This window comes from Zeugodacus cucurbitae, chromosome 3, assembly GCF_028554725.1.
Source record: "Zeugodacus cucurbitae isolate PBARC_wt_2022May chromosome 3, idZeuCucr1.2, whole genome shotgun sequence".
Taxonomy (NCBI): Eukaryota; Metazoa; Arthropoda; class Insecta; order Diptera; family Tephritidae; genus Zeugodacus; species Zeugodacus cucurbitae.
In genome coordinates this window covers 73,845,725-74,381,049 of record NC_071668.1, presented here as the reverse complement: position 1 = coordinate 74,381,049, position 535,325 = coordinate 73,845,725, and the positions used below count along the sequence as shown (strand labels likewise).

General features: G+C 34.2%; 25 protein-coding genes, 1 long non-coding RNA gene and 3 other non-coding genes across 56 annotated transcripts; 12 read left to right on the top strand and 17 right to left on the bottom strand.

Moving 5' to 3' along the window:
* The first annotated feature begins 47,358 nt into the window (after positions 1-47,358).
* LOC128920806 (small nucleolar RNA U3) lies at positions 47,359-47,564 on the top strand. The gene has a single exon (XR_008470693.1). It is a non-coding gene; the product is annotated as a small nucleolar RNA U3 (small nucleolar RNA).
* A 46,425-nt stretch (positions 47,565-93,989) lies between these two features.
* On the bottom strand, positions 93,990-94,640 carry LOC128920350 (uncharacterized). The gene has a single exon (XM_054227445.1). The coding sequence runs from the start codon at positions 94,638-94,640 to the stop codon at positions 93,990-93,992; it is 651 nt and encodes a 216-aa protein (XP_054083420.1).
* A 97,308-nt stretch (positions 94,641-191,948) lies between these two features.
* LOC105219967 (uncharacterized) lies at positions 191,949-200,489 on the top strand (the record flags this gene model as incomplete). The annotated part of the gene is made up of 4 exons (XM_029045463.2): positions 191,949-193,772; positions 193,851-194,214; positions 194,275-194,455; positions 196,912-200,489. Coding segments are annotated over 4 exons (3,198 nt in total), but the record flags the coding sequence as incomplete, so codon positions are not given.
* Positions 200,490-211,286: 10,797 nt separating this feature from the next.
* On the bottom strand, positions 211,287-249,309 carry LOC105219400 (probable phospholipid-transporting ATPase IIB). Of its 3 annotated transcripts, XM_011195506.3 has the most exons (11): positions 249,187-249,309; positions 244,570-246,246; positions 218,486-218,994; positions 218,278-218,420; positions 218,001-218,186; positions 217,308-217,941; positions 217,041-217,217; positions 216,603-216,977; positions 215,547-216,531; positions 214,832-214,905; positions 211,287-214,738 (listed from the first exon to the last, which is right to left on the bottom strand). In XM_011195506.3, the coding sequence occupies exons 2-11, from the start codon at positions 245,400-245,402 to the stop codon at positions 214,605-214,607; spliced, it is 4,050 nt and encodes a 1,349-aa protein (XP_011193808.1). In that variant the 5' UTR covers positions 245,403-246,246; positions 249,187-249,309; the 3' UTR covers positions 211,287-214,604. The 3 variants fall into 3 exon arrangements, with proteins under 3 accessions (XP_011193808.1, XP_054083666.1, XP_054083667.1); XM_054227691.1 differs by lacking the exons at positions 244,570-246,246; positions 249,187-249,309 and adding an exon at positions 221,897-222,293; XM_054227692.1 differs by lacking the exons at positions 244,570-246,246; positions 249,187-249,309 and adding an exon at positions 219,494-219,716.
* On the top strand, positions 222,500-237,971 carry LOC128920444 (uncharacterized). Of its 2 annotated transcripts, none has more exons than XR_008470519.1 (3): positions 222,500-223,197; positions 223,277-229,278; positions 229,349-237,971. It is a non-coding gene; the product is annotated as an uncharacterized LOC128920444 (long non-coding RNA). The 2 variants fall into 2 exon arrangements; XR_008470518.1 differs by having other exon boundaries at positions 223,277-229,477; positions 229,533-237,971.
* A 196-nt stretch (positions 249,310-249,505) lies between the features above and the next one.
* Positions 249,506-352,264, top strand: LOC105219401 (DNA fragmentation factor subunit beta). Of its 3 annotated transcripts, XR_008470517.1 has the most exons (6): positions 249,506-249,948; positions 250,019-250,256; positions 251,190-251,313; positions 251,373-252,426; positions 284,876-284,927; positions 352,119-352,264. XR_008470517.1 is itself a non-coding variant. In XM_054227694.1 (5 exons), the coding sequence occupies exons 2-4, from the start codon at positions 250,020-250,022 to the stop codon at positions 252,392-252,394; spliced, it is 1,383 nt and encodes a 460-aa protein (XP_054083669.1). In that variant the 5' UTR covers positions 249,506-249,948; position 250,019; the 3' UTR covers positions 252,395-252,426; positions 284,876-284,934. The 3 variants fall into 3 exon arrangements, 2 of the variants coding, with proteins under 2 accessions (XP_054083669.1, XP_011193811.2); XM_054227694.1 differs by lacking the exon at positions 352,119-352,264 and having other exon boundaries at positions 284,876-284,934; XM_011195509.3 differs by lacking the exons at positions 284,876-284,927; positions 352,119-352,264 and having other exon boundaries at positions 249,507-249,948; positions 251,373-254,807.
* Positions 263,229-329,576, bottom strand: LOC105219402 (protein piccolo). 12 transcript variants are annotated; one of them, XM_054227689.1, is made up of 12 exons: positions 329,493-329,576; positions 325,513-325,901; positions 279,177-279,931; positions 278,034-278,695; positions 275,112-275,648; positions 274,948-275,041; positions 274,607-274,883; positions 274,270-274,341; positions 272,729-273,000; positions 271,980-272,030; positions 271,739-271,864; positions 263,229-269,437 (listed from the first exon to the last, which is right to left on the bottom strand). In XM_054227689.1, exons 2-12 carry the CDS (start codon positions 325,524-325,526, stop codon positions 263,931-263,933), a joined length of 8,367 nt encoding a protein of 2,788 aa, XP_054083664.1. In that variant the 5' UTR covers positions 325,527-325,901; positions 329,493-329,576; the 3' UTR covers positions 263,229-263,930. The 12 variants fall into 12 exon arrangements, with proteins under 12 accessions (XP_054083664.1, XP_054083661.1, XP_054083662.1 ...); XM_054227686.1 differs by having other exon boundaries at positions 329,277-329,547; XM_054227687.1 differs by having other exon boundaries at positions 329,287-329,547.
* LOC105217715 (uncharacterized) lies at positions 322,524-457,736 on the top strand. Of its 3 annotated transcripts, none has more exons than XM_054227698.1 (3): positions 322,524-322,533; positions 456,014-456,028; positions 456,449-457,736. In XM_054227698.1, exon 3 carries the CDS (start codon positions 456,463-456,465, stop codon positions 457,372-457,374), a length of 912 nt encoding a protein of 303 aa, XP_054083673.1. In that variant the 5' UTR covers positions 322,524-322,533; positions 456,014-456,028; positions 456,449-456,462; the 3' UTR covers positions 457,375-457,736. The 3 variants fall into 3 exon arrangements, with proteins under 3 accessions (XP_054083673.1, XP_054083672.1, XP_054083671.1); XM_054227697.1 differs by lacking the exon at positions 322,524-322,533 and adding an exon at positions 456,161-456,221; XM_054227696.1 differs by lacking the exons at positions 322,524-322,533; positions 456,014-456,028 and adding an exon at positions 456,040-456,221.
* On the bottom strand, positions 344,234-357,509 carry Sb_8 (serine proteinase stubble). The gene is made up of 5 exons (XM_011195523.3): positions 356,658-357,509; positions 345,247-346,540; positions 345,038-345,173; positions 344,671-344,967; positions 344,234-344,513 (listed from the first exon to the last, which is right to left on the bottom strand). Exons 1-5 carry the CDS (start codon positions 356,857-356,859, stop codon positions 344,358-344,360), a joined length of 2,085 nt encoding a protein of 694 aa, XP_011193825.2. The 5' UTR covers positions 356,860-357,509; the 3' UTR covers positions 344,234-344,357.
* LOC105219404 (uncharacterized) lies at positions 364,061-395,279 on the bottom strand. Its single transcript, XM_054227695.1, has 5 exons — positions 394,470-395,279; positions 365,125-365,243; positions 364,764-365,055; positions 364,554-364,700; positions 364,061-364,339 (listed from the first exon to the last, which is right to left on the bottom strand). The coding sequence occupies exons 1-5, from the start codon at positions 394,777-394,779 to the stop codon at positions 364,188-364,190; spliced, it is 1,020 nt and encodes a 339-aa protein (XP_054083670.1). The 5' UTR covers positions 394,780-395,279; the 3' UTR covers positions 364,061-364,187.
* On the bottom strand, positions 400,862-405,754 carry LOC105217721 (uncharacterized). The gene is made up of 4 exons (XM_054227699.1): positions 405,387-405,754; positions 401,677-402,057; positions 401,447-401,593; positions 400,862-401,224 (listed from the first exon to the last, which is right to left on the bottom strand). The coding sequence occupies exons 1-4, from the start codon at positions 405,505-405,507 to the stop codon at positions 401,070-401,072; spliced, it is 804 nt and encodes a 267-aa protein (XP_054083674.1). The 5' UTR covers positions 405,508-405,754; the 3' UTR covers positions 400,862-401,069.
* On the bottom strand, positions 415,903-421,516 carry LOC105217720 (uncharacterized). Its single transcript, XM_011192862.3, has 4 exons — positions 421,095-421,516; positions 416,457-416,837; positions 416,238-416,384; positions 415,903-416,171 (listed from the first exon to the last, which is right to left on the bottom strand). Exons 1-4 carry the CDS (start codon positions 421,333-421,335, stop codon positions 416,020-416,022), a joined length of 921 nt encoding a protein of 306 aa, XP_011191164.2. The 5' UTR covers positions 421,336-421,516; the 3' UTR covers positions 415,903-416,019.
* LOC105217719 (uncharacterized) lies at positions 422,206-430,408 on the bottom strand. The gene is made up of 4 exons (XM_011192861.3): positions 430,100-430,408; positions 425,087-425,467; positions 424,880-425,026; positions 422,206-422,418 (listed from the first exon to the last, which is right to left on the bottom strand). Exons 1-4 carry the CDS (start codon positions 430,215-430,217, stop codon positions 422,264-422,266), a joined length of 801 nt encoding a protein of 266 aa, XP_011191163.2. The 5' UTR covers positions 430,218-430,408; the 3' UTR covers positions 422,206-422,263.
* On the bottom strand, positions 435,986-438,327 carry LOC105217718 (uncharacterized). Its single transcript, XM_011192860.3, has 2 exons — positions 438,039-438,327; positions 435,986-437,912 (listed from the first exon to the last, which is right to left on the bottom strand). The coding sequence occupies exon 2, from the start codon at positions 437,285-437,287 to the stop codon at positions 436,034-436,036; it is 1,254 nt and encodes a 417-aa protein (XP_011191162.2). The 5' UTR covers positions 437,288-437,912; positions 438,039-438,327; the 3' UTR covers positions 435,986-436,033.
* Positions 438,466-450,464, top strand: LOC105217716 (uncharacterized). Of its 6 annotated transcripts, none has more exons than XM_011192857.3 (2): positions 438,466-438,682; positions 446,124-450,464. In XM_011192857.3, the coding sequence occupies exon 2, from the start codon at positions 446,298-446,300 to the stop codon at positions 447,696-447,698; it is 1,401 nt and encodes a 466-aa protein (XP_011191159.2). In that variant the 5' UTR covers positions 438,466-438,682; positions 446,124-446,297; the 3' UTR covers positions 447,699-450,464. The 6 variants fall into 6 exon arrangements, with proteins under 6 accessions (XP_011191159.2, XP_011191158.2, XP_011191156.2 ...); XM_011192856.3 differs by having other exon boundaries at positions 438,466-438,839; XM_011192854.3 differs by having other exon boundaries at positions 438,466-439,030.
* On the bottom strand, positions 457,733-460,190 carry LOC105217714 (uncharacterized protein C19orf47). The gene is made up of 7 exons (XM_011192852.3): positions 460,018-460,190; positions 459,694-459,865; positions 459,440-459,582; positions 459,182-459,373; positions 458,796-459,115; positions 458,366-458,729; positions 457,733-458,298 (listed from the first exon to the last, which is right to left on the bottom strand). The coding sequence occupies exons 1-7, from the start codon at positions 460,034-460,036 to the stop codon at positions 457,976-457,978; spliced, it is 1,533 nt and encodes a 510-aa protein (XP_011191154.2). The 5' UTR covers positions 460,037-460,190; the 3' UTR covers positions 457,733-457,975.
* A 269-nt stretch (positions 460,191-460,459) lies between these two features.
* On the top strand, positions 460,460-461,865 carry LOC105217712 (peptide chain release factor 1). The gene is made up of 2 exons (XM_011192851.3): positions 460,460-460,900; positions 460,961-461,865. The coding sequence occupies exons 1-2, from the start codon at positions 460,544-460,546 to the stop codon at positions 461,846-461,848; spliced, it is 1,245 nt and encodes a 414-aa protein (XP_011191153.2). The 5' UTR covers positions 460,460-460,543; the 3' UTR covers positions 461,849-461,865.
* LOC105217711 (exosome complex component RRP41) lies at positions 461,846-462,795 on the bottom strand. The gene has a single exon (XM_011192850.3). The coding sequence runs from the start codon at positions 462,676-462,678 to the stop codon at positions 461,929-461,931; it is 750 nt and encodes a 249-aa protein (XP_011191152.1). The 5' UTR covers positions 462,679-462,795; the 3' UTR covers positions 461,846-461,928.
* A 178-nt stretch (positions 462,796-462,973) lies between these two features.
* On the top strand, positions 462,974-467,724 carry LOC105217710 (actin-binding protein IPP). Of its 3 annotated transcripts, XR_852007.3 has the most exons (7): positions 463,554-463,684; positions 463,762-464,281; positions 464,433-464,624; positions 465,039-465,880; positions 465,945-466,200; positions 466,255-466,521; positions 467,046-467,724. XR_852007.3 is itself a non-coding variant. In XM_011192848.3 (6 exons), exons 2-6 carry the CDS (start codon positions 463,817-463,819, stop codon positions 466,387-466,389), a joined length of 1,890 nt encoding a protein of 629 aa, XP_011191150.1. In that variant the 5' UTR covers positions 462,974-463,229; positions 463,762-463,816; the 3' UTR covers positions 466,390-466,619. The 3 variants fall into 3 exon arrangements, 2 of the variants coding, with proteins under 2 accessions (XP_011191150.1, XP_011191149.1); XM_011192848.3 differs by lacking the exons at positions 463,554-463,684; positions 467,046-467,724 and adding an exon at positions 462,974-463,229 and having other exon boundaries at positions 466,255-466,619; XM_011192847.3 differs by lacking the exon at positions 467,046-467,724 and having other exon boundaries at positions 466,255-466,619.
* Positions 464,793-464,865, bottom strand: Trnav-cac (transfer RNA valine (anticodon CAC)). Its single transcript has one exon. It is a non-coding gene; the product is annotated as a tRNA-Val (tRNA).
* A 390-nt stretch (positions 467,725-468,114) lies between the features above and the next one.
* Positions 468,115-468,187, bottom strand: Trnav-cac (transfer RNA valine (anticodon CAC)). Its single transcript has one exon. It is a non-coding gene; the product is annotated as a tRNA-Val (tRNA).
* Positions 468,188-468,450: 263 nt separating this feature from the next.
* On the bottom strand, positions 468,451-470,903 carry LOC105217709 (ran GTPase-activating protein). Its single transcript, XM_011192846.3, has 7 exons — positions 470,652-470,903; positions 469,897-470,578; positions 469,636-469,837; positions 469,419-469,577; positions 469,254-469,355; positions 469,011-469,190; positions 468,451-468,933 (listed from the first exon to the last, which is right to left on the bottom strand). The coding sequence occupies exons 1-7, from the start codon at positions 470,755-470,757 to the stop codon at positions 468,601-468,603; spliced, it is 1,764 nt and encodes a 587-aa protein (XP_011191148.2). The 5' UTR covers positions 470,758-470,903; the 3' UTR covers positions 468,451-468,600.
* A 1,081-nt stretch (positions 470,904-471,984) lies between these two features.
* Positions 471,985-485,904, bottom strand: Top2 (DNA topoisomerase 2). 2 transcript variants are annotated; one of them, XM_011192841.3, is made up of 9 exons: positions 485,279-485,904; positions 476,947-477,537; positions 476,440-476,860; positions 475,578-476,378; positions 474,680-475,508; positions 473,519-474,602; positions 473,145-473,435; positions 472,689-473,078; positions 471,985-472,611 (listed from the first exon to the last, which is right to left on the bottom strand). In XM_011192841.3, the coding sequence occupies exons 1-9, from the start codon at positions 485,591-485,593 to the stop codon at positions 472,549-472,551; spliced, it is 4,785 nt and encodes a 1,594-aa protein (XP_011191143.2). In that variant the 5' UTR covers positions 485,594-485,904; the 3' UTR covers positions 471,985-472,548. The 2 variants fall into 2 exon arrangements, with proteins under 2 accessions (XP_011191143.2, XP_011191144.1); XM_011192842.3 differs by lacking the exon at positions 485,279-485,904 and adding an exon at positions 478,288-478,569.
* LOC105217706 (sorting nexin-17) lies at positions 478,942-481,480 on the bottom strand. Its single transcript, XM_011192843.3, has one exon. The coding sequence runs from the start codon at positions 481,297-481,299 to the stop codon at positions 479,689-479,691; it is 1,611 nt and encodes a 536-aa protein (XP_011191145.1). The 5' UTR covers positions 481,300-481,480; the 3' UTR covers positions 478,942-479,688.
* Positions 481,777-483,298, top strand: LOC105217707 (tRNA-dihydrouridine(20a/20b) synthase [NAD(P)+]-like). The gene has a single exon (XM_011192844.3). It carries the CDS (start codon positions 481,853-481,855, stop codon positions 483,089-483,091), a length of 1,239 nt encoding a protein of 412 aa, XP_011191146.1. The 5' UTR covers positions 481,777-481,852; the 3' UTR covers positions 483,092-483,298.
* On the top strand, positions 483,410-486,740 carry LOC105217708 (MAPK regulated corepressor interacting protein 2). The gene is made up of 4 exons (XM_054227702.1): positions 483,410-483,526; positions 483,588-484,062; positions 484,853-485,087; positions 486,100-486,740. The coding sequence occupies exons 2-4, from the start codon at positions 484,046-484,048 to the stop codon at positions 486,235-486,237; spliced, it is 390 nt and encodes a 129-aa protein (XP_054083677.1). The 5' UTR covers positions 483,410-483,526; positions 483,588-484,045; the 3' UTR covers positions 486,238-486,740.
* A 674-nt stretch (positions 486,741-487,414) lies between these two features.
* LOC105217704 (60S ribosomal protein L7) lies at positions 487,415-488,581 on the bottom strand. The gene is made up of 3 exons (XM_011192840.3): positions 488,436-488,581; positions 488,030-488,346; positions 487,415-487,960 (listed from the first exon to the last, which is right to left on the bottom strand). Exons 2-3 carry the CDS (start codon positions 488,344-488,346, stop codon positions 487,501-487,503), a joined length of 777 nt encoding a protein of 258 aa, XP_011191142.1. The 5' UTR covers positions 488,436-488,581; the 3' UTR covers positions 487,415-487,500.
* A 476-nt stretch (positions 488,582-489,057) lies between these two features.
* On the top strand, positions 489,058-490,700 carry Ripalpha (RIP-like protein). 2 transcript variants are annotated; one of them, XM_054227700.1, is made up of 5 exons: positions 489,058-489,073; positions 489,708-489,840; positions 489,901-489,975; positions 490,057-490,328; positions 490,395-490,700. In XM_054227700.1, the coding sequence occupies exons 2-5, from the start codon at positions 489,718-489,720 to the stop codon at positions 490,585-490,587; spliced, it is 663 nt and encodes a 220-aa protein (XP_054083675.1). In that variant the 5' UTR covers positions 489,058-489,073; positions 489,708-489,717; the 3' UTR covers positions 490,588-490,700. The 2 variants fall into 2 exon arrangements, with proteins under 2 accessions (XP_054083675.1, XP_011191141.2); XM_011192839.3 differs by lacking the exon at positions 489,058-489,073 and having other exon boundaries at positions 489,704-489,840.
* Positions 490,701-491,721: 1,021 nt separating this feature from the next.
* On the top strand, positions 491,722-534,836 carry LOC105217701 (ATP-binding cassette sub-family C member Sur). The gene is made up of 24 exons (XM_054226907.1): positions 491,722-492,114; positions 492,270-492,643; positions 504,773-505,041; positions 505,192-505,367; positions 505,449-505,667; positions 506,172-507,294; positions 511,459-511,562; positions 513,993-514,130; positions 515,381-515,543; positions 515,616-516,573; positions 523,202-523,463; positions 526,516-526,653; positions 527,885-528,018; positions 528,382-528,808; positions 529,510-529,991; positions 530,115-530,284; positions 530,906-531,720; positions 531,919-532,076; positions 532,141-532,336; positions 532,893-533,325; positions 533,398-533,525; positions 533,687-533,978; positions 534,037-534,233; positions 534,297-534,836. The coding sequence occupies exons 2-24, from the start codon at positions 492,486-492,488 to the stop codon at positions 534,492-534,494; spliced, it is 7,338 nt and encodes a 2,445-aa protein (XP_054082882.1). The 5' UTR covers positions 491,722-492,114; positions 492,270-492,485; the 3' UTR covers positions 534,495-534,836.
* Positions 534,837-535,325: the final 489 nt, after the last annotated feature.

The following is a 535,325-nucleotide window of genomic DNA, read 5'->3' as shown; positions in this document are numbered from 1 at the left end:
AAGATGTAATTAAATTATAAATTCAGTCTGAGAGATATCTTCAGCCAGGCGCTGATGTCAAATAAAGATAGGAAGTCAAGAGCGCTCGTTGTGCTGTTCGTCACTTTTGTGTGCCATGTCATTTTCGTACATTTCCTTTTGCCACAATTTTCGTGAGCGCCAATTTCGCTGTAAACTCTTTGGCGGCGGCTGTGGCGGCATTTATTTCCGACCGCAATTGCTAATATCCAACGTTGCTCAACAGGATGCGCTGTGGTGTTTTTGTGGTCTCCATTTTGTGCTGGCATTTTCAATTTTCAAATGTCAAAGCGCATGGAAAACAAAAGTAAGAAAAACAAAAACAAAAAGAGATAAAAAAGGAATAAAAAGAAAAAAAGCTACTCCGCCCATTTTTGTTTTTGCATAAAATTTATCTGAATGAGCGCAAGGCTCATTTGTTTGCTGCTCATTTTCGCCAGCTGTTTGTATTGATTTTTCCTTTACCTTGTGCTTGAGCACATTTCTGTGCCGCTTTCGCTGTATGAAAGAAAATCTTGTTTTCGCTTTTCAATAATTTTCACTTTGTTTTCCTAGCGGTTTCTTTTGACTTGAGGCGCGTGTTAGCTTCGTGTTCACTTCATTTCACTTTCGTAACAGAGCAAGAGAGTGAGTGCAAGCCTTTATGATTAAAATCGTATGTATGTATGCAAATGATTTATGCTCCGACGTAATAGGAATTCCGTTATAGTGTGTTGTTCCCGAATTCATTATCATTAGCTACCGTTCTTTGTTATGTTGAAGTTATTTAAAAAAGGGTTACATTCTGTCGAGGAGACACACTTTTTAATACTTATGGCTACAATATATTAATTTATTCGAAAAAATTGGGAGAGCTCTAACTTTAGCCGAAGAGTTTTTAGATTTTTGTGTCATATATGAACATATATGTACATGTATCTGAAAATAATAGGTATATCATAGATCTTTATTTAATTATGCTTCTCAGAACTCACATTTCTTATTACCTTAAATCTAGAATGCTTCCTTCTATGATTTCGAAATTGGCTTTCTATTAAAGCTAATTGATTTTGTAAGAGATCATATACTTGGAACAAATGGTGATGTGAAGTTTTTATATAAGCAACGAACTTAAGCAAATTGAGGGAAAGAATCAGTGTTCGAAATTTATGTTATTAGAAGTATGTTCTATGGTAAAGAGAGAGAGAGAGAGAGATAGAAGTTTGGAGGAAGTGAAATATCGTCCTCATTTTAAGTTAGGTTAGGTTAGGTTAGGTTAGGTTGAGTGGCTGCCAAACGACGCACCTAGGCCTTTGGGAGGCCCATTGTGATACCACTGGGACTGAGATCCCTCACACTATCGAGTCATCATTAAACCACCCTGTGGTCCTAATGAAGTGAAAAAATTCACACAATTTGACATTAGCAACTTCGCCCACATCCTCGAGAAAACCGCGTCCAATATTTGCGATTCTTTTTCTGTACAGAGCCTTGCATTCACAAAGAAGGTGTGTAATCGTTTCTTCTTCTTCTTCTTGGCAGCTCCTGCAGTAATCATTGAAAGGTAGGCCTAGTCTGCTGGCGTGTCTCCCAATCAGACAGTGTCCCGTTAACACCCCTACAAGGGTTCTTGTTTCATTCCACTTAAATTTCAATAAGCGGCAAGTACGGCTCTTATTCCACTCTGGCCACGTTTGTCTACTTACGGAGCAAGTCGTTACTTGTTTCCATTGTGATTCAGACGTATCTACTGCATGTTTATCGATTAAGTATTTGCAGGTTGTCAGAGGTATATAGATTGCCTCTTTATCGGCCTCCAACTGCAGTGTGGTGCCTAGTCTGGCTAGTTCATCTGCTACACAGTTCCCAGGGATGTCGCTATGTCCTGGGACCCATTGTAGGTGTATCGTGAAATATGACGTCATTGTCAATAATAAATCCAAGCATTCTTTCACTATCTTAGAAGATATTCTATGAGAATTTAATGATTTTAAAGCCGCTTGACTATCCGATAATATGAATATCTGTCTGGCCGCTAACACTCTTTTTGACAGAACGAGAAGGCTTTCTTTAATTGCAGTGATTTCTGCTTGGAACACACTGCAATGATCCGGTAGCTGGAAGGCGATTCTGATATCTAGTTTTTCTGAGAATACCCCACCTCCAACTCGTTTGTCTAGTTTTGACCCGTCCGTGTAGATACTTATCACTGAAACTTTGTCCACTTTTCTCATATCCCACTCCTCTCTAGAGGGGAATGATGTTGATCATGTTAAGTTGGCTGTGGTACTAATTTTTTAGTTGATCGGAGTACATAGAAGTTCATGGTCTAACATCAGATTATTAACATGCATGTTTCGATTATACGTGGAGCCAACCCAACCTTAAGTTGAGAGCAAAGCATATATTGTTACAAGCTAAGTTAACCAAAGCTGATAAGATTGAGTTCGAGATGGACATCTCGAACCGCTACCAAAAGTAGTTATATATGAGGTCTGTTCCAAAAATATCGGTAATCTTCGTTTTTTGAAAAAATAAAATATTTATTCATTCGTCTACATTAATATTGTCGTCTTCAAAATAATCCCCATTCGATATTATGCACTTACGTCAGCGCTTCGTCCAATCGTCGAAACACATCTCAAACTCGATTTTTGGGATAGTCTTAGGCTCTTTAAGATTTCCTTAATTTTTGGAGATAGGAAAAAGTCACACGGAGTCATGTCTGGCGAATATGGAGGCTGGGGCATCGTTTGTCTAAGGATTTACGAACAAGCAATGAGGTGTGAGGGTTTACAAACGAAAATCGCCAATCTCCATAAATAATGTCTAACCTTAGCGGCTGGTACAGGCAAAATAAGCTGAAAATTATAAAATATTTCAGGAATATATCAATATGATTAAAACATGAAAATTGGGTTCTCCAAATCCGATAATTTTAAAATTTCCATTATTTTTTTAACACACCTAGAGAAGATGGGAAGGCCTACAAGTTAACTTAGTCAAAACCGATAAGATTGAGTTCAAGACGGTCAGTTTATTCCCTCGGACATTCGACATCTATTTATATAGCTGAGAATTTCTTTCTGGAAGAAAAAGCTTCTTTTAAAGCTCTCAACCGGGCCATCCATAAATTACATCACACGAATTTAAGGACTTTTTAACGCCTCCCCCCTCCTTGTCACAAGTTGTCACATTTTGAACTCACCCCCCTCCTGACGTGACGTCACCCATTTTCCAAATTTATGGATTTATCATAAAATAAAAAAACAGGCTATACTAATTATTCTTATATTTATTGAATAATCTTTAATAAAATCAACATTTAGTTAAATATTAAAGTACAGAGAAAACCAATGACTAGTCAAGAAATAATAGATACTTAATTATGCTGCTGCGTGATCGGCGCTTGTCACACAATGTCACTTCTGAATGATACCCTCCCCCCCTTCAAGGTGTGACGTAATTTATGGATGGCCCCTAACCATTGTTGAAAAAGAGAATCACTACACCCTTCTCAATTGATTTTTGATGCATTTTTGATGATGATGAATGTAATCTAATATTAAGTCAAGTAGCTTGTAAGGAAACGAAGTATTTGTTGAATAAATATCAATTATACAGCGGAAGATGGTTAGATTCATAGGGATACTTGTGACATATAGAATAGACGTGTGGTATGTCAGAGTCAAGTAGATTCTTCTACAATATCTTTTGTAGAAACAATTTACATACCTTATGAGGAATAATTTAAGTGATTCTTTGTACGCAATCAGTTGTGGATTCATTTTAAGATGTAATTAAATTATAAATTCAGTCTGAGAGATATCTTCAGCCAGGCGCTGATGTCAAATAAAGATAGGAAGTCAAGAAATCATCGTTGATATCACTCCGGACTAGTATTGCTATACTCAGTTACACATTTTCTAATATAATACCACTAATGGTTAGCAAATTCAAAAAAAGATTTGGGAATTCTAGTAAATGCAATTAAAAATTAATTTGAAACCCAAATAGCATTCGCTTTAAGCTTTTCACTGAAATATTTGGTGCATTTTATTACAGGCAATTACTGCATGTATAACCTTTCACATGTATTTATTCATGTACATATGTATAAACTCACACACAAACAAATTTCTTTATGTGAATTCGTAAACTTTACTCTGTTAAAAGTGCATTAGCGAACACGTCTGCGAACAGAGCTCGCTGCATACGCGCTTATAAGATGAAACCACCTCCGACACGCTTTTGTCATATGTAACTGTAGTGTCGCGCCGCAGTAACAACGGTGATGACGACGTCAACAACTACAACTGCAACAACAACAATAACAACCTGACTTAGCACAGTTGACAGCTGTTGCCACAGCAAGTGTGAGTCAACTTGTATGAGTCTAAGCTAAAGGACTACAAAGTGCTGCATAAAGTTCTTACACACATACGCACATATACAAGTGCAGGAAATTAAGTGCGCACTTGCATACTTACAGGCGTACTTACCAACATGCCACTATAGTGTAAGGTATGTCCACACTTGCTAGCCACACCACTATTTATATATATACAGACACACACACATGCATGTGTATGTGGCACATTTGTTTCGACAGAGCTCACTACCAACCGCAATAGCCAACAATCACGAAGGACATTTGCATGTTACCCCTTAACTAAGTGTCCTGCTTATTGTTTTCCAGTTTATTTTACAGCATACTGCTACACACACATACAAATGTATATTGCTCGGTATACTCGGTAAGTACAATATACATACATATATAATAAGTATGTTGTTAGCTGTTCGTGTTGCATGCGATGCATAATTTCACTACCCCAACCCTTCAAAGAGCAAATAATTGCACCAGGAACATGTTCGAAAGCACAAACACAAACACAAATAAAGTAAACAAAAACAACAAAATAACAAGTTGAACAAGTGAATATACATACAGTACGTGCCTGCAACAAAATAATATAGTTTATAGCGCACAAGTTCCGCCGTTAGTTACCTTTATCTTCGCATGTATGTGTGCTCCCTTGCTTTTATATATGTATATATTTATGCATGTTTATAAGTGCACATATGTCTCATGTGTGCCATGTGGCATGCAACCACAAGCAATAAAGTGCAATTAGTCTTAAATTTCAATATATGCCGGCAGACTGTTGTCACTCGAGTGTAGGCTTTAAGGTATATTTATGTGCAGCAGCATATTTGAGTGAGCACAATGTGCTAGTTTATATTGTTGTTTGATTGCAAATTTATTTGTCGGATATGCTGTTAAATGGATGATTTAGTTACAAAAAAAGTGTTTAGTTTTTGTAATATAAATTGATTGTGATTCTCGATATTCACTTAAGATTCAATCCTCGTGTATTCGATATTGAAGATAACGGTATAATTTAATAATTAACTTTCACATTAAATTTAGTTAAAATTGCCACATTAATTATAGCCAGAAACTTCCTTATAAATCCAAGACTTGGCTTAATACCAGCAGCAGTGTATATCTTAACCTAATGTTCTTGTTCTTCAACTTTTCATTAATCAAATCTCAATCTGCTCATCTAATTCACCTTCATTATCGATCTCAACCCCAATCTGAAGCCCTTTCTCAATGCTTTCTTGTCTCAAACAAGTCACAGTTACAGTTTGAGGCATGATTTTATTTTTTATATCAGCATCTCAATCTCAATATAAATCTCAATCCCAATCTCAATCTCAATTTCGTTCCCAATCCATCTCAATCTTATTTTTAATCTCAATATCAATCTCAATCTCAATCTCAATCTCAATCTCAATCTCAGTCTCAATCTTAATCTCAATCTCAATCTCAATCTCAATCTCAATCTCAAGCTCAAGCTCAAGCTCAAGCTCAATCTCAATCTCTATCTCTATCTCAATCTCAATTTCAATCTCAATTTCAATCTCAATCTCAGTCTCAATCTCAATCTCTATTTTTATCTCTATCTCTATCTCAATCTCAATTTCAATCTCAATTTCAATCTCAATCTCAGTCTCAATCTCAATCTCTATTTTTATCTCTATCTCTATCTCAATCTCTATCTCTATCTCAATCTCAATCTCAATCTCAATCTCAATCTCAATCTCAATCTCAATCTCAATCTCAATCTCAATCTCAATCTCAATCTCTATCTCTATCTCTATCTCTATCTCTATCTCTATCTCTATCTCTATCTCTATCTCTATCTCTATCTCTATCTCTATCTCTATCTCTATCTCTATCTCTATCTCTATCTCTATCTCTATCTCTATCTCTATCTCTATCTCTATCTCTATCTCTATCTCTATCTCTATCTCTATCTCTATCTCTATCTCTATCTCTATCTCTATCTCTATCTCTATCTCTATCTCTATCTCTATCTCTATCTCTATCTCTATCTCTATCTCTATCTCTATCTCTATCTCTATCTCTATCTCTATCTCTATCTCTATCTCTATCTCTATCTCTATCTCTATCTCTATCTCTATCTCTATCTCTATCTCTATCTCTATCTCTATCTCTATCTCTATCTCTATCTCTATCTCTATCTCTATCTCTATCTCTATGTCTATCTCTATCTCTATCTCTATCTCTATGTCTATCTCTATCTCTATCTCTATCTCTATCTCTATCTCTATCTCTATCTCTATCTCTATCTCTATCTCTATCTCTATCTCTATCTCTATCTCTATCTCTATCTCTATCTCTATCTCTATCTCTATCTCTATCTCTATCTCTATCTCTATCTCTATCTCTATCTCTATCTCTATCTCTATCTCTATCTCTATCTCTATCTCTATCTCTATCTCTATCTCTATCTCTATCTCTATCTATATCTCTATCTCTATCTCTATCTCTATCTCTATCTCTATCTCTTTCTCTATCTCTATCTCTATCTATCTATCTCTAAAAATGTCTCTATTTCAATCCCAATCTCGACCTCCATATCTATCTATATCTTTTTCCTTATCTTAAATATTTATTTATCTTCTAAAATATCACTAAAAGCCCAAACAAGGATTCTTAAATTCAAGTTTCGCTTTCCAAATGACCATCAGCTTGCGTCCCAGCGCCTAAAAACCGTCTAATAATATTTATACAAGCTTTATTTATGTGCCTGCAAATGTGCTGCAGCTTTTATAGCCTACCTCTTAGGCGCATTACCACATCATGATGACGGACAAATGCGAAAAACACATACGATCGTTAAGCATTTGCCAATTGTCATCGATATTTCGACTGCAACCTCTTGCTTGCTTTGGACTCCTTCTACCAGCTTTTTGGGTTCACATAACGGCGCCGTCGGTGTCACTCCACCCCTTACTAAGCGCAACTGCTTATGACCACATATTTCACCACATCTATAAGACATCTTGCGGCTATTGACCTGTCACAATACAGCCAAATATGACAGTCAGCTTACATGTGTGTATTGTGGGCTAATAGTATAAATGTATGTTGCTTATTCGAAAAGCAATCATCTATGGAACAACGAACAAATACTTTAGTCATGATGGAGGACTTAAATAAAATTTAGTTTTGTTTTCTCTCCTAAATTTGTTGGAGTGTGTGCTTGTCTTCTTTTGGGTTACAAAATAAATTATAGTTTAGCTGCGAGCGATAGGCTGATGAGTTTTGTTTTCGTTTTCAAGCGTTGTAAACGAGTGTGTGAGCTCACATATTTCATATTGTTGTTGTACGCTGCGAAGGATCGTCTGAACTTTATCCTTATCTCATGTGTGTACATAAAATGTCATAAATTAAAGAATTCTGCGAGAGTGTTTTCTTTTTTCGAAAAATAAGCACAAAAAAGCAAAAAGAATTATGAAGTTACATACTTTTATTAATTCAGTGATAAATTCGAACATTTCTGACTTAATGCACTCTTACTTCAGTGGTATGTTAATCAAAAGTATTGCAATTAAAATTATAACCTCAAAACTTGCTCGAAAATAAATAATTAATGCGTTAGTGGTATTTCGCACTAAAATATTTAATAGCATGCAATTAAAATTGAAAACAAACACCACAAGCCAGTAATGGTAATGTTAGTTAATGTGAAATCACTCTCATTGTAATTATACTCGTTTATGATAATTTCGTTGCAATGAACCGTGAAGCATGTCAATAATACAGAAATTTCACGAAATTGCACTCAAAATGGTTATTTAGGGACAAATGTTATGGATAAACGCACATTTAACATTAAATAACCCCGCTTTGATACAAAAAACAAATGTCATTACCAAGCTCATATACTGTCGATTTGTAGAATGTAACCAAAACAATTTTAAATTTTAATTGTTTTAATGTTGTACTTCGGTGTGGAAATTTATTTTCAATTAGCGTTTCATTTCGAAATGTGAAATTCGTGTGCGTAATTGTATGTAATCACATTTTTTTTGTGATTTCATTTGAAACGAAAGTATGACAATTAATATTGCTTTGAATGTAACTTACATGCATTCAGTTAGAAAATTGGTCATTCATTGGTCAGAGAAATTTGCGGTCAGTGCATTTGGATATGATTTTATTCTCAGAATTTGCGCGAAAAATTAGTTAATTTTTTTTAATACACAACACTTTGTTAGATGATTTCTCTAAAAGTATAATATGTATAAACTAGTATATTAAATTAGACTAATATAAATTTGAAATAAAAATTGTCCCAAAAATTTAATTTTTAATACAAAATATACTTTAAACCCCTTAAGATTAATATTAATATTGAATTATTATTTATAGTTAGCTTTTAATTGATTTATTTTCACTACCCCAAGCCACTTTCAACGAAAAAAGTTTGAAATTTTGAATTAAAAAATTTATGAGCCTAAATGTAGGCAATAAATAATTTTTTATATGACATTAAATTTTGCCTACATTTAGGTTGAGCGATATTTTGGAGCTCAGCAAAGCCAGATTAACAAATAAGCAATTATGTTGGTTTCTCGACCTTTTCCTATTAAACGTAAAGAAAAATCTAAATATAAAATAGTTAAATTCTGCTTTTAATAGAATCGTTGATGCCGGGCTTCCGCCATTTTTTTGTATATTTAAGGCTTTATTGTATAAAAACGGTTACAAAAATGTTATTCAAAATATTGGCCACCGCCAGCTACTACTTGTGACCATCTTTCTGGCAGCATGCGTATTCCGTGACGAAAGAACTCCTCATCTTTCGAGTCGATCCATGTAGCAATCCAATATGTGACTTCTTTATAAGAAGTGAAGTGCTCGTTAGCTAGACGGTGTGCCATCGATCGGATCAAGTAGAAGTCAGATGGAGCAACGTCTGGAGAATAGGCTGGTGGGGTAAGATCTCCCATTTCAGCGTCTCCAAATATTTTTTGACCACCTTTGCAACGTGAGGCCGAGCATTGTCATGCTGGAGAATGACTTTATCGTGTCTTTCCTCGTATTGTGACCGTTTTTCTTTTAGTGCTCGGCTCAAACGTATTAATTGCGTTCGGTATCGATGTCCTGTGATGGTTTCACTTGGCTTTAGCAGCTCATAATATATCACCAAATGCAGAGCATGACCTTGGCTTCATAATCACCATTATTAAAACTTTGAAACCATTCGCGACATGTTCTTTCACTTAGTACAGCCTTACCGTACGTATCCGAAAGCATTCGATGAGCCTCAGTCGCACTTTTCTTGGAATTAAAAAAGAAAAGCAAAATTTCCCGCAAATGTCGAGAATTCGGCTCAAAAAGTGACATTTTCAGTTGAGAATAAGTTTGGGATGCAAACAGATCTCTACAAATATTTTGTTGGGTTAATGTTGACACAAATGTTCAAGATCGATATAAAACGATTTAATGGACCATTGGTTGACCCTAGTGACATCTATTGGAAAACGGCGGAAGCAAAGTTGTAGACCTTACAATGATCTTCAAAAAGCTTCTTAGCTTTGATTAAAATGAAAACTCTGAACTACTCTTCATCACAATCCAATCTCATAGGTCGAAGAAGCATAATTAGTTTAGTCTAACTGAAATCTCGAAAAAATTCGATTGTAATAAATGACACTACATTCAATTATGCCACTCAATTAAATTTAGAATTGAACATTTAAAGCAAACTCTCTTTGTAACGTCACAAGTTCATATATATTTATGCTAAGAACTGTCATGCTATATTCCTACCCATTTATGTCAGTAATAATTTATGAAGAAATATGAAATTAATATCAAAGAAGATTCGCACGCTCTCTTAGTTACCATCACGCTTATGTTAATTGTGAAAGTGCGAATAACTTGACATTAGTAGAGAACTCTTGACGTCTGAGTTGACAATGATTTATGCGGCATGCGACAAAGTGTCGCAATGCGCGCTGAAAACATACCGACACACTAATATACATACGTGCCAATTATGATATGCAGTGTAGTGCATGTGTGATTGTGTGGGGTCTCGATTAAGTGTACCTGTAGGAAAATTTGTACTTTTGCTATTGTAGATTATTCGACTTACTTTCTCATAGTTATGGTGGGGTGTTTTCTGTAGACCGTTATGCTAATAAATAAGTAAAAGTTTGGATAATTATTATCTATCTTAGACAGAGCTGACTGTGTTTATCAATCGTGTTCTAAAGAGGCTGTGGTTATACGCCTCCAATTGTAGAAACCAATAAACTTGGCTTAAGAGCAGATTTATGTTAATCACATCGACTTTGATTATTTGAGAAAATTCTAAAATAAGTCTCCGTCTTCATGGCTCTGATAATATTTAGAACTTTTAGTGTCGTTCGATTCTATCAAATTCCAAAGAGATCTAGAGTAGGCTACATATTCTATCGTACTTCAGGGGCCATGATTTTGACATCGGACTCTCTCAAATCGTGAAATGTTGAATGTTAGAATTCCCGTAATTTTTTGAACATACCAAAAATAGTGGAAAAAAAGTTTATCAATAAATCTAACTAACTCTAATTAAGTTTAAATCATCATATTTACTAGATGAGCTTCTCTCATGCGATGTGGTTCGACCCAGCTTTGCCGCATTTCTTTGCTTCTAAATTAGACTTGTGTTATGTTCTAAGCATAAAAACTGCTCGGTTAAGAAGCAAATAAGATGAGATTTACTTGGGACTATAACTGGTCGGCTTTTTAAAAACATAAAAAAATTAACCACCTGTCAGATTACCTTTTTTTCCTACAGGGTCTATGACAGCGTATTTATGTATGTGATGCAGGCAATCATGAAGAAAAGAAATGTCACCACGGTGACAGTGTTGATTGTTTTATGACGACAATGACATAGGCAACACAGCATTTACAAACTTAAGTGTCACTAGTTGACACATATGTATACCGTTATATGCATATATAATTATTTTTGTTTTTTTTGCTAAAGAGCTCAAGTCTACGTGGCTTACAAACATGCGTGCAACTTTTTATATGTACTTGGGGTCAATAGCAATCAACCACTATAGCGACCACTCTCTACCGCACTCTTCGCACACAACCGTTAACCGTTGTCGCAATTTGGGTTGTTCGCATGATTTCGGTTTAATTTCACTTAATAAATACTTTTTAGGTGCGACAAATTAAAAGTAAAGCACACTGCGTGCAATTTGCTCTTATTTTAATATAAGCAGACATACTTACAGACATTCATATATGATATACATATCCATTTGTTTTTTTATTTCTTCTCTGCGGCACTAAAGCACTATGAGGCACGAACATATGTACCTTTAGGTGCAGCCTGTTGCATGCATGGATATATCTACAGACCTATATACATATGTATATACAAGAAGCGCCACCGTCTGAAGTGAGTTGGATTTTATGGCATATAACTGTATGAATTAATATGAAATAATATATTCTATAGTATTCCATAGTAGTGAAAGCAGAAAGCTATGAATGAGTAGAATGAATGAAAGCGACTTTGCTTAATTGATTGAGACAACGTGAAGAAATTATATGTGTCAGTTGCAAGTGAGTCTGTGACTCGTAATATAGATAACCAGTGCTTATTTTTAATTAAATAAAAATCGTGGAAAATTTTTAATAAAAAATACGCATTATTCCAAAGGAAAACTAAATTCTTATAATGAAAGTACAATAATATAAATATAATAAAATCAATCTCTATTAGCTGTATTCAATAGTGTTCAATAATTCAAGCAATAAATCAATAAATCTAAAACAGTCACAAACTACCTTCATAATTGGCTTCCCAGGCCACTTATGCGAGTGTGCTAGCATAATTAAATTACGGAAATATTCAACATTGACCTTTTGGGGCGAAGTGGAGGGACAAAAATGTTGTGAAAGCTGCGAATATCACCAATTTTATGTGCATCAATATTTTATTATCACTAAATGGCATTTTGCTGCTTACATATGCATGCCATCCAAGTGTTTGTATATGTATGTATGTATATCTGAGTGTGTGTGATGGCGTGCGATTTCTATTCGATTTAACTAAATTAAATTATTTGGGCTGTTGTAAATGTCAATCTCAATTAAAATATATTGAATTTTATGAATTCCAATAAGTTCAATGAAATTACATGTATGCACATTAGGGTGGGTCAACGCGGATGATAAATGTTTTATCCAATTGGTTGAAGTATATTTTATTTATTGAGGATACTTTAAAAAACATAGTTGAATATAAAATAGGAATAAATTAATCATAAAATAAAATAAATTAATATATATATACAATTTTTTCAGAGATTAAATTATTTCTATGAACAATAACTCACACCAAATTTCGTGAAGATATGTAGTAAAATGCGGAAGTTTTCCATACAAGCCATTGATTCCGATCGTTCAGTTTGTATGGCAGCTATATGCTATAGTGAACCGATCTGAACAATTTTTTCAGAGATTAAATTATTTCTATGAACAATAACTCACACCAAATTTCGTGAAGATATGTAGTAAAATGCGGAAGTTTTCCATACAAGCCATTGATTACGATCGTTCTGTTTGTATGACAGCTATATGGTATAGTGAACCGATCTGAACAATTTTTTCGGAAATTAAATTGTTTCTATGAACAATGACTCACACCAAATTTCGTGAAGATATGTAGTAAAATGCGGAAGTTTTCCATACAAGCCCTTGATTCCGATCGTTCAGTTTGTATGACAGCTATATGATATAGTGAACCGATCTGAACAATTTTTTCGGAAATTAAATTGTTTCTATGAACAATAACTCACACCAAATTTCGTGAAGATATGTAGTAAAATGCGGAAGTTTTCCATACTAGCCCTTGATTCCGATCGTTCAGTTTGTATGGCAACTATATGATATAGTGGTCCGATATCGGCAGTTCCGACAAATGAGCAGTTTCTTGAAGAGAAAATAACATCTGCAAAATTTCAAAACGATATCTTAAAAACTGAAGGGCTAGTTCGTATATATACAGACAGACAGACAGACGGACATGCCTAAATCGACTCAGTTCAACATACTGATCATTTATATATATACTTTATAGGACCTCCGACGCTTCCTTCTGTGTGTTACAAACTGCTTGACAAACTTAATATACCCTGTTCACGATATAATAAATAAATTTTTTAGTCTTCCGTACTTTTTTTAAGAATTTTTAAAATTTAATGAACAATTTCCATGATATTTTTAAAGCAAATGAGATTTCTAGCAAAATAATTTTACTCCAGTTTTTTGTATTATATATTTTATTTACAAATGTTGCCTACATCTTGGCGCATTACTAAATTCTCTCAACCATAAAAGAAAGGTTTAGACCGCATTTTTAGCAAATAATCTTCTCAAAAAAAAAAAAAAAATCATATCTCATACTTAGATCAAATTCGATCAGAAAGCTTTTGTATTGTTACCATATATCGATATGAGTCTTTTTAAAGTCTGACCCATCCTAGTATGTATGCTCTTACTTTCTCCAGCCTCGATATTTATATATATTATTTTACAAATTTTATTTCACTACATTTTTAGATTTTGTGTGATTATTGTGACATATTTTTGCATAAATTGTCTTAGTTAACTATGTTTATTCTTTTGAGAATTGTCAGTTAATATGACACAATTGCTGATAAACGTTATTAAAGTGACGATGATGTAGGTCATTTATTACTTTGTTCTTTTTAAATCAATTTTTAAGATTATCCACTACGACTCTTTTTCAAATATTTTGTAAAATTTTGAAGCCATGGACGTAATCTATGAACTGAATGAGTATAATCAATTACTCTGAGCACTACAATACGCTTCGACGAGGGCAAATATTAAATATGATTGAGCATACTAATATGACAATTATATACTTGTAAAATAACTGACATAAGTAATTGATTACCCCCAGCAAATGATCGTTAAACTTAAAAAAGTTGAAAAATTTAATTAAAACTTCCACTCTCTTTTCAAATATCGTATTAATACGTATAGTAGTATACTTGCCAGCTAGAGTTTTCTTTAATTCGTTTAGCGCTCTAAATTCGAATCATGCGATTTTCTAATTTAGTTCGTCATATAGCAGAGGTCGAAGATGAAAGCTTACCGCAAAGAAGAAAGATCTTAATTAATTTCATGTTGAACAAAATAGTTCTAAGAAATAAATGGGTGTTGAAATATACTATATATCTTTGAACATCAGAATTGCTGTAGACAACATTAACGTAAACAACTTATTGGAATTGTATGGCTGTCTAAATTTTTGCATGCAGACTAAGTAAGGCAATATTATAATTATTATATTGTTGATTGTGAAAGTGAAAGTGAAAGCGTCATTACACTTAAAAATTTTGCATCTGATAAAAAAAATAATTTGTGCGTTTATCAGGTACATTATATGCCATTTAACCACGTAAGTGTTGTACCTACTCTCTCATATGTCAATTATTAGTAAAAGTTACGCTTCAGTGACTTGATATTTGGCAAATGCGTTTTAAGCTACACTTTCGACAATTATCTGTTTATAATTTACTTGTCATTATTGTAACATATATATACACATAACTGTATGTTGTATTAAATACCTAAATGTAGAATTAAAATCGCATTTTCAAAAAAACAAAAAAAAAATTAATTACAAAAATAAAATATATATGTATATTTTTTCAGATCTAAAAGTTCTAACAGAAACCAGCTTGTGAAAGTTGATTTAATGCATGCTTAAAGCTGAAAGTGGAAATAATAAAAACTTGTTCACCTGATGAAAGCTCAGTGCGATGAATGAAAAAGAAATGAAAGCTCCAAAGAATATAATATCACATTCATATGTGGTTTAATTAAAATTCAATCAAGATTGAGAAATATAGTAAAAGTGATATAAAATGAGAAAACGCGAAAGAAAAATGTGTTAAAATCATCACGGTGAAAGTTCAGAAACGACGTTAAAGTGCTTAACAAAGAAAATACTGAATACAAAGAAAATGCTGATAAAAATCTGTTTTGATTAAAAGGCTTGTAAGCTTTGAGTGTTAATTTTATTTCGGCACGTGAATTTTTGTAATATGAGCGTTATTAATATCAAGAAAAAAGTACTAAAACAATAATTTAATAAGTGAAAAAAGAAATTAGTGAAAGCTCAATTCAAGTAAAGCGTTAATAAAGTTTATGCACTAAAAAAATTTCATAGAATGATTTGTGAAATAATAAATATAATTAAATGAAATTTAATTTGGTGTGAAATATAAAAATAAACAAAATAAGCAAAGAAAGCTGAAGACTTTAAAAGCAATTTTAATCATGTGATTATGTACGCAAAGTGATACAGTGTAAATTAGTGAAAGCTTTAGCCCTTAGTAATGAAATGTTAATGAAAATCAGAAAAATTTGGTGAAAGCTATGGTTTTGAGTTCATGTTATGAAAGCTTTAAATATAAGTAAAATGAAAGGAGTGCTAATTAAAATTATTTAAAGAAATAAAAATTCAGACGATATAAGTTTAAGCTCAAGCTTTTAGTGTTGTTAGAATACTTGTTGTGAAAGCTTCTACTTTCCGACTTAAACTGCATAACAAGCATGGAAGAAAATGTAGATGGATGTAAAAGTGGAGTCTGAGTATATTAACAACAAAAACAAATATTTAATCATAAATATATATGGCTTAAAGCTCAGCAGAGAAAAGCTCCAATTGGAAGGAATCCCAAGTAATTCTAAAGAAGGTGAGTTTTGCTATTTTAAATTTACAAATCTGAAAAAAATCCATATTTTAGACTTTAAGTTATGTTAATAGTTTAAAATTCAGTTTAAGCATCCTCACTAGCAACCCTACAAGCTTTGGCGCCTAAACATATGCTTTACGTCTAGCTTTACAATGACATGCATACATTATTTATATTTATGAATCATAGAAACAACCAAAATTCATATTGTATGGAGAAAAAATGTGCAAATTTATACGCATCTATGTACAGATTGGGGCACAAACATATTTTGCTAAAAAGCGGCGAAACGTGAATGTGCGCCGTCATTGTAATTATTCCCGCAAAATGTAATGAATATTTATGAGCAGTGAAAAGGCGAACACAACTAAAATATGACGACTGGGTGCGCTTGGGCGCTGAAACAGACACATATATAAATATATATGTATATACAATGTAATGGTAGTACTCAGAAAGAAAATAAATTTATGAGGCCAAAAAATAATAATAAACACAAAATGCTAATGAAAATAAAATGCAACTATGAACAAGCCGCTCTCTATATGCGCTCGAGGCAAGGATATACGCTGTCAGCAGGCTAGAACAGCACATGTTGTTTTTTGTTTTGACGCACATACGACATGTATTGTATTTGCCCCCACATAATGTGGCGCGCCTATGTGTGTGTGTTTGTGTGCTTTTAATTGAAAATCAATATGACCTTTGACGTCGCAACATCCCAATTACAAAAAGCCTACACTTTTTGCAAACAAACTTATTAGGCGCCTAAAGCTAGGCTATTTAAATAATTGCGCGGTTTGAATTTGCGCATGAAATTTCATGGAAAAAATATTTATTTTTGCTGAATTATATATTTTATAATAATATGCGTGGGATACAGTAGTAAAAATGTTAACATAAATGGTATAAAATGACAAAGCGCCTAAAAGTATGCCACGTTTCCTCATTTATATGCACGTTTTCGCCTTAAAACCATTTTTCGTTTGTCAAGTGATTTGCGAATTATTTATTTTTCGGCATGACACCACCCACCGCGTGTTTGCGCCTCTCAAGTACTTGAGAGAAAACTCCAATCACAAAGCGCGCAGCATTTTTACGTGTACACCTGCGTAAGCTCAAAAGCAGTAGCTAAGCGTACAACAAAAAAAAAATGGACAAGTGCCAACAATTACATTGAATCATAGCGCATCATCATCTATCTTCAGTGAAATCAGTGAGTTTTTTGTCTTTCATTATGTTTGTTGTTTACAGCCGTCATTCCGCTGTCAAGGTCCCTTTTGTAATCAGCCTTCCCAAGTCAACCTTCCCTATTAGGCGGCAGGCAACGTTTCACCTTCCCAAAACATCCCTATACCGTCAGAATGTCAAACTTTTTAGGCTTACACAGCATCCTTAGGCAAAGCATTGTAGCTGCCGCCGTTGGTACACACCCACAAAAAGAAAGCTTACGCAGCTTTTAAGTCCAATACAAAGGAAGGACACAGGACGCGTATCATAACCTTACTTAATAGAAATTGTGCTGGGAATACTTGCAATGGCCTTTGTATGCTTTGTAGCGGCTTGACGGCTACCCGAAGGAGCAGTTTTGGTATTGTTGTATTCGTGTGTTCGAAAAAAATTTAGAGCTTTTTTAGCATACATTATGCGTAGCTTTTGCGGAGTGAATGAGTGTAAAAGTGAGCGAGCTTTTTTAGTTGCAGCTTTCTAAGGCGCTCGTAAAGCTCAACTTTCGCTTTCAGCGGCCGTTTATTGCTTTCGTAGCAAAAGAATTCGCTTATTTTGCTTGAGCAGAGTTTAAGAAAGTGTCGTGAAAGTGAGAGTATTCAGAGTACTTTTTTTTATTTGTGTGCCTACTTGCTTTCAGGGTTTCGGGGGAGTTCAATTTTGGTTTCCTGAAAGCTTTTTTTTTTATTCGTAAAATATTTGGTAATCAGGGTTTCTGGGGCGATTAATTTTTTAGAATTTTTTTTCGTGAAAGTAGTCCCTAAAAGCTTTCTGAAGTCCTGAAAGCTTTTTCCATGCGATATGGAAATTTATTCGTAAAATACTTAGTTAGTCTAAAAGACACGTCAATCCTTCTTCATGAATGGCAATTTCTTGTGTAAGTAGTCACTAAAAGCTTTTAGTCAAGATTTTCTGCTCACTTGGAAAATAATAATAAGAAAACATGTACTACATAAGAAACGGTAAACTACAAGAACTTAAGCAATATTTTAAAGCAGCAAATCTCACTTTTGTGTATGACTGAGTTTCCAAAGCTTCTTGGATCCCTCTGAACAACTAAATATTTATTTTTTCATACTCGATCTACTAAAGCATACCGCAGGCTGTTACAGTCTACTTTTCTATTTTTCATTCCAATTTTTTAAAAGTAAATTGGCTTAAGATCCTCTTAAAATACAACCCTATGTATGTCAACGTGTCTTCCGTTGCCACACAAAACTATTACCGGCTTTTTTCGCACATACAAAACAAAGAGGGCACAAACAAAATTTCAGACTCATAAAAAATGCAAGCTTCCGCCCTAAAAACAACAACAACGTTGACCATACATAATTACAACAATTGAGACACCCCCGACAGCAAGCAATTGCATTCGAGGGGTTGACATACGACGTCGAACTTTCGCTTACATGAAATTAAGGCTCAGTGAAATTGAGTGTTATTTAGAAATGTGAATGAAAGAGCGCGTGTGAGAGCGTGAGTGAAAGAGAGCGTGAGAATATAAACTCACAGCTTTCACGAGTGCAAACATTTTTTAGAACTTCGCCAATTGACCAGCACTCAAGCGGAAGCATCGATTGAGGCTACGGCATTCAAGCCGAATGTCTAAACGAAACTATTATCGTTAAAGCCGAACTTGCTTGCATACTTCGCGTGTTGGTAGTTGTGTGTCTGCTCATACGCCGCAGAGACATATCGACGCCGCGCAACAACAATAAAATACACACACATGCAGCTGCTACATCTGGGCTGCACAGACGATACGGTACTTGCTTGCTTGTTGTCGAGTGCTTTCGTGTGTATGCGTGCACTCGGCTCGTTGAGCTCACATGCGCTCACATGTAATATTCAATGACCAGCGCCAACGGAAGCTCAGTTGGGCGCTAAACGCGAAGCTGCACGTTACGTTTTCGATTGAAAGTATCTCCTCCGTAGATCGCACATTGTCGCTGCTTTCAAATTACACATTTTTTTCCTTATCCTCTATATTGTATAAGTATACTAATAGCCACCACTTGTGTGTGTGTGTGTGTTTTGTACTTGTAAAAGAAAGAAAAGGATCAAGACCAAAAGGCTAAAAGTAGCATACAAAACGGGGCAACACATTGTAGGTTACACTTGAAATTGTACACCGTTATCGTTGGGGCTGCTGCAAGCGTGTTGACGCGCGTGAGTGTGTGTGTACGAGTGTGGATGCGGTGCAGTGCGAGCGGGTGAAGTGTTGGAGTGTGCGGCGGATTAAGCCAGGCAGCAGGCAAGGAGGTGTTTATTGGAGGAAATACATAGAAAGCACGAACAGCAGCAGCAGCAGCATTAAACAGCTACATAAAGTGTGATATCAATACAAGAGCATAAAGAAAAGTAGCGAAAAGTCAAAGTAAAAATAATAAAAAAAAAATCAATTTTTGCAACCCAACTGTGTCTGTTTGTGTCTGGCAACGAAATGTTAGTACGTGTTTAATGTCAATCGTAAAACGAAATTTCGTTGTACTAAATGTATAAGAAGACACGTTAGTTGCGTTAACGTGTGCACTCATTCATATGTTACATATAATACAAGCGTGTGTGTGTGTGCATTGCTAGGATGTTGCAACACATAAACAGCGCCTTAAATGAAAATTAACGGTTTTGTGGCAGACTTCTCGTAAGCGTATCACCAGCCAGTATTATTACCTTGTCAAAATACATACTATCTTGGCTTTGCCACTATCACAGCTCCGGCTAGGCGTAATATTTGTGTGAATGTGCAGGTTAGCTCGACATTTGCTAGCGGCAAGCAAGTGCAGGCCCAGTGCCAAGCTGCAGAAATATCAGAAATTCAAATTTAAAAACTGTGGCGCAAAGTTAAACGTGATTACAATCGCGTGAAGCAAAAATTTGAAAAAAAAACAATAACAATAAAATTAATTAAAAACAATTCATTAACTTAACTCACTTGAGATCACTGAGTGTGTGAAAAAAAATTATAAAAAATTAAAAAAATAAATTAAATAAAAATAAAACCCAAAAAATCATATGAAAACATTTATTATGCATTAAAAAAAAAACTAAAAATTATTTAAATCATATAAAATTATATTAAAAAATTAAACAAAAAATCATTATAAACTAATTACTGTGCAATTGCATTGTGAAACTAATAAAACTACAAAGTGTTTATAATATCAATTTAAAAGTGTGCAAAAGTGATTTAACTAACTGTAAACACATTATAAAACAGCAAACTAACAATAAAGCTATATTAACATAAATTACGCATAAATTCAACACTTACAGTGGAGCAAATCATATAAAAAAGTGTTAGCCAACGGTATTAATTAATGTTGCAGTATAAAAAAGGTGAGCGCAATAACTTGTATAACTGTTTAAGACTGCTAGAGATAAATGAAAAAAATATGAGAAACAAAAAATATATTTCGAACAAAAAAATACAAAAAAAAAATTAAAAAAAATATATATAAAATAAAATAAAAATAAAAAAATATATAAAATAAAAACATTAGAAACTAAATATATATTTCCAAAAAAATATTAATAATAATAAATAAGTAAAATTAAAAGAAAATTTCCGAATTTCCAAGCCTTCTAAATGAAAATTTTTTTAACTCATATTATCTTAAAATACTTAAAAAAATATATTTAACAAATATTTCTTTTATTTACAATTGTGTATCTTTTACCGTTACTCCTTCTGTGAACCTCCAAACCCAACGTATTTGTGCGTCTCTGCATTTTTTTGCATTATTTTACACTGTAGCCTATCGTATACGGCTAAAACTATGCTCAGTTATAACTAAACGTGCGGATTACTTGTATCTTTCTCTAGATATGTATATCCTCCTACAAGTATTCACTAACAAAGTTTGTGCCACAACCAGGTATATATACACCCACTTACATGCGTACTCACGCACCTTGGTGACATTGGCTATGTAAGCGTAAATGTCAGGGGCATTGTCATACGTAAATCCAAAACAAGTGTATTCGTTAACGCGGTTGTACTCGTAGAGATTCTTTTTTCCATTGCGTCTGAGTACTTTTCAAGGATATTTAAGTGTGTGTGAATGAAATGACTGAAGATTAAAGGAAAAAAATGGAAAAGCTATAATATTAATGTGAATTTTTCTAAGAAAATGTAAATTATTTCATTCAAAAAAGATTTTAAAGAAATATTTTTTTTTTTTTTTTTATAAAAACGGTTACAAATGTCGATGAGCCTCAACCGCACTTTTCTTGGAATTAAAAAAGAAAAGCAAAATTTCTCACAAATGTCGAAAATTCGGCTCAAAAAGTGACATTTTCAGTTGAGAACAAATTTGGGATGCAAACCGATCTCTACAAATATTTTGTTGGGTTAATGTTGACTCAAATGTCCAAGATCGATATAAAACGATTTAATCGATTTAATCAACCTGTGCTTGACCCTAAGGACATCTATTGGAAAACGGCGGAAGCAAAGTTTTAGATCTAATACAGTATACTCTCGAAAAGTAAATTCTCAGAAAGTAAATAATCTCGGAAAAGTTAATCACCTTTAAGATTACACATTCACCTCGAAAAAGTAAATTTTTTTAGTTGGCAAAGAATCGGCCGATGCCGATGCCGATGCCGATACTTCCATCAATAACTTTATTTAATAAATTAGTATAGCAACAAAAGAAAAACAAATACAAATAACATTACAAAATAAGTAAACAACTACATAAACATATGTAAATATGAAGTTGTTTATTCATTTAATTATTATTCAAAACTAAATAAATTATTATTATAATATAATATATACATATGTATGTTGATAGAAAAAATAAGTTATTCACATTTTTTCAAAGCGAATCAGCAATATAGCTTTTTTCCTTTAAGGGGTTCGTGGATTTCGTGGATTCAAAAATTCTTTTTTTTCTTTTTTTTTGCTTATTAATTTATACAACATCTCCATAATATTATCCTAAATTTTCAAGTCGATTCGAATAATAGTTTCGGAGATATAGTCTTTGGAAGGTGTGCGCTACACGTCAGTTATTATTGTTTTTTTTTTTGGGAAAATGGCTGCCAAAATCCCAATTTTTTGTTTTCTACGTAGAACACTTTTATTTTGTTTTTTTTTTTTTCAATTTGGATGATCCTGTCAGGAGTTATGCTGACAAAGCGGATGCACCTTCTCTCCGAGGCGTCACCGGAAATGACATCTCAATGGAGGAGTTTTAATTTTTTTTTGAAAATTTCAGAAATTATTCTTTAAATATGTATTTATAAGACAGAAAAAACTTTGAATTAAAAAAAATAATTGTTTACATAGAAAAAAATTATAAAAAATAGGCCATTTAATTCCTTAAGGACAAATATGAGCATTAAGGCCAATATTCGAATATAGTAAGTTTAGTAAAAATAAGCCGTTATTTTCAAAGAGATGACTTTTGTCATTTATGTATCGCATTGTGAAAGGCGTCCCATAGGGATAGTGACTCGATAGAAACTTTGGAATCTTGTTTGGCAGGTTCTTTTGCATACACCTTATAGTCCAGGACAGCACCAAGTGATTATTTCGTGATCCTGTCTATGGTGAACTTTTAAAAATAGACTCTCCTAGTTACGAATGCTTCTATAATAGTGGCTTTATGACATTATCTTCAAAATCTCAACAAGTTGTTAAACAAAACTTTGAATATTTGACATAAATCGAATCGTTCTAGCAGTGCTAAATAAAACCTTCAATTTAATGCAAAATTACTGAATTTCTTTATACTAGTCTTAAATTATCAGCGTAGTGATTTATTAGTTTAGTCAAATGTGAATCACTGTGTTTTATATGTTAAACAGAAGAATTCAAATTTTATGCTTTAAAGAAATACTTAAGAAAGAAAGAAAAAATAAGAAAAATGTATTTTAGTGTAATCCGAAAGAAATAGAAAGAATCGGCTAAGAATCGGCCAAATATGGCCGATGCCGATACCAAGGCCGATAAATCGGTCGGTCTCTAGTAAATTGTTTTAATGGTACATCCTTTCCTCCATTTAAATTTTGTTTATTGCTTTTAAAGGTATTTTTGAAGTCTAAACCTGTACCATGCCATAATTTGACTTTAGAACTTTAAAAAATGTGTTATTAGGCGCATTTTTGTTATGTTTATACAATATCGGCCTAAATGTAGGCAAGTTTTTGCAAGTTCAGCGTTATCACGTACGATTGACACAATGCTAATATTCATTGCCTACCTTTAGGCGACACGTAATGAAATCCAAAATAATTTTCCAGAGCAAATTTCAGGGAACAATTAAAATTAAAAATATTTACCAACAATTTCCTTATGTTTCTGAGTGCGAAAGGTGTTATTGGAGTTATCCACGGCAAAAATATTATGATTCTTAGGACTTAATTAATATAAATTCCGAAGAACGAAATGAAGTAGGTTGATTTATTAAAATCTGTGTATAACGTAGAAGTTAGACTCGTCAGTTTTCATGACAAAAATGCTCCATGTTGCCGCTTAATGCATTTATAATGAAAAACTGAGATTTAGAATTATTAAATTTTTATCAAAAATTAATTTTAATTTAAATCGTTTATAGATTTAATTTAATTTAATTTTATAATTTTTATGAGCGTCCTTGAGTCCATTAAAAAGATTACAGACATAACGTGTAAAAACGTTAGACACGTTCCTTAACTATTTACTATAAGGATGCTGTATTATCTAATGGATCGCTAACTCTCTCCAACTCTCTCTTAAGAGCACATACAAATTAACAACCGCGATTGTGTGTGCATTACGGATTACAAAAAATGTAAAAAATAGAAAATCTGCATAAATTGTTCCGCCAACTTGCCACAACCTTATCCCTACACCTGTCACATGATTATCCCTGTAGGAAGAAACCCAAGTTCCCAAGGAAGGCCAACTTAGACCAAGCACAACAACAAAAGAGAGCGAGAGAAAGAAAATTTGTGAAAGTGCAGTAAAAGCAAATAACGGCGCACGCGAACAGCAGGCGTCGCTCGTTCAATCAAGGATAATAGTTAAGAGCATGACAATAAGAAAAACGCTAACAAAAGAAACGTACCAAACTAGAAGCAATAACAACAACAACTAAGGTGAAAGCTAAGAGTAAACGCAACGCACAGGCGGCTGCAGAAGTCTTCACGTGGCTTCGCGTAGCACCAAACGGCTAAAGAGCCTACTGTAGGCTGGTCCTGTAAACCCCAACCAAGCGTGTAAGCCACTCGCATAACGCTTGCGGTTTAAGATTTTCCTATTACTTACAGACTTGAAAGTGCCTATGTAAATATGTATATGTGTGTGTACAGCAGCTCATTACCATAGAATTTTAACGAAAGCACAAATATTTTAGCTAACACACACACATGCATATTGAGTGATATTGCCACGAGCTGTGCCTAAACTTTAGCCTACACTTAAGCGCTTTGGTGCGCCACACAGCTTTGTCGAGCATTCAATTTATGCGCTCCATATCCAAATTACGTTACTTGCCTTATAGGTATTGATGAGGCTTCCTTGCCTTGTACATATTTACACTTCGACATAGCTGCGCTGCATTACATTTGTGTATTTATCGTATTCCTTTTCCAATTCATGCCTATCCCAATGTGATTCATGGTTTATTGGTTTAATGGCTCATCTGTAAAGCAGGCGCAGAAGAATAAATATTTTCGCCTGCGTGTTGACTTTGTAAGCACTTTGTGCGTTTTTGTTGTTGTTGTTTTATTTATATAAAACCTTATAAATTTATCTATATATATATATATGTATATATATACTTTACCTTGCTTTTTGTCTGCCTTTTCTTGCCTCTATTGCCTTTTCAACCTTCGCCAACTTTGTCGCTTTACATTTTATATGATTATTCTATTTTTATACTCTCGCAACGAATTTGCTAAGAGAGTATTATCATTTTGTTCACATAACGGTTGTTTGTAACACACAAAACTAAACGAGTTAGATATAGGGTTATATATATCAAAATGATCATGATGACGAGAAAAGTTCAAATCCGGATGTCTGTCTGTCCGTCCGTGCAAGCTGTAACTTGAGTAAAAAATAAGATATCTTGATGAAACTTGGCACCATAGGAAGGTTGCTGCAAAATCGGACCACTGCCACACCCACAAAATGGCGAAAACCGAAAAAACATAAAGTGCCATAACTAAGCCATAAATAAAGCTATGGAAATAATATGGATCGCACTCTGAAGGGGCATCTTTGGATGTAATTTTTTTGGGGAATTGGGCGTGGCCCCGCCCCCAAATAGGTTTTTTGTACATATGTTGCAAACCAATAAGGCTATATAAACCAAACTTTCTGCAGTCGTTTCTTTTAGCCACTTCCTTATACAGTCCAAAAATGACAGAAATCGGATAATAACCATGCCTACCTCTCATACAAAAGTTAGGTTGAAAATTACTAAAAGTGGGTTAACTCACTAACGAAACACGGCAGAAACATTAAATTTCACATAAAAAATGGCAGATGGAAGCTGCACTCAGATTTTTTTACAAAATGGAAAATGTGTGTGGCGTCGCCCCCTTATGGGTCAAAAACCATATCTCAGGAACTACTCGACCGATTTCAATGAAACTTGGTTTGTAATAGTTTCCTTACCTCCCAATAATATGTTGTGAAAATTGGCCAAATCGCTTCACAACCACGCCTACTTCCTATATACCAGAACTTTGAAGACGATCTGAATCGTTTACTTTACAATATATAAAGTAAGCACTAGTGAAGATATCGGTGCAAAACTTTGCACAAATACTGTATTTATAGCGTGGCAGCCCATATCTAAAAATCACCGAAATCGGACCTTAGGTTTTCAAGGCCCCATATATCGAACATGAGGACCTCGGTGCTTCTAATCTAATATTAGGGTTTCCAACTTTCAATGGACTATACAATATATATGACGAATATGTGGGTCAAATTGTGTATTATATAATATAAATAAAGTTAAATAAATAAATTGCGAGAGTATAAAATGCTCGGTTACACCCGAACTTAGCCCTTCCTTACTTGTTTATTATTGTTTTGTTGTTGTTGTTGTTGTTCTTGTAGTTGAGTTTGCGCTTCATTCGTTAGTTATGTGCAGCTAGTGTATACTGAAATTGTCCCCTTTTGTCTGCCATTGGTTGTTGTTGTTGGTAAAGTGTTAATTGAAAATATGTTTACTTCACTCAGTGATTAAGTTTGTGTGTATAGGCGTGCTTTGCGAAGGTAAACTATTGAATAAGTGCCATAATAAACCTATTAATAACTGAATGTCTTAATTAATGTCTGTTTTGCTGTTTTTAAGTGCGTTGAAATGTTTATAAAGATCTCTGGGAGAGTAATTTGAATTAATCAATTCGGTGGCAGAAAAAGTTGTGATATTAATATTCAAATTTTCTGTTATATCTATACAAATTATATAATTTTGCTTTAAACTATATGGAGGCAGATTGAGTATCTGTAAGTTGAGCAAATGAACTCTGAAACATGATTTATATGCATTGAATACTAACAAATTGTTACTGTAATCTTATCTTATCTTATCTAATATATTTAAAATATATATTTGTAGACCCGTTACAAAACCATTTTCCTAAGCACAGTTCGTTTAGTTCTAATAATCTTAATATAAAAATGTCGGAATCGAACTGGATTAAATGAATAAAATAGGTTATATGGCCCATAATAATTCCAAAAGAATATTTAACAGGAAATAGGGCCGCAAACCAAATATGGTAATGAGGATGTACACGGTCGTCATTAGGCCCATACTCACGTTTGAAGTACCAGCTCAAAATTGAATAAATCAGACTATATCCTACCAAAATTGTATTTCAACAGTTGCCTCCACAATCTATACCAGCGGGTCCAAATGGATTGAGGTGTGGGCACGGAGGTATATACTGAGTAACCTGATATCTCGTTCTCTATCCGTCTACCAAACTCTGTGAGCATCTTCCAAGCGGAAGTACTAGGTATAGAGAAGGCCTGTGGAACTCTATTGAACAATTATGAGAGTATATAATTGCAGAGATAGCCAGGTCGCATTGCTATCACCAAATTGCATTTTAGCGTAGTCAATAATTGTAGAAAGGCTTTGAGCTCACCGACAAATAAACTCCACTTGGACATAACCTGTGTTCTCGATCACAGGAACATTTTCGGTAACCAAAAAGCAGACGATTTGACAAAGTCAGGAACCTCTCTGGACGAAACCGAGGCAGAGTTAATACCATGCCTGCTAGGTACGATGAAGCTTTAAACACAATTTGAACAAATAGCACAGAACAGATGAAAACCTAAACCCCAAACCAAGTTAACGAAGCAAAGACCAAAAGTATGAGAAGAATAGAGCTAGAGACTTATTACATATGTTCAGGAAAAGTATATACAGACTTACAGCAATTATAACGAGGATTGTCTATTTGGAGTACATGCGCTGAAGAAGAGACATCCTTATATGCCTATCCTTATATGCCTTATAATATAACAATATTGGAAGCGGATGCTAACTGGTAGGGTATTAGGAAACATGTCTCTATTGTCTCTACGAATGTCTAATACTGTCGCATATTCGGCATATAACACTTGGAATCGATCAAGTTCCAAACCTTGAATGGCTCTCTATAAAAAACACAAACGATATACATATATAAGAAGCTTCATTGTGGGTACCAAATGGTTTGGACGATGAATCGTGAAACGTTTTACGATAGCACATCAAAATAGGGCATATAGTGTTAATTGAGCCTAGAGCGGCAGCACAGCTACCTACCTACCTATCAATATGTATAATATATTGAGACATATTAGGAGCCTTCCTTACAGTTGAGTTGACTGCAATCGTCTTTTTTTATTAATTTGGAGGCCTGCTGAGATCAGGATACTTCAGAGTATTTAAGTGTATTGAGTATGTATTACAAGAGCCTCTGGAGATTCGCGATATTATCATGGATTAAGTAGGTTCTATAAAACATTAGTATTACTAAGATAATACTAAACAATGAATATGATTTCTGAGATTCCTATCTCAGAGATTATCTGGCAACTCATAATTCTTTTCATACTCTTTATAATCCACTGTCTTCTGGGGTGTAATTTTGAACAATTTTTTTGTAAGCGACGTGTCTGCAGAACACATTCTATAATTCCATATTAAAAAATATAAAAAGTTAACATCAACATCTACAAATTTTCATCCTCGTACATTCATTATTATCTAGGGTAAACCAAAAATTATAGCGCTTCATGCTGCTGAACATATCATCAATTACAGACATTTACACGAACATATTTTGTAGTACAAATAAAAACTGTCAGTTTCACATAAAAAGGACAATAAACTTTGATGAATCAATCAGCGAACACTGAGAGACCAAAAATAAAAAATAAAAACAAAAACAAAATTAAAAAAAAATTACCCAATAAGAAGAAAGGCAGCTTAATACCATAAATAAAGGGAGAAAATGCAAAGTAAAGACGAAAAACAAATAACGAAAATTTTAAAAAGCAACACAAGGGAATGGATTAAGTACTCTCCATATACGAGTACATACAAATATTTTTAAGAATATACATGTTTAAAGAAGAGTGCAATAAATACTGGAAACTTATGTGAAATTAAAAACAAGATAAAAATTTCGAATTTTGCAGGCACATACATGTATATATATATTTCTTTATACACATATGTATGAATCATTGTGTGTATCTTGCGCACATAAAACTGCTACTAACCAACACCTCAGCTATTTGTTTCAGAGCTTTTGGCTTTCTTTCCCCAAATTCCCTGGCCAATTTCGCTTTGCGGACGTGCAACTTATATGCCACTCTTGCTTGCTACATACGAGTACATACATACATGCATACATAGATATATGTGTCGTTGGTTGTTTGCCGTTTTTGTGGTAGGGGAGAGCAAAGAAATAAAACCAAACAAATTGAAAACGGAAAGAAACGAGCGAAACTACGATAACCAGTAATGACATTAAGTGAGGGAAACACCAACCAACGGCTCACCAAACTGCTGGCCAAACAGAAACTATAAAGCGGACAAGCTAGCAAGAGAGGGCCCTAGCCACATTGACATCAGAATCGGAGTCGGAGCGGGCGGGAGTCCATGGACCACTTGCGCATGAGTCCACCAAGCGCTGGACGACAACCAGTAAATGTGAATTTGTGAGCTCCTTTTGACCCGCAGTGCAGCGTAAAATATCCTCCAAACTGCTTTATCATAGCAAGGTTCATCAAGGTTGTTTGGAGGAAGATGAGATGGAATCATCAAAGCATTACTTTCTCCGATATCCTTATTAGGCTCAACTGCGGCAAACCAAGCGATTTGACTACAACGGACATTAGCCAACTCAAGAATTTTGTAATAGATTCCAAGCGCTTTGCCGCATCGTGGTGGTCTTTCCGTTGGAATGGGAGTTTTTTGGTATCAAAAAGGACATCGCTCAAAGTTGTCCAAGTGAGATCTTTCTGCATATGTAGAGACTAATCTAATCACCGAAATGCATTATAATGAAATTCCATTACGCGAATGTACGCATGTAGATCACTATGATCGAAGAACGAGGATCATCTGAACATACATCCAGTAGAGTATATGGTTCTACCTGAAAGTTGGGATTATTTATATGGGAATAAAATTCCGATACATATATCCGATAGATTTGTGGACCAAAGCGTCAGACCATTGTTTGGAAAAATTCGTATAAACCGTTATACTTCCAATAGAAGGTCTGTAGCTATTTCTACAGTCATTTACGTCACCGTGATTCAACCTCTCGCCCTATATCGATGTATAACCTGAACTGTAGAAGTGTATACAGATGGAAGACATCCAAAATAGACTAGACATAGACTTCACTAGTGTTACTGTTCCATTTTTACGTCCAAATTTACGAAGGAACGAACCCTTAATTCTTTATTAATTTGACATCGTAATGCATTCATTATATTAAATAAAAGTTCTCTTATTCATCTAGAAATGTATTTCCAATTTTATTTTTCAATTTTTACTAAAATATAGTTGTATTAAAAAAAAAAAAAAAAAACAATTTTAAAATCCCACAATTTCCTCTGGCACTTTTCAAAAGCTTGCAACTTAATGAATATTCGATTAGCGCAAATCTAAAACTCTGTTTTCAAACTAACTTTTGTTTTTGCTGCTAACCTTCGCCATCATGCAACCGCAACATTTCCTACACTATGTAAGCGGCAATAGTTGTTGCTGCGGTTGTGCAAACTCCAGTGTATGTCTGTGTGCAGTGCAGTTCGGCAAATTGACCGCACAAATTCAACAGACAGCAGGCAACTTTGCCTTGACTTCCGTTTCGTGTAGTTTTGACTTTCATTTCCTTTTACCCTCACCCCGCCAATGAGTTGCATACATAATCACAGGGTGTTTTATGCCTTTATTTGCCAGCAACGTACCGTTTGCACGGCGTTAACAGTTACATTTCTGCTATTCTACCAGTTGCAGTCACACTATCTTAGATAAGCGTGAGAATGAGAGAGAGAGACAAAAAGGAGAATGAGATTATATACAATTTTTTTTGTGATTTGCGTTTTTGTAATTTAGTTTTCAATTTAAGCGACAACTGCGAAATTGCGATATCACTTTTTTTTAAGGAATTACAAAAACACAAACAACAATAATAAATGCGAGTACTTACGCAAGTAGGAAGGAAGGAAGTGTAGTGACAAAACCGAGTTGGCAACAACACAAATATTTTTAGTAGCTTACCACCAACCTTTTCACTGTAAACAGTTATTTTTTACCTATTCAGGTTGCTAGGTAGTAGCTGGAATGTAAATTCCATTTTTTTGCCACTAACTGCTTTTATGCTTGCGGCAACAAAACATTTGAGGTTAACAACAATTTGCATATACGAGCATATACATATTTGCTTGTGTTTGTGCTTGGCAATTTGGCAGAAATGCAGTTTGCGTTATAATTCTATTTCTAGTTCTGCAGATATTAAATCATTTTGACATTCTTCTTTTTTTATAATTCTTGGGAAATACTTGGTGTCTGTCTATAGCTGTATTAGTAATTTTTTAACGGTATGGAAATTGAGGCGAAACTCAGGTAGGTTGAGATCTGCGCCAACAGAAAACTGAAATCCCTTAAAACTAGTAGTCAGTCAAGTTAGAAGCCTACTTTTCGGGCTTATTCTATACTTTTCATGTTTCTACATTAATACCCTGGTACCTGAACTCCAAAACTTAAACAATAAGACTTTGAATCGGCAGAATGCTTGGCTTGCCGTCAGGCTCAAAATGTTGGAGTATTATCTCTGCTTTCAGTCGATTGGGATGAACTATTTTCATTGGTATAGTTATTTGTTGTATAATGTCTACTTGGGATTCACAAGATTACCTTAATGATGTCTTAAGTGTGGTTGCCTACAGTATGGCTTCATTTTAACCTCTTGTTTCAATCACTCAGTTAGCCAGTTCTGTAACAAACCCTTAGAAGTCGCGAATTTTAGGACATTTTTGGAAAGCTGTTTCATAGCGTCTGGTTAAGTTGTCTCAAACCTACTGTTTTGGTCAATGTACTTTCTACTAGTTTCTTGTATATATACTAGTGCTTTTGGATTGTGATAACTTTTTAGAATCCATTAAAATATCAATAATGTAGTTCTGTTAACAACTATCACGCGCTTTCTTCTTCAGACGACATTCAAAATGAAGTTCCAATTAATATTTTCAATTAGTATTCCGGATAACAGATCTTTTAATGTAGAACAACACCAACGAAACAACAAGGATGTAAAGGGTGAGCTATTTCGACTACTTATCCCCACTTTTTTAAGAAAAAACACAGAAAATTCAAATGTATTGGGGAATTTTTATTACACTGTGATAGTTTTTTTCAAAAATTTTTGTATGAAACCATGATTGTAACTCAAAAAAGTAATGATGCAGTTCGATTCGTAGGACCCGAAATAGGGGGAAACCGTCGAATTTGGTCTTGTCTTTTTTTTTGACTATCACGGTGTTATTATTCGAAAGAATATTCTAATTTTTTAAAGATTATCACTTTTAAATGTTGGCCATTGCTAGATGGTCCATACGTTGAGTCCAATTTTCAATGACTCGTTAGAGCATTACGACTGGTAACTGAGGAATGACAAGCGTGCCTGATTCAAAGCGGAATTGTCCGCATAGACTTTAGATTTTACATATCTCCACAGGAAAAAGTCTAAGATTTGGTGGCCAGTCAACTGGTCGTAAACGTGAAATTATCTACTCACCGAAGTGTTCTCTCAATAAATCCATTGATTGATGCGATGCATTTCGAAACCAAATGTCGCCGAGATCACGAGCTTCAATTTTAGGCATGAAATACCACGCATAAAATAGTCGGTTATCATGGCGCGATAACCATTGACGGTTACGTTCTCTACGGTAACATTTTTGCAGAAATATGAAAAAAACACTTTTGAAAAAGTATCTCTACTTGTATCATGTTGTATTTTACAACTGGGTTCAATAGCGACCCTAAAAAATACATAACGAATGGCATTTGCTGTAGTTGAAAATCGATATGATATGATCTTCTTCTGAGGTTGATAGCTTCACAATTCAATATGCTATTTCTTAAATTTTACAAGATTATTCAAATTCTTATTAGAACTTAACCTACCCATCAAAGTTTTTTGGGAACTAGTAGTTTGTTGTGTCCTCTTTTCTGACTAATTATTTGTATCAATATAGGTTTGGTATTTTTATAATAAAACCTGGGTTCTCCTGTTCCTCGAATTCAATTGTTCTAATATCTATTCAGCGTTTTGTCGAGCCCTACCAGCCCCACATTTTTTGGGTTTTTATATATAAATAGACTATCGATGTCTCAGGCTTTCTGATATAATTATTACTTAGTGTCTCACTTGAAGGCCTGCGTTGATGTCGATAAATAAGTGTTCATATTTCATAGTCAAACTCAAATCCGATGCATTCTCAGATCTCAGCATTCTAAGTTCACTAAATGTAGTACTCCCCTCACTTTTTGGTATTATCAATTTAAATTTTTTTCTACCATTATTCTTATGACCACTTAAGCTCTCACATGGCACTTTAGCTATTCTTTTGGCTTAAGTGTAATTTAAGCTTGTTGGGGAGAAATGACATTCAATGCCAAGTAACAAGATTTCCGGCTGCAATAAGCGAAAGTTAGAGAGAAAGCTAGCTGCTGTGTGCACCCATATGTGTATGGGTATACCGCACTCGTATTCATAAGCAGTAAATGGCATTCGAACCGATGCCAACTGCAATAAATGCTATTGGAAACAAATTGGATGTGCATGTGTTCAATTCAATATTTTTGCCAACAAATTTTCCACAAAAGCATTTTGGCCGTAAAAGAGTAAACAAACGAATACGAGTACATAGGCATATATTGGTAAATGTGAGGACTAGAAGTGAAAGTGCAATGCTGGCTGCAGGCAGGAAATTGCTGATAAGTGTTAATAAATATTCGATTGATGGGAATTTGGAGCATTTCTAGCAGAAGATCTCACACAAGGATGTCCACAAATAACAGAGAAAAGTTTTGAAGAGCGAACCGAAGTTTTCATGAGTGCATTTTTGATTGGCTTTCCGCCCGCTTTCAAGGTAAAATGAGTCCTTTTACTTCTTGATTTACTTATATAATATGAAGTAGATCTTTCCTGGTAATTGCTGACCTTTCTTTACTCCCCAAATGAATATTGTCCCTACATTGGTTTCCAGTAGAAACTTTTTAAAATTTCCTTTGATTAATATACAAGTACCTTGCCTATAATATATTTATCGACGAAATGAGAACTCTTTAATGGAGTTAAGTCATTCTACATATGTAGCTTGGAAACCCAAAAAATTATTTCAACCGACCTCTCGGAGTTCTGATCTGTGAACGGCCAGTTACCGGAGTCGAACAGTGACACGACATGTTGACTTCTTTCGGATCGTTTAAACTCGAGCTTTGTACCGTATAATCCTTGGCTGAAGTAAAAATTGCTCCGACTGCGTAATACATCAATCTCTTTTCTGAGATTCAGAACATCCAAGATTAATGTTCTTTCCGAAAAGGAGTGAAAATAGCAGGAGTTTAGTTCGGTTGCCGTAAGTTAGTCACGACAGGTGTCGCGATGGATTTCACTTGGACAGCTAAAGGCGCCGGTCCAGTATGATGTCAAAAGACTCCTGAGTATGAACGGCAAGGAAGAACCTGATGTATCGCTTTGAGCTTATTTTACGAGGCGGCTAATGTCCATACCGCAAAGTTCGCTTGGTTCGCTAAAGATATAGCTACAGAGATGTTTCAACCTCTGGCTTGCAAACGACGGTCAGTGGAGAAGGAAATTACTTGATGTTCAAAATCGAAGAAATTATGTAGGGAAATTTAAGTTCAATGAAATAAAGTCACATTTGAGTATAGTATTATCAATATTCCAAAGTGAGTACTTTCACGTCCATGACGTAATAAAGGTAGCTACCCAGTATTTTTTGTCTTTCTTCGATATCGTCTCTAGAGGTACCCTCCCCTAAATAATTCAAATTTTGTGTTTGTTGACATACTTGTCGATTGAAATTTCATCAACTTCGTTACAAACCAACCAAGTACGTACAAATACTGTTAGAACTACGCTGGTATCTGCAGACAGTCGACTTGCTTGGTGGATTATGCTAACGCAAAGCAGCTGTCGCCACTTGCTAAAACCGTGTCAACGATGTAGCAAAACTTGTTAGGGATAATTGAATGGCTGCTAAAACGTACAACAACAATAACGACACAACACAACACAACACAAATTGCAATCGCGACTGCGAAGCAAGCATTGCGTACACTGATTGGCGCCACCTACCGGTACGTACTCCCACCTTTATTTGCAACACAAAGCAATTCGATTGCTGTCATTTGCACGCTCGCGGAGTCTTTGTTGACTGCGAAGCACGGTGCTTTGGTCGCACGGCTTAAGCGCATTGCAGCTTGTTGCAATTACTTCATGCGTAAGCAATTCCCTCGATTGTGACAATTACTGCTGGAGAGATATTCTTTGTGCTCTACACTGGCAATTCAATCAATAATTGAACTTTTTCGGGTAACTCTGTGTGCTTGCATTCATTCGGTTGTTTCGGCTTGCCGTTGGGTTGTTTTGCCTTGCCGTCGAGTTTGTGTGAATGTTGCAGTTACCGTTGCTGGTTACCATATGCTGTTTGAGACTCTTATTTTGTGGTTTCGCTTGTTGAGTGTGTCTGTTAAAGCTTGAGCGGTTTGTCTATAGTCTGATTTAATTCGGTTAGTTATTTTGTGGAGTCTCTTCCTCGCTTTCATCGAAGTGGTTTTAGCCGGCTTAACTTTATATTTATTATCTTAAGGTCCTTAACTTCCCTTCTGTGACCATTCTAGGCTTCCTTTCTTTTTTTTTATGGATCCTGAGCGAAGTATCGCTCAGATCAAAGTAGTCTCCATTCGATATTATGTACTAATCTCATCTCTTCTTCCAATCGTCAAAACACTTCTTAACTTCAATTATTGGGTTATCCTGTGGCTCTTTCGGCGATTTCTCGTATGCTTGTAAAACGACGGCCCTCCTGAGGCTCTTTTTATATTTGGAACTACATATACATATGTATACAGTTGAAATAATTTATTCTCTACACCTCAACTGCCTCCTATCTCCCATCGATATTTATTTTACTTTTGTTTTCCACTTTATCTCAAACTTTTAGAGTTTTTTCTATTCTTTTTTTGCCATTTACTATTATTGATAATTAGTCTAACATAGCTATACGCCACCTTAACTTCCAATGCACTGCAGGGATCTACATTTCGTTATAATAAATGTCCTTGTGTATGCATATTTCTTTTAAATGGGCCGTTGTGTATTTCCGCTTAATCGTTGTTAGTGTTAATTGCCATTAAATTGTTGTTGCATGTGACAATCTGTTAAAAGCCATTTAAATTAGTGTCAACCGCTACACGTGTTTGTCAACACGCTTTCAGCGCTTTCCAGCTAAATTACGCAAGCTCGCTTTTGCGGATTTTTTGTGCTTTTTTTAATTAATTAAGATTTTTTTTATTTTTCATGCAATTTGCTTAAAAATAAAAATTCTTATTTTTTAGTCACTTTTATTCATCCATTGTAGTACTATGAAGACTTCAATTTACAGAAAATGTCAAAACTGACACTACTCATCACTCACAGCTGTCAGTTTGTTATCGATCATTTTAGGGTTTAGTGTTGTTGTATTCACAGGTTAAATTAACGATGAATTCTTTGAATTCTTTGAATTTGTGTTTAGGAATTGTTTGTAGATAATAGTGGTTTTCGCTCAGAAAGAGACCATTTCAGAGCGAGAGAGAGACATTTCAGGTTAGGTTAAGTTCTATGGCTGTTCCCCACCTTAGGAAACATACTTACACTATTAAGGACAGTCATTTGTGGTACCAAAAATTTAATTTTAGAATCGACAACGCGCCTAGAATCCACCAAAAATTTGCAGAGTTTTTTACCAGAGATCTATATTTTTACTTAGATCTCGTAAAAGCGGGGCATTCCAGAAGTAAATATTGACCTCATTCTCCTCCAAGTAGCTAGTGTCCGGTAAAATCTTCAGTTTGACCACGTCCAGTTAGAACCCGTATCACAAAGGAAACATTGATTTTACTAAGGAGAAGAGTTCCCTTGTCCCCTTGAGATCCTTGGGCCAGACTGATCGTGCGACAGAAGTAGTTCTAATGCACCGCTGGCTCAGTTCAGCTGAGGACCATACCTCCATTAGAAAATTACAAGAGAATAGTGGTGCTCCTACCTGCCCCAATTTCAGTGAAGATGAGACTGACGTACCAAGCATTTCAAGCTCATCAGTCTTGTAATTCTCTGCGATTCTGCTGTGGCCTGACGCCTAGACTAGTTTGATCCGATGCCACTAATAGGACAGGCATTCCTTCACAAGCCTCGATCGCAAAGTCAGTGAGCTCAAGGCTAGTATGGCTGCTCTATAATCAGAATGGATCGCCAATTCTCTGAAAAATAGGCAACCTTTATGACAGCTACTTCCGCTTAGAAAACGCTATCTTTCGCATCATTGTAATTGATCGGAATCTATGTACTTTACAGTCAAATATTCTGCTTAATTCATCTTATTAGGCTCTGGATATTCTGTTACTCTGTCAATAATTTATTCATTGCTTTATTCAGTATGAAACCTCCAATATGTATCCCTCAGTAGTTAACAAAAATACTGATCCATAATTTTAAGAAGCTTAATTCGTTATTCGATTATAACGGGTGATTTTTTCGAGGTTAGGATTTTCATGCATTAGTATTTGACAGATCACGTGGGATTTCAGACATGGTGTCAAAGAGAAAGATGCTCAGTATGCTTTGACATTTCATCATGAATAGACTTACTAACGAGCAACGCTTGCAAATCATTGAATTTTATTACCAAAATCAGTGTTCGGTTCGAAATGTGAAATCCGCTTTTTTATCGACAAATTTTGTTCAGCGATGAGGCTCATTTCTGGTTGAATGGCTACGTAAATAAGCAAAATTGCCGCATTTGGGGTGAAGAGCAACCAGAAGCCGTTCAAGAACTGCCCATGCATCCCGAAAAATGCACTGTTTGGTGTGGTTTGTACGCTGGTGGAATCATTGGACCGTATTTTTTCAAAGATGCTGTTGGACGCAACGTTACGGTGAATGGCGATCGCTATCGTTCGATGCTAACAAACTTTTTGTTGCCAAAAATGGAAGAACTGAACTTGGTTGACATGTGGTTTCAACAAGATGGCGCTACATGCCACACAGCTCGCGATTCTATGGCCATTTTGAGGGAAAACTTCGGAGAACAATTCATCTCAAGAAATGGACCCGTAAGTTGGCCACCAAGATCATGCGATTTAACGCCTTTAGACTATTTTTTGTGGGGCTACGTCAAGTCTAAAGTCTACAGAAATAAGCCAGCAACTATTCCAGCTTTGGAAGACAACATTTCCGAAGAAATTCGGGCTATTCCGGCCGAAATGCTCGAAAAAGTTGCCCAAAATTGGACTTTCCGAATGGACCACCTAAGACGCAGCCGCGGTCAACATTTAAATGAAATTATCTTCAAAAAGTAAATGTCATTGTCAAATTTTATGCGTTTTTTTTTTTTTTAAAGTTATCAAGCTCTTAAAAAATCACCCTTTACTATATATTCTTTGGATTTCTTTGTTCCGGAAGTACTTATACTCGTTGCATTTCTGCGTTTCGCAACTAATTTATAAACACGTCATAGCTCCACCTAATAATAACAAATTCTCCGACAAAGGCCCTACAGTCCGTGTCTACGGAACCAGATTTATATCCGGCCAAGCACTGTCGATTTCGGAACATTCAACACATTTCCAGGGAATAATTTCCGCTGCTACAGCAACCGCAACAGCAGTTTCTTTGGCTTCTTAATAATTCTCTTAAGTCCTCTTAACAATTAAGCTTCAAATTCAAAGTATTTTCTCAGCATTTACACTTGAAAGAGAGAGATACAAAGGAATTTAAGTGCAACAAATCTCCACAAAAACTTAAACAAACTAATTTCAAACTGCTTCTCGCTAATCTACTTGCCTAATTTTCGCTTTAAATTTTGCGAAATGCAGTTCTTCGCAAAATGCGCCAATCAGCAAACCAACATTAGCCTTGTAACATTTTCGCCGCTTCTCTATTAGAATGCAAGCCATGCAAAATGCACTCGCATGAAAAATTCATTAATGAAAAACAGAGGAAGCCAGAAAACGGTGTAAAACCCAAAATGGAAAGGTGCTTAACTGTGCTTTACCACCAGCGAACTAAAAATAAACACCACTACTAAGCGACTACTTAATGCAACAGGAAAAGCGACAGGATATGGCTGTTGGAGTGCACGCGTAAAATCTCACACGCTCTTCTCTCACCCACTCTCTCTCTCTCTCTTGTCGCCGCAACGCTGAAGAGCACTTCGGCAAGCAGCAGCAGCAGAAAATTACCAATCTAACTATGCGCCAACCACCCACCACGCCAACATTCAGTCAGTGCACAGGTCCAAAGTAGAACAGACACAAACTGAGAAAATTGCAGCGAATCGACTGTGACTGCGACTGTGGCACTAACTATGTCTGTGGCTGTGGCTATGGCTGCTGTAAGACCCTGATGGCGGCAGCGGTGGTGGCGTGTCTCTATGCAGACGTAGCGAAATTGAAAGTTCTTAATGTGGCCATGTCCTTGAATTATAAACGGCGCACAACGACTACGACGACAGCATCAGCAAGAAAGTTGTTTTTGTTTGTTAGTTGTTGTAGTTAGCTATTGTTGTTGTAATTCGAGGTTATACGTCAGTACTTCATCGAAATACGCGTACATATTCGGTATGTATTTGCGCTGGGTAAAAAGTTAGCCTGATTTTTGCAACATTGAAAAAGTGGAGCGTCAAGATTTTACAATCCTCTTTAGCGTTTCACTGTTTTAACGGTATTTTTTTTGTTGCTGCTTTTAAGTCTCTTTGTTTTATTTACACCCCCACATTGTTATTTTCCCCCAAGTCCACCCGCAGCTCCGCCAAACACTGTCTTCCATTCCTTATTATTATTATGTCAGGGTTCTGCACTATTTTCTTTTGTCTGTATCTGGAAAGGCGTAGGCGTAGGCGTAGGTAAGCTGTAGAACTGTAGAATGCGTGCAATTCGTTGAGCGGCGTACTCTGCTGGCCGTGGTGGTGGTGAACTGTCAAAACAGATAAGTGTCAGCCGTAACTATTCGCTAGCGCTGATACGAAATTCCTTGTCTAAGAATATTTCCTCATAATTCAGCTGGAAGACACGACATACATATAGTACTCGTTATAACAATATGCGACGGCTGCCTCTGATAATGCTTACGCGCATACTTTGCGCTCGTGGCTCGTGGTGGGGCGAAGAAAGTGTAATGAAAGATTTTGTGCTGCCCTTCTCAGTTAGTAACAAAAGACAGGTTTTTGGTTCGTTTGTCATTGCGCAATTTAATGAGTTCGCTAATGGTTTTCAAGGAAAGTGTCGTTCACGTCGTTTTGGTGAGATGCTTCGGAGTAGCATAAAGCTTAGCTCTTCGCTAGAAAATTTTTACAGTAAGATTGTTAGTGTTGAATAGAAGGAACAACAGAGTGTTCTACTTTAAAATGCAATTTATTACAGAGGAATATAAGAAATGTGCTCCAGATAACAGTACTCGCAAATAAAATAGAATACTCAAATTACTTCAATAAACTGAATAAAATTCTGGAGAGTACATGGAGAGGGCGCCAAAGTCTTACCATTACTTAGAACGAGGTTTAAGGTGTGTCAGCACGATGCTGAATTTGTATTGTTTTCCCAGTTGTTCCAATGTTGTGCAGATTAAAAGTTTAATCGGTAAGCAAAAATATTGTTTTTATAACGCACGAGTATCTTCTGAAGACTTAGTGATGACAAGAATTAATTCTAAATAGGGTACTCTTCAACAATCTTTGAAAAGCTGCAACGTTTTTGAGGACTTGATTGGTTCTTTTCCCGATAAATAGGTAGGTAGGAGTGCTGCGCTGTTATAGTTCGGGCTCAATTAGCACTATCTGTGCCATTTTGATGCACTAGTCGTTGACCTTTTTATTTGCTATCAAGTTTAAGCTTCTCGTTTAAACCATTTTGTGGTTTCGATGAAGCTACTAATATCTGTTTTGATTTTTGTAGACATCCATTCGAGGTTTGATACTTGATGGAATGCCAGTGTTCTGTATCGGATCTGCGATAGGGCTGGGCATTCACAGAGGAAGTGGAAAATTGTTTCCTTATTGTGGAGCATACCCATTTTCGACGCATGTTCTCCAAATGGCCAATGTCCTGTTATGGTAGCAGTTAGTCTGAAGATACTGTTCCTTTACTTATTTAATAAGTCGTTGGTTCTCTTCAAGTCGTATTTTGGCCATATCTGTTTGGTTATTTTGCATTTAGTTGTCTTTTTGTTATTTGCTAATTGTTGAAATTGTATATTGAGCTCTCTCCTGATCGAGCCTAACGGGCTTGGTATTAATTCTGCATCCGATTAGTTTAGATAAGATCCGGTCTTTGCCGGCTCGTCTGCTTTTTCTTTGCCGAAAATGTTCCTGTGGCCGGGAACCCAGATCAAGTCTGGGAGGAGCTTGTTTTCTAACGACTTCAGCGCCTTCTTACAATTTAGGACAATGCTTGAATTAGTCAGGGGCGACGACAATGCCAGGAGATCCGCTTGGATATCCCTGTATATTTTTGCTTTATGTATCCTCCCCCAATAAATAGTAGACCGCATTCGATTCGAACAGCAGCAAAAGAATGATACCAAAAAAGCTCGAACCGTCGCTTTTTACAAAACTTGTCTTCAGACGAATCTTTTTTCACCACCAAAATCACTCGCCATAGACAGGAACATATAGTAGTTACTTGTTGTTAGGTCCGGAGAATAAGGTGGATGCATAAGAACTTCCAAAACAAATGACCGGTTCTTCAGGCGGATCACTATCGATATGTTGGCCAAAGTCTAACGGTTGACAGTAAAGGTCCGAATAAAGATTTTGGCCGTGGGTTAGCAGCTCTTACTAGTTGATTTCAACCCAACCTCATTAAATATATAGTAAACCCTTCTTGACCATCAATGCTGGCTTGGGCCACCGTCTCACAGATGGTAATTCGGCCCATGATAATTTTTACGCTATCTCGTGAGGTCTCCATACATCGAGATTTCCGGGCTCAATAATTTCCATTATTTTATCCATATTTTCGACTATTGGCCTTCCAGCACGTGAATGCACCGCTTGGAAGTCAAAAATACCGAAACGGAATCGTCGCAAGCAGAATTGGTTTACGTTTTCGTCTTCAACCAAGAAAAAAATGTACAATATTACATATTTTCTCTTTGCTTGTGTCCATCTTTAAACTCTTTGCCATCCTCTTCTTCTACTCTTTTACATCCAACCGGTGTTCAATATAAGGAAAGTTTTTCTTTAAATATTATTTCTTATAAATTCTGCTTTCAAATTGACTTAAACAAGGTCAAATAGTATTTACGTAAAAAAACTTTATTTGCTTTTATTTTATACAATAATTATTACAATGATTTGCACTAGCTTGTCAGGAAAAAAAGAAGAAAACAAAAAAAAATCAATTATGTATAACAACGCACTGTAATTTGATAGGTGAAAACGATGAGGCATGTATGACTAAATGCAAATATTTGTAACTGCCTAATGAGATAAATGACTCAGTGATAGGCAGACAGCTAAATGGGATAAGTGAATTCGCAAATAGACAAAAGCAAACAAAAAATAATAGTCAGGACAATTACCAGCCAACAAGTGCAGCGTTTTCGGTGTGGGAACTGCTGAAAATAAAAACCAATAAGACGCCAGCGATGAAAGAAACGGCAAGAGTAGGAAAATGAAAGATAAGTGGTGGGAAAGAAAAAATATAAAAAATCCGCGTGTGAATATTTGAGCATTTATATTATAAGAACACACACACTTACGCACATAACATAAAACGCCATAAAAATGGAGGCAAATACAAATAAAACAACACAAATAAAACGGCAAAAACCAGCCAAGCAGTAATTGCACTTTTAATGTTAAAACTAGCTTGTATGTGTGTGAGTATGTGTGAGTGTGTGGATTATAGGCGCCCAAATGTATGCTTTAATTATATATGTTATGTCTGCATGTTACTGAGTGGCAGTTGCGCGAAACGCTTGCGACTGTTGTTGCCCAGACACAAATGCTGGACGGAAATGTTTCGTTTTAATTACCAGCGCCATTCTTGGAATATTCGTAGAATTTCCGCTTTATTCACATGCAATACTCAATTTATCTCGCGCACATATATATGTACATATGTGTGTGTGTGTGTGCGAGCGTCTATAAATAATGGAAATCGTAACATTTGTAGGCATACACAACTACCATAGCTTGTGTGAATTAATTTTATCTCGCACAGCTTAAATAAATCGCACGCTTAAATAAATTTCAATTTATATTTATTGAAGGTATACACACACATGCAAGTGCTGTAAACAACGGGATATAAGTAAATTATTGCTTGTTTGGACAGTAGCTGGTTATTAAATTGTGAACGCTGTTGGGATTTTTAGTTTTTATATAAAAAAAAATGTTTTGTTGTTAAAGTAGGGAAATTTATAAAAAATATAATCCATGAAATTTTGGAAAGTTAATATTGATTTTTTATATTTAAAAAATTTAGAAAAAAGTAAAAAAAAATTAAAACAAAATTATTTTCTTTTAAATAGTTTTTCGGATAATTAAATTTTGGAATACTAATTTATATTTTTATATAAAAAAATCAAAACCATACTCAAATTTTTTTTAAATATTTTCACTTCATTATTTTATCAATAAAGTAAAAATCATATTTTTGTATTTAGTTGATTGTTAGATTCAAAAAACGCAGTACTAAAATAAATAAAAAAAAACATTTTTTGCGCATTTAAATAATAAACATTTATTTCATATCAAAACGGTTCCAATGTCCTTCATATGTCAATTTCTTCATTTTTTTGTTTCACAAATTTTATTAAATTTTGAATAGATTATTCTATTTCACACGCAACTCCAGTCAATTAACATAATATCACATAATTTCGCACAGCCAAATTAATTTAATACATTAAGATTATAATTGAGAAACCATTACATACAAACTGACGTGGCCTGACCTGAGGCGCTTCCAAAGGGTCTATCTCTGAGATTTTTTCTCGGACCGATTTCATATTTTTGGATAATATAATATTTAAACACATTGTACTGTAAATTTTGAAATTTTGAAATCCACTTAACCCCTTAATCGAACCGGGTAATTTATCAATTAACTGCTGTCCGAAAAGGTTATAAGATTCATATGGTTTCTTAATTTAATTAATGGACAAACTGTATGTTTAAAATATATATATACAACTATTTTTTACTTTTATATAAATACTTAAAAAGACAGTTTTAACAAGAAAAAACGTTAACTTCGGCTCTACCGAAGCTAATATACCCTTCACTGGTGCATTTCTTTTAGTAACTATGTGTTTAAGCAAATCTAAAGACGTAAGAAAAAGTAAGTAAAAAAAAGAAAACATTTTACTAATTCCCTTTAGCCGGGTTGTTTGCTAGAAACATTAAGGTTATATAGTTAACCGATTTGAACAATTTCTTCAGATATTATATTATTACCTTAAGCAGTAATCCATGTCAAATTTCGTGAAGATACCACGTCAAATGCGAAAATTTTCCATACAAGCCATTGATTCCGATCGTTCGGTTTGTATGGCAGCTATATGCTATAGTGAACCGATCTGAACAATTTTTTCGGAGATTAAATTATTACTATGAACGATAACTCACACCAAATTTCGTGAAGATATGTAGTAAAATGCGGAAGTCAAGAACACTTGATTCCGATCGTTCAGTTTGTATGGCAGCTATATGATATAGTGGTCCGACAAACGAGCAGCTTCTTGAAGAGAAAATAACATCTGCAAAATTTCAAAACGATATCTTAAAAAGTGAAGGACTAGTTCGTATATATACAGATAGACGGACATGGCTAAATCGACTCAGTTCAACATATTGATCATTTATATATATATGTATATATATTTATAGGGCCTCCGACGCTTCCTTCTGGGTGTTACAAACTTCGTGTCAAACTTAATATACCCTATTCAGGGTATACAAATATGGTAATATGTATGTAGAAAAATATGGTATATCCTCCATGGTTATAATGATAACCGTAGAAATGCATTTGATTCTTACAATCAGATAACTTTCCATCACACTACCAAATTGTAGATCTAACCAAGCCTCTCATGTCAATTAAATTCCACTATCTTATACACTAAGTTGTAATACCTACCACGAATTAGTCACAAATTTATTAGAAACCAGTTGAATATGATTTAAGTCCAGACTGAAATTAATTTTAAAATTAATTAGTCACAAATTTATTAGAAACCAGTTGAATATGATTTAAGTCCAGACTGAAATTAATTTTAAAATTAATTAGTCACAAATTTATTAGAAACCAGTTGAATATGATTTAAGTCCAGACTGAAATTAATTTTAAAATTAATTAGTTACAAATTTATTAGAAACCAGTTGAATATGATTTAAATCCAGACTTAAATTAATTTTTAAATTTCATTCAATTTAATTCACTTTGAAATTTGAACTAAAAATTGTTTTTGCGCATAAATGTAGGCAACACTTCCATGCACAACATCACCAAATATTTAATACTTCTGTGTATACAAAAAGATGTTGCCTACATTTAGGATAATATGGAAATTGATATCGACTAAATTTGTTTTTTTTTATTATAAAATTTTAATAAAAAGCAATATATAATAATATAATTTATATTTTTATTTTATAATTATAAAAAAATGTTTGGTAAAATTTCCATTTCGTTAATTTTTTGGTAATATTATTATAATTTTTTTCATTTTACTGAACATATTATAATGAACAGCGACTGTAGGTTGCTATTTTATGAGTTTTAAATTTATATTTTAATGCGGATTGCAGGGGTATACACGCGTAAACATGTTAACACATACATATATACAAGAGTATATTTGCAACACGCTCTCTCGTTTAAGGACCACATAAAAATTAAATAACTCAGTATTTTGTACTTGTTTATGTGCAACAACAATAATAAATATTTCATATATGTAGCGCTAGGCGTGCAATAACTCATATGCGCATGTATGTATGTGTAGGCGTATGTTCACTGCGATTATCAATATGCGCTAAAAAATATGCCACTCATCATGGAGGAGTTAATAAAGTGGCTTGGCACACACATATCACACATATCTTTATATAAAAAGGTGTGTGTATGCGCGCTTGCTATTTAAAGCATTTCAGAATATGCAACAGCCAATTAATTTGCAGACATATGCCGCACACAATTGTTGTTACTATATATTATTCTCCTGCTGGTAGCTTTAAAGCCTACAAGTATGCTTGGTATTTTTAGCGCACCTTTAAAGTTGTGCGGTGATTTATTTTTTACCTTGCCGCCAATACACAGTTCTCCCCCCACTTTAATGGTATGCAGAGTGGCATTCCAATGAAAATGACGTCACTTTGCTCTATTTCTGACAACTCAACTCAACTCAAGCTATAAATTGTACGCTTAATACCCATAACGTAGGCAATTATCTATTTTTAAAGTTTCATAATTGCCTGACTGGCTTTGTAGTTTTGCGGTTAGTCATTCTTGCTTGGCATCTGTTTAATGCTGGAAAAGTCATTCAAAATAGAAATTTTTACATGCATAAATTATGAATTATGGTTTTTATTGGTGGTTTGGAAAGTTCAGCTCGTTACTCATACGCCCTGACTGACCCAAATCAATTTTAATGCCATTAACGAATTTTGGAAAAGTTTTGCTCGCAATTATATTTGTGATTTGCTCTAATGTGTGAGGAATGTTTGCAATTTTGGCTGATATTTTGTGTTTTGGATAATTTAATGTGTGTATGTGTGAGTATAGTAGAGATAGTATAGTAGAGAAATACTTTTTTATCAGTACTTCAGATAATTATGATTTTTCCTTTTCCTATGTATTTCACTGATTTTCCAAGTATTTAATTATTGAAGTTATACTTCTTATACGACTTCGAAAAAGGTTGCGATAATTGTTTAACGCTTTAGTGGGGAGGGAATAGCGTTGAACAATTAACGCGAGAGAGAGAAAGTGAGTGAATGAGAGTAAAGCAGAGAACTTTAAGCACTTGCCATGCTTATGCTATTTGAGCAATTCTTGTTTTTGTAGAACAATGTTTAAATTTTTGGTTGGTGACATATTCACATGTGTACGCATATGTATGTTTTAATGCTTGTGCATTATTTGTTTTTCTTTCGTTTCTGTTTCATTTCTGCGAATTCTCAACTATTTTGTGTGACGTTTGCTTGAAATACTTTGCGTTGGCTGTTGAAAAGTTAAGACTATACTTCACAGGATCATTTCTGTAGTCAGTCTTCATTTACTTTCTTTGTAAATCGAAAGTATTTGCACCCTCGATGAGGTGGTATATCGTTTTATCTGACAGCGTGACGTTTATGAACTTCATTTCTAGTTTTCTCTTGTATTACCGTTGTCAACTGCAGGTACGCAAGCATTTGCAGATATTATCGGAGATCCAGTAGAGTATAGCGATCAACCGGTACTCCTTGCGGGAGATTTCAATGTAAATTATATGCATTTCTTGGAATATCACTAAGAGGTATAACTTCATCCGCGCGTAGGGACCCACGCACCAGTTTTTTTTCTCTATCTTTCTCTCTCTTTATTTTGAAGTATTCCATTCTTTCGTTGCCTTTATCCTTATTCTTTCATTTCTTCTTAAAGGTTATACAAATTTTAAAATAGGAAAAGTTGAGACTATACTTTAGATTATTTCTGTGAAGCAAATGTGTCTAATTTTGTTCCTAAAAGCAGTAGATTATTTAGTATCCGTAAACAACTAGAGCATCTATGGTACAGTGTGGGACTTAGAAGTACATATGGAAATTAGTATTGGGAAAGAAATTGATAGACCTGTGTTGATAGTTTTTATTTATGAATAGCACAATGATTTCGATGGTTTAAAATTTCCTAGGCTAAAGGTCAAAGGCTGACTCTAACGACAGATGTTGCGATGGATCCCACTTGGACAGCGATAGGCGCCATTGTGGAGCTAAAAGACTCCTGAATAATTGCTGTCTATACTCAGATGTCTTCTGACTTGGATGTATCACCGAAGCGCCTTGTGCCGAGTTTACTTTATTTGTATTCCATTCCCTGAAGTTCGCTTGGTTCGCTAAAGATATAGCTTCAACTTTAGTTTTGCGAATGTTGCACACTGTAGGCGGAAATAATTTCATGTTTCCACCTTGCCGTTCTCCATGCAGTTGTGACTGTTTTTGTACCTCATCGTAAGGAATGCCTATTCCGCACAGTTCGATGAGAACTCCATCGTTCTTGAACCGATCTAAACCGAGCTCTTTAGTTCCACTTTGGGTCAAAAGCATCATGCAACCGAGCAGGTTCTGGTTGTTAACACTATGAGCCCCGCGTGCCCACCCGTGGTCATTTTTTTGTGCACCGGTGGACCGCATGCTGACGATGGGTTGTGCTTTAGTTGACAAGCTAGGACCAAAATTTATTATTGATATTTATTTTTGATAAACCAAATGCATTTTTATTGTTTTTTTTTTCTTGAAATGAATTTTTCTTACCTAAATTTGATTCACTATTTTTTGGGCTTTGGCAGACCAAATTACAAAGTCCAAGTCAAAAAGGCTTACATCCTGGGACCGAACAAATTTGATTTCAATGAAAAATGTATGCAGAACGTTTACACCGGTGAACACAATGTCGCTAAATGAAACTCGACGTATGACCACGGGTGGTCACGATGTCCCATAATGAAAATCCACCAATGCCCACGTATGGTCACATTGCCCCAAATCGTCAAAACATAAATGTCCACCGATGGGGCCCGCGGGGCTCAAAGTGTTAAGCAGGCTTTATCAAGCTCGCGAGAGGTCTAGTGATCCATATTAAATAAGTGAACAAGAGGAGACTTGGCTCGTTCCCAACATGGTGGAATAGGACGGCACTTCTTGCGAACTCATTCAATCCGCAAATAATAACAACTTTTGATATTTTAATTTATTAAATTCATTATAAATATTTCGCTCATATATCCTACCCGAAATAAACGCTAAAAAGGTTGCCCACAGCCGTTCATTTAATTTCACACACAAACACATATATACCTCCTTGCCTACATCCACCCACATGCCATGAATGAGGGTGTGTGTGTTTGAGCTACAAATACTGCGGGCTTATTAAACGCCTCATTGAATTTTTCTAATTGTTATACAAATAGACGTTTGACAAATATTTAATAAGAGCTTTTGTGTACACACACATGCAAACAATATAATTGCGTTGTTGTAATTTGGCAAAAACCAACAAACAAATACACCAACACATGAGTGTTAACCGCAATTGTGTGTTGTGACGTTATTATTACGTTGTGTTGTTGCTGTCATTTAAATTGTAACGGTAGATTTTTGTCATTTAACTTGGCTTATCGCTTATATGTATCAGATGTCAACACCGGTCGAGATGTGGGTATATTGTTGTTATTGGCTTTATCATTGCTGCTAATGAAGTTATCCATAGAAACTAACACGCATATGAACACATACAAACATATGGATAAACATGTGATAGTTACATTAATAGTTTTGTTGCTGTTGTTTTCCTTTGCTGTTGACACTTGCCACTCGTGCATGAAAATATCAAGCATTTCGCATAGTTCCCGCACACTAACACACAAACTCACTCATATATGAGTCTATATGTATACACAGGTGTATATAATCGTATATGCGTGTATTTACTTATGTATATACTTAGGCGAAACATCTGTTTTTGGTCTGTTCATGGATTAGTGCAAAAAGTTGTTTTTGTACATGCGGTTTTGAATTCGATTTTCTAAGCCAGTTGACATTGAACATAATATTAATGATTAAAATAATAATGACACATCCGAGTATGTACAACTACAGGTAGCTTAGTTCGAATTTTCAACTGCCATGTAGCGTAGAATTTAAAATTTTTAAGTGCCATTTATGTTAAGTGTGCTGTTATTTTACTAGGATTAGATTTCACTGCCTTTGGGTACACCTTGAACTTTAGTTTTGATGTGAAATACACGGACATTAAATGGCATATTGCCTAAAGGGACAATATCTATCTATCAATTGGTGCAGGAAACTGAATTTAATTTCACAGAAAGCATCATATGGAACTGTTCGACTTGTTACTTATTGGAGGTAACATTGGGATGTGAAAAAATGTTTTGAAGAAATCAATTTTTGGAGCTCTACGTACGACAAGTGCTAGACAATAGTGCGGGATATGATTTCTGGCACCCATCTTAGTTTCTACATGTCTTGAAACTCTTTTTCCAGACCCAAGTGAGTTCGTGGCTGGAAATCAGCTATATTGATAGGTATTATGTAGGACTAACAAACTTCCTCGAGCTCTTTATGCATTTTCCCGGTACATTTCACTAATATTCGTTGTTACCCAATTGAAAAAATGTCTACCTGCAAGGCAAATGCCACAACGTGACGTTATCTGCTGGTTATTGTACTCGTAATATTATATAGATGTGTTTAAAAAATAACGGGAATTTTCGTTTTTATAAAAAAAAAATTATTTCTCCGTCTACATTAATGTTGACGCCTTCCAAATAGTTCTTATTCGATATAATGCTCTTATGCTAGCGCTGCTTCTAATCGTCGGAACATGAAACACTTCTCAAACTCGATTTTTGGGATGGACTCTGGTTCTTTCAGCAATTTCTCTTATGCTTGTAAAACCACGGTCCTTTAAGGTTCTCCTTATTTTTGGAAACGGGAAAAAGTCTCACGAAGCCATGTATGGCGAACGCTGAAGGCTGGGGTATCGTTACAGTATTGTTTTATAATAAATCGAGCAGTAAAACAAGAAAAAACGTAATACCCTTCACAGGTGCATTTCTTTTAGTAACTGTGTGTTTAAGCAAATCTAAAGACGTAAGAAAAAGTAAGTTAAAAAAAAGAAAACATTTTACTAATTCTTTTTAGCTGGGTTGTTTGCTAGAAACATTAAGATTATATAGTTAACCGATCTGAACAATTTCTTCGGAGATTATATTATTACCTTAAGCAGTAATCCATGTAAAATTTCGTGAAGATACCACGTCAAATGCGAAAATTTTCCATACAAGCCATTGATTCCGATCGTTCGGTTTGTATGGCAGCTATATGCTATAGTGAACCGATATGAACAATTTTTTCGGAGATTAAATTATTTCTATGAACAATAACTCACACCAAATTTCGTGAAGATATGTAGTAAAATGCGGAAGTTTTCCATACAAGCCCTTAATTCCGATCGTTCGGTTTGTATGGCAGCTATATGCTATAGTGAACCGATCTGAACAATTTTTTTGGTGGTTAAATTATTTCTATGAACAATAACTCACACCAAATTTCGTGAAGATATGTAGTAAAATGTGGAAGTTTTCCATACAAGCCCTTAATTCCGATCGTTCGGTTTGTATGGCAGCTATATGCTCGAGTGAACCGATCTGAACAATTTTTTCGAAGATTAAATTATTTCTATGAACAATAACTCACACCAAATTTCGTGAAGATACCACGTCAAATGCGGAAGTTTTCCATACAAGCCCTTGATTCCGATCGTTCAGTTTGTATGGCAGCTATATGATATAGTGGTCCGATATCGGCAGTTCCGACAAATGAGCAGCTTCTTGAAGAGAAAATAATATCTGCAAAATTTCAAAACGATATCTTAAAAACTGAAGGACTAGTTTGTATATATACAGACAAACGGACATGGCTAAATCGACTCAGTTCAACATAGTGATCATTTATATATATACTTTATAGATTCTCCGACGCTTCCTTCTGGTTGTTACAAACTTCGTGACAAACTTAATATACCCTGTTCAGGGTATAATTATTGAGTGTTTGAATACTGCATGTGATGACACTTCTCATACAATGGCGACTGCCAAGAATTGGTTTAATTAATTTCAAAAATTTGAGATTTTTGAAGAATTTGAATTTATAAATTCTGTTGTCGAAAGATACGTTCTTCAAAAATGTAAGAATATTTACTGTTTCATACTCGAAACATAGATCGAAGCAGTATTTCATTCAGTTTCCTCGCCAAACCGCCAACGCATGCCAGACCACGAGTTTATATGTGGGCACGTTTGTGTGCGCATAAATTCAATTTGTGTAGTATGTCAAATGTCAGTGAATACCATATACCAGTGGTAAGCGCGTGTACGTAATTCAGCAGTATGTGACACACAAACACACACACACTCTCTAAACATTTATCTAAACCGTTATAACAGTGTATCCACGCATGCAGCGCTATATTGGCATATGTGTTGGTGTGTGTGTCTATGTGTGTCCATGTGCATTGCATGCTTTGAATTTCATTTGTGCGGAAATTATGCAGCATATATATTTTGTATTCACCATTTTAGCGTGGGACAGTGACAGCTAGAGAGATGCGTAAATGAAAATGTTCAGGTGTGTGTATATGTATGTACGTGTGTGGTTATAAATATATTAACTGGTGCATCCATAATGTGACCGCATTCACGAAATCGTGTACCATAAATTTATATCCCTATCTGCTGTGTTGTGTGTGTGTCTTGACATCTTTGGTTTCGGCGACTTTGTTATTTATTGGCTGTGCGAAAATGTGCGGTTCAATTCAATTCAAAATTCTACTACTCTTCCGAATACCGTTACTTCGATTTTGTTTTTGTACCAAACCTTAGCTATTATTTTCGTATTTTTAATAGCAATAAAATTTCAATTATATGTTTTCAAATTCTTTTTGGCTTCGGCTTTGTTCGCTAATTTACAAAAACTTTCATAGTTTATGAGAAATATCCTTAAACTCTTGAAGTTAGATTTTTCTAATACGAACGAGAGTTTATTGTATAATGTAGGGGTAGATTTAACTAATAAATCCTACTTACATATATATCTCCATTAATCCTTTCTCAATATTTCAGAGAAGGTTTCTCTCGAACAGGCCAATAAATGTTGCCTCGAATAAAATATCGCTGACGACCTGTTAGGAAGAATGTTTTTCCGGTAATATTGTAGCATAATTTGTCATTAGACCCTTGATACTCTTGAGATCATATAGGTCTCAAATCATAAATTTAGTTGTAAAAAGTGCTCTCAGTTGTCCCTTCCACTCTTTCTTACTCACGTTGCATCTTAACTCAACTTTATATCAAAGGCTCGTAAGCAAAAACAATCGTTAAACTCTCATTAAACACCACTTGAGTGATACTCATAGCGACTATGTAGAGATACAACCCTTTTGTGCTATAAAATTGGTATCATTATTTATTGTTCTTTTTTTTGAGTTAAACTTAGTGTTTATTTCGTAATCCCGCAAACTCGAGTTAATATATAGCTCTACAACTTTGCTTCCGCAGTATTTTTGTAAATTTAAGTTTTTCTTTGTATAAAAACGGTTACAAATGTCGACCGCACTTTTCTTGGAATTAAAAAGAAAAGCAAAATTTCCCGCAAATTTCGAGAATTCGGCTCAAAAAGTGACATTTTCAGTGGAGTGGTAAGTTTGGGATGCAAACAGATCTCTACAAATATTTTTCGATTAAAAATAATATAAGGAAGGGCTAAGTTCGGGTGTAACCGAACATTTTATACTCTCGCAATTTATTAATTTAACTTTATTTATATTATATAATACACAATTTGACCCACATATTCGTCATATATATTGTATAAAGTCCATTGAAAGTTGGAAACCATAATATTAGGTTAGAAGCACCGAGGTCCTCGTGTTCGATATATGGGGCCTTAAAAACCTATGGTCCGATTTCGGAATGGGGCTGCCACACTATTAACATAGTATTTGTGCAAAGTTCTGCATCGATATCTTCACTAGTACTCAGTTTATATATTCTAATGTAAACGATTCAGATTGACTTCAAAGTTCTGGTATATAGGAAGTAGGCGTGGTTGTGAAGCGATTTGGCCTATTTTCCCAACATATAATTGGGATATAAGGAAACTATTACAAACCAAGTTTCATTGAAATCGGTCGAGTAGTTCCTGAGATATGGTTTTTGACCCATAAGTGGGCGACGCCACGCCCATTTTCCATTTTGTAAAAAAATCTGAGTGCAGCTTTCATCTGCCATTTCTTATGTGAAATTTAGTGTTTCTTACCTTTTTCGTTAGAGAGTTAACCCACTTTTAGTAATTTTAAACCTAACTTTTGTATGGGAGGTGGGCGTGGTTATGATGCGATTTCTTTAATTTTTGGACTGTATTAGGAAGTGGCTAAAAAAATGACTGCAGAAAGTTTGCTTTATATAGCTCTGTTGGTTTCCGAGATATGTACAAAAAACTTAGTAGGGGGCGGGGCCACGCCCACTTCCCCAAAAAAATTACATCCAAATATGCCCCTTCATAGTGCGATCCTTCATACCAAATTTTATTTCCATAGCTTTATTTATGGCTTAGTTATGGCACTATGGCAGTGGTCCGATTTTGCTCATTTTCGAAAGCAACCTTCCTATGGTGCCAAGAAATAAGTGTGCCAAGTTTCATCAAGATATCTTAATTTTTACTCAAGTTACAGCTTGCACGGACGGACAGACGGACAGATGGACAGACGGACGGATGGACAGACAGACATCCGGATTTGAACTTTACTCGTCACCCTAATCCCTTTGGTATATATAACCCTATATCTAACTCGTTTGGTTTTGGGTGTTACAAACAACCGTTATGTGAACAAAACTATAATACTCTCTTTAGCAACATTTGTTGCGAGAGTATAAAAATCGATTTAATCGACCAGTGCTTGACCCTATAGACATCTATTGGAAAACGGCGGAAGCAAAGTAGTAGACCTAATAATATATATTCTTGACTGTTTTTCATAATCTTTAACTCAATTTTTAAATGTTCTTCATAAACTCAAAGTTTTTAAACTCGAGTTTAATGATGATTTTGACAGTTCTTCATAAACTCACAATGATAAACTCGACCTTAATGATTAATTTGATTATTATTCGTAAACACAAAAATTTTAAACTCGAGTTTATGAAAATTTTTATTGTTATCCATAGTTGAAGAATTTTCTAACTCGAGTTTAATAACGATTTTGGTAGTTATTCATAAACTCAAAAATTTTAATCTCGGATTTAAACAAAATATTGACAGTTATTTGTAAAAGCAATAACTTTAAACTCGAGTTTGTTAGTAAACATTGAGTATTACAGTAGTAAATTACCTATGCAAGCAAATATGTAATTTTTTAGCACACACTTTGGCATACAAATAATATCTCTATGGATTATTTCCTTACCCACAAGTGAAGTTCACAAGGTTTGTACGTAATTCCTACCTAGCAACTACCCTCTTCTTGGCTACTACAATTAGCATAATTTCAATGTTTTTGTTTTACTTCTTTCCGTGCCATATTTTTGCTATTATCGTATTGCCTTAAATTGCTGGCGTATTTTCATTACTCCATTTGCACTTTTCCACTGTCCTTTTATTTAATTTTCCTATGCAGATGTATTTATGTAGATTTTCGTGGCTTTTTTTCCGTGTGGCTCGGCAAACAAATGTTTGCTCTTTTGCGGTACTTTGGCTGCCAAATGTGTACAAAAAGTTTTGCATTTAAAATTCCGCAAAGAGTTTGCACTGCAAAGTTTAATTGCATTATTTTTTGCTGCCAATGGTTGGCCGCTAGAACCCCAGCCAGTTTATATAAATTTGGGTCAAAAGTTTAGGCTGACATAAATTGCATGTGCTTCAAGTGGGGGCCTACAAAATTTTTCTCGCATAAAAAACACAAATAAAAGGTAATTTCCAGGGAGTTAAGTGTGTGTGTATTTTTGTAATGGAGTAAATTGCTTTAATAACTCAAATAAAACTGTGATTGAGTAATATATTATATATGACTGAAGTCATAACATGAACTCTATTTTTCAAAGACTATGGACTATTTTGCTGCTTTGGAACTGAGATTTGTAAAATTGACGAGAGAAAAACATCGCAAATAATTCGAAAAATACTTTCTTCAAGGTCATATCCCTCCATCGTTTCGCTTTGAAACATAACAGTCTCTATAGTTATAGATTACTTGGTGGAGACCAACAAGCTAAAATCTAAGACCTTACGACAAAATATAGCTGGAACTCCACCTGGAAGCTCGGACATGAATTATTTCAGCTGAAGCTCGAGAAAAAAAAGCTGAAGAAAGTTAGACTTAAAGAACTTACTATGTTCACTGGTGTATTTGGTCCGGACCAATCGGGGGGAAGTTGGAAGATCAACTCGTCCAATAAGCTGATATACTATTATTTAAATTCATAATACATATATATTTCGGATTTCACTATATAAAGCTTCCACAGGCAATGAGTGAGAGCTCCCCAGCAGGCAACATACATATATTTTCCGAGCTTGTGAGTGATATTTGACCTATCCACTACTTATGGGTAATGGAAGGCAATAAGTGAGAGCTTTCCAGCAGGCAAGATAACTTTTTTGAGCTCATGAGCAAGTTTTAACCTTTCAACATCATATAAGCCTATAGAAAAAGAACTCTAAATATGTATCTCAGGGAATCTTTTAACGTTCTTCAATATAATTTTTTACTGTTCAGTGCAAGTTTTTCAATTTTTATACTCTCAGAACAAAGATGCTAAAGAGAGTATTATAGTTTTGTTCATATAACGGTTGTTTGTAACACCCAAAACTAAACGAGATAGATATAGTGTTATATATATCAAAGTGATCAGGGTGAAGAGTGGAGTTCAAATCCGAATGTCTGTCTGTCCGTCGTTTGATATCAAGGATCGCACTATGAAGGGGCATATTTGGATGTAATTTCTTTGGGGAAGTGGGTGTGGCCCCGCCCCCTACTAAGTTTTTTGTACATATCTCGCAAACCAATAGAGCTATATAAACCAAACTTTCTGCTGTCATTTTTTTAGCCACTTCCTAATACAGTCCAAAAATGAAGGAAAACGGATCATAACCACGCCCACCTCCCATACAAAAGTTAGGTTGATAATTACTAAAAGTGGGTTAACTCACTAACGAAAAACGTCAGAAACAATAAATTTCACAGAAGAAATGGCAGATGGAAGCTACGCTCAGATTTTTTTACAAAATGGAAAATGGGCGTAGCGTCGCCCACTTATGGGTCAAAAACCATATCTCGGGAACTACTCTACCGATTTCAATGAAACTTGGTTTGTAATAGTTTCCTTACATCCCAATGATATGTTGTGAAAATAGGCCAAATCGCTTCACAACCACGCCTACTTCCTATATACCAGAACTTTGAAGACTATCTGAATCGCTTACTTTACAATATATAAAGTAAGCACTAGTGAGTGTGGCAGCCCCATTCTAAAAATCGCCGAAATCGGACCATAGGTTTTTAAGTCCCCATATATCGGTCACGAGGACCTTAGTGCTTCTAACCTAATATTATGGTTTCCAACTTTCAATGGACTTTATACAATATATATGACGAATATGTGGGTTAAAGTGTGTATTATATAATATAAATAAAGTTAAATAAATAAATTGCGAGAGTATAAAATGTTCGGTTACACCCGAACTTAGCCCTTCCTTACTTGTTGATATTTGTTTACGGCTTCTTACGTTCTCACGAATTAGCTCGGACTAAAATCGTAATATTTTCAATTACAGGTTTCAGGATTTCAAAGATTTACAGTTTTTAGAACTCAAATTCTTGATAATACCATTCTGTTTCCAAGTCAGTACGAATATCTTAAGCTCTCGCTTCCTTTAACCAATTCCTCTTACAATTATGTAAGTTAGATTGTATTTGTTGTTGTGTATATTTGTATGTATTTATGCAAATGAAAATGCACCACACTGCCAACAACAGCACGAACTTTGGCCACCCACCGTAGCGATACTTTTCACACTAAATTACCAACTTGCCGCTGATGCAGCATAAATATCCATAATGGCTGCAGTTGCTGCTTAAATGAGCGGGAAAAAAGCGTTGAATTGTATACGCGAAGTACGGGTATATTAAAAAATGTACATACCGATATAGGAGACCGCGGATGAGATTTTGTTTCGTTGCTGTCCCACTTAGGCGCTCAGCCAATGCACTTCTGCCATTTTCGGCGATATTTCATGGACGATTCTTGAATTGCTGTGCACACACTTTTCCCCATTTGATCTATGGTTTTGTGCACTTACGTATTAGTTAGTAGTTGGTGGCGTTCTTTTGTGAATGCCGATATGTAGGACACTACAGATATGTAACTTCAAGGCACCTGAGCGCAAGTGCAATAAATTTATGGAGAAAGTAAGGAAAAATTAATAAATTTTCAAGATTTGTGAAATAGTTTTACAAATTGTTTAGTACTTTTACGAATCGAAGTTTCCTTTAAAATTTAACGGGAAGAATGGGTTAACGCAGGGTGACTCATAGTACGCGTAGAACTCTTTATAGAAATATCTTCACTTACTCATATTGATTTTAGTTAAATTATAAATCCCACATATACAGAGAAATTATTTTAAAATATCAGAGTAGAGTATCAATGTATTGGTGATCCAAACATATGTCTCACAGAGCCTCATAACATTTTTTATACTTCAAAGTAATTATTTAACTTTCAGTGCTTATTTTATTTTTATATTTCATTACGATTCTGTGAGTACACACGAGTGATTAACTCGGACTAAAATCGAAATATTTTCAGTTTCAAATTTCAGTTTTCAAAGTCTTCAGTTTCTAGACTGTTAGAAGGTGTTTGAATTCCTAACTTTCTTTTAACTATTGAAATCTACTTAAACCGGTACTAATTCAAAAACCGCAACCCGCACTAAGCTCACTGACCAACTTCTCAACCACCCAGCTCCTCCCTCAGCCTATTTAATGACACATATATACATTCAAAAAAAAAAAAATTAAACCATACAGTCAAGTGTGCAATTTATGACCACAAAGTCGAAATTCTTAATCCATCATGCACTCTGCCCTCTATAGAACAGTCTTATCACATTTCACATTTTCTCATTCACTATGATAACATTTTCTCTATGCTTTGTCAGCAAAATTTCGACGCAGTTGACTCTCAGTGTGGCCTTTTTAACTGTTGTTCACTTTGACAATTTCGGTTTGTCTGTCGGTCTCACTGGATGATTCCGGCTTTTAACATGTTACAGTGTGCTTATTTACAAGTGTGCCTGAGTGTGTGTGTGTTAAGTTGTTTTTGGTTGATTCAATTTAAATTCCGTTTGGGAAAGTTTTTTAATTAAATCTCAAATATATATTTGTAGTTAGGCAATAATATATAGGTTAGGAATGTACATATGTACATGTGTTCACATGCTTTTACACAGTCGACATTCCTTTGGGTGCATTCATGCCTTTTATATACTAAATATATTGGTTTCAATTTAACATTAGGGTGTGGCAATTTGCACAAATAATTAGTTTTTCAGAATATCTAAAATATTATATCATAATTACTGTGATAAAAATTAAAAAAATAGTAATAATATTTTTAGTTCTAAAAAGGGTTGCCACATAATTTCATTTGCGTTTTCAAACTAAAATTTGATAAGCACTGTAAATAAAATGTTCGAAAAATTTAAAATTTGAAGAAAAACTTTTAAATGGTTTTTAAAACTATAGCCACTAATTTTTTTTAAAGGGTTGCCAATTTCTTTTTAATTTATTAAATATTTTTAATACGTAATATTTCGAAATTTGTAACCAAATTCTTTTCCGTATATGCCATCTCTTCATAGATCCAAATGCTATTCATTAACATTTCAAAAAATAAATGGAACAAATAATAAAGGAATTATAGGAGATTATCTAAGGTTTGAAAACTTTGTAGTTGTCAGCTTTTTATAAATTTACAATTGTCAACACTGATTATAAAATTAATTTCAACACTGTTACAATATATCCAAAGTCTTGTCTATTGTGTGATAAATCTTTTTAGAATATTGTTTTTAATCAGAGTTGCCATAAAATTAAAAGAAAAAAAAATTGTTATTAAATAGAGACCGACCGATTAATCGGCCTTTGTATCGTAACTAGGTTAAACTATTTTTAAAAGTTTGCCATCGACAGGGTCACGTAATAATCACTTGGTGATGGCCTGGACTATAAGGTGCATGGAAAAGAACCTCCCAAACAAGCTTCCGAAGTTTCTATTGAGTCACTTTCACTATTTGCCGCCTTTCACAATGCGACAAATAACAAAAGTCATCTCTTTGAAAATAACGGATTCTTTTTACTAGACCTACTATTTTCGAATATTGGCCTTAATGCTCATATCCTTAAGTGGTAACCCAGTGTAACCCATAAAAAATTAGAATTTTAGTGCATTTTTTTTTTTAAAGAAAGTACTGGGTCGAATGTTTCGAAGTTTTTTGGACATAATAAGGTGTACTTTCAACTACACTTTAAGATTTTTATTTTACAAAAATTTTGAAAAATAAAGAGTTATGGCTTGTCTTGGGAGGTGCCAAAAAAAAAAGTTCCCCAACTGCTGACATGATTCCGGCCGAATGAGTAACTGAAACACATAAATTGAAAATGGTTATTAAAGTTGAATATATTCCCTATACAATGACCTACGATTATTGAAAAATATCAAACATTAACAAAATGGCGTAGTTCTGAAAAAAAAAAATTGATTTTTTTGGTAAAAAATGGTCGTTTTTTTAATTTCAAATTGACAATTTTCAACAAATCAAAAAGATCGTAGGTCATTGTATAGTAGATATATATTCAAGAACATTCGGTTTAAATTTGATGATGTCAGTAATTTTGTGAAAAGTCGTTTCGAGAAAAACGCGTTTAAAGTTCCGACTATAGCGGCTTATACCTATGAGCGTTTGCTCTTTAGAACGCTGCCATTCAAAAACTATTCAATATACGCTTCACAGGATATTTTTGAAATTATAAACTATCGAATAAGCAAAAGATATAAAATCGATTTTTTGAAAATGTCACACCGGTATACGCCTTTAAGAAAAAAAATATATTGCTGATTGCTGATTCGCTTTGAGAACACGCGAATAACTTATTTGTTCTATCAACATATATCTTATAATAATAATTTATTTAGTTTTGAATGTTAATTAAATGAATAAACAACTTCATATTTACATATGAACTGAGTTGTTTACTTATTTTGTGATGTTATTTGTATTTGTTTTTATTTTGTTACTATACTAATTTACTAAATAAAGTTGTTGATGAAAGAATCGGCATCGGCATCGGCATCGGCATCGGCCGATTAATCGGCATCGCCCAAAATTTTGGTATCGGTCGGACACTAGATTCGATTTTTTGTGTTAAGTGAAATATATCTTAATAACACTTCGCCACCACGTTGCCACCTATTTTCAATATACTTTTTTTTATAAACATATAATAAAGATTTCTATAGTAGAATACCAAAACAAGCATATACAAATATTCTTTGATCTTTTGAAACAGTGTTGCCACATACTTTATAAAAATAATAAATATTTAAAGCTTTAAAAGTCAATTTAAACCGTTTTAATATAAATAAAAATTTCAAAAATGCATTTTTAAAATTGGAAATAATAATAAGGGGTTGCCAGATGTGCTTAAAAAACTCGAAATGTCATAAAAATTACCTAAGAAAATCAAAAAGGCACTTATTATACTATTCGACGGCAGATACGATTTATTTCCTTATAAAAATTTAAATATTCGAAAATCAGAACCACCCTCATGTAACACACATTCCGTCAATTTGAACCTTTAAGCACATTTTGAATTTGTATTTGTGTGACATATATATATTTATAACTTTTCCTTCTATATTTCGGTTGATTCTCTCAATTTCCTACATTTCTTATTATAGCTGATACTTGAGCTTACAAATGTTATATATCTGCACAGTATATATTACAGTAAACATGTATTTCTATCTCGATATTGACACATTTGATGACAATGATATTTAACCTCGCCATTTCTTGGAATGTCAGAATGTCTGAAATATTTGATAAGAGTGAGTGAAACACACAATGACAGTTGCGTGGGAAGCAATACAGTAGCAATGATGTGACAGTGGTTGTAACATAAAGAAATCGGCAAGCTAGAGTTAATAAGTTTTTATAACGACAATACATGCATACGCGTCGTAGGCGCATTCATACTAATGTACAAAGGAATTGGAGTTCTATTAATAACATATATATATTCTTATGACTTTAATACACAATTGAAAGCCAAAAATTTGTTTGTATGGTTGAGCCAATTGACTGAGATTTCTTTTCATTATTGCAGTTAAATTGATTTTCTTTGTGGCACTTAATTGAGAAATAGTATTAAATATTATGTATTGTAGTGACAGATTTTCTGTGGTGCAATGCCCTCTAATCTGTGTCTGCTGCAAATGATTAATTAAGCGACTGCTTGTTGTCCAAAAATAGTAGGGGATTCTTTTCACTCATATTGGATAATACAAATGAGCGATTCCAATGCTAATTCAAGCTTAGCTTAGGTTTTCTAAAAACTCTCATTTGATACATCCGTACATTTAGAAAACTTTCGATTTCGTCGAAGATTTCTGGATCGCCTTAACTTGAGGACATAGAAGTGAAAAATCTCTGCAGATTTGTAGTAGGTTCAGGGCGCTATGTGGTTTGTGATTCTTAAGGCAGTAGTCTGCTTTACAGGCTTAAAAAAATAGTTTTTTTTGTTTTGTTTGAAATCTCTTCAAAAACTATCCAAGAATATGTCTTTAACATTCCAGCGGCCAATTCGACATATTTTCGAAGCTAGAGCAGTTTTAGTGGCCGAGCGTCGAGCAGGTGCGCATGCTCAGGCAGACTTTACAGCGCGTTTTCTCGAGTTTTCATTTTCACAAGTATTAGAAAACGATGCCGGCGATAGCAAAAAGAATATATGTGCGATCGAAAAAAACCAAAGTGATCTAGTCTTCAGTATTAAATCATCTTCTATGTGAACTAAAAAAGTTGGACAAAAGTATTATTTAAACTACTTGTTTTGCAACTTAAAGTTTTCTTAAAAAGGTGAATTTTTTTTCAAACTTCGAAAAAATTTGGAATTTTATAACTTCTTCGGTATTTTTTTAGTTCATAAAGAAAAGAAACTTATAAAATTAAAAAAAAAAAAAAATTGGTTCGACTGTTTCAGATGCATCGCACGACCTCCATAACCGTCACCGATTTACAAGTGCAGACTCCAGGCGCTCCAGAAAAATACTTACAACTTTGAAAAAATTTCAATATTTTTTAATAATAAATATTGTTTTCTAAGCCTTAAATATAGTACACTATCGTCTTGAGATTCCGTTTACCGCAATCATTTCCTTCCCTTTCAAAAAAAAATTGCTAAAAAATGCTTTTTTTCGGCTTCAAAAGCAGTAGTTTTAATATCTAACCATCCTGGTGATCCTGGCTTCATGAAGAACTGTCTCTCATAGTCTAACTGTTTCTCCCTCTGGGGAACAGCCATATAACCTAAACTAAACTAACCTTGCTTTCGATTTCTGAATAAAGAGCGACATTTCTGTTGAAAATTGCTCAGTTTCTCCGTAATTATAGTTGCCCGGTTGTTTCGTTAAACTCATCGATGCATTGACGAAGATAGTTTTATTGTTTACTTGTCTTTACTTCTGAAGTCTAGAAGGTAACTTTATTTGCCATTTATTCGCAGAGTAAGCTGTAGAGAGCATGCTTGTTGTATCAGTAAGTGTTTCGAATCTGATTCGGTAGTGAAGTAGATTCCTGGTAGAGCACCTCGGTAACATGCAGTTGTTGATTGGTATGATATAAGTTTTCTTTCTAAGAAAAAAGTGTTTTTGTTGTTGTTCAGTTGAAGTTTCTTGAGTTCTACTCAATGTTATCCAAAAATATTCGATGAACAAATACTAATGTGCATGCTCGTCTAGAGCAAGAGTGCGTCTGAGTGCTTTTTAAGCGAATTAATTTGTATACTCTCGCAACAAAAGTTGCTAAGAGAGTATTATAGTTTTGTGCACATAACGGTTTTTTGTAAGTCATAAAACTAAACGAGTTAGATGTAGCGTTATATATATGAAAATGATCAGTATGACGAGACGAGACGAGACGTACCCCACCACACGCCATTAAAATAGTTGATATCGGATAATAACCACGCCCACCTCCCATACAAAGGTTAGGTTGAAAATTACTAAAAGTGGGTTATCCCACTAACGAAAAACGTCAGAGACACTAAATTTTACAGAAGAAATTGCAGAAGGAAGCTGCACTCATATTTTACAAAATGGAAAATGGGCGTGGCATCGCCCACTTATGGGTCAAAAGCCATATCTCAAGAACTACTCGACCGATTCGAATGAGGTTCGGTATATAATATTTTCTTGACACTCTGATGACACATGTGGAGAATGAATGAAATCGGTTTACAACCACGACAACTTCCCATGTAACTCAATTTGAACTCCATCTGATTCCTCCACTTTATAATACATATATACATAAATAACCGACCAATATAGCGAAATAAAACTTTACACAAATACTGTATATCATCTGTGGCTTCACTTGTAAAAAATTGTCGAAAACGGACTTTAACTTTTCAAGGCCCCAGATATCGAATATGAAGAATTCAGTGCCCCTGGTAATTTTTCACCGAAAATTTCAGTAAATCTCTCAGATATTTGAATTTAATTCTTTCTTCTAAAAATATATCAATAAATTGCGAGAGTATAAAATGTTCGGTTGCACCCGAACTTAGCCTCTTCTTACTTGTTAGATATCGATTTTGGTTTTGAATTTTAAACACAGAATGAAAATAAGTTTTGAAAGAGAACTTAAGATTCCTACAAAATGTACGAATTAGACTTTTAGCTTAATTTCCCTTTTAATTCATTTATCGTTCGACATGTTCTAAATTATTATGTATGTATAAGTAAATGCAAATTGATTGAAATAAATTTTGTTGTAAAATTTTCGCATCATCTACCTTGCTAGAGTCCTCAATTTAACAACCGTAGCCAACAAATTCGAAATCAATCATACAAATTGCATTTGCGCAAGCCAAGCAACTGACGTGCAATAATAGAAAAAAATATAAAAAAAATATAAAAAATATATTTTGTGCAACTAAGTTGCAACATTGTTGGAATAGTAGCGAAGGAAGACCGCATAAATTCTGTGACAATGAAATATCGACTGGACAAGAATGCGCTAACCACTTACATACATACTACATAGTTGACAATGCAGCACGAATGCAGAGCGAATACCAAAAGCGCGAATATAAAATATATTTTAAATATACATATAGACACACCTATGCAACTAAAATGGGCTGTTAGAAATGCCACTTATGCGGCAGAGAGTGAACGCAGCTTGTTTTTTTATCTCCGTATGTATGTCTAGTTTTTGACAGCTCTCGCGCTGCAATGCAAATGCACCCAAGCAATCAATCATTGTTGATGAGCAGCAATTCTGAAGTGTGACAGTTGAAGCGCAAATATTTATGTATGCACACAAATGAAGCAACGCTAATAATTCGAAATATTTCTATTTGCATGCTGCATAGGTATATATGTATATATATGTATGTACCACATAATTGTTCTGTCTGACATGGCTGACTGCTCAGACCATTCAAAGTCAAATAAAAACAAAATATTTCAAATCATGAATTTTGAATTGCTTTTGTTGAAGCATAGAGTAAAAGAACAACAACATCATAAGTGACTAACCAATACTTACATACGCAGTAATATTTATTAGTAATTATTTAAAAAGACGCTGCTAATAAATCTGATTAATTACACAACTGATTAGTTAAACGCCTGATAAACTTTGACTTTGTGGGCTTTGTTGTGGTGGGTCGCTTTGTTCAACAATTTTCAGCGTTGATTAAATCTCTGAAAATAAAACATTATTAATTATTCAAATTGAAGTGTTTTCACTTGTGGCTTATTAGTAATTAATTTATTTTCAATTACTCCTTCCTTTCTCAAAGGAGTCTAAACTTAAAATGATTGGGTGGTTTTATTATTACACATATTTGATTTTATTTGAGATTACTAGAGATTTTTTCTTTACTTGACCACAAAATTTTTCTTCGAAATATTACTACATCACCTATCACCCCTATATTAATTATAGATTTATATTGATTTTTTAATTAAAATAAATATTAAATAACAAAAAAACGTATATTGCTATAAACTGCATATATTTTCTACCTGGTTTCTATTAAACTATTTCCATATTTAAATTTTCTATATTCTATTGAACTTCACCAACTCGAATCTCTATAATTCACAAAAAAACTTCGAGTTAGAAGGACATTGAGTTATGGAAGATAATTTGTATGAAATTTGATTTCAATTGCCAATTCAAGAGTTTGAGTTATGGAGAAATTCGTGTTATGGAAGTTCATCAAATCTATATTTTTTTTTCTTAAATTTTTTATATCCTTCTTTTTTATAACTTTTCTTTCTTATAATGTTTTTACAAATTAATTTGTATAACAACTCTATAGTATATTTTAATTTTTAGTAAAAGATATTTTATAATGCTCTTATTCTACGCTAGCGACGTTTTGACGACACCTAAATGTAGGCAATCATTTTTTTTAATTTTATTTTTGGTCTCTCGTCATATCGTAACATGCTTTGTATAACAATATCTATTTTTTATAGTGGAAAATTGAAAATTGAAGTATAACCGACCTCCACAAAGGTGTAAGTGAAGGCAGTAGTCTGCTTTAGAAGCCGAAAAAAGGCGTTTTTTTAGCAATTTTTTTTGAAAGGGAAGGAAATGATTGCGGTAAACGTAATTTTAAGACGATAGTGTACTATATTTAAGGCTTAAAAAACAATACTTATTATTAAAAAATATTGAAATTTTTTCGAAGTTGCAAGTATTTTTCTGGAGCGCCTGGAGTCTGCACTTATAAATCGATGCATCTGAAACAGTCGAACCAATTTTTTTTTTTAATTTTTATAAGTTTCTTTTCTTTAAAAAAATACCGAAGAAGTTATAAAATTCCAAAGTTTTTCGAAGTTTAAAAAAAAAGTTCACTTTTTTATGAAAATAAAATTGACTTTAAGTTGCAAATCAAGTAGTTTAAATAATACTTTTGTCCAACTTTTTTAGTTCAAATAGAAGAGAATTTAATATAGAAACTAGATCAGTTTGGTTTTTTTCGATCGGACATATATTATGTTTGCTATCGCCGGCACCGTTTTCTAACACTTGTGAAAATGAAAACTCGAGAAAACGCACTTTAAAGTCTGCCTGAGCATTCGCACCTGCTCGACGCTCGGCCACTAAAACTGCTCTAGCTTCGAAAATATGTCAAATTGGCCTCTGGAATTTTAAAGCCATATTCTTGGTTAGTTTTGGAAGAGATTTAAAACAAAACAAAAAAGCGATTTTTTGAAGCCTGTAAAGCAGACTACTGCCTTAACTGAATGAAAAATTAAGCAGTTTGGTGGACGGTAAATTTTACACGTTCTTAGAAAAAATATTAATGATATTATACACTATCTAACTTCCAATTATTATAATTTCAGTTACGGTATTTTAACTTGCCCTTGCTTTTTATAAAATAATCCGTACAGCTTGTGAATAGTCGATATAAATGTATAAGGTGCATGGTATTCTCCAATCGATCTCGATTTAATTGGAAAGCAATACTCATAATATTCTAGCTCAGTCTATGAAAATACATTTTGAACTTTATGAATGTAAATAATATACAGACTAATTTCTGAGTTCCATAGAGTAGCATAGAAGTTTAGAGGTTTACACTACGACCTGTGGTCTATTGTGCCCTCCCTAAGTCTACAACAACTGTATCAGTCCCAGCGCTCTTACAAATGCAAGAATGGTACTGGGAGTGAGGGAGTCGATGCGTTGCTGAGTTAGGTTACTGAGACCCAATAATTTACTCCTACTTCTGTGAAGTGCTACACATTCTAAGAGCAGCAGTAGGGGAGTTTCAGCCTCCAAGTCACAGAAGCGATACGTTTTTGATGAGACTATGCCTAGATTGTAGAGGTGATTTCTAAGCTTACAGTGGCCTGTATATAGTCCTACCAAGGCTGTTAGTTTATTTCTAGGAAGGTTTATTACACACTTAAATCTTTTGTTGTTATACCCTCCCATAAGCCGTTGTGCTTGCCTTTGCATGCCTTTCCCTATCTATCCTTAGCTCATTCCGGAACACCTCCCTAAATGCGGGTGGCCCCATTGCTATGAAGGGTTCTGGGCCAATACAAAATAATACTAATAATTTCAAATGATTATATCTGCGTCTATGCGTGGCCTTATAAAAAAATATCCTAAATGTTGGCAATGTATAAATTGACAATCTAATATCACCTTTTAGGTGTCAGACACATATCTTATAATGTATTGCTAATAACTTATATTTAGTTTTACTCTAATATTGCCCCAAAAGAGCTTTATCATAATTTTTAAACATTTTGTATTGAAATCTAAATTTAAATTTCTTTTATTACTCTTTTCAGGTACGTACTAAACTACATTCATTGCATATGACCCACAAAATTACAGCGCAACAAGGTATGATTTTATTGTATATTCCTTTAAAGCATGAAATATTCCAAGTCCGACATTTCTAACATACATATTTTTGCCCTAGAAACACACTAAATAACATAAATACTAAGAGTGCTTGTGTATTTCTTTAAATAATTCTCTTTGTTCCAAATCACATGCTCACTTCTTGTACTTGCACAAATTGTATCCTTCCGCAACATAAAAACAGCAAAAAAAAAGAGGAAAAAGAACAACGAAAATCAAATCAAACAAAAACCAGTGTATGCTTGCTTTCGAAACTAAGCTGGCTGGCTGCAGCAGCATTCGTCTAACTAATAGTATAAGTACATTCAAAGCAATTACCATTATATTTATTCACTTATACTCGTGCTGGCGCTGGCTACGGACGTTGGCAAACATACTACGCTCTACAATCTACATTTGTTTTCATTTTCACGTTTACATACATATAATGTCGGTGCGCCTAAAAGCGTGCTACTGCATGCCTTGTAGTTATGTTTAGTTAAGAAGTGCTCAAGTGCGTTTGTGATAATTTTGGGTTTTTTATATAAATATGGTAAATATTTTTTGGATATTTTGAAATTTCTTGTGTTTTAAGATGCCTTAGAAGTTCTGTGCGGAAAATATATAACTTTTGAGTCCCATATCATTATTAATATTTTTCGAATAGAAATTTCGCTTAAATCAACTTAGTTGGTTTTTGGTATTAAATATGTTTGAATATACTAGAATATACATCAATTTGTACGCTGCGCGCTTAAATGTATACTATATAAAAAGTAAAATGTATACTATAGCTACAAGCATTCCACATATATTTCGTACAGATATGTATATCTAAATAGTATGTACCCGCATATTTGCATCTACAATATTATGCTGTCGCAACAAAAGAGCAAAAATCTTTTACATTTTTAATTTTGACCTTCAACCACTTTTATGCAGTTGAACAGCATTAACATGCGCTCGTTCCCGCTTCAGCACTTCAGTTGTATTTACTCGAGTATATAGCTATATATCTAGCTATAACTGTAAGTTTAGTGTAGCCACACCCATTAAATTCATTAGATAAGCATTACAACATGACAACGTATTGTGTTTAGTTTAGTCTACACATATCCAGACATACACACGTTGTACATATATACAATCAAGTCCATGTGTATAAGTAATCCCCAATATCATTTGTGTAATACACTTGAGTACTGCATTGAATTGGCAAATATTTATTACTTAATTGCCAACATTGTTGGCAAGCTCCGGTCCAGGCTTGTGCGCCACTATAGACAACTGTCAGCCCATGGAGGCGTTGCAAACATGACCATGTAACGTTGGTCATAGCATACATTTAGGCGCACAATATTTGTCAATTGCTTGTTGCCACATATGTGCTGCATGTACACTAGTGCTGTGCTGTGTCAGTATCAATTGTTGATTTATAGACATTTATAGGTTGGCTTACATGTTTATTAATTGTTGTTCATATTTTTGCGTATTTGTTTTGGTATTTTGTTTAATATTTCACTTGATAATATTTTATTGATTCTAATTGTGTAATGTCAAGTAGAAATTGATGGCGTGTTGGTTAGACAGCGTGATATATGAGACTAACCTCGTAGTGGGCCTTAAATTTTATTAGTTTTTGATTAAAAAATAACTGTAATATGTTCAAAAAATAACGGAAATTTTCATTTTTTGAAAAAATATTCCAAATTTTTGAAAATAATATTCCTTCGTCTGCATTAATGTTTTAGCCATCATAATAGTCCCCATTCGCCCGCGCTTCTTCCAATCATCGAAACACTTCTTAAACTCGATTTTTTTAATAACCGTTGACTCTCTCAGCGACTTAACGTATCCCTTTAAAGTACTCTTTATCTTTGGAGCTAGGAAAATGTCATACAGTGTTATATCTGGCGAGTATGGAGGTTGAGCATCGTTACAGTATTGGTTTTTGGCCAATAATTCACGTGAAACAAGCAATGAAGTGTGAGCTTTCCACAAACGAAAATCGCAAAGATATATTATTAAGAAACTTTGGAATTTTCACACTCTGTCTGTGTTTTTAGTAAACCTCGTATGAAGGAATCCTACTTTGGCATAAGCCGTATTTTAAGCAAACAGTTCGATATAACTGTATCCAGAGAGAATGCCGATCATATTTTCATTATAGATATGCACCAGAAATTCGCACCACTAGATATCTCTGTTCTATGTTAGTTGAAAATCTATCGGAGTTGCTACCTTTCTTTCGCGAATATATTGGTTATCATCTTTATTAATCAGCTAACGCTATTGTCAAGGATAGTTATTTTATTCAGAAATAATAATTTCAATCATCTTTTTACTGCCCTAGTAGCTCCCAGAATTCTATTGAGTTTGCATACCATAGCACGATAAGCCTGAGGCCGCTACAGCCGCGTGATGTTCGCAGTGAAAACGAATAATATTTTAAGTCAACAAAAGCAAACGTAACAAGTAAGGAAGGGCTAAGTTCGGGTGCAACCGAACATTTTATACTCTCGCAATTTATTTATTTAACATAATTAATACTATATAATACACAATTTGACCCACATATTCGTCATATATATTGTATAAAGTCCATTGAAAGTTGGAAACCCTAATATTAGGTTAGAAACACCGAAGTCCTCTTGTTCGATATATGGGGCCTTGAAAACCTATGGTCCCATTTTGGCGATTTTTAGAATGGGGCTGCCACACCATAAAGGTAGTATTTGTGCAAAGTTCTGCATCGATATCTTCACTAGTGCTTACATTATATATTGTAAAGTAACCGATTCAGATCGTCTTCAAAGTTCTGGTATATAGGAAGTAGGTGTATTTGTGAAGCGATTTGGCCAACATATTATTGGGAGGTAAGGAAACTATTACAAACCAAGTTTCATTCAAATCGGTCGAGTAGTTCCTGAGATATGGTTTTTGACCCATAAGTGGGCGAAGCCATGCCCATTTTCCATTTTGTAAAAAAATCTGAGTGCAGCTTTCAACTGCCATTTCTTATGTGAAATTTAGGGTTTCTGACGTTTTTCGTTAGTGAGTTAACCCACTTTTAGTAATTTTCAACCAAACTTTTGTATGGGAGGTGGGCGTGGTTATGATCCGATTTCTTTCATTTTTGGACTGTATTAGAAAGTGGCTAACAAAAACGACTGCAGAAAGTTTGGTTCATATAGCTCTATTGGTTTGCGAGATATGTACAAAAAACTTAGTAGGGGCGGGGCTACGCCCATTTCCCCAAAAAAATTACATCCAAATATGCCCCTTCATAGTGCGATCATTCGTACCAAATTTTATTTCCATAGCTTTATTTATGGCTTAGTTATGGCACTTTATGTGTTTTCGGTTTTCGCCATTTTGTGGGCGTGGCAGTGGTCCGATTTTGCTCAAAACCAACCTTCCTATGGTGCCAAGAAATAAGTGTGCCAAGTTTCATCAAGATATCTTAATTTTTTACTCAAGTTACAGCTTGCACAGACGGACGGACGGACAGACAGACATTCGGATTTGAACTCCACTCTTCACCCTGATCACTTTGGTATATATAACCCTATATATATATCGTTTAGTTTTGGGTGTTACAAACAACCGTTATGTGAACAAAACTATAATACTCTCTTTAGCAACATTTGTTGCGAGAGTATAAAAATTTTAATAGTCTAAGGCTCATAAAATATCCTTATATATTGATTATAACTGTATTATGGCGGCGCAAAAATGTAGGCAACGTTTTCCAATTATGGTAATAATCACGCATTCACGGCTAATTTGGATAAATTGGCAAAAATATCAACACTCAGAGGAAAATAAAGTGCGACTCTGCTTCAAAATAGGTCTTTATTAAAAGCGAAATTATTCACTTTATTAAAATTAATAAATTATTATTTTAATTATTATTTCAGAAGACTTGTTTTTACTATTTCTTTTGAAACCTACAAATTCAACCACCCCCATGTGTGGCCTCTACTCGTGTAAATTTCCTCCAAATCAGCAATTTGTACCCTTATATTTGCTCAAAATGTAGTATCCACACACTTCCTTGTAATACTGTAAAAGCGTACAGTCCGCACGAGCACACACACATGACACCACCACCGACATGGTATGCTGCCAGAACTTTTGCCAGAACATTTGACACTTTTCCCGTGTATTGCTTTTGGCAGTTGTCACAAAAGATATAAAAGACATTTGCGTCACATTCGTTCCGCACTCGGCTGGCAGCTGTAGGTGACACTTTGTCGCACGCTGGCATGCTGCAGTGAAGCACACTTACCCAGCAGCCAACATGGAGGCATACAATCAGGCGCAGGCAACCAAGCAAACCCACACACGAACATACACACTTACACTTGCTTGCAGGCACAGCGTAGTGGCATTTTAGGCGCCTAAGTGTATTACAAATATAAATTATGTAGGTATTTTATAAGACGTAGAAGACGCCTGTTGTAGGGTAAAAAGGGTGTATAAAAAATAATTCGAAAAAGATGAAATACTCACAATTAAGCGCTAATTGCGCGCCAATGTTGACACTTTGTTTAAGGCGGCATTGTGGTGAAACCAGCAAAAAGGGATGCTGTAACTGTTCCGCTTTGTCCTCAAATTAAGTGCTTGGTATTACAACAAAAAAGTAGAGCAAAAAGTTTGAAGTTTAACCTACTCGTGCGCCTTAACATACTAAGCGCTCGTAGCAAATAATAATTTGGCGCACAAAAAACATTCTCATCTCTCTGGGTTTTCTGGTCATTTTGTGTATTGCACTCTCATAAATTACCGTTTGCAGGTCATTAGATTTAATTTATATACACCATATTTATATTTTACGACTATTTTTTGGTGACTCTGCGACTGTGGGTGAATATACAATATATGTATGCCTAAACTGTGTGTGTGTTCCTATCTGTGGCTGAAAACCAAATTCGTGTATCCATACTGAAGCTTGGCACCCCAAAGGGCAAACCACATTTTTGCCTGTTGTTGGCTTTTAGTCTTTTCTCTATTTGTTTTAGTCTGCTATCAATATTCTGCTTTCCTTCCTTGGCACGGCTGGCTGTTGTTTTGCTGCTCTGGCTCGTTATTGAACATTTTTATGCACGCGCTGCCTTAACTTGCCGCCATAATTTCGCTAAAATGTGCTCCATGCTAACCTGGCAGTCTTAACTTTGCCGTGGTTTACATTTGCATTTCCCGTTTGTGTGAAAAGTGCGGTGGAAGTGAAGTTTGCTTAAGCTACCATACACTTGGGATTACGGAAGTGGTTATCAATTTGGTTTAAATTTGTTGTAGTCGTATTAAATAGTGATTAAGTTAAAAAAAATTTTAACGAGGTTGTTCAAAAAATAACGGGAAGAGAAGACGAAAAGTGGGACAAATATTTAGCTATTAAAAGATTACCTAATGTGTTCATTTTAGACCCAGCTGTATGGTTTTTTTCAGCATCCGCTAGACGGTCGTAGTGATCTCTATGTGACACGATTTGAGAGCTTTTATAACGCATCAAATACATACGCTACAGTTTTTAGTTGAATCGTTTTAAATCTGCTTTATATAGACAGAACTTACATACAGAGACACTGAAAAATTAAAACGAAGAGGTAGACAATACCAATTTTTTTTCGAATACACTTCCAAGAGCGCATAGAACGCACATATTTCAACGAATTTGAATAATAAAGAAGTGGAAAAAATTAATGTTCAATAAGTGGTCTGTTTATTCAAGAAATATCGAAATGTTTAACATAAGTTTATTTGTCCGTACCCCATCATTTCACTCGCATTCACTTTGCTACATTCCACAAGCGCTGGAGAATTCCTTCATGATTTTCATAAGCTTCTTTCGTCGTCGACTCAAACGGCAAGCTTCTGTGTTCTTATCGCGTTTGCGCTGTTCAGCTGGGGTTCGCTCTTTAGGCGCATATTTACGCGCCATCTCAGGGTGATAGGGCAATACCTCCTCGATTTGCTCACGTGAGAGTTTGGAAATTCTCTTCATTAAGTGTTCATCTCTTTTAGCTTTTAAACGATCTTCTTCATCCTCATCTTCTTCTTCACATTTACGCTTCGTACGTGACTGTGACACTTTTGACGCCATAGCTTCTAGTGTTGGCGAGGTAGCTTCCTGAGCTGGTGTGTTAACTGATAATAGTTGCGGCTCGACTGGGGTGGGCACAGTCGTCGCCCCACCATACCAAACGACTGTTGCCGGGTGTGCTGCCGCCAAGAAACCATAAGGCATATACCAGTTAAACCATGGCGCTGTACGTTCAACTAGTTGTGTCCAGTAATCAAAGTAGTAGGGTGCTGGTGGTGATTCTACTAAGTTTGGTCTAGCAATATTTTCATTTTGCTCAGTGCGATCTTCCCATGGTCTAAACTTTTTTCGTAATATCTCAACTTCAAAATTATTTTGGTTGTGAATCATTTTTCCTCCGTTCATTTTGTTTATATGTTTACTCGATATGTACTCTGCTGTTTTTACTTCGATAATGATATTGTAACCGAGTTTTCATACCTTTTATAGCCAAACTTCTGACTTCTTTAGACGAAGTCAACTGCGTTGTAAAACAAAGATATTTGTCCTTCGAACAAACAAAAGACTTCTAGACAGACTACATTTTGCATATATTTGCTACCTGAATTTAGGGATGCTTAGATAACAATAGATCTTTAGTTTAATTATGTTTGAGGAGTGATACTTCCTGGAAACAAAATCGTTAAGTGTTTTAAAGCTTTAGCGATCTAGCCTTGATTTTTAAACATTTTAGTTTTCATTTCTAAGAAATTGAAGAATATCCCTGCTACGTGAATTTGGTGCTTTAGTCCTAGGAGGATAATTTTTAGCCAGGCAGTTATATAGTTGTGAGGACAAATATCTGAACTTTAAGGTTAATAATAAGATAGTTTCTTACGGGTTCATTTATCCAGGACCTTATATATTCTTAACCTAATTAAGGGTTTGTTTTATTTTTTGATATCTGTACTGAATCTGCTTAGTAATATAGTAAATTTTCAATTCTCCTCCAAGGATGTTGGACCCCCACTCTCCGGCTGATATTTTTTATCTTAATATATAAAAATGTCCGGGTCTGCTAGTATATAAATATATAAATTTCTTGTACCGTTTTTTGTCCTGGATTGGCGTCTAAACTACTGAACCGATTTAAATATAATTTTGCACACGTCTGCAGTGTGGTCCAACTTAAAAGATAGGATAGTTTGAATTTAAAATTTTAATCGCAATGTCGAGTGGTTATTATCCGTGGTATTTCAATTAATTTCATGGTGTGGGGTACGTAAGAGAACCGACTGCAGAAAGTTTGGTTTATATAGCTTCATTGGTTTGCGAGATATATACAAAAAACCGATTTAGGGGCGATTATGTTACAAAAAATTTGATGGTTCAAAAAATAACGGGAATTTGAGTTTTTTGATAAAAACCTGTGAAACTCCCGCTATTTTTTGAACACTTCTCGTATGATTTCCTTTCCCAACGAAGACAACAGATTTTGCTTTATTTTCCCCCCTTGGATACTCCAAAGTGTGATCTATTTCTGTGAATTCAAAACATTTTTCATTTATATTCATACTAGCTTTTTACCCGCGGCTTCGCCCGCAGTGGAGTCATTAAATAAGTATGAGAGATAAAGGGTAAGGGTATAATAATAGAAATGAGTCAATATGATAACTAAATTTGATTGTTTGGCTGAGATCAACAATTTTTAAAAATTACTACACACAGAAGTTTCAACACTTTAATATATGCTTATTGAAATGCAACAACAAATGTTAAAATATATTTCACCGTAACACAAATAAATAGTTCTGAATTCTAACAATTTAAAAAAATAAAATACAAAGTATTAATTTAAGATATTTTTGTAGACAATGTTATAAGTTTTCCTGTCGCGTGCACAGCAAAGCTAAGCTTGACGGGAAACTGAATCCTTTTAAATTGGAATGGAAGGTCAGTGGGAATAATTGGTATCCGAGGTATTATAACACTATTTCCCTTACCGACACCTGTTAAAATAGTATCACCAAGTATGTTTTGTCCCAATTTAGTTATCCGAAGCTTTGTTCCATTACATAGCCGAGGAGCATCTAGATTTCGCATAAGCATTACTGGTACATTTAGTTTCAATTGAAGTTTATGTGACGGGGTGTACCGATAGTTCAAGTGAATTTGAAAACTCCACAGGATATGAAGTACTTAGTTCCGTATCCATAATTGTATCCATTGACAAATATTCCTTCATTTCTCCCTGAACCTCGTTTGGTGCTAATATTGCTCTTGCACACAACCACTGATCACTACACAAATTTTGTTGTAATTCCGGAAAAACATTAGCAGTGAGACCCACATCACTTTCTACTAAATTACAAAATTCTCTTGACAGTGATATGTAGCCTTCAGCGTCAACGTCTAAACAACCATCATCAATTTTCAACAACATTTCTGCGTAAAGTCCTGAATCCACGTCATTATGAAGATGCACCCTTATATTCATTTTCAGGCGGAGTTTTTCAACTGTCGACCATAAGCTTGACGATTTAATGCACGCTTGAATTTCATCTGCTGGTGTCCCCCTCTGAATCACTGGGAGGGTTTGACGGAAATCACCAGCCAATAAAACTACCATGCCTCCCATTATATCTGTACTATCTCGCAAGTCCTGGAGGGTCCGGTTTAAAGCTTCTATAGCCTTCTTGTGAGACATTGTACATTCATCCCACACTAAAAGATTGCATTCTCGCAGCATTCTACCTCATGAACTATTTTTACTAAAATTACAGATGGGCGAATCTTCCTGTGCCAAATTCAATGGTAATTTTAAAACGGAATGTGCCGTACGACCGCCGTTTAATAGCGTCGCGGCAATACCTGATGAAGCTACGGCAACTGCTATTTTTTGGTCTTTTCTGACAGACATTAATAATAAGTTAAGTAAAAACGTTTTTCCAGTTTCTCCTGGTGCATCGAGAAAGAAGAGTCCACCACTACCGGAGTCTATTTTACGTAAAACTTGATGGAAAACATGATTTTGCTCTGGAAGTAATTGAGGAACTAATTCTGTCACTTGATGTTGCAGTGCTATGAAATCATAATCTAGCTCTCGTGCAATTCCATTATCAAAATCATCCATATTGTCTCGTCGAGGGCTCGACATTCCAAAATCATCTAATTTTTTTTTTTAATATAAAGTACCCTATGTTGCTTCTAGTACCTTCAAGAGTATATGTACAATGTTTCATGATGATCGGTTCAGTAGTTTTTGCGTGAAAGCGTAGCAAACAAACTTACATTCGCATTAATAATATTAGTAGGGACTTTTGAAAAGAGACAGACTAAAAGTGGATGATATGTTTAGCTGCTAAAAGATTCCTTAACGCTAGCGACGGTAATCATTTTAGATTCAGGTGTATGGTTTGAGGTTATGATCTCCTCTTCAACAGCTTCCGCTAGACTGTCGTTTAGGGTCGTAGTGATCTCTATGTGACACGATTAGAGAGCTTCTATAACGCATCAAATACATACGCAACAGTTTTTAGTTAATATATTTTAGTTAAATCTGCATTTTATAGACAGAACTTACATACAGAGACACTGAAAAATTAAACTGGAAAGAAAGACAAACCCCAATATGTTTTTTTCGAATATACTTCCAAGCGCGCATAGAACTTATTTTAACGAATTTTGAAAATAAAAAATTAATGTTCCATAAGTGGTTTGTTTATTCAAGAAATATCGAAATGTTTCACATAAGTTTTTTCGTCAGTATTACATCATTTCACTTGCATTCACTTTGCTACATTCCACAAGCGCCGGGGAATTCCTTCATGATTTCCATAAGCTTCTTGCGTCGTCGACTCATACGGCAAGCTTCTGTGTTCTTATCGCGTCTGCGCTGTTCAGCTGGGGTTCGCTCTTTAGGCGGATATTTACGCGCCATCTCAGGGCGATAGGGCAATACCTCCACGATTTGCTCACGTGAGAGTTTGGAAATTCTCTTCATTAAGTGTTCATCTCTTTTAGCTTTTAAGCGATCTTTTTCATCCTCATCTTCTTCTTCACGTTTACGCTTCGTACGTGACTGTGACACTTTTGGCGCCGTAGCTTCTAGTGTTGGCGAGGTAGCTTCCTGAGCTGGCGTGTTAACTGATAATAGTTGCGGCTCGACTGGGGTGGGCACAGTCGTCGCCCCACCATACCAAACGACTGTTGCCGGGTGTGCTGCCGCCAAGAAACCATAAGGCATATACCAGTTAAACCATGGCGCTGTACGTTCAACTAGTTGTGTCCAGTAATCAAAGTAGTAGGGTGCTGGTGGTGATTCTACTAAGTTTGGTCTAACAGTATTTTCATTTTGCTCAGCGCGATCTTCCCAGGGTCTAAACTTTTTTCGTGGTTCCTCAACTTCAAAATTATTTTGGTTATTAATCATTTTTCCTCCGTTCATTTTGTATTGTTGCTTACTTGATATGCACTCTGCTGTTTTTACTTCGATAATGATATCTGAACCGATTTTCCATGTCTTTTATAGCTAAGTTTCTGGCTTCCTGACACGAAGTCAACTGCGTTATAAAACAAAGGTATTTAGTCTTTCGAACAAACAAAAGACTTCTAGACAGACTACATTTTGCATATATTTGCTACCTGGATTTTGGGATGCTTAGATAACAATAGATCTCCAGATTAATTATGTTTGAGGAGTATACTTCCTGGAAACAATTTCGTTAAGTGTTTTAAAGCTTTAGCGATCTAGCCTTGATTTTTAAACATTTTAGTTTTCATTTCTAAGAAATTGAAGAATATCCCTGCTACGTGAATTTGGTGCTTTAGTCCTAGGATGATCGTTTTTAGCCAGGCAGTTATATAATGCGATTAAAATTTGAAATATAAACTATCCTATCTTTTAAGTTGGACCAAACTGCAGACGTGTGCAAAATTTCATTAAAATCGGTTCAATAGTTTAGACGCCAATCCCAGACAAGCAACGTGTCATTAAATTTTATATATATAGATAAAAAATATCAGCCGGAGAGTGGGGGTCCAACATCCTTGGAGGAGAATTTAAAATTTACTATATTACTAAGCAGATTCAGTACAGATATCAAAAAAATAAAACAAACCCTTAATTAGGTTAAGAATATATAAGGTCCTGGATAAATCAACCTGAAAGAAACTATCTTATTATTAACCTTAAAGTTCAGATATTTGTCCTCACAACTATATAACTGCCTGGCTAAAAATTATCCTCCTAGGACTAAAGCACCAAATTCACGTAGCAGGGATATTCTTCAATTTCTTAGAAATGAAAACTAAAATGTTTAAAAATCAAGGCTAGATCGCTAAAGCTTTAAAACACTTAACGATTTTGTTTCCAGGAAGTATCACTCCTCAAACATAATTAAACTAAAGATCTATTGTTATCTAAGCATCCCTAAATTCAGGTAGCAAATATATGCAAAATGTAGTCTGTCTAGAAGTCTTTTGTTTGTTCGAAGGACAAATATCTTTGTTTTACAACGCAGTTGACTTCGTCTAAAGAAGTCAGAAGTTTGGCTATAAAAGGTATGAAAACTCGGTTACAATATCATTATCGAAGTAAAAACAGCAGAGTGCATATCGAGTAAACATATAAACAAAATGAACGGAGGAAAAATGATTCACAACCAAAATAATTTTGAAGTTGAGAAATTACGAAAAAAGTTTAGATCCTGGGAAGATCGCGCTGAGCAAAATGAAAATACTGTTAGACCAAACTTAGTAGAATCACCACCAGCACCCTACTACTTTGATTACTGGACACAACTAGTTGAACGTACAGCGCCATGGTTTAACTGGTATATGCCTTATGGTTTCTTGGCGGCAGCACACCCGGCAACAGTCGTTTGGTATGGTGGGGCGACGACTGTGCCCACCCCAGTCGAGCCGCAACTATTATCAGTTAACACACCAGCTCAGGAAGCTACCTCGCCAACACTAGAAGCTACGGCGCCAAAAGTGTCACAGTCACGTACGAAGCGTAAACGTGAAGAAGAAGATGAGGATGAAGAAGATCGCTTAAAAGCTAAAAGAGATGAACACTTAATGAAGAGAATTTCCAAACTCTCACGTGAGCAAATCGTGGAGGTATTGCCCTATCACCCTGAGATGGCGCGTAAATATCCGCCTAAAGAGCGAACCCCAGCTGAACAGCGCAAACGCGATAAGAACACAGAAGCTTGCCGTATGAGTCGACGACGAAAGAAGCTTATGGAAATCATGAAGGAATTCTCCGGCGCTTGTGGAATGTAGCAAAGTGAATGCCAGTGAAATGATGTAATACTGACGAAAAAACTTATGTGAAGCATTTCGATATTTCTTGAATAAACAGACCACTTATTGAACATTAATTTTTTCCACTTCTTTATTATTCAAATTCGTTAAAATATGTGCGTTCTATGAGCTCTTGGAAATGTATTAAAAAAAAAAAAATTGGTTTCGTCTACCTCTTCGTTTTAATTTTCAGTGTCTCTGTATGTAAGTTCTGTCTATATGACGCTGATTTAACGGATTCAACTAAAAACTGTAGCGTATGTATTTGATGCATTATAAAAGCTCTCAAATCATGTCACACATCACGTAATGATCTACGACCCTAAACGACAGTCTAGCGGATGCTGTTGAAAAAGAGATCAGATCAGATCTGTTTGCATCCCAAACTTATTCTCAACTGAAAATATCACTTTTTTAGCCGAATTTTCGACATTTGCGGGAATGTCTCTAGTGTCAAGCACTGGTCGATTAAATCGAATAAATCGTTTTATATCGATCTTGGACATTTGTGTCAACATTAACCTAACACTGGAAGCAAAGTTGTAGACCTAATAGAATATAATTTTATACCTTTGCTATGTTTTGATGGATTCTTATTTTATGTTCCTTTGACTAAGGTCCTCCCGTATTACTTCTGCCAGATCCATCTCCAAAATCCCAAGCAATTAAGATCGAAAGTACCGAAAGCGTAAAATTTGGTTCACTTTTCTTCAGTGCCGGGTTTTCTGCTATCACGTATTTGCTTCATTTAACTAACAGAGTATACGAAGTTTACCACAACAACAATAAACACTTTGGTGTTTATCTTTGCTGGCAAAAGCGTGCTCAAGTGTAAGCACCAAGCTTTAGTATTACGCACAATCATCTGTACGCATACAAACATAACTGAAAGTGTAAGTCCGTATATGTGAATGTTTCTTGCGAAGCTTTCTTTTTATTTTTTTTTATTGTATACATTTTTTGTTTTTATTGTCTTTTTAGCATGAACACACAATCAGCTTATTTTTCTGCTGTCTTTACTCTTCATTTTCGTTGGCATTCTCTCGTTGTTTGATGCAAATGTCTCTTCGCGAATGCTATTGAGTGTTTCTGCGCCTAAATATATGCCAAGTGCTCGCTGCTCATTTCTCAAGCATTTAACGTTTTCTGTGTGTACTATATTTTATCGAGAATTTAGTCACGCAAGCAAAAAATAGTGGACTCCTCTTTGTTTTCTCTTTTCTCTTATTCATACTTTCCATTCCCTTTCGTTTGCGTTCATTGTTTTTTTGCACTGCCTCATAAATATGGTCTGCTGCATAGTTTTAGGCGCTTATTCATGTTCTGCTCGTTATTAAGTAGGCTCCCCCGCTTGTTCCTGCGCTGTCATTTCTGCTTACAAATTTGCTTTCAACATTCGTTTACCACGCAGGAGAGTTTGCACAGTAGTCGGTTCAAAATATTATCATGCGAAATTTTGTGCCTTTTTTTGCCATTACATGTTTGTTGTTTTTGTCATTGTGTAGCGGTTGGCAGGCGCTTTTACTTTATCACCACTTTAAATACTTTTAAAGTTTTGAATAGCTCGTTAAATTCAGCGCAATGTTGTCGGCATATAAAAATCTATATTGGATGCTCTTCTCTAGGCAGAAACTGTGTGTAGATAAATTGGTATATATGAAGAGTAAGTTAATTTTCATAAAAGTTTACCCAGTTTGCTTCGAAGCATCACTATATAATATTAATAATAATAAGCCAAAATATTAGTTTGTATATTGGTTTGTGTGTTTGACCATATTGCTCGCTTAATATAAATTTTTTTTTTGTATAATCAAAATCTAAGAATCAGGCGAGATAGTGAATGAAGCGAACTATTTGCAAAACAGTTTTATCCAAATAATTTTCTGACGTTTTAGAACCACCGAGATGGCAAAAGATTCAATTTACTTATATACATCACTCTCAGGCTACTTGCTTGTAATCAATCTTAGTGTGAATCTTTATATAAGAATATGTGGAATACTTCAGACTCAAAATTTTTACGGACTTTCCATAATCGTCATACTCATGTCTTATATACTGATTATTCAGGCTTTTTCGTTTTCTAAGCCAAGTGCCAATCTCCAACTCCTGGGAAACCTTCTTTAATGTTCCATGAGTATCAAAGGTCAACTTACACTTAGCCCTGAATTCAAAAACTAATTCAATAAGCAATTTAATTAAATTTGCTGGAACTGAGTTACCTTAAGTTTACTTAAGTTTTCCTTAATATGACTTGTCTTAACTTAAACTATCTTTACTTTTTGAAGAGAGTACTCAATCGAATGTTTTTAATTTTTTTGGGCATGATATGGCATATTTTCAGCTATATTTTAAGATTTTTGTTTTGCAAAAATGTTGAAAAATGATGGAGTTATGTGCGGTCTTCGGAGTTGTAAAGAAAAAGTTTCCCAACTGTTGACATAATTCCGGACGAGCTGAAACAAAAATATTGAAAAAGTTTGTATTGAAAAATATCAAAAACTAAGAAAAAAGCGTAGTAGTCGTTTTTAATGCCAAATTGATCATTTTCAACCGATAAAAATATGATCATTGTATAGTAAATATATTCAAGAATACTCAGATTCAATTGGAGTCGATCGGTCAATTTCTCATTGAGTTATGATTTCAACAATTTTGAAAAATGTCGTTTCGAAAAAAAAACGGGAATTATAGTGGTTTATACCTGATCGCTCTTAAGAACGCTGCCATTCGAAAACTATTCAAGATACGGCCTTGCCGATTTCACAGGATATTTATTTTTGAAGGTATAAACTATCGAATAAACAAAAAATCGATTTTTTGAAAGTGTCACATTGGCATATCTTCTTAAAACACGTAACATAACACAACTTAACATAACTTAATTTAACGTAACGTAAAAGTACTTACATTAATTCAGTATAGCTGAAGTTGACTTAACTAAGCGTAAGTTAACTTAAGTTAATGCAATGTAACTTAACTTAACGTAATATTAATTAATTAATTGTTCAATTTTACTATACGAAATAAAAATCTAATTTTTCTAAATAATTTTTAATTTAATTTTAATCGACTTGAAAATTAAAGGCAATTCTGTGACAAAGACGGTATTAGTAATTATATATACGTTCTTTGTCTGCGAGTTGTTGTTCACGCTGATGGAAATATATAAAACAAGTAAGGAAAGACTAAGTTCGAACATTTTATACTCTCGCAATTTATTGAAGAAACTTTCACCAGCAGGGTATACGCTCACGTTTTGCTAAGATATCTCACATATTACCCAATACATATATGCGTAATAGCGCCCACCGTATTTTTGAAAAACCTATAATTAGGTATATGGGAGCTAGGAGATTTTATGACCTGATTTTAATAACACACTATTAGAAGAAAATAATTTCCTCTGAATTACATTAATTATCTGAGAGATTTACCCAAATTTTCGGTTAAAATTTATCCTTAGGCACTGAGTTCAAAATGTTCGATATCTGGGGCCTTATAAAGTTATAGTCCGTTGTCCACAATTTTTTCACAAGTGAAGTCAGAGATGATATGTACTATTTGTGTAATGTTTTCTTCCACTATCTTCATTGGTTCCTTATGTATACATGATAAAGGAAAGGAATCAGATGGAATTCAAATTTGAATTATAAGGAAAGTAGTCGTGGTTGTGAACCGATTTCGCCCATTTTTTATCCGTGTTATCAGGGTGTAAAGAAAATATTATATACCGAATTTCATTGAAATCTGTCGAGTAGTTTCTGAGATATTGTTTTTGACCCATAAGTGAGCGATGCCACGCCCATGTCGTTTTTCTTTAGTGACTTAACCCACTTTTAGTAATTTTCAACATAACATTTGTATGGGAGGTGGGCGTGGTTATTATACAATTTCAACAATTTTCGTGGTGTGTGGTGGGGCACGTACGAGAACCGACAGCAGAAAGTTTTGTTTATATAGCTTTATTGGCTTGCGAGTTATATATAAATAACCGATTTGTGGGCGGGGCCACGCCCAGTTCCCCAAAAAAATTACATCCGAATATGCCCCTTCATAGTGCGATCCCTTATTCCAAATTTTACTTTTATAACTTTATTTATGGCTTAGTAATGACACTTTATGTGTTTTTTGTGGACGTGGCACTGGTCCGATTTCGCCCATTTTCGAAAGTAACCCTCTCACTGCCCCAAGGAACATGTGTTCCAAGTTTCATTAAGATATCTTATTTTTACTCAAGTTACAACTTGCACAGACGGACAGACGGACAGACATACGGATTTCAAATCTACTCGTCACCCTGATCACTTTGGTATATATGACTCTATAGCTAACTCGTCTAGTTTTAGGTGTTACAAACAACCGTTATGTGAACAAAACTATTATACTCTCGTGGCAACTTTGTTGCGAGAGTATAAAAATAGCAATCAGGTGATGAAACTAATCAACTTCTTGTGAAAAGCAAAAACAAAAATTTGTAGTGAGTAGCCTACAATTCGAAAAACAAAAACTGGTTTCTCAATCAAAATTTTAATGGATCTATTAATTTGGCTGTGTGAAAAGGCTATAAGACTTCACTTTATTTGTTATCTGATCCTGCTACTTTCTACTTTCTCGCTTATATTAAAATTTTACATATTTAGTGACAATAAATCTTTTTTCTTCTTGGTGGCCACAAATACCCACATGGTGGCTTTCTACATAAATATCTCACACTTAGCGCATAAAACTTAATACATTCACGCGCAAAGCTTTCACACAACGCAATTTTGCCTTAAGCGCACACGAGTACAAAGCAGCTGCTTAGCAAATGACTTTTACAGCTCCATTAAACTGCGCCCGACAGCTAACACCTTGCAGGAATTAGTTAAGAGCATATGTAAGTAGGTGCTGATATACAAATGAGCAGCACAGCGCATTACAACGGCATAAGAGGATGACGGGGTTTAGCAGAGATACTTTAATGAGTTATTTGCAGCGCGAAACGCGAGAAAAAATGCGAATTTCAATGCAATATAAAGGAGAAAGAGTGGCGAAAGGTGAAACAGTATTAAATTTGCATAAACAATGTAGATACGAGAGAGCGAATGCAGGAAGAAAAGCACACAAACAAAAACAAACAAAAGTGTGTGGGAATAATCCGTTTTAAATATTTATGAGGTGCTGGCAATCAACACCACTTTGCATGTGTCTATTGGGTCCAACAAAAGAGTCATACATATATGTATATGTGTGAGTGTAAATGCTAAGCTGGCAAGAAAAATTCACGAATTTGCATGCTAAACAAAAATAACAGTATGTCAACTATTTGCCCACACACAAACAATTATTTCGCTGTTTGTCTATTTGTTGTTTGCAATGCAAATTTTCATAGCGGTTAATTTAAAGTCGCTCAGCGCTTGCACGCCCACGCCCACGCCCACCCACACTTCAAATACGCAAACCAGCCAGCCATGCAGCCACTATTTTCAACGTCAGCAAATTTACAGCAGCGAACACGCGTACAATGGCGCTACAGCTACTCCCATTCGAATGCATCCTTGAATGCATTTATTTATGTACCGTTAGAAGAGGGAGAAAGCAATGTTTTTTTCTTGCTCTTGCGTTTCTACTTAGTCTCATGGCCTCGCGCAATGCAATTTAGTTGGCAGCATCAGCATTCATTCATTCATTCATTCATAGTTCATTCGATAGCATAGTTTTAGGCGCTCAGTAGCTGTTTTTCTCTACATGTGTATATGTATGTTTGTGTACGCGCTCGTCGATCGCTCCACTCGAATTACGTGTTATCTTTATGTGTTTCGCCATCAGCTACTACAATATTTCTACAATGCCATTGTAATCCGCTGCCGACTGCTGTTTGATACACAGACACTCACAAGCACTTCTCTCTCTCTCTATATCAATAAACGCGCTTGTGTTTAGTTGTTGTCGGTATTGCAGTTAGTTTGCGTTGCTTATAACTAGCTGCAGGCGTTTCACAAAGCAGCTGCTTACATGCAGGCGCAAATTTCTTCGTTACATATACATATACATGTGGTATGTGTGCTACTTGGTCGCCGGATTCTATTGCTATGTTGTTTGCTTGCTCCGCACTCCTATAAATATGTTACGTAAAATGCTGATTGTGTCGTTGCTGTGATTTGGCATGCAAAGGGCATGTTTCCAATTGCTCCTGCCAAATGAAATGCCTTTGCTCCGCTCTATCTCTCGAATTGATACTGCAATTGAAACTAAAGTGAGGATACTTTGCCATTGCGTGTATGCTGTACACTGCACGAAAATGTTAGTTAGAATGTATTAACTTGCTAGGAAGACACTATAAGAGGTGTGTTCAGAAAATAACGGGATTTCAGTTTTTTTGAAAAAAAAAATATTTTTTCATTCGTTTACATTAATGTTGTTGCCTTCCAAATAGTACCCATTCGAAATTAAATTTTACAATTCCCGTTATTGTTTGAACACTCCTCGTATAGTTCACTTTCCCAATGACACAAATATATTTCTTTTATCTTCCCATCGGATATTTCAGAGTGTAATATATCTTAGTAAATTCAATATATTTTTCATTTATACTCATATTTATGAGAAGAGACAGACTAAAAGTGGAACAGATGTTTAGCTGCTCACCTATCGCTAGCGGCGCTGATCATTTAAGTCTCAACTCTAAGGTTAGAGGTCTCTTCTTCAATATCATCTGCTAGACTGTATTTTAGGATCGTATTGTTCTCTAGCTTCTATAACTCTTCAAATATATACGCCAAAGTTTTCAATTGCATCCTTTTAGGTCTGGGTTATATAGACATATCACAGAGATACTGACTAGAGACTTACGGAAAAGCAATGAAAAAACTAAACCAAAGAAAAAGACAATACCTAATAATTTTCCTCGAACGCACTTATCGTAACAAAATTAAAAAAAAAAAAAATGAAAACTAATGTTCAATAAGTGGTCTGTTTATTCAAGAAATATCGAAATGTTTCACATAAGTTTATTCGTAAGTATTACATCATTTCACTCGCATTCACTTTGCTACATTCCACAAGCGCCGGGGAATTCTTTCATGATTTCCATAAGCTTCTTGCGTCGTCGACTCATACGGCAAGCTTCTGTGTTCTTATCGCGTCTGCGCTGTTCAGCTGGGGTTCGCTCTTTAGGCGGATATTTACGTGCCATCTCAGGGTGATAGGGCAATACCTCCTCGATTTGCTCACGTGAGAGTTTGGAAATTCTCTTCATTAAGTGTTCATCTCTTTTAGCTTTTAAGCGATCTTCTTCATCCTCATCTTCTTCTTCACGTTTACGCTTCGTACGTGACTGTGACACTTTTGACGCCATAGCTTCTAGTGTTGGCGAGGTAGCTTCCTGAGTTGGTGTGTTAACTGATAATGGTTGCGACTCATCTGGGGTGGGCACAGTCGTAGCCCCGCCATGCCAAACACCTGTTGCCGGGTATGATGCCGCCAAGAAACCATAAGGCATATACCAGTTAAACCATGGCGCTGTACGTTCAACTAGTTGTGTCCAGTAATCAAAGTAGTAGGGTGCTGGTGGTGATTCTACTAAGTTTGGTCTAGCAGTATTTTCATTTTGCTCAGCGCGATCTTCCCAGGGTCTAAACTTTTTTCGTAATTTCTCAACTTCAAAATTATTTTGGTTGTAAATCATTTTTCCTCCGTTCATTTTGTATTGTTGCTTACTTGATATGCACTCTGTCGTTTGTACTTCGATAATGATATCTTAACCGATTTTCCATGTCTTTTATAGCTAAGTTTCTGGCTTCCTGACACGAAGTCAACTGCGTTATAAAACAAAGGTATTTAGTCTTTCGAACAAACAAAAGGACTACATTTTGCATATATTGGCTACCTGGATTTTGGGATGCTTAGATAACAATAGTGCTTCCTGGAAACAATTTCGTTAAGTGTTTTAAAGCTTTAGCCATCTAGCCTTGATTTATAAACATTTTAACTTTGATTTACAAATATTTGAAGATTATGCCTGCTACCTGACTTTTCTCCTTGGATGATCGTTTTTCTTTGACCATGCAGTTAGTGTAAGGGCAAATATCAAACTTAAAAAGGTTTTCTACGCTGTATCTTCGCACATAGGCAGTAGTCTGCTTTAGAAGCTGAAAAAAGCATTTTTTAGCAATTTTTTTTTTGAAAGGGAAGGAAATGATTGCGGTAAATGGAATTTTTAGACGATAGTGTACTATATTTAAGGCATAAAAAACAATATTTATTATTAAAAAATATTGAAATTTTATCAAAGTTGTAAGTATTTTTCTGGAGTGCCTGGAGTCTGCACTTGTAAATCGGTGCCGGTGATGGAGGTCGTGCGATGCATCTGAAACAGTCGAACCAAATTTTTTTTTAATTTTTATAAGTTTCTTTTCTATATGAACTAAAAAATACCGAAGAAGTTATAAAATTCCAAAGTTTTTCGAAGTTTGAAAAAAAAATTCACTTTTTTAAGAAAAAAAAATTGACTTTAAGTTGCAAAACAAGTAGTTTAAATAATACTTCTGTCCAACATTTTTAGTTCAAATAGAAGATGATTTAATACTGAAGTTATATCACTTTGGTTTTTTTCGATCGGACATACATATATTCTTTTTGCTATCGCCGGCATCGTTTTCTAACACTTGTGAGAATGAAAACTCGAGAAAACGCGCTTTAAAGGTCTGCCTGAGCATTCGCATCTGCCCGACGCTCGGCCACTAAAACTGCTCTAGCTTCGAAAATATGTCGAATTGGCCTCTGGAATTATTGGATAATTAAAGACATATTCATGGATAGTTTTGGAAGAGATTTAAAACGAAACAAAAAAATCGATTTTTTGAAGCCTGTAAAGCAGACTACTGCCTGAATGACTAGATAGTCTCTAACAGAAATTCAGCATTTTTAAATCACTGTTTGAATTTTATGCAGAATTGATTAAAGCTCTAAGCATATCTTACGAACTGATGTCTTTCATTACCATGGTTTAATGTAGAAAGCATTGCGGATATTACATTATCTGTCCTTTATTAACCTCAAAGATTTTATAAACGCTGAATCCCGAGCAATGTTATTGACATTAAATGAATAAAGAAATTGTAACTCAAATGATGAATGCTGAATCCGACGATTGAAAGTACATCTTGCTGATCAACACGTTAGATTTCAACTCTCTGGTACGTTATTTGAAGAACGAAGATATTCTGGGAAGTTAGTGCTACACCAAAGTTTTCTGCTAACTTAAAAAGCGTTAAATTTTGTAAGCGCGTAACTTTTTTTTGTTGTTGTCGAATTTAATTTTGTCTAGAAAGTTTGAAGTTTTAATTTGGCAACGCAGCGTTGAAGTGCTGAACTGCGAAAAATCTTTGAAAAGTTAAAACTAAGGGAAAAGCTTTTACTTGGCTAATATTTCTTATTTCAAGTTAATTACTATTGGCTTTCAGAATACGATTTAAGAAATTAAATATTCTGATCGCTTTGTGGTGTGGTTCTAAGTGGCTCAAAGTTGAGAAAAACGTTGGTGGTTGTATTTATACGAAGAGATAACTGTAATGTATGTATGTGATTGGCGTTGCAACCGTTTAGCCGGCCAACGGAGTGGAGGCCATCCCCTTCCTCGGCTTCCTCCGGCGGGTACTGCATCGAACACTTTCAGGGCTGGAGTGTTTTCGTCCATTCGGACAACATGACCTAGCCAGCGTAGCCGCTGTCTTTTTATTCGCTGAACTATGTCAATGTCGTCGTATAACTCGTACAGCTCATCGTTCCATCGTCTGCGGTATTCGCCGTTGCCAATGTTCTGAGGACCATAAATCTTACGCAAAATTTTCCTCTCGAAAACTCCTAGTGTCGTCTCATCTGATGTTGACATCGTCCAAGCTTCTGCACCGTAAAGCAGGACGGGAATGATAGGCGACTTGTAGAGCTTAATTTTGGTTCGTCGAGAGAGGACTTTACTGTTCAATTGCCTACTCAGTCCAAAGTAGCACCTGTTGGCAAGAGTTATTCTGCGATGGATTTCGAGGCTGACATTGTTCGTGTTGTTGATGCTGGTTCCCAGGTATACGAAATTATCTACGACCTCGAAGTTATGACTGTCAACAGTGACGTGGGAGCCAAGACGCGAGTGCGCTGACTGTTTGTTTGATGACAGGTGATATTTCGTCTTGTCCTCATTCACCACCAGACCCATACGCTTCGCTTCCTTATCCATGCGGGAAAAAGCAGAACAAACGGCGCGGTTGTTGCTTCCGATGATATCAATATCATCGGCGTACGCCAGGAGCTGTACACTCTTGTAGAAGATTGTACCTTCTCGGTTTAGCTCTGCAGCTCTTATAATTTTTTGCAGCATCAGGTTAAAGAAGTCGCACGATAGTTAGTCACCTTGTCTGAAACCTCGTTTGGTATCGAACGGCTCGGAGAGGTCCTTCCCAATCATGACGGAGCTTTTGGTGTTGCTCAACGTCAATTTACACAGCCGTATTAGTTTTGCGGGGATACCAAATTCAGACATCGCGGCGTAAACGCAACTCCTTTTCGTGCTGTCGAAAGCAGCTTTAAAATCGACAAAAAGGTGGTGTGTGTCGATCCTCTTATCACGGGTCTTCTCCAAGATTTGGCGCATGGTGAATATCTGGTCAGTTGTCGATTTTCCAGGTCTAAAGCCACACTGATAAGGTCCAATCAGTTCGTTGACGGTGGGCTTTAGTCTTTCACACAGTACGCTCGATAGAACCTTGTATGCGATATTTAGGAGGCTGATCCCACGGTAATTGGCGCAGATTGTGGGATCTCCCTTTTTATGGATTGGGCAGAGCACACTGAGATTCCAATCGTCAGGCATGCTTTCTTCCGTCCATATTCTGCAAAGAAGCTGATGCATGCACCTTATCAGTTCTTCGCCGCCGTATTTGAATAGTTCTTCCGGTAATCTATCGGCCCCCGCTGCTTTGTTGTTCTTCAAGCGGGTAATTGCTATTCGAATTTTTTCATGGTCGGGTAATGGAACATCTGTTCCATCGTCATCGATTGGGGAATCGGGTTCGCCATCTCCTGGTGTTGTACTCTCACTGCCATTCAGCAGGTCGGAGAAGTGTTCCCTCCATATCCCAGTATGCCCTGGACATCGGTTACTAGATTACCACCTTGGTCTCTACATGAGGATGCTCCGGTCTTGAAACCTTCGTTAAGTCGCTTCATTTTTTCATAAAATTTTCGTGCATTCCCTCTGTCTGCCAGCTTCTCAAGCTCTTCGTACTCACGCATTTCGGCCTCTTTCTTTTTTTGTCTGCAAATGCGTCTCGCTTCCCTCTTCAGTTCTCGATATCTATCCCACCCCGAACGTGTTGTGGTCGATCGCAACATTGCGAGGTAGGCAGTCTGTTTTCTCTACGCTGCGAGACGGCACTCCTCTTCGTACCAGCTTGTTTTTTGTCGTTGCCGAAAACCAATTGTTTCGGCTGCAGCGTTACGCAGTGAGTTTGAGATGCCGTTCCACAGTTCCCTTATACCGAGATGCTGATGAGTGCTCTCAGAGAGCAGGAGTGCAAGTCGAGTAGAGTATTTCGTGGCTGTCTGTTGCGATTGCAGCTTTTCGACGTCGAACCTTCCTTGTGTTTGTTGACGGGCATTCTTTGCTGCACAGAGGCGGGTGCGTATCTTGGCTGTGACCAGATAATGGTCCGAGTCTATATTTGGTCCTCGGAGCGTACGCACGTCTAAAACACAGGAGACATGTCTTCCGTCTATCACAACGTGATCGATTTGGTTCCGCGTGTTTCGATCAGGAGACAGCCAAGTAGCTTGATGTACTACAGACGACCATATTTCGGGCCCCAGCGAAGTCGATCAGCCTCAGGCCGTTTGGCGATGTTTCGTCATGGAGGCTGAATTTTCCGACTGTTGTGCCAAAGACACCTTCTTTACCCACCCTGGCGTTAAAATCGCCAAGCACGACTTTTACATCGTGGCGGGGGCAGCGCTCATAGGTGCGTTCTAGGCAACACCAAATTTGCGCTTCTTTATATGGCCGCTGTAGTAGATGTAACAAGAACCCACCGTCTTCCGTCCTTGTCCCGTCCATCGCACTTCTTGGATGGCGGTGATGTCAGCCCTGAGTCGTATGAGGACATCAACCAGCTGGGCAGAGGCACCTTCCCAATTAAGGGTCCGGACATTCCAGGTGCATGCCCTTATATCATTATCCTTAAAACGTTTGCAGGGGTCGTCATCAAAAGGGGGGTGTCTCAGCCGAGGCTTTCGTAGATTTTTCATTGGTACTTCGTTTTTATGTGGTGGATCGCAAGCCCTACGCACAACCGCATAAGCGGGCTTCGCCTTCTCACTTTAGCTCGCCTTCAAACGGATGTCTGTTGGCTACCCAGAGGATACTTGGTCTAAAACCGGAAGTCGTGAGCTGCTTGAACCATGTGGAGAATAATCGTTTCTGGCCACTCCCAAGTGAATGACAATCAAAAACTTTCCTCACTTGCGTGAACTTCTACACATGATCCCATTCACCTAATATATCTTAGTAAATTCAATATATTTTTCATTTATACTCATATTTATGAGAAGAGACAGACTAAAAGTGGAACAATTGTTTAGCTGTTCACCTAGCGCTAGCGGCGCTGATCATTTTAGTCTCAGCTCTACGGTTATAGGTTATGATCTCTTCTTCAATATCATCTGCCAGACTGTAATTTAGGGTCGTATTGTTCTCTAGCTTCTATAACTCTTCAAATATATACGCCAAAGTTTTCAATTGAATCCTTTTAGGTCTGGGTTATATAGACATATCACAGAGATACTGACTAGAGACTTACAGAAAAGCAATGAAAAAACTAAACCAAAGAGAATGACAATACCTAATAATTTTCCTCGAACGTACTTATCTTAACAAAATTAAAATAAAAAGATATGAAAACTAATGTTCAATAAGTGGTTTGTTTATTCAAGAAATATCGAAATGTTTCACATAAGTTTTTTCGTCAGTATTACATCATTTCACTCGTATTCACTTTGCTACATTCCACAAGCGCCGGGGAATTCTTTCATGATTTCCATAAGCTTCTTGCGTCGTCGACTCATACGGCAAGCTTCTGTGTTCTTATCGCGTCTGCGCTGTTCAGCTGGGGTTCGCTCTTTAGGCGGATATTTACGCGCCATCTCAGGGTGATAGGGCAATACCTCCTCGATTTGCTCACGTGAGAGTTTGGAAATTCTCTTCATTAAGTGTTCATCTCTCTTAGCTTTTAAGCGATCTTCTTCATCCTCATCTTCTTCTTCACGTTTACGCTTCGTACGTGACTGTGACACTTTTGGCGCCATAGCTTCTGGTGTTGGCGAGGTAGCTTCCTGAGCTGGTGTGTTAACTGATAATAGTTGCGGCTCGACTGGGGTGGGCACAGTCGTCGCCCCGCCATGCCAAACGGCTGTTGCCGGGTAAGATGCCGCCAAGAAACAGTAAGGCATATACCGGTTAATCCATGGCGCTGTACGTTCAACTAGTTGTGTCCAGTAATCAAAGTAGTAGGGTGCTGGTGGTGATTCTACTAAGTTTGGTCTAGCAGTATTTTCATTTTGCTCAGCGCGATCTTCCCAGGGTCTAAACTTTTTTCGTGGTTCCTCAACTTCAAAATTATTTTGGTTATTAATCATTTTTCCTCCGTTCATTTTGTATTGTTGCTTACTTGATATGCACTCTGCTGTTTTTACTTCGATAATGATATTGTAACCGAGTTTTCATACCTTTTATAGCCAAACTTCTGACTTCTTTAGACGAAGTCAACTGCGTTGTAAAACAAAGGTATTTGTCCTTCGAACAAATAAAAGACTTCTAGACAGACTACATTTTGCATATATTTGCTACCTGGATTTTGGAATGCTTAGATAACAATAGAACTATAGATTAATTATGTTTGAGGAGTGAAACTTCCTGGAAACAAATACATTAAGAGTTTCAAAGCATTAGCGATCTAGCCTTGATTTATAAACATTTTAACTTTGATTTACAAATATTTGAAGATTATGCCTGCTACCTGAATATGTTGAATTTTGGATGATCGTTTTTCTTTGACCATGCAGTTAGTGTAAGGGCAAATATCAAACTTAAAAAGGTTTTCTATGCTGTAGCAGTAGTCTGCTTTAGAAGCCGAAAAAAGCATTTTTTAGCAATTTTTTTTTTGAAAGGGAAGGAAATGATTGCGGTAAACGGAATTTTAAGACGATAGTGTACTATATTTAAGGCTTAAAAAACAATATTTATTATTAAAAAATATTGAAATTTTTTCAAAGTTGTAAGTATTTTTCTGGAGTGCCTGGAGTCTGCACTTGTAAATCGGTGCCAGTGATGGAGGTCGTGCGATGCATCTGAAACAGTCGAACCAAATTTTTTTTTAATTTTTATAAGTTTCTTTTCTTTATGAACTAAAAAATACCCAAAAAGTTATAAAATTCCAAATTTTTTCGAAGTTTGAAAAAAATTCACTTTTTTAAGAAAAAAAATTTACTTTAAGTTGTAAAACAAGTAGTTTAAATAATACTTTTGTCCAACTTTTTTAGTTCAAATAGAAGATAATTAATACTGAAGCTAGATCACTTTGGTTTTTTTCGATCGGACATATATTATGTTTGCTATCGCCGGCATCGTTTTCTAACACTTGTGAAAATGAAAACTCGAGAAAACGCGCTTTAAAGGTCTGCCTGAGCATTCGCATCTGCCCGACGCTCGGCCACTAAAACTGCTCTAGCTTCGAAAATATGTCGAATTGGCCTCTGGAATTATTGGATAATTAAAGACATATTCATGGATAGTTTTGGAAGAGATTTAAAACAAAACAAAAAAATCGATTTTTTGAAGCCTGTAAAGCAGACTACTGCCTTAATGTCTAGAGAGTCTCTTACAGAAATTAAGCATTTTTATATCACTGTTTGAATTTTATGCAGAATTGATTAAAGCTCTAAGCATATCTTACGAACTGATGTCTTTCATTACCATGGTTTAATGTAAAAAGCATTGCGGATATTACATTATTTGTCCTTTATTAACCTCAAAGATTTTATAAACGATGAATCCCGAGCAATGTTATTGACATTAAATGAATAAAGAAATTGTAACTCAAATGATGAATGCTGAATACGACGATTGAAAGTACATTTTGCTGATCAACACGTTAGATCTCAACTCTCTGGTACGTTATTTGATGAACGAAGAAATTCTGGGAAGTTAGTGCTACACCAAAGTTTTCTGCTAACTTAAAAAGCGTTAAATTTTGTAAGCGCGTAACTTTTTTTTGTTGTTGTCGAATTTAATTTTGTCTCAAATGTTTGAAGTTTTAATAGGTTGGCGCAGCACAGCGTTGAAGTGCCGAACTGCGAAAAATCTTTGAAAAGCTAAAACTAAAAGAAAAGCTTTTACTTGGCTAATATTTATTATTTTAAATTAATTACTATTGACTTTCAGATTACAATTTAAGAAATTAAATATTCTGACTGCTGGTTGTGGTGTGGTTCTAAGTGGCTCAATGTTAAGTGAAACGTTGGTGGTTGTATTTAGGGTTGACTAATTTATTCAAAAAGATAACTATCTACTTTATTATTTATTTTATTATTTTTTTATACTCTCGCAACAAAGTTGCTAAATAGAGTATTATAGTTTTGTTCACATAACGTTGGTTGTAATCCTAAAGCTTGAAGGATAAGATATAGTGTTATTTATACAAGTGATCAGGTTGACGAGTAGAGTTGAAATCCGGAAGTCTGTATGTCCGCCCGTCTGTCCGTCCGTCGTTCTAGGATGGGCCATATTTGGATGTATTTTTTTTGGGAAAGTGGGCGTGATACCGCCCCCTTATAAGTTTTTTGTACATATCTCGTAAACTACTAAAGCTAAATCAACGAAACTCTCAGGAGTTCTTTTCTTCAGACACTTCCTTATACCGTCTAAAAATGGAGGATATTGTATTTTAACCAAGCTCACCTCCCATACAAAGATTATGTTGAAAACTACTAAAAGTGCTTTAAGGGGGTATTCTGGTCTAGACGCATGAATTTTAGGCAGTTTTTAAACTAAGATAAAAAAATGAAAAACATTTTTACTATATGCATTTTTTATATGTTTTTATTGACATTTTAATAATATAAAAAAATTTCAAGGAAAAAACCAAAATTCGTCTAGATACGGGCCGGTGGAGTGGGGGCTTCAAAAAAAAAAACGGTGCGACCTGGTTGACGTGATTTCAACCCTTGTAGAGATCTAAAACACAATCAACACAAACCAAGAAGATTCTTTATTAGTAAGGATGTCGTTATCGGAAGATTAAAAAAAAAAAATAGTAATAACAAAATGGCGTCGACTTGAAAAAAAAAATTTTTTTGACCCGATTTTTTCGACCTTTTTGAATTTTTTAAAAATACTTCAAATCAAAATTTTTGGAAATCCAAGACAGACACGATAGAGCATTGTATAAAGAAGATATATACCAAATTTCAAAGGAATCGATATCAGGAGATATCATGTCAACCACCTCAAAAAAAGTAGTTTCGAGAAAAACGCGTTTAAAGTTTAGGAGACCGCTCGGTCGGCTCGGACTCCACGTCACAAAATCGGTTGTATCTCCGAAAAAAAGTCGAATTTTGAAAAATCCTTCCAAGGTCATATTTTTGAAAGTCTAAACTTCCAAAATATGCAAAAAAAAAATCGATTTTTTCAAAATCCTAGACCAGAATACCCTCTTAATTCAGTAAGGAAAAACAGCGGACTTTATGCCATATACAAGTCGAAAATGTGAGACAAATTGTTTGTTATATTAATAAAATTAAATAAATAAATTGCGAGAGTATAAAATTTTCGGTGACATCCGAACTTAGCCCTTACTTACTTGCTATTTTAAAATACGACATCTTCATTGAATGTCGAGTATTTTATCGATTCTTTTCGATGGACCTTGCCTATCCTTGAGATATTTAGGGTATGTTCTAGTTGACTCATATCGGGACTGAATCTGCTTGATAATCTAATAATTATTTAAAACCTTCTTTTTATTCAAATACGCAAATAACGGGATTTTTATTATATTTATATACTTCAGGGGCTTGTATATCAACACAATAAAAAATTGATGACAATTGATTTCATATCAACCTTTTTACGTTTACGCTGCCTCTACCATCTAGAACTTAGCTAATCTACTTTTCTTTAGGAGTTAATAATAGTTTGTGGCACATTCTCACTGTGTAACCCGTAGCAAGTTCGCTTCGGATACACTCTATCGACATTCATACAACATATATCAATGCATAATATGGCATTTCTTTGCAGCATATATAGGAATCATCGTTGCCTCATTTAAGCAGAACTTAGTACGTGTGTGTGTCTGCATGTGTGGGTGGCTGCATATAGCAATGTTTACAATGCAAATTCGATTTGAAAATCGCATATAACGCACGTACTTACATATAGTATGTGGTGGTAGTAGCGTGAGCAAAAACAACAACAACAACAACAACCACTATAATAAAAACAAAAATGTTCACATTGGTTACAACAATAATAACAACAAACACTTGCAGCTGTGCTAGCTAGCTGCCCACCATGGATGCGTGCTGGCAGCTGTTGGCCAAACGCTGAAGAATAACAACAACAACATTAATTTACAAGATTTAAATCGCATGTCTGGTACGTTGGTGCAATAAAAGGCGCTTAATTTTGTATTGCAACATACTTGCCAACGACTTAAGTGTGTTTATATTTATGCCTGTTTACTTATACAGTTATTGGCAGTTGCAAGTGTATGTGGCAAGTATGGATTACAGACAGTATTTATGTGTTCTCATAGCAAATGCCGTTATCTGTGCAGGCGCTAAAGAATGTGAGTAGAGCAGGAAGAGTGTGAGTGCGTGTTTGTGTCATTGCCAGCATCAGTTTGTGGTTATGGCAGGCATGTTGGTGATTTTATCATTAAATGCTTAAATGCAAATTTTGAAACTGGAATATTTTGAATGCAAATATGTGAGTGAGTGCATAATTTCGTATGTTTGTATTCATTTTAATTGGTTATTTTAAGTGACTACACTGAGTAGTTGGCATTTGGCACTTAGCATTAGGCAGTTTGGCAATAATGTCAGGTGGTGTTGCTGCACAACAAATTCTTGGTACAAATTCATTGTCAGAAATGCTCGAATGTAAGCAGTGTCAGAGCAACTATTGCCAGAATATGTCTTAAATGTCAACCCTGACCTGCAGTTCAGGGTATTAGCTGACACACGCGCTATATAAATATATGTATATACATATATCTATACTTACGTACAAATTGCATACTTTAATGCATACCCACTTGCGGTGTTATCGAGCTATTTGCCTGCATGCAAAGACACACACTCAAACAGAAATGTATATGCTTTGAGTAAAAGTTTGCAGCGACTAAAAACTGTGCCGAGCAGTAACTTTTCATTACCCCCATATGTATACTCATTCTCCCACCCACACAAAAAAAGTTATTACCTCCCTTCCTCTGTCTTCACTCGACCGTTCGACGGGTTTTTGATTGTGGAATTTTAAACTTTTCACCTTTTTGCGTGAGCGCACATTTTTCTGTTGTTCTATTCCTTTATTATCTCACTGCCTACGTGCCAAATGTGCACCCCAAAGGTCACCGAACAACAAGAATATGAAAAGAAATGCAAATATAAAAACAAAAAAAAAAACAACACGAAAGTGTAAGTAAAGTATTCCAGTAATAAAAGAGCAGATGACAAATAAGTGCGGAAAGTTCATGGTGAATGAAATGAATAAGTACTCGTACTAGTAAAAGTTCGTTCTAAAACAATATGTGGGAACAAAACAAAATCGCACGTCTGCTTTTGATCGGCGAAATTATTGCTCGAAGAAATTAAATTGCTTGGGTAGGTCTACTGCTCATGTGTTTATGTAATTTGTAGTTGCACATATGATTTGTATCTGCTGAGACAGCAGTGTAGTGAAATTTTTCGGAAAATTTGTAAAGTTGCTCATACGCCTTGTCGACTATATGGGAAGCAAATTGTTAAATAGGTATAGAGAAAAGTTTGTGAAATTGAAAGTAGAAGAAACAAGTGGGGAAGAGCTAAGTTCGGGTGTAACCGAACATTTTACCTTCTCGCAATTTCTTTATTTAATTTTATTAATAGAACACACAATTTGACTCACATATTCGTCATATATTAGGTCTACACTTTGCTTCCGCCATTTCTTTTTTGTAAATTTAAGGCTTTATTGTATAAAAACGGTTCCAAAAATGTTATTCAAAAATTGGCCGTCGCTAGCTACTACTCTTAACCATCTTTTTGGCAGCATGTGTATTCCGCGACGAAAGAACTCCTCACCTTTCGAGTCGTTCCAAGTATCTATCCAATTTTTAACTTCTTCATAAGAACTGAAGTGTTCGTTAGCTAGACCGTGTGCCATCGATCGGAACAAGTGGTAGTCAGATGAAGCAACGTCTGGAGAATACGGCGAGTGGGGTAAGACGGGAGGCCGACCATTGGCATGCTGGAGAATGACTTTATCGTGTCTTTCCTCGTACTGTGGCCGTTTTTCTTTTAGTGCTCGACTCAAACGCATCAATTGCGTTTGGTATTGATCTCCTGTGATGGTTTCACTTGGCTTTAGCAACCAATTCAGCATCTTCGAAAATCTTCTCCCTTCCACCACCATACCGGTCTTCGACTTCATAATCACCATTCTTAAAACGTTGAAATCATTCGCGACATGTTTTTACACTTAGGACAGCCTCACCGTACGTATCCGAAATCATTCGATGAGCCTCAGCCGCACTTTTCTAGTAATTAAGAAAGAAAAAAAAGAAAAGCAAAATTTCTCGCAAATGTCGAGAATTCGGCTCAAAAAGTGACATTTTCAGTTGAGAATAAATTTGGGATGCAAACAGATCTCTACAAATACTGTGCTTGACCTTAGAGACATATGTATATTGGAAAATGGCGGAAGTATATTTGAAGACTTAATATATGGTATAAAGTCCATTGAAAGTTGGAAAACCTAGTATTGGTATATAGGAGCTAGGGAAAGTTATGACCCGATTTACTTTTTGGTACGGAGACATAGTATTAGAAGGAAACAAGTAAGGAAGGGCTAAGTTCGGTTGTAACCGAACATTTTATACTCTCGCAATTTATTTATTTAACTTTATTTATATTATATAGTACACAATTTGACCCACATATTCGTCATATATATTGTATAAAGTCCATTGAAAGTTGGAAACCCTAATATTAGGTTAGAAGCACCGAGGTCCTCGTGTTCGATATATGGGGCCTTAAAAACCTATGATCCGATTTCGGCGATTTTTAGAATGGGGCTGCCACACTGCTAACATAGTATTTGTGCAAAGTTCTGCACCGATATCTTCACTAGTGCTTACTTTATATATTGTAAAGTAAAGGATTCAGATCGTCTTCAATGTTCTAGTATATAGGAAGTAGGCGTGGTTGTGAAGCGATTTGGCCTATTTTCACAACATATCATTGAGATGTAAGGAAACTATTACAAACCAAGTTTCTTTGAAATCGGTCGAGTAGTTCCTGAGATATGTTTTTTGACCCATAAGTGGGCGACGCCACGCCCATTTTCCATTTTGTAAAAAGATCTGAGTGCAGCTTCCATCTGCCAATTCTTATGTGAAATTTAGTGTTTCTGACGTTATTCGTTGGTGAGTTAACCCACTTTTAGTACTTTTCAACCGAACCTTTGTATGGGAGGTGGGCGTGGTTATTATCCGATTTCTTTCATTTTTGGACTGTATTAAGAAGTGACTAAAAAAAAAGACTGCAGAAAGTTTGGTTTCTATAGCTGTATTGGTTTCCGATATATGTACAAAAAACCTATTTGGGGGCAGGGCCACGCCCACCTCCCCAAAAAAATTACATCCAAATATGCCCCTTCATAGTGTGATCCTTCATACCAAATTTTATTTCCATAGCTTTATTTATGGCTTAGTTATGGCACTTTATGTGTTTTCGGTTTTCGTCATTTTGTGGGCGTGGCAGTGGTCCGATTTTGCTCATTTTCGAAAGCAACCTTCCTATGGTGCCAAGAAATAAGTGTTCCAAGTTTCATTAAGATATCTTAATTTTTACTCAAGTTACAGCTTGCACAGACGGGCGGACGGACGGACAGACAGACATCCGGATTTGAACTCCACTCTTCACCCTGATCACTTTGGTATATATAACCCTATATCTAGCTCGTTTAATTTTGGGTGTTACAACAACCGTTATGTGAACAAAACTATAATACTCTCTTAGCAACTTTGTTGCTAGCAACTTTGTTGCGAGAGTATAAATATTCCCTCTGAATTTCTTCAAAATATCTGACTTATATTTTCGATAAAAATTAATTCGAAACTATGGGGTCCTCATGTTCGATATACGGGAATACTTATGGTCCAATTTCGGCGATTTTTATAAGAGCGATGCCACACTATAAATGCAGTATTTGTGAAAAGTTCCGTTCCGATATCTTTTCTAGTGCTTACTTTATATATTGTTAAGTAAACGATTCAGATCGACTTCAAAGTTCCGATATATGGGAAGTAGGCGTGGTTGTGAACCGATTTGGACTATTTTCATAACATATCTTGGACCGAATTTCATTGAAATTGGTTGAGTGGTTTCGTTTTTCGAGATATGGTTTTTGACCCATAAGTGGGTGGAACCACGTCCAAATTTTTTTATACCATTATAAATGAACTCTATATAAGTTGTTATAATATATTCGCCACTACTGTGTTAAAGAGAGCTATATATAATATTTGTCATAACTGTATTTGAAATTGAATTCGACTCTCTCAGTTATATTCCTGAATTTCTTTTTGTACCATTTAAGTTAGTTAAAACGTTCTAGAAAGAAGACATACGTATATTGTTTCAGTTCATCTTAATCGGTTAAGGATCAATTCTTCACTTACAACATAAGTAAAGGCTAAACTTCATAAAGCAGAAGTGGTCTTCTCTGAAAATATGGTTACCAAAAGATTTGTTTCAATAGATTGTTTATGGGTGGATTTCGTGGGTTCAAAAAATCGATTTTTTGTTTTTTTGGCTTATTAATTTCTACAACATCTCAAGAATATTATCCTAATTTCAATATTAGGATATTCAAGTCGATCCGAATAATAGTTTCAGAGTTACTGCCTTTGGAAGGTGTGCGCTCTAAGTCAGTTATTATTTTTACTCAAAACTTTAAACGCGTTTTTCTCGGAACCGTGTTTTCAAAGTCGGTTTTCTCGAAAATTACTCAACCGATCTTAATGAAATTTTGTACAGGTGTTCGAGATACAATTTACTCGTGTTTGGACGAAGGATTCTTTTGTCAATTACAACTATTAAAAAAATATCAAGCAAATTTGACTGGATTTTTTTTTTTTTTTGGAAAAATGTCTGTTAAAATTCCAATTTTTACTTTTTTTTGTCTTTCCTACATTCAAGCACGAATTTATGGTCCTAACTAGAATACTTATTTTTGTTTTTTAATTTAAATGATCAAGTCAGGAATTATGCTGACAACGCACACGCAGTTTTTTTTCCGAGAGCTCACCGGAAATGACGTCATAATGGAGGAGTTTTCATTTTTTTTATTCAGAAATTATTCTTTAAATATGTAGCTTTAAGACAGAAGAAAGTTTGAATTAAAAAAATATTTTTTTACATAGAAAAAAAATTTTAAAATAGGCCTTTTTACCGACACAACCCATGAAACCCCTTAATAGAATGTTATTTCAGCTCTTTTAAGAAATACATATATACAATACATCCACATCATTCACTTGTTAAGACAATATGTATCTTTTTTCACTGTACTGCTTACTTAAGCTTAGGATGTCAAGGTGAAATCGCCGATAACCCTGCATAGAATCATTATTATATAATATATTATTCTTCTTATATTTTCTGTAAAGCATAATAATCGATTAAAACAAACGTAATTATATAATCTATAATCCTTCAACATTTTCTTTAGTTATATTGCTAAATTTTCTTAGAAGAGTGGTAGCCGTCAGTATAAAATTTTCTATTTAGCTTGATGAATGTAAGTCATAAAGCATTGTCGATACATTAATTATACTCTTTAGGGTTGTGACTTAACGCATACAATTCAGGTAAAAAATATTACTCTATAATTTCAAGGACACTAAATTATCCGAAATTATACGCACTCCTTTTATGGGGTGGGTTTTCCCCACGATCTGTCAAACGTCTTAACTTAAATCATAAGCACCAGAAATGTGGTGGAAGCGTCCCTGCTCATAATACTAGGAATTCATTTAATTTACAGGATTAAGAGATTAGAGCCTACCTGACCTTGCAAATTTACACAGCATATTTTTTCAATACGATTAAGCTTTAATCGATTTCATATACTTCTTAGTATTTGCTATTCTTCTGAAAATGGTTCTAAAGTATTGTCGGTGTATTAAATTTATATTGTTAAATTACTTTAAGGACTTTTAATTGCGTCTTCAACTCATTTTTTTGAGAAAAGCGTGGCAACTAAGCTTTGGTATTGTTCTTACTCTGAAATAATATTTTTTAATCTATACTACTTTTATAAAGAGGAAAGATTTGTATGTATGTTTGTATTGAATTAACTCAAAAACTACTGCGCCGATTTCAAAAATTCTTTCACCATTGGAAAACCACATTCACCCTGAGAAGAATCTAAACTTTTTAAAAATAGGTCTTAGGTGAGGAAATCCTGAAACTGAAAATCGTCTTGCAAGTCATTCTCTTCGCATCGCAATCGCGTGCCAGAGAGTCAAGTAACAAGCGCTCGCAGCTGCTTGCTGAACAAAATTTCAAAACCTCCCAAGTACGCGGTTGAGGGTCGAGTATGGAGCGTGTGCAGCGGCTTGAAGAACAAATTATTAGAAATTTACAAGCACGCACTAGCCAGTAGAACTCTGAGCGTTCCCAACGCCTTCATAATCAGAGAGAAAGACATCAAAGACTAGAGGTCGTAATCAAGTTTTAGTTCATTACAAATAATAATACATATTACTTTTTATTAATACATTTTACTTTTTTAAAATGAACCCACGCAAGAAATGGGAGAATGTGTAAAAACTTATAACGTTTGAAATGTCCGTGCGAAGCCGGAGCGGTCTTTCACTAAATGCCTTGATAAAACCGAAAATGTAAAGATAATATTTGGCATCAATTGCTTACAAAAAAAATTAAAAGTTATAAACAAATTTAAATTATTGCAATTAAATGAAGATAAAATATAATCTAGCAATTTTAATATTCATAATAATTTCACTGGTGACTCTCTCAACAGAACTAGTTTCATATTGGTGTCAAATGTACTAGTTTGGAAAGTGTTTTTTAGTCAATAAACTTTTATAAAAAAAAGAACAATTTTTTTTTATGTAATCGACTGTTCTCTATGAACTGCTCAGAACAAATTTTGAAACATACATGGTGTGTTCAAAAAGTAACGGGAATTGTAACATTTTACGTGTTTGGAGAGTCCATTTCTTAAAATTTTAATTATGGTGAAATAAATGCTCCTGAAGTAGGAAACTATGTCAACTGTATTCAGACGAGTATTTATGAGCTTAACGATTTTCGTTTGTTATAATCTCACACTTCGTTGCTTGTTCGTGAATTGATGGACAAAAACAATATTGTAACGATGTCCCAGACTCCATATTCGCCAGAGATGGCTACGTGTGACTTTTTCCTATTTCCAAAAAAAAAATGAACCTTAAACGGCCGTCGTTTTGCAAGCATACGAAAAATCGCTGAAACAGCCAAAGGCTATCCCAAAAATCGAGTTTGAGAAGTATTTTGACGCTTTGAAGAAGCGCTGGGATAAGTTCATAATATCGAATAAAGACTGTTTTAAAGGCGACAACATTTCTGTAAGCGAATGAATAAATTGTTTATACTCCATGCATACATACCCGTAGATATATGCATTACATATGTACATACCTCAGTCAAATAATTATATGTGCATAAACTCTTTGCAAAAAAAAAAAAAAAAAATTACAAAATTGCAAAATATTTCTGAGTATGCAGGTTTGTTATTATTCATGTATACGATATAAAAAAAATTAACAAATTTCAAAATATTTTTTAAACTATTAAACAGAATTGAAGTTTAGGCTAATAGTAAATATTTATATGTGCATTTTACTATTTTTACCAGTAAATCCTATACATTTGAGTTTAACTGAAAGAAATGTTTATTTTAATAGTCAGTAGAATTGTCATTATATTTTAAAACTAAATTAAGCCGCTTAATCAGAGAATTAACTACTGACTGTAGAATAGTTATGTAAATATTGGCAAAATTTTTGCTTTATGGCTAATTTAAGGTGACGTACTGTCTCAAACTGCTTTCCTTTGTGGAAAACAGGCGCAGAGAGGTTCTCCCAGAGATCCTCAATAGGTTCGAACTCAATGCTGCACATTGTAATACCAGAATTTTCCGGTCGTTAAAGATGTTCTTCGTGTGGATTTAAGCGTTGTCGATATGTCCAGTTATATGCCATAAATATTGCCAGCAAATTTTATTCACTCGCTGTCCAAAAGATCTACATTGATATTAGCGTTCATTTGAGTGAGTATTAAACATGTAGATAAATTTCCACAGCAGCAAAATGCAGCCCATGAAATCAAGGTACCGCTTCCAAAACATCGCTTGTAGTAGGAACGTCGTTCCTGGTGCGAATCTCTCCAATATTTCTTGCAATGACCTGGGCCGAACAAATTTAATTTTGTTTCGCCACTAACGGCTGTATTCTATCATTCATCGGCACAGAATTGGTATTTATTTGCAAACCTCAAATGTGCTTTGTTGTCTATTTCTTTAGAGTTGGTTAAGGTGCCATGGAGGTGTGTTTCAGAAACTGATTTATATGTATAATAATGGAAAAATTATATTTATTGTGATTTTCTGTCTTAAGTAGGTCCATATTTGATCGCGGCTTATCAAGTCCGCAACTACTAGCCGTCGAATCATCCTTTCGCACCGCTCATCAATGTGGTTTTTCGACCGCTGCGTCGCACTATACCATAATTAGTGGGGTTTTTATGAAATTTTTAGATACAGTTCCGATGTCGCTTTGGTCTAGAGCCATTTTGGAACCGCTTTCATGCATTCCTATGATTATTACTTGCTCCTCGGCTGATAAACTAGTACCACGAGGCATTTTAGACTTAAAGTTAAATAAATGTCATCAAATTTTTAATAATTCATTAAGTTAATGCACCTACAATAATTTTGAAAACAAATTTCAGCAAAACAAGTTTTTGCTAACTGATTTTGCACATATAAATATTTACTATGCAATACCCAATTCACAAGCACATTCTTAATGTAACTGTACAACGAACGAAAAAAGTATGAAACAATTTTCGTTGCATAGTAACGGTAACATGTCAACTTTTTATTCCACATTTACCGAAATCCAAAAAATAACAGTGAATAATAAATATAAACATAAGCAGAAATGCACATATAATTATTTGACTGGGGTACATATATATGTATGTCTCTATTTCTTGTTTATTGTTGTGTAGAAAAATGAAAGCGTATCTTCATTGGGCAATTAAATTTGAACTTGCTTATTTTACTAACGGGCAAACACTCTGCACATAATAAATAAATATTTGCACATGCTCATACTCATGCTCATACTCGACTATATACTAATATGTTTCACTTATACATACAAACTGTTTTATACTTTTCACAAACCGTTGGCACTGCTACTTGACCTTGCCTCACAATAGTGTGCATATATGCAAGTAAATACTCGTATATACATATATATAAGTTTGCAACATAACACAACAAAATGGTTACAAGACAACAAATTTACAGTTACGAGTACATGCGACAACACTAACACCACTATGGTATACAACAGCAGCAGCAACAACAACAACGACACTAATACTTAAAATGAAAATTGTCAAAGTACGGAAACGTCGAAACATACTTTTTCCACTTAACATTGTTGTTCCACGGTAGTTGTTGTTGTTATTGTTATTGTTGCTACAGACGTTTTATTGTCGCTGGCATTCTTGGAGGCTGACAGGAATATTTGTTGCGACGGCAAACACACGAGGTTACCTATTGCAAACGGCTTGTGCTCTGGCTCTGCTGCTGTGTCTCATTTTTACAACAAGCAATTTGTTGTTGTTGTTGCTTTTATTTTATTTTATTTTATGTACATTTACCGTACTAAAAAAATAATGCTTTTTGTTTTTATTTTTGCTACTTGTTTGCTATTTGGCCTCTATGTGTCCTCAAATTGCAAGCGCATTTCACATGAGTAGGCAGCAGCAAAACAGCAAAGCAGCCAACAACAACAACCAGTAGCACTACCACTATTGCAAACTGTGGAGAATAGTAGAGAGTAATAACAATAAAAATACGAAACGGAAAAAGACCCTCAGAACTTTTTTCCGTGCAGCGACAGCAAAGAAAAAGTGGCAAATGTACTCGTAGTGCAGCGAGGAGAGAGAGGCAAGCATAAAGCAAGTGAAGAGAGTTGCTGAGCAACAACAAAAAATATAAAGAAATATAAACACTCAATGTAGTTGTTATGCTTCGAGTGGCGGCGCAGAAAGAAAGCTACAGCGATCTTTGCTGTTGGCAGTAGGCTGGCTGACAGTCAATACACCCGAAAAGTACGCAATGAAATACATACTTAAAGCAAGTAAGGAAGGGCTAAGTTCGGGTGTCAGCGAACATTTTATACTCTCGCAATTTATGTATTTAAATTTATTAATATAACAAACAATTCGTCCCACATATTCGGCATATATATGGTATGAAGCTCATTGAAAGTTTGAAAACCCTAACATTAAGTATATATGTATATGAAGTTGTGACCCGATTTCACTCATTGTTGGCACGGAGAAATATTATTAGAAGAAACATATTCCCTCTGAATTTCTACTAAATATCTGAGAGACTTAACAATAATTTCGGTAAAAAATGTGTTAGAAGTACTGAGGTCCTCATATTCGATATATAGGGTCTTCATAACTTATTGACCAATTTCGACGATTTTTAGAAGGGCGATGCCACGCTTTAAATACAGTATTTTTGCAAATTTCTGTTCTGATATCTTCACTAGTGCTTACTTTATATATTAAAGTAAAATAAACTATTCAGACCGTCCTCAAAGTTCTGGTATAGGGAAGTATGTGGTTGTGAACCGATATGGAATATTCTCACAACATATCATTGGGAAGCTAGGAAGATATTATGAACCGAATTTCATTGAAATAGGTCGAGTAGTTCCAGAGATATAGTTTTGACCCATAAGTGGGCGGAACCACGCCCATTTAAAATTGTGTATATCATTTCGATTGCAGCTCTTCTGTACCATCTTTATAATGAAATTTAAGGTTTCTGGTGGTTTTCCTAACTGAATTAAAACATTTTTAGTAGTTTTCAACATAACCTTTATATGGGAGGTGGGCATGGTTATGGTCCGATTTCCTTCATTTTTAGACTGTATAAGGTAATACCGAAAAGAAATGACTCTGCAAAGTTTCCTTGAGAGGTAGCTCACGAGATATGTACAAAAAACTTAGTAGGGTCAGGGGCACGCCCACTTCTCCAAAAAACTTACATCCACACATCCACTTACATCCACATCTGCCCCTTCATTGTGCGATCCTTCATACCAAACCTTACTTCAATAGCTTAATTTATGGCTGAGTTCTACTTTTTATATGTTTTCGGTTTTTGCCATTTTGTGGGCGTGGCAGTGTTCCGATTACGCCCATCTTCGAACTTAACCTTCTTATGGTGCCATCTCAATTTTTACTCAAGTTACAGTTTGCACTGACGGACGGACAGGCAGTCATCCGGATTTGAACTTTACTCGTCACCCTGATCATTTTGATATCTATATATAACCCTATATCTAACTCGTTTAGTTTTATGACTTACAAACAACCGTTATGTGAACAAAACTATAATACTCTCTTAGCAACTTTTGTTGCGAGAGTATAAAAAAATATATATTGCATAAAGCAAATATACTTGCGGCGAGTATCTCGATACTGGACTGTGCTTTGCAGTGATTGCGGTCCCTGAACACACTCACGGACACACATTCACTTCTAAGTAAAGAAAAGCAAGCAAGCGGCTTTCGAAAGTACGACAATCGAACTGAAGTGGCGTCCTAAAGCTGGCAGTGTAAAATATTTTTTGAAAAAAAAAAGAGCACACATTGTGCTCGTAAAGAGCGCGGTGTGCAGCACTCATAAGCCACTATGCTTTCTTTGGCACATTTTTCCTGCTTAAAATGTGTATTTATTTTGTCAGCTTTTATTGTTGTTCTTGTATTCGTACTCGTACTATGCTAGTATAAGTGCACTTGATAGTTTTTGTTACACTCAGAAATATATGGTCGGCCGTTTTGCCATTAGTCTTGCGCTACAATGCAGCTATCAGTTGGTTGCTGGTCAAAATGAGGCTGTGGTCGACTGTCACTTTGACTAGAGAATTGGCCTTTTTTCTTTGTAAAAATAATAAATTACGTGCAATATTACTTCGTAAAAGTTTGCGAGCAGCAACTCGTTAGAAGTAGCTTGCGAAAAAATGCATGTTGCTTTGAAAAATTACTCTTGTTAACTAAACTGTGCGTTCTTCTGCGTTTTGAACTCATATTAGTTGAAGTTTCTTCATTACCTTAGAAACTGATAGTTATATAAATGTGAGCATATCTTTGACAGTCTTTTTGTACAAGAGTATACATTTCAAATGTTCAAAGTTCATGCATTTTCAGCAAAGTTTTTTCAAGGTCACTTGTTGTTGACTGGCGTTCTCCAGTTTAATATTACTCTTTGAAAACTTATAGCACTCGTGAACAATTAATTATATTTGGAATGAAATTGCGAAAACAAATTTCAGTAGATCAACTTACTTGTTGCACATAAAGTCGGTGCACACTCTTCTGCTACCTTTTGAGACCACTGCTTGGGATCATTTCACATCAAAATACAAATTTATACGAATAATTATTTTATATCACCACATTCGAAAGGTTTTCAAATAAATTGAACATTTTCTCTGCTAAACAGATGAATGACATGTATTTTTACATGGACTTTGTAATGGTCCAATTCATACTGTTTAAAATTAGTCCTATATTATTCATAATTATATATATGCATGGATCTTTTTCTCAAATTTAAAACCAATTCGAAAGTTAAAAATAATATTTTTCTATAATTAGAAAATTCAGATTAAGAAATAACAAGTAAGAACTAGAACAACGAAAATCATAAATATATATAAAATCATAAAATATAAATAAATATATAGTATAAGGGGGCTGGGGTAATTCTTGGATCGATTTCAGCTATTTTTACCAACAAGCTACATTATATCCAAGACTATAGCTCACTAATCTATCACTATTAACCGATATGTACGGTATAAAGTCCACCGGAAATGTGAAAATCCGTATATGAGCTATATGGGGGCTATAGGAAGTGTTGACCAGATTTCACTCAGTTTTGGAACAGAGTCACACTATTCAATGATCGACATATGCTTCAAATTTATTTAGAATATCTGGGAGATCTCGATATCTTCAATAAAAAAAAAATTAGCCCCAAGCACTAAGGCTCTGAAAAGCTATAATCCGATTTTTTACATAGGGGATGCCACAGTAGAAACATTTATGCAAAGTTTTGTTTTCATATAATATATTTGCTGGTGCTTAATTTATATTTGGAAAAGTGAACGAAACAGATGGACTTCAAAATTCAATAGAAAGTAGGTGTGGTTGCGAACCGATTTTGCTCATCCAGCAAGTGAGCTGAAATACAAAATTTTCTGTACTTAATATTTAGAGCCATTGAAGAGCTGGAGTCGCTGGGCTTTATTAAGGGAGGTTTCAGCGCAAAAAAAAAACACTTTTTTGTGATTTTTTATCTCAAATATCGATTAAGCAATTTTATTCAAACCTTCTTACATTATGTAGCATAGTTTTGATTATGTTCTGTAATTTTTTCTCACAAAAATATTAAACCGTTAGCCCGTGACAGAGCTTCCTCTAGGGCGTCTTGAAAAAAAAAAAAACAATTTGCGCTGTTCACTGTAACTCGGCCGGAAATTATCCGAAAATGAAAAACTATAAAAATTTTTAGTTAAATTTTAAACAAATCTTCCCCCCAACGTTCTATGATTATTATTTTTTTATTTAAAAATTTTTGGCGGCCATCTAAAGTATGAACCGTTATTTTCGACAAAAGTTTCCGCCATTTTCAGGGTGGGAAACACTCTTAATGTTAAAACAAAATTTACTAAACGTAGGGGGGAGGTATTTTATGTGAAGAAAATGTGTACCAAGTTTGAAATGAATCGGTCGAGTAGTTTTAAAATGGCAGTAAACACGGACTTCAAAAAAATAGTTTTTGCACTGCAATCCCAACCGCCCGTAGCAGTTAGAGTTAGAGCGTTAAAGGCCCCGAGACTAATTAAACAATAACTTCAAGAATAACTTAGATTGGATTAAAATTTTGAGGACATATTCTTGAAATGTTAAACAATAAGATAAAACAAAAAAAATCGATTTTTCGAAAGTGAAAACCCAGACCCCTCCCTTAACATGTTAAACAATAAGATAAAACAAAAAAAAATCGATTTTTCGAAAGTGAAAACCCAGACCCTCCCTTAACATACAACTTTCTCTCAATATATAATATATTGATATATATATATAATATATTATAAACAAATGAATATTACGTTGAACCAAACCAAAGGTGATTGGAGTTATCTTAAAGCCTTTTCATACAGGAATTAATTGATCAATTAACCGGTCTTTACTCGATTAATGCGCTGATTTAGATCGATTTACTATACAAACGAAAAATCTTAATTCACTGCATTAATTTTTAATCGATTATAAATCGAGTTGAAACTGTAATGGAACTCTACGGGTTGTTATCCAACCAAAACACACTCTAACCTAACCTAACCTAGCAAATTCTTATTAACAGCAAAAATAAAAATGTATAACAGCTGCTGATTAATCGAGTAACCGGCTGTGCGAAGTCATAAAATGGTGTCTCAATTATAATATTATTGTACTAAATTTATTAGGCTGTACGAAAATGGTTTTCGATTGAGGATTACGATTATTCATAGTTATTCTTCTTTGTATCATTTGGATAAAGTGTTGCCTTCTCACTCTTAAATGTCCAAAACTCTTATAGTTGAGAAAGAAGTATTTCTTTTCATAGCAATTCAATTCGTCGTAGTCCAACTCAGAGTTTAGTACGAGTACAGAATGAACACTAAGTATTCCTAAACAATATCATTCACATTTACCCTAGAACAAAGTACTTAATCAACTACCTTACTTTTGGACAACTCATGTCAAGTCCGCCACAAATAATTTAAGCTATAAATTGTTAAAATCACATCACTGGAATTATCTACCATTTTATTGCAGCTCCAATAACCAATATCAACATGCTCGAATAGTACACTTTCACTTCACTTTACAAACTTTATTTACTTGCTGCGCATTATAACCATTAAAACCATTAAAACTTAAATGCAGTAGCATTCTCCAACATTTCATTTACTTTGAATACATTTGAATGCTATAGCGCACCGCAGGCGATATTAAATGCTGACTCAACACAACTATTTTATTTGCAAACTTTTTAAGTGTCAATATTTTCCTGAAATGTGGCTATGTGCCACAAGCGCAATCGAATTTGCACAATATTCAACTGGCAGCAATTGTAACATTCAATTTATACACAAAATACACGGTATTTACACACTCAACTGTATGGCATGGCTTAAGTTTGCAGTGATGATAACAACTGAAAGTACTTCATGCGCCCTAAGATATGCTACAGATGTCTTAATCCAATATAATCTCACACTACAACGGCTGACCATTAAGTCAACGATTGTGTGCGTATATTTGTATGTGTGTGTGTGTGTTGTTTTATTGACGTTGCTGTTGAGCAGCTACACAAGCATAAGATGAGCGACTGACTAATATATATATATATATAGCATATATATATGTATATATGTGTGCAAGTGTTACTTTCATAGCTGCTTTTACACATCGATAAGTATTTGAGTACAACGCTTCACAAGCTTCTGCAGACATTAATGTATAAATGTTTTAGCTAACGGCACTATTACAAGCATTTAGTAATTCTTACACAACTACAACATACATACATACATATGTACATATACACTTGACTATCTTGCACGTGAATATAATATCTTCGAAGGCAAGACATTCCCTAATCTAATTCATATATCCACTCATGACTTTCTTCCTTAACAACCGCAATTCACCATTGGAAAAATGTGAATTATTTTAGCTAAGAAGTGTAGCTAAGTATCAGCGATTCTCTGGAAAATTCTACCAAAGCTGTAATGACGGTGTGTATGTATCGTCCATAAGAAAAGTGAAAAATGGCAAGTAACGACGGTTGTCTTGGTCCCCGTGCAGTACTCGGGGGTATGAAATGCTTTATTTGTATTGAAATGTGAAATGTTTCATGAAAACGTCTCTCGCCTGCCGTATTTCCCTGGCAAAATAACTGCCAGTGGAGAAAGTTAGAGACCAGGGGAGATATTATTAATCATGACACCCGGACCGGAAGTCGTGAGCTGCTTGAGTCTTGATATTTTCTTGCGTGAACTTCTGAACATGACCACCTTCCCCACCTCCAGCCATCCCCAGCATCAACAAAACCAAAAATATTAGCCTCGCAATCCAACGTAGAATCGCTCTTACCAACAGATGCTAGTTTGGACTGAGTGGACATTTAAATGTTAAAGTCTTCGCTCGATGAACCAAAACCAAACTCTACAAGTCCGTTATCATCCCGTTCTGCTTTATGGTGCAGAAGCATGGACGATGTCGAACATCCGATGAGACGGCACTAGGAGTTTTCGAGAGAAAGGTTTTGTGTAAGATTTATGGTCCTTTGAACATTGACAACGGCGAATACCGCAGATGATGGAACGATGAGCTATACGACGACACTGACATATGTAGTTCAGCGAATGAAAAGACAGAGGCTACGTCATGTTGTTCGAATGACGAAAGCGCATCAGCTTGGAAAGTGTTCGATGCAGTACCCGCTGGTGGAAGCAGAGGAACAGTAAGCCCTCCATTCTGGCGGGAAAACCAGGTTACAGTGACTATTCGTATTTCCAATTCGCGCCAAACAGCAAAAAGGAGAGATGACTAGCGCGTTCAAATAGATTCGCCTATAATCGCATAAGCGGTGCATACGCTAAATCTTCTATAATATAAAAATGAATCGCAAAATGTGTTGCTAAGCGCATAACTCGAGAACCGCTGAACCGATTTCGCAAATTCTTTGTTTAGAATGTTTTTAGAGGTACCGGGATGGTTCTTACGGAGAGAAAATTTAGAAAAATTGCCTGGAAAAGTCTTAAATCCACAATTTTCTAATCACCCATACAAACAATTTGTGTCGTTAGTCTCGAAAAAGGTCGAGAAGGGCCAAACCGATCTGGCTAATTTTAGTTTTGAAATATTTATGGAAGGCCAGAGAAGGATTAGAAAGTAAGTAAATATGGAAAAATTGTGAGGAAGATAACAAGAAGATGATTTTATTTGAATTGACAACAAAATTATAAAAAAAAAAAAAAAACAAAACAAAAAATAACAATATTTTGAAAGTTGTCATTGTTGCTTTGTTCAATTGTATAAGGCTGTGTCGATAGCCCAAAACAATTTGTAACAAGTAGGGAAAGGCAACCGAACCTTTTATACTCTCGCAATTTATTGATGTAATTTTATTACACACAATTTGAAATAGCGTCCAATAGGCCTTGAAATTACTCCTAAATTGCAAATCAACGAAACACCAGTCTGCAAAATTGCCAAAAAAAGTGTTACAAAGAAGATTTTCCAGATATTCAAGTCGCTGGAGGTACTGCACAGGACTTTAAAAGATTTACGCGACAACGGATCAACTGTTGTTGACGAACTAATCACATTCCTAAAATCATCTCATTTGTGGCAACACATAAAGAATCGCCAATTAACAAATAACATACGAGTGTTTTTCCAACAATATCATACTGCGATTGTAGAAATAGTTGAAAATGGTAGCGACGCAGTTGACACCTCGATGGATTAATAATAATTAATAACATTTTTAACGGGTTTCTGTCACTTCATGACCTCGAAAGAGGAGCTTATTCATCGTGTTTTTCCTGACATGAAACCATAATATAATAAACATAAAAGGCTGATTGAATGACCTATATTGGTGGTAAAAAAACAAGAATCTCTTTGATCTTAGTGTGACAATTTAGAATGTCGTTAAAGGAGAGTTGACACAGCTACAAATCAGGATAACGTAGTCAATTATCCCACAGACTATTTTAAATTGCTGGACTATCCCCACTCACTTGCAATTAAAAGTAGAGTGAGTTGTCATCATGCTGCGTAACATAAATCAACATCAAACTTTGCAAAAGAACAAGAATGCCTGTGAAGAAGGTAATCAATATCGTCACCAAAGCCAAGATAAAGCCAACTATGAAATTTGGTCATTTGTTACTTTCTCCAATATACGATTAAAAAATCAAAGTTTTACTAATTATGATGATTTACGCTTAACACACATCTACAATAATGTCTATCAATCATTTTAAAATTTATCGGCTATAACGCTTTCGTCTTTATGCGTAAGAATGTATACCTTAGCCACAAAAACGTGTGGCCGGGTCTGCTAGTATATATATAGATATATGTATGTATATATAAATAAATGTCCGTCCGTCCGTCTGTCTGTCTGCATATATACGAACTAGACCCTCAGTTTTTAAGATATGTTGCAGATGTTATTTTCTCTTCAAGATGCTGCTCATTTATCGGAACTGCCAATATCGGACCACTATATCATATAGCTGCCATACAAACTGAACGATCGGAATCAAGGGTTTGTATGGAAAACTACCGCAATTTACTACATATCTTCACGAAATTTGGTTTGAGTTATTGTTCATGGAAATAATTTAATCTTGACGTGGTATCTTCACGAAATTTTACATGGATTACTGCTTAAGGTAATAATATAATCTCCGAAGAAATTGTTCAGATCGGTTAACTATATAACCTTAATGTTTCTAGCAAACAACCCGGCTAAAAGGAATTAGTAAAATGTTTTCTTTTTTTACTTACTTTTTCTTACATCTTTAGATTTGCTTAAACACATAGTTACTAAAAGAATTGCACCTGTGAAGGGTATATTAGCTTCGGTACAGCCAAAGTTTACGTTTTTTCTTGTTTTCAATACTATTTAAAATTAATTTTTTGCTAATTATCTACCATAAACTTTACGTCTCTCCCCTGGTCGATGTATTTACCCTGGTCGTCGAAAAAATAAAAAAAAATATGTATTAAGTGACTTGCCCTTACGTGAGAGGATAAATAAAAGGGACAAAAATCATAATATAGAGGTTTCATGAAAAAAACCCAAAGTTTTTCTTTGGCCGTTTTCTCCATGCAATTGAAACCTCCCCATATATAATGAGTTTCGGTATTATTTAACTTTTTTAATTTAGATATAAGCCTTTTTCAATTTATCACATAAACTTAAGGATGATAGGAGAGAAACTTTAAATTTAAATAATAATAAATAATTTAGGAAAAATTACTAATGAAATCTGTAAAGATTTTTTGGACTTTCGGATTAACGTTACCAACAGTAATAGTATAAACTTACTTTTTCACCTCTTTAATATTATCCCACCCACGCGCTATACCTAACTATTTAAAGCTACCTACTACCTACATTCAGGTAGCGGTATACAAAATAATCATCCCAAGTTTCCCAAAATTCCCAAAATAGTTAACTACCTACTTTCCTCACGCCTTTATAAGTCAACAAGCCGATCATGCCTATAAAAGGTATGGAAAATCGCTTGAAACATCATTACCGAAGTGAAGAGCAGAGAGTGTAGTCGATTATTACAGCGATTAAAAACAAACAAACTATATTAAGCAAAACGGATTATTCTAGAATAATGAATGCGAATAAAAAACCAGGAAATGAGGAACCAACGACTGGAAAACATTTCAGACCATGGGACGTCCATTCTAGAATAATGAATGCGAATAAAAAACCAGGAAATGAGGAACCAACAACTGGAAAACATTTCAGACCATGGGAAGTTCATTCTAGAATAATGAATGCGAATAAAAAACCAGGAAATGAGGAACCAACAACTGGAAAACATTTCAGACCATGGGAAGTTCATTCTAGAATAATGAATGCGAATAAAAAACCAGGAAATGAGGAACCAACAACTGGAAAACATTTCAGACCATGGGAAGTTCATTTTAGAATAATGAATGCGAATAAAAAACCAGGAAATGAGGAACCAACAACTGGAAAACATTTCAGACCATGGGAAGTTCATACTGAGCAAAATGAAAATACTGCAAAACCAAACATAGTAGAAGCACCACCAGCAAACGACTTGGATTACTGGTCACAACAAGTTACACGTCTAGAACCATGGTTGAAACAGTATATAATATACTGTTTCTTAGTGGCAGCATATTCGGCCACAGATGCGTCAACCCCAGACGAGACGGAACCTAGAAAGCGTAAACGAGAACGTAGGAAGCGTAAACGTGAAGAAGAAGATGAGGATGAAGAAATACACTTAAAAGCTAAGAGAGATGAACATTTAATGAAGAGAATTTCCAAATTCTCACCTGAGCAAATCGATGAGGTATTTCCCTATCGCCCTGAGATGGCGCGTAAATATCCGCCTAAAGAGCGAACCCCAGCTGAGCAGCTTAGACGCGATAAGAACACAGAAGCTTGCCGTAGGAGTCGACGACGCAAGAAGCTTATGGGAATCATGAAGGAATACGCCGGAGCTAGTGAAATGTAGAAGAGTGAAAGCGAGTGAAATTATGGAGTACAGACAAATAAACTTATCTAAAATAGTTTAATGTTTATATTATGTATTTTAATGTAATATTTTATGTTTTCTTGAATAAACAAATAAATTATTGAACATCAATTATTTTCTCTTCTTTATAAATAAAATTTGTTAAAATAAGTGCATTTGATGTGCTAAGTCGAAAGTCGCAAAAGTAACGATTGGGTATTGTATTTCTCTTCTGTTTAATTTTTCATTGTTTTTCTGTAACTGTCTCTGAAAAATCTGTCTATAAAATTGACACCTGAAAAGATCCAAATTAAATCTTTAGCGAACGTATTTGAGAAGTTAATAATCGAGATCATTACGACCCTGAACGACATCTTTATCTGTCTAATATAAAAAACGAGACATCAACCAGCTGGGCAGAGGCACTTTCCCAATTAAGGGTCCGGACATTCCAGGTGCATGCCCTTAAATCATTATCCTTAAAACGTTTGCAGGGGTCGTCATCAAAAGGGGGGTGTCTCATCCAAGGCTTTCGATTTTTCATTGGTACTTCGTTTTTATGTGGTGGGTCCCAAACCCTACGCACAACCGCAGGAGCGGGTTCGACTTCTCACTTTAGCTCGCCTTCAAACGGATGTTTGTTAGCTGCCCAGAGGATACTTGGTCTAAAACCGGAAGTCGTGAGCTGCTTGAATCATGTGGAGAAGAATCGTTTCTGGCCGCTCCCAAGTTAATGACGATCAAAAACTTTCCTCACTTACGTGAACTTCTACACATGATCTCATCCTCCAAACAGAAGAAAATAGACTGCCTACCTCGCAACGTTGCAAACAACCACAACACGTGCGGGATGGGATAGATACCGAGAACTGAAGAGGGAAGCGAGACGCATCTGCAGACAAAAAAAGAAATAGGCCGAAATGCGTGAGTACGAAGAGCTTGAGAAGCTGGCAGACAGAGGTGATGCTCGAAAATTTTACGAAAAAATGAAGCTACTTAACGAAGGTTTCAAGACCGGAGCATGTGTAGAGACCAAGATGGTAATCTGGTAACCGATGTCCAGGGCATACTGGGATTATGGAGGGAACACTTCTCCGACCTGCTGAATGGCAGTGAAAGTACAACACCAGGAGATGGTGAACCCGATTCCCCAATCGATGACGATGGAATAGATGTTCCATTACCCGACCATGAAGAAATTCGAATAGCAACTACCCGCTTGAAGAACAACAAAGCGGCGGGGGCCGATGGATTACCGGCCGAGCTATTCAAATACGGCAGCGAAGAACTGATAAGGTACATGCATCAGCTTCTTTGCAAAATATGGTAGGAAGAAAGCATGCCTGACGATTGCAATCTCAGTGTGCTCTGCCCGATCCATAAAAAGGGAGATCCCACAAACTGTGCCAAATACCGTGGGATAAGCCTCCTAAATATCGCCTATAAGGTTCTATCGAGCGTACTGTGTGAAAGACTTAAGCCCATCGTCAACAAACTGATTGGACCTTATCAGTGTGGCTTTAGACCTGGAAAATCCACCATGGACGAGATATTCACCATGCGCCAAATCTTGGAGAAGACCCGTGAAAATAGTATCGACACACACCACCTTTTTGTCGATTTTAAAGCTGCTTTCGACAGCACGAAAAGGAGCTGCCTTTATGTCGCGATGTCTGAATTTGGTATCCCCGCAAAACTAATACGGCTGTGTTGAGCAACACCAAAAGCTCAGTCATGATTGGGAAGGACTTCTCCGAGCCGTTCGATACCAAACGAGGTTTCAGACAAGGTGACTCACTATCGTGCGACTTCTTTAACTTGATGTTGGAAAAAATAAAACGAGCTGCAGAGCTAAATAGAGAAGGTACAATCTTCTACAAGAGTGTATAGCTCCTGGCGTACGCCGATGATATTGATGTCATCGGAAGCAACAACCGTGCCGTTTGTTCTGCGTTTTCCCGCATGGATAAGGAGGCGAAGCGAATGGGTCTGGAGGTGAATGAGGACAAGACGAAATATCTTTTGTCATCAAGCAAACAGTCGGCGCACTCGCGTCTTGGCTCCCACGTCACTGTTGACAGTCATAACTTCGAAGTTGTAGATATACCTGGGAACCAGTATCAACAACATCAACAATGTCAGCCTCGAAATCCTGCGCAGAATCACTCTTGCCAACAGGTGCTACTTTGGACTGAGTAGGCAATTGAACAGTAAAGTCCTCTCTCGACGAACCAAAATCAAACTCTACAAGTCACTTATCATTCCCGTCCTACTTTATGGTGCAGAAGCTTGGACGATGTCAACATCAGATGAGACGACATTAGGAGTTTAGTTCAGCGAATAAAAAGACAGCGGCTACGCTGGCTAGGTCATGTTGTACGAATGGACGAAAACGCTCCAGCCCTGAAAGTGTTCGATGCAGTATCTGCCGGAGGACGCCGAGGAAGGGGATGGCCTCCACTCCGTTGGAGGGACCAGGTGGAGAGAGACCTGGTTACACTTGGAATCTTCAACTGGCGCCGAACTGCGAAGGAAAGAGAAGAGTGGCGCGGTCTCATCGATTCGGCTATAACCGGCTAAACGGTTGAACACCAATAACATACATACATAAAAAACTAGATGTAAACCTCAAAACATAATGCTGTGTCTAAAATGACTTAGGTACCTATATCTGGTCATTTGTTGCAGCATGTCCGGCAGTGAATGGAAACTTGCAGAATTTTATTGCACTTGTACTATCGAAAATGCCCGTTATTTTTTTAACACTCTTCGTACTAATATTTTAAATAATTATTAGATCACTAAGCAAATTCAGTCCAGATATGGTAAAACTAGAAGAGACCCTGAAATAGGTCAAGGATAGATAGGTTTCTAGATAAATCAACTCATTGGAATCTATCTTCCTTTCTCAAGCATCGGAAAGGAGATCGTTAAATACTCGATAATCAATGAATACATCGTCAAAGTACAAAGTAAAAATAATAAAAAAAAATAAATTACAGTTTATTTATCTTCTCACGTAAAGGCAAGTCACTTAATACATATTTTTTTTTTTTTTTTCGACGACCAGGGTAAATACATCGACCAGGGGAGAGACGTAAAGTTTATGGTAGATAATTAGCAAAAAATTAATTTTAAATAGTATTGAAAACAAGAAAAAACGTAAACTTCGGCTGTACCGAAGCTAATATACCCTTCACAGGTGCAATTCTTTTAGTAACTATGTGTTTAAGCAAATCTAAAGACGTAAGAAAAAGTAAGTAAAAAAAGAAAACATTTTACTAATTCTTTTTAGCCGGGTTGTTTGCAAGAAACATTAAGGAAACCGATCTGAACAATTTCTTCGGAGATTATATTATTACCTTAAGCAGTAATCCATGTAAAATTTCGTGAAGATACCACGTCAAGATTAAATTATTTCCATGAACAATAACTCAAACCAAATTTCGTGAAGATATGTAGTAAATTGCGGTAGTTTTCCATACAAACCCTTGATTCCGATCGTTCAGTTTGTATGGCAGCTATATGATATAGTGGTCCGATATTGGCAGTTCCGATAAATGAGCAGCATCTTGAAGAGAAAATAACATCTGCAAAATATCTTAAAAACTGAAAGTCTAGTTCGTATATATGCAGACAGACAGACGGACGGACGGACATGGCTAAATCGACTCAGTTCAACATACTGATCATTTATATATATACTTTATAGCGCCTCCGACGCTTCCTTCTGGGTGTTACAAACTTCGTGACAAACTTGTTCCCTGTTCAGGATATAATTAAAGGTATTCTCTTTCCTATATGAATAAACCCTAAAATTAAAATAACAAATCAATAAATTCGCTCTATATCCTAAATAAACGAAACAAATATTAAATATAAAATCTTATGATCTTTCAAGAACATTTCTGACTTTTTATAGACGTAATATATAAACTGCACTTTCAAAAGAAGATTTGGCATGGGGAGAGTCTGGCCAACCAGATCTTATTTATATATACATACATATATGTATATATATACCAGCAGACCCGGCCACACGTTTTTGTGGCTAAGGTATACATTCTTACGCATAAAGACGAACGCGTTATAGCCGATACATTTTAAAATGATTGATAGACATTATTGTAGATGTGTGTTAAGCGTAAATCATCATAATTAGTAAAACTTTGATTTTTTAATCGTATATTGGAGAAAGTAACAAATGACCAAATTTCATAGTTGGCTTTATCTTGGCTTTGGTGACGATATTGATTACCTTTTTCACAGGCAGTCTTGTTCTTTTGCAAAGTTTGATGTTGATTTATGTTACGCAGCATAATGACAACTCACACTACTTTTAATTGCAAGTGAGTGGGGATAGTCCAGCAATTTAAAATAGTCTGTGGGATAATTGAATACGTTATCCTGATTTGTAGCTGTGTCAACTCTCCTTTAACGACATTCTAAATTGTCGCACTAAGATCAAAGAGATTCTTGTTTTTTTTACCACCAATATAGGTCATTCAATCAGCCTTTTATGTTTATTATATTATGGTTTCATGTCAGGAAAAACACGATGAATAAGCTCCTCTTTCGAGGCCATGAAGTGACAGAAACCCGTTAAAAATGTTATTAATTATTATTAATCCATCGAGGTGTCAACTGCGTCGCTACCATTTTCAACTATTTCTACAATCGCAGTATGATATTGTTGGAAAAACACTCGTATGTTATTTGTTAATTGGCGATTCTTTATGTGTCGCCACAAATGAGATGATTTTAGGAATGTGATTAGTTCGTCAGAAACAGTTGATCCAGGAATAGTCTGGCGAAAATCACCTGCCCACAGAATCATGGCTTCACCAAAAATATTTACGTTGTCGCGTAAATCTTTTAAAGTCCTTTGAGCATAAAATTCAGGTAGCAGATATTGTTATAAATCAAGTAAAATGTTATTACATCAAAAATAGATCACTAAAATTTTAAAAAGCTTAACTCATTTGTTTCCACGAAATATCACTCCTCAAACATAATTGATCTGATATATAAACAACACTATTGTTACCTAAGCGTCCCCAAAATTCAGGTAGCCGACATAAGCAAAAAGTAGTCCCTTTGTTTGTTCGAAGGACTCTGTGTTCAATCACGCCTTTGACTTTGTGTCAAGAAGCCAGAAGCTTAGCTATAAAAGACATGGAAAATCGGTCAAGATATCATTATCGAAGCAAAAGCGGTAGAGTGCATATCAAGTAAGCAACAATACAAAATGAACGGAGGAAAAATGATTAACAACCAAAATAATTTTGAAGTTGAGGAACAACGAAAAAAGTTTAGACCCTGGGAAGATCACACTGAGCAAAATGAAAATGCTGCTAGACCAAACTTAGTAGAATCACCACCAGCAACCGACTTGGATTACTGGTCACAACAAGTTCTAGAATCATGGTATAGTATACACTGTTTCTTAGTGACAGCACAATGGGCAACAGCCGTATGGCCTAACGGGGCCACAGCTGTGTCAACCCCAGACGAACCGGAACCTTTATCAGTTAGCACAGCACTGGAAACTACGGCGCCAACTATGGAAAATACAACGCCACAAGGGTCACAGTCACGTAGGAAGCGTAAACGTGAAGAAGAAGATGAGGATGAAGAAATTCACTTAAAAGCTAAGAGAGATGAACATTTAATGAAGAGAATTTCCAAACTCTCACGTGAGCAAATCGATGAGGTATATCCCTATCGCCCTGAGATGGCGCGTAAATATCCGCCTAAAGAGCGAACCCCAGCTGAGCAGCTTAGACGCGATAAGAACACAGAAGCTTGCCGTTTGAGTCGACGACGCAAGAAGCTTTTGAAAATCTTTAAGGAGTATTCGAGCGCAAATGCAGAAGAGTGAAAGCGAGTGAAATTATGTAATACAGACAAATAACCTTATCTAAAACATTTTTATATTTCTTGAATAAACAAAAAAAATATTGAACATTAATTTTTTCTATTATATTTTATTCAAATTCTTTAAAATAAGTGCATTCGATGCGGTATTAATAGAGTTGGGTCCAATATAGACATTTCCGAGAGTTAAAATTACAACTCATAGATAAATATGTGGATGAATAACAAAAAGTGTTGAGTATTGTCTTTCTGTTCGGTTTAATTTTTTCATTATTTGTTTGTAAATTTCTAGTCATATCATCCTATCTATATAATATAATCATTGAGCAGCTAAATATTTGTTCCACTTTTAGACTGTCTTTCTCAGAAATATGAATATAAATGAAATATGTAGTGAATTGAACACGTTGGATCACACTTTGAAGTATCCGTGGGGAAGATAAAACAAAATCTATTGGCGTCGTTGGGAAAGTGAAGAATGCGAAAGGTGTTCAAAAAATACCAGGAATTGTGAAATCCAAATCATCATGACTGGCTGGTCTATAGCAGCGGCTAAGGTTAGACATGATTTTATGAGCTTGGCGATTTTCCGATTTTCGTTAGTTAAAAGTTCACATATATTTTTATGAAATAAAATACTCAATATTTTATTTAAATATATATGTATTCAAACAAATATATATATATATATATATATATATATATACGACTGGAAGCAAGACCGAAGCGGTACCGGCAGGAAAGGAAAGTCCGCGAAGTTGCCACGTTCAGCACAAAGGGGGTGAACATTACTACACAACCAGCAATCAAATACTTGGGTATTATTCTTGGTGCAAGGATGTCCTTTAAGGAACACGTAGCATATACATGCGAAAAAGCTACAAAAGTGTGCAGAGCTTGGACTCGTTTAATGCTCAATACTCGTGGGCCAAAGCAAAATAGAAGACTTAAGTCCGTCGCTCTGTTCGGCGCCCAAATATGGGGGCAAGTCCTCGTAATAAAATCATATAGTCGTGGCCTTTTTTCCATATATGCCACTTGCGCACTGAGAGTATGCTCCGCATTTCGTAGAGTATCGGAAGATGCTGCTTTAGTAATTGCGGGTTTCCACCCCTTAGACCTCTTAGCCAAGGAGTTTCAGTTTGTGATGTATGATAGTCTACCGCACACGACACTAAAAAGAAGTGCCAGGACAGAAACGATAAATCGCTGACAAAAACGATGGAAAGACAGCGGAAACGGGCGTTGGACATTTCGTTTGATTCCCAACATTGAACCTTGGTTAAATAGAACGCATGGTGAAGTAGATTTCCACCTAACTCAAATCCTCACAGAACATGGCTGCTTCAAAGCATATTTGAAGCGATTCGGGTGCGAAACTAACGATATATGTGATTATTGCGGGGGCGCAACCGTGGAAAATGTAGAACACACATTCTTCCATTGCCTCAAATATAACCATGAGAGGCAACATCTCAAAAATTCGCTTGGTATAGACCCTACTCCTGATAACCTAGTAAACCAAATGGTCGAATCGGTAGAGAATTGGAAAGCAGTTTGCGAAGCTGCAGCCAAAATCATGAAATCACAACGAACTAGCGAACAGCGGCGGAGAAGTGAGCTGTTAAATACAACGAACAACTACGACTTGAACACACTAACATTGACGTGACGGGAAGGGTTGGCGACGAACATTGTACGAGGCGGGGTATTAGACCAACAGAGGTGGGGCCAAGTAAATGCAACTTGTGACTGAATGCATTTTGACCACCACGTACGCATGCGTGTAACTCAACCATCCTCCCGCCGTAATACTTGACGGTGGTACCGGGGGGAAAGGTACAAGACGGTAGGAGGTTTAGTTCGGATTAAAGTTCCACACTGACATGAGGTTCAGGCTTTCGATGCTTCCTCCTCGTTAAAAAAAAAAAATAATAAATATATATATACATATATATAATAACTACAATAAACTTTATTTTTGTGTGAATTTAATGGTTTTCTGTGGGATTTATAAAGAAATTAGTATGCAAATTGCTTGTATAAAAATTATGCGGAAGCGCATAACATTTAATTGCACTGTTATAAATGTTCAAAAAGTACACAACTCTTTGAAATTCATTTTTTTTTGCGAATACATTTGTACATATATATATACATATATACAATATTACAGACAATTTACATATTTTTGACCATTTGTTGCACAATGTTGCATTCAACGCCGAAATGGCAAGTTGCTGATTTTCATTGCACTTGTTCAGCTGAATTTCAGCATTTCCGCTTATTCTCATATACCAACAATTCAATGTCAATAATGGCTTGGTTGTGTTGAGTTTGCGCTTAATAGCATCGATTGTGATGTTGACTAGACTGAAAGTAATTTTTAAAGTGTTTAAAGTTTTCTAACTGTTTTTTTACTCTAAAAATTTCACTGACATATAGCTAAGCTTGAAAATGAGTTTCTTGCTAATGTTGTTATTGTAGTATCTACTCAATACTTATTCGAAGAATTCGAGATGAGAGTGCAAACTACTTAGTTTCGAGCTGGTACTTCAGTGAGAAAGCTTTCGTGAAGGATGACTTCTTAATTTTATACTCTAAATAAATAAACTCTGCTGAAATATCCGAGAAAGTACTCCTCATAAAATATCAAAATATTATCGGAGTCGTAGTCGCTGCGCTCACTTTCATTAATTGATCCAAAGACGTGTTAGAAACAAGTTCTGCAATTCTAAATCTACAATAAAGAATAGTCTTGTTTGAAATTGGGGAGAGGTAGACACTTGTTTATACTATATTAAAAAATTATTTCATGATTTCTTGCATTCGAAACAATGCAAATACACCTTTCATTAAATATTTTTAAGATAATTTTAACGACCTATTTGGCTATCTTCGTCTTCGGTACTACCCACATGCTCCAAAATCATGTTTGTTTTAAGTTCATAATATGGAATATGGACTATTTTGAAAACTGCAATATTATTTAATGTAGACGTATGAATAAATATTGTTTGCAAAAAACGAAAATTCCCGTTATTTATTGAACACTCCTCGTATTAAATACAACATAGGGAAGATTTTAAACATTTATTAGATTACCAAGCAAATTCGGTCCAGATATGGTAAATGGAAGAGATCCTGAAATAGGTCAAGGATAGATAAGTTTCTGGATAAATCAAGTCATGGGAATCTATCCTCCTTACGCAGTTTAACACTTCAATGCTGATTTTCTGTTACAGACTCTTTTGTCATTAATGTATATTTACAATGTTAAAGCGCACAATTAATCTTAAAGATACTTGTCCTCACACTAACTGCCTGGTTAATGTAAAAACGAACGTCCTAGGACTTTTGGAGCATAAAATTCAGGTAGCAGATATTGTTATAAATCAAGTAAAATGTTATTACATCAAAAATAGATCACTAAAATTTGAAGAAGCTTAACTCATTTGTTTCCACGAAATATCACTCCTCAAACATAATTGATCTGATATATAAACAACACTATTGTTACCTAAGCGTCCCCAAAATTCAGGTAGCCGACATAAGCAAAAAGTAGTCCCTTTGTTTGTTCGAAGGACTCTGTGTTCAATCACGCCTTTGACTTTGTGTCAAGAAGCCATAAGCTTAGCTATAAAAGACATGGAAAATCGGTTAAGATATCATTATCGAAGCAAAAGCGGTAGAGTGCATATCAAGTAAGCAACAATACAAAATGAACGGAGGTAAAATTATTAACAACCAAAATAATTTTGAAGTTGAGGAACAACGAAAAAAGTTTAGACCCTGGGAAGATCACACTGAGCAAAATGAAAATGCTGCTAGACCAAACTTAGTAGAATCACCACCAGCACCCTACTACTTTGATTACTGGACACAACTAGTTGAACGTACAGGGCCATGGATGAACTGGTATATGCCTTATGGTTTCTTGGCGGCATCATACCCGGCAACAGCTGTTTGGCATGGCGGGGCTACGACTGTGCCCACCCCAGATGAGTCGCAACCATTATCAGTTAACATACCAACTACGGAAGATACCTCGCCAACTCTGGAAGTTACGGCGCCACAAGAGTCACAGTCACGTAGGAAGCGTAAACGTGAAGAAGAAGATGAGGATGAAGAAATTCACTTAAAAGCTAAGAGAGATGAACATTTAATGAAGAGAATTTCCAAATTCTCACGTGAGCAAATCGATGAGGTATATCCCTATCGCCCTGAGATGGCGCGTAAATATCCGCCTAAAGAGCGAACCCCAGCTGAGCAGCGTAGACGCGATAAGAACACAGAAGCTTGCCGTTTGAGTCGACGACGCAAGAAGCTTTTGAAAATCTTTAAGGAGTATTCGAGCGCAAATGCAGAAGAGTGAAAGCGAGTGAAATTATGTAGTACGGACACATAACCTAAAATCTAAAACCTAATCTAAAACATTTTTATATTTCTTGAATAAACAAACAACTTATTGAACATTAATTATTTCCACTTCTATTTTAATTCGTTAAAATGCGTGTGTTCGATGCGCTATTGAAAGTGTTTTCGAAAAAAAAGCATTGAGCATTATCTTCCTCTTCTGTGTAATGGTGTCATTGCTTTTATGTAAGTTTCTAGTCAGTGCCTCTGTAAAATCTGATATTTATTCTAGACATTAAAGGATTCAACATAACTTTAGCGTATATATTTAAGGAGTGAGAGCTTCTCAAAACGTGTCACATCGAAATCATTAAATCTCTAAACGACAGTCTAGCAGATCATAAACATAATTGCAACGAAAATACTTCTATATAACATCAATTGAACTCTTTTTCAAACTACTTACTTACTTAGTGAGTCGGTGGTCTACTGTGAGCCGACCGCATTTCATTCCGAGTTTAATTTGACCGCCTCCCAGCAGTGGCTGCAGTTTTGCCAATTTTCACAATTTAATTGCAAACAGTTTTTACATTCCCCACCACAAAAGCTTTCATATCCGTCAGCATTCTCTAAAAGTTTGAACGATTTTCACATATAATGTAGCCATGTGGTGCATGGTCGCTTGCCCTCTGAATGACCCTACTCAATGGCGCGCCCACCACGTTTGTTCGCTTATCCAGCTGTCGACTGGCTGATTTCGCAAGCATACGTCCGCTTGCCGGCACTCGCTGGCCGCCAACACTTTTGCTCGCAGTCTAGTCTCACTTGTCAGTTGTCACTTGTCAGCTGCTTAATTAAAATTTTTCTTTTTCCCGACATTATTTGCATCTTTTGTTATCTTTTGTTGGGCGTGTGTTCCGTTTGTCGTTTATCTGAGTTAAATGCGAACTGTTCAATGGTGGTGCTGTCGCATATAAACTCATCGTCGCACAATGCAACAATCAGTTGTGGCACGAATGACAGCATGTTAAACAGCTGGTGCTAAAGCACTGACCTACACTGCACTGACTTTATCTATACCTTTCGGTTGTTTGTTGTTGTTGTGTTAATCTTTTCCTTGCTGCATTATTATACTCATTATCGCAAGCTGCAGCTAACGGAGCGCAGTTGAGTGGCGCATTAAAGCTCGTAAATCAATACAGTTAAAATGCATATATGTATGTGAGTGTGTGTGTATGCATTTATATATTCACACAATCAGCCAGCTGCATTTCAAAGTGCATGCGTTGTCACTCGCATACAATACATATGAACCGACACATCCACACATACAAACACATTTAAATTCGCCATTTTGTCATACTTCCCACAGATAGCTTTTCGCTTGCATACTTTTGGACATTTCGTAAATCATTTTAAAATACACTCACATTCACTGTTCGCGTGTTCGGTTCAATTAAGCCGACACGCGTCGCACAGTGGGTTGGTGTTGATAAAATTTCAAATTAAATATACTTTTGAGATGAGGGCTGGAAAAAATATTGCCGCACAAATTCTAAAAAAGTTAAAGGCTCTTGAAGAAGTACTCTTACTATTTATTTAGCATTTTTTCGTTTTCAAATTATCTTTCAATATCTTTTCTTTTTCTTTCTGAAGCTTTCGGTGTACTTTTTTATGTGTTTTACTGTCGCGACTTATGCCAAAGATTAAGATTGATTCATTTGAGGTTAGATTTGTCAAAATAATGTTAAAATAAATCAATCTAAATATGTTTACCAGTTTTTAACAGAACTTAGTGATATATAAATCCATATTAATATTATAAATGCGAAGGTAACTCTGTCTGTCTGTTACTCTTTCACGACTATACGGTTGAATGGATTTTTATGAAATTTGGTATGGTGATAGATGATAACCTAGAAATGGTCATAGGCTATAAATAATCACGCCATCGTTCTTAGGGGGTAGGCAGTAGGCAGATAACTAAATTGAGTTAGTGATTTTTAGTCGTTTTTGTTGGTACTTTTGCTCTTTCACGTCTAAACGGCTGAACGGATTTTGATGAAATTTAGTAAGGTAATAGATGGTTACCTAAAAACGGATATAAGATCAAAATGATCACGTCATCGTACTTAGGGGGTAGGCAGTAGGCAGAAAATTTAATTGAGTTAGTGATTTTTTTATGGTTTTTGCTGGGAGTTTTGCTCTATTATGTTCCGGACGAAGTCGCGGGTAAAAGCTAGTATTATATATATCTTTGGATTTCCAATTTAGATTTAAATAGAATTTAACGGAGATAGATCGATAATAATCTATTTTTGGTTGTAATCGAAAATATTACTTTATAATATTTTTAGAATAAAATCTTTGTACTCTTTGAAGATATTTTGAGGTTAGGTTAGTATGGGAGATAAGCATTTCATTATAAATTAATGTGAAATTTTTACGAATTTTGTATATTCTTTCAAAGAGTTTTCGATGAGTTTTAATTTTGAAACGGGTAAACTCTGCATTTTTGTGTTAAAATACATTTTTTTACAAGTACTTCGACAAAAGCTAGAACATCTATAAGAAACAGTGAATACATATTTTAACATTTTAAGACACTTTAGATGTTAGGTATAAGATGGGGCTTTCAGATCGAGAGAAATGCAGGGAATGTCGAGATCATGGCACCAAGGAAACAGTGGAGCATCTCTTTTGCGTTTGCCCTACACTAGCAAGACAACGCTTGAGGTATCTAGGGACCACGCAGTATGAAAAGTTGGTGGATCATCAGTGAAGCCTCATACATATATATATATATATTTGGCGTAGAAACCACTTAAGCGATTATAGCCGAATCCAACAGAGCGCGCCACTCGTTCCTCCTTTTTGCTTTTTGCCGCCAACTCGAAGCACCAAGTGAAGCCCGGTCTCTTTGTACTTGGTCTTTCCACCGGAGTTTAGGTCGTCCTCTTCCGCAAAACCTTTCTCTCGAAAACCCCAAGAGTCGTCTCATCGGATATTGTCATCGTCCACGCTTCGGCGCCATACATCAGGACGGGAATAAAGAGCGACTTGTATAGTTTGATTTTTGTTCGTCGAGAGAGGACTTTACTTTGCAATTGCCTACTCAGTCCAAACTAACACCTGTTGGCAAGAGTGATTCTGCGTTGGATTTCAAGGCTGACATTGTTGGTGTTGTTAACGCTGGTTCCCAAGTAGAGGAAACTATGTACTACTGCAAAGGTATGACTGTCAACAGTGACGTGGGAGCCAAGACGCGAGTGCGCTGACTGTTTGTTTGATGACAGGAGATATTTCGTCCACCAGACCCATACGCTTCGCTTCTTTATCTAGTCTGGAAAAAGCAGAACAAACGGCGCGGTTGTTGCTTCCGATGATATCAATATCATCGGCATACGCCAGCAGTTGTACACTCTTGTAGAAGATTGTACCTTCTCTATTTAGCTCTGCAGCTCGTGAAGCCTCATCATCTCTTGAAATTCGCGTTAAGCGCTGGCATTTTATCAGATGACTACTACTCAGGGAATACATGACGGTACTCCATCTGGTATCGCTAAGAACCATAAGTGGTCTATGCGGGGCCCACCAGACTAACCTAGCCTAACCTGAGGTTAAGTGTGGCTTAAAACAAACTGTATAAACCCATTCATCTTTTATGCTTGAGCTATTTTTTAATAAAACCTACCCACGACATAACGAAATGCACTGTAATCCTATTTAATATATATATATATAGTATATTTTGTATTTTTTTCCCCAAAAATTCTACAGCATTGTACCACTGTGCGGCGATCCATCGCTGCGTGATGTACACGCGCAAATGCAATATGCAGTTATGTGCTTTCACTGTGTGAGTGCCGCAAACATGCATATGTGCATACACAAATATTGCAAATGTGGCCTCGTCATAGGCTGCCGGATGGCATCAGCTTTCGACTCGCATCTGTGACCATTGCAATACTTTCTGTTCTGCTGCTGTTGTTCCTGCCACGATTCGCTTCACTTGTTAATCCTTTTGCATATAACTCAATGCTCATTTATGTTGATTTCGTTATAATTTACTGCCTACTAAATGCGCATAATAAGTGGCTGTATTTAACTGTATATGCTTATGTGTGACTGTATGTGTTTGTACATATAGATAAACATATTTATATGGACATAAACACATTTAAGCTTTTAGTTGGCTTGTAAACGCAATTCATTATATTTGTTTTAATGGATTTTCGTATTGATGCTTATTTATTTGCTGTTAAATCACTCGAGTGCTGACTTTTAGTATCAAGGTCATCAAAATTGATGATTTTGACATTGCCACGCATGATTATTTCATTTTTAATTACATTTTCATATGTGCATTACATTCGTGTGAGGCTTTCGTCGGTACTTTATGTGTTATTTGGTATTTATTATTTATTTATTTCAATATTAGTTTAACGTAGAGAAATGTCTAGATTTATGTTAAATATAAATAATTTAAAAATATGTATTAAATATCTATCTGAAAGCAATACATTATTTTTAGAGTCATAGAATTTTCGCACAGCCAAATTAATTGATCAATTAAAATGTTGATTGAGAAACCAATTTTTGTCCTTCACACTGCTGGCTAATTGATAACCGATCAGCTGTTATACATTTTTGTTTTTGCTTTTCTGGTAAGTTTCAGCAGCTGATTGTATTTTTAGCAGCGACATCTACTGTCGTGTAGCGTAAACAACAACTCGCAGACGAAGAACGCACATATGTGCCCAAAAAATAAGGTGACATTTGAATTTAATCTGCGCGCGTCGAAGGATTTGGAAAATTACTTTTTTAGGTTGGTGGTACTGTCAGTCACATATATGTCAAATTTCATGTCAAAATATTCATTAGAGTTTGAGATACGTGTCATTTTGTGAGCTACTAAAAGTGACTTTTTCGTTTTTTGCGATGTCGAAATTTGTTGAGCAAAGAATTTGCATTAAATTTTGTTTACGAAATCAATTTTCTGCTGCGGATACGTAGAGGATGGTGCAGAAAGCCTTTGGTGATGAGGCTATGTCTAAAAAAATGTTTACAAGTGGTATAGTGAGTTCCAAGCCGGCCGTGAACGTGTCGAAGACGAAGAGCGTCCAGGGCGGCCATCAACCTCAACCGACGAAGCTCACGTTCAACAAATCAAAGATTTGGTGTTGAAAAACCGTCGATTTTTTGGGCCTCAAGCACGTCAAATCTCGACTGGTACCGAAAACTCATTCGTAATTCGTGATCATTTCGCCAAAAACTCAACCCATATCGTTCCGCAACCAGCGTATTCACCTGATCTGGCGCCGTGCGACTTCTGGCTGTTCACCAAGCTCAAAAGACCGTTCCGTGGACACCGTTTTAATACGATAGAGGAGATTCAAGTCGCAGCGAAGACGGAACTGAAGGCCATCCCGGAAAGTGACTACAACCAGTGTTTCGAAGATTGGAAAATCCGTTGGCATAAGTGCATCGGGAGGGGATGAAATTGATTTGGAAGAATAAATCAATAATTTTCAAAATAACACCTTATTTTTTGGGCACAACCGGCCTTTGAGACAGAGTGCATTTCATTTTCAAGTCGAATGAAATTCAATTAAAAATTAATGTAGATTTTTATTTTGTATGGTAAATCGATCTTAATCAGCGCTTTAATCGAGCAGAGGCCGTTTAATTGATCAATTAGCTCCTTTGTTAAAAGGTTTACCTGCTTGATGACTTTAGGCCACTTCGATTGCTATACCAAACATTTTATGCTTGCCTTTTGTTGTGGCTGCCAGAAAACCCAAACGTCGACCGTCGGGTAAAGTGCCTTTGTTATACATACAAAATCAAATAGATTTTTAACAAATATAGTATATGTTTAACTTCAATTAATTTTACACCCTTGATTTTCTTAGAACGACAGTGAGATTATCTAGAACTGAGTTATCTCAAAATAATTTATATTCTGGTTCCTGGGCTGTGCAGTAGTCACGTAGAGTAATTTTGGAAATTATTTTATTATTATTATAAATAATTTTTTATTATATTTAGTAAATAAAGATTTGTATATCCTTTTATAAGGAAATATTTCAAATAAAAAACCTCACAAGTACATGCATTTATTAGAAATATCTCAGAGAGTATTTTTTGATGAGAGATAACCTCCTGTTTACGATCGGTTTTTCTGGATGACGCATTCATATAGACAAACTACACTACTAAATGACTACTTCCCACGTGACCAAATATAATATATGTCAGCATCTGTATCATATCTCAAATATAATTGTAAAATCTTACGCACCTTGTATATTTGAGTATAAAACCACGTTATTATAACAAAAATAATAATAAAATTTATTTAAAATGTTTATGCATCAGGTTAATTAAATTCAAATTATTGCATGAACCATACGTATAAATTTAGCAGGAAAATTTAAATTGTATCGGTTTAAATAATAACAACAACTAGCTTAAGGCATTCATTTTTCATTTTAATGTCGAAAAATTTACCAACACAAAAGTTGTTTGTTGCTTTTGCAATATTAAATTTGCAATATTGCATTTTTTGTTGCCTAAGCGATTTGCAAATTATTTATATATTCAGAGAGTATGAATTTGAAATAAACTAAATTTAAATACCATATTAAATTTCATATGGCTTTAAGTAATGTCATTAAATATAATTGATTATGGCCGAAAATATGTTCATACTTATTAAATATTAGGTAAATATCTGAAAATGATGATGGCTGGTTTTTAGCTAATTAATTGAATGAGTACATAGTTAAATTTTTAATTAATGTATATTTTAATAAATTAATAAAATTCAATTAAAATTAGTAAATGGTAAAGCTTGAGTTTTGGTATATCATTAAATAGCTAACCCGATGATATTGATCATTCCCCTAAGCTTTTTCTGATAAGTTAGCCATTTACTATTGACTACAAGTTTCACGGCTATGTATAAACGCTACAGAACTCGCATCTGGCAATACTATACATCGTTGAAAAGTCTTGACATAACCTACAAAACGACGCTAGGCTTGATTAGTTTAGATATTGCGTTCAACAGTTATAGACGTGTATACATGGCCGAAATTGGCGCTATTTTTAAGTTTTCCTTCGTTAAAGGCAAATACGATAGAGATTAAAGGTGTCTTGGTACTGGGATGGTACTCTATCACTTCGAACTGCGGAGGAATGGTTTCGACGATTCAGAGCGGGTGAAAACGACACCATGGATAAGCCAGCCGACAGAAAACATGTGACGACGAATACCGATCAAATCATAGAAAACATCGAGTTAGACCGGCATGTGGCATATCTTGACATCGCCCAGTAAATGGGAGTTAGTCACCAAACCGTTTTAAACCATCTGCAGAAAGCTGGATACACAAACAAGCTTTGATGTTTGGGTGCCGCATGATTTGACGCAAAAAAACCTTCTGGACCGAATCAGTTCCTACGATATACTGCCGAAACGTAACGAACTCGACCCATTTTGAAGAAGGATGGTGACTGACGACGAAAAATGGATCATATACGACAATATCAAACGAAAACGGTCGTGGTCTACGGCCCGTGAATCGTCCCAAACAGTGGCCATGCCGGGATTGACGGCCAGGAAGGTTTTGCTGTGTGTGTTTGGTGGGCAGACGCTTAATTCTACCATCTACTGCGGAAAACTGGACCGCTTGAAGCAGGCAATCGACCAGAAGCTCCAGAATTGGCCAACAGGAAAGGTGTAGTGTTCCACCAGGACAACGCCAGACCACGCACTTTGTTGATGACTTGTCAGAAGCTACGGAAGCTCGGATGGGAGGTTTTATCGCATCCACCATATAGCCCGGACGTAACGACAAGTGGTTACCACCTGTTCCTGTCCATGGCGAACGCCCTTGGTGGTGTAAAGTTGAACTCAAAAGAGGCTTGTGAAAAGGGGCTGTCCGAGTTCTTTGCATATAACTACGGGGGCTTCTACGAGGGGGTATTGTGAAATTGCCGTCTAGATAGAAACAGATTATCGAACGAAACGATCAGATTTTGGACTAAATCCGATAACTGTAACACTTTTTATAAAGCACTGAATAAGCAAAAAAGCAGAAGGGAGACCTAATATCATAAAGTCAACTTATGTATTTCAACAAGTCATGGTAATATTTTTAGGTATAGGAAAACCCGAAGCTGAGTATTTGAAAATATTTTCAGTCGGTGACAGTTATATGCTGATTATAAAGTGGCCCCTGGCCAACGTAGCGCCCTTCTTCTTCCATATTTCTTTATAGATTTGTCAGCAAAATCGATTAATAGGCTTCGTTGCTTCGATAAATATATGAAAATTTGTATGAAAGTAAAAAGTGGTAGTGTTAGAGCTTTTACCCCAATCACACTTAATTTTATTAAATTTTTTGCCCTTAGCAACAGAAAACTCTATTTACCCATCCAGTACTACACTTTTTACACCATAAATTCCTATCACCTTTTGATATTTCTAACGCAAATTTCAATTTTTCTATTTTTCAGAAAATCTGTAAAAATAGCAGTTCAGTTGAAGGATAATACAAAGGTAAGTGCTTTGGAAATATTATATAATACTTTCACTTTAAATATATTATATTTTGATTGAAACAAAAAATTCTCCGAAAATGTTGAAACTATTATTTGAAACTTAAGAAAAAACTTAAATATTTTTAAACTCAATATTTGTAATATTCATATTTACAATAGTTTAGCATGGAGACTCTTAAAAATATTTGTTTTACTCGAATTACATAATTTCATATAGGCCTTCATTATTATATAACAATAACTCAATTATACAACATCTTAAGCTGCCATATCTCAAATTAATGACATAATTAACGACAGGATTATAATGAATTACATAAAAGGCCATCTTCATTTACATACATTCTACTCACAACTAATTAAAGTGACAGACTTGACATGGAAAAGAACTCATTGCTAATCAGCACACAAACTTTACATTAAAATGCAAATATTTGCGTAAATAGCAATGAATCTGCATTTCGCACACACTACTGTATGGGCGTTTGCTAGAAGCAACTTTGAAATGCATAAGTCTAAGCAGATTATAGAAATTTACATTAATGCAAGCTAAGTATGAGCTATATTATTAGCAGAAATCTTATGAAAGTGAATATGCATAAAAGCCTTGCGTAAACAGTACTCAAGCTGAGCACTTGTATGTACGCTTATGTGTGTGTGTGTATCGGTGAGTGCCTGCTCACGAAATTTCACAGTTATATGCTTTTAGTTACGGTTGTTTGTATGTCTGCAAGTGCAGCGTCAGCTGCTTGAGTGAGCTTCATATTAATTAGTATTTCAACTTATGGTAGTTATATAATTACAAGTTTCAATTGCAAAACAGAGAGTTCACCAAGAATCACAAACACTTCAGAAAGGTCTTAGCTGTGCAAACGGAAACTGCTTGACTGCATACTGAGGAGGATGGGCGGTGGTAGTATAAGAAGTGAAGTTGCTCAAACTGCTAAAATCATTAGTAAATCTATTTATGTATGTACATAAGTGTGTAATTGGAAATGTATATATGTATATATAGGCCTTTTGATTTATATACATATATTCATATGTATATGCCACACTCAGCGTTCTTAATTTAATATAAGAAGCTACGATCACAGGTTACTAAGGTGCTAAAAAGGCATATATACTCTAATGTAAATATGTACATTTATGTGTATATATATGCCATTAATATACATATATACATCTCAAACACATCTGTCCTCAAATACACATAGAAAGTGCAAAGACATTTCCGTTCCAACATTTCTCTGCATTTTTGGTTTTTTTTTTTGTTCTCTTTTTTTTCATTTTCACACTCTCTTCTTATGCTCTGATTCAGCATAATAAACTATTCACTTGTTTGGCTCGGTTTATGTGTATTTCTTTTAACCCAGTTTGCAAATTCAATTAGAAATAAAGTAATTGTAGCAACACATCAGCTGCCAGCATCATACGTTTTATGGAGTCACAGTAACTATATATGTATTTGTATATATTTATATTGAAATACATACCTAGAGTTATAGGATGGTACATAAGGCATGTGTTACCGTGTATGAACAAGAGTTGTAGTACCTTGCCAAAGTAATTTAGGTTTTCCACCGTTTGCTATAGAATTTCAAAAGTACACATACAAATATATGTATTTATATCTACACTTTTTTAGCTATGTCTAAAAACTTTGGAGTATATATTATACACAATGGCATATGGTTTTGTGGAAGAAGAAGTCTAGTATACGAAATTTGAAGAAATTTTATATTGACTTCCTTGAGATTTGTCCTTATTAAATCTTATAATTCCGCTCTTACCTTTCCTTTTATTTAGCTTAAGTCTACAACTTTGCTTCCGTCGTTTTCCAATAGATGCCTCTAGGGTCAACCACTGGTCGATTAAAACGTTTTATAACGATCTTGGACATTTGTGTCAACATTAACTGAACAAAATATTTGTAGAAATCTGTTTGCATCCCAAACTTATTCTCAACTGAAAATGTCACTTTTTGAGCCGAATTCTCGACATTTGCGGGAAACTTTGCTTTTCTTTTTTTTTTTTAATTCCTAGAAAAGTGCGGCTGAGGCTCATCGAATGCTTTCGGATACGTACGGTGAGGCTGTCCTAAGTGAAAGAACATGTTGCGAATGGTTTCAAAGTTTTAAGGATGGTGATTATGAAGCCAAGGTCATGCTCTGCATTTGGTGGGACCAGTTGCGGTGATATTGGCTTCCAAGTGAAACCATCACAGGAAATCCATACCGAACGCAATTGATGCGTTTGAGCCGAGCACTAAAAGAAAAACGGCCACAGTACGAGGAAAGACAAGATAAAGTCATTCTCCAGCATGACAATGCTCGGCCTCACGTCGCAAAGGTGCTCAAAAAATATTTGGAGACGCTGAAATGGGAGATCATACCCCACCCTCCTTATTCTCCAGACGTTGCTCCATCTGTTCTTATGAAGAAGTCAAAAATTGGATTGATACTTGAAACGACTCGAAAGATGAGGAGTTCTTTCGTCACGGAATACGCATGCTACCAGAAAGATGGTCACAAGTAGTAGCTAGCGGTGGCCAATATTTTGAATAACATTTTTGTAACCGTTTTTATACAATAAAGCCGGAAAAAAATAAAAAAAAGGAAGCAAAGTTGTAGACCTAATACATATTGAGGATTGCACAGCGATCGTGCCCTCTTCAGTTATCACATTAAACCTTTTAACCCCGTCACGTTAAGAAACCTTAACAGTGATCCAGGGCTGTTGCATGCGATACTACCTCTTTGGGGATACAGAGCCCCAATTGTCTGACGCATTTTCTTCGCGATCGTCGGGCAGTCAAGGAGTAAGTGCTCAGGTGTATCCGCTACCAAATCGCAGAATCGGCAAAGATCCGACGAGTAGATTTCCGGTTTGTACAGATGACACCTTAGTCTGCAGTGGTCAGTATAGAGTGCCACTAGTTGTCTCAGCTTGTTCCTGGGGAGCGCAATATACTGTTTCAATCAGATTTTCAGATTGTATCAAGGTTATGCTGTTGTTGTTACAAATCCTGTTTAGTTTGCCAATACAGTCCATAACCAGCACCACATCTACTTCAAAGCGTGATATTGTCTGGAGAGCTGCTTAACTATCCCATTTATTTATGTATAGTAGTTTAATTGATTTTCATATTGTATACTGTATCCAAGTTTTGGGCTTGGCTAGCTCTAAACTCAACCGTTTAGCCATTATGTAGATCAATTCATATGAAACGCAATTTCCTTGCTTTTGAATATATCCGGGTGCTTTTAAAGCTTTCAAATGACTGCTTGAGTGAGTCTCCAAGATTATGCAAGCTCTTCTTGTGTTTGACAAAAATCAGTTACTCATATTCAACCTTCAAAGCCAAAATGATCACTTTTAAGGGATTATATACAGTTTGGAAGTAAAAAAAGGCATTTTTCAAGATTTTTTTTCTAAGTAAGCATTTTGTTTATTGATTTGAAACTTGGCAGGTATATTATGACAACCTTAAACAATATCCACATATTTTTTATTGCCAAAACTAATTATCGGCAACGTTGATATTGCCAATTTTGCAGAGGTCCGCAAAAAAAAAGCATCTTGCGGTGAGCACGATAAATTGCATTAATATAATAAATAATCTAGCGATTGATCGAAGGAATTAGCAAAAAAAAAATTTGGACAAAATGGCGGCTACTCAAAGCAAAAGATTCGATTTTCGACCAAAATTCGTATCTTTAATTGTTTATAAAAATAAGAAATTTTCATGATGGGGAAATCCTTTGATTAATTACTGAAAAATATAGTTAAGCAGCTTGTGTAAAAATTTCAGACCGATCGGTTCAGCCGTTTCTGAGAAATCTTCACCGACTTTGAAAACACCGTTTCGAGAAAAACGAGTTTAAAGTTTTGAAAGCACTTTACATGTAGTCAGCGCGCCTTCACTAATGTGTCTATAACTTCGAAAATATTCGTCGGATCGGCTTCAAAAAGTCGATTTTTTGAAAATCCTAACTGTATATAACCCCTTAAATCCTGTAAACCACTTTTGGCACATTCGTACAGCTAGAGCATATTCACTATAAGCTTCTATCAAAATGTGATGACTTTCGACTGAAGTTTTAGTCATATAAATTGAATAAAGATGAACTTCCGCAAACATATTTTTCATGCTCAAAGTTCAAAAGCTTCAAATGAATGGCATATACTGAAAAAGACGCACAAGGATAGTAGCTCTTTAACGCATGTTCAGAATATTAGAACAATACAATAATAATCAAGATCATCTTTTGTTAAACCACACGAGTATAGTTTTATACCCAATTTTATATTATATTGAAGACTCTCCATAACACATACCAAAACAAGTAAGGAAGAGCTAAATTCGGTTGTAACCGAACATTTTATGCTCTCGCAATTTATTTATTTAACTTTATTTATATTATATAATACACAATTTGACCCACATATGCGTCATATATTGTATAATGTCCATTGAAAGTTGGAAACCCTAATATTAGGTTAGAAGCACCGAGGTCCTCATGTTCGATATATGGGGCCTTGAAAACCTATGGTCCGATTTCAGCGATTTTTAGAATGGGGCTGCCACACTATTAACATAGTATTTGTGCAAATTTCTACACCGATATTTTCACTAGTACTTACTTTATATATTGTAAAGTAAACGATTCAGATCGTCTTCAAAGTTCTGGTATATAAGAAGTAGGCGTGGTTGTGAAGCGATTTGGCCTATTTTCACAACATATCATTGGGATGTAAGGAAACTATTGCAAACCAAGTTTCAATGAAATCAGTCGAGTGGTTCCTGAGATATGGTTTTTAACTCATAAGTGGGCGACGCCACGCCCATTTTCCATTTTGTAAAAAAATCTGAGTGCAGCTTCCATCTGCCATTTCTTATATGAAATTTAGTGTTTCTGATGTTTTTCGTTAGTGAGTTAACCACTTTTAGTAACTTTCAACCTAACCTTTGTATGGGAGGTGGGCGTGGTTATTATGCGATTTCTTTCATTTTTAGAGTGTATTAAGAAGTGGGTAAGAGAAACGATTACAGAAAGTTTGGTTTATATAGCTTTATTAGTTTGCGAGATATATACGAAAACCTATTTGAGGGCGGGGCCACGCCCACTTCTCCAAAAAAATTACATCCAAATATGCCCCTTCATAGTGCGATCCTTTGTACCAAATTTTATTTCCATAGCTTTATTTATGGCTTAGTTATGGCACTGTTTTCGGTTTTCGCCATTTTGTGGGCGTGGCAGTGGTCGGGTTTTGCCCATCGAAAGCAACCTTCCTATGGTGCCAAGTTTCATCATGTAAGATATAATTTTTACCCAAGTTACAGTTTGCACTGACGGACGGACGGACAGACAGACGCCCGCATTTGAACTCCTCTCTTCACCCTGATCACTTTGATATATATAACCCTATATCTAACTCGTTTAGTTTTGGGTGTTACAAATAACCGTTATGTGAACAAAACTATTATACTCTCGTAGCAACTTTGAGAGTATAAAAGACCTAAGAATGGAAACGAATTTCGGCTTCCATTTAGTGACATCCATATGAGGCAATATGAAGTTAAACCACTTTAATTTATATCTGAAATAGTTCCATATTGAAGTTTCGATATTCTTTAGGGAAGAGAAAGAGTTGTAAACCAGAAATTGTTATTTATTTTTTGCAACGCTTACCATAATTTTTTTGTTTCTGGAATACCTCACACCTCTGCTTTTTGCAACTCACTACCTTAAATGTTATGTAAACTCAAACCTAAATAAAATCCAGTGCCGATTTATCACCATGAAATGCAATGCTTTCGCTTGCATAACAGATAAGCCGCTTTAAAAAATTGTCGCATATTTATCAGTGGCAAAAAAAAACTATGAAAAAAATTGTAACTCGATAAAGGCACAGCAACATGACGCCAGCACTGCAGTTAAATAGATTGCCGAACATCAGCACACCAATCACTGCCCAGTCACACATGCAATGCAAAATAAATAAGCAATCGTTTTTCGTCCAATGCAAGAGACACGAAAAAATATCACGTATACGCCTAGGCGGGCCACAGCACGCGCCAAGCACGCAGCGGGCAGCAGCCAGCAGGCAAAAAAACGATATCAAAGGCAAAGCGACAGGCAAGGAGAAATGCCAGACAATACTGACAGTAGGCAGTAAAACCAAAAAATAACAGCAACAACAAATATATACTAGAGATCTGCATGCAAGGCAAAAAAAAAGAAAAAAAAAATGGTGCCATGGTGCGCGTTAATCTTTGGCGACAGTTTCTGTTCGCTGTTTTCTGCTTAACATATACGGTTTTCAATTTGGGCTGCCCATGTCAGCCTTGGTGTTTACAAGCAAGCGTTTTTCGGACACATTTTTCTACTTTTCAGCTACAATTTTTGGCACTTTTTCTCCGCTTCTATGCTTTTGCATTTTCCACGAGGCTTGTAAAATCCACTTTAAAACTGTTGCGTTTTTTAATTGCTTACAGCGAAGTATGGCAGCCAAACATACAAGTATTTTGTATATTTTTTAAATCTTTTATGCAATTTATTTTTATTACTTTTGCTATAATTGCATGCATATTCTAGCAGCTTGCTTGCCTGTCTTTGTTTCCTTTAGGATATTTAATTTCCTCTCTTAATTTTAAATATTATAAATTCGCCAAAGTTGGCAGCACGTGCTACACTTACGAAATGCAATGCTCAAAAAGTTTTCAGCTCGCTTAAAAAGCGTAAAATTTTGTTTTTGTTGTTGTCGCATTTAATTTTGTCTTAAATGTTTGAAGTTTTAATAGGCTGGCGTAGCGCAGCGTTGAAGTGCCGAACTGTGGAAAATCTTTGAAAAGCTCAAACTAACTAAGGAAAAGGCTTTTATTCGGCTAATATTTTCATATTTCAAGTTAATTACTATTGACTTTTAGTTGCAGCTTGCGCTTTCCCGAAATTAAAAACTAAATATTGCGAGTGATTAGTGCTACTAAATGGCTCAAAGTTGAAAATAAAGTTGGTGGATGTACTTAGAGAAGTGATAACTCTAATTTAATTATTTTTATTTTTCAAAGAAGATATCTTCACTGAAGTTCACGTCTTTAATCTATTTTCTTTCTGGATGTGACGAAAGGAAACTGTTTTCCCAAAACAGGATTGACATATGATCTTACGAATTCTTGCCCTATTAACAGATTTGCTTTAACCTTCCAATATCTGTACTGAATATGCCTAGTAATCTTACTGTCTTCCCTAAATAAAACCGACAACTTTACGTCAAATATCAAAATGTTTACTTCAATAGTTGTTGTGATATTTCATTGTACACAGAAACTTAGTTTTTCGCAGCCAACTTTATTTCGGAACGCTCTGTCATAATCGAAATGTTGAACCGCTCAGCGTCGCCGTCGCGTTATTTAGGTATGCGCCATACAAATTGTATGAGCATGAGCATTTTTTGACAGTCATTTGCCGCTGCCGCTTTTATTTAGGAAAGGCAGTTAAAGATCTGCTGCTTAAAGGACTCCTCCCACAACCGACGCTGATCATTTTAGATCCAGTTTGTGTTTTGAGTTTTTGATTTCCTTTGCAGTATCATTTGCCACACAGTTCGTTTAATCGATACCCGATTTAGTCTATTGTTGTTGTTGTGGCGACAGAATATTCTTAAAATAATACGGATCCTCCCTGTGATACGTCCTGACTTTCGTGATTTATGTATGTATTCATCTCTATTTGATACGATTTGTGAACTTTAATTATCCCTCAAAAATTATAGGTTAAAGGGGAGAGTCTGGAAATTTTCTTCATTAAATTTTCATCTCTCTTCGTTTTTAGGCGATCTTCTTCGTCCTCATCTTCATCTTTTTCCTCGCGTTTACGCTTTTTACACGACTGTGACTCTTGTGGTGTAGTGGCTTTAATAGCTGGTGTGTTATCTGATACTGGTTGCGACTCGTCTGGTGTTGACACAGTCGTGGCCCCGCCAGACCAAACGGCTGTTGCCGGATGTGACGCAACCAGAAAACAATAAGGTATATACCAGTTCCCCCATTGCACTGGACGTTCAAGTGGAAAGTAATTCAATAATAATTCCAGAAGATTCTAATTTGAAATTTGATCGGTGTGATCTTCCCAGGGTCTGAAATGTTTTCGTGGTTCCTCAACTTTAAAACTGTTTTGGTTGTGAATCACTCTTCTTCTGTCCATTTTGTTTATATATTTACTTGATATGCACCCTGTCATTTTTGCTTCGATAATGATATCTTAACCGATTTTCCATGACTTTTATAGCCAAGCGTTTGACTTCTTCACACAAAGTCAAAGGCGTGATAAAACACAGGTAGTTAATTGAAATACGTCGACCAACTGAATTTGGGAATGCTTACGTAAACAATAGGCCTATCTATTCTATTATTATAAAGAGGAAAGATTTGTATGTATGTTTGTAATGAATAAACTCAAAAACTAATGTGCCGATTTCAAAAATTGTTTTCACCATTGGAAAGCTACCCACCCTGAGTAACAGGATCTTAACTTTTTGGAAGTAGTGAGAGTATCTAAAAGACTCCGTGATGGAGAATCTTAAACTGAAACTGAAAATCGCTTGCAAGTCATTCTCTTCTCATCGCAATCCCTTGCGAAGCCGGAGCGGTCTGCTAGTATATAATATATGTAGATCAATTATATTGGAGGCATGATATTTCGAGAAATAAAAATTAATTTTTAGCAGCCGCTAAGGTGTGTTTTTAAGAGATTGGCGATTTTCGTACTTTTAAAGCTCACACTTCGTTAGCCAAAAATTTCCATATTAGCCAGACAAAGTTCTGTGCGACCATTTTCTATTTCCAAAAATAAGGAGAACCTTAAAGGGCCGTCGTTTTACAAGCATACGAAAAATCGCTGAAAGAGCCTGAAGCCAGTAATTCAGTTTGAGAAGTGTTTCGAAGAGCAAGTGACGGCATAAGTGTAGACGAATGTTGTTTTAAAAAAAAAGTACCGTTATTTTATAAACATTGAAGTTACTTTTTCGAATACTTCATATTACTAGTATTTAGTTAAATATATGAAATCATAGAGTTTGAGCTGAAGTTGAATTGGTCTTAAGCTGGCCATCAAACATATTTTTGACATAAAAATGTGGGTTTAGGATAGAATGAAATATCGAATTCCATGAACTAAACACCAGCAAATCAAAACCAAACAAATCCTTTAATATACAATAAAGCTGTCAGCACGCATATTTATCCATTTTCTTAGAGATTGACTAATGAAAGACTTTAAATCACCACAGAAAACGTGACGTATTTGTCAAAAGCTGAAATTATATGCAATTAAGTAAGCACAGACCGAAGAAAAAAACATTTGCACTTGTATGTGTGTAGGATTGTGTTTGCAGTTATCTTGATGTGCATACATAATACAGAGGAAGAAGACAATTTTAAATAAATTACATATTTTATTAAGACAAAATCTTGCCAAATCCATTTAAGCATATCTTAAACAAACTCCCACTCAGCTTGCTGACTTGAATGTATAACCACGCTCCACCGATAACACGTGTGTTTGTTTATTTGTATACGCTGGCAGTCGCACCTGGTGTCGAGCGAAATTGAGTGTGCCATAAACTTTCTACCAAAAACACACGCATACACACACATATACACATGTGTACAACTTAAATATTTTATGAATACATAAATGCTACATCAAAGACAACATTTATTGAAATCGTTGTGTGTAAGGCTGTGTGTGCCAAACGGACGTGCCTGTCGCCCAACTGTATGCTACTACAAGTGCTAGTAAACAAGCTGTCAAATGCTGTTTAAACGAGCTGGCACGATGTGCGCACAAAGGTATGCTATTAATTTTTTATAAACACATTTCCTCTCTATGCGAGTGTGTGCGATTCTCTCTCTTTCTCTCTCTTTGGCATTTCAAGGAAGTCTAACATAACAAAAGTGATATGCCAAAACGGATGGTTGATATAAAAATAAAAATAGCAGCAAATTAATAATAAAGCAAGTAAACAAATTTTACCAGGAAAATCAGAGTGATAAACAAAATATGTGAAAAATGGAAAATGTAAGTGTATTACAAAAGTTTCGGAGGTAAACAGTGTAAGTATACAGCTAATATACTTAAAAAAATATATACAAATACAGAAGACTGCTTGGAAAGGATAAGAAATTAGTGTCCGTTTAATATTTAATATTGATGCTATATAAAAATAGTGAAGGTTGAAATATTTTCAAAGAAGCAGAATCATCACAGTACAAAACGAAAATAATGAGAGAGAATGTCAAGTTGGTAATAAACTGGCGGTAATAATGAGTCGTCAGTGATGTAGGGAGGCTTTCGTAATCCTAAATCCTCAACATAGTTTTCCCCTCTAAAGAGGAGTGGGATAAGGCAAGGTCGACAATGATTCAGAGATAAATATCTACTCCGACGGATCCAAACTGGACAAACGAGTGCAGAGTGGTGTATTTCAGAAAAATATATAGCAGAATCGCCTCCCAGCTAGCGGATCACTGCAGTGTCTTTCAAAAGAAAGCCTTCCCGTTCTATTAAAAAGAGTGTTAACAATAAGAAATATGTTCACATTCACAGATATCAAAGCGACTTTAAAGTCCGTTAGGATTTCATCGAAAAGAGTGACACTAACATCATATTTCAATAAACCTGCAATGGGAAACAAAACTTCACTTGCTTAACAAACTGGCAAACGTGACCTAAATGAAATAAGAATTGCACATGCCGACTATTGAAATTTATAAGGTAATGACATAAGAACCATGGTGTGAAGAGATGTTAACAGGTTACTATCTGATTGAGAGACATGCCACCTGACTGGAATACCTTATAATGATTACTGTAGAAACTGAGAAAGAAGTAGAAGGAAGAGACTATAGCACATCTTCTATGCGGATATAAGGCTTTTTATAGGTTAGGATGGCAAAGAGTTTGTGTGAAATGTTGTGTTTCAAACGGAATTTACAACCCTATTCTGTGCACTTTACAAATTCAACAAATTTCTAATTTGTAAAAAATTGAAATTTATCAAGCATTTCTTTTCTTTATAAATTGTTAAGAAGTAAAATGTTCTTGACAAATAAAATATCTCGCTGTGGATAGTTGTGAAAGTGAATTTTTTGCAATGGAGATATTTTACTTTTGTCGTTAGTTTTATACAAAGAGGAAAAATATGAACATGTGGATGGCTCGCGTTTTTGAGCCGTTTTTATAATATATTAAGAAGTTTATTTTTCCCTGTTTTGTATAAAAAAATGAAGATAATGAGGGTAACATTGACGAAATTGTTTTCTATATATTGCATGCGATTACAGCTTAGCAAATTTTTGCCAACAAACAACAAAGTTTAGATTTCGTAGTCCCCAACGCACTTTTCTGAAGCTAAACATAACAACCAACTAAACCAAAATTGCGTTTAAACAGTTTTAAATATATTATAAAGGGACATATGAAGTATTATGAAGTATTCTGCGGCTTTGCGGGGGAGCAAAAGACTATGGAGTATCTGGGATGGAATGGCAATCAACTTTATTTACGCGCGGCACTCCCTGTTTGGTTAGGTATAACCCTGTCATCTACATAGAGTAAATGGAGTTGTGAAACCAAACCAAATACTTTGCATCCGGTCTGAAAGGCTTCAGTCGATATCTCGACATCAGAATCGGATAGATAGGCTGATAACTCTTTGGTCAATCATAAACCAAACTTATCAACGAAACCACACTGAAGAAGGCTCGGTTAAAACAAACGCTCATCCAAATAACGGCCTTTTGCATGAAAAATAGTGCCAGCTTCGGAGCATGGAATATTTGCGCACCCTAAGAAAAGTCTAGACCAAAAGCAATGGATTTAATGTGAAATTGAAGTTAAATTATTAACTATTTTGCAACAAATATTGAAATATTTGAAAACTTACGTTAAAAAATATTTCAAATCAATTTTTCAATTCAATTCCAATATAATTGGACAGAATCAACTGTTTCTGTTTACATTATTTTGTTTCCCACACGTGTGGGGAAAAGCTTGTACGCATAGCTTTTTATTTTATCAAAATTGTCACAGAATACCAAAAAAGTTCTTGATAAAAATCTGAAAATATTTTAAACTTTTTTGTTATTTTGTCAAGTGCACAGAATAGGGCTGTCGAATGTCGAAAAAGATCCGAATTTTCTTCAAAAAGTGAATCGCACAAAGTGATCATTGTGAACGAGTTTTTGAACAAAAATTCAGTAAGTATCATCGAACAACCACCGTACTCTCCAAAAATGGCCACGTGTGACGTTTTCCTGTTCCTGTTTCCAAAACTCAAATTACCACTTCGTGGAACCCGTTATGGGAGCATTGAAGACATCAAAACTAATTCGCAACGAGAACTGAAGACCATCCCGGAATATAGCTTTAAAAAGTGTTTCGATGATTGGATTGTTCGTTGAAAGAAGTGTATTGTCTCAGAAGTTGCCTGTTTTGAAGGGGATATAATAAATTTTGATGATTGATAAGATGTTTTGTGTTTTATTTCAAATTTCCGAGTACTTATTTGACAGAATTTACATGCTCCCGCAGTACGTTAAAAATGTCAGCTGTATTAATTGTTTACTCTACCAAATATCGCATGTAATTTGAAACATACTCTTAATTAAATACCAGTAATTTTTTTTATTTATAACGTGTAAACTAATTCTAACTAATTTTTAAAATATTACTGCATTTAGCCTTCGAGAATAAGTAAAAATAAAACTACACAAGTTGAAATAAAAAATGTATAAATTTATCTCACTGCAATGCGCTTTTGGCGACAAGCATTCAAGCAAGCAGCAGCAACCCAACAACTAACAGTTAGTTGGCCTTCGCCTTTTGTAACAACCCCAACCCACACATACAGTTGCATACATGCAAACACATGTTGTTCTGTTGCATTTTACGCTTCCTGAATAAATGTATTACCACACACTGTCACATTTGGCCGTGCGGTCCATCAAAGGAGCTGCTGTCACACCGCACACAATGAGGTTTGTAATGAATTAAGCCAATTAAAAAAAAATGTGAAAAAATATATAAAAATAATGTAAAATGTGGTAGCAGAGAAAAATAAGCATGACAAATGAGCAACACAAATACCAGCGCACAGTGCAGCAGGTGACCAAGGCAACAGCAACGCAGCGTGGTCAACGTGTAAACACACACCGTACACTCGCATATGAATGTATGTAAATTACCAACGCTGGCCTACCAACGTGGCGGCCAACCACGCAAGCAAGCAAGCAAACCAATCAGTCAGCCAAGCAGTCAAGTAAATCTGCAACTTAATTGCGGTTGCTTTGTGTCTCCTTTGCCAATCTTTTTTCACTCTCTCTCTCTCTCTCTTTTATGTATTTTGGTTTGTGTTTCTTTCGGTCATTCGTTCTTGTTTAAGCCTTGATGTATGTGCGCAAGGACCTTGGACCATAACAATGTTATGGTCTGCCTTGTGTACGTATAAATTGTGAATCGGAAATTGAAGTCCAGTGCCGTGCGCAGTTAACGCACATGAGTGATAACGAGCTTCGAATGTTATTGGACAGACGCGCGAGTGCTCAGAAATTGTATACGAAATTTTGTTATTCCTCAGAGCAGCTTTCGCGATCGTTGAAATTTTCTTGAAGTACAACAACGTTAGAGTAAAACTCGGAAGAGATTTCGGATGAAATGTGAAAATTTTATACCCTTCTGAGGAACATATGCAAATCCGTTGGAAAATATACTGAGTCTGTTGTTACTGTGACAGAAAAATTCCGCAAATGTTGAGTTGAATGTTGAATGAGTTGACATGCCTTAGATAAAAATCTGGTTACGTAGAATAGATTGTCGTGAGCGGCCAAATCTATAATGATATATACTTTTCCCAACTTCAAAGCATTCAATGTGAAGTGTGGACTAATTGTAATTGGAGATTTACGGACGAGATTTTGGTTGGGGCACCTAAGACCAAGAGGGAGTAAGTAGGTATGTGATTGGCGTTGCAACCGAATCTCTCTCTCCTTCGCAGTTCGGCGCCAGTTGGAGATCCCAAGTGTAACCAGGTCGCTCTCCACCTGGTCCCTCCAACGGAGTGGAGACCTTTCCCTTCCTCGGCTTCCTTCGGCGGGTACTGCATCGAACACTTTCAGGGCTGCAGTGTTTTCGTCCATTCGGACAACATGACCTAGCCAGCGTAGCCGCTGTCTTTTTATTCGCTGAACTAAGTCAATGTCGTCGTATAACTCGTACAGCTCATCGTTCCATCGTCTGCGGTATGAGGCCGTTGCCAATGTTCTGAGGACCATAAATCCTGCGCAAAATTTTCCTCTCGAAAACTTCTAGTGTAGTCTCATCTGATGTTGACATCGTCCAAGCTTCTGCACCATAAAGCAGGACGGGAATGATAGGCGACTTGTAGAGTTTGATTTTAGTTCGTCGAGAGAGGACTTTACTGTTCAAATGCCTACTCAGTCCATAGTAGCACCAGTTGGCAAGAGTGATTCTGCGCTGGATTTCGAGGCTGACATTGTTCGTGTTGTTGATGCTGGTTCCCAGGTATACGAAACTATCTACTACTTCAAAGTTATGGCTGTCAACAGTGACGTGGCAGCCAAGACGCGAGTGCGCTGACTGTTTGTTTGATGACAGGAGATATTTCGTCTTGTCCTCATTCACCACCAGACCCATACGCTTCGCCTCCTTATCCATGCGGGAAAAAGCAGAACAAACGGCGCGGTTGTTGCTTCCGATGATATCGATATCATCGGCGTACGCCAGTAGCTGTACACTCTTACAGAAGATTGTATCTTCTCTATTTAGCTCTGCAGCTCGTATTATTTTCTCCAGCATCAGGTTAAAGAAATCACTCGAGAGTGAGTCACCTTGTCTGAAACCTCGTTTAGTATCGAGGGCGTAAGTCCTAACCTCAAATTTTGGAAACGTTTTGACTAGACTATGGTTTTATTTTATTGTATGTCATAAGAATATTGAAAATTTGTAGATGATTGCCTGAATGGGAGATAGCGGATATCGAGGTGGATTAGCTCCAAACTAACACGTATTATTTATATCATCCTTTTTGGAATCTTAAGATAGACGATTGTCTTAAATATAATAAGAGGTTCACAAAAGTACTATCTGATCGAGTTTGAACCGGTTATAGCTCGATTTCAAACCCTTCAATGTTTTTTTGTTTTAATTTCGACAGTGATACATCCATAAACCACCGCTTTTCCTGAGTAATAACTGCGAATCATTGTAAGACAGCAGCTACCTTGGTAAGATTTGTCTTTAAAAAATGTGGTGGGATGCTACTCACATGAGAGAACTCTTTTACAATCCCGTTAACTTCACTGAAATCTTAAAAGTTCCCGAGCAATCTTTCCAGAGAAAAACCAACTGGATCGTCCCTGGGAGCACAAAATCTAAGTGAGAAATCTTAAAGAGGCAGACTGAAAAGATATAATTTTTGAAGAAGAAGAAATACTTCATACAGGCTGTGTATGCTTCTGAGGTAAAATTTCAATTGCCACACCAATGCACAAACTAAGTTCACCAGAAAGTACCAGCACACCAATTAGCCAACCATAACCTTGTAAAAATGTCTATTAATGCATAAAAATGCAATCTACTCCCATTACCGTAATTTTTCTTGCACGAAGGAATGTGCAATAAATCAAAAAACTCCCTTCTGACGAGGCGATTCGAGTGGAAGTCATAATTTATTTTGAAATTTAATCGTTCTTAATAACGCTGAGTGTGGCAAATAAATCTTCAAGCGCAATTTAATTAAAGCAGGCAGCCTTAAAAGTAGGCAGCAGTGACACAAGCAACCGCTTTAAACACCAAAAAGAACACAATCCGGCTATAGGGCAACGGGTTGACCAAACAGCTGACCGGCAATGCAGAAAAAGTCAGCCTTTTATTATTTTCAGTGTTGTTGTTGTAGTTTTGTGGGTGCACAACTGATGCAACCGCATAAAGTACGTGGCTACGCTGGTGAGATATGCAATGATAAGCTTGCTGTTGTGGTTGTTGCTGTTTTTATGTTTGCGATGCAGATAATGCACACATACATACATATGCTATAGATTACAGTTTTCCATCATACATTTTGATTAAACGTGCCAGTTGTACCACAAGCTGTTGTAGGGACCCCAACTACACAGACACACACCCACATACAGAGTCAGTTGTAAGCCTTTTTTCCTGCTAGTCTCAACATTGCAAGCATACTTTTAGGCATAAAAGCGCATAGTATGATTTTTTTGTGATTACCATCACCAACACAGCGAAGCATTTCTATAAATGTCTGTATGTATGCATAACAATATATATATATGCATCTGTGCAGGTGGGTATGTGTGCGGTCTTAGTGGAAATTGTGCACTTTGTTGAGTGAAAGGTGAATGCTGCAGCAGGTGAAAATGAAAATCCAACGAATGCTTTTTAAGTGAGAAAAAAGTGTTATTTATGCCCTCAAGGTAGTGTGCGCCCATCGGCGGTTATATAGTAGTCAACTTTTAAGTTAGACGCGTACCTGACGCAGGTGTGAGCAATGGCGGCAAAAAAACTAGCCAAAAACAACAACTAGAAGTAGAAACCTTCGTGCGAAGTGTGTCAAGCCAAGTGGATGTTTTTTGGTGGGGGAATCATATATATAATATATTTTTTAAATAAATTAATTTTTAAATTTGGATAAGTAACTAATTTTTAATTTAAACAAATAATTCCAAATTAAATAAAAAAATTATTTTTTTTTGTTTATTGTGTGGCGTAGGCATGATCTACACTTTTCTTTTATAATTCAGGTAACATAACAGTAAGTTCTCGAACATTGAATCCATTATTCATTAATTGCAATATTATTAATTATTTGAGTGACGGTGTCTTTATTCTTTTGAAGTCGTTGAAGTTACTCAGGATTAAATATAAGGATTAATATAATTAAGGGTAGATCACGAAAGTTTAAAACGCTTAATAGATTTGTTTCCAGGAAATATCACTCCTCAAACATAATAAATATTTATATACAACACTATTGTTACCTAAGCGTCCCTAAAATTCAGGTAGCCGACATAAGCAAAAAGTAGTCCCTTTGTTTGTTCGAAGAACTATGTGTTCTATCACGCCTTTGACTTTGTGTCAAGAAGCCATAAGCTTAGCTATAAAAGACATGGAAAATCGGTTAAGGTATCATTATCGAAGCAAAAGCGGTAGAGTGCATATCAAGTAAGCAACAATACAAAATGAACGGAGGAAAAATGATTAACAACCAAAATAATTTTGAAGTTGAGGAACAACGAAAAAAGTTTAGACCCTGGGAAGATCACACTGAGCAAAATGAAAATGCTGCTAGACCAAACTTAGTAGAATCACCACCACCAACCGACTTGGATTACTGGTCACAACAAGTTCTAGAATCATGGTATAGTATACACTGTTTCTTAGTGACAGCACAATGGGCAACAGCCGTATGGCCTAACGGGGCCACAGCTGTGTCAACCCCAGACGAACCGGAACCTTTATCAGTTAGCACAGCACTGGAAACTACGGCGCCAACTATGGAAAATACAACGCCACAAGGGTCACAGTCACGTAGGAAGCGTAAACGTGAAGAAGAAGATGAGGATGAAGAAATTCACTTAAAAGCTAAGAGAGATGAACATTTAATGAAGAGAATTTCCAAATTCTCACGTGAGCAAATCGATGAGGTATTTCCCTATCGCCCTGAGATGGCGCGTAAATATCCGCCTAAAGAGCGAACCCCAGCTGAGCAGCTTAGACGCGATAAGAACACAGAAGCTTGCCGTTTGAGTCGACGACGCAAGAAGCTTTTGAAAATCTTTAAGGAGTATTCGAGCGCAAATGCAGAAGAGTGAAAGCGAGTGAAATTATGTAATACAGACAAATAACCTTATCTAAAACATTTTTATATTTCTTGAATAAACAAAAAAAATATTGAACATTAATTTTTTCTATTATATATTATTCAAATTCTTTAAAATAAGTGCATTCGATGCGGTATTAATAGAATGAGTCCAATATAGACATTTCCGAGAGTTAAAATTACAACTCATAGATAAATATGTGGATGAATAACAAAAAGTGTTGGGCTGTTCGGTTTAATTTTTTCATTATTTGTTTGTAAATTTGTAGTCATATAATCCTATCTATATAATCCAGGCCTAAAAGGATTCAACTGAAAATAGTAGCATGGTATTTGAGTCGATTTGAAGAAAATCATGTCACATGGACGTAACCTCTAACCATAGAGATGGGTCTAAAACGATCAGCGCCGTTGGCTTTATATAATCATTGAGCAGCTAAATATTTGTTCCACTTTTAGACAGTCTTTCTCAGAAATATGAATATAAATGAAATATGTAGTGAATCGACTGGCTGGTCTATAGCAGCCCTAATGCGAAAAAGCTACAAAAGTGTGCAGAGCTTTGACTCGTTTAATGCTCAAAGCGTAATAGAAGACTTAAGTCCGTCGCTCTGTTCGGCGCCCAAATATGGGGGAAAGTCCTCGAAATAAAATCATATCGTCGTGGCCTTTTTTCCATATATGCCACTTGCGCACTGAGAGTATGCTCCGCATTTCGTACAGTATCGGAAGACGCTGCTTTAGTAATGGCGGGCTTACACCCCTTAGTCCTCTTAGTCAAGGAGTTTCAGTTTGTGATGAAGGATAGTCTACCGCACACGACACTAAAAAGAAGTGCCAGGACAGAAACGATAAATCGCTGGCAAAAACGATGGAAAGACAGCGTAAACGGGCGTTGAACATTTCGTTTGATTCCCAACATTGAACCTTGGTTAAATAGAACGCATGGTGAAGTAGATTTCCACCTAACTCAAATCCTCACAGAACATGGCTGCTTCAAAGCATATTTGAAGCGATTCGGGTGCGAAACTAACGATATATGTGATTATTGCGGGGGCGCAACCGTGGAAAATGTAGAACACACATTCTTCCATTGCCTCAAATATAACCATGAGAGGCAACATCTCAAAAATTCGCTTGGTATAGACCCTACTCCTGATAACCTAGTAAACCAAATGGTCGAATCGGTAGAGAATTGGAAAGCAGTTTGCGAAGCTGCAGCCAGAATCATGAAATCACAACGAGCCAGCGAACAGCGGCGGAGTAGTGAAATGTTAAATACAACGAACAACTACGACTTGAACACACTAACATTGACGTGACGGGAAGGGTTGGCGACGAACAATGTATGAGGCGGGGTATTAGACCAACAGAGGTAGGGCCAAGTAAATGCAACTTGTGACTGAATGCTTTTTGACCACCACGTACGCATGCGTGTAACTCAACCATCCTCCCGCCGTAATACTTGACGGTGGTACCGGGGGGAAAGGTACAAGACGGTAGGAGGTTTAGTTCGGATTAAAGTTACACACTGACATGGGGTTCTGGCTTTCGATGCTTCCTCCTCGTTAAAAAAAAAATAAATAAAGAAATATACATATCTAATATATATAAAATTATCGCGTCACGGTGTACGTTATTGAACTCCTCTGAAACCGCTCGACCGATTTTCGTGTATCTTAGCGTGCATATCGGCTAGGGTGGAGAATTGGACAACATCTATTTTTCATCCTCCTAAATATTAAGGGTGGTCCACCTCTAAATTTTTTTTAACTTTCCGCGAAGAAAATTAAAATTTTCTAAAATCGGGAAGTTATTGGTTGTTGAAGTTCAAACCGATCTGGCTAATTTTAGTCTTGAAATATTCGTGGAAGGCCAGAAAAAGATTAGAAAGTGAGTAAATATGGAAAAATTGCGAGGAAGATATCAATAAGAGAATTTTATTCGAGTTGACAAGAAAAATATAAAAAGAGAAAACAAAAAAATAATATTTTGAAGGTTGCCATTGTTGCTTTGTTAAAATATTTTTGTTATTGTTCAATTGTATACGGTTGTGTCGATAGCCCAAAACAATTTGTAAAAAATAAGGAAAGGCTAAGTTCACGTCCAACCGAACATTTTACACTCTCGCAATTTATTGATGTAATTTTATTACGATAACACACAATATGACCTATATATTCGGCATAAAGTCCAATAGAAAATCATCATATTTAGTATATGAGGGCCGATGTAATTCCAGAACCAATTTCACTCATTTTTACTAAGGTTCCAAGGTTAACGGGAATAGGCACCTGTTAGTAGGCAAACTAACGAAATTGCAAATGAACGAAACACCAGTCGGCAAAATCGCCAAAAATAGCACTATAACGAAGATTTTCCACATATTCAAGAAGTCGCTGGAGTCTTTTATAATCCAGGTAACATAACAGTAAGTTCTCGAACATTGAATCCATTATTCATTAATTGCAATATTATTAATTATTTGAGTGACGGTGTCTTTATTCTTTTGAAGTCGTTGAAGTTACTCAGGATTAAATAATATAATTAAGGGTAGATCACGAAAGTTTAAAACGCTTAATAGATTTGTTTCCAGGAAATATCACTCCTCAAACATAATAAATATTTATATACAACACTATTATTACCTAAGCGTCCCTAAAATTCAGGTAGCCGACATAAGCAAAAAGTAGTCCCTTTGTTTGTTCGAAGGACTCTGTGTTCAATCACGCCTTTGACTTTGTGTCAAGAAGCCAGAAGCTTAGCTATAAAAGACATGGAAAATCGGTTAAGATATCATTATCGAAGCAAACACGATAGAGTACATATCAAGTAAGCAACAATACAAAATAAACGGAGGAAAAATGAGTAACAACCAAAATAATTTTGAAGTTGAGGAACCACGAAAAAAGTTTAGACCCTGGGAAGATCACACTGAGCAAAATGAAAATGCTGCTAGACCAAACTTAGTAGAATCACCACCACCAACCGACTTGGATTACTGGTCACAACAAGTTCTAGAATCATGGTATAGTATACACAGTTTCTTAGTGACAGCACAATGGGCAACAGCCGTATGGCCTAACGGGGCCACAGCTGTGTCAACCCCAGACGAACCGGAACCTTTATCAGTTAGCACAGCACTGGAAACTACGGCGCCAACTATGGAAGATACTACGCCACAAGTGTCACAGTCACGTAGGAAGCGTAAACGTGAAGAAGAAGATGAGGATGAAGAAATTCACTTAAAAGCTAAGAGAGATGAACATTTAATGAAGAGAATTTCCAAACTCTCACGTGAGCAAATCGATGAGGTATATCCCTATCGCCCTGAGATGGCGCGTAAATATCCGCCTAAAGAGCGAACCCCAGCTGAGCAGCGTAGACGCGATAAGAACACAGAAGCTTGCCGTTTGAGTCGACGACGCAAGAAGCTTTTGAAAATCTTTAAGGAGTATTCAAGCGCAAATGCAGAAGAGTGAAAGCGAGTGAAATTATGTAATACAGACAAATAACCTTATCTAAAACATTTTTATATTTCTTGAATAAATAAAAAAATATTGAACATTAATTTTTTCTATTATATATTATTCAAATTCTTTAAAATAAGTGCATTCGATGCGGTAGTTAAAATTACAACTCATAGATAAATATGTGGATGAATAACAAAAAGTGTTGGGCTGTTCGGTTTAATTTTTTCATTATTTGTTTGTAAATTTGTAGTCATATAATCCTATCTATATAATCCAGGCCTAAAAGGATTCAACTGAAAATAGTAGCATGGTATTTGAGTCGATTTGAAGAAAATCATGTCACATGGACGTAACCTCTAACCATAGAGATGGGTCTAAAACGATCAGCGCCGTTGGCTTTATATAATCATTGAGCAGCTAAATATTTGTTCCACTTTTAGACTGTCTTTCTCAGAAATATGAATATAAATGAAATATGATTTCCGATTTTCCGATTTTCGTTAGATAAAAGTTCACATATATTTTTATGAAATAAAATACTCAATAAATTTTATTTAAATATATATGTATTCAAAAAAAAATATATATATATGTATATATATACGACTGGATTGAAACTCACGGACTGACCCTAGCAGAGAGCAAAAACGAAGCGGTGCTTATTACCGGCAGAAAAGTCCGCGAAGTTGCCACGTTCAGCACAAAGGGGGTGAACATTACTACACAACCAGCAATCCAATACTTGGGTATTATTCTTGATGCAAGGATGTCCTTTAAGGAACACGTAGCATATACATGCGAAAAAGCTATAAAAGTGTGCAGAGCTTTGACTCGTTTAATGCTCAATACTCGTGGGCCAAAGCAAAAAAGAAGACTTAAGTCCGTCGCTCTGTTCGGCGCCCAAATATGGGGGAAAGTCCTCGAAATAAAATCATATCGTCGTGGCCTTTTTTCCATATATGCCACTTGCGCACTGAGAGTATGCTCCGCATTTCGTACAACGCAAATGAACGAAACACCAGTCGGCAAAATCGTCAAAAATAGCGCTACAACGAAGATTTTCCAAATATTCAAGAAGTCGCTTGAGGTACAGCACAGAACTTTAAAAGATCTTGATTGTCGATGAACGTTTTTGGTGGAGCCAGGATTCTGTTAGTAGGTGATTTACGCCAGACTCTTCCAATTATTCCTGGATCAACTGTTACTGACGGACTAATCGCATGCCTAAAATCATTTAATTTGTGGCGACACATAAAGAATCGACAATTAACAACTAACATACGAGTGCTTTTGCAACAATATCAAATTGCGATTGTAGAAGTAGTTGGCAGTTGACACCTCAATGGATTAATAGCATTTCCAACAGATTTCTGTCACTTCATTGACTCGAAAGAGAAGTTTTCCTGACATGAAACCTCAATATGATAACCATAAATGACTGATTGAATGACCTATATTGGTGGTAAAAAAAAAAGATATCGATAATCTTAATGCGACAATTTAGAATTTCGGTCCAAGAGAGTTGACACAGCTACAAACCAGGATGACGTGGTCAATTATCCCAAACTATTTAAAATTGCCTGTGCTTTGCGATTAAAAGTAGTGTGAGTTGTAATCATGCTGCGTAACATAAATCAACCTCGAGTAATCAATATCGTCGCCGAAGCCAAGATTGGACCAACTTAATTTAATGTATACCTTAGCCACAAAAACGTGTGGCCGGGTCTGCTAGTATATATATATATATGTTAGAAACAAGTTCTGCAATTCTAGATCTTCAATAAAGAGCAGCCTTGCTTGAAAATGGAAGGGGTAAGCACTTGTTTATACTATATTAAAAAATTTATTTCTAGAATTATTGCATTCGAAATGTAGACGAATGAATAAATATTGTTTGCAAAAATCGAAAATTCCCGTTATTTTTTGAACACTCCTCGTACTAAAAAACCATAGTGAATATTTTAAATATTTATTGGATTACTAATCAAATTCAGTCCAGATATGAAAAAACTACAAATGAATCTTAAATAGGTCAAGGATAGATAAGTTTCTGCATAAATCAAGGCATGGGAATCTATCTTCCTTTCTCAAGCATCCGAAAGAAGATTGATTAAATACTCCATATGCAATTAATACATCGTCTTTTAAAAATAAAAATAAATAGAATACAGTTATCGCTTTGAATAAATTAGCCATCTCTAAGTATATCCATCAAATTCTTTTCTCAACTTTGAACCATTTAGGAGCTCAAACACAATATTTAATTTTCGGAAAACGCTATCTGAAATTAAGTCACTAGTAATAATTAACTTGAATTAAGAAATACTAGCCGAGTAAAAGTTTTTTTTCCTCAGTTTGAGGTTTACAAAGGTTTTCCACTGTTTAACACTTCAACGCTCCTCTATCAATATATTAAAACTCTCAGACAAATGCAACAACAACAAAAACATGCAACGGGCATACAAAATATTACGCTTTTTGAGTGAGCAAATCAAGAGCAAATAATGTAATATCAGCGTTGATTCCTATATGACAAAAGCATCAGTCCATAGGATATCTTTAAAGCTTTAATCAATTCTGAAAACAATTAAGTAAATGATATAAATATGTTGATTTTCTGTTACAGACTCTTTTGTCATTAATGTATATTTACAAGGTTAAAGCGCTCAATTAATCTTAAAGTTCAGATACTTGTCTTCACACTAACTGCCTGGTTAATGTAAAAACGAACCTCCTAGGACTTTTGGAGCATAAAATTCAGGTAGCGGATATTGTTATAAATGAAGTAAAATGTTATTACATCAAAAATAGATCACTAAAATTTGAAGAAGCTTAACTCATTTGTTTCCACGAAATATCACTCCTCAAACATAATTGATCTGATAAACAACACTATTGTTACCTAAGCGTCCCCAAAATTCAGGTAGCCGACATAAGAAAAAAGTAGTCCCTTTGTTTGTTCGAAGAACTATGTATTCTATCACGCCTTTGACTTTGTGTCAAGAAGCCAGAAGCTTAGCTATAAAAGACATGGAAAATCGGTTAAGATATCATTATCGAAGCAAAAGCGGTAGAGTGCATATCAAGTAAGCAACAATACAAAATGAACGGAGGAAAAATGATTAACAACCAAAATAATTTTGAAGTTGAGGAACCACGAAAAAAGTTTAGACCCTGGGAAGATCACACTGAGCAAAATGAAAATGCTGCTAGACCAAACTTAGTAGAATCACCACCAGCAACCGACTTGGATTACTGGTGTTTCTTAGTGGCAGCACAATGGGCAACAGCCGTATGTCCTGACGGGGCCACAGCTGTGTCAACCCCAGACGAGCCGGAACCTTTATCAGTTAGCACAGCACTGGAAACTACGGCGCCAACTATGGAAGATACTACGCCACAAGTGTCACAGTCACGTAGGAAGCGTAAACGTGAAGAAGAAGATGAGGATGAAGAAATTCACTTAAAAGCTAAGAGAGATGAACATTTAATGAAGAGAATTTCCAAATTCTCACGTGAGCAAATCGATGAGGTATATCCCTATCGCCCTGAGATGGCGCGTAAATATCCGCCTAAAGAGCGAACCCCAGCTGAGCAGCTTAGACGCGATAAGAACACAGAAGCTTGCCGTTTGAGTCGACGACGCAAGAAGCTTTTGAAAATCTTTAAGGAGTATTCGAGCGCAAATGCAGAAGAGTGAAAGCGAGTGAAATTATGTAGTACGGACAAATAACCTTATCTAAAACATTTTTATATTTCTTGAATAAATAAAAAAAATATTGAACATTAATTTTTTCTATTATATATTATTCAAATTCTTTAAAATAAGTGCATTCAATGCGGTATTAATAGAATGAGTCCAATATAGACATTTCCGAGAGTTAAAACTACAACTCATGGATAAATATGTGGATGAATAACAAAAAGTGTTGAGTATTGTCTTTCTGTTCGGTTTAATTTTTTCATTATTTGTTTGTAAATTTCTAGTCATATAATCCTATCTATATAATCCAGGCCTAAAAGGATTCAACTGAAAATAGTAGCATATTATTTGAGTCGATTTGAAGAAAATCATGTCACATGGACGTAACCTCTAACCATAGAGATGGGTCTAAAACGATCAGCGCCGTTGGCTTTATATAATCATTGAGCAGCTAAATATTTGTTCCACTTTTAGACTGTCTTTCTCAGAAATATGAATATAAATGAAATATGTAGTGAATTGAACACGTTGGATCACACTTTAAAGCATCTGAGGGGAAGATGACGAATGGGAAATGTGTTAAAAAAATATCAGGAATTGTAAAATCCAAATCATCACGAGTCGACTGGCTGGTCTATAGCAGCGGCTAAGGTTAGACATGATTTTATGAGCTTGGCGATTTTCCGATTTTCGTTAGTTAAAAGTTCACATATATTTTTATGAAATAAAAAATATATATATATACATATATATATATACTAGCGGACCCGGCCACACGTTTTTGTGGCTAAGGTATACATTCTTAGGCATAAAGACGAAAGCGTTATAGCCGATACATTTTAAAATGATTGATAGACATTATTGTAGATCTGTGTTAAGCGTAAATCATCATAATTAGTAAAACTTTGATTTTTTAATCGTATATTGGAGAAAGTAACAAATGACCAAATTTCATAGTTGGCTTTATCTTGGCTTTGGTGACGATATTGATTACCTTCTTCACAGCCATTCTTGTTCTTTTGCAAAGTTTGATGTTTATTTATGTTACGCAGCATGATGACAACTCACACTACTTTTAATTGCAAGTGAGTGGGGATAGTCCAGCAATTTAAAATAGTCTGTGGGATAATTGACTACGTTATCCTGATTTGTAGCTGTGTCAACTCTCCTTTAACGACATTCTAAATTGTCACACTAAGATCAAAGAGATTCTTGTTTTTTTTACCACCAATATAGGTCATTCAATCAGCCTTTTATGTTTATTATATTATGGTTTCATGTCAGGAAAAACACGATGAATAAGCTCCTCTTTCGAGGCCATGTAGTGACAGAAACCCGTTAAAAATGTTATTAATCCATCGAGGTGTCAACTGCGTCGCTACCATTTTCAACTATTTCTACAATCGCAGTATGATATTGTTGGAAAAACACTCGTATGTTATTTGTTAATTGGCGATTCTTTATGTGTCGCCACAAATGAGATGATTTTAGGAATGTGATTAGTTCGTCAGAAACAGTTGATCCAGGAATAGTCTGGCGAAAATCACCTGCCCACAGAATCATGGCTTCACCAAAAATATTTACGTTGTCGCGTAAATCTTTTAAAGTCCTGTGAGCATTAAATTCAGGTAGCAGATATTGTTATAAATCAAGTAAAATGTTATTACATCAAAAATAGATCACTAAAATTTTAAAAAGCTTAACTCATTTGTTTCCACGAAATATCACTCCTCAAACATAATTGATCTGATATATAAACAACACTATTGTTACCTAAGCGTCCCCAAAATTCAGGTAGCCGACATAAGCAAAAAGTAGTCCCTTTGTTTGTTCGAAGGACTCTGTGTTCAATCACGCCTTTGACTTTGTGTCAAGAAGCCAGAAGCTTAGCTATAAAAGACATGGAAAATCGGTTAAGATATCATTATCGAAGCAAAAGCGGCAGAGTGCATATCAAGTAAGCAACACTATAAAATGAACGGAGGAAAAATGATTAACAACCAAAATAATTTTGAAGTTGAGGAACAACGAAAAAAGTTTAGACCCTGGGAAGATCACACTGAGCAAAATGAAAATGCTGCTAGACCAAACTTAGTAGAATCACCACCAGCACCCTACTACTTTGATTACTGGACACAACTAGTTGAACGTACAGCGCCATGGTTTAACTGGTATGTGCCTTATGGTTTCTTGGCGGCAGCACACCCGGCAACAGTCGTTTGGTATGGTGGGGCTACGACTGTGCCCACCCCAGATGAGTCGCAACCATTATCAGTTAACATACCAACTACGGAAGATACCTCGCCAACTCTGGAAGTTACGGCGCCACAAGAGTCACAGTCACGTAGGAAGCGTAAACGTGAAGAAGAAGATGAGGATGAAGAAATTCACTTAAAAGCTAAGAGAGATGAACATTTAATGAAGAGAATTTCCAAATTTTCACGTGAGCAAATCGATGAGGTATATCCCTATCGCCCTGAGATGGCGCGTAAATATCCGCCTAAAGAGCGAACCCCAGCTGAGCAGCTTAGACGCGATAAGAACACAGAAGCTTGCCGTTTGAGTCGACGACGCAAGAAGCTTTTGAAAATCTTTAAGGAGTATTCGAGCGCAAATGCAGAAGAGTGAAAGCGAGTGAAATTATGTAATACAGACAAATAACCTTATCTAAAACATTTTTATATTTCTTGAATAAACAAAAAAATATTGAACATTATTTTTTTCTATTATATATTATTCAAATTCTTTAAAATAAGTGCATTCAATGCGGTATTAATAGAATGAGTCCAATATAGACATTTCCGAGAGTTAAAATTACAACTCAAAGATAAATATGTGGATGAATAACAAAAAGTGTTGAGTATTGTCTTTCTGTTGGGTTTAATTTTTTCATTATTTGTTTGTAAATTTCTAGTCATATAATCCTATCTATATAATCCAGGCCTAAAAGGATTCAACTGAAAATAGTAGCATGTTATTTGAGTCGATTTGAAGAAAATCATGTCACATGGACGTAACCTCTAACCATAGAGATGGGTCTAAAACGATCAGCGCCGTTGGCTTTATATAATCATTGAGCAGCTAAATATTTGTTCCACTTTTAGACTGTCTTTCTCAGAAATATGAATATAAATGAAATATGTAGTGAATTGAACACGTTGGATCACACTTTAAAGCATCTGAGGGGAAGATGACGAATGGAAAATGTGTTAAAAAAATATCAGGAATTGTAAAATCCAAATCATCACGAGTCGACTGGCTGGTCTATAGCAGCGGCTAAGGTTAGACATGATTTTATGAGCTTGGCGATTTTCCGATTTTCGTTAGTTAAAAGTTCACATATATTTTTATGAAATAAAAAATATATATATATACATATATATATATACTAGCAGACCCGGCCACACGTTTTTGTGGCTAAGGTATACATTCTTAGGCATAAAGACGAAAGCGTTATAGCCGATACATTTTAAAATGATTGATAGACATTATTGTAGATCTGTGTTAAGCGTAAATCATCATAATTAGTAAAACTTTGATTTTTTAATCGTATATTGGAGAAAGTAACAAATGACCAAATTTCATAGTTGGCTTTATCTTGGCTTTGGTGACGATATTGATTACCTTCTTCACAGCCATTCTTGTTCATTTGCAAAGTTTGATGTTGATTTATGTTACGCAGCATGATGACAACTCACACTACTTTTAATTGCAAGTGAGTGGGGATAGTCCAGCAATTTAAAATAGTCTGTGGGATAATTGACTACGTTATCCTGATTTGTAGCTGTGTCAACTCTCCTTTAACGACATTCTAAACTGTCGCACTAAGATCAAAGAGATTCTTGTTTTTTTACCACCAATATAGGTCATTCAATCAGCCATTTATGTTTATCATATTATGGTTTCATGTCAGGAAAAACACGATGAATAAGCTCCTCTTTGGAGGCCATGAAGTGACAGAAACCCGTGAAAAATGTTATTAATCCATCGAGGTGTCAACTGCGTCGCTACCATTTTCAACTAAAGGGTGATTTTTTAAGAGCTTGATAACTTTTTTTAAAAAAAAAAACGCATAAAATTTGCAAAATCTCATCGGTTCTTTATTTGAAACGTTAGATTGGTTCATGACATTTACTTTTTGAAGATAATTTCATTTAAATGTTGACCGCGGCTGCGTCTTAGGTGGTCCATTCGGAAAGTCCAATTTTGGGCAACTTTTTCGAGCATTTCGGCCGGAATAGCCCGAATTTCTTCGGAAATGTTGTCTTCCAAAGCTGGAATAGTTGCTGGCTTATTTCTGTAGACTTTAGACTTGACGTAGCCCCACAAAAAATAGTCTAAAGGCGTTAAATCGCATGATCTTGGTGGCCAACTTACGGGTCCATTTCTTGAGATGAATTGTTCTCCGAAGTTTTCCCTCAAAATGGCCATAGAATCGCGAGCTGTGTGGCATGTAGCGCCATCTTGTTGAAACCACATGTCAACCAAGTTCAGTTCTTCCATTTTTGGCAACAAAAAGTTTGTTAGCATCGAACGATAGCGATCGCCATTCACCGTAACGTTGCGTCCAACAGCATCTTTGAAAAAATACGGTCCAATGATTCCACCAGCGTACAAACCACACCAAACAGTGCATTTTTCGGGATGCATGGGCAGTTCTTGAACGGTTTCTGGTTGCTCTTCACCCCAAATGCGGCAATTTTGCTTATTTACGTAGCCATTCAACCAGAAATGAGCCTCATCGCTGAACAAAATTTGTCGATAAAAAAGCGGAACACCGAACACTGATTTTGGTAATAAAATTCAATGATTTGCAAGCGTTGCTCGTTAGTAATGTCTATTCATGATGAAATGTCAAAGCATACTGAGCATCTTTCTCTTTGACACCATGTCTGAAATCCCACGTGATCTGTCAAATACTAATGCATGAAAATCCTAACCTCAAAAAAATCACCCGTTATTTCTACAATCGCAGTATGATATTGTTGGAAAAACACTCGTATGTTATTTGTTAATTGGCGATTCTTTATGTGTCGCCACAAATGAGATGATTTTAGGAATGTGATTAGTTCGTCAGAAACAGTTGATCCAGGAATAGTCTGGCGAAAATCACCTGCCCACAGAATCATGGCTTCACCAAAAATATTTACGTTGTCGCGTAAATCTTTTAAAGTCCTGTGAGCATTAAATTCAGGTAGCAGATATTGTTATAAATCAAGTAAAATGTTATTACATCAAAAATAGATCACTAAAATTTTAAAAAGCTTAACTCATTTGTTTCCACGAAATATCACTCCTCAAACATAATTGATCTGATATATAAACAACACTATTGTTACCTAAGCGTCCCTAAATACAGGTAGCCGACATAAGCAAAAAGTAGTCCCTTTGTTTGTTCGAAGGACTCTGTGTTCAATCACGCCTTTGACTTTGTGTCAAGAAGCCAGAAGCTTAGCTATAAAAGACATGGAAAATCGGTTAAGATATCGTTATCGAAGCAAAAGCGGCAGAGTGCATATCAAGTAAGCAACACTATAAAATGAACGGAGGAAAAATGATTAACAACCAAAATAATTTTGAAGTTGAGGAACAACGAAAAAAGTTTAGACCCTGGGAAGATCACACTGAGCAAAATGAAAATGCTGCTAGACCAAACTTAGTAGAATCACCACCAGCACCCTACTACTTTGATTACTGGACACAACTAGTTGAACGTACAGCACCATGGTTTAACTGGTATATGCCTTATGGTTTCTTGGCGGCAGCACACCCGGCAACAGTCGTTTGGTATGGTGGGGCTACGACTGTGCCCACCCCAGATGAGTCGCAACCATTATCAGTTAACATACCAACTACGGAAGATACCTCGCCAACTCTGGAAGTTACGGCGCGACAAGAGTCACAGTCACGTAGGAAGCGTAAACGTGAAGAAGAAGATGAGGATGAAGAAATTCACTTAAAAGCTAAGAGAGATGAACATTTAATGAAGAGAATTTCCAAATTTTCACGTGAGCAAATCGATGAGGTATATCCCTATCGCCCTGAGATGGCGCGTAAATATCCGCCTAAAGAGCGAACCCCAGCTGAGCAGCGTAGACGCGATAAGAACACAGAATCTTGCCGTTTGAGTCGACGACGCAAGAAGCTTTTGAAAATCTTTAAGGAGTATTCGAGCGCAAATGCAGAAGAGTGAAAGCGAGTGAAATTATGTAATACGGACAAATAACCTTATCTAAAACATTTTTATATTTCTTGAATAAACGAATAACTTATTGAACATCAATTTTTATCTTCTTCATTTTAAAAACTAATATGCATATTTGATGAGCTATTGAAATTGTAATAGTTTCAATATATTTGTGTCAAAATTTAAAACAAAATTCGAATTCAAAAGTGTCTGAAGTAATTTGTGACTGCGTACACAGTCGTCAAGCAGAGCCTGTGAAGTGGAGCACAGTGCTCGCACTTCAAACTGTGCCATGCACTACTGCATGCAGCTGCTCAACTGCGTGTCACTTCATGGCGGCGTGTGATGGAAGGCGACATACACATATTTACTAAGAGGGTTTTATGTATAGAAGAATACTTACAATAATGCCGCCAAATGTGTTTACAGCCACCCCACTGCGTTACTAGCCTAGTCCTCCGCAAGCCATGCATGCATGAGTACTCGCACTCAAACTTATGCAAGCAAATAGCATAATGTTTGGATAGTGGCAAAATGAATGCATGGACACGCGCATGGAGGCGCACAGCGTAGCAGAACACAGCATAGCATAGCACAGCCATAAAAGCAAATGAATAGATGGCTAGACAAGTGCATGTGCATAGCAACAGTAAGTAAATATTATCACTATGCATGCGGACACTTATGCGTTGTATGTAAATGCGGGGGGGGGTGTTGCGTGTGAAGCAGGAAGCAACTAGCGAAACTTTAAAAGCAAGCAGCAAAGTTTGTCGCACACATGGCTGGCTGGTTGCCTGTCTCTGTTCATTTGTTTGTTTGTTAGTGTATGTGTGTGCATGCGGAAGCGGAAGTGCAAGTTTAAAAACAGCCAAAAGCAACTTCTTAACTTTCTTTCATTGCTTGCATTTCCTGCTTTTATGCGGAGTAGCTGCAATTTCTTCCCCTTTTCAATATTTCTGTACCTACCGTGGCAAATAGTACTTAGGATTATTTATAGCTATTGCATTCGCTGAAATGGAGTTCGTTAATATAAAAGCCAAAATACTCCAGTGTTATGCTGAAATGTAGCGTGGATAAGAAAATTTTAAATTGTTTTTTTACCTGCACACTCGTACTTTTTTGTGTGTATCTACTACAGGAACTCTCCATTTTTCTTGGGTGAAATATTGATTTCTTGTGGAAATATCGTATATATAAAATTTTTTTGTTGGAACGTCATCTCTACCCAATGGAGCTTATCTGAGAGAGCAAGTTTGGTATACTTGGACAATTGTAAATTTAAAAATTCCCAGTATTTTTTGAACACACCTATTTAAGCTTGCTGCTGGAGGATGAAGTACTGTCCGGAGCTAGGCACAAAACAGCCCTTTAAACTGCCGGATCACTGCGGTATATTTCAAGCGGAGGTGTTTGTAATTGAGAAAGCCGCTGAGTTATCCTTAAAGGCACCTCCAGATTACTGTAAAGACCACATATACGTAGACCGTCAGGTGGCCATTAAGGCAATATCCACTTTCTTCGTCTTGTGTAGCAGGACAGCAGTGGAGGATGTCGCCAGACACTGGGTGTCAGGCCATAAGAGCATCGAGAGTAAGGAGGTAGTGGATGAGATTGCCAAGAGAGGCATAAAACTGTCATCTGAAAGCGTGATTGACGTAGGTATATGGGCACGGGCACCATCTATATGATGATCTAGACAGGAAGAAACTTCAAAGCGCGCTGGAAGGATTTACCGGGATGAAAAACCGCAAAAGTTACAAAGCGGTGGATCAGAAGTACACGAAATTCCTACTGGCGCTTGATAGAAAGAAATGGAACATGACCATACTCACTAGTGACAGTCTGGTGGCGGCGCACGCCTGTAAGATAGGACTAACAGATCACGAAGACTGCAGAAAATATCAAGAGCAAGGTACCAAAGTACCAAAGGAGCATCTCTTGTGTGCTTGCCCTACATTGTCAAGGCAACGGCTTCAGCATTTGGAGGCCTCACCTTACGATAATCTGGAAGAGATTTTGTTAGTGAAACTACAGAACCTTTTGAAATTCGCGCGAAAAGATGACTACTCCTCACTGTCCGTCTGTTATCGCAAAGGACCAAAACTGGTCTATGTGTGGCTTTCCGTGGCCTACCAAACTAACCTAACATAGCCTATTTTAAACTATACACTGAATCATATTGATTAAAAATTAAAAAAAATTAATAATAATTAATGAAAACACTACAAACCAGGCAACACCATAGCCTTACGAAGTACACGTGTTGCATATTAAATACAAAACAAAAAATATTCTCAAAAAACATAACAGAATTTCATGGAAAATTGTTGATTATCATGAATCTTAATTAAGGCTTTCAATATTTAAAATGCAATTAACACCTATTAATGATATATTTGAATAATTTCGCAAGCCATCAACAATTTTGTGCATATATTTCATCAATATGGCAAGGCTGCATACACTATCTGCTCACAATATCAGCGTAATTTAATCAACTACCATATGAGAGTAGATATACATATCACCGCGAGAAAAAAAAAATATTTTCACAATTAAAAAGCATATTCAAGCTCATTAGTGAATTGTATATCTATATTGTAGCTGAGGGACAGTTAATAAAAATAAATAAAAAATTCTTGCTGTAATTAATGCTAATTGCGGTTGAAATTTAACTTATTTGCAGTTGCTTATGCAATTTTTCCTTGTGCTGCATATTTTTTATTTGAATTATATATTTTTTTTATCTTAAAACAGTAAATGACTCTCACATTTTTTGTCTTTGCGTAGTATGTATAGTTAAATTACTAAGTATTGTATTGTGAGCTAATAAGCGCGTGTGAAATTGGCCATATGTATTATGTTTTATAACGATCACATTTTCCCAGAATTCCTTGCAATTATTCAGTAATTAAATATAAAAGTATTAAACTCGCATTAAGTAAAAATTTCGCCACACTTTCATAATTGGATTGCTGTAATGGTTGTATTATAGCGGTGGTGGTATGAAAAGTGGCAGATGTTTGAAAAGACTTTGAATTTGATGAAATGAGTAACTTCTTTAAAATCGGATATGTTCGATTAACAATAGAAGTACCGAATTTCAAAGATTATTTCCTTGAAATGAGAAGGCAAGAGAAAGTCGTGGAGGCCCAGACACGGAGGAAACTATGGATGTGGAAGTATAATAGGTTTGGTTAGGTCAAAGGACTGGTCCCATGTATCCCAGTTGGACAGTTAGGAAAAAATCCGCTGAAGACCAGATCCGGAGGATACTGTGGATGCAGAAATATGTTAGGTTAGGTTAGGTCAAAGGACTGTTCCACTGGATCTCACTAGGACAGTAAAGAAGAAAGGCGCGTAGGGCCAGATCCAGAGAATACAGTGGATGCGGAAGTAGATTAGATTTGGTTATGTTAGAGGACTGGACCAATGCATCCCAGTTGGACAGTTAGGAAGAAAATCGCTGAAGGGCAGATCCGGTGGATACAGAAGATGCGGAATTAGCTTCGATTAGGTGAAAGGACTGGTTCAATGGATCCCAGTTGGACAGTTAGGAAGGAAATCGCTGAAGGGCAGATCCGGAGGATACTGTGGATACCGAAATAGATTAGGTTAGGTCAGTTTAAGTTAAAGGGCTGTTATACTGAATCCCACTTAGATAGTAAAAGAGAAAGTCGCGGAGGTCCAGATCCAGAGAATACAGTGGTTACGGAATTAGCTTCGGTTAGGTTAACGGGCTAGACCAATGCATTCCAGTTAGGAAGCAAATCGCTGAAGGCCAGATCCGAAATAGGTTAGGTTAGGTCAGGTTAAGTTAAAGGACTATTCCACTGGATCCCACTTGAACAGTAAAGAAGAAAGTCGTGGAGGGCAGATCCAGAGAATACAGTGGATGCGAAAGTAGGTTGGGTAAGGTTAAAGGACTGTTCCACTGGATCCCATTTGGGAACAAAAAGCACAATGGTTACCACAGACCTTCACGACCTTAGCATCCGGATGTTTGTTTAGTCTCACAGTGTGCAAGCCCATTAGATATTGTCCAGCAAGGACTCCCACCATTGCGGCAAGCTGAGCTTTGCTAAGGGCGAATAGTTAAGTGGACCTCCGACGATCCAAGAAGTAATTTTAGGGAATATTGCTGTCGTTTTCTTTTATTTGTGGCAGGATTATTTCAATTTTGAGATCGTACGGCACCTACTTTGTAGTTTGTTGCTTTCGCATATCCAAATATTCATGAAGAATTACTCCAACACGTTTCTCTGATGTTTCTAGAGAGTCATCATTCAACTTCACTATATAAAAATCATTTTGCGATTTTTTTATGATTCATCAGTGACGTCCTTTAATAATTCCATATAATTTTCTAATTTCAATAATGTTTAATGGAGCGTTTATTTCAATATAACATGTATTTACGAGCTTCATTACACCAATCAGGCACGAACTACACAAATTTACCGCAATGTAAACAATCATATTCATAAATCCAACATTGTTTACGAGTATACAGAAGGAAAATTACAAAATTAACTTAAAACAAATTATGCCACATGCATTCCACATGAAGGAACGTGCAATAAAAATAAAAATAAAAACGAAAATGAAAACCACAATAAATTAACTAGTGAAAACAAACGCTATGCAATTATTGCACTACAATTTTATTATATTTACAAAACTCGCCAGCAACAACAACAATTTGAGTAAACGCAGAGAATACAAGTGGCTCATTTCGAGTACTAAATTGAAAGACACCAACCACTCCGCACATTGTTTATGCAGTTGCTACTATTTGTATTATTATTTTCCAGTTTGCGTAAACTTTTTTATTATTATTTTTCTCCGGAACTCCGAGTAGTCTTAAGTAGCAGCACATGCAGTACTATACATATGTGTGTTTGTATGTGGGCGTGCATGCAACAGCATATGAAATGTAAACATGGCAAGTAAAACAGAGTTGGTTACTTTCGTCTTGAAGGAAATATGAAAATGAAGAAATATTTACAAGGAAAGTGTATAAAAATGTGCATTTAAGTATTGTATGTGTATGAGTGGGAATATTTTAAACTTAATTTGCGGAATCCTTGGAAATCATGTTGAGGCAAGCATGGTTATGTGCCAGTTAATTTATTTTAAATGCGATGACTAAACGGTTGTTTTTAGTCCTAAAGCTAAACGAGTTAGAGATAGGGTTATATGCACCAAAGTGATGGATGATGAGCAGACTCTTGGGTCGAAAACCATATCTTCGAAACTACTCGAATAATTTCAATCAAATTTGGTTAAAAATATTTTCTTGACACCTTGCAGTTGAAAATCCGAGAAATCGATTTACAACCACGCCTACTTATAACTCAATTTTGAATTCCATCTGATACGAATACTTTGAGATATATAATATAATATAAATCGAGAAGCAATGAAGACATCGGAATAAATATCGGAATGAGGATATGACGTCGTTAATTTCAAATTTTTTGAAATCGGACTATAACTTTCAAAGGTCCGCGATATCAACATGAAGACACTAACGTGTTTATAATCGACAAATCTCTCAGATATTTTAATATAATTCATAGGAAATATTTTTCTTCTTCTTCTGCGTCTCTGTACCAAAAATGTTTAAAATCGGCTCATAACTTTCCCTAGCAGCCATATACCTAATATTTGGGTTTTCAAACTTCCGGTGGATTTATATCGCCTTTGTATATCGGTTAATATGTCAGATATCACAGCAAAATTAAGTCAGCGTATAGTCTTGGCTATTATGTAGCTTGGTGGCAAAAATAGTTGAAATCGGTTCAGGAGTTATTTCAGCCTTCATATAGTATACACGATGATTTTCGTTATTCTAGTGGACTTTACGCCGAATATATGGGTTAAGGGGCTATACCAGTGTAACATATGAAAAATTAGGCGATTTCTTTTGAAGAAAGTACTCGATCACTTGTTTCGAAGTTTTTTTGCATATAATAAGGTAATATTTTCAGCTACATTTCAAATTTTTATACCCTGAACAGGGTATATTAAGTTTGTCATGAAGTTTGTAACACCCAGAAGGAAGCGTTGGAGGCTCTATAAAGTATATATATAAATGATCAGTATGTGGAACTGAGTCGATTTAGCCATGTCCGTCTGTCTGTATATATACGAGCTTCAGTTTTTAAAATATCGTTTTGAAATTTTGCAGATGTTATTTTCTCTTCAAGAAGCTGCTGATTTGTCGGAACTGTCGATATCGGACCACTATATCATATAGCTGCCATACAAACTGAACGATCGGAATTAAGGGCTTGTATGGAAAACTTCCGCATTTTACTAGGCATCTTCACGAAATTTGGTGTGGGTTATTGTTCATAGAAATAATTTAATTTCCGAAAAAATTGTTCGGATCGGTTTGTAAAATGTTTTCTTTTTTTACTAACTTTTTGTATGTCTTTAGATTTGCTTAAACACATAGTTACTAAAAGAAATGCACCTGTGAAGGGTATATTAGCTTCGGTACAGCCGAAGTTAATATTTTTTCTTGTTTTTTTTTACATAAATATTGAAAAATAACGGAGTTATATGCTATCTTCGGAGGTGCCAAAAAAAAAGTTCCCCAACTGCTGACATGATTCCGGCCGAATGAGTTGCTGAAACAAAAAAATTCAAAAAGGATATTAAAGTTATATATATTTCCTATTCAATGACAATTTTTGAAAACTATCTAAAATTTAAAAAAATGGCGTAGTTCTGAAAAAAAAATTCGTTTTTTAGGTAAAAAAATTGTATTTTTTAAGTGCCAAATTGACAATTTTAAATCAATCAAAAAGATAGGTCATTGTATAGTAAGTATATTCAAGAATACTCAGTTTAAATTTGAAGTCGATCGGTGAATATATCGTTGAGTTATGATGTCAGCAATTTTGAGAAATGTTGTTTCGAGAAAAACGCGTTTTAAGTTTCGACTATAGCTGCTTACACTTGCGGGTGGTCGCTTTTTAGAACGCTACCATTCAAGATACGATCTTACCGATTTCACAGGACATATTTGAAAGTATAAACTATCGAATAAGCAAAAAATAAAAAAAAAAAATATTTTTTGAAAATGGCACACTGGTATAGCCCCTTAAATTGTGTGTTCCCTTTATAAAATTAAATAAATAAATTGCGAAAGTATTAAATGTTCAGTTATACTCAAACTTAGCCCTTCCTTATTTGTTTTAATTTTTATTATAATTCTGGTGACATTACCACCCATAGCAGAGGTTCTTGGGTGGGGACTAATAGCAGTGTCAGTCTCACTACTCAAACTAGTTGATATCAGGCGATGCAAGAGTTGTTCTGAGTTGAAATATTTACATTATCTACAGTAAGAAAACTCTCAAGTCTCTCCTAATCGGTAGAAATCGGAAGTTCTCTTTAATAAAAATTTTCCTCAAAATATTGATGTAGAATTGGAATATGTAACGCTTCCTACGAACAAACGACATACATTACCCATCACTTACCCACTCCAACACTTTATGGATATAACAAAAAAATTAAAAAGAAAAGGTCACATTTTCAACAATTTGCCTTCTACTATCACTGAGATCAACATTCCTCTACACACAGCAAGCTGCTAGAAACACAGTAGCATAGTACACACATTTCAATTTTTGTCACACAAACAATTTCCTAGCATTGCTAGTGCGTATTACTTTAGTACGAGTACCGCCATCCTTTGGGTCCATTGGAGCGTTGCACGCACAACTAGGCACTTAGCTAACTAGCCAATAAGTACCGGCAGCTGTGACCACACGACAGCAGCCAGGTTGTATTTTGACAACAACAACAACAACAAAAGCAAACAACTCAATTACCTTAAAGCGGCATGTCTATCAAAGAGTTTCGTTTCAAAGCGTGTGCGTCATGACGTATGAGTGACCTCAAAAGGCGAGCCGCACGCACACGCCAAAGAGACGAGTTTGTGTGTGTGTTTGACAAGTGGGGGCATAAATCACTTTAAAATTGATTTAATGCAATACGCTGCTGAGAGCAGTCATGGGAAAAGTAGAATATCAAAATGGCATTAAGGAAACTTGTGAGACATAACGTAACCATGGGGGGACTATGGTGTGCGGAACGAACAGTGATTGCTATTCAATACAATAGAGGACGTGTTGGAAATGCGTGTCAGGCAACAGCGCATGTATAGACACGTATAAACAGCAGTTCGATTGCCTAATATATTATGCATTAGAGCATTTTTGGCAAGCGTGCTGTGCCAACTGGTGGCGAGCATGAAATGCTGATGGAAATGTATATTTCTTTTTCAATGCAACAAATGTGCTTATATAAGCACAAGCGTACGCTAAGCATGTTGGCTCATAAATAATTAAATTTGATAAATTGCCGGATAAAAATTCGTTTTGTCTTCGCATTAATTTTTGCAGCAAACGAAGCGCTTGCTGTTGCTACAATATTTATATGTTTTATTAACGGTAAATATCATCGATTTTGCTGTCTGCTTTGTTTAGATGAAATGCGTATATAACTATATATGCTCCTTTAGGTTGAGTCATTAGTACACTTCATTTTTCGAAATGTCAAAATCTTTGCAGATCATCGTTTGCATTGACTTTGACTGTAATAAATCATTTAAGCAAAGCAAGCAATCAATTTTTCAACAACAACAACAAGTGCTTCAAGCATACGCAGTGATTATCCAAGGCAGAGATTATCCAAAAATTGTCATTTTCTGTTTGCTTTGGTAATTTAGGCTGCCATTTGAGCTAAGGCAGCATTTATTGCTTGACGGCAATTGGTGTGCAAGTATTTCCTTTTGCAATGAAAGTAAGCATAAATGAGATGAAGATTTTTTGAACAAACTATTGAATTAAGATGACAGTTTGGAGGTCGAAAAAAAGGCATTTTTCAAGAATTTTTTCTAAGCAAACTATTTGGTTTATTGATTTGAAACTTGGCAGTTATAATATGGCAACCTTAAACAATATTCACATATTTTTTATTGCCAGAAATAATTATCGGCAACGTTGATATTGCCAATTTTGCAGAGGTCCGCAAAAAAAAGGTCTCTTGCGGTGAGCACGATATCTTTGGACTGGATCATCTAAAATGCAAAAACCAAATAAATTTCATTAACATAATAAATAATCTAGCGATTGATCGCAGGAATTAGCAAAAAAAAATTTTTGACAAAATGGCGGCTACTCAAAGCAAAAGGTTCGATTTTCGACCAAAATTCAAGTCTTTAATTGTTTATAAAAAAATAAATTTTCATCAGATGGGGAAATCCTTCGATTAATTACTAAAAAATATAGTTCTAATAATCTTGCTCACCGACTTTGAAAACACCGTTTCGAGAAAAACGAGTTTAAAGTTTTATCCCCTACTGCGAGATCCCTCGGCGCGCCTCCACTAATGTGTCTATAGCTTCGAAAATATTGGTCGGATCGACTTGAAATTTTGTGTGTGTATACTCAGATATATATATACATATATTAATAAAACCCAAAAAAATCGATTTTTTGAAAATCCTAACTGTCTATAACCCCTTAAATAGCATCATCTGAAAATTTTTCTACTTTTTAAAATTTCGATTAAATTTTTGTAAAAATTAATAATTATGGCGACCTTATTTTAGTTTATTTATAAAATCTAGCACTCAAAGATATCCACTTTTTTACATATTGAGTAAATTTTAAACTTAAAATTTTTATAAAAAAAAATTATGTAAATCAGTTGGCAACTCTGTAAAATAATAATTTTATAATAAATATAGTTCCAGTACCATTGCTGCATCCTTAGGTTAAAAGTTATATTGTCAATAAAATACATTTCCTTATTCAAAAATGTGTGGTAACCACATCCATAGCACTTTTTTATTAATCTCTCCAGCTTAGCATGTTTCCATAAACTTACTTAACAAGTTTTAAACAAATAACGGGAGTTGTAATATTTAAAATTTCAATATGGAGACGTTTTAAAATATTCCCGCCATATTGATTCGCCATTTTGAATTTTTAAAAAATAACGTCAAATTCGTAATCAGCGATCCCAAGAACCGCCGAATAACGAGTTTGAAGCGATTCCGACAAATTTTTTCAAAAAATCGTTTGCCATATTGGATTCGTCATTTTTGAAAAACCGACACCGGATTCGTAACTAGCGGTCCCGAAAACCCCCAAATCATGAGTTTCATGCGAATTCGATGAATTTGAAAATCGCTCTCCGTCATATTGGTTTTCTGGAGTTATTCAAAACCATGATCTGATGGCATTAAATGGACTTTCGTGTTCGGGTTCGAATTCAGCGACCCCAAAAACATTTAGTACACATAGTAAGACCCCTAGGTCATAACAATTTTTTTTTTGTGTGAAAAATATATTTTCGTATTCGAAAATGTGTGGCAACCCTTCTTATCACTTTTTTATTAATCTCTCCAGCTTACCAAATTTGCATTGAACTGGAAAAAATTTTTCGAAGAAAAGCTTATGAATAATATAATATTCAGTATTTTATCAATATCATGTATGTATATCACCTTAGTTTATTGACTTCGTATAAAAAAGTTCCAGATTAAATTGACATACTTGCATTCACCCTTTTTTGGTTTTACGCGCACTCCAGCTATTTAATAATATATGTAGTATTTGCTGCAAATACCCGCATATACCAAATAATTGCTTATATACTACATAAATATTCACAGCAGGTATTTAACACACGTATTTCAATTTGCACGTAATGCAGCGTTGTTGTTGCTACTGCTATTACTGTCGTTCAACTACCCACACTACTTCCCCAGCAAAGCCGAAGTTTGCCATTATTATATGGCAATGACGTCAGCAGTAAAATCAACTGAGTTTGTTGTTGGTGCTGTTACTGCTTTTGTGCGCGAAAATTCTAGAAGAGTTAGTACTCTGCCAACACTTCCTGGGAAATGTTATTTTTGTAACTAAACGTACGAGTATGTAAGTACTTGTGTGCATACACTTATTTATTGCAAATTTTTTATGCTCTCTCCAACGAAAATCCTTTTTTTTTGACTCTCTATGTACATGTGCTATATTACTTTCACTGGCTGCTGGAGTAAATATAATTTAGCCTGTTGCTAGAAAAGTTGTTTGCTAGCGAGTTGCCATAGCGGTAGTTACACATAACTGCTCGTATATATAAAGAGATTTGTGCAGGATGTAGTGCTTTCAATTAGCTTACCATAAGTTTAGGTGGGATGGGAAGTATTTTATATGATATGATATGTTATTGATGAAGTTTCAAATTAAATAATTTTTTTGTAAAGGTGGGCGTGGCCCCGCCCCTACTAAGTTTTTGTACATATCTCGTAAACTACTAAAGCTATATAAAGGTAACTTTCTAGAGTCGTTTCTTTTCGGTACTACCTTATACAGTCCAAAAATGAAGGAAATCGGATCATAACTACGCCCACCTCCTATACAAAGGTTATATTGAAAACTACTAAAACTGCTTTAATTCAATATGGAAAACCACCAGTAACGTTAATCTTTCATTATAGAGATGGCGCTGAAGAGCTGCACTCAAAATGGTATACAAAGTGGTTCCGCCCACTTATAGGTCAAAAACCATATCTCAGGAACTACTCGACCAATTTCGATGAAATTCTTTTTTTTTTTTCAATATTTGTTTATTTATTGAATCTGCTCTTTGGAGCCTAACAATAAGTTATTAAATCTTAATTCTAATTAAAACTAGACAAGCTCAACCAAGTGATTGAGTTGTTTTGGTGAAACGTTGCTCATCAGTGTGCTGGCATATCTCTTCTTTTTAGACGTGATTGATTGCAAGAATGTACTAAAGCGTTAGCCAATGGGTTTGGGTGATCTCGGAGTTTGGATAAATATTTGTGTCTGCTGTTCTCCACTTCTTTCTTTACCATGAGAATACCAAGATCTTTATGGATATTTTCATTACGCATGTACCATGGTGAGCACGTGATTGTTCTAAGCATTTTTGATTGAAATCTCTGAATTATATCGATATTGGTTGCACAGGTCGTACCCCACAGTTGAATGCCGTACATCCAAATCGGTTTTATTATCGCGTTATATAACAGAACTTTGTTGTCTAGGCTAAGTTTTGATTTTTTGTTTAGAAGCCAATTTAAATTTGCAGCTCTTATCTTCATGCAGGTTATTTTGCTCGATATGTGTTTTCTCCACGTGAGCCTTCTATCTAAGTGAATACCAAGATATGTTACTTCAGTCGCTTGGGGCACTAAAATATTGTTCATTTTAACTGCCGGGCACGATTTTGGTCTTAGGGAAAATGTAACATGCTTGCACTTTTGTTCGTTTACATTTATACGCCAGTTGGTTAGCCATTCTTCGACAAAAATCAAATGATCTTCTAATACTCTTGATGCTATAATTGGGCATTTGTTTCGGCTCATTAAAGCTGTGTCATCCGCAAAAGTTGATGTCAAAACATTACTAGCTGTTGGAAGGTCAGCTGTATATATTATGTATAGAGTTGGCCCTAAAACACTGCCCTGAGGTACACCAGCTCTTATTGGTCGTTCTTCAGATATGAAGTCTCCTACTTTGACAGTAAACTTTCTATTTTTTAAATAAGACTCCAAGGTTTTATGCATTTCGAGAGGTAAGCTTTTTTTAATCTTATATAAAAGCCCGTCATGCCACACTTTATCGAACGCCTGAGCCACATCTAGAAATATAGCAGAACAGTACTCTCTATACTCGAACGCCCTTCTGATTTCGTTAGTAATTCTATGTACTTGTTCTACAGTGCTATGTTTTGCACGAAAACCGAATTGGTGCGTTGGTATTACATTATTTTCATGGAGGAAAGGAGACATCTTTGATAGTAACACTTTTTCAAATATTTTAGAAAGACAGGGTAGAAGACTGATTGGTCTGTATGAAGACGGCTGTGTCAAGTCTTTACCTGGTTTCTCTATCATGATTATCTGCGACTTTTTCCATGAAATTGGGTAGTACCCGAAACTGAAAATAGCGTTAAAGAGCAAGGAGAGCACTGTTAAAGCAATATTTGGTAACTCAATTAGCATTTTTGGAGTAATTTTATCGTGTCCTGCCGACTTTTTTGGATTCAGCTCTTTTATGATTTTAATAATTTCAGAAGATGACGTTTGAATAGGATGAAATTCGATGAAATTCGGTTTATAATATCTTCCTAGCTTCCGAATGATTTGTTGTGAAAATAGTCCGAATCAGATCACAACCACGCCTACTTCCTACATGCCAGAACTTTGAAGTCGAAGAATGAAGTCGACTAGGTATTGGTATAGGTAAGTCTCTATGATATTTAGAAGAAATTCAGGGGGAATATGTTTCTTCTAATAATATGTCTCCGTGCGAAAAATGTGTGAAATCGGGTCATAACTCCTATATACCTAATATTAGGGTGTGAAACTTTCAATGGACTTTATACCATATACATATATGCCGAATATGTGAGTCAAATTGTTGGTTATATTAATAAAATTAAATAGATAAATTGCTAGAGTATAAAATGGTCGGTGACACACGAACTTAGCCCTTCCTTACTTGTTTTAATTAGATTTTAGACTAGTCTGTGTTGATGGATAGTTATTTAATTATATAAATATTAGGTTGGCAAAGGAATTCGACAATTCAGAGCGAAAACAGTCGTGGTCGAAGGCCGGTGAATCGTCCCAAACAGTGGCCAAGCCGGGATTTTTCCGTGTGTTTGGTGGGATTGGAAGAGAATCATGCACTATGAGCTGCTCCCATATGGCCAGACGCTTAATTCTACCATCTACTGCAAACAACTGAACCGGTTGAAGCAGGCGATTGACCAGAAGCGTCCAGAATTGGCCAACAGCAAGGGTGTAGTGTTCCATCAGGACAGCGCCAGACCACGCACTTCGTTGATGACTCGTCAGAAGCTGCGGGAGCTCGGATAGGAGGTTTTATCGCATACACAATATAGCCCGGTCATAGCGCCAAGTGATTACCACCTGTTCCTGTCCATGGCGAACGCCCTTGGTGGTGTAAAGTTGAACTCAAAAGAGGCTTGTTAAAAGTGGATGTCCGAGTTCTTCGCAAATAAAGAGGGTGGCTTCTACGAGAGGGGTATTATGAAGTTGCCGTCTAGATGGAAACAGATTATCGAACGAAACGACGCATATTTGAACTAAATCCGATCAATGTAACACTTTTTATAAAGCATTGAATAAAAAACAAAAAAGGGAAATGGAGATATTAGCCAATCTAACATATTGAAAAAGAGATCATAACCTCAAACCATACAGCTGGGTCTAAAATGACGTCGTATATTCTGCAAAATTCAATGTACTATTTCAAGACTAAAACCAACTAGGAATAGATTATATCAGAGAAGGATTTACGTTAAAAGCATTCTTGACCGATATTATAGCATTTGGCATCTCTCAAAATCTCATCGTAAAGCAAAAGCTGGAAGAGGCTTTAAGGCTTATAGCGTATATTTATTTTCCCACTTCTTCTTTACCAGTATCATTACGTAGCACTTTTCTCCACTAAATATTCTCCTTGAGTGTTTAAATATTCAACTCTAAGCTTCATAAACTCTCGTTTCAACTTCTCTATTCCACTTAGTTCCCTATTTACCACACTTTAAATAATAATCCAGTGCAAAGTTTTTATTTATTACTGTTGTCAGTTTCATTTTATCAAATAGAATATTTACATACACTGACTTCATAACGGTCTAACTTCCAGCAAGCAGCATAAAGTAATTATTTAAGTTGGTGAGGAACAGCAAATGAACAGCAGAATAATATAAATATACAAAGTGAAAACATAAATATATGAAGCTGAATAGCAAAGTATTGTGACGAAAGGTCAACTGCGGTCAAATCGTCATTCTTGTTTATATTTCTTGTTACTTTAAGACATTACGCTGCCTTTTGTTTTATTGCAGCTCACTCTCTCTTAGGCATCTATAACACTTAATCTTGGTTGAAATAAACAAAAACAGAATTGTGATTTGCCTAACTGCCAGAAAGAAATTTACGGATATTTATTGTTGTTTTTTTATTGAGTTAACTTGTTTTGAAGATTTTTGCTGAGGTTTGTGGTTATATGTATATGTAATTGTATTTAGTGTAGTTTTCTCAACTACTTTTGCTTTTTCTTAAGAGCATTAATTTATAAGCTCTTTCGTTACTTAAGGCAGTTATCTGCTTTATTGGCTTCAAAAAATCGATTTTTTTGTTTTGTTTTAAATCTCTTCCAAAACTATCCAAGAATATGTCTTTAAAATTCCAGAGGCCAATTCGACATGTTTTCGAAGCTAGAGCAGTTTTAGTGGCCGAGCGTCGGGCAGATGCGAATGCTCAGGCAGACTTTAAAGCGCGTTTTCTCGAGTTTTCATTTTAACAAGTGTTAGAAAACGGTGCCGGCGATAGCAAAAAGAATATATGTCCGATCGAAAAAAACCAAAGTGATATAGCTCCAGTATTAAATTATCTTCTATTTGAACTAAAAATGTTGGACAAAAGTATTATTTATACTACTTGTTTTGCAACTTAAAGTCAATTTTTTTTTATTTAAGTGAATTTTTTTTTTTTTAAACTTCGAAAAAGTTTGGAATTTTATAACTTCTTTGGTATTTTTTTAGTTCATAAAGAAAATAAACTTATAAAAATTAAAAAAAAAAATTTGGTTCGACTGTTTCAGATGCTTCGCACGACCTCCATCACCGGCACCGATTTACAAGTGCAGACTCCAGGCGCTCCAGAAAAATACTTACAACTTTGAAAAAATTTCAATATTTTTTAATAATAAATATTGTTTTTTAAGCCTTAAATATAGTACACTATCGTCTTAAAATTCCGTTTGACGCAATCATTTCCTTCCCTTTAAAAAAAATTGCTAAAAAACGCTTTTTTTCGGCTTCTAAAGCAGACTACTGCCTTAAGTATCTCTTAGGGGGATAACAATAATTTCAAGGAAAAATGCTTCAAATAGTAACTGAGAGATATCAATAATCAAAATTTAAGAAAAACTTAATTTTAATAGGAATTGGAATACAATGATGTTATTTTATTTATGAAGGTCTTATCCTCAATGAAAGGTTTTTAGCCCTTAATCTTCAACTATTGTATGTACTCGGTAAAGCTTTTCCTCTGATTGCTGATGAACATTTTAGTAATGTTATCTCCCTAATGGAGAAGCCTTTAAATTTTTAATTAACTCGGTGAAGCTTTCTTTAGGCAGAAATACAACTAGACATTGACATTTGACATTGGAGAAAAACAGTATGCGGTGTATGTTCGAAAAATAACGGGAATTTTCGTTTAAAAAAATATCTGTTTATTCCTTTATATTAGAGTCCAGTTGTCCTCTTCAAATTCATCAAATTTTATATTCCCGTTATTTTTTGCACCCACCTTGCATTTCCGCTATAGAATTTATACTTTTCTGAGTTGTTGTTACACTCTTCTTTGTGGTCGTCACTGCGAAAGTCATGTTATAAATGAAAAATCACTCCCTCATTCACTACCTAAGAATTACATATTCAAGTACTTGTGAGTAATGTATATAATAATCCGCAAATAATGCTTCAACAGTGTTTCTTTCAATAACACTTCACTCCTGCTTATGTTTATGACAACTCAATAAAGATATTCGAACACCATTGTGTATAGTTAATAACGGTGCTGCGAGCAGTAAATAAAGTTTCCAGCGAACTCTGCAACCTTAAGTGCCAGTTGCAGTGTAATTTGCATGAAAAGCAACAACAACAACAACAACAAATCGAGATATCATTTTATTTGTATTTACACTTACACTTACTCAGTGGCATAACTTTGTGTGCAGCAAAAGCGTCGCTTCACTGGAATTGATTTTCCATTATTTATAAGATTGGCTTTTTAATCGGCAGACAAAAGGCTTGCCTTTCATTTTGCTTTTCGTGGAAAACACTGACACACATATACAAACAATTAATTTTTGTATTAAAATTTAATTACTGTAGTGCTGTTAAAGGTGAAGGCAAGTAGACAAGTCGTTAAGTAAAATTCAAACCATTTCATGTGAAAAAGAAAAACAATTGATTGTACACATTTAACTGGCAATTATCGCCTTAAAATAATGCAAATATATATGTAAATATACCATAGATATATTGCCACAAAATACAAGGAGCATGGATTCATTGTTGAAAAGTTACTCATACGCAACGTCAACTCAGTCAAGCACATCACACAACATACAAAAAGATAACTGAGGCAAATATTTTAAATGCTCACACACATTACATTTGAATCATTTATTTTCAATGAAAATTTTCTACTTGAGTGCGTTGCAAGCAAGTTGCTTTCAAGGAAACACATGCACACATACATACTCACACATACATGTTTGCAGAAAAACTGCTGTATTTAAAAATTCATGCTTTCATCTTCATTACATATGTACGATATATAAGGAATATATAAGGAAAATAATAAATTTTATTGTACATCAGTCTGTTGATATGTGTACGGGATGGTGGAAAATGTCATCGAATTATTTTATGAGAATTTTATGAACTTCACAGTTGCCTTGGGAGACAACCACATATATTTCTTACATGACTTTGCACGAATATATATATATGATTTAATATTTGTATAATATATAGATATAAGTAAGTAAAGGGTGTTATTTTTAGAGTTAAATAATTTTTCAAAGTAGAAAGTTTTTAGAGACGAATTTTTTGGTGAACGAATTATTTATTAAATGAAACTGTGAATTGAATGAACCACTCTTGGCGAGATCCATCAAGTCAAAATTCTAAGATAATGTCTAATTGAAGTTAGAAATCCAGTATTTTTCGATAAATATTTGTATACTCTCGCAACAAAGTTGCTAAAGAGAGTATTATAGTTTTGTTCACATAACGGTTGGTTGTGAGTCCTAAAACTAAACGAGTTAGATATAGGGTTATATATCTCTATTAAATCCAGATGTCTGTCTGTCCGTCCTTCCGTGCAAGCTGTAACTTGAGTAATTGAGATATCTTGATAGAAGACGTATTTCTTTGCACCATAAGAAGGTTAAGTTCGAAGATGGGCGTAATCTGACCACTGCCAAGCAAACAAAATGGTAATAACCGAAAACATATAAAAAGCTATAACTCAGCCATAAATTAAGCTATTGAAGGCGTGGCCCACTACTAAGTTTTTTGTACATAACTCGCAAACTACTAAAGCTATATAAAGGAAACTTCCCAGAGTCGTTTCTTTTAGGTACAACCTTATACATTCCAAACATGGAGGAAATCGGATTATAACCACGCCCACCTCCCTTACAAAGGTTATGTTGAAAACAACTCAAAATGCTTTAATTAAGTCAGAAAAACCAACAGAAGCCTTTAATTTCATTATAAAGTTGGTACAGAAGTGTTGCACTCCAAATGGTATACAAAATTTTAAATGGGCGTGGTTACGCCCACTTTCGGGTCAAAAACCATATCTCCGAAACTACTCGACCAATTTCAATAAAATTCGGTTCTTAATATCTTCCTAGATTCCTAATGATATGTTGTGAAAATAGTCCAAATCGGTTCACAACCACGCCAACTTGCCACATACCAGTACATTGAAGTCGGTCTGAATAGTTACTTTACAATATATAAAGTTAGTGATTATATCAAAACAGAACTTTGTAAAAATACTGTATTTAAAGAGTGGCATCGCCCTTCTAAAAATCATCGAAAGCGGTCCATAAGTTTTCAAGACCCTATATATCGAATATGAGGACCTCGGTGCTTCTAACAAATTTTTTTACAGAATATATAGGCAAGTCTCGCAGATATTTAGAAGAAATTCAGTGGGAATATGTTTCTTCTACGAGTAATAATATGTCTCCGTCGGAAATCGGGTCATAACTTCATCTGTCACCCATATACTTAATATTAGGGATTCCAACTTTCAATACACTTTATATCATATATATGCCGAATATGTGAGTCAAATTGTTTGTTATATTAATAAATTTAAATACATAAATTGCGAGATTATAAAATGTTCGCTGACACCCGAACTTAGCCCTTCCTTACTTGTTTTACTTATGACTCATTCCCCGGAAAAAATTTGTTCGTTTCGATACCCAGAAAAAGGGTCGATTTTATCGTAAAGTGTTATTGAACCTTTTCATAAAACGACATCACGTGAAACAAAAAACATAAAATTTTGCCAACTAATAAAGTCAAAACATTAAGCATTTTATTCATATAATTTCCACTTAAATCCACAAAAATTCTATACATCTCAAAAAACACCCTCTATATTATGCATAATAAATTCACTCGTGCATGCAAATGGGTGAGGGCTGCAAAGGCAACAGGAAATATGCATGAAAGATGAATCCAAAGCCAAAGCCAAAAGAGATAAAGACAAAGCCACGCTACAGACGCTCAGTACGTGTGCTTTATGGGGTTACAAGTGCATACAATATACAGAGTAGTGGCAGCTGTTGCAGCTTTTGTAGCATTTGCTTCTTTTATTCATTAGCTGCATGCCTTGTCTCTCGCAGCTTATGCGCCGGTATTCACTTATTTAATTCACCCTCGCATTACTTTGCGCTGTAACTGACTGGCAACTGGATTCTTACATATTTCCAACTCGAATGTGATTTTTATTGGTTGAAAATGTTGAAAACTACGACTTTATAAAATTTGGTAATAAACACGAATTTATGCTTTTTCTTCAAAAAAAAATTTAAATTAACATCTGTATATGTACGTTTTTTAATATATTAACAGTATATGGCATGTAATATCTCGCCTATAAAATTGTTACATTTAAATGTATAAAATCGTTTTTGCACCTTTTACCGTCGAATAATTTTCAATACAACTGTTAGCTGTTTTCCACGAATTTTTCCGCTTAAACTTTTGCTGTTCGCATATGTTTGTTCAACGACCTTGCGACTAAAGTTACTCATACGCCATGGTCATATACACAAAAGTCGCTACTTTTATTAGTATTGTTGCAACAGTTTTTCAAAAGAACTGTCATTGAATTTAATTTCATTTTGTTAACAGAATTTTTAATATTTTTGTTGTTATTATTTTGGGTGATGTTATTATCTTAATGAAACACGTGTTCCTTGCCACCAAAGAGGGTTGGTATTGTAGATTGGTAATCGGTTAACAACCACGCCTACTTCCCATATAAGACAATTTTTAATTCCATCTGATTCCTTCACTTTATAGTATATATATTAGGAACCAATGAAGAAATCGGAATAAATCTCTATAAAAACGCTGCATTTATAATGTGTCACTCATTTAAAAATTGGACTTTGTTGTCTAGGCTAAGCTTAGAATTTTTGTTTAGAAGCCAATTTAAATTTGCTGCTCTTAACTTCATGCAAGTTACTTTACTCGCTATATGTTTCCGCCTTATAGTAAGCCTTCGATCCAGGTGAATCCCAAGATAAGTTACTTCATTCGCTTGGGGTAGCCGCAGTTGGCTAGCCATTCTTCGACACAAGTTAAGTGCTCCTCTAATACTCTTGATGCTCTAATGGGGCATTTGTTACGGCTTACTATGGCTGTGTCATCCGCAAAAGTGGATGTCAATACGTTATTAGCTATTGGAATGTCTGCTGTATATATTATGTATAGAGTAGGGCCTAATACACTGCCCTGAGGTACACCAGCCCTTATTGCTCGTTCTTCTGATACGAAATCTGCTACTTTAACGGTAAATTTCCTATTTCTTAAATATGACTCTAATGTTTTATGCAATTCATAAGGTAAAACGTTTTTGATTTTCCATAAAAGGCCTTCATGCCAGACCTTATCGAACGCCTGAGCTACATCGAGAAAAATAGCTGAACAGTACTCTCTATGCTCGAATGCTTTTCTGATTTCGTTTGTAATTCTATTCACTTGCTCTACTGTGCCATGTTTAGCACGAAACCCGAATTGGTGGATTGGTATTATATTTTTTTCGTGGAGGAAATGAGACATTTTTGATAGTAAAACTTTTTCGAATATTTTGTAAAGACATGGTAAGAGACTTATGGGTCTGTAGGAAGAAGGTTGTGTTAAGTCTTTTCCGTTTATCTATCATGATGATCTGCGACTTTTTCCACGAAATTGGATAGTACCCGAAACCAAGAATTGCATTAAAGAGCAAAGAGAGCACTGATATAGCAATATTTGGCAACTCAATTAACATTTTTGGAGTAATATTATCGTGTCCTGAAGACTTTTTCGGATTTAGCTCTTGGTAATTTCATAAGTAGACGTCTTAATAAACACACATGACTCGTTTGCTATATTGGGCAAAGTTGGCAACTTAAAGTTGTTTTTTGGGCCATTGGGATTTGCCTTTTCCTCATTACTGCGCGCCCAATTACCATTCGACTATCATATAGGCATGTTGGAATCTACTAGTGGCTTAAAAGACTTTTGGGCTTTCCAAAGGGAGTTTTTCTTTTTTGTTATACAATGCAATCATAAAACCGATTTGGATGTATGGTATTCAATTGTGGGGTACAACCTATGCAACCAACATTGATATAATTCAGAGATTCCAATCTAAAATGCTTAGAACAATAACGGGTTCACCATGGTACATGCGAAATGAAAATATCCATAAGGATATTGATATTCCTATGGTAAAGAAGGAAATAGAGGACAGCAGAAAGAAATATATTTCTAAACTTCGTGATCATCCAAACCCATTGGCAAATGCCTTGGTACATTCCTACAATCAAACACGCTTAAAGAAGAAGAGATCTACCTGCCTACTAAAGAGCAACGTTCTACCAAAAAGCTCAAACACATTCTTGAGCTTACTTAGTTGTAAATAGATTTAAGATTTTAATACTTATTGTTAGGCTTTAAACAAAGCAGATTCAATAAATAAAGAAGTATTGAAAAAAAAATTAAAAATTGTCGAAATCGGACTATAATTTTCAATGCCCCAGTTATCAAATATGAAGACCTCAATGCCAATTGAAAACTTGTCGACATCGGACTATAACTTTTCAAGGCCCCATATATCGAACATTAAAACCTCATTGTCAATGGATATTTGTTACCGACAAACCTCAGAGATATTTAAAGAAATTCAGAGGGAAATTTTTTCCCCTACCTCCCATACACCTAATATTATTATTTTTATTTTAAATAGCCGGTGAGCTTCATATTAGTGACTAAGTGAGATATTTTGCCAAAATTAATTGAGCGCATTGAAATGACAGAAATCGGTCCATGAAATAACCGAGCCCTTATATATTATATAATATATAATGATTTACGTTATTCTAGTCGGCTTTATGTCGATTACACAGGTAAAATTGTGTATTTTCATAATAAAATTAAATAAATAAGTCGAGAGAATATAAAGTGTTCAGATACACCCTTGTTTTATATAAATTTTGTTGATTATGAAATTTGCTGAGCGCGTCATACAAAGTATTACTTATAGCGCATAAGGACAGCATCTCACTAATCCGCCATTTGTTGTTTCATTAGCAAATATAAACAGATTGCCATCAAAGTTAATTAAATATTGCATAATGCATAATCCTTTCTTCTTCGTGTGAACTACATGGCGTATGCGTAACAATAATGATTTTGTAATAAGATTACTTTATTGTTGTTACAGTTATTGTAAAGCACACATTTCTATAGAATTTTACACGCATGATACAACAAATTAATAGAATTTTTCTTTCTTTTCTACGCATACTTGCAGTTTTGTACAGCATAAAAGGACCGTTTAAACAGCGCACAGAGTGACGCCAGTGACATAACAGCAAACGAGCAAGCGTCTTTTACTGAACAACTGCAGTGATTAACGCGAGAAATCAAGTTATACAATACAATAGAAGCATAAATATATTTATAAAAAAGAAAAATAAAAACCGTTTGTAATCCACACCAAGCCGTTTAATCAGTAACAACGCCTCCATATAAACACATACCCATCCATCACCACACCATCACATTGGATTACGCGCAGCTTTACTTTCGTCCAGAGCCAACTAGTGGCCCCATACCGCAGCAGTATCAACAGTACCAGAAGTACCAACAGTATCAGAAGTATCAGCATCAACCGTACCAGCAGAAGTATTCACAGTATCAGCAGTTGCCACAGCATTACAACTACTACAACTACAACTACAATCATAATTATAATATCACCAGTTCACGTTCCACACCGACCCATTCGCCCGCCCCCTCATATACACATCTCCATCAGCACTCGCATCATCAACAACATCATCTACAACAACAACAATTACTTATACAACAACATCAATTGCAACAACAGCAACTACAACTACAACAGCAGCAGCAGCAACAACAACAGAAGCAACAACTGCAGCAGCAGCAGCAGCAGCTGTCACAACAACAGGCACAACAAGCGTGCCATTATTATACGGCGCCGCCGCCACCAACAACAACAACTAAGAGCAGTTCGAACCATCACACGCCGACGCATCACAGTTCATCGTATAGCGCATACGGATCGTACGGTTCATACGGCGGTGGGACATACGGCGGCGCTTATCTCGGCACGAGTGGCAGCGATAGCGGCGTAGGCGGTCTCACGCCCATCGGACGCAACTATCGTTGGTATCACTCGAGTGGCAGCGGCGGTAGTGGCAGTGTTAGCGGTAGTGTTGGCAGCAATTACCTTACTGCCGGCGCTCATACATACGGACGCACTTCGCCAGCGGCACTTGCACACGCGCGCCCATTGCTCGCCTCCACATCGACAGCGGCCAGCAGTTCGGTCGGTTGTGGTGTCGGCAGTAGCGCATACGGTTTGGGACTTGGCCTGGGGCTGGGCCTTGATCTCGACACCAGTGACTACGATTACGAACGCGCGTCGCTACACTCTGGCGCTTACGCATACAAATCGTCGTCATCGCGACGTGGCAGCAGTCTTGCTGCCGATTATCTATTGGACGTTGCAGCACGTTGCAGCGTACCATCGCCGGCACTCGAGGCCGAGCCGGATACTGATCTTGAACTCGATCTTGATCTCGATCTCGACGTGGGCGTCGGCGTCGGTGTTGACGTTAACGACGTTGACCACATTGGTCACGACATTGGCTTGGGCCTTAACGTCGAGGATCTTGAAGATCTTGATATCCCGGTACCAGAACCGGAACCGGAACCAGAAACTGACGTACACGACGAACTTGTGCGCGCACTCGAACTTGAACTCGATTTCGGGCTTGACTACAACACCACCACCACCAGCCATCTCAATTACGATCTCGACAGCAGCACAGAACTCGTCGGACTCGACGATATCGATATTGACGAAGAAGAAGAGCCGATACTATCGCCTGTGCTCAATCGGTCATTGCGTCCATTCACCTATCCGGCGCTTACGATCACAGCACCAGAGAATAGTATCGCAAGCGAATCACCAATACCAGTGGCGACACCGCCACCGACACCGACGGATTTTCTCTATCCGCAGTTGTCCGTACACAGCAACAAGACGTCACCACAACAGCAACAGCCACAGCTACAGCAGCAGCAACAACAATACCAGCACCAAATACAACACTACCACCAACGTACAACGACGACGCGTTTACCACAACACGACGACAGTTGCGAGGAGTTCAACAACATTACCGACGATCCGACGTCCTGCGTCGGCCAAAATAGAATGATGGTTAGCCGTTTGTGGAACAGTTGTTTCCCCAAATTCACGCCGGAGCATGTGCACCGGCACAACTTCTACTTGTGTCAGGTAAGTTTTCAAATAGTCGATTCTCTCAAGTTATGCTTTCTATTTCGCTCTCTTTCTATTACTCACTCTCCCTCTCAGTGGCAACGCAACACCCAAGTACGCATAGTCTATCTATTTTATCGCTGGCTAACGGCAATTACCTGCCTAGCCGCACTCGTTTGCTCACTACTTGACATCGGACGCACTGAAGAGCACTTCGAGAATCACTATGCGAAATGGTGGATCTACTTGACACATTGGGGACTGCTCTTTTGTACGGTACAGGCGTGGCTGGCGGCGTGGATTGTAACGCAGGGCATGATGGTGGAACGTGAAGATTTCGAGGTTGTGCGTCAGGTGCGCAAGAGCCGCCTGCATCATATCTACTGGGTGCTATACACATGTGCCACCGTCTATTCGTTCATCATAACGATGTGCTATTGGCTATTGGTGCATGATCCAGGTGAGCGATTTGAAGTGCTTGTGTGGTCTCTGAAGCTTAAGTTTTTGATTTATTTTTCAGAAATCCACAAAATAGATGCTTTAAATATAATGGTGCATGTGTTCAATTCGGTGATTATGCTCATCGATTTAGCTATTGTCGGACATCCGATTAAATTGAGTCATGTCTACTTTACGACCGGCATCGGCTTGGCTTACGGCATATTTACGGGTATTTATTTCCTGGCTGGCGGCACAGATAGGTGAGTACCAAAGTTTTTTTGCTCAAAATTGTCCACTTATGTATATGTTGAAAACATCAAATTTCGAGTGCAATTTTAGTATACTCGAGCCTGGTGCTTCATGAGCTCTCACCAAAACTAAAGAGCACCGCATTCACACTTTTGATTTGTAGTCTTATTTCTTTGTATTACTTATTCACTTTTTTATATATTTCTTTTTAAATTTTATTTTTGTATTTACTCGAGGCACTTTCTTTTCCTAAAAAATGTTATTTATAAAAAATCTTAAATCTTCTTAAGACAAGCTATATAATGGTAATAAACTTCAAAGTTGCAGTCTTTAAAACATTTAAAATAAGACTGCTCCACTTTGAAAAGTTTCTTAACGTTGCGAGTCAGAATGAAACTTCAGCTCCTTCATATAGACCTTATTTTTTACGTTTATCATATTCGCCAGTGCACAGAGTCCTTCTGTGAGATATGATAATGCTTGACTGGAAGATAAATTGAAGCTGCTACCATGAGGTGATATTTAAACAACCGGTTTTCGATCCTATATTTTCTAATATTTATTTGTTGTGTGTTGTCTCACAATTTGGAATCTCCGAGGGTATTTCTGTCATGATAAAGCTTTCATAGAGTTTCTTAGCCAAACGGAGTCGGTTTAAAAAGTGTAGATCCCTTTATTTGAAGGAGAAAAATAGTAAAATAACTAGTAATTTTGTAAGTTCCTTTATATTTAGTAGTGGGAGTCGAAAGAAGACGACGATATAGGTTTCCGTTATTGTTATTTCTAACATTTTTTCAATAGTGGATATCCTAGCTAACTCATAGCCTATATTGGTATTGAATTCAATGTTTGTAAGAATAAACTATGTTAGCTCAGGTGGTGGAGTACGGTGTGCTTCGTTTCGTGGTTGTAGTTGGCCGTGGGGAAATAGAGGGCGCAAATGATTCCACACAAAGTAATCAAAAAAAAAGAACAAATATTCTTTATAATAATTATAATTTTATTTAATAAATTGGAATTTCACTTACCACGTCTGGATCGGCTGAGATGTCGCAAAGGAAGAAGTAAGAAGAAGCAAAGAAAAGAAAGAGCGCAACTTCAAATATTTGGTTGCGTTCGAATTAAGACTTAGAAAAAGCTTCGAAGAAGTGATCTCTCTTCCGACACAGACGTGGCAGTGAAATTAGGCGGGGGCGGCGTTAACAAACTATATCTGATAAGCCAAGAACGAGAATGAAAAAGAGGAAAGGAAAATTAATATTTAATTGCATACTTGTGTTCCACAAGTCCAATTAACGTAAATTAGCGTATTGAATGCTTCTTGAACCAGTTTCGGCAGAGACATTTATATAGAGTCAGCTTATCGTCCCCGATTTCGCTCTACAGATTTTAGCCAAACATAAACCCATTGCTTTTTCGTTTACTCAGACCCAATTGTAGGCAGAACGTTCTTTGTTGGCCGTTAATTCAGCATTTGTTATTCCCAGATCCGATGAAAGGGACGGCAGAATCCAACATTACGTATGATGCTGCGGGTTACTTGCCATTTCGTAGCATTCTGCTGATGTCTTTCTTCACTTAGCAGTTTGAAAAAATATCTCGAATTGCATTACATGCGCTAACACTTCGTCGTTTGTTCATGACTCCTTCGCAAAAAACCAATAATGTGACGATGCTCCAGCCTCCATATTTGCCAGATATGTCCCACCGTGAGACGTTTTCTTATTTCCAAAGATACAGAGAACCCTAAAAATGCCGCCGTTTTACAAGCATACGAAAAATCGCTTAAAAAGTCAATGGTCAAAGTTATTCCAATAATCGAGTTTGAGAAGTGTTTGATGACGATTGAAAGAAGCACTGGCATAATTGCATAATTTCGAATGGAGACTATTTTGAAGGCGACCATATTAATGTAGATGAACGAATAAACATTAAAAACAAGCCGAAAATTCCCGTTATTTTTTGAACACATATAGTTTATAGGTTATGATCCATAACAAGATACTTAGCTATATATATTATTTGTTTGTTTAGTATTGTACTATAAAATTTTATTAAAAATATAAATATAACGGTTTACAATGTTTGGTTGTTTTGTTTTTCCTTCGAATATATATGTATGTATGATTTATTTGAGTTTTATTTACTTACGACACACCAATTATGTTCTTTATAAAGGGTGTTTTGTAGACACCCGTTATTATGTTATACTTGGTTGTTTAAATTTACTTTAAGTTATAATTTTTATTGTAAAAAGCACTTTTCATAATGTTTAAAACTATAAGAAATCGTACAATTCAACTGGCACAACCCTGCACATCACTTTTTGGTTCGTTTTCCACAACACCCTTAAGTTTTCTGCACACACCCACCAACCACTGCAACACCGTTGTTTATACGCAAGTCAACACCAATATACTACATATACTATACTCCTTACAAACGATTCAACAATTTCTGTTCACAGAAAGAACAACGTCTACATTTATCCCATGCTGGACTGGACCAAACCGGGCAAAGCCATAATTGTCACGGTTTGTGCCATAATCTTCGTGTTTGTAGTGCACTTCTGTTGCTATCTGCTCTACCGTACGCGCGTCTGGCTCTTTACCAAACTGTGCATACGCGGCGCGCACAACCGCGACGGCGACATGGGCGAGGGATTGCACGATGAGTCGACGGCGCGTCTGGGCGGCGGCACCTCGCAGGAATACTCGCATCAACAGCAATATCCGATATTGCATTCCGAGCAGCCGCGCGGCACGTATCATCAGCATCAGCATGGACAGCCACAGCCACAGCAACAACAACAATATCAGCAGCAGCAGCCACAACAACAACAACAACAGCAACAATATCAGTCTGGCGGAAATGTACAAACAGTGGTCATGGTAAGTGGCGGCGGAGGCAGCGGTGGTGGCGGAGGTGCCGGTACACAGCACACCACACCGCCTTACTATCCGCAGTATTCCGGCTATCAGCAGCAGCCCGTTGTGGCGGGCGTGAATGTCGGTGTGCTCAGCGCTGGTGGCTACTATCAACCGGAAAACAATAATCAAAATAAGCAACAGCAACAACAACACAAACAACAACAGCAGCAGCAGCAACAGCAACAGGCACAACAACAGCAGTCACAGCAGCAGCCGCAACACCAACAACAACAACTACAGCAACAGAAGCACTCCTCACCCGGCACTGGCAGCGCATCCGGCTTAAGTCGCACCGTCGCCCACTTGGATGCGGCACAGCGCGAACAATTCCTGAATCCAAACAAGATTGTGGAATATAAAATGTAAAGGCGTTGTACCCGGCACCGATATACGTTCCACTTGTCCATGAAATTCTTGGAGAAACACTGTGCGCAATGTCAGGCGGCCAAGCGACGCGCCGAAGCCGAAGCGGAAGCGGAAGCGTATGCCAAGGCGGAAGCACAAGCGGCCATCGAAGCGGCGGAGAAGGCAGCAGCCGCAGCGCTCGAAGCAGCCGCCAAAGTCAAATCGGAATGCGCGAAATGCTGTTGAGCCGACCGACCGTTGGCCGAGCGATGGCTTTATTGTGTTGTTGGCGTCTCACAGTGTGCCTGGGTTTTTTGTAACTATTTGAGTGTGTGTTGTTGTATGTGTGCGCACATTGTTGGTGTTGGTGTTAGGTTCAATTCATTACTATTAACAGACAGTGTTCACAGTGGCTCCGTTGTTATGGTGTCGGGTATTGTGTCGTTTGCATTTATGGTGAACGAAATGCGAGCGCTATCGGGGAACAGAAGACAAATTTGAAAAAGAAAAGGAAGCAGAAAAAACTTGAAGAAATATGGAAGTAAATTTTATATGAATACAAATGCGGTATGGGGCCTATGGTGGGTTTGCATAATTTTTATAAACAAATAAACGTACAAGTTAGTGTTAATGTAGCATGCCGAAGAGAGTTGTGGTTATGGAGAGCAGATGTTTAGAGACTTGTTTGCCGTTTCATATGTGTTCCTTTAAAAGCCGAGTTCGTAATTGTATCTTTTCTTAATTACATATAATATATATTATTTAGAAATATTATTAATTATTTTTTGTTAGTAATAAGTGAGAAAGTGGTAGCAGTAGAGCAGCAAGCGAGAATTGAAGAGGAGTTAAAGGAAAATGAAAAATTTAATTCAATTGATTTTAAAGAAATTTAGTACATTTTCGTAATAAAATCATTTTAATATTTAATTAGTTAATTTTTTTTATTTAAATAAATTTATAGAATTTCTGGAGAAACACGCAGAAGCTAATTTATTTATATAGATTTATAAAATTAATCAAATTAGTAGCACATATCAGAATTGTCAATAGCATATTTTCTTAAGCGGCTATACCAGTGTAACCCATGAAAGATTATATATTCGTGATTTTTTTTAGGAAAGTACTCGATGGTATGTTTCGAAGTTTTTTAAACGTAATTCCATATAATTTTTTTACAAAAATATTGAAAAATAACGGAGTTATATGCTATCTTCGGAGGTGCCAAAAAAAGTTCCCTAACTGCTGACATGATGCCGGCCGAATGAAGCTGAAACAAAAAAATTCAAAAATGGTATTAAAGTTGAAGATATGTCCTATATAATGACCTACGATTTTCGAAAAATATCAAAAATTTACAAAACGTTGTTCTGAAAAAATGTCGTTTTTTAAGGTAAAAAAAATTTTAGATTTTTTAATTACAATTTCAAACAATCAAAAGGATCGTAGGTCATTGTATAGTAAATATATTCAAGAATACTCAGTTTCAATTTGTCGATTGGTCAATTTCTCGTTGAGTTTTGATGTCGGCAATTTTGAGAAATATCGTTTCGAGAAAAGCGCATTTAAAGTTTCAACTATAGAGATTTATACCTGCAAGCGGTCGCTCTTTAGAATGCTGACATTCAAAAACTATTCAATACAGGATCTTACCGATTTCACAGGATATTTTTGAAAGCATAAACTATCGAATAAGCAAAAAAAATCGTTTTTTTTTAAAGTGTCACACTGGTATAGCTTCTAAATTACCATTTTAACGCTTACTTAAACAGTTAAAAATTGTTTTCAGCAGTAGCAGTATTTTATTTAATTTTATTTTGAGGTTATGAAATTTTTTAGCTCACGTTCTTCTACTAAAGCTTAGTTATAAAGAATATAAAAGTAAGATGTCAATTACACCTATAAATTAAGAATATTTCAAAAATACTTGTTAATAATTAATTAGTTAAATAAAATATATATTAGGTCTACAACTTTGCTTCCACCATTTTCCAATAAACGTCACTAGGACCAAGCACTGGTCGATTAAATCGATTAAATCGTTTTATATCGATCTTTGACATTTGTGTCAACATTAACCCAACAAAATTTTGTAGAGATCTGTTTGCATCCCAAATTTATTCTCAACTGAAAATGTCACTTTTCGAGCCGAATTCTCGACATTTGCGGAAGATTTTGCTTTTCTTTTTTAATATTTTTATTATTATTAATTTCATTTTTAAGAAAAGTGCGGCTGAGACTCATCTCATGCTTTCGGATACGTACGGTGAGGCTGTCCAAAGTGAAAAAAACCTTAAATTTACAATAAAAAACGGCAGAAGCAAAGTTGTAGACCAATATTTAAATTTTTTTCTTAATTTTCAAATAATATAATTGTATTATATATACATTTTTTTTAAATGCTTTTGTTAATAATTAATTAATTAGCTAGTTAAATGAAATATATATTTAAAAAAAAATTGGTTTAATATTTTAAATAATGCTTCATTATTCTGTTTTATATTTTAAATTAAAAAAAAAAACAATCCAAAATCAGTTGCAATTTTTTTAAAACATTCCAAATGTAACGCATTGCCTTATACCTGAAAAATGAGTTAAAAATAGTTTATTCCGTATGTTTTATGTATTGAGTACAATAATTTATGCATAAAATGCAAAAATGAATTATAAATTATTGAAAAAAATTAAATAATATTTTACTAAATACAACTTAGATATAATAACATTTATTTTTTAGCAAAAATAGCCAATATTTAGTAAAATTACAAGAAAAAATAATGATTTCACATAAAATATTCTGAAAACATTTTATTTTTTTCATAACGATATTAAATAATTTTTTAAAACCATTTAACTTCCAATCAATATTTCTGTTTTATATATTTGAGGCAAAAAATTAAACCATAATTAATTTTTTTCTATTCATAATAAATTTTACAATAAATATAGTAAAAAACAATATTCCATAGGTTTTAGTTATTAATTTTTTTTAATAATATTTCAAATATTTTTTTATTAATGATTGGAAAAATATTTTTTGAATAAAAATTAATTAATAAATACCATAAATATCGTAAAAAGTAATAACTCATTTAAGAGTTTATGTTATTAAATTTGAAGCATAAAATGCATAAACATAAATATTTATTAAAAAATATTTTTTTATTTCCAAAAATTAAAAAGAATATATTATATATTTCTAAATTTGTTCTTATATATTAATAATTATATATTTTTTTATTATTATAAAATTTTATGAAACATTTTATATAAAATGAAAATATAAAAATGTGCAAGCTTAAAAAATTTCATTTCCATATAGTAAACTAGTAACAAGTATTATTTTAAAAATTTGTAATTTTTTATTTTTAATTTTAAATTTTTTGATTTTTGTTGAATGTTTTCATTTAATATTTTAATATATAAAAATATGCAAGCCTAAAAAATTTCTTTCGCATTTAGTAAAACTAGTTCAATTATTATTACATTTAAAAGTTTGAATTTTTTTATTTTTAATTCTTTTTTTATTTAAAAAATATTTTCATATAATTTTGCTTCTTAATTTTAAATAATTCTCACAAGAAACAAAAATTAATCGGTTGTCAATTCTACTATGTTCATATCTGCGGGTAAAATACATATTTATATAACAAAAGATTTGTATGTATATCATTGATTGTTGTGCATAGTGTGTAGTTGGTATATCGGTGCAGGAACCATATATAGTATATATACAGATATTCATGGAAAATGAAAATGAAAACAATAAAAAATATGTACTAAGTATATATGTATATGCAACTAGTGTGAGTAGTAAGCAAAACGTAGTTGAAACGTAGAAAGGCCTTTAATATTCAAAAGATGTAAATTTGTTAGCGCTTGTACTGTATTTATTTAGGAATAGTTGGAACGACAGAATTACAGAATTACAATAAACAATAACACAAAAGTAAAAAACAAATAAAAAAAAATAATTAATTAATTAATGGTGAAAAGAAATAATTGAAAAAAAAATAAAAAATAAATATGCAAATTTAAACTGGGAAAAACATAAAAACACAGAATTGTGGAAAAAGAAAATATACACAAATTTATGTATGTGTATGTGTAAGCATGTAAGCATAAATTCCATGGGAAGCTGAAAAGCCGATTTATTTTTTACTTGGCTTATAGAAGATCATACTTGCAGTACGTACAAGAAAAATGTTGCTAAAATGCTGACTAAAGTAAAAACCCGAAAACAACAACAATTACTATTAAACATATTTGCAAATATTATATAAAATATTAATTGAGAAATAAATTGAAAAAAATAAAATTATAAAAAAAAATTAATGCTTAGCATGTGAATGGCAACGTCATAACAATAAAAACAATATAACATGTAATCAAAAGCAACAAAAAAAAATACTAAATTTAATTTAGCATTACCGTAATGTTAAAAAAGATACTATATATTGTATTGTTAAAAAAAAGCAAAAACAAAAATGTTAAAAAAAAAATTGAAATTTGTTAGCAATGTGGTAGTGATTAGCTGTAAGTTATTAAATATATGTAAAAAAAAAAATATATATATACATATATGTATATGAAATGTAATAATATTATATATATATATATATTAATAATATATGTATATATATTAAATGTATTAATATTATATATATATATATTAATAATATATATATATTAAATGTATTAATATATATTTACATGACATAAAAGCGAGTTTTCAAAAAAAAAATTAAAAAAAACATAAAAATAAAAAAATTAAAAATATTTTAAGAAACCTCTCCAACCGTTGCAGCAAGTGTTGTGCGTAAATTAAATAGCAAACAGTAAACATTTAAAATAAGTACAGTTAAAACTCACCAAAATAAAAAAAAACAAATTCCAAAGCAAGCACCAAACCAAAGGTATTATTTGTGAAAATATATGAAATAGTAAAATAACTGTAAAACATACATACATACATATATATATGAAGTAAAACAATACAATGCAATATTTGTAAAACTCGTCAAGAGAATGTGTTAAATATGTATTACCATAGCGCTAAAACAGTTTGAAAATTAAAATTACAAAATACAAAATATTAAACTACCGTTGAAAACAAAAAAAAAAAAAATCACACTAAAATGCACCATCGTCCACTAAACAACATGAATTTATTTGAAAATAATATTTTTTTTTTTCAAAAATTAAGAAAATTATATTTTCGAAAATTAAAATATAAATTTTTTTATATAAAATATTATAATTGAAGCCATTTGAGAAAACACAAAATATTAATGTATATAGAGTGGAACAACAAGTGGTGCAATGCGTGTAAAAGGTCTGAATACTGACAGATAATCGTTTGACAACTTACAGTTTGACAGCTGTCAAATAACTCAATAGCACGTGAGTAAGTGAATTTTGAAATTTTTCTGAAAACAAAAATTGCAACTCCTTGTTGTTACACCCTATAGAAGTCAACAAGAATTTACAGAAGAAAGCAGATTTACCTCACATTCACATACAGCATACAATTAGCATCACATTATTAAAGACAAACTTAATTTCACTTCATTCTTAACCTCAATTTTAATTATACCCTGAACCGGGTATATTAAGTTTGTCACGAAGTTTGTAACACCCAGAAGGAGCGTCGGAGGCCCTATAAAGTATATATATAAATGATCAGTATGTTGATTTAGCTATGTCCGTCTGTCCGTCTGTCTGTATATATACGAACTAGTCCTTCAGTTTTTAAAATATCGTTTTGAAATTTTGCAGATGTTATTTTCTCTGCAAGAAGCTGCTCATTTGTCGGAACTGCCAATATCGGACCACTATATCATATAGCTGCCATACAAACCGAACGATCGGAATCAATGTATTGTATGGAAAACTTCCGCATTTTACTACATATCTTCACGAAATTTGGTGTGAGTTATTGCTCATAGAAATAATTTAATCTCCGAAAAAATTGTTCAGATCGGTTCACTATATCATATAGCTGCCATACAAACTGAACAATCGGAATCAAGGGCTTGTATGGAAAACTTCCGCATTTGACGTGGTATCTTCACGAAATTTGGTGTGAGTTATTGCTCATAGAAATAATTTAATCTATGAAAAAATTGTTCAGATCGGTTCACTATAGCATATAGCTGCCATACAAACCGAACGATCGGAATCAATGTATTGTTTGGAAAATTTTCGCATTTGACGTGGTATCTTCACGAAATTTGACAAAGAAATGCACCTGTGAAGGGTATATTAGCTTCGGTACAGCCGAAGTTAACGTTTTTTCTTGTTTTTAGGTTATAATTTTACTTTCTGATTAATAGCACTTAAAAAAATAATATTTTTACACTTCAAAAAAACTAATTAATTGTATTTTTTGATTGACTACATCTATATAGAAATATACATAACAAAAATCCCGAAATTATATATCCAACATAGTGGTTGTCTCATATAAATTTCCCTCAAAAATGACACAGTTTAAACCCGGCATTAGTTTCCCAAGTAAATACCCTTTAAATTCGACGTATAAATTTAGGCATTTTAAACACGCAAAAAAGAAGAATGTGTTCAATTATTTTTAAGTAAAATTACGAACACTGCTTTCATTTTAATGTTCAGAAACACGAACACTGAGAACTTAAAAAAATGCTCACAATTACTATGTATGTAAATGAATAATAATTCTGAAAATAAGCGAAATTGTATTACTTAATATAAGTATTAAAAAATCAGTATTTCACAACCCTTTAGACAGTGCACCTTAAAGTTATACAATTCAGCTAATGAAATAATCAATTATTGTATTATAATATTTGAAATAGAAAATTTAATAAATTTTTAACAGCTACAGTTGAACAGCAAAGTTTTTGAACAGTATAAAAAAACATTTATTTTTTATTTTTTATGATTTTAAAGATTTTCGAGTATTTCGAAGCGAGTAAGAAATATTCATGAAAAATAGTATTATATATATAAATAAAATTTTATATAGACTGATTACAAGTTTACGTGGAAAATAATAAATAAATAATACAAATGCAATTAATACTTATAAAATAATACACAGAAAAAAAAAATAAATAAATTATTGCAGAAGAGAGTTCAAAATTTAAATAATTTCAAAATATTAATTAATTTAATTTAATTACTGAAAATTAAAGAAAATAAATGAAATTAAATAATATAATGCTCAAAACAACAATAAAATAAATAAAAAAAATTATTTCTGGTTCAAAACTTTTCAAACACACCGTAATAAATTTGATAGCAGAGGTTTTTAAAACTAAAAATTATTAAAAATGCGATTTTTAAATTTCCATTACTACTTTTCATTTGAAAAATGTCAAAAAAGGTGTGCGACTTGGGTAAAAAAGAATTGAAATTGTTTGCAAAAATTACTGCGAGAGATTTTTCAAAAAAAAAAAAAACAAAATGCTCAATTTTATTAAAAATATTTAATAAAAAATATGTGTTTTTGAGAAGAAAAGACAATGCCAAAATTCTTAAACAGAATATCGGAAAAGTCAAATGTTATGCGTAAAAGGTTGTGTGCTTGACTAACTAATTTGATTTTAGTCTGAGGGACTACATATTTTGATTTAGTCTTCTCCTTATTGTTATTACTTTTCAACGCGTGTATTGTCACACGCTACTCTTTCTTTCAATCTCATCATCTTCAAATACTCACATATCAACTAACCACATATACACAGTATATCTAAATATATTGGAATGTATTCAAACATATTTCGCTTTAAGCCTAAATAACCAACTTGTTGTTGTTGCCTGTATACAATAAACGAATCAAACGAAATAAAACAGAAATTCTAAAATGAAAAACCAGAAAACCGAAAAAAGTTTACCTCATGGTGATGTCAGTCAGCAAAGTCACGCAATTATGCACTACCTAAACACATTAAAATAAATTATAAAAAAAAAAATTTAATAAACATAAATAAACACAGTGCTGCTGAGCACATACAGTTAGCGTAAATACAAATATAAATAGTGTTGATAAAATATACTATAAAATAAACGTGTTGGGAATTCATACAATCACAAATCATACAAGTACAGTGTGTCGAACAAGTATAGCTTTAAACAGTTAGTTGGTAAAAAAAAAAACAAAAATATAACAAGGTTCATGGTTGCAAACAAAAGGGTCCTGCCAAAAACACAAATGTCATACATTTCAAAAAATTAAAAAAAATTAAATATTTTTTTTATTAAAATTATTTTATTTTTATATTAATTAAAAAATGTTTAAAAAAATTTTAAATAAAAATAAAAATTTAAAAAATAAAATATTTTTTTTATTAAAAAAAATTATTAATTATTTTATTTAAAAAAAAATATTTCTTTATTTTTTATTAAAAAAAATAAATACTTATTTTATTTATTTATTTATTTATAAAAAAAAATATTTTTTTATTAAAAAAAACTTTATTTAAAAACAATTTACTTTTTTTTATTTTTTATTAAAAAAATTATTATTTTTTTATTTTATTTATTTATAAAAAAAACTATTTTTTATTAAAAAATAATATTAAAAAAATTTTATTAAAAAAAAACATTTTTTTTTTATTTTTTATTAAAAAATAAATATTTTTTTTTTATTTATAAAAAACACTATTTTTTATTAAAAAAAAAATTTATTAAAAAATTATTAATTATGTTATTTAAAAAAAAATATTTTTTTTTATTAAAAAAAGTAAATATTTATTTTATTTATTTATTTATTTATAAAAAAAAATATTTTTTTATTAAAAAAAACTTTATTTAAAAACAATTTACATTTTTTTATTTTTTATTAAAAAAATAAATATTCTTTTTATTTTATTTATTTATAAAAAAGCTATTTTTTATTAAAAAAAAACATGTTTTTTTATTTTTTGTTATAAAATAAATATTTTTTTTTTATAAATAAAAATTTTTTTATTAAAAAATTGTTTATTAAAAAAAATTTATTAAAAAAATATTTTTTTTTATATTTTATTAAAAAAATTAATATTTATTTTGTTATTTTTTAATTTCATTTATTTCATAATTTTTTTAATGCATTATTTTTTTGTGTTTTTTTTTATAAATAAAAAACTATTTTTTATTAAAAAAAAATGTATTAAAAAAATATTTTTTTTATATTTTATTAAAAAAATAAATATTTATTTTGTTTTTTTTTTAATTTCATTTATTTCATAATTTTTTTAATGTATTATTTTTTTGTGTTTTTTTTTATAAATAAAAAAACTATTTTTTATTAAAAAAAAAAATTATTAAAAAAAATATTTTTTTTATATTTTATTAAAAAAATAAATATTTATTTTGTTTTTTTTTTTTAATTTCATTTATTTCATAATTTTTTTAATATATTATTTTTTGTGTTTTTTTTTTATAATATTATTAATTTTTTTATATATTTTTTTTTTAAATAGTAATAATGTGGTGTACCCACTGTGTGTTAAAATATATATTTGAATAATGCAGAAAATAAAAAAATTTAAATGTAATAAATAATATTTAACAAATATAATAATTTCTCACAAAAAAAATCAAATAGTAACAGTACAACCAATGAAGTAAAAAATATATATATAAATAAATACATATTTAAATAGTACATTATAAAGTTGTTTAAGTTGATTGAAATATATAATTGATATTTACTTAGCATATAAAAACAATAAAAGGGATGAATAAAATTAGAAAAAAATAGTTTACAGTATACTTTAAGGTCATATATATAAATAAATAGAATATAATAAATTAAATATATAATTTGAACTACTAAAAATATAGAATTTTGCAAAAAATAAATTAAAAACAAAACAATTAAACAAATAAATAAAGAACAAAAAACAAGCACCAAAACAACAAAAATATTTAAAAAATTTAAACAGCTGTAATTTGTAAGAAAATGTAAAACATATTAGATACAAATAAACAGTAAATTATATATAATAAATTAAAAAATTACATAATAAGTATGTATGTCATTTATAATTGCTTACAAGTATTAACTAAACCCAAACAATTCATAAAAACAACACAAATATCAAACGAATATTGCAAAAAAAAATTCAAAACTTATTTACAACAAAAAAATTCCAAACAACAAAACGATCCAAACCAAGAAAACACAACCAAACTATCAAAGAAAAAACTAAAATAAAATTGAAATTAATTCAGATTACCAACTAAACAGTAAAACAATTAAGCACCTTACTTTTGAAAATTTTAAAGAAATTGTACTATTGTTGACACACTGTTCTACAACTATTCGAAAATTACAACTGTTATTACACACTCAGCAACTCGTGCAAAACTAGCGAGATGACGAGGGTAATACATACTGCTCCATAGTATGACTTAGTATGTATCAATATGATAAACCAAATTGTAAGCGCGTTAAAATGCATTGCATATATAGTATTTGCAAATATAATAAGCAAATTGATAAATAAAATTATTTACAATTGATTACATAAATATGCATAAGTTACATATGATATGCGCCGTACTATATAACGAGTACACTTTATGTGAGCGAGCGCAAAATGAACAACTAACTAAACTCAGTTTATCAGAAACGAAGAACAAACCAATACAAGAACAAAACAAAAAAACAACACGACTAGTTTAGCAATAAAATACAATTGAGATAAAAAGTGAAAATAAATTATATTAAACCAAAAACTTACATATATATATATGTGAAATTCGTGTTTTTATTCAAACTACATATATTGGTAAGATAACACTCGAGAAAATTAGTACTTTTGAACTCACGATTGTCGGGTCTAAGTAAGTAGAACGGAACAGTTTTTTTCCGCCTAAGGTGGAACAACTCGACAGCATTCCTCAAACATACTTTGGTAATGACTACTGCCGGAGTCATTTTTCGAATTCTTTTTTTTTTCAAATTCCACGCTTTCAAAAAGCAAATTTTTTTCCGTTCGAGCCTATATAACCGGAATGTTCTCCGACTTGTATCTGACCTAAGACATTTCCAGACATCTTATGCCAATGTGTTGACTATCTACCTTGAAAATCTTGAATTTCGAAAACGTAAATTATACATTGAGTACTAGGATTCGAAAATTAATCATTAATTCCGCAGCGAATTCGATTTCGATACCATAAGGATTTTCATTCGAAAATGTTCATGCAATCATTGATTCCGGCGATAAACTGCTTTACCACAAAGTGAAAACGTAAAACTGTTTTATAAACCTTTATCGACAAACGCTACAAATTCGATAGATTAAGTTGTATGTGCTTTTTGCTTCGTTTAAAAAAAAATTAAAACTGACCTCATCATCCAGTGAACTTAAATTTACTTAAATGAGGGGCCCACCTCCTGTTATGCGTTGTACGTTTTTGTTTTTTTTTTTTTTTGTTACAAATTTAATCCATTCGATACCATTGATCTCGCTTGGGTACAGAAAAACAAATTTTCTGTAGCGTTTTTTTTCTGTACAAAAGCGAGTATAATGGGATCGAATGGGTTAAAATCAGTGTCACCCTATAACTAACCCATAATATATACACGTAATGCCTTCCGGACCATTATCTAGTAGCAGCAAAGATACGCACTCGCCTCTGTGCAGCAAAGAACGCCCGTCAACAAACACAAGGAATGTTCGACGTCGAAAAGCTGCAATCACAACCGACAGCCGAACGATTTTCTACTCGACTTGCACTCCTGCTCTCTGAGAGCACTCATCAGCATCTCGATATAAGGGAGCAGTGGAACGGCATCTCAAACTCATTGTATACCGCTGCAGCCGAAACAATTGGTCTCCGGCAACGCAAAAAAACCAGTTGGTACGATGAGAGTTGTCGTTCCGCAGTGGAGAGAAAACATACTCCCTACCTCGCAACGTTGCGATCGACCACAACACGTTCGGGGTGGGATAGATATCGAGAACTGAAGAGGAAAGCGAGACGCATTTGCAGACGTAAAAAGAAAGAGGCCGAAATGCGTGAGTATGAAAAGCTTGAAAAGCTGGCCGACATGGGTAATGCTCGAAAATTTTATGAAAAGATGAGGCGATTTACAGCAGGTTTCAAGACCGGAGCATTATCATGTAGGGACCGAGGAGGTAATCTGGTAACGGATGTCCAGAGCATACTTTGATTATGGAGGGAACACTTCTCCGACCTGCTCAATGGCAGTGAAAGTACAACACCAGGAGATGGCGAACCCGATTCCCCAATCGATTACGATGGAATAGATGTTCCATTACCCGACCATGAAGAAATTCGAATAGCAATTACCCGCTCTGAAAGTATTCGATGCAGTACCTGCTGGAGGAAGCCGCGGAAGAGGACGACCTCCACTCCGGTGGAAAGACCAAGTGCAAAGTGACCTGGCTTCACTTGGTGTTTCCAGTTGGCGCCAAAAAGCAAAAATGAGGAATGAGTGGCGCGCTCTGATGGATTCGGCTATAATCGCTTAAAGCTGTTCCTACGCCAAATATATATATATATAATGCCTTTACACATTTTCTTTCATCCAGTTTTGTCCTGAATTGTAGAGCCTACGCTGTTTAACTATTGACAAATTTCTTCCCAAAAAGTATTTAATTCGCCTGTAGGTTTTTGAAAAAACTCTTCCGCAATTTACGGGGGACAGCGTTCTATCATTTTTAAACACCACAAATTAATTTTTTTTAGTCTTTTTTTGTCTCTTTTCTCTCTAAAATATCAATTTCAAACATAATTAGTCCGTCAGACTAGTAGTAATTGTTTACATAAAAATTTCGAAATGGTTTATTTCTCTTATATTTCCGCTACTCACTCACCAACAGATAGCTTTCGACCATAATTTAAGATTTTGCGAATTCAATGATTTCAAAATTAGCGACATCTCTTAGCCACGGTATGTATTTTATCAAGTTGGTAAGTGAGTTCACTACGTTCGAAATTTTTTCATAAAATTAACCATAAAATTTTCGATACGGTTTCAATGATTTCAACGTAAAATTTTTCGATCGTATCGTACCATTTTTCGATCGAAACCGAATCACCTATTTTATTTTGAATTTCTTACTAACGAATTTAAATATTTATGATTTTCTTAATTTTTTCTGTAAAATTAAATATTTTTTTTCACTTTTTATCTTTTTTAAAATTGAGAATTAAAAAAAATAAACACATTTTTTTACATTTTAGTCATAGCTTGTATTTATTGATTTTAGTTTATTATTGAAAATAATTTCTGACTCATTTTCGCATTAATTGTTTGTTTGTTTTAGCAACTAAGAATATTTTTTTATTAACTATATTACAAAATCTAATGATTTTTTTTTTTACATTTATCAGTTATGTAAGTTCACAATTATTTTCGCACTTTAATAACTTGCCATTAGATTTGAATATTTTTTTTGTTTGTTTCCTTTTTAATTAATAATCTTTTTCAATTTCTTGCTTTCATTAATATTTAAAATACTGCATATTATGACATAACTAACTGTGTATATGTACATAGGTATGTGTTTATATGCCTTTAGGTCATTATAATTCGATTTTTCTGTTTTAGTTAATATTTTCAGCATTGTATCATTAAATTTTTATTCATTTTTTTCATTTGTAAATTTGTTTTTTTTTGCATTATTTTAGCATTAGCTTGATTATTGTATTGGCGCAGTGGCTTTAACTCGAAAACTGCAAAAGCTAGCAAAAAATGCGTAAAATTGGTAAGAAAAAAATATAGGAAATAGTAAAAATATAATATTTAAAATAAAAATAATAATAATAAAAGAATAAAAATAAAAAAATAATAATGCGAGCTTTTGTAATTTTTCAATAGTTTAAAATTGTGATTATTTTTTGAAAGTTGTTGGTAATATGTACATATAACCAAAAAATAAGGGGTTATTTATCTATGTTAAGCTGTGAGAAAATGGGAAAAATTTTGTTTTTCTGTAGAGGTGCAGAGCCATATTTTATTTGAATACTTGGTATACGTCTTGCGTAGTACAATGTCTAATCTGTAAAATCAGCTCAAGGACATAAAAAATACCAATAATTTTCAATGTTATGACATTTTACACAAAACGCGTTTTATTCAAAGAGGCTTGCTGTGACTACGACTCCAGTCAGCACAACTGAAAGCTTAAAAAAAAAAACAAAATTTATAAGTATGGGGACTTATGGTGTCCTTGAACGATTCATTGAAATGAGAAAAAAATTTGGAGAATTTTCTCAAAACTGCTACTTTTTTTATCTGATGAAATTGAAAAACTCATAACATTGTTATGAAAATTTAAACGAAAAAAAAAAGAAATCGTTCAAGGACACGCCAAATATATTACGAACAATTCGAAAAAAAATTTAAATCGGTTGAAAACTCTTTCGGCAATCCAAGTCACCACAAATGGCGTTTTCGAAAAAACATGATTTCCAAATAAACGCATTCATTGTTTCAAGTACACTTTTGTCTAGTGTAGCGGAGCAAGAAGCAAAACGCTATAACTTTACTTCTACTTTAAAACTCTATAAAAATTTAAGATAACATTCTTAAGGGGCACACCTAGTGTGAAATTTAAAAAAAATCTTTTTTTTGTTTCATATTTCGGTAGATTACACCTTTAAAAATAACATATTAAAATTTCATCGATATCTCAAATAGTTCTTGAGTTATAGAAATTTAATGAGCAGCCGCTCGGTAACAATGAAAACGATCATTTTATCTTTAAACGCGTTTTTCTCGAAACAGCATTTTCCGAATTTGCTGCAGTGATTGCTCAAAAACAAATGATCCGAACACTCTCGAATTTTTTTTACATGTTCTTTATATAGTTCTTCGTACAATGACCTATCGATTTTTGATCTGATCAAAAAATCGAATTTTGGCAGGCCAAAAACGACCAAAATTTTGGGTCAAATTCGACTATTTTTTTTAAAACGCCGCCATATTGTCAATTTTTAATTTTTTTTTTTGGAGGTCATTGTACAGACAATATTATCTAGTTTAAGGAGAATTTTTTTTTAGATTTCATCCACGGAGAAGGCCGGAATCACTGCAGCAGTGAAGGACCTTTTTTTCGCGCCGTTGGAGATCGACTATAACTTAAAAAATATTTAATTTTTTTCTTCAAAAATTTCACTGTATATTCTTGAAACATGTATAAATATATTCTTAAAAGATAAAGTAATTTTTTGAATAAAAATTCCCAAAAATCACATTTTTTTTAGGCCATTACACTAGGTGTGTGTGGTATTAAGAACGTATACTTTTAGATTAAGGAATAAAAAAATACGATTTTTTTACCGATTTCAACATACATATGTACATACATACTATATAACCACTTAAGCTAAGATATTTGCTATTTTTTAATGTCTGAGTAAAATTTGAGAAACTATTTTTTGTTTGAAAATTTTTATACTTATTATTTGATTTTTAACACTGTCTTCACTCCTTTTTGTTTACCCTGTATTTCAATATTTTTCTTTCAAAATTTTTTTGATAATAAAAAAGGATAGTTAACAAAATTGTTTGCAATTTTTTTCTTTCTGTAGTTTTTTTACATTTAAAATTGTCAAAAATAAAATTATTTTAATTACATTAAAAAAACATTTTGACATATGAAAATGAAATTTAGCCTTGCATATTTCTATTTTTTATAATAATAATAATTATATTTTTTTATGAATTAGAGGGGGAAAAAGAGAAAAAATTATAATAAACTGCCTACTGCATTAAAAGGTTTTTTATTTGCATACAATTTATTTTTATTTTTTATTTCATTGCAACTATCTTAGCTATCTCACACTATACATACTTTGCTTTTATTTCTTTGTTCTGCAGTTATTTAATTAATTTTTTTCCAACGCTTCACTGTTGCCATTAACCTAATTAATGCATATAATTAACAATATTTTATTAGAATTTTAACATTATATTGAAAAATTGTTGACACACATTTGTTTGCCAGTCGTTATCTACACAGTTATGCCAATAATTATTGATATCAATTAAATATGTATGCATGTATATATATTATGAATTAATATTTATTTATATTTTGTTTAAAATCACCTACGACGTACATAAGTTACCAACTAACAACACAGTCTGATTTATAAGCTTCCAAGTTCTGCATTTTTCATTCAATATTTATCTTTCAATATTTTGCCTCTTCTAAACATACAGTGAGCGCGATAAAGAGGAGCGAGTAGACTCATACTAACACTCGCTGGTTTTTTTTCATAACTTTTTTTTTTAATACGAGCGTATCTGACTTATTTAATTGTTAAAAATATTTTTTTTTGTTTTTTGTAAAAATATACATAAAATCAATGCAACAATAATACGCTTGTTTAATATGTAAAAGCATTTATATTAAAAAATAATTATAATAAAATATTTTTAAACAAAAAAATGCATTTTTGAAATAACAATTCAACACTGTTGTTGTTACAAAGCAACTATTAAAAACTTTCTAACAAATATCCACATGAAAAAATTAAATAAAAATTTATAGCAATAAAATAACAGTAAACTGTGACGCCTTATTAAACGAAATACCATTTTTTTTTAATTATTTTTATTATATTTATTTTTACTAATCGACATTTTTTTATATGCTTAAATATTTAAATTATTATTTGACTCTTCAAATGCTTATCATTCATATACATATATATACTAAAATATAAAATATTCGTAAAATCTAAAAGGCAAACGAAATGTACTTAACAGCATGTGTCAACTTAAAGCGTAGATTACTTATGCGCAAATAACAAAAAAAAAAAAAAAAAACACGGGTTATAAATGAAAAATCATATACATATGCACATTTTGTGTGTGTGTGTGTGTGTGTTTAAAAAAAAAATAATAATAAATAACGCTCCCTTCGCCAACAATTTACGACAACTTTAAATATGAGGGCGGCGAACATTTTTTGCGCAAGAATTTTATAATATACAAAGGGAAGCAGGATACTAGTGTGATTATGGAGACCTTCCAAAGGAAATCATACGACCAGATGAACTCCCAATCTAAATGTGGTGAGAGAGAGAAAGAGAGAGAGAGAGAGAGAAACAAATTAATATTTTATTTTAGTGAATAATTGCTATAAATTTATAACTCACCGAAATACTCGTGCAACACAGCCAAAGATATCAAGTAGAGGGCCAAACTGAAGAGTTCAGCTAATACCATAAGGCTGTAAGTGGAAGAAAATAAATATTTTGTTATTAATAAAGTGTGATATTAAATAAAATATATTAAATTTTTAATATCTAAATCCTAAGAACAAAAAAGAAAGTTTTTTTTTCCGAAACTAGATTTTTCATTTCATTCTAACCTCAATTATTTTAAGTTCTTATAAATAACTGTTAAGTGAACAGAACAATTAAACACTTGTGGAAAACGATATGAGAAGGTAAAATGTAGAAATAAAAGTATTATTTCTTCTTCTCATTCTAACCTCAATTATTGTAAGTTCTTATAAACAACTGTTAAGTGAACAAAACTACACGGAACAAATTACGAGAAAATGAAATGTTTTTGAGGTTATCTTACTTCTTTTCATTCTAACCTCAGTTAATTCTAGGAATTACAAACTACCGTTAGGTGAACATATTAGGTTATACACTTTACGTTACGAGAAAATAAATAATTTGGAGGTTATCTTGGAAAAAATTGAGTGGAAAAAGGTGAATGCGAACCACTTCAATTTACTACGCTCCCTAATCATCCCAGCAACATTTAAACCTAAAAAAGATGAATTCGAACTTCTTAAATCTAGTACCGTTCCGTTCCATTAAAATATTGTAATCAATCTCAAATTAAAACCCCACTCACCGATGCCACGTGCGCACTGTCAACGCCACCATTATCAGCTCGGTAACAATGAGCGCCGAGAAGCTAATCGCCACAATATGTATGAATTCATCCTCGAAGAGTATGAGCGCACCATACATAATCACACCGCCCTGGTATATGCTGATAAGCACCCAAATGAAGAATGTTTTGTAGCTTAAACTACGACCCTTGGATAGATCCTTATACAACTCTGGGTAGGTGACCGCTGTAGTCGATGTAATGTCTTGATCCAGCACCAAAGAGAAAACGGGAAACATGGTGTACAACGTTGAGTAGCCGACCATGAGGAAACCCTGATACAAAGCCACCGAGCTGAGATAGAAGACAGCGGAGAAGACCGCTTGTAGTGTTGTTATGATTAAACCACGATGTATGACGAATTGTGAGAGCGCCGCCGAGCGTTTATACGAGCGACGACCATGCACCAGCAGCAGTTTGGCAATATGCGAGAATTGTGGTACGCTAAAATCGCCAGCGAGAGAAGCTTGACGTCCTTCACGTCCCTCGATGCCCACACCGGCATCGGCTTGTTGTATCATGCTCACGTCGTTGCCACCATCGCCAACAGCGCACGTACGTTTGCCCGTGTGATGTTGTATCAGTTGCACCACTTGCGCCTTCTGTGTGGGACTGCAGCGGCAACACACCACTGCCGGACTGGCCGTGGCAAGTTCGAGGAATTCCGGCCGATAATATTGTAGACAGACCTCGAGCGATTCACCCGATATAACGAGCGCATGTCCTTGCTTGCGCCGGAAGTTATTCAGCTCGGCGTGCGCTTCGGTGCGAGTCGACACGGAGCGCAACACATGCAAGCCCTGATTGCGTCCAATCAACTGTGATGATTTGGCAATGCAGCAGGCGGTCTCGAGTTTGTCACCCGTCAACATCCACACACGCACACCGGCGTTGCGCAACAGCTCGAGTGTGGGACGCACGCCATCCTGCAGACGATCCTCAACGCCTGAACGTAAAAAAATCATTAGAATTTGATTAATAAAATATTTTTAATTTATTGTTGTGTCTCACACCCACCCGTCAAGCAGAGCAACTCCATTTCACGCTCCAAAGACTCAATCACTGCCGCCACTTTCGCTACACGATCGGTCACACTGAGACGTGCCGCACTTATGCGTGTCTCAAAATCATTATATTGCTCCTCGGAGAGCACTTTCTTGGCCACGACCAAGGTGCGCAGACCTTCGCGTGCCATATTGCCCGATTCTTCGCTCAACCAATCGTTGTACTGCACGATGGAGGTCATGACTACGTCGGCGCCTTTGAGATAGAAAGTGATTTCGCCGGAACCGGAATCGCGCACTATAATGCCCATACGTTTGCTCTCGCTGGTGAAGGGGAACAGCTGGAGTATTTGGAATTGCAGCATGCCATCTGCGGATTCGCCTTTGGCTGTGAGAATGATGAAAATTTATTATTTATTATTTTATGTGTGCGAAAGTGTCTCGAACTTACATTTTCTCGTTTTCATTTGCAAAGTCATCGAATTAATGTCACGCGCAATTAAGGTTAAACCAACTTCAGCCGTCCACTTGACGAGCGCAATCTCATCGGGTGAGGAAGCCTGATACTGGTGCTCCGATGCGCTGGATTCAACATTTATCACAGATTTTGTAGGTGAAGTGGAACCACCTAGAAAAAGGAACAACAACAACAACAAAGCAAATGATTAATGGTGTTTTAATATTTCATATTAAATTAAATCAATGCAAACACACGCACCTGCCGATGATGTGTAGGTCGATGACGTCGACACCGACTTGTTATCGTCCTCATCAGTGATCGGTGTAACATTGTGACATAACGCCAACGCCTTAACCGCCTCCCATTCACGCCAACCCTCCGGGTGACGCATGCGATTGCCGGAATACATTGGTTTATTTGTTATAATTAACGGTGGTTGTTGTTGTTCACCAGCACCGCTATTACCAGAGGCACCACCACCACCACCAACGGCTGGTGCACTTTGTGCCAGTATTGTGGGCGCTAAATTCTGTATTATGTGACCGATTGTATGAAATGTGTCATTGTCATGTGAGACTATGCCCAAGTGTATCTTTTTGAAAACCATTTCATTTTGCGTTAGCGTGCCTGTTTTATCCGTTAGCACGTACGATATGCGGCCGAGCTCTTCGGGTATGGTTGTCGAACGTACGACGGTGCCTTGTATCTCCGGATCATTTTGCATTTGCCACGAATAGAAGGCTTTACCCATATCCAAATTGACGCGCAAGCTGATGGGTATGATGTAGGAGAAGAGTAGTACAAAACGGAACATGTAACGATACCAGGGACCGCTGAAACCTTTAAGCATCATCATGACGAGCGATAGACCGAGCACGGCACAGAAGAGCACCTGGTTGAAAGATTATGTGAGTTATATAGATTAAGTATTACAAAAATGATATTCTATACCTTTGTCAAACCATTAATCTCCACATCGAGTAAACCAACTTTAGAACGTGGCTGTGAGTTATTCATTACGCTACGCGTTTCACAGCCTGTATAGATGACAATGCCAGTGGCGGTGCCGGCAGCGACCACCGTATTCGCCCACAATGTATTCTCCACATTTAGACCAGTTTCATCGCCACCATCGTGCTAAGGATGGAATAGAAAAATAAATTTATTGAAAACAACTGTCCCAATTTAGATAAAAAAGCGAATAAATGTATTTTAAATATACACGCACCATCGAAAATGTGCCTATGAAAGAGTGTATATCATTTTGAGGCTTCTCAATATAAACACTGGCATCAATATTAAACAAATCGGCATCCTTGTTCAACTTCTGTGTAAGCGGCACTGCTAAGCGTAGTTTCCAATCAGTTTCACCTGTAACAAAGGAAAACTCATTTAATTCAGACAAACTAACACTTCCACACCAACGACACACTCACCATCCAATTGATCGGTGCGCACGAAAACGGAGCCACTCTTATCGCTGGTGCGCAACAGCACTAAATCGGCCGGTACACGTTCGTTCTTCTCCACAATAATCATATCGCCCACTTTCAGTTTCGATGACGGCACCATCTCATAGCCTGGTGTCTCATTCACGGTTAGCCTCTTGTATTTCTGTGAGTTCACCTCATGATCACGTTGATGTCGTCGCAAATCGTCGACTGCCTCACGTCCGATTGTCACCATCAGCACAAAACTAAGCGGTCCCCAATAGGTGTACGGATAACCGATACGTATGTCGGGTATAAATTGTGACAATGCCATGAGTAGGAAATAGAGATTTAGAAAGAAACGGAATTGCTCGAATAGTACGAGCGGCAGGAACGTGATCACATTGTATTTCTGATTGCGTATCTCGTTCGGTGGGAATTTTTCTGTTGTCGCACGACCCAAATGGACGGTGCGAGCGCGTAGTTCGCGTGGTGAGAACCATTTGCGCCAACAACTGTGAATGTGAAAAGTCGGATAAAATTTTTTAAAACTGGTGGTAAAATAAACGTGTGTTACAAAATTGTGTTGTTGGAAAAATATTAATAATTTGCACATTTCTATGTTTATTTGCTTCGCCGCAGAGCCATAGTATAAAATATTTTTATACGCGCTGATTTGAAATAATTTTCACAATGTTACACCAATTAAATATTTAAAACAAATTTTTACGACTTCAAGCAGAAAAAACCCGCACTTAAATGTCTTTGTTTAAAACATTATATATTTAAAGCCGATATTTTATCAAAATTACTAAAAATTCAGCACCCATTTAACACACTTCACCACTTTTGACTTAAATTGTAATAATTCGTCTGAACCATTGCGTCCAACTTTCTACAACAGCCCTTTTTGGGACACATATTCTTCAAATAAGTCTTCCAAGTTGGAGAATATACACAATAAATACAAGACTTAGAATATACACAATTTCACAGAACATCTTCTCAACCTACAAATAAAGTATTAGGAAAAATTTTGCGCTCAGCTTCAACTTCACCAATTCCTTGCCCGTCGTCTCTTTATTTTCGACAACTTCCGACATTTTTGCATTACTTTCACAAATTCGTCATCGTCCAAGCCACACCAATAACTAACTGACTTATTGGCTAGAAGCACAAGTGCGGTCACAGCACAATTCGAAAAATATGAAAAATAATAATAAAAAAAATAAATAATAAACGATTTTAAAGTTATACTAAAGCCATGCAAACGTATACGAAATATTGATTTTCTGAGCGACACATTTGGGCTTATGGGCAATCGCTTAATTAACCAGGCATGACTTTGTATGGCGCAAAAAACAACAAAAATCAAATACAAGTGGAATTATTACAACCCAAAGCTAATTATTATTCATAAGTTGAAACCCAACAAAAAAGCCAGAAAAATATATACACAATAACAATACAACGTAAACAAAATTCTGAGTAATGAATAATTTAAGCTGACGAAGGTGAGAGAACTTGCAGAGCATAGGGAAGTTGGAGTGCGCCCCCATGGCTGCGCTAAAAAGTTAAAAATAAAAAAAACCTCAGTGGGAGTAATGCAATGGCAGAGCACGTAGTGTTTGTAAAAATTAGTAATTAATAAAACAAATAAAAGTATGTAAATATACATACACTTGTAGTGTAAAAAATACGAGTTGAGTTGCTTTTGAAGAGTAAAAAAATTCAGTAGAAGTACAGAAGTTAAACTAATAACACAAACGTGAATAACTAAATAAATCACATACATTTGCGTTATATTAGTGTTACAAACGAATAAATTATATTAATAATACTTCATAAGTATTAAAACCTTAATAATATTATACACATAGCAAAGCAGAAATATGTATGTCCAACAACACAAAGAAGTGAACGCGTAAATAGAAAAATAATAATAATAGAAATAAAAAATATACTGATATAGTTGCATAAAGGCTTAAAAACGTTGCAATAATGCAGCAATTGCATTTTACGAGGAGAATCAACTATATCTTGTGGCGTTGAACTGTTGTACTAATTGTGTAGACATTCAGTGGAAAAAAATTAGTTCGTCATAAATTTTCAATACACAGTGCATGCTTACACAGTATATACACCGCGTTGCACTTTTATTGCAATTTATATATGTAAGTGCATATGAATATATTAAACGCCCTCAACGAACAAATTACAACTGAATGTGCAGCCATAAAACGCAGCTGAACATTAGCAATTATATATATGTGAGTGGGAAGCGTATAACAAAACTAGACATAACATTTCATTGTGCATAAATGCCCCGGTTGAGAGATGAAGCTAACATCACCAATTTAAATACAGCTTTTGAGCTATACTTATACATATAGAAACTCTATGATGTCATTGTTTTTACTAATAAAATTGCGTCGAATATTAAATATATAACAATTGTTTGAAAGAGACTGGATCAGCAATATACATAAGAACTGAAATCAATTTTAAATAAAATTACTGGTTATGGCAATAACTGCTATGCGAGTGAAAACTATCAATAAGTTACTAAGTTAATTCTGGTTATGAAACTACTCAAGCTATATATTAAAACTTTGCACAAGATTACTGCACATTTTATTCGCTAGTATAATCTGAACTGAGTAACTTTGAAATATCAACTTTTTAACTAACAATTATTGGTTGAATAAAATTTTTGTTTTATTGTTTGAATTGTTATTTTATAACTAGTCTACAGAAACACATTTTCTTATATGGCCAAGGCCGTTTCTAATAGAATATCTGCACACATACATGAATTTATGTTTATTGCTTTTTATTTAATTAGTACTTATTGAGCGTAGAGGTTAAAGGTTTTATTGCGAGTTTCGACAAAGTTTGTTATTCCTTGTATTCGCTTTTCTTCGATAGACTAGTCTGGTCTAATAACAAGAGGCAATAATATTAAATAATATAATATATGTAAATGTATATATTGTATTAACACCACTTTTGCATATACAAAAAGGAATACACTTGTATAAAAAATTAATGAAAATGCTGGCAATAATAACCCAGCAGCTTTCTCCAAAATTGGTGAACTCTTCGCAAACTAAGCCAACATATAAAAAAAAAAACAACTTTTCACTGCAATCACTTCGAATGTGGGTCTATAGCGAAAGCTGTACCCATAATCATTAGTGGAGCACCACTCAATTGCTCCAGCACCACCGCATTCACACACACACACATTTACAAGCATAAAAACGTTGTCACCATTTTATATAAGCGCATATCTTTTGTGCGTTAATCAATTCCACATATGGAATACAAACACCAGTGCAAATAAGTTTGCAAAAAAACACACACACGACTAATGTATTATTAAATACAATTTATTATTCGTAATTGATGATTCACCTGAATAAATACCAACGTCGTCTGGGTCGATTTATAAGCGGAATATTCTCTCGAGCCGCCATCGGCGTAGTTGCAGAACTTTGCGACGCGTCGTCCATTGCGAAATTAGTTAATTTAAACGAATACACTTTTGCGTTTCCAGTTTAAAACTTGGCTGCTGTGTTCTTTGTTATTCTTTTCACCCAGATTTGGATATCATACACACGATTTGTGAATTGCGAGAAAACAAGCATACACTTTGTGTATTTACATTGCTTACAGCACAGCAAATTGCTGAGTGTACCACTTTATACAATATTTATTGAATTCGCACAGTAATATTCTCTATTTTTACACAATATTTAGCGCTTTAAATATGCAAAAAATCTATTATTCACTTTTACATCAATTGAAACTTTTTCTTAGAACTGGTTACTGTCAGAGTTGAAAAATTTCAATGCACACTAACGCACGAATATGCAAGAACACAATGAAAATCGATAAGCCAAATGGCGCAGACGATGGGAGCGAGTGTGATGGCACGTTTTGTTTTCATTGCGTTACACTGCAGCGTCTGTCACAAGCGTGTGAGTAGCAAAACTGCTGAGTGTGTATAGAAATGGCAGCTGTGCTGTGGTGGCAACACTGTTTTGACGTTGTTGCTTTCGTCAATTTCTATTTTCTTTGTCTTTGCTTTATGCCAATTCTATTGTTGTTTTTTGTTTTGATTTTGAATTTTCTTGTTTTTTTTATTTTTATTTTTGTTTGAGTTTTGCTTTGCTTACGTATTTCGTAAGCAATTGCTGCAAATCAGCTGTGCGAAGAGTATGTGGTGTGGATGTTTGAGAAAAGAAGAGTGTATTTGAAAAGAGTGGGTTTGAAAATTTTTGGTTTTTATTACTTTACATTTTGAATTTAATTTTTGATTTTTTTTTTTTTAATTTCAATTAATTTTTTTTCACGTAGACGCAGCTGTATATATTTGATATGCATATTACTTATAGAAATGTATGTATACAATCGCACAATCAATCATTTTCATCTGATATGAAATGTAAAATTTGTTTAGAAAATTCTAAAAATAAATACAAATTAAAGGCAATTTCTTAATATCCAAATCTGTGTGACTATAAACACGTTGCTGTGATCAGTGAAGCGTTGAAATCACAAATCAAATGGAATACAAATTTTAGCAAGCAACAATGTACGAGTATTGGTGAATTCTTTGGAAGCCGCACAGTTGGACCGGCACCTCAAGTAAATCGAAAGAAAAAATTCTAAAAATAAATCGTGTTTTTGGCGAAATGAAATAAGAGTGTTGAGTACGTGGCTACCAATTGGATGTAAATTAAACGCAAATAACGCTAATTTATATAAAATGTCAATTTATTTTATTTCTAGCGTGGAAAATCTTAAAATTAAACTTTACAATTCGTTTCAAATGAGATTAACAATGCTCCCAAATATTGGATAACCTCAAAATGCAGAGAATACAAGTAGAAGCTCTTCAAAAAAGGTTTCTTTTATAAATATATATATAAACATAAGCCGACAAGTTCTTGAACATTATTAATTATGTACGAAAGTGAAATAGAAATTATATAAGAGCAAAAGTTGGTGAGATTACTAGAAATATATATGTATAAATATCGAAAAATCCATTTACGTCTTAGCATTTCAATTCTCCCCATTTATTGCCGCGCCAGCTGTCGTTGCTAATTTGTTTATATATTAATTTAACATGTAATCGCGAAATTCTTTATAAATACATATATATATATATATGTTTGCACATTTGTATTTATATTTTTAAATGTATTTGCTTTCTTCAATTACTTTGTGTATACTTCCAGGGAACACAACTTCCATATCAATTGTTACAACACCCTTTCGTGTCGACTTATCGCAAATTACTGAAATTCATTAAGTCGACAGTCTGAGTGTTGTTGTATTGTGATTTTGTGCGAACCAGCGACAGTTGTTGGCATTGTAATGGCTGATAGCTAGTTCATGCCACGTGGCCAGGCAGTTATGTAAAACTGTTGGCATAGTTTGTGTGTATATTTGTATTATTAATTTTTAATTATACTGTTCGAATGAAAGTGCTGCTGCTCAGTCAATTTGAACAATCTGTTTAATTACATCAGTCATAATGGATTCTTACATTACGATTCTTACATTCACTCGTACATTTATTATTGATTTTCTGGTTATTATTGTATACAATTTTATAGAAAGATAAAAATCAGTTTGAAAAGTGCGCACAAAGCTTATAGCTTGTTGTAAAGGTCAAAGGTCGAATTTTTTAGTGAATATAAAATGAACTTTCGCTTAAATTTTTAATTGAATATCGGTCAATCTAGCATAGTATTATGACTTTAGAACTTAACTGTAAAATTTATTCATTGCTTTTATTTATTTATTTCAAATTGTTCAAAAAGAGCACTGGCAAATATGCAAAAAATCTCTCAGTCAAAATAATTATTTTTTTTTTAATATTTTTGCGGTTTTTTAACTTTTCTAATTTGAAAGCAACATTTTTTTTTATGAAAAATGTTTCATTTCATTTTATTTTGTTTTATTTTATTTTATTTAATTAATTTTAATTTTTTATTTTATTTAATTTTATTTTATTTTATTTTATTTAATTTAATTAATTTAATTTAATTTAATTTTATTTAATTTTATTTTATTTAATTTAATTAATTTTATTTAATTTTATTTTATTTCATTTCATTTCATTTCAACGACGAGCTGTGAATAACCAAACAATTACCTACATCGTTACATACAGCATGAATTTCAAATTAAAAATAACAATTGTGCTGCATACAAGTCACGTCACCATTTGACTTTTCACAACGTCCACAATTCTTTTTTTAACAGAGCCACGTGAAATTTACAGACCACCTCATTGATCGATTCATTAACAAGTTGTGGCGTTTAGACGTATTTATTTCATAGAAAGAGACAACAACATATACGATGAACACACCTCGTATATATAACGAGAATTTTGAAATGTCTAATTGTAAAAAGAATGTCTCCTAAATACTATTTTTTCCTATTTCCAAAAATAAAGAGAACCTAAATGGGGCCGTCATTCTATAAGCATACGAGAAATCGCTAAAAGAGTCTAAGGCTTTTCCAAAAATCGAGTTTGAGAAGAGTTTCGATGATTGGAAGATATCGAATGGGGACTATTTTGAAGGAGACAACATAAATGTAGACGAATGAATACATTTTTTTTTTCAAAAAAACGAAAATTCCCGTTATTTTTTGTACACACCTCATATTTATATGTATTCGTTGAAATGTTTGCTATAAATATTACAAATTTACAAAATTGAGAACACTCGTGCGGCTATTTAAGTACTTACTTTCCTATAGCGTCAGCAGATTTGTGGTAAAATTAAAGAACGACTAAAGCGGGCAGAGAGAGGCCCATGTAACGGCACGTTGTCTCGGATAACCAAAGAGTCAATAAAAAAAAGCGATAAGTGCTAAGGTAAGCGCTGAGGTACTAGAAGAACAAGTGTAAAAAGTACAAAATAAAAGTAAAAATAAAAACAAAATCATAAAAAAGAAAAGCAAAAATATGTACAAAAGAATCTTAACTGAGAGTTGGTACGCAATGGCATGTCAAACAATGCCGTTAAAGGTAAATGACTTTAGCTGACATTTCTGTTTCCTACCCTGCTGTTTTCCTACCCTGCTACGCGCTTTATTATTTATTTATTTTATAAATTGTTTAGCGCATTTTTGTTTATTTTTAGCAGCATAATAGCTTGGATTATATATGTATATGTAAGTATATAATCTTGGTGCCCTGCGTCGGTAACCCGCGTTGATATGTTTTGTTCATAAATCTTGCTAAATTGGCGAAAAATCTCTGCATGAAAGCCAAAGTAGTTGACACAGGCCAACCAAAAAAAGCCAGCATTCCTGACGAAATTTATATGTAAACGCAGAAACGATTACAATGGTAAAGGTGTTTGAGACAACAACAACTCACCGCCTTTACATTGGTTATAGAAATATGAAGTCTCAGCATTGTTGCCACACACATACATTTGTATATACACTTACCACCATTCACACCATTTTGTAATTTAGGTCAAGCTACAAATGACTAATCTCTGTTGAGTTCCAGTGAATAAGCGCTTTAAGCTATAAGTCTTTCAAGCGAAGCGCGAGTCAAAATTTCGATGACAAATCAGAAAGCCCTTACGCATGAGTTTACGCATAATTTTGTGGTGTGTATTTAGTCACGCCTGGTTATTTTAGTTACAATTATTATGGCACTACTTACGTCAAAGTTTTCAGAAGGAGTTTCAAAAGCAGAATCACTAGTTCAAAGAAGAAAAAAGTACAGACAATTTTCTGGATTCTCTTATCTCTTTTATTTAAAATAGAGATTATTTCAGCTTTCCATTCATCTCACGTTGCACCGTCTCTCGACCTCGAGCTTTTGCTGAGTTTTTTCGAAGAGTTCTCAGTATAATTTTTAGAACTTCAGAAATAATGGGGAACCAATGTTCATTAAGTGATTTCCATTATATTCAAATGAATTTCGAGTAAAAGTATATATTATAAGTCTTCATACTGGCTAAAGCTCAACCTACACCATCTTGTCTGATACGACAACAGCCCATAGCTTCAAAGGAACAATATCCATGACTTCCATTTTAGTGCAGCAATATCTTTAAATTCTGGATAACTAATGGGTTCATAAGTTTTTAGAACAAATTGAAAACAAACCCTCAGCAAAACAATTTTTTGAATCTATTAAAGTCTGATTTTTTTAGGAAAATATGGGTGTATTATATACTAGGAATTTTTTACTTCAATACAAAATAAATAAATTATAGGCCTTCTTGCTGGTTAAGGCTCAACCCACATCGGATTAGTCAAGACATCTTTTCTTGTCTGATATGACAACAGCCCATAGCTTCATATGTCACAACGAACAAGACGAGTGTTATGCGAGAGCAAAATACGTGTTTGTGCCTTATTAGTCATAGACTTTTTTGATTAATCCAGTGTGTGTTGGCCTAAGGGTACTGATTCCACGTCTTAAGTGCCATGATTAATGAATCGAAGAACTTGTAGAACGATTTGATCGGCTTTTAAATCGTGATTTTTTTTAGAAAATATGGGTGCATAAAATTCTCGGAACTAACATTCTTTTTTATTTAATACAATCTATAATCCATTTCGCTCAATAAAAAGGTATACAAAATGAAATTGAGTTCTTTCTAAAATTTTGCGACTTGTCATGTCTATTTCATTTTAGTTGCCGTGTTCATCAACGCTTTTCAATTAATTCTGATTCATTTCTGTAGACATTTCGCAAGAATTTCACTTGAATTGTCAACCCAAAGCAACTGATAAGCGCACCACGTTTATTTGCAGTAAATGCTGATAGTGGCTCTATCAATAGTTACTATTTGTCACTTGGCGAGCACTTTAAAATGCAAATAGCACACGAATAGCAATTGTTGGAAATAAAAAGTATAAACTTAAATGTGGTTATTTATATAGTAAAGGCTATTTATAAAGTGTGCGTACGTTTCTTGATAAAAGACCGAATGATCTTGATAAAATATTTGCTTAATACTCAAGTTTGAAAATTAAAATAATGAAATCGACTGTCAAAATGTCACTTTAAAGCATTAAATGATAATATTCATCTGGATTTTAGATTAATTAGCGATGTTAAAAAAATATAGACAAAATAAATATAATAATCAGAATTCTAATTATGAAATAACGACGCGATAATTTCAATACACCTAATAGTAGGTTCATGACATTCGTCGAACACAAACTACTACTACAACAACAAAGAATTTGGAATCGCAACACGTGTTTTAGGCTGAGCACAGTGTATAGTGGGATGAATTGTATGGAAGTATGGAATCTTCGAGAGATTTTGGGTAGTTCAATTGCGAAGTACGTGTAATATTTTGGATTATCTGGGTGATAACGGTTTGAATCTGTTCCGAACTGTTATGAAATTTTTTCCAGCATGATCTCATGGATCAAATGGAATGGAATGTTTTTGTGAACCCAATGGAGAGTTTTAAAGTTTATTTTAACGACTAAAGAAGGAAAGATGAGTGTCTCATATTCAATTCATCAGTCGAATCTCTTTGTTGAGATCACACCTCCTTCCTTCACTTCTGGAATCAAAATTCGAAACTAGAAAATATAAAGATAACCCAATTATCTAATCTCTCGCATGCGAAAGTTATAATTTCAAACACACAAAAGAAAACCCGAAAACTAAGCAAATAAATAAAAGAAAGCATTCATTGTTTACAAAATGCGGCAAAAATCAACACCCACACAAAGCAAATCTATTACTGACACACAAAAACATACAGACAATGGCAGCGAAGAGTAAATAGAGATATGAATGTATGTATGACACCGTCCTATTATAAAATATGGCACACAAACGCCATGAAAGATGCCAAGGAAAAGTGAAAAACAGCGCCGCAGAGCCAACGAATGATCGAATGAAGACAATTGAGCGGACCACAAAGGGTAATATAAATTTTGTTGCTGTTGTGGTTGTTGGTTTTTGGCTTGTTGGTCGAAACAATGGCAAATTCGCTTTCATTTAATAAGACTTTATTATGTACATTTATAATATAAAATAAAAGGGGCGTTTTGCTTCATATAATTTATAGACCTCATTATTTCATGAAATATTTGTTGTTTAATTAATTTAATTAGGTTGTCATTTTTTTAGTTACTGTATTTAAAATTTCACATTTTAATAAATTTATATTCTTTTTTCTTTACTTTACCAATTTTACTTTGACATTACACCACAATTTTTCGCCTAAAAGTATGCAAATTAAAAATTGTTGCCTACATTTAGGAGAAATGTTAAATAACAATAATACTAAAGGCAAGGTATTTCAAGTTTTTTTACTTTAAATATATTTTGATATAAATATGGATCACATTACCAGAGCTCTTATTATGAAACCCAAAAAGGTATGTAATTTTTAAAGAATTCCCTTTAAGTTGGTATTTGTATGTATACATTTTTTAATTATTATGATATGTGTCTCATTTCTTTTATTAAATATATAACAGAATATAATTATTATCAAAACACATAGTCGCAACTGGAAAATGCTTTCCTCTCATAAACAATTAACCTCACATATACTTTGTGACATTATTAGAGCAGAACTGCAGAAAAGGCCATCCAAATGACAGACAGGTGCGGAACTCATGGCGAGGTTTATTAAAACAACCAATGAGCACGATTCGGTATACAGTAGAAATGAAAAGTAATGGTACTTCGATATTAACAATTAACAAAATTAGAGACAGTTGAAACCGGAAACATCTTAAGTCAACGATTTTGAGATCGAGTGTAGGTAACTGATGACAGATAAAATAACCACTTTCAAAAGATTTGCTTCTAATTTTTCGGAATATATTTACTAGTGAACTTTTCCATTCGCAATCACGTGCCCAATGTACAACATTTCATTAGTTAAAATTATTTATTATGCCCTGAAAAGGATATATTAAGTTTGTCACGAAGTTTGTAACACCCAGAAGGAAGCGTCGAAGGTATATATACGAACTAGTCCTTCAGTTTTTAATATATCGTTTTGAAATTTTGCAGATGTTATTTTCTCTTCAAGAAGCTGCTCATTTGTCGGAACTGCCGATATCGGACCACTATATCATATAGCTGCCATACAAACTGAACGTTCGGAATCAAGGGCTTGTATGGAAAACTTCCGCATTTTACTACATATCTTCATGAAATTTGGTGTGAGTTATTGTTCATAGAAATAATTTAATCTACGAAAATTTCAGATCGGTTCACTATAGCATATAACTGCCATACAAATCGGACGATCGGAATCAATGGCTTGTATGGAAAACTTCCGCATTTTACTACATACCTTCACGAAATTTGGTGTGAGTTATTGCTCATAGAAATAATTTAATCTACGAAAAAATTGTTCAGATCGGTCCACTATAGCATATAGCTTCCATACAAACTGAACGATCGGAATCAAGGGCTTGTATGGAAAACTTCCGTATTTTACTACATATCTTCACGAAATTTGGTGTGAGTTATTGTTCATAGAAATAATTTAATCTCCGAAAAAATTGTTCAGATCGGTTCACTATAGCATATAGCTGTCATACAAATCGAACGATCGGAATCAAGGGCTTGTATGGAAAATTTTCGCATGTGACGTGGTATCTTCACGAAATTTGGTGTGAGCTATTGTTCATAGAAATAATTTAATCTCTGAAAAAATTGTTCAGATCGGTTCACTATAGCATATAGCTGCCATACAAACTGAACGTTCGGAATCACTGGCTTATATGGAAAATTTTCGCATTTGACGTGGTATCTTCACGAAATTTGACATGGATTACTGCTTAAGGAAATAATATAATTTTTTTTTTATATCATCATTCTTTTTAAATTCACTGTATAATTTTGCAAACAAGTGCATTGCATCTAACGCCTCGGCGGAGACATTCTCTGAAGTGTTGCACAGTTTCTTTTTACCGTGGGCTGCTGCATAAAAATTTATTAATGTGCGCAAGTAGACACATACACACATATTTATACGAACATATATGTACAAGTATATAATAAGTACATGTGCTGTCACTATATAATGTGTTTTATGTCAACAGCAAAACAAAAGACAATGAAAACAATTCACTTGAAGGCAACAACATGCCCATTTATACTTATTTTGCACACAACTGTATGTTTTTATGAAAAAAAATATGAGAGAAAAGAAAAAGAAATAAAAAGGTGGGAAATAAAAAAAAAAAAAAACAAAATAAAGCAATAATAATAAAAACAAATACAGAAAGTGGCAGAGCAATTTAAGGTTATGGCTGGTTTTTTCTATAGAAGGTCTATGCAAGCAAGAAGCTTTGTCTATCATAACGTCCGAACCAAACAGTTTTCAAGTTTTGAGATTTAATATATGTATAACTACTAAAGACCTCTTTCCAAGTCGACGGCATTCTTTGAACCATTTCGGTCCCATCATTCGCTGGTTCACCGTATGTTTTAATGATTATTTTAGCACCCGTAATTGAAGAGAACCCATTGCAGCCTTAGCTTTTCGACCAGTTATCAATCGTTGTTGTGCCAACTTCGTTTATAATCACTATGGTTTCTTCAAACTGAAGACTTTTAAGGCTCCACTTTGATACACCGTTCTACTACTATTGCATCAGACAATATTTCTATGGCTCGACAAACGATCTCATAGAGATTTTTTTTTATAAATCAGAATTTCAATATTTCTACTAAACTTCAATAGGAATATACATATGTATACCCTAAGAAGGGTAGACAAATACTGTTCCAAGGTATCATATGGTATTTACAATCGTTCTCGACTTTAAGGTCTTAATAAAGTATATTAACTAACTATTGTTCGTCTGGGTTTTAAAGAAGAAAGAAATCCCGAAAGTATCTCTAATCTGAAGATTTTTTCGGATATAAAATAAAGTCTCGAAATCTCGTAAATAAATAGTGAGGTTTTGGAAGATCATCTATTATCATTAAATGAGATCAGTACCCTAATGATCTTAAATTCCGGAGAGACAACAAGACATTGGGATGATAGAACGCTATCAAAAAAAAAGGAACTTTCCTTAAGTTTTTTAAATATTAAACCGAGCTCTAGTAGCCTTTACACACAGTGAAAACCACTATATAATTTAATATGCGGAAAAGTGTAGGTGGGTAATGAGTGTTATGTGCTGTACTCAACTAACCGAGATAACTAAGTAGTACACACATACACGGGCATATACACAGTCATACCAGTGGCAGCTAGACAGATAGTTGTTGCCACAGACGCAATGGCTGATGAGTGGCAGCTGTGTAGTAGTAGTGTGGCATACAAGAGGCCAACAACGTGAATGACAGTGTTTGACAAGGTTCATAAGGTGTAAAGGATGTGACGACCAAAGGCGTGAACCACATTTTAGCGCTATACTAACCTACTGATGCGGTAGTCACTTAACAAACAGTTGTTATTGTTGTTGCAGTTGAAAGTGAAAAACAAAAAGAAAAAACAAAAACAAAAACATGAAATGTTTATTTAAACTTGGCGCCTGTCACTCATTAGCAAGAAAAATATATGGACGCGGGTGTGGGTTGCATACAAACAGACATGTGGCGGAGCAGCTCTTTTAGCCCCACGAGCGTGTGTTGGCAATTTGTTTGGGTGTGCGACGGCGTTAAGTAGGCGTTGAAGTGCGCGTGTACTCGTACTCTGCCTTGACATTTTATTTTCTATGATGGAAAAAAAGTGTTGAAAAATAAAAAGTACAATAACTGAAGTGGCAACCATCGCAGCCAGCTTCCTGTTTGGCTAAACAAATTAAATGGGTTTAAAAATGGCTAAAACCTTCTGGAATGTAAACTAATTGGAACTATGTAAAACAAAGAGAGTTCGTACAACCACGGAAGGAAAAATAAGCTCGTTGATAATGGATTATTCAAATTGACGGACTCAGTCGGATTTTAATAGTAAGCAAAGTTCGTGAAATCAGAACCTGCTGAAAACCAGAATAAAATCAATAAAATCCATTAATCTTATAGGTAAGGTTAAAGGTTTAGATCCCCGCAAATACAGAGAATCTTACTGAGACAGATTAGACTGTCCATTGTGACAACCGTAAAAACTCCTAACGGATCAGTAAGATCCGTATGTTGCGATGAAGCGCTTGGACTCAATAATAAAGTTCTTAAGTCGGCTAATGTCGATTCCAGTCACTTGTGTTTTAACCAAAGTCTGGCGAATGCTGGACATTGTAGGAGGAAGAGCTTGGACGATTCCTCTTCGCCTTTCTCCAAACAGCTTTGACAACTAGCGTCTGATATGATCCCTAGCCTCACCGCGTGTGTGCCTATTGGACAATGCCCAGCAAGCACTCCAATGATCGCGGAGAGATGATCCTTACTGAGCGACAGTAGCTCCATCGATTAGTCTTATAGATGTGATTAAAAAAATCGTATATGTATTTATTTCTGACAACTCAAAGATGTCTAGAATCTTATATCCTGATCTTTAGAAAATTCTATATTTATAAAAAAGTTCTCGAGTCATCCCAATAAACTAAAAGTCATGGTTTGCTAAGTAAAAGTATCTTGTAAATAAATTAATTAATTCCTTTCGAATGGTATGAGCTTCAGAAATCTTGGAAGAAGAGACTCCAGTATATACTATCTCAATTAAGAACTGATCTTTAATATAAATAATAGCCGCACATGATATCATATTATGTCAAGAACAATATGACTGAACTATTTTAAAAACATTATGTTGATAAAGATGTATCCGGTGAAAGAAAGGGATGACATAATCTCTAAGATCGAGCATAGAAGTTAATACCTAAAATTTAGAACTAAATGAGAGCTAAAAATTAACAATTTTTTCATGAAAAAGTATTTGAGTTTCAACAGTTTAGAAACTTATAGATTATAAAGACAAACCTAGGGAATTCCCGATACAAAGAACACATTTAAATTCTATCTGAAACTGTTCTTGAACAATGAGTCTACTATGAATCATTAATAGTCATAAAAGACATGACAAGTCATAACCATTGTACTCACACTTCATTTGAACTTTCTTTGCCTTCTTCACAGTTCAAGCGATGATTTCAAAAATCAAAAGAAAGGGTGAAACAAAAAGTCATCGATTGTTTGTGAGAAAACAACACTAATCATACAAATGAACAATAAGATAGCAAATTATGGAAAACAATGAAAGCAAAAACAAAAAAAAAAAACAATGAAAACTAAAGAAAGTGACAAGAAAAATTGCAACATTGCATGGAAATTCTTAGTTAAGTGAGGCATAAAGCAAGTGGAAAATTCAATTAGGCGTCCAACTGACAATGCATGGCATGGTATATAGAGCTGCCTGCTGTCAAGTGCTAGAGTAGAGTATAGTCAAGTGTAGGTGTACCGAGCAGAGTCTCAAGTGTATTAAATGCAAGTTTCCAGCGAATGTACAGAGGTGGTTGCGTTAGGTGGCTTACAAAAGACGTCAAAAAAAAACTAAGTCACTAAAGGCGGCGCCAATTGTGGCGGCGGCGGCGGCGGCGGCGGCGGCGGCAGCGACTAAACTAAAATGAAAGGCATTGAACTAAAATAGCAAAAAGACAAGTGCGAGTGTTTCGTAACAAAAGGCAGGGCTTTAAGCTGCTTCAATATTTATTTAGCCAAACAAATAGATATAAAGTAAGTTACGCAAAAAAGGTAAAAAGGGTGCGTCACGCTGCAATACATATGGAGATAGTCATATGTGCTTCGAAATGTTGGCACATTAATATTTAATGTTGCAATAAAATTTAATGTTTATGACCAACTGTTTGTTGCGTCATATCTGCTAATTTATTTAAAGGTGTGAGATCATTTCACACCACAAGTGACAAAATCAATATTGCTTGGCTTATTTGGCACTGAAACGCGGCTGAAGTTGGAGAATTTTACTTTTGGTAAGTAGAAATTAGTAAAATACTTGAAATAGATGCCTACAATTAGGCGCAATGGCAATTTGAGTGTAGCCACACACATAAAGCGCCTCAACAAGTTTGAAATGAATGCTTTTTCTCAAATTTTCTTTAATCTTAACTTAAATCTACATTTAAAATGTGAATTTTATATAACCACCATTACACCCACGGTCATAATCTTCATTGCTATATCATGGAAATGTTTATACATCACATTTAGCGTCGTTTTTATATTTCAACTGAGTGTGTGGGTAGTATTCCTGAGAATAGAGGAAACTAAAAATGTATTTCTGTGATTATATATTAACGACTTGTCGTATGCCATAAACACATGTAAATATGTAGGCGAGTTGTATGAAAATAGCCCGCAGGGTGCTTATTGACATAAATGAACTTAGTGTAGTACAAACACTTGTTATTTTCAATATAATTTTATACCAGTTTTTATACTAGTCTCTAACTTTTATACCCGTTGTTGTTCGATTCGCTTGATTTTTATACCCTGAACAGGGTATATTAAGTTTGTCACGAAGTTTGTAACACCCAGAAGGAAGCGTCGGAGGCCCTATAAAGTATATGTATATATAAATGATCAGTATGTTGAACTGAGTCGATTTAGCCATGTCCGTCCGTCTGTCTGTATATATACGAACTAGTCCCTTCAGTTTTTAAGATATCGTTTTGAAATTTTGCAGATGTTATTCTCTTCTCTTCAAGCAGCTGCTCATTTGTCAGAACTGCCGATATCGGACCACTATATCATATAGCTGCCATACAAACTGAACGATCGGAATCAAGGGCTTGTATGGAAAACTTCCGCATTTTACTACATATCTTCACGAAATTTGGTGTGAGTTATTGTTCATAGAAATAATTTAATCTACGAAAAAATTGTTCAGATCGGTTCCACTATAGCATATAGCTGCCATACAAACCGAACGATCGGAATCAAGGGCTTGTATGGAAAATTTTCGCATTTGACGTGGTATCTTCACGAAATTTTACATGGATTACTGCCTAAGGTAATAATATAATCTCCGAAGAAATTGTTTAGATCGGTTAACTATATAACCTTAATGTTTCTAGCAAAAAACCCGGCTAAAAAGAATTAGTAAAATGTTTTCTTTTTTTTTACTTACTTTTTCTTACGTCTTTAGATTTGCTTAAACACATAGTTACTAAAAGAAATGCACCTGTGAAGGGTATATTAGCTTCGATACAGCCGAAGTTTTTTTTCTTGTTTTTAGTTATTTCCGAGGTTTTCTCATATTCAAGGTGAAGGTGAGATTTGGTTAAAGGGAGATTTCTTGATATTTACGACGACAAATAAACCCTCAACTCATTCATTCAACTCATGGGTCCTATAACGGCCTAAAATAAAAAGGCTTATATTTCGAATATCATAAAAGAATATTCTAGACTGAGAAAATGCAAGAATGTAAGAATAGTTGCATTCTGAGCTCTAAAACTAAGTGCTGGTTCAAATCGATCATAAAGTTGGGTATCACAGTGGTCCTTAGTATAGAGTACTAAATATATACCGTATATTTTCGAGTTCTTTTAAATTTGGAGTAGTATTATACACGATTTCTGAATTCGTGTATGTGCTGAGTATTTTATGGAATTTAGATTAGATAGATTTTTTAGTACCGAGTTACTCTGGATTACCTTAAGAATCGACTTCAATAACACTTCTTACAAAAATAAGCTATTCTATAACAAAGACTTCAAAGGCTCTGTCTTCGTGTCGATTTTCGATATACCACCTTTTCCTTAACTATTTAACTGTAATTTTAATCAAGCCATATAATCTGAGACGTTTACAGAAACTTGACATTACGAGCAATAAAATAAATAGCAAGTAAGGAATAACAAATTTTACTCACGCGAAATAAAGATTTTTTCATTATTTCTCGTACTATTTTACGATTTGAGACATGCGAAACTCGTCATGCAACAATTCAATAAAGCGTCGTAGTTCACAAAAAGGGTGGCACCACTACGCCAAAGTAGCGTTAGACAAATTTTTCGAAACTATTTACAACTACAGTTTTGGTATTTAGACGTCTACGGGCAAAGTTAGTATCTGTATCTAAAGGCAGCAAGTTCGGTTATAGCGCTTGTTTGTGAGTGAATTTTATGGATTTCTGCATTTTGTTTGACAGTAAGTATTGACTACAATGCAGACACAACAACTTAGAAGGGTGTGTATATCCAGCGCCAGTTTAGCACTTTGACATTAAGCAGCCAATTGTTGGGGTCACAAAGGCGAAAAACACTTCGGGCAGTAAGGTCAATGCGGCAGACACGAAAATAAATGAAACCGTATACTAACTTTTGTTGTTGTTGTTGTTAATACCTACGCGACACGTGCGTCGCTCTAAGCAATGTTCGTATGTCTTTTGTCAGCTGCATTTCTTTGGTGTATTTTTACTTGCACTTTTTTCAGATTTTATTTGGTTTCTGTAAACTTTTCTCTTCCTGTCGCATCCGAATCAGCGTAGCAGTGCATTTTCTAGAATTTTAAAGTTTAAAATAAATGCGCTGAACTATTGATTGTTACATTGCTATGTGTTCTGTGTGTGCTATGTGTTCTGTTTGTTTTAGCTATTTTAGTCATCGTAATAGTCAATATATTGTCGTCAATGGCTAGCTGTTGGCTTTCCAGCTGAGTTGAGTTGTGCATATGGCACTTGAATAGCGTCTGCTCTTTATTTGCTCTTTGGTGTTATTTCTAAGTACGGACATGTGATGTGTTACCATATGTGGTTGTAATGAAAACATTTGTGTTGAGTCAATATTTTTTCCAATTAATTGGTTTATATTTAGAAAATCATGCAACTTGAAAAAATAAAATTTGCTGAAAATAATATCAACAAAAAGAAAAAAATAGTTTTCGATTTTTCAAATAGATTTTGAATTTAATAATTTTGCTATAAAATTATAGCGTCCTACAAAATTTGTAATTTGCAAAAATACTGCTTTCGAATCTGCTTAAATAACCTAAGCTTTGAAAATTATTGAAATTCAGACTTGCTATAAAATTATAGCAAACAAAAAAACAGTTAAACAGCCAAAATTGTGTTTTAAATATGCTTAAATAGCTTAAGCTTTGAAAATTACTGAATTTCTATTTTGCTATAAAATTATAGCAACCAGAAAAATTGTGCTTATGCTTAGATTTACACTTGAGAAACATTTTGGAAACTAAAATAATGTCTTTCGAAGCTTTTCTGAGACTTTTTCAGAGCAATAAAAAATATTAAAGCATATATAATATTACGTATTATAGGTAATGAAAAGCAAAGGCAAGATTATTATCGTTTATTTAGAGATTTAACTGAGTAAAGTTTATTACTTCCACGATTATTTTAAACCTGATAAAAAAAAATTGTACATACACATATGACGTATGTATGTATCTTATTGCATGTTTGCCATAAAATGATAAGCAACATGTATGCCACCAAAGAGATATAGACAGTCATAAACATTATGCCGGTTATTGTGCAATTTTAATTGTATTTGTTTGAGCTATCCAAAATATACAAATTAATTATATTTTGTTATATAAATATATATATATATATATATACTTATATATACTTCGGCTTACTACAGGATTACTACGAAAATGTGCATAATGCGGGATTAAATATTATATAAATGCTCAAAAATGATAGAAAATTAAAGAAAATACAATGTAATAATTTTTTGTTCCGAAATTTTCAAATGAAAGTTAAAATTTTAGTTTCCTATAAAAAATTATGGTAAATATTTTCGCTTTATTTTAAGTTTTAGAGCAACTGTGTTATAATAGAGCAACTTTGTGCTATAAATAACATGATGCGTAAGTTCCTATAAAATTATAGGAACTTTTATAGCACATAAATTATGATTTTTATGTATGCAGGAACAACTTGGCGACCACTTTTTGTTGCTTTCAAACTTTGAAGCAATAAAATCATATTAAACATGTATGCTTGTATGTCTCTAAAGCTTTTGAATGCGTCTCATATACCAAAATCGTGCTAATATTTTATTACTTATTCAAAATATTTTGAGCTCAGACCAACTTTACATACAACATATGTATGTGCTCATAAATTGCGAATAAAACCCATAAACTTTCAATCACAACAGACTTCGCTTCAACCAACCAGCGCTACGCTACCTTTACCCAAGTGAGTCATATTTTCGCAATATTACCGCAATGAAGCCAAGTCTTTTGAGAACCTTCAATTTCGTACCTTTTATTTGTGCTTTAGTGGACAGCATTGTCTGAGCTTGTAAAAGCGTTATACATGTGAGTTATTTACCGAAAGCACTACAAGACAACCCGCGTTGTTAGTTAACAAACACACATTTTTTCTCTCAAACGTCTGTCTAATTTGTTGTTGTTTGGTATGAAGACTTCGGCGTTTTCACATCAACTTTTTCATGTAATGAATTGTGTACTAACACAATTTACATTTATACAAAAAATACATACGAATATTTATACAGTATATGTGTATATATGTACCTATGTATGACCTGTTATTATGTACGTCAAGGTTTCACGAAAAACATTGCAGCAATCTAACACTTTTGTTGTTATCACGGTTTTTGTTGCTTTGCTGTTGTTGTTGTCGTTTTTGCGGCGCGCTTCAATTGTAGCGGATGCTGCTGTTTGAATGTAATGGAAAAAATATTTCTTTGATGTGGTGTGAAAAAAAATATATTTTAAAATTTTTCAAAAGTAACAAATGCAAGTACTTGTTGTGGAAGAAGCGAAGGCGTTGTTCATGGAGACTTGTGGGTTTTTTGATCATAAAATTTAAAATATAAGTAAACAAATTTGCGTGGAGTGAAAAATTATATAAATAAAGAAAAAAAAATACTTAAGTGCTGCTGATAAGCTCAAACTCTTTAAAAAGACGTTTATTTCGAAAAAAATATATTTTTTTTTATTAATTTGATTTTTTTTATTATATTTTTTATTTTTTTTAATTATATTTTTTTTTATTTTTTTTGTTTGTTTGTTATTTTATATATTGTATATTTTTTTTTTATTTTTTTTTATATTTTTAATTTCTTTTTTAATTCAAATTTCTTTATTATTTTTAATTTTTTTTTCATTCATTCTCGAATTAATTTCGTCTTTTAACTCTCAATTTGAAATTTATTTCCATCAATCTAATTCGAATGCGAGTTAACTAAGTATTCGTTGAAAGTTGTTAGCACCAGTACAAATGCCCTTATTTATTCGACTCTTATACACACACACACATACACACAGTGTTATAATAATGTAGTTCGTTGTTGCTATGGCATAAATTTTGTTACTTTACAGCTAGTTTTCTGTTTTTATTATTTGCTTTTCTTATTGCATAATTCCATTCACTGGTTAGCATTGGCGTGAGACATCCAAGCTGGTGCACAGTGTGTTAAAAACATTAAAAAATTAATAAAATAATTTAAAAAAAGATAGATTTATTAAAACAAAATAATAAAGAAAAATAAAAAATTAAAAAAAAAAATAAAAAAATTAAAAGAAATTAAAAAAATATAAGTAAAAAAGAAAAAAAAATATTTTAAAAATTTAAATAGAGAAAAATTTTTTTTTTTTAGTAAAATAATTAAATTAATTTATAATCAGTCTAGGTTCTCAAAAACCTACGAAAAAGTTTTCCAAGAGGAATGATCGACTACTGAAACTTATTAGAGTAATATTTTCATCGGTCCAAATGGTAAAAAAGCGAACAAAAATATTTTTATTGAACTTCAATTTGTCTTCAGTTTTCTATTTGCCTCGCATTTCTAATTCAATTCAATTCGAAACACACAATGGCACACAACCGACTTCAGCGATAGACGCTTTGCTCAAGTCGCGTTTTGAGGAGACGCGCCGACGTCAGCGAAACTTTACGCTCGTATATTGTTTTTGTTATTGCACAAAGCACATTCTTTATCTTCACATTTCGGTTGCTACGACTTCTGCAGCTGAACGTGGGGCTGACTGACTGACTGACTGACTGGGTTTTTGTCGACGGGGGAGAAAATGTGGTACAAATACGTGAAATGCGAATGTAGCAATATGCGTATTTGTTGTTGTTATTGTGGCTAATGTTATTTGTACGCATGGTGGCATGTATCCACTTATTTTTATTTTTTTTTTTTAAATAAGCTTTTTAGATAATTTTTTTGTTGTTATTTCTTTGTTTCTTTATTTATTTTTTGTATGTTTCTTTAAGCACTGGGCCACGTTCAGCCACCGAAACGTTTAAATAACAACAAAATAAACAACAAAGTATAGTTTTACGATTAGAATGTGCCACACAAAAGGTAGAGAGAAAATGGGCAAAAACTTTTTGGTTTGCGTTAGCGGAATGAAGAAGCAGCCGAATGAGCAGCTTACGAAAGCATGAAACATTAGCGAACGTTAAATTTTTGTTGTTGTTGTTATTCGATTTGTTGTTTTTGTTGTTTATGGTAAATTGCTTTAATACGTGTGGGGTATTTGGTTTATGATTACTTTATGCTTTATAACTCTAAATTAGCCTAAATTGCTTTCAAATTTGGCGATTTACTGGCGTGGCTGATGAGACACACTAACAAAAATTATAAAAAAATATGAAAAATATTAAAAGATAATCATAAAATTCGTAAACAAAATTCTGTTGAGCTCGTTTTCATATGAAACACACACATACACACAAATTTAACGGCGCACCGCTTTGACCTTGAAACTGGAAATCAAATCGAGATTTTGAAATCAAATAATAATTAACGAAATGAAAAAAAAATACAATGGCAACACTTACAAACACACAAATCATTAGAAAGAACGCCGAAAACGTGAACGTAACAAAATTTCATTGCCACGCGAAACAGGCCAAACTGGATTTTAATACTCACACGCATACACACACACGCGCTTAGCCAACAGATTCCAACCTTAGATTGTGTTGGTATTTAAAAATAACATACAATCAGCATATATAAATTACAAAAACAAATACACAAATCGCATTGCAGTAATTTTATAGCAAACAGAATTTCAACTCTGTTGTGCATAAATTGGTGCTGTGCATATTTCCAAATAATTTCACAGTTCCCGCGATATGCTGTGAGAATTCATAATAATCTGTTTTAATATTTTTCATAAAACATAATCATTTTGCATGAACTGAAGATAAGCACAATCACCGGAAACCAAGAATTTCTCGAAGTCGAGTTTAGCTTTAATTCTTTATGATATTGATTTGTTTTAACAGCAAGAATTATAATTTTAAATTAATTTTTATACACTTTTTTTATTTATTCATTTTTATAAAACATTATTCTTTCTCAAAAATTATTGCTATAAAATTATGGCACATTCAAAACGATTTATTTTTCTAAAAAGTAGTTACGTTCAATTTTAAATAAAAACTAGTTTTAATTTATGCAGCATTTCACTTCCTATAAAATTATAGTAAGTTTTTAAAAATGTTTTAACCAGAAATTTATTCATTTTTGCAACACATTACTTTTTATTATATTTATATGTACATTTTTTTGTAAGAAGTATTTACTTTTAAAACGTTTTAAACAAGCAAATATTATTATACAACAAAAAAAGTTTGCCATAAAATTATGGCACCTTCAAGACGAATAATTTTTTTTGCAAAAACTAGTTACTTTGAATTTTAATTAAATCATTTTTTAAGCTGTATTTGAATTGCTAAAATTATAAGAAGTTGGTCAAAGTGTACTAAACAGAAAAAAGTATTTACAAAAAAGTTTTCTATAACATATTTGAGATATAATACTGCAATTCTTCAGTTTGATACGAAATCTAGTCAAATGTCATAAGAAAAGCAAAGAAATTAAACTTCACAACTTTTTTTATAGTAAACTTTAAGCGCCTTATTTGCATAGTTATACAGTCGACTCTCGTTAATTCAAACCTGCGATACTTCGAACCTCTCTATAATTCAAAGTTGTCACGAGTTCCCTACTAAATCTCTTTATATTTCGAATCAAATCAATACATTTTGATGCACTTGGTAATTCGAACGAAAAAATCATTGTTAATTAACAAAACGACGCGTTAATTCGAACTCATAAGCGTCCAACACTCGATAATTCAAAGTTGCAGAGAGAAGAGGCGGAAAGATTGTAAGTACATTTTGCGACAAGTTCAAACTTGTATCAAGATACACGAGCCTTTGTTTTTGTTATGATTAGTTTGACTATTTGACGCACACACTTCTCACGAATTGGTTTGTTTAGTTATTCAGTTACTGTTACTCTTTCGTTGGTATGCAGATTAAAAGTTAGCGTTAGTTATGAGCCCTAGAAAGTATAAATGATGACGATTGCGGTGTGAGTTTTTCTGATTTTGTTCATCCACTTGTTGCTGTCTCAGGTTCACTAACCGATGGCAAAATTTTATCTGCGACAGATACCCAAAGTAGCGATGAAGATGAGGGCGATACATCGGAACCTTTGGCAGAAGTGTCAGTTATGGAAGCAAGATCCTCGTTTGATACCTCACAAAGCTTCTGTCTACAAAACGAAAGTGATGAAAAAGCATTTCAGGCACTTTTCTCTTTAAAAAAGTTATTGAGCAGTGTGAGCAGCAGAATTGTGCTTTAAAGCAAACCAGTATAACAAAGTTCTTTCGAGAGATTAATCAATTCACATTACGAATACATGTATGTACACGAATGTACCTCTTAATTCTTGTCATTTTTATATTAATAAATAAAAATTAACCAACACTTAATAATTCGAAGTTGTATTTATTTTCTCTCACAAATTTCGAACCATTGGATATTTCAAGCACTCGATAATTCGTAATATTTCAAGAGTCCCTCGAGTTTCGAATTAACGAGAGTCGACTGTATATTCTAAGAAATTCACACACATTCAGCAGCACTGTTGACTTTTTTTAACAGTATAACATATAAATTATAGCACAAATAAATGTATTTATTTATACGCGTATACAAATATAATATAACTTCCTTAACTGATACTTCTATAACTCGAAGTTCTCCATAACTGGAACTCTTGAAATGGCAATAGAAGTCAAATTTCATAGAAATTACCTTCCATAACTCGAATACTATATAACACGAAGTTTCTTGTGTGGATTATGGTGATTATGGACTTAGGGTAATTCAATTGTACTTATAATTTATAACATAACAATCAAAAACTTATTTTTTTTTTTAATTTTTTGTTGCACTTTTTTATATAAAATGCTACTTTTTGTATAAAAAAAAATAAATTTGACGCATATTTTGTATATTTTCACACTGTCGTTTTTTTAATTTTATTATAACTGTTACTGTTTTTTGACTGTATTTTCTTTTCAATTTGTTTTCATTTCAGTTTCATTATAAACAACACATTTTTAATAATTTTTGCAAAAAAGCACAGCATAATTCAAACTATTGGAATTTTTGCTGATTTTTAAATATCCAACTACACATCAATTTCTCAATTTCACATAAATTTCACACAACGCTCAGCGGTTTTAAATAATTTTTATAGCACAGTTCTTGATGATGAACGAATTATTTATACAATTTTTCTATTATAAATTAGTATTTAAGCACACAAACTATTTTTAACTGAAGATTTTTAGTTTGAAATTTGTTTATTATTTATTTAAAACCATATTTTTTCTGTACATAGATGTAGTTCGGTATGTAAACACTCGGAAAGTAGCACACGATTTTTACTAATTTTATTTGTATAATTTTTTAACAACAAATTCTCACATATGTAATTTTGGTGCGCGCTAATGAGCCACACTCGCTTTTCGTTTTTAACAATTTTTGTTATTAAGATTATTATGTTTTTTTTTCTTTTCGTTGCACAGACTCACTCACTTACTAAGGCGTTTTTATAGCTTGTTTTACGAGCTATAAAAATTATAATATCAGGTCATTTGCATTTTACTTGTATTAAAGACACTTATAAGCATACATTTGTATGTATGTGTGTGGTTTGTGTGGCAGGCTCTGCGCTTACGCGTAAATAAATAAGGGAAAGTAAAATTATGCGCATGTTTTTCTGTATTTTTCCAAACAACTTGTTTTTTTTTTGTACACAACACACTTATGGCTTTTTCATCTCGTAATAGGTATGTAGATACTCACCCGCACAGGCACATTTTGCAAAGATTCGCCAACGATCTGCGTTTACTGCGTCGTCGATTCTTCTGGTAATAGACGGTCGTCGAACCGTTCTCAGCATCCAATACTGTCTGTTGTAGCACAACACCCGCGCTACCACCCATACCGCCACCCCCGCTGGCACTTTCACTCGCCGCGTTTGTGGCGCCCGCCGCATCATAACGTTTGTGTGCGCCACCACTTTGGCTACTACGTACACCGAGCGCTACAGACTCGGTGACACCGTGTGGTGCCGCCACATTACCGCTACCGCTCGTCGCACCGCCACTACCGCGATACGACGTTTGCGTTGTCTGCGCCAATTTCGCCAGTTTCGCAGACGTACCCAATCCCGTATTGAAACCGCCAAAACTAAATGCCGTTGTTCTGGCTTGTTGTTTCTGATATTGCTGTTGCTGTTTCTGTTGTTGTTGTTGTTGCTCGTGTAATTGTTGCGTTCTTGCACTCGAGGCAGCGTATTTATCGCGCTCGCGACTACGTTCATTTCTGAGACGTACTTGCCCGGCAGCGCGGCCAAGACTGTTCGTTGTGTTGCCAAACAAATTGCTAAGGAAGCCCGTCGCTATGTTGGTAGCCGACAACGACGATGATGACGACGACGCCACCGCCGCTGCCATCGGCTGTGCTGTTGAGTAATCATGGAGATAGTAGCGTGAGGTGGCAATGCTGCCGCGTTTCGCTTGTTGGCGCGCACCACCACCACGTCCACTGTGGCGTATGAGCAATTCAGTCTCGGAGTCAGAGTCTTCGGTTTCGCCATCGAAATCGCGTAGCTGTAATTCGCTATCGGCCACCATGGCAGTGTGTTAGTGCATTCGCACAGAACGCACAAAATATATATGTATTATATGTAAGCAGCAACAACAAGCTGCGCGTAGAAAAAAATAACACGAAAATACCAAAAATAGAGAGCTGGAGGCAGAGAGCGTTGATTTAAATTCAATATTGTATAATAAAAGGCAGAGAGCGGTATTTTGGTATTTTAGTCGTCGTGTGGTCTCTTCTTGGGCACACGCGTCGTTTATTTGTTTGGCTATTTGGAGAGCATGTTACGATTTTAATCCAATTGACTTTGTATCGTTTTGGTATTTACACAGGCAAGTGGTGCTGTTAATTCTGAGCGTTTGTTACGCTTTTAGCTATTTTACATTTTTTGTTCATATTGTGTTATTTTCTAGAGTGCAAGTATATTTTTAACATCACCAAAGCTAATTTGTTCAGTCAACAAATGGCTAAGTTACTGTTGCTACTGGCTTCGACACTTTCCGCCGTTTGCCGTTGATTGGCTGTCGCCGTCTTCCGCTCAACGCAGTTGTTCTGCTTTTAATTGCCCGCGTTAGTAATTTAAATATGCATCAGCAGTTCGCAGCATGTTAACGACAGCAGCGTCTCGCTTATTGCTTTGCTATAAATTTTGTTTATTTTTGTAATTTATGCCAATTGTTTGCTTGTTGTTGTATTTGTCTTATTTTGTGTGTGCACAAGTAGTGGCATTGATGAGCTGGAGTCTGCTGATGTCAGCTTCGCTGATGTTCTTTTGTACTCGCACTTATTTTTTTTTTAATTTTTTATTCGCCTGAATGTCAGTCACCAGTTAGATTCACTTTAGCTGATTTATATATTTAAGAACTTTGCGCAGATCTATTGTTTGCAATTATTGTTAATTTTTATATCTAAAAATATCCTATAATTTGTGAATATTGTTAAAACCTAAAAATACTCGGACTTATATTTAATAAAAGATATAAATGGAATAGTCACATCGACTACCTAGTTTCCGCGCTTAAAAAACGACTCGACATCATTAAATGCCTCGCAAGCACCAAATACAATTGCAACACAGTGTCATTACTATTAGCAGTAAAAGCGTTGATTATATCAAAAATTAACTACGGCATATACCTGTACGCATACGCGCCAAAATCGACTATAAGAAAACTGAATTCAACCATCAACTCTAGTATACGCACTGCCCTTGGCGCTTTCAAAACAACTCCAATCATATCCCTATACTCCGAGGCCGATATCCTACCGTTGAACATCAATAGAGATTTTATAACATCGAAACTTATAAAATCAGTCATAATCAACGACCAATCCCCCCTTCCCGCGCTCCTATCCAAAATCCCCCCAAAAAAAATCAACAAAACACCATCCTGCCTAAATAGGATAACAAATTTGGCTAAACAATTCGATATCCCATTAAACTTTAAACCTTCTATAAACTCTAAAGTTCCGCACTGGAAACTGGATTACTCAACAATAGACACAAATCTAGCTCATTTAAAAAAAAACGATACCCCTCCACTAGTATATAGAAAGCAATTTTACGCAATTATAGAAAAACTCCCAAATTTCAAATTCATATACACGGACGGCTCAAAAATCAACGTCAAAGTCAGTTACAGCATAATCGTAAACAAACGAAAAATTATAAGAATCTCACACCTACCCATTTACAGCTCAAATTTCTCTGCCGAACTAATAGCCATTCACGAAGCTATCAAATACGCCACAAAACTACCAGGAAAATTCGCAATCTGCACCGATTCCCTCTCTTCTATTGACTCGATAAAAAATGTTAACAACCAAAACTTTTACTCCAACTCAATTCGTAGATATCTACTAGAGAAACCAAATAAGTTAAAATTAATTTGGATCCCAGGTCACGTACAGATAACCGGCAACGAATGTGCTGACATGGCAGCTAAAAATGCCCTAAACGCACCACTCACTATTACACCCAACCTACTCTTCTCAGACATAAAATGTTTCTTAAAATCTCACTTCCTCCAAAAAGACCAAAACTATAACAACAATACTTCACAATGGTACTCAAATATATCACAAAACTCCAAGACAGTCAACGACTACTTAAAAATTAATACAACCTCTCTGACTAGAAAAGACCAAACAAAAATTATAAGACTAAGACTAGGACACAATAATCTCACACATAAACACTTAATTGACAAAAACCTGTCCAACATATGTAACTTTTGCAATAGTCAGACAATTAGTACCCAACACATCCTTGATTCATGCACATTCTTCGATATCTACCGACTGTCACTCCCAGATCCAACACCCTCAAACCTACTCAAAAACCCTTCAACTAAAAACTTAATAACACTAATAAATTATTTAAAGTTTTGTAACCTATACAATAAATTATAACTTACTATTCCTTCACATCTTTCACTCACGCTAACATGTTCCATCCCACCTAAATTAACTGCACTACTATATATCCTCACATACATATTAGCTTAAGGCCCCAGATGCCATAGCTTTAACTTAATATATTGTTCTATAATTTAGTTATAGCTTCAATATTCTTGTAAATAAATAAATAAAAATCACATAAAACTTCGAACTATAATTTTTTAAATAAACAAATGTTATGCTAACAAATTGAAATTAAGTAATAGATACTTGAAAATGATCGGAAATTTTAAAACAGAAAAAAATTTAAATAAATATTAGAACTAAGACTTATAAAAGTCAAATTTACACTTTTATACTTTTCTTTGAAGTAATGATTTAAAAAGTTATATAATTAGGCACTATTATTTATGTATAATTTAATATTGATTTCTCTATTTTAAGTGATCTTTAAAATTTGAAAATTTTTTTTTTACAGTTTTACTGTTAAAAAGTTATATAATTTAGGCATTATAATTTTTGTATAATTTAATATTGATTTCTCTATTTTAAGTGATCTTTAAAATTTGAACAATTTTTTTTTATTTCTAATCTCTAGATTAAAAAAATTTGGTAATTAATTAGAAGTCATGCTACAGAGCCATGATTGGTTGTTGTTGTTGTTTTTGCGGCATAAAACATTCCTGAAATAATTTTGAGGAATGCTGAAGATGTCACTGTGCCTGTCCAAATAAAAATCAGAGTACGTTCCGGTTACGAAAAACCGACTGTCGTGAGAATGGAGCCAAGATCGGCAATTACTTAATCAAATTGGTAACTTCCAAGCGTAAATTTTATATTTATATTAATTAATCACCAACTTTACTGATTTTTAATCACATTTAAATTAGGACAAGTGTTTTTAAATTTATTCACGATTTAATTAAGTAAACAAAAAAATATAAAGCTTTCTTCGACTACAACTGCAATTTAACACTTCACTTTTGTTTGGCCACGACAACAGAAAAGCTAAAATACTACACACAAATAAGAACAAATAAAAGCACCAAGTAAAGTATTTAACTTGCAATTATTACTGCAATTTTCATTTCAAACATACATACACATATAGCGTTTAAAACAGGTTTTAAGGTGTATATATTGTTTTCCACTTAAATACACCTGTTCCACCGAATTGTTAACTACTTAATTCCAATTGCTTCTTATCAGATTTCTATTTTGTATAGACAGTTTTATCAATTGAATTTCGTAACTTTTATTATTTTACAATTCTTATTGAGTAATTGTTAAGCACTATTCACGACCGCAATGACTTCACCCGTCGCGTTTGCGTGGCACAACTTTGTTAAATTTTTTTTGCAATTTTCACACATTTTGCCTAAACTATATTTTAATAACTCATTATGTTCGCATTACCGGTTAACTTATTTGTTTGCTGAAGTACCATTTAGGCTATATGTTTGTCATTTTTCTAGAGTTTCACACAATTTATTATAGATAAATATTTTCCAGTGGGCGCGCTAGATTTCACTTCCTACATCTTGTAATTAGTTGTGTTCGCATTTACTGAATTTGCGAATGTCAAATTAGTGAACAGCTGTTTATGCAATTCTTCTTTGCTCGCTTTTCGTCTGTAGTGTTGGAGAACGTTGGAAAATAGAAATTATGCTCATGGAAAGTGCATTCTTATAAGAAATATTCAAATTCATATTGTTCTTTATTTGTTATAGTTTTGAAATGAAATTCTAAATTATTCATAACTTTATAAAGAAATAATAATAATTTTCAAATATCTATAAAATTATTATGGAGAAAATAAAAATATTATTCCAATTCATCTTTCATATACAACGCTGTTGTGTAAATATTCGCTCTCTCAAAACGCCAACATCCAATTCGTATATTTTGCAGCAACAAAAATGTAAACAAACAAAAATTTTTTCGTCGAAAGAGAACGCAGGCGCAGTGAATACAAATCTTCTTCCTTTGTGTTGTTTCTCCAATTTGACGTTTTTCATTCTGGCTCCAATACACAACGACCGACTTCATTGTATGTAATTGAAAATAGCGCAAATTCAGTGGAGCAGCATAGCAGAGAAGTCAAATTGATTGTGCCAGTGGTATACGTGGAGGACAGATCAATCGTTTTTGGCTAGAGCCAAGTTAGGAAGTTGCAAGGCAAGTCAGATTACGCAGTGATTATATTAGCAATGTGTATTTAATTTCATTTGTGCATTACAACTTTCAGTATGCTGAATTTTTTCAAAGACGTAATGGCTCCAACAACGCGTAGCGTGAAATCTGAAGACAATAAAGATGGTGGTGTTTGCGGTAAAATTGGAATCACAGAAAATTGTGCACAAAAACCCACTGCACCGCCACAAATCAAAGGCTACAAAATAACAGACAACGAACGTACTAAAAAATACGGCATTGGTGCAAATTCACTACAGATACTAAAGGACAAGGCGAAATTAAAGTTTCCTGTGAGTACATAAATATGCGAGTTATCAATATTTTGGTAGAAATTGCGTCGTACGTTTTCATTGAATACACTTTGATTGCACAGCGTATTTGCAAACACCCACACCATCAACAACCTAGCAGTTTTCAATGCCATTGCCAGCGCCAAAATGAGCCAGCTTAAAGTGCTAGACAACTTTGCAGCGCCAGCTTAACTGGAAGGCTTATGTATGATTATAGCAAATCAAATGGCAAGCAATTTCCGCGAATTCTAGTTGCATTTTATGCCAAAAACCTGGCATTGAGTGCCATATTGTGCAAAAAGAAAGTTTTTTTCCAATTATCGAATTCAATGTCAAGGCGTCGTGCGCATGACCCACAACCGGGCGCGCGAAATTCCGCAACAACAACTGCTGAATCGTGCTGGTAAAGCTGTGAGTCAATACAATACAACCTGTTGCTATTGCTCTTGATGTTGCATTGAAGCGCAATGTGTGAGAATACTATGAAGGACGAAGGCAGCAAGCACACATTCATTCATAGCAGCTGTACGTGTAGCCCTGAGCGTATGCCAGCAGGGTTGTCAGACTGTTGATTTACGAAAATCTTGAATTGGAATAGTATCCTTGTTTGTGTGCTAACTGCAGTTGGCAACCCTGTGCAATTTCCCGTTCAAGGCCAATAAACTTTATGTATTTTGGTTTACACATTTCATCTGTTCCTTTTGCTGCTACTCATGGCCGTGTGACCTTGTTGGCCAGTGTGACTGCTTAGTGTTGTTATCATGCATAGTGGTGCGGCATTCTTATCTCGGCCATGGTCTTTAATGCAAACAAATCGTAGGTCATGTCCTTCAATTGCACACTTGACACTATTTAACTTGCCTTTTTTTGTATTGAAATGACATTGATGGTAATATTAATTTTTATATGTAACCAATATCGCCTTGCTTACAGATTAAAGACTTAAGGTTGTATATTTCTACTGATGGCTTTGAAGTATCGGACGAAGATTACTTTCAAACATTGGCAGCTCAAACGCTTTTCATTGTGGCTGGACCGGATGAGATCATAACAACAGGTGCGTATATGTGCGAATATTTCTAAACCTCATTTCACCTAAACACACACCACTTCCAGATGCCGACTTTGAATTCGAAAAACTGCGTCAAAACTCACCCTTACTCCGTGTTGCCGATATCATATATGAATTCATTGAACAAAACCCCGAACAATTTCGCAAAATGATTACAGATTATGAAAATCGTAAAATCTGTCGTCAACAAGCGCTCGAAAGCAATAAACAGGCATTACATAGTAAAACCGAGCTAAGTCTGCGTACGCAACATAGCGAATGGTTTGAGGGACAAGAGGAACGTTGCAATTCCAAGGAGGAGGCCATGGCACGGCGTGCACAAGATCGCATGCGTAGCTACTACTACAAAACGAAGGAGGAACTAACACGCAATAAACTGTATCGTCAAAATCTAAAAGCACGCCACACAATCGATGCTGTCTTAGAGCAATTTCGTTATCTGCTAATCGGTTGTGATTACTTCTCCATGCTGTTCGATCGCAAGTGTCCGAAAAAACATGCACTACTGCAACAACAACTCGACGATGAAACAGATGCCAGCGCAATGCTGCCAAATAAGCGCCTGCGTCAGGTCATCAAAGAGTATACAGCACGCCATCAAATACTGGACGAATGGTCGGTGTCACTCTGCACTGAGCTTGGCGATTTCTACTGTCAAGGCAGCTACTCGGATAACGGTAATTGTTGCACGCTCAAGCACACCATCAATCCATATGCATCGCGTGAAAATCTCATACTCTTCCAAGTGTGGAATTTAGATCATCAAATAGAGTTGGCACGTTCCATATTGCCGGCGTTAATTGAGAATGTGCGCGAACTAGTGGAGCAGCCGCAACGCAAGTGCAAACTACATAATAAGCGCGTTATTGATATTTCTGTGTTAGAGTACTTTTTGGAAATATTCTCGTTGAAAAATTTAAAATTAGTGCACATTGTGTGTCATGACAAAACGCAGCGCGCAAATAAATCCAATGGACGGCTGGTGTGTGCGCAATGTCATGAATATAAAATCGTGCAAGAATTAATGGGTGTTAAGCAGCAGGATGAAGTGGATGCCGCAAGTTAAAGAATTTACAAGATTAATGTGCGTGTTTAAAGGTATGAAGTGTTTTATTTAATAAAAGTAGTGTCAGTGTAGAAAATTTGAGAGTGGCCAAATCAGCATGTTTGACGTGAAATTAATATTTTCTTCTATGCTTTCACAGCAACTTGCGGTACTTTTCTATAAAAAAAGTTTGCATATAAAATGAACTGTAAAAACTTAGCTTCCAATTCTGTCTTATTACTTAAATAACTTAAACTACTTACTGACTAAGTCAAATTTGCTAGTAAATTCTAACCTATACATTTTCAAAAACTGATTTAGAAATAAATTATTGTACGCTTGAGTGCAATTAAGCGTATATTAAACTCTAATAAACTGGCAATAGTTAAAAAACATAAATATATATTATAAATAAATAATAAATTAAAGTTACTAAAGATTAAAAGCCAATTAAAAATAAAATAAAAAATAATTAATATAAACGAATATATACTACTATAAACTACAGCATACAATATTCATATGTACAAATATATACAAAAAAAAAATAAATAATATATAAAGTATACTAACACAAACATATATTTTAAAGTAATCTAAAAGTCTACCAAAAGCTAAATGCTATACTGCGTAATATATTTACAATATTATAATGGAAAAAACTGCTAAAAGTTTTGTGCTTGACAACTACCAAACGTATTTACAAATATCCGTACCAAATTACGTGCTGCAGTTAACAAAAAATCTAAAATTAAGCAATGATCTCTGCAACAACAATAGCAAATGCAACTGAATATATGTATATAAATATATAAATTACTGTTTAGTATATACATACATATAACTTACTATAAAAATAGACTTACTATAAAAATAGACTTACTATAAAATAATATGCTGAAATGTAGCTTGTTGCGTAGTTGATATATTAAATGCGTAAATTATAACGCTTTATAGCTTTTAAACACACATTAGCATATATATTTACAAAATTATTGTTGTTATAGTAATGCTATATACTATGTATTGTTGCTATGTAGTCGCCATATTCTACTATGTAGTAGTGTTATTGTTATAGTTGTAATTCTAGTTGAGACTTTCGTAGAGTAGTTGCTGTCAATAATATGCTTGCTGAAAGCGCAATTAATGAGTACGATAATAGTAATAATTTACAAAAAATTAAAGAAAAAAAAAAACAAAAGTAACTCTATTGAATATAGAACTTTTAAAATTGTTGAAAGAAACAGGCTGGACCTGCTAAAAAGGGGAAAATATATATATATAATCATTCAAATTTGAACATAACCTATAAATTGTGGATAACGATACATATAACTGAGCTCAAAATTTAAATAATTTCATAAGTTGGAACATAACCTATAAATTGTGGATAACGATACATATAACTGAGCTCAAAATTTAAATAATTTAATTAATTTGAACATAACCTATAATTTGTAGATAACAATATATAAAACTCAATTTCAAATTTAAATAATTTGAGCCATAAAATTGTCTGAATTTTATAAATATTCCTTCCTCGTTGCCAATTGAAAATATTTCCATTTACATTTTAAGGTTTGTTATAGTATTTGTTGTAAAAACTAAAATAACTCTTACTACCCGTAACAAATTTGTCTCAAAAATATATTGTTGGAATTCCCAGAAATGCCAAATGTATAACTATATATTCCAAAAAATAGTATAATGATTAATTCTTACTAAAATCAAAATCTACAAAAATTGCGATCGAATAATCCAATCCAATATAATCACAGCACTGCAAAACTTAGCATATATCTAGGCGCACTCATTAAAAAGTTTAAAATTTGATTTGGTAAATTCCAAAACTGTATACAATCCTGAAAAATCTGAGAAACATTAAACTAACTTTTTAGAATGCATCCTGTGTGTCCTAAATACTTGCCGCTCTTTTTCGAAAATTAAAAAAAAAAATACTATATTTAATTTGAAAAACTAGAATTTTGAATTTTTTAGTTAAAACAGGTTTTCAGTGGTCACCTAACAACTGGTTTCCTCAAGCAAACTACTTCAACTTAAAAATGGTTTTTGAACTGGTTTCAATACCTATAACAAAGCATGTATATGAAGGTGCCAAAATCTTATAAGAAGTTTGCACTATTTAAGCATTTAATTTCAGCAAAAAAATGTTTTATTCGAACTAAACAAATAAAAAATAAATTATATAATTTTAAGCCTTTCAATGCCTTTACTAACTAAGCAAATTGAATAAAATTCTAAAAAAAATATAGTTTTAAATATTTTAAATGATTTTTTAAGCAATTAATTTACAGTTTAATCAAATTTTGAAAAAAAAAACTATTTCTATATCTAAATTATAGTTTAATCTGAACTATATTATACATATAATATGTAAACTCAAGTTAACAATAAACTGGAAAAAAATAACTAACTAGAAAAATTGCAGTTTTCTTGCTTGCAGATGTTTAATTATTAATTTAATTTAATTTTTTTAATTATTTTTTATTATTAGTAATATAAATAATAATTAATAAAAATTATTTTAAATATTTTTTTCTAATTTTTTTATGATTAATAAATTTCATTTAAGTTTTTAAATGCAAATTTATTAATAATTAATTTAATTTTTTTTAATATTATTTTTTTATATTTTTTTATTATTGATTAATTGAATTTACTATTTAAATTCATAATTATTATTCTTATTCTTCTTCACTGGCGTAGACACCGCTTACGCGGTTATAGGCGAGTCCAAAACAGCGCGCCACGTATCAATCCTTCTGGCATTTTGGCGCCAATTGGTTATACCAAGCGAGGCCAGGTCCCTCTCCACCTGGTCCTTCCATCGGAGTAGAGGTCTCCCTCTTCCTCGGCTTCCACCTGCGGGTACTGCATCGAATACTTTCAGAGCTGGAGCACTTTCATCCATTCGAACAACATGACCTAGCCAGCGTAGCCGCTGTCTTTTTATTCGCTGGACTATGTCTATGTTGTCGAATAACACATACAGCTCATCGTTCCATCGTCTGCGATATTCGCCGTTGCCAATGTTTAAGGGACCATAAATCTTCCGCAAAACCTTTCTCTCGAAAACTCCTAATGCCGTCTCATCGGATGTTGACATCGTCCCAGCTTCTGCATCGTAAAGTAGGACGGGAATGATGAGAGACTAGTAGTGTTTGGTTTTTGTTCGTCGAGATTGCCTACTTAGTCCATAGTAGCACTTGTTGGCAAGAGTGATTCTGCGTTGGATTTCCAGGCTGACATTGGTATTGCTGGTTCCCAGGTAGACGAAATTATCTACAACTTCAAAGTTATGACTGTCAACAGTGACGTGGGAGCCAAGACGCTAATGCGCTGACTGTTGGTTTGACGACAGGAGATATTTCGTCTTGTCCTCGTTCACCACCAGACCCATACGCTTCGCTTCCTTATCCAGTCTGGAAAAAGCAGAACTAACGGCGCGGGTATTGTTTCCAATGATATCGTTATCATCGGCGTACGCCAGTAGCTGTACACTCTTATAGAAGATTTTACCTTCTCTATTTAGCTCTGCAGCTCGTATTATTATCTTCAACCTTGTCTGAAACCTCGTCTGGGAACGAACGTCTCGGAGAGGTACTTCCCGATCCTGACGGAGCTTTTGGTGTTGCTCAACGTCAGCTTACACAGCCGTATTAGTTTTGCGGGGATACCAAATTCAGACATCGCGGCATAAAGGCAACTCCTTTTCGTGCTGTCGAAAGCAGCTTTAAAGTCGACAAAGAGATGGTGTGTGTCGATCCTCTTTTCACGGGTCTTTTCCAAAATTTGGCGCATGGTGAATATCTGGTCTGTTGTTGATTTTCCAGGTCTAAAGCCACACTGATAAGGTCCAATCAGTTTGTTGACGGTGGGCTTTAGTCTTTCACACAATACGCTCGACAGAACCTTATACGCGATGTTGAGGAGGCTTATCCCACGGTAATTGGCGCAAATTGTGGGGTCTCCCTTTTTGTGTATTGGCCAGAGTACACTGAGATTCCAATCGTCAGGCATGCTTTCTTCCGACCATATTCTGCAAGGAAGCTGATGCAAGCACCTTATCAGCTCTTCGCCGCCGTATTTGAATAGCTCGGCCGGTAATCCATCGGCCCCCGCCCTTATTGTTTTTCAAGCGGGTATGTGCTATTCGAATTTCTTCACGGTCGGGCAATGGAACATCTGCTCCATCGTCGTCGATTGGGGAATCGGGTTCGCCATCTCCTGGAGTTGCACTTTCACTGCCATTCAGCAGGCTGGAGAAGTGTTCCCTCCACAAACTCAGTATACTCTGGTCATCAATAACTAGATCACCTCTGGGGGTCCTACAAGAGTGTGCTCCGGTCTTGAAACCTTCAGTTAGTCGGCGGATCTTTTCGTCGGCCAGCTTGTCAAGCTCTGCATACTCACCCATTTCGGCCTCTTTCTTTTTTTATCTGCAAATGCGTCTCGCTTCCCTCTTCAGCTCTCGGCATCTTTCCCATCCCGCTCGTGTTGCGGTCGATCGCAACATTGCGAGGTAGGCAGTCTGTTTTCTCTCCACTGCGAGACGACAATCCTCATCATACCATTAATAATATAAATAATAATTAATAAATAATAAAAAATAATCAATATTTAAAATTTTTTTTCTTTAATTTTTTTATTATTAATTAAATTGAATTAAATTTTTTGAATTAATTTTACCTTAAAACTAATTTGAATAAAAACAATCATACGTTTTTTTTTTAATTTTCATATACTTTATTTCATGAAATACATCGCATTAATAAAAATATTACAACACTAAAGAAATTATGAAATTATTTCGTTTTTTGTTTGTTTCAAAAAAATATAAATAAGTTGAATTGCTAATAAAATGTTTAGATAAAGACAATACGCATTATTATGTATGTAGTATGTTGCATAACAAAAATGATGATATAGTCACACCGTTATTGAGTGTTTAAAACATTTTTTTATAATTTTAATTTAATTGATATATAAAATGAACAAATTTCGTTGCACATGCCACAATAATTTGATGAAATAACGCAAAATATGCATAAAATGAAAGACTTAATTACAAAAAATCATTAAAAAATAAAAATACACAAGTAAAAGTATAATTATTAATAAAAAAATGAGTTAAGAACAATATAAGAGTGTTAGCGCATTTTTTCGTTGAGTTCTTCTTCTACATTTGCAAGTCGATATATATTTTTTTTAATTAATAAAATATTATGTTTCGTTTAAAAATTGTTTACATTTTTATCTCTTCACTATTCGGCATTCGATAATTTTCGTTACCTTTTTCAACCTGCCTTTGTTTTAATATGTTTTTATATGCTTTGTTTTTGTAGTTGTTGTTTTATTAGTTATCGTTTCGCAAAAATTCAATCGTTAACCCCCCTCAGTTAGCGTACAATCATCAAACATCTTTTTTGCTTACATTTTTAATTGGTTAATATTTCATTATTTTGTAAACTGCCGTTAGTCCCCCAAAAACTCTGCTTATTGTGCTTATAATTATACTTCATCGCCAACTTCAAAGTGTTAATATCGTCTTAGTATGCACTAATGCACTAATGTTGGACAAAAAATATATATAAAAACAAATTTTTTGATTTTTTTTATATTCATTTTTCAAAAATCTATAACCAATTTCTATAAAAATGAGAAATAATTATAGATCTGATTGTCCAGGCCCTGCAATGAAAGTGAGAAAGAAGAAAAAATAAAATAAAAATTAGTTATTTTTCACAAAATATATAAAATAGTATATAAAATATAAATTCAAACATAAAAAGCTTATTTCAAAAAGGTTGGATAAAATGGCGCGCAGCTTGACATAGATAAAGTGTAGGGGGACAATAACGGTACAGGCGTGTTGTGTGCAGCAGCACTACTTTGCGAGCTGTAGCTTGGCACACAGTGACAGTTAGATAAATATAGTCGACGTTGTTGTAATTTGTCACGGAGTTAATGAAGATCTGACAGTTAATTGACAGCTAGTTGACATTTCGTAGGCACTTCGCAATTCGACTATATTTTTACTTATTAAACTTGTTCTGTAGAAATTGTAAAACGGTTGTGGCGAAGTGCTTTATGTATTTCTAATAAATTTTATTTATTTTTTTTTATTAATTAATTTTTTTTTCATTAATAATTAAATATTAAAAAAAATATTTTATTTTTAAAAATTCAATATTAAAAAAAAATTTAATTATTTTATTTATAATTTTTATTTTTTATTTATAAATTATAATTTAAAAAAAATATTATTTTTTTTTTAGAATTTAATTTATAATTTTTTTAATGTAATCATAAATTTAATGTTTTTTTATTTTTAATTAAAAATTCAATATTTAAGAAAAAATGTATTTTATAATTTTTATTTTTTGTTTATAATTTTTAATTTTAATTAGTAATTAAAAATTTTACAAAATTTTATATATTTTAAATAAATATTTTATTATAAATATTTTACAAAATTTTATATATTTTTAATACATTTTATTTATTTTTTATTAGAATTGAATTTTATAATTTTTTTTCATTAAAAATTTAATATTAAAAAATATTTTTAATTTTTAAAATTTCAATATTAAAAAAAAAACTTTTTTTAATTATTTTATTTATAATATTTATTTATAATTAATAATTTAATATTTAAGAAAATACTATTTTTATTTAGAATTTAATTTATAATTTTTTTAATGTAATTAAAAATATAATGTTTTTTATTTTTAATAAACGAAATTTATATTTTAATACAATTTTATTTTTTTTTTTTTCAATTAAAAATTTAGTATTACAAAAAAATATTTTTATTTGAATTTGACTTATAATTTTTATTTTTATTTAAGTAAAAATTCAATATAGAAAAATATATTTTTTAATTATAATTTTTTTAAATTAATAATTTAATATTTAAAAAAAATATTTTTTATTAGAATTTTAAGTAATTTGGTTTTATTTATAATTATTAATTTAATATTTTTTTATATTTTTAATTAATAATTTTATATTTATAAATTTTTGTACATATATTGTTTGTTATTGTAGATTTTATGATATAATTTATTTTATATTAACTAACGTAATTATTATTTTTTATATATATTTAATATTTTTTCTTTGTTTTTTTTAAATTTTTTTTATTTAAAATATTTTTTCTGGTTATATTTTATAAGTTTTTTTTTATTTTTCATTAAAATAATTTTTTTTTAACAATTCAATATTCAAAAAATTTTTTTAATTATTTTTTTTATAATTTTTATTTTTTATTAATAATTTAATATTTAAAAAAATATTGTTTTTATTTAGAATTTAATTTATAATTTTTTTAATGTAATCAAAAATTTTATTTTTTATTTTTAATTAAAAAATCAATATTTAAGAAACAATTTATTCTATAATTTTTAATTTTAATTAATAATTAAATATTTAAAAAAAAACTATATATTTTTAATAAACGAAATTTATATTTTAATACAATTTTATTTTTTTTTTTCAATTAAAAATTTAGTATTGCAAAAAAAATATTTTTATTCGAATTTGATTTACAATTTTTTATTTTTATTTAATTAAAAATTCAATATTGAAAAATATATTTTTTTATTATAATTTTTTTTAATTAGTAATTAAATATTAAGAAAAATATTTTTAATTAATAATTTTATATTTATAAATCTTTGTACATTTATTGTTTGTTATTGTCGATTTTATGATATAATTTATTTTATATTAACAAAAGTAATTATTTTATTTAATATTTTTTCTTCGTTTTCTTTAATTTTTTTTTTATTTAAAATATTTTTCTAGCTATATTTAATAAATTTTATTTATTTTTTAATCTTTAAATTTATTTATTTTGAATTAATTTTAATTCCGTTTACTTAAATTACAGCTATATTATTCAATTTCATATTAATTGAATGTACTTTTGAGTGCCACTGTATTATTTTTTCTCCAAAGCATTTTAGGGTATACACACATCGTACAGTGGGCAGTGTAAAGCGAAAACGCGCATATAAAAATAAGGCGGACAAACAATTTGGCCATCATAAAGTCAAACAAATCAGCAGCGGACACATACATAAATAAATAGTAGCTTTGTATGAGAGAAAACTTCACCTTTTTTTAATTATAAATTTATTATTTTTTTTTTATTTTAAATTAATTTTTTTTTATTTATTTTAATAACATATCTCGTACTTAATATTACAAAACCAAATTTGCCTTCATGTTCAAAAAAAGAATCTCAAACAGTAAAGCCATTCATAGATCAGAGAAGTGTGAATAGAAAACCATTAGAGTTTATTATAAATAATTATATTAGAATTGTTAAAAAAAAAGTAGAATTAGAAGAAAATTAGGCGTTTAATAAAAAAGTTAATCGGTTTTAGAAGGAAAAAACGTTGAAAATATAATTAAAAAAGAAAACATTTAGAAAACGAACGAACGAGTATTTAATGCGGTTATATTGTATATATCAAATATCAAGTCAAGAGTATATAATACAGTGTTTATTTTCAGTTATGAATAGACTAGGAAAATTTTATAAAAAAAAGAAAAACTATTCATTCGTTTCGTCGGCAATTCAGTGAGATATTTTGTTCGGTTTTTACAGTTTTGCATTCAATTATTTTCACGCTTAGTAGCCAAAGGTGGAGTTCTTCTCTCCATACAACAACAAAAATTCATGTAATTATGTGTGGATTGCTTTTTTTTTCAAAATAATTACAAAAAGCAATGTGAAAGCTTTTTTCGGTATTAAGCAAAATATTTGCGATAATATATGTAGACAATGACGTTTTAATATACGAAATATATAAAAATAAGAGAACCCTAAATGCCAATTTAATTGAATTTAAATCGTCACATTAAAGTGTTAATTACAGTACAGTTAGCCAAATAACAATTCAATATTATACAAACCTTCAATTGAAAAATAAAATTCCAATATATAAATTTATTTTTTTTTTTAATTTTTTAATATTTTTTAATTAATTAATTGCAATTAGTAAAATGAATTTGTAGAAGTAGCCGATTAATTCAATAACTAATTTAAATTAAAAGCAATTAATTGAAAATTAAAAAAAGAAAAATGATTTGATGTGTTTCTAATAACGAAATGAGTCGACGATTTTTTATGAAATTATATTTTTTAGCAAATTCAGTGAAGAAAAGTAATTCTTATAATTCAATTTATCGCAAATATTTTAGCTTCTTTTGGAAAACATGTTAAATTTGGAACAGTAAGCCGGGCGCTGAAGCAGCTTTGCGCGCAAGCTTGTTTTCGTAAGAGAGTCCACAGTTTATAAAAAAATGTCTGGACCGTCCGATAGATCATAGTTGAATTAAAAATTTATTTTTTTCGGGATATTTACAGTAAAAATTTAAAAGACAGTAAAAGTAATGGTGAGAAGAAACTACTCTAAAAAAGAAGTAGTAAAAATTTGCTACTAAACTAACCTTTAAATGTTTTTGTACGCCTAAAAGTATGCAGAAGTTTTAAGAATGTGTTCCACGTTTAAAAGTATGCAACATTTTTCTTAAATGTCACAACATGAAATAATTTGTAATTATAATATTTTAATCTCAAAGCAGTTGGTTGTCTCAGACGGTTCTTAATTTAGTCAATTAACAATTAATTTAGTCGCCTACTAAATTAAGGCAATTAAAATTGTTTTTGGCTTTTCAAAACTTTAGTCAATTAACAATTAATTCAGTCAATTACTAAATTGAGATAATTAACACTGTAAATTGGCTAAATAAAGAGTCAATTATTAAAATAAGCGAATTAACATTGTTAATTAACTAAATTAAGAGTCAATTACTATCCTTTAATCTCAAAGCACGTGTCTTGGACAGTTCTTAATTTAGTCATTTACTAAATTAAGGCAATTAACATTGTTAATTAACTAAATTAAGAGTCAATTATTAAATTAAGGCAATTAACATTATTAATTAACTAAATTAAGAGTCCCTTATTGTCAAAACATTAATCAATTAACAATTAATTTAGTCAATTACTTAATTAACGTAATTAACACTATTAATTGCCTACAATAAGAGCTATCTGAACACTTGAATGATTTTTGTGCAGATTGCAAGTGGAATTTCTCACGAAAACATTTGGTTGATTAGCACAGGGCACAGGGACAAAAGCCAGCTTTGCAAAAACTAAACTATGCAAAACAAAAATTGGAAAACAAAAAAAATATTTAGAATTTGAAATGTTTTTTTTTTCTTGTTTTAGGTACCTTAGGATTTTGAATGAGCTTGGCAAAATACTTTTTATTTCGTTGATGAAGATAATTATTGGATTAACGTTTTGTGAACAATTTTGTTTCGCAATTTACAAAAGACTGACGAATTGCGGTTTACGCGCCTTTTTCTTTTCGCTTTATGCGGGTCTGTGAGTGTCTGTATGACTGATTGCGTTTGACCTATAATTTTTACACTTGACTGAGAGGTGGTTGATTGCATGACTTGATTGGTTTAGACGCGTTATAACGTTATTTTCGATATTTGCGCTGTACATATTTACATACATACAAGTAGTATATGATATCACACTACATATATATAATACATATGTACAAGTGTGTGTATGTATTGGCTGCTTGTATGAAGGCACTGTGGTAACGAACGATCAAACGAACGAATGAACGATTTTTCTTTGTTTTTCCTTTTTTTTACTTTCGTCGCTGTTGTTGCTGTTGTTTTAATTAATTTTTATATTTTTTTTTTGCTTTTTGCTCGAATTGTTGCGTATTTTACAATTTTTTATTATTTGTTTACAGTTAATTATGCAGATTTTTTTTTTAATTTTGTTGTTTCGGTTTTGTTTTTGTTTTTAGCAGAAATGAGTGCTTTATGACTGTGTTTATGATTTATGTGACTGTGCTTTATGTTGGGTTATTTTGTGGGAGCATGAATGATTCGGCAAAATGCAAAATCTGGTTGGCTAAATGTACAATTCTTCTTACAAAAGTTATTTTTGTTTTTAATAAAAAAAATATATATATTTAAACGCTGCTTTCACTCTATGATTATATAAAATATTTAAAATTACTTTTATTTACAAAAAATTCAAAGTTGGCCGCACCGACTTTTCTATGTTTAATCTTCTTCTATTAACTGAGTACAAAAAGGCAGTGTTTGGGTTTGTTGACCTGTGCGAGTTGGTGCTAACACCCAGCTAATAAAAAAAAACGATTAACGCTTACAAATTGTAGCTTTGCATTTGTATGCTCGTTGCTTACAGCTCAGCTGTCGCAATGAGACACTTTTTTAATAAAATTTTCAACTTTTCAAGTTTTTTTTTGATGCCAAGCACCACAAGCGCTTTCCTACTTTCACATGAGATTTCCGATTTCATTTCAAATTTTTAATTTGCATCACCGTTATTTGTATTTCCTTACGACTAACACTTTGAACACCTATTTTACTTAAGCATTTACGATTTCCCCCAGTTTTGACGACACCGTTCCCGCTTTGTATGTGCCGCCACCCACCAATATGCCGCTCGTGTGCGCGCGCGCTAAACTTTGCGCCAACGACTCACTGAACCCTCGCGCGATTGCGAGAGACAGTCGGGACTTTTGCTATTTCGTGTGAAAATTTCCGGTGATTCGGTTACACGCGCCAAGTCGCGATTTATCGTTTTCGAGCTGAGCACACGTGGACAACGTACGGACCAAGGACTGCGTCGCGGCACATCTTGCAGCGCACGATAGGCTTTCGGTGGCATACCGTCCACGGCGCCGTTGGCACGCGACCATGTATCATAGTAGTCTGCGTAGCTTTTGTCGTTCTTGATGTCGTTTGGTGTGGGCGCCGGTGTGGTCTCCACCGATGTATTCTCCAATGAGTCTAGCTCTTCTTCGAGCACACGTTTGGCAGCTGCCTGCAGCTTTTCCATGGGCATTTGACGCAAATGACTGCTATCACGTTTCAATAGCAGACTCTGTACCAATTCGTTGACTAGTTTATCGCTGACACTACTATTGCTGGACGGTTGTCCCATAATGGGTGAGGCTGGACTGTTGGGTGTCGAGGGATTATCCGCGTCGATGCTTGTGTTTTTACGTAGCGGCAAGGAGAGTCGTTCGCGTCGTTGTGTCATGGTTTCGGCATCGGCCAAAGCTTTTGGATTCTGCCGGCGTGTGATGGATACATTGTGTACGATCTTACGACGACTGGGCTTGAAGTGATATTCGTCGGCGAGCTCTTTGCTCAACTTCTCGTCTTCGAGTGGATCGTTGTCATCTTGCAACAGCTTAAAGAGTCTGGAATGTGTGGCGGCGCGTTGATAGCTGCTCATTTTACGCAGCTCGGGGAAGCTTTCAGATTCCGTATCGGTTTCGGAGAGTGGTTTATTCATATCCGTAACGCCGGAGTCATCTTCCTCAATTTCCGACTCGGAGCGTTGTGAACTGTTACGTGAAAGCGTGCCTCTGGGCGTGCAGCTCTCTACCGAGAGCGAGTGTGTTTTGATGTCCTCAGTTTTCTTTCCTGCGGTTGGCGATTCCACTGCACCAGTTTCGAAAGCAGATATTCTATCGCGTACTGAAATCTTAACCTCTTCCTTCTTAAGTCCCAAATCGGGTAAACCATTGGGTAAACGTTTCCTTTCCACAATCGGCTCAACATAAACTTCGGGTAATGTCTGCTCGAAATTAGTTGGCGTTTTATTGCGCTCTACGCACACTTCAGTGGAATTCGGTTCACTATGTGTCTCACATATGATTTCCGCACCAACACTTTTACCTCTTGCCTGATTTGACAACATTTGTAGACCCTTTTCATTAGAGACGCTGTCGAGCCCAACACTCTTGCCTCTTGCTGTGCACTGCGGCACCGTTGCTTTGTAGAAGTTGTTAACGGCATTTTCAAGGTTTCCTTGATCATTTGTATTCGCGTTTTCTGTTTCAATAAGCGAGTTTCTATTTGAAGAACGACCTCTTCGTGGTGGTTTCTCAGTGCTCGCCTCCTTCTGTTCGTCAATCGAGGTAGTGAAGAAGGCCATTGCTTTACGGTAATTATTACGTTTGACGTTCGCCTCATCTACCTCTTCAGCGTGTTCGATTTTAGGAATCTCCTCCACCACAGCGTCAGTATTTTCATTGTCGTCGTTGTTGTGTATCCATTGTTCGAGCTCTTGGTATGGCTTTGTGAACTCATTAGTCTCTACCGGTGGCTCCCAAACATTTGCCACAACAGGTTCGTGTAGAGAGGCCACTTCCCAAATGTCACTTGTGCTTTTGTTAACATCTTCAACATTTTCTACTGTTACTTCCTCTTTTTCTTCTTCAATTGGGATCTCATTGAATTGGGCCGCTAGAGCCTTTTCTTCCTCAACAACTGGATCAACGTATTCGGGTTCTTCACCCTTTGCGGCCTCTAAGGCTGCCCATAAATCCACATTTACAGTTGGTTCGTCAGGCAGGTTGGCGGGGAAGGGTTTTGGTAATACTTTAGAATACGGCGTTTCATCGATAGAATTGTGGCGTTCACGATTGGCCCAGAAAGATGCAGATTTATAGAAATTAACATCATCCATGTCTTGATTCTTAGCTTCAATTTCTGCCCAGAAATCGATCTCTTCATCGGTATCAACTTCACGTGGCTCTTCGGGGTAAAGTGTGGGATCGTATATATGTTGAGTGGGCTGCGTTGCCTCCGGATCATTATCAGTATTGGCCCAGAAATCGCTTTCCTCTACAACGGCATGCATTGGGGGAGCCATTATATTGTTGTTTGTTGAATTTAGTTCAGTTGGACCTACTGTTTCTTTTTCATTTTCTATGTTAGACCAAAAGTCCACTTCCTCAACAACCGCAGGTGCTGATGGTGCTTCTACATTGTAAGATGTTGATAATGGCTTTGCTGTGTGTGCACTATTCTTATTATTTTCAATATCAGCCCAGAAGTCGATTTCCTCAACAACCACTTGTGCTGCTGGAGCTTCTACATTGTTAGTTGTTGATAGTTGTTTTGTTGTAATTGCAACATCTTTATTCTTTTCAATGTCGGCCCAGAAGTCGACCTCCTCAACAATGGCATTAGCTGAAGGCTCTATCTTGTTGAGAGAAAGTAGAGGAGACTCTTTTGTTGTAGCAATTGTAGCTTTAGCTTTTTCAACGGAAGCCCAGAAGTCTTCTTCGTCTTCCTCTTCCACTGCCGCTTGTATGGAAAGCTTTCTGTTTACGTTCGCTTCTTCATACTTGACCTCGTTTTTATCTTCATCAGAATCATCTTCCTCACTCTCGCTAGACGTTTCTTCAACCTGTTCTGATGGAGGAGGTGTATACAGTTCGGCTTGTCGCACAGTTGGAAGAATCTTTGTATATGATTTCATTGTCGTTGGCCTAAACATAACCTCACTGATTTCTTTACGCTCGTATTCAGTAGTGATATTGAGTTTAGATTTCTTTTCTGTTGTGTTAGTTTCTTTCGATTTTTCAATTTCTGCCCAAAAATCGATCTCTTCAGATTCGACTACAGTTTCGACCTTGTTCTTAATCTCGACAGTGCCAATAATTTTGTCCCTAACTTCAACTTCGATCTTATCTTCTACTTCTACTTCAACTTTATTTTCATCTTCGGCTCGAGCGGTAATTTCATCTGTTTTTCTGTCCGTGTTTTCTGAAAATTTATCCACAATTATATCGTCTGTTTCCGTTTCTTCGTGTGTTTTTCTTGTTGCCGCCGCAAATGTGGACCAGAAATTGTCTTTAGCATCAGATAATGCGGCTGGTAGTTTCAGCTTCGGCACCGGTTTCGGTAAATCATCATCTCTATCAGCCCAAATATCATCCACCTCAGGTTCTGTCTCTGCTGGAGTAGTAACGACAACTTCCTCTTTGACTTTTTCATCTTTGGGCTCCGCCTCCTTTTCCTTCAACTTGCCCCAATAGTTCGCCGATTGCTCCATCATTTTCTGCGCTTGCAGTTTTGTTGCACGTAGCGTAGCAAAGAAGTCCAAATCGTCTGATGGTATTACTGGCGTGACCGTTTCTTTCACCTCGGGCGCTTGCTTCTCTTCTTTCTTACCTATATCGGGTTCTTTTATTTCTTTTTTTATTTGCTCCTGTATAGTATCCTTGCGTTTCTCACTTTTTATTGACGCTATGTTATTAATCACATCATCCCTGATGGTTTCACCCATAAATTTATTACGCATATTCAATGAAAACGACACTGAAACGTCTTCGTTGCTCGTTGTTGCGCTTGGTGGTTCTGGCGTTGGTAGCTCTTCAATTGGATATGCTGCTGAGACGCGACGTCCGTCGGGCTTACGTTCTATTGAACTGGAACGTGAAGATCCACTCAAGCTTATCGTAACACTTACTTCACAATCGTCATCGTACTCATAAGTCGCTACCGCTTCATTGTCGGAATCATGTTGTGGTTCCGCAACGACAAACCCAGTGCTGCGCTTACCTTCCGAAGACGTGCTATGACGTCTTTCTTCGATTTGTGATTTGCCAATTTCTACAGTGGCTACATGCTCATCGTTAAACGAGAACTTCAATGGTAAACGTACGGTGACCGAGGTAGAGTCTTCCTCAGCGTCCTCATTATCGTCATTCTCCTCAATTTGCTGCTCAACAGCATCATCTCGGTCAACGGTTGTAGCATCACTGGCATTAGAGCCTTCGCGTTGTATAATTGTATTCGGCTTATCGCTGCTATGTTCCATTTCGCTCTCCTCTTCGTAAATGACACTCAGGTTATCACAGTCCATATCATCATTTTCTTCAATATATTCATCCAACTCAAGTTCCTTAACGACATCTTCCTCAATGTCTTCCTCATCGAAGATATCGCTTTCGCCATCCGCCGTTGTCACATCGTCTTCATCATCCAACTCGTTTATATTTATATTCTTATGCTTGTAGATTTGTATATTTGTAACAGATTTGATCGCTTGCAAACCAGTAGTTTCGACACATTTGGGCGTCACATCAGAATCCTCCTCACTACTGCTATCTGAGTCCGAACTCACTTCGGTCTCCGAAGCTAAAGTGACAATTCCCACAGGCACCGGCGATGCGTTATCTGTGGGTGATTTCTCGCCGAACTCCTTATCACGCTCGCCGGCATAGTTCTTCTCAACGTCTTTGCTCATATTCAGATTGTGTTCGACAACTTTCGACATATTCGCCAAACGCTGCGTCAAGATATCAAGCACGGAACCCTCACGTTGTTCTCTGCTCATCGCTTGCGGCCGCATTTCATTATCACTGTTGGCGACCTCTTCGATGACGACGGCATCATTACGTTTCGGTGGTTCGGGTTTCTCCACCTTTATGTGGTGTTGCAGTATAACCTGTGAGGGCATATCATCGGTGCTGGGCGTAACAATGATGTCGGGCAGTACGCTGCTGGCGCGACTCGATGTCGTGCTCTGACTGTAGCTAGGCGCTACCGGATAGGGGTATGGATATGGCGGCACATAAGCGGGATATGCGGCGCCAGCGTTAAGATCGTGATAAGCATTTTGCGAATCGAATTCATTGGTGGTGTTTTGTGCGTGTGGCGGTTGCATATAAGTAGCAGTGTTATGTGCATGGTGTGGTGGTGGTGGTGGTGGATAAAAGGGATAATAGTAGGGATAGTGTGGAGGATATGCAGCATGAGGTGCGGCATTGCCGCCGCTATGTTCGTTAGTTGGTGTTTGTGGTGGCGGTGGTGGTGGCATGTTGTATGTGTATGGCCACGCCGGGTATGCTTCACCGTTAGTCGGTGGCATTGGCGGTGGATACCAGGGGTAAGGGTATGCATAGCCATAGGCGGGGTAGGGATGTTTGGGTATGGGATATGTGCAAGAATCAGAGCTTAGTGATGATATGGAGGATGAGGATGAGGTAGTGGATGGTGCATGTGTTGTGCCGTGTGTATTTGGAATTTCGTATGTGCCTTCATTATTATATTCATTCACATTTTCATTAAAATCTGTATTAAAAATATTTTTGCTTTGATTTTCATTGGCTTTCAAATGGTTTTCGTTCAATTCAACACAATCTGTGGCTGCCAACTCGGCTAAAAGATTTTTTGTTATTTTTTTTTTTTTTTTAATTTTTTGTGGGGGAAAATTTTAAGTCAAGTGAATGGAAAGAAATAGAAAGAAGAAATAAAAAATAGTATAATTAACATAATGAATGTTATAAAATAAATGCGTAAAAATGTAACGATTTTGTTGTTTTTGTTTTCGATTTATAACACTAAAAATAATCTACAAACAAACGTATGAGATTAACGTGTGGGTTTATGGCTTGTATGTGCGTGTGATTGATTCAGGTGAAATTGTAATGAATTTTTGGGTAATTAAATAACTAATGCATACACGAAAAAATCTAAAAATATAAACCATTGAGGGGTATAGCAAGGCCTTTTTATATTTTTTTTTAATGAAATAAAAAAAGAAAATAATGTTCGTTCTTAATTTGTTGATATTGATTATTTATAATATTAATATATATTGATTTTTAATTTTAATATTTAAACATGCACACATTACCATTAATTACTGTAATTTTAATTAACTATTTTACAAATTAGTGCAAAAATATTATTTATTTAGAAATTTATGTTAACTGTTCAACCTCTTTATTAATAATTAATGCATATTTTTTAAGTGCTAGGAAATTATACAACCCAAATGGATTAGTTTTAGATTTTTTTTTTTGCATATGCAATAACAATATACAGTTGAACTTCCATAACTCGAGGTTTTTATTGTCTTTTATGGCGATTCAAGTTATCAAAGTTCAACTGTAATAGATTAATAAAAAAGAGTAATGCATAAATATAAATTACAAACGTTCGAAAAGTAAGCGTTTCATTTCCTACAAATAACTATAAGGCACATCAAGGGTGTCATATCGAGTAATATATATATTTATTTAATTAAATAATAATTTATTGCAAAAAAGGTGAAATTTCTCTTCAACGCATAAAGAATTCTGAACAATAATATATATTATTAATAAAAACAAATAAATAAAGATATAAATAAAAGTTTAGTGCTAAATAGTTAGTGTGTCTTCTTTGTATTATATATTTTTTTTGGATTTATGTGCATGTATGTATGTACTTTCGGCAAGGTTTATGTAATTAAAAATATTTTTGTAATATATTTATAAATGTTTGCTTTGTAAGTTTTTGATGTTCAGAAATGTGTTGTTTTTTTTATTTGAGTGTAAGTGGATCAGCAGATGAGGTCTTCAGAATACTTTGCTTGAGTCTTTGAGAATACTTTTCAATAAAGAATTGTACTGTTAAAAGTTACATGTCCTGCTTTCGGGATAACGTGATGTTAAACTCGATTTTTGGGATTGAAATCCAGCAAGAAAATGTCGGAAGTATGATATGAGCTCTCAATATTCATATTATTTTCACTGCTATGGGAGGGAGTTTCTAAGCACTCTCTACAGTTCGACTAAGAAAATCCAATCAAATAAAATCTACATGCTATATATTCGGGATTCCGAAATTTTAATTTCGGGATTTATAGAGTGTCCGGCATTCTTTATCACAATAAGAAAATGAAAATTGCATGCCATATCTTCGGACTCTTTACCACAATTTTCGAAAAAAATGTTATATTTTCGGGATCCCGAATTTTTAATCCCGATATTTCGGGACTTGAAGAGTATCCGAGATTCTTTATCACATTAATCAGTATGGTTTGGACGTTGAAAAGCCGATACATAGTTACGCTGTTTGAGTACCGAATAACAAAAAGCGGAAACCCTCAAGAAAACGGAGAATTTCTTAGTTTTTGGTTACTTATATTCGCGGACCAGGTGGAGAGGGACTTGACTTCGCTTGGTATAACCAATTGGCGCCAAACTGCCAGAAGGAGGAATACGTGGCGCGCTGTTTTGGCTGAAGATATTCGCGGACCCGAAATTTTAATCCCGATATTTCGGGACTTGAATAGTATCCACGGTTTTTACCATAGCTAATCACTATATAAAAAAATCGTAAATCAGAATTTTTTTTTTTGAGATTGTGTTATGATTTGGACATTGAAAACCCGATATAGTAACATTATACTGTTTGAGCATATACGAACCAAACCGAAACCCAAAAGGTCGAACCCTCAAAGAACCATCTTGGTTTTTAGTTTAGGTTTGAATTTTTTTTTTGGTACGCCTGCCTTATGACGAAGCCTCATCTTCTGAACTGACCGTCTTTGAGTTAGCATATGTTATTCACAGTTGACACAAACATTTAATGAATCAATTAGTTAACTAAATCATTTATTCTTTATTAAAAATATAAATATATTCTCGATAAATTATTGAACATTTGACGGTGACCGTGTAAAAAACTTACCAGCATTTTCCGGTGTTGTCATCGCTTGTAAAATTTTAAACGATCGACTTGGTATTGCGCTACCGGTATATTTTTTCGGTTCGGGTACTTGTTGTTCACTGGGGTGGACGTATGGTTGTGGCATGTCTAAAATAATAATTTTAATGTTATTAAATACTCAAAATCAGAAAAGTTATACACTAGTAGATATTTCGTTAACAAACTACTACACTACAGTCCAAGAAGCTTGCAATAAGCTCACCATTGAAATTGTTGTAAATGGTGTGCTGCTGTGAGCTTTTTAAAGTATTACCTAAAAGAAAAGAAATTTAAGATTCACATAAATTTATGTTTTTAAACAGTGAAGGAGTAAATAAAGGTAAAATTATGTAGGAATTATGTAGGTGTAAAAATGTGTGCTCTGGTGTAAATGTGTTTTGGGTAGTTGTGGTGTGCGTGTTAAAAATATTAATGTGCTTTCATTAAAAAAGCTACAAATTTCCATTCACCAAAAAAATCATTAATAAATTTTATGTAGCTTAAACCAAAGGAAGCTTAATTAAGGAGGTAACAAGTGTACTGAAATTGTTTATAATTTTTTTTAAATTTTATTTCAGTAGTAAAAAAGTAGTTAACTCAGAAAACCGAAAGCTTTTTGAACAACAGCGCGTTAAAAAGCTTTGCAGCAATCAAAAGAGCTAAATTGTATATATATAAAAGCCAATTATACTTGCTATACCTTCCTGTTAAGACTCCCTTCTAAATTATTTAATTATTATTTTATTTATTATATTTACAAAGTTATGTTGGTATTGGAGCCCGCAATATTTTAAAAGTTTTCAAAGTCGAGCTTTTATTTAACTATTTACAAAAGTTTTCAACTCTAACTAAATCTCTACTGAAGTAGCTTTCAAACTACCACTCAAGTTTCCACTTTTTCTCTTTGTACATTTACTGCTCAACAACATCTTTAACGGTACCAATATTCCCTTTTGCAGGTTTGTAACCCACCTTGATTCCATGCCTGTGGCGATTGTGACTGTTGCTGTTGCTGCTGCAGTGGTTCGGCTGCGATTTGCATGCGTCTCATTTGCTCCACATTCGGTTGTTGACGCGCCTGTTGGGCGCTCATTTGTCTCGCGTATTGGGGTCGTTGTAATTGTGGCTCTACTTCGATAGTGCTTTCCGCTTTCCTATCATCACCGCTACCGTCGTCAATAGTGTCAGTGATTTTTTGCAAAATTCTAAAGGATTTCGATTGTATGGGTGACGAGCGTGGATCGCTAGAAGAAGTGGGCGAGTTGCTGGTTAGATGTTTTAGTGATGATGTCGATTAGTAGCGCAATATTGTTGATTATTAGTAAAAAAAAATAGACTTAGTAGTCGAACAGAAACAATGCTGCGATTAGGTGACAAAGAATCGTGCGGTGTGTGCCTAAGTTAACAGTGTTTTTGATAGTTACATATGTATATATATGTATGTGCTCCTCGAAGGTTTCTACAAGTTTTAAGTATACCAAGTACTGTTTGGAATATCCAACTTTCTTACATTAACAAAAAAAAGAACCTGATATTCAAAAGCTTATAAACTTAATAAAGCTTTAAAAAGCAGTAAAAAACTTTCAAGATGAGCTTTTAAAAGTTTTAAGTCAAAGCTTCAGAGCATTTACCAATAATTTAAACTAGTTCGAATTTTTGCAGTTTTACACTTATTTCTAATATTCCTCTAAAAGCTCAAAGCTAAAGCATAATAACATTAATTTTAATTAAATTTCTTATTAACGGCTTATTAAGTACATTTAATTCAAATTACTTTTTAGTGACTCATCTTTTTTGATTTTCAATGAAAGCTTGATACTTTAAAAGCTTTTAAGACATATTGCCTTTATTATTGAGTATTGTTGGTTTTCAAGAAAACGAAATTTAACAAAAATACTCAAAGCTTTAAAAAGCTCAAAAAGCTTTCTGGAATAAAAAAAATTGCGCTGAGAAGCGATTATTACTTTCTTGAAAATCTGAATATTGACTTTTGTGGAGTTTTGAAATAAATAATATGAAATTATTACAGTGAGCTTTTCGGAAGCTTTTTTGATTTGAATGTAATTGCATGGATAACAGGTTAGTATAAAGTTTAAAAAATTAAATTTAGAATACTAATGAAATTTACAAGTTGTCAGGACTGGGGGGAAATGTAATTGTTGGTTGAATTGAATTTCTGAAGAGAGGTATTGGTATTATAATCCTGTAATTCAAAGACAACGAACGTCAAAAATATCTAGAAATTTCGTATAACTTTTGTAAGAACCCATTTTAGGAACAAACAGTGTCAGAAAAGAATGAAAAAACTGGGATGCTGAAGTTATTGAAATTTTCGATGAAGTTAAGAATTAAAATATGATTTTTAAGTCATTTTAAATACTGCGATTATTTTGTGAATTTAAACTGTCAAGAAAGTGTTTACTCTAACATTTCTTCATGCTAAACAGTAACAACACTGGCACGTGACATACTAAGACACATGATACATACAATTTTTACATCTCACACGCTACCTGAGACGATTCATTCTGTACCGTATTTCCGCCTCAAGTGGACAATCGTAAACTACCAGATTGTAGTTGTCACTTGATCACCATTTTAGCAGAGGCAACAAAAAAATATAACAAAATCAAAAAGTAAAAGAATGTTAATAAAAAGCGTAAAGTTAGTGAAAGCTTTCTTAAAATATGGTTTGGTTTACTCGAAAACTCGTATGAAAAGAATATATGGAAATGTGCGTGCCATCGAAACAATGAAATAACTGAGCCGATCAAATCGTAAAAAAGAAACGAACTTCAAATTGCGAGCTTTTACGCAAAGCTTTCACAACACAACAGCTTACACACTTACTTTTGCAAAACGATTGGTGATGGTGAAATGGGGCCACGTGTGCCCTCACTCTCCATAGCGATGGGTATGATGCGTGAGCGATTAGCATTGCCGCCAGCGCCATTATTATTATTCGTAAATTGCTGTTGTTGTTGCACAATGCGTGGTGCATTCAATTGCTGTGTCGGTGACATCACGCGCTGACCTGCTGGCTGCTGAGCGCCAGCCGATTGTGGAAAATTGTTGTAACCTTGATCAACGAATTGATTTGGTGAACGTACCACATAGGCATTCGGTGCTGTGTGTGTGGAGATTTTGGGTGAAAAAGGAGAATTTTATAAGCTTTGCGAGTGGTTACTTACCAGCAGTGACGCCTCCATAGCTGACATTGAAATTCGGCTGCTGCTGCGATGTATTCGTCGGTGTCTGCTCCAATTGGATGGGAATAATGCGTTCCTGTGATAAAGAAGAAGTAATTTTTTTGTCAAAATAAATATGTTCCATTAATTCAGCGTATGTCACTCACCCTTGGACCAGTTTGTTGAGCTGCCGCATTGTTAGGATTAGCATTAGCGTTGGCATTGATTTGCAAGCGTAGGCCGCCAGTGCTGCCAATGCCGTGGCTGCCGAAATTCGTTGGTGCGGCTGCAGCAAAGCCGTTACCTTGCTCGGGCTGATAGCCGTAGAGCTGAGTTTGTTGTTGTGGCTGCTGTTGATAGTACGATGGCTGCTGCTGCTGTTGTTGTTGTTGTAACTGTGGTGGCGGCGGTGACTTCATGCGATTCAACGACGATGGCACCACATTGCCATTCTCCTCGGGACGCGCCCATTCTGGCTGATCGTTTGCTTTCGGTTTGGTGCTCAACCAAGGCACAGTGGAGCGTAAAGGTTGCGCTTGCTGTTGTTGTTGCTGCTGTGGTGTTTGTTGCTGTTGCGGTATTTGACGAATTGGTGATTCGCGTGCTTGCTGTTGCTGTTGTTGCTGAAATTGACGCACAACATTGGGCGCCTGTGGCTCAGTGGTTGGAGCCAATGGTGCGATGTAGAGTGAGCCGACATTGGTCTGAAATGAATTCGAGGTGTAACGGTTAATTATGGATGAAATTGTCGGAAATATTTTTCAAAGAGGTAAAATTCATGTTGCTGATCTGCTGTTGTAGAAAGACTTCCAGATGCTGGTATTTTCTAAAGGTATATTTAAAATACGACAGGGAACAACAATGTTGAATACCAAAAACGGGTTTACCAATGTTAGGGGTAGCGCGCTACTACAGTGTCGATGAGATCGGTCTTTTCTTCAATAGCTGAATACCGAAAGTAGGTTTACCAATATTCATAGCTTTTTTAGGGGTAGCTCGCTACTACAGTGCCGATAACATCGGTCTTTTCTTCGATAGCTGTGTCGATGAGATCACGTCTACACAGTTCCAAAAGTTTTTGTGAAGACCTTTTAGTTCCAAAAAGAGGTTTTTGTTAGAAGATTTTCGAACTTATAAACACATTTAGTTCTAAGACATGCTCAGGTCCGGTTCTGTATTAAGAAATTAAAATAAAACAAAGGTCCCCATTAACCCCCAAACAAATGAACGTTAGTCACGCACCAAAGCATTCAGCGTTTATCAATTAACGTGCGCTTCAACCAAAAAGAAAGTGAAGGTTGTATGACTCAGTTTAATTGGAACAGATGATGTGTAACATTGACATTGAGATTGAAAATATTTCTTTAATGAACCAGCGAAGAATCAATGAATTCAATTTTCGTATAAAAAGGCACGTACGAAAGTATGTTGTTGTTTCGAAGTGACAATTGTCATAAAACCATCACATCAGTGCAAGCAATAATTTGTGACAACTACACAGAAGTGCTCATGAGCTTTAATTAAAAATTGTTATGAAGCATCCAAAAATACAATTTCCTAATGAAATTATTGTCAAATGAATTTACAACAGCTGTGTAGCTGTACATTTTATGACTAAAAGCAAAACAAAAGCATAAAAATGTGTGCAAAAAAAACTTTAATATTCTTTAATTAGAATTTACATTTAATATACACGCACATAGTATAAATGAAGACAGTGCGCCATTGATAAAAATAGATGCTTCCGCAAGTTTTGCATTTGCCGACGCATAAATTGTTTTCATGAATGTAGTACAACTGTGTGTTTAATATTATTTTCTGACAATAATTGCGGTATTTTTTGTTTGAAAGCTCACTGTTGTGCTTTAATAATATTTCCTCGAAGTTTCTACAGTCTCAGAGAGCTTAATGATTGAAAAAGCTTTAATTATATTTTCTCGAAGTTTATAGAGTTTCAGTGAGCTTATTAATTGAAAAAGCTGTAATTATATTTTCTCGAAGTTTCTAGAGTTTAAGGGAGCTTTATAATAGAAAAAGCTTTAATTATATTTTCTCGAAGTTTCTAGAGTTTCAGTGAGAGCTTTGAGCTTTAATTATATTTTTTCGAAGTTTCTAGAGATTCAGAGGGCTTAATAATTGAAAAATCTTTAATAATGTTTTTTCGAAGTTTCTAGAGATTCAGGGAGCTTAATAATTGAAAAAGCTTTAATTATATTTTCTCGAAGTTTCTAGAGTTTCAGAGAGCTTATTAATTGAAAAAGCTTTAATTATATTTTCTCGAAGTTTATAGAGTTTCAGGGAGTTTTAATAGAAAAAGCTTTAATTATATTGTCTTGAAGTTTCTAGAGCTTTAGGAAGCTTTATAATAGAAAAGGCTTTAATTATATTTTCTGGAAATTTCTAGAGATTCAGGGAGCTGAAAAAGCTTTCCAAAGCTTTCTAAATATTAAAAAAATGGAAATTTTATAATAACTTCAAATAAACATTACGATATTGTAATTTCAATCTAAATATTTTATTATTATAAAGATATTTGAGCTTTTTTCATCTTAGCAAGGAATTTTAAGTTCTAAGCCTTGGCTTTCTGAGCTTCTCGCATAGTAAAAATATATGTAGATTCTTTTTGTACTTGGTAAAAATATTGCTTATGGATCGGTCCAACAAAAAACTTATATATTCAAGGTGTGATGAAAAAATAACGGAATTTTTCGTATTTAAAAAAAAATATATATTCAAAAAATTTAAGAATTGAACTTTTAAACAATTGAAAATTTTTAAATTCCCGTTATTTCGTGAACACAACTCGTATCTTATAATTCCAAATATAGTAGAGCTTTTTCTATCTTTGCGGGAAGCTTTAAGCACTAAACTATCGTTTTGTAAGCTTTTTGAATTGAAGATATTTATGCCTGGAGTTTTTCTGTACTTGGTAGAAGTAATTTAGCTTTTGGATCACCCCATATACATATACAAAAGTTTCCTCTAGAAGCACAATTACCTTTAATATTTCAAAGCTCTCTATGAATCTGTTCTACAAAGTTACTTACAAATTCCCGAATCGTACTTTTAAGTTCTATCATTTCACTTACCGGCTTGGGACCCTGATAGGCTGAAGCTGGTTGAGCCTGCTGTTGTTGTGGCGACACATTGTTATATATCGCAGTCGATTGTGGTTGCTGCTGTTGCGTCGGTGTACGTTGAGTGCGCCATGGCACAGTTTGTGCCGTTGGCTGTGAGTTGGGAGAGTTGTTGGCTGATGTTGCCGGTACTGTAGCGGCTGCTGCGCCGCTTGGTGTTGAAGTATACAGCTTTGTTGGTTGCTGTTGCTGTGCTAGCGGTGATATAGCTGGTGGAGCGCGTTGTTGTTGCTGTAGCTGCTGCTGTGGTTGTTGTTGTTGTACACCACCATATCTGAAGGGACTATCGGTGGCGCGTTGTGGCGGTGTGCCAGTTTCAGCGCGTGGACTATCCGTTTGACGCGTGTAGACATTAACACTTGGCGATTGTGGTGGTGCAACGCTACGGAACTCGGGGCGTGGCGATTGTTGTTGCTGCTGTTGTGATGGCGATGAAGCCGACAAGGGGGGTGTGTTGTTGTTATATTGTGGCTGTTGCTGCTGCTGCAACGGCTGATAGGATGGTGAGTATGTAGGCTGAGGTGGTGTGTATTGTTGTTGTTGTTGTTGAGTGGAGTTGTTGCTATTATAGTTTAGTTCAGGTTGCTGGGTAGTCGTTGTTGGTTTCTTGTAACCTATTGTGCGATTGAGAAATAAATGTTAGATACAAGTGTTGAGAGAAAGAAATAAATATTTTAAGGTTAGTTTCCGGAAACATTAGATTTTTTTGGTATAAGTTAGCGTGTGATTCGTGAGAGTTAGTGGCGCCAGCACCAATTAAAGAGTTAGTATACCTAGTTGGTTTGCTGAAATATTAATTAGTGGTAAACTTTATAAACTGTTCCAGAATGAGGTATCCTTGTGTGTACCAGGACCGTATAAGTATTAAAAGACCCCAAACCACAACATGAAATATTTGATTATATTAAGATGTCAAAGGTCAAGTGATGTTTCCATAAACCCTTTTGCTTATTTGGAATAACTCTTAACCGTTGCACAAACCACCAAGAAAAAAAAGGACCAAGGTTAAACCCATACAAAGCGTTGATGTGTATTGATGAAGTGATGAACCGTAAAATATAGCATTTCGCGTATATTTCTACGCGCATTTCTCACCATCGACATGTTCGTTGGCATCGTTGTTGTTGTTGTTCACATTGTTGTTGTTAAGACTGACTGGTGCTGGCTCACCGTAACCGACGCCGACGGCATTGCCATTAGCACCGGTATTCGGTGAACTAGCCCGATCATTTTCACCCACCATGGGCGATTTGGAACGATCGCGCACATACTCATCCTTCCAGAAGGTATTCTTCTCCACCGGCGGTGGTACTTTGCGCAATGCCGCCATTGGATTTGACGGTATTTTGATCTCGGGTCGGAAACCCAATGGTGGCGGTTCGAAACGTTGCGGTGTGGGCGACTTGCGTTGCGCGTTGGGCGAACCGGGCGCACTACCCGGTCCACCGCCATTCTGTGGTGGTGCTAATGTATTGGAGGAGCTAGGTGGTGGTGGTGGTGGCGGTGCCGATGTGCCATTCAATTTCTTACCCGCTACTCCGAGTGGCGCTGCTGGTGGTGGCGGCGGCGGTGGCAACACCTGAAACGGCATACCCATGCCGGCGGCACCGATTTGAGAGGCAGCACTGCCGCCCGGCGATTGCGGCTGTGTCGGTCTGTTCTGTTGTGATGCACCGGTGGCGCCCTCGGCCTGTGCGTTGCGCGCCAATCGCTTTGCCATGCGCTCCGATTTGATTTGTGAGAGATCAATGCCGCCCGGTGTGTAGGTGAAGGGTTTCTTGTCTTTTGTCACCATTGCATTCTGAACGCAAGCGGGCGCTTCGTAGCCCCGTTGTGCGGAGCCGCCATACCTGCGAATGGAAAGGAAGGACAGATATTTTATAATTAGTATAGAGTTGAATATTTCAAAATAAGTAATAAAAAAATAAAAATAAATAAATATCTTATCCTAAATATGTGCCCTCGAATGCCACTTTGATTAATTTTTTCCGCAAACAAACTATAAATTTTAAGTTTTTAATCTCTGAATGTGAAGTAAAAATAAATGATATTTGAACGCACTGCGTTCGTTGACGTCATAAAACAATTCTAAAATATGCGCACACGCAAATCGTTTATATTCTTTTATAATACGCTGCTCTACAGCTGACGCGTGAACTGTCAATTCTACAATATTTGTGCCAACTATTTTTTTTACGAATTCGCTGAAATGAAATTTTCGCAAAGGAATTATCAGCAAGCTTGGCTAAAAAGCGCAAACACGTGCGGTATCGACTGATGAGTTGGCAATTTAATTTATTTTTGTTTTTAATTTTTTTTTTTGGTATTTGTTGTTTTGATGAACTGCAGACTTCTGAAATGTTATGTTGTTGGTGTTAAAACCCAGTATTTTGTATTGTATTGTTTTTTGTACTTATAAAAACATGAAAATGTTTAGCGACTTTATCTGGTTTACGATGTCTCTGTTCTGACGCATTCTAACCAGACGACATGCATTTAATGGCTATTTGACATGCTTGACATGGAAACTAATGCCATATGTTTGCGGTTTTAAAAGCATAATTTTGAAAGATTGCAGTTTTTTGAAAATTTTCTGTTTTTGAAGTGGTTTAAATTTTCATGATTAGTGTATAATTAGCTCTTATATTTTCTCTTAGTGTTTAGCAGCTCTTCACATTTGTGTTGTGCGAGCTATGTTCAAAAAATAACGGGAATTTTTGGTTTAAAAAAAAAAAATTCATTCGTCTGCAATAATGCTGTCACCTTTAGAATAGTCCCCATGCGATATCATGCACTTATGCCAGCTTCCTCCCATCGTCGAAACACTTCTCAAACGCCCGATGTTTGGTATAGACTTCCATCTATACTTGTAAAATAACGTCCCTTTGAGGTTCTCTTTAGGTTAGGGTTAGGTTAGGTAGCAAGGAAATGGAAAAACACACGTAGACTTTAAAATGTAGTCCTTTGTGAAGCCCGGATCCCCCTTAGATTAACAAAATTAGGAGTCGACAAAGCGCCCTGAACCTACTACAAATCTGCAGAGATTCTTAACCTCTATATTCGCTATTTCGCGAGCATGCTCCAAAAAGTGAGAGCCAAGAAATCTCTTTCTTGATCTCTCAAAGGCGGGACATTCCAGAAGAAAGTGATGAGACGATTCCATCTCATCCTCCTCCATGCAGCTTCTACAGCTAGCATCCGGTAAGATTTTTAACCTTACAGCGTGGATCCCAATGGGGCAATGGCCAGTAAGAACCCCTACGACTAAGGAGAGGTGAGGTTTACTTAGGGCGAAAAGTTCAGCAGACCTACCGCGGTTAACCTTAGGCCAGAAGGATCTTGCGACTAAGCATGTGTTGGCAGCTGACCAGCGCCTACCCAGCTCAGCCGAAGCCCATCTGTCCAATAGCAGACCGCAGTAGGACAATGGTGCTCCTACATGCTTCCATGCTTCCAATAATGAGTCCGTCGTCCCTGACCTTGCAAGCTCATCAGCCTTACAATTCCCCGCGATTCCGCAGTGGCCAGGAATCCAGACTAGTCTGATTGAAAAGTATAGCGATGCCACCGATAGTGAGGATATGCATTCTCTTTAGTAAATTGGAAATATGAAAAAGTCACACTGAGTCATGTCTGGGGAATATGGAAACTAGGGCATCGTTGCAGTATTATTTTTGGACTGGTGAATATGGAGACTAGGGCATCGTTGCAGTTATATTTTTTGGACAGAGAATTCACGAACAAGCAAAGAAGTTCTTTCGTTTTAATAAACGGGAATCCCCAAGCTCGTAAAAACACTTCTAACCTCAGCGGCTGTTATTGACATTATTGAAAGCAATGAATACAGCTGAAAAGTTTATTGCATTTCAAATTTTGACAATTAAAAGCACATAAAAGTTGGATCCGAATGATGAATAGAGTTTTACAAGAAATTATAGCGCTATTGCTAACAGAGAATATTATTTTGGACGGTATTCTTGGATGTCTTCTTCTTTAATTAAAGAATATACAATAAAATTTAAGTTTTCACCTCCTGGAACTTGTTCTGTCCCCGTTCATGGGAGGTTAAACCATCCCATAGTCATGGTATGTCATTTTTGAGAATGAGAAGATAGCAAAGCTCTTGAAACCCTTATTTCAATTCAATATAAGCCATTATAATTACTGCCGGTTTAATTTAAGCTCACTCAGATTACATCTGAGCCACCACAACACCAAATAACCAAAATATTTACACCCAACTGATTGCTTGTTTACTTTTTGCTCTAATTGGCAATTTGTTAATTTCGAAAAATCGACTTCAGATCTTACTAAAAAATATAAAAAATATTTTTTTTGTAACTAACTGTTGCAAATCAAGTATTGCGGTGGCGCTTATACAGCTCTGAACACCACTACAGTTACAACTAAAACAGTTGTGCGACAATTTGAATTACCATAAGATTATAGCAAGACAGGTAATGCGAGCGATTAAAAATTATCTGTATGGAAATTAATTGCAATGACATTAAGAAATCGTAGGGAACCGCTAACCGCAAAGCCGACAATTTTAATACAAATGTTAAGGTTCTTCGGCGTCATATGTGTATGTAGGTATGTAAATGAGTGAACTGAAAAAAATGATTTTTTTATAGATTTAAACCGAGCAATATTCTTTCATGAATATATATAATGCGAGATACACATTAAGGGGCACACCTAGTGTGAAATTACCAAAAAATCAATTTTTTGTTTCATTTCAATTTCGGTAGATTACCTTTAAAAATAACATATTAAAATTTTTAAATCGATATCTCAAATAGTTTTTGAGTTATATCAGTTTAAAGGGCAGCCGCTCGGTAACAATGAAAACGATCATTTTATCTTTAAACGCGTTTTTCTCGAAACAGCATTTTCCGAATTTGCTGCAGTGATTACTCAAAAAAAAAATGATCCGATCACTATCGAATTTTTTTTATACATGTTCTATATAGAGTTCTCCGTACAATGACCTATCGATTTTTGATTTGATCAAAAAATCGAATTTTGGCAGGCCAAAAACGACCAAAATTTTGGGTAAACTCCGACTATTTTTTTTAAAACGCCGCCATATTGTCAATTTTTGATTTTCAGCAGTGAAGGACCTTTTTTTCGCGCCGTTGGAGATCGACTATAACTTAAAAAATATTAAATTTTTTTCTTCAAAAATTTCACTGTATATTCTTGATAAATGTATAAATATATTCTTAAAAATTTGAAATAATTGATAAAGTATTAAAAACAAAAAATTCCCAAAAATCGCCTTTTTTAGGCCATTACACTAGGTCTGCCGCTTAATAAAGCTATATATTGTCTGCAATTGTAAATCGGTACCGGTGATGGAGATCGTGCGATGCATCTGAAACAGTCGAACCAATTTTTTTTTTTAATTATTATAAGTTTCTTTTATTTATGAACTAAGACCTAACTAGAAGTTAATAATTTCCAAATTTCTTCGAAGTTTGAAAAAAATTCACTTTTTTAAGAAAAACAATTTACTTTAAGTTGCAAAATAAGTAGTTTAAATAATACTTTTGTCCAACTTTTTTAGTACAAATAGAAGATAATTTAATACTGAAGTTATATCACTTTGTTTTTTTTTTTCGATCGGACATATATTCTTTTTGCTATCGCCGGCACCGTTTTCTAACACTTGTGAAAATGAAAACTCAAGAAAACGCACTTTAAAGTCTGCCTGAGCATTCGCACCTGCTCAACGCTCGGCCACTAAAACTGCTCTAGCTTCGAAAATATGTCGAATTGGCCGCTGGAATTTTAAAGACATATTCATGGATAGTTTTGGAAGAGATTTAAAATAAAACAAAAAAATCGATTTTTTGAAGCCTGTAAAGCAGACGACTGCCTTAAATATTTTAAACTATTTAATAAATAATAAATAATATTTAAAAAATAATATTTATTAGTATGATAATTTAGAAAATATAATTGAACGTCATACACTTCAACTACGCCATAATAAATGATATATAAACTATTCAATGTCATAATAAACACCAACTATAGGCAATTATATTGCGCTGCCTCAAAAATACAAGATAAATAATCCTGAACGAGTTTGCGCTCATAATTCAAACGCTAATTTAACTATATACTCGTACATATTTTAATTCCACTGTGGAAATTGCATGAATTAAACAAGTTCCGCGCCCATTTATGGCTATTTTGCGATATGATTTGACAGGTGTCACTGTAGATACTGTGGTGTACTGGGTATTTCCCGTTCGTACGTGAAGTATGGTAGTTATTTCGTTAATCAAACGGGAGCCGTTTGGCGTACAGATATGGCAGCATGAATTTTATTTTATGCATATACATACAATTGTGTGCATGCAATTATGGTATTTTTCCAATAAATTAAATATGAAAATAATATAAATAATTGGAGAAAAAATGCCAACTTTGTGTGTTGTTGAACTTGAACTAACGCAATAAGGAAGTTGCGTTAAGGCGTTGTGGCATAGACATGGCACGCACTATAATTGGTGTTGTGCTTACGTTACGTTATGTCAAATAATATTTTCGTTGTTTTGATCACGATCACATAACAAATGTTTATAAATTATTTTAAAGTTTCATAATTATTACTAAAGTTAAATTATTCCTAAGAGAGTTCAACTCGTTTGTTTTCATGAATACAAAAAATATCCAAAAATAATAAAATCTTTTACATAAGTAGTTTTTAAATTATTTTTTATTTCCACTTTATTTTTCATAATTAAGACAGTTTCATTTTTTTTTAATTTTTTCCTTTTAAGGTGAACGTATACAAAAGGATACTAAATATGCGTAAAATATCTTTAAAGCAAGGTAAGTACAATTATCCAAAAATAATAGTACCAGTGGTGGATCCAGAAAAATTTTTTGGAGGGTTTTACGAAAAGTTTATTACTCAAGGTATTTTTAATATAGCAGTTCGCTAGCGAAAATTCAGTTATTATTGGACACGTTTTTTTTTTTTTTTGTATTTTTTCCAAAGTACGAATTTGACGCTAAAAAAGCTCGAGAAATATTTTCTTTTTATGAAAGGGTGATTAACTGTTCAGAACAAAACTTTCTTGCGGAGGTGAAAATGTGCAAACAGCGAACTTCAGGCAAGCATTTTCGGAATACTCTCGAAGCTTTAGAAGCAGTGAACAAAACGTCTTTTGGGAATGTTTTCCACATTTTACGCATATTGGCGTTATTGCCTGTTTCAATAGCATCACCGGAAAGAAGTTTTTCAAGTTTAAACATAATTAAAACCTATTTAAGAGATACGACTGGTCAAGATAGGCTTAATGGTCTAGCATCAATGAATATTCATAGGGATATTGATCTGTCAGTACATGAAATACTAGAAGAATGCTTTCAAAAACCAAGGAAAATATAACATGGAATGTGAGATCCCGTGTAATCCTCAATTAATCACTGAGCTTCAACGATACTGCTTGTACAAATATAGAGAAAGTTCGAATTATATAAATAGCAACAAAAATCTTGTAACTTATTATAAATGCTTATAATTTGATGTGATTTTTTTTATCAATAACCTCATTCCAAACCCATATCAACAAACATATATTTTTCTTTGAGTTTAGGGGGTGTTTTAACACCAAAACCACCCCCCTCCCCGGGAATCCGCCACTGAATAGTACTATTATACTCCATTTGGAATTTTTGTGTTTTTTTATTTTTTAAATATGATAACATAGAAAAGACTCGGTTTTAAAAAAAATTGAAAAAAAAATCGTTTTTATCGTAAAAAAATTAGTAAATCAGACTTTTTAAAGCTTTTCAAACAGCAGAAGAAATATAAAGTTCAGTGATAGATACTTAAACCTTAGATCATGTTAATATTTCGAGAAAAAGGGGACTAGTGAACAACATCATTAACATAACCAAGAATCCGAGCTTTGAAAAGTTGCTATTTAACTCTCTCAAGATATTAAGCTCTTGAAAACTCGCTCTAAACTAAAAACAAATCTTTAACAAAAACTTTTTAAACACATCCTTTAATAAGAACTGTTACTACAGTTAGAAAATAAGCTCTAGAATAATTTATGAAAGAGCTTAAAGTTCTCACGCGCTTTCCATTAAACTTACGAGCTTTCACAATACTTGGACACAGTTAGTTAAACTGCATTTTCTACTACCAAAGCACCCACTTTTTCCCAGATGTCACATTGACAGCTTAATAGTTGCCTAAATCGGTCAAACTCCGCGCAGGTGATAAAAATGACAACCGTTTTGGATATGAACAAACTTAACCAGTTCTACGAGCTTTGTTTATATTTACATATGTATGTATGCAACTAAGCACCACGAAATCATAATCATTTAAATAAAACACAATATTTTATTTTATTTTCGCAAGCATTCATATCAGCTCATTATTTTTTATGCGCCACCGCCATACTAACCACAAACATTCTCGTGCATACTCGTTTCTACACAGAACATTATTAGCAGTTGTAATTATGCGCTTTCACAAGCCGTTAAGCGTTTTAAGTGGAAATGCGTGTGAAGCGCGGAAAATTTTTTTGCTGCAAATGACCATGAAATGAAATTTTCAAATATCCATACAACTACAGCCATGTATTCTAATGTTAACTGCCATAATGTGTCGAGTAAATACGTTTGATTTGTTACACTTGTTTTCCAACTTTACTAGCTCTAAGCCAACAGGTTTCTCAGACAGATTTCGCAATCATCACACGCTTTTTTTGTTCGCTCTTTCACACAGAAAAGTAGGAAAGTAGTTCTAACGTAAACTACTTGTTAAGCGCAGACGGACACTTTAAAGTGGCAGCGCCACATCATTGAGCAACCGTCTAACTGCCACAGGCCAACGCCAAAGTTGTACATATTCATTTTTATTTTTCCAGGTAATGCTTTGGTGGCACCGCAAATTTGGGTCAACAGTCTAGTATGATCAGCTTTATAAAAATATTAATACAAACATATGTAGATTTGTATATAAAATAAATAAAAATGCTGCAAACACTGTACAGTATGTGGCAATTACAATTTGTTTGCTGATTTTATGTGGTTGCCACCTGATGGCCATTGGCATTCAACAGCGCTTTAATAATATGATTTTATTTACGCATAAAGTTTAAACACCAACTGTGTTTATGGTACTTATAATGTATACATTTTTTTGCAATGCCATCATTATTTATGTGCCATGTTATGTTATGTTAGCGCTTGATTAAGATCATTTAGTTAGAATTAAAATTATTTCTTATAAAAATATATTCTAATTGCTAATTTTTCAAAGCACTGGAAATATTTCTAGCAATTATTTGTAAAATAGTTGTTTAATTTAGTGTAAAGATTGCTAATTGACTAAATTATGAATATATCTGACACGCCTATAACTATTTATACACTTCAATTGTTGAAGATTTTGAAGCTGCTTGATGTAAACCTGACTTTAAATGTATGTTAACCTAAGAGATTAAGACTACAGTCCTTATCAGTACAATTTCCATAAGCTTCCTTCTTTGTTTCACATTTTTGTGACCTAATTCTCAGTGCCTTTTTGAAAAAAAAAATAAGTAACTCTATAAAGATATAACCTGAAGTTCTCAGAACACCACTACTCGCCACAATAAACATTCTACAGCTAACTCACTTGGATAGAACAATCAAATTGAAAATCTTCCTAAATAGATTTTTATTTACTCTTTCCACGTTGAATATTTTGAAGCTGATTGATTTAAATCAGATTTTAAATTTATGTTAACTTATAAAATTAAGACTATAGTTCTTATCATTAAGATTTCCTTAAGGTTTCTTCATAGTTTCCCAATTTTATGACCTAATGCCAATTTTATGGTCAGTGCCTTTTTGAAAAAGATAAGTGACTCTATAAAGATATATGGTATAACGTATGAAAGATACTGCAAACTAAAGCTCTCTGATCACCTCTACTCGCCATATTAATCTTGTATAGATAATTTCCTTACTAATTTACTTAAAATCATATCGAAAATATTCCTGTAATAATTTTTATTTACTCTTCACAAGTTGAACATTTTGAAGCTGCCTGATGTAAACCTGACATTAAATATATGTTAACCTATGGGATTAGGGCTATAGTTCTTATCGGTAAGATTTCCATAAACTTTTTTCTTTCTTTCCCATTTTTGTGACCTAATTCTCAGTGCTTTCTTGAAGAAAATACTCGTATATTATATTTCCAACAATTTAATATCATTAAGAGGTTAACTTATTATGATTTAAGAACTCTAAGTTTGACGTTTCCCGAGTGGACGGGACTACGAAATTGATTCAATAATATGTTCACGGTGTGCTCAGCAGTAGTTTTCTCCAGAATTATTCGATAATTGTTTTTTGTGCTTGCAACAACATCATCAACCTCTATGTTTAATCTAATAATATTAAGAGCAATTTCCAACTTAAAAACCAACTGTGCGATAATTAATTTAAATTTAAAAGCAAATAATAATTGCCTGAACCCTATGCGACCTCAATTTTAATCATCTGCCTGATGGCCTCCTCCGCACAAAACCACAAATAAACAATGTTCTATAAAATTCAAAGATCTGACTCATACGCGTACATTTGTTGTTTGTGTGATTTAATATAAAGAATTTAGCAATTTATTTCTACATGTTTTTCTTACATTTCGTGTGAGTAATCATTTTTCATCACTACCATATTTATTGAACGAACAAAACAAAGTGAAATGGAAAAATAAATTACAAATTGTTGCAATTGAATTTGGTGGAAGAAAATCGAGAAAATTAATTATTTGTATTTTCGTTGAAAAAGTGTGGCAGCTGGCGTGTAGCCGTATCAATATTATGCATTTCGTGTTATGTGAAGGTGTAGCCAGATATTTGCATTTCAATTGTAGTCAGTTTGTACGTGCTTATTTATTGATTTCCTTTCTGCTTTAATTTAAGTTATTTCACTTGTTTTTCAGCTATTGTTTTGGCAGTAGAACTGTTTAGTCTGCCTTATGTTTGAGGCTCTTCAGCAGTGTGTTTTCTTCGGGAAAAAAAATTGCCTTACACAAATGTTTATTGCTTGATGATCTCAGGGTATGCATTCGCAAAAACAGCCGGCGTTTACGTTTTTTACAGTTGTTTGGTATTCATCAGTATGATCCAACCTTGAACTTTTGTGCAGAATTATAATTTTGAAAAATATGAGAAATGCTCCGAATATTCGAAAGGCTTTTTGGGGCATTTTTTTGTTAAATAAATTAAGGATGAATTTACTAAAAAACATATCATTTAACATGATGAGACGAGAATAACCCGAAGATTTGGTTACTTCGATCCTTGCTGCGAGCGAAATATCAAGTAATTTCAATTCTGTTCGTCTTAAGAACTTTTTGAATGTCACCTGTTAGGTTAGGCTAGGTTTATAGGCAGATCTCTGCAAAAACAGAAGATCTCACTTAGACAGCCTGGCGCTGTCCATTGTGGTACCAATAAAACTCCCTGTGGATCAAAGACCTTTAAGATTCAGCGAAACGCTTGGAATCCATTACAAATTTCTTAAGACGGCCAATATCGATTCTAGCCAATTCGTTAGGATCGCCGAAAAAGCGCCTTCCGAGGTGTTTCAACCTCAGTCTGGCAAAAGCTGGACAATGAAGAAGGAAATGCTTAGATGATTCCATTCTCGCCTTCCTCCATACAGCTTTGGCAACTTGCATCTGCCACGATCCCAAGTTTCACCGCATGGGTACCCATTGGACAATGTCCAGTAAGTACACCAATGATCGCGCTGAGATGGACCTTGCCCAGAGAAAGCAGTTGAAAGGACCGCTTACGCTCCACAGAGGGCCAAAGGACCTCGCCACTGCACAAGTACTGGTAGTTGACCAATGTCACCTGTAAAGTCATCCATTCTATCGATAACTATTACACCGATCTAGTGGTCTCAAGACCAGAATAACCGGCCTATATTATGAATTAATTAGTAATACGATCGATTTTAATAACTTCAAAAGTGACTTAGTGGATTTTTCTGCTTAAATATCTTAAACCAAATATATTTTCTAACTACATACTTTTCGCTACTACTGTGTTGCTTCTATTACCCGTTTCTCATGGCATATCTTGAGCAAATTAAAAAGACTACTTCAAATATTTTTTCAGTCATTTCATGAAAAAAAAAATATTTTTCTATAAATTTCAGTGGCATACAGTATTGACATTTCTAATTTCTATGCGCCACTTCCTGCGGCGATCACAACTCAAGTGTCCGCTTTGACTGCCACTTCAAAAATAAAAAAAAAAGATCGCCATACCCGTTATGAAGTTGTTTGAAGTGTGGATAATATGCCAAGTAGTTGGGTGCTTTCAGAGTAGTTGCGTTTGAAAACTTAAGACTGACTCAGCTAAGCACCAGGAAAAAGTAAACAAAGCTGAATGACACTTTTGACAGTTAAATTATGGAAATCAAGCGTTATTGATAGGTGTTTGTAGCTTAACCGAAATCAATTGAGTAGTGAAATGCTGTTTTATTTGCTCAGAAAAAAAAGAAAACAGCAGCAAAAACTAATATTGCACACTCATTGCGGAGTCAGAGTATATATACTGTGACCTATTTTGTAACGGATTTATTTTTGTTAATAAAAATAGAAGAAATGAAGAAATGCATTGTTGTATTTTTAGTATATTTAACAAAAAAATTCCGACATTTTTTCGAAAACACTGCAGTTTTCATATACTTTGTCGCTTATGACAAGTCAAATGATTTGTTTGCGTTTCCAAATTCCAAATGTGCTTTCACTGCACAAAAATAACGAAATTTCTGTTATTCAAAAACATCGTAAAGATTTCAAAATTTGCAAAAATTATGATCATTCAACAGGTCAACAGGCGCTGACTAATCACTAAGAAGGAAGGCGTGTGTGTGTGTCTTTCGTGCTTGTAATGCTCCTCCCATAGCGGCACCACCCAAAAGAAAAGTCATGTCATTTGGCACGTCGCCGTATGTCCAAAGACTCTTGTGTATGTTAAAATATTTGTTTACTTTTTTGTGTATTTTTTACATTTTTTTCTGCAAACAAGACTCATTTCTTTGTGTAAAAAGCTTTTTTCTTTCAAATTAGCATGTTTGATGACATATAAATGACTAAATATATCGTAAATATGCATTTATATAAATCGATGTATATATATACAAATTTATTCATTGTTGCTTTATGAGTCTCAATTTGTGTATAACGTTTCATAAATAGAAATCTATAAAAATCATAAAAATGCGCATTTAGCTTGTTCCATTCTTAAAGGTAGTATTTTTGGTTAAATGCATTTTATTCGTTTAATGAGCTCGTAGAAATTTCATTTTGATTAAATACCACATAAGATCATAATTATAAATAAATATCTTTCTCAATCAACCCGCCTCAACCAATCGCCGAAATAATCGAGAAGTCAGATTTTTTTATATTTTCATAGAAATTTCTGTTTTAGCATAGTCGAAAGAGTTCTTAAACTGGGATGAGATAAAATATTGTACTAATTTTCAACTTTAATTGTGTGAATTTGTTTCAAATTTTGAAAAACAATTTTAGTTAGAATCATGTTTAAGCTATAGTAGTGCTGACAACCCTCCATTAAACCGTTGAAACAGGCTAAGGAGAACGTTTTACTGCATAAAACTTCGATTTATGTGCACAATGTGGAACAAAATTTACATTTGGCATAATTGTCTTTCAATTATTTAATCAGTTATATAAATTGAATGAAATTTATTTTGCTTCAGCCCCTTTAAATTGGCTCAATTCTCAATTAATTTCGAGTGATTAAGATTTTTCATTGATTTTCAAAGAAATTGTTGTAATAAATGTGAGACTAACTTGATGTTGCCAAGTTTACCAAATATTAACTTTATTAACCTTAAAATTTAATTGAATTCAATTAAGTTCAATGTAAAATATTTAAGTGAAATGTGTTTAACTGTTGTTGATTTACTAAAACTTATTTAAAAACTGATAATTGACTCAATTAGTTGTATATCAAGGAATTTCAACGCAATTAAGCTAATTGTCATACAATTAATTTAACTTAATTTTGTCGATGTAATGATATTTGATTAACTTTTAACTTTTTTCACCAAAATTTATGAAAAATATATCAATTTGTCTATTACTTCTTTAAAATATATCAACTCATATACTAGGAAGGTTAGTTTTAGACTTCGATAATTTCACTAATTTGATACAAAAAAATTGCTTATGTTAATTCAGTGCAATTGAAACTCATCTCTGTGTTCGCAATTAATTATTTTTTGTTATTTTAATTCATTTAATTCGTTCATTCGTAAAAGTTGCCTTAATTTTATTTCGATTTATATAGTGTTATTTTTCTTTAATTAACTAAATGTACTTAATTTTTTAATAATTGTATCTATTACTATGCCATTAAGTTGACTCAGAAAGTCTGTCATCAATTTTCTGGTTTTTTATGATTTGTTTATGTCATTCTTTTACTTGATTTTCAACTATTTTCCTATCAATATCTCTATTTGTTTCTTTTAATTATATAAAATTTACTTGTATTTCAATTCTAATAATTAGCAACGGCAAAAATGCACTCCACCTAAATATATAAAATTACAGCAACGCTGCAACAACTGACTTCCACTTCCCTTACTCATCAAGTTTCGATTTTCTTCCCATAATTGGTCCTTTTGTGCGCTTGTTGATTCCACAGAAATCTGCGATCGCTAAAAATAGTGCAGCAACACTTAAAAATACGACACTCAGTGAATGTGCGACCCATATGTAATACTGATTCGTCGTGCAACAATTTTTTCCACTCCTTTGCATTTTATTTATTTTCTTTTGTGGCCAGCAGCAGCCACTATTTAATGAACGCCATTTAATCTCGTAATACTCGTACACACTTCAAGTTGCATTTTGCCTGCCCAAACAAAGGCTGTGCAACAAAGAAATGCGGTATATTCAACGGTCGGAGTCATAGTAACATGGATGTGTGTATATATGTTCATGCATGTGAGTCAGTATGTAATATTAATTGTATATATGTATGTGTATCTATATATCCCCAAGATGCTTACAGTCAGCCAAGTCTTGGGTACATGGAGCAACAACATGTTGCTGCTGCAGCTACTACACTTGCAGTTATTGTTGTTGTTGCCGCTGTCATTGATTGGCATCACCCATTTGTTGCTTTTGCTTTTGTTTGTTGATGTTCAATTTATTTTTTTTTCTTTTTCGATTTTTCTTTCTTCTTGGAAGGCATTTTTAAGCGTTCAATGGCATTTCACTGAGTGTCGCTTGAAGTTGGGAGGGGAGGCTAGGCTGCCTTGGCGCTTTATGGCTCACAAAATTTTTGATTTTCTTTATTTTTCACAAAGACCAAAGGGGCACCCTCCTCCACCGCACCCACACGGCCAACACTGACTCACTGTGATTTTTCAAGATCAAGGGCGTCATGAAAAGAAAAGCAAATGCATTACCGCGCACAAGTACTTGAGTGTGTGTGTGTTTGCCTGGATGCTGTGCTGGGGGTTAGAGGAAGGCGGCTGTTGTGTCGCGCCAAGCATTGCATCTACAGTACATGACATAATGACAGCATGCGTTGCTATAAATAGCTGCACCTTAACAAGTCGGCGCAAAATGTGTGGTGAAACCACAAGATGGCGTTTTTGTGGTCGGCGGTGAAGGTTGTGCAACACATTCCGTAGTCAATAAATTTAAAATAAAATTTGCGCTTTATGAATGTGGACGAAATTTATTAAAATAAAAGTGGTTGCAATTTTTTTTTTTTGGAAAAGCCCTTAGAAATGCTTATTTAGCACTTGTTTTCACATTAGTTAGGCATAATTATGAAGATAATTATATACATATATTTGGCTTCGAAAGCTTTTTTAGCTTTTTCAATATGTGAAAGCTCTGAATGAAAGCCCTGTTGGGTTATAAATATACAGGTTATACATGTATTTATATGAATATGTATAAGAACTTTGACTTTGGAACGAGGCCTTTTCAATTTTCAAAATAGGAAAGCTCTGAAATTTTCTCTGTGAAAGCTCTGTTTGAGTGTATAAAGGTTATACATAAAAGTATTTATATAAATGTAAGAACTTTAACTTTGGAAGATCACGTTTTTTTTTTTTTAATTTTCATAATATGAAAGCTCTCGCTTTTCCGAGTGAAATGAATACATATTAACCTCACAATAATATTTTCAAAATATGAAAACTCTGTTTTTCTGGATGAAAGCTTTATTGGAGTGAATACAGTAGCTGTATAAAAGTTAATATTAAAGCTCTGAGTATTCCGAAGGAAAGCTCTATTGAAATGAATGCAGCTCACATTAATATTTTTTCAATATAAAAGCTCTGTGCTTTCCGAGTGAAAGCTCTATTGAAATTAATACAGATTAAGCTCACATTTATGTATATCATATCTGTTTATAAGTTAATATGAAAGCTCTGACAGCGAAAACCCTCTTAATAAAGATTAAATTCACATTCGATTTTCCAAATATGAAAGCTCAAAGTTTTCTTAGTGAAAGTTCTATTGGATAGAATACAGAATAAAGTCAAACCGGATTTTCAAAATATGAAAGCTCAAAGTTTTCTTACTGAAAGCTCTGTTGGATAGAGTAAAGAATAAAGTCAAACCGGATTTTCAAAATATGAAAGCTCTGAGTTTTCCGAGTGAAAGCTCTCTTAAATTGAATGCAGTGGCTTTATAAAAGTTTTCTTACTACGTATAGTATTAAATCACAATAGTTCGTAATAATAAGCAGAGATTTTATGCTATATTTTTATATGCTATGCTATGCTATATTTTTTTACTTAATTTAAAAAAATGTTTTATAATAACAGAAACCCATAACCACAATCTCAATCACTTACAATTCATTCATACGTTCACCCTGTGCAGCTGCCGCAGCCGCCGCCGCAGCAGCAACCTGTCGTAGCAGCGCTGCTGCAGCGCAATTCGGTGGCGCTGTGCCATTTGTGTGTGTTGCCGGTGTTGTTGCACCAACTACTGTTGCTGTTGGTTGCTGACTTGGCGGTGAAACTGTGGTTGTTGTTGTCACTCTTGCTGGTATAGTTATTATGGTTTTCCCCGTCACCAACGATGCTGCTGTTACCGGCGCCGCTGTCGTTGCCGTGGCCGTTGCTGTGACAGCGCTATTGGGCTCACAATGAAAGCCGCGATCCTCGCGCACCATATAAGCGGGCAGCGTTTCGATAATTGCATTCGCCTTGCCATTGTATGAACCCAAAAGTTCGCGATATTTGGAGTATACAATGCGTTTCAGTTGGGGATTTGTGGCCGCGTTCGTTGGCGCGGCAGTCTGTTGCATTGTCGTCGCCATTTTCACACTTGTGTGGGGAATCGCTTTGGAGTTTTCTTGCAATTAAAAATGTAAACTTAAGTTGTTCTTGTTTTTGCTATTTTAAACACTTGTTGTTGCACGCAATATCACTTAAAAAATATCACACTAAATTGTTTTTGTTGTTTGTTTTGTGTGGTCGTTGCGTGACTTATTGACTTATTATGATAATTTTCATTTGTTGTTGCTGTTGTTTTTATTATAATTTGCAAGCATATTAGCACGTTGCTGATTTAATCACGCAATTTCAATTGATATTTTAATGTTTTTATTTCTTTTTATTTTGTATTCCGTTTCAATTGATTTTATTACTTTATAATCATCTCCTAATTGTGCCGCCACTCATCACTGCCTTTATTGGTATGCCTATAAATTTTATTATCAGTTACATGTGTCCATATGTACGTGCGCATTTCTAAGCATATTCTCTATAAAATGCCTTGTACGTCGTTATACACACTAATTAAAAGTTGAAGTGTGGGTGCCGCCAGATTCCTTTGTTACAGCAATATCGCATTACAAGCGGCAAAATGCAACGCAAAGTATTCATAAATTTTAATAATATATATTTAGAAATGTTGAAGTATTCACAAATATATATCGATAATGTAGACATTAAAAGCGTTTGATGATACGATTTAAAAAATTTATATTTTTTATTTAATTTTGCAAGTAGAACTTTATAGCTTTTGGTTGCCTTTATTAAATCTTGATTATGAAAAAAATATATTTTTTATTAACAAATTTTTATTATTTAAATTTTTATTAAGCAATTAAAAGCTACAAATATAGCATATTTTTAAATAATAATTATTTTTATTTTTTGATTTTTATTATGATTTTTTGAAAAATTATTTTTTTAATCGCCTACAAATTGCTTTAATGCTAAAAATTATTTCGGTCCAGTCTTGCCTTTATTGGCACTTGTTGCTGGCTAAAACGACTTTTGTACTTAATTTTATTTTTATTTCTAAGAAAATTTCTTTTGTAAAAAAATAATAACAAATCTAAAATATGATAAGTATGGCTCGCTCTTGAATTTGTGGCGCATCTTGAAGCTTTCGAATTACCGAAAATAAATAGCTGTGAGTCTTGTAGCGACATAGGTATTACGGTACAACGCTGAATTAAGAAGCGATAATTATCTTTTAATGTCTAAGTCTTGAACTTAACACCAAAGATTTTGGCTATCAGCAGTTAACATTAAGATCGTCAAATGTCAAACCGTACGTTAAGATCAGAGATCTGCAGAAGAGTACCGCAGCTCTAACTTAGAATCATTTACTGTTCTCTGTTCTCTGTGATCATTTTGTATCTCAACAGGAATCCCAAGAGCTAAGCGTTATATCGTAATTGTAATCCAAAGATCTCAAATCAGATGATTTTAACTCTATTAGAACAACAGAGAGCTTCTTTCAAATTAGCTAAATATACGTTGTGGTAGGATTTGATTGATGTTTGCGGTTCTATAAGTCTTATTGGTATATCATTTTCAGAATTGTTTTGATCTAAAGTGAGATCAAGTGAGATTTTTGATAGAACAAGAGACAAGGGAGTTCTAATGATTCTTTTGTTAGCTGATTAATTCTGAAAAACCTTGAAAGTTCCAATAGATATTTGATAAGTGCGAGATAAGCTATCTGTGGTTATCTAATTAAAGATATCTCTTATAACATATACGTATTTCTGAAAGATCTTGAAAGGTCCAGTGAATATATGACGTTTAAAATAAGCTATATATGATCAAAGATCTTTGATTAGAGCTACTTTACGTTTATCGAACATTAGCTTTCATTAGTAGAGTGTTCTAAACTTTTTTAAAGTTCTCTTTGACTATCATCACTATTGCAGTAATTTGCTCTCTACTTACTTTAATTGTATGGATGGATGCCAATATTTTTAAGCGAAAATGTAATTGCTTTAATATTACTAACTAACGATACTTTGCGATATTTATCTGGCAATGAGGATCTAGATCTTTTCACTTCATACTGTAAATGAAATTCATACTCTTAACGGTTACTTATTAAAGTTTTAATATTATGAAATGCTTTCTAGCCTTCACAACTAAAATTTCTTCAACCAAAGTCTACAAGATCACCCAGACAGACAATCTTCATTACACGAAGGGATCTTTATGGATCATAAAATTGACAGGTGTCAATAAATAACACTTACAGCTGCATCAAATTGTATGCTTAACTGCAAGCAGGATATCGCACTAAAACATATATCGCAAAGCAGCCGTAAAATTCACGGAAAACCATAACAAATGCGTGTAGCGGCAACCAAAGCCTAACAAATGGTTAAGCAGCAAACGTAAAACGCATCATAAAAAAACGTAATAAATTCGCACTCACAGCGAGGTCAAATCGCGGCACTAGTAAAATACCTCGTATAATACGCGCATGAGGTAATAATAAGCTTAAGGCATTACGTACGCTCGAATGATCAAAGAGGATCCTGACATGATCATTAATGAGGAGATATCAACTTTTTTTTTGCTGGTGTGTGTCTTGTAATGTGATATACTGTGTGGCCTCATTTTTCGGCAAATCTTTAATTTGCGGACATTCATTTGTCTCACAAATAGTGCGAAATTGTACAGTATGATCAGCATGATCGACAATGATCACATGTGATCTTCGATCTTCTTGAAGCGCCTAATAAGGCATACAATTGTGCTGTTGTGCACGTTTTGAACTCGTAATTCAATTCAACTAGCCATTTGAGGCTGTTCAATTTTGAGGAAATACTGCTGACTCATAGCATTTTGTTCAAAGTATGGTTTCGTAGTTATGTGTGACATACGCGCAACAGCTGATCCATCACATACAAACTGCTGTTTGTTGGTAAATAATTGTGTGGGTCTATTTTTATGTTTTCTTTTTTATATCACAAATGATAAAAAACGAACAAAATTATTCATGATCACATCACGTCATAGTGCCCTGATCGCTTACCAAACAAATAACAAAAAAAAAACAAGAATAAAGAAATACCAACTCAATTCAATGCGATCATGAAAAGTTCTAATGAAGCAGAAAATGCGATAAACATTTTTGAAGCGTGAGATGGAACCTTTTAGTGCGTTCAGCCGCATTTATTTTTTTCTCTCACTCATTTTCAATGCCTTGTGGCAATGCATGAGTGTCAGACGGACTGATCTTGGCTGGCATTTACTTATGTGGTTGCCTGCCTTTGGGCTAATAGGGCAGTTAGATCAAACATTGTTGGTGTTGTTGTGCTTTTAACGCTTGCTGACAGGTATGCATGGCAGTGTATAAGTATGTGTGAGTATTTGAATAGGTAGGTGGCGGCGTTTCTGGCACAAGGTGAATGCGGTTGCTAGCCAACAGGAGGCCAAATGTGTGTACGTTGAGTAGGGAGCGTGCGATCTATTACAAAGAGTTGATGTCTGCCATACCGCATTCTTAAATATAACCAAGGTATGTATATAACTAAGTATATTTATGCAATATAGATTTATTTATATATATGCCATGGTGCTGCTCAATCGGCGGCACATTTAGTCGGTGCGTGTGCGGTGCTTCGGCATACAATGTAGCTATGCATTGAGTGCCAAACAAGATGATTCATCACGTCCATTCATATCAAGAACACTGTATGTGTGTGCTACCTCCTGTAACGTCGCCCTTTCTGCGCGACGGACTCAGTCATTCATTGTGCTTCCTCACCTCTATTATCGTATTTTGTTCAGTCAGCAGTGCATGAAACAACAGCAACAACATTTACAGACATACATATGTATATACACTTGCGGTCTGTGTCCGTTGTTGTCAGAACTGCCACAAGTTATTCGAGTAATGTTAATAAATAAAATTAATTTGTATGAAAAACTGCAGTGGCGGCGCTCAGTTTCTTATATATAGGTATGCATATCTCTACATTTATACATAAATCTTTGCATTTGCAACAACAACATTTTTTTTTCATATGTAAAAAGGCCAAAAGTTGAATAGTTTTTCGAGTCTGCGGAAAGTGTTTATTTTTTATTTTGTTTAAACAGGAAAATTATTGCATGCCACACACTATACCTTCATGTATATATAGATAGATTTGCGCACACCTTTAATAAATTTATGTATGCATTTATTTAAATAGTTTATGTGGAACATTTACGTTCTCACGCAGCTAACCGAATTGTTTGTGATTAATGAGCATGAATGCCAAGAGAAAAGGAAAATATCGGAAAGAATTTGTGCTCTTTTTTATTAGAGAGAAAATAAACAAAATAAATAAAATGTGAGGCGTTTTTCTTTTCGCTATATATTTTTTATGTTAAGTGAATAAGTTTCGTTAGTTTGAGAATTGATTTTGAAACACCTAAAATTAACCTAAAATTTTAAAATAAAAAATCTAAAATGTAATTTTTGAGAATTTTTTGAAATTTGTGAAAATATTAAATTTTTTTTTAACTCAAAATTTGTTCTTTTATATTTTGTTAAACTTAATTATCTAATAGATGGTAAGAGATCTTTTGAATAAATCATAATTTTGACATGATCTCTTAAATATTCTTGAAATTCAAGTCACAGCAAAAATATATCGATAATTATCCCTCTATTAGTCAACAGTGTAAATACCGATTATATAGCGAAGTATCTATTAGAGTGCTCGAAGATCTCCATAACTCGAACAGCCAAATTCCATACAAAATTTCCTTCCCTAACTCGAATTTCTATAACTCGAACTGTTGAATTGGCAATAGAAGGCAACTTTCATACAAATTTCCTTCCATAAATCGAACTTTTCGACAAGGGCATAATACAAAATTTAAAATTTTACTATCGAGGCAGAATTTTAAAAGAGTCCTTCTATATCGTACCAAGGCGACCAAAAAATATAATATTACCGTTATGGGTTGCATAAATCTCTAACACAAGGCATGGGATACAGACGTCAAGAGCCAAATAATAGTAAAATATAACAAACAAAGGTATCGAAAAGAAAATGAAAGTTTTTTATTCGGACTACATAATTGGTTATCGATTTCATTTAAAGTTCGACTATATATGATATGTAAATCATATATTTTATATTTTACGTTTTAAACGTATTCATTTCAGAAATTTAAGATTTTCTCTGAGCGATTAATTTCATTAATAATTATCGATTTTTATTATATATCGGCATGTATTATATTTATCTTATAATCATATTTATGAAACATATTAATTTATTATCTATATTTTATTCGCATTTATATTTATCGATTGCTTTTATCGATATGTTATTAGTTTTCAAATATAAATTTTTAATTAACCGATTATTTTTAGCTACAAACGAACGCAAACATGTTCATTTTAACCTACCCTGCCAGCCAGGCCTAACCATTTTCCCCTCATATTTCTTCAATTACTAACACCAACGCACACGTTTGAGTTGTTTTGTTTTTGTATTCGTACGTGTGAGGGGAATAGTGGTTAAAAAACTCACAAGCAGCTATGCTGGCTTATGGCAAACTCACCACTTTTTTTTACCACTTTTGTGGGTTGAAAAAACTTCGGTTTAACCAGCTTTTTCGCCACCTTTGGCTGGCAGGGTAGTTTAGAACTTTTATGCTACACTGTTTCGTAAAAAATTATTAATTTTAAAACTTTTTTTAATTATATATAAATTTGCAATATTTAATACTTTAAAATTGATTTTGCTGTTAATAATAATTATTTATATTATATATTTTAAGTTAAAAAATTTTGCAAATATTTTTTTAAAAAAAGTTTATAGTTTTCATTAAAATTTTTTGTGTACATTAAAAAAAACTATTAAATAATATAACAATTGCCATTTTTGAGAATATTTTGAAATTTATACGTAGTTTTCTTAATTTATTATAAATATAAAAATCTTTGTTGAGAAATTATATGTATATCTTGGATTTTTTTTTATTTATTTAATTATTTAAATTTATTTGGCAAATTTTTTATAATTATTTTTATTATATTATATTTCGTTATTATTATTTTTTGTTTTCGAAAAAAAAATTTTGTTTCTAAAATTTCTTGCCTTAAAAACTTTTTAAAAATATTATTTTTCGTAAAATTAAAAAAAAAATTATTTTGGTTTTTTAAATTTTTATTTTCACTGATTGTCTTTGTAATTATTTCAATAAAGTAATAAAAATATTTTATGAATTATTTTACGTAAAATTTTGTAAACAAAAAATTTAAACAATTTATTAATTTTTTTTATTTTAATTATTTTTAAAATTTTTATTTCCACTGATTGTATTTGTAATTATAAAAATAAAGTAATACAAATATTTTATGAATTATTTTACGTAAAATTTTTTAAACAAAAAATTTAAACAATTTATTATTTTTTTTTATTTTAATTATTTTTAAAATTTTTATTTCCACTGATTGTATTTGTAATTATAAAAATAAAGTAATAATATATTTTTATACATTTTATAGTAATATTTTGTGTGGCAAAAATTTTTTTGTAGCAAAAAAATTTATTTTTCATTAAATGAGTTTAGGTTTAGTTGGTTTAGTGTTTTATATGAATTTATTTTAAAAGCAATTCCAAATGTAATTTATATCCTTATATTTTTTTATTTGGAATATAATAAAAATCATTTTATTTATAATAAAAATTATTTTATTATATTTAAATACCATTTAATTACACTAATATTATAAAAATTTTATCAAAATGACTTTCCCATATTATACGCAAAAGTTAAGAATTTCGTACTTAAATTATTTATTAAAAATCTGAAACTTAAAAAGGACATAAGAACTTGAGTAGTATAATATTCAGAGTTTCTAAAGACCTTATATCAGAAATATTTCCTTTTTTATCGCATGAAATAATTTTGTCACTCGAAATTCATAGATCACTTGCAAAATATTTGTGTATTTGTTATACACAAATCTCTTCACTTTTAATGAAGGTGTAAATATAATAAATATTTATATTTTTTTTATATTTTGTGAAGCACAAAAATGTTATCACCAGGCAGCACCCGCACACAATTAAATTTATAATCAGTCAACAGTCACGTTGGGAAAGATTTCATCTTACACAACATGCAAATCTGCAATTTGCAATTTCTACACAATCTCGAAACGCACACAGCGTTAAATAAGCCAATTTTAAACAATTTCGCGCATTAAAACACCTTTGGTTTCGTACAAAAAGCACTCGACACAAAATCGTGGTAAATTTTTTAAACGTTGTTGACACTTGAATTACGCGGTCTTACGCGCTACGCCGACAAACTTCATCAGCTGGCAAATATACAAACTGAACTGAACGGATTGGAACTGAACCGACTTGTGAACGCAACGCAACCGAACTGGAGTGGAATAAGAAGTAGGTAGTAGAAAGAAAGGCAGTTGAACCGCGAAATGGCGAACTGCACGCCGCGATGTGTGGACGCGCAATGAGCTGAGACGGTCCGTGAGCGTAGCGTCCAAGCGACGACTACTACGACGCTGGTCTACAATGCGAGACGAGGCAGTTGGGGCGTTGACGTTGACGTTGAGACATATCAGCAGCTACAACAGCAACAACAACGACACAAGAGTCAATCAACAGCAAAGTTGAAGCGTGTCTGAGCCGCAGTCGACGGCTATACAAGCAGCGCTCATACACAAGCGCTGAACGATGTCAGTACTGGTGGTGCGGGTTTTGTGTGCGGTTTCATTTTATGAGCTGTACTTGAATGCCATGAATGTGTGTTGGGTATAAATTGATCTTCTTTTCGTTGTTGTTGTGGCGCATTATTGGCGATATTGATCATGTTGCAATTGCTGTTGTTGCTGTTGGTGTAGTCGTTGGTGACTCGAAAATGTGGTTAACTTTTTTGCTGCGCTTATTTGAGAGTTGTGGTTGTTGCCGCTTTTAATTTCGTTTCAAAATCGTTATTGTTGCCATTTCCTTTGTGCATATACTTACATTTACATTGGCTGTTGCGCTTCCTTTGCGGCAATGAGGCGCAACAACTACTTGCAGCAAGCAAGCAGACAATAAATAAGTAAGCAAGCGCGCCGCATGCTGACGCCAACATCACGACTGGAAAAGTGACCAAGACGATAAGCGCTTGGCGTCCGGTAAACTTACACACACACACACACACATAGAGACATGCGCACACCCATGCAGGTGGTGGCTGTAGTCCGGACTGGAGGCAGAAAGTGGCATGCAGGCGTGCAGACATGACAGACAGCCAAGCTTGCCTTTTACTGGGCTCACCACAGCAAGAAGTTGCAACAAAACAGTCAAATTGCTGTTGCTAATGCCACAGTGTGGTGGTTGGCTGGTGCAACAGTTTTGGTCACTACAAACTTGCTCCCACTTGCTCTGGCTGTCTTTGGTGTGGGCAATTGCAACTTGTTGCTACGAATTGGGTTGGAGTTCTTGCATAAATATGTTATATTTTTATTTATTTCCCGTCATTTCACTTGCATTTTATAGAGTTTACATGGAAAATAAACTCATACTCCAGTGTTTTTGGGTTGCCTGAATATCTTTAAAAGTTATGTATATGCATGTGTTCAAAAAATAACGGGAATTTTAGTTTTTTGAAAAAAAAATCAAAGTTTTATCGTTCTTCAGTGACATATATGTGTATCAAGATAATAAAAAAAATGTCAGTTGGACTTTTGTACAAATTGAAATTTGAAAATTCCCGTTATTTTTTGAACACAACTCGTATGTATCTAGTGTTGTCCAAACTTGTCCGACCGCAGCATTGGAGGCAATCTCACTCCACATGATGATTGGCTCTACCGCAAACAGTACTTTACTGTCCCTGACGAGACCAGGACCAGTACCAGGAAGCAACAGGATGGTAAACGCCCGACAATTGGAAACCATAGGGAGGAAACTTCCAATGGCTCTCCTTCCAAGGGACGACATTACCAAAAAGGTGCACTTTCAAAGGAAATTCAAGTTAGAATTAATTGGGTACCGGGACACAGAAGTATACAAGGCAACGAACTCGCAGACCAGTTAGCTAAGAAAGCCGCGGCCACCAGACCGGTGGGGCCAGAGCCCTCCATTGCCGTTGGTCCGCAAACTCTGAGAAATGGACTACTCGAAGACGAATTAGAAAGTAGGAATCGCTACTGGATTCGGCTGCACTCGAAACTGTTCCCAGGGGGGTACAACCGCAAAAGATTCAAGCAACTTATTGCGCTCCCAAGAAACAAAATGAGACAACTAGTGGCACTCTACACTGGCCACTGCAGACTAAGGTGTCATATAAACAAACTCGGGATCTGCTCTACGGACCTGTGCAGATTCTGTGATTTGAAAGCGGAAACACCTGAGCACCTACTCCTGGAATGTCACGCGATTGCGGGTTTAAGGAGGAAGGAAATGGGGTCTCTATATCCCCAAAGGGAAAGTATCGCGACCACCAGCCCTGCAGCGTGCAAAGTTTTCTTAGAGCTACAGGACTAGACGGTATTCTGTGATAAATAGGAGAGGGCACAATAGACCGTAGTGCGATACTCTAATAAATCTAATCTTATCTAATGTATCTAGTGTTTTGCTTTGAAGCGTCCCTGAATAAATATATGTGTCTTATAAAAATATATCGAAGGCTTAGTTATAGGAGCTACGCGCATATTTGAACGCAAGTCGCTTGGAGTCAAATGCAGAAGACTTGCTGAGTCAAACTACTCAGTCTCTAATACTAACAAAAACATTTTTAGCCTCTATTTCGTGCATTTCTTTAAATTTTGTGATATTAGGTCCCTTATCGCTTAAGTAAGGTTTCCAAGAATTTAGATTTCTTTTTTAATTTTGTTTTCATATTATTTCTTTAAATTTCATTTTTTTTTTTAATTGTGAAAATGTATTTTATAATATCGATTCTCCCAACATTGCCAATACAATTTTGCTGTCAAAAATTTCATTTTCAGCCGAACACGCTTCATTACAACCAATTTAATTGCTCGCTAACTGCGATTTTGTTTTCTAATCTATAACTTAGCTAAGCTATTTGGTGTTATTTTCTTTTGTTGTTGTTGTTATTTTGCCATTTGCTGTTACATATTGTTGTTTTTCTGCGCTTTTCAGTCACATAATTGCTGTCAGGCTTTTGTTTGGTTGTTGTTTTTGTTGACTCGCTTTTACGTTTGTTAAATTCATAATTTCGCTATCACTTTAATTGTTTTCGTTTCTTTACATGTTTTTGTTGTGTTTTTAATTTTTTTCGTTAGCAAACTTAAATTGTTAAGTTTTTGTTTGTTTGTGGTTGTTTGTGTTTGATAAATTTCATTTATCTCATGCGAGTTGTACGAGTTCCTTTATTTTCACAATATTTCGCAAAATTCAACTGTTTATATGCAGCTATGTTATTGAATTTTGAAAAGAAATTGAGAAAGAGAAAATGAGAAAAAAAAACGCAAGCATGTGTGTATGTATATGTGTATGTATAAAAATCCAATAAATTATCGCGTTTCGTCTCAAAACTGATTGAAGTAATTAATCTATTTTTCTTGCACATAAATGTGTTATATGAAGTTGTTGTCGTTGTTGTTTTTTTTTTAATTTTTTGCTTGTTGATTGTTAACTGTATTATCTAGCTATTACAACTGCGGGCGCTAATAATGGAAAATTAATTAAGCCAGCTTTCGCTGCGCGCAATAATTTGGTGGTGTGGTTTTTGTATTATAGTTTTTGTTTATGTAATTTTATAATCTTGTATTTTTTTGTAGTTTTTGTAATTTTTTATAATTGAATTTTTTTTATATATTAATTTTTTTTAATTTTGGTTTTTATATATTTTTATATATATTTTTGTTTTTGTAATTTTATAATCTTGTATTTTTTTGTAGTTTTTGTAATTTTTTATAATTGAATTTTTTTATATATTATTTTTTTTTTAATTTTGGTTTTTATATTTTTTTATATATATTTTTGTTTTTGTAATTTTATAATCTTGTATTTTTTTTGTAGTTTTTGTTTTTGTAATATTTTATTATTGAATTTTTTTGTTTTTATAAATTTTGGTTTCTGTACTTTTTAATATATTTTTTTGGTTTTGTAATTTTATATTATTTTAGTTTTTGTTTTTGTAATATTTTATTATTGAATTTTTTAATTTTTTTTTTTTTTATTTTAATTTTATGTTTTGTTTTGTTATTTTTTATTTTTTTATTTTTTTTTATAATTTTTTATTTTTGTATTTTTGCATTTTTTCTTTCTTTCTTTTTGCTGTTTACCACTATCTCCTTGCATTCAACTACGAATTTCATTAAAAGAAAACAACAATTTCAGCTTGCGTTCACACTAAATATGATTAATGATAAGAAAAGACAAGGTGTCAATAATTAGTTGGCGATTTCAACGCTAATTTCGCTTTTCGCAATATTTTCATAATCATTTAATTTCAATTTTAATTCACTACATTTTTCGCGTATAAACTACGCTGATAATTACGCTTACCTTGTAGCTGTATGTCAATTTCCAGCTTTCAAAGGTTATGAAATCACTGTCTCACTTGCTCATTTGTAGTGTTTCTTAGTTAATTGCAAAGTCTAAATATTTTCATATATTTGTTTATTTTCTTTTATTTTTTATTATATTTTTTATTTTTTTTTTATATTTTATTTTTTATTTATTTTTAATGTTTTTTACTTTTTTCCTTTCTCAAATCTTCTATTTTAATTGTTTATTTACTTATCTAACTGCGCTCAGACACTGTGTTCGGAACGCAAATTATTTTATCTTATGCCCTTCTAAGCATTCGCTAAGTTGATACACATTCAAGTCATTCAAGATATTCGTATCTATTATGATCTAATATTTATATGGAAATAAACTTTGTCAACATGATGCAAATTCCTCAGCGTGTGCGCAATTCTCGCAAGTTTTCTTCACACACACATATAGTTTGAGAAATTAAGTAATTTGCTTTAAGTAGTACACTTAGCATGTACGGATGTGTGTTTGAAGTTGACGAAAGGTAATATATGTAATATTAAAAAACAATGAGAAAGCAAATATTTTGTATTTAGCACAGAAAGTGCGAGACTTATTTAAATGGGGAAGCGGTTATATGAAAAGTGATGAGTGATAAATTTCAAGAATTTTACTACGTGCGCACATACTTCGAGATGCCAAGCGGTAGAGTACTGGATAAAGTGTATAGTGTCTATAGTGGAATATTATCTACATAAATCAAGCGTTTAATGTAATTAACTAGAGCTCTTAGTAGAAATTTTAAGAAAATTTTGATTTAATAAGAATTTTTATTATTTTTAGACTTAATTTCCCAAAAAATAAACACTAGATCTCCTAAACTTAAACACCTACATAATATATGAATTCTATACTTTAATATGTACCATAAAACTTCTTTTCAAATTGCTTTTGGATACTCCTAGATTCAAATTTCCGACCAAAAATATTTTTGCACTCGCCTTTCTTTTCATTTCGAAAAGGTCCTCACGTAAAGATAGCAATAAAAACATTTCGAGATACCTTTGACTTATAAGGTTCCCTCAAAAACAGGCCAGTAAAAAAATACAACACCTAGAATAACATATTCAATCTAAAACATTTTTTTGACATTTTCATAAACTCGTCTTTGATTTGCTTTCGAAACGGTCCTCAATTAGAACTAGCAAGAAAAACAGTTCGAGGGACATCTGATGAAGAAGATCCCATGAAAATAAAGTGGGTAACAAGGTACTGCATTTGAAATCACACAATTTTGGACTCGCTTTCATTTCCTATCGAAAGGTTCTCAGCTAAATAAACCATCAGTCTAAATACGAGGTGTGTTCAAAAAATAACGGGAATTTTATCCAAACTGCAATTGTCAAAATTTTTTTCTTTTTTTGCTGATATATGTACGTGCTCCTGAAGTGCGATAAAATTTTCAGCTGTATTCATTGCTTACTTTGTCAAAATCACAACAAGTGCCTGAGGCTATCTCAAAAATCAAATTTAAGCAGTGTTTCAAAGACTGGAAGAAGTTCTGACTTAAGTGCATAAAATCGATTGGCGACTATTTTGAAAGCGCCAACATAAAGGCAGACGAATAAATAAATATTTTTCTAAAAAAAAAAACGAAAATTCCCGTTGTTTTTTGAACACACCTCATATGCCATATTAACACGTAGACACCATTTCACTTTCATTTAAAAATAGCGCTTAACTCACGCATCCAATTTTTTCCAAAACAAATGCATACATATATTTTTCTTAAATTTCGAATATTATTTCCTACTCTGAAATTTATTGCAATCGCCAGTATGCGCGCATAAAAAAGAACAAAAAATCAGCCGAATTCTATGTAATTTCATTATTTATTAAATTTATGTATAAATATTTAAACGCCCACAACAGGCGGTAACGCAAAAGGCGCATGAAATCAACACCAAAAAGAAAACCAAAGCAAAAAGTAAATAAAAAATAAAGAATAAAAAAACTAAAGTAAAGCGTTGTGCTTAATATTGTTGTACAAAAACACAAAACATTTTGGTGATTATGAAATATAAACATTGTTTTCAACAAATTTGAGATGGATAAAGTGTGCTTGTTTTTGATAGAGAAGTGGTGTTAGCTGAGTTTGTGGGTTCGGTGCCACAAGTCTATTCGAATTTCAGAAGTTCATTATTTTGTGACGAAGCTGCTTTTATTTTTGTCATATATTTTATTATCAACTCTTTTCGGAGGCTCTTCTTTGTCATTTAGACACTTAGTGCTGTAAAACTTCGGCCCAAAACTGTCATTATTGCTAAATGACTACACTCTGTTATTGTGCTTCACCTATTAATTTTTAATTTTTTACTATTTTTTTAGCAATCATTACTAAACAAAGCAACTAACAAGATTTGTAGCTTGTCACATCATTTTCTATTTTTTATATTTTTTTTAAACTGAATTGTCAACAACATTTAATTTTATATTTGTCAATGACTCTACACAACAGCTGTTTGTCATCGCATACTGTTAAACGCTTAACAAGTTACGGCTGTATGTTTGAATGCATGTAAGTTTCCGGAATGGCAAGTGTTTAGCAGAAAACGCAAACGATTGTGGTGTCTAAGAGTTGTAGGCAGCCGTGGGCGTTTAAAATATATCGTTGCAGAGCAGAATGTGGCGCTTTTTGACGCCTACAGTCATGGTTGATAGACTGCATTCAAATCAAACTGACTGCTAACGGCAAATTTGTCGAGAAGTAGGTGCAAATAGAATCAATTAAAAGTGTAAATTAAATGTTTTTTTATTAAAAATGCAATATTTTATATTTTCAGTTTAAATAAATGAGAGATAAGGCTATGAACATATTGAGAGTTAATGTTATACCAACTGAGTTGTTGTTAAGGTCACAGGCAAAGTTAAATAATATATGAAGTTAATGTAAAATGTAAAGATAAGATTAAATAACTTCAGATTTCAAGATCAAGAATTCTATAAACAAATAATAAATAGTAGGAGATAATAAAGAAACAACAAGATAAAAATAAATTCTTACAGAGAGTTAAATAAAAGTTAGAGAATTCAGTTAGGCAAAATGAAAGATAAAGATATAGTTAAGTCATAGATAAAGTTAAGTGATGAGATATACCGATAAAATAAAGCAGTTTTTAAGTAAAAATAAGAGAAAAAATAAAAAATTGCAAGTTGTGATAGATAAAGCGAAAAGAGAGATGATAGAAAAGAGAGTAGAGATGCATATATGAAGAGGTATTAGTTGAGATAGACAATAAGACACAGAACATAGAGTAAAGTATAGTAATATAAAAAATAAAGAAAACTCGACGAAGATATAGGCATAGACATACGAGGTGTGTTCAAAAATAACGGGATTTTTTGGTTTTTTGAAAAAATATTCATTCATTCTACACACTAGAAATGTTGTTGCCTTAAAATAGTCCTTCGCTACTATGCAATTATGCCAGCGCTTCTTCCAATCGTCGGCACACTTCTCAAACTCGTTTTTGTTATAGACTTTGGCTCTTTCAGTGATTTCTCGTATGCTTGTAAAACGTAGGACCTTTAAGGGCACACCTAGTGTAATGGCCTAAAAAAGGTTAATTTTTGGAATTGTTATTAAAAAAAATACTTTATCAATTATTTTAAAATTTTAAGAATATATTTATACATGTTTCAAGAATATACAGTGAAATTTTTGAAGAAAAAAATTAAATATTTTTTAAGTTATAGTCGATCTCCAACGGCGCGAAAAAAAGGTCCTTCACTGCTGCAGTGATTCTGGCCTTCTCCGTTGATGAAATCTAAAAAAATAAAATTCTCCTTAAACTAGATAATATTGTCTGTACAATGACCCACGATAAAAAAAATCAAAAATTGACAACATGGCGGCGTTATAAAAAAATAGTCGAATTTTGCCCAAAATTTTGGTCGTTTTTGTCCTGCCAAAATTCGATTTTTTGATCAGATCAAAAATCGATAGGTACGATGTACGGAGAACTATATATGGAACTTGTAAAAAAAATTCGATAGTGATCGGATCATTTGTTTTTGAGTAATCACTGCAGCAAATTCGGAAAATGCTGTTTCGTGAAAAACGCGTTTAAAGATAAAATGATCGTCTTCATTGTTACCGAGCGGCTGCTCATTAAATTTCTATAACTCATAAACTATTTGAGATATCGATTTGAAATTTTAATATGTTATTTTTAAAGGTGTAATCTACCGAAATATGAAACAAAAAAAAATTATTTTTTTGAAATTTCACACTAGGTGTGCCCCTTAAGGTTCTCTTCAAGAATTCACGAACAAGCGACGAAGTGTAAGCTTTTAACAAACAAAAATCGCCACAAAAATCGAAAAAAATCTTTGAAACGCAGTTAATCTTACTTGTAGATATGGACACTAAAATTTTTACTAGGTAATTAGTTCACAAACTACAGCTGCTTTGTACATATTTGAGACAACCGAATTTATTAGAATTAGAAGCTTATATATATGTCGGTTTTTATGAGCATACATAAGCTTATTTATATGCATAAATCCTCAATAATCCTCGCTACAACTGCATATATTTACCTCATAAAAGCCCTACAATAATTCACATTAACTTGAAAAATTACAAAAAAAAAAAAATATATTGCCGTTGACATTTTCATAGTCGCGCAAATTTTTGCGATTCTTTTTGAGTGATTTATGATTTTCAACACATAATTCATGGACGCACGTATAGCCATGATGATGGCGCTTGAACTTGCGCCGCGAGGACTATGCACAATCAAAATATATGTATTTAAATACATATAAAAAAATATAATATTATTTTAGGCGACAAGTAAAATGTTAATTCTAAAGTAAACACGGCATATAAATATTGAATACACAAAGATGCTAAGCGAAAACGTTGACGCTAAAAGGCTGAAAAATTCCATTACTACAGTTGCCCCGAAAGTCAATAATAACAAATGTAAAAAAAAAATAAAAATTAAAAATATTAAGATAAAAAAATATTAAAATTAAAAAAAAAAACTTTATAAACACAGCTCGTCATTTGGAAAGATTTTCACACATAAAATGTTGTATGCTTTGCATGCCACATGTGCGACTGCGCACATTTAAATGTAATGTGTTTTTATTAAAGGAATTTATTATTTCATTTCTTGCGCATATATTTTCTTAGTACTTGTCTCTACTGTTGTTGTTATTATTGTTTACCTTTGTGCGAGTTCACATTTTATGATCCAATGTTAAGGTAATACAATACATCAAAATGTCGTAAAACGTAAATATTTGCAAAAGTTTACAAGATGCAATGACAATAAATAAATAAAGGTGGATGCGCGAAAACAAGCTGTGAAAATGTAAACCAAATTTCTGAGTTTCAAATATACGAGTGGTGTTCAAAAAATAACGGGAATTTTCGATCTTAAAAAAATGTTTATTTAATTGTCAACATTATTGTTTTTACCGCTAAAATAATCGCCATTTGATATTATGCGCTTATACCAACGCTTCTTCCAATCTTCGAAACACTTCTTAAACTAGATTTTTGAGATAGCCTGGCTTTTTCAGCGATTTCTCGTATACTTGTCAATCGAGACCCCTTAAGGTTCTCTTTTGGAAATAGAAAATCCTTTTGAATAGCATTCAATCCTGTCTATACGAATATGGATGCTAATTCCCGTTATTTTTTGAACACACCTCTTACGTTGTCACAGCGCACTACGCATTTCATACCAAAAGTTCATAGCGTGAAATTATGTAAATCAAGGAAAAAGAAAAAAAAAATATTTCAAAAACAAATACGCTTACAGCACAAGGCCTACGATATGCAAATAAAAAATGATTTGCTCAAACTTTAAGCGATCATGTGACGCGGTCTAACTGATCAACGACAGGCCATATCATGGCAGGCCTGTCCGTACGGAGGTTCGTTTCCAATGACCAAATAACAAACAGCCGTTTTACAACAATCCTTACAGCTTGCGACGGATGAGCGCGCTAGCCGTTGAAGCATGTTGACTGTCGCAGCATAACTCCAATACTTACAGACCCTGTAGGAAATTCAATATTTTTTTGAAATTGTTGTTAATCGAAACTGAGCTTTATGATGATCTATATCTATATGTATAATAATATATGCAATCCAGCAAAATTGAAACTATATTTTTTACTACACGGTCTCATTGCAGCCGTGACCATGCAATGTTGCGGTTATTACCACCGCCGCGCCGAATCGCGTTGTGTGCGCCGGTATAAAATTTCGTTTCACCTTAACTTTTGTTTGTTTTGAAGATTTTTATTTACTCTATTTTGTTGTTGTCGTCACTTTTGTTGAACGTACGTATGAACTAACTCACTTGGCGCTAACCGCAATCGGACGCACCGCATCGCATCACCGCAGAAATTCATCAAAAATTTACACCACATTTGCATTACATTACTACATTTATGCAAATACCGTCGGCATGAAAGCAGACAACAGCAAAATAATCTGGTTGTCAATAAAACCCGTTCGTTCGGTCAACGTGTTGCCGATGCCGCCGCAGCCGCCGCCAACGAAAACACTTTGCAAATCGTCGCAATATTTGTTTGCGAACATTTACGACATTTATGTTTTGTTGAACGCTCGTTAACGAGCTTGTGCAATGCTTGGCGGCGACAATTTGCTCTTATTTATGGCCTTGTTATTGGCTGACAAACTGGGTAAAAAGAGATGCATTTTCGGAATTAGTATTATCATAATTACTCGCTGACAGTGTGCAGTTATTTCTTTAGCGGTCGGAGAATTCATATTTGGTATGCAAAAGTTGATGTTTCCAGTGCTTGAGAATGCGTAAGTGGTATTAAGAATGGATATGTGCCATACTTAAACTTCAGATAATCTCACGAGCTGCTGCATAGAAGGTCAAAGTATAAGCGCTTCCGTTAAAGGCACAACTGGCAGCTTCTTAATTAGGCATTATAATCTCGTTTCGTTACTTCGCAACACTTCTAATGCTTCTAACACTTTTTAATGTTGTTGTTTGAAGATTACAATACATACCCTAAATTAAATGCTGTTTTGTTGGCAGATCTTTGGCGCAAATAGAATTAATTTACAATATACATTTGTATTCTGAAATTGTGAGAGATCGTGATAGTTTTAAGATGTCCATATCTGAAATCTTTTGGTTCCAAAAGTTAAGATATTTAGCTTGTTAGGTCTAAAACTTTGCTTCTGCCGTTTCGCAATAGATGTCTCTAGGGCCAAGCACTGATCGATTAAATCGATTAAATCGTTTTATATCGATCTTGGACATTTGTGTCAACATTAACCCAACAAAGTATTTGTAGAGATCTCTTTGCATCCCAAACTTATTCTCAACTGAAAAAATGTCACTTTTTGAGCCGATTTATCGACATTTCCACGGAATACGCATGCTGCCAGAAAGATGGTCAAAAGTAGTAGCTAGCGACGGCCAATATTTTGAATAACATTTTTGTAACCGTTTTTATACAAAAAAGCCTTAAATTTACAAAAAAAAAAACGGCGTAAGAAAAGTTGTAGACCTATATATGATATGAAAGATGGTTCTCCTTCTTGACAGTTTTTTGGGATCAGCGTCTACGAATCAGAAAATTAACTTAAAATTTTATTGAAACGAAGATAGTGACAGTTCCGTACAGATCTTGGCGATTTGTTGTCATAGACTGCCTTTATAAATATTATTACTATTAACCGTATCTGCTGCAAGGTCATAAAAGCAAGAGATTTTATCATCACGAACTTTTGTCTCAATCGGTCGTTCGAACTCTTGCGCTTCAAGCAAGGTGATCTTGTCATCTCCTTGATAGCAATTGAATATAACAGGTTGCAATTGTATGACACTAGAAATTGTTCTGTGGGGTGGAAACGACAAAGGTGAAAGATTTTTTTGAGATTTTCATGAATCTATGCTTTGGAATTGTTTTGAAAGTCATACAACAGTCTTAAAACAGTTTGAAGGTTCAAAGTTGGATCTAATTAGAGTATTAATATGAATTCCGAGAAGAAATGTAACAGTGTCTAACATGAAAACCCAGACGGCCACTAAAGCGGTCATCAAATATGTAAATACTCATGATTACTCACTTGTCCTTGAACAAGTAATGTGTGAACTCTATTTAACAACTTTTTCGCTTAGCTTAAAATCTGATGATGAGTATGTGAGTGTTGATTTTTAGTCAACTGCACTGGCGGGTAATTCACGCTTAGTCACTCACGCAAATTTGTAATGTAAGTTTATGCATTAAAGTAGTGCAATGCAGTTTTAGCCAAATTTTTGAGACGAGCCACCACTCAATGGCGCAACGAACGATTATTCATTCACCGGTTTTTTGTGCCATATACAATATTTTCCAATTCGAAAATGCTACAAAAACCCAATGTGTGCTAAATATTTGCGCACCGCCAGCCTATCGCTTATGTAATTAGCAATCGACAACATACGAATTATTGCAATACAAACCCAACTCGACTTCGACGAACAAAAGCGCATTAAGCACCAATTCAACGCAAATGAGGATGCTGTTTGTTTTTTTTTTTTGTTTTTGTAATGAAACGTATTTCTCTTGTTCGCTTGCAAGACAATGTGGCATTTGTCATCTTTGTTTTGTTGTAACCGGCACATTGATTTTGTAGCCATACGTAATGAGCTACACGCATGCGCATACGCACCATTGCCAACTAACCGTAGTGGCGACCAAAACAAAAGAGGCTGCAAATGCGTGCCTGTAGTGAAAATAAACGAACGAAATGAAATGAAAATAGTTATGCATAAAACACGATGGGGTGTGTTGCGAAGGCTAGCTAACTGTCTCATTGACTGGCCAGTCACTTGTGTGTCCGTTCAATGAACCACCATGTGTGTTATAGGCACATTTTTCATCAGTGATCACCACGCGACCGCGTCTAACTGCGCACATTTATTATGTTTATTAATGGAACTCGCTGCGCAGCGATACGTAGAGATTGCAGTATAGAGTAATGATTGAAATGCTGGGCTTTTTGTGAAACATACTACTAACAGACAACATGTGCGACAAGTATTTGCCAAGCAATCAGGCAATCCACTCAGCAACAGCTGTGCAGTCAACCTTTTAACCAGCATAAAGCTAACAACATCAGTAGCAGCAGCAACAGCAAAGTCATCAATATATTGTGTATGTGTGTGTGCATTTTAGCGCCCAACTTAAGACGCGATGCTTGCGAAAGTTCATAAAGAGTGAAAGCTTTGCGGAATTGGCGTGCGCCAAAAAGTGCCAAGTCGCGAAAAAAGTATAAAAGTATATATATATATGTATGTATGGGTGTATGGGTGCATGGGTATTGAAGCTATTAAACAAGCTGCTGGTTAGGTAGCTATTATAAATTAACGAAAGGAAAATCACTGCTTTACTTTTTGATTATGTTGTGTTGAAAAAAAAATGAAAAAAAAATTTAATAATTTGACTTTTCTATACACAGCTGCCATTATTGTTGTTATTAAAATGGAATCCCGAAATTTCGGGATCCCGAAAATTTTCAGAAACTAACAGGATTGTTTGTAATTTTATGGAAAATAGAAACGACGTTGCCTGAAGAGTCATATTAGAGCAAAATCACGAAATTTCGGGATGCCGAATGTGTTCGGGACTTAATTGGAATGTATGTAATTTTGTAGAATATATGAACGATAAAGATATGAAGAGTCATATTAAAACTAAATCCCGAAACTTCGGGATCCCGAACTTAAAAAGGAAGTGTGTGATTTTGTGGAAGATATGGGTTTAAGAGTTAACAACAACACAAAGTTCTTCACTAAGATTTTAACAACTTAAGAAAGGTGTGTACAGCAAATTCGGGAGCTCCATTTTCCAATTTCGGGATCCCGAAAAATTCGGGCCTCCAAATATCAACTTACTTTTTTGTAATGTCTTACGACTATTTATTGTTTTTTGCTCCTGTTGAGCAACAATTTTACTGCTTTCATTTGTTGTTGTAATATATATTGATTTGGTGGCGCCACATATAGTACATAAACGTATTGGCAACTCTGCTGCTCGCGATTTATTATTTCACTGATAGTTGCATGTACAAGAGCTTTTTATTTCAGTTTTCGACACTCTCTTTTACATTTTATTTTTTTTTTAACGACAATTCACTCAATCGCCAACCACCGTACACCGTGCACCGGTTATTTATGTTGGCCAAAACAAGTATCGATTACATCTACTACATTTATAGGCATTACAGGCGCATGAGAAATGAGAAATTGTCGTGGCTGATTAGGCGTGTCATTGCTCATTACTCAATTTGTTGCAGCATTATGTTGCATCCCGAAAAAATTTCACTTGCATGCCGCAGCTGTGGGAGCTGCCACAGCAGCAGCGAGGAAAATTTTCGTAATTTAAAGGTAATGTAAATATGCATAATTATCCATGTGATTGCTTTGGGTGCAAGGAGAAACTCGCGGCGGCTGGCTGTGTAGTGATTTGTTTACGAATAAGATCAGATAATAAGTTTGGAAATATTGTTAATTTGTATGTGATGTAGAAAGTGAAATGTTTGCTGAGCTGAGCATAATTTTTGGGAAGCATTTTTAGGTTCCGCTCTTGAGATTTATGAAAGTAATTAGCCGTGATAATTGATGCCTGCAGAAGAAGCGTAGCTAAGGTAAACTGTGAAATTTAAATCTCTAAAAATAACTTCGTCGTATTTTTTATAATTATTGTTGTTTTGTAACCAGTAATCTTGATTTAAGGCCGTAAAATCAATTATTATATCAATATTTATAGCTAGCTAGTCACTAACTTAGAAATAATTTGTATGTAATACCCCTGACAGACGGCGGCGTTAATTCGGAATAACTGCTTTAATCGGGGTTAATTCGAGAGTTATCTCAGTTAACTCCTTTTTCTAACCCTCATTTTATCCTCAAAATTTTAGAGAGTTAGTGGGAGTTCGTGGCATTTTCGTTGGCAACATTGTTAAACATGGCCGCTTTTAACCTATTGTGAATGAAAATATGCAATACTGACCGATGTTTTTCTATTAAATGTAAACAAAAACATACGCATGCAATGAAATAGCTAATTTTTTCTAAAATGGAAATTATAATAATAACGTATTTATGTATATTTCTTTAGTAATTAGTGATTTTGTACTAATTGTGCGGCTGACAACAGATATATTTGCTTTCTATCCAATTTTATTTTACCAAAATGAAAATATTATTGCCAATTAGCTGTTTATGGGAGTTCATAATTCGCTTTGCTGCCGTCTGTCACCTACATATTTGGAACCGATTAAAAGTGCAGCTAATCCGAAGTGGGAGTGTAAAAGTATATTATAAACCCCGGTCTGTTCTTGAATTTATAAACGATTCAGTACAATCTCATTGTTTTGAGAACAAACAATTTAAGTGTAAAGAGACTATTTTGCAGTCTCTCTCATATTAAAAAAAATGCAATTTTTTGTTACTGGTGCTTCAGATTTTCATCGTCATCTAATCAGGTCGAAGAAGACCTGTGTTTTTGATATTTTTCTCTTAAAAATTCTAAAATTCTTCTTAAATCCGTAACATGAATCAAATGTTAGAGGTAGCCAGATGGACTCTTAAAGTAATAAGATCTGAAGATCGAGTTGAAAAAAGCATACTAAGGATATAAGCAGAAATTATTGCAGGCTTTTAATACTTCTGGGACTCTGAGCCTAAAAATTATTTATAAAGTTCCAGTCAATTTACGATGGATTAATATAAACGCAAATCACCTTTGTAGCTGCTTTTTCGTTTCACTGTATTGAAGTCAGACTTTAAGCTAGAGTATGTACTCTTCGTATACGAGTACATAATTTAAATAAAAATAATAATAATAATTAAAATTTTTACTTTTTTATTTAAAAAAAAAATATTTATTTTTTCATTTATTATTTACTCATATTATTTTTTACTATCCTAATTTTTATTTTTTATTTTTACATATGTTTTAATTTTATTTTAATTTAATTTAATATTATTTTATTTTATTTATTTTATTTTATTTTATTTATTTTATTTTATTTTATTTTATTATATTTTATTTTAGTTTATTTTATTTTATTTTAATTGTATTTCATTTAATTTCATTTTATTTTATTTTATTTTATTTTATTTTATTTTATTTTATTTTATTTTATTTTATTTTATTTTATTTTATTTTATTTTATTTTATTTTAATTTTTTTATTTTATTTAATTTTATTCATATTTATTTTATTTTATTTTATTTTCATTTTTTTTATTTATTTTATTTTATTTTTTTTATTTTATTTTATTTTATCTTATTTTATTTTATTTATTTTATTTTATTTTTTTATTTTATTTTATTTTATCTTATTTTATTTTTTTATTTTATTTTCATTTTTTTATTATATTTTTTTTATTTTGTTTTATTTTATTTTATTTGATTTTATTTTATTTATTTTATTTTTTTTTTATTTTATTTTATTTTATTTTGTTTTTTTATTTTCATTTTTTTTTATTTATTTTATTTTATTTTATTTTTTTATTTTATTTTATTTTCATTTTATTTTAATTTTTTTATTTATTTTATTTTATTTTCATTTTTTTATTTATTTTATTTTATTTTGTTTTATTTAATTTTTATTTAATTTTATTTTCATTTTTTTATTTTATTTTTATTTTATTTTATTTTTTTATTTTATTCTTAGTTTAAATCATATTTTTTAGTATTTTTTTAAATTTTATTTTTATTATTATTTTTTAATATTTTTCAGTACACCTTAATACACTCCCACACATTCTTTAGCGCACATTGCATTCCACTTCATTAAGCACACATTCACTTTCTTTGCACATTCACTTTTTATGCTGCACAATACAAATATTTTACTATATGCACATATATATATTTATATACACTTGTTCTAAATAAATGCATTTTAATTCTTATGCATTACACAAAGCAATTGGAACGTGGAAGTGTATGGATATCAAGCGTTAAGAATCAAGATCTGGGGCATCCACACTACATACAAACACACATGTGAGTAAATGTGTAAATATGTATGTATATATACGATTTTATGTGTCTACAGTAGTAAGGCGCGACGTTGAGGTGAATGCATCAGGTCACACCCACATGTGATTACATAAAAACTGAGGCAATTAAGTTTACGTGTATACAGATAGCAACATACTATTTGTATATGGATATTTACGAATATATGTGTATGGGTTATATGGATATATGTATGTATATCATGTGTACTATAAGCTTATGTAAATCTTAAGTATTGTAATGCTTAAATAATATTGAAGATATTTATGTTGCTCTTGTGAATATCTCCAAAGATGATTAATGGTTTTGGTGTGAATATGCTGCACATAATTATTTCACGTATTCATACTAAAGCACTTTTGGAGAGTTTTTAAAAAATAGTTTATAGATGGATGTAAGTATTTTTTAATTAACGCTGTCACAGTTTTGAAATAATTTTTCAAATAATAATACACAGATGTCTAAAGTTTCGAATAAATTAAAGATTTTGTAACAAGGGACACTTGATACCGCTTACTCTACACGCCACTGCACTTATAGCCTTCGGAGTTTCAAAACTAACACATAATTTGAAAAAAAAATTAAAATTTGTTTTTTTATTTTCCAAAACGTTTCGCATTAATCGAAAGCAATTTCAATTTAGTCAAAAAGTAAAAAAAAAGAACAATTCCTGTTTGTATCTAGTTTAATGGTTCGTTTTTTGTGGTTGCTGAAGGTTTTGTTTATAAAATGAGGTAAAAGACTAAATTTGTTTACGAAATCTGAATCAATTGATCGATGATTCATACAAAGTAGATGGTTCACATATGTAGCTTTATATATATATATATGTAGGTAAATAAATTAGTTAATGCGTTTGAAGTAGCCTGCAGTGAAGGTTATAATCCAACAGGAAATACTAAAAGTTCCATAAAAACTAAAAGAAATGGTAAAATAAACAGATCATCAAAGTTAAAAAACGAAAGTGAATGTAATAAATTGTGTTAGATTTATTCGTAATGCTCGCTGGCAGTATTTGGTAAAGTTACTAAATTTTTCGGAATTTTTTAGCTCACGAAATGTTTCGAAAATATTTTCGAAAAAATTTTTCTGAATTAATTTTACTATCTATAACAGTTGCCATATTTTGGTTATTATTATCTCAATATTCCCCACTCACGAAACCGCACAAAAATACTTTCTACATAACCCTGACCTATTTTGCAATACACTTCCTTCCGCACCCTCACCATTAGCAAAGCGTTATTTGGCGTTCTAGTGACCTCTTTAACACACACACACAGATTTCCACGTGCAGACGCACTGACATTTTCGGTACAAAAGTGTCAATTGTCAATATGCGAAATTTCTATCGCAACTCTCTGTGCAATCGTATACCCGCACTCATTGTCAAGACGTCATGCATATGTTGATTTTATTTACTTAGACATTTTTATGACCTATTTTTCTTGGACAGCGAAAAATTAGCAAATTATTTATGTTTTCAAAAAACGCGGCGAGAATAAAAATGACTAATACCTGTGCGTCTGCATTTCGTGCAAAAATAACAATTAGCAAAATTGAAACGTTGGCGCAATAATTCAATTATTTGGCGGGAACATCGGCTGTCATAAGCTCACTGACAAGTGTCAGTTGCCAAATGTCATTATCTCGAGTGAATTACGACAACTGTTGGGGGTTTTGAGTAAGTGTTTGGTTGTGTTTGAATGTTTTTGAATGATTTTCATTTCACGTATCATCGATTTACCTTTTTATCTTCAATCTTCATTTATTATGCCAGTTTATTGGGTTTATACCAGTTGTTTGTTCGATTCGACAGCCTCTAAAGTTTGACGAATTAAACAATTTTTTTAAATAAAATTGTATTATCATTCTTATTTTTCTATTGTCGTTCTCCGCTTTATTTAGTGTTTAATATTTTTTTGTTTCAATATTTAAAAAAATTAAATTTTTACTCTCTTCTGGTATAAATTGTACGCTCATATGACATTTTTATTTATTGTTGTTTATATGCGAATTCGTTTCTCTTTGCTTTTTATAAACACGTGTGGATTAATGAACATCATTCTGCGCCGCCTAAATCTTAATAGTTGAAGAAAATTTTGTTTTATTTTTAGACCTAATAATACTTTCTGATTTTTCTCATTTTATTTTAGTTGGTTTCGTGTGCGTAATAATTTGCTTAATTTATGTGACCTTGAATTTGTACTTAAACCAAGAAGTCTGAATGGGTTTCTCCACATTTCATTAGTGAATTGTGTGAATAAATAAAAAAAAAAAAACATAAAATATAAGAAAGCCTAAATTATATGGAAAATAATTCTTGATAAGAAGAGTGAATGCTTATTCATCGTTGAAATTGGTAAACAAACATATAAGTTTTTTTATAAAAATTTACAAACTCACCTATAAAATTGAATAAATGTATAATGGGGACAAATTCCAGATATTTATCCAAACTATTTTGTAAAAATTTTCTTTAAAATTTTTTTGATTTTTTATTGCAAAAATCATTTATTTTCAATAACTTAAAATACAAACACAAAAAATTATGAAACTGTCAAAATCGTTAACACTTCGTATTTGTTATGTTATGCTTTCAACATATGCAATTTGTTTGCGAAAATAAAACCACTCACTAAGAACTGACCTAATTTAAATTGAGCACAACTATGCAAATTAGTAATTTGGAACAGATAATTTTAAAAATAAATTTTTAAGTAAAAATAGAAATGACGGGGCATTAAACAGAAGATTTAGCTGAAACAATTTGGATTTTTTGTTTCAATATTTCTTTTATTTTTATTTTTTATTTATTTTTTGTTTTATTATATAATTAAATGAGAAATACTTATGCTAGTAAATTATTTAAAATCAAATAAAAACAGTCTACAGTATGAGGTTTTTATGAAAAGTTTAATCAAAAGTTGAATATCAAGAAATATTTAAAGAGGTTTTTTGGTAAATTTCAGGGAAATTTTTTTTGATTTTTTGTATTGGTTTAATTGAAATTATCTTAGCATTTCCTCCTCTATTGTCCAGCTATTGCCAGACTGGTGTTGAAACACCTTGGAAGGCTCACTTTCGACGTACATAGCGAATTGGCTAGAATTGATATTAGCCGACAAAAGAAGTTCGTAACATATTCCAAGCGTTTTGCTGATCTTTGATCCAATAGGAGCTTATTGGTATCACAAAGGATAACTGCATTGCATTTTCGTTAAGTGTAATATCTTACAAATATACTATGAAAATTTGAAGTTTATCCGATAATTGCTTTTAGAGTTATTTCACAAATAACAACGAGCGCTCGGGCACTCCAAAACGCTAGTGTGAAACGTGTTTTCTCAAAACTATATTTTTTGAACTGGTGATAACTGTAACTCGAAAACCGCTCGGTAGATTTTAATGAAACTTCTACAGCTTTTAGAATGCATAATAAACTCAGGCCTGAACCAAAGATTTTTTTTTTCAAAAATTTCGATTTTTTAAGACAAAACAAACTGTTGATTTTTTCCCGAAAATCTCAAGGTCGCTATTTTGATAATTTTTGAAAAAAAAGCTTCGATCAGGCCGGAATTATCTATTTCTAAAACAAATTTTGTTTTTCCGATTGATTTTAGATGAATCTCCAAGGACTTATTATTGTCACCGCAAGGACTTTTTTTGAAACTGGCTCAATACAGACAGCTATAACTTTGGAAATTATAATTTTTTTTTCAAATTTTCGTGACTTTAAGTCAAAACATTCTATAATAATGCCATATTATTATACATAAAAATAACATGAAAAAAAATTACTGAAAATTCTCATTTTTTCGTGTCTCTGACTACCCCTAACCCCTTAACCGTAGTCGAAATTATAGTTTTTTTTTTCAGAACAAAGTTTGTATCACAACTGAAAATATTGATAGAAAAGTAAATATTTGGAGATATTTTTATTTTGCATGTTTTGTTGAAAGAATTACTTTATTTATTTTTTCCCACTATTTTATTATAAAATTTGTTTTTATTATCACTTTTTCCTCTTTTTCAAGTTAACAAACCTGAGTTTAATAAAATTTACAAATTTTTCGTTTGAAAAAATATTATTGTGATTTGAAAATCTTTTTCTTCGATATTTACAAAATTTACCTAAAATGTCATTTATAGTTTTTCAACCTAATTTATGCCGGATTTCAAGAAAATATATCTAACCGTTAATTTTCAATTCCACGCACCTGTCACGTGCATAAAATCGTATATATCAAAATCCGCCTACCCAGTCTAACCCACGCTCCGAATATATGTACATATTTCAATTAATTAATTGTTTATGCGACAGTTTTGCGCGCATAAAATTTTCACATTTCACCAATTAACCGGTTGATTTCGTGAAAACAAACTAAAATTTGCCCTAAAACACAGTCACACACACTCTTCAAGTTGGAAATGCAGAAACAGAAAACTGAAGAGCGCACAATTTTGAATGAGCGATTGGCGCATGTGTGTGTCACTGAAGACAGTTAAATGTCAAATGATGCACTGAGTCTGAATTCAGTTGTCAATAAATACACTAGCAAAGGTATTTCCGGTGCGAAATAATGAGAAAAGCGAATAAAATTAATTAATTGAAGACAAGTTTTGCGCTACATTTAGTATTTTAGTAATTAAATTTATATATTCATTATATACGAAAGTTTATAGACTCAATATTTAAATATTTCAAATAATACATTTAATTTTAATTAATTTTTTTTTTTCTAAAAAATATTTTATTTTATCGCCCAACTTTCGCAAATATATGCCTTCCTGTTTCTTTTTATTTTTAATTCATTTTCATTTATTCATTTTTTTGTGTGTGTGTTTTTATATTTTTGCTAAAACATCAGAACATCAGGCGCGCACACGCCACCCATAAACCCACAATAGTTCGACACTTAGCCACCACAAGTTGGTTGGTTGGTCGGGCGGTGCCAGCTGACGCAACGCATTAACCGTCACAAATGTTGTGCTGGCATGTCGGCGCTGGCGGCCCTGAGGTGGTGGGCGTTGTTGGCCTTCAAAGTGAAGAAAGCCAACGACAAAAAAATAAATATTATATAAAAATACAAGAACCTCGCACTGAATTATTGGCAACACAGATTTACACATGTGTTTGTTTGCGTATGTGAGACTTTGTATCTTACTCTCTTCACACAGAGTGGACTTGGGAAGTAAAAACTGCATAAATCGATAGTGTTGATTTGTGAGAGATAATTTTAATGTCTATACATATTTGTGATAAAAACTTAAGAAAATTGATGAGGATATAATATGAGAAAGCTAGAGTCCAGATAAAACCGTTAAATTCCTTAATTCTCTTAATATTATTTTTCTCACTAGCACCGCAATTATAATTTTATATTTTGCGATACTTTCTTCTGGATATGCGCGTCGTTTAGTTTATATATATATATATTTTTGAATTTTTTTTTGCAATTTTTCTCTAACTTATTTTCGACAAATTCTACTCGAAATTCTTTACTTAAATTTAAAGTCTTAAAAAGTTAATACTGTGCAAAAATTACTCACCCCGCTGAATTCATTGCTGTTCGATTGTTGTTGTTGTTGCTTCTAACGTTTATATGCGTTTATGTCGATTTTTTTTTTGTCGCTTAAAGCAAAACTTTTGCCAAAAATCGTTTATACACTGTGTTGCGTTGGTCGATTTGCTTGGTGTTTGCGTCGATTTCGATTTTGGTTGACAACAGACAGCAGGCCACAAGCACTTTTTCCTACTTTCAGCCGATTTCAGTTAATCTCTCTACGTTTGCTAGCTGTACCGCAATTTATCTTACAAATAATCTCATTAGAATTCTAAGTACCGCAGCGTTGTTATTTTGCGATTGCGTTTCTTATTTTAATTTTTTTTATATTTTTTATGAATTTTTTCTTCGAGCCAAAAACTTATCACCAAATCACTGAAAATTCGCAAAAAATATTATATAAAAATTCGCAAATTTGTGGGCGTGAAATGTGAAAATCTAGTTTGTTGGAGACAAAGTTGTCTTTAAATTTGGTTTTGGGTGTGTGGTTTGCATTAAAGTTTTGTGGTTTTTGATTAATGTTTGATTGTGGTTTCGTTGTTGTAAATTATTAGTTGAAATGTTATTAATTTTGATGACTCGGTGTAAGAATTATAAAATTGTTTGGTTTTAGAAAAGCTTTCACTTTCAAACATAATCCTTTCTTATTCTGCATAATATATATAATAATTGGAAATTAAGTTGATATATCTTCATCATTATTTAATAAAAAATATATATAAATGACGATGAGCCTCAGCCGCATATTTCTTGGAATTAAAAAACAAAGCAAAATTTCCCGCAAATGTCGAGAATTCGGTTCAAAAAGTCACATTTTCAGTTGAGAATAAGTTTGGGATGCTAACAGATCTCTATCTCTACAAATATTTTGTTGGGTTAAGGTTGACACAAATGTCCAAGATCGATATAAAAAAATCGATTTAATCGACCAGTGCTTGACCCTAGAGACATCTATTGGAAAACGGCGGAAGCAAAATTGTAGACCTAATAATTTAGTAGTAAATCGATCATCGGCAAAACAGATCTCTATTTATGAAATGATCTTTAAATGAATATCAACTTTTTTAGATTTTTTTGTTAATATCAAAATACGAATTTTTAGAAACACAAACGTTTAAAAACTCATTTATTGTCCAAAAAATACTTTTATTTTGGAGCAAAATATTTTGAACAAGTAAGGAAGGGCTAAGTTCGGGTGTAACCGAACATTTTATACTCTCGCAATTTATTGATGTAATTTTATAAAAACAACACAATTCGACCCATATATTCGGCATAAAGTTCAATAGAATAACGAAAATCATCATAAATAGTATTTGGGGACTGAGGTAATTCCTAAACCGATTTCACTCGTTTTCACCACCAAGATACAATGTATCGAAGACTATACGATCACTTAATTTAATATTACTTATAATTAGGTATATAGGATCTGGGGGAAATTATGACCCGATTTTTACCATTTCAGGTACAGAGAGAAACTGTTATAAGAAAAAAATTCAGAGGGAATCAATTACATTAAAATATCTGAGGGATTTACCTATATTTTCGGTGAAAAATTAACCTTAGGCACTGAGTTCTTCATGTTTGATATCAGGGGCCTTGAAAAGTCATGGTTCGATTTTGACAACTTTTCCACAAGTGATGTCACAGCTCAAATACAGTATTTGTGTAAAGTTTTATTCCGCTAGCTTCATTGGTTCCTTATGAATACATTATAAAGTGAACGAATCAGATGGAATTCAAAATTGGGTTATATGGGAAGTAGACGTAGTTGTCAACCGATTTCGCCCATATTCCACCCGTGTCATCAGGGTGTCAAGAAAGTGTTATGTACCGAATTTCATTGAAATCGGTCGAATAGTTCTTGAGGTATGGTTTTTGACCCATAAGTGGGCGACGCCACGCCCATTTTCCATTTTGTAAAAAAATCTCAGTGCAGCTTTCTTCTGCCTTTTCTTATGTAAAATTTGGTGTTTCTGACGTTTTTCGTTAGGGAGTTAACCCACTTTTAGTAATTTTCAACCTAACCTTTGTATGGGAGGTGGGCGTGGTTATTATCCGATTTCTTTCATTTTTGGACTGTATAAGGAAATGGCTAAAAGAAACGACTGCAGAAAGTTTGGCTTATATAGCTTTATTGGTTTGCGAGTTATATACAAAAAACCTATTTGGGGGCCCACTTTTCCAAAAAAATTACATCCAAATGTGCCCCTCCCTAATTGGATCCTATGTTCCAAATTTCATTTTCATAACTTTATTTATGGCTTAGTTATGACACTGTATAGGTTTTCGGTTTCCTCCATTTTGTGGGCGTGGCAGTGGACCGATTTTGCCCATTTTCGAAAGCAACCTCCTCAGGGTGCCAAGGAACATGTGTTCCAAGTTTCATTAAGATATCTTAATTTTTACTCAAGTTATCGCTTGCACGGACAGACGGACAGACGGACAGACGGACGGACAGACATCCGGATTTCAAATCTACTCGTCATCCTGATCATTTATGTATATATAACCCCATATCTAACTCTTATATTTCTTGGTGACACAAACAACCGTTATGTGAACAAAACTATGATACTCTGTGCAACAGGTTGCGAGAGTATAAAAATTCTGACAAATTTCAATGCAATCAAATATAATGCAATTGAATGACTCTTTCAATTATATATCGATATGTGTTTTGGGTTCGAAAACTTTCCAAACTAGTATATATCTACTCTACAAGGCCTAGAAATTGCATATATTCTATTTAAAACCGATTTCTGTTTTTCAAAGTTGGAAAGTGAAATTTTTGAAAATTTTATTAAATTTTTTAAAAAGTTTTTTCTTGTAAAATACATATTATACTGATTGAAAGTAAATCTTTCTATATCTAAAAATTCGAAATACAGTTGAATTTTCTTAACTCGAATCACCATAATCCAACTTCGAGCTAGCGAGACTACCGAGTTACGAAAGGTGATTTGTATGAAATTTAACGTCTCTATTGCCAATTCAAGTTTATTGAAGTTTGAGTTATGGAAGTTCAACAGTGTTTAAAATTAGTTTATTTAACGCTTAAAAAATAAATATTTTTTTGAAATTAAGAAATTATCCCAATTATTTTTTTATAATTATTTATTATTTTAAATTTTTTTAAATAAAATTTTTGATAGTTTATATACATTTTTATATTATTTTTTATCGTACATTTTTACTACTATTTACATGTTTTTTTACAAATAGAAATGCTAGATTTAGTTCTAATTTGTTTTTTGTGTACTTTTTTATAGTTTTTGATTATTTTTTACTAATTATTTTTTAATTTAGTTCTAATTGCATGTCTGTGCACCGTTAATGTTACTTTTTTATGAGTATTCACTATACATGTCTTCTACCTTATAATAAATATGTACACCAAGTTTAAAAAACCAAATTTTCCACAATTTTATTTAAAATATTTTATTTTTCAGTCTTTTTTGCTTCTAGTCTTCACAAACACTTCCTTAATTGAATTTCACAGTTTAACTTTTGCTGCACGCACTTCTTCAACAGTTTTCTAGCGCATATATCTATGTTTTTCACACCCAAAACTCGTGTTCAAAATCCGAAATCGTTAATATTTTTGCACTTTACACACGAAATTCTTATTTTCTATATTCGCAGATCACATTAATGTGTTTTCTTGTAATTTTCATGCAGCTATTTTTAACTTTTCATATATATAGTAAATATATATGTATGTAAGTATCTGCGACGGCACTTTACTTTTTCTCACACGTTGCAAGGAATTTGTGAATTCTTTTAAGAATTCGCACTTTAGATTACAATTTCAGACGTTGTGTTTTCGTTTACTTTTATAATTTTTTTTGTTGTGAAATTTCTTGTTTTATTTAGAAATTGTTTAGTTGCAATTGATTTCTAAATGTAATATGTAATTATTTTCTTGTTCTTCTTCGGTCGTTCTTTGGTGATGGTTCTCACTCAGAAAACAACGCGTTTCTTCAAGTAGCCCAACTCGCACTGAATTCGCAGGAAAATTTTCCTCAACATTTCAGTCGAAAAATATGTGTTCGAACTTTGTGAAAAATTCGTGCGCTTCGGTCAAGCGGTAATTTTGCGCCTGTGTGCATGTGTATGTGTGCGGTCGAATTGTATAAAAATATAAATTTACATGCATGTATTTGTGTATTTTCTTCATACCTTTCTATACGTATATATGTGTGTGTGTGTGTCGTGTATTGGCCATGTTGGAAAACTCACGAAAAATGTGCTCGCGAGTTTTTCGGCCGTTTTCGTTTAAATAAATAAAAGATTTCGGAAAATTCAAAGCTAAAAAAACCAAAGAAAGCGTACACACAGCAAGTGCATGCATTCGCATGCGGTACATATGTACGCTTTTGTATATAATATGTATAGGCAATATATAGTATAGAATTTGAAGTGAAATTGCGTGTGTGCTACGCACGAGTCTGTTAATTCGTCTTCAAAACTTTTTCTTTTTTATTTTTTTTTTCGGTCTTTGGGGGATTTTCAAATCTCTCTATTTCATTCTAAAATAAAAGGATGAGCAATGGTGATGTGCGTGCCAAGGCGAATCCCCGGAGTTTCGCAAACCAATTTTAATATCGTGATTTGTTATTTGAAAAATAAACCTTGTTTGAAGAATAACAAAAACAAATATCAAGTAGATATATATACATACATATATATATTATACTATAAAATAAAAGTAAGGGTGAGGACTACTAAAGAATCTTACTTATATATACTTATGAACTTAAGTGATCTAAAATGTAAATGTTCTCGATTTACATTCTTTTTCCTTTTTAATTTGGAATCTAATTTTGAAGTTATTTTCTCGAATAACTTCTATGCTCACGTACAAATAAAAGTTTCACATTATTCAAAGAACTTGAAGTTTGCGAGTTTCGACTCGCACGCGAACTCGCACTTGGCCTATGCGGGTGTAAAATATTAGGTCTACAACTTTGTTTCCGCCGTTTTTTTATATAAAAATGGTTACAAATGTCGATGAACCTCAGCCGCACTTTTCTTGGAATTAAAAAAGAAAAGCAAAATTTCCCGCAAATGTCGAGAATTCGGCTCAAAAAGTGACATTTTCAGTTGAGAATAAGTTTGGGATGCAAACAGATCTCTACAAAATTTTGTTGGGTTAAAGTTGACACAAATGTCCAAGATCGATATAAAAAAATCGATTTAATCGACCAGCGCTTGACCCTAGAAACATCTATTGGTAAACGGTGAAAGCATTATCTAAACGGTCTGTAAAAATATTTTGAATAGATCTTTCCAAGAATGTTCATAAATCCATCCTAAGGATTCAATAATACAATTTTATCATAAGTGTTTGCCATTGTTTTAAAAATGGCCGTGGTTGGCTCGAATAAATTTCAGCTGTGAGGCCCCATCGATTACTTTTTGCAGCAATTTGGGCCGTATGTATGTAAAAAGTAAAGTAAAGGACGTTGTTCCCAAAAAACTTTCTCATAAAAATTTAATTCAGTTACACAACTAGAGCAATTCCTAAACTTGGATCTCTTGAGTGCTTCAGTTTCATCATTTAGCAAGTTTCCCATGTATCTATTCCTTCTTTAGTCTATATTTGTATATAGGGTTCTAGAGTTGTTTAAACCTCTCATTAGCCTAAGGAGTGATTACCGCTATTGAAAATCTTGAAATAAAAAATAAATTTCGAGAAAAAGTTCGCCTCATTCAGTTCCAGAATAAGAACATCATGATTTTGCACAAAACTTGTAGTATATTTTTCAAAGCTTGAAGAAGCCCAAATAGCTTTCGTCCTTGGTTAAATGCGTTCCGCATGCGATCTACTTTATTTGGAGTTCTCTTCCTGTTTACCACTCAACTATAACAAAGCTTTGTTATGTATGACACTTCAAGGTATTGGAATTGCGCCGCATTGTCCAACAGCTCCCTGATTTCATCATTAAAACGCTTATGACAATTGGAGGAAATGTCAACCGGCACGTTTGGGCAATTTAGCATAACCTCCAAAACCATTCCTGGTGTTCAATCATAATCATCAACGCCGTCATAACAACGCCGTGATCACTACTTATTATTTATAAGTTCTATGTATTCACTACCCCCCATCACTACCCACCCTTTCTAATACCAAAGAGTTTATTTTATTTTTCGTCTTTTTTGTAGGCAACTGTAGAACTTGACATAAGCACAATTCTGCTGGCCCGTCCATTATCTTGCCAGCGTTTTTTTTTTTCTTGCCCACATTCACAGCTGTTGAGCAAATAAATAGCACTTTACCCCCCAGCCGGGTGCGAATAATACCGACCAATGGTCCTAACGACAACTAATGTCAAATCCGTTGCCGTCGCTGCTACTGCTGCTGCTGTTGGCGAACGCAGACAATAGATTTTTCATTTTTCCGCCGATAGTTTTCCTGAAAGCTTTCACGCGTACACGAGCCCCGTCAACGCCAACGACACGATGAATGTACTTACACTTATGTACCATAGGTTTGTAGGTGTGCCAGTTTGCATTTTTCACCCGTTTCAGCTTCGGAGCAGTTTGCGTTCGACGTTGAGTACCATATGAATTTTGGCATGCGACCAATTTGTATAAATCGCATGCGAATCAAATGTGTTTTGTATACATATGTATGAGGAGAAAAAGATGAAGATGAAGAAGAAGCAGAAGAGTTTAACATCGAAATTGAATTGAAATGAAGTATGTAAAAGTAAAAACAAAACAAACCAAATTATTTAGCAAAAAAAAATAAAAATTTTGCATAAATTATTATTATTTTATGTATAGTATAGTGGAATTCAATTCAGACCCCAAGTATTTGTGCACTTAACAAACTCAGTATATCTATGTATAATATGAATAGATCTGATTCAATCTTCGATACATTTCTACTACTAAGTTTTTGTACATATCTCGCAAACTACTAAATCTATCTCGCAAACTAATCAACCAATCTTTCTAGAGTCGTTTCTTTTAGGTACTACCTTATACAGTCCAAAAATGGAGGAAATCGGATTATAACCTCGCCCACCTACCATACAAAGGTTATGTTGAAAACTACTAAAAATGCCATCAGAAACCTTAAATTTCATTATAAAGATGGTACAGAAGTGCTGCACTCAAAATGGTATACAAAATTTTAAATGGGCATGGTTCCGCCCACTTATGGGTCAAAAAACATATCTCCGAAACTACTCGACCAATTTCATTGAAATTCGGTTCATAATATCTTCCTGGCTTCTCAATGACATGTTGTGAAAATAGTCCAAATCGCTTCATAACCACACCTACTTCCCATATAACAGAACTTTGAAGTCGATCTAAATCATTTACTTTACAATATATAAAGTCAGCACTAGTGAATATATCGAAACAGAACTTTGCAAAAATACTGCATTTAAAAAGTGGCATCGCCCTATTAAAAATCGCCGAAATCGGTCCATAAGTTTTCAAGACCCTATATATCGAATATGAGGACCTCAGTGCTTCCAACAAATTTTTTACCGACAAGTTAAGTTTCTCAGATATTTTGAAGAAATTCAGTTTCTTCTAATAATATGTGTCCGTGCCAAAAATTAGTGAAATCGGGTGATAACTTCCCTAGCTCCCATATACCTAATCATAGGGTTTTCAAACTTTCAATGGACTTTATACCATATATATGCCGAATATGTGAGAGCCAAACTTAACCCTTCCTTACTTGTTGAATATTATAATGTGTTCCACAATGGCTTTTTGAGTCTTTCTCAATTCAACAATTTTCGGATAATGATTTCATTATTTATCGTTGCTTTATCGTAGTGCAGATTTCATAAGTTTTCTACCCATAAATCCGGCCCTTTTGGCAAATTGGTTCCCACAGACGGCTTCGAAGGAGTCGGATTTATAGTTGTGGAGTAATCTGTAATGCAAAAATGTCGGTGAATTCCTTTTCTTATAACTAAAACTACAATGCAAGGTAATAGATAAGGTTGTTTCGAGGCCTCTAACCTAAACTAACTTTTAGTAAATTTTTCGTTTATTATAAGCGTATTCGATTTTCTTTCGATACCAACCCTTCTAATTTCTCTCGCAAGTTTTATGAAACTTTAATATAGCAATTTCATGTTAGCATTTAATATTTGTCAAAATCAGCTGTTTGGACAAATTTTTATGTTTTTTTGCTGTCAGCAAATCACTTTCCTTTTCTTTAAAAATATAAAATTATGATTTGTGTACAAATGTATAATCAATCGTTTGCTCTAAGTGTGTTGTATATATAAATTTAATTATATTTGTAGATAGATCTACACATACTATATATACTCATATGTATATATGAGTTAAGTTTCAAAAAATCACTTTGAAGAGCGTGAAATATTTATTTCAATGCGCATGTAGAAATAATTATATTACTTTTGTGTTGGCTCAGTAAATAAGTGTCTGTATATGTATATTCTGTAGATAATTTTGTATCTAATAAACAGCTACATATATGCCTCCATTTAATGAACTAACCATGTAGTGTTCGTCTGGTTCAAAAACTATGATATGAACACGTGCCAATTTTGAACACAATATTTTGTGGTGCTCATTGAACTTATGACTAATCTATCTTCTTCATATAAATATGTATGTATTTGACACATCTGTGCCAAAAAAAAATACACTTTCAATGATTTTTTTCTTTGCTAAAGTGCCTTAATTCTACCAATTGCTTAGTAAAATTTACAACCGTTTTATTTTATTAGTTTTTAAGTGAAAAAAGAAATTCATTCTCTAATTTACATGACAGTGAAACGCATGACCTTCAACATGACAGTTCAAGTGCATGTGCTCTGAATGTAAACCGGTACTTAACACTTTGTTTACACTTAAGAATTATCTAAAGAAGCCTACATTATTTTGAAAATCAAGGATTTTTTATTGATTTCATGTACAATTTTACAATTTTGAAAATTTAACATAGTTTTTTTTTTTTTTTTTTTTTTTTAATTTAACATAGTTTTATTTTAAAAATTTGAAATTGAAACGGGATACGCTTTGTTTTCTCAAATACATATTTGATGATCAACAAAAGAGGCACTGAAAAATTTGTATAGATTACACAGCCCGACAAAATAAAAAAATTTTTGCTTCTTTGAATTTATCAACTCATTCTAACGCTGAATTCAAATCTGTAATGTATATAAGTGTTTGTCTCTATCAGCTCTAGTTTCCATGATATAGCTTTTTTATACCCTCCACTCATTTTTTCAGGTCACAAGTTAAGTGGATTTATACTATCCAGCTATATCATGAAAACTAGAGCTGATAGAGACAAACTGATTTCAGCGCGCCCAAATTAACTAGAATCAGTTGATAAATTCAAAGAATCAAATTGAGTGTTGGCCTGTGTTATTAAATCTATACTACTGTTATAAAGAGGAAAGATTTGTATGTATGTTTGTAATGAATAAGCTCAAAAACTACTGTGCCGAGTACTGTCGAGTAACATAGCCTATATTTATTGCCATAATCTAAACTTTCTGGGTGAGGGTAACAAAAAGACTCGGGAGAATCTTAATCTGAAACTGAAAATCGTCAAAATATTAGAAATATACAAGTTCACTTCATAATCCGAGAGAAAGACATCGTATACCAAAGACCACACTCAAAAATGTAAACAAAAATATCTCGTGATCTTGAAATGATATCTCGTGATCAGGGTGGAGACATTGACCTGTAAACAAAAATATCACGTGATCAGGGTGGGGTCATTGACCTCACTCAAAAATGTAAACAAAAATATCACGTGACCTTGATGAGACATCACGTGATAAGGGTGGGGTCATTGACCTCACTCAAAAATTTAAACAAAAATATCACGTGACCTTGATTTGACATCACGTGATCAGGGTGGTGTCACTGACCTCACCCAAAATGGAAACAAAAATATCACGTGATCTTGATGTGACAATACGTGATCAGGACGGGGTTATTGACCTGTAAACAAAAATATCACGTGATCTTGAAATGTCATCACGTGATCAGGTTGGGGTCATTGACCTCACTCAAAAATTTAAACAAAAATATCACGTGACCTTGATTTGACATCACGTGATCAGGGTGGTGTCATTGACCTCACCCAAAATGGAAACAAAAATATCACGTGATCTTGATGTGACAATACGTGATCAGGACGGGGTTATTGACCTGTAAACCAAAATATCACGTGATCTTGAAATGTCATCACGTGATCAGGGTGGGGTCATTGACCTCATGGGGTAACCGGATATGATGTTACCGGATAATAGGGCATCCGAAAACGGATATGGATAACTATATTGCCGGAACCGGAAATGGGGTGGCTGAATATTGGTTACTGAAACTGGAAATGAGTCATCCGGAAACGGAATGAGCCAACTGAAGCAAGATATGGGATAACCGATGGAACCAGATATGGTAATGATGTGCCTGAACCGGAAATGAAACAATCGAAAATATTTTACCGGAAACGGATGTTCGATATAGAGCGTAGTTGGACAGGAAACGTTTCTTCTCCAGAAAGTGTTTAGTGACAGAAGCATCGTCAGCTTCAGGGCTTAACATAAATGTGTCTTGTTCATAGGACTTCGGTTTATATCATATCCGCCGTTTTCCGTTATGAGACTTCCTTCAAGATTTAGCTCATTACAAATAAAATATAATTTCATGATCGAATTTTCTTCATTTTACTTTTTTAAATGAACCCACGCAAGAAAAGGGAAGTACATACATATGTATGGGAGCGGGTGTAAAAACTTATAACTTTTGAAATGTTTGCTTAAAGCCGTGCGAAGCCGAAGCGGTCGGCTAGTAGATATATATGTTTGTGTATAATGGCTTGAGTCAGATTTAAAAGTACCAGTTTTCCTAAATTTGTTGTCTAAAAACATTTGCCGTGTAATGTTGGATAGCTTCTACTCTAGTAGACATGTTCCTAGTATATAAAGTAAATCAGTCTTAAGGTAGTCTTTTAAATGTTTTAAGTTGTTAGGTTAGTTGAAAGTACTGTCTTTCATAGTCTATGTGCGTTTCCCTCTGGGGAACAGCCTTACAACCACCTACCTACCTAGTTTAGATGACTAGGCCTCCATTGATTATAGTTATTATTGAAATATACACTTCTCTGCTTGTAAAAGAAATTAAAATCCAGGTTTAGTCTTTTGTCTAATGACGTATCCAGGCCATTATGAAAATTAAAGTCTAACAATGATAAAAGGTAAATCGTAAAAATTCTAAGAAGTCTAGGTGGAGGCTTCTCTCATATATAATGCTGTGTATGAATATAGTTTTTAATATCGATTTAGCTTCATCTTCTCTTTGTGACGGAGGCAAGAGACTTGTAAATACGAAAACAAACAACTTTTAGTATTTTTTTAATATAATACTTGACTATATGTTCGAATTTATTTCCAACCTCAAATTCTAAGTATACTGCTTCCTGAAAAGGTTTATAAAAGAACAATGCTTTCTTAAGAAAACTATTAATTTTCTCTCAGATATGTCTAAACTTTTACTCAGAAGACCTTCTAGTGAACGTTTAATGTTTTCTATTGATAGTTTTCGCAAACCAAAGTCAAAAATTAGTCAAAGAAAAAAATTAAATTTAAAAAACTTGAGCCCCAAAGCTTATTAATGAATAAGTCAATCGTCTAAAATTATTCTTCGAATAATAACAACTCCCTCATCATACCTATACACTAAACTTGTGTACAGCACATTCATAAAACCATTTTCGATTGCCGAACTGGTAAATATAAATGACAGTGCAACAAATACGAATTTCACACTTTTTCACCGTGAAAGACTCAATTTGTTGTTGCTTAACTCTATTTTTACCGTTACATGCTTATAATGCTAATCTGCAACACTCATTCTCAAATACAATGACACAGATTAATGACCGAAGCAGTTACAACAACAACAACATGAATAAATTACAACAACTATGAAAGCAAATTACAACTAAATGTGAAACCAAAATCACTATACTTAGCCAAATATCGGCTAAAATTAGAACTAAACTCAGTTTACAATGCGAAGAGTTGAGTAAGGTGAATGAGCGACAAACTAAAAATATGAGCAGCAGTTGAAGAGCGCTGCTGCCGTGTGATTGAAGAAAATGAGTAGACGAAAACGAAATCAAGTGCTGCAGCCAGTTGTTGGTGTGCGCTCATTGCTCTTGTACAGCTAACAAAACTATTAATTAAAAGATTTGTCGCGCAGACAGTTTGCAGATCAAATCAGCATTGCTATGCTCCGCATACGAGTTCGTTTGCTGCTTGTTGTTGCTGTTTGTTGTGTTTGTTTTTGTTGTTTGCTAAAAATGTCAATGCTCGCTGTGCTGCAGAACTGAAATTGCCAAGAGATTGCGTAAAAAACACACATAATAAAAATCAGTCTTGAAAGGAAAAACTTGAAATGAAGCGGCCAGTTTGCTATTTTTGCGTAAAAAAACAAAAAATAAATAAAAAGTAGTGAAAAAACAAACACAGCGCATACAGTCTGCATGTGTTTTCTGGTTATTAGAAAAGCGTGCGAAAAAATTCAAATTTCCGTTGACGCACACGAAATTCGTATGTAGTACATGCGCTTTGAAAAAAAGAGTAAAATAGATAAATAATATATTTTGCGTAATGCAGTTGTTTTTTATGTATGTTTTTTGTTTTATGAAAATTGAAAATTTTAATTCTTTCCTCTTTTGTGCACATACAGCTTTTTAGTGCTTGTGCATATATATGTATATGTATGAAACTCTTTCAATTAGAGTTCAATAGGGTGGGCGCTTGTTTGTTCGTGAACAAAATCATTTCAAATTTGATTTCATAATTTTTATAATTTTTTATACTCTCGCAACAAAAGTTGCTAAGAGAGTATTATAGTTTTGTTCACATAACGGTTGTTTGTAAGTCATAAAACTAAACGAGTTAGATATAGGGTTATGTATGTCAAATTGATCAGGATGACGAGACGGTTGAAATCGGGATGTATAAACCAAACTTTCTGCAGTCGTTTCTCTTACGTACCCCACCACACACAATGAAAATAGTTGAAATCGTATAATAACCACTCCCACCTCCCATACAAAGGTTAGGTTGGAAATTACTAAAAGTGGGTTAGTAGTGAGTTACACTAACGCAAAACGTCAGAAACACTAAATTTTACAGAAGAAATAGCAGAAGGAAGCTGCACCCAGATTTTTTTTAATCTAAAATGGGCGTGGCATGGCCCACTTATGGGTCAAAAACCATATCTCAGGAACTACTCGACAGATTTCAATGAAATTCGGTATATTATATTTTCTTGACACCCTGATAACACGGATAAAAAATGGGCGAAATCGATTCAAAACCACGACAACTTTCGTTATAACTCAATTTTGAATTCCATTTTATTCCTTCACTTTATAATATATATATATAAGGAACCAATGAAAATAGTGGAATAAAACTTTACACAAATAGTGCATATCATCTCTGGCTTCACTTGTGAAAAAATTGTCGAAAACGGACTATAACTTTTCAAGGCCCCTGTTATCGAACATGTTGAACTCCGCGCCTAAGGGTAAATTTTAACCGAAAATATGGGTAAATCTCTCAGATAATTTAATGTACATAATTCAAAGGGAATTGTTTTCTTCTAAAGGTATGTCTCTGTTCCAAAAAATTATTAAAATCGGGTCATAACATCTCCTAGCTCCCATATATCTAATTATAGGTTTTTCAAAAATACGGTGTGCTTTTTTCCGCATATATGTATTGGATTGTTTTGGATATAGTGTACCTTAGTGGTGAAAATGAATGAAATCGGTTCAGGAATTACCTCAGTCCTCATATCTATATGACGATTTTTGTTATTATATTAAACTTTATGCCGAATTTATGGGTAATGGGTAAATTTGTGTGTTATCTCAATAAAATTTCTTCAATAAATTGCGAGAGTATAAAATGTTCGGTTGCACCCGAACTTAGCCTTTCCTTACTTATTTTTTTTTTGGTTAAATTTTTCGAAACTTTCAGAAATAGTACGATCTATTTATATTGGCTTTCAAAGGGTCATGTTAGTCTCTTGTATCATAAAAACCGATTGTTATGATATCGGAGATATTCAATTTAGCTGCACCTTGATAGACTAATAAAATATCTAAGAAATTTAAAAAGTTAGCTTGAAAAATAGTAAAAATTACTCGAATCAAAATTTAATAAATTTATTCCTCAATGACACCAGATCTTTCAGTTACAATATTGAGAACTTAGATTAATCAGAAATTCTTTGAACATTACATGATCGTTAAATGCTTAATTTATATAAATCTTAATTTAAATTTAGCTCAATATATTACTTAAATTATTGACTCATACCTCATATGTATATTTCATATTAATAGCATTATAATTTTTCTTTATTTTTTTGATTATCTTTTTCTCTTTTCATTATGAAACTGAACCACCCTAATGTTTAAATTAATATTCCATTTTTCGTGCGTATTAATATAGTATATGTACACCGACTAATTGATAGATATTGGCTGTGCTAAAACGTGAATTACCATTCGGGATACCAGAAGCGTTCAATGAATTTCTTTTCTTCATAAATTGTTTTTCATTAATAAAAAGGTTAAAATAATATTTTAACAAACACAAACAAATATTTATAATATTTTATTTAATGTTTTAGTAGAGAAAGCAATATTAAATATTCTTAACACATGATTAATCTAAGACTCACTGGGTAACTTATTCATTGAGAGATTTTGGAGATCTGACAATTTGTTGACTATTAACAATGGTACATTTGTTTATGAAAATTATAATTTTTTTTAAGTAATACTTTCAGATCTCCAAATAATGCTGCTCAGGAACACACAATATTCTCCAGTGTTGTTTTGACCAGTACTGTTCTTCTTTAGAACTGTTCTTTAAATACCGAAGAGTTTTAGGCCTAATAATTTCAGGTTCAGGGCTTAACTACTTTGCTCACCATAATATTTAATCACTAATCTGAAAAATTAAATCTTTATTAGAGCTTTTTTCTTTTATTTTTCAAAGGATTATTATACTCCAAGAGGTCTACATTAGGCCTCTCTAGAACATTTACTGGAGACTATTTTATTTTGAATTGAATAGTTGATCAATATACTCCTCAGAACTTTTCTTTAAATACTGAAGAGCTTCAGACCTAATAATTTCAGATTGATGAGGGTAGTAACTACTTTGCTCACCATAAAAAAAAAAATCTTTATAAAAGCTTTTTTCTATTTTTTTTTTCAAAGTATTGCTTCCTAGAGATCTACATTAAGGCGCTCTGGAATACTCAATATTTATATTCAGAACTGTTTTTTAAATATTGAAGAGTTTCAGATCAATAAATTTACGGTTTATACTACGGCTTAACTACTTTGCTCATAATAACATTTAATCTCACTTATTTGAAAAAAAAGCAGTTTACTTTGTGAAAGCTTCTTATGTTCCTAAACCACATACATGTGTTTGTACATATGTTTTAATAGAAATATTTTCTCTACTAACTTTTTAGACATTTATATATGATATTTTAATACCAGATGTTTGCTCTACTTTACTGTTAAAATTCAGAAACAAGCACACATACAGATGTATAAATATATAGGTATAAGTCTTGAACTAAAATATATTTCTAAAAATTAAAACACTGTTTTATATTTCGATTTTTATGTTACTGAAAAATTTATGTTTCTGTTATTAGCTTGTATTTAATTATTTTGCGTCGCTTTGAAATGATGAGTTGCCGTCAAATTCGAGGAAGGGTGGGTATATACTCGTTGGGAATGAAGACAAAAGGTGAACGAACTTGGAAATAAAAAATATACATATAATAATTTGCAATTACAGAATTGCTTGTTTTAAAAGCATATTTTTTAAATGATTTCTCTGATTTTAAATGCATATAGGTTCAACAAAATTGAAATATACACTCATATATATATTTTATATTTTTATGTAGAAAGTGTTTCATGCTGATAATAACTTTTGATATTTTCCCGGCAGTTTTTTGTTTGTAGTTCGGGTTTGAGATATATCATAACCTCACTTTTGCAAGTTGATAACAGATTAATCTTCATTTAGTACTACAGAGATGATAATTATATTTACTTGTACTGTATTATATTTCTTGGCATACATTTTCGTAGGATACTAGAAACATATATTTTTATATGTTGATCTATTATATATAATATCTAATGTACCTCATTCACAAGCACTCTCCATCGTGTCAGTCAATGGACAACAATCATTCATCAAACTCAGCTCTAGACGTCAGACGCCATACTAACTTTCCTAATGGGGTTAATGTGCAGGGTGACTCATAGGCACGTAATAACATACTAAACTTTTAACACAATCATATTAAATTTTATATTTATTTTTAGTGAAAAATAGTCATTAGTTGAAATGTATGTATATAATATAGTTGTCATGTGTTGGTATTATAAATAAAAATTATATTTTAATAGGTAAACACAAATTAGGTTAATGTACCTCAACTTTAAGTTGTACGCTAAAATATATTATATAAAATTATGTTTGTATAATACGTTTATATATACATATTCGTGCGTGTTTATACGTGTCGAAAGATAAATTTGACATTAATGGTCGATAGCGCCAAACTTTTGTTTATTAAATATACAGGGTGTGGTATTGAAGTGAACACATTTGATATTCTTTCTGAAAATATGTTTATATAGTCATTAAAAATGGTTCTGAGATGATACCTCTTAAGGGGCCATCCATAAATTATGTCACACCTTGAAGCGGGAGGGTATCATTCACAAGTGACATTGTGTGACAAGGGGGGGTCAGTTCAAAATGTGACAACTTGTGACAAGAAGGGGGGAGGGGTTAAAAAGTCTTTAAATTCGTGTGACGTAATTTATGGATGGCCCCTAAGTCCAAATATCGTTCGCGAGCACTACTTGTTTATTTAAAATTTTGCGTCTAAAGAAGTGGACCAACTAAGTATAATGTGTAAATGAATATTATATCAATAATGAGGAATCGGGCGGCATCACTATAAGCATATATAGCCTTCGAGACTGTTCCGATGTATTAACTTTGAAGTTTTGACCGATTGAGACCAAAGCCAATTTGGACAACTACAAGTATATAACTAGTTTATCTTCAGAGAATATGAATGGGCTATGTATCTACCCAAGAAACGAAATCCGTTTCCATATAATGACTGCGCTCAAGTCTAACGAATACAGCTCGGGAATAACCTATATATCCCTAAGTATAGGTATATTAACAGATTTGTCTCGAAGAAACAAAAGTTGATTATATAGATAATTACAAATCGGGAAGGGTGTAAGTAGAATAATTAGGAAATCATGTACTCGCTTTGAATAAGAAGAGAGCGCTACGAATTTCCATTAAGGTGTTATTCGAAATTGGAATGATTTACTGGTAGTAATTATTGAATGGATATATTTTTTTGGTTCCCAAAGAGTTCATAATGAACCTTCAAACATATAGAAAAGACTAGGCATATAATAGACTGGCAATCGTTTTAATTTTCAGTTGTCAAATGATGTACTTAAATATACACTCGCAAGTCTACGGCTATGTTGTCTGAAATTTTACTAGCCTATGTTCCAATTACTTTCGCCATAAAATCAATCAACACATAATATGCCATGCCAAAAATTATAAAAAATGGCTTTTTGACCGGCGTTATTTCTAAACGCTCACATTTTATAACAAGACGCTGGGCGGAGACGATTATTATTATTTTTTTTTTTTGTACTTGGTATCAGCCGTCGAGCAGCTGAAAACCGCACTAAAACAAAAACAAAGATAATATTTCATTAAGCATGCAATATATCATGAATATATATTTTTAAAAATAATCTATAAAATTCTGAGAAAAAAAATGCTCAAGCGTTTTTCAAGCGGCTTTTCTAATTTCTTTTGTTGCATTTAAATAGAATAAAGTAAAAAACTGTGTTGCTGACAATACATTTTTAATACTAACTCAACACTTGTATTTTTAAAATCTATAATCACATACAAACATGCATACATTAGCCGGTATGCCGCGTAATTTATAGACCTTGGAAAAAAGGCAACTCGCTGTTGCATTTTCCGACAGCGAAAAACTTCAAGATATACATACATTATATTTTATAGAAATTTTTTTTGAGTTGAAAATAAATGTGTCCAAAAATATGCATAAATAAATGGATTTTGCAAATTAAATAAATTTCCTAATTTAAAAACGAAATAAAATCGTGTATTTTAAATGCAATATTTGCATGTTTTTCAGTCCGCTACTGAAATCTTACAACCTTTGATGTATTGTGTGTGGACATAAATACGAGTATTTGTATATAGAAATTAGACAACTTGGCGCTGGCGAAAATGTTAAAAACATCTACGAGATTAGAGCGCATTAAACAAAATTTGCTGAAACAACTTGCGTGTCTATTAGCATATCATTATAATATATAAGTTCATCATAAAATATATGATTTTCATGCATGCGTGTCACGCATTGCTCGCTTTACAAAATGCATAAGCACTTGTGTCTAAAACTAACAGCTGTTCTCAGTTAAGCGCCTAAAGGTATGCTACACACTTCACATAGTTGAAACAGCATGATCAGTTATTGCACTGCCGTATCGACACCGATCTTATGAATTGAAATACTTCAAATCACGCACAAAAATTTATTCATTCCATTTATAAATACAAAAAATACTACATATAGAAATCGATTTGTATATAAATTATCACTTTGTTTTCGTTTTTATTTTAAGCATTTATTTCATTATTCGTACTATTTAATATTTTTGTAAATCCACGGCAACAGGGAAGTGATTCTCGTATAAACGCCTGGATATTCGCCTTTGCCACAACCAATGCCCCAAGACACAATGCCAACCTGGGTGTAGCGTCCACCCTCATTGACGATCAGCGGACCGCCAGAGTCGCCCTGAAAGAGGTAAGAGTTGCATTTGATAAATAATTAAAGAAGGATATGATAGAGTAGATAAAAGTCAGGACAAAAAGGACAAAAGTCTAACTTAAAGATGGAACTAGTATATTCGATATCCAAAAAAACCAATTGGAATTTCATGAATTCCACTTACACTACACGAATCCTTGGACGCCTGCCCAGCGCACACCATCGATTCGATGATGCCACCCGGCGCCGCACGTCCATATTTCCGCGCACAATCGTGATTCGCCCAAATTGGTATCTGTACTTTCTGCAGAATGGATGGCTGTGGACCGTTCTCACGCAAACTGCCCCAACCTGCAACTGTTGCCACCTTACCGCTGTAGCTACGGCTCAGTTGACTACTTGAGCCAGGCAAGCAAATGGGTTGGACTTCATAAGTGAATTTCAGCGGTTCATTTACAGTCAATATAGCGATGTCGTTGTGCTTTAAAGTGGAGAGAAAATACAATTTTATTTTAGAAATATATTTTGTTATACTGCTATTTTTCACTCACCAGTGTGCTAAAATCGAAACCTTTGTGACGCACCAAACGTTTAATACGTCGTACAACGTGTTGTACTTCGTAATTGGTGCGTATATCGTAATCACCGAGATGCGCTGTGAGTGCTGCCACATCCCAAGAGGTCATTCTACAGGTTTGGAAAATTAAAAAATCATTAAGAGTAGTTTCATAGTTAAAGTCCTATGCGGTGCAATACTCACCTGGACACACAATGCGCCGCTGTCAAAATATGATTTTTCGTTATCACACTGCCACCACAGAACTGTTTGCCAGACTTGAAGAGCACCGCAATCCAGGGGAACTCATTAGGACTTGCATTTGTGCCGCCCACAATGCGTTCTTGATCTGGCGCTGCGGGATTCTTAATGCCACATTGTGCCGGTAGGCCATGATCGCTTGAGATTGGTATTGTGGGACGTCGTGTTGTGGTCGTTGGCGCTGCAGTTGGACGATATGTTGGATAACTGGGATAATTCGGATAGCCGGGGTACGCTGGATAGCTTGGACGGCGTGTTGTTGTCGGCACCGGACGTGGCGTAGTCGCTGCGGCGGTTGGTCGTCTTGTGGTGGTGCGTCGTGTGGTTACGGCGGGTGAAGCAGCTGGCGCGCCCGGTTTTGCGGGTACCGAAGCATGTGTTGGATAATGATGATTGGGTGGATGTGTTGGTAATGGCGGCGGCCAGACAGCGGCCGATGGTGGATGTGTCGGCAGCGGTGGCGGCCATTGGTGTACGCTAGAGAATTGATTGCCAAACTGGTTCGGCCATTGATAAGCGAATTCATTGTAAAATGTTGCTGGTTTTGTTGTAGTCACTTCTGTTTTCTCATCTTCCGTATCTTCTTTGATCGGGTCGTAAACGACATTGGTGTCCTGTTTGTCAGCAGTATTTGGCTCATGCACAGGTTCAACTAGTGGATCGTTTTCTGTTGGATGATCCAACTCGATAATGTCTTCCTCATCCTTATCCTCCTCGAACTCCTCGTCTGGTTGTGTGGCTGGTTGCGTGGGTGCTGTTGGTTCGATGGGTGGTGTGGGTAGTGGACTCACACCGCCTGGATAGATGAAAGATGGTGGTGGATATACACCTGCGCCTGGATACGCACCAGCGCCAGGATACGCACCAGCGCCAGGATACACGCCACCGCCGGGATACGCACCAGCGCCCATAAATGTACCTGTACAACAGATGCCTGTGTTTGCACGTCCGAATTGATCGTAAAAACTGCATACATCCTGTCCTATACTCGGTACCTGGGGCCACTGTCGCAGATTAAGGAAATTAAACTGCCGTTTGGCGCGAAAATACGGCTGACAGGCAGTAAAACGCATACAGACGCCGGGGTAACCGCGTGCTGTAATACATTTGCCGCCTTCAGCGCCATAATTTGTCAACAACAATAGTGAAGGATCGTAAAAAAGTTGACGTCGGCGACGTATTTGCTCCTCAGACGAATTTGTTAACGCTGGTTCCAAATATGTGGCGTCCTCAGGAACTATATTATAAAAAATAAAACATTATCATTAGTGAAATCTTAGCAGAAATGTAGCCAGTGAAGTGTTATAGCGAAAATTTTGCCCTCATTTATTTAAATTAACAAATTGTTGTGTGACCCAATTTGCAAAACCTGAGTGTGCGCTTGGAGTCACAGTTGCGACACTTAAAAATCAATTCAAGCAGCTTGAACGCAATCAATTAAGCGTGTCTACTTTTATGGCAATAAAATAACAAATAAAGATGTAGATAAAATGAAGAGATCTAATCTAATGTATTTCAAGTAGCTACTTAAGCTTTTGGCCAGTGGCTCATTAAAGATGTCGTTAAATGGTTTGCGTGGGCTTACATATAATGGGTGAAAGAAAGACGGCAATTATGAATGTAAATTTCTTGAAAGCAACACACATTCGCTGGTTTTTCTAAAGAAAGTGTTTAGTATTTGACATGCGTTGGTTCTGAGACATCATGTGTTTATTTAGTGAGATGGCGTTTAGTTTTAGATCAGGTACTATTCTTAATTTTTGTATGTTCAGAATCTATATCTTTTTGGAATGCGCTTTCTTTTGAATATTCTTATAATTCAGAGATCTTTCCACGCTTAATTATTTTCCCTTAAGTTCTCATTCTCTCTCCAGAACTCGTTTTTAGATGAGATATGACTGTTTTTTTTTATCTAGACTTGCCCGGTAAGCACAATCAATATTCATCGAAGTCATATAACGGATGGTCCAGGAAATGAGCAGCTTCGACAGGGTCGTGCCAAAGGGAAAGGGATGTTAGATGGGTAGTTTTAATTGAGTACGCAAAACGTTGGTTAGTGTCATGTGGAACATATAATATGTTAGGTATGTTAGAGTCCTGTCTAAATAAGTAAGAGTTTATTCTACTACGGTATCCAGAACGAAGTTGCGCGAGACAACTCGAACTCGGTGTCTGCAATATGTGGGGATTCGAGGGAATCAAAGAAGATGTTAATAGATCCACTGTGAATGGCGTTCAATGGCGTCAGTCTCGTCCGAAGACTGGTCAGTAATGTCAATTATGTCATCGACATATTTCAGAAAAGTACTTTTGATGGCCCTGGGGTGAGGCTTGACTTCCAGCAAGTGATTCAGGAATGGTTTCTGCGAAAGTATCCCAACAGAAACTGCAAGGGAGAGCATTTCGTTACGCTCCTTAACAGAAAGCATATGGGCCTCTTTGTGTAAGTATCGTCTGGGTACATCAACAGACAACTATGGCTGTCCGGAATGTGGTATTCTGACAAGCTTTCTTAACTGCGTCCTACTGCATCCATACGATCATATTGGAGTGGTGTAGATAATAACAATTCCCCCGACACCAGGTTCTCACAGGCTGTTCTTTCGGGGATCTAAACATGTTATAATAGATGGGAAATTGTCTTTCTGTACACTTCCTGTTAAAATTTATCTAAGTCTATCTTCCAATTTCTCTGAAAGTGCCCTATGTAAGTGGAGAGGGACTTATATTCAATTGATCTTTAGCTTCAGCTTTTGTAAAGGTGGTGAATAGTGGTCTACAATCTAGGAGCGAAATAAATCAATACAGTAATAGTGACTAAAATTGTTTAATAACTCTAGTGGTGGTTGAATTTCAATTCATTTATATTGCAAAACACACCTTCAAGTACAGTTAATCAGCTGGTCCATTGATCAAGTTGAATGACCGTAGATGTATTTACTTTCGTAGAACAATAAAATAAACACTTTTTTCTACGTTTGACAACAAACAAAAACTTTAACATCACCATTTATCCAAAAAAAAAAAACAACAATTGTCGACAGCGGTTGCCTTTGTTGGCATAGATTACTCAGTATTGACAATATACTTAAATGGTGCGACCGCCGATGCCATGCTGCATGCCAAATTGCTACTTGCGCTGTGAGTTAAGTAGACATCACACTGTCAAGTTTCTTCACCTCACTCTATGCTTCTCAGCTACACTATTCTTTCTTTTTCTTGGTTTTGGCAGTGTAAATATGCGCACGCTTCACAGATATTTCTTTTGTTTTACTTTTTATATACTTTTTTCAGGAGAATCTCTATTTTTTACCCAATTTCATAGTAAATCAATATTTACATTTGTATTCAGTTAAAGAAGTCGTTTATATTTATTTGTCAAATCGTTTGACAGCTACATAATTTAGAATCTCATGTTTACTTTTGCGATTTGCTCTTTCCTTCTCACTTTTAGTTCTAAGTTTATGTTGATAAATATTATGAATTAATTCAGTTAAATGTGTTAATAAATATAGTCATCAGATATGTAGTATATCTAGATAAATTTGGTTTAATATTGCGAGAGGACCTCGGAGGTGAATGAGAGCTTTAATTTATTATTTACATTTTTTAGCCTCTCTTTATATCCTGAATAGGGTATTTTAAGTTTGTCACGAAGTTTGTAACACCCAGAAGGAAGCGTCGGAGGCCCTATAAAGTATATATAAATGATCAGTATGTTGAACTGAGTCGATATAGCCATGTCCGTCTCTCTGTCTGTCTGTATATATACGAACTAGTCCTTCAGTTTTTAAGATATCGTTTTGAAATTTTGCAGATGTTATTTTCTCTTCAAGAAGCTGCTCATTTGTCGGAACTGCCGATATCGGACCACTATATCATATAGCTGTCATACAAACTGAACAATCGGAATCAAGGGCTTGTATGGAAAACTTCCACATTTTACTACATAACTTCACGAAATTTGGTGTGAGTTAGTGCTCATAGAAATAATTTAATCTCCGAAAAAATTATTCAGATCGGTTCACTATAGCATATAGTTGCCATACAAACCGAACGATCGGAATCAATGGCTTGTATGGAAAACTTCCACATTTGACGTGGTATCTTCACGAAATTTGACATGGAAGGGTAATAATTATATAATCTATGGTAATAATATAATCTCCGAAGAAATTGTTCAGATCGGTTAACTATATAACCTTAATGTTTCTAGCAAACAACCCGGCTAAAAAGTATTAGTAAAATGTTTTCTTTTTTTGTACTTACTTTTTTTACGTCTTTAGATTTGCTTAAACACATAGTTACTAATAGAAATGCACCTGTGAAGGGTATATTAACGTTTTTTCTTGTTTATCCTCTCTTTTTAATTTTCAAACAGATTTTACTCCATTTTAATATTGCGAGAGGACCTCGGAGGTGAATGAGAGCTTTAATTTATTATTTACATTTTTTAGCCTCATTTTTAGATTTTCAAACAGATTTCACTCCAGAATCATTCAATCACACTCTCTTTTTTTCCAACTACTTCACTACATTTCGATACAGAATGTATTTCATCTTCTTTATCCACTACTAAAATAATTTCGTTATTCGAGGGGATTTCTTTCTAATTTCGAATTCTTCCTCAGATCGCTGAACTCATTCATCATAAATATTTACTCTAGTCGCACATGCTTTGCATTTATGTCTAAAAAAATAACACTATTCACATTGGATTATATATTTTTTAAATCTTTTGTTGCTTTTTTGTTATGGAGATATGAATATTTTAAGAATTTCAGCCAAAAAATGGCAACGCCGCTCAAAAGTTATTACAGTGAACTTTCTATGCATACAAAGTTTTGAAGATGTCTGTTGAATATTGATTACTTTGATCACGTGTGGACTGTATATGGATAGTAAGAAGAAATACTCGAGATTGTAACAACTAAGATCCAAGCAATGGTACCATAGAAAATGATGGAAAAGAAATTGATTTTTCGAAATTGTAAAGATTTTTATCGAAAATCGATATTTATTATAAATATCCAAGTTTACGAAATCAGATCAATAAAACAGACTTATTTATTCATTGATTCCATATGTACCTAACCTTAGTCCTAAAGAAAACTAGACCTTAATAAAATTATAATAACTATAATATTATACCCATCCCAACTCTAAACCAACAACTTACAGCCAGCAACACTTTAGCACACTTCTTCTTCTTCTTCAAGAACTCTAAAACTATTTTACGTAGGTGTCAAATAAATGGGATTCCTGCTCTTTATGGTCGACGACAAGTCAAGCAAATTAAACAACTGTTTAGTATGTACAAGTAGTGCAAGTGCGAACATACATATATGCCTTACATACATATGTATGAACGCAAATAGGCAAATTCAGTTCTCTATGTCCACAATAATTCAAAAACAATTTAGTCAAAAGTCGTAAATGTTGCCAATTAGAGTGCTGCCACGCTCCTGAGTTGTATGTGAATATTTTTTTTATACAAAATGTCTTTACTTACACACACACACCCACACATATATATACGTAGACATGAGTATATTACCTTCACTTTGAGTACTTTCTTTTGCTTTTGCGCATTGGCAATCTTTAAAGCGGACAGTTTGTTGTGTGATTGTTGTTGCACCAGAACGCCAGTGGCCTGCGCATGTGGCACATGTTGGAATGCGCAGCAAACACGAGACACAAAAACATGTACATAATATCTGGACATTCTAAGGGCCACCACCACCCCCCGCGCAAACTGTCTGCTGTAATAATATTGCTGCTGACCCAGAAAATCGAAATTTTTTGTTGACATATAAATTTGTCATCCTTTGGGTGTCTTTTGTGTTGTGCTCTTTGTTTTATATATTTTTTTTCCTTTTTTATTTTTATAATTTTTTTTTCGCAGTTTCTTGTGATTGTTTACGTTACTTTTGTAATACTCTTTGATTTTATTCCGAATTTACTGCATTTTCACATTGATTTGCAATTCATCACTGGCGAAAACCGTTGGAATATTGCTGTGAGAATATTTCAATACTAGTATATGGATATGTATTGCTGACGATCTGGTATTTATTGACTGACTGTATCAATGTCCGTACAAGTTTTATTCAAATATGTTATTTAACGGTAATTTTATTGGCATATTCGAAAACCTGAAATCTGTTGTAAGCCATTTGGGTTATGTAAATTAAAATTGAATGATTAAAGAGATGGGATTTTTGGTGACAATGATTTTATATATGACCTACTTAGTCAATTGATTTAACACATTTAACATTGTACACTGATTTTTTAAATTATTCAGTATATCCACACAATCTGGTATACATTCATATATGGTTCTGAAATTTTCGAAATATTTTCCACACTTTTTGTGAAAATATTATTAAATATTTTCCCATCAGAAAATACTAATTTATTAAATAATATTTTTCAAATACCTACATATGCCATTTTAGTACTCGGTTATGCATTTGAAATAAGTGTTAATAATCCTACATTTAGGATTGAAGGAAAAAAGTGTCAAATTTCCAAAATCTTTAGTGTTTGAATTTCCAATGTAAGGTAAGTTTATTTAATTCCAAATTTTGTATATTATATAATCCATTCAATTGGTTTAACACATTCATCATTTCAAAGTAATTTCTTAAATTATACAAACCATACTAAAACCTTACTAACTGGTATAAAATACGGGATTGCTATTTTCGAAATATTTACTACATTTCCAGTGAAAATATTATAAAATAGTTTCTGATCAGAAGAAGACTTATTGTTTAAATACAATTTTTGCAATACTCTTGTAATTTCAGCACCCAGTTAAGCACTTGAAGGAAGTGATAATAAAACGTTGCCTACATTTAGGATTGAAGGGAAAAAGTGAGAGGATTTCAAAAATAATTGGTAGCTGGTAAGTTCATTTAATACTTTACTTTATTATTACAATCTACATATTATCCGACACCAGATTATAGGTATTTATTCCCAAGCACTTTTTAAAAATTGCTCCCCTTTTAAGGGGTTATATACGGATTTTCAAAAAATTGATTTTTTTGCGTTTTCTTAATTTATATATATCTGAGTATACACACGCAAAATTTCATCGATTCGATCCGACGGATATTTTCGAAGTTATAGACACATTAGTGAAGGCACCGACTACATGTAAAGTGCTATCAAAACTTTAAACTCGTTTTTCGAAACGGTGTTTTCAAAGTCGGTGAGCAAGATTTCTCAGAAATGGCTGAACCGATCGGTCTGAAATTTTTACACAAGCTTCTTAACTTAATTTTTTTATTAATTAATCGAAGGATTTCCCCATCCGATGAAAATTTCTTATTTTTAGAAACAATTAAAGACCCGAATTTTGGTCGAAAATCGAACCTTTTGCTTTGAGTAGCCGCCATTTTATCAAAATTTTTTTTTGCTAATTCCTTCGATCAGTCGCTAGATTATTTATTATATTAATGAAATTTATTTGGTTTTTGCATTTTTGATGATCCAGTCCAAAGATATCGTGCTCACCGCAAAAGGCCTTGTTTTGCGAACCTCTGCAAAATTGGCAACATCAACGTTCCCGATAATTATTTTTGGCAATAAAAAATATGTGAATATAGTTTAAGGTTGTCATAATATACCTGCCAAGTTTCAAATCAATAAACCAAATAGTTTGCTTAGAAAAAAATCTAGAAAAATACCCTTTTTTCGACCTCCTAACTGTATATAACCCCTTAAACAACATTCTACGCGCCACTGTACTGCAAAGCAACAATTGGGCTGAAATTCGATTTTCAGGTTCAAGGTTTCCGAGACCCAGTTGATGCAACGACGAAGATACATAAAAAAAACATTGTCAAGATTTACGATTATCACACGTCAGCGACAAATAGTGGCTCAGCTGTAATTAAAAGTAGCGTGATTACGGCTTATGCTTAAGCTTATGCTGTCACTGCCATGTTATATCATATATATCATTATATATATGAATATCTGGGTGCATGTAGTTGGTTTAACAACGCGCATCCACTTCATTTGCTGTCGTCGTGGTTACTGAAACCGGCACGTTCCAAGCGCTTTTGTTTTGCTTTTGTTAAGTTTCAAAAGCCAATAAAAGCCTATCATCAGCTACTTCTTAACTGCAATTGAATGCATTCGTCGCTGTAATAATAATCGTTTACCGGTTTTTCCTCATTCATTCATGTCTTAAATCTTTAAATTATAAGCCATATATGTAAATGGGCCATTTACTGCTGTGAGCGAGACAGGAGAATTTATAGTTAAAGTGGGTTTATATGTAGGAAGGAAGAAAGACTGGGATGGTAGTGCCGGGGAGTTTTTTGTATTAAAATATGAGTACTCTATTTAACCTAAGGCTCAAAGTGGGCGTAAAATATATTTTTCCCCCTTTCTTATTTTAACAAATTGAATTTAGTTCAAGCTTATATCACTTTTGTATTGTCAAAGAAGCCACAAAAAAATCTCATAAAAACCATTACTTGTTATCTCTAACTTCGACACAACATCTTGAAATCATTTAAAAACGTTTAATACATTATTTTTTGTTAATTTCCTAAGCTTAAAATCAAAAGCCTTTCACATCTCAGTACCTAGCTCCCACACTGTGTCACATTAGTCGCTCAACATTCATTCTCACTTCATTGAAAATGCCGTGCGCTTTCTACGCTTCATTCATTTGACAAGCATTCGGCCAGTCAATTTGTTAAATCACACGAAATCTCTTAATGCGATTACATTGACATGATTGAGGTGACAATTTTGGAACTAGAACTCAAACTCGAGCAAGATGTATAGATAAGCGCAATTTGGACTTGTAAAGTGTGTATGTAGAACAAGGCGCGTGCGCACATTTTTCAAAGAGCAAAATGTAAAAGCAATCTACCAAGAAAAACATACACATCCAAACACAATTAGGCTTAAGTCTGCCTAAATGCTTGGCGTTCAATAACACCTACGCTCGCGTCTTGGTTTTCTGCCGCCAAAGCTGTTCAACATTCCCGTGCGGCACGTCTTTCCAGCCGGCGTGCTTTGTGTGCATGTTGTTGCTGCTTTTGTTGTCACCAACCGAGTTCGTTACCATTTTCAAATGTAAACATTACCAAATTGCTTGTATGAGTGTCCAACAATTTGTGTCTAATACTGATTGTGTGTCATTGTCTTTCAATCAATTTCTCGTTGTGTGTGTGTTTTTTACGACTTTTTATTTGTATTGAGTGAAAAAAAAATGCAAAAAAATGTAAAATCAATTGGATCTGTTCAATTACTTTTTATTAGTGAAGGTCAAATGAAATATTCTGCGTTCTATTGTCTATAGAATTTTCGCTTTGCAAATAGTAAAATAATTTAAAGACATTATGCGCGCCTTGTGACAAGACTATTAAATGCCTTGCGCTTTGGTGTGAGTAATCGGCGCACAGCGTGTTGGGAGTGAAGTCAATGAACTGCCAGCTTTCGATTTGATTTAAGCGTTTTGGGGTAATATGTGGATGTGTGAAAGGTATTTCCTGCGAGGAGACCTATTCTAGCCTGTTAAAATTGAATTCTTTCGAAGGAGGTTTTATAAAAATAATGGATAAAGTATTAAGTTATAATATTAATGTCTCTCATCCAACAATGGTTATAAATATAATATGTAGCTTGAATATTAGGTTTGATTTGAAAGAGAATGCTGGGGAAAAAGCATATTTTTGCATGCTGCCAGACTATCTAACCAAAGTATTATAATAAGATCCTCTTTTACCAAATTACATTAATACTTTCTGATCAGTAGTCTGTTAGAGATTTGATGATTATATTCATAATTTTTAGGTGTTCTTTTTTAAATATTAAAACATTCTCTAAAAGTAAAACTTTAAAATTATTTTATAAATATTTTTGAAAAAATATCATGTCTGAATTCGTTTCACCGCTTAGGGGCACTCAGTTGCAAAAATTGGAAATATTCTTCTATTAATGGATCTTTGGCATTAAAATCAAATTTAATAGACACTATATTCCTTTTAAATATTTTTTAGAAAACTCATGCCACTTCTAGTTGAATAGTTAAAAATGCACAACTTCAAAATATGTAATTTTTAAGAAAAAAGGTGAAAATAATATTGATCTAACTTATTCAAAATTATAGAAATAGAACGTTTTATGCATGAAATTTAATTTTTTGATATATGGAAAATCTTAATTTTTCTGTATATTTGCGCAAAACTATTCCCTTTTTGATTAACGAAGAGTTTATGTTGAAAACTTTACATTCAAGGTATAATTGAAGGGAAAAAGTCCACTTGGACTGAGACTGGGTAAAGGATAAGCTAGTTAATGTTACTTATACTAGATATCAATCAATTTCGTGAGAGTTACATCGGTATGCCGTTCAATCTACATAGAATTATAGACCAATATTTTTTATTTTTGAAAAAAATGTTCGATAAGTTGCGTCGATATTTGCTTGATTCAAACTAAAATTATATTTTCTTTTCAAATCTTTAGAATTTCTGAATTTTAATAATTGCACTTTTGAACAACTGAAAATTCCCTTTATTTTTTGAACACACATTCTTTTTATATAAAAATTAGAATTTTTTACTAAATTTTAAAGAAAATCAGAAGGAATATTTTTTATTTTTGGCACAAAGACGTATAATAATATTATTATACGTCTTTGTGCCAAAATTGAGTGAAATCGGGTCATAACTTCCCTAACTCCAATATACCTAATAATAGGGATTTCTATCATTTGGTGGACTTTATAACGTATATAACGGTATATATATATGAGATAGCTTAGAAAAAGCAAATGAGCGCATAGTCTTGGATATAATGTAGCTTAGTGATGAAAATAATTGAAATCGGTCCAGGAATTACCATAGCCCTCATATACTATATATGATGATTTTCGTTATTCTATTGGACTTTATGTCGAATATATGGGTCATTTTGTGTGTTAACTTAATAAATATTTATGAATAAATAATAAAGTATAAAACGTTCGGTTACACACGAACTTCCTTTTTTTTACATTTCCTCTACTATATTTTGGAGAAAATCGTTATTTTTAGGTGGAAAAAATTTTGCAAGCAATTTTCTAACAGTTTGATTAAAACAAACTATAAAACTATTTATATTTAAACTTTAATGAAATTATAGAAATTTTAATAATTTTAATAATTTTTTCGGGACTTCGATTTAGACTTCCTGCAAGAGTTCACTTATAACTTAAATATAAATTATTTACGAACATTTCATCACTCATACGCACTGTTGTACTACTTCCGAAAAAAAGAAAAATTACAGGATACTATGCAGTATTTAATATTTCACATGATACACGCCAATCTCACCATCAATTATTTCCGTGTCCTCGCCATCGATTGTCGCCGCGAATACCGACTCCGTTGCATTGGCAGCATTAGCCAGCGCTTGCGCTTCCGCTATATCAGCTGGTAATAATTTCACTTGCGCCACTGTCGTATTGAGTTCCGCACACAATATCGCATGCCATAGCGAGCAGAACAAAAGTAGTGTCTTTAGATTTTTCAACATTTTGCGCCAAACACAATAACGCGCATATATTGGAGTATCCCAAAGTAAGATGCTCAAACCGAATGCGATGTCTAATTGGTAAATACGCGATTGTACGTGAAATATTGTTAAAATTATTTAAATTTAAAAATTTATTTATTTATTTATTTACGACACTAAATTTTTTTTATAATTTTATTTATAATTTTTCTAACACTTTCCTAAGATTGTCAATTTTTATAAGCTCAATGAGCTATCCTTTCAATTTTATTTAAGAATTTCTGTTGCAAAATTCGTTCGCCAACTTTTTTCGCGCCGCTTTTTAGGACAACCGTTTACGTTGAACGCACTTTTTGGTCTGAATCGAAAATTCTGCGCGGCACTTCTGTCAACAGTTATGTGTGCGCTGTGTACGCACTAGAACGGCATGGCTTGAACACGAATGACAACAACAAAAACAAGAACAACAACAACAACAACCATCTATATTGTTATAAGCTTAAAGCGCAGATGACTTGAGAATGCCGGCAGTACAAGCATTGAACATGACACATTGGTTTATTGATTACGAGCATTTAACAAATTGCCCAAGGTACATTACACACAGACATATGTACATACATATGTGCATAGCTAGTAGTATAGTATGTATGTATATTGAAATCGACTAGAATGGGATTAAATAATGGGATTTTTTTTTTTTTTTTTGTTAATTGCTTATTGACTTTTTTCGGTTTACGTTTTGTAAAACTTTCTTTTGCATAAATATTTTTGATTTTTTTTTATTATTTCACAACACACACAGATTTTTTAGCACAGTATTTGTTATTTCTTTAATTCAATTTCGCAGAAGTGTATAATAAAAATTAAAAATAAATTTTGCATTCAACTTTTTTAAAACTTCGGCAAATTTAACTTAAATATTTTTTTAGTTTTAATATTATTTTTATTTAATATTTCAATAGTTATTATATTTATATAATTTATATTTATTTATTTAAAATGTATTATTATTATTTTTAATATTCTTATTTTTTAACTTTTTTCTATCTTTTCCACACTTCACTTGTAGTTACTCATTATCTTCCTTTTCTAAACCACACACTTGACTCGTCTTCGCTACACCTCCGATCGCTCATCCATACGCTTACGCGTCAACACACCGACTGAATTCTTAACTTTCTCGCTTCATTTCAGTTGCAGTAAAATTTCAAAATAACCAATCCATTGGCCAACAACTAGTCCCTCAATAGTTTGTATATCTAACAAATAAACACCGAATATCAATAACAACAAAAACCATCAACAAACAAGTGGTCATCCAGTGACCATAGAATATTCTATGCGCGCCTACTAATGCCCATACTTTATACTGAGCCCATAGCCAATACTCTAACGCACATATTCTGCTTTTACTGCCCTGTAGTTCTTTTTCCTACTTTTTTGGTTTTCATTTTGCTTAAAACTTCGATTGTAAGCAAGTTCTTTTCTACTTCAATTTACATAGTTGACACTTTTGTTTATTTTATTTGTATGTTAATTTATGACTACTATTTGCAATATTTATAGTTTTACTTTGTGTGAGTTTCTCCTTATACATTTCTGGTAGCACTTACAACTTCACTTTGCCTATGTGATTGTGGTCGTGTTGCAATTTTTCTTGTTTTTCATACACACAGTTATTTTAAGGGCTTCTACTGGTATGAAACATTGCTAAACGAAAGACTTATGTCACGAACTTCAGTTACAAAATAACACCTCTAGTACAAAAGACTTTAGAAACGAACCTGAGCAGCTGATTGTAATAATGCTCAATATCAGTAAAAATAGATAAGCATTATATAAATCCGAAAAATTTAATAATTTTTATTTTTAAAAAAATTTTATTTTAAATATAACAAGTAAGGAAGGGCTAAGTTCGGCTGTGACCGAGCATTTTATACTCTCGCAATTTATTTATTTAATATTATATAATACACAATTTGACCCACATATTCGTCTTATATATGGATCCATTGAAAGTTGGAGGTCCTCATGTTCGATATATGGGGCCTTGAAAACCTATGATCCGATTTCGGCGATTTTTAGAAAGGGGCTGCCACACTATAAATGCAGTATTTATGCACAGTTCAGTTCCGATATCTTCACTAGTGCTAACTTTATATATTGTAAAGTAAACGATTCAGGTCGACTCCAATGTTCTGGTATATAGGAAGTAGGCGTGGTTGTGAATCGATTTGGCCTATTTTCACAACGTATCATTGAGATGCAAGGAAAATATAAAATCCAAATTTCGTTGATATTGCTCGAGTAGTTTCGGAGATATGATTTTTTAATAAGTGGGCGGAGCCACACCCACTAAAAATTTTGTATACCAATTACCTTCTTTATAATGAAATTTAAAGTTTCTGGTGTTTTCTTTTACTGAATTAAAACATGTTTAGTCGTTTTCAACATAACTTTTGTATGGGAGGTGGGCGTTGTTATAATCCGATATCCTCCATTTTTGGACTATATAAGGAAATGCCTGAAAAAACCACTCCTGAGAATTTCGTTGATATAGCTCTATTGGTTTTCGAGATATGCACAAAAAACCTATTTGGGGGCGGGGCCATGCCCACTTTCCCAAAAACATTACATCCAAATATGCCTCTTCCTAGAACAATCCTTTGTACCAAATTTTATTTCCATAGCTTTATTTATGGCTTAGTTATGGCACTTTATGTGTTTTCGATTTTCGCCATTTTGTGGGTGTTACAAACAAACGTTATGTGAACAAAACTATAATACTCTCGTTAGCAACTTTGTTGCGAGAGTATAAAAATAATATAAATTTATGCGCGTTGTCCAGACCAAAAGTCTTTTAACATTTTTAAACGATCTCATTTCTCACACTAAAAGTGGAAAGCTCACTTGTAAAAGTCTGGGTACTAGGCAATAGTTAAGAGTTTTGCCTTCTCACCTTCTGTTTGTTGGCTCCTCTGGGTAGCTCTGTACTTTGTCTACAACAGGAAGTCGTGAGCTGCTTAAACTATAGGAAGAAGAATCATTTCTGGCCACTCCCAAGTGAATGACAATCAAAAGCTTTCCTCACTTGCGTGAACTTCTACTACATGATTCCATCCTGCTTGTCATGTAATGACTTAAAACAATTATTTTTTAATAAAAATATAAAAAAATAGATAATATTGTTTCAAAGATGAGTGCAAAATTTGAACAAATTAATCACTTCATAGCCTTTCGAGAAATCATGTTATCCGACTTGAATAAATTAGTTTTGAGATAAACGCCTCTAAAGTTTTAAATTTAAACTGACGTGTGCGGCTGGGCGGAACTTCCAAAGAGTCTTTAGAATATTACTCGGATCGATTTGAAATTTTTTAATATTTGGTGATAATTTAAAAATATTGAACTAAAACTATTTTGTTTTTGAATTTTGCTCCCTAGTATGTCGCGAGTTTTAACCGATAGCGTCCCTTTGATATCCATAAAATTTGAAAACAACTTTATAAATGACTTTTATATATTATTCAAATGCGCATAATCCCAAGTCTTTAATTCATCCGTTTCGTCCAAAAACTCAATCTCATAGCGTAGATCTTTCAAAAAAGTTTCCTTCGTGTCATCTAGTCCATTCCTTAACAATGACCATATAGGCGAATAATTCGTTAAAAATGCTATTCCTATAAAATCAGCCTAATTATATGGAGATTCAGTTCAGAGCAAACCAAAAATTTATTGTGACGAATATGCTTAAATATCTGTATTTATGAAAACGATTTATTGCAAATATAAATCGTTACTTTCAAAAGATTTTATTTCACTTAATTATCCAATATGCACAAAATGCTTAAACATTTTAGGTCACAGCAAACGATCAATCATCCAACAACTCGCCACTGTGCCCAATCAATTCACAGGGTTTCAACGCCTAAATATGCTGCGATCAGCAAATTTCAAAAGCTTAAAATGTGAATAACCTAAATTCCTTTTTTTACGACGACTTTCATAAACCACACGAAGAGAAGGAAGTTGCCAAAAATATATTAATGAATTTATTTCGGCGAATAAAGAATAAGCACAATTCAATTTCAATCAAAAGTCTCATTAAGTGGTTTGTTGTTTTTGCAAAGTATTAGCGAAAAATATGTGCGAAGCGCGTGCAATCCTTGAACAATCACCGAATCACTTTAAGCTCCCTCAAGCCAATACCTACAGGCGACTAGCGGCTGTGAAATTTCCACACAGAATCATTCTGGCTGCTTTCTGTTGTCCACTTTTGTGTGTAATACATGCGCAATCATTTCATCAGCGTAAATTAACCATAAACAAAATCAATCAAATTTTGAAGTGTGACTCAATGGTAATGAGACTTAAAAAACTCACAACAATTTCACAAACGTATTTACTTTCTTTTTTATTGACTTATTTTTTTTATTTTAATTTATTTATATTTTTGCTATTGTGTTGCAATTTCATTTCTAGTGAATTAACACTTGAATTTCCTGATTTACTTGCCCCAATTTGCGCGAGTTTTTTGGAAAATTGTATACAAAACAGACAATAGAAGTATTTCGGTAGCCTTTTTCTTTCCTTTTTTGTTTTTGTTCTCAGTCTATAGCATTCGACATGCCACTCCTTTATCCTCATTTCATTTTTATTGGCATTTTATTTGTGTGTGTCTCTTGCTCGAGGCATTGCGGCTGAGTAAGCTATTTGTTTGTGTGTCGCAAGTTCATTTGGAACAAATTGGTCAAGTGGGATTAACTGACATGCATTAAAGCGCTGTCAGACCTAAATAGCGTAATTTTTATTGTCTTTTTTTATAATGCTTAGACAAAACAGAAACTGTAAATTATGAAAAAAGGTGGAGAATAAAGAAAAGAATTTGATAAATCAAAACCCTTTAACACTCAAAGACGTTTTTGACTGCAGATTCTGTATCATATTAGCTGGTTAAGGGATTCAGTTCTGGAAGAAGTTAAGAAGCATAGTCTTGAATATTGATAAAATTGCCAAAAGAATATTTAATATGTAATTTAAAAAATTTCTTCTCAATAAAGTAATAAATTAGGATTAGTACACCTTAGAATGTTATACGTCACAGAAAGAATTACAGAGATTATTTTTGTCCAGTACATTTTTTTACGTGATCTTTCATAAAGCTCCCCAAATTTCATTTCATTCATAAAGAACAGGTTTTAGAGGTGTTTTTTAAACCAAAAAGTTTTGTATGTCAACATTATCTCAAACAAAAAGAATTGAGCTTTCAACATCTTCTTAATTTCCTTTTCGTAATTAAGTTAATTAATCAATTAACCGGCCTTCACTCGATTAAAGTTCTGATGTAAATCGATTTACCATACAAAAGAAAAATCTTATTTCATTACATTATTTTTTAATCGAATACAAAACGAGTTGAAACTGGAATGAAACTGTGCGGGTTGTTGTCCACGCTGGATATTTGATTGTGCTTATTGATAAAATACCAATTAACTGTTGAAACTTATCAACTTCTTATGAACAGCAAAAACAAAAATGTATAACAGCTGACCGTTAATCGTGTAGCCGCCTGTGCGAAAGGCAAAACCTAATTTCTCAATTATAATCTTAATATAATAAATTAATTTGGCTGTGCGAAAGACTATTACAATCGCCCAGGCATTAATTGAAGACGTCTATATTAAAATAAGAACTTATTTAGACTACTCAACAGTAAGCCAACCGCTTTCTTTAGACCCACAGTTTTATTAATAGGCAACCTCCAAACACAGTTTGTACTGAGTTATTTTAAACCCTCTTGCTTTCTACTTACCTCTTATGTATGTATATAAACTCATACCAAATTTATGCCTAAATGTATGCAAAGTTTTTATCTATCTTTTCTGTCACTGCCACATTAGCTGTCAAACTGTTGATGATCGTTTGGTGATCAATATCAAGCTAGTAATTTAACGAATTGTCCATGCCCTTAAAATAGTTTAATATTTTAATACAATAATATTCTTATGAGTAAATATGAGGAAACAACACCCGTTAGTTCTGCTTTTTCCCGTCTGGATAAGGAAGCGAAGCGTATGGGTCTGGTGGTGAACGAGGACAAGACGAAATATCTCCTGTCGTCAAAAAACAGTCAGCGCACTCGCGTCTTGGCTCCCGCGTCACTGTTGACAGTCATAACTTTGAAGTTGTAGATAATTTCGTCTAGCTGGGAACCAGCATTAACAGCAATAACAATGTCAGCCTGGAAATCCAACGCCGAATCACTCTTGCCAACAGGTGCTACTATGGACTAAGTAGGCAATTGAAAAGTAAAGTCCTCTCTTGACGAACAAAAACCAAACTCTAAAAGTCGTGGACGATCTCAACATCCGATGAGACGGCATTAGGAGTTTTCGAGGGTTTTCGAGAGAAAGGTTTTGGGGAAGATTTATGGTCCCTTAAACATTGGCAACGGCGAATATCGCAGACGATGGAACGATGAGCTGTATGTGTTATTCGACGACATAGACATAGTCCAGCGAATAAAACAACAGCGGCTACGCTGGCTAGGTCATGTTGTTCGAATGGATGAAAGTGCTCCAGCTCTGAAAGTATTCGATGGAGTACCCGCTGGTGGAAGCCGAGGAAGAGGGAGACCTCCACTCCGATGGAAGGACCAGGTGGAGAGGAACCTGGCTTCGCTTGGCAGAACCAATTGGCGCCAAACTGCCAGAAGGAGGGATACGTGGCGCGCTGTTGTGGACTCGACTATAACCACGTAAGCGGTGTCTACGCCAGTCAAGAAGAAGAAGAAATTTGTTATAGTAAATTTCGGCCCTTCTCACGGACACATTAGCCATAGTCATTGTTTAGTCATCAACTTTGCTCTACTTTGGAATATAACAGCTAATGGCCTAACGATGACGACGATAGTTGAGAATATTACATTAAAATCCATTTTGAAAATGAAAAAAAAAACTTTTGTAAATATTAATTTTATTTTTTTATATTTTTATTATTTAAATTAAACATTAAATGAATTATAATTGTCAATCGTGTCGAAAGCATAAATATTTTAATAATACAAAGGTACATTGGGGCATGCCATGCAATAATATTTAAATAAATATATGCGTCGTTCTTGGTAATGAATAACTTACACTAAAAACTAATATTTTAGTTATTAATTTTTGTTTCCTTTTTCTCGCTTACTAAATTATAGTATTACAATGTTCATATGGTTTAATTAATTATTAAATTAAAATTTACGTATGTGCACTTATAAAATATATAAATTTTGTTGAACGAATATTGAAGTGATTTTTCTCTTTGAACTACATGCGTAAATATTATAGAAATGGAATATTTTACTCTATCAAAAATTGTTCAATTGGAATATTCGCAAAGAATTGATTGATATGTGTAATGAAAATCGGTGCCCATTGTTCGCGTGTAGCCGGTATGCCTACTCGGGTGATTTCTGGTAGATTCTCGTTCACCAAATTCAAAATCATTGTATCTGAAAAATAATGGAATTTGATTAGAAACATAAATGGTGGATATAATATAAAAAAAATTGTATTTATCTTTCTCTATCTCATACACTCTCTTTCAGCCTAACCGTTTTTTTCACTCTCCCTTTCTTCCTCGCTTTTCCCTTTCTATATCTCATACTCTCTCCCTCTCTCTTTCCCGCTTTTCTTTCGTTCTCCGTTTTTCCCCTCTCTACTCACTCAAATTCCGATCGCTGAAAATGCCATTCGCAATGATGCGCGCATCACCCACAGCCACATTGGCGTTTAAACGTTGCAACTTCAAGCGACGACCCACCTCGGTGTTCTCCAACAAACCATCGGTCAGTATGGTGGCGCGTATGTTATCTACAAATAAAAAATATTAATAAATAAAGCAAATTCAAAATTAAATTAAATCTACTACCATACCGATTGTAATGTTGAAGGGTCCCTTCGGCACCAAACGCAAGCCACCGAATTTCACATCGGCCTTAAATTGTCCATTTGCCTTGATTTGTGGTATTTCGATGCTCAGCTTCACAATGAACGCTTTCTCGGTGAAATTCGACAGGAATGTGTTCACTTTGAATTCACTAATACCGTTAATGTTCATGTTTTTGATGAGCAGTCCACCTTGCACGCCCTCGTTGTCATAACGGAAAATGCCGCGACGATAGAAATAGGGATCAATTGAGGGCATGCCATACTGGGGTAAGCCAGCCTGATAGGAAATGATACAAATAAATTATTCAGTTGTTCATTAAAAATCTATGAGTGATTGCCCACCCACCTTCAATTGAGGCACGATTTGAGCGAAAAGATTGCGTATGCACTCATTTTTGTTATCTGCCTTGAGATCACATGGCGCTACTTCAAAGTAGTTGTTGGTGGCACTCGGCTCGGATGGTACTGAAAAATAGAGAAAATAAGCAATAAAAAATTAAAAATATGAAAAATTAGTTTAATTTAATTATGAAGTTTTGTTAACAAAGAATATACATTTCTACAATTATCATCCATTAACTTTTGCAACACAACTCTGTGTTTAATTGAGCTTCCCCTACCATGAAACCCCCACCACTGACTGTCTCATAGGATGGTGATTAGTTGATTAGCATTTGTTTAATTGTATTTGCCTTGGTTGCTCATGGTTTGCTGCACCACGAATGGGGCAAAGTCGAAAACGAAACGAAAATAAAATTTTATTCAGCTGGAATTTTCTTTAAAGAAATAAGCAAGCAAATTCATAATTGAAAGAAGTAAATGCTTTATTCAATGAAATAAAATATCTATATGTAGGTGCAAACCAATATTGAAACCGTGTTTACTGTTGCTCTGTACAACTAACCAACTGACCGCTATAAATGTTGCAAGCGTTATTTTGTAATTCTTTTATGATAAAATATTTATATATTTTTGGCTTTGTTGTTGCAATTGCAATTAATGTTTATTGCGAAGTATTTTCCACAAAGCATAGTTGCGATTGGTACTTCGTGCCAATTATGTTGAAATGCAGTTGAAAAACCGCGTGGTTGAAATTGTTGTTGTTGGTATTGCTAGATAAGAGTTATTTGATTAATAAATTAATATAAATAATCATGATGATATTTATATTTTTTATTTTAATAGAAAATATCAGACTTCGGAATTTTATCAGATGAAGTTTAATGAAACTTTAATTTATATAATAATATATTTTTTTCTTTTGTACTTTTTGTAAACTTTCATTTTATTATTTTTTCTTATAATATGTAGTACAAATAGCTATTTTAGTATGCGAATCCTGTGAGTACCCGGAAGTTGTTGGTAACTGTAAAGTAGACAAGGTTCCAAGAGAGGTTACCTTAGTAACTTTGAAGCCGGAATGAGAGCGGGTTGGCAGTCCATGGTCCACTTGAGCAAGAGCGCTGGACATGCAGACATCACATGAGCTCGCCAAACGCTGGTGAACAACCAGCATCTGCGCAGTTTCGAGGTCTTTTTGGACCACTATGAAGCGTAAAAGGACCTTTAAACTGCTTTCTCTTTAAACTGTCCATCTCAGCGCGATCATTGGAGTGCTGGACATTGTCCGATGGGCACACATGCGTTGGATCCGGGCAGATGCAAGTTACCAAAGCTGTTTGAAGGAAAACAAGATGGAATCATCTAAGGATTTCCTCCTCCAGCTTTTGGCGGACTAAGGTTGAAACACCTTGGAACCTTCGGCGAACAGAATTGACATTAATCTTCGAAAAAATTGTTCAGATCGGTTCACTGTAGCATATAGCTGCTTGTATGGAAAACTTCCGCATTTTACTACATATCTTCACGAAATTTGGTGTGAGTTATTGTTCATAGAAATAATTTAATCTCCGAAAAAATTGTTCAGATCGGTTCACTATAGCATATAGCTGCCATACAAACCGAACGATCGGAATGAATGGCTTGTATGGAAAATTTTCGCATTTGACGTGGTATCTTCACGAAATTTGACATGGATTACTGCTTAAGGTAATAATATAATCTCCGAAGAAATTGTTCAGATCGGTTAACTATATAACCTTAATGTTTCTAGCAAACAATCCGGCTAAAAAGAATTAGTAAAATGTTTTCTTTTTTTTAACTTACTTTTTCTTACGTCTTTAGATTTGCTTAAACACATAGTTACTAAAAGAAATGCATCTGTGAGGGGTATATTAGCTTCGATACAGCCGAAGTTAACGTTTTTTCTTGTTTCTTCTTTTAAAATTAACATCTTTTTCCGATTTGATTGATTTTATATAATTTTTTTTTTTATTTTACTTAATTTATTAATTTTAATTTTAAATATTTTTTTATACTCTCGCAACAAAAGTTGCTAAAGAGAGTATTATAGTTTTGTTCACATAACGGTTGTTTGTAACACCCAAAACTAAACGAGTTAGATATAGGGTTATATATACCAAAGTGATCAGGGTGAAGAGTGGAGTTCAAATCCGAATGTCTGTCTGTCCGTCCGTCCGTCCTTCCGTCCGTCTGTGCAAGCTGTAACTTGAGTAAAAATTAAGATATCTTGATGAAACTTGGCACACTTATTTCTTGGCACCATAGGAAGGTTAATTTCGAAAATGAGAAAAAATGGGAACACTTCCACGCCCACAAAATGGCGAAAACCGAAAACACATAAAGTGCCATAACTAAGCCATAAATAAAGCTATGGAAATAAAATTTGGTACGAAGGCTCGTACTATGAAGGGGCATATTTGGATGTATTTTTTTGGGGAATTGGGCGTGGCCCCCCCTCAAATAGGTTTTTTGTATATAACTCGCAAACCAATAGAGCTATATAAACCAAACTCTCTGCAGTCGTTTTTTTTAGCCATTTCCTAATACAGTCCAAAAATGAACGAAATCGGATCATAACCACGCCCACCTTCCATACAAAAGTTAGTTGAAAATTACTAAAAGTGGGTCAACTCACTAACGAAAAACGCCAGAAGCACTAAATTTCACATAAGAAATGGCAGATGGAAGCTGCACTGAGAGTTTTTTACAAAATGGAAAATGGGCGTGGCGTCGCCCACTTATGGGTCAAAAACCATATCTCAGGAACTACTCTACCGATTTCAATGAAACTTGGTTTGTAATAGTTTCCTTACATCCCAATGATATGTTGTCAAAATAGGCCAAATCGCTTCACAACCACGCCTACTTCCTATATACCTGAACTTTGAAGTCGATCTGAATCGTTTACTTTACAATATATAAAGTAAGTACTAGTGAAGATATCGGTGCAGAACTTTGCACAAATACTACGTTTATAGTGTGGCAGCCCCATTCTAAACATCGCCAAAATCGGACCATAGGTTTTTAAGGCCCCATATATCGAACACGAGGACCTCGGTGCTTCTAACCTAATATTATGGTTTCCAACTTTCAATGGACTTTATACAATATATATGATGAATATGTGGGTCAAATTGTGTATTATATAATATAAATAAAGTTAAATAATTAAATTGCGATAGTATAAAATGTTCGGTTACACCCGAAATTAGCCCTTCCTTACTTGTTTGTATATATCTTGCAAACCAATAAAGCTATATAAACCAAACTTTCTGCAGTCGTTTTTTTAGCCGTTTCCTTATACAGTCCAAAAATGAAAGAAATCGGATAATAACCACACCCACCTCCCATACAAAGGTTAGGTTGAAAATGACTAAAAGTGCGTTAACTCACTAACGAGAAACGTCAGAAACACTAAATTTTACATAAGAAATGGCATAATGAAGCTGCACTGAGATTTTTTTACAAAATGGAAAATGGGCGTGGCGTCGCCCACTTATGGGTCAAAAACCATATCTCAAGAACTATTCGACCGATTTCAATGAAATTCGGTATATAACACGTTCTTGACACCCTGATGACACGGGTAGAATATGGGCGAAATCGGCTCACAACTACGTCTACTTCCCATATAACTCAATTTTGAATTCTTTTGATTCGTTCACTTTATAATGTATTCATAAGGAACAAATGAAGATAGCGGAACAAAACTTTACTAAAATACTATATTTGAGCTGTGACATCACTTGTGGAAAAATTGTCAAAATCGGACCATGACTTTTCAAGGCCCCTGATATCGAACATGAAGAACTCAGTGCCTAAGGGTAATTTTTCACCGAAAATATAGGTAGTTTCTCTCTGTACCTGAAATGGTAAAAATCGGGTCATAACTTCCCCCAGATCCCATATACCTAATTATAAGTAATATTAAATTAAGTGAGGAAGTAGGAATTACCTCAGTCCCCATATACTATTTAGGATGATTTTCGTTATTCTACTGAACTTTATACCGAATATATGGGTCGAATTGTGTTATCTTTATAAAATTACATCAATAAATTGCGAGAGTATAAAATGTTCGGTTACACCCGAACTTAGCCCTTCCTTACTTGTTTTGTGTTTTTTTTTTAATATTTTTAATGTATTCTAATTTTTTTATATTTTTTTTTTTTGTTAAATCCAATTCTGGAGAATATATTTAATATATTTTAAGCCCCAAATATTATATGTTAATATTTAACCCACCAACCTGTGTCTTCTAGCAATTTTTTACTACAATTTTTAAATCATTTTTTTATTTCATTACATAAAAATGCCGTCGAGCACGTGTTTTGCTCCGCATTTAATTAGTTTATATTTTAACTACAGTGGAAATAATTTTAATTTTTTTTTAGGCTTTATTACAAGTGCAAATTATGCAAACATCTCTGTACAAGCGCAAGCGCCAGCTTCTCCTATTACAAAAGTGTACAACTATACAATAAATTTCGTTTGTTAACTTTTCAACTGAACTTGACCCACTTGAAAGATTACCCGAAATAGTCACATATAGCTCATAAAAAGCGAAACATGCATACAAAACATAGAAAGGTTAACGCAAATAAGTTCAATTGCGCATGTACGTACATACATATTTATATAAGTGTGTATATAAGTGTGTAGATAGATGCTCCGACAATTGCAAAACAACATCTAGTCCACATATAGTAAATGAAATAAAATTTGGAGCAAAATTTGACATATATGACCGTACAGATGATACAAGGTGAGATATGACACTTATAGTTATTTTGCATAGCTGACATTTGTTGACCATGAAAATCTATAAGCAATTATTCAAATATTTATAAAAAGTATGTTTCTTATATACAATGATGAAATTATATTGAAATAATCTCAAAATTCACACATCTGTCTCCATCGCTTAACTGCCCAGTCCAGAATCACTCATTGACAACAAAAGACTTAAGCGAGCAACTTGCCCAACTCACACCCATTAAACATGCAGGCACATTAAATTCACACAACACAAATCTTTCAACGCTTTTTTCACTATTTGCCCAATTACACAATTAACCACATATTATACAATCTGCGCTTACATACCGACAGACAACCACAAGTGGCTCAGGTTCAAAAGAAACACAAAAATCAGCGCATGATCTATATATGTACCTGTGTTGCCAACTGCATTGATACTCTCGCTGTCGGTGTGTGCATAAATATCACTAAACAGTGCATAACGGCATCGAAATGAAATGTAAACATAATCATAATAGGAAATTTCACAGCACTCTCTCGTTTATCGGTTACTGATGCCCTCAGCGCACACTTGGTGGTGGCGCGCAGGCAGCAATTAAAGCTTTTTGTTGTCATTATTAATACATAAATATGTATTTGATGGCGAGATGAAATGTATTGAAAGCGGAGAGAGTGCAAGTGTTAACGCAACTACCGTATTACGGTCGTGTGCACGAAAGCGTAGAAATGATTTTTTTTTTTCAATTTTTAAATGGAAATGCGCATTGCCGGTTGCTGCATATTATTGTTGATGGGGGTGATGTGTTGGCGCTGCTATTGACTTTTTCGGCTTGAAATATTTATAATTGTTTATTTAATGGTTTATCAATACTACTTATATGCGCATAAAGCTTATAAAAATGTAAATATTTAAGCAGTGCTTATAATGAAATTATCAGCTTTGGACGTTGAATAACGAATTTTTTTTAATTTTAAATTCTTAACAAGCGTCCCGTGATATATTGCAATATATTTCTGGACTTTATACTTATATATACAAATTTTCGATTAATCTACACAATTATCTATAAATCTATACAAAATTAAAAAAATGTCGGACATTTTTTTTCTCTCACGCTTCTCATCACTTATCTAAGAGAAATTGTCAAAAATGGTATTCTCTTCCTATGAGAGAATCAATATTTTTCAGATATTTCTTATATATATATTTTTTTATCAGTCTCTGAAGTCTAGAATAAAAATCGTATATATTTTATATAAAAAGACGAATAAATGCTTTAAACAAAATCTTTTTATTCCTTTATTTTTATACGACAAAGATACGAGTTCAATTTGATAAATTTTTTTCTTTTACTTCAAACATTTACTACCAGCAAAATTATTTCCAGTTTTCTCTCATGAACCAAATATCGAAAATACCTCCGAAGGGTATGTCCAAAAAATAACGGGAAATACAAAATATCGAATTTTGAATTCGATAAAATTAAATGAATATTGAATAATGAATAAATATTTTTTTCAAAAAAAAATTCCCGTTATTTTTTGAACACACATCTACACTACATTTTTCAAAGGATATTATGCAAAAAAAGTATTTCGTTCAAGTTTATACTACATATCGTAGACTTAATATAGAAAAGGCGTATTTACATTTTTTTCGAAATCGCGTTTTTAATGTATTCTGGTAGACCACTGTCAAATACTCCTCCTTTTAAAAAATTAGTGAGCTATGATCGTAAATAATAGATTTATAGTCATATAAAAAAGCCCTAACTTCTTCGAAGTTAATAATAACATACAGCCCTATCTAAAATAACTTCAAAGAAATTAATAATAATAACAAAATTATACCACAATTGAATTTGTTACCTGTTTTGAATAAAAATTGCAATAGAAATGTTTTTTGTATCTTAAGTTTTTAAGGTTTTATTCAGTTTTTTCCTTCTCCTGAAAAGTAACGAAAAGTGTAGATACGCCTTTTCTATGTTAAGCCAACGATATTATATAAGCGACCAAAGTTTTATGTTCGAAAGAAATTAAAAAAATTTTATTTCGAAAAATACTTCACACATTTTTGCATACTTATAGTTTTACTTTTTTTACTTAAGATTCAATTTCGCAGAAAAAAGTCGATTTTACCATATAGTGTTATTATACTAAATCTAAAATCTTCAGCTTTATCCTCAAAATTATATACAACTCGTCTGACCCCCACTTTAAAGACGCCCTTGTGACGTCTTTGTAATATACATATATGTATATGTACTCTATTACCGCTGCTCGGGCTGCTGTCAGCAGTTCTTCATAAATTGGTCATAACAGAGCAGACAGAAACCGTAGCAATAGCGCCAGCAATGGTATTACTTAATTTTTCGTGCTCATGCGCTGACAGCCTTTACGCTATTTGCCATATTTTATTGCTATTTTTCTCTTTTATGAGTATTCCACTTCGTTTTTGTTTTCGCACATACTTTTTGGTAACTTTTATTTACACGAGATTCTCTACGTCTGTGGCTTACTTTAACCTAGTGACTGGGGTAAAGCATATACGCTTGTTCAATCGACTTAAAACACATATAAACATTTGGTTAAATATTAATATATGATAATTATGTTAGTATGATTTTTTGTATGCCTAAGCCTCGACTTTAGTGTGGTATGTCAGCTGTATTGCGAATTGATGTAGGTCAGTAAAGTATTTGTATGTCTTTTTCGCACTATTTTTCATTATTCTACTTGGTTATCTTTCATATTTTATCATTTTTAGCTTGTACTGCACACTTTAATGTCATTTTCTTGCCATTTGATTCATCTTCTACTATTTGGTCTCATTTTTACATGCTTCCATGAGCTTTGCTAATGAGTAATTTCAATGACTATTTGTGCAACTCAGCCGGTTTATGTCGAAGTACTTTGCATCACACATTCATCATTATTAATATTTTCACAATATTTTATTGTTTGTGTGCGAGTTATTTATGCAAGTTTATGTGGTTGTATGTCTGAAAAATCAATAAATAAACCAAAGTACAGGCTATCTTCAAATATAGTACAAACAATATATGTGAGTGTAAAGCACAAGTTTATTTAGTCGTGTAAACATTTTATATATGTAATCTATTTTGTTATTCGGTGCTTTAGATACACCTCTTTTACTGTTATTTTTTAGTTTACTTTTTTTTGTTTTTTATTTCATTTTATATTCGTGTGAGTCTCGTATTTTACATAAGTATTAGTCCTCAGGAGTTATCTACACCATTATTACGTATCTATAATAGACCGAGTATAATCGTCGACAGAGTATAACCGACAGGCAACCATAGACTAAAAAATACATTACAAGTAGTGGCTATCGCTAGTATGAGAATTCGGCTCAAAAAGTGAAAGGATGCAAACAGTTCTCTACAAATATTTTGTTGGGTTAACAGACGTTTGTGTTAACACACAAACCCCCTCGCACCCCCCCAAAGTAATTGAATTTTTAAATAATAGAATTTAATTCTACATAGTCATTTGAAAAATTGTAATGTTACAATTGTATCTTCTAAATTTTGTGATTTGATACTTTTTTGTTCACAAACGGCCTATTTTGATACTTTTCTGCTGATAGAATTTAATTTTTTGAAACTATGAAAATGTTAAACTAAAAACAAACCTATTGTATCTGCATAGTATTAACAAGTTGTGGGAATGTAGGCCAATTAAAAAACCCAGAAAAATATAAACTGGACTTTGCCTTATAACTCTGTGGCTGCTGGACTGGATTTTTTTAGATTTAAGCGGAATTGTGAGTCGAAAATGGGCTTCTTTTGAAAATTAGTGCTGAACTGAAAAGTCACCAAAAAATTTTCTATTATTTTTTTTAGAGTTTATTGTTAATCATAATACAGGAAAAATTTGAAAAATTTTTATTATGACTTTCAGTTTTCGTTCCATGAGCAAACTGTTGTGAAATAAATTTAAATTTAAAAAAATTATGCTATTTGCAAAAAAATACTTGAGTGTCTTAACTTAACCGCTGATGTAGAAGATCCCGATGATTTTGTTGCTGAATTTAGAATGTGGAAAAGGTTAAAAATCTTTTCTTCAGATTATATTTTCTAACTAAAATTTTGAATATATTTTCAGGAACTGGTTAAATCAAACCAAGAGATCCAAAACTTTTTTAGACGCGTTGAATTGTTGCGATGCAAAAATTTTCAAAACAGTGCATCGTTTTTTAAAGATTGGAGCAATAATCCCTATATCTGTCGCTTTAAGTGAACGCTCGTTTTCCTCACTTCGCAGGCTTAAAACATAAACATAAACACGCCTGAACGGAATGGATATCTTGAATATCCATAGAGATATAGACGTGACGGAGGAAGAGATTTTAAATGTTATGGCCCAAATTAAAAGAAGATTATACTTCAATTTCTGAATAAAATAATGAAACATTGTCTTTTTACCTGAAGTAGTCTAGGATACTGAGACACAAAGTATAAGGTAATATGAAATCTGGCTTCAGTAACCACGGCAAGTATACTGGCGACTATAATTCCGTATGCTTACAAAATGTGTTGAATATTAAATTTTGATTGAAATGAATTTTCATAGAAAAAAATAAAATTTTACTTCTTAAGAATTTCATAAAATTTTGAAATTTAATATTGAACATTTTATTCTAGTAATTTATAATTATCCTTAAATAACAAGTAAATTATCCGTTTATTCTTAAAATTCTTTATACTCGCATTGTATCTTTTCTTAAATGTTTCTAAAAAACAATCAAACCTATAACACTCTAAAACATAATATCATGTACGCAATCCTTTCAAATAATTTTAGGATATTAACTCACGCAATACTTGTTTTTTAATACAGTTACTTTTCCATTGTTACTTAGAAATTCCATAAAATAATATTTTGTTCTAAATACTCGCTAAATACCTTTCTTTTGTTATCGAAATATGAAACGTTCACAAACAAAAACACACAAAAGAAGGGCTTATTTTTTAGTTATTTGTGTAATTCTGGAAATCATGGCGCTAACAACCAGCTTTAACCTTTTTAAGCGCAAACAATAGATTTTCGTAAAATACAAAATGAGAGACATACAATGTATGAATTCGTTAATCCTTATGTGTTGCGATAGTAAATAACAACAAACAGGTAGTTGCTTCTTAATTGTCTTCCATCTCTTTCACTTTAGTTCATTTTGGAAAGTAAAAAATTAATTTTTTAAGTGTTTCTTAACTGTGGAAAAATATAATACATGTAGATAATACATATAGATAGATCAAATGTTCGTATGTTTATTATAAATATTATTAATTCGTTTTGAAATCAGGAAACCCTAATGTATTAGGGTTTAAAATTGTTCAATTTTAAACAACTTTAGTATATTTAAATAACATTGAACTAGAGAGATTTGATAGAAATCATTCTCTACACTTTTTCGGAACTTATTCCATATAGTTTTAGAGAGCTCAGAAAGCTCTGAAGCACGAATATATATGCTAAAACTAATCCTTATGACCGATGAATTGAGAAACGTGATATTCGCGCAAAATACTTAAATGTCTCATCTAATAATTACGATTAAAATTCTTCGTATATTCTGTAAGTAAAAGCCAAAACACTCCAAGATTACACTAGCTGCAACTATGGCACCTCTTTTCCTATCCTCTTTAAAAATGATTATAACTTTAAGTATCTTACTACACACAAGATATATCCCTACAATGGTAATGAAACAAAAATATATATTTTTTATAGTTTTTTTTTATTTATTCCAGAAATAAGTTCTTACAATATTAATAAATTCGTGTTTTTTCTAAAGGAAGCATGCACAAATCTACTCAATATAAAGTTATGAAAAAAATATATTTGTATAATCTCATGTCAGTCGTTGGCTCATCAAATGTCAAAGTGTTCAATCCAATTTCTTTAGTTTCCTTTGTAGTGATTCATTCTCGCCCACGTTTCTTTGAAGAGTTCCCTTTAAACATTCAATTTAAGCTGCATTAAAATCAATGCTGCCTCCAGCACATCATCGGTTATATCTTCTGTTTCAAGTTTCATAGAAGACTGTGATTCTATCGACACCTCCTCTTCGTTTTGATTGAAGCTATAGTCGCCTAGATAATCATTTGAAGAATCAAATTCTGCTAGCGTGGTTGAATCGGTCTCACAACTATGAAAGTCGCAGTTTGATGTATCACTTAAGTTCTCAATTGTCGGAGTTAAGATTGTGCTATGCTCAACTGTCTCAGTATCTATTTCAGATAGAATAAATAGATTTGGCGCTTGACTATTTTCCTTTTTAATACCGTGATTTGCTTTCGATGTTGCACGAAACTTCTTGTGAATATAGGTTGTTGGCTCCATAGTTTTTTCACCAAAATTATCAGACAAACGCGACTTTTTAAATTCAATTTTTTTTTAGTTTTTTTTTCTGTAAGTTAGTTTACGTTGATCCTTTGCTTTTGACAGCTCGAATGTGTTTGACTGTTTTTCGTTTCTAGCGCCTTTTATACATATCCTGTCTTAAAACATTATCCAGGGTTTTATTCATAATTCTAAGAAACAGGTAGTTTAGGAATGTTCATTAACTTTAAAAAGGTGAATTAATTGTTACCTGAATTCTCCTGTGTGTGCTTTTGAAACACGCAACAGAAAGAGATAGCAATATGAATACTACATTTTCGCTAGATAATGGCCATTTTCGCATATTTTAAATTACGGGCTACATAAACCTTTTATAGTACCTTTACAAATTTTCTAAATCCATAATCATCCTTCTATGAATCATTTTAAAAGGGATTTAATTGCCGTGTAATTGAAGACTACAGAAAGAGATAGCAATATGTGTATACTAAATTGTCGCCCTCTGTACACGATGCAGTAGTATTTTATTCATATTTATTTAATATTTTATCTTCATAAAGTGATGACAAAGTAATTTCATATATTCCGTTATATTTAAAAATATAAACGTTTGAATAAAATTATTATTTTAGAAAAAAAATTTGTATCTTCGAATGCTTTTTTTCTATCTACATGCATATTTCAAGCCTATACATTTTACCTAATCCAAGATATATTTTCACATTTATATTCAGTCCATAGTATTTCATGAAATTTTAATTTTTTTAATATAAAAACATTTTCCTGTACCTGTCAAACATTTTTGCAAAAAAATCAATATGCAGAAATTCATATCTCATATTCATTCTTAAACAGTTTAACACGGTCCTGCCCAGAACTTTTTTCGTTTCAGATTCTTCGGAAATGAAATACTCCTATGTATTTTTCCCGCCTGAGCACGACAATGGTGTCTATTTTGCGATTCATTATATTCAATATATAAATTTTCCGGAAAATGCGAAAAACCAACGTTGTTTGTAGTTTTATAGTGTAATTTTCAAGTTATTTATGGAAATATAGGCAATTGTGGGTTATTTCGGATTAAGTTAGTTTAACGCCACGTGAGAGTCCTAAAATTTAAGAAATTTTCAACTTAATAGATGTGTTTTTGAACATCAAAGTAAAAATAGAAGATTTATGTAAATCAGTTATAATACATTGTTTATTCTAAAATACTAACAACATTGTAGTTTTCTATATTAAAATTGTTTTTAATATATTGCTACGCATTTTAAGTATCAAATATATGAAAATATGAATATCAAGTTTTTTTCCTCATAAAGAAAAAAAAACTTTTTATAACTAGAAAATGTTATTTCAAATATGTGTGTAAAATCGCTTCATAACCTATCGAGAAATCGTGTCCACCGACATAAAGAGTTTTGAGATAAACGCCTTTAAGATTTTAAATTGAGACTCACGTGGTCTGATGAACAGAACTTCCAAAGTGTCTATCTCTTAGAATTTTACTCGGATCGATTTGAAATTTTAAGAGAATATTTCAAACATATTGTACTATTTTATAAGATTTACATTTTTTTAAATGTTTTTAAAATTATTCGATTAACCTGAAAACTGATTATTCGAATATCCCGTTTGTAACCGTTGGTCCGAATATTACTAATAGTACTAACCTATTAGTCGCACTGTTACTACTATTCGAATAGTCGTTCTACTGCGGTTATTCGTATAGCTATACTATCACTATTCGAATAAGTAAAAAATGTTTGAAATCCAAACAGCCTTTGATTTTTTTAAGTTTCCGCATTCCAGCCACTAGCCATTAGAATCAGAGAGAACGTTCTCCATTGCTGGAAACATTATGACACTACGTAGAAGCTGCTTGCGACCAACAAATGTTAACATTTTAACTTTCTTATATCAAAATAGAAGTTTTATGAAAAATACTGATTTAATACATTCGCCCAGTTGAAATGATTTAAAACTATTTTGTCATTACTTAATGGTCCCCGTGAAATAATTGCTATTTTTTGTATTTGAAAGCAAATTTTTTGTTAGTTTTAAGGGGTTAGGTTAGGCGTAATCAGGATTTTTAAAAAATCATTTTTTGCATTTTCGTTAAGAGTAAAATCATAAAAATATTCTCTGAAAATTTGAAGTGTATCCGATAATTACTTTTCGAGTTATTCGACAAATAACAAAGAGCGCTCAGGCACTCCAACACACTAGTGTCAAACTTTAAATGCGTTTATCTCAAAACTATGTTTTTTGAACTGGTGACAACTGTAACTCGATAACCACTCAGTAGATTTTAATGAAATTCATACAGCTTTTAGAATACATAATAATTTCAAAAATTTCGATTTTTTCTCTGACCTCTGAACTGTTGATTTTTCCCGAAAACCTAAAAAAAAAGCATTTTCATAATTTTTGAAAGCTTCGGATCAGGCCCAGGATTATCTATCCGATTGATTTTAAATGAATCTTCAAGGTCTTATGATTGTCACCGCAATGACCTTTTTTTGAAACTGGGTCAACACAGACAGCTATAACTTTGGAAATTATAATTTTTTTTTTCAAATTTTCGTGACGTTAAGTCAAAACCTTGTATAATAATGCCATATTATTACTTTTTTTAAAATAAGATGATTTAATAGCAAAAAAATCACTTAAAATTCTCATTTTTTCGTGTCTCTGACTACCCCTAACCCTTTAATGTTTCACATTTTTCAATAAAAATAAGAAAATTAATGAACTTGCACTATTCGAATAGTCGAAAATGAGCGGTTAATCGAATAGTCGATGACTGACGACTATCCGAATAGTACAAATCGAATATTCGATCAATCGTCTGTATCCCATACCTTTCCTCGATAGTAAAATTTTAAAATTTTTTTTCTTGGTCGAAAAGTCACTTCAAGAGTTCGAGTTATGGAGAACTTCGAGTTATGGAAGTTCCACTGTATTTATTTAATAATATTGCCTCTGAGAAGGAGCATCTTATGAAACTAGGTAGTTAATTTAATTTTTGAAGATCTCTTATATTATTTAATTATACATATTTGTACCAGTATTTTAAAGATTTGTAAACAATTTATTCACATTTGTAAATATTAAAAATATTTATTTATTTATTTTGAAGTAATAATTTTCTTTAAAATATTTTATTTGCTACTTTCTACATTCTTTCTAGATATTTCCATGATTCAGATAATTACATCTATTCTAAGAATCATTTATTATTCATTTAGTATATATTATCTATTATTATTCCTTCATTATTTACATCAATTCCGTTATTATGTAAAAGAAGCACACGTAAGTAAATAACTTTCTACCTGCCCCTTGCAACGACCCTTGCTCCTGGTTATATCCTGAGATAAACGTGCATTGCCTTATACCTACCAAACAATGCATAAGAAATGGCTCACGCCCAGACTATCATCAGTAGCTCTTTGGTTTACACTAATAGAGGTTCTAGCAGCACCAGCAGCATATTAAACAGTGATTACTAAGATTAATAACCAAACGCCCCGAAACTTAGGTGAACGTAATATAAAAATTAAATCACGGTTGCAAGTTAACAGCGCCCAAAGTGAATTTCGTTTCGCTCTCGAACTCCAGAAAATCAAATTAACATGGAAAATTTTAACGGCACAAACAATGAATATCACCACAAGAAATTTGATAAATTGCGTAAAGATATAAGCCGAACAATAAGGGCTAAATATAACCAGCGAAAGAAGCCTTCAAATAAAAAAGCATCAAATGCAACATCGACACCATGCACGAAAGAAAAAAGAGGCCGTAAAGCTTCTGCGAACGATAATATGTTCGCTAATTGCCTCACTCCGGAGGCAGATCTTTCTCTTTCGCCTATAACAGGTCCCGGTCGCAATGCCTCATCTAGTAGCTTTACTGAACCCACTGAGGGTGGACAGAAACGCAAAAGAACTCGTACGTCGTCATCGAACGTTATGAGACACATAACGGCAGACGAAAGCGAAATTCCGTATACACCAAGTTCGATTGCTTCCTCGATTGATGGCAATCGCAGAAAAATGCGTAAGAGCTCAGACAAAGAAAATAGACATTTCGTGCATATAACAGGAGATGATGACGAAGACACTGAAGATGTTGTTGTCGTTGACAGCCCCGAAAGTAAACCTGTGGCACCAGTCAATAATGTTAACGTGGAGAATAGTGTAAAGCCAAAAGAGGTCGTCGATCATCAACTATCTCAACTCCGTCGAGTACTAGCAACAATTCGGTTGGGGAAAATGCTATGCCATTCGGTGCAATAAAATCGCGTTTACGCTCAAGGCCTATCAATTCGAAATACAGTCAGATCATAAATTATCTGAAGGCAACAGGACCCGACTGAAGACCACTGCGTTAGCGAAACATTTCCAGCGTTTTATTTGAACAGTGTGTGCTTTCATCGAGACGCAAACTAATATATTGCTCGTGTCCTCTCGATGTCTTCTTCGCAACAAACTGCTTTAATTTATTTCATTTTTTTTAAATAATTTTATTAGAATAATAATATTGTTATTAATATTTTGATTATCGTATATTGTTTTCATTGAAATTTGTTCAAAATGTTTGTAATTATTTAAGTGCACTTTTAATACTGTCAAATAATTGTTAATTTAAGATTTGTTTTGCTTTGTACAAGAAATTAATAAAAAAATATACAATTTTGTCTCATAAATATGATTTTTTTGTATTCTAAATGTCCGACTAGGGATATGGAGCGCTTGATACCGTATAATGATGACATTATATTTCCATAAACTTATCTAATTTAAATATTAGATAAGTTTGATTAGTTACTTGTTTTTTATGGCCAATCTCGATAATAATAATAACACTGTACAACACTCGACAAAGTAATGGACCAAAATATTTTTTTTTGGAGATTGAGTCATAAGTAAAAAAATTCGAAATCGAATTTTTGGATTCGACGTTCGAAAAATGGAATTAAAATATTATTATTCGCTTTACAACTTTGCTTCCGCCGTTAAATTTGAGGTTTTTTTGTATAAAAACGGTTACAAATGTCGATGACCCTCAGCCGCACTTTTCTTGGTAAAGCAAAATTTCCCGCAAATGTCGAGAATTCGGCTCAAAAAGTGACATTTTTAGTCGAGAATAAGAATAAATACAAATATTTTTTTGGACTACTAATAGACTAATAATTACAGAACATAGCTACAAAAAAAATAAAATTGTCTATTTAATTCAAGGGTCCAGTATTTTTTCGAAGATCAAACTTCGTCCCTTCATAGCAGCTGCCATATAAGCTTGGCGAGAAAGTTTTTTTTTTACCAGTGAAGCGAAGAACATAATACGAGCTGCAGAGCTAAATATCATTGGAAACAACACCCGCGTCGTTAGTTCTGCTTTTTCCAGACTGGATAAAGAAGCGTATGGGTCTGGTGGTGAACGAGGACAAGACGAAGTATCTCCTGTCGTCAAACAAACAGTCAGCGCGTCTTGGCTCCCACGTCACTGTTGACAGTCATAACTTTGTAGTTGTAGATAATTTCGTCTACCTGGGAACCAGCATTAACAGTCTCAAGTCTCTCATCATTTCCGTCCTACTTTACGGTGCAGAAGCTGAGACGATGTCAACATCCGATGAGACGGCATTAGGAGTTTTCGAGAGAAAGGTTTTGCGGAAGATTTATGGTCCCTTAAGAATTGGCAACGGCGAATACCGCAGACGATGGAACGATGAGCTGTATATGCTATTCGACGACATAGACATAGTCCAGCGAATAAAAAAACAACGGCTATGCTCGCTAGGTCATGTTGTCCGAATGGATGAAAGTGCTCCAGCTCTGAAAGTATTCGATGCAGTACCCGCTGGTGGAAGCAGAGGAAGAGGGAGACCTCTACTCCGATGGAAGGACCAGGTGGAGAGGGACCTGGCTTCGCTTGGAATAACCAATTGGCGCCAAACTGCCAGAAGGAGGGATGCGTGGCGCGCTGTTTTGGACTCGGCTATAACCGCGTAAGCGGTGTCTACGCCAGTCAAGAAGAAGAAGCGAAGTAACGTGTTGTACTTCTATAAATCTATAAATCCAGAAATAAGTTGTTACAAAATTAATAAATCCGTATTCTTTCTTAAGGAAGCTTGCACTAATCTACTAAATATAAAGTTATGAAAAAATATATATTTTTATAATATCATGGACTCAGTCGTTGGCTCATCAAATGTCAACCACCTTTGTGGTGGTTCATTCTCGCCTACGTTTCTTGGAAGAGTTCCTTTTAAAGATTCAATTTAAATGCTGCTTCCAACACATCATCGGTTACATCTTCTGTTTCAAGTTTCATAGAAGACTGTGTGTCTATCGGCTCCTCCTCTTCGTTTTGTTCCCCGTCATTGAAGCTATAGTCGCCTAGATAATCATTTGAAGAATCAAATTCTGCTAGCGTGGTTGAATCGGTATCACGACTACGAAAGTCGCAGTTTGATGTATCACTTAAGTTCTCAATTGTCGGAGTTAAGATTGTGCTATGCTCAACTGTCTCAGTATCTATTTCAGATAGAATAAACAGATTTGGCGATTGATGTTCAAGCACCGTCGAAAAAGAGGTCAAATCAACAGAATGGTTGCCGACATCAATAAATAGCGGTGTAAAAGGTGATCTAGACACCATAGTTGGATGTAATAAGCTCGGTTCGTTGGTATTATTTTCAAGCAATGATATCTTTTCCTCACTATTTTCCTTTTTTATACAGTGATTTGCTTTCGTTGTTGCACGAAACTTCTTGTGAATGTAGTTTGTTGGCTCCATAGTTTTTTCACCAAAATTATCAGACAAATGCGACATTTTAACTTAAATTTTTTTAAGTTTTTTCCGTAATTTAGTTTACGTTGATCCTTTGCTTTTGACAGCTCGAATGTGTTTGACTCTTTTACGTTTCTAGCGCCTTTTATACATATCCTGTCTTAAAACATTATCCAGATTTTTAGTCATAATTCTAAGAAACAGGTAGTTTAGGAATGTTCATTAACTTTAAAAAGGTGAATTAATTGTTACCTGAATTCTCCCGTGTGTGCTTTTGAAACACGCAACAGAAAGAGATATAACAATTTTGTAAATCCTTAGATACACTTCTATGAATCATTAAAAGGGATTTAATTACCGTTTAAATGAAGAAAGAGATAGCAATATATGTATACTAAATTGTCGCCCTCTGTACACGATGACATAGTATGAAGTGTATATTACTCATATTTATTAATTTCAATCACTTTTATTCTATCTATATCTCAATTTTAAGTATACTTCTTTTACCTAAACCGTGTAATATTTTCTGACTAGGTCCCACTGTTATAGATATGCGTTGTACATTTTTATACATATAGGGTTATATATACCAAAGTGATGAGGGTGAAGAGTGGCGATCAAATCTGGAAGTCTGTCCATCCGTCCGTCCGTCTGTGCAAGCTGTAACTTGAGTAAAAATTAAGATGTCTTAATGAAACTTGGCACACTTATTTCTTGGCACCATAGGAAGGTTGCCACTGCCACGCCCACAAAATGGCGAAAACCGAAAACACATAAAGTGCCACAACTAAGCCAAGTCGGTCTTTTCATGCATTTCCTTATATACTCTAAAAATGGCGGATATAGGATTGTAACCACTTATAAAGGTTATGTTGAAAACGACTAAAAATACTTTAATACAGTAAGAGAAAACACCAGAAACCTTAAATTTCATTATAAAGAAGATACAGAAGGGCTCGGCCCACTTATGGGTCAAAAACCATATCTCCGAAACTACTCTACCAATATTAATGAAATTTGGTTTGTAATATTTTCCTTGCATCCCAATGATATGTTGTGAAAATAGGCCAAATCGGTTCAAAACCACGCCTACTTCCTATATACCAGAACTTTGAAGACGATCTGAATCGTTTACTATACATAAAGTAAGCACTAGTGAAGATATCGGAACAGAACTTTGCATAAATACTGCATTTATAGTGTGGCAGCCCCTTTCTAAAAATCACCGAAATCGGACCATAGGTTTTCAAGGCCACATAAATCGCTTATTTGTTGTTATTTTTTTGTTACAAACTTAAAATCAATTTCACACTATAAATAGCCCATAATATTGCACGTGATGCCTTTGCCCAATTTCTTTCATCCACTTTTGTCGTGGATTGAAAAGCTTACACCGTTAAACTATTGTTACATTTCTTCCCAAAAAGTTTTTAATTCGCCTGAGGCTCTTTGAAAAAATGCTTTCGCTATTTCGAGGGGCTTTTAAACACCTTAAATTTTTTGTTAGACTGTTTTTGTCTCTAAAGTACCCAAGTACCCATATCACTTAAATACGTAACCAGTAATTGTTTACATAGGCTGCGGCTCTTTGAGAAAATTCTTCCCTACAATGATAATGAAGCAAAAACAAATTATTTTATAGTTTTTTTATTTATTCCAGAAATAAGTTCTTACAATATTAATAAATTCGTGTTTTTTCTAAAGGAAGCATGCATAAATCTACTAGATATAAAGTTATGAAAAAAATATATATTTTTATAATCTCATGTCAGTCGTTGGCTCATCAAATGTCAAAGTGTTCAATTCAATTTCTTTAGTTTCCTTTGTAGTGATTCATTCTCGGCCACGTTTCTTTGAAGAGTTCCCTTTAAACATTCAATTTAAGCTGCATTAAAATCAATGCTGCCTCCAGCACATCATCGGTTATATCTTCTGTTTCAAGTTTCATAGAAGACTGTGATTCTATCGACACCTCCTCTTCGTTTTGATTGAAGCTATAGTCGCCTAGATAATCATTTGAAGAATCAAATTCTGCTAGCGTGGTTGAATCGGTCTCACGACTATGAAAGTCGCAGTTTGATGTATCACTTAAGTTCTCAATTGTCGGAGTTAAGATTGTGCTATGCTCAACTGTCTCAGTATCTATTTCAGATAGAATAAATAGATTTGGCGCTTGACTATTTTCCTTTTTAATACCGTGATTTGCTTTCGATGTTGCACGAAACTTTTTGTGAATATAGGTTGTTGGCTCCATAGTTTTTTCACCAAAATTATCAGACAAACGCGACTTTTTAAATTCAATTTTTTTTTAGTTTTTTTTCTGTAAGTTAGTTTACGTTGATCCTTTGCTTTTGCCAGCTCGAATGTGTTTGACTGTTTTTCGTTTCTAGCGCCTTTTATACATATCCTGTCTTAAAACATTATCCAGGGTTTTATTCATAATTCTAAGAAACAGGTAGTTTAGGAATGTTCATTAACTTTAAAAAGGTGAATTAATTGTTACCTGAATTCTCCTGTGTGTGCTTTTGAAACACGCAACAGAAAGAGATAGCAATATGAATACTACATTTTCGTTAGATAATGGCCATTTTCGCATATTTTAAATTACGGGCTACATAAACCTTTTATAGTACCTTTACAAATTTTCTAAATCCATAATCATCCTTCTATGAATCATTTTAAAAGGGATTTAATTGCCGTGTAATTGAAGACTACAGAAAGAGATAGCAATATGTGTATACTAAATTGTCGCCCTCTGTACACGATGCAGTAGTATTTTATTCATATTTATTTAATATTTTATCTTCATAAAGTGATGACAAAGTAATTTCATACATTCCGTTATATTTAAAAATATAAACGTTTGAATAAAATTATTATTTTAGAAAAAAAAATCTGTATCTTCGAATGCTTTTTTTCTATCTACATGCATATTTCAAGTCTATACATTTTACCTAATCCAAGATATATTTTCACATTTATATTCAGTCCAAAGTATTTCATGAAATTTTAATTTTTTTAATATTCACGATTTAAAATAACACTCTAGAACACTCACAAAACATTTTCCTGTACCTGTCAAACATTTTTGCAAAAAAATCAATATGCAGAAATTCATATCTCATATTCATTCTTAAACAGTTTAACACGGTCTTGCCCAGAACTTTTTTCGTTTCAGATTCTTCGGAAATGAAATACTCCTATGTATTTTTCCCGCCTGAGAACGACAATGGTGTCTATTTTGCGATTCATTATATTCAATATATAAATTTTCCGGAAAATGCGAAAAACCAGCGTAGTTTGTAGTGTTATAGTGTAATTTTCAAGTTATTTATGGAAATATAGGCAATTGTGGGTTATTTCGGATTAAGTTAATTTAACGCCACGTGAGAGTCCTAAAATTTAAGAAATTTTCAACTTAATAGATGTGTTTTTGAACATCAAAGTAAAAATAGAAGATTTATGAAAATCAGTTATAATACATTGTTTATTCTAAAATACTAACAACATTGTAGTTTTCTATATTAAAATTGTTTTTAATATATTGCTACGCATTTTAAATATCAAATATATGAAAATATGAATATCAAGTTTTTTTCCTCATAAAAAAATCTTTTTATAACTAGAAAATGTTATTTCAAATATGTGTGTAAAATCGCTTCATAACCTATTGAGAAATCGTGTCCACCGACATAAAGAGTTGTGAGATTTTAAATTGAGACTCACGTAGTCTGATGAACAGAACTTCCAAAGGGTCTAACTCTTAGAATTTTACTCAGATCGATTTGAAATTTTAAGAGAATATTTCAAACATATTGTACTTTTTTATAAGATTTACATTTTTTTAAATGTTTTTAAAATTATTCGATTAACCTGAAAACTGATTATTCGAATATCCCGTTTGTAACCGTTGGTCCGAATATTACTAATAGTACTAACCTATTAGTCGCACTGTTACTACTATTCGAATAGTCGTTCTACTGCGGTTATTCGTATAGCTATACTATCACTATTCGAATAAGTAAAAAATGTTTGAAATCCAAACAGCCTTTGATTTTTTTAAGTTTCCGCATTCCAGCCACTAGCCATTAGAATCAGAGAGAACGTTCTCCATTGCTGGAAACATTATGACACTACGTAGAAGCTGCTTTCGACCAACAAATGTTAACAAAATAGAAGTTTTATGAAAAATACTGATTTAATACATTCGCCCAGTTGAAATGGTTTAAAACTATTTTGTCATTACTTAATGGTCCCCGTGAAATAATTGCTATTTTTTGTATTTGAAAGCAAATTTTTTGTTAGTTTTAAGGGGTTTGGTTAGGCGTAATCAGGATTTTTAAAAAATCATTTTTTGCATTTTCGTTAAGAGTAAAATCTTAAAAATATTCTCTGAAAATTTGAAGTGTATCCGATAATTACTTTTCGAGTTATTCGACAAATAACAAAGAGCGCTCAGGCAACACACTAGTGTCAAACTTTAAATGCGTTTATCTCAAAACTATGTTTTTTGAACTGGTGACAACTGTAGGTCGATAACCACTCAGTAGATTTTAATGAAATTCATACAGCTTTTAGAATACATAATGATTTCAAAAATTTCGATTTTTTCTCTGACCTCTGAACTGTTGATTTTTCCCGAAAACCTAAAAAAAAAATTCTAAGGCCAGCATTTTCATAATTTTTGAAAGCTTCGGATCAGGCCCAGGATTATCTATCTATAAAACTTTTTTTTATCCGATTGATTTTAAATGAATCTTCAAGGACTTATGATTGTCACCGCAATGACCTTTTTTTTGAAACTGGGTCAACACAGACAGCTATAACTTTGGAAATTATAATTTTTTTTTTCAAATTTTCGTGACGTTAAGTCAAAACCTTGTATAATAATGCCATATTATTACTTTTTTTAAAATAAGATGATTTAATAGCAAAAAAATCACTTAAAATTCTCATTTTTTCGTGTCTCTGACTACCCCTAACCCTTTAATGCTTCACATTTTTCAATAAAAATAAGAAAATTAATGAACTTGCACTATTCGAATAGTCGAAAATGAACGGTTAATCGAATAGTCGATGACTGACGACTATCCGAATAGTACAAATCGAATATTCGATCAATCGTCTGTATCCCATACCTTTCCTCGATAGTAAAATTTTAAAATTTTTTTTCTTGGTCGAAAAGTCACTTCAAGAGTTCGAGTTATGGAGAACTTCGAGTTATGGAAGTTCCACTGTATTTATTTAATAATATTGCCTCTGAGAATGAGCGTCTTATGAAACTAGGTAGTTAATTTAATTTTTGAAGATCTCTTATATTATTTAATTATACATATTTGTACCAGTATTTTAAAGATTTGTAAACAATTTATTCACATTTGTAAATATTAAAAATATTTATTTATTTATTTTGAAGTAATAATTTTCTTTAAAATATTTTATTTAGTGTTCTTTCTAGATTTTTCCATGATTCAGATAATTACATCTATTCTAAGAATCATTTATTATTCATTTAGTATATATTATCTATTATTATTCCTTCATTATTTACATCAATTCCGTTATTATGTAAAAGAAGCACACGTAAGTAAATAACTTTCTACCTGCCCCTTGCAACGACCCTTGCTCCTGGTTATATCCTGAGATAAACGTGCATTGCCTTATACCTACCAAACAATGCATAAGAAATGGCTCACGCCCAGACTATCATCAGTAGCTCTTTGGTTTACACTAATAGAGGTTCTAGCAGCACCAGCAGCATATTAAACAGTAATTACTAAGATTAATAACCAAACGCCCCGAAACTTAGGTGAACGTAATATAAAAATTAAATCACGGTTGCAAGTTAACAGCGCCCAAAGTGAATTTCGTTTCGCTCTCGAACTATTTTTTAACTCCAGAAAATAAAATTAACATGGAAAATTTGAACGGCACAAACAATGAATATCACCACAAGAAATTTGATAAATTGAGTAAAGATATAAGCCGAACAATAAGGGCTAAATATAACCAGCGAAAGAAGCCTTCAAATAAAAAAGCATCAAATGCAACATCGACACCATGCACGAAAGAAAAAAGAGGCCGTAAAGCTTCTGCGAACGATAATATGTTCGCTAATTGCCTCACTCCGGAGGCAGATCTTTCTCTTTCGCCTATAACAGGTCCCGGTCGCAATGCCTCATCTAGTAGCTTTACTGAACCCACTGAGGGTGGACAGAAACGCAAAAGAACTCGTACGTCGTCATCGAAGGATATGAGACACATAACGGCAGACGAAAGCGGAATTCCGTATACACCAAGTTCGATTGCTTCCTCAGTTGATGGCAATCGCAGAAAAATGCGTAAGAGCTCAGACAAAGAAAATAGACATTTCGTGCATATAACAGGGGATGATGACGAAGACATTGAAGGTGCTGTTGTCGTTGACAGCCCCGAAAGTAAACCTGTGGTACCAGTCAATAATGTTAACGCGGGGAATAGTGTAAAGGCCAAAAGAGGTCGTCGATCATCAACTATCTCAACTCCGTCGAGTACTAGCAACAATTCGGTTGGGGAAAATGCTATGCCATTCGGTGCAATAAAATCGCGTTTACGCTCAAGGCCTATCAATTCGAAATACACTCAGATCATAAATTATCTGAAGGCAACAGGACCCGACTGAAGGCCACTGCGTTAGCGAAACATTTCCAGCGTTTTATTTGTACAGTGTGTGCTTTCATCGAGACGCAAAATAATATATTGCTCGTGTCCTCTCGATGTCTTCTTCGCAGCAAACTGCTTTAATTTATTTCATTTTTTTTAATAATTTTATTTGAATAATAATATTGTTATTAATATGCGATTTTTTGATGATCGTATATTGTTTTCATTGAAATTTGTTCAAAATGTTTGTAATTATTTAAGTGCACTTTTAATACTGTCAAATAATTGTTAATTTAAGATTTGTTTTGCTTTGTACAAGAAATTAATAAAAATATATAAAATTTTGTCTCATAAATATGATTTTTTTGTATTCTAAATGTCCGACTAGGGATATGGGGCGCTTGATACCGAATAATGATGACAAAGTATTGGACCAAAATACTTTTTTTTGGAGATTGAGTCATAAGTAAAAAAATTCGAAATCGAATTTTTGGATTCGACGTTCGAAAAATGGACTTAAAATATTATTATTAGGTTTACAACTTTGCTTCCGCCGTTTATTGTAAATTTCAGGCTTTTTTTTGTATAAAAACGGTTACAAATGTCGATGAGCCTCAGCCGCACTTTTCTTGGAAAAGCAAAATTTCCCGCAAATGTCGAGAATTCGGCTCAAAAAGTGACATTTTCAGTCGAGAATAAGAATAAATACAAATATTTTGTTGGATTACTAATAGACTAATAATTACAGAACATAGCTACAAAAAAAATAAAATTGTCTATTTAATTCAAGGGTCCAGTATTTTTTCGAAGATCAAACTTCGTCCCTTCATAGCAGCTGCCATATAAGCTTGGCGAGAAAGTTGAAGAACGTGTTGTACTTCTATTTTAGCAGCATTTATATCAACATCATACAAAAGTTTAATTTCCGTTATTTTTTGAACACACCTGAAGTGCATTCAAATAATACACAGTCAACCAGTCACAAAACTGTCTGAGAAATTTTTTTTAGTTCAAAATCTCATAACACCATTTAAGGGGCCAGTGCACAGTGGTTCGGCTTGTATGAAGGCGCGGTCATAAATACTTCCCGTTGAGATATCGCAATGAAATTTTCACCAAAAATCTAGAAAAATATTTTAAATATATATTAAAAAAATTGGCCCCATCGGTCTACTAGGTCCTATAGCTCCCATAGAACAGTAATTGGCATTATATGGCAATGATGCGCAAAAATACTTCTCATGGTCATAGTTGGAGCGTCAAAACTATCAGTAAGGCTTTGTAAAGAAATTAAAGAAAACGATACACAAGCTGAACATGATTTGTCGTTATAGTTTCCCCCATCCAACCCCCACATTCAACCTATAAGAATAATATCATATAAAAATATCATGTAGGAAAAAAGTAAATTATCAACAAATTTAATACAGTTCATTTTTTTCACTGCCATTCAACAGCCTTTATAATTAGAACAAAAACTTAAAACGTCTCCTCTAGTAAACCGTACACAGATTGAAATAACGACGATTTATCCTTCTTTCCAAGCTTTTTTAGCCCAATTATTACAAGTTTGAACTTAAAAATAGTTAATTCAAAGGGCGTTATTATTTTGACGATTGCAAATACATCCGCAACTTTCCGCACCCAACTTTAACACTTTTATTACCTTACGACTCTGCTAAAGAAAATATAAAATAAATATAACGGGGGATCGTGGGGGAACACAGTTAAATCTTTATGTAAATACATTGAAGACGCAGAAAAATATACAAAAAAAAATAGGTAATAAAAAACACTTATTTCACTAAAAACACAAATCTCGTAAAACTTAATTAATTCACAAGTTAAAATATATACCTTTAACTTCCATTAAAAATAATCTTAATTCGTTACCCTGATCAATTACCAGAACAAATTGAAGTTCGTTGTTGCTGCGATATTAAAAAAAAAATTTTTGATGTGCTTTAAAAAAATACAGGTATTCATGCGTTTAACTTTATTTTTAGAAAGTACCGTTAGATTTTTATCAAAACCCGGTTTGCAAATAGGAAGTTTGGACAATTTAGAAGACATCTGTATACATTTTGACAAAAAATCCTGAGATGGATTTTTTGATTTTTGGCCTATGGCGGAACCACTGTTCAGTGTGACATTTTCAAAAAATCGATTTTTTTATTTTTTGCTTATTCGATAGTAAATACTTCCAAAAAATATACTGTGGAAGTGGTAAGATCGTATCTTGAATAGTTTTTGAATGACTGCGTCTAAAGAGGAGCGGTCTTTTCTGGCAATTTGGCATTAAACATTTTTTATCTAAAAAACTTTTATTGGTACCTCCCAAGACAGCAAATAACTCCGTTATTTTTCAATAATTTTGTAAAAAAAAATTTTAAATATAGCTGAAAATATACCTTATTATGTCCAAAAAGTACTTTCTTTAAAAAAAAAATCACGAAAATCATCTAATTCTTCATGGGTTACACTGCAGCGCTCTTTTTACTAGACCTTTTACTAATAAAAAATAAAAATAGTATTTTTGGAGCTATTATGAAGAAATTTTTTTCAAATTTTCGAACAACTTCAAAATTTGGAAATATGTTTCTGTTTCTAAAGTACAAGAAATTGCTCAGTTGAATGTCAGCATTATAAATGCCTTAGCCTTTGACGACCATCAAAATTGTAATTTTTTTATATTGAGAGAAGAATATAATTCCAAAATAATTGCATTACATTTTAAGCAGCACAAAGGGTAAATGAGTTGATTTCAAACGCTAGACAAAACTCTTCTTTTACAAGAAAATAGTCACTCAATGAAAGTAAAATCAGAAAATTTTTAAGAAATATTGGATAATGTTTTGATAAAATATCATATTCTTTTTTAGGTATTTTTACAGCCTTATTCTGTACACTTGACAAAATAACAAAAATTTGAAAATATTTTCATATTTTTATCAAGTAAGAAATTTTTTAGTATTCTGTGACAATTTTGATAAAATATAAAACTTCAGTATGCATAGCTTTGCCCCACACGTGTGGGAAACAAAATAATGTAAACAGAAACAGCTGATTCTGTCCAATTATCTTGAATTGAATTGAAAAATTTATTTGAATTATTCTATAAAGTACGTTTTCACATGCATTTCAATATTTGTTGCAAAATAGTTATTAATTTAACTTCAATTTCAGAATAAATTATTCGCTCTTGGTATAAACGTGAAGTTTCTGAGAGTGCGCAAATATTCCATGCTCCGAATCTGGCCCTATTTTTCATGCATTAGATCGTTATCTGGAAAAGTGTTTGTTTTAACCGAGCCTTCTTCAGTGTGACTTCGTTAATAAGTTTGGTTTACGATTGACCGGTTATCAGCCTATCTATCTGATTCTGATATCGAGATATCGACTGAAGCCTCCCAGACCTGATGCAAAGCATTTGGTTTGGTTTTACAACTCTATTTATTATATATAGATGATAAGGTTAGACCGTCTTTACTCGATCGCCAGAGCTTCGTTAGCCTCCCTATAATATAATACATATACATAGGTCTTTTCTAATAGATTTAAAATTATTTGGAATGCAATTTTGATTTAGTTGGTTGTTATGTTTAGCTTCAGAAAAGTTCCTTGGGGACTACCATATATAGAAAACAATTTCGTCAAAGTTACCCTCACTATCTTTTTTATACAAAAAAGATAAAACTAAACTTCTTAATATTAAAACGGCTCATCAACATGTTCATATTCCTCTTTGTATAGAAATAACGACAAAAGTAAAATATCTCCATTGCAAAAAATTCACTTTCACAACTATCCACAGCAAGATATTTTATTTTTCAAGAGCGTTTTACTTCTTAACAACTTATAAAGAAAAAAACTTTTTATTTTAGACACAGAATACGAAATGTTTCATAAATTTCAATTTTTTACAAATTAGAAATTTGTTGAATTTGTAAAGTGCACAGAATTGGGCTGTTATTCTCTGAACAAACCGAAGCTACAAAATTCATGAAAAGCTTTCTACAAATGAAATAAAAATTCAAAAAAATTTCAAATTAAATATTTTTCCAGGCATGTGCGACCTTGCTTTTATTATTTTAATTAAAAATAATAAAACAACATAATTGAGCAATATTTTTCAGCCTTCGACGCAATTAACCATTAAATTTTCGTATTTTCATAATTATAACGACTTGCACGTTTCCTTCCTCCGCCTAACAATCGCCATTTCCTAAAACAACAACCACAGCAATCACTATTAGTCATAAGGCCGAAATTATAAAATTGTTATTATTATAGTATTTTAAATAAACTATTAGTTCCACCTTTCGCGCGTAAAAATGATACGCATCAATGAGGTAAACAAAAGACTTAAGTAACAAAACGCGCTTGACAGCTTTCGCAAGCTTAGCTGCTGGCCGCTTGTAAGCGTGTGTAAGATGTGGAAAAAAAGCAAACTGTTTTTTTCGCATTTGATTTTCAAGTTCTTTCGTCTAAATATAAAATTGCATAAGCGCAGCAAAATACCGCGCGGCTGCTCAGAAGCGTAGTGTATAGAGACACAAGAGTGGTATAAATTTGCCGAAAAAGCTCCTTGAGCAGTTTACAAAGCACACAAACACACATATATACATAGATAGAGGCACTTGCAGTCAGCACTTGAGCGCACACACACACTGCTTTTATTTTGCATATTTTTATTTTTTGTTTTTGTAAAATTTATATATGTAGATGTATACATATCTAACCACTCACTTGGACTAAATTCCACGCCATCGCTTATGCCTACTCTGTCGTAGGCCAGCACGCCAACGTTCGGCAATTGGGGTGCAGCTTGAGGAACTGGTAGTGACGGTGCTGTTATTGCTCCATTTTGTGGTGTTGTTGCTGCTGGCGCTGCGGCTAAGGTGCCTGCAATTGCCGATGGCAGCACCGCGGCGGTTGTGTACTCATCCAAGTTGTCCGAAACTGCTGCTGCTGCTGCGCCGTTAGATGTTGTTGCTGCAGTTGCACTTCCGAGTATTGCCGCAATGGCGGCTAAGCAGTAAATGTAATTATGAAGCATTTTAATTGGACTGCTTTTCGATGCCGCAAAATATTTCTTAGTGGGTTGTGGCGCAAAATTTATATTTTTATTTCGGATGTGAAGTGCTTTAATTAAATATTTTATTGCACAAACTATGGAGTGATGTAAGCACTTTCGATATTTATAGCAATATTTGGTGTCAAAATATTTTTATAAATTCAATTTGAAATTAATATTTTTTGTTTAAGGAGCGGTTTATCACTTTTCCTTTCGTCTGCTCGCTGAGTTACACGAATTTTGCTTTTATATAATTTTTATTAATAATTATAATTATTTCATTTAAATATTTTTTAAACACTGTAAACTAATTTTGAAACACTTAAAAAATTTGTTGGCCGAAAAACTAAACCGTTTCGCATTTATTATTTGCACAATAATTTAAAAAACTTGTTTTTTTTTTATTTTTTCAAAAATCAATTATCCGTTTTTCTATTTTTCGACCAACTTGCGAACGCGACGCTTACAAATCTCGAAATGAGCCGCAAATACGTTTATTTATAGTTTTTATATAAAAATCGAAAAACTTGCAAAGTTTTTTTTTGCCTTTACCCAACTGCAGTAACAACAACATTGGGGAAAAAATCAACAACAAAATCGTCTATAAAACAGTAACAATGGTGGCGTCAACTGCGAAAAATCCATGCTTGTACAAAAAAATAAAAGCAAAACGGCAGCAAAAGCTCAAAATTCAAACATTTGAAATACCCGACGCAACAACAAAAACAAAAGTAGCAGCAGCAGCGGCGGCGTCTGTATTCAACATATTGAGCAATCCAACAGCCATACTGCACACATAACAGCAGCAAACGCCAAAGAGTAACGCTGAGCGCTCCTAATACAAGCTACGTTGTTGGCGAAGCTTTTTCGCCCAAAAGCTTTTGCTCTGTTTACATAGTTGGTCAGCTGCCAGCATATGAGGATGTTGTTATTGCAATTGTCAGTGGCTTGCTGCAATTGAAATGTTGTTGTTGTTTTTGTTTTTGTAATAGTAGCTGCATTTAAATTGAGTTAGGCTTTGTGGCTAGTTTTTTTTAACCCAACGCACCTATGAGCGCAGAATGTAGCAATATAAAATTGTACGTCAAATAATGTTTAACAGAGTTGCCATCTTTAATGAATAATAGAAAAATAATTTTTTTCTGAATTCATTTTCATATTATTTAACAAGCGATTTTGATTTAAATATAATACATTTATTACAATATCATGTTTTAATTTTTTATCAAATACTTTTTTAATAATTTTTATACTCTCGCAACAAAATTGCTACGAGAGTATTATAGTTTTGTCCACATAACGGTTGGTTGTAAGTCCTAAACCTAAACGAGTTAGATATAGGGTTATATATATCAAAATGATCAAGGTGACGAGAAAAGTTCAAATCCGGATGTCTGTCTGTCCGTCCGTCTGTCCGTTCGTCCGTGCAAGCCGTAACTTGAGAAAAAATTGAGATATCTTAATGAAACTTGGAACACATGTTCCTTGCCACCATAATAAGGTTAAGTTCGAAACTGGGCGCAATCGGACCACTGCCACGCCCACAAAATGGCGAAAACCGAAAACACATAAAGTGCCATTACTAAGCCATAAATAAAGCTAAGGAAATAAAATTTGGTATGAAGCACTATGAAGGGGCATATTTGGATGTATTTTTTTTAGAAAAGTGGGCGTGACCCCGCCCCCAAATAGGTTTTTTGTATATATCTTGCAAACCAATAAATCTATATAAATCAAACTTTCTGCAGTCGTTTCTTTTAGCCATTTCCTTATACAGTCCAAAAATGAAATAAATCGGATAATAACCACGCCTACCTCCCATACAAAGGTTATGTTGAAAATTACTAAAAGTGGGTTAACTCACTAACGAGAAACGTCAGAAACACTAAATTTTACATAAGAAATGACATATGAAAGCTACACTCAAATTTTTTTACAAAATGGAAAATGGGCGTGGCGTAACCCACTTATGGGTCAAAAACCATATCTCAAGAACTACTGGATCGATTTCAATAAAATTCGGTATATAACACTTTCTTGACACCCTGATGACACAGGTGGAATACGCGTGAAATCGGTTCACAACCACGCCTATTTCCCATATAACTCAATTTTGAATTCCATCTGATTCCTTCACATTATAATATATACATTAGGAACGAATTAATAAAGCGGATATACTGCGGATAATACTGTATTTGAGCTGTGACATCACTTGTGGAAAAATTGTCAAAATCGGATCATGACTTTTCAAAGCCCCTGATATCGAACATGAAGAACTCAAGGCCTAAGGGTAATTTTTCACCGAAAATATAGGTAAATTTCTCAGATATTTTAATGTAATTCATTACCTCTGAATTTTTTTCTTATAATAGTTTCTCTCTGTACCTAAAATGGTAAAAATCGGGTCATAACTTCCCCCAGATCCCATATACCTAATTATAAGTAATATTAAAGTAAGTGAGCGTATAGTCTTCGATACATTGTATCTTGGTGGTGAAAACGAGTGAAATCGGTTTAGGAATTACCTCAGTCCCCATATACTATTTATGATGATTTTCGTTATTCTATTGAACTTTATACCAAATATATGGGTCGACTTGTGTTATCTTTATAAAATTACATCATTAAATTGCGAGAGTATAAAATGTTCGGTTACACCCGAACTTAGCCCTTCCTTACTTGTTTTTAATATAATATATTACAATCTTAAAGTTACCACACAATTTTTTAATTTTTTTTATCAAACATTTTTTTTTTAATTTTTATCAATTTTTTTCAAATTTAAAATTTTTTTAAAGAAACAAAAAATTGTTCCAGTGAACAGCAAGACTATCATAATCATCTTTATTAATGTTTACTATTTGAGCCACTCCTAAGGCTTGATATTTACGCAGCGCCAAAGCTCCTCCATACAGCTTTACTGCAGTGAGCATCGAGTTATTTTCACAGTCCTGTAATGCTTTGCACTTAAACTATTTTTCATTCTCATCACATGCATCGAATGATTTATGAACGATTTACATCTCTTTAAGTTATTTATACAATATACATATGTCTATTTTATAGCACACTTATTTTTTTTGCCGTAAAATTATATTATCATAATTAGCTACCTTATATGCCTTGCATGAATTGTAACAACTCAATTGAAAACTGCATTAGTTAGGGATTGGAAATATTTCCATTAATTGCAGCAGGGTTTCCCAAATCTGTGGATTAGCTTAGGAACCTCGAAACATAATAGAACAATAAGTGAGATAAGGTGTTTACTTTTTAAAAGCTCTAAAAAAGTTATAAGCTCTTGTAAATTTAACTATCAACAAGTTTTGAAAATTCATCTAAAACTGTGTATTCTTGTTTGTAAACAGTTGTTTTATGATGATCAAATATAATTTAGTCAATTTTAAAAAGCTTTTGCTTTCAATTTTGTGTTTGATAATTGCATTTATGGTTCCGTTCTCTTTTTTTTTTGGAAATATATGAGCTTATTTATACTGATTGAGAATCGTTAGCCAGAACTGAAAGCATAAATGAACTAGCATAACCTTACTGAATACCGTACCGTAAAATTTCGCAGGCTCTTGGACCGCAAATAATTAAGGAACAGCAGTACATTTTTCCCAAAAATATTGATGCTAAAATTTAGTATGGTAAAATTAAATAATATTATTAAATAATATTAAATAATTAAATAATACACTTATAATATTTAAGTTAAAATTTCAATTAAACAAAAATATTTTACTTCCACTATTAATTAAAAAAAATCACGTACACTTAATTATTATGTAGATTCCATAGTGATTCTAAAGACTCAGATCGCAAACATTACTGAGGCGTAAAACACAAAGTTTGCGTTTTCATTTTTTTCATTTTAGAAGCAAATGTTCGTACATTGAGGAAGGTCAAATGGGGAAGTATTGCGAAAATCGTAAATATAAATTACCAAATACTGATTTGAAAAATAATTACTTACTTAAAATTGTCAATGAACTTTGTTACCTGTGCGCAGCCAAGCAGATTAAAGATTTTTGTTACGGAAAAAACTAATGGTACCAAGGCAAAAGCAGCGAGGAATATTTGCATGTTTTATTATGAATGTCAAATACAGTTGAACTTCCATAACTCGAACTGCTCTCACTCGAAGTTCTCCATAATTCGAACTATTGAATTGGCAATAGAAGTCTCAATTCATACAAATTACCTTCTGTAACTCGGAAGTCTCTCTAACTCGAAGTTTTTTTGTGGATTATAGTGATTCGAGTTAGAGAAGTTCCACTGTATATGAAATTGAAATAAAATATATGTGATATGGTTTATTGTAAGCATATATAAATTTGATAGATTCATAATTATTCATAATAGTATGAAATTATAATTTTTTACATTTTTTTTTAAGAAGTGAGAATATGAAGATGGTCCTTACCGCCACGCAAAAGACCATTGATTGGCTATAGAACAACAAACGCACTTTCATTTGAAATGACAGAGACAAAAATTATGTGCAACAAAGCACCTGTGCTATTCATGCGTAATTATGTTCAGCCATTTTCCTTTGCCTACCTTCGAAATATCTAAACAAAATGGTGGTGAGCGAGAGTCCTCTCGAAAGTAGCATTCATTTTGTTATGTGTATATGAGTGTGAGTATCGTATGAGTATGCAAAACACTCAAGAATATCACTCAAATTATTTACGGATTGATACGATAGATGGCGCTGTAGTTAAGATGATTATAAAAAAGTTATTACTGACCGACTACGGACGTACATGTCATTTAAATAATAACTAAATGAATCATTGAAAATTAAATATTTATATTTTCCCATAATATTAATTGTAAAAAATAAAGAAAATCAAATGACGGAATTCTGTCAGATTAGTGTTCAAAATACGCCTTAAGGAGTTAAAAATTATAATTTTTTTTTATTTTACAAAAGTAATAATATGGCATTATTATATAATGTTTTGACTAAAAGTCACGAAAATTTGAAAAAAAAATTATAATTTCCAAAGTTATAGCTGTCTGTGTTGACCCAGTTTCAAAAAAAAAGTCCTTGCGGTGACAATCATAAGTCCATGGAGATTCATTTAAAATCAATCGGATAAAAAAAATTAGTTTTATAAATAGATAATCCTGGGCCTGATCCGAAGCTTTTTTTTCAAAAATTAACAAAATGGCGGCCTTAGGAATGTTTTTTAGATTTTCGGGAAAAAATCAACAGTTAATTGGTCTTACAAATCGAAATTTTTGAAAAAAAAGCCTTCGGATCAGGCCTGAGTTTATTATGTATTCTAAAAGCTGTATGAATTTCATTAAAATCTACTGAGTGGTTATCGAGTTACAGTTGTCACCAGTTCAAAAAACATAGTTTTGAAATAAAAGCATTTAAAGTTTGACACTAGTGTATTGGAGTGCCTGAGCGCTCTTTATTATTTGTCGAATAACTCGAAAAGTAATTATCGGATCAACTTCAAATTTTCAGAGAATATTTTTAAGACTTTACTCTTAACGAAAATGCAAAAAAAAATTGAAAATACTGACTACCCCTAACCCCTTAATTCCATCTTAGTATCCGATTAATTTCATCTTGTTTATTGATCTCATATTTATACATGTCAAATAAAAAACCTAGTCTACAGATGGTGCTGAGGTAGAAAAATATACCAACCGATGTGTCTAACATTTTCAACGTAGCAAAATATATTCAGAAGTTGAAATCTTTAAACATGTTTATATGTATGTAGATAATTATAACATTTTAGACTCATATTCGGATTCATTATGTCAAACATTCTGACGCTAAACTGACAGCAGTATGACTTCAATGACAGGTGCTACGACTACGATCACTGCAGAGGAAAAATTTTCGCGGCGCCAATTGCGCTTAAGCTGTTTTTGCAAGAACAAATTTGAATTTTTTCTTTGCCATTAGCAGAAATATCTAAAAAAAAATATTTAAAAGAATTAAATGACAACCGTTTTAGTTGCTTTGTCAAGAACTGTCATCGAATTTGACATAGTGTAAAACGACCATAATAAAAAAATTACCCCAGTGGAATTAATTTTTCTTATTTTCAAGAATATTTTAATACACTTTATTTGTGTGTGGGCATATAAATAAGCAACACTTCACAATGAAGTGCTCATATAAACATTTATAAATTTTGTATTTTATAAACTTAATACTATTTATATAATTTTATTTACAAAAAAATTTACATCATAAATGTATAATAATATTTCCCTGAGTATTTCAATAACAACATTTAGTTCTTTTTAATGAATAAATCGAATGGTATTGCGCCAAAGAATGAATTCATAACGCGCAAGAACATTGGCTCCCAAGTGCTGCGTGTTTGTGGCAACAACGATTTGTAGACTTGGCGCCAGTATTGATTCACAAAGTCCAAAATAACGGCATCTGAAAGGCAAATGGTGGAAAATTGTTATATAATTAATGGAATTACAGACATTTTTTGATTTTTTTATTTCAATTTTTTTCTTACTCTGCAAATAATATTTATTTTTTTTTTTTATTAAAATTATTTATACTAATTTTTATTTTATTAATTTTTTATTTTTTATTTATTTTTTTTTGAAATTTGAAATTAAAATTTTTCCTCTTCTTATATCATATACTCACTTAATGCCGGATCGGGCACCAGATTGCTAGCATAAATCTGCATATCACCGATTTCCGGTTCAAAATTGAATTTCGTCAAACGCAGGTATGTGTGGCCATCGCGCTCGTAAAGTTCGCCCTCCGAATCAGAGTCCAAGGTAATATCGCCTAAAAATGGAGAAAATTAAAGTGTTGACGCCATTTTTATATGTTTTCAACAACTGCACTCTTCTTGCACCGCTCTCACTTACTCATCGTGACATTGAAGTAACCCTTCGGTGTCATTTTCAACTCATTTATTGTCATATCCGCTTTGTAGTTGCCCTCAATGTAGAGCCGTGGCAGCTGTGTTACCATACCCATGCTCACCTTATCGCCATCCTTACGGTAGTCTACCTTCTGTACGGTGCTCTCACTTAGGCCGAAGATGCGTACATTGCGTACCTGCACACGTCCCTGTGCGAAACCGCTGCGCACTTCAAAGTTGTTACGCTCCATAATGAATGGATCCATGGGTGGTATATTCAACTCCTTGATGCCATCTTTAAGGCGTGGCGCGACTTGTTGGAAGGCACGTTTGATGCATTCATTGATATTGATGTCACCCTGCTCGCATGTCGGTATGTCAGCGGCTGAGAATAAGTAGAACAAATATTAGTTTAAGTGCATACATATGTATGTAGTAGTGGAAACCTGTCTGTGATTGATATGTGGCGCATAAAATGAAAAATAAAGCCTATTTCTTACTATTGTGTAAAATATTCATTAATAGCTTAGCGCCAGCCATCTGTTCTACGCTTCACTTAACATTTATCTACACCTGACAAACAAAAGACTTAAGCGACGAACCTGTTTTGTAAATGGAAACATTTCAATATAAAATAATAGTTATTATAACTCAATTTTATTACATATTAATTTCATAAATTTTGAAGACAACAACAACTAACTGCAATTGGCAATTTGAAACGTGCTCACAGCGGCTAATGACACTTGTCCTTGGCATACATATGAGTTTATTGGTATCAGTGAGGTTACAAAATCATCACAATGGCTGTTCGATTGTTGTTCTCACAGACACAGATAGCGCGCGGCATGCAGCTGTGCCGCTAGGTACCCATTAAAATATGTTGCTTAGAATCTAATGGCTCAATGAATGCAACACATAAAAATGCTGAAATTCTAAATTAATTATTTAAGTTCAAACGACAACAATAGTTATTGTATTAATTATAATTAATTAATATATATAAGATAATTGAATTACTCTACATCAACTACGATATTTATACCCTGAACAGGGTGTATTAAGTTTGTCACGAAGTTTGTAACACCCAGAAGAAAGCGTCGGAGGCTCTATAAAGTATATATATATAAATGATCAGTATGTTGAACTGAGTCGATTTAGCCATGTCCGTCTGTCCGTCCGTCTGTCAGTATATAGTCCTTCAGTTGTTAAGATATCGTTTTGAAATTTTGCAGATGTTATTTTCTCTCATTTGTCGGAACTGCCGATATCGAACCACTATATCATATAGCTGCCATACAAACTGAACGATCGGAATCAAGGGCTTGTATGGAAAACTTCCGCATTTTACTACATATCTTCACGAAATTTGGTGTGAGCTATTGTTCATAGAAATAATTTAATCTCTGAAAAAATTGTTCAGATCGGTTCACTATAGCATATAGCTGCCATACAAACTAAACGATCGGAATCAAGGGCTTGTATGGAAAACTTCCGCATTTTACTACATATCTTCACGAAATTTGGTGTGAGTTATTGTTCATGGAAATAATTTAATCTCTGAAAAAATTGTTCAGATCGGTTCACTATAGCATATAGCTGCCATACAAACCGAACGGTCGGAATCAATGGCTTGTATGGAACATTTTCGCATTTGACGTGGTATCTTCACGAAATTTGACATGGATTACTGCTTAAGGTAATAATATAATCTCCGAAGAAATTGTTCAGATCGGTTAACTATATAACCTTAATGTTTCTCGCAAACAACCCGGCGAAATAGAATTAGTAAAATGTTTTCTTTTTTTTTCTAACTTTTTCTTACGTCTATAGATTTGCTTAAACACATAGTTACTAAAAGAAATGCACCTGTGAAGGGTATATTAGCTTCGGTACAGCCGAAGTTAGCGTTTTTTGTTGTTTTTAGTAATTTCGAAATTCCATCTAATACATTTTTGAAAACAATTTGACCTTATTATGAGTGAAGTAAATATATGTAAATAAATCAACATATTCTTAATTCGATGATCATCATATACTACGAAAAATTAAGAAGTATTATATAAAATTTTTTTTTTAATTAAAAATTTTATCGAAACCTCTTGAAATATATCCACATATATTTATGAAAAAATAATAATTTTATGGCATTATTTATTAATCAAGCGCTTTAAATAATTCACTTGTTAATAACACAAAATTTGTGTCATGCTACTTTTTTGCTCGCATGCGATTTTTGCACGCTAATTGTGACGTCGCTGAACTGAACACATACAGACATACTTGCATGCGAATCAACGCCCGTAAAAAACATAAAACTTTAAACGCGCAGATAAATGCCGGAAACCATTTAAATACTTTCAATATCGTAAAAAGTACTGAGACACAATTTAAGTTTTAAGTGGCAAAATTAATCAATTAAATTAACCATTGAACTCCGTTCTAAGTACTATACAAGCTAATAATATAGCTTGTTTTTATAACATTTGTCGCAATGGTTTATTCATTTATCTGTTTTATAGCAAATACACTTCCTTCAGATTTTCTCAAATCTTATGGTGTAATATTTTTATTAGAGCAACTTTTTTCTACTGCTTTAGTTTTCCTTGTTGATTTATAGAAAACTTTAATAAAAAGCTGTCTTTACTGCTTCTAGAATTTTATAGCAATATGTTATTTTTATAGCAACTTTTTTATAGAAATTCCTTAATTTTATTGCATTTTCTTGCTGATTTAGTTTCTTTTAAAAGTATTTATTTTATAGCACTGCTTTTGAGATGTTCGTAATTTTTATAGCTGGCAAATTTTTTATTATTTTTTTAGTATTATTTATTTCATTATTTAATTAAATTTATTATTAAAAAAATACTCATTGTCTCCATATACATCGAATTTTTCCATTTACTAAATATCCTTTCCTCTTTAATGCTACGGTTTTTGCCTTTTATCTCTTTATTACTTTATTATAGCTTTCGCCCTAATATTTCACGATCACCCTAATATGTATGTATGTTCAAAATTACACACACTCCCATAATATACCAAATGCACCGGTAGAGAAGTACAGAGTATACTCAGAGGTAAGTACATACAATAGCTCGTCATAGTTGATTGCTCAGCAACAAACATAGACACACGACATACTAAAACAATTGCATTCAATAATTATATTACTTATCTCAACCGATTTATAACTCTACAATCTCGTTAGCCCCTACGACACAAAAACAACAAACTTGCTTTGCACCGGCCTACCTTGCTGGATCCGATTTGGGTTTTAATACAGATTGCATAACTTTGATATTTGTTCTAACTTGTTTAAGCTTGGATTAGATAATTTCAAGTTAGTTAAGTTGCTCTTGAAAATCAAGCTTTGCTCAACGTCTAATTGGTAATACTAAAAGTCCAAATGTACAAGACAGAACTCAAAAGTTAAATTGTTTGGATAAGGCAATAGAGTCGACCGATAATTTGAACCCCAAAGGGATGTATCAATATTTTACAACAGTTAATAAGTCAATCTGCTATTTAGGGTCACATGTGGAGCATTCAAAATTAAAATTATGTTTCAAATGTATGAAAAAAATCCAAAACCTAATGAGCTTTACTTTAAGATCACAAATTCCAAAAATCTCACTATTTTCTTCTCTTTCCACATTTCAAAATCACTTTCACATTTTTTTACAATTCCCTCAACGTTAGCAGGACACTCACGTAATTCTGAGACCGGCTTGAAATCGGGCAATTCCGGTAACTCAGCGTTCAGCGTAATTTGTGCCGAACACCAGCCATTGAGGCAGACCAACAAAATTAACAACAACGAAGCGCGCAACATTTTCGAAATTCTGCTCAAAATCACTTGCGAACCGTACTGAATTTCACCTTCTTCGACACACACAAAATTTCGCTCGAAAGGATTCCCGTTAAGTGTCTACGATTTGCCTACGATTCGCAACTACTGGTGCTGGTTGACTGGCGCTAGTAATTTTTCGTTAGCGTGCTTATAAATCAATGGGAATCCGCGTTCACTTCGAGATACACGCAACAACACTGCAAATCGCTTCGAAAGCATCTAAAATTCTAAACGGCAGGCACAGTGGTTTTTATTGTGAAAATAGCGATACGCTATCGTACTAAGCGCGCGCACACCCACTTCACCTCACAAGCCGCACCGACGAACAAGTCGTAAATGAAGTAAAGAAAATCAAAAACAAAAACAAAAAAATTGTTTAAATAAAAAGTCAAATTAAAATGCTCGTACTCAGTTAGAATAATGAATAACTATATTAATATTGGCTGGTCAGAGCAACAATTGGGTACGTTTATAATGCTACAGCCATTTATACATATCAATTGGTATATGTTTGTATGCATGTGTTTATGAGCATTACCTACTGACTCTATTGATTTGATGTTTGACTGGTTTTTGCAAGAACAATACGTAATATACATATATAATTTTTGTTTTGGTTTATTTTTAACTCAGCTGCCTTTGCAGCTCTCAAAGCATTTGCCGGTTTGTTTGTTTATGCAAAAACCGTACGCAGGGAGAGTGATTTTTTGAATCTGCTAAAGTTGGGTTATATATAATCAGGTATAAAGGTATATAACATATTCGGATACCTATATGTAGTTTTGGTGGTATATATTTTACCCATAAACCTTTTATTTTGGAACCCTTCTTCATATAACGAGTGATTTTTTTGAGGTTAGGATTTTCATGCATTAGTATTTGACAGATCACGTGGGATTTCAGACATGGTGTCAAAGAGAAAGATGCTCAGTATGCTTTGACATTTCATCATGAATAGACTTACTAACGAGCAACGCTTGCAAATCATTGAATTTTATTACCAAAATCAGTGTTCGGTTCGAAATGTGAAATCCGCTTTTTTATCGACAAATTTTGTTCAGCGATGAGGCTCATTTCTGGTTGAATGGCTACGTAAATAAGCAAAATTGCCGCATTTGGGGTGAAGAGCAACCAGAAGCCGTTCAAGAACTGCCCATGCATCCCGAAAAATGCACTGTTTGGTGTGGTTTGTACGCTGGTGGAATCATTGGACCGTATTTTTTCAAAGATGCTGTTGGACGCAACGTTACGGTGAATGGCGATCGCTATCGTTCGATGCTAACAAACTTTTTGTTGCCAAAAATGGAAGAACTGAACTTGGTTGACATGTGGTTTCAACAAGATGGCGCTACATGCCACACAGCTCGCGATTCTATGGCCATTTTGAGGGAAAACTTCGGAGAACAATTCATCTCAAGAAATGGACCCGTAAGTTGGCCACCAAGATCATGCGATTTAACGCCTTTAGACTATTTTTTGTGGGGCTACGTCAAGTCTAAAGTCTACAGAAATAAGCCAGCAACTATTCCAGCTTTGGAAGACAACATTTCCGAAGAAATTCGGGCTATTCCGGCCGAAATGCTCGAAAAAGTTGCCCAAAATTGGACTTTCCGAATGGACCACCTAAGACGCAGCCGCGGTCAACATTTAAATGAAATTATCTTCAAAAAGTAAATGTCATGAACCAATCTAACGTTTCAAATAAAGAACCGATGAGATTTTGCAAATTTTATGCGTTTTTTTTTTTTTAAAAAGTTATCAAGCTCTTAAAAAATCACCCGTTATATTTAAAAACTTTAGCTTTTAAGTTCTCTCAAGTTAAGTATCAATTAATTATTATGTGCATACTTGGCTCAGTAATATTGCAGAGGAGAGTGATTAACTATCGTCAACTATTGCAACTCGATGATCTGGAAGAGGAGATTAAAATGGAATCGTATACATTTCAAAATTCATTACATTCATTTCATAACCAACTCTCCAGCTAGAGATCTCATAAAAGCATCCTATAATATAAAATTGTGTAAATTGACGTTGAGCAACACCAAAAGCTCCGTCATGATTGGGAAGGACCTCTCCGAGCCGTTCGATACCAAACGAGGTTTCAGACAAGGTGACTCACTATCGTGCGACTTCTTTAACCTGATGCTGGAAAAAATTATAAGAGCTGCAGAGCTAAACCGAGAAGGTACAATCTTCTACAAGAGTGTACAGCTTCTGGCGTACGCCGATGATATTGATATCATCGGAAGCAACAACCGCGCCGTTTGTTCTGCTTTTTCCCGCATGGATAAGGAGGCGAAGCGAATGGGTCTGGAGGTGAATGAGGACAAGACGAAATATCTCCTGTCATCAAACAAACAGTCGGCGCATTCGCGTCTTGGCTCCCACGTCACTGTTGACAGTCATAACTTCGAGGTCGTAGATAATTTCGTATACCTGGGAACCAGCATCAACAACACGAACAATGTCAGCCTCGAAATCCAGCGCAGAATAACTCTTGCCAACAGGTGCTACTTTGGACTGAGTAGGCAATTGAACAGTAAAGTCCTCTCTCGACGAACCAAAATCAAGCTCTACAAGTCACTTATCATTCCCGTCCTGCTTTACGGTGCAGAAGCTTGGACGATGTCAACATCAGATGAGACGACACTAGGAGTTTTCGAGAGGAAAATTTTGCGCAAGATTTATGGTCCTCAGAACATTGGCAACGGCGAATACCGCAGACGATGGAACGATGAGCTGTACGAGTTATACGACGACATTGACATAGTTCAGCGAATAAAAAGACAGCGGCTACGCTGGCTAGGTCATGTTGTCCGAATGGACGAAAACACTCCAGCCCTGAAAGTGTTCGATGCAGTACCCGCCGGAGGAAGCCGAGGAAGGGGAAGGCCTCCACTCCGTTGGAGGGACCAGGTGGAGAGCGACCTGGTTACACTTGGGATCTCCAACTGGCGCCGAACTGCAAAGGAGAGAGACAGGTGGCGCACTATCGTCGATTCGGCTATAACCGGCTAAACGGTTGCAACGCCAATCACATACATAATATAAAATTTACCCCATGTTTCCACAGAAGTTTAAGATGTATTCTTTTATTTTAAGTACTCAATCGAAGTTTTTTGGACATAATAATGTAAATTTTCTGCTATATTTCAAGTTTTTTTTACAAAAATTTTGAAAAGTAACTGAGTTATGTGCTGTCTTCGAAGGTGCCAAAAAAGTTCCCCCACTGCTGACTTGATTCCAGCCGAATGAGTAGCTGAAACAAAAAAATTCAAAAAGGTTATTACAGTTGAAGGTATTTCCTACCTCCATTTTATCTACCATTTTTGAAATCAATATCAAAAATTAACAAAATGGCGTAATTCTGAAAAAAGTGTCAACCAATCAAAAAGTTTCAACTATAGAGATTTATACCTGCAAGCGGTCGCTCTTTAGAACGCTGCCATTCTATACAAGATACGATCTTGCCGATTTCACAGGATATTTTTGGAAGTATATTAGAAAGTATTGCTATCGAATAAGCAAAATAAAAAAAAAAAAACTATTTTTTGATAGTGGCACACTGATATAGCCGCTTAACATGGGTTACATTTAAGTTCTGGTCCATGGAACATGTCATTAAAAGTATTGAACCAAATACTAGACTTAGGTGGATATATTTAATACAAACTAATGGCACGGTGGAATGTTCTATGTTCTCTAGTCAACTAGAAAAGTTTCAATCTATTGAGTTTAGCTTGAATGCCTCAACATTAAACTGGTATTTTTAGAAGTAAGAAATGTAAATCTAATACCTCCATCACTATTTATTAAGGGGTTTGATACGAGCAACTTGGCAACACAATTTAGTTCTTGTTATAGAAAAAATATTATATTCTATTCTTTCTGGACAGTTTTTCTATTTAATCCGTTTTATTCTTATAAGGCTTCAAATACTGACGTCTCGTTGCATTTTAAACTTCCAATGCTTATTGGGTGATGCCGGCAAATATCATTTCAACATATGGCTTGCACAACTGACGGAAGTTCCACACAGCATTTGCATATGCATATTGTAAAGTACATGCAAATATTTAGCCACAGTTTTTATTTTGTTTTGGTACACAAAGTTCCCTATGTGCCCTGCAGGAAAATATTAATTAATCTTAATGTTCACGACCAGAAAAAGTTATTTTTTTTATTTTACACTGATCAATTTATTTATTTATTATTTTTTGTGACATTAACTCGTATATTTTACTCATCCTCACGATCATATATTTATAACCTAAACAGGGTATATTATGTTTGTCACGAAGTTTGTAACACCCAGAAGCAAACGTCGGAGGCCCTATAAAGTATATATATAAATGATCAGTATGTTGAACTGAGTCGATTTAGCCATGTCTGTCTGTCTGTCAGTCCGTCTGTCTGTATATACGAACTAATCCTTTAGTTTTTAAGATATCGTTTTGAAATTTTACAGATGTTATTTTCTCTTCAAGAAGCTGCTAATTTGTCGGAACTGCCGATATCGGATCACTATAGCATATAGCTGCCATACAAACTGAACGATCGGAATCAATGGCTTGTATGGAAAACTTCCGCATTTTACTACATATCTTCACGAAATTTGGTGTGAGTTATTATTAATAGAAATAATTTAATCTCCGAAAAAATTGTTCAGATCGGATCACTATAGCATATAGCTGCCATACAAACTGAACGATCGGAATCAATGGCTTGTATGGAAAACTTCCGCATTTTACTACATATCTTCACGAAATTTGGTGTGAGTTATTGTTAATAGAAATAATTTAATCTCCGAAAAAATTGTTCAGATCGGTTCACTATAGCATATAGCTGCCATACAAACCGAACGATCGGAATCAATGTATTGTATGGAAAATTTTCGCATTTGACGTGGTATCTTCACGAAATTTGACATGGATTACTGCTTAAGGTAATAATATAATCTCCGAAGAAATTGTTCAGATCGGTTAACTATATAACCTTAATGTTTCTAGCAAACAATCCGGCTAAAAAGAATTAGTAAAATGTTTTCTTTTCTTTTACTTACTTTTTCTTACGTCTTTAGATTTGCTTAAACACATAGTTACTACGAGTAAAAGAAATGCACCTGTGAAGGGTATATCAGCTTCGGTACAGCCAAAGTTAACATTTTTTCTTGTTTTCTCATAAGTTCAAATTTCCCTACTGCACACATCTATTTACTTCTCATACATACATAAATTTATATACGTATTTGCATGCTTACATCGTTCTTCCATTTTTATTGTTTGTACTTCTCAGTTGACTTACGTTAAACAATGATTGCTAATAAATTAATTAGATAGTTACATTATGTTGTATTGCTTTTGCCTTTGCATCTGGCTGACAATCGATTCAGCAATATCTATTTTATATGTATTTTTTTTTCCTTTATTGCCATTTCGTCACAGTTTGGCGTTCACTGACTAATTTAATTGCAGGCTAATTATGATTGCTGCATTCAATTGACATGATTTATTCTCTACGAATATATAAAATGTTTTTTTTTTTTTAAATTTGCACAATAGTTTCTAATGATAGCCATTGTATACTATATATTTTGGTAAATCACAAATTGGTTTATTTCGTAATGGTGGTTTTGAAAATTTGCGCAATTCTCGGTGGTATGGTTGTTGGAGATTTAAGAGGGAAAGAATTGATATAAATATTTACCAGTATATATAGGATCCTTTTTCATAGTATTTCCTTTAATGATATCTCTTTATAGTCATATATATCATATATATCATAGCAGATTACCATATATAGAATCAAGACCAAAAGATAAATTTTAAGGAAGAAATTTTAGAAACCGTTTAACCGGTCATAGCCGAATCGAAGATAGCGCGCCAGTCCTCTCTTTTCCTTGCAGTTCGGCGCCAGTTGGAGATCCCAAATGTAGCCAGTTCGCTCTCCACCTAGTCTCTCCAACGGAGTGGAGGCCTTCCTCGGCTTCCTCCGGCGGATGCTGCATTGGAAACTATCAAAGCTGGAATGTTTTCGTCCATTCAGACAACATGACCTAGTCAGCATAGCCGTTGTCATTTTATTCGATGAACTATGTCAATGTCGTCGTATAGCTCGTACAACTCGTCGTTAATATGCCGTTGCAAATGTTCTGAGGGCCATAAATCTCCTCCTAGCGTCGTCTCATCGGATGTTGACATAGTCCATGCTTCTATACCATAAAGGAGGACGGGAATGATAAGCGATTTGTAGAATTTGATTTTGGTTCGTCGAGAGAGGACTATACTTTTCAATTGATATCCGAATATGATAAAGAAATGGAACAGTCAATTGGAAACCTCCATCATCTAGTTTGATAGTTTTTTTAGGATAAATAATGCGACCTTGATTAAAATTAATTTATTAAGATTATATTATTATCTTATTGGTGGGGCTAGTACAAATAGCAATATTAGTAATGCTAATTTGGTTCATTTAATAAAAAAAAATCGTCAAAAATGAGATCTGGAAAATAAAAAAATTTCAACCAAATATTAAACCAACTTTAACATGAATCACCCCATTTATATAATTTATGTAAAAAACGCTGTCTGCTACCACAAATTGACTAACAAGCCATAAAAGTCAATTAGCATCTAAGAGATGCAAAATGTTTACGGTCTTAAATAAAGAGTTTGAATGCAATTACTTACATTTGCGATAGTATCGAAAGTTCAAAAGTACAGCAGGCTATTAAAAATTATTATTTGTATACAAAAATACCCACAGAGAAGCGAAGCAAATAGCAGAAGTGGCTGTGATCATGGAAAAAAATTAAGTACTTATAAAATCAAGTGTTTCAATTGGTTAGGCAAACGATTACATTGGAAAGATAATAATATAAATTAATAAAGAAAACCGGTAAATGTAATAAGGGATATAATATATCACAATGTAACAACGTAAATATGGGTAGCCGCATTTAATATGAACTCACTGGTCAAAGTCTAGCGAAAAAAAAGTTAAGTGAAATAATTACCTAATATAGTCTCACCTAATATGTTTGTATTTATTTAATGTCGTAATGGAAAAGTGGAGCGCAATTATATTGAAATATAAAATTCGATAAGTTACATTTTGAGATACCTCAGTCGAATGTACTTCCAAGAAACAAGTTCGTATTAAACATTTATGGATCTTCATTATAGATAACTGGAAAGTATGGGAATTGTACTACCATCCAGAAATAAGATCCTTTAAATTTATTCATCAATAGTACAATATTGAAGAAATCACTGGTTACTTCGCAAAATTTCTATCAAGCCAATTCCCATCATTCCAAACTCCACATCATCTCCAATCTTTATTGCAACAGATGCTTGATAGAAGTCAAGGTGAATTTAACACAACATTTCCATATTTTCTAGTTAACCAAGGGTTCAGACTTGGTCATAGATTCTCAACTAAAAAATTTCTGTAGCTAAAAGAATTGAATAATTTTGCTAAAAAAATTGATATTGAATTGTCACGAAAGTGCTCTAAGGTTGCTTAATACAGCTCAATTAGTGCTATTATTAGATTAATTGATTGATTGATTATTGTATCATATAAGAGGTATGCAACTTGTTAAACCCTCTGTTATAATTCCTATATATTTATATATAGTATATACAAGCTTTCCTTTTCTTCCACCCTTGTAACAAGTTTTGATTGTAAACTTATGGAAGTGTGTGCACTCATCAATATGCCAAATTTCAACGACTTTTAATTACATATCACAGCCTTTTTTTCGTATGATATATTACGTTCTAGAGCCCGTGCCCTATTAACTACATTTAATAGCAAGCTGACAATTTCCAGTTCTATCGCTGCTAATTATCACAGCTAATGATTTTGCTTTCAAACAGGTTTTCTTGCTTACGCTTTCATGAAACTGTTGAAGTTTCATTTTTCTTGTTGATGCACTTGACAGCCTACAATTATGACTAAGCAAGTTTGCTTTAATAATATTTGTTATTACACTAGTAAAAAAAAATATTTACAATGTTTGCAACGTGTGTGAAACATTTAGGTAAACAGTGTGTAACGGGTAAAACCGATGAAATACATATTAGAATACTAGAATTGCGTTTTCTTCACTTATTCTATCGCTATCTGGAGCTCTCCAGAAAAGGGTTTGCGCTTGATGGCTACCACTTTTTTTTGAGCATCGACCAAAAAGACAATCTGTTGCTGAAAGAACGAGTGCTTGCCCCGAAAAGTAATAATTGATGAAACATTGATACATTAGAACACGCTTGAGTCCAATTGGAAATTCGCTGAATTGTTGTGAGCCAGAGAAGTCGTTCAAAACCGCCTGCCGATCTTAGTCAGCCGACAAGGTTTTATTTTATCTAAATATTATAAACTCATTTCGAATGAAGCATGATTATAATGTGATGATAAAAAAAATTTACTCACACATTTTTAGTAATGATTGTTAAAAGCAAGCACCTCTATCTTATAACAAAACAACTTGGAGGAACTAAAGCTCAACCCACACCACAATTTTATTTGGCCAAAAACGTCTTCGACTAATAAGACACAAAAACAAAAACATCAATATTTCCGCGTCAATGTTCATTTTGAACTATACTCAATCAAGCTCGATTTTGTCTTTGAAAAAACATCGGTGCAGCAATAGGCAACGAAACGTGTTTTTCTGTCTTGTCTAGTCTTGTCTTGACTTGCTTGTATTGTTTCATTCGTTGTAGGTTGCGCTGTTGCTCAGTATATATTGTTTGACTATAAATACGGTTTTAAATAAACTTCTCGCATTTGATGTGCGTTGATTGTATTGAAATACATGTATAGTTCGACAACATCTCTTCAGACAAGACAAGACAAGACAAAGACATGCGTTCGGTATGGGTTGTCACATATGAAGCTATAAACTGTTTGTTGTCTTATAAGACAACAAACGACGTCTTGACTAAACCGGTGTGGGTGCAGCCAAAGCGTAGCCTATGAAATTTGGAATAAAACTTTCATCAAATAATACTCAAAATGGCATAGCAACACCTGGGGAATGCTTTTGATGTTTCAGTGATATGAAAAATAATTTTGATGCTTCAGACCATCAGCGGTAAAAAAATTCATATTATTTCGACTAACTTGGAATAGTAATACGAACGTCAGAACAATATTTTTAAAGAAGATCAGTGATTGCCTAATTACTTTGAGCACTTTTATTCTAAAAGAATCCCAAGTGTAATTCCCAAATTATTTTACAAAAAAATTTAATTACAATTAAAAAGACAACCATTTAAATCCACTCGTGTATATGAAGCAACAAAAACTTCATTTTATACCATTTTACCTTTTTTCAAGGTGAAACGTGATTCGCTTACAAATACTATATATTACAGAGACTAAGAAAAAGTCACGCGAATATTGGCAAGAAGAGCATGACCGTAAAAGTAACGAACCGTTGCATATGAATATAATGAATATATTAATATATAATAATATAAATATATAATCGCTGAGGAAGTACTTTTGCATTTTGCTGAAACTTGCGGATGGTTCAAAGATTTATATTTATTTCGAACGATTTAAAAAAAAATTTTTTTTTTTTGTAAAATTTTTTTTATTATATGCGATTTTTTAGGTAACTTAAAAAATTTGTGCACAATCTAATTTTAATGTCCCTGAAGGAAAAAGTACTAAAAACGCGATAAAAAAATACTAAAAATTTATGTAAAAAGTTTACAAGCAAAAAAAAAGTGAGACAATATATGTAGAAATAATATGTAAATGATTTTGCATGTTTGATTGCTAATTTAATTTCATATAATTTCCTAAGCAATCAGCGTACACATGTGCGGACATTAAGTGCGCCAGACAATTGTAATTGACAGCTGTCTAATAACACTTGTTGGTATGAATAAATAAATGTAAAAGCATACATATGTGCAATATAGAAAGGGTTTAATAAATAAGAGCAAAAAGAATATTAATGATATATTTGAAAAAAAAATTGAAGATGAAAAATACAGTTCAACAGTGTTCCAACAATACATACACATACAAGTATAAACTACTCGAATTATACAAAAAATCATGATAATCTCCTTCACCTCACCTCGTGTTTGGCATGAGTAAGCTGTTTGTAATATACGCTCGTGAGGACTACTACCTCGTGACCAGATTTAGTTTTATATACCAAACGTGGTTACGATGATTTTTCATATATATCTACAAATACATTAGATATTTCAACAACTCATGTTTAAGTAGAAATTGAAAAATTAATTAGAAATTAAAAAATACAATTTGAATATTAAAGTCATCAAGTCATATTATTAAGTTTTTAATTTTTTTTTTGTATTCATACATTTACACACACAGACGGGCATATTAAATGAAAACGATAACAAAAGACTTAAGCGCCAAACTTGCTTTGCTGCTCTATAAAATACACAATAACTGCACTAATAGCACTACAATGTAACTCAAAAACTCCAAATATTACTAATCAACAACAAAAACATCATACGGCACCACAGACATAATGTCGTTGAGTTGTTGCAGCAGCATGGGTCCCCAATATTGACGTGTTTCAGGCAGGAAAATCTGCAAAATGCGACGCCAAGATTGATTAACAATATTTACAGCGAGCTCATCTGCAGGTAAAAGATTATATTTATCACTATAAAATCAAATTAAAAAATATATATATTTTCACTCACTCAATGTGGGATCGGGAAACACACCGGTGGCCGTCAGTTTGAAGTCACCCACTTTAGGTTCAGCATCGAATTTGGACATGCGCACAAAACGATGACCATCAGCCTCGTAGAAGCTACCCTCATGCGATTGGTCAATATTCACATTCACTATATATAATAAAATATTAAAAAAAAATGTATTAAACGAATAATTTGGACTTCTCATATAAGACAACTCACACAGCGTCACATTGAACACACCCTTCGGCCGCAATTGTATATTATTTAGTATCAATTCGGCCTTATAATTGCCCACAATGGTTATCGTTGGCACAAATGAAAGTGATTTCATGGTGACTTTATCACCCTGTACTTTGAGATCGAGCGATTTTATTTCGGTTTTTGAAAAACCATATGTCAAGCCATCACGCATGATTATGCGTCCGCGTATGGTGCCGCTGGTGTACTGAAATGTAGTGCGATTCAATTTGAACGGATCAATTATCGGTATATTCAAATCACGATCGCCATTTTTTAGACGCTGCAAGGACTTTTGTACGATAGTTTTCACGCAATTGTTGAACTCAGCGCTGTTTTGTTTGCAAACGGGTAGATCGCCAACTGGAAAATAAGGAATGCATTATATGAGGAATGAGAGATATCAGAAATAACTAAATTGTATAAAATAATATTTTGAAGAATATTTGCTTTTCTTTTTGTTGAAAACAAGGGTTAAAATTTGTTTCTGAATGACTTAATAACTTTTAGGTTTATACAATTGGACTTCACGTGGAAAAACACATAAATATTAATAAGCATTGTCTTTAGCGTGAGCCAAAAATTAAGTTCAAAAAAATTTAAATTCATTTCAACCCTTTGATGCCTATGGGCCTCGAAGACCACTACTAACAATGTCTAAAAATATTATAAGAGATGTACTTAGAACTTATTTTTTTATTAACTTTTCGAAAAATGAGCAAAATTTGAATTTCATGCAGACTTACAAGGATTAACCTAACCAAACCTAACCTAACTTTAGCACTTCAATTATTGCATGATATAGAAAAATGGTATTCAGGCTCTTGTTTCGTGCTTATATATAAAGGATTTTTCAATAAGAGCACTATAAAGTTAAGACTACAAAGTTATTCGCTCTTTTGCCACTACGGGCATGCTAGGAGAAGTGCAGACGCTGAACGCAATTTTCGACGGGTTTCAAGCATAAATCGGTCGATACTGCTGCAATTTCACGTTAGATATTCGTATGAAGTACGTCGCTGGCTTGTTAGCATTGACCATAGACTTGACATAGCCCCAAAGTAAATAGTCTAATGGCGTCAAATCACACTACCGAGGCGGCCAATTGACTGGGTTATTTCGTGAGATAACACGTTCATCAAACTTGGTTTTCAATAAATCGATTGTGCCATTCGCTGTATGGCTTGTGGCGCCGTTCTGTTAGAGCCACAAATTGTTCAAGTCCATATCATCCAATTCGGGCCAAAAATATTCAGTTATCATTGAGCAGTAACGATTCCCAGTCACAGTAATGTGCCGGTCTTGATCAACACGTAATTTTTTCGGGATGCAGTGGTGACTCATTTGGTACGTGTGGATTGTAGCCTGATCAATAACGCTTTTTTGCTTATTGACAAAGCCATTCAAACAGAAATGAGCCGACCGTAAAATGAACGTAGCTCCCTTAAGGGGCTATAGATACCAGTGTGGCATTTTCAAATAATCGATTATTTTATTTTTTGCTTATTCGATAGTTTATACTTTCAAAAATACCCTGTGAAAGCGGTATGATCGTATCTTGAATAGTTTTTGAATGGTAGCATTCTAAAGATCGACCGCTTGCAGGTATAAACCTCGAAACTTTAAAGGCGTTTTTCTCGAAATGACATTTCTTAAAATTGCTGACATCATAACTCAACAACACATTGACCGATCGACTTCAAATTTAAACTGAGTATTCTTGAATATATTTACTATACAATGACTTTCTTTTTGATTGGTTGAAAATTGTCAATTTGGCATTCAAAAATGACCATTTTTTTACTCAAAAAACGAAATTTTTTTCCAGAACTACGCCATTTTGTCAAGTTTTAATATTTTTCGAAAATCTTAGGTCATTGTATAGGAAATATATTTAACTTTAATAGCCTTTTTGAATTTTTTTATTTCAGTAACTCATTCGGTCGAAATCGTGTCAGCAGTTAGGGGACTTTTTTTGGCACCTCCGAAGACAGCACATCGGTTATGTTTCAATATTTTTGTAAAAAAAACATGTTGAAATATAAGTGAAAATATACCTTATTATGTGTAAAAAACTTCGAAACAATTAAACGAGTACTTTCTTTTAAAAAAATTCACGAAAATCGCCTAATTTTTCATGGGTTACACTGGTATAGCCTCTTAAAGTTGTGGCCACTGACTCCGAATTTCGATAGTAAATTTTAATAATTTCTACTCGTTGTTGCATTGTATATCATTCCATGATGAAATGGACAACCTTACTGAAGAAAAATAATATGACGTCGTTTGCTGTGCCTATCGGTTTACTTTTGTAACGTCCCTATTGAAAAACCCTTTATATAGCAAGTACTACAATTTTACAAACACAAAGTAATATTTTAACATTTTTTCCATTATGGAAAATTTTTAAAAAATTTAACAATATTTTTTATAGTAATTATCCCATTTTTTAAAAAATATAATTAAATATTCTACATTTATATGGGCCTACAACTCATCAATGCCACATAACTACACGTACACACACACACACGCATGTAGCACCCATAATTGCAACAATGAACTAGTATTTGCGTTGCGTTATTAACTTGTGCAGAACGAAAAGGCCTAGACAATTTACCGTGTCAATATCTGTACATAAATTCATCTGTGTACAAAATGATCTTAGAATGGATAATTGTAAATTTGTAGGCACGTAATCAGCGCATATCAAAGGTCAGGCAATTGTGCGCTTGAAATGCTGCCTTCGAAGCGGCTGACCTTCATTTAAATGGCTGCTGCTGATTGTTACGCGTCACAGCTGTTGTATATATGTATGTAAGCAGCAACACATGTGCGCGGTTGACTGAGTAAAAATAAGCCGTGGTAAATGTTTACACCTGAGCTTGCACATATATATATACACACATACTACTTATCACCGGAGAACACTAAAGCGTGAATGAAATTAAGAATTTTGGCGTGAAACACTGTAATGCGCATTATAGTGTTTGAATTTTACTTGCTTTGTGGTTGAATTGTTATTTCATAATACGTAAATAAATTGATTTTTTTTCGAACTACTGAAGCAATCGGTGTACTCGTCGGTATTTTTTAATTAATTTTCCAATATTTTTCAATTTTCTATTTACTAATTACTTTTTCAGTTTTTAATTCTAATTTTTGTAGTCAAAAACAATATACTTTTTGCACTGCAATAATCAAAATCAGTAAATGTAACATAAAGTATGTCATGTGATGACGCGTGCCATGTGAATTAAGAAGTATGAGAGGTTACTCATACCACACGGTGTGCAGCAAATTCATAATTAGATGATTATATGCTTGTAATTAATCCATATGCCAAGTTTTTAACTAATTCATAGTTCTACTACTAATTCTAATTCATAATTCTACTAGCACGCATATACAAATGTGTATGTTTCATATGCTCATATGCGATACCTTAAGGGGTTTTGAAAATTTTAGAATATGAAACAATTTTTTTTGTTCTTAAAACATATTCTCAAAAATTTTAAATCAGTCTGAGATAAATTCTAAGAGATAGATCTAGAGAAAGGTCTAGTTATTAGAGGAAGGAAATATTACCAAAAAGGTAAGTTTTTTTTTTTGTAAAAATCTGTCAAAACTACATATTTTAATATTATATATTTGCCCTCATTCATTAACTAGATTTATCCATGTATTATAGAAATAGTTTTGGTTAATTGTTTTTAGAAGAACCATAACTGAGTTATAATGTCCACGACAAGACCTTTTTTTGGACTCGTCTTGGGAGATGAGGTACCAACGACTGACCTTTCGGAATTTATAAATAAAAATTTCACAAAATACTGTTTAAATATGTATCTTTGATATGCTAAATTGATTAAATAAAATATTAGGTTTACAACTTTTCCAGTAGATGTCTCTAGGGTCAAGCACTGGTCGATTAAATCGATTAAATCGTTTTATATCGATTTTGGACATTTGTGTCCACATTAATCCAACAAAATATTTGTAGAGATCTGTTTGCATCTCAAACTTATTCTCAACTGAAAAAATGTCACTTTTTGAGCCGAATTCTCGACATTTGCGGGAATGTCTCTAGGGTCAAGCACTGGTCGATTAAATCGATTAAATCGTTTTATATCGATCTTGGACATTTGTGTCAACATTAACCCAACTTTTTGAGGCGAATTCTCGACATTTGCGGGACATTTTGCTTTCCTTTTTTAATTCCAAGAAAAGTGCGGCCGAGGCTCATCGACATTTGTAACCGTTTTATACAAAAAAAAAGCCTTAAATTTACAAAAAAACGGCGGAAGCAAAGTTGTAGACCTAATATATAGTTGCATATATTTAAAAAAATCCACCTAGCCCAATGAGGCATGCCTACCATTCATCTCTACAATTATAGATTTATATGAAATATATATATAATTAAAATTTACAAAATTATATGTATTCTTTACTTTTAGTACAAAAAGTTACCTCTTCTATTCATCTTGTCTTGGAAAATATTTTTGAGATCTCGAAATTAAAATTGCGATTGTTGGAACATTTAGTCTCATTATTTTATGTTGAGCAATATAACATTCAGCAGATTACCATGAAATGTATATCCTAAACAATTTTTACCTGTAAAATATTTCTTCGACGTCGCCGCACCCACTGCAGCATTAGCACTCGTAGAGCTGTCAACTGCAGCACTCTCATCACTCGTTTTGACAGAAACAGTTGCTGAAGGCATTGGTGAAGTTGTGGTTGTAGCCACTGTGCTTGTTAACTCAGTAGTGCTAGCTGATGTTGTGGACTCATCTTGTGCGCAGACGAGGCACAATAGCAATACGAAAACACACACGGCATGACTTAAACGCATTTTTGTACTTTTATTAACCACTATTTTTGATTTTCTTATATTTTATTTTTTTTTAACTCACGACTGCTTGTGCAAATCCCAACAAACAGTTCAAACTCTTTAGCTTTTAATAAATGCAGCACAACAAACACTCTTGGTGGACACGTTCACAACTGACCGGCTTCTGAATGCAATTGCATTGCTGCAGCTGGTTTTATGTTATATTCCAATAGAAATAGCATTGATTCGATTATAATTTGTTGCAATTTTACTTGCACCGAAACAAAACTAAACGGCTCACATTATACATACATATATGTATGTTGTATAGGTGTTTTGTATGCGTGTGCGTAAATATGTCACAGCGCAATCTTAAATATCTGCATTTATAAACGCGATCTGCGGCTCAATTAATTGTACTATGTGGAGTAATCTAGCGTTCGGTTTTTGTTTGAGCTACAACAAATGTATTACATGTATATAAATGAGTGTGCAAATACAATACATATATCTACAACTGTTTAATATAAAAAGTTGTTTATTTAGTGTAATTAAATAGTTTTATTCATAAATAATTTAATATTTCCATTACTTTAAATTGCTTGTAAACAAATCATTATTCTAAATAATTTTTTATGATTAATAAATTATAGTTTATACCTTTCTTATGACGTATAGAATATTATGATTATCATATATATACATTTTTTTAACTAAAAATTAAAAATTTAAGATCCTGTTCGAATACAGAAAATTCGTGTTCCAATGACTCAAAAGTAGCGGCACTCTTTAATCAGCAAATACTATCTGCAAGACTGTGATAGCTTCAAGCAATAAAAAAATCTTTCTTTGCGTAGTGTTAAATTTATTAACAATATATATATATGTATATATATATATGTATATTTTACTTTGTTACAATATATATTTACATTATTTATGTATAATTTTAAGACGTATCAAAGAACAAATCAAATGGTATAGCATTAAAATATGAGTTCGATATGTTCAATGCAATGGGTACCCAAGTATCACGCGTTTCTTTCAATATAACTTTGTGCAATGAGCGCCAGTGATCATTTATAACGTCCAGAATGATTTTATCTAAAAATTAAAAACAAAATAGTTTTCAGTTTTTCTTTTATTTAATAGAGATAAATGTTTAAAAAATATGGGAGATCGATTTTTTTGAAAAACTTTAAAAGCTAAAATTGTCGATAGTTCAAAAACATATGGTTATCGATAAATTTTATCGATATGTATAGCAACAGATAAATATCAGAGAACTAATTGAAAAATCAATTAAAAGGAAATTAATTTTAAAAAAATATATATTATAGTCAAAATTAAATAAAATACATCTACCAAGTTTAAAAAGAAATAAAAAAATTAAAAAAAATATATATAAAATTTTATATTTATCGATAACATTTATAAAAATATCAATAAAAAAATATTAAAGAAAATACATCTATCAAGTTGAAAGAGTAATACAAAAAATTAAAAAAGTCTACAACTTTGCTTCCGCCGTTTTTTTTTTTTTGTAAATTAAATTTTTTTTATATTATAATGGTTACAAATGTCGATGAAACTCAGCCGCACTTTTCTTGGAATTAAAAAAGAAAAGCAAAATTTCCCGCAAATGTCGAGAATTCGGTTGAAAAAGTGAAATTTTAAGTTGAGAATAAGTTTGGGATGCAAACAGATCTCTAAAAAATTTTGTTGGGTTAATGTTGACACAAATGTCCAAGATCGATATAAAAAAAAATTGATTTAATCGACCAGTGCTTGACCCTAGAGACATCTATTGGAAAACGGCGGAAGCAAAGTTGTAGACCTAACATAAGCAAAATTAACTTGATAGTGACAAATTAAAAACAAGTAAGGAAGGGCTAAGTTCGGGTGTAACCGAACATTTTATACTCTCGCAATTTATTTATTTAACTTAATTAATATTATATAATGCACAATTTGACCCACATATTCGTCATATATATTGTATAAAGTCCATTGAAAGTTGGAAACCATAATATTAGGACACCGAGGTCCTCGTGTTCGATTAATGGGGCCTTGAAAACCTATGGACCGATTTCGGCGATTTTTAGATTATGGATGCCACACTATAAAGGTAGTATTTGTGCAAAGTTCTGCATCGATATCTTCACTAGTGCTTACTTTATATATTGTAAAGTTAACGATTCAGATCGTCTTCAAAGTTCTGGTATATAGGAAGTAGGCGTGGTTGTGAAGCGATTTGGCCTATTTTCACAACATATCATTGGGATGTAATGAAACTATTACAAACCAATTTTCATTGAAATCGGTCGAGTAGTACCTGAGATATGGTTTTTGACCCATAAATGGGCAATGCCACGCCCATTTTCCATTTTGTAAAAATATCTGAGTGCAGCTTCCATCTGCCATTTCTTATGTGAAATTTAGTGTTTCTGGCGTTTTTCGATACTGAGTTAACTCACTTTTAGTGATTTTCAACCTAACCTTTGTATGGGAGGTGGGCGTGGTTATTATCCGATTTCAACTAATTTCAAGGTGTGTGGTGGTCTACGTAAGAGAACTGACTGCAGAAAGTTTGGTTTATATAGCCTTATTGGTTTGCGAGTTATATACAAAAAAACCTATTTGAGGGCGGGGTCACGCCCACTTTTCCAAAAAAATTACATCCAAATGTGCCCCTCCCTAGTGCCATCCTATTTTCCAAATTTTATTTTCATAACTTTATTTATGGCTTAGTTATAGCTTTTTATGTGTTTTTGGTTTTTGATTTTCGAAAGCAACCTCCTCAGGATGCCAAGGAATACGTGTTCCAAGTTTCGTTAAGATATCTCAATTTTTACTCAAGTTATCCGTTGCACGGACAGACGGACGGACGGACGGACAGACAGACATTCGGATTTTGACTCGTCTCGTCACCCTGATCATTTTGATATAAATAACCCTATATCTAACTCGTTTAGTTTTATGACTTACAAACAACCGTTAGGTGAACAAAACTATAATACTCTCTTAGCAACTTTTGTTGCGAGAGTATAAAAATTTAGAAAGAAAACAGAGCTTCTTATATTTATCGATAACAATATTAAAGATATATATATAATATTCAAATATTTATCGATAAAGTTTAAAATAAATGTGTGCATTCATCGATAAAATGCATGTATCAGATACAGATAGATTCTTACAATAAATAAGAAATTTTAGTTAGAATTGTTTTATTTATTGATAAAAATATTATATAAAAAATATCGATTTATTTATCGATAAAATTTAAAAAGAAATTATTTGTTTCTAAACTAAATGAAGTAAATGAGTTTAGTTCAATAAATGTAGCAATCACAAAAAAAACACTATCTTTTCAAGCTAATTAAAAAGACAGTGATTTTATATGATTTATCGATTAATATAGCTATCGTTCTCAACGATAAACTACATTTAGTTATTTTCTTTGAACATACCTTAAATTATTATTATTATTTTTAATATTTATCGTTTATTATAAGAATTATATTAATAATAAAAATTAATTGAGAGTTTACTTCACACTTACTTAATTTTTCATTCGGTACAGTGTTGTCGGCTTCGAATGTCACATCTCCAATATCCCCATAAACATCGATTGCTGTCATTGTTAAATATTTGTGACCATCACGCACTGAGAGGTCGCCTTCCAACTGGATGTTCAGGACCAGATCAGCTAATAATAAACACAATGTAAATCATCTTATATTACCTTTAAAAAAACTCTTTCACTTACTTATATTGCCACTGAAGTTGCCGTGTGGTTTCAGATCCATACCTTCAGTCGCCAGCTCCCCTTGGAAAGTACCTGCTTTTTGAATGTTTGGCGATGTCGTAAGCAATTGCAACTTCACGTGAGCACCATCTATTACCATATTCACATTTTGCACAATGCTCTCACTTATGCCATGTGTAATCAGATGATGTATATCCAAATGTCCTTCGCCGACATCGTTAACAACTTCAATACTATATAGGTCTATGACCAAAGGATCTGCTTGTGGTATGCTCAATTCAGGAATACCTTGCTTTAGTCGTGGCCTCAATTCGTTTAGTGCATTTTTCAAGCATTCATTGATATCAGCTTTACGGCCTACGCAGGTAGGCAAGCCAGGAGCTAAGAATTTGCATAAAAATAATAATAATAAATACTAAGTAGCTGGCAATTACGTAACTTAAATGGCGACATTACTACTTTTTAAAGCTAACAACTTCTAAGTGCAATTGTCGATTTTAATTGCCGTGGTCAATGGGGTCAGTGACACAGGTCCTTGGCACACATGCACAAACATACTCGTACGTGTTTGTTTCGCTCTCATATCAGTATAGCTGTATCGCCACCATAATAGCCTTAGCATTGCTCTAAGCATGTTTCAAGCATTAGTTATGACACTATGTATGCTTCGTAGCTAGTCATTCAGAATCTAACGAATCTAAGCTCACTCATAAAAATTCCGAAATTCTCAATTAATTGTTGTTTTGTTTTGATTTTTTTCTGCTTTTGCTTTCGTTGACACCGTTTTAATTAGGTTGAGACACAATTAGTGAAGTTCAGTAAGTTTTAGTATTGACTTACATATAGTTTGTATGTTAAAATTGGATCAATAAAAATTTAAATTTCACGTTAAGTTTCATTTTTATCACATTGAAATTATCTCTACTCCTATTTGGAGCACCAGCTGACCTCACTTTTTACGAATTGCGCTGAACAAGTTATATAATATTTACAACGAACATCTTCTATGTAATTTATATACTCTCGCAACAAAAGTTAGTAAGAGAGTATTATAGTTTTGTCCACATAACGGTTGTTTGTAAGTCCTAAAACTAAACTAGTTAGATATAGGGTTATATATACCAAAGTGATCGAGGTGACGAGTAAAGTTCAAATCCGTCTGTCCTTCCGTGCAAGCTGTAACTTGAGTAAAAAGTGAGATATCTTAATGAAACTTGGAACACGTGTTCCTTGGCACCATAAGAAAGTTAAGTTCGAAGACGCCCACTGCCGAACTGCCACGCCCACAAAATGGCGATAACCGAAACACATAATTAGCTATAACTAAGCCATAAATTAAGCTATGAAATTTGGTACAAAGGATTGTTCTAGGAAGGGGCCTATTTGGATGTAATTTTTTGAGAAAGTGGGCGTGTATATTAATGAAATTAAATAAATGGCCCCACCCCCTGCTAAGTTTTTTGTATATATCTCGTAAACTGCTCAAGCTATATCAACGAAACTCCAGGAGTCGTTTTTTTCAGGCATTTCCTTATATAGTCCAAAAATGAAGGAAATCGGATTATGTAGCTTGACCACCTCCCATACACAGGTTACGTTGAAAACTACTAAAAATGCTTTAATTCAGTAAGGAAAACCAACAGAAACCTAAAATTTCATTATAAAGAAGGTACAGATATCTCCGAAACTACTCGACCAATTTCAATGAAATTTGGTTTGTAATATTTATCTTGCATCCCAATGATATGTTGTGAAAATAGGCCAAATCGGTTCACAACCACGCCTACTTTCTACATACCAGAACTTTGAAGTCGATCTGAACCGTACAATACAATATACAATATACATATATAGTAAGCACTAGTGAAGATATCGGAACAGAACTTTGCATAAATACTGTACTTATAGTGTGGCATCGCCCTTCTAAAAATGCTCGAAATCGGACCATATATTTTCAAGGCCCCATATATATGGAACATAAGACCTCAGTGCTTCTAATTTTTTTTACCGAAAATATAGGTATGTCTCTCAGATATTTTGGAGAAAATCGGAGGGAAAATCTTTCTTTTAATAATATGTCTCCGTCATGGACTTTATACCATATATGTATATGACGAATATGTGGGTCAAATAGTGTGTTATATTAATGAAATTAAATAAATAAATTGCGAGAGTATAAAATGTTCGGTTACATCCGAACTTAGCCCTTCCTTACTTGTTTTTCAAATGTTTAATTGCCTTATTGCTGCTTTAGAAGAGATATAACTTTACATTTATAAGGTATACAAATCTATATTTTCAGAGGAAAACCTAACCTTCATAGTGGTAATGAAACTGATGTTATATTTTTTATTAATTTATAAGTACTTTTTTACCATATTGCCAAATATAGCATATATACGAGGGCTGCTATATATATTTCTGGTCTCGGCAACACTAAGTGTTGCCAGGTGCAATCTGACATTTCCAATGGAAAGTTTGACATTTTTTAGCATAACATCACTCAGAACGTTTTGTCATTTAATCGTGAATCGTGTCCATATTCAATTGATATAAGCTCTAATCAAAATTTTTAAAATTTCTTTAAAACTAAACTTAAGCAAAATATCAAAGTCGTTAAAGTCAAGCTGCTTTATGAAATGTTAACTTTATTGAGAATGTGAACACTATTCTAATTTGTAATAATGTTCATATAATCTAAATAATTTCACTGCGATTTAAAAATTCATCGCATGATATATAAGTTTTTGTCATTATTTTTCTCTCTCATGCGATATTTTCACACCGCCAGCTTGCATTTGCTATTTTAACACGTATTTAATATCAGTATAAATTATTTGTAAGTACCGGATATAAATCAATTGGACCATTAAAAATTACTTGTTATTTATTGAAACCGTTTGATTTGATAGTGTTTTAGTTTCAGTTATATTATACGTGTAATGTTATATAAACGTGAGATCTGTTTTTTACGAAAAAGTGTAACGAATTTGTTGATAATAAAAATGTATGAAAAGTTGTTTGATGAGTTAAAAAGATATTTACATTTTTATTATCAAAAAAAAAAAAAAAATTAACTCATCACTCAACTTGTTTATTGAATTTAAAACTCAAATACTGTTCTTACATATAAAAATAATTTTAACAAGTAAGGAAGGGCTAATTTCGAATGTAACCGAACATTTTATACTCTCGCAATTTATTGAAAAAATTTTATTGAGATAACACACAAATTTACCCATAAATTCGGCATACAGTTTACTAGAATAACGAGAATCGTCATTTATATTATATGAGGGCTGAGGTAATTCCTGAACCGATTTCATTCATTTTCAGCATCAATGTGCACTATATCCAAGACTATACGCTCACTTAATTTTGCTAAGATATCTCACATATTAACCAATACATATATGAGGAATAAAGCCCACCGTATTTTTGAAAAACCTATAATTAGGTATTTGGAGATGATATGTCCCGATTTTAATATTTTTTGGAACAGAGACACACTATTAGAAGAAAACAATTTCCTCTGAATTACATTAATTATCTGAGAGATTTACCCATATTTTCGGTTAAAATTTATCCTTAGGCGCTGAGTTTAACATGTTCGATATCTGGGGCCTTGAAAAGTTATAGTCCGTTTTCGACAATTTTTCACAACTGAAGACAGAGATGATATGCACTAGTTTTTATTCCGCTATCTTCATTGGTTGCTTATGTATACATTATAAAGTGAAGGAATCAGATGGAATTCAAAATTTAGTTACACGGAAAGTAGTCGTGGTTGTGAACCGATTCGTGATATCAGGGTGTCAAGAAAATATTATATACCGAATTTCATTAAAATCTGTCGAGTAGTTCCTGAGGTATGGTTTTTGACCCATAAGTGGGCGATGCCACGCCCATTTTCCATTTTGTAAAAAAATCTGAGTGCAGCTTCCTTCTGCTATTATTTCTGTGAAATTTAGTGATTCTGACGTTTTTCGTTAGTGAGTTGACTGACTTTTAGTAATTTTCAATCTAACCTTTGTATGGAAGGTGGGCGTGGTTATTATCCGATTTTAACTTTCAGGGTATGTGGTGGGGTACGTAAGAGAACCGACTGCAGAAAGTTTGGTTTATATAGCTTTATTGGTTTGCGAGATATATACAAATAACCGATTGATGGCGGAGCCACGCCCACTTCCCCAAAAAAAATTACAACCAAATATGCCCCTTACCAGTGCGATCCTTTATTCCGAATTTTACTTTTATAACTTTATTTATGGCTTAGTTATGACACTTTATAGGTTTTTGGTTTTCGCCATTTTGTGGGCGTGGCAATGGTCCGATTTCAACTCATCTCGTCATCCAGATAATTTTGATATATATTACCGTATATCTAACTCGTTTAGTTTAGGGTGTTACAAACAACCGTTATGTGAACAAAACTATAATACTCTCTTATCAACTTTTGCTGCGAGAGTATAAAAATACGCGGGTAAGGCAACTAATATTATAAATACAGTCGGAATATATTATGTAGTTTCATGCTTTAAACTTATGTATTAAGAAATTAGTTAAAAAAATCAACCACCCTAATTGTTGCAACTACTCGACACGGTTCATTGCCTACAACAAACACCTGCTCTACTCTTTAATAGCTATAGCAGAAACATATAAAGAACATAAAAAATGTATTTTTATTCAATTATTTCTTGGTCTCCGCTTTGCTAACCCATTTATTGCAACACGATTTGACGAATATTTGTTGTTTTCTATAGTTTTTGTGTTATTATAATTGCATGCTACAAATATTTTTTTTTTTTTGTAATTACAATATTCAAAGGAACTGTAGTTCATAGTATAATAGAAAATTAAAAAAATATATATATTTAAAGGTTTTTATTGCCAATTTTTAGTTTTAGGCATGCTAAGAAAGTGTCTCAAGAAAATTTAAAAATATATTCTAAAATATATTTCTATATATATTTCTATCTATCTATATTCCTATAAGTTCAGCACACTTACGTAATTCAGTAATTGGTGTGATCTCTGGCAGTTCTGGCAGATCTACTTCCAGCAAAGTTGCAGCGCACCAATCACTTAAGCATGCCAGAAAAATGAATACGTATGACTTGCACAACATTTTATCAAAATTAAATATATCCTATTTAATGCTTAATTATGCAGGACTGTAGAATGCCCGATAGATCCTGATAATTAACTAAAAAGTACTTTTGCAATTGTATAAAATAGCCACGAAATATGCACGACAACACTTCGAAACGTTTTAAAAAATATCTAGAATAGAACTTGGCAGATATAGTATTATTTATAACAAACACACCGAATGGTATTGGAACATACTCCTATAATTGTAATATATAAGATTTTTTTAAAATCAAATCAATTTTCCATGGTCGGGACATTTTAATTTATATTTTGTTGTGCAACATTTGTTGCAAAACAATTCCTTCACGCTTATTCAAAAAGCTTACGGTACTATAAAAATTAATTTTATTTATGAATAGAAAGTAACAATTGAGGCTGGTTTATGTGCAAATTTAATATGTCAAATGAAAGTCAACTATTTGATATTTTAGAGAGCCAAATTACACTGTATATACATTTCTAAAAAACAAATAACGTCTCTGGAATATGAATCAAATTAAAGCCATGCCAGTAAAATAGCTAAAGGAACTGATTGGGAAAATATAATTTGACTACTCTATTGACTGGTGCCTATTTTGAAGTTGATACTTTCGATTTTCAAAAGATATATAGGTTTGAGCTCATTACAAATAACGGAAAAAATGAGCTGAGTCGGTATACAATGTGTGTTCAAAAAATAACGGTAATTTTAAAATTTCGCGTGTTTTTATACCCTGAACAGGGTGTATTAAGTTTGTCACGAAGTTTGTATCACCAAGAAGGAAGCTCTATAAAGTATAGAAGGAGGCTCTATAAAGTATATATATATATAAATGAACAGTATGTTGAACTGAGTCGATTTAGCCATGTCCGTCTGTCTGTCTGTACATATACGAACTAGTCCTTAAGTCTTTAAGATATCGTTTTGAAATTTTGCAGATGTTATTTCTCTTCAAGAAGCTGCTCATTTGTCGGAACTGCCGATATCGGACCACTATATCATATAGCTGTCATACAAACTGAACGATCGGAATCAATGGCGAAATTTGGTTTGAGTTATTGCACATAGAAATAATTTAATCTCTGAAGAAATTGTTCAGATCGGTTCACTATAGCATATAGCTGCCATACAAACCGAACGATCGGAATCAATGGCTTGTATGGAAAATTTTCGCATTTGACGTGGTATCTTCACGAAATTTGATATGGATTACTGCTTAAGGTAATAATATAATCTCCGAAGAAATTGTTCAGATCGGTTAACTATATAAACTTAATGTTTCTAGCAAAAAACCCGGCTAAAAAGAATTAGTAAAATGTTTTCTTTTTATATTCTCGCAACAAAAGTTGCTAAGAGAGTATTATAGTTTTGTCCACATAACGATTGTTTGTAAGTCCTAAAACTAAACGAGTTAGATATAGGGTTATATATACCAAAGTGATCAGGGTGACGAGTAAAGTTCAAATCCGGATGTCTGTCTGTCCGTCCGTCCATCTGACCGTCTGTCCGTCCATGCAAGCTGTAACTTGAGTAAAAATTGAGATATCTTAATGAAACTTGGAACACGTGTTCCTTGGCACCATAAGAAGGTTAAGGTCGAAAATGGGCGGAATCGGACCACTGCCACGCCCACAAAATGGCGATAACCAAAAACACATAAAGAGCTATAACTAAGCCATAAATAAAGTTATGAAAATAAAATTTGGAACAAAGGATCGCATTAGGGAGGGGCACATTTGAATGTAATTTTTTTGGAAAAGTGGGCGTGACCCTGCCTCCAAATAGGTTTTTCGTATATATATTGCAAACCAATAAAGCTATATAAACCAAACTTACTGCAGTCGTTTCTTTTAGTCGTTTTCTTATACAATCCAAAAATGAAAGAAATCGGATAATAACTATGCCCACCTCCAATACAAAGGTTAGGTTGAAAATGACTAAAAGTGCGTTAACTCACTAACGAGAAACGTCAGAAATTTTAATAAGAAATGGCAGAAGGAAGCTGCGATTTTCTTACAAAATGGAAAATGGGGGTGGCGTCGCCCACTTATGGGTCAAAAACCATATCTCAAGAACTACTCGACAGATTTCAATGAAATTCGGTATATAATATTTTCTTGACACCCTGATGACACTGGTGGAATATGGGCGAAATCGGTTCACAACTACGCCTACTTCCCATATAACTCAATTTTGAATCCTTCTGATTCCTTTACTTTATAATGTATACATAAGGAACCGATAAAGATAGCGAAATAAAACTTTACACAAATACTGTATTTGAGCACATCACTTGTGGAAAAATTGTCAAAATCGAACCATGAGTTTTCAAGGACCCTGATATCAAACATGAAGAACTCAGTGCCTAAGGGTAATTTTTCATCAAAAATATATGGAAATCTCTAATTCGGTTGCACCCGAACTTAGCCTTTCCTTACTTGTTTTATTATACCTGAAGTACGATAAAATTTTCTGCTATATTCATTGCTTTCTTTGTTTGTTAGTAAGGTTAGTCGTGTTTTTATGAGCTTAGTGATTTTTCCCCAACCTCCATAAAGAGCACCCTTACGACAAACATACGAGAAATCGCTGAAAGAGACAAAGACTATCCTACCTAGACAAAGACTATAACTACCAAAAATCGAGTTCGAAGAAGCGCTGGCATAAATGCATTATATCGAATGGGTACTATTTTGATAGTGACAACCGAATTATTATTTTTTTATTTTTCAAAAAACGAAAATTCTCGGTATTTTTTGAACACACCTCGTATAGGTTTGAGATCTACACAAATAACTGAAAGACGAACTGAGTCGATATAGGTCCTTTTTTGCAAGCACTTTCTCAATTTTCGTTATAACTTTGAAATACTACTTCTAAAAACTTTGGAGAGTAGCGAATCGAATAAGTAACATTGACTGGCAGAATAAAATAGAGAAAGAAATAACTACTGCAACTGAGTAGCAATGAACCTGAAATCATTTCATATTCTTAAACTCCGTGAATAGAAAGCGATTGGTGACCACACAAACTGAAATTTAATATTTACAGATCTAGAGCAGATAGCTAAAGCGATTTGTTCTCTCTTCGTATACAGCTATATTTTTATTTTAAATTTAATAAATATTTTTAATTAACAAAGTATTCGTATAATAGCTTATTATGGAATTATTTTAACTTTAGATATAAGTTAAATATTCTTATTACAATCAGGCTTAGCTTATTTTAAAAATATATAGAAAAAGGAAATTTAAATAAATTACTTATATAAGTACTCAAATACTGTAAAAATAGTAAAAATACATAAGCTTATCCAAAACTCTAAAGCATAACATAATTTTAACATTTTCAAAACATTGAGTTTTTTAAACACAAACTTACCTTGAAGAGGTAATACAAGTAGATTTAGGTATATGTGGAGATCACCACTCTACACTAATTATAATAATTTATCATAACAATTTGCTTTATTTATTTATTCGTACTGTACATAATTATTTATTCGTACTCTACTTTTTAAGTTTCGCATTACATGTATTTTCTCCTAAAACTTAACGAACGTAACAATGTAAGGATGTAAAAGCATAAGCATTGAAATAAAACACAGTTCGTCAGAGGTTAGCAAACCAATCGCACGCATTCTTTAATTCGCTATCGCCAACGACAACTACAACAACGTCTAGTACCGCATCGCCACCAAATTGGTGTCAGAATTTTTAAAGTTTTTTAAATTTTTTCAACCTTCGCCCACATAAAATGGACAATGGATTCCAACCGATGGAAATTGTGACCGCACCTGTCAGCGATGAAATTCCAGCAGGCCCAGAAACACCCACACAATATAGAAGCAGCTGGAGCGCTAGTGACACCCAACCTCAAAATCAAGGTCATACGGTCATACATTTAGAAGCAGCGAGTGAAGCTTCGCGTCAGACAAAGCCAGCGCAGACAGAGGGCAGTGCAGTACCGCTTGCTCATCAATGCATTCAATTTGCACCGCTTCAACGGTATTCTGCACATGAAACACATGTACGAATTCCAATGCCTCGTATAACCCCTAATGATATGGATGCATGGTTCACATCGGTGGACTATTGGTTTAAGGCATGCAATATGAACAGCGATGCCCAACGTTACTACCATGTGATGGCCACCTTAGATCCTCTTACGTTACCAACAATTAGCCAGATCAGCAGAAGTGCGGAAAATGCACAACGAATTATAAGCTCAGGAATTGGCATGTATGACTTTCTCAAGAGCGAACTGTTAAAGTACTTTGGTGAAAGTTATCAACGAAAAATACAACGCTTATTGGAGGAGATGGTACTAGAAGATCAACGTCCGAGTCAACTCTTTAACGCCATGAGACGAGTGGCCGGAAATTCTTTTTCGGAAGAAACTCTTCGAGCCATGTGGATCCAACGCCTACCGGAAATAATACGAGCATCTGTAATTGCACGCGAAGGTACGATAGATGTCCAAATTGCAGTTGCTGACGCAATTATGGAGACATTAACCCAGCGTCAAATTTGTTCATCATCGGAACAACAATCTAGTGCATCAGCTCAGACTCAACAGGCATCGATAGCTCAACTAACGCATACGATTCACGAACTTCAACGCAAATTTAATAATCTACAAACACGACAACGCAGTCGCTCACGCACCAGTCGCAGATTTCCTCGACGACGTAGTCATTCGAGTGATCGAAGGTCTACCTCACGCAATCCGAACGAATGTTGGTACCACCAAACCTTTGGAGACGCAGCCAACCGATGCCGTAGCCCGTGTCTACGTCGCCAGCACAACGCTGGACAAAATACCAACACTCATCATGATTGACTAGACGTTTCAGTCAGCGATGTAGATGTCAATCGCCTCAACGCTGAAATCAATCAACTTTTCATCAAGGACCTTTCATCAAACGTTAAATACCTCATAGACACAGGTGCCGATTACAGTGTTCTTCCAAACAACAGTTTCAAATCTATTCGTCCAACAAATGTCACGTTATACGCAGCCAACGGTACTCCCATTAAGACTTACGGTTTAATACGACAACACGTGGATCTTGGTCTTCGTCGCAAATTCACGTGGAACTTCATGGTTGCAGATGTTAATACATCAATTATAGGCAGTGATTTTATTCGTCACTACGACTTAATCATCGATCTTAAACGCAACAAATTAATCGACAATAAAACAAAGCTCGAAGCGCCGTGCACTATTCACACAGAGTTGGATATGCAGATTAAGGCTTTCGACGTAAAGTTTCCATTCACAAAATTGTAACAAAAAAAAAAAGCTCGACCACAAAAAAACTTCCTTATTTCGATCGACCTCCTCAAACCAAGTTAAGACCTAGCTAATAATTCTAACAAGACATCAAATCTTCTAGTCGTGATACAAGTCGATTCACAAAAATCTAGAAGGGGGGTAATGTGGAGATCACCACTCTACACTAATTATAATAATTTATCATAACAATTTGCTTTATTTATTTATTCGTACTGTACATAATTATTTATTCGTACTCTACTTTTTAAGTTTCGCATTACATGTATTTTCTCCTAAAACTTAACGAACGTAACAATGTAAGGATGTAAAAGCATAAGCATTGAAATAAAACACAGTTCGTCAGAGGTTAGCAAACCAATCGCACGCATTCTTTAATTCGCTATCGCCAACGACAACTACAACAACGTCTAGTACCGCATCACCACCAAATATATATCTATAGATATTAATAAATATTATCTAATTAAGTATACCTTTTTATGGCTACTATATGACTGTACTAATAAAAATATTTACGCATTTTTTGAGCTGTTATTGCCTAATAATGAAGCGATTGTAAAGGCGCTGGATCTGGAGCTGTGTGAAGGTAGTGCATTAGCTTGTGGCAGTCTAGGCGCAGCACCAGCCGCTATTCCTACAACTGACGCATCATTTTCATCGCCAACATTCACTACATCGATCTCGGACTCCTCATCATCGGAACTCTGTATGCCTGCTATTAACAGCTCCAATTGCTCCAGATACGCAGTGGCGCGCAGCATATCTTCCGTCATTGCCAGCTCTTGTGCTTCGAACTCCTTACATTCTTCTTCGAGCGCGATCTGTTCCAGCTTCTTGACACGACGACTCATACGGCAAGCGATCGTGTTTTTATTGCGACGCTCCTGATCTTTCGGCGAACGTTCCTTCTTCGGAAACGTACGCACCATATTTGTGTGATAGGTGCAAATGCTGCGCAGCTTATCTTCGCCGATGCGCGACAATACAACACTAGTGTCCAATTGCTGGCCACTATTGCTGGCGACAGGACCAACGGTTGTTGGCAATTCCAAAGTGCCGACTACTGTGGGCTTCAGCACCGTTTTAATGCTATTGGCGATTACCGGGGTGACACTTTTGTTGGACAACAAATTTGTTCTGTTGTTCTTATTTGCGGAAGTGTTGGCGTTGCTGACGGCGCTTGTGTTGGTGGAGACGTTGATGGCGGTGCTACCGGGGATGTTATTGTGAGTGCTGTTGACACCGATGCCGCTAGTACTGCTGTTGTGTCGTTTTGTTGGTGTTGTGTAATTTTGTTTAGCCGCAATTCCGCCGGCTTGTTGTACATCTGTAACCTTCTGTTTCTTCTTAGGTGGTTGTGCGAGTGCCGATAGCTTCAACTGGCGCTTAAGTTGTTCGTGTGGTTGCGACTCATCGGCTGCTGTTTGCTTCTTTGGTGTCAATGCGATGCCGCTATCCTCGCCGCCATACTGACCACCGGATAGTAGACGACGTCTTTTGCTGCTTGGCGTGCTGGAGGCATTGAAGCGCGACACAAATCCTACGTAGTCGGAGGAGCAATTGGAGTCGGTTGAGAAAGGCGTTGAAACACGCTCAACACCATAAAAGTAGGGATTGAGTAATAAAGCGTTCGCTGCTGAGCTGCGTGCGCCATTCAATTGCTCCAAATCCTGTAGTACATCTTCTTCACGTGGACGCTTGCCTTGGTCGAACTTCTTGTGGCGATACAGACAGTTTTCAGATGCTTCACACATAGATAGATCCATTTTCTTTGAGTTTTCTTCTTTGTGCACAAATTTCTTCGAACAAATTTAACACTTTTAACTTTTTAATAATTTTTGATAATTTGTTCTGCGAAATAATTTAGAATTTTTATTTTTAATTTATCTGCTGCGCTCTCACTATGTTGTCACAATGCCTTGATTCCAAGTAATGATTTAGTTTGCCCTCGGCAACACCAATTTATATGCCACAAAATGTTGCGATATCAGTACGCTCGCAGGCAGTAACACATTCTTAGCTGATAACGCACGCAGTGGACAAACAAAAGATTTGTTTACGTTTTCGTTTTTATTTTTCTGTTTTTCGTCTTACAAATAAAATATGTTTTTGCAAAACAACATTCAATCCATTGACTATTTTTGGCACAAACATGTATTATTGTGCGCTTGTTTACGTTTTCGTATGCACCTTTAGGCTGTGTAATCGGCTGCGCAGCGTTAACGCCTTGCAACGCACACTTGTTGAGCTGCTGTGATCCTCGCTCACATGCTAATGTTGTTTATGTTGTTTTCGTTTTTGTTTTCGTTATTGTTGTTGTTTTGTTTTGCAGTTTGTTTACAACTATCCTGACTTTCGCTTGGTATAAGCGGCCCATATTTTAATATTTCACTGATGACAGGTAGTCAGATTGAAGTTAATGTAAATATGTAAAATGATATAATTCATAATATTATTTAATATTTAAGAGTATAATTATAATTTGGACTAAATAAATAATTGCACATTTTTACTCACTTCTGTACATATACATATGTGTGATGCAAACATTTCCAATATTTCTTTAAGAGAAAAGCTTCAAACCCCCATATTAACTACGCTTACTATTGCGTACTTGGAAATATTGCTTATAAATATTAAGCAATAGTCAAGAGTTAGTCAACTTGTACGACTTTCTAAATGTTTCTTATCACCCAACAAACCGCCAAATATATATAATAAATTCTTTTTTCCAACACCTCATTTTGATGTGACAAAACAAACCCAACTGATATCATTAGCTTAGCAATATTAGTCTCATATTTATAATAGGTGACGATGTTCGATAAACATGCACTCAAGATATAATCAATTTTCATAATTGCTTAATTAATATGCGTAAAAGAGATAGCAATAAATCGAAGGATAACAAAGTAAAGTGAATTGTACGATTAATTAACCCCTTGTTGTTTAATTGTTTAAGTAAATTGCATTGATAATTTAGTATGGGTGTCGTATATATATAAAACTTACTAAAACTAAACATGAACTATTTGCTAAAGTTAAGAAATATTTATACTCTAAAGAACACGCTAAACTCAAAAAACGCGAATATATTTATAGCATGTATCTACAATGATTTTCAATTTCAAGTGCATTTGGTGGCCTATTCATAATTTAGTGTGGGTGTCGCATGTATAAATATTACTCATAATGAACAATTTGCTAAAGTTAAGAAATATTTAAACTTTAAGGAAGACTCAAAAGAAACCAAATATACGTATTGATAACAAAGGTTTTGGGTGTCGCTAAAAGTAAAACTGATTACAAGTGCATTCGGTACGCTGATAAAATCGTGATACTTATTTTGTTATTGTTATGTGTGTAGTTTTCAAAATTTCGCAAGTGTAAATAAACTAAAAAGTGTTTAAATAAGTGAATAATTAATTCAAAACAGTTTAAATAAAACTATATGTTATTTTACATGTTAGCAGCTTCACATTTTAGAAGTTCTGCGCTGGATATCTTCAGTACGTTCTCGTGTAATACTCCAACAGTAATGTGCAATCATAAGCTCATCCCAGCGACCTGGTTGGATTGTCCAAATAGTGTACTTCTATGCTTATGATTTTAGAGGTTTGGTACTAACTATCCAAGGCCAGTCTTTCTTGATCCAGTGGTCTTGCTTTGCTCTACTGTACCACGGAAATTTAGTGTACCCATGTTGTCCAGTTTTAAAACGCCATTTGGAGCTCCGAATACTTTAATAATAATTATTTTTAAAAGCAAATACAGTGGAACTTTCATAACTCGAAGATCTCCATAATTCGAACTTTTGAACGGGCAATAGCGTTAAGAAATCAAATTTCATACAAATTTCCTTCCATAAATCAAACTTTTGGACAAGGACAAAGTAAACAAGTAAGGAAAGGCTAAGTTCGGGTGCAACCGAACATTTTATACTCTCGCAATTAATTGAAGAAAAACACAATAATATAAAATCGTCATATATAGTATATGAGGCCTCAGGTAATTCCTGAACCGCTTTCATTCATTTTCACCACTAAGGTACACTATATCCAAGACTATACGCTCACTTTATTTTGCTAAGATATCTCAGATATTAACCAATACATATATGCGGAATAAAGCACACCGTATTTTTGAAAAATCTATAATTAGGTATATGGGAGCTAGAAGTTGTTATGACCCGATTTTAATAATTTTTGGTACAGAGACACACTATTAGAAGAAAATAATTTCCTCTGAATCACATTAAATTATCTGTGAATTTGACCCATATTTTCGGTTAAAATGTACCCTTAGGCCCTGAGTTTAACATGTTCGATATCTGGGGTCTTGAAATGTTATAGTCCGTTTTCGACAATTTTTTCACAAGTGAAGCCAGAGATGATATGCACTATTTGTGTAAAGTTTTATTCCACTATCTTCATTGGTTCCTTATGTTTACATAATAAAGTGAAGGAATCAGATGGAATCCAAAATTGAGTTATAAGGAAAGTAGGTTCAGGTTGTGAACCGATTTCGCCTATTTTTCATCCGTGTTATCAGGGTGTCAAGATAATATTATATACCGAATTTCATTGAAATCGGTCGAGTAGTTCCTGAGATATGGTTTTTGACCCATAAGTGGGCGATGCCACGCCATTTTCCATTTTGTAAAAAAAATCTGAGTGCAGCTTTCATCTGCCATTTCTTATGTGAAATTTAGTGTTTCTGACGTTTTTCGTTAATGAGTTAACCCACTTTTAGTAATTTTCAACCTAACTTTTGTATGGGAGGTGGGCGTGGTTATGATCCGATTTCTTTCATTGCATTGGACTGCATTAAAAAGTGGCTAAAAAAACGACTGCAGAAAGTTTGGTTTATATAGCTCTATTGGTTTGGGAGATATGTACAAAAAACTTAGTAGGGGGCGGGGCCACGCCCATTTCCCCAAAAAAAAGTACATCCAAATATGCCCCTTCATAGTGCGATCCTTCATACCAAATTTTATTTTCATAGCTTTATTTATGGCTTAGTTATGGCACTTTATGTGTTTTCGGTTTTCGCCACTTTGTGGGCATGGCAGTGGTCCGATTTTGTTCATTTTAAATATGTGTGCCAAGTTTCATCAATATATCTTATTTTTTACTCAAGTTACAGCTTGCACAGACGGACGGACAGACATCCCGATTTGAACTCCACTGTTCACCCCGATCACTTTGGTATATATAACCCAATATCTAACTCGTTTAGTTTTGGGTGTTACAAACAACCGTTATGTGAACAAAACTATAATACTCTCTTTAGCAACTTTGTTGCGAGAATATAAAAATATGAATTCCGAACAATATTTCATTCAACCTAGTCAGATTTCAATGAGGAAGTTCATAATAGACAAGTCTCAAATATTACAAAGTTATTAATTACAGTTGAAGTATGCTTTTGGACTAGTCCATTTTCAATGAGAAAATACTAATTGCAAAATAATATATTACATGACCAAACAAAAGACTTATAATAAATACACGTACGGTTTAGATGAAAACCCTATGCAATTTACCACAATTTATACAACCGATGAATAGCATACCGAACATCCTTTTCTTTGCAGAACAATTTTAGAACCAATGTAACATTTCAACGTTGTTGCAGGCAACTTTCAGAAATCTTTCAAATATTTAACGACAAAAAAGCAAACTATAAAATTAAAACGATTACTTGGCAACCCTTTCTTACTTCACAATTCATAGTAAAGAGCTCGATATATTAATATACTAATATCACTAATATAAGTTTTTGGTTACTATTTTTGTATGTAATTAAATATTTTTAAGCCACATTTGTAGAAATGGAAGTCTTAACAACATTTACCGTTATAAATTTTTTTCATTTCATTCCACAAATTTTTCGTTCAGTTTTCTGATACACGATATGTATCCAGGAGTACTCAAACAACATTGCACATCTGTTGTAATACTTTGTGATCCTTTTCTGTTCTCCTACCTGGTTTGGCATTCAAGTAAAAGACGTCGCGATAATTGTGTCAGCTCAGTGAAAGGTACTCCGCAGGTTGCATCAAAATAGGTACCTATTGGTGAACCATTGTTGTCGAATCAAAGGCTCGCTCTCCTTTTGAGCGGATTTAAAGCTTTACCTGAATTGATGATCCGAAGGGCGAGATTTTCAAATTCTTCAGCGCTATTTTCGAATTCGATTTGACATAATAACTTTATTTCGCTTCCAAAACCAATGATGGCGATTATTTCAGCACAGCAGGTGGCTATTTGTTTCCACACGCATTTGTTTTTGGCGCGATCAATTTTGCCATAAATAGCTACTGCAAGCATTCATTCAAATTGTTTTTACTTTATTTGCACAGCGAATGGCAAGTGTGGCATGCCACACTAAGGGCACACTTGCATAGTCATACATGCTCTCACTTGCACAGCAATATGAGCTCAGCTCAACCGACAATGTTATCACCTTGTTTACGCACATATGTAAAAGAATGAAGTTGCAGTTTCTACTTTTTAGTCTCACATTTCGTTCTATTTGCTTTTATGCTTATTTGTGTCCATTCAATCCCGCATAATTGTTCAATTAGTGATGGTCTTGCTGCACATGTGTATGCGTGTGTGTGTGTGGGTGAATTAAATAGCGAAAGAATGCCTATAAGATTGTCTTTACAATTAATCTTTATTTACACCCAACCTACTGTGCTACTACTGATAAGACATTCGAGCTCATCTTATTTCGAAGTTTATTTGTTTTTTGAAGAATTGAAGGCCTTTTGGCGTCATACAATTCACTAAGTAACTAATTTCTATCATTTCCGCGAATTGTGTATTGACGAAAAAGATTTTATTTAAAAATGATTATACTTGTGGCTATGTAAGTACATATATATACATTTTCGGCAGTTGATATCAGCGATGAGCAATCAAATTTAAATATATTTTTAAAACTCAGTGTTTACATACATGCTGTGCTGCAAAGAAAATGTGACATACGCAAAGTCAGTTGTGTATTATTTTTGCCCATAACGAACCATGGTATTAACTGGCTTTCATTTTCAAACTTTAGAGAGTGGCGTATCGAAAACAGTAATAACTGGTCCAATCAATCAATATTCAATAAAGATCGCGATCCAAATATCACGATAAATTTTGAACATGTAGCAGGCCCCTATGTATTTAACTGAGCTTCCGTTTTCCCCCATTTTCACGATGTTGTTCGACAAGATATCAAGAACTCAGAGTTTAAGACTTTTCGTATGGCTAGTCTCTGTCATTAGTCATCTTCGATTAGATTCAAAAATTATTTACGATATTTATATGAATTTCTCTGAATTTAAGTAATATATTTCAGACTTTTACACAAATAAATCTAAATCAAATCATCTCTAGAAAAGTATTTACTGTAATTTGGGAAAATATACATATAGTGGGTATTGCCAAGTACCGTGGAAACTTCCTTTGATCTCTTTAGGAAATCCTAAAAAGAAACAAGTAAGAGAGAACTAAATTCGGGTGTAACCGAACATTTTATATTCTTGAAATTTATTTATTTAATTTTATGATGATAACAGACAATTTGGCCCATATATTCGACATTAATTCATCTGGAATAACCAAAATCTAACATATTAACCTTTATATACGGTATATAGACGAATGGTTGTCTGAAACCCCTAATACGAGGGCTGCTATATATATTTCTGGCCTAATCATGAAAATAGGAATATTTATCAACGAAAATGGTTTCATTGTTTTTCATATTTTCTCCATCAAGATTTATACTCTTTTGCATGCGCTCAAACTAATTTTCGAAGCACTTTTTTGAGCCTTTTTTTGAGCGATTGTCAAATTGTGCGGGATCCAACGAGAACAAACCTTTTTTTACGGCCAGGTGTTCAATCAATATCGAATGTATGCTGGTGGGAGAAATGCATAGGCATGCCTCTATCTGAAGGTATGTTACATGACGGTCTTGCATTATAAGTTCACGTACGGCATCGATGTTTTCTGGCACAACGGCTGTGGACGACCTTCATGGAATTCGTCTTTGAGCGAGCGTCGGCCACGATTGAATTCATTGTACCAGTTTTTCACAGTGCAGTTTTTCATGGTGCTTCATAGCCATACAAAGATTTTACTTCATCGATGCACTCTTGTCGAAAGTTGTGAAAAATGATCGCACGAAAATGTTCACGAGTTAATTCCATTTTTTGGCCGAGATGAATTTTTTAATTCCCTGTAAATAAAACAATTCACGATTAAATGACAAAACGTTCTGACTGATGTTATGCTAAAAAATGTCAAACTTTCCAATGGAAATGTCAGATTGCACCTTGCAACACTTAGTGTTGCCTAGGCCAGAAATATATATAGCAGCCCTCGTAGTATATACATATATGGTAGCTAGGGAAAAGTATGACTCGATGGCACCCATTATCACAAGGAAAAGGTTTCTTCTTTTGATTTTCTTTAAAATAACTGAGAGATTTACTTGTATTTTCGGAAAAATAATAAATAAATAATTCTTAATATTCGATACCTGGGGTTATAGTTTGATTTCGATGATTTTTTAAACCGTTATGTGAACAAAACTATAACACTCTGTGCAACATATTGTGATATTATAAAAACTTTCAGACACATCAGATTTACATAAAGTACCTAGACCAGTAACCTGAAGCATCAAACAATGAGAGAGATTACTAAAAAAATCGGTAACCATCAATCATTAACATAAATATTTGTATTTTTGTAAATCAATCAGTTGTGCTTTCAATGTCATAGAAATAGCGAAATATCCCGTAGATGCGCGATTCAAATACGAAACTAATCTAGCAAACTGTTGAAAGTCCAAGCTTATCAGGCGCTTGCAAATAAACGCGCTAAATGTTCATCGATTCACCCACTATCGCTATTAGAATCAGTAAACTTTGCAAGTCTATTAGCTTTTCAATAGCTGAATAAACGATGTCGTTTCCGGCGATAAGCACAATTGAAATCATCTCTAATATACAAACTCATATAGATTCAAGTGCTACTCGTTGATATGCTTACACATTGTACAATCTCTGTTTAACTATAGAGAAAAGATTTTTTCGCTATACTGATTATGCTAACTAAAAGTAAAACCATAAAATTATATAAATCATGTCCGATAAATAATGCATGACTTTATCTTAGTTTCTACAATATCCATAGAGCTGAAACAACACTCTTTGAGAACAAGTTTGCGAAGTTTTTCACCATTCAGATGCTCAATCATCTCAAGTAATTTTAGTGTTTCCGTAGTTTAATTTCAAATGATCGTTCCAAATTGTCAGTTCAATCTAATAAAATCCTGGCTGTAAAACACATATTCATTACCTACTGGCTGCTCCCTGAGCTCGTCAATGATCCAAAGGTTCCCAATCTGTTTTCCCAAAGAAAGTCCAACCTTGAGATCTGTAAGATGTATATAAAATTAATGTTTTCAATAGATATCTAATCAACTCAACACGTCAGCAATTCGCAAATTACGCAATAATTACATACCGACGAAGACTCACCTTGTATATCTCATCAACCAAAAAGTGTAATTAATTTTTGGATCACTAATATCATATTTTTTGTTCGCTGATTTTTATCCACGAAGTCATGTAATTCACTCTACCCCAACAACCACAATAGCGATATAGTCGAAAATCAACGCTTTAATCACCCTATCAAATCTTAAAGACTAATCCGTAAAGTTAAGTAGCTTCAATTTTTACCTGCATTAAGTTGTTTCTATTATCTGCCTTTCTTCCTAAAACAGAATATAGAATATATATATATAGAATTCTTTATAGTCTACCATTGTGCAGTAGCTATTGTTAGTAAGTCATAAGGGTTTATATGTATTTAAGGAAACCTTTTCTAGAACTTTGTGAACCGTTTACATGATCTACCTGTTTAAATAAAAAATTCGAAGGCACAATTATTATCGAAAACCCAAAAAAATTGCGCCTTGAACTTGATTGTAATTTTTATAGCACGATTTAACCTTCTAATCCGGTATTATCCACACCCATTTTACCTTTTTACCAAGAAAGAACAATAGATACTCAACGTGACTACAGTGATTGAACTTGGTGCAATATAATAATATATTGTGTTCTATGGTTATCAAGATATCTTAGCTACCTGGTCGGGTATTCATAAATTTGGCTTAAATTCCGTCAATCAAGCGAAATATATATTATTAATTATATACGGAAGTGTTAATTTTTATTATATTTACACTGTGCGACTGATATTTACACTGCCTGTCCAAAAGTAAATATTTAATCAAATCAAATCGTCGTCATGTAAAGGTTACAAAAGTATTTCTTTATAAAATTCATTCAAATATATGATAATAATTTAGAATTCACTTTCCAATTGTATCAAAAAGATCCTTCAAAAGGATTGTGCGGTTTTTAGAATCAATTTTTTGCCTACCTACTTTTACTTGACATTCATAAAAAGTCACAAAATAAGGGATTAGGGACGGGCCCGTTAACGGTTTTTGCCTACGAAGAATGATTTACGAAACTTTTATTGTTATTTCAATTAAAGTTACATTACTTTAAAACAAATGCAGGTAGACAGCAGCAAAATATTTCAACAATGGATATACGAACTACCTGCTGACCATGCTGTGCAATAAAAAGTTTTACTATAAAAGGACCGAGCACTTTGCCACCTAGCATCATTCCTTCAGATCATAACACAGCAGGAATAACTCTCAAAATTAACAGAGCAAAAAAAATTAAAAATGTACCACGATACTAAATCAGGCACCATCTCATATACGGTCAACGGATTCTCGCCAAAATGTGACCACTTGCCACAGCCAACAGCTTCGACGTATTTTCGACCATGGAACGCACAGGAAAACGAAACTACAACAGCCACAACATCAACCGACTCGATGGTAGATCAGGTGACTCATCAAAAGAAGCATACAGAATATGTAGCACATAAGATGGAAGACATGGTAGATAAACCGACGTGCTCTAATAACATCACGAGTATACCATCAACGACGACCATTCCACCCTCAAGTATGGCAGCAATTCAACAATCTATGGCGAATGCTATGCCACCATTACTACCAATACCGGTATCGCCATATGGCGATACAATGACTAGGGATATGATGGCGTACTATACTCAACCGTTTTTTATGGACGCCGCTGGAAATTATCTACCATATCCAACACATTATAACCCCGCTTATCCATATTTGTATAATATGGCATACCAACAACATCGACAGGCAGCACAGCTTTTACCAGCACCACCAGGATATGCACATCATGCAGTTCACTCACTACCTTACGCACCCTTACCAAGAAACCCAGTAGCAGATCACTACTACCTTCCAAATATGGCAACGAGTTGGTCCAACGTACCCTACAGCAATAACATGGCAACACCATATCTAAAGCAACCATCATCAACGCACGTTTATGCAGCTGCGATGCAACAAAATATGTCTGCGAGAATAAAACAAGGTCCCTCGTCAGCACCATTACCAACAAGCGTGCATTATACCACCGATAAACCCAGTACAGCAGGTCTGTCGAGGTCGCAGAGCTGCTCTACAAAAGTATTACCCAGAAATGACAGCGCCTCTCGGAAATCGCAGGCGACTCAGCAAAGTGTAGTTACCACAACGCCATGTCCAGAGGTACAAACTCCCTCAACATCAGCTCAAGTCGCCAATGGACGCAAAAAAGTCACTAAAACTCATCGAACTATAGAAGTCACCAAGCCAGTTGTGCCACCTAAGACTCCAGCAGTGCTGCCGACCTCGACAAAAACAAATGTGAATTCTATAGTGACAGACCTTCCGAACCAATTGCAAGAGGAAAAGCACTCGAGTTCCCGTACTACTAAGCGGAAATGTATTGATGATATACAGGAAGAAGATGCATCTGACAAGAAATTGAAACTAATGTGCACTGCATTTAAACTCGATAACATTTTACCATATCGTCCGAATATGGCACGCAATCGTCCGAAAAAGGATGAATCTGAAGCGAAGCAGATTGCACGTGAACAAAACACCATCGCATGCCGCAAGTATCGACGTATGCGTAGGATTGCTAAAATAATGGAGCAGAAATTGATTGAAGCAGAATCAGCAAGTGAATTTGCAAATATTCTATAATAAGACATTTGGAATAGAAAACTTTCTGAAATTGTAATATATGTATATGTAAATAGAAAGAACACTGATAGTTTTTTGTAAATATTTTTATTATAATAGACTGTTGATTTTGTTAAGTATTTTTAAGACAACGGAAATAATACAAATTAATAACTCATGGAAACAGAATTTAATGTTTTTGTTTTTATTTTATTTTAAATCCAAAATTATAATAGTCAAAATATTCGTTAAAATTTTCTGGCTGTTTCTTGGGCGCCTGAAAACCTAATCCTCGATCCCTTAAGATTCTGATGTTGAATTCTTTTGGTAATACACAAGAAGAAAATAATGTGAAAACTTTAAGAGTATGACGTAATGGTGGGAAAACAGATGAAAATATAAATAATCTCGAATGTTTTAAAAGTGTATAGATTTGAAGTAACCGTAAATAAAATAGAGTTGCCAATTATTTATATATATATGTATATATTTATTTTGTCAAAGCGTTTTATGTAAATGTGTGAATATTTCAAAATATTTTAGATACCGGATATTTTATTACTTTACCATATATAATTCGGAATGAAAACTATCGAAATTCAGTTCATAATTTTATAGTTACCAAATTAAAGTGGTACAACTGCCATCATCAATGCAACCAAGCTTTGTTTTACACATTTTAGGCCAGTTTTACTATTGTGAATGGTTTAAATGGCAGTACAAATCTTATTTCTTAACATGAAATAAATTTTGTTCTGCAAAAACCGAGCTATTTTCATTAATTTTTTACATATAAAAAATTAAATATCTAGTTCAAACTTTTTAATGTCTTAAACTGAAATTTTCGAACTAAAATATTAAAAACTCCATTATTGTGACCTCATTTCCAGTGAGCGCTCAAAGAAAGATGCTTCCACGTAGATAGTGAAAATAATGGTTTAGTTAATAGTTTAAACCAGTACTTAGGCGAAGGAAGAAAAGAAATTCGTCTAAAATTTCATCTAGATCGGTAGAGTAGTTCACGATAAATCTTTGCAATCGTTTTTAAGTTTTGAGGAAAACGTGTTTAAAGTTTAGAGTGACAGTACCGCTACACTGGAGTTCGCAACTTCTTCAGACTGTATCTCCACAACTATTGCTCGGATCGACAATTTTAGAAAAGTATTCTAGTATTCTAGAGTTGTTGTAGAATTTAATAAGACAATAAAAAATTATTTCTTGAAACCGTGAATCCCATGGAACCCCATAAAGTGGTATAACAAGCAGGTTTTTTAAATACAACCAAATTTATACCAGTTTTACCATTGTGAATGTGTCGAATGACAAATAACTGTATGAAGTGAAAACAAAAATATTTTTTATTTGAATTTAAAATCTTAAAACTTGTAATTGTAAACATTATATATAATTACTAAAGAAAATAGGAAGGTGGGCATAATGTCTGACCACGAACGTAGACCTAGAATGTTAAAGAAAATATATTGAACATATTATTAGAAGCAATTTCGTGCATTATAAACAATCTGCTTATATGATTTCAATATTTAAATTTTATTTATATTTTCATTTGATTTCTACCCCGTTACGCAATAATCTTAATATTTTCATATAATTTTCTTCTTGTGTATCACCGTCAGAATTAAGCACCTAGATATAAGGTGATCGAGGACGTAGTTCTCCGATGCCCCAGAAACAACCACAAAAATTCAACAATAAATTAAATAAAATTGGGATGGGATCAATCGAGGATGTAGTTCTCCGATGCCCCAGAAACAACCACAAAAATTCAACAATAAATTAAATAAAATTGGGATTTAAAAAAAAAAAAAACAAAATCAAATTCTGTTTCATTTAGTTATTAATTTGTATTATTTTCGTCGTCAGAAAAATACTTAACAAAATCAACATAACAACTATAGGTATCTAAAATATTTTGAAAATTTGTAGATTTAAAGTAACTGTACAATACAAAATATACAAGAAATAATAAATTAATTATATGCATACATATATAAACAAAAAAGTTGCAAAGCTGATTAAATTATTGTGAAAAAATCTATAAAATAGTATTCAAAGTAACTTTGATGTATGTAAATTAAGGGTTCTGGTGGGTTTCAAAATAAAATTTCTTAAAAAATTGTACAATCTTATTAAATTGTACAATATGTTCAAAATATTATCCAAAAATTTCAAATCAATCCGAGTAAAATTCTATGAGATATACCTTACGGAAGTTCCGATCATCTGGCTACGTTAGTTACAATATAAAACTTTAAGGGGACCCCACATTCTCGGTTTCAAAAATCAAAAATCGAACGAAATTACGAAAAACTCTTAAAGATATAGCCGATTTATGGTGGAAGCGTCAGCCGACGGCGAGAGCGCGCACGCATGGGTAGGGATGCAAACGATGTATCGATGTTTTTGAAACATCGATGCTTTTTGACGAAAACGATGTTAGCCATCGATGTCTCGAATCTAAAAACATCGATGCATCGAGGTCACTTTCAACGATGTTTTATATAAAAATTTGACTTCACACCTTCACACTTTTTCGGGTATTAACTCGAAACTCTTTATTTGGATACGCTTTATTACATTGATTCGATTTTTGTAAAATACGGAAAATTCGTTAAGGGAATGTGCGCTTGGACAATACTGCGGTTACTTTTATGATTTATTTATACAATTTAATTCTGGCGTAGGCTACTGCGTTAGATCAGAGATTCAAATTACTGCATTTTAAAGATGCTATGGCTGAAAGAAATACTTTTTTTTTGTTTCATAAAAATATCAAAGAATCGCGCTGATACAACAGAATCTTCGGATGAGTGTGAAACAGAATACTAGTTTGATATTTGGAACCAGAATAAACATTTGGTCCACCAAAAGGTGAAATGTAAGCTGTCAAAGAAAGTGTATCTCGGCTGTTACCCCGACCAATCAGAAGCCAATAGAGTTTGGGTTGACATGAATACTGTGTTTCCGGAGTTGTATAAGTAGGCTTATTAATATTTATACATTGTGGCCACTTCAGTGCTGAGTAAACGACCGTTTTCTAAACCCAGGGCAACTATCCCGCAGAAGTAAAATCAAAAAGAAATGACATGTCGTCCATGTCGTTGTTTTGAAATTCTCGCAGGTACCTTGCTCTCATTAGTGCCCCTCATGAGTTCCCCTTCTGCATATTTTGTGACTACCTGCCTGAAACATCTGCTTCTAGTCCCCCCTACTTACCGAAATAAAGAGTAGGAAAGAGAGTACACTACTACGTGAGGTATAAGATTTAGGCTAGCAGAATTTGCTTCTCAAAACGTTAAACGCGTATTTCTCGAAACAGTGATTTTACGACTAGCGCATGAGGTTAATCAAAACCTATTAATCAAATGGGTTCCAAATTTTAATACGTTATTCTATACATATATAGTTATGGTATAGAAGGATAAATCAAATCGGTGAAGATCGCCTTTACTTGATTTGGGGCTGAAAAAAGGCGATTAAAAAAAATTCAAAGGTCCGCCATTTTGTTTTTTTTGTTAATTTTTGTGCGAAATTAATAATCCTAGTTCATACCACCAAACATGTACTATTTGTAATCCCGTTGGAATTTTGGTTTCAGATGTTCCAGTGAACGGAAAATAAATTTTTGCAAAGTTACAACCCTGAAAAACATTACTCTGTCGACGTGGCCACATCCTGCTGGGCTTATCCAAACAATCTCCCATTATTATAAGCGAACTGAGAAAGGGAAAGAAAACAGATCTTCAGAATCGATCAAAAACAGATCCCTTTCCAAGTATCCAAGTTGGTCCTCCGAAGTACTTGGCTACATAGCCTTTCCGAACTAAATCAAACCCTCGTTCTTTGATTTCAATAGCCTCGTCTGTAGTCCATCGACACACCCAGATTTGCTGTGAAAACTCAACTCGATTCCGACGTCTCCGATTTCGATTAAAGTTCTTCGTTGTCAAACTTTCTTTGTGTTGACGGGAGTAAAATATAGCTGAATCACTATAAGAATGAGTTAATTATCTGAAAAGGTATTTGGTTCAGCTTTAGATAAAGAGAAGAGGGGCTCATTTCTCCCTGTATCATAGCAACTATACAATATGGCGATTCTACTCCCTTTCTAATAATAACCGATGCATCATTTTTAATGCGATCCGTTGAAACCAATTAAGAGTAGGCTCTGACTCTCAGCACTACCTTCAAGTAAAGTAATCCTCCAATAGAAATTAACTCAATTGCCGTGAAGGCGCAAGCCATTTGGCATTACCCAAAGTGCACCAACGAGGAGGCCACCGACCACCTTTTTGAACTTATGGAGAGAACTAAGTAAAAAGCCGGAAGTAACTGAAGAATCGTATACTCAAAATCGAAAGCTTTCTAGTTATTTGCAGCTTTTTGAAATTGTGGATATGAAGAAGTAAAAAGACGGATTTTACTGAAGAACCCCATTTCTAATAACCTAAAAAAATTAATAAATAAAATAGACTCTCGAGTTAGTTCCAGCTTTTTGAACTTGCGGAGAGAATTAAGTAAAAAGAAGGACCAATTTTTCTAGATGAATACTTAGCAACTTTACTAAAAATAAATCTTCACTAAAAACGAACAATTTTACAATAAATATATGGGCAATCTATATATACAAAATTTATCTACATCAAAAGCGTCGTATTTAAAAACTTTAGTCGTCGGCTTTTCCGACAGGCGATCGTATTGCGATCGCGTCTTAACTGTTCCTCAGCTGTACGGTGTTTTGGAGGAAACTTACGTGCCATTTGTGGTTTGTAAGGTAAAACCTTTTCTAACTCCTGAATGGTTATGTTTTTTCGCAAACAACGGGATGATTTTCGTAGTCGTCTTAAAGATTTCTCGCTTTGAGATGGCACCATAACATTGTTGATGCTTGGCTGCATTCGAGTTGTTGAGTATACAAATGACAATGCTACCATTTGCTCATCTCGCACGGGAGGGACCGAATCTGAATATGGTTGTCCGCGGACGGAATCTCTACATATAACTTCTTCTGGAGTAACCGAGGAGGGTTGAATATCGATTTGTTGAATTTGCCTAGAAGCTGTCACTACTGCTTGTCCTTCCAGAGCCATCGAATGTGAAGGAATATTTGGAGATGTGAAAATCTGTGACTGAAATGGCTGCACGGATGAGGTGGGTAACGTTTGAGGGAATCCAAAAAAATCTCCGACAAAAGGGATGCGATATGACGAAGCAGGAGTAATCGATGTTGTTGGTGGCGTTCCAAATTGATTAAATTGAGTAGATATTATTCCCCATGGTCTAAAGGGTTTAAACTTAACAAATGTGTTTGATGGCTTAGATATTGTTTCCCATGGTCTAGAGGGTTTAAACTTAACAAATGTGTTTGATGGCTTAGATATTGTTTCCCATGGTCGAAAGGGTTTATACATGTCTTGTCCCGAAAATTCCATTGTATAATATTATTTGCAGCTCTTGACTTGTGCTCTCTTGCTTGACTTTCAAAGGAGTGACTAAAGTCGAGCAAATACTGTTATTTATATGAATCTCTAAATGCAACAGGTCCACCCTTAAACTTTTGGATAGCACTTGTCACATTTATTTTAATTTGGGGTTTCCCGTCCATAGTACAGGTATATACATATATGAAGTTATTAATGGTGATTTTGACAGGTAGTAAAATAGATTAATTTTGCAAATAGAAATAATAATCTATGTAGCGGGGAAAATACCTACATTAGATATAGAAATGACCTTGCTCTAATAATTTTTAAATTAATGTTAAAATCTATACTCTACTATCTGTTACCCTGTGCGCTTCGCTACACCTAAATCGATTAAAACTCCTAAGGGTTTTTACTTTGTGTTTTATTTATTGTTGTAAAACTGTTACTTATTTATAAAACATTTATAAAACATATTGGTATACAACATTTTTGGTTTGAATAAGCACCTTGGTGTTTCCACTCTCGAGCATGCGACGAACAATTGGCCGTGGGAGAAGCACGGTTATTCCAAATTGACGCCGCACACTTGAAACGTTTGCCCTTGCGATTTGTTGATGGTCATCGCAAAGGCAAGACGTACTGGGAACTGCAAGCGCTTAAATTCAAACAGCATGTCCGTTGGAATCATGGGAATGCGTGATAAGAGTACAACTTCACCTGCTGCCTTGCCATTTAGTATTGTTGCTTCAATCAAATTTGGCCACAATTTTTTGACTGAAAGTATTATGCCACCGCATGTTCTTGCATACCGGGGGGATCCAAAGAATTCAAGAATTCAGTTGGATAATTGACTATTTCATCTTGATTCAAAACGCCATCAGTCGATGTATATGTTTTAGCTTTCTTGAATGGCAAAATTGATTTCATTGACGTGTACATTTTTCGGTGCCAATATTGCGTTCACTTAAATAGTGTTGAACAATATTCGGAAATACACTTTCAATCAATTCTTCTTTCGATTGTAAAAGTGTACAAAAGTTGTTCGGCAATGTGTTCAAACCGGTATCATCGATTGGTATTTTGCCTTCGCCAACGTCCAACAACTGCTTCGAAAACGCCGCTGCGGATCGATCGTTTTGCAATTGGACTCGCATGTTGATGGTAAGAGTCAGCCTTTGAACATGTCTCCACAAAACTGACGATTTTAAACATGCGTTTATTTCGTCGGCAGGAGTTGATCGAGGAATGACTGGCAAAGTTTGCCGAAAATCGCCAGATAATAAGACTAATGCTCCGCCAAAAAGTTGTTGCTTTTGGCGTAAATCTTGCATTGTTCTATTGAAAGCTTCTAATGACTTTTTGTTAGCCATTGGGCACTCATCCCATAGAACTATTCCAGCTCCTCGCAAAACTTTTGCCATTGCTGAATTCCTCGATATGCTGAATTGCTGAATGCAGCGATGCCTGACGAAGCAATTGCCAGCGCAATTTTCTGCTGTGACCGTATAGTAGCAAGAATCAAAGAGATCAGAAACGTTTTCCCTGTACCACCGGGCGCATCCAGAAAGTAGAATCCACCGGCGTTATTGTCAACCGCTCGTATAATCTTATCATAAGCATTTTTCTGCTGAATATTCAATTTGGTAATGTTAGCTTGTATGAAAGCACACAATTCATTGCAATCGCATTGTTGTTTACGTTGAAGCTAATGGTCAAGCATATCAATCGCTGAACGATTGGGCGCAGTTATGCCAAGTTGCGCTAATGCCTTATTCGCAATTGTAAGGCACAGATCTTCAACCAATATCAAAGCATCATTATACATTTGTAATGTATATAGCAAGTCTGCGTCCGATGCTCGATTACGCGCCAAAATTAATAAGTCCTCGGTCATGCAGTCTTTGTACTTATTCCACAGTTCTTGCGGATTTGACTTTTGGAAGGCATGTAGATATTATTATGGCGGTGTCCCAATGCATATCATCTTCTAACAAATGCAATCGCTGACATGCTTCACGATACGTCGCACACAACTGACCGTCAACAGTTTTCAAATCATCAAATGATCTTGGTCCGCGCACGTTGACTAATAGCAGACGCAAATAGAAACATTCGGCGTTGTTCGGATGGATGGTTTAAATTCGTCCTATGGCATCGGTTTTACGGACCTTTGGCTAACCGTCAACACGCTCCCCTTGCTTTCGTCGTTGAAATGTATTCAATGATGCATTCCAAGTGAAATATGGTGGTATTTTGGAATATAGTAATGTTCTTGCAAATTCATTTTTTTTTTTTTTTGCAAAACGTGCAATGATACACACATTAAATTTCTTATGTGCACCCTCCACACAGACCCCAATCACCCCTGAAAATTTCATTGAAATCCGGTAAGCCGTCTAGGAGGAGTATGCGAACAGGAAGTTTTGCCACTTAATTTTATATATATAGATTCAGCAATGAAACACCTGATAATGCAGATTTGGAAGTCTTTTTGTAATTGCGAGATCCGTACAAGGTTTTTCCAAAAATCCGTTAACCATCTATGAAGTTACACTACTGTAACGACGAAAACTTCTTTGCCGACATTTCGTTCAAATAATTATGTTGTATGGTTATACCCATAGATGTCGTCCCTACCAAATATTACTGACAAGCTGATATCATTCTAGGTTGAAATATAATTTAAATCAAATAATTAAAAAGATCTCGTTATTGTGAGTAATCTCATTCGGTCCTCTTGGAATTATCGTCAGAGAACGTTTATATTAAATTATATGTATTCTGGACAACATTCCAAGCACCAACTGTGCAAAAGAAATAATGATAAACTAACGGAATGTCTAACAAATAACAATTAAAAACGGTTAGCTAATAGAATTTGGAAAATTATTCATGCTGTGAAAAGTAAGTAGTAGTTATTTAACAAAACCCCATATAAAATATGTAAATTAAAAGAATTAATGAAAAAGAACTGAGATCAGCTGAGGAGACATCGCTTCGATAATGTAATTTATTGGTATTTTTCTACATTTGTAGATATTTGAAACGATAAGTGGTGCGTTGGCAGCATCAAAGCTACGAGACCACGAACGTACAGGTATACAATATACTGCTACTAAAGACATTTAGCAAACGCAAGCAAACCTCTCAGAATAGACGCCGTACTAAATTACAAATATCAAGAATATCATATCAAAATCAATATAAAAAAAAACAAATATCAAGCAAGTGTTTAATTAGAGAATTTATTAACAAGAAATACGTAAAGACCGCAAACATAAATCGACATTTTTTAACCCACTTTCATTTTATATAAAATTTAAGCAAAACCGTTCAACATGGATACATCTACACGCAGAATAATTGATATTGTTTCTTATGTGCACAAAAAGTACGGTTCCATCGAAGTAAAATCCGAAAGCAATAAAACTAAAATAGAAATACTAGACATTGTTGGAGCAAATCCACCGAAACGTATTAAAGTTGAAGCTCTAAAGTATGGCAGTCAAGGAACAAGAACATCTACCAAACGACCAAACTTGCAACCATTTTCCGCACCACCTTTTCAACGTTACGGAAGACCAAATGGTTTTCATCACAACATATTCCAACACTGTGCGACGCGTCCATCACAATGGTTCAAACCGCAGCAACCGATCGTTAAATTAAATATTAATCCATGGTTCAGACCGCAGCAACCGATCGTTAAATTAAATATTAATCGAACTAGAATTCCGGGTATATCGGTAGGATTTCCATTGCCAACTTTCAATTTCAATACTCAATCTTTTGAACGAGTTATTTTTACGCCGACAACCGGCCAACAGAGAATCTTATCTATTAGGAAAGACTTTCCTAATGCAAAACCCAACAGTAATTGTTTGTTTTTCTCAAAACGCACACAAACTGCACCAGATTCAACAACGACTGCAAAGCAAACGCCCAATAAAAAGAAGGATAATAAGGAGGAAACATTAGAAATAGGAGAAGGTGTCTTAGAAGCTAGTTTGCTGCAAAGAGAAGAAGGTCTAATCTGCACTCCACACAATAAGTTTCTCAATGCACAATCTTCACTCATATCAAACATTCCACAAGGTGTCATAAAGTTACTCAATGCACAAGAGCCCTCACCTAAATTTCCATATGTGAAAATAACACGTCCATCGCCACTGATTATTCAAAAATTGAAGGAGCGCCAAATGTCTAATAAAATGAAAAGCTGTGGAGCAAATGTAAATATGGATACATAAACAAAAAATGTTTAATAACTCAAAGGCTGTAGATAATACAGGAACATGTGTAGGTTTAATTTGACTAAATTAAGTGCGACTGAAGCATAAACTTTTACAACAAATTTATGATTATGATATACATATATTAGTATAATATATAAGCTCTAGTACAAAGCAACCATTATTTTTGTTATTTTATAAGTGTGACAGTGTAACAAAGTCTGCATGTATGCATGTATGTACACGTGACGAATTAGAAATTTAGAAAATTTATAATTTTAAAAATTGTCGCAACTACCCTTTGCATTGTGTGTTATATAATTTGTGCTAATTTCTGTAATGTAAACAACAAATAAAATATACTGAAAGACGAACATTAATTTAAACAAATTTCTTTATTAATTCTCCACAGTCTCTGTTAGTCTATTAAAATCATAAACGAGCATGTAAGTAACTCCTAAACAAATTTAATTGTAGAAATTTGAATCGTTTGGATTATCGCGAAACAATTCAAATTTATGCTTTATTTTTCGCTGAAATATGTTATAGTTGATTGCAACTTATTTTTTGCTCTTTTTCACAAATTAGAAAATGGTATAATATTCGAAACAATGACAACTTAACTATTAAAACCTAAACGGTCGAAAACTGATGACTCTGATTGCTTTTGCGGTTTCCTTTGTGTTGTTGACGATTTCTTGGATATATTCACTTTACCGACCCGCTTTGAAAGCGACGACATCGATTTGCCGTGTGTTGTAGTGCTGCTAATATTGCTGCCACCACCCAAACGACGATGAACTGGCAATTCTTGTCGCATTATAATCTCATCTGACTTCAAACGTATGGATTTAGCTTTTACGGGACTAATACGTGTTTTGCCATTGATATTGCTTGCAGCCTTTAAGTTGTACGTTTTCTTTGTGCTATGCAAGATCGTGTCTGTTAATGAGGAAAAGTCGATTTATTAATTATTAACAAAATGAAATTATAATTGCGTGTAACTTACTCAAACCCAGTCTTGATTTAACGCCACCTGCAGCATTTCCTTGATATGCGCCTACAGCGCTGGATTTGTAATTTCTCTCATTGGGTGATTGCTTATAACGCGGTTCCGAGGCTATTTCATGCACCTCCGCTGTAGACGCAAATTTCACAATTTTCTCACTGCTGCTTACAGTATTGGAGCTGGTAACAATATCATCCATATCAACGTCATTACCACTATACATTGAATTATTATCGTCGTCATCACTTTCGTTTGTTTTCAATGGTACTTTCTTCACCAGGATAACCTTTTGCTTCTGTGGATGTATACGCACTGGCGATATATTTGAAGTTACAATCTTTGATTTGACAATAGTTGAACGACTCTGAAGACAAAGTTATAAATTTAGTAATTTTAATTTACGCATAAAGTTTGCTGTTACTGAACTTACTGTAGTTTTCGACGTATTTTTTAGTATTGGTTTAATATGTTTAGCCATGATTAAATCATTATCAGCATCTCCCTGTGATTTTCCGCCTAAACGTGAAAATATGGATGAACCAGTAGGAGCTTTATTATTGCTCCCACCAACACCAGTCACACGTACTTGCACATTGCGTATAGTTGTTTCCTTCGCATTACTGCTATTACTGCCACTACTAATTTCACCGTCATCTGTATCCTCTCTGGCCAAATCTATGGTGGATGAAGAGTTTTTGGCTAGACGTTCAAATACCGCGGAACGTTGTGTGTTTTCACGTTGTGAATATACTAAAAAGTAAATTTTTATTATATTAAAGACAAATAATACTTTCTAAGTAGCTTACTTTTACTTACATTTTTCTTTTTTGGCAAGTATTTCTTTGCTGCGTTTTGTGTTGCCAGAAGGAAGTTTTATTTTATATTTGCCTTCGTGTTCTGGTAAAACGCGTCTAGCTTGTTTAATAATCGGTTCGCCCACATCATCTGAACCTTTAAGATATGTACGACTACTACTAGAGCTTGAAGTACTTGATGTTACTGGCACAGCTGTAATGTGTGTTAATAAATTAAATATTTATAAGAGATTAACACTTGAGCAGTTCTTCTACTTACATTTGAGCCTAACCATGGTAGTCGTCGAGGGACGCTCTTGTGCTAAATGTGGATTTGCCGGTACGGCCGCAATGGGCACACACATTTCTGAATTTATAAGCACCTTTTCTCGAGCAGTTTGGTCACTCACATTCTTTGCATGCCTAATTTATAAATTTACATACAAAGATATTTGTTTACTACATAAAATAAGTAATGTTATTGTATACGTGAGTTGTTATTGTTAATACTATTATTTGTTTTATCTAACTTACCTTAATATAGCTATTATATCGCCCATTGGTGTTATGCCCATTTCACGCAAATATTCTTTATTGAGATCCATTAACATATCATTTTGTATGCGGTTTTCCACAAATATATGTGCGTAACTGGCTGCCGCTGGTGAAGGTATACCAGAGGCATTGAAGAATTTCACCCATTGTGCTGCTCAATATTAAAAATATTAATAAAGTATTAGTTGATAACTTAAATATACATAAGTAAATAAACAAAAACTATCTACCCACACTTTGTGCCATAATACTGAACAACTATTGTAAACTTTTTAAAGAAGTCACACTTCTACTTTTACCCACCTGCTGCTGCGTTAGACATTTTTGCAACACTTACAAGCACATTTATTTTAATTATTTAATTGTTTAAGAGTTCACTTTTCACGGACGAAATATCAAAAGCTAAAAATAATTATTTGCTTTCTGAACGGCAGCCATTAAAGTTTGTGTAATTTCAAGTGTCACTACAAAATACAAACGTCAAACACAATTAATATGTTTACTAGGTTGCCATATCAGTTGGTTCGTTAAAAATAATTTATTACTAAACAAATAAAGCGCTCAAATGTTGTTTTAAAATTTTGTTTTAAAATTAATAATTTTATTTAATAAAAAAGTGCATTTATTTCATAAATTTCTATTTATTAATTATGTTCGCAAAAAAAAATAAATATTTTTATGATAATTTTATTTTAAGAACGGTGAATATGGCAACCTCCTTCGTTTTCGGCTTAAACAGCTGACTTTTATTATTGTAAATAAGTTTAACCTCTAAAAGAAAAATGCACAAGTGATTATTAAAGACTAGAAATAAGTTTAAGTGTACAAAATGATTTTAGGAAAATTATTAGCACACAACACTGTGCAAAAAATAAAGTGTTTGTTGCCAATTAGACCGCTACAAACTCACAAGCGGCTACTGTCAATTACTAACACATTAGCCACCAAGAACCCATTAAATGTTTCCAGCGAAAAAACGCAAAAATATTTGGAAAATCTGCGCGTTGAATTCTATAACTTGCGCACTAATCCTACACCGCACACATTACCTCGTCTAAATCAATTAGATGGCGTGGTATCGGCGCTGGAGCAATATCGCTTACTAAAATCTAAACTTGCGAGCAAAGAAGATATTGAAAATGAAAAGGATGAGGAGATGCGACAACTTTTGGAGGAAGAAAACGAAGTAGATATTAAAATATGAATTTCTATAAATAATTAATTGAATATTCTTCAAATCTCTCAGGTATATGGAGATCTTTTACGTCAAACGGAAGAAACATTACTTGATAAGATGCTTATGTTAGCCGAAGAACAAACATATAATTCACTAATATTTGAAGTGAATGCCGGTGCCGGTGGCCAGGAAGCAATGCTGTTTGCACGTGAGCTCTTTGACATGTACACAAACTTTTTCGATTACAATGGTTGGTCGTATGAAATTATTGATAATGAGGAGACCGATATCGGTGGCTTACGACATGGTAATGTCATTGTACAGAATAGAGATGCGTTTAATCAATTGCAATACGAAGCTGGTGTACATAGAGTGCAACGGGTGCCTGCAACTGAAAAATCTGGTAGAATACACACGAGTACAGCTTCGGTGACAGTAATTCCACGTCCTGACGACGTGAATGTTAACATATCTGAAAAGGATTTGAAAATTGAGACTAAACGCGCTAGTGGTGCTGGTGGACAACACGTTAACACCACGGATTCAGCAGTACGAGTAGTCCATCTACCAACAGGTTTAGCAGTGGAATGTCAAGCTGAGCGTTCACAAATAAAAAATCGAGAACGTGCCATACAACGTTTGCAGGCTAAGTTGGTGCAGCGTCAATTGGAAAGTAAGGAAGCAAATGAAAAACGCACACGCAAAGCACAGCAGGGCAACTTAAATCGAAATGAAAAAATAAGGACCTACAATTTCGTGCAGGATCGTATTACAGATCATCGTATAACCAATGGCACTGTGCATAATTTAGAAGAGTTTTTCGATGGCGGTGAAGACTTAGAGAGACTTATAAAACGTATTGCTGTAGAATTTAGACGTGCAAAGTTAATAGAATTAATTGATAACTATGAAACATTAGAAACTGAGAAAGGAGCAAAGTCAAAAGTGAATGAATAAATATCTATCAAAAATAATTTTAATTTCATAAACTAAATTATTTAATTTTATGCAACATTGCAATTAAATTGGCTTTCAACTTATTTAGCTATATTACTCCAATCTCCGGCAGAACCCATTTGCATTAGATGCTTCCGCACTTCTTTTTCCATTATCGCTTGAATTTCACGGCAACCGTTCAACGCCTGCTCCATGACAGCTGGTAAATTATCGAGATGAAAGCGTTGTGACATCTCCATGAATGCGATCTTGTTAGATGTCGGCAACGATGCGACCGTTAATGTGGGTCCACCCGACATCTCTTCCACGTGTGAGACATCCGTAAGTGGTATGTTATTTTTACTCAATGATGCCGTGCATGCCACAACGTATTCCTTCAGACAAATGCCAGCATCAACAAGCGCAAGTGTGGCGGCATTTAAAGCAACAGCGTAATTAGCGCCATCAGCTTGTAACACTTCCACGAACACATCAATTTGTGAGCGTGGATATAGTTCAGTCTTTATGGCAGCCCTAAGTGCTTGGCGTAGGTAAAGTGTGATCTCTTGAGATTTACGATCTCCACGTGGTCGATTCTTCCGTTCGGCTGTAGAAAATGTCGCCATACTATATTGACAATTTATAAACACTTCATTAAGGTCCAGTTTGTTACTCTGTGCCTGATGTGGGCCATAAACAGCGGCGAGCACTTTTGTATTGCCTTGTTCCAAATAGGCACTACCATCAGGTTGCTCAAATACACCAAGTTTACACTTGATGCAACGAAGTTCATGTGGTCGACGACCATCTAGGCGTAAACCCTGCTCGCTAAGCAATTCAAAATTAGACATTTCTTTCTAAAGTAATTAAAACTTTATTATTTAAACGCAAAAAACTGGTGTTTGTTTTGTGTTAGAAATACACGAGATTTATTTAATTATCGAAATGTCAAATTTATTTCGTTTTGTTTTGTTCGTTGTGCCAACTGCCATGATAGGGTTGTATTTAAGAAATTGGAAATTATATTAAATTACTTAATTGCTTTAAAATTTGTGTTTATTTATAAGCTTGTATTCAAAAAACCGAAATTTATGCATAGTGTTTACATTCTTACACTTCAAAAGTTTAATAGAAGCGTGAAAAGGGAAAAAATCATAAATTCTAGTCTCTGATAAATATTTGGAGCTTATTGCAATAAAGCAGTAATTTTTGATCTCCCTTAATCAAAGAAACTTGGCAGCACTGAGTTGGTGTCAAAAGTGAAGTCATGTAAAAAATGCAATGGGCGTTTAACAGTGAATAAAACAAATATTTTCGAATTAGTTTCAATAAACATAAAGAAAATTATCACATTTATATTAAAAGTTATTGCAAAGGTGTAGTGAATATTTGAAAAAAGTTGGTACGTTGCAAGCGGTGTTATAGAAATATAAATATGTTATTTTCTCATAACAGTGAAGAATTTCTCTACGCAATACAATTGATGTTTTGACTGTATGCGAGTATATTAAAACCGCCCACCACCCAACACCAATATTTGCTTTTTACGAGCCTGCGAGCGTTACAAAATTGTAATTCACAACGCTAAATTTGACATCGACTATAGTGCCAATGGCCAGCAGCGCCAATTAAAGTTAATTAAATGTAATTGTAATGTTGAAGATTAGATGAAGGGAGTGCGAAGCAGCGCTGCTGTCTGAATAACGGAGTTAAAACGTTACACATTTTACACACACATATTGCTATTGCTTTTTATATATTATATATACGTATGTATGTAAAAATTTGTAGCATTGTTGCAAGTTGAAGAAACGCAAGTACAATTTCTTGAATTGCGTTCATCATACAAATGCATAAGTAATAAATTATATTCAATAATTTACATATGAATATATATTGGAACAATTTAAAAAAAGTTCTCATTTTTACATTAGATTAAAACGTTTAATCACTACAAAACAACGGCTGAAGTCTAAGAATCGCATAATAATGCCACCATTGAAGACCTACTCGCCACACAACGAATTCAATGCAAATTGTCACAATGGCAATAGCACAACAGGCGAAGGTGAAAGTAATACATCGGCCGCTGCCGCAACAGCATCGTCAAACCTAAGTGATATTTGTGGTGCTGTAAGCAATGCAGGTGCACAACAACGCGCCACACTGCCGTGTTACAGCAATGCACAGTTTCCATTCAAAGTACTAGCCAATTTAAATCAATTACGTACCGAATCGCGTTTTTGTGATGTAGAAATTGTTGCTGGCGGCATAACATTCAATGCTCACCGTGCTGTCTTGAGCGCGGCCAGCGCCTACTTTGAGGCCATGTTCCGCCCAGAACTAGGTTTGAATGAGGTGAATCAAAAGTCGGTTGTCTTACACACCATAGATGGCGAGATCTTAAGCATTCTACTGGATTTCATATATACTGGACGGTGTGAAATAACACAGGTGCGTTAAAAATTCGATTTATTTTTTAACTGTATGACTTAATATATATATGTATATATGTGTGTCAGTATGTATGCATGTAATTTTACTTTTAATTATAACTTCTTGCGTATTTTTCTAATTAAAGATTTCATTATTTGCTTATTTGCAGTCAAATGTTCAAGAGCTATTAGCTGCCGCTGATATGCTACAGTTGCCGGAAGTTGTAGACGGCTGCTGCGATTTTCTATGTCGCGAATTACATGCCACCAATGCATTGGGCATTCTACGCTTTGCCGAAGCTCATAATTGTGAGACTTTAAAGAAAAGTGCGTTGAACTTTGTGCACTCCAATTTCCCGGCGGTAAGTACAATTGAATAATTGTTGTTTATTTTATTTGTGGTGAGTAAAAAGAATAAGTTCAATGAATTGTGTTTTTATATTCCCGAAAAATTAAGAGAAAAAATGAAGCTGTGTTGTAGTTTTTAATAAATAAAATAAGAAAATAAAAAAATAAGTCACCGCCATTTTTGTTTCCGGCCGGGTTCGAACCGGCGACCTTGTGCGTGTGAAGCACACGTGATAACCACTACACTACGGAAACTGTTGTGTATAGTTTGACATTTAACACATTTGATACTTCAGTGCTATTATATAAAGTAAACTGACACTTCTTAACTATCTGTTTACAAATACATACGCTAATATTGCATATTCAGACACCAATTTTATTGCAAATTTATTAATTTTTCCAAAATTTCTACTATTTTTGTACAGATAACACTCGAAGATGAATTCCTAGACACACCACAAACCCTACTTGCTCAGCTACTAACTTCCGAGCAACTGCGTGTCGACTCCGAATCTCAAGTTTTCCAAGCGGCACTGCGTTGGATAAAACACGATGTCACTCAACGTCGTTGCTACGTTTTCGACACGTTATCACATGTGCGCTTAGCACTTGTACCGGTTAAAGTAATCGACCAGGCGTTGAAGGATTGCCGCGATATGTCAGTAAAGATTGCCTTACGTTCCATTTGTCGCGACATAGCTTCGAAGCGTGGGCAATTGGTGCCACTACGCGTGTGCCCACGTCAGCAAGCCAAAAAGAACATCTACATTATTGGTGGTTCGCGGCGTGAATCACAGCGTGATTGGACACCATCCGATTGTATTTTTGAAACTGTGGCAAAATTCGATATTTTCCGTCGCGAATGGTCCGAAACGGCACCAATGGAAATTGGACGCATACTGCCTGGTGTGGCGGCATTAAATGGCAAAATATATGTAATTGGTGGCGAGCGTGGTTCACAAATTCTTGCTAATGGTGAGGTATATGATCCACAAACCGATATTTGGACACCGATAGCACCGATGATCGTGCCGCGTTGTGAGTTTGGGTTGTGCACTTTCGGTGGCACACTGCTGGCGGTGGGCGGTTGGTTAGGTGACGATATAGGTGGTTCCATTGAGTGCTATGATCCCGAAAAGAATGCCTGGAACAAGCTGGGCGATTTGCCAGAACCACGTTTCAGTATGGGTGTGGTGAGTTTTGAAGGACTCATCTACATTGTGGGCGGCTGCACAACGTCCAGTCGTCATTTGCCAGATTTGATTAGGTGTGTAGACTTCAATTTTGCAAATTGGTTTGTTTTTAACACAATGTTTTCATTTGTACTTTAGTTTCAATCCAATAACGCTCGATTGGCAACCGATGGCACGCATGCGCACCGCACGTTGTCAAATGGGCGTGGCTGTGCTGAATCGTTACCTCTACGTTGTGGGCGGCAACAGTAGTTCGCAGGATGTGTTGAGCACAGTTGAGCGTTACAGTTTCGACGATAATAAGTGGGAGAGTGTTTGCTCGATGTCGGTACCACGCGCTATACCCGCTGTAGCCGCTGCAGATGGACTGCTCTATGTGGCTGGCGGTGATCAGGTCAGTTGAATGCAATTCTATTTACATCTAGTGAGTACTAATTTTACATTTCAGCCCTGTGAGGATAACTTCTATCGCGCGCATATCACTATCAACGCCGTGGAAGCGTATGATCCGCTGACTGATACTTGGAAGAATTGCCCCGACTTGCCTGTGGGACGCTCGGAGGCTGGTGCTGTCGTTGTTTAACGCCTATTTTTCTATAACAGCGTGACACTTTTGGGCAATAACAACGTCTGCGTTTATATTGTTGTGCGTTTAGTGAAAAAGTTGAAGTGTTTTACAAAACGCATGCGATAAATTTAATATACGATAGCTAGGGTATGTATGTATGTATTTGTACTATATGTATTGCCAGATTTATTATGATGTTATGTATTTTTTTTAAATAAACTTACGTCTACATATAAAACTAGAAATTTAAGATTTCGCATTGTATAAGCAACAACTATTCCTGCCCGTTTATTTTAAAAGAAATATTTTTTATATATTATAGATGTATTCATATGTGAGTTGTACGACTTGCAATTTACAATGCGTTTAAAATTGAAAAGGCAACTATAAAATTAATGTTAATCAAAATTTGCGAAATGGCAATGAAGGAGCCTAGACTCGTAACATATACCTTGAAAATACCAAAGCGTTAACGATTTTTTTTTAATTTGTTTTTTATTATTTATTTTTTTTTTATATATTTTTTTTTTTATATATATTTTTTTTATATATATATTTTTATTTTTTTATATATTTTTTTATATATATTTTTTTATTTTTTTATATTTTTTTTTATAAATTTTTAAATATATATATTTTTTATTATTATTTTATATTTTTTTATATTGTAGCACTATTATGCTCCAAGAATGTTTAAAAAAGTTCTTTCAAGTATTTATTCACGCAAACCTTGCAACATTTTCGAAAGCGGAGTAAATAAATAGGCTTCCAATAGTAATCGTTAACAAAACCTAAGTGAGATAACTGCATATTTCAAATATAATAAATTAACTCGAAATTCAACGTATCAAAAAATAATAAACTATTTAAATAAGACTCTATGTAGTTAATTTGAAACGCTATAATATTAACAAAAAAAAATAAATAAAAACATATATCGGTGTATTTTGCATAACAGTACCAGAAGAAATATATGTAATTTGTAGCGCGTATTTAAAATACCGTTGAAACTGTCTCGTATAATAATTTCAAATTTGAATTTAATTTTGTGTAAAATAAAAAGTGAAAAAGTGATTGCGACACGTAATTTATAGTTGAACTAATGTGTCCTTTTTGTTTTTGTAATTATCTTTTTTTTGCTACTTACACCGAGCTTTCAAAAACCCTTAAAAACTGTTAAAAAACCCAATATAATAATGTTAGTGTATATAAAACACATAAAGTAAACATTCAACATTATCACATTGCTAAAACCAAAAATTTTTATTCAAATTTATGTTAATAGCAAAATAACGTAAAACGCTACTATTGATGTTGTTGTCATGAACTATGAACTCTAAAAACTGCGCTGTTGTTTAAATAATATGCGATAGCCGCATCAACATTGTGTAATTGTTATTTTTTAAGTTTGTGTGAAATCGATCTGATCGTTCTTGAATATCTTTAAACAAAATAATGAATTAAATTAATAAAAAAAGAATAAATAATAAAATTATGCCACATAAAATGTTGTAACAAACAAATAAATACAGTATACCAGACATAAGTATTAACATTATCACTAGTTATAAGAGAAAGAAAGCAAATAAAAAGTGAAATAAATCTGTACAAAAGTGTGTGTGTGTTCTTCATTTAAATATTATTATGTGAAAAAAATGAATTGCTAAATATTATTTGGATAAAAAAACAGTGCGCATGAATTGTTAAAAAACCTAAAATTAGTAAAAAATAAATTTAGTTTGTTTCCGGCCGGGTTCGAACCGGCGACCTTGTGCGTGTGAAGCACACGTGATAACCACTACACTACGGAAACCACATATGGTAAGTTCGCTAAAGTCAAGTATAACCAACGCGCTTGTGAAAAGAGCACACTGTGCTACAAATTGCAATTTTTTCAAGAACGCATAAAAATAAATGTATACACCAGCAGCGTTTCACACCAACACAGAGTGTTTCAGAGCACAGAAAAAAAGTTCAACCTAATTGTCAATGAATTAGAAAAATGGCTAGCACTTCGCCGTAAAAACAAAAATATATAAAATTTTTCATAAATTATAAATGATGAACACTCGCATGTTGTTTTTTTAAGTATTTTTTTTGTATTTAAACTTGACCAATAACTAGTGTTTATGCAAATTTATAATTTAAACAGTGGAACAAAACTTATGCGGAATATTAAAAAAAAACCTTACAAAGCCATACGAAATTGGTAATAGCCTCATACTTTCAAGCATCCAATTCTTTTAGGAATACATTGAATGCGTTACGCATGTGCTCACTGCCAAATTGGGGATTTGATTTTAGTGTTTCGCGCAGCGCGTAACGACAACTCTTCACGTCATAGGCGCTTGTGAATTTCTCTTCGCTGCGTAGCAAACCCAATTGCATTAGTATATAATTCAAAACCCGTCGCTCTTGTTTGGTCTCCACCGCATAGTCGACAGTCTCTTTGTAGAGCGCTTTCGCCAAGTCTAGTGCAGCAGCGGATGATTGGGAGAGATGTGCGCATTTCAATGTGGTAAAAATGAGCAAAAGCAAGCGATTGTCGTCGGTGAATTGCTATAGAGATACAAATATAAAATACGCTGCTAGTTAACAAATTTCACAACATTATATAAATGCTAGACAGAACATACCTCAATGATGCTTTTGAAGGCCTTCAATTTATCTGCCTCCTGCAATGATTCGAATGCTTGTATGGTACAAGGTTTCTGACTCAGACAAAATGACTCAACGGTAACTGGCTTTGTTGGTGTTGTTTGTTCAGCAAATTGTACATTTTTGGCAGAAATAAAGGACTCATTAGCGGCAAACATCTGTCAAATACAAATTTATAAATAAAAGAAAAAATTTGCAACAACTAATATGAAAATATTTACATTTGTTGTAAAAGCTGGTGATGTTATGTATGCTTCATCGCCTTCCTCATCAGCATCTTCATCATGGTATTCCTCATCTTCGTCAACTTCTTCAGTAGTTTCCTACGCAATTTTTCAATGTCACACTAGTTTATTAAATATATTCATTAGTTAACTTATACGTACATCGTCCTCATCCTCATCATCATCTTCATCGTCGTCATTACCGTCTTCATCTTCATCATCCTCACACTCTGATTGATCTTCTTCTAGGCTTTCTAATGCATTTGGATTTGCCGATGACCCTATAATCTCCCTGATTCGTTCACGTCCTTCATAACCAAACTGAAAAACAAGTTGTTGTAAGTAAAAAATTTCAACACATCAGTATTTCAGCACTTACTTGATTACCATCCAAATTAAGCCGCTTCAAATTTTTCTTATTTTGCAAAGCTTCAGCCAAAACAACACCACCGTCTGCGCCGATTTCATTGAAGCCCAAATCGACAACCTCAAGTTGGTGATGGTTCTCGCTTAATGCTTCGGCAAAGTGATAGGCTCCATGCGTTTTTAGTAGACAATCACCAAAATTGATGTCCTGCAACCTACAACCATATTAATGTAGACTTATTTCTTAGGCAAATCTAAAATTTCACTAACTTACATTGGAGTGTATACAAATGCTTCGGCAAGTGAAGCTGCACCCTTCTCGGTCACTGTGTTGTCATTCAAATTTAGAATGCGCAAGTTTGGGTTCTCTCTGAAACCGTTCGCTAATGCAGCGATGCCAACATGATATATGGAATTTTGTGGCATTGCTATTTCTTCCAAACTCTTAAGTGTTGAAAATATTTTTGCTATTGCTTTGGCACCATCGTTTTCCAAACGATTACGACCGGCAATGAAAACTTTCAACTTGAGTGGTGTGCCAGCGGCAACACTACTTTTATGACAATCTAGTATGGCCTTTGAAAGCATTTGGCCACCACCAATGCCCAAACCACAGTTATTCAAACGCAATGTTTGCAAGGAGTATACTACAGGCGAACGCAACAGGTCCTCAAGTCCAACCATACCGTTTGGACCCAGCGCATTATCACTCAAGTCTAATACTGTAAGTTTGGCACCGGCCACCATTAAACCATTACCCAAATGCCTTAATGATAATGGCGTCTCCGTTTTCAAACGTCTTGAGAACATATTATACCATAATGCTTTATGAAATTCCGGATGCTTTTCCAAACCTTTAGCAATAGCAGCCGCAGCATCAATACCTAAGGTATTACCACCCAATATAAGATAGTGAACCACCTTTGTATTTTCCAAAGCGGCAACAATATCAGCAACTATAATAATATATAATTTTTAGTTTTTAAAGTAATTTTCCTTAAATAAATTTTCATATACTGCTGCTCATACCATCTTCTGCTGTATCCCAAGTTAGTGTTTTGTCCTCAAACGAGAGCCCCTGTTCTTGCACTTCTTTCAATTCTTGTGCAATTGTGCCGAAATTAAAGTTAGACATCTTTTAAACTGTAAAGCAATTTAACAACGCGTTTGTAATAAAATAATATATTGGCGTATCTGTACAATGCTTGCGAATTTCAAATCTGTTTGTTGGTACGCTTCTGAATAACCTAGAAAACAAGCCGCTATTTCGCCGTCTTGCAGCTGTCAATTTGGAAGCTACAGGGTGATTCGTAAAATAAAATAATGAATGCAAATGCTTGCGGTTGTTTACTAGGGTGGTCAATCTTTACGATTTTATAATGAAAAGTAAAAAAGTTACAGATATAACGGAAAGTCAGCAAGTAATGGAAACCCTATTCCCCAAAATAATTCTTTACTTTTGAATATAAAATTTATTTTATAATTTATATAATAATTCACGTTGGAAACATATTTTGAATGTTTTAAAATATATTTAATTCAAAATAACGTTATAGTAATGATTACAGAATCGCTACCGCAGCAAAGTGACGAACTGGCCTTGCGTGATTTGTGTTAAATAAATAAAAACCACGTCGCAATATTTTTAAATATAAATATATAAAAAATATTTTATAAAATTTACTAGTGGCATTTGCCAACATTGACGTGTAATTCCCTTAACGTATATTGTTCATTTTATGCGACAGCAAATAATTAATGTTTTTGTTTCGTTTTATTAAAATTTATTTTTATTTATAGTATATTGAATGATAATGTTTAAGTATAACCTTATTTGGTAGATACTTATGTGTTTACTTTTCGAACTTAAATTCCATCTCTACGTTCAAACATTTATCATAAATATATAATTATATTGGTAATGCTAGTTAGTTTTGAAATTGTTTACTCAAAAATTAGCTTTCAATTGGAATTCTACACAAACTTAACTTTCGTGTGATACAAGTACATATTGCAATATACAAATTAGCAAGATAACGCATATGAGTGAATTTATATAAAAAACGTTTCTTTCTCACAACTGCTTTCATTTTAAAAAAACATAAATTTTGCGATACTTTCAATAAAAAATACTAATTAGTCATTTCAATATGTCGTTAGTTTGAACGCTAACGCTAAACTTTCACACAAACAAAAATAAACATGGAGAGGACTTCTAAGTTGAATCATTTATATTTACACTTTTTAAACTAAGCTTTCAAAATACTTAAAACATAAAATGGAGATTTCGGCGTCCAGACGCAATATTATCATTCTATCCGCACACAGCAATCACATACGATAATAATGAACAAAAAAAGTATTAAATATTATATATAATAGCCGTCGACTACAATTATTATTGAAATAGGTATTGACAATTAAATACGAACAAAGTAGTAACCAATATTAATATGTTAAAAAGGTTAAAATCATAAAAATCTGGCATGCAGGCCGATAAGCTATGCCAGAGTGTGTGTGTATGTGTGTGTTGAACTATGATTAATGGACTAAATTAAAACTATAGTATTTGATATCCGAAAACACAACGTAATCAACAAGGATTTGAATTGTGACGAAATGCGATATCGTATACACGTTGTACTGCGATTTCCATTTTTCCTTTTATCATGTACTGCTGATGGAATGAATGTGCAAGTTGTTGTGGATATACGGTGGGCATAGAATATGAATAGAGGCGTTTGATTCAACATGAATGTTTTTTTAGTTATAATGTGGATTATAGTTGGTTACTGATAACTTTGCTTCCTCTCCAATTTCTTAGTTCTATATCGCTTTTGATCTCACATTTTATATTAGATGCAGACTCTTTTGCACACCAAGTCTGATTCTTTTTGTTATATATAATTCATGTGATTGGAAATGCTTAACATTCAAAATCTGAATCGTCATCATCGCTTTCGGAAGCAGCCTTTCTCTTCTTCTTTTTCTGCAAAAACAAATAAATATGAAATTTGCGTTAGTTGAAACTTAGCGTTGTATTGATTTAACGGGGAAGAGTCTTACCTTTTTGTCACTATCACTATCACTTGTCATTGCCTTCTTGCGTGGACGTTTCGCTGTTGGCTTCTTTTTAATTGGTGTGGCATCCGAATCGCTGACTATAAACGCGCTGCTACCATTGGCTGCATCCGCATCACTGCCATTTTCACCATCAGACATATGTGCCACCTGCTGATACGAGTCTTCTTTGACACCATCATTATCTCTGAACTCCAGCTCACCGTCGCTACTCTTTTCTGCTTCGCTATCGAGCAAGCCAGAGTAATTAATTTTCTTGGCAGTTGCTCGACGACCCGGTCGATCAGCACGTGGTGCTACTTCGACATGCATCTCAACATCACTACCAGATGCCAAATCATCATCTTCATCGGAAGAGTTTTGTTTCTTTTTACGCTATTGTACAAATAAAAGAAGTGGTTTAGCTAACGTGCTGAATTCACGTTGTTAAGAAATACTCACGCCTTTGCCGAAGTTTAATTTCGATTGTTTTAAACCATCTTTGGGTTTACGTACACGCTTCTTCTTTTCGCCATCACCATCAGCGCCTGCGGCCTTAGCTTTAGTCTTTTTCAAAGCATCCGGTGAACCTTTAGGTCCTTTTGCACCACCTTCAACTATTGCATCAAATTCATCTGCCTCTTCGGTCTTGACACCCTTAGCTGTCGCCTTTTCGACTTTCTCCTTCTTAACCTTTGGTCTGGCGGCAAGTGCCACTGCAGTTGATATCTTTTTCATTATCTCCTCGGTAACCTGAGCAAAAAAAAAAAAAAAATTCAATACATTGTTTATAGTGCATGAACAGTTTTCCTCAAACACATCGCACTATTACATACCTTGAATTCAATTTTAACGCCATTTGGATCGGGGAAAATGTTTTCATTGCCATCCTTAGCAGCACGCTTCTTCAACGCACCAGTGAGCGCTTTAGCTTTAGCAGTTAATGCCTTTGCCTGCTTTTTGTTGATGCCCAACTCTTCAAGTCGTTCACGCTCCTCTAATTCATTGAGTTTCTTTTCAAAATCATCCAAATCATCTAACCACAAGGTTTCAATAGTCTTAGCTTTAAGCGCTGCAAGCTCTGCTAACTTTACATCGCGTTGTTTCAACAATTCATTCTTCTTCTCCTCGGTAAGCATCCACATGGACATGCCCAACAGATAATCGAATTTCTTGACATCAGTCAACTTATTGAAAGCCTTCTCCGGATCCACCGCCTTTTTCTCCTTCTTCACTGTCGAACTGCTTGCAGTTTCATCAAGTTGCTCCTCGTCTTCCTCATCGGCCTCCTCTTCTTCTTCCATATTTATACGTCGTTGCCATTCCTTAACTGGATCGGGTCTATAGCCGCGCTTGATCAGTTCATCGATCATCGTCTTACGTTTCTTATTTTCCACCACTATGGTACGATCACATTTTTCCATGATAAAGCGTGCCTGATCGGTCAAACGATCAGCCTGCGCTGTCAATTGACCGATTAGGTACTCTTTGCGTCTTGCATAGAAATCTAGACGTACTGGGAAGTATTCCTTCATAATATCGATGGATGTAGGGAAACGCCGTAAGCAATTATTTTGGTCGAAGGAATGCATTTGGTTCGTCGACATGGAAGAGGTTAATTTGAAAGCGCGATGGAAACCGCCATCTTCAGCTTGTAAACGCTCGAATTCGCCAGGGGTGAATGTAACAACGAAACGCACTGTGGTATCAGTATGATACTCGCGATAATCGGCAACAACCGCCTTACCCTTTTCGCCGTTAGAAAGTGCATCTAGTACGCTCTCCTTGTACGCTTGCGTCCATGTGCCCACTGGCAGTTCAGAGATTTCAATTTTATTATTTTGCACAATTTGTATATTGCCAGAGGAAATATAACGGCCATCAGAAACATAGTCAATAGTGCCTTTGAAATTTTTATACCTTTAAGAAAAAAAATATATATTATACATATATATATATTCACACTACATATAATAGCAAAGTGCAGAGGAACTTACCATGGATGCATTGGCAAGGGTTCCTCATTAGCCAGCATTCTACGTATATTCTGTATAATATCGCGCGGATTGTGATTGTAAATTTTGGTGGACCAACCGGTGCCAATACCATCAGCACCATTCACTAAAACCATTGGTATAATCGGTATATACCACTGGGGTTCAATCTTTTGGCCATCATCAACTTCGTATGTGAGCAATGGATCATCGGCAGGGTGGAATATGAGTCTCGTTAATGGCGACATTAAAGTGAAAATATAACGAGCGCTCGCACAATCTTTACCACCCTGTAGACGCGTACCGAACTGACCACGCGGCTCGAGTAAATTAATATTATTTGAGCCAACATAGTTTTGCGCCAAATTGACTATGGTGGCCTGCAGTGACATCTCTCCATGATGGTAGGCGGACATTTCAGCCACAGAACCAGACAATTGCGCAACTTTCACTTCACGTTTGTCGTTACGCTTGAAACAGGTGAACATAACTTTGCGTTGGCCAGGCTTAAAACCATCCACGAGACATGGTATAGAACGCACATTGTCGGCATTGGAGAAGAGCACCAATTCGAGATTAACAAAGTCCGAGTATGTAATGTGTTTGGTGCCTTTGGTGTACAAATAACGTTCGGGTAGACCAAGCACCTTTCTGCGTTTCACCTCGTCCATATGCGATGTTAGCCATTCTTTACGTGCATCCACGTGCTTTTTAGAGAAAGCCATAACAATGGCATCATCATCCACACTACCATCGTACTTGAATGTTATGCGATGACGTTCCATGTCTTGGAAATATTCTTTAGCCTCCTTAGAAGTGGAGGTACCCAAACCTATGCGCGAAGTGACAATATGATTATTTTAGAAATATTTCTTTTTAATTTGTAGCCCAAAAAAATTACCTTTGTAGTATTTGATATTGTACGTATGATTGTTTGGTGTATCATTCTTCCATTCCTCGAACTCGGGTAGTGAATAGAAGGAGAGTACTTCATTTTTCTTAGACGCTTTAACAATGGGTGTAATAAACTCTTCGAGGAAGGGTAATCGTAATAGTTCTGGCCAGTTTGTATGTATAAAATTGATGAGTAGTCCTTTTATATGTGAACCGTCCTGATCCTGATCAGTCATAATCATAACTTTGCCATAACGTAAAGTTTTCAAATCCTCCATTGTGTTATATTTCTTCTTGTATTGCAAGCCAATAATCTTTACTAGATTATTGATTTCAGCATTTTCAGCCAGCTGTTTGAAAGAAGCTTCGCGCACATTTAAAAGTTTACCACGCAATGGAAATACACCATACAAATCACGTCCGATGACACCAAGACCGGACACAGCCAATGACTTGGCTGAGTCTCCCTCCGTTAAAATGAGCGTACATAAGTATGAATTTGATTTGCCCGCCTCGTTAGCATCTTCGAGTTTTGGTAAATTCTTTATTTTCGACGACTTTTTACCACCCTTCTTATCAATTTCACTCTGCGCCTTAAATTTGGCCCATGATAATACGGCTTCCACAATGCCAGACTTCGAAACATTTGCAATGAATTTCTCCGAGAGTGCACATTTCGAACCAAAGCTCTTGGCTTGCAATGTCATGTTTTCTTTTGTTTGCGAATCGAACGTCGGATTTTCGATAAGACAATTGACGAATACCCATATATGATTTCGTACTTGGAAGGGTTTTATGTTAATACCACCTGTACAAGAAATAATTCAAATTATAGAAATATTTTAGGGATTAAATTATATTTTACGCACCTTTGTTTTTCTTCTTTACAACTTCGATCAACTGTTTAATTATCATGTCCACCACATAGTCCACATGCCGACCACCTTTTGTGGTTGCAATCGAATTAACAAACGACACCTGTTGGAAATTATTTTCTGAAGGACAGCAAGCGACCTCCCAACGTTCACCAGCTTGTTCGTAAACAATTTTAACGGTTTGTCCTGAGTCTTCACTATTTTTTACATATAAGTCAATGTAATCCTTGAAATTCTTTACCGGCAACTTTTTGCCATTTAAAAATACAACAACACCCTTTGTCGCAGCAGCAATATCATAAGCTCGACGACTCATAAGCGCAACAATATCTTCGTCGAGGCGATCCATTTTAAACTTAGTCAAGTCTGGACTGAAAGTAATTTTTGTAAAATCGGAGCCAGCAAATTCTTTAATCTAAAAAAGACAAATACAAGTACATTAATATAAATTTAAATAGAAATTCCACAATTCATTAAATAAAATTAAAATTTTAGACGCACCTTTGGCGGCGTGGTTTTCGACATGTTGTTAGCCCAGATTTGTTTAAAACTTTTCTTGTATTCCTTAGTTGCCGTTTCCAACATGAAACTACTTGAAAAAATGTTACACAACTTGGCGCCATAACCATTACGACCGCCAGTCACTTTTTTCTCATCATCATTGTAGTTAGACGAAGTTAAAAGATGACCAAAGATCATCTCCGGCACATACATCTTATGTTCCTTATGAATGGTGACTGGTATACCTTGTCCATTATTCCAAATCGATATTGAATTCTTTTCGGCATCAATATCGATTTTAATTGTACTCATAGATTTGTCGCGTTGCTTATTATCGGCGGCATTCACAAGAATTTCATCGAAGATCTTGTACAGACCGGGTACATAGGTGACTTGTCGCTGTATCATACGATTCTTTTCCTCATTATATACCCACATGGTTTCGGTAACGTGCTCCACTGAACCGATATAAGTATCCGGACGCAAGAGAATATGTTCTAATTGAGATTTCTTTTGGTACATTTTTTCAATGGAGGTACCACTCCCTGCCACACTACCGCTACCGTTCTCCATTGCTGTATAACTGGATAGCTATGAATAAAAAGTAAATTATTGTAGAAATTTTCACATTATAATGATATGTTTTTATGCTATATATATATATACATAGTTAATTTGCGCGCAGTAACAGCTGTACTTATATTTCAAATTTTGGCGCCTTGCATGACAAACGCTCAAGAGCGTTCATTATCATATATATTTGTATAAACACCAAATTAAATAAAATTTAATGTAAATAAATGTACAGAGTAGATTAACAGAAATACGAGCAGATATAAGTAAAAAAATAACAATTAATATATATAATTTAAAAAATAAAACAGTATGTTTTGTGTATGTACACCTTCAATTTGTGTAATTTTCAACGCACCCTGTACAGAAATTTCAAATTTTTATACCAAGAGAGACGACGTCGGCATAACATGCGTGAACAGATCTAGAACTTAATACAAATGCACGCATTTAATAGTATTACAATATTTTCTTTGTTTTACTATAATCAACAACATTAAAAACTAAAATTATGCTTTTTGAGATAGGTTTGCATTTGATTATTTCTCTTTGGCTTCCGTTTACTTTTTCGCTCACTCAACCAAAGCCGCTCGCTCTGCCGCCTTTGCCACATGAGTGCGCCATTTTTAATTTGCAAAGCGAAATGCAGCGAACGCCGCTTCGCGAATCTACAACAAAATTTGATGTCCTCAAACTATACTCGCAACTTATACACTTTTTCAAAGCTATTCTAAACACATTTTATACTTAATACTTCAGCAGTCTTACCTAGTATTAATCACAAAAGTTTTATATTCTTAATTATGCACAACTTCGCACAAATTGTAATGTAATAGGTCTCTTCACTTTACGTTTGAAAGCCGGTAGACTGAAAATGTTCACGTTGTGCAATCGGCTTTTACAAATTAACAAACTCTGATATTTTATTTATTTTATTCAAATTGACATTAAAGTATTGGGTTATGAAAAATAGTAAAAATTCACTTCAATTTTACAACTGACTTCACGCACAGCGACCGAAACACGTCGTCACGTCGTTGCTTTCCGCCGTTGAAAACTGAATTATTTTCGCCTGACGCGAACTACAGCGAAATGCCAATGCCGATGCGAATAGTAATGGACAATGGTGCCCATCATTAGCAAATAACCATGGTTGCATTTTAATCGTTTTAAACCTTTATATGAATAGGGGTATTCATCTGCGTTCATAAATGCCAAGGACGCACGGTGGTTATACCGATAAAAATAATCGCAATTTTCTGATTTCAACTACAATTCTTTATGCAAACAAACATAAATTGTATAATGAGAAGAATTTCTCACCACTTCTATGTCCTATAAGGTGCTCTCAACAGTGAGGAACATGAAATGTATCCAGTTAAGTTGAACTGTCAATATAATTTCTAAATTAAAATCTTCATATGTTATTTATTTAGATTTAAATTTTTATTAAAATTATAAGTTTATACAAAAGTGTTACATATTTATATGAGTCAAATGTTAAATTATGTATTTCTTATATTATGCGCTTAGAACCGTTACCACAAAGCGTAAGAACTTTTCTCGATTTACCAGTATTCTGAGATAAGAATTTTAACATTAAAACCGTTCAAAGAATCATTTTGTTTTACGAATTAAATATAATTTTTTTTTACTGCAGAAATACGATGAACTTCAATATTACGTAATTACATAAATATGTGTAAAAAATTTCTTTCCTAAAAATTGCTTTTAAAAAACATCTGTATACAAATCAGGATTCCTATGTTAATACATTTGCACACATGCATACATATTTTATAAAATGCAATTCTAAATGCATTTTCTTTCGATATTTATTTGGAACACCAGGACATGAGTCCCGAGTGAAACCTTCTATATATATAATGTTTTTATGCATAAATAATAATAAAAAATCAACTTTCATCAGTATCTAATTTTTCTATAACAGACTAATCATAAATAATTTGGCAATATTTTTGACAAGAATAAAAATAAACATGTTCAACATTTTTTACAAAGTACACTCTTTGTGTGGGCGTTCGATGGCCTGAATTTGACAATTTCGTAGTTAAATAAAATTCTAAATGCATTTCAAAAATTACACACTCATAAAATTGATTTGAAATGTTAATTGATAGAACGACATAACGCTGCTTTTAAATATGTTTAAAGATCATCATCCCCAATACCTTCGAATGCCTCATTGTGGACAGACTCTTCAGCACTATTACGAAAGAAAACTGCAGAATACGAACTAGAACTGGATATTTTTGGGTTGAATTTCGTTCGCGTACGCTGAGAGAAAAATTTAACTGGTGCAGTTGGCGATGATGACGACGATGAACTTGACGTTGTAGTCGCTGTTGTTGTAGTTGATGATGACATTAATTCTGTGGACAAAGATGGCGTTGAGGCGGATGACGTTAATATTGTTGGAGTATGAGATACTCTTCCATTTCGAGAAACATAGGATAGAAATTGGGATTGAGAACTCTCTCGAACGCGTGTGTTCAAACCATCAACGGTGTCTTTACAATTCAGCAATTCATCAACCATTGATTGTAGACAAACCGACATAAGCATAGCTTGCGCACTGGTTATAGTTATCCAACGCAAAGTCTGTTTGGACATCAAATATTCAAAGGCAAGCTGTAAATTTGTCGGCGATTTTCCGTAATTACTTGCATTTTCATCCGTATTGCTTGAAATTGTTGAATCTATAGTGCTTGTGTTATGCATAGCTGTAACCCGCCAGCAACGCATTCGTGTTACACGGAATTTAGTCTCATAAATTTTTCCAGCTTTTGCAGTACGCATACTTAATTCTTTATTACCAATGGAGATAAGTGCTGTGGTTTTTGGTTCCGGATAGTCGATAAGGGACGCACTGAATTGCAAGCACCCGTAAAGCGGTAATTGTCGCGCCATCTGTATGTATTCTGCTTGCATCCCGTGTTCTTTCAAACTGATAAGCTTTTGTAGAACTTCAGGAGGCGTAATTATCCATTCATTTTCTATATCAGATACAATTTGCGCAAAAAACAATTTCAGTGCTACTGGATCTTGCAACAACCCTAAATCATACATGGGATTCCAATAGCTTTTGCGGATCATTACTTGGCACGAAGATGTTTTTTCTTGCGCCCATAAACGCGATAAATATGGGGATTCGAAATCCATTAATCGTCTTAATAGCACCAATTTGTTTTGTGTAATATCACTGTTTTGTCGTCGCACCAAATAAAGACAAAAATGTTGCATAAATTGTGTGGGCAGTTGTACACATTCACATACTTTACGCAATACCGAGCTGGCATTATCGCCAATATGACAATTGACCTGCAGGGTGAGGTCATTTGATAGCCACACCTCCAACACAGCTGACACGCGCTTCAAATCACTGCCACCGTAATCAAGGCCTAAAATGCCATCGGCTAATGAAGTCTCTTGTTGAGCATTGAGCAGATAACTTTGAAAATGATCCATTTTCGAAATAACTGCATCTTGCCCACATAATTGCAAATAATGTTCTAAAGAAGCTCGTCTCGATTCGAGTTGTCCATTAGTTAATGGTAGGAGACGCTTTGGAGGGAATGTCGCTGGCAACTGGATATTGAGATCTGTACACCGACGACGTAGCTGCTCATGCAATGCATGCAACTGTTTATACCGCAAACAACAGTGATAGCTGCCATTAATATATATATTGTAGCCTGTGTAGGTGGTACCAGTTAGCTCCGAATATAATTCTTGCGTATCCGGAATGGAGAAGTGCATGTCTTATTCCAAGTATCTCCTACTTCAAGTTTTATTTTCTGCTCACTAAGCACACGTCAACGGTTATATTTTTTATAACTCTTTTCAATTTCATGAATATTATTAAGCGCTATGTATGAAATTAATATTTCAATAAAGTTTAATATTAGTCACAGTCATTCACTCTTCTTTATAATTAATTAATATTTGGGCTTTTGTTGTTTTCCTGACTTCATTCTTTCTTTCTTGCGACTTACCAGAGTTGTCATGTAAGTTGGGTGGGTAATGGATATTGAAAATTAATTGAAGGCAAAATTTTATTTTCGTATTGTGATCTATAACTAATTTGTACAGTAAATATAATGAAATCATTAGTATAATATGAAAAGTTTAACTGTATAATTGTATGCAGGCATAAATTAAAAAAAAATCTGGTTAACGATGAATAGAAATTAAGTTTCTCATAATAAAAAATACTACCCTGATTGTGAGAAGAAGCAATAAGAACATAACCAAAAAAATTAAATAAATATGTAAACAAACGCGAATTAAAACAGACCATTTATCAATTATAATGAATACATTAAATATCGAGTTATTACCTCAACAAAGACAGCATGCGAATATTTTAAACATTTTTGAAGATGAAAAGGCAAGCTCTCACGGATTTGTGCGTGTCAGTGCACCAATGGTACGATACAGCAAGTTGGAGTTTAGGCGGTTAATTCGTCAATACGGGGTAAAGCTTGCCTTTACTCCAATGGTTATTGCAGATTCTTTCATACATAGCCAAAAGGCGCGCGATAATGAATTTACTACATGTTTAGAAGATATTCCCGTTGTAGCACAGTTTGCTGCACGTGATGCCTATGAATTTTCTGTAGCTGCTCAACTAATATACCCATATGTGGATGGAGTTGATTTGAATTGTGGTTGTCCACAGTCATGGGCTATATCTAAAGGATATGGTTGCGGACTCCTCCGACACCCAGAATTAGTTCGTGACATTATACAAACTACGAGACGTGTTTTACCTCAAAGTTTTAGTATATCGGTAAAACTGCGTTTACTTAATGGAGCGCCTGAGGAATCGATTAGATCAACAGTTGAATTAGCGCGGCAGCTAGAGAAATGTGGTGCTACATTTTTGACAATCCACGGACGAACAATGTGGCAGAAAACATCGGATCCCCTTAACATAACTGCTATGACTGAGATAAAGAAATCAATACAAGTTCCACTAATAGTCAATGGGAACATACGCAGCTGGCAGGATGCGAAAGAATTGCATGACCAAACAAATGCTGATGGTGTCATGGCGGCTCGCGGAATACTCTCAAATCCAGCACTTTTTGATAATAATATACAAGAAAAAGAAACACCAAGGGAATGTGTTCAGAAATGGTTAGATATCGCAACTCGTGCTGGTGATAATATACAATTCCAATGTTTTCATCATCATCTAACATTTATGTGGAGCAGCAATATGAAACGTAAATTACGTTTGGAATTCAACAACTTTACTAATAAGCAACAAGTGTTCGACTTCTTTGAAGAACGATACGGCTTAAAGCCAGAAGAAGCATCACATAGCAATCCCTTCGACTATACCAAGTGTGTTTATCCGCCACTGGCACATAGTAATACTAATAAGATCAATGCCGAAGAACCATTAGAGGGACAGACATGGAATGAAAACTCAAATGGAAAATTCTTTAATGAATTTAAAGAATTGTCGGATACGGAAACACAATTTGACAATCGGCACGATGATATTGATTTAGAAGGAAGCTTTTTCACGGGTTTAGACTGATTACCATTTAATCGATAATTACACCAGCGGAACTAGAATATGTTTAATACAGAAATAAAAGTTATGCATAAAGAATAAATACTAATGTTATAAAATTATAAATATTTTGTATATGTAGAAGTATTTTTAAAATTTTTTACTGAAAGTGTAACATTCGATGGCAGAATAAAAATAATTGTACTGTGATTGTTCATTATTGTAGTGATATATTGAAATGTGTTTTAATTAATTCAATCACTTCGTTTTACTATATGAAAAATGTTTTTCTATGCATTTTAATTTGAGGATATTATATATAATTATGGATACGTGTACGAAATAATACTATTCATTACTTATACCAATTGAATGCAACCCTGTATTTATTGCTGCATACTTTACGAAGCAAAACTAGGAAAACTATTTCTGGAAGAATTCTCAAACGAATTAGGCAATGTAAATTTCATAAAATTAGTTTAGTAAAAGCTATATATATAATAATTTTTTTAATCTACAGCTTGAAAATAATCGATGCACAAATTTCATGGATTCATACTTCTATCTCTTTTAGACATTCGTGTTGTTTTTGTAAGAAATTAAGTAATATAAGTGTGCTGATAAATACGGCGAAAAGGAAATGTAGATAAAGAATTGGACACAGAATAAAAAATAAATTTACAATAAACAAAGCGACGGACGAACGAGCGTAAAAGCAATTATTTGGAAGTGCAAAAACAGCACCAAAATTCAACGTCAACTATATTGTCTGATATTTGAAGTGTTTTAATTAAAATTTATAATTAGTTTAATGCAGCATAAAATATAAAAACACAATATAAGACATTCGCATAAGAAAATATACTCTGCGTATAGCTCAAAGAAGAGTAAGAAGAAAGTTGTTTGTGCATCACTATTGGCGCAGAAGTCATATAAATAATAAATAGGAAACGCTACAAATATAGCAAAATACCTACAATGGATCGCAATAATGGGTAAGTTAATAATATTATCACTAAAATGCAAAGTTTTCTATGTTATATGCCGTGGAACATTTTGGCACGAAAACTAAAAAAACTGTAGTGAAAGCAGAATATGCAAAATGGTGCCAAGGCCTTTAACCACCAACTCCGTTGAGACTCTTATAGACTACTTTTAAATGCAATAACTGCTAGGATGAGTATGTGGCTAACAAATTTTATGATGCGTCTATGCAACTTAAATTAATACAGCTTTATCTTGAGATAACAAATTTTGTATGCATGTAAAAAGGAGCTAGGTAGTTAATATTGTGTTTTTTAAACTACAAAAAGTTCAAGTTGATAGTTCTTCATGGATTTAGTGGACCTGCTACGGGGTTAGCTTCGTCATTAAGTAGAAATGCAATGCAAATTAATAAAATACAGCAAATTGTCAGTTTTTTGTCTTCAAGAGTGTATTGGCATATACCAAATTGATATAAACAATACAATTATATGTTTTTGTTTAAATTTATTTATATGTAATATTAAACAAAAAACTGTATATACTTATGTTGGAAAAAACTTGCAAAAATACAAGTATGTTCGCAAGCATGTATGTTATTTTATGATTTGAAAAATTATCTTCTCAGAATTACTTGTAAAATACCAGTTTTTTCTGCTAACAGTATTTGTATGTGTGTGCACAATTAACAACAACAACGGATAAGTTAAATTGTGTGGCTAAGCTAATTTCCGTTTTAAAATATGTACTTATTTGTTGCGTGCAAATTATATATATTTATGTCTTTCTATATATTAACAGCTCCAATCGCTATACACCAATTCGGCGCGCAGGCCAACATCAATCAAATTCGTTATCATCATCACTTTCATCATCGAATAATAATCAACATCAACATTTAGATAATCATCGCAATAATTCGTCACAATATTCAACGACCAATCATAGCGCATATTCACCACAATCGTCAATGTCCCGCGAACCGCTCACACAACATGACGAACTGATTCGATATATCAGGGAAGCATGGACAAAGGTAAGTTCTTATAAAACGAGATTGTTTTGGAATAACAAATTTAAAACAAACTCTTACAGATATTTAAATAATTATTTTACTAGGGATTATAAGAATTATATGTGTAATACTAAAATGTTGTATTGGGCAGTAGCGGATTAGAAAATACGTTAGCAGTTAATTGTAGAGGTGTTAATTATCTTATTACTCACCTCATACAAATTTAATAATAAATAGGATGGTGGTGCAATCGTCTCGAATTCATGATATGAGTAATCATGTTCGTTTAAAATATTAACATCGTTATGGAATTCTTCTTCGTTATTTAATTCAGCAAAGTTTTCATCAATTTCACCTGCAGTAGATTCGGCACCTGCAAATACGTAATCAGCATTTGCATCTTCCACTGTGTCAGGCAAGAACGTGTTAGCAGTTGCCGAATCCGATACGGGCAGTGATGTGGGGGCAAATGTCCATGGTGCTGTTGACGGACGACTGTTCAATCTGTTTTTGCGTTTTCGTGGCATTTCTGCGATTTAAAATTATTGTGTACACAGATTTATTTATTTATATTTGAACATTAATGTCGCTTCGAATGGACGTTATGGGTTTTGTTTTCAAACTATATCTTCGAATTTATTCTCTATTGTTTAATTTCGTGTTTTTAGCTGATTCCACAGATTTTGTAAATTTACATATTGTTCTCAACTCGACGCGATAACTTTGACATATCAGCGACCGATGCAATTTTTTTAAATAATTTGTATTAAGAAGATTTGAAAATGCGCGAGAATTACTGTCTATTACATTAAGCAAAATATTTTTTTGATGCATGTCAATTGGGTTCAAGTGTTCGAATTTGTATATAACATTGTTTTGTTGCCACATTTGTTACAATTCTTAGAAATATTTCGTGGAAGAAATAATAATGCTTACTATGATAATGCAACTTATTAAACCCTGTCACGATGTATAAATTATCTATATTTTAGTAATATTCACAATATAATTAAGTAAATCTTCTTTCTTGCAGGTAAATGAACAGAATACGCCTATAAATTATTGCAATGAATCGGATCATCAATTAAAAAATTTCAAACCATTTAATTTGGAGGAGTACTGGGACCAACGGCATTTTCAAAATATTCGCGTATCACATGGACAACAATAAGATGATACAAATTGATGCAGCAACAACAACAGTCGTAAAACATATTTTCCTTGTTTTATATGCTCTGTGTTGATTGTTATGCATTTGCAAAAAAGTTATTGTAACAATACAAGTAACATACAAGCTACATAGAATTATGTATTTCCATTATTGAGAAAACATCTGAAATTTTCTTAAAAAGTCCTGGATATTTAAACACATACTTACTTATTTAAAAGTAAATTGCGATATAAAAATAGTTGTATTTCTCAAAGCTGAAATTCTCGTTACATGGTAGTTAAGAAAATATAATATTTAATTACAATATAGAAATTCAAAAAAAGTAATGAAATGAAAAACCAAAATTAAGTTATTTAAAAGTAAAATAGCGTCGTATAAATCGTTCAATCTATCAATGAAAAGATTTTGCAATAATATTATTAAATTCAAAAAAAACGAGGAAGGTTATGCAGACGAAATATTTCAAAATTACAATTAAAGGCAATAAAAAATATGTAAACAAATCTATTTGTGTTTCTTTTAATCATATACAGCAAAATGTGAAAATTTGGTATTTCAATTACTCCCACAGATGGTAGATATTGCGTACGTAATAAATACCAGAAACAAATGAAGTACTTTTGTCCTTAAATAGTCATCAAATGAACTGAATGTGAGCTTAACGTAAGAAATTGAAAAAAATATATATATTTTGTTAGTTTTGTAGAAATGTATATTTCTGCTTGAATCGTATAAATATACTTCAAAGAAAATTATTTATTCTCCTTATTGAGCGATTTCTGTTAAACCATATTCTTTCAAGGTTCCAAATTATTTTCAATAGTAACTCAGAATACACACCAATCCTAATTAACCGTAAAATTTTCTACTTTTTAACAATCATTCCTTCTTAGTGTGAGATTGATTTGATCAATTAAGAAAAACCTTGTCTCCTTTACGAGTTTTAAATCACTTTAAACGGTATTTCTCAATACCCACATTCCAATTCGACATACAATCTCCACGGTGCTATTTGTTAAACAGTTGCAAAATTCAGCATTTGTTATTATCTGCGAAATCTAAAATTTCCCATTAGTTGAATGTAGACCCTTGCAGACAACCCATAAATACTGACAGCTCTATTTTTTTACGAATTTTTATATAAAAACATATATTTATTTTTTTTTCTATTTTTATTATATATTTTTTTGGAATAAAAATACTCCCCCATGTACACCAACAAAATTTCCCGGAGTCAACGGGTTAAGCAATAATTTAAAAAATTTAAACCATCTTGCGCAGCAATTTGTTGATTTTGTCTTCGCGGTTACCGAAATCACCACCCTCAACGTAGTGATTAGCCTTCTTGCGCCAGCCACCGGTTGGGGTATTCAGTTTGAATGGCCACAAGAAGTTTGAGGCTTTCTTGAAGTTGGGTCCAACGGTGAAGATTTCATGTACCAAATCCTCAACGCACTGAATGCTGTGTGCCTTACGCAATTTACGTTCAATCACAAAGTTATCGGTGATGGGAACACGTTGACGGTTGTGCTTGACGAAACCGCGTTTGTAGACCAATTCGCGGACTGATTTCAGATTTGGATAACCCCATGTAATGTATGGTTCAGCAATACGCAACATGTTGATGGTAGCTTTGTTCAATTTGATGAAAACACCATTGTTGATCTGGCGCAGACGGAACAATTGCAAAACTTTACGCACTTTAGGGGCAACTTTGTTGATACTATACAAAATGAAAAAACACATTTAACTCGCTTGTTTATATGAAAACAAAATTCTACCCAGAACTCACCCGCGAATACGGATAACAAAAGCCAATTTAGCCTCAGCAGGCACATAGAATTGACCGTGTTTCTTGGCCAAGCGACGCAACTTGATCTCACGACGATCAGCACGCAGATATTCAGCTTGATATTTCTCGGCACGTACCAAGTTTTCACGTTTGCGTAGCGCAATGACGGCAGTGCGCTTCAATTTACGTTTGATCAAGACGGCACGTTTGCTGACTTGCTTCTTGCTGAACTTCAGCTTTGACTCGGGGACAGCGGGTAACTTCTTGGCAGATTTGCCCTTAGCTTCGGGCTTCTTGGCGGCTGCGGTGGCAGTCATCTATAAAGCAAGGATACACGATCATTTTAGTATATTTTTGCATGCATTAGTAGTGTAAAACACAAAAATTCACAAAATCTTTCGCTAACCTTTACTTGTCACTTAGCACGTTGAAAGAGAAAAGGAAAAGGCGAAAGGAAAGGAAGTTGATGGCCATGTTGGATGCGGTTCAAAATGACATTTTTTTGTTGGCAGTACTGACGAATAAGGTATTTGTCAATAAACCAATTGGAAATGGTTTGTGTCTAAGCTTTTAAAATTAATAATTTCAAATTATTTTTTTTCCTGTTTAAAACAAAGTGTAATTCTTGTAAACCTAGTTAATATCAACTGTATATATTTTTTAATGGTATTTTAAAACAGGTCGCATGTTCTTTTACATTACTTTATTTGTAGTGTTTCGATATAGCCAATTTTGAGCATGGCTGGCATGCCTACTCTTTAATTACATGTTTTATTAATACATTTGATTATTAATATTAGTTATTTAGAAATGTTATTTCTATTATATTTATTATTATAGTGTAGTTTAAAGATATTCTTTTTAAATTATTTATAATTCGAAAATCAACTATTTTATTTCAATACCGACCTACTTGTGTGAAAGCACTCGAAACAGCTGTTTTTAGATAATTGACAGATGTGCAGAAAATAACTGCAAATTAATGGTACTGAATTAAATTTTTCACTTGGCGCAATAATTTTTTTTTGCTTGGAGTGCTTATATCAAAGATGACATGATACGAAACTCTTTATTCTGAGAGAGCGCTGTAAAAATCCACATTTTTTATAACATTTGACAATGATCCCGCTATGTAAAAAAATAAATTGGGCATTTTAGAAATAACTTTTGGGTATTTTAACTTTTAGATACTATTTTTAAATGCTCTGTTCCCTATTAGACCTATATCATATATATACTAACTTAAATATATTTATATACTAATTATAAATAATTAAGAAAATAAAAACATGATTTTTTATAAATTCATGCAACAAAATATATTAATTTATTAACATAAAATATTTTTATTTTATTTTATTTTATTAAAGCTTACATAATAAAATAAAATATATAATATATTAAATATAATGATGTCATTTGATATATTAGATGTCATTTGTAACAAATAATAGCAAAAAAAATACTTTCACACAGTTTAATATTATCAGTGTATTTCCCTAAAATTATATTTCGCACTGCTTTTGTCATATACTTTTACCGGTATTACTTCTGGCATCCCGCCTTTTCTGTCAAAAATTCCTTCAACTCGCATTGCTACCAACTTAAAATGAGAGATCAGGGAATTTGGTTTGAGGGAAAATGAGAGAGTTTCGTATCATGTCATCTTTGCTTATATTGAACAAATTATGTCTTTGGAAATTCCTACAAATCCTGTTTATCATACAAGTGTCGAACAAAAGCTGCATTCGAAAAATGCCGCCAAAATATATCGCTATGGATCGCCAAAAATACGGGATCAATTGAGAGATGTTAGTAAATACAGATAATACAATTTATTTTGTTTTACTGATTAAAGATGTTCACTTTAGAAATGTCGGATGCGAGTGCGTGAAGCTAGGCAGGCCAACTTCAGTAAGCGCCGTTTGACAAATATAACAGAAGAAGTAAGTTTTCAATTTGTTTCAAATTTTAAGAAAACCACAATTTTTTATTAAAAAAAAATTTTATATCACATAATTTTTCAGTTCGACATTGATAAGTTGCTGCGAGAAGAACTTGCTAGCTTGGAGAGTGATTTGCGTTTGCAAGAAGAAATATACAAAGAGCTACGCGATGAGATGAATGAATGGTTTGTACAGGAATTAGAAGCTGAGGAAATATCTCTAATAAAGGCCGCCGATGAAGATGAAAATAACAATCATGTTATTTGTCCGATTTGCGAACAATACAATCTGCTTTTCGTAACTGCAAATGAGCAAGAAGGAAGTAATATTTTCAAGTGCACTTGTGGTGTGAGGTAGGATTCCTTTTTGCAAGATAATTATTAAACGGTGCTTAAGATACATACAAATCTATTTTCCAGCTTCAACAATGATGCTAAGCCCTTGGCTTTACGACAAGTATTGCATTCGCAAATAGATGTGCATGAACAAAATTGTACTGCCAATCTTACATTCTTTTTGGAGCCGCAAAGTGCATATGGTGCAAAAACTGATGCATGTGTCAACAGTCTTTGTGCTATGTGTGATGAATGTGATTATTTTTATAGTTTTTAAGTATTTTATAATTAATATATGTTCTTTGTTCCCTGAATTTATACCACTCAGTATGTAAATGTTGAGATAAATAATGCTCACTAGAATAAAAAAATAATAATAACTGAACTAAATACTGAATTATTATGCATTTTAGGTTTAACGATTTTTTTTAAGATTACTAATGTTCAAAAAGTACTGTAAGGTGAGTGGAATTAGCGAAATGAGTACTTCATTTGGAAATTTTTGCATTCTGAGGTGCTATGTGTTGCTTAGGTTATACACGATATTTATTCAATTAGCTAAATATCATTCTGTATAAAAATTGGAAGAATTAATTAAAAGCGAGTTTGCTATAAAACTATGGTAAATCATCGTAATGTTTTTTTACGTACAATATAAAATTAATTTGTTATTATAACATTTACTTAAATAAATTGTTTTCATTTATTTACGGCCACATAAATGTTAAACAGTGAATATGGTGACAAAGAATTATGGTTGAGCGATGAAAACAATGCATTTAAATATGCGTGAAAAAAGAAAAATAAATAAACAAAAAGTCAAGAAAGAAGACTCCGGTAGCATCTCTTTTGTAAATAATATGTGACGTTATCTGCTTGAATTCTTTGTATTTAAACCAATCTAAAGGGAACAATAAAGTGGGTGATAAGAAGATAAAACATACAGCATGCACAAATTTACTACACACATGTGTACTATATACAGATTTTAAAGATTCATGTTCCCAATTAGCAATACACGTATTTATGCCAAGAAACGTTTATTTATGAATTTATTTTACGGAAATAATTGCACTTTTATTTGTGTACATTTGTATTACTAGAAAATCACTTGACATGATCATCTGAAAAGTTATACTGAATTCAATAATTATCAAAGGTTTGATGAGCGCATTTGATAGATAGGCTGCTGCAAGTCTCTCATGAGGCAAATAAACAGATTAATGAGCTTAAACTGTTATATATATGTACGTATGTATTATTGTACATTTATTTCAGTGTCTTCCTGCATCTCTTGGAGATACAATTTACATGTATGTGTATGTGTATATCCACACGCGAGCATCTTCAGTCACTCACATGTTTCTTCAACTCAGTGGCGATTGTGGCATCTTCGAAATGTTTGGGCCGCCTCGATTCAGAAATGCCGTGTCGATCGGCGGCAACGCACGCGAAATTCGGTTGAACAAATTCGTTAAAGGGGTATTTAAATTTAGCGCATACTTTTGAATATTCTTTTTTTTGCACAAGAAAAACGCAAAAATAATGTGTTTTATTAAGAAAAAATAAACAAATGTTTAGTGGTTTCCAAAATTTAAACACATGTTAGTGTGGTTGTGTGTTTGCATATGTACATATGTATATAACTTGCTATACGCGTATAATAATGACCAGTTGGCGGTAGTGCGCGTCTGGAAATCAACAAAATTCATATTTTTATTTAACGTGTGTGTGTTTGAATTTTCGTTTATAAAATAAAATGTTTCGATGGAATATTTGCAATTTGCTTAATATAATCGAATTGGTGTGTAAATTTTATAATAGATGCGTATACATATAATGTGTATAACTTTTGAACGATAATCCAGTATTAAAATATGCTTCTTAGTGCCATAAAAATTTTATTTTTTAAATATATTTAAAATTTTAATTTTAATAATTTTAAAGTGTTGTTTCTAGATACGTATGAAGATCAAATGAAATAATGATACTTTAGTATTTAATTACTATTAATCAAATGTGTATTATATGAGGTATTAAAGCTTAATTACACATACATAAATCTCTCAAAAATTCTATTCAAGTTTCATAAAAATATTTTTATAAAAGTATTAACAAAAGCAGTGCATATTTTATGATACAAAAAGTGTTTTCTTCGCCTTAATAAAGTAAAAAATGACTCTCATATTATATTGCGATGATTTAACACAAGTTCCTCAAAACCTCAATACGGATATATGCAGTATTAGCACATTCAAATGGCAATTGAGTATTGTGGTAAGCGTATGGTTGTTGGCGATTGGCATTTATGTTTTAAGGAAGTGGAAATACAGGTAAGAATATTAAAAATATTTTTTTTTTATTTTTTAAAATACTTGGATTTTGTTAGTAAGAATGTTGAAAAATAGTTTTTTAAAATACTTAGAATTTTTTAAATACTTAGTATGACTAAATAATGTGATCTAATTAGTTCGAAACCTAGTCTACATGAAATCGAAACCTTGAGTATTTTTTTTCTAATTTTATTTTATTTTATTATGATTAATTCTTTATAAACATATATACAATATAGTATATACACTTTGCTGTAAGCGCAAAATAAACTATGTGTTTAGCAATATTTGCATTATTGAATTTATTTTTTACAAATTAGGTTTTCCATGAAATGATGCTTGATGTAAACATAAATATGTATGTACGTGAGAAACTTACATACGTATAGCAATAAAATTTTCGGTACACTTGAACTAAATGCTAATTTGATTGCACAAAATTCCAAAATAATCACGGCACTTGTTGAGATACACGCACGAGCAGACGTACATACATATGTATGTGCAAGCATATATACAAAAATAATTAAAAATAAAAATGTGTGCAATTCATTCACGCCTTTCTTGTGGAAAAATGGAAAATATTAACAAACAATAATAGAATAGCTGCATAAATATGTAAATAGGTGCGCTTGCGTGTAATAAATGTGTTTCTATATACATACATACATACATACATTAATCCATATAATAAAGTGTGTTCTTAATGAAAAATGTGCAGTCATTAATTTACAAACGAATGTTGTATTTACATATGTAACATACGTATGTATGTATGTATGTATGTAACATATTTACTTTAAAGCGTTTAAGTGTTTTCACTTACAATTTTACAGAAATTTCGCAAAAACCGAAAGCTCATGAGTTTTTCTAGTAATAAATATGTACACAAATACAGCTAAAAGAGCGCAAATGAATTTTCATCAGCTTACGGAGAAAAACAATGAGCGTGTTTTCCACATACGTAGAACGTGCGAAGCACATCCATACACACATGAAGGTGTGTTATGTCTGCAAAAAAGAATAATGAAATAAAAAAGTAAAAAAAAAAATAAGTAAATATAAACAATGAGCTTAAATTTAGCAAACGTGATTAATATTCTTATAAACAAAGGAAAAGAGAAACAAACGTGAAAAGGTGAGTTTCAAGAAAACTCTTGAAATTTAAGAAATAATGAAATTTCGAAATGTTCGGAGACCTCCGCGAATGTAATTTTGTATTTTTTTAAATATTTTTTATATAGTATGTACATACATACAATATATAACAGACAATTTGACACTCATATTCGGCATATATATGGTATAAAGTCCGTTGAAAGTTTGAAAACCCTAATATTAAATATATGGGAGATAGGGGAAGTTATGACCCGATTTCACTCATTTTTCGCGCGGAGACTTATTATTAGAAGAAATATATTCCCTCTGAACTTCTTCTAAATATCTGAGAGACTTACCTACATATATAAATTTGTTAGAAGCACTGACGTCCTCATATTCGATATATAGGGTCTTGTAAACTTATGGAACGATTTTGACGATTTTTATGCCACTCTTTAAATGCAGTATGTTTGCGGAGTTCTGTTCCGATATCTTCACTAGTGCTTACTTTATATATTGAAAGTAAACTATTCAGACCGACTTCAAAGTTCTGGTAGGCGTGGTTGTGATCCGATTTGGACTATTTTTACAACATATCCTTGGGAAGCTAGGAAGATATTATAAAGCAAATTTCGTTGAAATTGTTCGAGTAGTTTCGGAAATATGGTTTTTGAGAGTGGGCGGAGCCACGCCCATTTAAAATTTTGTATACCAATTTGAACGCAGCCCTTCTGTACGTTCTTCTTGATGAAATTTAAGTTTTCTGATGTTTTTTCTTGCTAAATTAAAGAATTTTTAGATTTTCAACATAACTTTTGTATGGAAGGTGGGCGTGGTTATGATGCGATATCCTCCTATATAAGGTAGTACCTAAAATAAACCACTCTAGAAAGTTTCCTTGTTATAGCTTTAGTAGTTTACGAGATATGTACAAAAAACTTAGTAGGGGCGGGGCCACGCCAACTTCTCCAAATAAATTACATCCAAATATGCCCCTCCATAATACGATCCTTTGTACCAAATTTTATTTGATAGCTTTATTTATGACTTCGTTATGGCACTTTATATGCTTTCGGTTTTCGCCATTTTGTGGGAGTGACAATGGTCCGATTTCGCCCATATTCAATACCAACCTCCTCAGAGTGCGAAGGAATATGTGTTCCAAGTTTCATTAAGATATCTCAATTTTTACTCAAGTTATCGCTTGCACGGACAGACGATCGATCATTTATATATACTATATATAACCCCATATCTAACTCTTGTATTTCTGTGTGACAATCAACCGTTATTATATAATATTATGTGCAACATGTTGCGAGTGTATAAAAAAACTAAAAAATGGAAACAAAGAACTTAAAAAGAATCGTTCAGATTATCCCGGTTATCTATCAGTCATTTTCGTCTTGTATACTCGTTAGATATTGAAAAATATGCTTTGGGTTTAACTATATTATACGAGGTGTGTTCAGAAAATAACGGTAATTTTCGTTTTTTGAAAAAAATATTTATTCATTCGTCAACATTAATGCTGTCGCCTTCAAAATAGTCCCCATTCGATATTATGCACTTAACCCAGCGCTTCTTCCAATCATCGAAACACTACTCAAACTCGATTTTTGTGATTGGTCTTTGGATCCTTTACCGAAATCACATATATATGCTTGTAAAATGACGGCCCTTTAAGGTTCTCTTGATTTTTGGAAATAAGAAAAAGTCACACGAAGTCATATTTGGCTAATATGGAGGCGGGGGCAATTAATACAGTTGATAATTGACTCTTCAAGCGCGTGAAATTTAAATTTCACAATTCCCGTAGTTATTGTGGTGATTTAAGGTATTTAGCATTAAGAATTTAGATCACTCAATGTCAAGTCTAGACTTTGACAGAACCACACTAAAGGAATAATGTCACAAATCATATTACTTAAGGTTTCTCTCGAACCTTTTCTACTTTCGTCGCATAATCGATTGATAAACTAATTGAAATTGAAACTAATACATAATAGTTATATACTATACCTATATTTAACAGTTTTGACAATCAGCCGTTATCATACTGTTTTTGACAGTTAACTAATAGGTAAAGTTGTGTTGGCAGGTGACTTTTTTCCACAGAACGAAAAGGTAAACGTCGCAATCTTATCACCTTTTTGTTTTCAAACGCAGTTGACTTCATTCTCAGAATCTGCATACTTATTAGTTAAATCTTTATTAGTTTAAGATTGGGAATACCATGAATTAGTAGACTTGGCTACTTAAAATGTTTGAGCTTTTTTTATACAAGTATTTAGTCAATGCGAATTTTTCATGACACATTTTCGCAGTTGTAGTGTCGAAATTTCCAAGAAACGTGAGCAAATGTCGAAAATCATCAGCACAAAGATGAAATGAAAAAATAGAAAAATTAAAAAATATGTGTTTCACTTATGGTATTCCCCATAATTTTGCCACGCATACACATTAACAGCACACACGTATGTATGTATGTATGTACAGAGTGTAATCAAGTCCAGCTGCAGGGAGTCAACCCAGCTGTCAAGTGCCAAATGCTATGACAGCTGCGGGCACCGTACACAATAGACTCAGACAAGCAGCAGCCATCTCATTGCTTTATCAATAAAAACGTTCTGTGATATTAATCAGCGTTTAGTAAACAAAGGAGCACAGATGTACGGATGATATATGTATGTATAAGCTACCCAGCTGTAAGTTATCTCTGTTAATGAGCGCATCACTTACTTTAGATTGACTTATATACACGGAATTAGCTGTTATTTACTTATATGTATATCAAAATAATTTCTTCATTCATATATTTCTATGAATTGATTTAGAGTACACACATTTTGAATGAAAAAAAAAACTCTTTACTAATCAGCTGTTTGGTGAAAACGAATGCTTCCGAAGTGCTTCGGTTTAACAGTAATTTTTGATTTCACTCCTTCACCGCACAGAACTTCTATGACAGTTAAATGGAGGATCTTAAAAGTTGCCAAAGCTCTTGAGTGATAGAGCTTTATTATCAGTGTTATTTAATGTTGTTTGTTAAATGGAGGATATTAAAAGTTTTAAGTTTTTACTTTTGGATGACGGCTATTCATGAGATCTTCCCTAGAAAGTTTTAAGTAACTTCTTTCTTTCACCACACATAGCTTCCCAGAATACTTATATCTCTATGATGTCGTTAAAATGGATGATCTTGAAAGTAAGAAAGATCAGACCTCTTAAATGACTGATAGAGCTTTATGAAAAGCTTTTTTAGTTCAGTAAAGGCTGGTAGGTCTGATATTTGTCCTTTATAAATGATTAGTATTACTTAAAGTTGTTGGTTAATTTGTAAGTTACTTTTGGATAATGAAGCTTTATGAACTTTCTCATACCAGAAAAGCTTCATAGCCTCGTGAAACTTTCTAGAAGTGATTAAACTTAGTTAATTTATAATATGATAAATGCCTCTACGTGATTTAAGAACGAGTTATCTACGAATTTTAAGATCTTTCGAACGACTGAATGGATTCCAGTCGGTTAAGATGTACTCACGATATACATTCGTACTTATCTGCTCAATTTAGTGCAGTTATAACTTAAACAGCGTCTAGTGGTGCGTGGGTACACTCACAGCCATCGTTTGGCGCGCCGTTGAGGAGGCTGCTGCCGATGATGATGATGATTAACGAGCGCATTTAACTGATAACAACGTGCTGATGATGATTTCGTTGCCGATGAGATGATGATGATAATAATGTTGATTTGTTGGGGGCAATGTCGTTCGCCTTTAAATTTGTTGCTCGCATTATTTTCATAAATTCTTGTTGTTCTTGTTGTTCGCTCTGTTATTGTTGTTTGTTTATTTTTGACGCTGCCTCCCGCATACATACATATTTACATACCAACGGTGTGTATCTTTGTTTGTCAAGTTTATGCGTTCGTAAAAATAATCTGTATGCGCGGGATTTCCATTTGTTGTGACATCATTCGTTCGGCATGAATGACACACACACACACACTTATGGTAGAAACAAACACACGCGTACGGTGCATAGTTTATTTAAGTATATTTGTATGTTGATATGTGTGTGTTCTAGCTAATGGAATCGCATGTATGCTTACATACAAACAACCAAAACAAATGCATGAAACTTGCAACATAATTCACATAATATTTGTTGCATTGCACAATGTTGACTAATGCATTGGCATCGTTAATTTGCTTCCTTCTGTTCTGCTCGCATCCCTTGAATGTCCTCGTCGAGTTAACTCGATCAATTGAAGTGCTGTGCACTAAAGTTCATATTGGCTTAATTGCTTGTGCAATTCCAATTGTGACTGCAGCTGATGAGCTGATGAGTTGAGATATGATATGGATAGGATTTCCAAGTCATTGTATTCGAAGAAATTATGGAGCTCATCAAACTGCATTTGTGTGGAGCGATATCGGGGAGTTCGACGCAGTTCTGGTAGGTGGGATTATACAAAATTATTTTATCTGTTTTGAAAGTCTTCGTATAAGTCTATAGTATATGGGATCATTTTGAAATCTCATTGGCTCAGTGAAACTCGTTCAAAACCTTTTCAAAGGAAGAGTGTTCAACTGTTTGAACCTTCGATTCATTGATTCCTTTATATTATAGTGAGTTCTACTTAATTTGACCGTTTCTTTATACAAATCCGATTCGTAATCCAAAACTAAGAGCCTTATAAAGAGAAAGAGGATAAAGCCTTGGGGGAACTTTTATTATTATTATAAAATATACTGTAACTTCACTAGCCGTTTCATCGTTATACTTTTCGATTAGACTGATCTGGGTTCCTGGCCACAGCAGAATCGTGGGAAATTGTGGCTGATGAGCTTGCAAGACCAGGTTCGTTTGTCTCACCAAAAGTAGCATGGAAACATGTAGGAGAAACTGGTGTTCCTCGGTCGAGCTGGGCAAGCGCTAGTCAGTCACTAGCACTTCCTACTGGCCAAAGTTGAATCGCAGTTCGAGTTCTTCGCTCTCAGTAAAGTGCGCCTCTCCTTAGTGGTAGGGGTTCTAAATGGCCATTGTCCGATCGGGATCCACGCTGTAAGGTTAAAAATTTTACCGGGTACTAGCTGTCCTCATGTAGAGACCAAGGTGGTAATCTGGGATTATGGAGGGAACACTTCTCCGACCTGCTGAATGGCAGTGAAAGTACAACAGCAGGAGTTGGCGAACCCGATTCCCCAATCGATGACGATGGAATAGATGTTCCATTGCCCGACCATGAAGAAATTCGAATAGCAATTACCCGCCTGAAGAACAACAAAGCGGCAGGGGCCGATAGATTACCGGCTGAGCTATTCAAATACGGCGGCGAAGAACTGATATGGTGCATGTATCAGCTTCTTTGCAAAATATGGTCGGAAGAAAGCATGCCTGACGATTGGAATCTCAGTGTGCTCTGCCCAATCCATAAAAAGGGAGATCCCACAAACTGTGCCAATTACTGTGGGATAAGCCTCCTAAATATCGCCTATAAGGTTCTATCGAGCGTACTGTGTGAAAGACTTAAGCCCACCGTCAACAAACTGATTGGACCTTATCAGTGTGGCTTTAGACCCGGAAAGTTCACCATGGACCAGATATTCACCATGCGCCAAATCTTGGAGAAGACCCGTGAAAAGAGGATCGACACACACCACCTTTTTGTCGATTTCAAAGCTGCTTTCGACAGCACGAAAAGGAGCTGCCTTTATGCCGCGTTGTCTGAATTTGGTATCCTCGCAAAACTAATGCGGCTGTGTAAGCTGACGTTGAGCAACACCAAAAGCTCCGTCAGGATCGGGAAGGACCTCTCAGAGCCAGACGAGGTCTCAGACAAGGTGACTCACTATCGTGCGACTTCTTTAACTTGATGTTGGAAAAAATAATACGAGCTGCAGAGCTAAATAGAGAGGGTACAATCTTCTACAAGAGTGTACAGCTGCTGGCGTACGCCGATGATATTGATATCATCGGAAGCAACAACCGCGCCGTTTGTTCTGCTTTTTCCCGCATGGATAAAGAGGCGAAGCGAATGGGTCTGGAGGTGAATGAGGACAAGACGAAATATCTCCTGTAATCAAGCAAACAGTCGGCGCTCTCGCGTCTTAGCTCCCACGTCACTGTTGACAGTCATAACTTCGAAGTTGTAGATAATTTCGTATACCTGGGAACCAGTATCAACAACACCGAAATCAGCCTCGAAATCCAGCACAGAATAACTCTTGCCAACAGGTGCTACTTTGGACTGCGTAGGCAATTGAACAGTAAAGTCCTCTCTCGACGAACCAAAATCAAACTCTACAAGTCGCTTATCATTCCCGTCCTGCTTGGACGATGTCAACATCAGATGAGACGACACTAGGAGTTTTCGAGAGAAAGGTTTTGCGGAAGATTTATGGTCCCTTAACATTGGCAATGGCGAATACCGCAGACGATGGAACGATGAGCTGTATGTGTTATTCGACGACATAGACATAGTTCAGCGAATAAAAAGACAGCGGCTACGCTGGCTCGATTCAGTACCCGCCGGAGGAAGCCGAGGAAGGGGAAGGCCTCCACTCCGTTGGAGGGACCAGGTGGAGAGCGACCTGGTTACACTTGGAATCTCCAACTGGCGCCGAACTGCGAAGGAAAGAGAGGAGTGGCGCGCTCTCATCGATTCGGCTATAACCGGCTAAACGGTTGAACGCCAATCACATACATACATACTAGCTGTAGAAGCTGCCTGGAGGAAGATGAGGTGGGCTCAGCTCATCACTTTCCTTTGGAATGTCAAGAAAAAGATTTCTCGGATCTCACTTTTTAGTAGATTCAGGGCGCTTGTCGTACCATAATATCTAATCAAGGGGTTTGGCTTCACAAAGGGCTGTCTTTCATAGTCTATATGTCTTTGCCTCAGGGGAATAGCCTTATAATCTTTACCTAACCTATGATAAAATATACTAATCTGGCGATTACCAAGATGAATCAATTATCTGGAATTGAGGAGAATATTTCAGACTCTAATTTCTTTTACATATTAATAATGCTTATACCTTCACTTTCCATTTGCATTTCGTTGGTCTGCAAAATATTGAGATTCCAGAATTTTATTTGCGATTTAAAATTTCCAGCAAAGTGACGGCCGCAACTCAAAAGATCTGATTGCGGTAATTTTGCCTCAGAAAAACCCAGATACATACCACATATACATACGTTTCTTCAAGTATCTTATATTTATGCATACATATTTACGAAACAACATGTGCACAAGTATATAAACAAACACATACACACATATATGTTTCTAAAATTGGCCACTTCAACTTGCTCATTTTCACTTTGGGTTCTTCCAGATTGTGTATACAGTGCCCATTGTAAGCACACATTGCTTTATTGATCATTAATTGTGGATTGAGAGTAGCGTAACATTGAAATACTTTCGGAAATTTCACTGCCAGCGGCGATTGGAATACAAAGAGCGGAGCGAGGGTGTATAAATATACATTCTGAATGTGTATATATATAAATATTACATATTGTATATTAAATAGTATTTCAAAATAAATGTGTAGAGATATTGAAAGATAATTTTTAATTAAATTTCCATTAAACATTAAATCCTCCCTTTATCTTGTATTATACCTCAAGTGCGTGTTTCGTATCCACATCTCAAACGGTAGACGTTTTAATATTTTGAGCACCCCTTTCTTTTGATTACAGTTGCTGATTGCAGTGCAGTTGATTGCTTAAAGTGAGATACATACAAACACTTCGGTCCACTTACCCCATTTAATATTCAAATAAACGCACTTTCATTTAACACTTGAGGTTATTGCAATAATTGGTACCCATTACTTGACTACAATGAAAAGGGCTTTCTTTAATCGATTCTTTGTTTAAGAAACGAAAAAATATTATTTTAGGCTTAAGTAGAGTATATACTCATATACATAAGTGCATGTTGCTGCAAGTGCGTCGCTGAAGCATCACTTTCACGCTCATTTCCTTTATTAGCCCAAATAATCATAAAATTAAAATCAATAATTGAGCAATTGCGGCTCTTTTCCAAACTGTAAAAAAGCCGCAAAAGATTTTTATTGCACTGGTACGAAGCAATAAAGGAAATATTCGGATATTGTGTGTGTGTTTGAGTATATACTCTAATACTAAAAAAGCCCTGTAGGAATTTTAATTTGTATGACTGTTGATTATATTTAGTGTCAAGAAAACTAGTTCTCAATAAAAGATTAATTAGCCGATAACTCGAAAATCAAAGGCTATAAGCTTAAATGGGATAAAATCTTTGATTTCACTTTCAAAAAATAGCGGGAATTTAAAAAATTCTAATTATCTCAAAGTTGAATTGTCAAATTTTTTTATATTTTTTATTATGTCGATAGAAGAATATAATAAAAATAGTACAAGAAGAATACAAAATTTCAGCCGTATTCATTGTTTACTTTGTGTATAGCAGTCGCTAAGTTTAAGGGGTTAGGGGTAGTCAGGATTTTCAAAAATCATTTTGCATTTTCGTTAAGTGTAATATCTTCAAAATATTCTCTGAAAATTTGAAGTTGATCCGATAAAAACTTTTCGAGTTATTCGACAAATAACATAGATCGCTCGGGAGCAACTTTAAATTCATTTATCTCAAATTTATGTTTTTTAAACTGGTGACAACTGTAACTCGATAACCGCTCAGTAGATTTTAATGAAATGCATACAGCTTTTAGGATACATAATAAACTCAGGCCTGATCGAAGGATTTTTTGTTTTTCAAAAATTTAGAATTTTTAAGACCAATTAACTTTTGATTTTTTCCCGAAAATCTAGAAAAAAACTTCCTTATGCCGCCATTTTGTTAAATTTTGAAAAAAAAAGCTTCGATCAGGCCCAGGATTATCTATTTATAAAATTTTGTTTTATCCGATTGATTTTAGATGAATCTCCAAGGACTTATGATTGTCACTGCAAGGACCTTTTTTTTGAAACTGGATCAACACAGACAGATATAACTTTGGAAATTATATTTTTTTTTTAATTTTCGTGACTTCAAGTCAAAATATTGTGTAATAATGCCTTAGTATTACTTTTGTAAATTAACATGATTTAATATCAAAAAAAAAAAATACCGAAAATTCTAATTTTCTCGTGTTTCTGACTACCACTAACCCCTTAAAGGTGTTTTCATGATCTTGACGATTTTCGTTTTTTAAAAGCACACTACGTTGCTCGTTCGTGATTTCTTTGTCCAAAAACAATACTGCAACGTAGGTTCATCCTCCATATTCGCCGGGCATGACTGTATTTGACTTTTTCCTACTTCCAAAAATAAAGAGAACTTTAAAGAGTTTGAGAACTGTTTCGATGATTGGAAGAACCGCTGGCATATTTGCTTACTATCGAATGGGGATTATTTCGAATGATTACATACAATTTTTTTTTATTAAAATTCCCGTTATTTTTTGAACACGCCGTATGTATAAAAATTCCGAATAAAATGGCATAATCGTGAAGCTTAATTTTTAATGGAAAGTTTGGTTCTGACTCTTTCGTGTCTTATTGATGTAATTTCTTACTTTTATGCTTTTGAGGTTAAGTCGCATTTTTGTACTTTTTTTATAATTATATTAAATATTTCTAATAAATTTTTTTTTATTAAATATAATTCCACACTGTTATATTTCTCTTTTATTTTTTTTTATTTGTTTACCTTTTCTAAAAAGGTCTGCTTCAAATATTCCCAAATAAGCTCATTTAAGTTCCTACAGGGTTGCTCTATACGGCCTCGTGTGCAACACAAGTGAAATTGCATTGTGGCAGGTGTGTGCCAGCAATTGAAGTTGGCGAATCAACACTATTTACGCCGGCATATACATACATACACACACACACCTATATTTGTATATTTTCAATACAACTAAGCACAAATGCAACTATGAACACTTTAAGTGCAACACACTTGTAGACACAATATTTGTGTTGCTGCCGCTCAGGCTTCATTGCAGGCACACGTGTTACCCATTTATATGCATTATATGCATTACATTTACTATATTTGTTTTTGTTGTTGTTGCTCTTTTATTATTATGTGCACTTATTACCCATCTAGCGTATTGTTGTTTGTGTCTGCGTATTTGAGTTTGTTTTCGTTATTAGTGCTATTTGTGGTGCATTAATTGGTGTAAGGTGTAGCCAAGCTGATAAATCAATTTGTATATCAACGGCCAAGTGGCACTTACAGTCTGTGGCACTACCGCTTTCGTGTACTCTACACACACAAGTAGTTGTAAGTGTATGCCACTTGCGGTAACTTATTGAATGCAACCGATGAATGAGTCTTTGGTTTTTGTTTGTGTTTGTTATCGTTTTACTGCTGCAATTTTATGAATGAAATTTCCTGAATGAGTTTAATGAGACAATTTGTCTGAGATTGTGGCATTTTAAGTTGTCTGGTATTGGATGTGGATTATTTATTTGAATTTGTGAGTGCGTATAGTGAAGTACAATAATAAATATGCATTTATTTAAGTCTCGTTCATTGATATTGGTCATTTTGGGTATGCTGATACGAGACAGCTTGCAAAGGAGAGGCTTTTAATATCACTTCAGATGCGTACTTAACCGTTAGTTTCTCAAATCGGATTGACTGGTTAGTTATTTTGGGGTTTATATATTCACGAGAAGCAATCAAGTCATCAAAAAAAATTTTGGAACAGATGGTACTTGTCGGTTATTTTTGACTTTTGATGCTTTTTTGAGTAAACTCTGTATCCGCCTGCTTTTTTACGAAAAGCTGTTGTTGTTGTAGTGACAGAAAACATTTTCCAAATAATTTTGAGTAATTCTAACGAATGTTTTTTGCTTTGACGGAAATTTGAATCCGTCCGATCTATCTCCGTTAAGTAGACCCGACTGTTGTGAGAACTCATATTATTGATGTTGAGGCGTAGGTTCAGAACATATATCATACTCTTTCTTATATAAAAGATTTTTGGATCTATATCGATAACAATTTTCTTTCTTTTTCTTCTAGACTACATCACACATTATTGTTATATCACAATTTGCGCGCTGCCACAGCTTTACTGTTATTTTCATTAAATACAATAGAACTCGCACGTGCTTTATTGCCATTATCTACAGATAAATTACAACAACAAGGCACAGATGATAATAACATAACGGCGGAGAGTACTTATTTAATAATTAGCAGTGATTTGTTGTGGAATGCTTTGGCAGCGTTATGTCTCACCTTAATACTAATGTGGTATCATCGCGTGGTGGAGGTGAAGAAATCAACAAGTGAGTAAATATATATATTATATAAAGCGAGATAAGATAAGTAGTAGGAGATTAAGCTAGCTATATATTACAAAAAATTTTTGCGACTATCGTATTTTTATTTACTATTATTTGTTGTTGTTTGTAACATAAAAACCTCATTACTTACAGACTATCTCTACTTTACCAGCCTTACTGAGTTATTTATAGCCTTCGTGCGCATTTATGAGCTTGCCGAGATCTCATATTTTCAAAATATCTATGAAATGGAGGCTTGTCTTGAGACCTTATCCGCTTTATCACTGCTCGGTATGGCGGCAATTGATGGCTTTACTATCTATAAAGAGGTAAACAAAAATTGCATGAAAGGATATTGCAAATTTACAACAAAAAATTGTTGAACATTGTTTATAAATTAAATGTTTCAGCGTTTTCGCCCCGATTATTTAGAGGACTATGAAAAGATCGGCTACAAGCATACATTGGCAACATTTTATTCTAAAGCTTGTTTTTGGTGGCTAACACCTTTGTTATGGTTTGGCTACAAAGAACCTTTGGAAGTTGAAGATTTGGGTCAGATGCGTTTGGAGGATAGCGCACGTGCGCATTACGATCAATTTTTACTGATTTACAAAACGGCAAAGGTGGTTAGTGAATTATTATTATTTAATTTAATTTAATTTTAATTTAATTTAATTTAATTTAATTTAATTTAATTTAATTTAATTTAATTTACTTTAATTTAATTTAATTTAATTTTAATTTAATTTAATTTAATTTAATTTAATTTAATTTAATTTAATTTAATTTATTTTATTTTATTTTATTTTATTTTATTTTATTTTATTTTATTTTATTTTATTTTATTTTATTTTATTTTATTTTATTTTATTTTATTTTGTTTTATTTTATTTTATTTTATTTTATTTTGTTTTATTTTATTTTATTTTATTTTATTTTATTTTATTTTATTATTATATTATATTATATTATATTATATTTTATTTTATTTTATTTTATTTTATTTTATTTTATTTTATTTTATTTTATTTCATTTGATTTTATTTTATTTTATTTTTATTTTATTATTTAAAATTCATAAAAAATTAATTATTTAATTATTTTTATCACACTACTCACTCGATTCGCAGAAAAATGGCGATCGTCCGCCATCACTGTGGCTCTGCTACTTGCGCAGCAGCTGGCGCATGTTTACATTGGGCGGTCTGTTAAAGCTCTGCGGTGATTTATGCGCCTTGATTGGCCCACTTGCCATACAGCAAATTGTGCAATATATCGAAAGCATGTACAGCACGACTTACGCATTGCAATTTAATAACAACAACAGCAGCAATAATATGAATGGCACTATCAATGACAATTCATACGCAACACGAACGGTGAGGGCGGACGTTGTGGGTAACCACAACTATGATAGTAGTGAAATTGTTAGAAATAGATCAATTACGCCAGAGGGAATTCAAAATCTCTACAGTGACCACAGATACAACAATAGTAATAGTAGTAGTAGTAGCAGCAGATTTGGCAATTTCCATGACAGTAGTCGTATTAGACTGCAAGCGGCAGCAACAAATTGGATCTCAAATGCCTTGGCGGCAGCTTTAACCACCACAAATACATATAGCCAGAGTAGTAGTAGTAATAGTATCAGCAACAACAATTACAACATGCAGCACATCAACGGCCCGTCAACGACGGCCGCAATGCTAACTGCGCCCAGTCAGGCGCTGAGTATTGGCCTCAGCAGTCTCATCAACACTACCAGCACCATCACCTCCACCACAAATGATAACAATCAAATGTTGAATGCCGGCATCGATTACAATGACGCTGAAGTGCAAATTTACTATCCGAATTGGTTAGATTTAGTGTCGAACGGTTGGGCAATCGCCTGGCTGGTGTTGTTGGCCGCTTTGGCGCAGGGCGCATTCTCACAAGCCTCGACACATGTACTCAACATGACAGGCATACGTATAAAGACCTCGCTGCAGGGCTTAATCTATCGCAAAACATTACTGCTCAATTCGAGTGTTGGACAGTCGTCGTCAGCTGCCAACGGCGGTGTTGGGCAGAATGAAGCGAGTGTTGGAGATGCTGCTGTCACAAAAGGAAAACATTTGAAAACGCAAGCTAATGGAGTTGATAATACTGCTGCGGCGGCGGCTGCAGCGGAGGAAGGTAAAGCAGGTGGCAAAGCTGATGTCGCTGCAGGCAATGCGCAGGGTAATGGTGCGAAAGCAACGGATGCTAGCGGTAAGTTGTGTGAGAAGTAGTAGTAGGTTTGAAAAATTGCACGCATAATGAAATTATCTACGAAAAATGTAGGCTTGGAATTCTGGTAATATTTTACAATAGAATAAGAAAAGTAGAAAAGAAAAAAAATACAAAAATGTTTGAAAATAAAAAAAAACTCGCAGTAGAAGGTGGTTTAAAACAAGAAGACTCTCAGATAATAAGGTCCGTACTATAAGGTGGTTGCATATGAATCTCCCAAACATGCTCTCGGCGCTCCTGGAGAGTTATAATCTATGTGTGTGGCCTGACGTTGTCCTGATGACAACTTGTCTCTTTTGGTTAAAACTGGCCGCTTCTGGGCAATTGCTTCCTTTAAACGGCCTAGAGGCCCGAATTAGAAGTTTGGTAGGTTAACAGCTTAGAGTAAATGATTTCATCCCAATCTCACCAAACACATAGCAAATCTAATCTGATCTGAGTCGGCTCACCAGGATTCGCAAAGATTGTTATCACTTCACTGAACCACTTTTTATCACTAGTACCTATCCGTTTCAGAAATGTATCGATTTGGCTGCGATCCAGCGGCTATTCGCGGATGGAAATACGGAAATTCACATAGAACTTTTTTATATTCTCGCAAAGTTGCTACGAGAGTATTATAATTTTGTCCACATAACGGTTGGTTGTAAGTCCTAAAACTAAACGAGTTAGATATATATATATATAGATTATATATATCAAAATGGTCAGGGTGACGGGAAAAGTTCAAATCCGGATGTCTGTCTGTCCGTCCGTCCGTGCAAGCTGTAACTTGAGTAAAAATTGAGAAAATGAGTAAAAACTTGGAACACGTGTTCCTTGGCACCATAAGAAGGTTAAGTTCGAAAATGGGCGTAATCGGACCACTGTCACGCCCACAAAATGGCGAAAACCGAAAAACTTAAAGTGCCATAACTAAGCTATAAATAAAGCTATGGATAAATTTTGGTATGAAGGATCGCACTAGGAAGGGGCGTATGTGGATGTAATTTTTTTGGGTAAGTGGGCGTGGCCCCTCCCCCTACTATTTTTTTTGTACATATCTCGCAAACTACTAAAGGTATATCAACGAAACTTTCAGGAGTCGTTTTTCTCATGTATTTCCTTATACAGTCCAAAAATGGAGGAAATCGGATTGTAACCACGCCCACCTGCCATACAAAGGTTATGTTGAAAACTACTAAAAAGCGGTTAACTCAATAACGAAAAACGCCAGAAACACTAAATTTCACAGAAGAAATGGCAGATGGAAGCTGCACTCAGATTTTTTTACAAAATGGAAAATGGGCATGGCATCGCCCACTTATGGGTCAAAAACCATATCTCAGGAACTACTCGACCGATTTCAATGAAACTTGGTTTGTAATAGTTTCTTTACATCCCAACGGTATGTTGTGAAAATAGGCCAAATCGCTTCACAACCACGCCTACTTCCTATATACCAGAACTTTGAAGACGATCTGAATCCTTTACTTCACAATATATAGTACTAGTAAAGATATCGATGCAGAACTTTGCACAAATACTACGTTTATAGTGTGGCATGTGGGTCAAATTGTGTATTATATAATATTAATAAAGTTAAATAAATAAATTGCGAGAGTATAAAATGTTCGGATACACCCGAACTTAGCCCTTCGTTACTTGTTTGGATTTTATTTTTATATATATATATATTTGGCGTAGGAACCGCTTTAAGCGATTATAGCCGAATCCACCAGAGCGCGCCACTCATTCCTCCTTTTTGCTTTTTGGCGCCAATTGGAAACACCAAGTGAAGCCAGGTCACTTTGCACTTGGTCTTTCCACCGGAGTGGAGGTCGTCCTCTTCCGCGGCTTCCTCCAGCGGGTACTGCATCGAATACTTTCAGAGCTGGAGTGTTTTCTTCCATCCGTACAACATGACCTAGCCAGCGTAGCCGCTGTCTTTTTATTCGCTGAACTATGTCAATGTCGTCGTATAAATCGTACAGCTCATCGTTCCATCGCCTGCGGTATTCGCCGTTGCCAATGTTTAGAGGACCAAAAATCTTGCGCAAAACCTTTCTCTCGAAAACCCCAAGAGTCGTCTCATCGGATGTTGTCATCGTCCACGCTTCAGCGCCATACATCAGGACGGGAATAATGAGCGACTTATAGAGTTTGATTTTGGTTCGTCGAGAGAGGACTTTACTTTTCAATTGCCTACTCAGTCCAAAGTAGCACCTGTTGGCAAGAGTGATTCTGCGTTGGATTTCAAGGCTGACATTGTTGGTGTTGTTAATGCTGGTTCCCAGATAAACGAAATTATCTACAACTTCAAAGTTATGACTGTCAACAGTGACGTGGGAGCCAAGACGCGAGTGCGCCGACTGTTTGTTTGATGACAGGAGATATTTCGTCTTGTCCTCATTCACCACCAGACCCATACGCTTCGCTTCTTTATCTAGTCTGGAAAACGCAGAACAAACGGCGCGGTTGTTGCTTCCGATGATATCAATATCATCGGCATACGCCAGGAGCTGTACACTCTTGTAGAAGATTGTACCCTCTCTATTTAGTTCTGCAGCTCGTATTATTTTTTCCAGCAATAGATTGAAGAAGTCGCACGATAGTGAGTCACCCTGTCTGAAGCCTCGTTTGGTATCGAACGGCTCGGAGAGGTCCTTCCCGATCCTGACGGAGCTTTTGGTGTTGCTCAACGTCAGCTTACATAGCCGTATTAGTTTTGCAGGGATACCAAATTCAGACATCGCGGCATAAAGGCAGCTCCTTTTCGTGCTATCGAAGGCAGCTTTAAAATCGATAAAAAGATGGTGAGTATCGATTCTTCTCTCTCGGGTCTTTTCCAAGATTTGGCGCATGGTGAATATCTGGTCCATTGTGGATTTTCCAGGTCTAAAGCCACATTGATAAGGTCCAATCAGTTCGTTGACGGTGGGCTTTAGTCTTTCACACAATACGCTCGACAAAACCTTATATGCGATATTGAGGAGACTTATACCACGGTAGTTGGCGCAGATTGTGGGGTCTCCCTTCTTATGGATTGGGCAGAGCACACTAAGATTCCAATCGTCAGGCATGCTTTCTTCCGACCATATTCTACAAAGAAGCTGATGCATGCACCTTATCAGTTCTTCGCCGCCGTATTTGAATAGCTCGGCCGGTAATCCATCGGCCCCCGCCGCTTTGTTGTTCTTCAAGCGGGTAATTGCTATTCGAATTTCTTCATGGTCGGGTAATGGAACATCTATTCCATCGTCATCGATTGGGGAATCGGGTTCGCCATCTCCTGGTGTTGTACTTTCACTGCCATTGAGCAGGTCGGAGAAGTGTTCCCTCCATAATCCCAGTGTGCTCTGGACATCCGCTACCAGATTACCTTCTCGGTCCCTACATGATATTTTTTATCGACATGATTATTTTTACTCGACTTAATATATAATATTATTTTTAATGAAAAGATAGACTGACAGTGTTGAGGCCCTGTTTCATTACTTAAATAAAGAGTTCTTTAAGTCTGAAGCCGCGTATTAGTTCTTGGTAGTTCAGATTTAGGTTTACTTATGTCGGTCGGAGTATAAGATTGAACCCAGTTTCAGTAGAATGTGTTGAAATTAGTTTTGGGTTTGAAACGGAAGTTTTCGATAGCGATTGCAAAGCAATATTCATCCAGTCTTATTCTATCAGGCCATGTACTTCTGACGACAAATTTTATTTTATATTTTTTAATACTCTTATAAGGAATACGGAATTCGTCCGCGCCGGTATCCAGCGATATACTAAGAACTGTAACGATGTCAATCTCAGGTTGTTCATCGCTCGCATAGTTTGGGAAATATTCCGAGACCTTAAATGTGCAATTCAGCGAAAAATTAAAAAAAAAAATCGATTCCCGCCAACCATAATTTTGACAAAAGTTTCAATTATAGACCTCAGTATTGTAAAATGTGTATTTGAGAAGTAATTGTGAGTGAGTGTGAACTTCCATATATGAACATATCACATTCCATACACTTATGCGTTTGTAACTAATTGAAGTTAATAATTGTGGCCATTACAGAGCATAAATTAATAAAAATATGCATGACAATGTCACATTTCAATTAGCTTTTAGTTAAAATATAAATTTTAAATGTGTAAAAATTGAAATTCTCTCATTAGGCTTAAGCGATGTGGGCGCCATAACCAATCTGATGTCGGAGGATGCGCTGAATGTGATGTCGTTCTTCTGGATAGCGCACTACGTCTGGGCCATACCACTGAAGGTTTGTATGCATACACTTTGGTGTATTCATTACTTTATATATATAGATATAATTGTAAGTGTGTTTGCTAATATTGGCGCATGTAAATGCAGTTGCATTTTCTTTTCGGCAATGAATTAAACTTGCAATTTGCAATTTAAAATTTATTTCATTTTATTGCTATGTAAATTGCTTTTTCTTAAACTTATCCTGATTTATTTGGTTACATTTGACAGCGTGCGCTCGCGTGAGTGTGTGTGTACTTTCCTGTGTTTGCCATTTAATTACAAGCGTGTATATACAGACAGACAGACAGACAGATCGACTGGCATATGTATTTGTTATCTGCGTAATTTGTTTATGCTGAAATGCTCGAGTAATTCCCTTGATTTTATTCAATTCGTCAGTTGAATTTTTTTCACAACAACAACTTTACTACTGCAGTGCAATGCTTCTGCAATACTTTGAATTTTTCGTTATTTCAATAGCACATTACACACACTCACACACATATGTGAATGGAACACAAACATGTTGAGCCCGTGTGTATGTGTGCAAATATTTGCCTCATTTCAGTGCTGGAAATAATTTTTGTTTAATGAAAATGAAAATGGAAATTGTTGTGTTAAATATTTTAAATTTTGACATTGATAGAATATTTATTGTGGCCATTGTGTGTTGGTGTGTTGGTGTGCGTGTGTGTTTGCATAAATTTACATCAAAAAGGTTTAATAGACACACAAAAGTGTAAAGAAAAGATTATGTTATTTAATTTAAATAAAATAAAATAAACAAATGTGAATCGTATTCATAAACAAAAATTGTTATTGTGGTTGTGCATGATGTGGTTTTATTTATAGTGAATACTAAATTTTTGATTAATAATGCAAAATTTATTAAAAAGCAATTAAAATTCTCTAAATTTTCTAGATACGCTTTGAGAAATTTTGAGAAAATATTTGAAAATATTATATTATTAGAGTGTAGTCAAGGGTAACTAAAATAAACCTAAAGCTATAACCAATTGCACTGACTAAACCCAACGATTGTTAAAGTTCAATGATACCGTAAATTCGATAGATTTAACAGTCTTTTCACACAGGATCTAACTGATCAATTAACCGGGCTTTCCTCGATTTACCACACAAAATAAAAAATAATTTTTCTAAATTAATTTTGAATTAATTTCTAATTGACTTAAAAATGAAATGCAACTCTGCGACAAAGACCGTATTTGTAGTTATATATACGTTCTTTGTCTGCTAGTTTTTGTTCGGACTACACTACGGTAGATGTCACTGCTGGAAAAAATAATACAAGAAAAAACGTTAACCTCGGCTGTACCGAAGCTTTTCTTTTAGTAACTATGTGTTTAAGCAAATCTAAAGACGTAAGAAAAAGTAAGTAAAAAAAAAAATAAAACATTTTACTAATTCTTTTTAGCAGGGTTTAAGGTTATATAATTAACCGATCTGAACAATTTCTTCGGAGATTATATTATTACCTCAAGCAGTAATCCATGTCAAATTTCTTGAAGATACCAAGTCAAATGCGAAAAGCCATTGATTCCGATCGTTCGGTTTGTATGACAGCTATATGCTATAGTGAACCGATCTGAACAATTTTTTCGGAGATTAAATTATTTCTATGAGCAATGACTCACACCAAATTTCGTGAAGATATGTAGTAAAATGCGAAAGTTTTCCATACAAGCCCTTGATTCCGAACGTTCAGTTTGTATGGCAAATGAGCAGCTTCTTGAAGAGAAAATAACATCTGCAAAATTTCAAAACGATATTTTAAAAACTGAGGGACCAGTTCGTATATATACAGACAGACAGACGGACATGGCTAAATCGACTTAGGTCAACATACTGATCATTTATATATATATATACTTTATAGAGCCTCCGACGCTTCCTTCTGGGATTTACAAATTTCGTGACAAACTTAATATACACTGTTCAGAGTATAAAAATAGCAATCAGCTGATGAAACGTACCAACTTCTTATGATATGCAAAAACTAAAATGTGTAACAGCTGATCGATTACCGAGTAGCCGGCAGTGTGAAGGCCAAAAACTGGTTTCTCAATTAAAATTTTAATTGATCAATTAATTTGGCTGTGTGAAAAGGCTATAAGCTGTCTACGATTGTTAAGCGTTAAAGAGTAGCGAATCGAACACAGTACACTTGATATTCTAACAGACTGACAGCACTTACGGTGCGACTCTCGTATACTCTCTTGTATCGAATTTAACTCGCTAGATTTATATTATATTATATTATTAATATTGTAGATAAATTAAATCATATCAAGAATATATATTATTTAAAATCTGTTGCTTAGCAGAAGAGTTATAACTATTAAAATTCTCAATAATACCGTTTCTAAGAAGATTTTTTAACAATTTTATTCTTGAAATCTCCCATTATTTCATATATTTTCAGATCGGTGTGGTAATGTATTTACTCTATCTGAAATTGGGTATAAGCGCTATTATTGGCTCATTTGTTTGTATACTGACTATGACACCACTGCAATTTCTGATCGGACGTGCTATGTCATTTAATACGGATAAAGTTGCGGTATGTATAATATTAAGGATCCTTTGCTTAATTTCGTTTTAAAATTATACATTTTTAATCCAATTTACCATTATAATTGAACTAAGGTGATTAATATAGTTATTAAGTTCATTTTTTTTTAAAGTCTGTGTTATATAAAGTATGATCCATTTCGAGGTTTCCTACTTTATTAAAAAAAAAACAGAAAATTCAAATTAATTGGGAAATGTTTATTATATTTGAGAGAACATTCTTTGGCATTTATTTTTTAAAGATTATCTTTTTCAAATGTTGGCCGCGGCTACGTTTCAGATTGAGTCCAATTTTCGATGACTCGTCCGACTCAAAACGTGACATTATCTGCTCACCGAAGTGTTCTCTCCATAAATCCATTGATTGATGCGTTGTATGGGAAGTGGTGATGCGTCGTTTTATTAAAACCAAATGTCGCCGAGATCGCGAGCTTCAATTTCAGACATCAAATAGTCGGTAATCATGGCGTGATAACAAGCGCCATTGACGGATACGTTCTCACCGGCATAATTTTTGGAAAAATATGGACCACTGATTCCACTGGAACACAAACCACACCAAATGCGTGCTGGACGTGGTCTAATCGGTCGAATATTATCCAATAATGAATATTGGTTCTCAATATGGGAGATGGTGTTGCGAGTAGTACGCTCAGTAGGCCGATTATGTTGGCCAGGACAGGTTGAACTGACTCAGGAGTGATCTATCAAAAAAGGGCTATTGAAAAAAGTAACTATACTTGTACCTATACCTATTTAACTCTCCCAGGTTGACGAACTGATTTTTTATGTAAAATTTATAGGTTTATGCCGAAGCTACTTCTGAGGCCGATTTGTAAGATCAGTAGTCATATATTGACGGTTTTCGGAACTTTCAGGGATTTATCATTATAAAAGTCTATAGTTATCCAATTATATAAGGTAGGAATTATAGAAGTAATTACAAGAAAACTTTCGAGAACTTTTCTAAAGATCTCATAAAAGAAACCTAGGGATTTTAAAATCTGAATTCGAAAATTTGGATTAATCTTAAAGTACTTGGTTTGGTTGGGTTAAGTTCATGCAAAGTATAGGCTTTAGGTGTCGCCGCACATCTTGAACTCGGACGTAGCTGGATTCAGTGCATAGATGGTTTCTAATGCAGATATGCTTGTATATAATTTAACAATTAATAAATAAAAAACAATAGATTTCGAGATCGGCTCTAAACATTTCTAAATATTACTCTCCTCTTCATAGGAATGTGCCGATCAACGCCTTAGAATAATACACGATGTCTTAATGGGTATCAAAGCGATCAAATTTAATGTTTGGACCGAGTCATTTGTGCATCGTATAGATGAGAAGCGCAAAAAGGAGTTGAAATACCTCGGCTGGGATTCTTTCTACTTTACTTTGATGAGTAAGTGAATCATATTTTACAATTATTCGAAATTAATTATTTCTTCTAATTTTTATTTTACCACTTTGCCAGCCATACTCACACACATCTCCAGCGTGCTCATTAGCTACGTCACTTTGGCTGCTTATGTGGCGCTCGAAGGCGACGAGGCTGAATTCACCGCCAGCCGTTTATTCTCCGCGCTGGCACTATTTCAGCAGCTAACAGTGCCACTACTTATATTCCCCATTACGGTGCCCATTATTTTATCGGCTGTTGTGTCCACCGAACGCCTCGAACGTTTCCTCAGCGCACGCGAAATACACAAACAATTCGAGGGCATACGTCACATGGCGCGTATTCTAAGCAAAAGTGATGCTTCACTGGACTACTACGAAGTACAAGGCAAATCGATTAACGACTTAACGGTAAGTGAAAGCGGCAGTGGTGATAGCGGTTTGGGTTTCGCTGGCGACAAATACCGCGTGCAACGTGAAAATAAATTAAATGAACGCCTAGCGCTGAAGCTGCATATACCGGAGAGCCCCGCACCATTGGCACACTCCGAACCACAAACACCACTCACAACGAACGATCCATCAACGGCCGATAGACACTTACTAACGCCACGTCGTAATAGTGAAGAGCATTTGCTTAGCAGTGCGGCCGGTCGTAAGTTGAGTCAACAGCGACGTGACTTATTGCGCAACAGTCCGTATGTAGTAATACGACCGCGCAAGTTTCCTGGCAGCGCGTCAGCGCAGGCGCATGCACAACTCACGCCAGCACAGCAATTGGCGCATAAGCGTATGGATTCGTGGAGTCGCGATTCGTTGGTGCTCAAGTTGCCGGAAGATATGGCGGTGTCGGTGCGTGACGCCTGCTTCGCTTGGAATCCGCAATATCCGGAGACGTTGACGTTGCGCAATGTGACCGTGCCGCGTGGCAAACTCACCATGGTGTTGGGCAAGAATGGCAGCGGCAAGACATCGCTGCTGTCCGCTTTGCTTATGGAAATGCCGCTGCTGCGTGGCGATATCATCTGGAATAAGTGAGTAGTTATTGTTTTTTGAGTGTTTTTGAGTATAATATTATTAAGTAGTAGTCGTGTAGTATACTCTAAGTAGAGAATTTTGAAGCAGTAAGGTTGATTTTGAGTACAAAAATCAGCTTATAAGCTAAGAGTAAGCAGCATATATTAACCCTATTGAGGATATATGAATCAGAGTTTCTTTCTACACCCTCGGTTATAAAAAATAGTTGAAGATCTCTACATACCGCTTTCGAAATCCATATTCCACCTTCTTGACAAGATTTTTTATTGTATTGAACTCTGGGGTCATATTCCCTAAACTCTACTAAGCGATACTGAGTGGTGAATGACTCAGATTAATTTGATATTTCGAGTGTCAAGCTCGTTGGATGGTTATAATTTAATTTTTTTTTTATTTTAATTTTAATGTTTATTTATTACTTTTTTGTGGATTGAACTGTCTCAAAGCATAACCGTTTTTACTTTTAAATTATTAAATTATTATTTTTGGTTCCTTAGATTTTTTTGATAGATTTTATGTTCGTTCCTCAAATAATTTCCTCGTTTCTTTCTTTCCAGAGGTTTTGCATAAATAATTTGCATTCTGTGAATTTATGCCATGGCTAGAAATTCAGGTTAGGTTATGTTAGATCATTTTAGATGACTTTTTTAAATTAAATAGGCTATTTTGTTGTTCCTTATTTCGATTTAAATGAAATTTATGGTTATACATACCATCAATTAAAAATAATATTCTTCTTCTTCATATTAACTGTCATATAATAAAAATTGTGTGCCATGTGCGAATACAACAATTTTTAATTTGCTTGATTTCCGCTCTCTTTGAATCTCACCAAATTGTTTGACCATTAGCACTTAGTGAAAATGTTACTCATACGACACGGTGCACCCAACTTAGTTGTTTTCCAATAACAAGCAATATACAGGCACAAATATAAAAATATCTAAACGTCTGTGACATTTTAAGCAGTTCATATGATAAATTTACGGCTGGCATTAAGACAATGACATATGCAATTATATATGTATGTATGTAGTACATATATTCGGTTGTTGAAAAAAATTGAAATTTTCACCGTCTGGTGCTTTCAGTTTGTAATATGTGTGCGATTTTATTTACACTCGTACGTCAACTTTAATTTTACGCTACTTAAATATGCTAACATACACACATTTGTACATACAAAGGTGTGTCTTGGTAAGCTTTTCACCTTTGAGACGCAATCAAGTTTCTTAAATGTGAAGATTAAATTTTAAATATTTTTTACTCACATTTTTTTAAACTTTACAAATAAAATATTATAAAATATGCCACAAAGCTTTAAGTTATGTGAATTTGAAATTTATTTATTATTATTTTCTTTTTAATTAATTTTAGTTGAATTAGAAAATATTAAAATTTTTATCTACTCAAATTTTAATCTTTTTATATCAGTATTTTGAAATTTTAATTTTCTTTTGACATAAAATTAAATATGCGACTTTAAATAGAATTCTCATGACAAATCTATTTCTCTTTCAAAGCATATGACTAACTACAATTTCCTTTGCTTTGTGCATTCATGTGGCTTGCAGCAAGCCGAGTACAATCACATACAAGAAAAAAGGGCTACAAATGTGCTTAAGTATGTGTGTGACATAGTAATAAATTCTCACCAATGTGGCAATTTATAATAGCAATTGAAATTATTGCAGATGCGTGAATGCCAATTGCATATATGCACATACATACATACATACATGTGTGCTTATATACATATGAGTAACTGCAGTTATGGCTCATATAACACTATGCTTCAGCACACAGCTTCATATGTGCATATATGAAATTGCATTCATAACTACTTTAGTACATTTGTAAGTTTGTACATAACTGTATAACGCCAGCACCGCTCTGTGCACATCAGCTGCAGTCGCACATTTCGCATAGATCCATAAACATTGATTTTCTCACTTTTTACTATGCCTTTTTTTGCATTAACTACATTTATTGCGCTATTTCGCATGGCATGGCTTGTTGAAAGACACACACATTCCACCCATCAAACTGCCCCTTTGTCTGGCAGCCTGTCTGCATTTATCCACAGCAAACGATTTACTGTCTCACCACCCCAACCACTGCTCCTCTCATTTTTTAACAACGCCGTCTTACACGCTTTCTTTTACTTTACGTCTACTACTGCTCTACACGGGCTACTCACAATCCTTGCCACCACAGCTTTTTCACTGCGATCTTTAGTGGCTGTGAGAAATCTTTGCTGCGTTTCAGTGCAATAAAATTAACATACAAACATTTGTTATAAATTGCAATGACGTGCTGTGCATGGAAATGGCCGTACAAATATGTTGAATGACTGCTGCATTTCATTGCGTTTTCATATGCGAGCCACTAGCAGGCGCTGGCTGTAAAAAAATATAAAATCCTTTATATACACAGGCACACATAGTGAGTGGTAAATCTGTGCATTGTTGCTTGCGTTTTTATGCGTGTGTGTGCGCTGGGATAATGTGTTTAAAAATATATAACAATAATATTTAATGCGAATATTGAGTACTTTAGTGGTTCAGCAGGGCGTATGAGTAACGTGCATGAGCTGGCGTGAAGTGCTGCGAATATACATACATAAATGCATATTCATATATATGTATAAATATGTTTGTGTACGGAGCTATATATACACAACATAAACTTAATATTGCAACAACAATTTCCAACAAAGCAAATATACATAAATAGAACTGGACGATAACTTGTCTATCTTTCTTCTTAAAATTCTTTGAGTTTCCTCATAATAGTGAAGCATTTTGTATTATTCTATTAAAGTCAGTATTTTACACAATGTCTACAATGCATATATTTAGAATTGCTTAGACATTTTGCTTCAACAAATAAATTTTTATGATTTTTGTCTGATTGAAATGTTTTTTTTGTTGGTTGAACTGTAGATGTTCATGCTGAGATTTAGTTTATTGTCTTTTCTTTTAAATTATTAAATATTAATTTTGGTTCTTTGGACTTTTCGGCTCGATTTTATATTCATACATCCAATGATTTCCTCTTTTCATTATTTCCAGAGCTTTTGCCTAAATATTTTGTATTTTGTGAGGTTATGTTATAGTCATAAATCAGGTTAGGTTATGTTAGGTCATTTTAGATGATTTACTTTTAAATTAAATAGGTTATGTTGATGACTTTTTCCTATTTTCAAAAATGAAGAGTACCTTAAGGGACCGTCATTTTGCAAACATAAATACGAGAATTCGCTGAATGAGCCAAAGGCTATGCCAAAAATTGTGTTTGAGAAGTTTTTCGATGGTTTGAAGAAGTACATAATATTTAAAGAGGATTATTTTGAAGGTGACAACATTAATGTAGACGAATGAATAAATATTATTAATAAACGAAAATTCCCGTTATTTTTTGAACACACCTTGTATAAGTTTTCATTAGATCAATCAGAATGAAAGACTTTAGTACTACTATTATTAAAGTGAAAATATGAGGATTATATTGAAGGGAAATTAATTTTATGTTTAGTTTGCCTAGTTCACGTGAAATCAAAAATGTTGGCAATAAATATATTTTGTTATATTAACTGAGATTAGGTTCGATTAAATTATGTATTTAGTAGATATATGCTGCAAAGTTTTTCTCTAACAATTTAAAAATCATGATTATTATTTTATAGTGATATTTAGTAAGCTATAACAACAATTGAAACATATATAGGGGTTTTCAATAAGAGCGCTACAAAATTCCTGAGAAAGTACATTCGATACCATTATGTATGAAATTGTTTTGCATGACCACCACGGGCAGGAAGCCAGACGATGAACCAAAAATATTCGGTTAACATTCAGCGGTAGAGATTCCCATTCACAGTAACGTGCCACTCTTGATCGTCATGGAAGAAGTACGCCCCAAAGATGCCGCCGGCCCATAAACCGCAAATCGTAATTTTTCCAGAATCCAATGGTAACTCATGGAGTAGGTGTGGATTCCTGCCTGACCAATAACACATATTTTGTTTATTGACCAAGCTATTCAGCCTGAAATGAGCCTCATCGCTGAAGATGATTTTTCTATGAAATTCCGGAACATTTTTAAGTTGTTGCTCCGCCCAATTCACAAACATATGACGCGTTTTGTGGTCAAGCGGTTTCAGTTCTTACGGTAATTTGATCTTGTAAGTATGTAGGTCAAGATCTATTCGCTAAATTTGCCACAATGACGTCAGAAAGATGCCTAACGCTTGAGTATGACGTGTAGGAGACTGATTTGAGTCTTCTAGACTCAATATTCTTCCGCAGCAATATTCTCGAAACTACGGGCACTTCTTTGTGTCACTGACACGGCAGAATTTTGTACTGTGCCTATCGATTAAATTTTTCGACAATACGAATTGTTGATCAGATTATGATTATTATGACGACCATAAATTGGACGTAGAGCTCTTAAAGTTGAGTCCATTAATTCCGAATTTCGGTAGTAAATTTTAAAAATTTCGACTCGTTGTTGGATCGTTCATATATCTTTCCTTGATGAAATGGCAAACCTTACTGAAGAGAAATATCAAAAGAGCGGGAAAAAATATTTGCTGCCCTATCGCTCTTCTTTTGTAGCGTCCTATTGAAAAAACCTCTATGTCACATCTTTACTTCCAAATATGTTGTTCTAAAGTTGTTGATATTCGTAACTCAATTACCAATTGTAACAAAATTCAGTTCAGCGCAATAAATTTAACGCTCAAAACGACATTGCAAGCACATGAAAGTAAGTTGTTCGTTATAATTAAAACTGTTATGTACTATTACTTACATTCGTATATACATATGTACACAGTGTATTTTGGCGCTGGCAACTAGCTTGTAAGGTGCTTATGCCTTCTAAGTAAAATTTATATTTCCGGCAATTTACCAAAATCGATACTCAATAAAAGCGCTGGTACTTGCGTTACAACAACGCATGTGTACAGTTATCGCGAGCGCCATTTATTTTGGTATCTGGTAAGCAATAACAACAAGCACATAAATAACATATATTACGAATTTATTTGGAAAGCGCATTTGCTTGTAAAGTGGTGTATTTCTTAGGTGAAAAAAGATTGTAAATAAAATAATAAAAAAATAAATAAAAATAATAACAGTATACATATATTTATATATCTATATAAACTTTTCAAAATATATAAATAATATAAATATTTTCAAAAAAAAAAATATAAATAGTGTTGTATTCACCATTTTTAATAGCTACTGAAATTTTCATTTATCTTTGCTTCAGAAACAAATATCTATCTGATACGAAGTGTGTTCAAAAAATAATGGGAATTTTCGTTTTTGAAAAAAAAAAAAAATTTATTCGTCTACAATTTCTCGCTGACAATTGGACTCTCCAATTTTCAAATTTTTAATATTAAAAAATTTTTTAAATTCCCGTTATTTTTTGAACAGATCTTATATATATACATAAGTCACATGTCCCTCCAATTAGTAGTTTTGATTTTCCATTTCTGGCAAAAACTTAAAATTTTTCTTAAAACTTAATATTTAAATCTGCTTTCATTGCACTCAAAGTCCAACACAAAAGTCCCTTACATAAGTAAGCCTTTTAAACTAGTACCAAAGAAGCCCTTGAAAGTTACGCTTTTACTCTTCAATCAATAATTAGTCTCGCATTGTTTATTTTATGTACCTTTCAACTAACTGCCTGCTAACATATGCCAACACTGAACTACTAAATTATATAGCGGCGCAGTTGAAAAATACTCTAGTGTATTCGTGAGTTTTTAGTTACTCATACGCCATGACAGATAATGTCATACCAATTGCATACATACGCAGCAACTGTAGCTATTTTGTGCAGAGCTTTGTGGAAATATGCACTGATTTTCTATGCTTCTATGCACTAACTTATAGTATTAAAACAAACACACATAGATATATAGTATAGCATACACATTAGTAAATATGAATTTTCCCAGAACATTGAATGTTATTAGAAAATTTACATAACAATATGAATGTGTGCCAAGCATTGACAATACAAACTCGAACTGTGCTGTATAGAAACGTTTCTAATAATATTCAACTGACATACAATACAATGAAAATTTGCCTTATTGTCTAGCCAAGTTTAGAGCAGGCAGGTGAGTTGAGGCATTGCATTTGGATACATATATGCGAGCCAAGCATCTGAGTATTGTAATTTCAAATGTACACACACACACATATATAAGTTGATGCTTGTGAGTCTATGTTAACTGCATATGTGTGTGTCCATATATACATCTTTGTACCTGACCCAGTTGCTGCAACTCAACCACAGCCAACATAACAAAGTTGGCTTCAAGTTTATATTGAAAATGAAAATTGAATTAAAGTGAAAGAAATCCAATTGAAATTGTCAGACTGGTTTATGCAAAATATGCAATTACATTTGGCTATTATTTTAATAATATTGTTTTGTCTTGCAATTTTATTGTGCAATAAGCTATTATGAATACACACACACATTCACATTATATGAATAGCAAATTTATTTTTAACTGGCATTTTATTTTATTTTCTGCATTCAAATTATATTTATACCTTCTTTTCATGTTTGTATCACTGCCATTTGCAGAACTTCAACGATTGCTTTTGTGCCGCAACAACCCTGGCTATTGAACGCTAATATACGTGAGAATATTTTATTTGGCGAATCATTTCGTCCGCGGCGTTATGATTTCGTATTGGAGGCGTGTGCATTGAAACCGGATATTGAGTTGATGCCGGATGCGGATTTTACGGTGATTGGTGAGCGTGGCATTAATTTGTCGGGCGGTCAGCGACAGCGTATTGCCATTGCGCGTGCACTCTACTCATCGGCCAATGTGGTGATAATGGTAAGTGCAGTAATAAAACGACAAAAAAAAAAAAAATAAATAATATTAAAAACAACAAAAACTGCTTGTTGTATAGTACACCTCTTCGTTATGAAAATAGCACTCAGCGCAGGCGGCTAGGAAGCGGGTTAAATTGGTTTGTCTGGTTAAATGGATTGTATGTGATTTTAAAACGCGGATAATGTAAATGCTATGAGGTTGTTGCGCATAATTAACGGTGAATTGTTATGAGGTGAAGCATTTTATATGTTCCCGTGTGTGGGAGAAAAATTGTGTGATTTTTATATTTCACAATCACGCTCATTTCATTGAGTAAAATAATAACAGTTTGCACTCTTCACGGAAGGAGAAATAATACTACATTAAGGGGGTACCAAACTGCATAGTTCTAGGCCTAATTTCGTTAAAATAATGTCAATAAGTTGCTAAAGAGGTGAGATATTTTCACTACATAAAAGGAACAGAAGTTCACTCTCCATTTTGATAAGAAAGGAGACATCTTTTCGAGGTATGTTAAAAAAATAACGGTAATTTTCGTTTTTTTTTTTGAAAGAAAAAAAAAAAAGAATAAATCATTCGTTTACATTAATGTTGTCGCCTTCAAAATAGTCCCCAGTCGATATTATGCACTTATGCCAGCGCTTCTTCCAATCGTCGAAACACTTCTCAAACTCGAATTTTGGGAAAGCTTTTAACTCTTTCAGCGATTTCTCGTATGCTTGTAAAACAACGACCCTTAAGCTTCTTTTATTGGAAATAGGAAAAAGTCACACGGAGTAATGTCTGTGGAATATGGAGGCTGGGTAGTTGTTACTATATTGTTTTTAGTCAAGAATTCATGGACAAGCAACGAAGTGTGAGCTTTCAAAACACGAAAAAAATTAACAAAAGAAAGCAATGAATACAGCTGAAAAATGTATCATACTTTAGAGGCATGCTCACAAAATAGCAGCATGTTCTGCAATAAGAATAAAGGAATTAGGTGGTTGGAATCAAAAGAACTATGGATATAGTGATATTCTAAACCAACTCCGAGTACAAGTCAATAAATCAGACTATATTTTCCCAAAGCTGGATTTCAATAGTAACTTCCAGGTGAGGATACCCTCTAGACGAGAATGGAAAAGGGGGAGAATAGGGGAGGAACATAGCATCTGAGTCTATACCGACGGGTCCAATATGAACTGTGGAGTAGGCACGGGAGTATTTTCCGATGATCTGGACATTTCTCTCTCTATCCGTTTACGAAACTCGGCTAGCATCTTCCAAGCGGAAGTACTAGGCATAGAGAAGGCCTGCGAAGTTCTATTGAAAAACTATGAGAGGATACATAAAGCAACAATGCTAAAAGACAAGCTCATCCTAGACTTGATCTGGGTTCCCGGCCACAGGAACATTTTCGGCAACGAAAAAGCAGACCATCTGGCAAAGACAGAAGCTTGTCTAAACGAAACGGAGGCAGAATTAATACCAAGCCTGCTAGGCTCGATCAGGAGAGAGCTCAACATACAATTTCGACAATTTGCAAATAACAGATGGAAAAACACAACTAAATGCAAAATAACCAAACAGATATGGCCAAAATACGACAAGAAGAGAACTAACGACGTATTAAATAAGTCAAGGAACAGTATCTTCAGACTAACTGCTACCATAACAGGGCATTGGCCATTTGGAGAACATGCGTCGAAAATGGGTGTGCCCTACAATAACATATGCCGAAGCTGCGAACTAACAGGGAATAAGGAAACAATTTTCCACTTTCTCTGTGAATGCCCAGCCTTATCGTAGATCCGACACAGAACACTGAGAATCCATCAAGTATCAAACCTTGAATGGATGTCTACAAAAAGCATAACGGATATTAGTAGCTTCATCGAAACCACAAAATGGTTTTGACGAGAAGCTTAAACTTGATAGCAAATAAAAAGGTATATAACAGGGCAGCACTCCTACCTACCTACCTTAGAGGCATGCATATCAACATAATTAGAAAAAAATTTGACAATTGATTTTTGAAATTCTAAAATTCCCGTAATTTTTTGAACACCTCGTTCATGGGAAATTCCTCGGGAATTAATGATTCTGGAAACTTTATATTCGTTGACGTATAATGGATTAATAGAAAAAAAGAGACGTGAACTGTCACTAAAATTCAAGTTTGTTCAAGATTATACATATATGCATATGATCCCTCCCTTGTAGAGTTGTAATTATTTTGTATTCTTTCGGAACATAACCTTCATTAGAACAAGAACAAATTTGACGACTCTGACCTTGCAATAAATAGAAAGGTGTACTCTCTTCGATTCAGTGAGAGTGAACTTTTTAAAATACTTTCAAAGTGCGCAATCCCAACTTTAAATATGTCTGTTTAAATTTTTTTATCACATCTAAATGTCGATTACTTTATTAGTTCGCAATGAATTTGACATTGCCAGTTGTCTTAATGTCGGTTGAAAAATCTTGTCTCTTTTCCCCTATCACTGCTTTGCTGGCGTAATTTGAGTTAAATAATGTCATTCAGTTGAAACTCATTGCTATCGAATTTCATGGTTACTTTTCGCCTGAAAAACAGAACTGTTAAATTTTTACCACATATTTATGCGGGTTGAATTTGTACTAAGCTATAAAAAATTTAGAAATCTACTAAAGTAGTACATACGAGTATGTATAGTCAGGTAATTCGTTGCTATGTTGCATATCTAAAGGTCTGTTCAAATACCGCCAACAAAAAAAAAAAAACAAATTTATATATATTTTGACTTCAATGATTATTGACGTGTGCAATCAGTGTAAGCACACTTCATTGCCAAAAGTGACAAATAATTTATTTAAATTGTCGACTTTTATTATATATTTATCCACAATCAATGTATAATATATATATAAGAATGTTAGTATATCTATATATGTCTAAATAATACATATCTCTTTTGCTACTACTCATTCACTCTTTTGTGCAACTTTTAGTCCAATTCTTACACCATTTCTATGCCACTTTAATTTAATAAATTTTTTATTATTAATTTTTTCGTTTGGTATCCTACAGGATGATCCTTTCTCCTCGCTGGACAATGAGGTGGCACGTCACATTTTCGAACAAAGCGTACAGCGTATGTTGCTCAAGGCAAGGCGCACTGTCATATTGGTGACACAACAGTTGCAACTGACACAGCATGCGGATTATGTAAGTGATAAATATAAATGAAAAAGGCGCTGAAAGAGACGACAAATAGAAAAAGAAATATAATTTTAAGCGCTTTAGCAAAGAAATTAGAAAAAGGCTAAGCACAGCTGCGTTTGAAGTCGCTTTTTGATTGGGTATAATTTAAATTTATATAAAAGACAGTTGGAATAATCAACTTGTGAGAGATATGCGATAATGCTCAAGTCCAAAATTTTTAACAATTATATATAGTATTTTTGAATATTAAGAGTAAAAAATATACGTGTTCGATTCGCCATTTTTTCTTAAAGCACGCTTATTCAGTTCCTTTGTAAAAAATAAATTAAGCTTGAAAGTAATCACAAAGTAACGATTCGATGTTAGAGAGTATGCAGATGACTCATAAAAGTGGTATAACCGCTTTATTCAAAGCTTACAAACTTTTGTTTTTACAGAGTTTATACCAGTTTTACTAATTTAAAGGACAAGTCAGAGAATATGTTAGTTCAATGTTACTCCTACAAGGTTAACGAGTTGAGTTCGATATAAGAGTGTATGAAGTTAACTCATAAAACTGGTATAACAAGCTACCTTCAATGCTATCAAGCTGGGTTGTACAGACTTTATACCAGTTTTAGCAATCTGAATGGCTCAAATGGCAAAACTAGACATGTTAGATCAAGTGCTGCCAATCTGTTTGAATTATACTAGCTATTCGCTACTAACGCTAACGCTACTCTCTCATGTTTGGCGAATCGAACACAGCTAGTGTAAAATTATTACACTGTTGTTCTGGTCATCTAAAGCGCAGCATTGAGTTTGAGGTCAACATTTTTTATTGTTGAAGAGTTCTTAGTAGAAATTAAAGCTAGATAAAGTGTAGATATTATCTAATGAAGCGAGTAACAGTTTAAAGCAATATATTTCTTCATTTTACCCATGAAAGCAACTGCAATACGTATTTTCGTATTTTTAATTTCTTCATATATCACAGTATTTGTGCGCCAATTTTGTACTTAGTTGCAGATTTCCGTTAGAACGATTTTAATTTGCATTTTCTGCCATTTTTCTTCGATTTTTCTCAAAATTCTTTCTTTTCAATGCTTCTTGCAATCAAATTAAATTAAATGGAATTGCCGACATTTTGTGGTTACTGCTACTATACGTTGTTGTCGTCTATGCTGCCTGCTGCCTGCTGCCGGGTGGTGCGGTTGGTTGCTGCTGTCACCATTGGCCAATCAACAATGCACAGCTAATTGTCATGAAGAATGGCCAATTGCAGGCCACAGGCGGTTATAAGGAAATCGAATTGAAATATCCACATATTGTTGCCAAATGGCAAACAATTATTGCCAAAGTGAATGAGCAGACGGACGAAGACGAGTGGTGAGTATTGAAGGCATATAATTGAATTTCGGTAATCTATATATAAATTGAATACTAGGCATCCAATTTTAAGTGTTTTGATTACATTTATTGAAAGTCAACAGCATAAATGTCAATGACATGCAAAGTTGAAGACAATTTATTGTATATACTACATTTGCATTATGTTTAAAAATAACTATAAAATAACTGTAAGCACGTGTACATATACATATAACCAATTTCCATCCAGCACTTCAAAACTAAAAGCAAATACTTTTCGTATTCTAACTTTTGTACAAAGTGAATTTTTGATGAGAAATGCTCGCTTCAGCATTCAGCTTCATTACACTTCTTGTTTTCTTTGCATAATTTTCGACGCAGTAATATGGCCGCCGCTGGTAAGACGGCGCGTGAACGTTGGAAATTATACCAAAATGTTACGAAATTAGGCCTGCAGCGTAGCAAGTCCAGCAAAGTTATGGGAACAAAAACAAAAGCCAAAGCAAAAGCAACAGCAACAACAAAAGCGAAAGCAATTCGCAGCGCATCATGCGAAATTGTTTTGAATATGGAAGATGGTGGTGTTGTTGGCGGTGTGGGTGACGCTACTGGCGCTACAATTGTTGAGTTGCCAGATCGCGAAGCCAGTTTGCGGACGACGAATGTTGTCAATGATGCCGTTGTTGTTGGCGATAACAGTGGCAAAGCGCTTGATGAAGTAGACGCTGTGGAAGAGGATGATGATGAGGACGAGGATGAGGAGGAAGAGGATGACGAGGATGATGAAGAGGACGATTTGATGACAGTGGTAAGTTTGGAAGCTATTAAGCGTAATTATTTTATAGTTGAGTCCTTTGAAAGCTTGTATATATACAAACACATGTGTGTTATAAGCGCATACAGAAATAGCGGTCTCTTTTGAGAACTTTTGATAGAACTTTCGAAGCACAATGAACATGAAAAAACATATTATATTGGGTATAATGGCTTGTGAATAAAATATTGACCGCTTCCCGGAAATCTAAGTTGTCCTTCCTTAGGAATCGGCCTAATTTGACTTTCTTCACTCCTGTGTTGAAGTCCCTTGACTTCGCCAGACGCCTAGGCTGACTTCACTTAACTCTACATCACGTAAAGTAGCTTGATCGCTCTTGACCACTTGCTTTTCCTAACTTGATCCCTAAATTTTAAACAAACTTGACCCCACATGACTCCTAAAAACGCGACGCCCAAAAATGAAGATTCGTTTGACCTCAAAATGTAAACACAGTTGACCTCACGTGAACCATCAACATGCACAAAAGCTTTTGTCATGGTCAATAATCTTTGGCAGAGGTCACTGATCTTTCGATGGGTTCACTGGCCTTTGGCAGAAGTCAATAACCTTTGGAGGGATCACTGGCCTTTGCCAGATCTCAATGAACTTCTACTGGGGTGACTGACCTTTATATAGTCAGTATCACTATAAAGTTCTGTCATTACATAAACAATTTTTATTTCAAATTGTAGCAACCGCTTCCGTCTATAAGTCGCTGTCGCAGCGGCAGTGCCTATATACACCGTATAGGCAGTCTTCACGATACGCCCACCGGCGCCATACCAGCGCGTATACCGCTCACGCGTCAACGCTCCAACAATTATGGCTCGCGACATCTTTTCTACGACGCGCCATTACCCATCGACGAATGTCAAATGGAAGATGTAATCTTACGACGGCGACGTCGCTCACAGCGTATACGCCGAGACTCGGTACAAGATCACCACCGTCCCTATTCGCTCATCTCCACCGGCAGCAGTCGACTGAGCGCGACCAGCACATCGACCACAGCATCAGCCGAGATAAGACGCAGTCTATTCACCAACAGCATAGGCAGCAGCGTACCCAGCTATATGAGTGGTTTTAGCGGCAACAGTTTGTTGTCCGTTGATACCGGTTTTGGTGTCGGCGCTGATTGTAAGCCACGACCGCTCAGTGGCACAAATTCTATAAGGTAGGGAAGGGAGAATTGTTGTTTGATAGTTTATAACAGTTTATTAATCTCTTAAAGCTAATAGTTAGCTGAACTTACATATATCTCTTTTTTATATATTTTTTGTGTTCTCATATATGACAGAAGCATTACCGAGGAGGGTACCCCAAATCAATCTACATCATATTCCAGTTCAGTGCCTTCGATTGAGTTGAGTACCGTTACTACACCAGAGTTAAGTGAAGATCAGAAGGATGCAATCATATCTGAGGATGACAGTTGGATTGTTCGTATCGAAAATGAGGAAGTCGCGGGTGAGTTTCACTAAAATTTCATGAGAAATAATACTGTCCGAAAAATTGAAAAATTTACAATACAGAAAAATATCTCCTCCCGCACAACTCTATTAGACGGAAGCCTCCCTTGAGCGGGAATTTTTTCATGCCTCAAGTTAAATTTTTAGAACTAATTTCATACTTTTAGTCGGACACCTCTCTTGGGCGGACGAAAATCGCTCAACGGTGAGGTGTCCGCCTAAGAGAGGGTCATTTGTTCTAAAAATTTAACTCTCACTATATGAAACAATCGATCTTTTTTAACCTTGAAGGTTACTCCAAACATCCGAAAGTATTTTCGATATGAGATATTCCTTTATATTATTTGTCGTTTCATATCGGATGCCTTCCAGAGAGAACATTATTTTAAAGAGGCACTTGTTTATTTAATTATCTCAATTACAAATCGCTCTTGTTCTCTTCTACATGTGTCTTCAGTTTTATGATTTATTTTCTCTCTCCTATTTCCTAAGCGAATATGGAGTGGCTGCTGATCAGACAGCCTTTTCTCTGTTTTTATAAAAACATTCTATCACATAATTGTGTTATATCCTCTGGTCTATAAAACTGTCAACAATAAGTCTGCTTCTCATTCCACAGATGTCAATATCGACTATAAAACGTTGACCAACATGACAAATACACCGTTAAACAGCAATGATACGAAGCCGCCACAACGAAGAAACACAATAAAACGCAGCAGGAGCGGCATTAAGAGATCAGCAGGTCGTGGCGCTAACTCCGCTGCCGCCACAGCGTCTGGGTACGATGCCGAACGAAAATATGGCAAAATACCAGCACATATCTATTTGCTGTATCTACGTGCGTCCGGTTGGCGAATGGTGACAATTTTCTTTTTGACGGCTTTGATTTGGCAGGGCATGCGTGTGTATACGGATGTCTGGTTGCAACACTGGACCGACGGTAGCACAGGTAATGGCAGCATAAACGTTAACGGCAGAGACAGCGGTGACAATGCTTGGAAACGAGCTGATAGAATGACGATGGCGGCCACGACGCCGCAGGCATTTAATCGATTCGATACAACTGGCATGAATGCAACAACAGCAGCAACAATAGCAATACGAGCAGCAGCGGCATCCTTGCCAGCGGCTGTCATCAACACGGCTTACAACAACAATAACAGTCATGTGTACAACAATGTTAGCAGCGGCAATGGTCACGCCGAGGATGTCACGTATTATTTTCACATTTATTCGGTGATTTCGTGCGTTTGCATTGTAATGGCGGTGATATCGACACCAGCCGGCCAATTGGCCGGTTGCAATGCGCGCAGCAATCTACACGACCAATTGCTGTTGGCGATTATGCGCAAACCGTTGCACTTTTTCCAAGTGACCCCACTTGGTCGACTGATGAATCGCTTTGGCAACGATATGGCCATCATCGATAAGGTGAGTGTGAAAAAATAACGGTAAATAATTAATTTAATGAAAGTGGATACAAAGGGTAGTAAGGTTCTGAAATATATGTAAACCAGAAACGAGGTCAAAGGTGAAAGGCTATAAATGCAATACATATTTCCACTTTCACTGCTAATTAAATGACAATTTTCACTCGCCATCTCTTTGACTCTCACAATTTCTTTGTAGAAAATCGCCGCCACAAGCCAACGTCTGCTACAATTCTCTCTCCTCTGCTTATGCGCGGTGCTAATAAATGTCAGCATTACACCCTGGTTTATATTACTGACAGCGCCGATTTGCGTCGTCTACTATGGCATACAAAAGTTCTACCGTTGCTCGGCCAGGTTGGTGTCGAATATTTGAAAAAATATGTCCAAATATTTAATAAACAAAAACATTTCTTCGCAGAGAATTACAACGCATTGAAAATTCGACAAGCTCGCCGGTGATCTCGCATCTATCGGAGACTATACAGGGTGTTACAACGATAAGAGCCTACAATCAGGAGGCACGATTTACCGAAATTCTCTTTAAGCGTTTGGAGGCGAATACGATTGCATTTACGATATTGAATACAAGTAATCGTTGGTTGGGCATATCATTGGTAATTATAATTTTGATTAAAGAAAAAAAAAGTGTTAAAAACGAATATTAACAAAATTCGAAGTCGGAAGATTATTGATAATAATCATTCAAGCAACACAATTGATAATTGCTATTGATAATGATACTTGTACTGCCACTGGTAATGGTAATGATCCCGATATTGGTAATTGTAATGGTACCGATAGTGACTCATACATATGTACTGATAATGGTATTCGTAATTATCCTGATATTGCTAATGGTACTGGTAGATATACATATACATTGGTGATGATCCTTATATTGGTAATTGCAATGGTAATGGTAATGGTAATGGTAGATACACATAAGTACTGGTAACGGTATAGGTAATTACCCTGACATTGGTAATGATCCTGACATTGGTAATGGTACTGGTAGAAACACATGTGCACTGCTAATGGTAATGGTAATGGTACTGAGACACATACATATGTATGATGTAATTTTGAGAGCTCTTATTGATATATAGTACAATAATATTGTTATCGGTGATGGGACCTTAAGATGATGATGCTCTCTCTTTTCAATCATAGGACTTTCTAGGTGGTTTTATCGTCTTTATCGCCATTATAACCGCACTGGTAGCTGCTACCATTAGCTGTAGTCGTTACAGTACAAAATTCCACAATATACCTGAATTGCTAACGCCCACACCATCACTCGTTGGTTTGGCCATCAATTACACACTTCTAATGCCTATCTACTTGAATTGGGTTGTAAAATTATTGGCTGATATGGAAATGTATGTGGGTTCTGTAGAACGTATAGCTTACTATGCGGAAATTGATCAAAATGTCGAAACACCGTTGGATATAACGTGTGGCGATGAGACGGCCGGGAATGCCAAAAAGCTCAAATCGAAATCAAGTGGAAAATATGGTAAGGATGCTTCCGTCAACTTTGAAGTGGCGCGTGTGGAGTTCTGTAAGCCGCGAAGCTTGTCGGTGCCATTGGTTATGAGTAATTGTAAGTTGTGTCGTAAATAGTAAACAACTATGATTTTATATTTCAAACTATCATACATTTCTGATTCGATAGATGAACCAGTACCCATTTCATGGCCACGGCAAGGCGACATCAGCTTTGAAAATGTTAGTTTACGTTATGAAGGTCAGAGGGATGAAGTGATTAAGAATTTGACATTGGAAATACCTTATGGACAAAGGGTGAGTGTTTTTAACATAATCGAATCTTCGATCTTATTTTACCAATAAATTATTATAATAGTGATCAGTTATCGATCGTGATAAATTGCTTATCGAATTTTATCCAGAATGTATTCTCGTTTCCTTCGCCCATTTTAAAATTTCTTTGTGTCTCCCCGTAGATCGGCATTTGTGGACGCACAGGCAGCGGTAAGTCTTCATTAGCCATGTCCCTGTTGGGTGTACTCCAAACGACAGCGGGACGGATTTGCATCGATGATGTGGACATTACGAAAATCCATCCAGACGAAGTGCGCATGCGTGTCTCAATGATACCACAGGATGTGCATGTCTTCAATTTGAGCATACGAGAGAACCTCAATCCAACTTCTTACTATGCTATCTCTGAGCTGTGGGATGCGCTCGATAAGGTGGGATTGACGAGTTTTGTCAATCAGTTGCCCGATAATATTGGTGCGCTTTTCAAATTATTTGATTGAAGATAATATTATAACCGTTATTTTATTTGTAGATACCATTGTTGGCGATGGTGGCGTGCAGTTGAGCGCCGGTCAACGCCAGTTACTCTGCTTGGCGCGCATTCTCTTACGTGGCTCGGTTTGTTTGATACTCGACGAAGCGACCAGCTCATTGGATAGCGCCGCTGAGCAGGCGCTACTCACAGCGGCACATAACTCCTTCCGTGGTCGGACGATTATAACGATTGCGGTGTGTAGAGCATGCTTTCTTGCATACATTTTTGTATAATATTTATTTTCTTTCGCATTTCAGCACCGTCTCTCCACAATACTCGATTACGATCGCATTATTGTTCTGGAGCAGGGTCGCATTATTGAGGATGACACACCCGCTGCGCTGCAGCAGCGCAAAGATGGCACTTTCTATAACCTATTACACTCGGGGCGTACGGTGGTGGACACTATTGGCTCTCAAAATTTAAATAATCTTCAGCAGGAGAAGCAATCATAAAATTTTAACTTTTAAAATTTTAATTCGTAACGGTATTTGTATTTAAAGTGTAATGTTGGTGTTAATGGCATTACCAGCTTAAAGTAATTTAAGTTTTAAAGTATTTTCGCCTAAATCTTTCCGCTTTTCGTGCATTCTTCGAAATTGTTTGTAGTTTTAATGAAGTTTACAAGTGAATTTCAAAAATTCACTATAAATAATAGTATTATTGTTGTATTTAATTTGCGTTAAAGTTAAAGCGCTTTGTCGTATCATAAGGGTCTTTGAGATCCGTCAGAAGTATCCGGGTATCACAAAGGACAGTCGAAACTGTCTTAGTGAGATTCTCTGCAGTTGCGGAGATCTACTCCTTAACTTAACATAACCTACTTAAGCCGAGTTTATAAAGCCGAATTGCGTGGCCATATTGTTTTCTAGTCTTTATTTATAAGTTAAAAAGTGTATAATTTATACCATATACGTATATTGGTAGGCGTGCTTTTGGATTGTACTTATATTAAAATGTATCTATCTCTGTACTAGATATTATACAATCTTTTTATAACGGTGTATGGTCACGTACTTACTAGTATAACATATATTTGCATTTGTATAAATAAAAATCATAAAAAATCAAATGAAAATATCGCGTTTTCTTTGACTAAAAAATCTTTCTAGGACATTTAGTGTCAGAGTTGCCACCAAATAAAAAATCTCTCTAACCTAAAAGATTTCCTCCGATTTGTGAAGTTTATCATAGAGGCTACCCATGATTATTAGGATCTTCCTTATAACGGTTAATATAAGATCATACAAACTGGAGGATATCTCGAAGTCACTAGCTTGTTGTAA

What these genes read in the sequence shown, in the direction of transcription:
- LOC105217711 (XM_011192850.3), bottom strand. Translation starts at nt 462,678, where the DNA reads ATGTCTAATTTTGAATTGCTTAGCGAGCAGGGTTTACGCCTAGATGGT.
- LOC128920350 (XM_054227445.1), bottom strand. Translation starts at nt 94,640, where the DNA reads ATGAACGGAGGAAAAATGATTAATAACCAAAATAATTTTGAAGTTGAG.
- LOC105219400 (XM_011195506.3), bottom strand. Translation starts at nt 245,402, where the DNA reads ATGGTGGCCGATAGCGAATTACAGCTACGCGATTTCGATGGCGAAACC. An exon ending in TGCAAAATGTGCCTGTGCGG is followed by an intron (nt 218,995 to 244,569) that starts GTGAGTATCTAC and finishes TCACATTCACAG; the next exon opens with TTGTTGGCGCAAATGGTTCT. An exon ending in GACCTACACATCATCGGCAG is followed by an intron (nt 217,218 to 217,307) that starts GTGCGTGTGTTT and finishes TCCTTTTTCTAG; the next exon opens with GTGGTTCCACTTCACCTACA.
- LOC105217707 (XM_011192844.3), top strand. Translation starts at nt 481,853, where the DNA reads ATGAATACATTAAATATCGAGTTATTACCTCAACAAAGACAGCATGCG.
- LOC105217708 (XM_054227702.1), top strand. An exon ending in TCAGGGAAGCATGGACAAAG is followed by an intron (nt 485,088 to 486,099) that starts GTAAGTTCTTAT and finishes TCTTTCTTGCAG; the next exon opens with GTAAATGAACAGAATACGCC.
- LOC105217704 (XM_011192840.3), bottom strand. Translation starts at nt 488,346, where the DNA reads ATGACTGCCACCGCAGCCGCCAAGAAGCCCGAAGCTAAGGGCAAATCT. An exon ending in TTTGTTATCCGTATTCGCGG is followed by an intron (nt 487,961 to 488,029) that starts GTGAGTTCTGGG and finishes CATTTTGTATAG; the next exon opens with TATCAACAAAGTTGCCCCTA.
- LOC105217701 (XM_054226907.1), top strand. Translation starts at nt 492,486, where the DNA reads ATGACTCTCATATTATATTGCGATGATTTAACACAAGTTCCTCAAAAC. An exon ending in TTTCTACTTTACTTTGATGA is followed by an intron (nt 515,544 to 515,615) that starts GTAAGTGAATCA and finishes CCACTTTGCCAG; the next exon opens with CCATACTCACACACATCTCC. An exon ending in CGAAAATGAGGAAGTCGCGG is followed by an intron (nt 530,285 to 530,905) that starts GTGAGTTTCACT and finishes CTCATTCCACAG; the next exon opens with ATGTCAATATCGACTATAAA.
- Sb_8 (XM_011195523.3), bottom strand. Translation starts at nt 356,859, where the DNA reads ATGTTGAAAAATCTAAAGACACTACTTTTGTTCTGCTCGCTATGGCAT. An exon ending in GGACACGGAAATAATTGATG is followed by an intron (nt 346,541 to 356,657) that starts GTGAGATTGGCG and finishes TTTATAATATAG; the next exon opens with TTCCTGAGGACGCCACATAT. An exon ending in CGTCCAAGGATTCGTGTAGT is followed by an intron (nt 344,514 to 344,670) that starts GTAAGTGGAATT and finishes TACCTCTTTCAG; the next exon opens with GGCGACTCTGGCGGTCCGCT.
- LOC105217718 (XM_011192860.3), bottom strand. Translation starts at nt 437,287, where the DNA reads ATGGATCTATCTATGTGTGAAGCATCTGAAAACTGTCTGTATCGCCAC.
- LOC105219401 (XM_054227694.1), top strand. Translation starts at nt 250,020, where the DNA reads ATGCTGAATTTTTTCAAAGACGTAATGGCTCCAACAACGCGTAGCGTG. An exon ending in AGGCGAAATTAAAGTTTCCT is followed by an intron (nt 250,257 to 251,189) that starts GTGAGTACATAA and finishes CCTTGCTTACAG; the next exon opens with ATTAAAGACTTAAGGTTGTA. An exon ending in GGATGAGATCATAACAACAG is followed by an intron (nt 251,314 to 251,372) that starts GTGCGTATATGT and finishes CACCACTTCCAG; the next exon opens with ATGCCGACTTTGAATTCGAA.
- LOC105217720 (XM_011192862.3), bottom strand. Translation starts at nt 421,335, where the DNA reads ATGCGTTTAAGTCATGCCGTGTGTGTTTTCGTATTGCTATTGTGCCTC. An exon ending in GTCGAAGAAATATTTTACAG is followed by an intron (nt 416,838 to 421,094) that starts GTAAAAATTGTT and finishes CTTATTTTCCAG; the next exon opens with TTGGCGATCTACCCGTTTGC. An exon ending in TGTGTTCAATGTGACGCTGT is followed by an intron (nt 416,385 to 416,456) that starts GTGAGTTGTCTT and finishes TATTATATATAG; the next exon opens with TGAATGTGAATATTGACCAA.
- LOC105219404 (XM_054227695.1), bottom strand. Translation starts at nt 394,779, where the DNA reads ATGCTTCATAATTACATTTACTGCTTAGCCGCCATTGCGGCAATACTC. An exon ending in TGGCGTGGAATTTAGTCCAA is followed by an intron (nt 365,244 to 394,469) that starts GTGAGTGGTTAG and finishes TCTATTTTTCAG; the next exon opens with TACCATCCGAGCCGAGTGCC. An exon ending in ACCCTTCAACATTACAATCG is followed by an intron (nt 364,701 to 364,763) that starts GTATGGTAGTAG and finishes TTTTATTTGTAG; the next exon opens with ATAACATACGCGCCACCATA.
- LOC105217716 (XM_011192857.3), top strand. Translation starts at nt 446,298, where the DNA reads ATGTACCACGATACTAAATCAGGCACCATCTCATATACGGTCAACGGA.
- LOC105217714 (XM_011192852.3), bottom strand. An exon ending in ACTTGCCAAAAAAGAAAAAT is followed by an intron (nt 459,116 to 459,181) that starts GTAAGTAAAAGT and finishes TTTACTTTTTAG; the next exon opens with TATATTCACAACGTGAAAAC. An exon ending in AAAATACGTCGAAAACTACA is followed by an intron (nt 458,730 to 458,795) that starts GTAAGTTCAGTA and finishes CTTTGTCTTCAG; the next exon opens with AGTCGTTCAACTATTGTCAA.
- LOC105217706 (XM_011192843.3), bottom strand. Translation starts at nt 481,299, where the DNA reads ATGCACTTCTCCATTCCGGATACGCAAGAATTATATTCGGAGCTAACT.
- Ripalpha (XM_054227700.1), top strand. Translation starts at nt 489,718, where the DNA reads ATGTCTTTGGAAATTCCTACAAATCCTGTTTATCATACAAGTGTCGAA. An exon ending in TGACAAATATAACAGAAGAA is followed by an intron (nt 489,976 to 490,056) that starts GTAAGTTTTCAA and finishes ATAATTTTTCAG; the next exon opens with TTCGACATTGATAAGTTGCT. An exon ending in AAGTGCACTTGTGGTGTGAG is followed by an intron (nt 490,329 to 490,394) that starts GTAGGATTCCTT and finishes TCTATTTTCCAG; the next exon opens with CTTCAACAATGATGCTAAGC.
- LOC105217715 (XM_054227698.1), top strand. Translation starts at nt 456,463, where the DNA reads ATGGATACATCTACACGCAGAATAATTGATATTGTTTCTTATGTGCAC.
- LOC105217721 (XM_054227699.1), bottom strand. Translation starts at nt 405,507, where the DNA reads ATGTTGCGCGCTTCGTTGTTGTTAATTTTGTTGGTCTGCCTCAATGGC. An exon ending in CAAGCCGGTCTCAGAATTAC is followed by an intron (nt 402,058 to 405,386) that starts GTGAGTGTCCTG and finishes ACTTATTCTCAG; the next exon opens with CCGCTGACATACCGACATGC. An exon ending in TTACTTCAATGTCACGATGA is followed by an intron (nt 401,594 to 401,676) that starts GTAAGTGAGAGC and finishes CTCCATTTTTAG; the next exon opens with GCGATATTACCTTGGACTCT.
- Top2 (XM_011192841.3), bottom strand. Translation starts at nt 485,593, where the DNA reads ATGCCACGAAAACGCAAAAACAGATTGAACAGTCGTCCGTCAACAGCA. An exon ending in TGTAAAGAAGAAAAACAAAG is followed by an intron (nt 476,379 to 476,439) that starts GTGCGTAAAATA and finishes TTTCTTGTACAG; the next exon opens with GTGGTATTAACATAAAACCC. An exon ending in ATAGTGATAGTGACAAAAAG is followed by an intron (nt 472,612 to 472,688) that starts GTAAGACTCTTC and finishes TTGTTTTTGCAG; the next exon opens with AAAAAGAAGAAGAGAAAGGC.
- LOC105217712 (XM_011192851.3), top strand. Translation starts at nt 460,544, where the DNA reads ATGATTTTAGGAAAATTATTAGCACACAACACTGTGCAAAAAATAAAG. An exon ending in TTTTGGAGGAAGAAAACGAA is followed by an intron (nt 460,901 to 460,960) that starts GTAGATATTAAA and finishes CAAATCTCTCAG; the next exon opens with GTATATGGAGATCTTTTACG.
- LOC105219402 (XM_054227679.1), bottom strand. Translation starts at nt 295,450, where the DNA reads ATGGCGACGACAATGCAACAGACTGCCGCGCCAACGAACGCGGCCACA. An exon ending in CCTATCAGGGTCCCAAGCCG is followed by an intron (nt 275,649 to 278,033) that starts GTAAGTGAAATG and finishes AATTCATTTCAG; the next exon opens with ACCAATGTCGGCTCACTCTA. An exon ending in CTCAACAAACTGGTCCAAGG is followed by an intron (nt 275,042 to 275,111) that starts GTGAGTGACATA and finishes TCTTTATCACAG; the next exon opens with GAACGCATTATTCCCATCCA.
- LOC105217709 (XM_011192846.3), bottom strand. Translation starts at nt 470,757, where the DNA reads ATGTCTAACTTTAATTTCGGCACAATTGCACAAGAATTGAAAGAAGTG. An exon ending in TTGGGATACAGCAGAAGATG is followed by an intron (nt 470,579 to 470,651) that starts GTATGAGCAGCA and finishes ATATTATTATAG; the next exon opens with TTGCTGATATTGTTGCCGCT. An exon ending in TTAATTTGGATGGTAATCAA is followed by an intron (nt 469,578 to 469,635) that starts GTAAGTGCTGAA and finishes CTTGTTTTTCAG; the next exon opens with TTTGGTTATGAAGGACGTGA.
- LOC105217710 (XM_011192847.3), top strand. An exon ending in TGCACTCCAATTTCCCGGCG is followed by an intron (nt 464,625 to 465,038) that starts GTAAGTACAATT and finishes ATTTTTGTACAG; the next exon opens with ATAACACTCGAAGATGAATT. An exon ending in CATTTGCCAGATTTGATTAG is followed by an intron (nt 465,881 to 465,944) that starts GTGTGTAGACTT and finishes TTTGTACTTTAG; the next exon opens with TTTCAATCCAATAACGCTCG.
- LOC105217719 (XM_011192861.3), bottom strand. Translation starts at nt 430,217, where the DNA reads ATGTTGTGCAAGTCATACGTATTCATTTTTCTGGCATGCTTAAGTGAT. An exon ending in CACACCAATTACTGAATTAC is followed by an intron (nt 425,468 to 430,099) that starts GTAAGTGTGCTG and finishes GCAAATTCTTAG; the next exon opens with CTCCTGGCTTGCCTACCTGC. An exon ending in TGTACCGAATGAAAAATTAA is followed by an intron (nt 422,419 to 424,879) that starts GTAAGTGTGAAG and finishes TTTAATTTTTAG; the next exon opens with ATAAAATCATTCTGGACGTT.